This window comes from Ranitomeya imitator, chromosome 5, assembly GCF_032444005.1.
Source record: "Ranitomeya imitator isolate aRanImi1 chromosome 5, aRanImi1.pri, whole genome shotgun sequence".
Taxonomy (NCBI): domain Eukaryota; kingdom Metazoa; phylum Chordata; class Amphibia; order Anura; family Dendrobatidae; genus Ranitomeya; species Ranitomeya imitator.
Window position 1 is genome coordinate 377,871,163 of NC_091286.1, and position 576,716 is coordinate 378,447,878.

A 576,716-nucleotide genomic window follows, 5' to 3' on the forward strand; every position below is an offset into this window, starting at 1 on the left:
AGAGGACACCATGTGTCTGGGGTGGCAAGATGATGCATGTAGCACCGTATTAGTCGATGTGGCCTTACGAAAGATGTCAGTGTGTATACCCCCAGACTCATCCTTCCCGACCATTACATCAAGAAAACTAATACTGGACTTATCCCAGACACACGTGAGTCTGATATTCAGGTCATTGCTACTGAGACGCTCGATGAACCGACCCAGGTCGATGGCTTCACCCTGCCAGACAAAAAGGATGTCATCGATGTACCGCACCCAGAAGGGAATACGGTCCATCGATGACAGCCCGTCTGACAGGAAGAGGTCCCGCTCCCACAGCCCCAGGAATAGATTAGCATAGGCCGGCGCAAAGGCCGCACCCATGGCTGTCCCCTGGAGCTGTAGGTAGAAGGACTCCTTAAACACAAAGAAATTGTGTGAGAGGGTGAACTCCAACAGTCTCAGCAGGAGTCCCCTAAGTCCAATAGACATAGTAGATGTTTGTAAGAAGAACTTGACCGCAGCAATGCCATCCTTGTGTCTAATGCTGGTATACAGGGACTCAACATCTGCTGAGACTAGTAGAGATTCACCCTCAAAGTGGAGGCCATCGACCCGGCGGAGCAGCTCACCAGTATCCCTAAGATAGGACGGAAGGACCGTCACAAGGGGCTGGAGGTGGAAGTCAATCCATGAGTTGACATGTTCAAGATAGTTACCCCTCCCAGAAACTATAGGGCGGCCGGGTGGTGACTTCAGGTCCTTATGAACTTTCGGGAGGAGATAAAATGTGGCTATGGTGGGATCATCTATGAGAAGGGAGGACGCAAGTTCCTTTGTGATAATATCGTTATCCAAGGCCTCCTTAACAATAGCTACCAACTGACCCGAATAGGCACTCAACGGATTGTAAGTCAGTTTTTTGTAGCAGGTGGAATTATTGAGTTGCCTAAAAGCCTCCCTCTCATAGAGCCCCACCGGCCACAGAACCACATTCCCTCCCTTATCGGCGGGTTTTATTACCACATCAGGGAGTTTTTTAAGATGTTCCAAACGTACACGTTCACTCCTCGAAAGATTATCAGAGCGAGAAAATCTCGGAATCTGATTTAGGTCCTGAGTCACCACCCAGACGAAAAGGTCAATGGAAGGACACATAGCTAGGGGGGGAAACTTAGTGGATCGTGAACGAATAGAGGGAGGGATCTTACCCCCCTCATGGACATGTTCCACCGCCAGCTCCTCCAGTATCCTCAACGTAGCTTGTTCTTTTTCTGTAGGGAAAAGAGAATTACTCTCATTATTAAAATAATAGCGCCTCAGCAGCAATGACCTTGCAAAAAGATTTAAATCCTTAACAACAGTGAATCTATCAAACTCATCGTGGGTGAGAATGAAAGCCCTCTACCCAGAAGAGAAAGATCAGTAGGAGAAAGTGGATGATGGCTCAGATTGATTACCCGTTTGTTGGCATTTTCGGGCTCTATTGGATGTCTGAGATGTCTCCTGTATGGATGATAAGTATGATCCCTCAACCGACTAGATCCAGAGGCAGCTGAAGCATCAGATAGCCCACTCGCAGAGGATATGGAGATATCAGACGGAGCACGTGTCAAAGTAGCTTTTCTCCACAAATAGACCCTATTAGTCTGGTAGTCCATAAGATCCCTGTTGTGCTTAGACAACTGATTTTCTTGGATCTTTTTGGCCAGATTATCCAGAGATTTCTCTAATTCAATATCAAATTGTTGTAGCTTCTCCTTTGGGCATTCTGCCTTGATGGTGGTCTGCAATTCGTCAATCTTCCTATCTAATTCCTCAATGTTCCCCGTATTATTGTCAATCAAAAGTTGCATTAACGTAAAAGAGCACACATTACTCGCCTCTTCCCATTTACTAATAAAAGTTTCATCGCTAATAGGGAAGGTTGGGATCACACGAACCCGTAAGCCCCTCGGAATCATCTTATTAGCTACATATTTTTCTAAGAAAATACGATTCCACCACAATTTGGAGCGTTTAAGCAGGGAATCTTTCACCAAGGCCAATTTGTCATTAAATCTGTCGTCGCCGCACTGCTGTGCACCGGTCCCACAAACACCAAATGTCTGGTCAAGTTGGGTAAGCCAGGCTTTCTCCTTAGCCCGGTAGTCCATCCTATCAGACCGAATACCTGTGCATAACACAGAAAAATTAATGTACAAAAATATTCTAATAAGCATCATTGGTGGTGCAGATAAATGCTATAGTATAGATGATGGTAATTAGTACTAAACACACACCCACCATTCATGGACAATAAGGATAACTGCCAGAACTGTACTACAACCAAAAAAGAAATGCAGTCACTGAATCCACTATAAAAAGTATCTTTATTATAAACCAATTAAAATTACATAAAGAAAACCAAATAAATAGTGCAAATGGGACCAGCAGATGACAAAATACATGCCGCAGGCAACATACAAAAGCAGTCACCCAAGGTACGGTGAACCCAGCAGCGGTCCAGAACCACCCAGCCGGCGTAACAAAGCACACATAGCCTCATACAAACCACCCACTAATAATAACAGTACTGCCATAAAAGGCTACAACATAACATGAGTGGTACACAAAGGTATACAAAGAGAAGCATGTGGACATCAAAATCCATAGTGCATAGTACCTGCTGCGATGGATCCGGACCAGTGCGGGGAACACCGAGACACCGCGACGCGCGTTTCGGTAGATGTACCTTCCTCAGGGGGCGCATAGTGTCAAATGGGCAAGGACCGGTCATTTATAGTGGTCCGCAGAGACCAGCACGCCATGCAGCGCAACCCCCCTCCGCCTCCAATGCCCAGCCGGCAAAACCGGAAGTACGCGGGGCCCTACGTCAACCGGAAGTGCACGGCTATTGGCCCGGGCTGCAGGGAGAGAGCGGCGCATGCGCGCATACAAGAGGAGAATACGGCGGCCATGGAAGAAGTGGGCAACGAAAAGGGCAGGGACGTGAAGCAACCAGCACAGAAGTGGGTACATGGGCGCAAGTACAGCTAACAGAATGACACAAACAATAATAACGATCTCAGATACAAAACAAGTGCGTCGCCTATATTTATCCATATACATATTGCCATAGCCTAATGAAGAAAATGGAAAGACAACCTCCTTAGAGATACTAGTGACGTAAACGTAAGCAGTCCAAACTAATGGAGTACGTATAGCTCACCAGTCGTACTACCAACACTACAACTCAAGCCATATAGTATATTCCATTATACATATAAAACACCTGGTGGTGAAAGATGGCAGCATGGTCACGGCTGGCAGACACTGGGGCATATAAATACAATGTACATGAGGTATAGATGCAGCAACATATGGACATCCAGGAATAGTTGTGCCCGAGAGGTACTGGTTGTTGTAAAGCTTTTCATGTCCGCTTCTGGTATTGTGCTTCATTCTTCATACTGCCAGTGTAAGAGCAGCCACCAATATCCCAGACAGCAATATATGGAACTACGGACCCTAAATAACAAGATAAAAGAATTAAAATCATATAAAAAAACAAAGATGCGGAGCGGCAAGACAGAACACAGCAGCGCGACGACTACAGATAGGGGGCATAGCTAATATTCTCGTTCAGGCCCAATGGGCACACTGTATTTAGTAGCCAAATCCAGCGTGTCTCTAACTGGCCTAGGCGCTTGAATAGACTCCCCCCGCGGATATTGACATTCAGTATGTCAATACCGCGAACCCTGAAAAGCGAGCTATTACTCTGATGTTTAGCCAGGAAATGCCTAGGGATGGTCTTCAATAGAGATGTATCGTTTTGGGTGGCAGCCGCCTCAATCCCCAGAACATGTTCCCTAATTCTGACCTTCAGCTGCCTGGTGGTCATCCCGACATAAATTAGCCCACACGGGCAGGTGGCGTAATAAATTACATACCGAGATGTACATGTAATGCGTCTCTTAATAGTGTATTCTTTGGACCCATCGGAATTTAGGAATTTATCACATCTGTCCATGTTAGGGCACGCGACGCAACGGCCGCATGGTACAGAACCCCCCGGGGCCGGTATGTCATCTAAGAATGTTCTAGGACCCTGCCCATCATAGTGACTTTTAGTTAGAAGGTCTCTCAAATTCCTCGCTCTCCTGAAAGTAAGGAGAGGTCTCTTAGGTAGGAATTTACCAATGATGGGGTCAGTCTGCAAGATAGGCCAAGCTTTGGTCAATGCCGATCTTACTCTATCAGCCTGGGGGTTATAAGTCGTAATGAAACGAAGTTGATCACCACCATTGGTTCTATCCTCGCCCTGAGGTTTATAAAGTAGACGATTACGCGTAGAGTATTTTGCCCTATGATAGGCTTTTTTGATGTTCCGTCTACTATAACCCCGTTCACTGAATCGAGTGGTCAGTTCCATAGCACGTTTCTCAAAATCGGAGTCTGTAGAACAGATCCTCCGTAAACGCAGGAACTGGCCAACTGGTATAGAGGACACCATGTGTCTGGGGTGGCAAGATGATGCATGTAGCACCGTATTAGTCGATGTGGCCTTACGAAAGATGTCAGTGTGTATACCCCCAGACTCATCCTTCCCGACCATTACATCAAGAAAACTAATACTGGACTTATCCCAGACACACGTGAGTCTGATAGTCAGGTCATTGCTACTGAGACGCTCGATGAACCGACCCAGGTCGATGGCCTCACCCTGCCAGACATGTATGTATGTATGTAGTATGTATGTAGTATTTTTTTTTTACATTCAACACATTAGCCGGATGATGGGACTACTACTGTCCCATCATTAGCTAATGTGTCAATCACTGTCACTGTTGCAGGCATCGTCCGATGGAACTTGTAGTCCCATCGGACGATGCCTGCACAGAGCCCCGGCAGCCTGGACAGAGCCCCGGCAAGCCCGCACAGAGCCCCGGCAAGCCCGCGCAGAGCCCCGGCAGCCCGCACAGAGCCCCGGCAAGCCCACACAGAGCCCCGGCAAGCCCGCACAGAGCCCCGGCAGCCCACACAGAGCCCCGGCAAGCCCACACAGAGTTCCGGCAGGCATGCACAGAGCCCCGGCAGGACGCACAGAGCCCCCACGGTCACGCACAGACCCCGCCCGCGCACACGCAGTCTCCGCCCACACACCGCCCACACTCAATTATAGTGCATCATTGCACTATGGAAACTTCCGATTCCAGTATCCGATATCGCACAAATATCGGAACTTAGTATAGGAATTCCAATACAGCGAATATCGGCCGATACCCGATATTTTCAGTATCGGAATGCTCAATACTACTCTCTACTGAACAAATCCTACTTCCACCCTCTTAATGAGTATTCGGATTCCATGGAAACTTTTCAGAAGAACATCACGGACAACATACGTAAACTCAGTGATAAAAGATGTAATAAATTTAAATTTAACCTATCCTTTAATGAATAGAAGGCTATCAGATTCCTACAGGCAAACAAAGAACTAGTGATTCGTCCAGCTGATAAAGGAGGAGGAATTGTGATTTTAGACTATAAAGATTATCAAGACAAAGCACTACGTCTCCTTAATGATACTCGCACATATTGGCAAATAGATAATGATCCTACTGATATACTCACATGCTTTGCATGAGGGTATCTTAAACAAAAATGAATACGAGTTTATCAATATCACCTCCCCCAGGATAGCTGTTTTTTATTACTTACCAAAGATAAATAAATCTTTGACTAATCCACCTGGATGTTCCATTATCTTGGGAATAGGGTGCCTTACTACTAACATGTCACGTTATGTGGACCTCCACCTACAGAAATTACTCCCATCTCTACCAGCCTATTTAAAAGACAGTTCTCATGTCCTTACTCTCCTTCAGCAAATTCAATGGCAGGATCATTTAATTCTTGGCACCTTAGATATAACATCTTTATATGCGGTCATTGAGCATAATAAAGGCTGTGATTCAGCAACATATTTTCTAAATACATTTTCTTACTTTTCTAAAAAACAAATTGAATTTCTCAGGGACTGTATGCAATTTATTCTAACACATAATTATTTTAAATATGAGGCGCACTACTATACCCAGGAATGGGGTACTGCCATGGAGACCAGATTTGCACCCATCTACGCTAATCACTACGTGGGCAGATGGGAATAAGATGCCATTTACAGCGAAGGCACACTTAGGGGTACCTGTCCTCTGGCAAAGTTTTATTAATTACGTTATTTTTATCCTGTCTAGTGGGTTACAATCCCTGAATAAGTTTTTAAATGATATTAATAAAAATTATTACTTTTAAAATTTCACAGCAACGACCAGTACTGAAACTATTAATCTTTTAAATCTAAAATGTTTTTATTGAAAATTCAACTATACATACGTGTATGTTCAATAAACCCACTGATAGCAGCTTCATTCCCATGGACAGCTACCACCTTTCTAGTTGGCTGCCGGATATACCAAAAAGCCAATGTATGCATCTACATCGTAATTGCTCAAAAGCAGAAAATTGCCACACTGAAGCTGAGGTATTATCACAAAATTTTTTAGAAAAGGGATACGACAAACAACTACTAGCCGTATCTAAAAGTATAATAGAATATTGTTCCTCGTCAGAATCTTTTCCTTAATGTGAATAAGGGGAACAAAGATTTTACTGACTTCCTTCCAATTACAGCTCAGTATAACGCTAACTCTAAACTACTTACTCAAATAGTGAGGAAACATTAGCACCTACTGAAAGATGACAAAATTTTGGGGGCACATATCCCCACTTTCCCTCGATTTGTTTAAAAAAAGGCTTGCAATTGGGGATACACTATTGCCCCCACTGTGCAGATGAACTACCCTCTAAAACAATCTACGTTTGTACAAAATGCCTCCAAAGGCTTTTTTGCTGCCATAACTGCAAAATGTACAGACAAGTCCAAACCCATAAGAAACAAGGAATTAACAAGGATGGCACGGAATATAAAATTAAGAATTTTATCACGTGTTCTTCAGAGGGTGTCATTTACATTAGGATTAAGATCTATGTGAGGCGTACGAAACGCCTACTGAAAGTTAGAATTTGTGAGCACATTAGAAACATCAAACAGAAATTTCTTAATCATCCTTTATCAAAGCATTTTATAGAATGTCATAGAGGTGCAGCACAACTTATGGAAGTAATGGTACATTGGAGGAGGGTTAATTTTATCAAAACAATGTCCCGTGCTGAAAGCAAGTGGATCTTTACTTTGGACACTGTGATCCCTAGGGGTCTCAACTTGACCACCATGAGCCTTATTCACTGTTCACAGTGAAGGCTGCAGCTGGCATGTGGCTCCCACCCTGTGTCCTTGTTAGTGACTGCTTCAGTGTGGAGGCAAGGAGCTCAACACTTAAGCTCCTTGCCTCCATACTGAAGCGGTCACTAACAAGGTGAATAAGACTCATTGTGGTCTAACTACCTTTTACAATACTTTATGCGCATTCCATTACTTTTGAAAGATACAAAGGCTAAAGGTACCGTCACACATAACGATATCGGTAACGATATCGATATCGTTGCTTTTTGTGACGTAGCAACGATATCGTTAACGAAATTGTTCTGTGTGACAGCGACCAACGATCAGGCCCCTGCTGGGAGATCGCTGGGGAAAGTCCTGGACTTTATTTCGTCGCTGGATCTCCCGCTGACATTGCTGAATCGGCGTGTGTGACGTCGATTCAGCGATGTCTTCACTGGTAACCAGGGTAAACATCGGGTTACTAAGCGCAGGGCCGCGTTTAGTAACCCGATGTTTACCCTGGTTACCATTGTAAAAGTAAAAAAAATAAACACTACATACTTACATTCCGGTGTCTGGTCACATCCCTCGCCTTCAGCTTCCCGCACTGACTGTGAGCGCTCAGGACCTATATATGATATAACTACCAAAAGATTGTCTTCTTGACGAAGGCTCGTGCCTGAGCCGCAACATTGGAAACCATTTCTCTTTTGCACAAGATAAATTAAAAACCTTTAAAAGCAACAGTTATTTCTTCATGTTTTTGGATTGTGCTGGGGTTAGATCTTTTGTATTGTCTTACCACTTTACCACTGAGCACCTACCAGTGGTTGAGCCTGATCCTATCCTCTTTTAGTTTCCGTCCAGCAGCAGTCACGTGGCACCACGTGATCCACCGCGTCAGACAGGTCCTGCTCCTTCTAAATTTCAGCAGGGACGCAGCTACCCACCAGAGTAACCGGATCCCTGCAGACCACTGGAGTGCAGGAGCACTGGTCTAACACTACATCGTGGCACATCACTGTAACTCCTGAAGTTCTATCTTCACTGCACCAGCTAGGACGAAGTGATTGGATCCCATGCAGACCATCGGAGGTATTGTGAGATACAACACTCACACACTATTCCATGTGGTGGAATTACTCTGCACTATCTAGCATGCTACTATAAGGGGCAGGAGTCTTTCATTTATCATACCTACTTGGAGTAGCTGTCACCGGCTGGGGCAGCTCTCCCTTCGGCTATGTACATCGCACTAAGTGTATTAATGCAGCTATACATATAGCATGAACTTTGGATTAAGACTATTTATACCAGAACATATTGCTCATTCTTACATGTTCTTATCCATTGTGTACTTATTAACCCTTTCTTCCTGTTGTTTCCACTTGCAGCCTCTGGGATAACTTTCCTTGCTCAACCTACCATTTGTGACTGATATGCATAATTTTTAACCAATTTTTTTACAGCTTCATATGGGGTGTACTGCAATGTATTTTTCAATTTATCTTGTCAGCTCTACTTATTAAATATTTCTTCTGTTTTTAGCTTTTCTCCCATTCCGTGGTTTGCCTCAGCGCGAGTCTATTACTAATATTTAAAAATTAATTATACTCTGCAGCCATGTTTGTATGAGTAGTGTACCTAAAAAAAATTATATTCTGCAGTCATCTCTTTGCAAGTAATGTGCCTAAAAACTTCTTTCAAAAATGAGTGAAGCACACGGGACGTGCCATTTTTTTCCTGATTCATTCCAAAATGAAACACATTCCTGTGTCGCGCACAGGTGGCAGGACTTTCTGTGCCATTTCGTAGAGTCAAATACTCCTACATGAATGGTGCAGACAGAACATATTGAAGCGTGTTACATTGGATGCCTGAGAGTGCCTCCAGTTTCTTTGCATTATTTTCCACCTGGTCCACTGAAGAAAGTGCATGGTAGGCACTTGAGGACCATGGTCATCCGACTTCCACTTCAACCCCTTGCAAATCAGTCAAGGAGTCAGAGCCCCAAGTCATGCAATAGTTTCTTCTGCTTTTTAATGACTGGGCTAGCTGGGGTTCTGTAGCCCATCCACCTGTCAGCACAGCCTAACTGCCTACTGGGTAAATATAGTGGTGGCTGAGACAGAGGCAGAAGGCGTTCTAGCCCATGTCCTACCACCACAGAGGATTGCTAAATGTTTATTTGTCCAGGTTGCCTCCTCTTCCTACTCCGCTTCCTCCACCGCCTCCATATCTGGTCGCAGTAAGACCTGCACCACCATTTTCAGCACAGCCAGGGGGAAACGACAGCAGGCTGTTCTGAAGCTCATCTGTTTGGAGGACAAATGCCACATTGTGCAGGAGCTGTGGACAGGAATCAAACAGCAGACAGATGAGTGGTTGGTGCCGATGAAACTCAAGCTCGGCCTGGTGATGTGTGATAATGGTTAAAATCTCATAGCAGCTCAGGGCCTAGCCGAGTTTATGCATATTCCTTGTCTGGTGCATGTGCGGTATTTGGTGATGCAGAGCTACCTTAAAAATTACCCACATAAATCAGAGCTGCTGCTGAAAGTGCGGGCAGTGTGCATGTGCTTTCGACATTCTCACCCTGTTGCTGCTCCCTTGTCTGTTCTGCAGCGTCACTTCTGCGCTTCCACTCACTTCCTCATATGCAATGTACGCTTGTCTCGCATGAGTGGGCCTTCATGCAGCACAGGTGTGTTGGGCTGCACTGCTTTGAATACTCCATCAACATGGCCAGCATTGATCATAAATGTTAATAAACCACATGTGCCTGCTGGAAAAAACAATTCAGGAGATGCTGGATGAGGTTGTGGCACAGGCGGAAGAGGAACAGGGCCCATTCACACCATTATCAGGCCTATCATCCACACATGGCTTGGAAGCTGGCTCAACAGTGGCCACATACCCAATTGTCCAGCCAGGGGACAGTTTGGGAGGATGAGGAGGAGGAATAACTGTGTTCACAGCAGGGTGGCACTTAAAGCAGCTTACGGGTATCAACTGGAGCGTGGCTGGAGGATACAGAGGACACAGATGATGCACCTCTCACCAAAAAAGGCTTGTTGTGCCTCTTGACAGCTTAGCACACTAGAGCCAATACATGCTGCTGCTCTTGTGAAACAACCAACGAGTTGACCGTATTGTTAGCAGTGCTGATTACTGGCTCTCCACCCTGCTGGATCCACGCTACAAGGACAACATACCATCATTACTCCCATTATTGGAGCGGAATCACAAAATGTGTGAACACAAGTGCACACTGGTAGAGAAACTACTGACAGCTTTCCCACCTGGCAGCAGGGGCTCAGTGGAAGAACAAGGCAGAGGCGATGGAGGAAGTCGCCAACACAGTGGTGAGAAATGTATGTATTTTACACACTTACAGTATATATACCCATTCATTCCATAGCGCTTTACAGACATTATCAGCACTGTCCCCATTGGGTCTCACAATCTAGATTCCTTATCAGTATGTTTTTGGAGTGTGGGAGGTAACATGGAGGAAACCCACTCAAACACGGGGAGAACATACAAACTTCTTGCAGATGTTGTCCTTGGTGGGATTTTAAAACAATACCCTAGTGCCGCAAGGCCTCAGTTCTAATCACTGAGCCACTATGCAGGCACAATTAACTAATTTTATGACCATTTCCAGTTTCACTGTACCATCCGTGTGTGCACGGTAGTGGTGGGAGACTTCAGTATACGATACTGGAACTGCCATGGCTGCTGGCACCAGATTTGCCCTCCAATAGATGCTCATTAAAGCATTTCACTACTCATTCCAAGTTCAGGTCACCATTGACTTCTATTGGGTCAAGTTCAGATACTGAACCAAACTTAACTACAGTTCAACTGAACCCGGTGAGCCAGAACATCCACAGGTCTGCTCATCCCTACCCCTGACCCAAATATTCCATTTTTAAACAAGCATTTTTTTTCCCTTTGGCAATGTACAATATTGGAATTCATGAATATCAAATTATTTGTACCATCATAGTTAATACATACTTTATTTATGTCTGTCATAAGAAAATATCTAATCTAATATCAACAATTATCTTGATTCTCAGATTACAATATTATAACAATTTGTATTCCTCACAGTCTACATATTGGACTCATACACTTTGTATACACTGTAAAGGTGCTCAGCCATTTTGCCAAATTAAGATCAATCTTTACAACTAGAGTTGAGCGACCTTGACCTTTTTAGAGTCGAGCCGGGTTTCGCGAAACCCGACTATCTCAAAAGTCGGGTCGAGTGAAATCGGCCGATTATGACGTAAAGTCGGGATCGACCGAAACACGAAACCCAATGCAAGTCAATGGGGCAGCATAGTCGGCAGTGAGTGGGGGCCAGGAAAACACCTAGAGTGCCCATTTTAATGTCAAAACCATCCATTCTTCTTAATGAAGCTTGTCAAGCGTAATTTACCTTATAATAATTGGAAGGCATTTGAAATTGGTGGTCATTTGGCTAAAGTTGTGGTGGGTAGGGCTGGTTCAAGTAATTAGTGGGCCCAGGAAATCTGGACCACGTCACGGCAGTGGAGCAGGGAGAGGTAAGTATTTCAACTTTGCAAGTGCTGTGAACCTGAGCAAGCAGGGGGGGCCCACTCGTTGGCATTGGCACTGGCACAGGGCCCCTCAAAGTACAGCGGTGTGTTTGCACGGCGGGGGCGCCTCCCACCGGCAGCAACACTTTTGCGTACCATGAGAGGCCCTGTGCCAGTGACGTCGCCAACTAGTATTCCTCCCCCCACCTGATGAAGGAACCTGCACTTTCATCTGCACCTTCCTGTATGTCCCCGTGTAAGGTGGTATGGTATGCGGGAAGGGGGACCTGACTTTCAGCAGGGTCACAATCTTGCAGTGTAGCGTGCATGGGAAATGTTGCGTTATGGGTCAATGTACCAGCAGACTCATCTATCACTGGCTGGGCAATGGACAGGATGAGGAGGAAACACAGATATAGGCCCAAAGAATAAAGTGGGCTAAATGCAGTTCAAAATTGGTAACACAGGACTAATCAGGGGGCATTGCAGTGGAGTACAACTGGAATGAGAGGCTGACACAGAGAGTAGGCCCAAATCAGTAAGTAGTCGAAATGCAGTTCAAAATTGGCAACAGTAGTAAACAGGCGGCACAGCTTTGTTCAGTGGAGGAGAACAGCAAGGAGTGGCAGACACCGATAGTAGGCCCCAACCCAACTAGTAGGCCAAATGCAGTCTAACATTAACAACTACTTAACGAGCGCCTGAAAACGGAATTTCAGGACAGGAAACCAGGAGAACAGCAAGGAGCGGCAGACACCGATAGTAGGCCCCAAACCAACTAGTACGCCAAATGCAGTTGTTCCGTTTAACCACAATTTAATGAGAGCCTGAAGATAGAAGTTCAGGAAAGGCAACCTGGAGAACACCTTGGAGTGGAACACACCATCTCTCTACACCCCATACCCAATTTGTAGGTCTAATGCAGCGTAGTTTCCAACAACTACTAAACGAGAGCATGATGATCGAAGCATTGGCGAGGAAACCTGGGGAACACCTTGGAGTGGAACACACCATCTCTCTACAGTGGAACACACCATCTCTCTACACCCCATACCCAATTTGTAGGCCTAATGCAGCGTAGTTTCCAACAACTACTAAACGAGAGCCGGAAGATCGAAGCAATGGAGAGGAAACCTGGGGAACACCTTGGAGTGTAACACACCATCTCTCTACACCCCATACCCAATTTGTAGGCCTAATGCAGCGTAGTTTCCAACAACTACTAAACGAGAGCCAGAAGATCGAAGCAATGGAGAGGAAACCTGGGGAACACCTTGGAGTGTAACACACCATCTCTCTACACCCCATACCCAATTTGTAGGCCTAATGCAGCGTAGTTCCCAACAACTACTAAACGAGAGCCGGAAGATCGAAGCAATGGAGAGGAAACCTGGGGAACACCTTGGAGTGTAACACACCATCTCTCTACACCCCATACCCAATTTGTAGGCCTAATGCAGCGTAGTTTCCAACAACTACTAAACGAGAGCCGGAAGATCGAAGCAATGGAGAGGAAACCTGGGGAACACCTTGGAGTGTAACACACCATCTCTCTACACCCCATACCCAATTTGTAGGCCTAATGCAGCGTAGTTTCCAACAACTACTAAACGAGAGCATGATGATCGAAGCATTGGCGAGGAAACCTGGGGAACACCTTGGAGTGGAACACACCATCTCTCTACAGTGGAACACACCATCTCTCTACACCCCATACCCAATTTGTAGGCCTAATGCAGCGTAGTTTCCAACAACTACTAAACGAGAGCCGGAAGATCGAAGCTCAGGAAAGGCAACCTGGAGAACACCTTGGAGTGGAACACACCATCTCTCTACACCCCATACCCAATTTGTAGGCCCAATGCAGCGTAGTTTCCAACAACTACTAAACGAGAGCCGGAAGATCGAAGCAATGGAGAGGAAACCTGGGGAACACCTTGGAGTGTAACACACCATCTCTCTACACCCCATACCCAATTTGTAGGCCTAATGCAGCGTAGTTTCCAACAACTACTAAACGAGAGCCGGAAGATCGAAGCAATGGAGAGGAAACCTGGGGAACACCTTGGAGTGTAACACACCATCTCTCTACACCCCATACCCAATTTGTAGGCCTAATGCAGCGTAGTTTCCAACAACTACTAAACGAGAGCCGGAAGATCGAAGCTCAGGAAAGGCAACCTGGGGAACACCTTGGAGTGTAACAAACCCTCTCTCTACACCACGGAAGGGCTGATTCTTAGGAAGGAAGGCTGTCGGAAAGAAGCAGGGCGCGTCCGAGGGTGATTATATTCTTATTAGGTATATACTCACCCTCGGACGCGCCCTGCTTCTTTATTTGTAATGAATGTTTATTTGCAATGTGGTTTTGACTTACTCTATTTTTTTGGTAAATAATGATTTTATTATTTTCATTGTTTTGCATCTTCTTGGCAATAATATAAAGAAGACGCGACAGGACAACACTCGGTGGATGCCATATCTGTGTTTAAAATTGAAAAAACCTTTCAGTTAACTACTTGCAGGAGAAAGTTATTGTAGCTGGTGGCCATTTTTAGTACTGTACCAGATTTTTGTTGTATGTGTTTGTTTTTAATGTTAAAATGTCTGCATTTGATATCTCTCCAGTATTTTCTTTTTTATAAGCAAAATACTTATTTTTATATTTTCTGATGTTGGTTCCAGGGGTACACGGGCAGCAGTGGTGTGGTCAGTGGAGGCCTAGTGGAAGGAGTGACCGCAGACAGGCATCGAAGGCCTAAAATAATAACACATGGCTGTAGGCAATTTTAAATTGGTTCCAGGGGTACACGGGCAGCAGTGGTGTGGTCAGTGGAGGCCTAGTGGAAGGAGTCACCGCAGACAGGCATCGAAGGCCTAAAATAATAACACATGGCTGTAGGCAATTTTAAATTGGTTACAGGGGTACACGGGCAGCAGTGGTGTGGTCAGTGGAGGCCTAGTGGAAGGAGTGACCGCAGACAGGCATCGAAGGCCTAAAATAATAACACATGGCTGTAGGCAATTTTAAATTGGTTCCAGGGGTACACGGGCAGCAGTGGTGTGGTCAGTGGAGGCCTAGTGGAAGGAGTCACCGCAGACAGGCATCGAAGGCCTAAAATAATAACACATGGCTGTAGGCAATTTTAAATTGGTTACAGGGGTACACGGGCAGCAGTGGTGTGGTCAGTGGAGGCCTAGTGGAAGGAGTCACCGCAGACAGGCATCGAAGGCCTAAAATAATAACACATGGCTGTAGGCAATTTTAAATTGGTTCCAGGGGTACACGGGCAGCAGTGGTGTGGTCAGTGGAGGCCTAGTGGAAGGAGTGACCGCAGACAGGCATTGAAGGCCTAAAATAATAACACATGGCTGTAGGCAATTTTAATTTGGTTCCAGGGGTACACGGGCAGCAGTGGTGTGGTCAGTGGAGGCCTAGTGGAAGGAGTGACCGCAGACAGGCATCGAAGGCCTAAAATAATAACACATGGCTGTAGGCAATTTTAAATTGGTTACAGGGGTACACGGGCAGCAGTGGTGTGGTCAGTGGAGGCCTAGTGGAAGGAGTGACCACAGATAGGCATCGAAGGCCTAACATAACAAAAATGTCAATACAATGGTATTGTCAGTGGCAGGCATTGAAGGATGTCAGCGCATAGACTAAACATTGGTGGAGCTGTGAGATAATTTTGCAAGTGGTAGAGCACTGTTTGAGCTGGGGTGGGGGGAAACTGTCTTGTGGCCGGCGGTACAGGCCCAGGGCCCCTCATATTACAACGGTGTGTCTGACGTTGGGTGCGCACCACCACCGCCAGAGACACTTTATTGTACTAGGAGGGACCCAGTGGCAGTGCCGTCGACCAAAAGCGGGCTCACCCACCTCTTCAGACAAACTGCACTCTCACCGGTGCTGTCGCCAAGTGTCGATACCACAGCCCCGTGTGGGGAGTTTGGCCATTTAGTGAGGTGTAAACATGTCGTATGCTGGACAATCAGGTGCAGAAAATTACGAGATTGGAAAAGGCATTCAGAATAGTCCACAGGCAAGACCTTTTCATAGGAAAGCTAGGTGTCAGCCGGGCAAGGTGGGGCAAAAGATTTCGAAATCCAGTTGTGGTTCATTTTAATGAAGGTTAGATCATCTACATTTTGGGTAGCCAGACGAGTCCTTTTTTCTGTTAGTATTGAACCTGCAGCACTGAATACTCTTTCTGATAGGACACTAGCTGCCGGGCAAGCAAGCTCCTGCAATGCATATTCTGCCAATTCTGGCCAGGTGTCTAATTTTGATGCCCAGTAATCAAATGGGAATGACGGTTGAGGGAGAACATCGATAAGGGATGAAAAATAGTTTGTAACCATACTGGACAAATGTTGTCTCCTGTCACTTTGAATTGATGCTGCAGTACCTGTCCTGTCTGCGGTCATAGCAAAATCACTCCACAACCTGGTCAGAAAACCCCTCTGGCCAACGCCACTTCTGATTTCTGCCCCTCTTACTCCTCTGGTCTGCTGGCCCCTGCAGCTTGTGGGAGAACGATCACGGGCGCTGTGTGCAGGGAATGCCAGAAGCAAACGGTCAACAAGAGTTGATTGTTTGGTTGCTAATATTAGTTCCAAGTTCTCATGTGGCATTATATTTTGCAATTTGCCTTTATAGCGAGGATCAAGGAGGCAGGCCAACCAGTAATCGTCATCATTCATCATTTTAGTTATGCGTGTGTCCCTTTTGAGGATACGTAAGGCATAATCCGCCATGTGGGCCAAAGTTCCAGTTCTCAAATCTGCGGTTGTGCTTGCTTGAGGGGCAGTTTCAGGCAAATCCATGTCACTTGTGTCCCTCAAAAAACCAGAACCCGGCCTTGCCGCGCCACCAATTTCCAGTGGCCCCGGAAAAGCTTCCTCATTAAAAATATAATCATCCCCATCATCCTCCTCGTCCTCCTCCTCCTCTTCGCCCGCTACCTCGTCCTGTACACTGCCCTGGCCAGACAATGGCTGACTGTCATCAAGGCTTTCCTCTTCCTCAGCTGCATACGCCTGATCCTTTATGTGCGTCAAACTTTGCATCAGCAGACGCATTAGGGGGATGCTCATGCTTATTATGGCGTTGTCTGCACTAACCAGCCGTGTGCATTCCTCAAAACACTGAAGGACTTGGCACATGTCTTGAATCTTCGACCACTGCACACCTGACAACTCCATGTCTGCCATCCTACTACCTGCCCGTGTATGTGTATCCTCCCACAAAAACATAACAGCCCGCCTCTGTTCACACAGTCTCTGAAGCATGTGCAGTGTTGAGTTCCACCTTGTTGCAACGTCTATGATTAGGCGATGCTGGGGAAGGTTCAAAGAACGCTGATAGGTCTGCATACGGCTGGAGTGTACGGGCGAACGGCGGATATGTGAGCAAAGTCCACGCACTTTGAGGAGCAGGTCGGATAACCCCGGATAACTTTTCAGGAAGCACTGCACCACCAGGTTTAAGGTGTGAGCCAGGCAAGGAATGTGTTTTAGTTGGGAAAGGGAGATGGCAGCCATGAAATTCCTTCCGTTATCACTCACTACCTTGCCTGCCTCAAGATTTACAGTGCCCAGCCACGACTGCGTTTCTTTCTGCAAGAACTCGGACAGAACTTCCGCGGTGTGTCTGTTGTCGCCCAAACACTTCATAGCCAATACAGCCTGCTGACGTTTGCCAGTAGCTGCCCCATAATGGGAGACCTGGTGTGCAACAGTGGCAGCTGCGGATGGAGTGGTTGTGCGACTGCGGTCTGTGGACGAGCTCTCGCTTTTGCAGGAGGACGAAGAGGAGGAGGAGGGGGTGCGAACGGCTACAGCCAATTGTTTCCTAGACCGTGGGCTAGGCAGAACTGTCCCAAACATGCTGTCCCCTGTGGACCCTGCATCCTCCACATTTACCCAGTGTGCCGTGATGGACACGTAACGTCCCTGGCCATGCCTACTAGTCCATGCATCTGTTGTCAGGTGCACCTTTGTGCTCACAGATTGCCTGAGTGCATGGACGATGCGCTCTTTAACATGCTGGTGGAGGGCTGGGATGGCTTTTCTGGAAAAAAAGTGTCGACTGGGTAGCTCGTAGCGTGGTACAGCGTAGTCCATCAGGGCTTTGAAAGCTTCGCTTTCAACTAACCGGTAGGGCATCATCTCTAACGAGATTAGTCTAGCTATGTGTGCGTTCAAACCCTGTGTACGCGGATGCGAGGCTAAGTACTTCCTTTTTCTAACCATAGTCTCATGTAGGGTGAGCTGGACTGGAGAGCTGGAGATCGTGGAACTAGCGGGGGTGCCGGTGGACATGGCAGACTGAGAGACGGTGGGAGATGGTATTGTTGCCACCGGTGCCCTAGATGCAGTGTTTCCTACTACGAAACTGGTGATTCCCTGACCCTGACGGCTTTGGCCTGGCAAAGAAACCTGCACAGATACTGCAGGTGGTGCGGAAAATGGTGGCCCTACACTGCCGGAAGGGATGTTGCGTTGCTGACTAGCTTCATTGGCCGAGGGTGCTACAACCTTAAGGGACGTTTGGTAGTTAGTCCAGGCTTGCAAATGCATGGTGGTTAAATGTCTATGCATGCAACTTGTATTGAGACTTTTCAGATTCTGTCCTCTGCTTAAGGTAGTTGAACATTTTTGACAGATGACTTTGCGCTGATCAATTGGATGTTGTTTAAAAAAATGCCAGACTGCGCTCTTTCTAGCATCGGATACCTTTTCAGGCATTGCAGACTGAGCTTTAACCGGATGGCCACGCTGTCCTCCAACAGGTTTTGGCTTTGCCACGCGTTTTGGGCAAGATACGGGCCCGGCAGATGGAACCTGTTGCGATGTTGATGCCTGCTGCGGCCCCTCCGCCTCCGCTTCAGAACTGCTGCCGCCTGCACCCTGTTCCCCCAATGGCTGCCAATCGGGGTCAAGAACTGGGTCATCTATTACCTCTTCTTGTAGCTCGTGTGCAACTTCGTCTGTGTCACCATGTCGGTCGGTGGTATAACGTTCGTGATGGGGCAACATAGTCTCATCAGGGTCTGATTCTTGATCAGCACCCTGCGAGGGCAATGTTGTGGTCTGAGTCAAAGGACCAGCATAGTAGTCTGGCTGTGGCTGTGCATCAGTGCACTCCATGTCAGATTCAACTTGTAATGGGCATGGACTGTTAACTGCTTCACTTTCTAAGCCAGGGACGGTATGTGTAAAGAGCTCCATGGAGTAACCCGTTGTGTCGCCTGCTGCATTCTTCTCTGTTGTTGTTTTTGCTGAAGAGGACAAGGAAGCGACTTGTCCCTGACCGTGAACATCCACTAACGACGCGCTGCTTTGACATTTACCAGTTTCACGAGAGGAGGCAAAAGAGCTAGAGGCTGAGTCAGCAAGATAAGCCAAAACTTGCTCTTGCTGCTCCGGCTTTAAAAGCGGTTTTCCTACTCCCAGAAAAGGGAGCGTTCGAGGCCTTGTGTAGCCAGACGACGGACCTGGCTCCACAGCTCCAGACTTAGGTGCAATATTTTTTTTCCCACGACCAGCTGATGCTCCACCACTACCACTACCCTCATTACCAGCTGACAATGAACGCCCCCGGCCACGACCTCTTCCACCATACTTCCTCATTGTTTTAAAAACGTAAACAAACTAACGGTATTTGTTGCTGTCACACAAATTACACGGTGAGCTATAACTTCAGTATGATTTAGCTACCCCTTTACAGGTGAGTGAGACCACAACGAAAATCAGGCACAATGTTACACACTCTGTTGTTGGTGGCAACAAATGAGAGAGATGCCACACACGCAGGACTGTCACTGAAGCACAAATGTAAATATTAATCTCCCACTGATTTGATTTTTTTTTTTTTTTAAGGGAGACTTTAGGAAAAAAAAATAATAGAATAAAATGATTTTTTCAGGAAGAATTTAGAAACCAAATAAAATAAAATGATTTTTTCAGGGAGAATTTAGAAAACAAATAAAACAAAAAAAGGCTTTCTATGGCCCACTGAGTGAGAGATGGCACACACAGGAGTCAGGAGTGGCACACAAGCCCAGAGGCCAATATTTTCTCCCACTGATTGATGTAGTGATTTTTTCAGGTAGATTTTGGAACCCAAATCAAGCTAAAAAAATAATAGGCTTTCTATGGCCCACAATTGGAGAGAGAGAGAGAGAGATGGCACACCCAGGAGTCAAGACTGGCACACAAGCAGAAAGGGCAATATTAATCTCCCACTGATTTGTTTTTTTTTTGTTTTTTTCAGGGAGACTTTAGGAAAAAAAAATAGAATAAAATGATTTTTTCAGGAAGAATTTAGAAACCAAATAAAATAAAATGATTTTTTCAGGGAGAATTTAGAAAACAAATAAAACAAAAAAAGGCTTTCTATGGCCCACTGAGTGAGAGATGACGCACACAGGAGTCAGGAGTGGCACACAAGCCCAGAGGCCAATATTTATCTCCCACTGATTGATGTAGTGATTTTTTCAGGTAGATTTTGGAACCCAAATCAAGCTAAAAAAATAATAGGCTTTCTATGGCCCACAATTGGAGAGAGAGAGATGGCACACCCAGGAGTCAAGACTGGCACACAAGCAGAAAGGGCAATATTATTCTCCCACTGATTTTTTTTTTTTTTTCAGGGAGACTTTAGAAAAAAAAAATACAAAAAAAATGATTTTTTTCAGGAATAATTTAGAAACCAAATAAAATAAAATGATTTTTTCAGGGAGAATTTAGAAAACAAATAAAACAAAAAATAGGCTTTGTAGGGCCCACTGAGTGAGAGAGGACACACACAGGAGTCAGGAGTGGCACACAAGCCCAGAGGCCAATATTTATCTCCCATTGATTGATTTAGTGATTTTTTCAGGTAGATTTTGGAACCCAAATCAACCAAAAAAATAAATAGGCTTTCTATGGCCCACTATTTGTTTTTTTGTTTTTTTTGTTTTTTTCCAGGGAGACTTTAGAAAAAAGAAAAAAAAAATGATTTTTTCAGGAAGAATTTAGAAACCAAAGAAAATAAAATGATTTTTTCAGGGAGAATTTAGAAAACAAATAAAACAAAAAAAGGCTTTCTATGGCCCACTGAGTGAGAGATGACGCACACAGGAGTGGCACACAAGCCCAGAGGCCAATATTTATCTCCCACTTTTTTTTTTTTGTTCCAGGGAAAATTTATAAACCCAATAAAAAAAATAATAAATAGGCTTTCTATGGCCCACTATCTGAGAGACAGAGAGAGATGGCACGCTTAGGACTGGCACACAAGCCCAAAGGCCAATATTAATCTCCCTTTTTTTTAAGGGAGAATTTATAAAACCAAAAAAAAATAAATAAATAGGCTTTCTATGGCCCACTATTTGTGAGAGAGATGGCATGCTCAGGACTGGCACACAAGCCCAGAGGCCAATATTAATCTCCCACTTTTTTTTTTTTTTCCAGGGAAAATTTATAAACCCATTAAAAAAAAAAAATAAATAAATAGGCTTTCTATGGCCCACTATCTGAGAGAGAGAGATGGCACGCTTAGGAATGGCACACAAGCCCAAAGGCCAATATTAATCTCCCTTTTTTTTTAAGGGAGAATTTATAAAACCAAAAAAAAATAAATAAATAGGCTTTCTATGGCCCACTATTTGTGAGAGAGATGGCACGCTCAGGACTGGCACACAAGCCCAGAGGCCAATATTAATCTCCCACTTTTTTTTTTTTTTTCCAGGGAAAATTTATAAACCCATTAAAAAAATAAATAAATAAATAGGCTTTCTATGGCCCACTATCTGAGAGAGAGAGATGGCACGCTTAGGACTGGCACACAAGCCCAAAGGCCAATATTAATCTCCCACTGATTGATTTATTGATTTTTTCAGGTAGAATTTAGAACCCAAATAAAGCAAAAAAAAAAAAAAATGGGCTTTCTATGGCCCACTGAGTGAGTGATGATGCACACAGGAGTCAGGAGTGGCACACAAGCCCAGAGGCCAATATTTATCTCCCACTGATTGATGTAGTGATTTTTTCAGGTAGATTTTAGAACCAAAATCAAGCAAAAAAATAAATAGGCTTTCTATGGCCCACTGAGTGAGTGATGATGCACACAGGAGTCAAGAGTGGCACACAAGCCCTGAGGCCAATATTTTTCTCCCACTGATTGATGTAGTGATTTTTTCAGGTAGATTTTATAACCCAAATCAAGCAAAAAAATAAATAGGCTTTCTATGGCCCACTGAGTGAGAGATGACACAGACAGGGATGGCACTCTAGCAGAAATGTCAATCTTAATCTCCCACAAAAAAAAAAGAAAAAACAGGGAGTGTCCTTCAATTACTATCTCCCTGCAGTAATCTCAGCCAGGTATGGCAGGCAGCAATAAGGAGTGGACTGATGCACAAATTAAATAAAAAGTGTGGACAAACAAAAAAGATAGCTGTGCAGAAAGGAAGGAACAAGAGGATTTGTGCTTTGAAAAAAGCAGTTGGTTTGCACAGCGGCGTACACACAGCAATGCAGCTATCAGGGAGCCTTCTAGGGCAGCCCAATGAGCTACAGCGCTGAGGGAAAAAAAAAAAAATGTAGCTTCCACTGTCCCTGCACACCGAAGGTGGTGTTGGGCAGTGGAAATCGCTACAGCACAAGCGGTTTGGTGGTTAATGGACCCTGCCTAACGCTATCCCTGCTTCTGACAAAGCGGCAGCAACCTCTCCCTAAGCTCAGATCAGCAGCAGTAACATGGCGGTCGGCGGGAACGCCCCTTTATAGCCCCTGTGACGCCGCAGACAGCAAGCCAATCACTGCAATGCCCTTCTCTAAGATGGTGGGGACCAGGACCTATGTCATCACGCTGCCCACACTCTGCGTTTACCTTCATTGGCTGAGAAATGGCGCTTTTCGCGTAATTGAAACGCGACTTTGGCGCGAAAGTCGCGTACCGCATGGCCGACCCCGCACAGGGGTCGGATCGGGTTTCATGAAACCCGACTTTGCCAAAAGTCGGCGACTTTTGAAAATGAACGACCCGTTTCGCTCAACCCTATTTACAACAAATGTCAAGTTGCATTTATAATAAGCATCAATGTTGTACTAATAAATCACAAATTATCACATGTACTCTTCTTTGATATCTCACTTTCAAATCTGTAGATGGGATATATTATCTCAAGGGGGGTCTTATTTTCACATACAAATCATTAATCCAAATGTTTCATAATATATTCATGCAGAATATCTATTATGCATTAGGTAATTAAAGATAAAATACCTTATGATAAATATATGCATCTTGAGACTGATACACATATTTAACATTTATTTGATTCTTGAAGAGTCGTCAAAAAACAAATATCCAGTTTCCATGGAAACAGAAGGCCTTGGTCAGCTATAGAAGCTGTATTTTTATCTTCTTAGAACAGAAGGTCATGACACAAAGCAGGTGACCGCTATGGAGTGACTCAGTTGACTTGAGTTTAGCAGATAAAATATAGTTGAGAATTATACCAAATGCGTACACTTTGGGGTTAATAAGGTGAGGATTAAAACACTTGGAATCTCACTGGCTCTGATATTTATCCATGCTAATAGGTGTCTACAACCTCTGTAAACCAGGAGAGAACAAGCTCTACAGGAATAACAATGAGCTGCTTTGTATTGTAACAAAAGTCTACATCTCTCAATTCATCTCAGCCTCACACTGTTCATGGTGTTTGATGTCACTAAGCCGACACAGGCCAGACTTTAATCTTTATCCATGTTGCTTTAGCCACAGTTCTTAGAGTAACAAAAAAAAATAAAGAAATACATTAAAATAGAAGAGAAAAAAAACTCAATCCACAGTGTACACATTAGCCATTCTCTGCATACTATATGTATGTAGTATGTAGTAATTAACATTACTTTATCTTGTGCTATCAAGTAATTGATATAAGCAGTACATATCAGATTGGGAGGGAGAGTTTCCACCCTAGCAGGATGCACATTATTAATTTAGGACTATTAATATATTCTTAACACATGGATACATACAACTAAAGATAGACCTTTATGGTGATAATTCTAACTGGTATGTGTGGAGAAAACCAGGCACTGCTCATCACCTGCCCAATACAATCCCAACAGTGAAACATGGTGGTGGCAGCATCATGCTATGGGGGTGTTTTTCAGCTGCAGGAAAAGGACAGCTGCTTGCCATTGAAGGGAATATGAATGCATCCAATTACAGAGATATCCTGGATGAAAACCTCTTCCAGAGTACTCTGGACCTCAGACTTGGCTGAAGGTTCACCTTCCAGCAAGATAATGACCCTAAGCACACAGCTAAAATAGCAAAGGAGTGGCTTCAGATCAACTCTGTGACCATTCTTGACTGGTCCAGCCAGAGCCCTGACCTAAACCCAATTCAGCATCTCTGGAGAATCCTGGAAATGGCTCTTCACCAGTGTTCACTATAAAACCGGACAGAACTGGAGAGGATCTGCCAGGAAGAATGGCAGAGGATCCCCAAATCCAGGTGTGAAAAACTTGTTGCATCATTCCCAAGAAGACTCATGGTTGTACTAGCATCAAAAGGGTGCTTCTACTCAATACAGAGCAAAGGGTCTAAATAATTATGACCATGTGATATTATAGTTTTTCTTTTTTAATAAATTTGCAAACATTTCTACATTTCTGTTTGTTTTTCAGTCAAGATGGGGTGCAGAGTGTACATTAATGAGAAAAAATGAACATTTTTGAATTTACCAAATGGCTGCAATGAAACAAAGAACGAAAAAAATTAAAGGGGTCTGAATACTTTCCATATCCACTGTATACGGTATATATATATATACAGTTAGGGCCAGAAATATTTGGACAGTGACACAATTTTCGCGAGTTGGGCTCTGCATGCCACCACATTGGATTTGAAATGAAACCTCTACAACAGAATTCAAGTGCAGATTGTAACGTTTAATTTGAAGGGTTGAACAAAAATATCTGATAGAAAATGTAGGAATTGTACACATTTCTTTACAAACACTCCACATTTTAGGAGGTCAAAAGTAATTGGACAAATAAACATAACCCAAACAAAATATTTTTATTTTCAATATTTTGTTGCAAATCCTTTGGAGGCAATCACTGCCTTAAGTCTGGAACCCATGGACATCACCAAACGCTGGGTTTCCTCCTTCTTAATGCTTTGCCAGGCCTTTACAGCCGCAGCCTTCAGGTCTTGCTTGTTTGTGGGTCTTTCCGTCTTAAGTCTGGATTTGAGCAAGTGAAATGCATGCTCAATTGGGTTTAGATCTGGAGATTGACTTGATCATTGCAGAATGTTCCACTTTTTGGCACTCATGAACTCCTGGGTAGCTTTGGATGTATGCTTGGGGTCATTGTCCATCTGTACTATGAAGCGCCGTCCAATCAACTTTGCAGCATTTGGCTGAATCTGGGCTGAAAGTATATCCCGGTACACTTCAGAATTCATCCGGCTACTCTTGTCTGCTCTTATGTCATCAATAAACACAAGTGACCCAGTGCCATTGAAAGCCATGCATGCCCAAGCCATCACGTTGCCTCCACCATGTTTTACAGAGGATGTGGTGTGCCTTGGATCATGTGCCGTTCCCTTTCTTCTCCAAACTTTTTTCTTCCCATCATTCTGGTACAGGTTGATCTTTGTCTCATCTGTCCATAGAATACTTTTCCAGAACTGAGCTGGCTTCTTGAGGTGTTTTTCTGCAAATTTAACTCTGGCCTGTCTATTTTTGGTATTGATGAATGGTTTGCATCTAGATGTGAACTCTTTGTATTTACTGTCATGGAGTCTTCTCTTTACTGTTGACTTAGAGACAGATACACCTACTTCACTGAGAGTGTTCTGGACTTCAGTTGATGTTGTGAACGGGTTCTTCTTCACCAAATTAAGTATGCGGTGATCATCCACCACTGTTGTCATCCATGGACGCCCAGGCCATTTTGAGTTCCCAAGCTCACCAGTCAATTCCTTTTTTCTCAGAATGTACCCAACTGTTGATTTTGCTACTCCAAGCATGTCTGCTATCTCTCTGATGGATTTTTTCTTTTTTTTAAGCCTCAGGATGTTCTGCTTCACCTCAATTGAGAGTTCCTTTGACCGCATGTTGTCTGCTCAGAGCAACAGCTTCCAAATGCAAAACCACACACCTGGAATCCACCCCTGACCTTTTAACTACTTCATTGATTACAGGTTAACGAGGGAGACGCCTTCAGAGTTAATTGCAGCCCTTAGAGTCCATTGTCCAATTACTTTTGGTCCCTTGAAAAAGAGGACCCTATGCATTACAGAGCTATGATTCCTAAACCCTTTCTCCGATTTGGATGTGGAAACTATCATATTGCAGCTGGGAGTGTGCACTTTCAGCCCATATCTAATATATAATTGCCTAGAATACTACTTCCTGCAATTTGTGCCAACTTCCGTGGCTTTGTCCGGAGCTAATGTCCAGAGCTAATGTCCGGAGCTAATGTCCGGAGCTAATGTCCGGAGATTAATTGCCTAGAATACTACTTCCTGCAATTTGTGCCAACTTCCGTGGCTTTGTCCGGAGCTAATGTCCGGAGCTAATGTCCGGAGCTAATGTGCGGAGATAATGTCCGGAGCTAATGTCCGGAGCTAATTTCCGGAGCTAATGTCCGGAGCTAATGTCCGGAGATAAGTGACGTCAACAGTGTCCAGTGTCTGATTGGTTGCCGCCTGCTGCGAGCGACCAATCAGAAACGTGCCGTACTGTGACACACTCCGCCCGCCATTTTGGTGTGATTTTTGAATTTTTACCTCACAGCAAGTTTCTACTGCGTGGAGGCGGGCCCAGTGACGTTGCTCTTCAAGCTGCTGCCGAATTTCGTCAAAAAAATGATAATAACATTTACCAAAACTATATATATTTAGTTGTGAAGTGGTTCAGTGACATTTTCACACCAATTTTGAACTTTTGTTTGGTGTTTTCTCCATATACTGCCTATTATTCACTGACTGTTATACTGAGAGACTGCCGTTTATTAACCTCTTCTTTGCCACATTGGGTATATTGCTCTATTATTTGCCACATAAGGACATTGTCCATTATTGCCCAGCAATTTCTCTGCAATATAAACTGCCTATTTATTAATATCTGCATTCCTGCAAAGAACTATTGCCTATTATTAACTGGCTATTTTCCTACTACCTGACACTGCCTCTTATTAACCTGTTGTTTGCCACCACCACGCTTAAAGCTGTTTAGCTTAGCCAACATGAGCTCTAATAGTAAGGATACTAATGACACAGAGCCCAAAGCTGCTGATGGCGCACGTAAGATTAGGTCTGATAGAAAATATACTAATAATGCAGAGCAAAAAGACGCCGATGCCGCACGTAAGCGCAAACAGCGTGCTAACAAGAGTACAGAGGATAGATGCAAGCGCATGGACACTGTTAAGTATACTAATGACACAGAGTCCAAAGCTTATGATGGCGCACGTAAGATCAGGTCTGATATAAAGTATGGTAATGATGCAGAGCGAAAAGCCGCCGATGCCGGACGTAAGCGCAAACAGCGTGTTAACAAGAGTACAGAGGATAGATGCAAGCGCCTGGATACTGTTAAGTATACTAATGACACAGAGCCCAAAGCTGCTGATGGCGCACGTAAGATCAGGTCTGATATAAAGTATGGTAATGATGCAGAGCGAAAAGTCGTCGATGCCGCACGTAAGCGCAAAGAGCGTGTTAACAAGAGTACAGAGGATAGAGGCACGTTTCATACCAACCCATCAGATGTAAAATTACTGTGAAAATACCTGATGGGCACACAAGTATGCGCCAGTATGGGTACTAAGAGCCTTTCCACATAATAATGAAATATTTTAAAATGTCATAGAACATACCAATATACATAGTTATTGATACATATTATTTATTATTTACATTATTGTTCTTAAGCAAAGAACCGTTGTTGTGGCATTTGCCACAACATGCAAAGTTGTCGTCTGATGTCTTTCATCCCTCCCCTCATAAGCATGTTCATGGATCCTGTGTAACTGTACCTTAAATAACAAGAATTGTCAAGAGCTGGTGAGTGCAGCCATTTTTTGTACTTTCTTACTATTATTTATTAATTGTATTATTCTTACATTTGAATAAATAAAGTATATATGGATTCTAGACTCCCGATTCTTTAGAATCGGGCTGCCATCTAGTTATATATATAATTGTATTTCTGAACATGTTTTTGTAAACAGCTAAAATAACAAAACTTGTGTCACTGTCCAAATATTTCTGGCCCTAACTGTATATATATATATATATATATATATATATATATATATATATATATATATATACTGTATATATAGTATATCTCTCAATATATACACAATGAAAAGTGAATTGAGATTAGACATTTAGAAAAATGAAACACGCTACCGTGAGCTAATGTCTCTCTAAAAATAAAAACACAGATGAGTCGGCCACTGCAGCTTTCAGGTTGAACCATTTGGAACCAAAAGTGGCAATGTCGTTTCTAACAACAGATGAAGAGGATTAAAGTTAAGCTATTCATGTCTATAAATAAAGCCCAATTTTGATGTTGCTGCAGATTGTAAATAAAACCCAGTGCTGGTATAAATATAAAATGCAATAGAATGGAAAAATTTTTTCCAGCTCTACTGCAATCATTAATTAATTCATCCACTTAATAAAAAATGCACATATAATTAGAGAAAAAAATCTGCATGACTACGGTTAAAACAAATGTAACTGAGTTTTGTTTTAATAAAGAATTTATTATTAAATGGCATAGAAAGATTCCATGAAACATAACTTTTAATGATAATAATAATATCAATATGCCTAATTTGGATGTGTCCGTGTGTCTGTGCACAATGAGTCATCCACAGTTGGGCGTAACCATGGATACCTAAGGAGAGGAGCTCCCCCTGGTGGCGAGTTAAGGCATAAGCCTTTTTTGAATGTTAGCCTGTGAGACAACACTGTGAGGCAAGATTGCAAAATGGATGAAATTGAGCGTGCTGCTGCACGTAGAGACGTGAATCGCATACAGATGTGTAACCTGTATCTTAATGAAACTGAAGAACGAAATTGTCAAAGAACTGCTGATGCAGCCTGACAGAGGGAGGCCAGAGCAAGAGAAACGAATGAAGTAACTGAATCACATAGAGCATCTAATGCTGCACGACAATGAGCAACACGCAATGCACAAAGTGATACACATATTTCACACAAAAGAGAACAAGATAGAATTCGTGTCCAAAATGCAAGAGCCACTCGACGATGGTAAGTTACATTTGCCGCTAGAGGACTTCTCAATCACATTGATGAGACACGTATTGAAGAGCAATATGCTGGCGAACGGACATTTCGATGTAAGTTCTGCCAATCTAAAAATTTCAAAGATGAAATGGCGCAGGACAAAACATTCCCTTCCTGCTGCAAGAGAGGGTGCATCCAATTACATCCCATTCGCATGGGTGATCAATTAGTCAAGTTGATGAAAGAAGAGCATCAGCACTACAATAACTTTATGGCTAATATAAGGCAATACAATAGCTTGCTTGCTTTGGCATCAATGGGAGCACAAGTAGTGCTACCTCCTGGGCATGGTCCATACTGTTTTCGTATTCATGGACAAATTTACCACAGAACTGCCCCATTGCATCTCGTTGTGGGTAGTACTCCCAAGTTTGCCCAGATTTATATCTTGGACAATGAAGAAGCATTAACCCCTTTCTGACATCTGACGTACTATCCCGTCGAGGTGGGGTAGGCCCATATGCCTATCGATGGGATAGTACGTCATACGCGATCGGCCGTGCTCACAGGGGGAGTGCGGCCGATCACAGCCGGGTGTCAGCTGCCTATCACAGCTGACATCCGGCACTATGTGCCAGGAGCGGTCACGGACCCCCCCCGGCACATTAACCCCTGGCACACCACGATCAAACATGATCACGGTGTGCCAGCGGTGCAGGGAAGCATCGTGCAGGGAGGGGGCTCCCTGCGGGCTTCCCTGAGACCCCCGCAGCAATGCGATGTGATCGCGTTGCTGCGAGGGTCTCCTACCTCCCTCCATGCAGCAGGCCCGGATCCAAAATGGCCGCGGCATCCGGGTCCTGCAGGGAGGGAGGTGGCTTACAGTGGTAAGCCTGCAGTGCTCTAACTCAAATCGCTGATCTGACAGAGTGCTATGCAACCCGTCAGATCAACGATCTGGGATGTCCCCCCTGGGACAAAGTAAAAAAGAAAAAAAAAATTTCCAAATGTGTAAAAAAAAAAAAAATTCCTAAATAATGAAAAAAAATAAAAAATATTATTCCCATAAATACATTTCTTTCTCTAAATAAAAAAAACAATAAAAGTACACATATTTAGTATTGCCGCGTCCGTAACGACCCGACCTATAAAACTGGCCCACTAGTTAACCCCTTCAGTAAACACCATAAGAAAAAAAACGAGGCAAAAAAACAACGCTTTATTATCATACCGCCGAACAAAAAGTGGAATAACACGTGATCAAAAAGACAGATATAAATAACCATGGTACCGCTGAAAACGTCATCTTGTCCTGCAAAAAACGAGCTGACATACAGCATCATCAGCAAAAAAATAAAAGTTATAGTCCTGAGAATAAAGCAGTGCCAAAATAATTATTTTTTCTATAAAATAGTTGTTATAAAAGCACCAAAACATAAAAAAAATATAAATGAGGCATCGCTGTAATCGTACTGACCTGAATAATAAAACTACTTTATCAATTTTACCAAACGCGGAACGGTATAAACGCCTCCCTAAAAAGAAATTCATGAATAACTGGTTTTTGGTCATTCTGCCTCACAAAAATCGGAATAAAAAGCGATAAAAAAATGTCACGTGCCCGAAAATGTTACCAATAAAAACGTCAACTTGTCCCGCAAAAAACAAGACCTCACATGACTCTGTGGACCAAAATATGAAAAAATTATAGCTCTCAAAATGTGGTAATGCAAAAAATATTTTTTTTGCAATAAAAAGCGTCTTTCAGTGTGTGACGGCTGCCCATCATAAAAATCCACTAAAAACCCGCTATAAACGTAAATCAAACCCCCCTTCATCACCCCCTTAATTAGGGAAAAATTTAAAAAATGTATTTATTTCCATTTTCCCATAAGGGCTAGGGTTAGGGTTAGGGCTAGGGTTAGGGTTAGGGCTAGGGTTAGGGTTAGGACTAGGGTTAGGGTTATGGCTAGGGCTAGGGTTAGGGTTAGGGCTAGGGCTAAGGTTAGGGTTAGGGTTATGGCTAGGGTTAGGGTTGGGGCTAGGGTTGGGCTACAGTTAGGGTTGGGGCTAAAGTTAGGGTTAGGGTTGGGGCTAAAGTTACGGTTAGGGTTTAGATTACATTTACGGTTGGGTATAGGGTTGGGATTAAGGTTAGGGGTGTGTCAGGGTTATAGGTGTGGTTAGGGTTACTGTTGGGATTAGGGTTAGGGGTGTGTTTGGATTAGGGTTTCAGTTATAATTGGGGGGTTTCCACTGTTTAGGCACATCAGGGGCTCTTCAAACGCGACATAGCGTCCGATCTCAATTCCAGCCAATTCTGCGTTGAAAAAGTAAAACAGTGCTCCTTCCCTTCTGAGCTCTCCCGTGTGCCCACACAGGGGTTTACCCCAACATATGGGGTATCAGCGTACTCAGAACAAATAGGACAACAACTTTTGGGGTCCAATTTCTCCTGTTACCCTTGGGAAAATACAAAACTGGGGGCTTAAAAATAATTTTTGTGGGAAAAAAAAAGATTTTTTATTTTCACAGCTCTGCGTTATAAACTGTAATGAAACACTTAGGGGTTTAAAGCTCCCACAACACATCTAGATGAGTTCCTTAGGGGGTCTACTTTCCAAAATGGTGTCATTTGTGGGGGGTTTCTACTGTTTAGGTACATTAGGGGCTCTGCAAATGCAATGTGACGCCTGCAGACCATTCCATCTAAGTCTGCATTCCAAATGGCACTCCTTCCCTTCCGAGCCCTCCCATGCGTCCAAACCGTGGTTCCCCCCCAAATATGGGGTATCAGCACTCAGGACAAATTGGACCACAACTTTTGGGGTCCAATTTCTCCTGTTACCCTCGGGAAAATACAAAACTGGAGGCTAAAAAATAAGTTTTGTGGGAAAAAATTTTTGTTTTATTTTTACCGCTCTGCATTATAAACTTCTGTGAAGCCCTTGGTGGGTCAAAGCGCTCACCACACATCTAGATACGTTCCTTAGGGGTTCTACTTTCCAAAATGGTGTCACTTGTGGGGGGTTTCTACTGTTTAGGTACATTAGGGCTCTGCAAACTCAATGTGACACCTGCAGACCATTCCATCTAAGTCTGCATTCCAAATGGCGCTCCTTCCCTTCCGAGCCCTCCCATGCGCCAAAACAGTGGTTCACTCCCACATATGGGGTATCAGCGCACTCAGGACAAATTGGACAACAAATTTTGGGTCCGATTTCTCCTGTTACCCTCGGGAAAATACAAAACTGGGGGCTAAAAAATAATGTTTGGGGAAAGCTTTTTTTTTTTATTATTTTCATGGCTCTGCGTTATAAACTGTAGTGAAACACTTGGGGGTTCAAAGCTCCCACAACACATCTAGATGAGTTCCTTAGGGGATCTACTTTGCAAAATGGTGTCACTTGTGGGGGGTTTCTACTGTTTAGGTACATTAGGGGCTCTGCAAACGCAACGTGACGCCTGCAGACCATTCCATCTAAGTCTGCATTCCAAATGGCGTTCCTTCCCTTCCGAGCCCTATCATGCATCCAAACGGTGGTTCCCCCCCACATATGGGGTATCTGCGCACTCAGGACAAATTGGACAACTTTTGGGGTCCAATTTCTCCTGTTACCCTCGGCAAAATACAAAACTGTTGGCTAAAAATAATTTTTGTGGGAAAAAATTTGTGTTTTATTTTTACAGCTCTGCATTATAAACTTCTGTGAAGCCCTTGGTGGGTCAAAGCACTCATCACACATCTAGATAAGTTCCTTAGGGGGTCTACTTTCCAAAATGGTGTCACTTGTGGGGGGTTTCTACTGTTTAGGTACATTAGGGGCTCTGCAAATGCAATGTGACACCTGCAGACCATTCCATCTAAGTCTGCATTCCAAATGGCGCTCCTTCCCTTCCGAGCCCTCCCATGCGCCCAAACAGTGGTTCCCCCCACATGTGGGGTATTAGCGCACTCAGGACAAATTGGACAACAAATTTTGGGGTCCAATTTACCTGTTACCCTTGGGAAAATACAAAACTGGGGGCTAAAAAATAATTTTTGTGGGAAAAAAATTGTTTTATTTTTAGGGCTCTGCATTATAAACTTCTGTGAAGCCCTTGGTGGGTCAAAGTGCTCACCACACATCTAGATAAGTTCCTTAGGGGGTCTACTTTCCAAAATGCTGTCACTTGTGGGGGGTTTCAATGTTTAGGCACATCAGTGGCTGTCCAAACGCAACATGGCGTCCCATCTCAATTCCTGTCAATTTTGCATTGAAAAGTCAAACGGTGCTCCTTCCCTTCTGAGCTCTCCCATGCGCCCAAACAGTGGTTTACCCCCACATATGGGGTATCAGCGTACCCAGGACAAATTTTACAATAACTGTTGCAGTTAAATTTCTTATCTTACTCTTGGGAAAATAAAAAATTGGGGGCGAAAACATACTTTTTGTGAAAAAATATGATTTTCTATTTTTGCGGTTCTGCATTATAAACTTCTGTAAAGCACTTGGTGGGTCGAAGTGCTCACCACACCTCTACATAAGTTCCTTGGGGGGTCTACTTTCCAAAATGGTGTCACGTGTGGGGGGTTTCAATGTTTCGGCACATCAGTGGCTCTCCAAACGCAACATGGCATCCCATCTCAATTCCAGTCAATTTTGCATTGAAAAGTCAAATGGTGCTCCTTTGGTTCCGAGCTCTGTCATGCGCCCAAACAGTGGTTTATCTCCACATATGTGGTATTGGTGTACTCAGGATAAATTGTACAACAACGTTTGGGGTCCATTTTCTCCCCTTTTTCCTTGGTAAAATAAAATAAATTGGAGCTGAAGTAAATTTTTTGTGAACAAAAGTTAAATGTTCATTTTTATTTAAACATTCCAAAAATTCCTGTGAAGCACCAGAAGGGTTAATAAACTTCTTGAATATTGTTTTGACCACCTTGAGGGGTGCAGTTTTTAGAATAGTGTCACACTTGGGTATTTTCTATCATATAGACCCCTCAAAATGACTTCAAATGAGATGTGGTCCCTAAAAAAAATTGTGTTGTAAAAATGAGAAATTGCTGGTCAACTTTTAACCCCTATAACTCCATTTTTGTGTGACATATCTCTGTGAATTAATTGCATAAAAATTCAAAGTTGGAAAATTGCAAAATTTTCAAAATTTTCGCCAAATTTCCGTTTTTTTCACAAATAAACACAGGTAATATCAAAGAAATGTTACCACTATCATGAAGTACAATATGTCATGAGAAAACAATGTCAGAATCACTGGGATCCGTTGAAGCGTTCCAGAGTTATAACCTCATAAAGGGACAGTGGTCAGAATTGTAAAAATTGGCCCGGTCATTAACGTGCAAACCACCCTTGGGGGTAAAGGGGTTCAGTACAAGAAGTCAAGCAAATAAAAAGTGCCTACTAGCACTGCTATCATCTCTTGCAGAGAAAATGAAAGCAATTAACCCACTCGCAAGAGCCTTCACAATGATGAGGGAATTTGAAAGAGAGGAGGAGAAGATTGCTAAATTAGAAAATTGTGATCCACTCAAAATAACAATGTCAATTATGAATGACTACAATGATGACCAGAGGCGCTACAATGCACCAAGGTGCAATGAAGTAGCTATAATTTCTCAAAATGCAATGGGTGAACCCCCATTTAATAGGGACATCAGAGTTCACCTCAAAAGTGAAAACCAAACTGTTCAAATCAGCTTTCTTCACAGAAAGTGTGATGGAATGACATATTCACTTCTATTCCATATGGGGACAGTGGATAGACAGTGAATTTGACAACTCTAATTGCCCTAAGTGTGCAACATCAAGGAATTGGTGACATTCATCTACCATCCATACCAGTGGATCAAGATCAACAAGAATAAATCACCCTGTTGCAGTACTATGCATAAAGGCTTGACATTCGTGACAAGATCAATCTCCTTTTAAATGATGATGCAACAATTAATTGTTAACAGTTACGTCAATATTGAATCCCACAGGATCGTATATATAAAACAAATTCAAAAGGCATTACGCGTCAACAGTTATGCCGGCATTATGGATCACATCCATAATGCTGCGTTACACCAAGGGCTAAAAGCTGGGACACCAGAAATGTTACCGTCCTCTTTCATTGGAAACCAATCAATGTTGAGATATGTGCTTCAATAAAAAGTGTTAAATATCTTTTCAAATATGTATACAAAGGACATGACTGTGCCAATATCAAATTTGCTACATTAAACTGGAATGAACCAGCCATGTACCTAGATTCTCAGTATATAAGCACCCCTGAGGGCATGTGGAGAATCAGAAAAAATAAAATGCATGAAGCTTCACATACCATTACCATTAACGTTGATGTTCACCTTGAAAACATGCAGCAAGTGTTTTTCAAAGATGGTAATGTGCATAGAGTTATTTCGGACTCAAAAGCCTCTACTCTGCAGGCTTAATTTGAGCTAAACAGAGTTGATGCTTGAACCCGTCAGTATTTGTACAGTGAAATCCCTGAACACTATGTCTGGGATAGAAAAGCTGTACTAGAAGGATGGAAAAAATTCTGGGCTCAATTTGGAAAAACAATTGCCCGAATGTATACAGTCTCTTTAATAGATGGTTAGCTGTATTACCTAAGACTCCTTTTACTTCACGTAAGAGGAGCAAAGTCTTATGCTGACTTAAGGACTGTCAATGGAGTCATACATGACACGTATAAAAATGCGTGCATTGATCTTCATCTCTTGGAAGATGATTCCCAATGGGAAGATGGTATAATGGATGCAATCGCTTTCCAAATGCCCTACCAACTTCGTGAATTATTTGCTATAATTTGTGTATATGGGGAACCAGCTAAACCATTGGCATTATGGCAAAAATATAAAACCGAAATTATGGAGGATTACATCAGGCGGTATACTACAGAAATTGCTGAGCAACTGGCTCTTTGTGATATTAATGAAATGCTCTTAAGCAATAAAAAGTCCTGTGCTGACTACGGATTGCCAACTCCAGTAAATGTCCCAGATGAAACACTTGACCAACTGAATTATGCTGTAATAAAGCAGAAGGCTGAGCAATTGAAAGCTATGCTTAATGAAGCTCAGACATCAGCTTTCAATGCAATTATGCAAGCAGTCAATGCTGCATCACTGTCAGATGACTCTAGCTCACACTGTATTTTTCTGGACGGCCCAGGAGGTAGTGGGAAGACATTTTTGTACAACTGCTTGCAGAAGACACTGCAAGCAGAAAAGAAGTCTATTTGCTCAGTAGCCTCCACTGGATTGGCTACATTACTACAAAACGGTAGTACCTACCATTCCAAGTTTGGCCTTGGAATTACATCAAATGAGACCACAGTGTCAAAAATTAAGCCAACCTCACTTCAAGCAAAGGAGCTTAGGGAGTCATCTCTCATTATTTGGGACCAAGTAACAATGACTCCCTGTTTTAATATGAATGCTGTGGATAATTTGTTTCAAGACATATGCAGAAAAAAAGACCATTTGATGGAAAAGCTTTCATAAACGGTGGTGACTTTTGTCAAACCCTACCAATAGTGGAAGGTGGAAAAAGAACCCAAATTGTACAGTCCACCATTAAATACTCAAAATCCTGGAATCAGTTTTCACGGTTCCAGTTACAACAGAATATGAGAACGTCTCAGGTTGAAGTTGAGTACAACTCATGGTTACTGAAACTTGGCAATGGAGAGTTGTCAAATGTATATGGTCTACCAGAAGACACAATTGAAATCCCAAATTGTTTTATTGAAGAGGGTGATTTAATTACAGCTGTTTTTGGCAACTCAATTAAGATTACCCATGCAACGGTAGAACCAATTGCCAATAAAGCAATTCTTACGCCATTGAATGATGACATTCACGCCTTGAACGACAAAATTCTTAGTCAAGTTCAAGGTGAACACTCAACATATCGCTCCGTCGACACAATTGTGGAAGAGGAGGATGTGAATTTCACAGATTACCCTGTAGAGTTTCTTAACTCTTTGAATCCCACTGGGATGCCTCCTCATGAACTAAAGCTGAAACCAGGAGCTGTAATTATGCTCCTGCGTAATCTTAACAGAAAGCGTAGCCTTTGTAATGGCACAATGCTTTATGTGAAAAGTTTAGAAGCAAATGTTATTCATGTTGTTGCTTTAACACCTTCCCGACCTGTGACACAGCGTATGCGTCATGAAAGTCGGTGCCAATCCGACCTGTGACGCATATGCTGTGTCACAGAATGATCAAGTCCCTGCAGATCGGGTGAAAGGGTTAACTCCAATTTCACCTGGCCTGCAGGGACAGGGGGAGTGGTACTTTAGCCCAGGGGGCTACGATCGCTCTGATTGGCTGTTGAAAGTGACGTTTCACTTTTACTTTCAATCAGAGTGATAATAATATTTCACCAATGAAAATTGGTGAAATATTACAATCCAGCCATGGCCGATGCTGCAATAGCATCAGCCATGGCTGGAGATCGCGATCTGACCCCCCCCACCGCCACCGATCTGCTTCCCTCCATCCTCTGTCCTGTCATTTCCTGTCCTCCGCTCCCCTCCGTCCTCCTGTCCACTCCCCCTGCAGTCCGATCTCCCCCCCGCTGTCCGATCCCCCCATCATACTTACCGACCTCTCGTGTCCCTCCCGGTGTCCATCCGGCTGCTGCATGGGCGCCGCCATCTAGGAAAATGGCAGGCGCATGCGTAGTGCGCCCGCCGAATCTGCCGGCCGGCAGATTCGTTACAAGTACATTTTGATCCCTGTGATAGAACCTATCACAGCGATCAAAATAAAAAAATAATAAATACCCCCCCCCTTTATCACCCCCATAGGTAGGGTAAAAAATAAAATAATGAAAATATATATTTTTTTCCCCACTAGGGCTAGGGCTAGGGTTAGGGTTAGGGCTAGGGTTAGGGTTAGGGTTAGGGCTAGGGTTAGGGTTAGGGCTAGGGTTAGGGCTAGGGTTAGGGTTAGGGCTAGGGTTAGGGTTAGGGCTAGGGTAAGGGATAGAATTAGGGTGAGGGTTAGAATTAGGCTGGGTTCACATTGCGTTAGTGGCAGTTCGCTAACGGAATCCGTTATATAGCGCCACTAACGCAATGTAATGGATCCGTTAGCGCAGCCATTGACCGCAATGTATCTAACGCATCGCTAACGTATCCCATTTTTGGCATGCGTTAGCAATGTCCTGTTATTTTCTGACGGACCTCGAATGCTGCTTGCATCTGCGCTAGCGGGATCCCTAAACGGAATCCCTTTTTGTACATTGTGTTAGCGCATTCCGTTAGCATATGCGCTAAACTGATTGCACTAACGCAATGTGAAGCTAGCCTTAGGCTATGTGCACATGGTGCGGATTTGGCTGCGGATCCGCAGCGGATTCGCCGCTGCGGATTCGTAGCAGTTTTCCATCATGTTTACAGTACCACGTAAACCTATGGAAAACCAAATCCGCTGTGCCCATGGTGCGGAAAATACCACGCGGAAACGCTGTGCTGTATTTTCCGCAGCATGTCAATTCTTTGAGCGGATTCCGCAGCGTTTTACACCTGTTCCTCAATAGGAATCCGCAACTGAAATCCGCACAAAAAACACTGGAAATCCGCGGTAAATGCGCAGGTAAAAGGCAGTGCCTTTTACCTGCGGATTTTTCAAAAATGGTGCAGAAAAATCTCACACGAATCCGCAACGTGGGCACATAGCCTTAGGGTTAGGGTTGGAATTAGAGTTAGGGTTGGAATTAGAGCTAGGGTTGGAAATAGGGTTAAGATTAGACTGTGGTTAGGGTTATGGTTTGGGGTGTGTTGGGGTTAGGCTTGTGGTTAGGGTTATTGTTATGGTTAGGGGTGTGTTGGGGTTAGGGTTGTGGTTAGGGTTGGGATTAGGGTTAGGATTAGGGTTGGGATTAGGGTTACGATTAGGGTTAGGGTTGGGATTAGGGTTAGGGGTGTGATGGCGTTAGGGTTGTGATTAGGGTTATGGCTACAGTTGGGATTAGGGTTAGGGGTGTGTTGGGGTTAGTGTTGGAGTTAGAATTGAGGGGTTTCCACTGTTTAGGCACATCAGGGGTCTCCAAACACAACATGGCGCCACCATTGATTCCAGCCAATCTTGCATTCAAAAAGTCAAATAGTGCTCCCTCCATTCCAAGCCCTGACGTGCACCCAAACAGGGGTTTACCCCCAAATATGGGGTACCAGCATACTCAGGACAAACTGGGCAACAATTATTGGGGTCCAATTTCTTCTGTTACCCTTGTGAAAATAAAAAATTGCTTGCTAAAACATCATTTTTGAGGAAAGCAAAAGGATTTTTTTATTTTCACGGCTCTGCGTTGTAAACTTCTGTGAAGCACTTGGGGGTTCAAAGTGCTCACCACATAACTAGATAAGTTCCTTGGGGGGTTTAGTTTCCAAAATGGGGTCACTTGTGGGAGGTTTCTACTGTTTAGGCACATCAGGGGCTCTGCAAACGCAACGTGACGCCCGCAGACCATTTCATCAAAGTCTGCATTTTAAAAGTCACTACTTCCCTTTGGAGCCCCGACTTGTGCCCAAACAGTGGTTCCCCCCACATATGGAGTATCAGCATACTCAGGACAAATGGGGCAACAACTTTTGGGATCCAATCTCTCCTGTTACTCTTGTGAAAATAAAAAATTGCGGGCTAAAAAATAATTTTTGATGAAAGAAAAATGATTTTTTATTTTCAAGGCTCTGTGTTATAAACTTCTGTGAAGCACTTGAGGGTTTGAAGTGGTCACCGCACATCTAGATTAGTTCCATGGGAGGTCTAGTTTCCAAAATGGGGTCAAATGTGGAGGACCTCCAATGTTTAGGCACACAGGGGCTCTCCAAATGCGACATGGTGTCCGCTAACGATTGGAGCTAATTTTTCATTCAAAAAGTCAAATGGCGCTCCTTTCATTCTGAGCCCTGCCGTGTGCACAAACAGTAGTTTACCCTCACATGTAAGGTATCAGTGTACTCAGGAGAAATTGCCCAATACATTTTAGGATCCATTTTATCCTGTTGCCCATGTGGAAATGAACAAATAGAGGGTAAAATAAATTTTTTGTGAAAAAAAGTACTTTTTCATTTTTACAGATCAATTTGTGAAGCACATGGGGGTTCAAAGTGCTCACTATGCACCTAAATAAGTTCCTTGGAGGATCTAGTTTCCAAAATGGGGTCACATGTGGGGGAGCTCCAATGTTTAGGCACACAGGGGCTCTCCAAACACAACATGGTGTCCGCTAGGGTTGAGCGAAACGGGTCGGACAGATTCAGAAGTCGCCGACTATTGGCAAAGTCGGGTTTCATGAATAATAATAATAGATATATACTCACCCTCGGATGCGCCCTGGTTCTAACCCGCAGCCTTCCTTCCTAAGAATCAGCGCTTGAAGGACCTTTCGATGACGTCGCGGCTTGTGATTGGTCGCGTGACGCCCATGTGACCGCTCACGCGACCAATCACAAGCCGCGACGTCATCGAAAGGTCCTTCAGGCGCTCATTCTTAGAAAGGAAGGCTCCCGGTTACAACCAGGGCGTGTCCGAGGGTGAGTATAGCAATATTTTTTATTGTTATTCTTTATTTTACACATTAATATGGATCGCAGGGCCTGAAGGAGAGTTTCCTCTCCTTCAGACCCTGGGAACCATTAGAAACCCAATGCACTACATTGGGTTTCGTGTTTCGGCCGACCCCGACCCCGACTTTTCTATAGGATCGGCCGATTTCACTCAACCCGACTTTTGAAAAAGTCGGGTTTCGTGAAACCCGACCCGATCCTATAAAAACAAAAGTCGCTCAACCCTAGTGTCCGCTAACGATTGGAGCTAATATTTCATTCAAAAAGTCAAATGGCGCTCCTTCCCTTCCAAGCCCTGCCGTGTGCCCAAACAGTAGTTTACCCCCACATGTGAGGTATCAGTGTACTCAGGGGAAATTGCCCAATAAATTTTAGGATCCATTTTATCCTGTTGCCCATGTGAAAATGAACAAATTGAGGCCAAAAGAATTTTTTTGTGAAAAAAAAGTACTTTTTCATTTTTACGGATCAATATGTGAAGCACCTGGGGGTTAAAAGTGCTCACTATGCATCTAGATAAGTTCTTTGGAGGGTCTAGTTTCCAAAATGGGGTCACATGTGGGGGAACTCCAATGTTTAGGCACACAGGGGCTCTCCAAACACGACATGGTGTCCGCTAACGATTGGAGCTAATTTTTCATTCAAAAGTCAAATGGCGCTTCTTCCCTTCCAAGCCTTGCCATGTGCACAAACAGTGGTTTGTGACCACCTATGAGGTATCAGTGTACTCAGGAGAAATTGCCCAACACATTTTAGGATCCATTTTATCCTGTTGCCCATGTAAAAATGAAAAAATTGAGGCTAAAAGAAATTTATATGGCTTTCTCCAGGGGAAGGAAAAGCCATCAAATAGGGGCCAAAATATTTGAGACACAGAAGCAAGGTAAACTTATTCCTAACGTTGACAAATAGTTTACTGTCAACTATGTGTACAAAGAAGTCTTTTAGTAAGCTTTTTAATAATTGTAAAAGCCAAAAAATTTTGTACACAAAAGTCGGACTAACTCCTAGCCGCGGTCTACAGACCAAACATTGGGTATGTGCAGGGCCTTGGAGGCAGATCCCAAGTGCACTCAACCATGTGAAATAATGAATTGAATAATAGCGCTATTGGATAGCTCTACCCATTCATTTCCTTTAGGAATAGGGCTATGGGATAGCTCTACCCGTTCACTTTCTTCATGGATAGTGCTATTGGATAGCTCTACCCAAACAGTATTAACTGTTATGAATTCCGCTCTTGGGCTGCCTCCGGTGGTTGTAAGTGGCACTTTTGTGAGTTCTGCTCTTGGGCTCCCTCTTGTGGTTTCTAGTGGTATGGCTGCTCCTTGGAGTTAGCTGTCATCAGCTGCCTCCACTTATCGTCTCATCTGCTCGGCTATTTAGGCCTGGCTCTTTCTTCAGCCAGTGCCACTTGTAAATGGTTCCTGGTTGGATTCACATCTCTTTGGAGTTCCCTGTTATCCTGACCAGTTCAGCAAAGCTAAGTTTTTGCTTGCTCTTTTCTGTCCATAGATTGTGGACTTATCCATTCTGTGCTTTCTATGTTTGTTCAGCTTATCAGTGTGAATTAATTCTGTCTTGCTGGAAGCTCTGGGAGGCAGATTTGCCCTCCACACCTTTAGTCAGGTGTGGAGATTTTTTGTAAACTCTCCGTGGATTTTTTGTAGTGTTTTATACTGACCGCACAGTATTCCATCCTGTCCTATCTATTTAGCTAGACTGGCCTCCTGTGCTCATCCTGGTTTCATTCTGTGTATGTCTTTTCCCTCTCCACTCACAGTCATTATTTGTGGGGGGCTAATCTATCCTTTGGGGATTTTCTCTGAGGCAAGATAGCTTTCCTGCTTCTTTCTTTAGGGGTAGTTAGCTCTTAGGCTGTGACGAGATGCCTAGGGAGAGTTAGGAGCATTCCACGGCTACTTCTAGTGTTGTGTTGAGCTTAGGGACTGCGGTCAGTACAGTTACCACTTCCTTCAGAGCTCATTCCATGTTGCTCCTAGACCACCGTATCATAACAGTACAAGTGGCCAAAAATGAATTAAATGCATCTCAAAAGAAGGAAAAGAAAGTTCTGAACCATTTTTTTCTGTGCTCTGGTTTGTCTTTTTTTTCCTCTTGATATCTGGGTGGTTCAGGATATATGCTTTGGCATGGATGTTCAGGGTTTCTTTTCTCGTGTGGATCAACTTGCTGCAAGAGTACAGAGTATCCAGGATTATGTTGTCCAGACTCCGGCTTTAGAGCCTAGAATTCCTACTCCTGATTTGTTTTTTGGGGACAGATCCAAGTTTTTGAACTTTAAAAATAACTGCAAATTGTTTTTTGCTTTGAAACCCCGTTCTTCTGGTGATCCCATTCAGCAACTAAAAATCATCATATCCTTGCTGCGTGGTGACCCTCAAGACTGGGCTTTTTCTCTTGAAACAGGGGATCCGGCATTATTGAATGTAGATGCATTTTTTAAAGCGCTCGGATTATTGTATGACGAACCTAATTCTGTGGATCATGCAGAAAAAACCCTGTTGGCCTTGTGTCAAGGTCAGGCAGCGGCAGAGTTATGCTGCCAGAAATTTAGAAAATGGTCTGTGCTCACTAAATGGAATGAAGAGGCTCTGGCTGCTATTTTCAGAAAAGGTCTTTCTGAAACCCTTAAAGATGTTATGGTGGGCTTTCCTACGCCTGCCGGTTTGAGCGAATCTATGTCTCTAGCCATTCAGATTGATCGGCGTCTGCGCGAGCGCAAAGCTGTACACCATATGGCAGTATCCTCTGAGCAAAGTCCTGAACCTATGCAATGTGATAGGATTTTGACTAGAATAGAACGGCAGGAATTCAGACGTCAGAATAGGCTGTGTTTTTACTGTGGTGATTCGGCTCATGTTATCTCTGATTGCCCTAAGCGTACTAAGAGAGTCGCTAGGTCTGTTACCATTAGCACTATACAGCCTAAATTTCTCTTATCTGTGACCCTGATTTGCTCATTGTCGTCCTTTTCTGTCATGGCATTTGTGGATTCAGGCGCTGCCCTGAACTTAATGGACTTAGAATTCGCCAGGCGCTGTGGTTTTTCCTTGCAGCCTTTGCAGAGCCCTATTCCTTTGAGGGGTATTGATGCTACACCCTTGGCCAAGGATAAACCTCAGTACTGGACACAGATGACTATGTACATGGCTCCTGCAACATTTCTGGTGTTGCATAACCTGCATGATGTTGTTGTACTGGGATTTCCATGGTTACAGGAACATAATCCGGTGCTGGATTGGAAAACTATGTCGGTGACTAGTTGGGGTTGTCGAGGAGTACATAGTGACGTTCCTTTGATGTCAATTTCCTCTTCCCCCTCTTCTGAGGTCCCTGAGTTTTTGTCGGATTTCCAGGATGTATTTGATGAGCCCAAGTCCAGTTCCCTTCCTCCGCACAGGGACTGTGATTGTGCTATTAACTTGATTCCTGGTTGCAAGTTCCCTAAGGGCCGACTTTTCAATCTGTCTGTGCCAGAGCATGCCGCCATGCGGAGTTATGTTAAGGAGTCTTTGGAGAAAGGGCATATTCGTCCCTCTTCGTCACCATTGGGAGCGGGTTTCTTTTTTGTTGCTAAGAAGGCTGGCTCCTTGAGACCCTGTATTGATTATCGTCTTCTTAATAAGAACACGGTCAAATTCCAATACCCCTTGCCTTTGCTTACTGATTTGTTTGCTCAGATTAGGGGGGCTAGTTGGTTTACTAAGATTGACCTCCGAGGGGCATATAATCTTGCTCGTATTAAACAGGGTGACGAATGGAAAACTGCATTTAATACGCCTGAAGGCCATTTTGAATACCTTGTGATGCCATTTGGGCTCTCTAATGCTCCATCTGTGTTCCAGTCTTTCATGCATGATATTTTCTGCAATTACCCGTATATACTCGAGTATAAGCCGACCCGAGTATAAGCCGACCCCCCTAATTTTGCCACAAAAAACTGGGAAAACTTATTGACTCGAGTATAAGCCTAGGGTAGAAAATGCAGCATTTACCGGTGAATTTCAAAAATAAAAATAGATGCTCCATACCGTTCATTATTGCCCCATAGATGCTCCATATACAACTGTGCTATATAGAATGCTCTGCACCGTTGATTATGGCCCCATAGATGCTCCTTATAATGCTGTGCCATATATGCTCTGCACCTTTGATTATGGCCCCATAGATGCTCCTTATAATGCTGTGCCATATATGCTCTGCACCTTTGATTATGGCCCCATAGGTGCTCCTTATAATGCTGTGCCCCATATATGCTCTGCACCTTTATGGCCCCATAGGTGCTCCTTATAATGCTGTGCCCCATTTATGCTCTGCACCTTTATGGCCCCATAGGTGCTCCTTATAATGCTGTGCCCCATATATGCTCTGCACCTTTATGGCCCCATAGGTGCTCCTTATAATGCTGTGCCCCATATATGCTCTGCACCTTTATGGCCCCATAGGTGCTCCTTATAATGCTGTGCCCCATTTATGCTCTGCACCTTTATGGCCCCATAGGTGCTCCTTATAATGCTGTGCCCCATATATGCTCTGCACCTTTATGGCCCCATAGGTGCTCCTTATAATGCTGTGCCCCATATATGCTCTGCACCTTTATGGCCCCATAGGTGCTCCTTATAATGCTGTGCCCCATATATGCTCTGCACCTTTATGGCCCCATAGGTGCTCCTTATAATGCTGTGCCCCTTATATGCTCTGCACCTTTATGGCCCCATAGGTGCTCCTTAGAATGCTGCTGGTGCTGCCATAAAAAAAAAAAAATCACATACTCACCTCTCTTCTCAGGACGCCGGCGCTTTCAATAATTACCTGCTCCTCTGCGGCTCCGTCTCCAGCACTGACGCTCAGCAGAGGGCGCGCACTGACTACGTCACAGCGCCCTCTAACCTGAGCGTCATTGCTAGAGGACGCTGCAGACGGAGTCGGAGCGAGGAGCAGGTAATTATAGCGCTGCGCTCCCCTTACCTGCTGCGGCGCGGTCCCTGCAGTCCCTGGCTTCTCCGGCGCTGCAGCTTCTTCCTGTAATTGAGCGGTCACATGGCACCGATCATTTACAGCAATGAATATGCGGCTCCTCCCCTATGGGGGTGGAGCTGCCTATTCATTTCTGCAATGAGCGGTGCCATGTGACCGCTCAGTGCAGGAAGAATCTGCAGCGCCGGAGAAGCCAGGGACTGCAGGGACCGCGCTGGGAGCAGGTAAGTATGATTACACAGCCCCCGCTCCCCCTCCCCTGCTGACACCCTGGTATATGACTCGAGAATAAGCCGAGAGGGGGACTTTCAGCCCAAAAAAATGGGCTGAAAATCTCGGCTTATACTCGAGTATATACGGTATCTTGATATATTCATGGTCGTATATTTGGATGATATTTAGATTTTTTCCAATGATTGGGAGTCTCATGTGAAGCAGGTCAGGATGGTGTTCCAGATCCTTCGTGATAATGCTTTATTTGTGAATGGGTCTAAGTGCCTATTCGGAGTTCAGAAGGTCTCTTTTTTGGGTTTTATTTTTTCTCCCTCGTCTATAGAAATGGATCCTGTTAAGGTCCAAGCTATTAATGACTGGATCCTACCCACATCTGTGAAGGGTCTTCAAAAAATTTTGGGCTTTGCTAATTTCTATCGCCGTTTCATTGCCAACTTTTCCAGTGTGGTTAAACCCCTTACTGATTTGATGAAGAAAGGCGCTGATGTGATGAATTGGTCCTCTGAGGCTGTTGAGGCCTTTCAGGAGCTTAAACGCCGATTTACTTCTGCCCCTGTGTTGTGTCAGCCGGATGTTTCTCTTCCTTTTCAGGTTGAGGTCGACACTCCTGAGATTGGGGCAGGGGCCGTTTTGTCTCAGAGGGAGTCTGATGGCTCTTTGATGAAACCGTGTGCTTTTTTTTCCAGAAAGTTTTCGCCTGCGGAACGCAATTATGATGTCGGCAATCGGGAGTTGTTGGCTATGAAGTGGGCGTTTGAGGAGTGGCGACATTGGCTTGAGGGAGCTAAACACCGTGTTGTGGTCCTGACCGATCATAAGAATCTGATTTACCTCGAGTCGGCCAAGCCACTGAATCCTAGACAGGCTCGATGGTCCCTGTTTTTCTCCCGTTTTGATTTTGTGGTCTTGTATCTTCCAGGATCTAAGAATGCTAAGGCTGATGCCCTCTCTAGGAGTTTTTCGCCTGATTCTCCTGGAGTCCTTGAGCCAGTTGGCATTCTTAAGGAGGGGGTGATTCTTTCTGCTATCTCCCCTGATTTGCGGCGGGTGCTTCAGGAATTTCAGGCTGATAGGCCTGACCGCTGTCCAGTGGGGAAGCTGTTTGTTCCTGATGGATGGACAAGTAAGGTAATTTCTGAGGTTCATTGTTCAGTGTTGGCTGGTCATCCTGGGATTTTTGGTACCAGAGATTTGGTTGCTAGGTCCTTTTGGTGGCCTTCCTTGTCACGCGATGTGCGTGCTTTTGTGCAGTCCTGTGGGACTTGCGCCCGGGCCAAGCCTTGCTGTTCCCGTGCTAGTGGGTTGCTTTTGCCTTTGCCAGTCCCTGAGAGGCCCTGGACGCATATTTCCATGGATTTTATTTCGGATCTTCCTGTTTCCCAGAAGATGTCTGTTATCTGGGTAGTTTGTGACCGGTGCTCTAAAATGGTCCATCTGGTACCTTTGCCTAAGTTGCCTTCCTCCTCAGATCTGGTTCCATTATTTTTTCAGCATGTGGTTCATTTGCATGGCATTCCGGAGAATATTGTGTCTGACAGAGGTTCTCAATTTGTCTCTAGATTTTGGCGGGCCTTTTGTGCTAGGATGGGCATTGATTTGTCTTTTTCTTCGGCGTTTCATCCTCAGACTAATGGCCAAACTGAGCGAACTAATCAGACCTTGGAGACCTATTTGAGATGCTTTGTGTCTGCTTATCAGGATGATTGGGTGTCTTTCTTGCCGTTGGCCGAGTTTGCCCTTAATAATCGGGCTAGTTCGGCTACTTTGGTTTCACCTTTCTTTTGTAATTTTGGTTTTCATCCTCGTTTTTCTTCTGGGCAGGTTGAGCCTTCTGATTGTCCTGGTGTTGATTCTGTGGTGGACAGGCTGCAGCAGATTTGGACTCATGTGGTGGACAATTTGACGTTGTCTCAGGAAAGGGCTCAACGTTTTGCTAACCGCCGTCGGTGTGTTGGTCCCCGGCTTCGTGTGGGGGATTTGGTTTGGTTGTCTTCTCGTCATGTTCCTATGAAGGTTTCTTCTCCTAAGCCTCGGTTTATTGGTCCTTATAAAATTTCTGAAGTTATTAATCCGGTGTCTTTTTGTTTGGCTCTTCCAGCCTCTTTTGCCATTCATAATGTTTTCCATAGATCTTTGTTGCGGAGATATGTGGTGCCCGTTGTTCCCTCGGTTGACCCTCCTGCCCCGGTGTTGGTTGAGGGAGAGTTGGAATATGAGGTTGAGAAGATTTTGGATTCTCGTTTTTCGAGGTGGAGGCTTCAGTATCTTGTCAAGTGGAAGGGTTATGGCCAGGAGGATAATTCTTGGGTTGTTGCCTCCGATGTCCATGCCACCGATTTGGTTCGTGCTTTTCACTTGGCTCGTCCTGATCGGCCTGGGGGCTCTGGTGAGGGTTCGGTGACCCCTCCTCAAGGGGGGGGGTACTGTTGTGAATTCCGCTCTTGGGCTCCCTCCGGTGGTTGTAAGTGGCACTTTTGTGAGTTCTGCTCTTGGGCTCCCTCTTGTGGTTTCTAGTGGTATGGCTGCTCCTTGGAGTTAGCTGTCATCAGCTGCCTCCACTTATCGTCTCTTCTGCTCGGCTATTTAGGCCTGGCTCTTTCTTCAGCCAGTGCCACTTGTAAATGGTTCCTGGTTGGATTCACATCTCTTTGGAGTTCCCTGTTATCCTGACCAGTTCAGCAAAGCTAAGTTTTTGCTTGCTCTTTTCTGTCCATAGATTGTGGACTTATCCATTCTGTGCTTTCTATGTTTGTTCAGCTTATCAGTGTGAATTAATTCTGTCTTGCTGGAAGCTCTGGGAGGCAGATTTGCCCTCCACACCTTTAGTCAGGTGTGGAGATTTTTTGTAAACTCTCCGTGGATTTTTTGTAGTGTTTTATACTGACCGCACAGTATTCCATCCTGTCCTATCTATTTAGCTAGACTGGCCTCCTGTGCTCATCCTGGTTTCATTCTGTGTATGTCTTTTCCCTCTCCACTCACAGTCATTATTTGTGGGGGGCTAATCTATCCTTTGGGGATTTTCTCTGAGGCAAGATAGCTTTCCTGCTTCTTTCTTTAGGGGTAGTTAGCTCTTAGGCTGTGACGAGATGCCTAGGGAGAGTTAGGAGCATTCCACGGCTACTTCTAGTGTTGTGTTGAGCTTAGGGACTGCGGTCAGTACAGTTACCACTTCCTTCAGAGCTCATTCCATGTTGCTCCTAGACCACCGTATCATAACAGTACAAGTGGCCAAAAATGAATTAAATGCATCTCAAAAGAAGGAAAAGAAAGTTCTGAACCATTTTTTTCTGTGCTCTGGTTTGTCTTTTTTTTCCTCTTGATATCTGGGTGGTTCAGGATATATGCTTTGGCATGGATGTTCAGGGTTTCTTTTCTCGTGTGGATCAACTTGCTGCAAGAGTACAGAGTATCCAGGATTATGTTGTCCAGACTCCGGCTTTAGAGCCTAGAATTCCTACTCCTGATTTGTTTTTTGGGGACAGATCCAAGTTTTTGAACTTTAAAAATAACTGCAAATTGTTTTTTGCTTTGAAACCCCGTTCTTCTGGTGATCCCATTCAGCAACTAAAAATCATCATATCCTTGCTGCGTGGTGACCCTCAAGACTGGGCTTTTTCTCTTGAAACAGGGGATCCGGCATTATTGAATGTAGATGCATTTTTTAAAGCGCTCGGATTATTGTATGACGAACCTAATTCTGTGGATCATGCAGAAAAAACCCTGTTGGCCTTGTGTCAAGGTCAGGCAGCGGCAGAGTTATGCTGCCAGAAATTTAGAAAATGGTCTGTGCTCACTAAATGGAATGAAGAGGCTCTGGCTGCTATTTTCAGAAAAGGTCTTTCTGAAACCCTTAAAGATGTTATGGTGGGCTTTCCTACGCCTGCCGGTTTGAGCGAATCTATGTCTCTAGCCATTCAGATTGATCGGCGTCTGCGCGAGCGCAAAGCTGTACACCATATGGCAGTATCCTCTGAGCAAAGTCCTGAACCTATGCAATGTGATAGGATTTTGACTAGAATAGAACGGCAGGAATTCAGACGTCAGAATAGGCTGTGTTTTTACTGTGGTGATTCGGCTCATGTTATCTCTGATTGCCCTAAGCGTACTAAGAGAGTCGCTAGGTCTGTTACCATTAGCACTATACAGCCTAAATTTCTCTTATCTGTGACCCTGATTTGCTCATTGTCGTCCTTTTCTGTCATGGCATTTGTGGATTCAGGCGCTGCCCTGAACTTAATGGACTTAGAATTCGCCAGGCGCTGTGGTTTTTCCTTGCAGCCTTTGCAGAGCCCTATTCCTTTGAGGGGTATTGATGCTACACCCTTGGCCAAGGATAAACCTCAGTACTGGACACAGATGACTATGTACATGGCTCCTGCAACATTTCTGGTGTTGCATAACCTGCATGATGTTGTTGTACTGGGATTTCCATGGTTACAGGAACATAATCCGGTGCTGGATTGGAAAACTATGTCGGTGACTAGTTGGGGTTGTCGAGGAGTACATAGTGACGTTCCTTTGATGTCAATTTCCTCTTCCCCCTCTTCTGAGGTCCCTGAGTTTTTGTCGGATTTCCAGGATGTATTTGATGAGCCCAAGTCCAGTTCCCTTCCTCCGCACAGGGACTGTGATTGTGCTATTAACTTGATTCCTGGTTGCAAGTTCCCTAAGGGCCGACTTTTCAATCTGTCTGTGCCAGAGCATGCCGCCATGCGGAGTTATGTTAAGGAGTCTTTGGAGAAAGGGCATATTCGTCCCTCTTCGTCACCATTGGGAGCGGGTTTCTTTTTTGTTGCTAAGAAGGCTGGCTCCTTGAGACCCTGTATTGATTATCGTCTTCTTAATAAGAACACGGTCAAATTCCAATACCCCTTGCCTTTGCTTACTGATTTGTTTGCTCAGATTAGGGGGGCTAGTTGGTTTACTAAGATTGACCTCCGAGGGGCATATAATCTTGCTCGTATTAAACAGGGTGACGAATGGAAAACTGCATTTAATACGCCTGAAGGCCATTTTGAATACCTTGTGATGCCATTTGGGCTCTCTAATGCTCCATCTGTGTTCCAGTCTTTCATGCATGATATTTTCTGCAATTACCCGTATATACTCGAGTATAAGCCGACCCGAGTATAAGCCGACCCCCCTAATTTTGCCACAAAAAACTGGGAAAACTTATTGACTCGAGTATAAGCCTAGGGTAGAAAATGCAGCATTTACCGGTGAATTTCAAAAATAAAAATAGATGCTCCATACCGTTCATTATTGCCCCATAGATGCTCCATATACAACTGTGCTATATAGAATGCTCTGCACCGTTGATTATGGCCCCATAGATGCTCCTTATAATGCTGTGCCATATATGCTCTGCACCTTTGATTATGGCCCCATAGATGCTCCTTATAATGCTGTGCCATATATGCTCTGCACCTTTGATTATGGCCCCATAGGTGCTCCTTATAATGCTGTGCCCCATATATGCTCTGCACCTTTATGGCCCCATAGGTGCTCCTTATAATGCTGTGCCCCATTTATGCTCTGCACCTTTATGGCCCCATAGGTGCTCCTTATAATGCTGTGCCCCATATATGCTCTGCACCTTTATGGCCCCATAGGTGCTCCTTATAATGCTGTGCCCCATATATGCTCTGCACCTTTATGGCCCCATAGGTGCTCCTTATAATGCTGTGCCCCATTTATGCTCTGCACCTTTATGGCCCCATAGGTGCTCCTTATAATGCTGTGCCCCATATATGCTCTGCACCTTTATGGCCCCATAGGTGCTCCTTATAATGCTGTGCCCCATATATGCTCTGCACCTTTATGGCCCCATAGGTGCTCCTTATAATGCTGTGCCCCATATATGCTCTGCACCTTTATGGCCCCATAGGTGCTCCTTATAATGCTGTGCCCCTTATATGCTCTGCACCTTTATGGCCCCATAGGTGCTCCTTAGAATGCTGCTGGTGCTGCCATAAAAAAAAAAAAATCACATACTCACCTCTCTTCTCAGGACGCCGGCGCTTTCAATAATTACCTGCTCCTCTGCGGCTCCGTCTCCAGCACTGACGCTCAGCAGAGGGCGCGCACTGACTACGTCACAGCGCCCTCTAACCTGAGCGTCATTGCTAGAGGACGCTGCAGACGGAGTCGGAGCGAGGAGCAGGTAATTATAGCGCTGCGCTCCCCTTACCTGCTGCGGCGCGGTCCCTGCAGTCCCTGGCTTCTCCGGCGCTGCAGCTTCTTCCTGTAATTGAGCGGTCACATGGCACCGATCATTTACAGCAATGAATATGCGGCTCCTCCCCTATGGGGGTGGAGCTGCCTATTCATTTCTGTAATGAGCGGTGCCATGTGACCGCTCAGTGCAGGAAGAATCTGCAGCGCCGGAGAAGCCAGGGACTGCAGGGACCGCGCTGGGAGCAGGTAAGTATGATTACACAGCCCCCGCTCCCCCTCCCCTGCTGACACCCTGGTATATGACTCGAGAATAAGCCGAGAGGGGGACTTTCAGCCCAAAAAAATGGGCTGAAAATCTCGGCTTATACTCGAGTATATACGGTATCTTGATATATTCATGGTCGTATATTTGGATGATATTTAGATTTTTTCCAATGATTGGGAGTCTCATGTGAAGCAGGTCAGGATGGTGTTCCAGATCCTTCGTGATAATGCTTTATTTGTGAATGGGTCTAAGTGCCTATTCGGAGTTCAGAAGGTCTCTTTTTTGGGTTTTATTTTTTCTCCCTCGTCTATAGAAATGGATCCTGTTAAGGTCCAAGCTATTAATGACTGGATCCTACCCACATCTGTGAAGGGTCTTCAAAAAATTTTGGGCTTTGCTAATTTCTATCGCCGTTTCATTGCCAACTTTTCCAGTGTGGTTAAACCCCTTACTGATTTGATGAAGAAAGGCGCTGATGTGATGAATTGGTCCTCTGAGGCTGTTGAGGCCTTTCAGGAGCTTAAACGCCGATTTACTTCTGCCCCTGTGTTGTGTCAGCCGGATGTTTCTCTTCCTTTTCAGGTTGAGGTCGACACTCCTGAGATTGGGGCAGGGGCCGTTTTGTCTCAGAGGGAGTCTGATGGCTCTTTGATGAAACCGTGTGCTTTTTTTTCCAGAAAGTTTTCGCCTGCGGAACGCAATTATGATGTCGGCAATCGGGAGTTGTTGGCTATGAAGTGGGCGTTTGAGGAGTGGCGACATTGGCTTGAGGGAGCTAAACACCGTGTTGTGGTCCTGACCGATCATAAGAATCTGATTTACCTCGAGTCGGCCAAGCCACTGAATCCTAGACAGGCTCGATGGTCCCTGTTTTTCTCCCGTTTTGATTTTGTGGTCTTGTATCTTCCAGGATCTAAGAATGCTAAGGCTGATGCCCTCTCTAGGAGTTTTTCGCCTGATTCTCCTGGAGTCCTTGAGCCAGTTGGCATTCTTAAGGAGGGGGTGATTCTTTCTGCTATCTCCCCTGATTTGCGGCGGGTGCTTCAGGAATTTCAGGCTGATAGGCCTGACCGCTGTCCAGTGGGGAAGCTGTTTGTTCCTGATGGATGGACAAGTAAGGTAATTTCTGAGGTTCATTGTTCAGTGTTGGCTGGTCATCCTGGGATTTTTGGTACCAGAGATTTGGTTGCTAGGTCCTTTTGGTGGCTTTCCTTGTCACGCGATGTGCGTGCTTTTGTGCAGTCCTGTGGGACTTGCGCCCGGGCCAAGCCTTGCTGTTCCCGTGCTAGTGGGTTGCTTTTGCCTTTGCCAGTCCCTGAGAGGCCCTGGACGCATATTTCCATGGATTTTATTTCGGATCTTCCTGTTTCCCAGAAGATGTCTGTTATCTGGGTAGTTTGTGACCGGTGCTCTAAAATGGTCCATCTGGTACCTTTGCCTAAGTTGCCTTCCTCCTCAGATCTGGTTCCATTATTTTTTCAGCATGTGGTTCATTTGCATGGCATTCCGGAGAATATTGTGTCTGACAGAGGTTCTCAATTTGTCTCTAGATTTTGGCGGGCCTTTTGTGCTAGGATGGGCATTGATTTGTCTTTTTCTTCGGCGTTTCATCCTCAGACTAATGGCCAAACTGAGCGAACTAATCAGACCTTGGAGACCTATTTGAGATGCTTTGTGTCTGCTTATCAGGATGATTGGGTGTCTTTCTTGCCGTTGGCCGAGTTTGCCCTTAATAATCGGGCTAGTTCGGCTACTTTGGTTTCACCTTTCTTTTGTAATTTTGGTTTTCATCCTCGTTTTTCTTCTGGGCAGGTTGAGCCTTCTGATTGTCCTGGTGTTGATTCTGTGGTGGACAGGCTGCAGCAGATTTGGACTCATGTGGTGGACAATTTGACGTTGTCTCAGGAAAGGGCTCAACGTTTTGCTAACCGCCGTCGGTGTGTTGGTCCCCGGCTTCGTGTGGGGGATTTGGTTTGGTTGTCTTCTCGTCATGTTCCTATGAAGGTTTCTTCTCCTAAGCCTCGGTTTATTGGTCCTTATAAAATTTCTGAAGTTATTAATCCGGTGTCTTTTTGTTTGGCTCTTCCAGCCTCTTTTGCCATTCATAATGTTTTCCATAGATCTTTGTTGCGGAGATATGTGGTGCCCGTTGTTCCCTCGGTTGACCCTCCTGCCCCGGTGTTGGTTGAGGGAGAGTTGGAATATGAGGTTGAGAAGATTTTGGATTCTCGTTTTTCGAGGTGGAGGCTTCAGTATCTTGTCAAGTGGAAGGGTTATGGCCAGGAGGATAATTCTTGGGTTGTTGCCTCCGATGTCCATGCCACCGATTTGGTTCGTGCTTTTCACTTGGCTCGTCCTGATCGGCCTGGGGGCTCTGGTGAGGGTTCGGTGACCCCTCCTCAAGGGGGGGGGTACTGTTGTGAATTCCGCTCTTGGGCTCCCTCCGGTGGTTGTAAGTGGCACTTTTGTGAGTTCTGCTCTTGGGCTCCCTCTTGTGGTTTCTAGTGGTATGGCTGCTCCTTGGAGTTAGCTGTCATCAGCTGCCTCCACTTATCGTCTCTTCTGCTCGGCTATTTAGGCCTGGCTCTTTCTTCAGCCAGTGCCACTTGTAAATGGTTCCTGGTTGGATTCACATCTCTTTGGAGTTCCCTGTTATCCTGACCAGTTCAGCAAAGCTAAGTTTTTGCTTGCTCTTTTCTGTCCATAGATTGTGGACTTATCCATTCTGTGCTTTCTATGTTTGTTCAGCTTATCAGTGTGAATTAATTCTGTCTTGCTGGAAGTTCTGGGAGGCAGATTTGCCCTCCACACCTTTAGTCAGGTGTGGAGATTTTTTGTAAACTCTGCGTGGATTTTTTGTAGTGTTTTATACTGACCGCACAGTATTCCATCCTGTCCTATCTATTTAGCTAGACTGGCTTCCTGTGCTCATCCTGGTTTCATTCTGTGTATGTCTTTTCCCTCTCCACTCACAGTCATTATTTGTGGGGGCTAATCTATCCTTTGGGGATTTTCTCTGAGGCAAGATAGCTTTCCTGCTTCTTTCTTTAGGGGTAGTTAGCTCTTAGGCTGTGACTAGATGCCTAGGGAGAGTTAGGAGCATTCCACGGCTACTTCTAGTGTTGTGTTGAGCTTAGAGACTGCGGTCAGTACAGTTACCACTTCCTTCAGAGCTCATTCCATGTTGCTCCTAGACCACCGTATCATAACAATTAACTACAGACCTTTTTCATACACAAGGTAGGAGTGGCAGGTGAGGTACACCAGGTATTTATGTTTGCTATTAGTCAGCACATATGCCAGTCTGGTGTGTGGGTACACACCACTGCGTGGTTTGTAATCACCGTGCACGCCCGAAGGGCACACAATCACTTGTTAATACTAAAACTCCCAAATAAACCCTGGTCAGACATGGAAAGAACTTTGGCCCAAAATAGAGCCTATTCAATCCTCTACAGAAATTAGCAGTGTCAGGCTATGTGCACACATTGAAGATCTGCAGATGTTTTCCATGCTTTTTACAGTACCATGTAAATGTATGGAAAACAAAATCCGCAGTGCACATGCTGTGGAAAAAAACGCGTGGAAATGCAGCGAAGTTTTTTCCGCAGCATGTCAATTCTTTTTGTGGATTCCGCAGGGGTTTACACCTGCTCCTCAATAGGAATCTGCAGGTGTAAAACCGCAGGTGAAATCCACACATAAACTGCACAAAAAACGCAGTAAATCTGCAGGTAATCTGCAGTGTGGTTTACCTGTGGATTTTGCAAAAACAGTGTGGAAAAATCTGCACACCAATCGGCAATGTGTGCACATAGCCTCATAGTGCATAAAGAAGTGAATAAAAAGTGTCTACCTCACCCATCTTTGCTTTAAGGAATGTCATATCCAAAGGGTTTTCCTCAATACTCTTGTGCAGTTGGCTCAGTCTTTCTGCTCTGTCGTGCCCTTTGCAATATCCAAGTGTAGCTCTCATGATGTAAACCCCCCAAAATTTCCCAACACGTTTCTTTTCTCAATAATGAGATGTTATCAGGGGATTGTACTCATTAAGGGTAGAAGACAAACATGAAAAGGTCCATATTGCTAACTGTTGCATAGAATGAAAGGCACCTATGTGCCTAGTGATAAAAAGAAACATAAAACAGAAATCCCACAATGGTGGAGGTGCAGTGTGCTCACTAAATGCTAAAACTGACCTGCCATTATGATTCTCCAGGTCATTATGAGTTCATAGATACCAAATATGTGTAGGGTCTTTTTTATTTAAGTGGTGAAAAAAAATCCAAAGTTTGTTTAAAAAAAAAAAGCATCATTTTCTGAGACTTGTAGCATTTCTATTTTTCGTGATCTGGGGCTGGTTGAAGGCTTATTTTTGTGCATATCGAGCTGACATTTTTATTGATGCCATTTTGGTGTAGATACAATGTTTTTATCACCTGTTATTGCATTTTGATGCAATGTTGTGGCAAAGATCAGGCAATTCTAAATGCAGCAATACCAAAAATGTGTATTTTAAATTTATTTTTTAAATTTGTTTTATTTTGAATGGGGCAAATTGGGGGTGATTTAAACTTACTTTTTTTATTTTTTTTAAAAACAATTGTTTTTTTTACCTTACACTTGCTTCAATAGTCTTTGCTTGTGCCAACCCATCGGCGACCCTTGGTCATGTGACACGAGCACCGAAGTGCAGGATTAGTGACGCGCTTCCAGCTCGATCGTGTTAAATGCCGCTGTCAGAGATTGATTGCGGCATTTAGCAGGTTAATAGCCTCGGGTGAATCGCGATTCCTCCCGTGGCTGTTAGGGGCACATGTCAGCTGTTGAAATCAGCTGACATGTGCCAGAAAAGGTGTGGTCTCAGCGCCGGAGCCCACATCAAAGGAGGAGAACTGACATGCGCTGTACAGGTACAGCGCAAGTAGTGAAGGGGTCAAGGACCTGGGAATTTTACATTTTGAGATTTTTTTTCCCTGATCTTCATCCAAGAGTCATAACTTTTTTATTTTTCCACCGCAATAAATGCATGAAGAATTATTTTTCCCAGGACAAGCTGTAATTTTGAACGTCAGCATTCCTTTCAGCATACATTGTACTGAAAGATGGGAAAAAAATTTCAAGTGGAATGAAATGCTCATAAAAATAAAATATCACCATTTTATAAGGTTTCATTTTTATATCGTTCATTGTGTGAAAAAATGAAGCTGTATATCGAGACTATCAGCCTGTCACGGAGCTTCACAGGAGTACCAAGATGACCGCTTTGGGGGACTCCAGCAGGGCCCTGCTGTCATGGTAGCCCTAACTGAGCTAAGATGTGTGGCAAAGCGGGCGGAGGCATGCTAGTTTTCCTATGTGCTTGATTCATTAAACGACATGCATCTCTTAATGAATAGCATTCAAAAATGCCCTTCATCAAGACCAGCATGAATAATGCCAGTCCTGAACCGAGCCTGTAAAACAGTGCACAGAGGATGAAGTGCCTTTCAGACCAACCTTCATAGCTAAGCTTACTCCACCCACAGCTCATGCACAAAAGTTGCAATGTTTATTTTTTAATAAAATCACCTTAAAGGAGTAATCCCACCTCCTAGATCCTATCCCAATATGTAGTAGGTGTAATAATAATATTAGCAAATACCTCCAACATTTTTTTTTCTATTTTAGCTGTTTCCATTAGGGTTGAGCGAAACGGGTCGAACATTTTCAAAAGTCGCCGACTTTTGACAAAGTCGGGTTTCATGAAACCCGATCCGACCCCTGTGCGGGGTCGGCCATGCGGTACGCGACTTTCGCGCCAAAGTCGCGTTTCAATGACGCGAAAAGCGCCATTTCTCAGCCAATGAAGGTAAACGCAGAGTGTGGGCAGCGTGATGACATAGGTCCTGGTCCCCACCATCTTAGAGAAGGGCATTGCAGTGATTGGCTTGCTGTCCGCGGCGTCACAGGGGCTATAAAGAGGCGTTCCCGCCGACCGCCATGTTACTGCTGCTGATCTGAGCCTAGGGAGAGGTTGCTGCCGCTTCGTCAGAAGCAGGGATAGCGTTAGGCAGGGTCCATTAACCACCAAACCGCTTGTGCTGTAGCGATTTCCACTGCCCAACACCACCTTCGGTGTGCAGGGACAGTGGAAGCTACATTTTTTTTTTTCCCTCAGCGCTGTAGCTCATTGGGCTGCCCTAGAAGGCTCCCTGATAGCTGCATTGCTGTGTGTACGCCGCTGTGCAAACCAACTGCTTTTTTCAAAGCACAAATCCTCTTGTTCCTTCCTTTCTGCGCAGCTATCTTGTTTGTTTGTCCACACTTTTTATTTAATTTGTGCATCAGTCCACTCCTTATTGCTGCCTGCCATACCTGGCTGAGATTACTGCAGGGAGATAGTAACTGAAGGACAGTTCCTTTTTTTTTTTTTTTTTGTGGGAGATTAAGATTGGCATTTCTGCTAGAGTGCCATCCCTGTCTGTGTCATCTCTCACTCAGTGGGCCATAGAAAGCCTATTTATTTTTTTGCTTGATTTGGGTTCTAAAATCTACCTGAAAAAATCACTACATCAATCAGTGGGAGAAAAATATTGGCCTCAGGGCTTGTGTGCCACTCCTTACTCCTGTGTGTGCCATCTCTCAGTGGGCCATAGAAAGCCTATTTATTTTTTTGCTTGATTTGGGTTCCAAAATCTACCTGAAAAAATCAATAAATCAATCAGTGGGAGATTAATATTGGCCTTTGGGCTTGTGTGCCAGTCCTAAGCGTGCCATCTCTCTCTCTCAGATAGTGGGCCATAGAAAACCTATTTATTATTTTTTTTATTGGGTTTATAAATTTTCCCTGGAAAAAAAAAAAAAAAGTGGGAGATTAATATTGGGCTCTGGGCTTGTGTGCCAGTCCTGAGCGTGCCATCTCTCTCACAAATAGTGGGCCATAGAAAGCCTATTTATTTTTTTGGTTGATTTGGGTTCTAAATTCTACCTGAAAAAATCAATAAATCAATCAGTGGGAGATAAATATTGGCCTCTGGGCTTGTGTGCCACTCCTGACTCCTGTGTGCGTCCTCTCTCACTCAGTGGGCCCTAGAAAGCCTATTTTTTGTTTTATTTGTTTTCTAAATTCTCCCTGAAAAAATCATTTTATTTTATTTGGTTTCTAAATTATTCCTGAAAAAATCATTTTTTTTTTCTTTTTTCTAAAGTCTCCCTGGAAAAAAACAAAAAAAACAAATCAGTGGGAGATTAATATTGCCCTTTCTGCTTGTGTGCCAGTCTTGACTCCTGGGTGTGCCATCTCTCTCTCTCCAATTGTGGGCCATAGAAAGCCTATTAATTTTTTGCTTGATTTGGGTTCCAAAATCTACCTGAAAAAATCACTAAATCAATCAGTGGGAGATAAATATTGGCCTCTGGGCTTGTGTGCCACTCCTGACTCCTGTGTGTGTCCTCTCTCACTCAGTGGGCCCTACAAAGCCTATTTTTTGTTTTATTTGTTTTCTAAATTCTCCCTGAAAAAATCATTTTATTTTATTTGGTTTCTAAATTATTCCTGAAAAAAATCATTTTTTTTGTATTTTTTTTTCTAAAGTCTCCCTGAAAAAAAAAAAAAATCAGTGGGAGAATAATATTGCCCTTTCTGCTTGTGTGCCAGTCTTGACTCCTGTGTGTGCCATCTCTCTCTCTCCAATTGTGGGCCATAGAAAGCCTATTAATTTTTTTGCTTGATTTGGGTTCCAAAATCTACCTGAAAAAATCACTAAATCAATCAGTGGGAGATAAATATTGGCCTCTGGGCTTGTGTGCCACTCCTGACTCCTGTGTGCGTCCTCTCTCACTCAGTGGGCCCTACAAAGCCTATTTTTTTTTCATTTGTTTTCTAAATTCTCCCTGATACAATCATTTTATTTTATTTGGTTTCTAAATTCTTCCTGAAAAATTCATTTTTTTTTTTTTTTCTAAAGTCTCCCTGAAAAAAAAAAAAAATCAAATCAGTGGGAGATTAATATTGCCCTTTCTGCTTGTGTGCCAGTCTTGACTCCTGGGTGTGCCATCTCTCTCTCTCCAATTGTGGGCCATAGAAGGCCTATTTATTTTTTTGCTTGATTTGGGTTCCAAAATCTACCTGAAAAAATCAATGAATCAATCAGTGGGAGATTAATATTGGCCTTTGGGCTTGTGTGCCAGTCCTAAGCGTGCCATCTCTCTCTCTCAGATAGTGGGCCATAGAAAGCCTATTTATTATTTTTTTTATTGGGTTTATAAATTTTCCCTGGAAAAAAAAAAAAAAGTGGGAGATTAATATTGGCCTCTGGGCTTGTGTGCCAGTCCTGAGCGTGCCATCTCTCTCACAAATAGTGGGCCATAGAAAGCCTATTTATTTTTTTGGTTGATTTGGGTTCTAAATTCTACCTGAAAAAATCAATAAATCAATCAGTGGGAGATTAATATTGGCCTTTGGGCTTGTGTGCCAGTCCTAAGCGTGCCATCTCTCTATCTCAGATAGTGGGCCATAGAAAGCCTATTTATTATTTTTTTTATTGGGTTTATAAATTTTCCCTGGAAAAAAAAAAAAAAAGTGGGAGATTAATATTGGCCTCTGGGCTTGTGTGCCAGTCCTGAGCGTGCCATCTCTCTCACAAATAGTGGGCCATAGAAAGCCTATTTATTTTTTTGGTTGATTTGGGTTCTAAATTCTACCTGAAAAAATCAATAAATCAATCAGTGGGAGATAAATATTGGCCTCTGGGCTTGTGTGCCACTCCTGACTCCTGTGTGCGTCCTCTCTCACTCAGTGGGCCCTAGAAAGCCTATTTTTTGTTTTATTTGTTTTCTAAATTCTCCCTGAAAAAATCATTTTATTTTATTTGGTTTCTAAATAATTCCTGAAAAATTTTTTTTTTTTTTCTAAAGTCTCCCTGAAAAAAAAAAAAAAATCAAATCAGTGGGAGATTAATATTGCCCTTTCTGCTTGTGTGCCAGTCTTGACTCCTGGGTGTGCCATCTCTCTCTCTCCAATTGTGGGCCATAGAAAGCCTATTAATTTTTTTGCTTGATTTGGGTTCCAAAATCTACCTGAAAAAATCACTAAATCAATCAGTGGGAGATAAATATTAGCCTCTGGGCTTGTGTGCCACTCCTGACTCCTGTGTGCGTCCTCTCTCACTCACTGGGCCCTAGAAAGCCTATTTTTTGTTTTATTTGTTTTCTAAATTCTCCCTGAAAAAATCATTTTATTTTATTTGGTTTCTAAATTATCCCTGAAAAAAAATCATTTTTTTTGTATTTTTTTTTTCTAAAGTCTCCCTGAAAAAAAACAAAAAAAACAAATCAGTGGGAGATTAATATTGCCCTTTCTGCTTGTGTGCCAGTCTTGACTCCTGGGTGTGCCATCTCTCTCTCTCCAATTGTGGGCCATAGAAAGCCTATTAATTTTTTTGCTTGATTTGGGTTCCAAAATCTACCTGAAAAAATCACTTAATCAATCAGTGGGAGATAAGTATTGGCCTCTGGGCTTGTGTGCCACTCCTGACTCCTGTGTGCGTCCTCTCTCACTCAGTGGGCCCTAGAAAGCCTATTTTTTGTTTTATTTGTTTTCTAAATTCTCCCTGAAAAAATCATTTTATTTTATTTGGTTTCTAAATTATTCCTGAAAAAATCATTTTTTTTTTTTTTCTAAAGTCTCCCTGAAAAAAAAAAAAAAAATCAAATCAGTGGGAGATTAATATTGCCCTTTCTGCTTGTGTGCCAGTCTTGACTCCAGGGTGTGCCATCTCTCTCTCTCCAATTGTGGGCCATAGAAAGCCTATTAATTTTTTTGCTTGATTTGGGTTCCAAAATCTACCTGAAAAAATCACTAAATCAATCAGTGGGAGATAAATATTGGCCTCTGGGCTTGTGTGCCACTCCTGACTCCTGTGTGCGTCCTCTCTCACTCAGTGGGCCCTAGAAAGCCTGTTTTTTGTTTTATTTGTTTTCTAAATTCTCCCTGAAAAAATCATTTTATTTTATTTGGTTTCTAAATAATTCCTGAAAAAATTTTTTTTTTTTTCTAAAGTCTCCCTGAAAAAAAAAAAAAAATCAAATCAGTGGGAGATTAATATTGCCCTTTCTGCTTGTGTGCCAGTCTTGACTCTTGGGTGTGCCATCTCTCTCTCTCCAATTGTGGGCCATAGAAAGCCTATTAATTTTTTTGCTTGATTTGGGTTCCAAAATCTACCTGAAAAAATCACTAAATCAATCAGTGGGAGATAAATATTGGCCTCTGGGCTTGTGTGCCACTCCTGACTCCTGTGTGCGTCCTCTCTCACTCAGTGGGCCCTAGAAAGCCTATTTTTTGTTTTATTTGTTTTCTAAATTCTCCATGAAAAAATCATTTTATTTTATTTGGTTTTTAAATTATTCCTGAAAAAAAATCATTTTTTTTGTATTTTTTTTTTCTAAAGTCTCCCTGAAAAAAAAAAAAAAAACAAATCAGTGGGAGATTAATATTGCCCTTTCTGCTTGTGTGGCAGTCTTGACTCCTGGGTGTGCCATCTCTCTCTCTCCAATTGTGGGCCATAGAAAGCCTATTAATTTTTTTGCTTGATTTGGGTTCCAAAATCTACCTGAAAAAAATCACTAAATCAATCAGTGGGAGATAAATATTGGCCTCTGGGCTTGTGTGCCACTCCTGACTCCTGTGTGCGTCCTCTCTCACTCACTGGGCCCTAGAAAGGCTATTTTATGTTTTAATTGTTTTCTAAATTCTCCCTGAAAAAATCATTTCATTTTATTTGGTTTATAAATTCTTCCTTAAAAAATCATTTTTTTTTTTTTCTAAAGTCTCCTTTTTAAAAAAAAAAACACAAATCAGTGGGAGATTAATATTTACATTTGCGCTTCAGTGACAGTCCTGCGTGTGTGGCATCTCTCTCATTTGTTGCCACCAACAACAGAGTGTGTAACATTGTGCCTGATTTTCGTTGTGGTCTCACCCACCTGTAAAGGGGTAGCTAAATCATACTGAAGTTATAGCTCACCGTGTAAGTTGTGTGACAGCAACAAATACCGTTAGTTTGGTAACGTTTTTAAAACAATGAGGAAGTCTGGTGGAAGAGGTCGTGGCCGGGGGCGTTCATTGTCAGCTGGTAATGAGGGTAGTGGTAGTGGTGGAGCATCAGGTGGTCGTGGGAAAAAAAATATTGCACCTAAGTCTGGAGCTGTGGAGCCAGGTTCGTCGTCTGGCTACACAAGGCCTCGAACGCTCCCTTTTCTGGGAGTAGGAAAACCGCTTTTAAAGCCGGAGCAGCAAGAGCAAGTTTTGGCTTATCTTGCTGACTCAGCCTCTAGCTCTTTTGCCTCCTCTCGTGAAACTGGTAAAAGTAAAAGCAGCGCGTCGTTAGTGGATGTTCACGGTCAGGGACAAGTCGCTTCCTTGTCCTCTTCAGCAAAAACAACAACAGAGAAGAATGCAGCAGGCGACACAACGGGTTACTCCATGGAGCTCTTTACACATACCGTCCCTGGCTTAGAAAGTGAAGCAGTTAACAGTCCATGCCCATTACAAGTTGAATCTGACATGGAGTGCACTGATGCACAGCCACAGCCAGACTACTATGCTGGTCCTTTGACTCAGACCACAACATTGCCCTCGCAGGGTGCTGATCAAGAATCAGACCCTGATGAGACTATGTTGCCCCATCACGAACGCTATACCACCGACCGACAAGGTGACACAGACGAAGTTGCACACGAGCTACAAGAAGAGGTAATAGATGACCCAGTTCTTGACCCCGATTGGCAGCCATTGGGGGAACAGGGTGCAGGCGGCAGCAGTTCTGAAGCGGAGGAGGAGGGGCCGCAGCAGGCATCAACATCGCAACAGGTTCCATCTGCCGGGCCCGTATCTTGCCCAAAACGCATGGCAAAGTCAAAACCTGTTGGAGGACAGCGTGGCCATCCGGTTAAAGCTCAGTCTGCAATGCCTGAAAAGGTATCCGATGCTAGAAAGAGTGCAGTCTGGCATTTTTTTAAACAACATCCAATTGATCAGCGCAAAGTCATCTGTCAAAAATGTTCAACTACCTTAAGCAGAGGGCAGAATCTGAAAAGTCTCAATACAAGTTGCATGCATAGACATTTAACCACCATGCATTTGCAAGCTTGGACTAACTACCAAACGTCCCTTAAGGTTGTAGCACCCTCGGCCAATGAAGCTAGTCATCAACGCAACATCCCTTCCGGCAGTGTAGGGCCACCATTTTCTGCACCACTGCAGTATCTGTGCAGGTTTCTTTGCCAGGCCAAAGAAGTCAGGGTCAGGGAATCACCAGTTTCGTAGTAGGAAACACTGCATCTAGGGCACCGGCGGCAACAATACCATCTCCCACCGTCTCTCAGTCTGCCATGTCCACCGGCACCCCCGCTAGTTCCACGATCTCCAGCTCTCCAGTCCAGCTCACCCTACATGAGACTATGGTTAGAAAAAGGAAGTACTTAGCCTCGCATCCGCGTACACAGGGTTTGAACGCCCACATAGCTAGACTAATCTCGTTAGAGATGATGCCCTACCGGTTAGTTGAAAGTGAAGCTTTAAAAGCCCTGATGGACTACGCTGTACCACGCTACGAGCTACCCAGTCGACACTTTTTTTCCAGAAAAGCCATCCCAGCCCTCCACCAGCATGTTAAAGAGCGCATCGTCCATGCACTCAGGCAATCTGTGAGCACAAAGGTGCACCTGACAACAGATGCATGGACCAGTAGGCATGGCCAGGGACGTTACGTGTCCATCACGGCACACTGGGTAAATGTGGTGGATGCAGGGTCCACAGGGGACAGCAAGTTTGGGACAGTTCTGCCTAGCCCACGGTCTAGGAAACAGTTGGCTGTAGCCATTCGCACCCCCTCCTCCTCCTCCTCGTCCTCCTGCAGAAGCGAGACCTCGTCCACAGACCGCAGTCGCACAACCACTCCATCCGCGGCTGCCACTGTTGCACACCAGGTCTCCCATTATGGGGCAGCTACTGGCAAACGTCAGCAGGCTGTATTGGCTATGAAGTGTTTGGGCGACAACAGACACACCGCTGAAGTTCTGTCCGAGTTCTTGCAGAAAGAAACGCAGTCGTGGCTGGGCACTGTAGATCTTGAGGCAGGCAAGGTAGTGAGTGATAACGGAAGGAATTTCATGGCTGCCATCTCCATTTCCCAACTGAAACACATTCCTTGCCTGGCTCACACCTTAAACCTGGTGGTGCAGTGCTTCCTGAAAAGTTATCTGGGGTTATCCGATCTGCTCCTCAAAGTTCGTGGACTTTGCTCACATATCCGCCGTTCGCCCGTACACTCCAGCCGTATGCAGACCTATCAGCGTTCTTTGAACCTTCCCCAGCATCGCCTAATCATAGACGTTGCAACAAGGTGGAACTCAACACTGCACATGCTTCAGAGACTGTGTGAACAGAGGCGGGCTGTTATGTTTTTGTGGGAGGATACACATTCAATGGCAGGCAGTAGGATGGCAGACATGGAGTTGTCAGGTGTGCAGTGGTCGAAGATTCAAGACATGTGTCAAGTCCTTCAGTGTTTTGAGGAATGCACACGGCTGGTTAGTGCAGACAACGCCATAATAAGCATGAGCATCCCCCTAATGCGTCTGCTGATGCAAAGTTTGACGCACATAAAGGATCAGGCGTCTGCAGCTGAGGAAGAGGAAAGCCTTGATGACAGTCAGCCATTGTCTGGCCAGGGCAGTGTACAGGACGAGGTAGCGGGCGAAGAGGAGGAGGAGGACGAGGAGGATGATGGGGATGATTATATTTTTAATGAGGAAGCTTTTCCGGGGCCAGTGGAAATTGTTGGCGCGGCAAGGCCGGGTTCTGGTTTTTGGAGGGACACAAGTGACGTGGATTTGCCTGAAACTGCCCCTCAACCAAGCACAACCACAGATTTGAGAACTGGAACTTTGGCCCACATGGCGGATTATGCCTTACGTATCCTCAAAAGGGACACACGCATAACAAAAATGATGAACGATGACGATTACTGGTTGGCCTGCCTCCTTGATCCTCGCTATAAAGGCAAATTGCAAAATATAATGCCACATGAGAACTTGGAACTAATATTAGCAACCAAACAATCAACTCTTGTTGACCGTTTGCTTCTGGCATTCCCTGCACACAGCGCCCGTGATCGTTCTAACACGAGCTGCAGGGGCCAGCAGACCAGAGGTGTTAGAGGGGCAGAAATCAGAAGTGTCGTTGGCCAGAGGGGTTTTCTGACCAGGTTGTGGAGTGATTTTGCTATGACCGCAGACAGGACAGGTACTGCAGCATCAATTCAAAGTGACAGGAGACAACATTTGTCCAGTATGGTTACTAACTATTTTTCATCCCTTATCGACGTTCTCCCTCAACCGTCATTCCCATTTGATTACTGGGCATCAAAATTAGACACCTGGCCAGAATTGGCAGAATATGCATTGCAGGAGCTTGCTTGCCCGGCAGCTAGTGTCCTATCAGAAAGAGTACTCAGTGCTGCAGGTTCTATACTAACAGAAAAAAGGACTCGTCTGGCTACCCAAAATGTAGATGATCTAACCTTCATTAAAATGAACCACAACTGGATTTCGAAATCTTTTGCCCCACCTTGCCCGGCTGACACCTAGCTTTCCTATGTAAAGGTCTTGCCTGTGGACTATTCTGAACGACTTTTCCAATCTCGTAATTTGCAGCACCTGATTGTCCAGCATCCGACATGTTAACACCTCCCTAAATGGCCAAAGTCCCCACACGGGGCCGTGGTATCGCCATTTGGCGCCAGCACCCGTGAGAGTACTGTTTGTCTGAAGAGGTGGGTGTGCCCGCTTTTGGTCGACGGCACTGCCACTAGGTCCCTCATAGTACAATAAAGTGTCTGGCGGTGGTGGTGCGCACCCAACGTCAGACACACCGTTGTAATATAAGGGGCCCTGGGCCTGTACCGCCGGCCACAAGACAGTCCCCCCCAGGTCAAACAGTGCTCTACCACTTGCAAAATTTTCTCTCACAGCTCCACCAATGTTTAGTCTATGCGCTGACATCCTTCAATGCCTGGCACTGTCAATACCATTGTATTGACATTTTTCTTATGTTAGGCCTTCGAAGCCTGTCTGCGGTCACTCCTTCCACTAGGCCTCCACTGACCTGTCTACTGCTGCCCGGGTTCCCCTGGAACCAATTTTAAATTGCCTACAGCCAGCCCAATTTATTATGTTAGGGCTTCGAAGCCTGTCTGCGGTCCCTCCTTCCACTAGGACTCCACTGACCTGTCTACTGCTGCCCGGGTTCCCCTGGAACCAATTTTACATTGCCTACAGCCAGCCCAATTTATTATGTTAGGGCTTCGAAGCCTGTCTGCGGTCCCTCCTTCCACTAGGCCTCCACTGACCTGTCTACTGCCGCCCGTGTTCCCCTGGAACCAATTGTAAATTGCCTACAGCCAGGCCAATTTATTATGTTAGGGCTTCGAAGCCTGTCTGCGGTCCCTCCTTCCACTAGGCCTCCACTGACCTGTCTACTGCCGCCCGGGTTCCCCTGGAACCAATTGTAAATTGCCTACAGCCAGGCCAATTTATTATGTTAGGGCTTCGAAGCCTGTCTGCGGTCCCTCCTTCCACTAGGCCTCCACTGACCTGTCTACTGCTGCCCGGGTTCCCCTGGAACCAATTTTAAATTGCCTACAGCCAGCCCAATTTATTATGTTAGGGCTTCGAAGCCTGTCTGCGGTCACTCCTTCCACTAGGCCTCCACTGACCTGTCTACTGCTGCCCGGGTTCCCCTGGAACCAATTTTACATTGCCTACAGCCAGCCCAATTTATTATGTTAGGGCTTCGAAGCCTGTCTGCGGTCCCTCCTTCCACTAGGCCTCCACTGACCTGTCTACTGCCGCCCGTGTTCCCCTGGAACCAATTGTAAATTGCCTACAGCCAGGCCAATTTATTATGTTAGGGCTTCGAAGCCTGTCTGCGGTCCCTCCTTCCACTAGGCCTCCACTGACCTGTCTACTGCCGCCCGGGTTCCCCTGGAACCAATTGTAAATTGCCTACAGCCAGGCCAATTTATTATGTTAGGGCTTCGAAGCCTGTCTGCGGTCCCTCCTTCCACTAGGCCTCCACTGACCTGTCTACTGCTGCCCGGGTTCCCCTGGAACCAATTTTAAATTGCCTACAGCCAGCCCAATTTATTATGTTAGGGCTTCGAAGTCTGTCTGCGGTCCCTCCTTCCACTAGGCCTCCACTGACCTGTCTACTGCTGCCCGGGTTCCCCTGGAACCAATTTTAAATTGCCTACAGCCAGCCCAATTTATTATGTTAGGGCTTCGAAGCCTGTCTGCGGTCCCTCCTTCCACTAGGCCTCCACTGACCTGTCTACTGCCGCCCGTGTTCCCCTGGAACCAATTGTAAATTGCCTACAGCCAGGCCAATTTATTATGTTAGGGCTTCGAAGCCTGTCTGCGGTCCCTCCTTCCACTAGGCCTCCACTGACCTGTCTACTGCCGCCCGGGTTCCCCTGGAACCAATTGTAAATTGCCTACAGCCAGGCCAATTTATTATGTTAGGGCTTCGAAGCCTGTCTGCGGTCCCTCCTTCCACTAGGCCTCCACTGACCTGTCTACTGCTGCCCGGGTTCCCCTGGAACCAATTTTAAATTGCCTACAGCCAGCCCAATTTATTATGTTAGGGCTTCGAAGCCTGTCTGCGGTCCCTCCTTCCACTAGGCCTCCACTGACCTGTCTACTGCTGCCCGGGTTCCCCTGGAACCAATTTTAAATTGCCTACAGCCAGCCCAATTTATTATGTTAGGGCTTCGAAGCCTGTCTGCGGTCCCTCCTTCCACTAGGCCTCCACTGACCTGTCTACTGCCGCCCGTGTTCCCCTGGAACCAATTGTAAATTGCCTACAGCCAGGCCAATTTATTATGTTAGGGCTTCGAAGCCTGTCTGCGGTCCCTCCTTCCACTAGGCCTCCACTGACCTGTCTACTGCCGCCCGGGTTCCCCTGGAACCAATTGTAAATTGCCTACAGCCAGGCCAATTTATTATGTTAGGGCTTCGAAGCCTGTCTGCGGTCCCTCCTTCCACTAGGCCTCCACTGACCTGTCTACTGCTGCCCGGGTTCCCCTGGAACCAATTTTAAATTGCCTACAGCCAGCCCAATTTATTATGTTAGGGCTTCGAAGCCTGTCTGCGGTCCCTCCTTCCACTAGGCCTCCACTGACCTGTCTACTGCTGCCCGGGTTCCCCTGGAACCAATTTTAAATTGCCTACAGCCAGCCCAATTTATTATGTTAGGGCTTCGAAGCCTGTCTGCGGTCCCTCCTTCCACTAGGCCTCCACTGACCTGTCTACTGCCGCCCGTGTTCCCCTGGAACCAATTGTAAATTGCCTACAGCCAGGCCAATTTATTATGTTAGGGCTTCGAAGCCTGTCTGCGGTCCCTCCTTCCACTAGGCCTCCACTGACCTGTCTACTGCCGCCCGGGTTCCCCTGGAACCAATTGTAAATTGCCTACAGCCAGGCCAATTTATTATGTTAGGGCTTCGAAGCCTGTCTGCGGTCCCTCCTTCCACTAGGCCTCCACTGACCTGTCTACTGCTGCCCAGGTTCCCCTGGAACCAATTTTAAATTGCCTACAGCCAGCCCAATTTATTATGTTAGGGCTTCGAAGCCTGTCTGCGGTCCCTCCTTCCACTAGGCCTCCACTGACCTGTCTACTGCTGCCCGGGTTCCCCTGGAACCAATTTTAAATTGCCTACAGCCAGCCCAATTTATTATGTTAGGGCTTCGAAGCCTGTCTGCGGTCCCTCTTTCCACTAGGCCTCCACTGACCTGTCTACTGCCGCCCGTGTTCCCCTGGAACCAATTGTAAATTGCCTACAGCCAGGCCAATTTATTATGTTAGGGCTTCGAAGCCTGTCTGCGGTCCCTCCTTCCACTAGGCCTCCACTGACCTGTCTACTGCCACCCGGGTTCCCCTGGAACCAATTGTAAATTGCCTACAGCCAGGCCAATTTATTATGTTAGGGCTTCGAAGCCTGTCTGCGGTCCCTCCTTCCACTAGGCCTCCACTGACCTGTCTACTGCTGCCCGGGTTCCCCTGGAACCAATTGTAAATTGCCTACTGCCAGCCCAATTTATTATGTTAGGGCTTCGAAGCCTGTCTGCGGTCCCTCCTTCCACTAGGCCTCCACTGACCTGTCTACTGCCGCCCGGGTTCCCCTGGAACCAATTTTACATTGCCTACAGCCAGGCCAATTTATTATGTTAGGGCTTCGAAGCCTGTCTGCGGTCCCTCCTTCCACTAGGCCTCCACTGACCTGTCTACTGCTGCCCAGGTTCCCCTGGAACCAATTTTAAATTGCCTACAGCCAGCCCAATTTATTATGTTAGGGCTTCGAAGCCTGTCTGCGGTCCCTCCTTCCACTAGGCCTCCACTGACCTGTCTACTGCTGCCCGGGTTCCCCTGGAACCAATTTTAAATTGCCTACAGCCAGCCCAATTTATTATGTTAGGGCTTCGAAGCCTGTCTGCGGTCCCTCTTTCCACTATGCCTCCACTGACCTGTCTACTGCCGCCCGTGTTCCCCTGGAACCAATTGTAAATTGCCTACAGCCAGGCCAATTTATTATGTTAGGGCTTCGAAGCCTGTCTGCGGTCCCTCCTTCCACTAGGCCTCCACTGACCTGTCTACTGCCACCCGGGTTCCCCTGGAACCAATTGTAAATTGCCTACAGCCAGGCCAATTTATTATGTTAGGGCTTCGAAGCCTGTCTGCGGTCCTTCCTTCCACTAGGCCTCCACTGACCTGTCTACTGCTGCCCGGGTTCCCCTGGAACCAATTTTAAATTGCCTACAGCCAGCCCAATTTATTATGTTAGGGCTTCGAAGCCTGTCTGCGGTCCCTCCTTCCACTAGGCCTCCACTGACCTGTCTACTGCCGCCCGGGTTCCCCTGAAACCAATTGTAAATTGCCTACAGCCAGGCCAATTTATTATGTTAGGGCTTCGAAGCCTGTCTGCGGTCCCTCCTTCCACTAGGCCTCCACTGACCTGTCTACTGCTGCCCGTGTTCCCCTGGAACCAATTTTAAATTGCCTACAGCCAGCCCAATTTATTATGTTAGGGCTTCGAAGCCTGTCTGCGGTCCCTCCTTCCACTAAGCCTCCACTGACCTGTCTACTGCTGCCCGGGTTCCCCTGGAACCAATTTTAAATTGCCTACAGCCAGCCCAATTTATTATGTTAGGGCTTCGAAGCCTGTCTGCGGTCCCTCCTTCCACTAGGCCTCCACTGACCTGTCTACTGCCGCCCGGGTTCCCCTGGAACCAATTGTAAATTGCCTACAGCCAGGCCAATTTATTATGTTAGGGCTTCGAAGCCTGTCTGCGGTCCCTCCTTCCACTAGGCCTCCACTGACCTGTCTACTGCTGCCCGTGTTCCCCTGGAACCAATTTTAAATTGCCTACAGCCAGCCCAATTTATTATGTTAGGGCTTCGAAGCCTGTCTGCGGTCCCTCCTTCCACTAGGCCTCCACTGACCTGTCTACTGCTGCCCGGGTTCCCCTGGAACCAATTATAAATTGCCTACAGCCAGCCCAATTTATTATGTTAGGGCTTCGAAGTCTGTCTGCGGTCCCTCCTTCCACTAGGCCTCCACTGACCTGTCTACTGCTGCCCGGGTTCCCCTGGAACCAATTTTAAATTGCCTTCAGCCAGCCCAATTTATTATGTTAGGGCTTCGAAGCCTGTCTGCGGTCCCTCCTTCCACTAGGCCTCCACTGACCTGTCTACTGCTGCCCGGGTTCCCCTGGAACCAATTTTAAATTGCCTACAGCCAGCCCAATTTATTATGTTAGGGCTTCGAAGCCTGTCTGCGGTCCCTCCTTCCACTACGCCTCCACTGACCTGTCTGCTGCCGCCCGTGTTCCCCTGGAACCAATTGTAAATTGCCTACTGCCAGGCCAATTTATTATGTTAGGGCTTCGAAGCCTGTCTGCGGTCCCTCCTTCCACTAGGCCTCCACTGACCTGTCTACTGCTGCCCGTGTACCCCTTGAACCAACATCAGAAAATATAAAAATAAGTATTTTGCTTATAAAAAAGAAAATACTGGAGAGATATCAAATGCAGACATTTTAACATTAAAAACAAACACATACAACAAAAATCTGGTACAGTACTAAAAATGGCCACCAGCTACAATAACTTTCTCCTGCAAGTAGTTAACTGAAAGTTTTTTTCAATTTAAAACACAGATATGGCATCCACCGAGTGTTGTCCTGTCGCGTCTTCTTTATATTATTGCCAAGAAGATGCAAAACAATGAAAATAATAATATCATTATTTACCAAAAAAATAGAGTAAGTCAAAACCACATTGCAAATAAACATTCATTACAAATAAAGAAGCAGGGCGCGTCCGAGGGTGAGTATATACCTAATAATAATATAATCACCCTCGGACGCGCCCTGCTTCTTTCCGACAGCCTTCCTTCCTAAGAATCAGCCCTTCCGTGGTGTAGAGAGAGGGTGTGTTACACTCCAAGGTGTTCCCCAGGTTGCCTTTCCTGAGCTTCGATCTTCATGCTCTCGTTTAGTAGTTGTCGGAAAGTAGGCTGCATTAGGCCTACAAAATGGGTATGGGGTGGAGAGAGATGGTGTGTTACACTCCAAGGTGTTCCCCAGGTTGCCTTGCCATTGCTTCGGTCTTCCGACTCTCGTTTAGTAGTTGTAGAAAACTACACTGCATTAGGCCTACAAAATGGGTATGGGGTGGAGAGAGATGGTGTGTTCCACTCCAAGGTGTTCCCCAGGTTGCCTTGCCATTGCTTCGGTCTTCCGACTCTCGTTTAGTAGTTGTAGAAAACTACACTGCATTAGGCCTACAAAATGGGTATGGGGTGGAGAGAGATGGTGTGTTCCACTCCAAGGTGTTCTCCAGGTTGCCTTTCCTGAGCTTCGATCTTCATGCTCTCGTTTAGTAGTTGTCGGAAAGTAGGCTGCATTAGGCCTACAAAATGGGTATGGGGTGGAGAGAGATGGTGTGTTACACTCCAAGGTGTTCCCCAGGTTGCCTTGCCATTGCTTCGGTCTTCCGACTCTCGTTTAGTAGTTGTAGAAAACTACACTGCATTAGGCCTACAAAATGGGTATCGGGTGGAGAGAGATGGTGTGTTACACTCCAAGGTGTTCCCCAGGTTGCCTTGCCATTGCTTCGGTCTTCTGACTCTCGTTTAGTAGTTGTAGAAAACTACACAGCATTAGGCCTACAAAATGGGTATGGGGTGGAGAGAGATGGTGTGTTCCACTCCAAGGTGTTCTCCAGGTTGCCTTTCCTGAGCTTCGATCTTCATGCTCTCGTTTAGTAGTTGTCGGAAAGTAGGCTGCATTAGGCCTACAAAATGGGTATTGGGTGGAGCGAGATGGTGTGTTACACTCCAAGGTGTTCCCCAGGTTGCCTTGCCATTGCTTCGGTCTTCCGACTCTCGTTTAGTAGTTGTAGAAAACTACACAGCATTAGGCCTACAAAATGGGTATGGGGTGGAGAGAGATGGTGTGTTACACTCCAAGGTGTTCCCCAGGTTGCCTTGCCATTGCTTCGGTCTTCCGACTCTCGTTTAGTAGTTGTAGAAAACTACACTGCATTAGGCCTACAAAATGGGTATCGGGTGGAGAGAGATGGTGTGTTACACTCCAAGGTGTTCCCCAGGTTGCCTTGCCATTGCTTCGGTCTTCTGACTCTCGTTTAGTAGTTGTAGAAAACTACACAGCATTAGGCCTACAAAATGGGTATGGGGTGGAGAGAGATGGTGTGTTCCACTCCAAGGTGTTCTCCAGGTTGCCTTTCCTGAGCTTCTATCTTCAGGCTCTCGTTAAATTGTGGTTAAATGGAACAACTGCATTTGGCGTACTAGTTGGTTTGGGGCCTACTAACAGTGTCTGCCGCTCCTTGCTGTTCTCCTGGTTTCCTGTCCTGAAATTCCGTTGTCAGGCGCTCGTTAAGTAGTTGTTAATGTTAGACTGCATTTGGCCTACTAGTTGGGTTGGGGCCTACTATCGGTGTCTGCCACTCCTTGCTGTTCTCCTCCACTGAACAAAGCTGTGCCGCCTGTTTACTACGGTTGCCAATTTTGAACTGCATTTCGACTACTTACTGATTTGGGCCTACTCTCTGTGTCAGCCTCTCGTTCCAGTTGTCCTCCACTGCAATGCCCCCTGGTTATTCCTGTGTTACCAATTTTGAACTGCATTTAGCCCACTTTATTATTTGGGCCTATATCTGTGTTTCCTCCTCATCCTGCCCATTGCCCAGCCAGTGATAGATGAGTCTGCTGGTACATTGACCCATAACGCAACATTCCCCGTGCACGCTACACAACAACATTGTGACCCTGCTGAAAGTCAGGTTGCTCTTCCCGCATACCATACCACCTTACACGGGGACAAAGAGGAAGGTGCAGATGAAAGTGCAGGTTCCTTCATCAGGTGGGGGGAGGAATACTAGTTGGCGACGTCACTGGCACAGGGCCTCTCATAGTACGCAAAAGTGTTGCTGCCGGTGGGAGGCGCCCCCGCCGTGCAAACACACCGCTGTACTTTGAGGGGCCCTGTGCCAGTGCCAATGCCAACGAGTGGGCCCCCCCTGCTTGCTCAGGATCACAGCACTTGCAAAGTTGAAATACTTACCTCTCCCTGCTCCACTGCCGTGACGTGGTCCAGATTTCCTGGGCCCACTAATTACTTGAACCAGCCCTACCCACCACAACTTTAGCCACATGACCCCCAATTTCAAATGCCTTCCAATTATTATAAGGTAAATTACGCTTGACAAGCTTCATTAAGAAGAATGGATGGTTTTGACATTAAAATGGGCACTTTAGGTGTTTTCCTGGCCCCCACTCACTGCCGACTATGCTGCCCCATTGACTTGCATTGGGTTTCGTGTTTCGGTCGATCCCGACTTTACGTCATAATCGGCCGATTTCACTCGACCCGACTTTTGAGATAGTCGGGTTTCGCGAAACCCGGCTCGACTCTAAAAAGGTCAAGGTCGCTCAACTCTAGTTTCCATGTTTAGGGGTTCTTGTGAGAAATTTTATCCAATTCACCACTTTTTCTCTTTTTTTCTAGCTTTTACAATACACGCAAAGAACATAAACATGCGTAATTGAAATTATTTTCTCTTGAGAAATACTTCATTTTCTCTAATAATTTCAAGGGTGTCAGCACTGTGGAGATACAGGGATCTGGACAAACATTTCACCATTAATATATTTTCTTAGAGATCACAGATATTCAAAATCTTTTAAATGTCTACGCTTCCATTTGACCAAATGAACAATGATCAGCTATACTAGGCTATACCTACATTATCTGTGCAATTGAATTAAATCTCTTGTTATCTTCAAGAGTCCTTTTAAGCAGAGGAGAGGCTGACTGTAGTGTTTGTCAATATGATCAAATGGGATCATTCCTTTTATCTAAAAAATCCCCAACTTGAAAAATATGTTGAATTATTTACTTACTATTCATATCTGATATAATCTGCTCATTTCAGGAGCTTTCTTTTATTTACCGTGTATTGGATTAGCCTCACATAAAGACATTATACTAGAAATGCTATCTTTATGGATGTCCTTCCTAAGGTTGGAATTTCCTCAAGATAAAAGAAGTCAAATCGAGTGGTAAAATAAAATTATGACATTTAGTGCATAAACATGTGATATTAATACTACATCATTTTGACAATAAGCATTCTAGCAGATGGCCATATTATGGCTCAGCATAATGTCTGAGTAGTAAAATGATGTCATATGGCACCCATACATGCATATACAATCAATCGATAGTTCAACACCACGTAAAATCAAAAAGACGTGCTCCAACACCCAGCTTCAAGCGATTACATGCCTGATCAATACATCTTCCAACAAAATGCAGGGTATCATAGGTAATATTCTCAGGCTTTTGTAAAAACTGACGATTCACAAATCTTGCCAAGGTTGAAACTATGAGTGCTGCAATTGCGAAGTATTTTTATGATTTCTCAGTTTATTGCTGGTATTTTAAATATTGTTATTTAGTTGTATAGTATTTTTGATATAATGTTGCAATTTTCATGTTGTTTCTTTCATCTATAGCAACTGATGTCTATAAAGTGGCTCAGCTCATTCAAATTTGCAAATGTGAATTATTGCCTTTAAATAAACCTGGATCTCTTTAAAGAAAACCAGTATCATTCCAGAACTGCTTAAAATGCTTTTCTTCCAGTGAATTGTTAGAGTACGTTCCCACATTCAGGAATTGCTGCTGGTTTGACGCTGTGTATTTATGCAGCGTCAAACCAACAGCGGCCAGGTGTTACAGCATAGTGGATGGGAATTCTAGAAATCCTATGTCCACTATGTGACTCTGTACGCCTGCGGATCACCCATGGAAACTGACATGTGGCGCGTCTTTCCAGACTGCAGCACGTCAATTTCTCTTGTGGAGATGCTAGTCTCAGCAACAGAAATTGCATCAATAGAATGCATTGAACATGTAAATTTACATGGTTCAGTGAACAAAATGCAGATTTACCTGCGTTCAATAGAACACGTTTTGGACACAGCAAAAATACGCTTCATCCAAAGCTCTGCTACATCCAGAACGTGGGCACATCGCCTTACTCTGCGGTGCACTGATGAGGAGTTCAGTACCCAAAACAGCTGTCTATAACTGGGTGTCAGATTTTGCTAATTTAACAGTTTCTTTCTTCTGGAAATGAGCTAATTTACATAATATATGTACAGTATTTCATATTACATGCATCTCATTTAAGAAAAATCACTGTTTATCCTTGGAATAATTAGCAATAGCACCAAAAAATGCTTATATTCATGAACACACACTGTAGAAAGACACCAATTCAGTTCTACTTTCTTAGATTCAATGTAGCAATAATTTACAAATAATTTCCTAGTTTTATTACTGCTAGTTTCTTTAATGATTCTTATGCCTTCTGACCACAAATCACAACTGTTACTGGTGTGAGATTTGATTTGAAATTGTCTAAAGTGGTTTATTTCATAATGCCTCAACTATTACACAATGGTCACAATTCCTCAAAAAGAAATTATTTAAAAAATTGTTATTTATACTTTCACACAGGCTGTATTAGAAACTAACCCCTGGAGGGCAGATGCCTATGGCGTCAGGTGGCATGGGCCGCCGTCATCTTAAAGGAAAAATAGATTTTTTTTGTTTTTTAAACTCCCTTCCTCTTCACTTGGCCAAGTAACAAAACCAGCATTTCTTTGAGAGGATAGGGGGAAATCTGGGTGACAGCACACTGCAGGGACAGAAAAGCATTAAATAGTTCCCTGCCCAGACAGACAAAAATGCATCCTAGTGGTGGTACCGAACATGTGATGACATCATGCTCATGTGACTCATGAGAGAGATGCCACAGAGTTTTGAGGGTTGGAAGCTGCAAGAGAAGCTGTGGGAGATTTGGGAACTTGTGAGAAGTAAATAGGGAACAGAGTACATGGGGAGTGCAGGGTGTATGTGGTAGAGGGATGCAGGCTGTGTGGGGTATGGGGGTTGCAGGCTTACAGATGGGTATCTGGGCTAGAGGGGTGCAGACTGTTACAAATGGGTGCCAGGGTGTGAGATAGAGTGGGCAGAGGGCATGATTGAAGGGTGCAGGGTGCAAGAAAGAGGGTGTAAGAGAAAAAGGGGTGCATGAGATAAAGGGGCATGATGCATTGATATAGAGATATGCATGATATAGAGGGGCAGGGGGCATGAGATAGAGGGGGCAGACATGCATCAGATAGAGGAGGAAGGTGGCATGAGATAGAGGGGTGAATAAGATAGTAGGGGCAGGGTGCATGAGATAGAGGGGTACATGAGATAGAGGGGGCACAGTGCATGATAAAGGGGTGCATGAGATAGAGGAGGCAGGGTACATGAGATATAGGGGTGCATGAGATTGAAGGGGCAGGATGTATGAGATAGAGGGGCAGGGTGCATGAGACAGAGGTGTGCATGAGATAGAGAGGTATGAGGGGGACAGGGTGTGTGAGATAGAGGGATGTAGGGTGCATCAGATAGATGGGTGCAGGGTGCATGAGATAGAGGTGTACAGGGTGGGTGAGATGGATGGGTGCGAGGGGGTGCATTGTGTGTAAGATAATGGAAAGCAGGGTGGAGTAGATGGGTGCAGGGTGCTTCAGATAGTGGCATGCCAGGGGTACAGGGTGCGAGGGGGTATGAGTGTGAGAGATAGAAGGGTGCAGACTGTGAGAGGGGTGCGTGGGGGTACAGGCTGTGAGACAGAGGGGCGCAGGCTAAGTGGGATATGGAGGTTCAAGATGCGTGAGATAGAGGGGTGCATGGGGGTGCAGGGTGTGTGAGATAGAGGGATGCATGCCAGTGCATGGTGTGTGGCATAGTGGGGTGAATAGTGTGTGAGTTAGCGAGATAGAGGCTTGCAGATTGTGAGAGGGGTGCATGTTGGTGCAGGCTGTGAGATAGAGGGGTGCAGGCTATGTGGGATATGGGGGTGCATGGTGTGTGAGATAAAGGGGTGAATTGGGGGCAGAATGGGAAAGAAGGGTGTGTGGAGATACAGGCTGTTTTTGATAGAGCACCACAAAGTAGGTGAAGACGATAGAGAAGGTAAGTGCTTCATAGTAGAGCTGAAGATTCGAGGAAATTTTATTGTGGCATGTGGGAGGGGGAATAGTGGTGTTCACTAAGTTTGCAAAGTAAGGGCACAGTAGTGGAGGCATTATACAAAAGAAAGGACAGTGTGAGGACACAATATTTGGAGAGCACTATATGAGGGACAGTGTTAAGGCACATTACGGAGACTATATTGTTTAAAAAGGGCGCACAGTATGCAGAGAAGGTAGTGTGGAGAGGGCACTGATAATGTGCACAGGAAGGAGGCCAAAGTTCATATCGCAGATTCAATGTGTAAGCCGTGGTTGTTAAGTGGGGATGGTTTGACAGTTATTGTCCATAAGAAAAGACAGTGTGGTGGCCATAGTTCATGGGAGAGGGATGGTGTAGGGGTTACAGTATATAAGGAGGGTGCCACTTCTTGGGCAGGGGGAACAGTGGGGCAAATATTTATTTAGGAGAAGGACATAAGGCTTATTTAGTGCACAGCATGTGTGGACATTTTTTCATTTAGGGGTAATTGTAATGATATATAGTGACCTGGCTGCTAGGGAATGCCCACATGTACTTATGCTGGCTAACAGATGGAAATCATTCAGCTGTGGCAAGAAAAACTAAATCTCCGAGCACTTAAAAATACACGAGGACCCACGAGCATGCTCAAGAAATCTCGAGTAACGAGTATATTCGCTCATCACTAGTCACCACCACATCAGCTGACCTAACAGCACTGCGTATATACCAGATTGCCAATGGGGGCAAAACTGACATTAACCCCTGATGGCCCTGAAAAGAAAAAGCAACATTAAAAACAGAGTGAAACCAGAGCCACCATGAATCAAAAATGGATCGTTACAGTACCCCCCTTTCAATGAGGGGCCTATGAACCCTCAACACTGGACCTCACCGGAAATGACGTACGGTGAGGACGCCTCGAGCCACCAGAGTTCAACTCTGTAGTTCACTGATCCTCAGGCTTATAGCAAACGCAGCCCGATGGAGAGGCAATAACATAGGCTCCGGAGGCGCCACAAATCTCCAGAGCGCTGACCTGTGGAATACATTGTGTAAATGCATTACTCAGTTGCAAAGTCTCCGGACTGAAAATAGCTGACACCCAATACGGCCCGATCAACCTAGAACTCCACGTCCAAGAAGCACACCTCCACCTGATGTTTTTGGTGAACACCCAAATGTACTCATTCACACACAGGTCCAGACCTGAACATTTATTTCCACGCATGTGTTTGTCAATGGATGGTCAAATCTTTGAGGAACCGAAAACAGAGTCGTCCCCTGTGTCACCAAACTCATACCCTCACTACATACAGAGGGAACCACCACCCTCCCCTGACCCTTTTCCTAAGGGGACTCCGAGACTCAGGGTTTACTGGTGGTGACGATTGAGTCTTGCCCCTGCTCCCTGGCAGCACCTCCGCTGCCCCCACCAGAGAAGAAGTGGTAGGTTGGAGAAGGACAGCTGAGATCATAGCTCCTGAGAAGCAGTCTTTACATGACTTGTCCCAGCTGACTACTTCCCTGGACCGTCAATCAATGACTGGGTTGTGTTTCTTCAACCAAGGGAGGCCTAAAAGGATGGGAGTTGGCATACCCTCCAAGACGTAGCACAACAGGGACTCTTCATGATGAGTCACTAAATGCAGGCTTATATTATCTATGACTTGGGTCACCCTCACCTGGCTGAGTGGGACAGAGTCAGTTGCCTGAATGCTTAGGGGTCTCGCCAGCCTCCTAACCATCAGACCATGGGTATGGACAAAGCAAGAGTCCACTAAATTGACTCCAGATCCACTATCCACAAGCACCGATATAGTCTCAGTTACCTCGCCAACCACCACTTCTGCAGGAATGGTACACTGATGGAGGAAATATACACACCTGTTATGATCTGGTGGTTTAGGAGCAACATGGGACGAGCTCTGAAGGAAGTGGTACCTGTACTGACCGCAGTCCCTAAGCTCAACACAACACTAGAAGTAGCCGTGGGATGCTCCTAACACTCCCTAGGCACCTCGTCACAGCCTGAGAACTAACTACCCCTAAAGATAGAAACAGGAAAACTATCTTGCCTCAGAAAAAATCCCCAAAGGATAGATAGCTCCCCACAAGTAATGACTGTGAGTGGAGAGGGAAAAGACATACACAGAATGAAACCAGGATGAGCACAGGAGGCCAGTCTAGCTAGATAGATAGGACAGGATGGAATACTGTGCGGTCAGTATAAAACACTACAAAAAATCCACACAGAGTTTACAAGAATCTCCACACCTGACTAAAGGTGTGGAGGGTAAATCTGCTTCCCAGAGCTTCCAGCATCACAGAATTAATTCAAACTGACAAGCTGGACAAACATAGAAAGCACAGAACGGATAAGTCCACAACCTGTGGACAGAAAAGAGCAAGCAAGGACTTAGCTTTGCTGAACTGGTCAGGATAACAGGGAAATTCAAAGAGATGTGAATCCAACCAGGAACCATTGACAAGTGGCACAAGTTGAAGGAAAGAGCCAGGCTAAATAGCCGAGCAGATTTTTGGGCTGAAAGTGCCCCTCTCGGCTTATACTCGAGTCAAGGTGGGTGGCAGGGTCGGCGGGTGAGGGGGTGAGGGCGCTGAAGCATACTTACCTGCTTCCAGCGATCCTGGCGCTCCCCTGCCGTCCCACGGTCTTCGGTGCTGCAGCTCTTCCCCTGTTCAGCGGTCACTTGGGACCGCTCATTAGAGAAATGAATAAGCGGCTCCACCTCCCATAGGGGTGGAGCCGCCTATTCATTTCTCTAATCAGCGGTGCCGGTGACCGCTGAAGAGGAAGAAGCTGCGTCACCGAAGACAGCTGTACGGGAGAAGGAGCCGGACGCCGGGAGCAGGTAAGTATGTCATATTTACCTGTCCCCGTTCCACCCGCCGGGCGCCGCTCCATCTTCCCGGCGTCGCTCCATCTTCCCACCGTCGCCCCACTCTGACTGTTCAGGTCAGAGGGTCGATGACGCATATAGTGTGCGCGGCGCCCTCTGCCTGATCAGTCAGTGCGCAGAGACGCCGGGACCGGACGCTGGGAGCTGCAAGCAAGAGAGGTGAGTATGGCATTTTTTTTTATTGCAGCAGCAGCAGCGGCACAGATTTATGTGGAGCATCTATGGGGCAATATGAACGGTGCAGAGCACTATATGGGGCACAGCTATGGGGAAATATGAACGGTGCAGAGCACTATATGGCACAGCTATGGGGCAGTATGAACGGTGCAGAGCACTATATGGCACAGCTATGGGGCAGTATGAACGGTGCAGAGCACTATATGGCACAGCTATGGGGCAGTATGAACGGTGCAGAGCACTATATGGCACAGCTATGGGGCAGTATGAACGGTGCAGATCGCTATATGGCACAGCTATGGGGCAGTATGAACGGTGCAGAGCACTATATGGCACAGCTATGGGGCAGTATGAACGGTGCAGAGCACTATATGGCACAGCTATGGGGCAGTATGAACGGTGCAGAGCACTATATGGCACAGCTATGGGGCAGTATGAACGGTGCAGAGCACTATATGGCACAGCTATGGGGCAGTATGAACGGTGCAGAGCACTATATGGTACAGCTATGGGGCAGTATGAACGGTGCAGAGCACTATATGGCAGAGCTATGGGGCAGTATGAACGGTGCAGAGCACTATATGGCACAGCTATGGGGCAGTATGAACGGTGCAGAGCACTATATGGCACAGCTATGGGGCAGTATGAACAGTGCAGAGCACTATATGATACAGCTATGGGGCAGTATGAACAGTGCAGAGCATTATATGGCACAGCTATGGGGCAGTATGAACGTGCAGAGCACTATATGGCACAGCTATGGGGCAGTATGAACGGTGCAGAGCACTATATGGCACAGCTATGGGGCAGTATGAACGGGGCAGAGCACTATATTGTACAGCTATGGGGCAGTATGAACGGTGCAGAGCACTATATGGCACAGCTATGGGGCAATAATGAACGGTGCAGAGCACTATATGGCACAGCTATGGGGAAATAATGATCTATTTTTATTTTTAAAATTCACCGGTAGCTGCTGCATTTCCACCCTAGGCTTATACTCGAGTCAATAAGTTTTCCCAGTTTTTTGTGGCAAAATTAGGGGGGTCGGCTTATACTCTGGTCGGCTTATACTCGAGTATATACGGTAGATATTTTGGAAACAGAGACCACAAGTGCTAGCAACTACCTACATAAAGAAGTAGTGCCTGTCTCTTCCTTTTATCCGACCCACCACAGGGGGCATTGTCTAGAGACATTTTTTCATCTTGTTTCAGAAGAATTCAGGAATCTGAATAAAAATAGTCTTAGTTCTAATGAGGAACAGAAAGTTTTTGGTAAGAATAAAAGGATAAAAACAAAAAATATTAAAAAAAAACATTATGTTTACAAAGAGAATATCAGACAGCAAGAAAAAAATGCATTGAATTCCTTGAAAAACAACACAGAGATTGTGATAAGACAGGCAGATAAGGGGGGAGGGGTAGTGATTCAGAATAGGTCTGATTACTTGAAAGAAGCCTATAACATCCTATCTGATACTAAATATTATGAAATTCTAAAAAATGATCCTTCAGCCAATTTTAATAAGGAATATCATGGTTTTATAAACAAAGCCCATAAAGAGAATATAATAAACTAGATGGCAGCCCGATTCTAAAGAATCGGGAGTCTAGAATCCATATATACTTTATTTATTCAAATGTAAGAATAATACAATTAATAAATAATAGTAAGAAAGAACAAAAATAATAGGCAGTATATGGAGAAAACACCAAACAAAAGTTCAAAATTGGTGTGAAAATGTCACTGAACCACTTCACAACTAAATATATATAGTTTTGGTAAATGGTATTATCATTTTTTTGACGAAATTCGGCAGGAGCTTGAAGAGCAACGTCACTGGACCCGCCTCCACGCAGTAGAAACTTGCTGTGAGGTAAAAATTCAAACATCACACCAAAATGGCGGGCGGAGTGTGTCACAGTACGGCACGTTTCTGATTGGTCGCTCGCAGCAGGCGGCAACCAATCAGACACTGGACACTGTTGACGTCACTTATCTCCGGACATTAGCTCCGGACATTAGCTCCGGACATTAGCTCCGGACATTAGCTCCGGACAAAGCCACGGAAGTTGGCACAAATTGCAGGAAGTAGTATTCTAGGCAATTATATATTAGATAAAAAAGAAAATAAATTTTTGACCAACAATACACCAACAATAGCACATTTTTATCATCTTCCAAAGATGCATAACAATTCCACTAATCCCCCTGGTCGCCCGATTATATCTGGTATTGATTCCTTAACAAGTTCATTATCGCAATACATTGATTTATTTCTTCAAGAAATTGTAACTACCCTTCCTTCATATTTGAAAGACTCTGCACAACTGATTGAGGAATGTAGGAATATAGAATGGCAGGAGAATTACAGCTTTATCACACTGGATGTAAATTCATTGTACTCCAACATTGATCACACACTTGGCATCAGATCAGTAGATCATTATTTATCATCAGTATCAGGACTGCGGGAGGAACAAAAAACATTTTTGTTGGAAGGGTTGAAATTCATATTAACGCACAATATCTTTGAGTTCCAGGGTAAACTCTATTTACAGCGCCTTGGTACAGCGATGGGGACTCGGGTAGCGCCAAGTTTCGCAAATCTCTTCATGGGGCGTTTCGAGTCCTCATCGCTGTTGTATGCATCAGAATACAAAGAAAAAATATTACTATACCGTAGATATATAGATGATTTGATCATTTTCTGAGCCGGGACAGAGGAAGAATCCTGTAAATTAATAGATTATCTTAATAGCAATAACTGGGGCATCTCCTTTACGTCATGCATCAGAAGGGACAAAATCGTGTTCCTGGACTTGGAATTGGGGCATGAAGCGGGGAAAATTATAACAAAAACGCACTTCAAAAGCTGTGATACGAATGGCTACGTGGACTTTAGAAGTGCGCATTATAAAAAATGGAAAACTAATGTACCATTCAGCCAGTTCTTAAGGATACGAAAAAACTGTACAAACACCAAAGATTATGTGATCCAATCAGCGATACTGAAGAAAAGGTTCAGGGATAAGAAGTATCCAAAAAAATTAATCGAGGCAGCATACAGAAAGAATTTGGACAAAGTACAGGAGGATTGTCTCCCAAGTAGGAAGAGAAAAGATTGTAATGCAGAGGAAACTAGAGGGAAAGAACGGCCAGTAAGCAATGAGGAGAATAAGAGAAATCTTTGGAAGTTTAATTTTATAACAACTTATAATAAAGGGAATGTATTGATAAGGAGAATTTTAAAAAAATATTGGTATATTTTAAAGAAAGATGTGATTCTTGGGAAAATGCTTCCAAGGGAACCGGGAGTAACTTTTAGGAGAGGGGCGACAGTGAAAAATATTGTAGCTCAAAGTAAATTAAGAGAGGTTCCAAAAATAGAAAACATGATAGGAAACAATACCAATGTGAATGGAGGGAAGATGAACACAGGAGTATATAGATGCTCTTCAAACAAATGTAAATGTTGTAAGATCATTAACCATGGAGCTAGGAGTATTCAATCTAATACTACTGGGGAAACAATTAAGATTAAGCAGAGACTCACTTGTAGAACGGATTTTGTCATCTACGTAGTGACTTGCAAATGCGGGCTCCAACACGTGGGACGAACTTCCCAGGAATTGAGTGCCCGGATGAATAATCACCGCTATAATGCAAAGAACGGGCAGATTAAACATAGTCTGTCCCGTCATCTCCTGCTGAAGCACAATAAATGCTTCTGCATTACGGTCACACCGTTGGAGCATATACCAAAAGGGGCTAATAACAGGAACAAATTTTTAAACCGCAAGGAGTCATATTGGATATATAGTTTACAAAGCCTTTATCCAAATGGACTTAATGATGTAGTAGAGAATGTGTAAGGGTTTGTCATAAATAGCTCAGTCGTTTGTGCATGGCTCAATACAACAAAAAAAATTTTTCCCTTTTTTTTTTCCAAAGGACTTTTATTTTATTTTTTTATATATATATATATATATATATATATATATATATTTTTTTTTTTTTATTATGTATTTTATGGGATGAATTGATAGTAGTGGAATTGATGAGGTATTGGAGTGAATCATATTTATGATTGTGTATATACCTATATTTTCAATGTTGTGTTTGTTCGTAATAGTGTAATACCATGTATTTAAAAGCTCATTTTGGATAGAATAGAAGTACTATACTGCTCTTTTATATACCGTATATACTCGAGTATAAGCCGAGATTTTCAGCCCAAAATTTTGGGCTGAAAGTGCCCCTCTCGGCTTATACTCGAGTCAAGGTGGGTGGCAGGGTCGGCGGGTGAGGGCGCTGAGGCATACTTACCTAGTCCCAGCGATCCTCGCGCTGTCCCTGCCGTCCCACGGTCTTCTGTGCTGCAGCTTCTTCCCCTCTTCAGCAGTCACGTGGGACCGCTCATTACAGAAATGAATAAGCGGCTCCACCTCCCATAGGGGTGGAGCCGCCTATTCATTCCTCTAATCAGCGGTGCCGGTGACCGCTGATAGAGAAAGAAGATGCGGCACCGAAGACCAGGCAGAGGGACAGCGCGAGGATCGCCAGGACTAGGTAAGTATAGCATATTCACCTGTCCTCGTTCCAGCCGCCGAGCGTCGCTCCATCTTCCCGGCCAGCGCCTCCATCTTCCCGGCGTCTGCGCTCTGACTGTTCAGGCAGAGGGCGCGATGACGCATATAGTGTGCGCGGCGCCCTCTGCCTGATCAGTCAGAGCAGAGACGCCGGGAAGATGGAGGCGCCAGAACGAGACGCCGGGAGCTGCAATCAAGGGAGGTGAGTATGTGTTTTTATTTTTTTATTGCAGCAGCGGCGGCGGCAGAGATTTATGTGGAGCATCTATGGGGCACAGTGAACGGTGCAGAGCACCGTATATGGCACATCTATGGGGCACAGTGAACGGTGCAGGGCACCGTATATGGCACATCTATGGGGCACAGTGAACGGTGCAGAGCACCGTATATGGCACATCTATGGGGCACAGTGAACGGTGCAGAGCACCGTATATGGCACATCTATGGGGCACAGTGAACGGTGCAGGGCACCGTATATGGCACATCTATGGGGCACAGTGAATGGTGCAGAGCACCGTATATGGCACATCTATGGGGCACAGTGAACGGTGCAGAGCACCGTATATGGCACATCTATGGGGCACAGTGAACGGTGCAGGGCACCGTATATGGCACATCTATGGGGCACAGTGAACGGTGCAGAGCACCGTATATGGCACATCTATGGGGCACAGTGAACGGTGCAGAGCACCGTATATGGCACATCTATGGGGCACAATGAACGGTGCAGAGCACCGTATATGGCACATCTATGGGGCACAGTGAACGGTGCAGAGCACCGTATATGGCACATCTATGGGGCACAATGAACGGTGCAGAGCACCGTATATGGCACAGCTATGGGGAAATATGAACGGTGCAGAGCACCGTATATGGCACATCTATGGGGAAATATGAACGGTGCAGAGCACTGTATGGCACAGCTATGGGGAAATAATGATCTATTTTTATTTTTGAAATTCACCGGTAAATGCTGCATTTCCACCCTAGGCTTATACTCGAGTCAATAAGTTTTCCCAGTTTTTTGTGGCAAAATTAGGGGGGTCGGCTTATACTCAGGTCGGCTTATACTCGAGTATATACGGTATATAAGAAAACTGTGTCTCTTTAGAGGCTACCATGTAGCTAGTTATCAGGAAAGGAGAACCTGATCCCCGGTCCCGCCCTGCTAATCCCTTCTAGGAACCCTCATAAATAAGAGAACTTGAAGGTTGTAACATCATTTTATAGTGCTTATTGTATTGTTTGTTCTTTTTGTTTTTTTGTTTTTTTTGCTACCTGATGAAGGCTGCACTGTAAAAATATCAGCCGAAACGCGTTGTACTGTTTTTTAAAAATATTTTACAAATATATTTTATTTTTTTATTTTGAGAAAATAAATGAATTTTTATTAACATTTTTCACTTGAAGTGGATGCATTCAAAAAATCCGTAGGTGCTTAGCGCCACATTTACTTGGAGTTTTTTTCCCTTTGAAATCCCAAGCAATTAGGGAAATGGCACACTTTCTCAAACTGTTCTGCACTCTGCAGCCAGATGTCCCTTGTTGGCTGTGGAATGTACTCCGTGTGCAAGGTATCCCATATCACCAGGCACGTCACTTTCACAATTCCGGAAATGGTCGATATTCCAAGTTGAAACTGGTAGTATAGTGACGTTAGGGATTCTCCTGTAGCCAAGAAGCTGTGAAAAAGCAAAACAAAAGTTATAAAAGATTGTAAAGACAGCTGACATTTGTAAGCAATTTAAATAAATGTATTTATTTGTTTGTAACCAATTTAAAAATGCCACTTTTTTTTGTTTTGGATGTTGCAGTGCACATTCATCACCATTTTTACATCTCAGCATACATGGGCCCATATATGGAAAATATTTACATGGTCCAAAAAATGCAACCCTTTGTACAGCGCTGTATTTTGGGGACCATGTTCACTGCTGATGTTGTTTTCTATTCGTTAAAATATGCTGGCATGGCATTAAATAAGAGCAATTTGATAAAAAAAAAATTAATTTACTGCAGGGTCACCATCAGCCGCTCCGCCGGTGTAATGGAAGACCTCATGGGTGTGTCCTGCCTTTGGATGACATCCCCGACTTTTTCCAGCAACACATCAAAGTGGTCCTGCCTCATCCGAAGATAATCATAAAATTTATCCGGGTTCTGCCGTAACTCCATGTACAGGGTAGAATAGACGCCCCGGGTCATCCGCAGTGCGTTAATGGGATGAATCCATAGTCTGCAAGCTCGACGGTGAACCATCCTCTGACTTTCTGCTGCCGCTTCCTGCTCTCAAACCATGATATCCAGGTGATTGGTCTCAAAAATCACATCGGTAACCACATTCGCAATCCTCCCAAGCACTCCTTCCATCTCTGCCACTTTCTCTAAACCCTTTCAAAGATGGGCTGTAAAAACTGTCTGTATATACTTTACCATATTTTCCAGTAGCCAATCACATAAATGGAGACTCCCACTTTTAGGCGTGGAAAACGGATCCGTCATAAAAACGGATGAAACGGATGGAAAAAACAGATACAATGGATCCAGTTTTTCTACTGAAGCGTCTAGCAAATCGCCGACGGATCCATCGAAATAATGGAAGCATTGTATCCATTTTCCTGGCTTTGCGACGCATCCGTCGATGCGTCCCAATGACGCTTTTCGACGCCCGGAGAAAACCGCAGTGTGAAAGTAGCCTTACTGTAGTGGTATGCTCGGCAACCATGCATGGAGTCCCACTTTGTCACCATGCGGGGACACCGGCTTACTCACCGCATTGGCTCGCAGCACAATCCCCGGCATGCTCTGGTTCCTGTTTCCTTCCTTCTCTGTGCATGGGTGCACAGCATTAAATGACCCCCAGAAGAAGGCAATAGCCGAAACGTGCATAGGCTCAGGGACGTCACCCCCCAAAGGTAACTTTTGTACCATCTTGATTCTCCCTTGTAGCTCTTCACACTTTTTTCGTAGAATGCTTTTTCACTAGGAATATTTTGTATGTACTACCTTGTGAAGTGTGTTATCTCATCAATTTCTATGTACAACCTTTGTATAACATGTGGTGGTTAGTTGGTGCCAATTTTTTTGTTTCCCTCTTTTTAATAACCTTGTCCGTCGTTTTGTTGCTTTTTTGTTAATAAAATTTTGTACTTTTTAATATGATGATCGGTTCTTGTGTACTTTTTTCTGATTTTATTTTACTGTACTGAACCATGTCCATTTAGTTTGGCACTTTATCATTACTTTTGGTACATTGGATTTTGTTTCTTTTGATTTGATGCCTAAATTATTTACCCGACTTCCTTTAAATATGTATGTTTCCCTCTATACTATCCCCTGACACTTTTCTCACCCATATTACCTCCTCACACTTTATTCTCTATGCTGTGACCTCACATATTTCTGCACCCATACTGTCATCTCACACTATTCTCAGCATACTCTCCCCCAAAACGCCCCGTGCTGTTCCCTCACAAATTATGCTGCTGACATCGCCCTGACTCGGACTTGCTGGTGGTCAGGGCTTCAATTGTGCTTGCATCTGAAAGACATGAGTACAACTGAGTGCTGAGAACCAGCATTTTATATGTTCTCTTTGCCAGCTGTCAGTTTGACTACCGGCTCAGAGAACAGTCAAATCATACTCTGAGGTTGGCAAAATGCTGCTGCCTGGGAGATACTGCGGATCACCACATGGTACTTGGCTGGTACATGCTTCATACCCACTTTCCCTAGATAAGACCCTGGATGAGATTGTAATTGCTTCTGAAGCATAGTAGTTTGCAGAACAAGATAACATTAGAAATACTTTTTGATCAAAGCATTAAATGCATGGCGTTGAAACATGATTAAAGGAAACCTGTCACCCCCCAGGTGTTTGTAACTAAAAGAGCCAGCTTGTGCAGCACTAATGCTGCATTCTGACAAGGTGGCTCTTTTAGTTCAGGTCCCTGGCACTGCTGAAATAATCGTTTTTGAAATTTGTCCCTCATACCTTCGAAATCGCCAGGTAGGCACGTCTTCCCCCCCTAATTCAGATGCCTCCCAGCCGTCACTCATGGCGTTTGCACGCCAGGCGCCGCCTCCTCTTCCTTCATTAACGTTCCCGGCGCCTGCGCTGTTATTTTTTTTTTTTCGGGCATGCGCAGTTCCGCTGCCCTTCGAACTTACAGAGCAGGCGCCGGGAACACGAATAAAGGAGGATGAGGCGGGGCCCTGCATGCAGGGGCCATGAGTGACGGCTGGGAGGTGTCTGGATTATTGGGGAGAGACCTGCCTCCCTGGTGATTTCGAAGGTATGAGGGACAAATTTCAAAAACGATTATTTCAGCAGTGCCAGGGACCCGAACTAAAGGAGCCACTTTGTCAGAATGCAGCATCAGTGCTGCACAAGGTGGCTCTTTTAGTTACAAACGCCTGGGGGTGGTGACAGGCTCCTTTTAAGCTGAATAAAATAGTATTATCGTATATACTCATGTATAAGCCAAGTTTCTCAGCACTTTTTTTGTGTTGAAAATGCCCCCTCAGCTTATACACGAGTCACGGTACAGAAAGCTGGTGGGGGAGGGGAGATGACAGAGCAGCAGGTGCCAGGAGCTGGCACACACATCATACTCACCAACCTATGCCCCCTTGGTGCTAGCACTGCATCTCATTCCGGCCACCGGCATCTGCCTGCAGCTCTTCCTGTGCTCAGCGGTCAGGTGGTACTGCTCATTAAGGTGATGAATATGGACATGCCTCCACTCCCATAGGCGGAATAGGCGGAGTGCATATTCATCACCTTAATGAGCCGTACCATGTGACCGTTGAGCACAGGAAGAGCTGCGGGAAGGCACTGGTGGCCGGAACGAGACACAGTGCCAGCACTGAGGGAGCGCAGGTAGGTGAGTATGATTTTTTTTTTTTCAATAGGAAACATGCACCCAGGGATAGGGGATAAGGAGGCATTCATACCAGGACAGGGAAGGGGGAGCCGTGCATACAATGACAGGGACAGGGGAGGCATGCAGACAGGGACAGGTATGGAGAGGCATTAAAACCAAGTCAGGGAAGGGGGAGGCATGCATACAATGACAGGGACAGTGGAGGCATGCAGACAGCGGCAGGGATATGAGGCATTCATACCAGGACAGGGAAGGGGGAGGCATGTATGCAATGACAGGGACAAGGGAGGCATGAAGACAGGGATGGAGAGGCATTCAAACCAGGACAGGGAAGGAGGAGGCATGCATAAAATGGCAGGGACAGGGGAGGCATACAGACAGGGACAGGGATGGGGAGGCATTCATACCAGGACAGGGAAGGGGAGCCATGCATAGCAGGACAGGGATGGGGTGGACAATGCATACCCAGCTTATATTCGAGTCAATAAGCTTACCCAGTTTTCTGTGGCAAAAGTAGGTGCCTCGGCTTATACTCGGGTCGACTTATACTCGAGTATATACAGTACTTTGAAAATGTATTTTTTTCTAGACTGGGCCATATCTAGTATATTTCAATACCCCAACTTGCATACATATGCATGCAACTTTTGAACTCTTATAATTATAAACGCACTTTTATTTCAGTCAGTAAAAGGCATATAATGTATTCTAAAATATATCTAGTATTACTACCAGTGCAGTTAATCTTTCCATTAAATATGTTAAAAATACAAATTCACAAGGGAACTTCATTATATTAATGATATAGTAATACTCTAATGAATATGATTAATTATGCCCCCAAATCTTCCACCGTTACAGTTCCAAAAGCCTTTAATGACCTCTAATTGATGCCATCTCATGCCTTAATTGCTTCCTTCCTCAACAAGTAACTAAAATTCCCCTAAAGCTACATTTAAACTTGAATTGGCCAATAATTGATTGCCTTAACGTTACCTAATTAATTGAAATACTTAATTTAATTATTTAAATTGATTGGCAATTACCTATCCATTAAATGCCAAACCTGTACCCATATAAAAGATATATTTCTAAGTATCATTTAATAGTTTACGTTCTCAGCATCTCAAGTTACTTCCTACATTAAAGTAAAACTGATACTGCAATGGAACAAGCAGTTAGAAATGCCATAATGTTTTAGTAAAATCTAAAACTGATGATGACCATACTAAAGAAACATTAAAGTGCATGTGTACTACTGATGTACAAAAATATTTTAGTCCACCAGTGCTCATTGAGACTATGGTTTAAGTTGTACAATATACAGTGCTGTGCAAATTAATTGGGACAAAGCATTTTTTAAGTAAAATTGTAAGTTGGTTACCAGTCAGTGATTCAAACCAGTTTTAATATACAGTATAATAAATAAATCTTGGTCAACTAGCCAGTGGAAAAAGGTAATTTTCAGAATTAGTATGTAACAGTGCATTATAACATTTTATTTTTTGCTTTATCCCAATTAATTTGCACAGCACTGTAAGTGGCTGATGTCTTTGCCACACATTTAAAAAATAAGATATAACAAATTTGAAAAATCTTTGCTGTTCAAATAGCATAACCTCTTCATACAACAGACCAATGCCCTTCCCACATAACATGTCTTCCCACAGTTACTGAAGGATAGTTTACTCATCATCTCACCAAATCACAACTCACCGCTTGTTTTCTTGACCCAATACCATGTTATCTCCTCTCCAACCTTACCACCCTGCTTATCCCAGCCCTAACCCATCTCTCCAACCTATCATTGACTTCTGGTGACTTCCCATCTGCTTTATAAAAATGCAACAATCACTACAGCATGGTGGCGCAGTGAATAGCACAGCAGCCTTGCAGCGCTGGAGTCCTGGGTTCAAGCCCCACCAAGGACAACATCTGCAAGTTCTCCCCGTGTTTGCGTGGGTTTCCCTCGGGCACTCCGGTTTCCTCCCACATTCCAAAGACATACTGATAGGGAATTTAGATTGTGAGCCCCAATGGGGACAGCAACGATAATGTATGCAACCTGTAAAGCACTGCGGAATATGTTAGCGCTATATAAAGATTATTATTTTTTCGGCCTTACTAACTATGTTACTATGCCTGAGGAGGTGGTGATGGCGAACTCAGTCGAGGGGTTCAAGAGAGGCCTGGATGTCTTCCTGGAGCAGAACAATATTGTATCATACAATTATTAGGTTCTGTAGAAGGACGTAGATCTGGGGATTTATTATGATGGAATATAGGTTGAACTGGATGGACAAATGTCTTTTTTCGGCCTTACTAACTATGTTACTATGTTACTACAATCTTCAGTACACCATCCCATGAACTTGCCCTTAATCACTGCTCTCAATCGCCTCAAAATTTCTTAAACAGTATGTTAACATTTAATTTTTCCCCACCTCTCCTCCAATTTACCCTTCGACAACCTACAATCCAGCTTACATTTCTACCATTCCAATTAAACTGCTCTTATCAAAATTACTAACCATTTACTTACTGCCAAAGCAAACAGACAATTCTCTATACTCCTCCTTCTACAACTGTCCTCTGACTTTTGATACAGTCAACCACTCCCTCCTACTACACATCCTCTCTCCTCTCTGCATAAAAGACCTTCACCTCTTCTTGATCTCCTCATGCTTCACTAACTGCTCATTTAGCATCTTCCATGCTCATACTTTGTCATCCCACTTTCTCACTGTCAGTGTCCCTTAAGGATCTGTCAAGGACCTCAACTCTTCTCCATCTATAATTTTTGCCATGGCTTCCAGTACCGTCTACAGTATATACTGAGAGTGCTCAAATCTATTTCTCTGGCCAAGATTGTTGTGAATTCCGCTCTTGGGCTCCCTCCGGTGGTTGTAAGTGGCACTTTTGTGAGTTCTGCACTTGGGCTCCCTCCGGTGGTTTTGAGTGGTATGGCTGCTCCTTGGATTTAGCAGTCTGCAGCTGCTTCCACTGATTGTCTTTCTGCTCGGCTATTTATGCCTGGCTCTTTCTTCAGCCAGTGCCACTTGTCAATGGTTCCTGGTTGGATTCACATCTCTCTTGGATTTCCCTGATATCCTGACCAGTTCAGCAAAGTTAAGTCCTTTCTTTGCTCTTTTCTGTCCACATGTTGTGGACTTATTCGTTCTGTGCATTCTATGTTTTGTCCAGCTTGTCAGTATGGATTAATTCAGTTAAGCTGGAAGCTCTGGGAAGCAGATTTACCCTCCACACCTTTAGTCAGGTGTGGAGATTTTTGTAAACTCTGTGTGGATTTTTGTAGTTTTTAATACTGACCGCACAGTATTCCGTCCTGTCTTATCTATCTAGCTAGACTGGCCTCCTGTGCTACATCCTGGTTTCATTCTACGTATGTCTTTTCCCTCTCCACTCACAGTCATTACTTGTGGGGGGCTATCTATCCTTTGGGGATTTTCTCTGAGGCAAGATAGTTTTCCTGTTTCTATCTTTAGGGGTAGTTAGTTCTCAGGCTGTGACGAGGTGCCTAGTAAGTGACAGGAGCATCCCACGGCTACTTCTAGTGTTGTGTTGAGCTTAGGGACTGCGGTCAGTACAGGTACCACCTCCTTCAGAGCTCGTCCCATGTTGCTCCTAAACCACCAGTTCATAACAGTACAAGTGGCCAAAAATGAATTAAATGCATCTCAAAAGAAGGAAAAAAAAATTCTGAGCCATTTTTTTTTCTGTGCTCTGTTTTGTCTTTTTTTTTCCTCTTGATCTCTGGGTGGTTCAGGATTTATGCTCTGGCATGGATGCGATAGGATTTTGACTGGAACAGAACGGCAGGAATTCAGACGTCAGAATAGGCTGTGTTTTTACTGTGGTGATTCTGCTCATGTTATTTCCGATTGCCCTAAGCGTACTAGGAGGGTCGCTAGGTCTGTTACCATCAGTACTGTACAGCCTAAATTTCTCTTATCTGTGTCCCTGATTTGTCGTCCTTTTCTGTCATGGCATTTGTGGATTCAGGCGCTGCTCTGAACTTAATGGACTTAGAATTCGCCAGGCGCTGTGGTTTTTCCTTGCAGCCTTTGCAGAACCCTATTCCTTTAAGGGGCATTGATGTTACACCATTGGCCAAGGATAAACCTCAGTAATGGACGCAGATGACCATGTGCATGGCTCCAGCACATCAGGAAGATTGCCGTTTTCTGGTGTTGCATAACCTGCATGATGTTGTTGTACTGGGTTTTCCATGGTTACAGGAACATAATCCGGTGCTGGATTGGAAAACTATGTCTGTGACTAGTTGGGGTTGTCAAGGGGTACATAGTGACGTTCCTTTGATGTCAATTTCCTCTTCCCCCTCTTCTGAGGTCCCTGAGTTTTTGTTGGATTTCCAGGATGTATTTGATGAGCCCAAGTCCAGTTCCCTTCCTCCACATAGGGACTGTGATTGTGCTATTAACTTGATTCCAGGTTGTAAGTTCCCTAAGGGCCGACTTTTCAATCTGTCTGTGCCAGAGCATGCCGCCATGCGGAGTTATGTTAAGGAATCTTTGGAGAAGGGGCATATTCGGCCGTCTTCGTCACCATTGGGAGCGGGTTTCTTTTTTGTTGCTAAGAAGGATGGCTCCTTGAGACCCTGTATAGATTATTAAAAATAGAAAAGAAGAGCAGCATCCATACCAGGTGATAGAGATCCAAAAACCGATTTATTCTGCCATCAAAGGTTACAACGTTTCGGCCAAGGTGGCCCTTGTCAAGTACCAGGGCGCGTCAGAGGGTAAGTATAGCGATATTTTTTTATTTTAATTCTTTATTTTACATTAAATATGGATTCCGATACCGATTTCTGATATTGCAAACATATCGGAAATCGGGATCGGAATTCCGATACCACATTCAGAAGATCGCCGACTTCATGGCCGACCCCACACAGGGGTCGGGTCGGGTTTCATGAAACCCGACTTTGCCAAAAGTCGGCGACTTCTGAAAGTGGCCGACCCGTTTCGCTCAACCCTAGTCCCCGGCTTCGTGTGGGGGATTTGGTTTGGTTGTCTTCTCGTCATGATCCTATGAAGGTTTCTTCCCCTAAGTTTAAGCCTCGGTTTATTGGTCCTTATAAGATTTCTGAAATTATCAATCCGGTGTCTTTTCGTTTGGCTCTTCCAGCCTCTTTTGCCATTCATGATGTTTTCCATAGATCTTTGTTGCGGAGATATGTGGTGCCCGTTGTTCCCTCGGTTGATCCTCCTGCCCCGGTGATGATTGAGGGAGAGTTGGAATATGAGGTTGAGAAAATTTTGGATTCTCGTTTTTCGAGGCGGAGGCTTCAGTATCTTGTCAAGTGGAAGGGTTATGGCCAGGAGGATAATTCTTGGGTTGTTGCCTCCGATGTCCATGCCGCCGATTTGGTTCGTGCTTTTCACTTGGCTCGTCCTGATCGGCCTGAGGGCTCTGGTGAGTGTTCGGTGACCCCTCCTTAAGGGGGGGTACTGTTGTGAATTCCGCTCTTGGGCTCCCTCCGGTGGTTGTAAGTGGCACTTTTGTGAGTTCTGCACTTGGGCTCCCTCCGGTGGTTTTGAGTGGTATGGCTGCTCCTTGGATTTAGCAGTCTGCAGCTGCTTCAACTGATTGTCTTTCTGCTCGGCTATTTATGCCTGGCTCTTTCTTCAGCCAGTGCCACTTGTCAATGGTTCCTGGTTGGATTCACATCTCTCTTGGATTTCCCTGATATCCTGACCAGTTCAGCAAAGTTAAGTCCTTTCTTTGCTCTTTTCTGTCCACATGTTGTGGACTTATTCGTTCTGTGCATTCTATGTTTTGTCCAGCTTGTCAGTATGGATTAATTCAGTTAAGCTGGAAGCTCTGGGAAGCAGATTTACCCTCCACACCTTTAGTCAGGTGTGGAGATTTTTGTAAACTCTGTGTGGATTTTTGTAGTTTTTAATACTGACCGCACAGTATTCCGTCCTGTCTTATCTATCTAGCTAGACTGGCCTCCTGTGCTACATCCTGGTTTCATTCTACGTATGTCTTTTCCCTCTCCACTCACAGTCATTACTTGTGGGGGGCTATCTATCCTTTGGGGATTTTCTCTGAGGTAAGATAGTTTTCCTGTTTCTATCTTTAGGGGTAGTTAGTTCTCAGGCTGTGACGAGGTGCCTAGGAAGTGACAGGAGCATCCCACGGCTACTTCTAGTGTTGTGTTGAGCTTAGGGACTGCGGTCAGTACAGGTACCACCTCCTTCAGAGCTCGTCCCATGTTGCTCCTAAACCACCAGTTCATAACACAAGATGTCACCTATCTGCTGTCCAGAATCCTACAGTGTTTATCAGCCATATCCTCCATCTTCTGATCACACTTCCTAAAACTTAATGTGGACACAATCAAACTTATGATCTTTCCTCCATCTCACTTAATTCCCTTACAATATCTGTTACTATAAATTACCTTATGCTTTTCCCTGTTACGGAAGTCCACTGCCTTTGTATAACCCTTGACTTTGCTACGGCTTTCAAACCACATATCCAAGCCCTCACCATCTCCTGCTACCTTAAACTCAAAAATATTTCCAGAATTTGTCAGTTCCTCAACACTCAATCTACTAAAATACTACTGCATTGTCTCCTTATCTCACATCTCCACTACTGCCATATCCTCCTCTGTGGCCTCCCAACTAACACCTTTGCACCTCTCCAGACTGCCTTTAACAGTGCTGCATGATAAATCCACCTCTCCCCTCCTCCCACTCTTTGCTCTATAAACATTTTCAATGGCTCTCAACTTCCCAACGAATACAGTTTAAACTACTAATACCGAACTACAAGACCATACATAGTGTGTCTCCTCCATATATCTATAATATAACGCTGGGAGCGTCACTCTGTCCGAAGCCTTTATAGACTGCGCAAGCGCAAGCGCCGGGGCAGTATGGGCCTCACAGAGTGACGCTCCCAGGAGATCGCGGTATGCGTAAACACTGAACGCACACTGCGATCTCCACCGGAGAGTCAGGGACCGCCAGGAAGGTAAGTATATTCACCTGTCCCCCGTTCCAGCGCTGCGTGCGGCTCCGTCTCCCGGGTCCTCTGCTGTGACGTTCACAGTTGAGAGGGCGCAATGACGCGCTTAATGCGCGCCGGCGCCGCCCTCTGACTGAACAGTCACTGCCAGAGGAGCCGGAAGATGGCGGCGCGCAGCGGTGGAACGGGACAGACAGGTGAGTATAGCAAGTGCTGGGGGGCCTGAGCTAGCGGTGACTCCGGCACCTGACCCCCACAGCACGCCAGTGTCCCCGCCTGCTCAGGCCCCCCAGCACTCGGCGCCCAGCGATGATAGGTGAGTATGATATTTTTTTTTATATATATGGCAGCAGCATACGGGGCATATATTATGGAGCATCTTATGGGGCCATCAACCATAATGGAGCATCTTATGGGGGCATATAATACAATGGAGCATCTTATGGGGGGCATATAATACAATGGAGCATCTTATGGGGGGCATACAATACAGTGGAGCATCTTATGGGGCCATCAACCATAATGGAGCAGTGTACAGGGGCATATATTATGGAGCAGCTTATGGGGGCCATAAACCTTTATGGAGCAGTGTATGGGGGCATACAAACTGGAGCGTCTTATGGGGGCCATAAACCTTTATGGAGCAGGGTACGGGGGGCATACACACTGGAGCGTCTTATGGGGGCCATAAACCTTTATGGAGCAGTGTACGGGGGCATACACTAGCATCTTATGGGGGCCATAAACCTTTATGGAGCAGTGTACGGGGGGCATACACTATGGAGCATCTTATGGGGGCCATAAACCATGATGGAGCAGTGTACGGGGGCATATACTATGGAGCATCTTATGGGGGCCATAAACCATAATGGAGCAGCGTATGGGGCATATGGATGGGAGAAGCAAATTAAAGAATGGTGGCGCAGGATGGGAGCAGCACATGACAGAACGGGGGCGCAGGATGGGAGCAGCACATGGCAGAATAGGGCAGCACATGACAGAACGGGGGTGCAAGATGGAAGCAGCACATGACAGAATGGGCACAGGATGGGAGCAGCACATGACAGAACAGGGGCACAGGATGGGAGCAGCACATGACAGAACAGGGGCACAGGATGGGAGCAGCACATGACAGAACAGGGGCACAGGATGGGAGCAGCACATGACAAAACAGGGGCACAGGATGGGAGCAGCACATGACAGAACAGGGGCGCAGGATGGGAGCAGCACATGACAGAATGGGGGCACAGGATGGGAGCAGCACATGACAGGATGGGAGCAGCAAATGACAGAATGGAGGCGCAGGATGGGTGCAGAACATGTCAGAATGGAGGTGCAGGATGGGTGCAGCACATGTCAGAATGGGGGCGCAGGATGGGAGCAGCACATGTCACAATGGGGGCGCAGGATGGGAGCAGCACATGACAGAATGGGGGTGCAGGATGGGTGCAACACATGACAGAATGGGGGCGAAAGATGGGTGTAACACATGGTAGGATGGGGGTGCAGGATGGGTGCAGCACATGGCAGGATGGGGACGCAGGATGGAGCAGCTCAAGATAGGATGGGGACGCAGGATGGAGCAGCACATACCAGGATGGAGACCATATACCAATATAGATGCTCGGGCGTAGAACGGGTTCAATAGCTAGTCTTCATATAACCCTCCAACCAACTGTCTTGTTTCCCATTACTCTGTATACTCAAAGCCAACGAGAACAGGCTCGTCTTAACCTCTTTAGCAGTCTGTGAATTTTATTTTCTTCATTATCATTATATATTTGTATTTTGTAGATAAACTCTTTTCACATGTACATCACTATGGAATCAACATTAGTGCTCTAAAAACAAGTAATATTAATCTTTATTTTTATATAGCGCTCACATATTCCACAGCGCTTTACATTTAGCACACATTATCATCGCTGTCACCGATGGGGCATACAATCTAAATTCCCTATCAGTATATCTTTGTAATGTGGGAGGAAACCGGAGTACCCGGAGGAAACCCATGCAAACATGGGGAGAACATACAAACTCCTTGCAGATGTTGTCCTTGATGGGATTTGAACCCAGGACTCCAGCGCTGCAGTGGTATCCACTGAGCCACCGTGTTGCCCATAATAATAATCATGTGTTAGGTTATGCTTATCTTTTCAAATCCCTAACATAGTTGCAAGCTATGAACTCAGTGAGCATTCCTGCAAAGTAAGATCTCTTTCCCCATTCATTACTTTCAAGTACCACTCCGGCGTTTTTTCTATTTCATCACGCATTAGTTATCAGTAGTGTTGAGCGATACCGTCCGATACTTGAAAGTATCGGTATCGGATAGTATCGGCCGATACCTGAAAAATATCGGATATCGCCGATACCGATATCCGATACCAATACAAGTCAATGGGACATCAAGTATCGGAAGGTATTCTCATGGTTCCCAGGGTCTGAAGGAGAGGAAACTCTCCTTCAGGCCCTGGGATCCATAGGGATGTGTAAAATAAAGAATTAAAATAAAAAATATTGATATGCTCACCTCTCCGGCGGCCCCTGGACATCATGCTGCTAACCGGGAGGCTTCTTTGTTTAAAATGCGCGCCTTTAGGACCTGGGAATGACGTCCCGGGTTTTGATTGGTCGCGTGCCGCCCATGTGACCGGCACGCGACCAATCAGAAGCCGTGACGTCATTCGCAGGTCCTCAATTCCTAGAATTAGGAGTTTTTGTGAATGAGAATGACGTCGCGGCTTCTGATTGGTCGCGTGCCGGTCACATGGGCGGCACGCGACCAATCAGAAGCCGCGACGTCATTCTCATTCACAAAAACTCCTAATTCTAGGAATTGAGGACCTGCGAATGAAGTCACGGCTTCTGATTGGTCGCGTGCCGGTCACATGGGCGGCACGCGACCAATCAGAACCCGGGACGTCATTCCCAGGTCCTAAAGGCGCGCATTTTAAACAAAGAAGCCTCCCGGTTAGCAGCATGATGTCCAGGGGCCGCCGGAGAGGTGAGCATATCAATATTTTTTATTTTAATTCTTTATTTTACACATCCCTATTGATCCGATACCGATACCCGATATCACAAAAGTATCGGATCTCGGTATCGGAATTCCGATACCGCAAGTATCGGCCGATACCCGATACTTGCGGTATCGGAATGCTCAACACTAGTTATCAGTAATGTATGTTTTGTGTGTGCAGTAAAATACTTACTGGTCATCTTCTTCCATTTCAGTGCCATTTTGGTCCTTTTTTGGACCACGTGACTGCAGTTGTGACTTGCTACTTCACTCCAGTGTATGCTGTGTCAAAGTCACTTCTCAATGCAAATCTACAGTGGGGGAAAAAAGTATTTGATTCCTTGCTGATTTTGTAAGTTTGCCCACTGACAAAGACATGAACAGTCTATAATGTTAAGGGTAGGTTAATTTTAACACTGAGAGATAGAATATCAAAAATAAAATCCAGAAAATCACAGTGTACAAAATATATAAATTTATTTGCATTTTGCAGTGAGAAATATGTATTTGATTCCTTGTTGGCAAGCACAGCAGTCAGACTTTTTTGTAGTTGATGATGAGATTTGTGCACATGTCAGGTGGAATTTTGGTCCACTCTTCTCTGCAGATCATCTGTAAATCATTAAGATTTTGAGACTGTCTCTTGGAAACGCGGAGCTTCAACTCCCTCCATAAGTTTTCCATGGGATTAAGGTCTAGGGACTGGCTAGGCCACTCCTGAACTTAATATGCTTCTTTTTGAGCCACTCCTTTTGTTGCCTTGGCTGTATGTTTTGGGTTATTGTCTTGCTGGAAGACCCAGCCATGACCATTTTTAATGTCCTGGCGGAGGGAAGGAGGTTACCACTCAGGACTTTATGTTACATGGCTCCATCCATTCTCCCATTGAGGCGGTGAAGTAGTCCTGTGCCCATAGCAGAGAAACATCCCCAAAACATAATGTTTTCACCTCCATGCTTGACAGTGGGGACAGTATTCTTTGGGTCATAGGCAGCATTTCTCTTCCTCCAAACACGGCAAGTTGAGTTAATGCCAAGGACCTCAATTTTTGTCTCATCTCACCAGAGCACCTTCTCCCAATCACTCACAGAATCATCCAGATGTTCATTGGCAAACTTCAGACAGGCCTGCACATGTGACTTCTTGAGCAGAGGGACCTTGCTGGCACTGCAGGATTTTAAACCTTTACGGCATAATGTGTTACCAATGGTTTTCTTGGTGAATGTGGTCCCAGCTACCTTGAGATCATTAACAAGTTCCCCCATGTAGTTTTAAGCTGATCTCTCACCTTTCTCATGATCAAGGATACCCAACGAGGGGAGATTTTGCATGGTAACCTAGATCGATGTCGATTGACAGTCATTTTGTATTTCTTCCATTTTCTTACTATTGCACTAGCAGTTGTCTCATTCTCACCCAGCATTTTACTTATGGTTTTGTAGCCCATTCCAGCCTTGTGTAAGTCTATGATCTTGTCCCTGACATCCTTATAAAGCTGTTTGGTCTTGCCCATGTTGTAGAGGTTAGAGTCTGACTGATTAATTGAGTCTGTGGACAGGAGTCTTTTATAAAGGTGACTATATAAGACAGCTGTCTATAATGCAGGTAGCAAGCAGTGATGAGCAAATTTGTTCAGAAAACGATCACCAAATTAAATTCGGCATGAATATGGCACATTTGGATTCATAATTGGAAACACAAGTAAAATATCATAAAATCGGAAGAAATCGGTAACACTCAGTAAAATTTCGGGAAAATATTGTGTTGCCACAAAAGTATTTTCAGCATTGTTGCTACGATAATGGTGGTGTATCATGAGCGTTTGACACGTGTTTGATGAGGGAAGAGGGTTTGCAGAGCACAGAGGCACGGCGTTCTTGTGAACAGTAAAAAATTTTTGTATGTGTGGACATAGCGGCTAGCCAATCAGGGCACAGGAAACACCCAAAATGTCCTGACACAACAGCTTGTGTCATTGGCTGCTAAACATGTCACATGTCCCCCTCTTTATAAATAGTGGACATCTTGTTTTAGCGTGATTTTGACACTGTAACAGCGCAGAGGCTGCTCCTGATGCTGGCACTGTTAGCAGCAAGATTTTAGCTAGTTAGTTAGGCGGTTGTATATCAGTCAGAAAGTGCAGCTAGCTATTGTCCAGTGTGACTGTTAAATTTACCTTTCAGCACTTTTTTTTCACCATTGCTGAGGTCCACAGACAAAGACAGCAGGGCACATTTCCTACAAGTGTGTTATGCACTGCTTCTATTGTGCTCCATGAACGAGTATAGCATTCTAAATAATATTTTTTCACTAGCTAAAGAAGAAACAACCAGCTGTATCCCACCTTGTCATTTTGTGCTGTGGTGATATGAAACTGACCTAAGGCACATTAAAAAATATATAATTTTTCAGTTGCAAAAAGTTAGACAACCCTCCTGTAACAATTATAGTGGTACACTCAGGAATCTCTTGGTTTGAGGCAAATAAGGCAGCTGAACCAAAGTGCAGTGTAAAGCTTGTATTATTCAAATGAACACAGGTGCAAGGTGTGAGCAAGTTCAAACACAGCAAACAAGATGATATCAGGAGAAGTGCCTTAGCAGTTCTGCTGCAGGCAGAGTCAGTGTTTATATGCACAAACGTGGATGCAGCATGTGCACAACAGTTCAAGTAAATAGCAAACAAGGTCATTCTTAGGAGTAGTTAATTTGCCGCTCTGCTGTGGGCAAAGTCTTATGGGTGTAGCACCCTCTTTGCTGAAGCAGATAATAAGACACAGTTCATACTAGGTTTGGCAGTCACTAGAAAAGAGTCCAGAAGCAGTGCAGAGCTTTGAGACCAGAAACAGTCAAACTGGCTGCGGATACCAAACTAGATTGGCTGTAGCAGGCAGAGCTTATGTGTCCTAGCAGGCAGGAGAAAATTACAGATAGACACAGGCAAAAACAGCTTGCAGCACAGACACCACGGAGAGCTGGGAAGGTTTGCCGAGGAGGCGGAGCCGGAGTATCTGAAGAGGAAAGTCTCTTGTAACACAAGCCAGGAATTCCAGCAGAATACACAAGCAAGGAGTTGGATGTGAACCAGGGTTATAAAGACAGGGAAGGCGGATCACATGAGCAGAAGCAAGGCGGCAGACGCCATCTTGGAAAAGCGCAAAAAGTGGCACAAATAAAAACAGGGAATCCAGAGTCCTGACACCTCCTTTGTCATTTTGAGGAGTTGAAATTAAGCTGTAGAGGTCTGATCCAGATGCCACCAAAAACCCTTCTGTTCCTAATGTCATACAGTAGGGGACCTGACTTTTAAATATGGATCCCTTGCTTTAGTACAATTGAGTGCAGCCATTTATCTATTTGCTATGTAAGTTGTTTTTGGTTATTCACCAGTTCAGACTAGTTCTCTGTTCAGTCAGTTTACCATTACTGACTTTTAAATAGTTTGTAGCATGTAGTGTGTTGTAGAGGCCTGATCCAGAGGCCACCAAAATATTATTCTGTTCCTAGAGTCATACAGTAGGGAACATCCCACATACAAAAAGTTTGTAGCATCTAATGTGTTATAGAGGCCTGATACAGAGGCTACAAAAAAGTTCTTCTGTTCCTATTGTCATACAATAGGGGACCTGAATTTCAAATAGTTTGTAGCATCTAGTATGTTATAGAGGCCTGATCCATAGGCCACCAAAAAATTCTTCTATTCTAAGTGTTATACAGTAGTGGACCTGACTTTTAAATAGTTTGCAGCATCTAGTGTGTTATAGAGGCCTAATACAGAGGCCACATAAAAATTCTTCTGTTCCTAGCGTCTTACATTAGGGGACCTGACTTTCACATATTTTGCAGGATCTAGTGTGTTATAGAGGCCTTATCCAGGGGCCACCCAAAAATTCTTATGTTCCTAACGCCATGCAGTAGGGGACATCTGACTTTCAAATTGTTTGTAGCATATCTTCTTTGTCATACAGGCCTCATCCACACTCAAACAATTCTTTTCTTGGTGACTAACACTATACAGCATGCTATACTTCAACTTGGAATTTAGTGTCGCTGAAATTCAGCTGTTTGCAGAGTTGGTGCAGAGTTTAAAATCTAATTTTTGTTGTTAATACTCTGCTCCTACCACACTATCTGAGCAACATGACTGGGAAAAAATGGGGCTGCGGTGGAAGAGGAATTAGGCTTGGTGTTCAAGGTGTACTTGGGGTAGGTGGTAATGTTTGTGAAATCACTAGTGAACTAACGTTAACGTTGCCTTATAAAAAAACAACTGACAATTTCTGTTACTGGAAGGGCTACTCCACTACCTTTCTTTGGCAGATGCACAGCAGTATGCCTTGTCGATGATGCCCAGAAAGACTATGTGCTCGAGAGGATGGCAAGCGCAGGTTCAATTGGCTTCTCATTCTCTTCCTCACCTCAAAATCACACCCAGTACTGTCCACACAGGTGGCTCTCAAATTCCCTTTGCTTAACTCTGCAACTATACAACTGACTGTACAGAATCACAGATGGGTGAGTCTGAAGAGGGTGACTCCAAAGGCGAGAAATGTGATAACACAGAGGATGATGATGGTGAGGTAGATCCCAGTTGGAGTGAACATATAGGCACACAGTTGAGTAGGTCATCTGAGGAGGAAGACAAAGAGGTTGCGCTGCGCTGTAGGTCGCAGACAAGTAGTGATGCAGCCAAAATGAGCAATGCATCCTCAGCCACAACTGTCGCTGTGACCAGCAGCATCTGTGGGACTGCAGCTCACAGGGGTGGCAAGGGTTGCCTAGCCTGGGTCTTTTTTGACACTGCAAAGAATAAGCCAACTCACGTAATCTGCCAACTTTGCAAATAAAAACTGAGTCGAGGTAAAAAGTGCAATAATTTGACAACTACATGTATGAACTTTCACATGCACAATCAACATGCTTTACTGTGGGAATCCCACTGTGCAAAAATGCAGACCAGCGGAACTCAACCATCAGTGGCCCTATCAATGGCATCTGTCACTTCTTCCTCCTCCTCTATTACCGTGACAACTATTGAGATGCAGGTCTTCGACTGCAGAATTTTAGGTTCCTTACCTGCTCCAGTCACACTGACTGAGATCCTGCCATCAGCTGTAATGGAAGCAGACATGCCTGCTGTTTTTGACCGATCTCAGAGAACGAGCACACCACAAGTTTCTCAATCCACCATAACATCTCTGCCTACACCTTTCTCATGGTCCAGCAGTTTGTCGAGTTCACCGTACTCCGCCCTTTCTCAGCACTGCACCTAGCTCACGGTACCTCAGTTGTGGTCACCTAAAAGATTGTTTCCTCCTACAACTGACAAAGCTAAGAGGTTGAACTCCACTTTCTCCAATCTGTTGGCCACGGAAATGCTGCCTTTCCGCCTGGTAGATACAGACGGTTTCTGAAAGCTGATGACCGTCGCAGTCCCCCAGTACCAATTGCCCAATCGCCATTACTTCTCCCAAAAAGCTGTGCCTGCGCTACACCAGCATGTCGCAGACAACATTACCCATTCCTTGACTAAATCTATGTCTGCCAGGGGGAATTTCACCACAGACTCTTGGATGAGTAAGCATGGCCAAGGGCGTTACATCTCGCTGAAAAGACACTGCGTGACTCTAGTGGCTGTGGGGATAGGAATCCCCAAGACTTGCCGGACAAACCTCTACATTTAACACTTGCTCCACTGCTTCTGCCTCCCCTATCTCCTCTATCTGGGGCCTCCAACTGCACCTCAACCTCTGCCATAAGGAGACACGCGTTCCAACAGTGCAGAGCAAATCCCCACCACCTTCGGACTGCGCAGCAAGGGCTCACCAAAATCAGGCAGTATTAAAATTGATATGCCTTGGAGATTGCAGTCATACAGCTGAAGAGTTGTGCACAGGTCTCAAGGCTGAGTTTGATCAATGGTAGTCTCTGCTGAAACTGCATCCAGGGAAATCTGTGTCCGATAACAGTGCGAACCTGGCCGCGGCCCTACGTCAAGCCAAGTTCACACAAATGCCTTATGTTGCTCACATCTTCAACCTGGTGGTACAGTGTTTTCTCCGCCACTATCCTGGCCTGGATGAGCTGCTCCAAATAGCATGTAAGCTGTGTGCTCATTTCTGCCGTTCGCACCACTCAGGTCATTGACTTGCATCGATACAGTGGTCTTTATCCATGCCAGTTAACAGGTTGATATGCAATGTGCCAACACGGTGCACTTCCACTCTGCACATGTTACAGTGACTGTGGTAGCAGCAATGAGCCCTGACACAGTATGTCATATCATATAGCCTGGGCCAGTGCAGTACGGACATGGCGCATATCATGTTTACAGAGTGGGCACAGATTAAGAACTTCTGCACCCTTCTGCACAGCTTTGAAATGGCTACTAAGATGGTTAGCGCTGATGACATCATCATCAGCATCACTATTCCGGTCATCTGGTCATCTAAATGCTGGAGCAGATTTTGAATAGCCTGCGGAAGATGGTGGTCCCAGAAGAAGAGGAGGAAGCAGAGGAGGATGCAGAAGGGATAACATTGTCTAAAAGATCAAAACTGTCGTCACACAGGCGGGTGCCAAAGAGGGTGGATTACTGCGATCGAGGGGGACTGGTGATAACAGACAAACTGTTATCAAAGGTCTAAGATCCGAGGAACAAATGGAGGAGGAAGAAGTGATGGGCGAGCAACTGTCAGATGTAGAGGATAATCCTCCCCTCTCTGTTGTTCATGGTTGGCAGGAGGGGACCAAAGATATGAGCCTCTTTGTTACCCAGCCATCAACACAGAATGGGCTTGGACCTCATAGTAGAGCCTGACATCTGAGTGCTTTCTTGCTGCACTATCTGCAACATGATCGCCGTATTGTTATGATTAGGAATACGGCTGACTACTGGGTTGCCACTCTGTTAGATTCACGTTATAAAACCAAATTTTGCCAGGTGCTTCCCACCCTGGAAAGGGACCAGAGAATGCTAGAATATCGAAACATGATTTTTCACAACCTTAAGAGACCCTTTCCCCAAGACAGCATTGAAGCATACAGTTTGCATCGCAGCTCTAGACTTCCAACCTCCGGCATGTCAATATGTCAGCAGTGGAGTAACTGGAAGAAGCAATTTCTGTGAGTCCTTTGACACTTTTTTTTAGAGCAGCTCACGCACCAGCAACATCAGGGAGGGTTTGGACTCTTTCACATTTTGGTCTTCCAAAATGGATGAGTGGCCTGAGCTCGCCTCACACACCTGTGCCTGGCAGCCGGTGTTCTCTCAGAACGTGTCTTCAGTTCTGCAGGTGGTGTCCTGAAGGATAAGCTCAGGTAATAGCTGATAATGCTTTTATCAGCGTAAACATCCCGCTGCTCTGTCTATTAAAATGTTTGCTGCAGAATGCCAAGCAGGTTGCTATGGAGCAAGATTTTACAGTGACTGATGCAACAAAGCCCAGCCGCATGATAGCTCAGTGGCTAGCACTGCAGCATTGCAGCCCTGGAGTCCTGGGTTCAAATCCCACCAAGGCCAACATCTGCAAGGAGTTTGTATGTTTTCCCCATGTTTGCGTGGGTTTCCTCAGGGTTCTCCGGTTTCCTCCCACATTCCAAAGACATACTGATAGGGAATTTCGATTGTGAGCCCCATCGGGGACAGCGATGATAATGTGTGCAAACTGTAAAGCACTGCAAAATATGTTAGCGCTATATAAAAAAATAAAAGATTAAGAAGAAAAAGAATATTCTCAGGCCACATTGGGTGATCACAAGGAAAAGGAGGAGGAAGAAGAGGAGTGTTTGGTGTTGGTCTGCGCTACAGGGGGACTCCCAATGCCAGCATGCCTGTCCACCATGGATTGCCTGAAGAGGAGGAGAAGGCGATGCACCATGAGAAAGAGAGGCTGGTTAGTGTTAGTCCTGATGGGGACACTGAATTTTTGACTCTTTGTAATCTGCCACACATGGCACAGTTCATGTCCAGATGCCTTTCCCAAGACCCTCGAGTGAAAGACATTTTGTCCACCATGAAATACTGGCTGTTCACCTTTCATTACCCATGGTACAAGGAGAAATTTCCTTCTCTCTTGTCAAAGGTAGACATGCCATTTTCAGTGCATGTATGCCAGAGGGCCATTGTGGAAGAGGTACCGGCTCTTTTCACCCACAAAGACTACAGGAGAGGGACATGCACACCAGGTACAACTCACAGGGGAAGTGGATGTCCACCAACTGGGACATTTTTTCATGAAACTGTCACATCAGCAAGGGCTTTCTGTGGGTGTAACTATGACAAGGAGAAAGAAATTGTCCAAGATGGTGAAGGAGTGCTTAAGGGACCATACCAGCATCCTTCCTGATTCTTCGGTGCCCATTAACTATTGGTTGTCCAAGATGCACACTTGGCCCAACCTCTCCTTGTATGCCTTAGCGGTCCTGCCATGTAGAGATGAGCGACTTTTACTTTTTTAGGATCGAGTCGGGTTTCATGAAACCCGACTTTCTCAAAAGTCGGGTCAGGTGAAATCGGCCGATTATTGCGAAAAGTCGGGGGCCGACCGAAACACGAAACCCAATGCAAGTCAATGGAGAATCAAAGTCGGCAGTGAGTGGAGGACAGGAAAACACCTACAGTGCCCATTTTAATGCCAAAAACATCAATTCGTATTACTGAAGCTTGTCAATCTTAATCTACTTTATAATAATAGTTAGGCATTGAAAACAGGGGGTCATTTGGCTAAAGTTGTGGGGGGGTAGGGCTGGCTCAAGATTTTCGTGGGCCCAGAAAACGCGGAATAGGTCACGGCGGTGGAGCAGGGAGAGGTAAGTATTTCAACTTTGCAAGTGCTGTGATCCTGAGCAAGCAGGGTGGGCCCACTAGTTGGCACTGGCACAGGACCCCTCATAGTACGGCGGTGTGTTTGACGAAGAGCGGTGCCTCCCACTGCCAGAGACACTTTTGCGTACTATGAGGGGCCCTGTGCCAGTGCCAACGAGTATGCCCCCCACCTGATGAAGGAACCTGCACTTTCATCTGCACCTTCCTCTTTGTCCCCGTGTTAGATGGTATAGTATGCGGGAAGGGGAACCTGACTTTCAGCAGGGTCAGATTCTGGCTGTGTAGAGTGCAAGGGGAATGTAGTGGTCTGGGTCAATGTACCAGCAGACTCATCTAGCAGTGGCTGGGCAATGGGCAGGATGAGGAGGAAACACAGATATAGGCCCAAATAAGAAAGTAGGCTAAATCTAGTTCAAAATTGGTAACAGGACTAAACAGGCGGCATTGCTTTGTTCAGCAGAGGACAACTATAATGAGAGGCTGACACAGTTAGTAGGCCCCAAAAAGTAAGTAGGCTAAATGCAGTTCAAAATTGCTAACAGGACTAAACTGGCAGCATTGCTTTGTTCAGCGGAGGACAACTGTAATGAGGGGCAGACACAGTTAGTAGGCCCAAATAAGAAAGTAGGCCAAATGCAGTTCAAAATTGGTAAGAGGAGTACACAGGTGGCATAGCTTTGTTCAGCGGAGAAGGACAACTGTTATGAGAGGCTCACACAGTTACTTGGCCCAAGTAAGTAAGTAGGCTAAATGCAGTTCAAAATTGGTAAGAGGAGTACACAGGCGGCATAGCTTTGCTCAGCGGAGGAAGACAACTGTTATAAGAGGCTCACACAGTTACTAGGTCCAAGTAAGTAAGTAGGCTAAATGCAGTTCAAAATTGGTAAGAGGAGTACACAGGCGGCATTGCTTTTTACAGTGGAGGACAACTGTAATAAGTGGCTGACACAGTTAGCAGGCCAAAATAATAAAGTGGTCTAAATGTCAGCCCAAAAAATGTTCATAAATAAACTGGTGGCATAGCTAGGTACAGGGGTCGACTCCTCTGCTGAGTAGTAGACAGTGGTAGTTGGCGCAAAATATTAACCGGTCTAAATGGAGGCCAGGGCCCCTGTATATTTTTACTATCATCTATCATTTCAACAAATTTGTATTGGCAATGCCATTGAAGGATTTAACAGCACAGACTACACAGTGGTGGAGCAGGGAGAGGTAAGTTTTGCAAGTGGTAGAGCACTATTCAAGCTAGGGGGGAACACTCTCGTGGGCGGCGGTACTGGCACAGGGCCCCTCATATTACGACGGTGTGTCTGACGTTGGTTGTGCACCACCACCATCAGAGACACTTTATTGTACTATAAGGGATCCTGTGCCAGTGCCGTCACCCAAGAGTGGGCACACCCACCTGTCCAGGCAAACGGCACTCGCACGGGTTCTTGCGCCAAGTGGTGATCACGGCCCTGTGGGGGGAGTCAGCCCATTTAGGGAGGTATAAAAATAGCCTTTCAGCAGCTGCAAATGGAGGAATTGGAGCAGTCAGTAAGAAGATGCCAAAAGCAAGACATTTTTAAGGCAAGCTACGTGTCAGCAGGGGAAGGTGGGGCAAAATAATTTGAAATCCATGATTGGTTCATTTTAATGAAGGTTAGATCATCAACATTTCTGGTAGCCAGACGTGTCCTTTTTTCGGTCAATATTGAACCAGCAGCACTGAAGACTCTTTCTGATAGCACACTAGCAGCTGGGCAAGCGAGCTCCTGTAATGCATATTCTGATAATTCAGGCCCGGTGTCTATTTTAGATGCCCAGTAATCAAAGGGGAATGACCTGTGAGGTAGAACATCGATAAGGGAGGAAAAATAGTTGGTGACCATTCTGGACAAATGCTGTCTACTGTCACTTTGAATTGATGCAGCAGTGCCTACCGTGTCTGCGGTCATTGCGAAATCACTCTACAACCTGGTCATAAAACCCCTCTGTCCAATGCCACTACGGATTTGTGCACCTCTAACGCCTCTGCCATGTTGCCCCTTGCAGCTCGTGTGAGAACCATCAACGCCTCTGTGTGCTGGGAATGCCTGAACCAAATGGTCTACAAGAGATGCTTGTTTGGTAGCCAATATTTGCTCAAGGTTCTCATGTGGCATGAAATTTTGTAATTTTCCTTTGTATCGTGGATCCAGGAGGCAGGCCAACCAGTAATCGTCATCGGTCATCATTTTTATAATGCGGGGGTCCCTTTTTAGGATACGCAAGGCATACTCTGCCATGTGGGCCAATGTTCCAGGTGTCAATTCATTGCTTGTGCTGGGTTGAGGAGCACTTTCTTGCAAATCAACATCACTTGTGGCCCGCAAAAACCCAGTACCTCACCTTGCAACGTCACAAGTTTCTATTGCCCCCTGAGAAGCATCCTCCTCCCATAAATATTCATCTCCATCATCCTCCTCCTCCTCCTCTTCGTCCGCCACCTCGTCCAGGAGAGTTCCCTGAGCAGAGAATGCCTGACTGTCATCAAGGCTTCCCTCCTCCTTGGCTGCAGACGCATGCTCCTTGATGTGTGTCAAACATTGCATCAGCAGACGCATTAGTGGGATGCTCATGCATATGATGGCGTCATCTGCACTTACCAGCCGTGTGCATTCCTCAAAACACTGAAGGACTTGACAGAGGTCTTGGAGCTTCGACCACTGCACACCAGACAATGCCATATCTGCCATCCAACTGCCTGCCCGTGCAACTGCCCTGCTTCGAAAGCATCACCAAACCAGGGATTCAAGCTTCAGGAGGCTAATTTGCATATTCCAGGTGCCTTCTGGGAGAAGCGAAGTCTCCCTAAGCTAGAAGATCGTTGGGTACAGCCGGGACCAGCTGCTTCGAAAGCATCACCAAACCTCGCGCCTTACGGCGCGCGAATTTTTGCCTGTAGGACATTATTGCAAGAGAGCTTGGCTGAGTAGATTACACAAGAAGGAAAACACACAGCAAGTCAGCAGGATCTAGGAGCAACATGGCAGATGTGACAACCTACATGGTGAGCTGCAGCATGTGCTACATGTTCACAGATCGACCAGAAGAAGAATCCAATTTCACCTGTCAGAAGTGTAGACTAGTGGCCCTTTTAGAAGAAAAGGTGCGGGGTCTGGAAGAAAGAATAGCAACTTTGAAACTCATCAAAGAGAATGAAGACTTTCTAGACAGAACAGAAGCATCTCTACTGGTCACAGAAGGTGAAAAAAGTGTCAGAGAACCTCCAAAAGCAGATGAGTGGAAGCATGTGACCAAAAGAAGCAAGAAGACCATGGAGAAATCACCAACCACACAACTGAAGAACCGATATCAAATCTTTGTAGAGGATGAAGATGGCACACCTAAGAATGAAGCAATACCAGCAAGCAAAAAAGAAAAGGGCACACAGCAACAAGTGACAGCAAAAAGTACAGCCAAGAAGCAACGAAGAGTGGTGGTGGTGGGAGACTCACTACTGAGAGGCACCGAAGCAGCCATCTGCAGACCGGACATAACTGCAAGAGAAGTATGCTGCCTTCCAGGTGCGATGATCAAGGATGTGACCGATAGGATACCAAAGCTCTTCAGCTCCAAGGACGTCCACCCATTTCTTCTGATACATGTTGGCACCAATGACACGGCAAGAAAGGACCTACCGACAATCTGCAAGGACTTTGAAGAGTTGGGGAAGAAAGTAAAGGAACTGGATGCACAGGTAGTTTTTTCTTCTATCCTTCCAGTAGACGGTCATGGCACCAGGAGATGGAACAGGATCCTTGATGCAAACAACTGGCTAAGACGATGGTGCAGACAACAAGGATTTGGATTCCTGGACCACGGTGTGAATTACTGGTATGATGGACTCCTCGCCAGAGACGGACTACACCTCAACAAACCTGGGAAACACACATTCGCCAGAAGACTCGCTACACTCATCAGGAGGGCGTTAAACTAGAAGAAGAGGGGACGGGAAGAAAAACATTAGACTCGAACAAAGACGACCCAGGAAAACATACTCAGAAGGGAGGTAAGAACATTTCTAAAACAATCCACAGTGAGGAGATTGGAACAAAACAAAATCCTCTAAACTGCATGCTCGCAAACGCCAGAAGCCTGACAAACAAGATGGAAGAACTAGAAGCAGAAATATCTACAGGTAACTTTGACATAGTGGGAATAACCGAGACATGGTTAGATGAAAGCTATGACTGGGCAGTTAACTTACAGGGTTACAGTCTGTTTAGAAAGGATCGTAAAAATCGGAGAGGAGGAGGGGTTTGTCTCTATGTAAAGTCTTGTCTAAAGTCCACTTTAAGGGAGGATATTAGCGAAGCGAATGAGGATGTCGAGTCCATATGGGTTGAAATTCATGGAGGGAAAAATGGTAACAAAATTCTCATTGGGGTCTGTTACAAACCCCCAAATATAACAGAAAGCATGGAAAGTCTACTTCTAAAGCAGATAGATGAAGCTGCAACCCATAATGAGGTCCTGGTTATGGGGGACTTTAACTACCCGGATATTAACTGGGAAACAGAAACCTGTGAAACCCATAAAGGCAACAGGTTTCTGCTAATAACCAAGAAAAATTATCTTTCACAATTGGTGCAGAATCCAACCAGAGGAGCAGCACTTTTAGACCTAATACTATCTAATAGACCTGACAGAATAACAAATCTGCAGGTGGTTGGGCATCTAGGAAATAGCGACCACAATATTGTACAGTTTCACCTGTCTTTCACTAGGGGGACTTGTCAGGGAGTCACAAAAACATTGAACTTTAGGAAGGCAAAGTTTGAACAGCTTAGAGATGCCCTTAATCTGGTAGACTGGGACAATATCCTCAGAAATAAGAATACAGATAATAAATGGGAAATGTTTAAGAACATCCTAAATAGGCAGTGTAAGCGGTTTATACCTTGTGGGAATAAAAGGACTAGAAATAGGAAAAACCCAATGTGGCTAAACAAAGAAGTAAGACAGGCAATTAACAGTAAAAAGAAAGCATTTGCACTACTAAAGCAGGATGGCACCATTGAAGCTCTAAAAAACTATAGGGAGAAAAATACTTTATCTAAAAAACTAATTAAAGCTGCCAAAAAGGAAACAGAGAAGCACATTGCTAAGGAGAGTAAAACTAATCCCAAACTGTTCTTCAACTATATCAATAGTAAAAGAATAAAAACTGAAAATGTAGGCCCCTTAAAAAATAGTGAGGAAAGAATGGTTGTAGATGACAAGGAAAAAGCTAACATATTAAACACCTTCTTCTCCACGGTATTCACGGTGGAAAATGAAATGCTAGGTGAAATCCCAAGAAACAATGAAAACCCTATATTACGGGTCACCAATCTAACCCAAGAAGAGGTGCGAAACCGGCTAAATAAGATTAAAATAGATAAATCTCCGGGTCCGGATGGCATACACCCACGAGTACTAAGAGAACTAAGTAATGTAATAGATAAACCATTATTTCTTATTTTTAGTGACTCTATAGCGACAGGGTCTGTTCCGCAGGACTGGCGCATAGCAAATGTGGTGCCAATATTCAAAAAGGGCTCTAAAAGTGAACCTGGAAATTATAGGCCAGTAAGTCTAACCTCTATTGTTGGTAAAATATTTGAAGGGTTTCTGAGGGATGTTATTCTGGATTATCTCAATGAGAATAACTGTTTAACTCCATATCAGCATGGGTTTATGAGAAATCGCTCCTGTCAAACCAATCTAATCAGTTTTTATGAAGAGGTAAGCTATAGGCTGGACCACGGTGAGTCATTGGACGTGGTATATCTCGATTTTTCCAAAGCGTTTGATACCGTGCCACACAAGAGGTTGGTACACAAAATGAGAATGCTTGGTCTGGGGGAAAATGTGTGTAAATGGGTTAGTAACTGGCTTAGTGATAGAAAGCAGAGGGTGGTTATAAATGATATAGTCTCTAACTGGGTCGCTGTGACCAGTGGGGTACCGCAGGGGTCAGTATTGGGACCTGTTCTCTTCAACATATTCATTAATGATCTGGTAGAAGGTTTACACAGTAAAATATCGATATTTGCAGATGATACAAAACTATGTAAAGCAGTTAATACAAGAGAAGATAGTATTCTGCTACAGATGGATCTGGATAAGTTGGAAACTTGGGCTGAAAGGTGGCAGATGAGGTTTAACAATGATAAATGTAAGGTTATACACATGGGAAGAGGGAATCAATATCACCATTACACACTGAACGGGAAACCACTGGGTAAATCTGACAGGGAGAAGGACTTGGGGATCCTAGTTAATGATAAACTTACCTGGAGCAGCCAGTGCCAGGCAGCAGCTGCCAAGGCAAACAGGATCATGGGGTGCATTAAAAGAGGTCTGGATACACATGATGAGAGCATTATACTGCCTCTGTACAAATCCCTAGTTAGACCGCACATGGAGTACTGTGTCCAGTTTTGGGCACCGGTGCTCAGGAAGGATATAATGGAACTAGAGAGAGTACAAAGGAGGGCAACAAAATTAATAAAGGGGATGGGAGAACTACAATACCCAGATAGATTAGCGAAATTAGGATTATTTAGTCTAGAAAAAAGACGACTGAGGGGCGATCTAATAACCATGTATAAGTATATAAGGGGACAATACAAATATCTCGCTGAGGATCTGTTTATACCAAGGAAGGTGACGGGCACAAGGGGGCATTCTTTGCGTCTGGAGGAGAGAAGGTTTTTCCACCAACATAGAAGAGGATTCTTTACTGTTAGGGCAGTGAGAATCTGGAATTGCTTGCCTGAGGAGGTGGTGATGGCGAACTCAGTCGAGGGGTTCAAGAGAGGCCTGGATGTCTTCCTGGAGCAGAACAATATTGTATCATACAATTATTAGGTTCTGTAGAAGGACGTAGATCTGGGTATTTATTATGATGGAATATAGGCTGAACTGGATGGACAAATGTCTTTTTTCGGCCTTACTAACTATGTTACTATGTTACTATGTTACTATGTATGTGTATCCTCCCACAAATAAATGACAGCACGCCTCTGTTCACACAGCCTCTGAAGCATGTGCAGTGTGGAGTTCCACCTTGTTGCAACGTCGATTATTAGGCGGTGCTGGGAAAGATTCAGTGATCGCTGATGGTTCTGCATACGGCTGGAGTGTACGGGCGATCGGCGGATGTGTGAGCAAAGTCTTTGCACCTTCAGGAGCAGGGCTGGTAACTCCGGATAATTTTTCAGGAAGCACTGCACCACCAGGTTCAAGGTGTGAGCCAGGCAAGGAATGTGTTTCAGTTCTGAAAGGGCTATGGCAGCCATAAAATTCCTTCCGTTATCACTGACTACCTTGCCTGCCTCAAGATGTACACTGCCCAACCATGACTGAGTTTCTTGCTGCAAGTACTCGGCCAGTACTTCCGCGATTTGTCTGTTGTCGCCCCAACACTTCATTTGTAGCACAGCCTGGAGGAGGAGGAGGAGGAGGAGGAGGGGTGGCAAACGCCTACAGCAAACTGTTTCCTAGACCGTGGGCTATGCAGAACTGTCCCACAATGGCTTTCCCCTGTGGACCCTGCATCCACCACATTAACCCAGTGCGCCGTGATGGACACGTAACGTCCCTGGCCATTCCTACTGGTCCATGCATCTGTTGTGATGTGCACCTTTCTACTGACTGATCGCCTGAGTGCATGGTAATGCGGTCTTTGACATGCTGGTGGAGGGCTGGGATGGCTTTTCTCGCAAAGAAGTGTCGACTGGGTAGGTCATAGCGTGGTACTGCATAGGTCATCAGGGCTTTGAAAGCTTCACTTTCAACCAACCGGTAGGGCATCATCTCTAACGAGATTAGTATAGCAATGTGGGCGTTCAAACCCTGTGTATGCGGATGACAGGATGAGTACTTTCTTTTCCTAGAGTGTCTTGTAGGGTGAGCTGGACTGGAGAGCTGCATATTGTGGAACTAGCGGGGGTGGTGGTGGACATGGCAGATTGAGAGAGGGTTGGTGATGGTATTCTTGATGGTGAGAGAAAACACCGTGTGCACAGCTGTACTGTGGTGCTTAGACTAGGTTCCCAGACCTTCAATACAAATAGAAAGAAGTCTAGCACTCAACTTAAGCGGCGAAAGATTTGATTTATTTGTAGCACTTGAAACGTTTCAGTCCATAAGGACTTTCATCAGTCACGTGCCGTTAGAAGCCCGTAGGGCTGGGTTCAGAAAGAGCAGGGATGCACAGAATGTGGAAAAAGCGCTGCCACAGCTTGCGTTATAGAGAATGGAGGTAAAATAGAGCTGAGTTAGAGTGCTGTAATGGTGGGGTAATGGCCGCACATCAGGATGTAGCACCCACAAGCTGAAAGCGCTGGTGTTCGGGGTGAGGAGCACTGCCTCCAGACATGGTATCCACTGCTAGTCTCAAGACTAGTGTAGTGTATTACACTACACAATGTAAGTGGCAGAACGTGTCTGGAAGATGTACGACAAACTAACACAACTGTGACATAGATCCACTTTGTGCCAATTTAAATCTCCCTTTTCTGGGGGGGGGGGGAGACTGCAACAAAACTCAGGCCCAGTGTATTACACTACACAATGTAAGTGGCACAACGTGGCTGGAAGATGTATGACAAACTAACAGAACTGTGACATAGATCCACTTAGTGCCAATTTAAATCTCCCTTTTTTGGGGGGAGACTGCAACAAAACTCAGGCCCAGTGTATTACACTACACAATGTAAGTGGCAGAACGTGGCTGGAAGATGTACGACAACCTAACACAACTGTGACGTAGATCCACTTAGTGCCATTTTAAATCTCCCTTTTTGGGGGGGGGGGGAGAGATTGCAACAAAACTCAGGCCCAGTGTATTACACTACACAATGTAAGTGGCAGAATGTGGCTGGAAGATGTGCGACAAACTAACAGAACTGTGACGTAGATCCACTTAGTGCCAATTTAAATCTCCCTTTTATTTGGGGACACTGCAACAAAACTCAGGCCCAGTGAATTACACTACACAATGTAAGTGGCCCAACGTGGCTGGAAGATGTACGACAAACTAACACAACTGTGACGTAGATCCACTTAGTGCCAATTTAAATCTCCCTTTTTTGGGGGGGAGACTGCAACAAAACTCAGGCCCAGTGTATTACACTACACAATGTAAGTGGCACAACGTGGCTGGCAGATATATCAAAAAATACAAGGGCTGTAGTACAATTTCAAGTATGGCAGCAATAAAAAGGACTGCTGCACACAAAAGTGTAGACAAATAAACAAGAGAACTGTGCAGAAAGGAGCAACAGGATTTTTGCTTTTAAAAAAGCAGTTGGTTTGCACAGCGGCGTACAAACATCAATGCAGCTATCAGGGAGCCTTATAGGGCAGCCTAATAAGCTACTGAGCTGATGCACCAAAAAAAAAAAACTCCACTGTCCCTGCAAAGAAAAGGTGGAGTTGGAAAGTGGAAATCGCTACAGCACAAGCAGTTTCGGGGTTAATCTTCCCTCCCCAACTATATCCCTTCTTCTGATGAAGCTGTGGCAACCTCTCCCTATGCTAAGATCGGCATTCGGCGTGCACGCCCCTTTATAGCCCCTGTGACGCCGCAGAAAGCAAGCCAATCACTATTATGCCCTTCTCTAAGATGGTGGGGACCGGGCCTATGTCATCACGCTGCCCACAGTCTGCATCCTCCTTCATTGGATGGGAAATGGCACTGAAAGCGTCATTCGAAATGCGACTTTGGCCCGAAGATCGCCGACCTCATGGCCGATACCACACTAGGATCGGGTCGGGTTTCACGAAACCCAACTTTGCCGAAAGTCGGCGACTTTTGAATTTGTCCAATCCGTTTTGCTCAACCCTACTGCCATGCCCTGCCGCAAGTGTGTTGTCTGAGCTCGTTTTTAGTTCAGCTGGTGGAATCATAATGGATAGGCGCACACGCCTGTCAATGGGAAATATGGTGATGTGAGCTGCTCCATAGATTAACACTGGTTCGAGTGCTATGCAATGTTTTCTCACATAGCACTCATCCGTATTCTACGGAAGTGTGACCCCGGCCTAATACGGACCGACAGGTCTTCCACTAAACCAAATCCAGAAGATGGACACCCAATCAGGAGTGTTCACATTCCGAAAAATAACTGGCAGACACCACCAAAGTGGCATCAATTTCACCACAGTAGAAAAAGTATAATAGGGATCGACAGGTCTTCCACTACACCCAATACAGCAGATGGACACCCAACCAGGAATGTCTACATTTAAACAAATGAGTGCCTTACACTATAGAACTTGCATCAATTTCACCACAGTAGAAATAGTATAATCGGGACTGACAAGTCTTCCACTACACCCAATCCAGCAGATGGACACACAACCTGGCGTTTTCACATTTTAAAAAATGAGGGCCTGAAACCATTGAATTTGGTTTTCATGGACATAACATTTTCAGAACATGGAGCTAACAAAGTGAACACCCAGTAGTCAGCAGTATTTCTAAACATAACAATACGGGGATCATGCTGCAGCAAGAAGGCACTCATATGTTGGGCTCTACCATGAGGTCCAAGCCCATGCTGTGCTGCTGACTGGGTAACAATGAGGCTTGTTTCCTCCGTCCCCTCCCACCAACCACAAACATCAGGGAGGGGAGGTTTATCCTCTTCATTTGACAGTTGCTCGCCCATCACCTCTTCCTCTTCCATTTTCCTCAGATTTTGCACCTTCAATAACAGTTTGTGTGTTATCACCAGCCCCCCTCGATTGCAGTAATATACCATCCTTTGGCACGTGAGTTGGCTCATCCTTTGCAGTGTCAAAAAAGGCCCAGGCTAGGCAACCTGTTGTGAATTCCGCTCTTGGGCTCCCTCCGGTGGTTGAAAGTGGCACTTTTGTGAGTTATGCTCTTGGGCTCCCTCTTGTGGTTTCTAGTGGTATGGCTGCTTCTTGGAGTTAGCTGTCATCAGCTGCCTCCACTTATCGTCCGCTATTTAAGTCTGGCTCTTTCTTCAGCTTGTGCCACTTGTCAATGTTTCCTGGCTGCATTCACATCTCTGCTTGGATTCTCCTGGTTTCCTGACCAGTTCTGCAAAGGTAAGTTCTGGCTTTGCTCTTTTCAGTCCACATGTTGTGGACTTATTGTTCTGTGCATTCTATATTTGTCCAGCTTGTCAGTATGGATTTTTTCTGTTAGCTGGAAGCTCTGGGAAGCAGATTTACCCTCCACACCTTTAGTCAGGTGTGGAGATTTTGTAAACTCTGTGTGGATTGTTTTGTAGCTTTTATACTGACCGCACAGTATCCTTTCCTGTCCTATCTATCAAGCTAGACTGGCCTCCTATGCTAAAATCTGATTTCATTTCTGCGTATGTTATTTTCCCCTCCTCTCACCGTCAATATTTGTGGGGGGCTATCTTTCCTTTGGGGATTTTCTCTGAGGCAAGATAGGTTTCCTGTTTCCATCTTTAGGGGAAGTTAGATCTTCGGCTGTGCCGAGGGGTCTAGGGAGCGTCAGGTACCCCCACGGCTATTTTTAGTTGCGCTGCTAGGTTCAGGGTTTGCGGTCAGTACAGATACCACCTCCTTCAGAGCTTGTCTCATGTTGTTCCTAAACCACCAGATCATAACAGTACAAGTGGCCAAAAATGAATTAAATGTATCTCAAAAGAAGGAAAAGAAAGTTCTGAACCATCTTTTTTTCTGTGCTTTGGTTTGTCTTTTTTTTTTTCCTCTAGATATCTGGGTGGTTCAGGATATATGTTTTGGCATGGATGTTCAGGGTTTGTTTTCTCGTGTGGATCAACTTGCTGCAAGAGTACAGAGTATCCAGGACTATGTTGTCCAGACTCCGGCTTTAGAGCCCAGAATTCCTACTCCTGATTTGTTTTTTGGGGACAGATCCAAGTTTTTGAACTTTAAAAATAACTGCAAATTGTTTTTTGCTCTAAAACCCCGTTCTTCTGGTGATCCCATTCAGCAGGTGAAAATCATCATATCCTTGCTGCGTGGTGACCCTCAAGACTGGGCTTTTTCTCTTGAAACAGGGGATCCGGCATTATTGAATGTAGATGCATTTTTTCAAGCGCTCGGATTATTGTATGACGAACCTAATTCTGTGGATCATGCAGAAAAAACCCTGTTGGCCTTGTGTCAAGGTCAGGAAGCGGCAGAGTTATACTGCCAGAAATTTAGAAAATGGTCTGTGCTCACTAAATGGAATGAAGAGGCTCTGGCTGCTATTTTCTATTTTCTGGCTGCTATTTGAAACCCTTAAAGATGTTATGGTGGGCTTTCCTACGCCTGCCGGTTTGAGCGAATCTATGTCTCTAACCATTCAGATTGATCGGCGTCTGCGCGAGCGCAAAGCTGCGCACCATATGGCAGTATCCTCTGATCATAGTCTTGAACCTATGCAATGTGATAGGATTTTGACTAGAACAGAACGGCAGGAATTCAGACGTCAGAACAGGCTGTGTTTTTACTGTGGTGATTCGGCTCATGTTATCTTTGATTGCCCTAAGCGTACTAAGAGAGTCGCTAGGTCTGTTACCATTAGTACTATACAGCCTAAATTTCTCTTATCTGTGACCCTGATATGCTCATTGTTGTCCTTTTCTGTCATGGCATTTGTGGATTCAGGCGCTGCCCTGAACTTAATGGACTTAGAATTCGCCAGGCGCTGTGGTTTTTCCTTGCAGCCTTTGCAGAGCCCTATTCCTTTGAGGGGTATTGATGCTACACCCTTGGCCAAGGATAAACCTCAGTATTGGACACAGATGACTATGTACATGGCTCCTGCACATCAGGAAGATTGCCGTTTTCTGGTGTTGCATAACCTGCATGATGTTGTTGTGCTGGGATTTCCATGGTTACAGGAACATAATCCGGTGCTGGATTGGAAAAATATGTCGGTGACTAGTTGGGGTTGTCGAGGAGTACATAGTGACGTTCCTTTGATGTCAATTTCCTCTTCCCCCTCTTCTGAGGTCCCTGAGTTTTTGTCGGATTTCCAGGATGTATTTGATGAGCCCAAGTCCAGTTCCCTTCCTCCACATAGGGACTGTGATTGTGCTATTAACTTGATTCCTGGTTGTAAGTTCCCTAAGGGGCGACTTTTCAATCTGTCTGTGCCAGAGCATGCCGCCATGCGGAGCTATGTTAAGGAATCTTTGGAGAAAGGGCATATTCGGCCCTCTTCGTCACCATTGGGAGCGGGTTTCTTTTTTGTTGCTAAGAAGGATGGCTCCTTGAGACCCTGTATTGATTATCGTCTTCTTAATAAGATCACGGTCAAATTCCAATACCCCTTGCCTTTGCTTACTGATTTGTTTGCTCAGATTAAGGGGGCTAGTTGGTTTACTAAGATTGACCTCCGAGGGGCATATAATCTTGTTCGTATTAAACAGGGTGACGAATGGAAAACTGCATTTAATACGCCCGAAGGCCATTTTGAATACCTTGTGATGCCATTTGGGCTCTCTAATGCTCCATCTGTGTTCCAGTCTTTCATGCATGATATTTTCCGCAATTATCTTGATAAATTCATGGTCGTATATTTGGATGATATTTTGATTTTTTCCAATGATTGGGAGTCTCATGTGATGCAGGTCAGGATGGTGTTCCAGATCCTTTGTGATAATGCTTTATTTCTGAAGGGGTCTAAGTGCCTATTCGGAGTTCAGAAGGTCTCTTTTTTGAGTTTTATTTTTTCTCCCTCGTCTATAGAAATAGATCCTGTTAAGGTCCAAGCCATTCATGACTGGATCCAACCCACATCTGTGAAGGGACTTCAAAAATTTTTGGGCTTTGCTAATTTCTATCGCCGTTTCATTGCCAACTTTTCCAGTGTGGTTAAGCCCCTTACTGATTTGACGAAGAAAGGCGCTGATGTGACGAATTGGTCCTCTGAGGCTGTTGAGGCCTTTCAGGAGCTTAAATGCCGATTTACTTCTGCCCCTGTGTTGCGTCAACTGGATGTTTCTCTTCCTTTTCAGGTTGAGGTCGACGCTTCTGAGATTGGGGCAGGGGCCGTTTTGTCTCAGAGGGAGTCTGATGGTTCTTTGATGAAACCGTGTGCTTTTTTTTCCAGAAAGTTTTCGCCTGTGGAACGCAATTATGATGTCGGCAATCGGGAGTTGTTGGCTATGAAGTGGGCGTTTGAGGAGTGGCGACATTGGCTTGAGGGAGCTAAACACCGTGTTGTGGTCCTGACCGATCATAAGAATCTGATTTACCTCGAGTCGGCCAAGCGGCGGAATCCTAGACAGGCTCGATGGTCCCTGTTTTTCTCCCGTTTTGATTTTGTGGTCTCGTATCTTCCGGGATCTAAGAATGTTAAGGCTGATGCCCTCTCTAGGAGTTTTTTGCCTGATTCTCCTGGAGTCCTGGAGCCGGTTGGCATTCTTAAGGAGGGGGTGATTCTTTCTGCTATCTCCCCTGATTTGCGGCCGGTGCTTCAGGAATTTCAGGCTGATAGGCCTGACCGCTGTCCAGTGGGGAAGCTGTTTGTTCCTGATAGATGGACAAGTAAGGTAATTTCTGAGGTTCATTGTTCAGTGTTGGCTGGTCATCCTGGGATTTTTGGTACCAGAGATTTGGTTGCTAGGTCCTTTTGGTGGCCTTCCTTGTCTCGCGATGTGCGTGCTTTTGTGCAGTCCTGTGGGACTTGCGCCCGGGCCAAGCCTTGCTGTTCCCGCGCTAGTGGGTTGCTTTTGCCTTTGCCGGTCTCTGAGAGGCCCTGGACGCATATTTCCATGGATTTTATTTCGGATCTTCCTGTTTCCCAGAAGATGTCTGTTATCTGGGTTGTTTGTGACCGGTTCTCTAAAATGGTCCATCTGGTACCTTTGCCTAAGTTGCCTTCCTCCTCAGATCTGGTTCCATTGTTTTTTCAGCATGTGGTTCGTTTGCATGGCATTCCGGAGAATATTGTGTCTGACAGAGGTTTTCAGTTTGTCTCTAGATTTTTGCGGGCCTTTTGTGCTAGGATGGGCAGTGATTTATCTTTTTCTTCGGCGTTTCATCCTCAGACTAATGGCCAAACTGAGCAAACTAATCGGACCTTGGAGACCTATTTGAGATGCTTTGTGTCTGCTGATCAGGATGATTGGGTGTCTTTCTTGCCGTTGGCCGAGTTTGCCCTTAATAATCGGGCTAGTTCGGCTACTTTGGTTTCACCTTTCTTTTGTAATTTTGGTTTTCATCCTCATTTTTCTTCTGGGCAGGTTGAGCCTTCTGATTGTCCTGGTGTTAATTCTGTGGTGGACAGGCTGCAGCAGATTTGGACTCATGTGGTGGACAATTTGACGTTGTCTCAGGAAAGGGCTCAACGTTTTGCTAACCGCCGCCGGCGTGTTGGTCCCAGGGCTTCGTGTGGGGGATTTGGTTTGGTTGTCTTCTCGTCATGTTCCTATGAAGGTTTCTTCTCCTAAGTTTAAGCCTCGGTTTATTGGTCCTTATAAAATTTCTGAAATTATTAATCCGGTGTCTTTTTGTTTGGCTCTTCCTGCCTCTTTTGCCATTCATGATGTTTTCCATAGATCTTTGTTGCGGAGATATGTGGTGCCCGTTGTTCCCTCGGTTGACCCTCCTGCCCCAGTGTTGGTTGAGGGAGAGTTGGAATATGAGGTTGAGAAGATTTTGGATTCTCGTTTTTCAAGGCGGAGGCTTCAGTATCTTGTCAAGTGGAAGGGTTATGGCCAGGAGGATAATTCTTGGGTTGTTGCCTCCGATGTCCATGCTACCGATTTGGTTCGTGCTTTTCACTTGGCTCGTCCTGATCGGCCTGGGGGCTCTGGTGAGTGTTCGGTGATCCCTCCTCAAGGGGGGGTGTACTGTTGTGAATTCCGCTCTTGGGCTCCCTCCAGTGGTTGTAAGTGGCACTTTTGTGAGTTCTGCTCTTGGGCTCCCTCTTGTGGTTTCTAGTGGTATGGCTGCTCCTTGGAGTTAGCTGTCATCAGCTGCCTCCACTTATCGTCCGCTATTTAAGTCTGGCTCTTTCTTCAGCCTGTGCAACTTGTCAATGTTTCCTGGCTGGATTCACATCTCTGCTTGGATTGTCCTGGTTTCCTGACCAGTTCTGCAAAGATAAGTTCTGGCTTTGCTCTTTTCAGTCCACATGTTGTGGACTTATTGTTCTGTGCATTCTATATTTGTCCAGCTTGTCAGTATGGATTTTTTCTGTTAGCTGGAAGCTCTGGGAAGCAGATTTACCCTCCACACCTTTAGTCAGGTGTGGAGATTTTGTAATCTCTGTGTGGATTGTTTTGTAGTTTTTATATTGACCGCACAGTATCCTTTCCTGTCCTATCTATCAAGCTAGACTGGCCTCCTATGCTAAAATCTGATTTCATTTCTGCGTATGTTATTTTCCCCTCCTCTCACCGTCAATATTTGTGGGGGGCTATCTTTCCTTTGGGGATTTTCTCTGAGGCAAGATAGGTTTCCTGTTTCCATCTTTAGGGGAAGTTAGATCTTAGGCTGTGCCAAGGGGTCTAGGGAGCGTCAGGTACCCCCCACGGCTATTTTTAGTTGCGCTGCTAGGTTCTGGGTTTTGCGGTCAGTACAGATACCACCTCCTTCAGAGCTTGTCTCATGTTGTTCCTAAACCACCAGATCATAACAGCAACCCTTGCCACCCCTGAGAGCTGCTGACCCACGGACGCTTCTGGTCACGAACACATTTGTGGCTGAGAATGCATTGCTCATCTTGGCTGAATCACTACTTGTCTGAAGAGCAATGTAACCTCCTTATCTACCTCCTCATATGACCTAATCAGCTTTGTGCCTCTTTGTTTTCACATTCCTCACCCTTGGAGTCACCCTCCTCTTCTTCCAGCTGTGACAGCACAGTACAGTCTGCATGAGCCTCAGATATCTGAGTTTTATCAGGATCACCTCCCCCGGGGCTTAATGTCTGGTGACGAGGGTCAGGATGCTGCTTCGACCCTACTTCATCCTGCCCTGGATCCAAGCTAAAAAAATTTGATAATAGGTGCAGATTTCCTCCTCTTGACTCTGTGAAGCTTTTGAGTACACTTCTGATGCCCATGGTATAGAATATGTGAACAGCTCTTCAGACTCACCCATCCATGGTTCCCTACAGTCAGTTGGGTGATTGGAGAGTTGTGACGTGGTTGGTAAGCAAAGGTAATTTGGGTGCCACCTCTGTGGACTGTACTGGGTGTGATGTTGAGATGGAGGAAGAGGAGGAGAGGCCACTTGAAGCTGCGCTTGTCATCCACTCGAGCACATGGTCTTTGTGGGCCTCAGCAACAAGGAGCATTGCTGGGCATGTACCATAGAAAGGTAGTTGAGTAGCCCCTCCAGTAACAAAAGTTCTCAGTCTTCTTTGTACAGGACGTGCCATTGTTGGTTCACTAGTGCTTTCACAATTATTACCACCTATCCCATATGTACTTTGAACACCAACCCTAATCTCCCTATCACCACGACTTCGCTTTTTCCCAGTCATATTGCTCAGATAGAGTGGTAGAAGCTCTGTCTTAGCAACAAAGCAAAAAATTAGATTTTTAACTCTGCACCAGCTCTGAAAAGAGCTGAATTTCAGTGGCACTAAACGACAAGGTAAAATATAGCGAGCTGAATCGCATTAGTCACAAAGGAAAGAATTGTTTGAGTGTGGATGACGCCTCTATGAAAAAGAAAATTATGCTCCAAACAATTTTAAAATGAGATCTCCCCTACTATATGACATTAGTAACCAAAGAAATGTTTCTGGGCCTGTGCATGAGGCCCATATAACATACACTCGATGTTACAAACAATTTAAAAGTGAGATCTCCCCTACTATAGAACATTAGATTTGCTTTTGTTTGTGTGGATGATACCTGATTAAAATAGACTAGATGCTGCAAACAATTTCAAGTGTTAATCTCCCCTTCTGTATGATGTTAATAACTAAAGAAATTTTTGGGGCCTTTGGATTAGACCTGTATAACATAGACTAGATGCTACAAACAATTTCAAAGTTAGATTACTCCTACTGTTTGATGTTAGTAACAGGGGAAATGTGTTTTTGGTGTGGATGAGGCATGTATAAAACAGACAAGATGCTCCAAACAATTTCATAATTAGATCTCCCCTAATGTATGACTCTAGTATCCAAAGAAATTTTTCTGGGCCTGTGGATGAGACCTCTATAACATAGACTAGATGCTACAAACAATTTCAAAGTTAGATTACTCCTACTGTTTGATGTTAGTAACAGGGGAAATGTGTTTTTTGTGTGGATGAGGCATGTATAAAACAGACAAGATGCTCCAAACAATTTCATAATTAGATCTCCCCTAATGTATGACTCTAGTAACCAAAGAAATGTTTCTGGGCCTGTGCATGAGGCCCGTATAACATACACTCGATGTTACAAACAATTTAAAAGTGAGCTCTCCCCTACTATAGAACATTAGATTTGCTTTTGTTTGTGTGGATGATACCTGATTAAAATAGACTAGATGCTGCAAACAATTTCAAGTGTTAATCTCCCCTTCTGTATGATGTTAATAACTAAAGAAATTTTTGGGGCCTTTGGATTAGACCTGTATAACATAGACTAGATGCTACAAACAATTTCAAAGTTAGATTACTCCTACTGTTTGATGTTAGTAACAGGGGAAATGTGTTTTTGGTGTGGATGAGGCATGTATAAAACAGACAAGATGCTCCAAACAATTTCATAATTAGATCTCCCCTAATGTATAACTCTAGTATCCAAAGAAATTTTTCTGGGCCTGTGGATGAGACCTCTATAACATAGACTAGATGCTGCAAACAATTTCAAACCAACCAAAGAAAAAACTGTCAAAAGTCCAAATATATATAAATGTACAAAAAACTTTATTATTAATAATGACAGATAAAAACATAACAGAAGGAAGCAATACCCCAAGTCCACTCACTAACCTTATGGAAAAATCAGGACTAGTAAAGAGTAACTGCATGTAAAGGACAATGAAGTCCACAATTTAGCAGCAGCGCCCACACACAATACACAGTATACATACCGGTTAATGCAGGAGTATACCTAGTACGAACAGGCACCTCACCCCTGTCCATCCCATATGGTTAGTGAGTGGACTTGTTTATATTAGAGGCACCTACCCCCTGCCCTTTTCAGGTGCATGCTATGGGTAGCACGGGGATTGCTTCCTTCTGTTATGTTTTTATCTGTCATTATTAATAATAAAGTTTTTAGTACATTTATATATATTTAAACTTTTGACTGTTTTTCTTTGGTTGGTTTGGTGTTTATTGTCGCAGTCTGTCCATTATGGTCCAAGACTTGGTCCCATTTTATTTAAATATGAGTATACCCCATTTGGGTTGAATAATAATGTTGGTGACCTCTTTTCCTTCCACAGTATCACTTTGCTTAAAACAATTTCAAAGTATGACATTAGTAATCGAAAACATTTTTGGGAGCCTGAGGATGAGTCCTGTGTAAAATAGAATAGATGCCCCAAACAATTTAAAAGTGATATCTCCTCTACTGTATGACGTTAGTAACCAAAAAAATTTGGGGGGCCTATAAATGGGCCTGTATAACAGAATAGATGCTACAAACAATTTCAAAGTGAGATCTCCCCTATTGTATGACATCAGTAACCAAATACATTTTTGGGTGCCTGTGGATGAGGCCTGTGTAAAATAGACAATATGCTCCAAACAATTTCAAAGTGAGATCTCCCCTAATGTATGATATCATTAACCAAAGAATTTGGGGGGGGGGCTGTGTATGAGGCCTGTATAACATAAACCAGATGCTGCAAACAATTTCAAAGTGATATCTCTTTTACTGTATGACCTTAATAACCAAAGAAATGTTGGGGGGCCTGTGTATGAGGCCTGTATAACATAGACTAGCTGCTCCAAACAATTTCAAAGTGAAATCTCCCATACTGGAGAACTTTAGTAAGAGAAGATTTTTTTTTTTGTGTGGATGCTGACTGTAAAATATAGACTATATGGTATAGACAATTTCAAAATGAGATCTCTATTTTATGACGTCAGTAACCAAATACATTTTTGGGGGGGCCTGTGGATGAGGCCTACATAAAATAGACTATATGCTACAAACAATTTTAAATTTAGATATTCCCTACTGTATGACATTGGTAAAACAAGAATTTTTTTTTGTATGGATGAGGCAGGTAAAAACTAGACTAGATGCTCCAAACAATTTCAAAGTGAGATTTTCCCTACTGTATGATGTTAGTAACTGAGCAAACATTTTTGGGGTTGTGGGTGAGACCTGTATAACATAGCATAGATGCAACAAACAATTTCAAAGTGAGATCTCCCCTACTGTATGACGTTAGAAACAGAATAAAAAAATGTTTGGCCTGTGGATGAGGCATGTATAACAGACTAGGGGCTACAAACAATTTAAATGTGAGATCTCCCCTACTATAGAATGTTAGCAAGTTTTTTTTGGTGGATGAGGACTGTATAAAATAAACTATATGCTCCAAACAATTTCAGAGTGAGATCTCCCAAAGTGAGGTCTCCCTAACTGTATGACATTAGAAACTGAAGAAATGGGGGGGTAGGGTGGGAGGCTGTGGATGAGGCCTTTATAATATAGACTAGATTCTCCAAACAATTTCAAAGTGACATCTCCCACACTGTAGAACTTTAGTAACAGAAGAATTTGTTCTTGCTTGGATAAGCACTGTATAAAATAGACTATATGCTACAAACAATTGACTTTAGTAACTGAAGAATTGTTTGGGGGCCTGTGAATGAGGCCTGCATAACATAAACTAGATGCTGCAAACAATTTCAAAGTGAGATCTCCTCTACTTTATGACATCAGTAACCAGTAATTTTTGGTGGCCTGTGAATGAGGCCTGTATAACATAGACTAGATGCTCCAAACAATTTCAAAGTGAGATTTTCTCTACTGTATGATGTTAGAAACCGAAAACATTTTTTTGGGCCTGTGGATGAGGCCTGTATAACTTAGACTAGATGTTACAAATAATTTCAAAGAGAGATCTCCCCTACTATAGAACGTTAGTAACAGAAGATTTTTTTGTGTGTGTGGATTAGGCCTGTATAAAATAGATTAGAAGCTCCAAACAATTTCAAAGTGAGATCTCCCCTTCTGAATGATGTTAGTAACCAAAGAAATTTTTGGTGGCCTGTGGATGAGGCATGTGTAACATAGAGTACATGCTACAAGCAATTTCAAAGTGTGATATCCCCTACTGTAGAACGTTAGCAACAGAAGAAATGTTATTTTTGTTGGATGAGGACTGTATAAAATAAACTAGATCCTCCAAGCAATTTCAAAGTGAGATCTCCCCTAATGTATGACATTAGTAACTGAAGAATTTTTGGGGGCCTGCAGATGAGGCCTGTATAACATAGACTAGATGCTACAAACAATTTCAAAGTGAGATCTCCTCTACTGAATGTTAGTAACTGAACAAATTTGCTTTTAGTATGGATGAGGCCTGTATTACCTAGAAGATATGCTCCAAACTATTTTAAACTAAGATCTAGCCTGTTGTATCATTTTAGTAAAAACAATTTTTTTATGTGCAACAGCTCTGCACACACAACAATTTCACTGGCACAAAATTACAAAGTTGGATATGGCGGGCTGTATCATGTTTGGTAACAGAAATTTTTTTTGCTCTGTAATTCTGCAGACAGTTCAATTTCACCGTCACTAAATGACGAGGTGATATTTGGTGTTCTGAATCACGTTAGCAAGTGGCAAAAAAATGTTTTACTGTACAATAGCTCTACACACAGAACAATTTCACCCACACAAAATTACAACAAGAGATGTAGCGGGCTGTATCATGTTTAGCATGAGCTCTGCAGACAGCTTAATTTTACCGCCACAAAATTACAACATAGGATCTGGGGGGCTGTGTCACATTTAGCAACAGAATAGTTTTTGTTTTAATCTGCATGAGCTATGGAAACAGTGGAATTCTACAGCCAATAAATAGCAAGGTGAGATATGGCATGCTGAATCATGGTAGCAAATGCCAAAACATATATATTTTTTCATGGCCAACAGCTCAAATCACAGAGCAATGTCACCACACCACTAAATGACAAGGTGACATATGACTTGCTGTATCACATTTAGCAAATGAAAAAATAAGATTTAGAATGATCTATTTGTGCATGGAACACAATAGAAGCAGTGCACAGCACACTTGTATGAAATGTGCCCTGCTGTCTTTGTTTGTGTACATCAGTAATTGCACAAAAAAATCTGCTGGAAGGTCATTTATACAGCCACATATGACACTAGCTAGATAAACTATCTTACTAATAAACAACCACCTAGCTAACTACCTAAAAACTATCTGCTAACACTGCCAGCATCAGGAGCAGCCTCTCTGCGCTGTTACAATGTGAAAATGGAGCTAAAATAAGATGTCCACTCTTTATATGGAGAAGGATATGTGATTTCAGCAGCCAATGACACAAGCCATTGTGCCAGGATATTGTGGAAGTTTCCTGGACCCTGACTGGCTAGCCGCAATGTGCACACAAAAAGTTAGAAACAATTATTACAGTTTATAAGCACACTGCTCCTCTGAGCTCTCCTCACCCCCTCTCCTCATCAAACGTGTCCCATTTTCATCATACACCACCATTATCGTAGCCAAAGTCCTGAAAATACTTTATTGGCAACGCAAATATTTTCCCGCACTTTTTACTGAATGTTTTCGATTTTTTCCAATTAAATAAAATTTTGCTCATGTTTCCGATCATGAATCCAAATGTGCCATATTCATGCTGATTTCATGTTTGGCAATCATTTTTCGAACACATTCTCTCATCACGCGTGTTTTTACGTGGTATTTTCCTTTTGTAATTAAATTATTGAAAATTATCTTTTATTATCAGCTGATAGAAGTCACAGTGGTGATGGAAGAATGGTTCTAGTTTGCTTAATGGCAAAACTATGTTTATAGGATTATTATTATTAACCCTCTATATGCTGAGGTGCATTATGTGCATGGCCTAGAGCAAATCACAAAAAATGAATACCTGCTACCGTATATTGTGGAATTTTGTGACATTTTTTACATTGAGATACTGACCCATGAACTACTTTTTTGACTTGTTCCTTGGGTTTAAATTACTTTGAGACGTTTTGCAAAGTAATCGCAAGACAGATCCAACTTCATAATAAACGATGATTGAATGAAGTAATGAGGAGCATACAGGAAGCCCCAGGAAAGCAATTTCCAATTTTTCAGCCAGCAGGCATTTTACTTTACTTTAGCTTCTGTTAATTTTGCTGAAGGGGACTTGGAAGCAAAATAGCTTGTATGCACTGAGAGCCAGACTGGTGTTTAATCCTTTCATACTTATTTACTAATGAATGTCTCTTCTCCAGACCTACTTAATCTTCTCCCTTAGTTGTTAGAAATAGATTGAGAGGATACAAATTATCACTGTTCAGAAATAAATTATATGCTCGGTGAAAGTGAAGTATTCAGCAAAGGTTTTGGAAAAGCACACAGTTTTATTATGATAGTAATTCAGGTAAACTGTGGAAATAAATCTGAGGTCAGTTTTAGATTAGCATAATATTGGTGGCTTTCTTTGCCCAATTTATGGATGCAAATGCTGGCATGACCATGGATCTTATGACAAACGGATCTCATTAGAGTAGAGTAGATCTTTTGAAATTTAAACCCCAAATTTTCCCCAAAAATTACATTTGCTGGGAATAAAATCAATGCAAATCTCAATACAGCAAAGGCTCAAATGCCAAGAAAATAACACTTTGAGGTCTCCAAGCACTGACTTTAATCCATTTTATCTCTTTAGAACAAACATAGCCATGGTAATGTGCAAGTGACCTCAACCTACAGTATCTGGCTATGGGAAAATGGATGGTTACCGGTGTTAACCAGCAGCCTATTTAACCACAGAGAGCAGGTCCTGCATACAAAAGAAGCCATGCTTTTTTCAAATGGGGTGGTGACAAAAGTTTCAAGAGCTCTTTTCTTTGCTAAATGAAGAAACAATAGTGAGTAATTGACTGCAGAGGCTTTTTAACAAGGTTTCCAAAAATGATCACTTTGAAAACAGCTGACAGTGAGCGCCAGCCGGAAAGCACAGCGGTGACGTCCCCCGGCGCTTACACAGTGCAGAGAAGCACAGCGCCGGGGGACAGACACGGAATGTAAGTATGTAGTGTTTTTTTTTTTTTTACGTTTACGCTGGTAACCAGGGTAAACATCAGGTTACTAAGCGTGGCCCTGTGCTTAATAACCCTATGTTTACCCTGATTACCAGTGAAGACATCGCTGAATCGGCGTCACACACGCCGATTCAGCGATGTCTGCGGGAGATCCAGCGATGAAATAAAGTTCTGGACTTTCTGCGCCGACCAACGATGGCACAGCAGGATCCTGATCTCTGCTGCCTGTCAAACTCAATGATATCGCTAGCCAGGACGCTGCAACGTCACGGATCACTAGCGATATCGTTCAGTGTGACGGTACCTTTAGCAGTGGTAGTTACATTACAAAGAAAGAGCACTACTGGTAGCAACAGCACAGTATAGCACTATAAAATTGGCTGTGCAGTGCCACAAAGTCGTATAGTAGACAAATAGGTTGGGGTAAGCAGTGAGATGTGTGCTAGGTGTAAGGCCAGCAATGGGAGCCTTGGCATCAGCAGTATAGTAAAGCACTATAAAACAAAAAGGGCATTCAGGATATCTGTAGCTACTATATTTCAGTATAGATTACATGGTATCCAGAGAATGATGTGCACACTGTAAACAAAACAGGATGGTGTGGGTAGAACACTTAAAAATCCAATATCAAAAAGAAAATCAGCTGCACTCGATTAGTTGATGATTATGCAAAAATCAGTATTTCTTTATTCATGTGTAGAGACATCACCGGATGCATATGATAAGCGACATATAGTAGTTGCGGACAATAAGGTCAACGTTTCGACCAGGAGCGGTCTTTGTCAAAACCTCACTTGGTGGACATGGCTTCTGCACACTCCTTCTAAAACGGCCCAAACGGGACTTACACTTACATGTAGTTTTCTCCTATGTTTTCTCTTGCCACAAGTGAGGTTTTGACAAAGACCGCTCCTGGTCGAAACGTTAACCTTATTGTCCGCAACTACTATATGTCGCTTATCATATGCATCCGGTGATGTCTGTACGCATGAATAAAGAAATACTGATTTTTGCATAGTCATCAACTACTCGAGTGCGGCTGATTTTCTTTTTGATATAAGATTATATGGTGGACAAGAAGGAGACACCTAGCTGAACATGGGTAATGAAGTTACCTGTGTGAGGAAGTAGTTGGGTGTACGATAATAATAATTTTATTTCTAGAGCACCAATATATTCCACAGCACTTTACATTTTAGAGGGGACTTGTACATACAATAAAAGACATTACAGAATAACAATAATCACATAAATCAACAGCTACCTAGAGGAGTGAGGGCCCTGCTTGCAAGTATACAATCTATGGAGAAAGCTTACATGATGATGTGTGGTGTTATGACAGATGCTTATAGAGACATATAATTACTTAAAAAGATTTGGACTCTAAATTGGGTAGAGCTACATCGCATCACAGGTCATGTGACACTCATGTATGGACAGAGGAAAGGGCAAAGACATGATGCATCATGGGTCAGGAGAGCCCATGATGTGCAACAGTGGGAGAGTTTGTGGACCGGGGAAGCTATGTCCAGGTCCAGGTAGACAGTGGAGGGAGAAAAGGAGAAGAGTATTACCGATAGTATGTCGTATACGTAGAAAGAATTGAAGAATAATAGAGATAGGAGGAAGTAGAAGGGAATGGGGAAGATACGGGAAAAAAATAAAACAAAGGGAATGATATAGAGTATATATAAGGGAAGGATGCAAGTAAAGTATGAGAGGAGAGGAAATAGAAAGAGGAGAAGAGAAAAAGATGAACAAGTGAAATGAAAACCAAGGAGAGAGATATAGATACAGATGTTATCTTACGAAATGCTACCTGTAGGTTCCAACCAGGAATGTATGGAAAAGAGAAAATAATTGGTTTCATGGATGTGGTTTAGGATTTAGGAAAAAATAAAGATATATAGTTGTTACAAACAAGGTCAACAAATAAAAATGAAATTAAAGTGCTGTTATATTATATGACAACTAGAAAGTGATATGATGGATAGTCATAGTGCTATGATTATTACCTATGTTGTATTAATACAGTAATCCTATGTGTGGTACATATTGTTAGCTGCATGGTATGTATTGTGTCATAAGAATAATAGTATTGCATGAATAATAAAAATCAATAGACAAATAAATGAATCAGGTCATTGTATCATAAGACATTACAAATATGGGACACGGTTTTAGTGGAGGAAGATCTCATATTTGCGATTGAGGCCCAAAGGTTCCATAATTTGTTGAGCAAAAATCTGGAACACCTTTCTTTCCTTGAATCTTTGAATCTGGTTTCCTCCTTGTCGTGCCAATGGAACATGTTCAATGACTTGAATATGGAGTTGCGAAACTGCATGATGGGCCGTTAAAAAGTATTTTTAGGATGGTAGCATTGTTTTCACACAATATATGTTGGATTTATGAGGTCTCTGATGTGGTGAGTTGTTTTGTCAACATATGTCAATTCACATGAGCATTAGTAGATATGAATTAGATAACAAAAGAGGAGTAGCAAGAGAAGTATTCTTTGATCTGGAATGTTTTATGTCAGGGAACCAACATTAGGAATCACGCAGACCTCCCAATTGGTACCAATTGTTAAGGAACAAAACTCTGCTGCCATCAATTGTTAGGTTTACGAAAAAAAAGTCCCTGTAAAAATATATATATATAACCTTTATTAAATATCATTAAAGAACAAGTACATAAAAATACCCAAAAGTAGAATAGCCTATATGGTTAGGGCTCTAGAAAATAGTAGGGAGATATCCACCACTGATAGGACTAGGGTAATGTCTACCCAACCGACGCGTTTCCTCCAAGCACGGGTTCATCAGGAGAAATTCAGTAATCACATGGCAGTATAGAGTTGTCCACAAAAAGGCTGCAACTACACACAAAAAAATCTTCCTTAAATACCTGGTCAGGTGCAAATAATGTGCCAACTACTTCCTGTTTGGCGAGTGTCCACAGTTCACTGTTGTGAATTCTGTTGTCAAGCTCCCTCCTGTGCTCATGAATGGTACTTCGGCTGGTTCTGTCCATGGGCTTCCTCTGGTGGTTGTGAGTGGGGCTGCGGCTTCTGAGTTTCCTTCCACAGGTGACGAGGTTAATTCGTTAGCTGGCTGCTCTATTTAACTCCACTTAGATCATTGCTCCATGCCACCTGTCAATGTTCCAGTATTGGTCTGTTCGCTCCTGGATCGTTCTTGTGACCTGTCTTCTCCAGCAGAAGCTAAGTTCCTGCTTGTTTTTCTCTTGTTTGCTATTTTTCTGTCCAGCTTGCTATTTTGATTTTTGTCTTGCTTGCTGGAAGCTCTGGGACGCAGAGGGAGCGCCTCCGCACCGTGAGTCGGTGTGGAGGGTCTTTTGCGCCCTCTGCGTGGTTTTTTTGTAGTTTTTGTGCTGACCGCAAAGTCACCTTTCCTATCCTCTGTCTGTTCAGTAAGTCGGGCCTCTCTTTGCTAAATCTATTTCATCTCTGTGTTTGTGATTTTCATCTTAACTCACAGTCATTATATGTGGGGGGCTGCCTTTTCCTTTGGGGAATTTCTCTGAGGCAAGGTAGGCTTTATTTTTCTATCTTTAGGGCTAGCTAGTTCTTAGGCTGTGACGAGTAGCATAGGGAGCATTAGGAGCAATCCACGGCTATTTCTAGTGTGTGTGATAGGATTAGGGATTGCGGTCAGCAGAGTTCCCACGTCCCAGAGCTTGTCCTGTATTATTATTAACTAATAGGTCTTTCCGTGTGCTCTTTACTACCTGGTCCATTATTGTCCTAACCACCAGGTCATAACAGTACAGGTGGCCCAAAGTATTAATGCATCTCAATAGAGGGATAAGAGAAGTTCTGAGACCATTTTTTTTCTTTGCACTGTGTTTTGCCTTTCTTTTCCCCTAGACCTCTGGGTGGTTCAGGATACAGGTGTGGATATGGACATTCAAGGTCTGTCCTCTTGGATGGATAATCTCGCTGCAAGGGTACAAAACATTCAAGATTTTGTGGTTCAGAATCCGATGTCAGAGCCTAGGATTCCAATTCCCGATTTGTTTTTTGGGGATAGATCTAAGTTTCTGAATTTCAAAAATAATTGTAAATTGTTTCTTGCTTTAAAACCTCGCTCCTCAGGTGTCCCTGTTCAACAAGTGAAAATCATTATTCCTTTGTTACGTGGCGACCCTCAAGACTGGGCATTTTCCCTTGCGCCAGGAGATCCGGCATTGCGTGATGTTGATGTGTTTTTCTGGCGCTTGGATTGCTTTATGATGAACCAAATTCAGTGGATCAGGCAGAGAAAATCTTGCTGGCTCTGTGTCAGGGTCAGGATGAGGTAGAGATATATTGTCAGAAGTTTAGGAAGTGGTCTGTACTCACTCAGTGGAATGAATGTGCCCTGGCAGCAATTTTCAGAAAGGGTCTCTCTGAAGCCCTTAAGGATGTCATGGTGGGATTTCCCATGCCTGCTGGTTTGAATGAGTCTATGTCTTTGGCCATTCAGATCGATCGACGCTTGCGTGAGCGTAAAGCTGTGCACCATTTGGTGGTATTATCTGAGCATAGACCTGAGCCTATGCAATGTGATAGGACTTTGACCAAAGCTGAACGGCAAGAACACAGATGTCGGAAGGGGCTGTGTTTTTACTGTGGTGATTCCACTCATGCTATCTCCAATTGTCCTAAGCGCACTAAGTGGTTCGCTAGGTCTGCCACCATTGGTACGGTACAGCCAAAATTTCTTTTGTCCATTACTCTGATTTGCTCTTTGTCATCCTATTCTGTTATGGCATTTGTGGATTCAGGTGCTGCCCTGAATTTGATGGACTTGGAGTTTGCTAGGCGCTGTGGTTTTTTCTTGGAGCCCTTGCAGTATCCTATTCCATTGAGAGGAATTGATGCTACGCCTTTGGCCAAGAATAAGCCTCAGTACTGGACCCAATTGACCATGTGCATGGCTCCTGCACATCAGGATGATATTCGCTTTTTGGTGTTGCATAATCTGCATGATGTGGTCGTTTTGGGGTTGCCATGGCTACAGGTCCATAATCCAGTATTGGATTGGAAATCTATGTCTGTGTCCAGCTGGGGTTGTCAGGGGGTACATGGTGATGTTCCATTTTTGTCTATTTCGTCATCCACCCCTTCTGAAGTCCCGGAGTTTTTGTCGGATTACCGGGATGTATTTGATGAGCCCAAATCCAGTGCCCTACCTCCTCATAGGGATTGCGATTGTGCTATTAATTTGATTCCTGGTAGTAAGTTTCCTAAGGGCCGACTGTTCAATTTATCTGTGCCAGAACACGCTGCTATGCGGAGTTATATAAATGAATCCTTGGAGAAAGGTCATATTCGCCCGTCGTCATCACCGTTAGGAGCAGGGTTCATTTTTGTGGCCAAGAAGGATGGTTCTTTGAGACCTTGTATTGATTACCGCCTTCTTAATAAAATTACAGTCAGGTTTCAGTATCCTTTGCCGCTGCTGTCTGATTTGTTTGCTCATATTAAAGGGGCTAGTTGGTTCACCAAGATAGATCTTCGAGGGGCATATAATCTTGTGCGTATTAAACAGGGCGATGAATGGAAAACAGCATTTAATACGCCCGAGGGCCATTTTGAGTACCTGGTTATGCCATTCGGGCTTTCCAATGCTCCATCAGTATTTCAGTCCTTTATGCATGACATCTTCCGAGAGTACCTGGATAAATTCCTGATTGTATATTTGTATGATATTTTGGTCTTCTCGGATGATTGGGAGTCTCACGTGAAGCAGGTCAGAATGGTGTTCCAGGTGCTTTGTGCTAATTCTTTGTTTGTGAAGGGGTCAAAGTGTCTCTTTGGAGTTCAGAAGGTTTCATTTTTGGGTTTCATTTTTTCCCCTTCTACTATCGAGATGGACCTTGTTAAAGTCCAGGCCATTTATGATTGGACTCAGCCGACATCTGTGAAGAGTCTGCAAAAGTTCCTGGGCTTTGCTAATTTTTATCATCGCTTCATCATTAATTTTTCTAGTGTTGCTAAACCGTTGACTGATTTGACCAAGAAGGGTGCTGATGTGGTCAATTGGTCTTCTGCGGCTGTGGAAGCTTTCAGGAGTTGAAGCGTCATTTTTCTTCTGCCCCTGTGTTGTGCCAGCCAGATGTTTCGCTCCCGTTTCAGGTCGAGGTTGATGCTTCTGAGATTGGAGCAGGGGCTGTTTTGTCGCAAAGAAGTTCTGATGGCTCGGTGATGAAACCATGTGCCTTCTTTTCTAGAAAGTTTTCACCTGCTGAGCGCAATTATGATGTTGGCAATCGAGAGTTGTTGGCCATGAAGTGGGCATTCGAGGAGTGGCGTCATTGGCTTGAAGGAGCCAAGCATCGCCTGGTGGTCTTGACGGATCACAAGAATTTGACTTATCTCGAGTCTGCCAAACGGTTGAATCCTAGACAGGCTCGTTGGTCGCTATTTGTCTCCCGTTTTGATTTTGTGGTTTCGTACCTTCCGGGCTCTAAGAATGTGAAGGCTGATGCCCTGTCAAGGAGTTTTGTGCCCGACTCTCCGGGTGTTCCTGAGCCGGCGGGTATTCTCAGAGAAGGGGTAATTTTGTCTGCCATCTCCCCTGATTTGCAGCGGGTGCTGCAAAAATTTCAGGCTGATAGACCTGACCGTTGCCCAGCGGAGAAACTGTTTGTCCCTGATAAATGGACTAGTAGAGTTATCTCTGAGGTTCATTGTTCGGTGTTGGCTGGTCATCCTGGAATCTTTGGTACCAGAGATTTGGTGGCTAGATCCTTTTGGTGGCCGCCTTTGTCACGGGATGTGCGTTCTTTTGTGCAGTCCTGTGTTGTGAATTCTGTGGCAGAGCTCCTTCCTGTGGTCACAAGTGGTACTTCGGCTGATTCTCTCTGTGAGCTTCCGTTGGTGGAGGAAAGTGGTACTGCGGCTTCTGAGTTTCCTTCCTCAGGTGATGTGGCGAAGTCGTTAGGTGCTGCTCTATTTAACTCCACCTAGTGCTTTGATCCTGGCCTCCAGTCAATGTTCTACTATTGGACCTGTTTCCTCCTGGATCGTTCCTGTGACCTGCTGCTCTGCATAGCTAAGTTCCGCTTTTGCTATTTTGTTTGCTGTTGTTTTCTGTCCAGCTTGCTTATTTGATTTTTGTTGCCTGCTGGAAGCTCTGGGACGCAGAGGGTGTACCTCCGTGCCGTTAGTTCGGCACGGAGGGTCTTTTTGCCCCCTTTGCGTGGTTTTTTTGTAGGGTTTTGTGTTGACCGCTAAGTTACCTTTCCTATCCTCGCTCTGTTCAGAAAGTCGGGCCTCACTTTGCTAAATCTATTTCATCTCTACTTTTGTCTTTTTCATCTTAACTCACAGTCATTATATGTGGGGGCTGCCTTTTCCTTTGGGGTATTTCTCTGAGGCAAGGTAGGCTTATTTTCTATCTTCAGGCTAGCTAGTTTCTCAGGCTGTGCCGAGTTGCATAGGGAGCGTTAGGCGCAATCCACGGCTGCCTCTAGTGTGGTTGGAGAGGATTAGGGATTGCGGTCAGCAGAGTTCCCACGTCTCAGAGCTCGTTCTATGTTTTTGGGTTATTGTCAGGTCAATGTATGTGCTCTGACTTCTATGTCCATTGTGGTACTGAATTACCTTATCATAACAGTACTGGAGGCCGGAAGTACTAATGATTCTCAATAGAGGGAAAAAAGAAGTTCTGAGACCATTTTTTTTTCTCTGCACTGTGTTTTGCCTTTTTTTTCCCCTAGACATTTGGGTGGTTCAGGACACAGGTGTAGCGATGGACATTAAAGGTCTGTCTTCATGTGTGGATCAGCTCACGGCAAGAGTACAAAATATTCAAGACTTTGTGGTTCAGAATTCTATGTTAGAACCAAGAATTCCTATTCCTGATTTGTTTTTTGGAGATAGAACTAAATTTCTGAGTTTCAAAAATAATTGTAAACTATTTCTGGCTTTGAAACCTCGCTCCTCTGGTGACCCAGTTCAACAAGTTAGGATTATTATTTCATTTTTACGTGGCGACCCTCAGGACTGGGCATTTTCTCTTGCGTCAGGAGATCCTGCATTAAGTAATATCGATGCGTTTTTCCTGGCGCTCGGATTGCTGTACGATGAACCTAATTCAGTGGATCAGGCAGAGAAAAATTTGCTGGCTCTGTGTCAGGGTCAGGATGAGATAGAGGTATATTGTCAGAAATTTAGAAAGTGGTCCGTACTCACTCAATGGAATGAAGGTGCGCTCGCAGCTATTTTCAGAAAGGGTCTCTCTGAAGCCCTTAAGGATGTCATGGTGGGATTTCCTATGCCTGCAGGTCTGAATGAGTCTATGTCTTTGGCCATTCAGATCGGTCGACGCTTGCGTGAGCGTAAATCTGTGCACCATTTGGCGGTATTATCTGGGCATAAACCTGAGCCTATGCAGTGCGATAGGACTTTGACCAGAGTTGAACGGCAAGAACACAGATGTCTGAATGGGCTGTGTTTCTACTGTGGTGATTCCACTCATGCTATCTCTGATTGTCCTAAGCGCACTAAGCGGTTCGCTAGGTCTGCCACCATTGGTACGGTACAGTCAAAATTTCTTTTGTCCGTTACCTTGATCTGCTCTTTGTCATCTTATTCTGTCATGGCATTTGTGGATTCAGGCGCTGCCCTGAATTTGATGGACTTGGAGTATGCTAGGCGTTGTGGGTTTTTCTTGGAGCCCTTGCAGTGTCCTATTCCATTGAGAGGAATTGATGCTACGCCTTTGGCCAAGAATAAGCCTCAGTATTGGACCCAGCTGACCATGTGCATGGCTCCTGCACATCAGGAGGTTATTCGCTTTCTGGTGTTGCATAATCTGCATGATGTGGTCGTGTTGGGGTTGCCATGGCTACAAGTCCATAATCCAGTATTAGATTGGAAATCCATCTCTGTGTCCAGCTGGGGTTGTCAGGGGGTACATGGTGATGTCCCATTTCTGTCTATTTCGTCATCCACCCCTTCTGAGGTTCCAGAGTTCTTGTCTGATTACCAGGATGTATTTGATGAGCCCAAGTCCGATACCCTACCTCCGCATAGGGATTGTGATTGTGCTATCGATTTGATTCCTGGTAGTAAATTCCCAAAAGGTCGACTGTTTAATTTATCTGTGCCTGAGCACGCCGTTATGCGGAGTTAAGTGAAGGAGTCCTTGGAGAAGGGGCATATTCGCCCGTCATCGTCGCCATTAGGAGCAGGATTCTTTTTTGTGGCCAAGAAGGATGGTTCGCTGAGACCTTGTATAGATTACCGCCTTCTAAATAAGTTCACGGTTAAATTTCAGTACCCCTTTCCGTTGTTATCTGATTTGTTTGCTCGGATTAAGGGGGCTAGTTGGTTCACCAAGATAGATCTTCGTGGTGCGTATAATCTTGTGCGTATTAAACGAGGCGATGAATGGAAAACTGCATTTAATACGCCCGAGGGCCATTTTGAGTATCTAGTAATGCCATTCGGACTTGCCAATGCTCCATCAGTGTTTCAGTCCTTTATGCATGACATCTTCCGAGAGTACCTGGATAAATTCCTGATTGTGTACTTGGATGACATTTTGATCTTCTCGGATGATTGGGAGTCTCATGTGAAGCAGGTCAGAACAGTGTTTCAGGTCCTGCGTGTTAATTCTTTGTTTGTGAAGGGATCAAAGTGTCTCTTTGGTGTTCAGAAGGTTTCATTTTTGGGGTTCATCTTTTCCCCTTCTACTATCGAGATGGACCCTGTTAAGGTCCAAGCCATCCATGAGTGGACTCAGCCGACATCTCTGAAAAGTCTGCAAAAGTTCCTGGGCTTTGCTAATTTTTATCGTTGCTTTATCTGCAATTTTTCTAGTATTGCTAAACCATTGACCGATTTGACCAAGAAGGGTGCTGATGTGGTCAATTGGTCTTCTGCTGCTGTGGAAGCTTTTCAAGAGTTGAAGCGTCGTTTTTCTTCTGCCCCTGTGTTGTGTCAACCAGATGTTTCGCTTCCATTCCAGGTCGAGGTTGATGCTTCTGAGATTGGAGCAGGGGCTGTTTTGTCGCAGAGAAGTTCTGATTGCTCGGTGATGAAACCATGCGCCTTCTTTTCCAGGAAGTTTTCGCCTGCTGAGCGAAATTATGATGTTGGCAATCGAGAGTTGCTGGCCATGAAGTGCGCATTCGAGGAGTGGCGTCATTGGCTTGAAGGAGCTAAGCATCGCGTGGTGGTCTTGACTGATCATAAGAACTTGACTTATCTCGAGTCTGCCAAGCGGTTGGATCCTAGACAGGCTCGTTGTTCGCTGTTTTTTGCCCGTTTTGACTTTGTGATTTCGTACCTTCCGGGCTCTAAAAATGTGAAGGCGGATGCTCTGTCTAGGAGTTTTGTGCCCGACTCTCCGGGTTTATCTGAGCCGGCGGGTATTCTCAAAGAGGGAGTAATTGTGTCTGCCATCTCCCCTGATTTGCGGCGGGTGCTGCAAAAATTTCAGGCTAATAAACCTGATCGTTGCCCAGCGGAGAAACTGTTCGTCCCTGATAGGTGGACGAATAAAGCTATCTCTGAGGTTCATTGTTCGGTGTTGGCTGGTCATCCTGGAATTTTTGGTACCAGAGAGTTAGTGGCTAGATTCTTTTGGTGGCCATCTCTGTCGCGGGATGTGCGTTCTTTTGTGCAGTCCTGTGGGATTTGTGCTCGGGCTAAGCCCTGCTGTTCTCGTGCCAGTGGGTTGCTTTTGCCCTTGCCGGTCCCGAAGAGGCCTTGGACACATATCTCTATGGATTTTATTTCAGATCTTCCCGTCTCTCAAAGGATGTCAGTCATTTGGGTGGTCTGTGATCGCTTCTCTAAGATGGTCCATTTGGTACCCTTGTCTAAATTACCTTCTTCCTCTGATTTGGTGCCATTGTTCTTCCAGCATGTGGTTCGTTTACATGGCATTCCAGAGAATATCGTTTCTGACAGAGGTTCCCAGTTTGTTTCGAGGTTTTGGCGAGCCTTTTGTGCTAGGATGGGCATTGACTTGTCTTTTTCCTCGGCTTTCCATCCTCAGACTAATGGCCAGACCGAACGAACCAATCAGACCTTGGAAACATATCTGAGATGCTTTGTTTCTGCTGATCAGGATGACTGGGTGTCCTTTTTGCCTTTGGCTGAGTTCGCCCTTAATAATCGGGCCAGCTCAGCTACCTTGGTTTCGCCGTTTTTCTGCAACTCTGGGTTCCATCCTCGTTTCTCTTCAGGGCAGGTTGAGTCTTCGGACTGTCCTGGTGTGGATACTGTGGTGGACAGGTTGCAGCAGATTTGGACTCATGTAGTGGACAATTTGACCTTGTCCCAGGAGAAGGCTCAACGTTTCGCTAATCGCAGATGCTGTGTGGGTCCCCGACTTCGTGTTGGGGATTTGGTTTGGTTATCTTCTCGTCATATTCCTATGAAGGTTTCCTCTCCTAAATTTAAACCTCGTTTCATTGGTCCGTATAGGATTTCTGAGGTTCTTAATCCTGTGTCTTTTCGTCTGACCCTTCCAGATTCTTTTTCCATACATAACGTATTCCATAGGTCATTGTTGTGGAGATACGTGGCACCTATGGTTCCATCTGTTGATCCTCCTGCCCCGGCTTTGGTGGAGGGGGAGTTGGAGTATATTGTGGAGAAGATTTTGGATTCTCGTGTTTCAAGACGGAAACTCCAGTATCTGGTTAAGTGGAAGGGTTATGCTCAGGAAGATAATTCCTGGGTCTTTGCCTCTGATGTCCATGCTCCCGATCTTGTTCGTGCCTTTCATATGGCTCATCCTGGTCGTCCTGGGGGCTCTGGTGAGGGTTCGGTGACCCCTCCTCAAGGGGGGGGTACTGTTGTGAATTCTGTGGCAGAGCTCCCTCCTGTGGTCACAAGTGGTACTTCGGCTGATTCTCTCTGTGAGCTTCCGTTGGTGGAGGAAAGTGGTACTGCGGCTTCTGAGTTTCCTTCCTCAGGTGATGTGGTGAAGTCGTTAGGTGCTGCTCTATTTAACTCCACCTAGTGCTTTGATCCTGGACTCCAGTCAATGTTCTAGTATTAGACCTGTTTCCTCCTGGATCGATCCTGTGGCCTGCTGCTCTGCATAGCTAAGTTCCGCTTTTGCTATTTTGTTTGCTGTTGTTTTCTGTCCAGCTTGCTTATTTGTTTTTTGTTGCCTGCTGGAAGCTCTGGGACGCAGAGGGTGTACCTCCGTGCCGTTAGTTCGGTACGGAGGGTCTTTTTGCCCCCTTTGCGTGGTTTTTTTGTAGGGTTTTGTGTTGACCGCTAAGTTACCTTTCCTATCCTCGCTCTGTTCAGAAAGTCGGGCCTCACTTTGCTAAATCTATTTCATCTCTACGTTTGTCTTTTTCATCTTAATTCACAGTCATTATGTGTGGGGGCTGCCTTTTCCTTTGGGGTATTTCTCTGAGGCAAGGTAGGCTTATTTTCTATCTTCAGGCTAGCTAGTTTCTCAGGCTGTGCCGAGTTGCATAGGGAGCGTTAGGCGCAATCCATGGCTGCCTCTAGTGTGGTTGGAGAGGATTAGGGATTGCGGTCAGCAGAGTTCCCACGTCTCAGAACTCGTTCTATGTTTTTGGGTTATTGTCAGGTCAATGTATGTGCTCTGACTTCTATGTCCATTGTGGTACTGAATTACCTTATCATAACAGTCCTGTGGGACTTGTGCTCGGGCTAAGCCCTGCTGTTCTCGTGCCAGTGGGTTGCTTTTGCCCTTGCCGGTCCCGAAGAGGCCCTGGACGCATATTTCTATGGATTTTATTTCGGATCTCCCTGTCTCTCAAAAGATGTCGGTCATTTGGGTGGTTTGTGATCGCTTCTCTAAGATGGTCCATTTGGTACCCTTGTCTAAATTGCCTTCCTCCTCTGATTTGGTGCCATTGTTTTTCCAGCATGTGGTTCGTTTACATGGCATTCCGCAGAACATCGTTTCGGACAGAGGTTCCCAGCTTGTTTCGAGGTTTTGGCGATCCTTTTGTGCTAGGATGGGCATTGATTTGACTTTTTCCTCGGCTTTTCATCCTCAGACAAATGGCCAAACCGAACGAACTAATCAGACTTTGGAAACATATCTGAGATGCTTTGTTTCTGCTGATCAGGATGATTGGGTGTCCTTTTTGCCTTTGGCTGAGTTCGCCCTTAATAATCGGGCCAGCTCGGCTACTTTGGTTTCGCCGTTTTTCTGCAATTCTGGTTTCCATCCTCGTTTCTCTTCAGGGCAGGTTGAGTCTTCGGACTGTCCTGGTGTAGATACTGTGGTGGATAGGTTGCAGCAGATTTGGACTCATGTGGTGGACAATTTGACATTGTCCCAGGAGAAAGCTCAACGTTTCGCTAACCGCCGGCGCTGTGTGGGTCCCCGACTTCGTGTTGGGGATTTGGTTTTGTTGTTGTCTTGTTATGTTCCTATGAGGGTTTCCTCTCCTAAGTTTAAGCCTCGTTTCATTGGTCTATATAAGATTTCTGAGGTTCTCAATCCTATGTCATTTCGTTTGACCCTTCCAGCTTCTTTTGCCATCCATAATGTATTCCATAGGTCGTTGTTGCGGAGATACGTGGCGCCTGTGGTTCCATCCGTTGATCCTCCTGCCCCGGTGTTGGTTGAGGGGGAGTTGGAGTATGTGGTGGAGAAGATTTTGGATTCTCGTATTTCGAGACGGAAACTCCAGTACCTGGTCAAGTGGAAGGGTTATGGTCAGGAAGATAATTCCTGGGTCTTTGCCTCTGATGTTCATGCTGCCGATCTGGTTCGTGCCTTTCATTTGGCTCGTCCTGGTCGGCCTGGGAGCTCTGGTGAGGGTTCGGTGACCCCTCCTCAAGGGGGGGGGTACTGTTGTGAATTCTGTTGTCAAGCTCCCTCCTGTGGTCATGAATGGTACTTCGGCTGGTTCTGTCCATGGGCTTCCTCTGGTGGTTGTGAGTGGGGCTGCGGCTTCTAAGTTTCCTTCCACAGGTGATGAGGTTAATTCGTTAGCTGGCTGCTCTATTTAACTCCACTTAGATCATTGCTCCGTGCCACCTGTCAATGATCCAGTATTGGTCTGTTCACTCCTGGATCGTTCTTGTGACCTGTCTTCTCCAGCAGAAGCTAAGTTCCTGCTTGTTTTTCTCTTGTTTGCTATTTTTCTGTCCAGCTTGCTATTTTGATTTTTGTCTTGCTTGCTGGAAGCTCTGGGACGCAGAGGGAGCGCCTCCGCACCGTGAGTCGGTACGGAGGGTCTTTTGCGCCCTCTGCGTGGTTTTTTTGCAGTTTTTGTGCTGACCGCAAAGTCACCTTTCCTATCCTCTGTCTGTTCAGTAAGTCGGGCCTCTCTTTGCTAAATCTATTTCATCTCTGTGTTTGTGATTTTCATCTTAACTCACAGTCATTATATGTGGGGGGCTGCCTTTTCCTTTGGGGAATTTCTCTGAGGCAAGGTAGGCTTTATTTTTCTATCTTTAGGGCTAGCTAGTTCTTAGGCTGTGACGAGTTGCATAGGGAGCGTTAGGAGCAATCCACGGCTATTTCTAGTGTGTGTGATAGGATTAGGGATTGCGGTCAGCAGAGTTCCCACGTCCCAGAGCTTGTCCTGTATTATTATTAACTATCAGGTCTTTCCGTGTGCTCTTTACCACCTGGTCCATTATTGTCCTAACCACCAGGTCATAACAGTTCACCTACTGCTCCCAGCAGGCTCTGAGAGCGCCCTGCATTGAGGTGAATGGCGCTATTACTTTGAAGCCAAGTTGTGCTAATCCACAGTGCGCATGCTCCCCCTCCTGGGAGACGCTAGATGTATACGTCACATGATCGGATCAGCTTACTACACATTGAATACAGTGCATGTGCTGGTCTTGCTTCAACTAAAGTATGATGACCAGCCAATCCTTACCGCGCATGCGCCGCCAGCGGGGACACTGCGCGATTGAGCACGGTATTCCCCCATGCGCAATGCAGCCCAGCAATGTGTGGCGCACATATTTTTTATATGGATCGACCCCCCCCCCCGGGTACAGGACCGGGCTCATATGTTACTCCAGATAAAGTATAGATATTGCACTATGCCCCCACATAGGGCGCGATCTATTGCACTTAGAACCATTTTGTCTACATTTAAGCCTCAGTGTTGCAAAAGGAGCATGATTATGCATTCTAAAATTGCAATTTACCATATAGGAGCAGGAAACATATATAAATATAGCCATAGATTTTTGCCCCCATAATCCCAGGTATCCAAGACAGAAAGTAAACCCAAAGATAAACAAAAGATATTTAGAAAGATACACAATATAAAAACTGAATACAAGCTACCAGTTCTAGGGTTGAGCGACCTTTAGTTTTTTAGGGTCGAGCCGGGTTTCGCGAAACCCGACTATCTCAAAAGTCGAGTCAAGTGGAATCGGCCGATTATCGCGAAAAGTCGGGGATCGACCGAAACACGAAACCCAATGCAAGTCAATGGGGGAGCATAGTCGGCAGTGAGTGGAGGCCAGGAAAACATGTACAGTGTCCATTTTAATGGCAAAAACATACATTCTTGTTACTGAAGCTTGTCAATCTTAATTTACCTTATAATAATAGTAAGGCATTGGAAATTGGGGGTCATTTGGCTAAAGTTGTGGGGGGTAGGGCTGGTTCAAGTATTTAGTGGGCCCAGGAAATCTGGACCACGTCACGGCAGTGGAGCAGGGAGAGGTAAGTATTTCAACTTTGCAAGTGCTGTGATCCTGAGCAAGCAGGGGGGGCCCAATCGTTGGCATTGGCACTGGCACAGGGCCCCTCAAAGTACGGCAGTGTGTTTGCACAGTGGGGGCGCCTCCCACCGGCAGCGACACTTTTGCGTACTATGAGGGGCGCTGTGCCAGTGACGTCGCCAACAAGTATGCCCCCCCACCTGATGAAGTAACCTGCACTTTCATCTGCACCTTCCTCTTTGTCCCCGTGTAAGGTGGCATAGTATGCGGGAAGGGGAACCTCACTTTCAGCAGGGTCAGAATCTGGCTGTGTAGCGTGCAAGGGGAATGTTACGTTATGGGTCAATGTACCAGCAGACTCATCTATCACTGGCTGGGCAATGGGCAGGATGAGGAGGAAAAACAGATATAGGCCCAAAGAATAAAGTGGGCTAAATGCAGTTCAAAAATGGTAACAGGACTAACCAGGGGGCATTGCTTTGTTCAGTGGAGGACAACTGTAATGAGAGGCTGACACAGAGAGTAGGCCCAAATCAGTAAGTAGTCTAAATGCAGTTCAAAATTGGCAACAGTAGTAAACAGGCGGCACAGCTTTGTTCAGTGGAGGAGAACAGCAAGGAGCGGCAGACACCGATAGTAGGCCCCAACCCAACTAGTAGGCCAAATGCAGTCTAACATTAACAACTACTTAACGGGAGCCTGAAAATGGAATTTCAGGACAGGAAACCAGGAGAACAGCAAGGAATGGCAGACACTGTTAGTAGGCCCCAACCCTACTAGTAGGCCAAATGCAGTTGTTCCATTTAACAACTATTTAACAAGAGCCTGAAGATAGAAGCTCAGGAAAGGCAACCAGTAAGGCAACCTTGGAGCGGCAGACCCTGTTAGTAGGCCCCAACCAAACTAGTAGCCCCACTGCAGTTTTAAAATTCCAATAGGCTGAAAACCTGATAATTGCAGGTAATTTTTTTAAAGAGGACAGCTGTATTGAGTGGCACAGCCAGACACTGCAAGTAGGCCTTACATCACAAAGTTGGCTCGACGCAGGTTTAAAAAAGGTTACATGGGTACACGGTCTGCATTGGTGTGCTCAGTGGAGGACAATTGGAAGGAGGGACCGCAGAAAGACTTAGTAGGCCTAAAATAACAAAATAGGCTCTATGCAGCTTCGATTATGTGGCAACCTGGAGAACACCTTGGAGCGGGAGACACCGTCTCTACAAGCCAGACCCAACTTGTAGGCCTAATGCAGTGTTGTTTCAACAACTACTTAATGAGAGCTAGAAGATAGAAGCTATGGAGAGGCAACCTGGAGAACACCATGGAAAGGCAACCTGGAGAACACCTTGGAGCGGCAGACACCGTCTCTACAAGCCAGACCCAACTTGTAGGCCTAATGCAGTGTTGTTTCAACAACTACTTAATGAGAGCTAGAAGATAGAAGCTATGGAGAGGCAACCTGGAGAACACCATGGAAATGCAACCTGGAGAACACCTTGGAGCGGCAGACACCGTCTCTACAACCCAGACCCAACTTGTAGGCCTATTGCAGTGTTGTTTCAACAACTACTTAACAAGAGCATGAAGATTGAAGCTCGGGAGAGGCACCCTGGAGAACACCTTGGAACGGCAGACACCGTCTCTACAACCCAGACCCAACTTGTAGGCCTATTGCAGTGTTGTTTCAATAACTACTTAACAAGAGCATGAAGAATGAAGCTAGGGAGAGGCACCCTGGAGAACACCTTGGAGCGGCAGACACTGTTAGTAAGCCCCAACCAAACTAGTAGCCCCACTGCAGTTGTTAGATTAAAAAACTATTTAACACGAGCCTGAAGATTGAAGCTCAGGAAAGTAAACCAGGAGAACACCTTGGAGCGGCATACACTGTTAGTAGGCCCCAACCAAACTAGTAGCCCCACTGCAGTTGTCAGATTAAAAAACTATTTAACACGAGCATGAAGATTGAAGCTCAGGAAATGAAACCAGGAGAACACCTTGGAGCGGCAGACATCGTCTCTACAACCCAGACCCAACTTGTAGGCCTAATGCAGTGTTGTTTCAACAACTACTTAATGAGAGCTAGAAGATAGAAGCTATGGAGAGGCAACCTGGAGAACACCATGGAAAGGCAACCTGGAGAACACCTTGGAGCGGCAGACACCGTCTCTACAAGCCAGACCCAACTTGTAGGCCTAATGCAGTGTTGTTTCAACAACTACTTAACAAGAGCTAGAAGATAGAAGCTATGGAGAGGCAACCTGGAGAACACCTTGTAGCGGAAGACTCAGTTTGTAGACCACGACGAAACTTGTGGCCCCAATGCACTTTTATAATTCTGACAAGCTGAAAATCCGCCTTTTTTTTTTTTTTTTAGAGGAGGACAGCTGTATTAAGTGGCGCAGACAGACACTGCTAGTAGGCCTTACACCACAAAGTAGGCTCACTGCAGGATGACAAAAAGTTGCATGGGTACACGGTCGGCATTGGTGTGCTCAGCGGAGGACAATTGGAGGGAGGGACCGCAGACACTTAGTAGGCCTAAAATAAAAAAAATTAGGCTCAAAGCAGTTTCAATTATCTTGCAGAGGTACACAGGCAGCATTGGTGTGGTCAGCGGTGGACAATTGGAAGGAGAGATCGCAGACACTTAGTAGGCCTAAAATAAAAAAATTAGGCTCACAGCAGTTTCAATTATCTTGCAGAGGTACACAGGCAGCATTGGTGTGGTCAGCGGTGGACAATTGGAAGGAGGGACCGCAGACACTTAGTAGGCCTAAAATAAAATAAATTAGGCTCAAAGCAGTTTCAATTATCTTGCAGAGGTACACAGGCAGCATTGGTGTGGTCAGCGGTGGACAATTGGAAGGAGGGACCGCAGACACTTAGTAGGCCTAAAATAAAAAAAAAATAGGCTCAAAGCAGTTTCAATTATCTTGCAGAGGTACACAGGCAGCATTGGTGTGGTCAGCGGTGGACAATTGGAAGGAGGGACCGCAGACACTTAGTAGGCCTAAAATAAAAAAAATTAGGCTCAAAGCAGTTTCAATTATCTTGCAGAGGTACACAGGCAGCATTGGTGTGGTCAGCGGAGGAAGATTGGAAGGAGTGTCTGACACAGTTAGTACTCCCAAAAAATAAATAGATGTTAATGGTTCGCAAAACAACAAAACCCAAAGACAAAAGGGTGGCATACTTAGGTACAGGGGTGGGCTCCTCTGCTGAGTTTCAAACATAGTAATTTGGCGCTAAGTATTTACTGGTGTCAATATAGGACACTGACCCTGACTATTTTAACTAGCATCATACATGTCAACAAATTGGTATTGTCAGTGACAGGCATTGAAGGATGTCAGTGCATACACTAAACATTGGTGGAGCTGTGAGAGATAATTTTGCAAGTGGTAGAGCACTGTTTGAGCTGGGGGGGGAACTCTCTTGTGGCTGGCGGTACAGGCCCAGGGCCCCTCATGTTACAACGGTGTGTCTGATGTTGGGTGCGCACCACCACCGCCAGAGACACTTTATTGTACTATGAGGGACCCAGTTGCAGTGACGTCAACCAAAAGCGGGCACACCCACCTCTTCAGACAAACGGCACTCTCATGGGTGCTTGCGCCAAGTGGCGCGACCACGGCCCCGTGGGGGGAGTTAGCCCATTTAGGGAGGTGTAAACATGTTGTATGCTGGACAAACAGCTGCTGCAAATTAAGAGATTGGAACAGTCAGTAAGACGAGTCCACAAGCAAGACCTTTTTATAGGAAAGCTAGGTGTCAGCCAGGAAAGGTGGGGCAAAATAATTCGAAATCCATGAGTGGTTCATTTTAATGAAGGTTAGATCTGTTATGTCTGCTAATGAAAGGTGTAATGAAGGCAATCCAGAGACACAGTGTGCCTAGCGATCAGAGCGCACACAGTGATCTGACAAATACCCAAAAACAAAAGAACGAGCTCTGAGACGTGGAAACTCTGTAGACTGCACACCTGATCCTATCCTAAACACAACTAAAAGTGGCTGTGGATTGCGCCTAACCACTACCTATGCAACTCGGCACAGCCTAAGAAACTAGCTAGCCTGAAGATAGAAAAATAGGCCTGACTTGCCCCCAGAGAAATACCCCAAAGGAAAAGGCAGCCCCCCACATATAATGACTGTGAGTAAGATGAAAAGACAAAACGTAGGGATGAAATAGATTCAGCAAAGTGGGGCCCGATATTCTTAGACAGAGCGAGGACAGTAAAGCGAACTTTGCAGTCTACAAAAAACCCTAAAGCAAAACCCACGCAAAGGGGCAAAAAAGACCCACCGTGCCGGACTAACGGCACGGCGGTACACCCTTTGCGTCTCAGAGCTTCCAGCAAAACAAAAGACAAGCTGGACAGAAAAAAGGCAACAAAATAGCAAAAAAGCACTTAGCTATACAGAGCAGCAGGTCACAGGAACAATCAGGAGAAGCTCAGATCCAACACTGGAACATTGACTAGGAGCAAGGATAGCAGCATCAGGTGGAGTTAAGTAACGAAGCAGCTAATGAGCTCACCAGAACACCTGAGGAAGGAAGCTCAGAAGCTGCAGTACCACTTGTGACCACAGGAGTGAATTCAGCCACAGAATTCACAACAGTACCCCCCCCTTGAGGAGGGGTCACCGAACCCTCACCAGAGCCCCCAGGCCTACCAGGATGAGCCGCATGAAAGGCACAAACAAGATCGGGAGCATGAACATCAGAGGCAAAAACCCAGGAATTATCTTCCTGAGCATAACCCTTCCATTTAACCAGATACTGGAGTTTCCGTCTAGAAACACGAGAATCCAAAATCTTCTCCACAATATACTCCAATTCCCCCTCCACCAAAACCGGGGCAGGAGGCTCAACAGATGGAACCATAGGTGCCACGTATCTCCGCAACAATGACCTATGGAATACATTATGTATGGAAAAGGAGTCTGGGAGGGTCAGACGAAAAGACACAGGATTGAGAACCTCAGAAATCCTATACGGACCAATAAAACGAGGTTTAAATTTAGGAGAGGAAACCTTCATAGGAATATGACGAGAAGATAACCAAACCAGATCCCCAACACGAAGTCGGGGACCCACACGGCGTCTGCGATTAGCGAAAAGTTGAGCCTTCTCCTGGGACAAGGTCAAATTGTCCACTACCTGAGTCCAGATCTGCTGCAACCTGTCCACCACAGAATCCACACCAGGACAGTCCGAAGACTCAACCTGTCCTGAAGAGAAACGAGGATGGAACCCAGAATTGCAGAAAAATGGAGAAACCAAGGTAGCCGAGCTGGCCCGATTATTAAGGGCGAACTCAGCCAACGGCAAAAAGGACACCCAATCATCCTGGTCTGCAGAAACAAAACATCTCAGATATGTTTCCAAGGTCTGATTGGTTCGTTCGGTCTGGCCATTAGTCTGAGGATGGAAAGCCGAGGAAAAGGATAGGTCAATGCCCATCCTACCACAAAAGGCTCGCCAGAACCTTGAAACAAACTGGGAACCTCTGTCAGAAACAATATTCTCAGGAATGCCATGCAACCGAACCACATGCTGAAAGAACAAAGGTACCAAATCAGAGGAGGAAGGCAATTTAGCCAAGGGCACCAGATGGACCATTTTAGAAAAGCGATCACAGACCACCCAAATGACTGACATCTTTTGAGAAACGGGAAGGTCAGAAATGAAATCCATCGAAATATGTGTCCAAGGCCTCTTTGGGACCGGCAAGGGCAAAAGCAACCCACTGGCACGAGAACAGGAGGGCTTAGCCCTAGCACAAATCCCACAGGACTGCACAAAAGTACGTACATCCCGTGACAGAGATGGCCACCAGAAGGATCTAGCCACTAACTCTCTGGTACCAAAGATTCCAGGATGACCAGCCAACACCGAACAATGAAGTTCAGAGATAAGTTTATTAGTCCACCTATCAGGGACGAACAGTTTCTCCGCTGGACAACGATCAGGTTTATTCGCCTGAAATTTTTGCAGCACCCGCCGAAAATCAGGGGAGATGGCAGACACAATGACTCCTTCCTTGAGGATACCCGCTGGCTCAGATAAACCCGGAGAGTCGGGCACAAAACTCCTAGACAGAGCATCCGCCTTCACATTTTTAGAGCCCGGAAGGTACGAAATCACAAAGTCGAAGCGGGCAAAAAATAACGACCAACGGGCCTGTCTAGGATTCAAGCGCTTGGCAGACTCGAGATAAGTCAAGTTCTTATGATCAGTCAATACCACCACGCGATGCTTAGCTCCTTCAAGCCAATGACGCCACTCCTCGAATGCCCACTTCATGGCCAGCAACTCTCGGTTGCCCACATCATAATTACGCTCAGCGGGCGAAAACTTCCTGGAAAAGAAAGCACATGGTTTCATCACTGAGCAATCAGAACCTCTCTGTGACAAAACCGCCCCTGCTCCAATCTCAGAAGCATCAACCTCGACCTGGAACGGAAGAGAAACATCTGGCTGACACAACACAGGGGCAGAACAAAAACGACGCTTCAACTCCTGAAAAGCTTCCACAGCAGCAGAAGACCAATTGACCAAATCAGCACCCTTCTTGGTCAAATCGGTCAATGGTTTGGCAATGCTAGAAAAATTACAGATGAAGCGACGATAAAAATTAGCAAAGCCCAGGAACTTTTGCAGACTTTTCAGAGATGTCGGCTGAATCCAATCCTGGATGGCTTGGACCTTAACTGGATCCATCTCGATAGTAGAAGGGGAAAAGATGAATCCCAAAAATGAAACTTTCTGCACACCGAAGAGACACTTTGATCCCTTCACAAACAAAGAGTTAGCACGCAGGACCTGAAAAACCATTCTGACCTGCTTCACATGAGACTCCCAATCATCTGAGAAGATCAAAATGTCATCCAAGTAAACAATCAGGAATTTATCCAGGTACTCACGGAAGATGTCATGCATAAAGGATTGAAACACTGATGGAGCATTGGCAAGTCCGAACGGCATCACTAGATACTCAAAATGACCCTCGGGCATATTGAATGCAGTTTTCCATTCATCTCCTTGCCTGATTCTCACCAGATTATACGCACCACGAAGATCTATCTTAGTGAACCAACTAGCCCCCTTAATCCGAGCAAACAAGTCAGATAACAATGGCAAGGGATACTGAAATTTAACAGTGATCTTATTAAGAAGGCGGTAATCAATACACGGTCTCAGCGAACCATCCTTCTTAGCTACAAAGAAGAACCCTGCTCCCAGTGGTGATGACGATGGGCGAATATGTCCCTTCTCTAGGGATTCCTTCACATAACTGCGCATAGCGGCGTGTTCGGGCACGGATAAATTAAATAATCGACCTTTAGGGAATTTACTACCAGGAATCAAATTGATAGCACAATCACAATCCCTATGCGGAGGTAGGGCATCGGACTTGGGCTCTTCAAATACATCCTGATAATCAGACAAGAACTCTGGGACCTCAGAAGGGGTGGATGACGAAATCGACAAAAATGGAACATCACCATGTACCCCCTGACAACCCCAGCTGGATACCGACATGGAATTCCAATCCAATACTGGATTATGGGTTTGTAGCCATGGCAACCCCAACACGACCACATCATGCAGATTATGCAACACCAGAAAGCGAATAACTTCCTGATGTGCAGGAGCCATGCACATGGTCAGCTGGGCCCAGTACTGAGGTTTATTCTTGGCCAAAGGTGTAGCATCAATTCCTCTCAATGGAATAGGACACCGCAAAGGCTCCAAGAAAAACCCACAACGTTTAGCATAATCCAAATCCATCAGATTTAGTGCAGCGCCTGAATCCATAAACGCCATGACAGAAAACGACGACAAAGAGCATATCAAGGTAATGGACAGAAGGAATTTGGACTGTACAGTACCAATGACGGCAGACCTAGCGGACCGCTTAGTGCGCTTAGGACAATCAGAAATAGCATGAGTGGAATCACCACAGTAGAAACATAGCCCATTCAGACGTCTGTATTCCTGCCGTTCCACTCTGGTCATAGTCCTATCGCACTGCATAGGCTCAGGTTTAACCTCAGGCAATACCGCCAAATGGTGCACAGATTTACGCTCGCGCAAGCGTCTACCGATCTGAATGGCTAAAGACAAAGACTCATTCAAACCAGCAGGCATAGGAAATCCCACCATGACATCCTTAAGAGCCTCAGAGAGACCCTTTCTGAACAAAGCTGCCAGCGCAGATTCATTCCACTGAGTGAGTACTGACCATTTCCTAAATTTCTGACAATATACTTCTATATCATCCTGACCCTGGCACAAAGCCAGCAAATTTTTCTCAGCCTGATCCACTGAATTAGGCTCATCGTACAGTAATCCGAGTGCCAGGAAAAACGCATCGACACTACTCAATGCAGGGTCTCCTGGCGCAAGAGAAAATGCCCAGTCTTGAGGGTCGCCGCGCAAAAAAGAAATAATAATCAAAACCTGTTGAATAGGATTACCAGAAGAATGAGGTTTCAAGGCCAGAAATAGCTTACAATTATTTTTGAAACTTGGAAACTTAGTTCTATCTCCAAAAAACAAATCAGGAATAGGAATTCTTGGTTCTAACATAGATTTTTGATCAATAGTATCTTGAATCTTTTGTACATTTATAACGAGATTATCCATTGAAGAGCACAGACCCTGAAAATCCATGTCCACACCTGTGTCCAGAAACACCCAAATGTCTAGGGGAAAAAAAAAAAAAAAAGTGAACACAGAGCAGAGGAAAAAAAAAAAAAATGATGTCAGAACTTTTTCTTTCCCTCTATTGAGAATCATTTGTTTGGCTCCTAGTACTGTTATGTCTGCTAATGAAAGGTGTAATGAAGGCAATCCAGAGACACAGTGTGCCTAGCGATCAGAGCGCACACAGTGATCTGACAAATACCCAAAAACAAAAGAACGAGCTCTGAGACGTGGAAACTCTGTAGACTGCACACCTGATCCTATCCTAAACACAACTAAAAGTGGCTGTGGATTGCGCCTAACCACTACCTATGCAACTCGGCACAGCCTAAGAAACTAGCTAGCCTGAAGATAGAAAAATAGGCCTGACTTGCCCCCAGAGAAATACCCCAAAGGAAAAGGCAGCCCCCCACATATAATGACTGTGAGTAAGATGAAAAGACAAAACGTAGGGATGAAATAGATTCAGCAAAGTGGGGCCCGATATTCTTAGACAGAGCGAGGACAGTAAAGCGAACTTTGCAGTCTACAAAAAACCCTAAAGCAAAACCCACGCAAAGGGGCAAAAAAGACCCACCGTGCCGGACTAACGGCACGGCGGTACACCCTTTGCGTCTCAGAGCTTCCAGCAAAACAAAAGACAAGCTGGACAGAAAAAAGGCAACAAAATAGCAAAAAAGCACTTAGCTATACAGAGCAGCAGGTCACAGGAACAATCAGGAGAAGCTCAGATCCAACACTGGAACATTGACTAGGAGCAAGGATAGCAGCATCAGGTGGAGTTAAGTAACAAAGCAGCTAATGAGCTCACCAGAACACCTGAGGAAGGAAGCTCAGAAGCTGCAGTACCACTTGTGACCACAGGAGTGAATTCAGCCACAGAATTCACAACATAGATCATCAACATTTTGGGAAGCCAGACGAGTTCTTTTTTCGGTCAATATTGAACCAGCAGCACTGAATACTCATTCTGATAGTGTTAGGGCTAGCGGAACGCACCAAATAATAAGACAGATAGAGTATGGTGCGTTCGCAGCCCGGGGGCCAACCGTGCAGAGATGGAACCTGCTGCCAAGTAATGACGGACTATATGGCGGTACAAAGTGAATACACACATGGGCTAACCTCACCCTGTGTGAAGGAAGCGAACCCTGTTACGTCACAGGGCCGTGGTACTGCACCAAGAGCGCAAGCAACGAGTCTCAGAACTCAATCCCAAGACACAGGATTTGAGTACATAGACCTCATGCGCTCGACACTGCTACTGAGGTGTCAGAGTGACAGCAATAGAAGCACGAGAGTGCATGCAGTGCCGCACTGGCGAACGCCACTAACCACCCAGGCTTGGGTCAGGAAAGCTCTGTGAAAGCACAAGGCGCCGCACTGGCGGTCATAGCAATAAGATGCTGTATTGTGTGTTTACGTGCTGATGGCTAAGTCGGGCGCTAGATAGCAAACATACACCTTCCGCGAACAGTCATCCAATAGGGAGGGTTATTTAAAGAGCGACTTTCACTCACAACACACACACATTTACAAATGTACACTAGCGCATGGCCGTGCGGTCATGCGCAGCTTATATAGTTGCAGCACGTTCAGGACCTTCCAATAAAGGACCAATGGGAAGCTGCTACCAAAGTTTTGCCCTTTCAGGACCTTCCTGGAGGACCAATGGGATGTGCAGTACCTGAGCATGAGACCCTCGATCTCCAATGGGAGATCTTGCCCTGGGCATGCTCAGAAAGAGAAAAGCAGGACTTAGCCCCAAAAGCATCTGCTCGCCGCTGCCCAACACTGACTTCAATGGCAGAAGTAGGAAAAGCAGCAGTAACTCTTTGTACAGAGTGAGACTGAGCAAGACGCTGGGACCGACATCTCTGCTGAGCAGACTCCACTGCGGCTGGATAAAAATGGGAGACCGCAGCAGAGATGGCTCGAGATTCCCCTTGTGCAGAAGCGGGAACTCGACACCTAACAGATAGCACACTAGCTGCTGGGCAAGCAAGCTCCTGCAATGCATATTCTGCCAATTCAGGCCAGGTGTCTATTTTGGATGCCCAGTAATCAAATGGGAATGACGGTTGAGGGAGAACATCGATAATGGATGAAAAATAGTTAGTAACCATGCTGGACAAATGTTGTCTCCTGTCACTCTGAATTGAAGCTGCAGTACCTGTCCTGTCTGCGGTCATTGTGAAATCACTCCACAACCTGGTCAGAAAACCCCTCTGTCCAACGCCACTTCTGATTTGTGCAACTCTAACACCTCTGCCCTGTTTCCCCCTGCAGCTCGTGTGAGAACCATCACCGGCGCTGTGTGCTGGGAATGCCTGAATCAAACGGTCTACAAGAGTTGCTTGTTTGGTGGCTAATATTTGTTCGAGGTTCTCATGTGGCACGATATTTTGCAATTTGCCTTTATAGCGAGGATCAAGGAGGCAGGCCAACCAGTAATCGTCATCGCTCATCATTTTAATAATGCGTGGGTCCCTTTTGAGGGTACGTAAGGCATAATCCGCCATATGGGCCAAAGTTCCAATTGTCAAATCTGCGGTTGTGCTGGGTTGAGGGGCAGTTTCAGGCAAATCTACGTCACTTGTCTCGCTAAAAAAAACCTGAACCCGGCCTTGCAATGCCACCAGTTGCTATTGGCCCCGGAGAAGCTTCCTCATTCAAAAAATACTCATCCCCATCATCCCCCTCGTCCTCCTCTTCTTCGCCCGCTACCTCGTCCTGTAGACTGCCCTGACCAGACTATGGCTGACTGTCATCAAGGCTTCCCTATTCCTCAGCTGCAGACGCCTGCTCCTTTATGTGCGTCAAACTTTGCATCAGCAGACGCATTAGGGGGATGCTCATGCTTATTATGGCGTTGTCTGCACTAACCAGCCGTGTGCATTCCTCAAAACACTGAAGGACTTGACACAGGTCTTGTAGCTTCGACCACTGCACACCTGACAACGCCATGTCTGCCATCCATCTGCCTGCCCGTGTATGTGTATCCTCCCACAAATATATAACAGCACGCCTCTGTTCGCACAGTCTCTGAAGCATGTGCAGTGTGGAGTTCCACCTTGTTGCAACGTCGATGATTAGGCGATGCTGGGGAAGGTTCAAAGACCGCTGATGGTTCTGCATACGGCTGGAGTGCACGGGCGAACGGCGGATATGTGAGCAAAGTCTGCGCACTTGGCTGAGCAGGTCGGGTAACCCCGGATAACTTTTCAGGAAGCACTGCACCACCAGGTTTAAGGTGTGAGCCAGGCAAGGAATGTGTTTCAGTTGTGAAAGGGCTATGGCAGCCATAAAATTCCTTCCGTTATCACTCACTACCTTGCCTGCCTCAAGATGTACAGTGCCCAGCCATGACTGAGATTCTTTCTGCAAGAACTCAGACAGAACTTCCGCGGTGTGTCTGTTGTCGCCCAAACACTTCATTGCCAATACAGCCTGCTGACGCTTGCCACTAGGTGTCCCATAATGGCACACCTCGTGTGCAACAGTGGCAGCTGCGGATGGAGTGCTCGTGCGACTGCAGTCTGTGGACGAGCTCTCGCTTCTGCAGGAGGACGAGGAGGAGGAGGGGGGCGAACGCCTACACCCAACTGTTTCATAGACCGTGGGCTAGGCAGAACTGTCCCAATATTTCTGTCCCCGGTGGACCCTGCATCCACCACATTAACCCAGTGAGCCGTGATGGACACGTAACGTCCCTGGCCATGCCTACTGGTCCATGCATCTGTTGTCAGGTGCACCTTTGTACTCACAGATTGCCTGAGTGCATGGACAATGCTGTCTTTTACATGCTGGTGGAGGGCTGGCATGGCGTTTCTCGAAAAGAAGTGTTGACTGGGTAGCTCGTAGCGTGGTTCTGCGTAGTCCATCAGGGCTTTGAAAGCTTTGCTTTCAACTAACCGGTAGGGCATCATCTCTAATGAGATTAGTCTAGCAATATGGGCGTTGAAACCCTGTGTACGCGGATGCGAGGATGAGTACTTCCTTTTCCTAACGAGAGTCTCATGTAGGGTGAGCTGGACTGGAGAGCTGCAGATCGTGGAACTAGCGGGGGTGCCGGTGGACATGGCAGACTGAGAGAGGGTTGGAGATGGTATTCTTGCTGGTGCCCTACATGCAGTGTTTCCTACTACAAAACTGGTGATTCCCTGACTGCTTTGGCCTGGCGACGAAATATGCACATTTGCTGCAGGTGGTGCGGGAAATGGTGGGCTTACAGTGAGGGAAGGGATGTAGCGTTGCTGACTAGCTTCATTGGCCGAGGGTGCTACAACCTTAAGAGACGTTTGGTACTGAGTCCAGGCTTGCAAATGCATGGTGGTTAAATGTCTACGCATGCAACTTGTATTTAGACTTTTAAGATTCTGACCTCTGCTTAAGGTAGTTGAACATTTTTGACAGATGACTTTGCGCTGATCATTTGGATGTTGTTTAAAAAAATGCCAGACTGCACTCTTTCTACTATTGGATACCTTTTCAGGCATTGCAGACTGAGCTTCTTTAAACGTATGTCCACGCTGTCCTACAACTGGTTTTGCAACGCGTTTTTAGCCAGATACAGGCATGGCAGATGGAACCTGTTGCGATGTTGATGCCTTCTCCGGTTCCTCCTCCTCCGCTTCAGAGCTACTGCCGCCTGCACCCTGTTCCCCCAATGGCTGCCAATCGGGGTCAACAACTGGGTCATCTATGACCTCCTCTTCTATCTCGTGTGCAACTTCGTCTGTGTCACCGTGTAAGCTGGTGGTATAGCGTTCGTGACGGGGCACCATAGTCTCATCAGGGTCTGCTTGTGGATCAGTACACCGCGAGGGCAATGTTGTGGTCCGAGTCATAGGAACAGCATAGTAATCTGGCTGTGGCTGTGCATCTGTGCACTCCATGTCTGATTCAACTTGTAATGGGCATGGCCTGTTAACTGTTTCACTTTCTAACCCAGGAACGGTATGTGTAAAGAGCTCCATGGAGTAACCCGTTGTGTCGCCTGATGCATCCTTCTCTGTTGTTCTTGGTGAATAAGACAAGGAAGCGACTTGTCCCTGACTGTGAACATCCACTACCGACGCGCTGCTTTTACATTTACCAGTTTCAGAAGAGGAGGCGAAAGAGCTAGAGGCTGAGTCTTCAAGGAAAGCCAAAACTTGTTCTTGCTGCTCCGGCTTTAAAAGCGGTTTTCCTACTCCCAGAAAAGGGAGCGTTCGAGGCCTTGTGTAGCCAGACGACGAACCTGGCTCAACAACTCGAGACTTAGGCACTATATTGCTTTTCCCACGACCACCTGATGCTCCACCACCACTACCATCATTACCAGCTGGCAATGACCGCCCACGGCCACGACCTCTTCCACCAGACTTCCTCATTGTTTGAAAAACGTAAGCAAACTAACTGTATTTGTTACTGTAAAACCAGTTACAAGGTGAACTCAAACTTCTGTTGGATTTATATATCCCTTTATAGGTGGGTCAGACTGCAGGGGAAATCAGGCCCAATGTATAACAGTACACAGCTTCAGTGGCAGACAGATATGCCACTAACAGGACTGACGCAGATGCAGACACTAACAATTCAAATCTCCCCCTTTTTATTTTTTCTGGGAGAATATTGAAGAAATGTGGCCCACTCTCATACAGTATATGTTCTGTGGCACAAAATTTGAGGTGGCGCACACACAAGAGTGGCACTGAAGCGGAAATGCCAATCTTAATCTCCCACTATTTTTTTTTTTCAGGGAGAATTTAAAAGAAATCTGACCCAGTATTACACACTGGGTTTAATGTGGCACACAATTTAAGACAGGTGGCACACACTGGAGTGGCACAGAAGCAGAAATGCCAATCTTAATCTCCCACAATTTTTTTTTATCAGGGAGAATTTAAAAGAAATCTGACCCAGTATTAAACACTGGGTTTAATGTGGCACACAATTTGAGACAGGTGGCACACACTGGAGTGGCACAGAAGCAGAAATGCCAATTTTAATCTCCCACAATTTTTTTTTCATGGAGAATTTAAAAGAAATCTGACCTAGTATTACACACTGGGTTTAATGTGGCACACAATTTGAGACAGGTGGCACACACTGGAGTGGCACAGAAGCAGAAATGCCAATCTTAATCTCCCACAATTTTTTTTTTATTCAAGGAGAATTTAAAAGAAATCTGACCCAGGATTACACACTGGGTTTAATGTGGCACACAATTTGAGACAGGTGGCACACACTGGAGTGGCACAGAAGCAGAAATGCCAATCTTAATCTCCCACAATTTTTTTTTCAGGGAGAATTTAAAAGAAATCTGACCCAGTATTACACACTGGGTTTAATGTGGCACACAATTTGAGACAGGTGGCACACAATGGAGTGGCACAGAAGCAGAAATACCAATCTTAATCTCCCACAATTTTTTTTTCAGGGAGAATTTAAAAGAAATCTGACCCAGTATTACACACTAGGTTTAATGTGGCACACAATTTGAGACAGGTGGCACACACAGGAGTGGCACTGAAGCAGAAATGCCAATCTTAATCTCCCACAATTTTTTTTTTTCAGGGAGAATTTAAAAGAAATCTGACCCAGTATTACACACTGGGTTTAATGTGGCACACAATTTGAGACAGGTGGCACACACTGGAGTGGCACAGATGCAGAAATGCCAATCTTAATCTCCCACAATTTTTTTTTTCAGGGAGAATTTAAAAGAAATCTGACCCAGTATTACATACTGGGTTTAATGTGGCACACAATTTGAGACAGGTGGCACACTGGAATGGCACAGAAGCAGAAATGCCAATCTTAATCTCCCACAATTTTTTTTTCAGGGAGAATTTAAAAGAAATCTGACCCAGTATTACACACTAGATTTAATGTGGTACACAATTTGAGACAGGTGGCACACACAGGAGTGGCACTGAAGCGGAAATGCCAATCTTAATCTCCCACTATTTTTTTTTTCAGGGAGAATTTAAAAGAAATCTGACCTAGTATTACACACTGGGTTTAATGTGGCACACAATTTGAGACAGGTGGCACACACTGGAGTGGCACAGAAGCAGAAATGCCAATCTTAATCTCCCACAATTTTTTTTTTTCAGGGAGAATTCAAAAGAAATCTGACCCAGTATTACACACTAGATTTAATGTGGCACACAATTTGAGACAGGTGGCACACACAGGAGTGGCACTGAAGCGGAAATGCCAATCTTAATCTCCCACAATTTTTTTTTCAGGGAGAATTTAAAAGAAATCTGACCCTGTATTACACACTGGGTTTAATGTGGCACACAATTTGAGACAGGTGGCACACACTGGAGTGGCACAGAAGCAGAAATGCCAATATTAATCTCCCACAATTTTTTTTTCAGGGAGAATTTAAAAGAAATCTGACACAGTATTACACACTAGGTTTAATGTGGCACACAATTTGAGACAGGTGGCACACACAGGAGTGGCACAGAAGCAGAAATGCCAATCTTAATTTCCCACAATTTTTTTTTTCAGGGAGAATTTAAAAGAAATATGACCCAGTATTACAAACTGGGTTTAATGTGGCACATAATTGAAGACAGGTGGCACACACTGGAGTGGCACAGAAGCAGAAATGCCAATCTTAATCTCCCACAATTTTTTTTTCAGGAAGAATTTAAAAGAAATCTGACCCAGTATTACACACTAGGTTTAATGTGGCACACAATTTGAGACAGGTGGCACACACAGGAGTGGCACTGAAGCGGAAATGCCAATCTTAATCTCCCACTATTTTTTTTTCAGGGAGAATTTAAAAGAAATCTGACCCTGTATTACACACTGGGTTTAATGTGGCACACAATTTGAGACAGGTGGCACACACTGGAGTGGCACAGATGCAGAAATGCCAATCTTAATCTCCCACAATTTTTTTTTTCAGGGAGAATTTAAAAGAAATCTGACCCAGTATTACATACTGGGTTTAATGTGGCACACAATTTGAGACAGGTGGCACACTGGAATGGCACAGAAGCAGAAATGCCAATCTTAATCTCCCACAATTTTTTTTTCAGGGAGAATTTAAAAGAAATCTGACCCAGTATTACACACTAGATTTAATGTGGTACACAATTTGAGACAGGTGGCACACACAGGAGTGGCACTGAAGCGGAAATGCCAATCTTAATCTCCCACTATTTTTTTTTTCAGGGAGAATTTAAAAGAAATCTGACCTAGTATTACACACTGGGTTTAATGTGGCACACAATTTGAGACAGGTGGCACACACTGGAGTGGCACAGAAGCAGAAATGCCAATCTTAATCTCCCACAATTTTTTTTTTTCAGGGAGAATTCAAAAGAAATCTGACCCAGTATTACACACTAGATTTAATGTGGCACACAATTTGAGACAGGTGGCACACACAGGAGTGGCACTGAAGCGGAAATGCCAATCTTAATCTCCCACTATTTTTTTTTCAGGGAGAATTTAAAAGAAATCTGACCCAGTATTACACACTGGGTTTAATGTGGCACACAATTTGAGACAGGTGGCACACAATGGAGTGGCACAGAAGCAGAAATACCAATCTTAATCTCCCACAATTTTTTTTTCAGGGAGAATTTAAAAGAAATCTGACCCAGTATTACACACTAGGTTTAATGTGGCACACAATTTGAGACAGGTGGCACACACAGGAGTGGCACTGAAGCAGAAATGCCAATCTTAATCTCCCACAATTTTTTTTTTTCAGGGAGAATTTAAAAGAAATCTGACCCAGTACTACACACTGGGTTTAATGTGGCACACAATTTGAGACAGGTGGCACACACTGGAGTGGCACAGATGCAGAAATGCCAATCTTAATCTCCCACAATTTTTTTTTTCAGGGAGAATTTAAAAGAAATCTGACCCAGTATTACATACTGGGTTTAATGTGGCACACAATTTGAGACAGGTGGCACACTGGAATGGCACAGAAGCAGAAATGCCAATCTTAATCTCCCACAATTTTTTTTTCAGGGAGAATTTAAAAGAAATCTGACCCAGTATTACACACTAGATTTAATGTGGTACACAATTTGAGACAGGTGGCACACACAGGAGTGGCACTGAAGCGGAAATGCCAATCTTAATCTCCCACTATTTTTTTTTTCAGGGAGAATTTAAAAGAAATCTGACCTAGTATTACACACTGGGTTTAATGTGGCACACAATTTGAGACAGGTGGCACACACTGGAGTGGCACAGAAGCAGAAATGCCAATCTTAATCTCCCACAATTTTTTTTTTTCAGGGAGAATTCAAAAGAAATCTGACCCAGTATTACACACTAGATTTAATGTGGCACACAATTTGAGACAGGTGGCACACACAGGAGTGGCACTGAAGCGGAAATGCCAATCTTAATCTCCCACTATTTTTTTTTCAGGGAGAATTTAAAAGAAATCTGACCCTGTATTACACACTGGGTTTAATGTGGCACACAATTTGAGACAAGTGGCACACACAGGAGTGGCACTGAAGCGGAAATGCCAATCTTAATCTCCCACTATTTTTTTTTTTCAGGGAGAATTTAAAAGAAATCTGACCCAGTATTACACACTTGGTTTAATGTGGCACACAATTTGAGACAGGTGGCACACACTGGAGTGGCACAGAACCAGAAATGCCAATCTTAATCTCCCACTATTTTTTTTTTCAGGGAGAATTTAAATGAAATCTGACCCAGTATTACACACTAGGTTTAATGTGGTACACAATTTGAGACAGGTGGCACACACAGGAGTGGCACTGAAGCGGAAATGCCAATCTTATTCTCCCGCTATTTTTTTCTTCAGGGAGAATTTAAAAGAAATCTGACCCAGTATTATACACTGGGTTTAATGTGGCACACAATTTGAGACAGGTGGCACACACTGGAGTGGCACAGAACCTGAAATGCCAATCTTAATCTCCCACAATTTTTTTTTTTTCAGGGAGAATTTAAAAGAAATATGACCAGGTATTACACGCTAGGTTTAATGTGGCACACAATTTGAGACAGGTGGCACACACAGGAGTGGCACTGAAGCGGAAATGCCAATCTTAATCTCCCACTATTTTTTTTTTCAGGGAGAATTTAAAAGAAATCTGACCCTGTATTACACACTGGGTTTAATGTGGCACACAATTTGAGACAGGTGGCACACACTGGAGTGGCACAGAACCAGAAATGCCAATCTTAATCTCCCACTATTTTTTTTTTCATGGTGAATTGAAAAGAAATCTTACCCTTTATTACACACTGGGTTTAATGTGGCACACAATTTGAGACAGGTGGCACACACAGGAGTGGCACTGAAGCGGAAATGCCAATCTTAATCTCCCACTATTTTTTTTTTCAGGGAGAATTTAAAAGAAATCTGACCCAGTATTACACACTGGGTTTAATGTGGCACACAATTTGAGACAGGTGGCACACACTGGAGTGGCACTGATACAGATTTGCCAATTTTAATCTGCACCCTTTTTTTTTCTTCAGGGAGACTAGTGAATAAATCTGGCCCACTGTATTAGAGTCTATTTTCTGTGGCAGAAAGTGGCTTGATTTGATATAACGAAACAAAAAAAAAAGGGTCTGTGCTACAATTACTATCTCCCTGCAGTAATCTAAGCAATGTATGGCAGCCAGCAATAACAAGGAGTGGACTGCTGCACAAAAAAAGTCAACAGTGTGGACAAACAAACAAGAAAGCTGTGCAGAAAGGAAGGAACAACAGGACTTGTGCTTTGAAAAAAGCAGTTGGTTTGCACAGCGGTGTACAAACAGCAATGCAGCTATCAGGGAGCCTTCTAGGGCAGCCCAATGAGCTACAGCGCTGAGGAAAAATAAATGTAGCCTCCACTGTCCTGCAAACAAAAGGTGGTGTTGGACAGTGGAAATCGCTACAGCACAAGCGGTTTGGGGGTTAATGGACCCTGTCTAACACTATCCCTGCTTCTGATGAAGCGGCAGCAACCTCTCCCTAAGCTCAGATCCTAACGCTATCCCTGCTTCTGACAAAGTGGCAGCAACCTCTCCCTATGCTCAGATCAGCAGCTGTAAGATGGAGGTCGGCGGGAACGCCCTTTTATAGCCCCTGTGACGCCGCAGAAAGCAAGCCAATCACTGTAATGCCCTTCTCTAAGATGGTGGGGACTGAGACCTATGTCATCATGCTGCCCACACTCTGCGTCCACCTTCATTGGCTGAGAAATGGTGCTTTTCGCGTCATTGAAACGCGACTTTGGCGCAAAAGTCGCGCACCGCATGGCCGACCCCACACAGGGATCGGGTCGGGTTTCATGAAACCCGACTTTGCCAAAAGTCGGCGACTTCTGAAAATGACCGACCCGTTTCGCTCAACCCTAACCAGTTCTAATTCTGGCTAGTGATAATGGACTTCTGAATCATATAAAGCAACAATAGTTTTGTTGCTCATTTAAGCCATTCGGCACAAGAGTTTGTAGTTTGAATATCATTGACATTCTTTTTGAAGATGAAGCTTATTAAGGTTACCACCACATGGGTTCTGCCTCTTAGCCACAGGTGTTTTAACCCCTTCATGACCTTGGGATTTTTCGTTTTTCCATGTGTGTTCGTTTTTCACTCCCCTCTTTCCCAGAGCCATAATTTTTTTATTTTTCTGTCAATTTGGCCATGTGAGGGCTTACTTTTTGCGGGACGAGTTGTACTTTTGAACGACATAATTGGTTTTAGCATGTCGTGTACTAAAAAGTGCGGTGAAATTGCAAAAAATGTGCAATCCCATTGTTTGGCTTTTTTGCTAGGTTCACTAAATGCTAAAACTGACCTGACATTATGATTCTACAGGTCAGTACGAGTTCATGACATCTAACATAACCTAACAAGGTTATTTTTTACCTAAGTGGTGAAAAAAAATTCCAAACTTTGCTAAAAAAAAAAAAAAAATTGTGCCATTTTCCTATACTCGTAGCGTCTCCATTTTTCATGATCTGGGGTCGTTTGAGGGCTTATTTTTTTCGTGCCGAGATGATGTTTTTAATGATAGCATTTTGGTGCAGATACGTTCATTTGATGCCCGTTATTGCATTTTAATGCAATGTTGTGGCGACCAAAAAAACGTAATTCTGGCGTTTCGAATTTTTTTCTCGCTACGCTGTTTAACGATTAGGTTAATGCTTTTTTTTAATTGATAGATCAGGCGATTCTAAGCGCGGCGATACCAAATATGTGTAGATTTGATTTTTTTTTATTGATTTATTTTGATTGGGGTGAAAGGGGGTGATTTAAACTTTTATTTTTTTTACTTTTTTTTTTTACTTTTGCCATGCTTCAATAGCCTCCATGGGAGGCTAGAAGCAGGCACAGCACGATCGCCTCTGCTACATAGCAGCGATCTGCTGTTCGCTGCTATGTAGCAGAATTGCAGGTGTGCTGTGAGCGCCGACCACAGTGTGGTGCTCACAGCCACCGGCGATCAGTAACCATAGAGGTCTCAAGGACCTTTATGGTTACAATGGAGACGCATCGCCGACCCCCGATCATGTGACGGGGGTCGGCCATGACGTCATTTCCGGCCGCCCGGCCGGAAGCGGTAGTTAAATGCCGCTGTCTGCGTTAGTCTAGTTAATAGGCGCGGGCAGATCGCGATTCTGCTCGCGCCTATTACGGGCACATGTCAGCTGTTCAAAACAGCTGACATGTCCCGGCTTTGGTGCGGGCTCACCGCGGAGCCCTACATCAAAGCGGGGCTTCTGACCTCGGACGTACTATCCCATCCGAGGTCAGAAAGGGGTTAATCACAGCAGGTCCATTACCCCTCCACAGAGAGAGAGAAATTTAGTCTAAGAAGAGGTTTCACAGATACCCATTCAGATGAAGACGTTTATTCTCAGCGAGGAAAGTTTAGGACCTGGTATACGAGAGATGCCCTAATATGGCTACCAGGTACACATGAATTGGCCAATTTGTGCGCTAAACGCTCTCATTTTTTCATATTTTTAGTGCAGCAATGCAGTTCAATTTTCATGTTTTATGTTTGCATGTTTTAGCGCCGCAGTGTGCTGCCTTATTTATTTGACTGCACACCCACACAGACCCCTGGCAGACCACACAGACACCAGAGAGGCCCATACAGACCCTCGGCAGGCCGCACAGACCCCAGAAAGGCCCATACAGACCCCTGGCAGGCCACACAGATCCCCGGCAGGCCGCACAGACCCCAGAGAGGCCCGTACAGATCCCCCGACAAGCCGCACAGACCTCGGCAGGCCACACAGACCCCCCGAGAGGCCCAAACAGATGCTCGGCAGGCCGAACAGACCCCCGGCAGGCCGCACAGACCCCCGAGAGGCCCGTACAGACCCCCAGCAGGCCACACAGACCCCCGAGAGGCCCGTACAGACCCTCAGCAAGCCCGCACAGACCCCCGGCAGCCCTTACAGACCCCCGAGAGGCCCGTATAGACCCCTGGCGGGCCCACACAGACCTCTGGCAGGCCCGCACAGACTCCCCACGGTCCCACACAGTCACGCAGTTTCCGCCCACACTCTCCCCCCTCCGGAACAGGATGGCAAGGACAGAAAGGGCTTATTTTAATTCTGATATTTGTGTCCCATTGACTTCCATTGGTATCGGGTATCGGTATCAGTGATTGTCATGATATGTACTTTTGCCCTGTCCTGTATTTGAATAATATGCCATTTGATGTATGTAACTGTTCTCTGGTTTCTATTAGCTGTAATTTATGTATTTTCTTGTGCTGAGAGTTCACCTGTAACAATATGTCTCCTTCCCCCAATACTTGCAGCCCTAAGCTCTAATGTAATTAAGCTTTGTCAACATCACTAGTGGAGGAATAGCCATTCTTCCTCACAGCAGGTGGCTAGTCAAATGTACATACTACATAGATTAAGTGGAGCCCACCAGTCTAGAATCTTCTGGTGGACCCAACCATTGAATAGAAGGTGTGACCCCTACCCCCCTTCATGGGAGGATCCCAGGAGCTCAGACAATCCATTCTTATTTTGAGATCAGATGTGAGTTGATCCTTGAAGGAGAAGGAGTGGGGATTCTTAGCTGAGGCAAGACCCCATGTCCATCTGTGACTGCGGAAGCGAATGGGGCGAGACTTGAGCTGAGGACATATCTCGTCGCTCGTGGGATTGTTTTGGGATCCCTTGGACTCGTGTGGACTACTGCTTTGTTAGCTGGCACAAGGATTATCGGGAGGTGCCCCCGAACCTGTTCTGTTGGACTAATTGTGGACTCTGTAGATCTACCTGCATGTGTTGTTCCAGCGTTCTTGATAATAAATCTGTGGAATCATCCCTTGCCCTGTTGTCCCTTCTTGCTCTGCCGTACACCCCGTCACAAACTGGTTGGCAGCAGAGGGACCAGGGCAGAAGGAATGGAGGACAATGGCCCAACATCAGGAACCAACACCGCAGAGTACAAGAACTGGACTTTGGGGAGCCTACAATCAAAGGCCCGTGAAGTAGGAGTCCATTTTAAGGGACTCTCCAAGGAGCAGCTTATTGAGGCTTTGGAAGGAGTTCGCCTGCAAGATGACGCTGAGGAAGGTCCCTCACAGCAAATGGAGGAAAGACTGCAGCCGGAGGTAAATACCCCAAAAAGTCAGTGGGTTATGTGGTACGAGGAGGAGTTGGCATTGCTGGGAGAAGAGGCCACCATAGACGATAAGAGGGAGGCCATTCACAGAGCTCAGGAGAGGGAGGCCATTCACAGAGCCGAGGAGAGGGAGGCCATTCACAGAGCCGAGGACAAAGCTCAGGAGATGGCATTGCTGGAGAGGCAGATCGCTTTGGAAGCAGCTAGAAGCTCCAGACAGACTGTAATCCCAGCACCCACCATGAGGGAACTCCCCAGAGTGTCCCGCAAAGACTTCAAGCCCTTTAATGAGGCTGCACGCGACATTGAGGGCTTCTTCCAGGACTTTGAGCATCAGTGTCGATTAATGGAAGTCCCGGAAAGGGACCGAGTCCGACATCTGGTGGGGCTCTTAGAGGGTGGAGCTGCCGCAGCCTATAGAGCTATGGACCCTCAGGGGAACTGTGAGTATGCGGAGATTAAACGGACTATTCTAGAACATTATGCTGTTACCCCAGACACTTACAGTACTCAGTTCCGTACTTTAGCCTGTGATGAGGAAGTGTCTTTCAAGATGTCTGCCCACAGACTCAAACACATATGTCATCGCTGGCTGGAGGCAGAGGAGGCCTTAACCTGGGAGACTTCCTCCAGGTTATCCTAAAAGAACAGTTTTACTTCAAGTGCCCTGCTGAGATCCGGGAATGGGTGCGTGAGAAGAGACCAGCCACTGTGGAGGAAGCTGCAGCTTCAGCTGATGAGGCTCTCACCATCAAGCCTCAGTGGAGGGTTCTGTTGGAGGATGGACTAACGGCACGGCGGTACACCCTTTGCGTCTCAGAGCTTCCAGCAAAACAAAAGACAAGCTGGACAGAAAAAAGGCAACAAAATAGCAAAAAAGCACTTAGCTATACAGAGCAGCAGGTCACAGGAACAATCAGGAGAAGCTCAGATCCAACACTGGAACATTGACTAGGAGCAAGGATAGCAGCATCAGGTGGAGTTAAGTAACGAAGCAGCTAATGAGCTCACCAGAACACCTGAGGAAGGAAGCTCAGAAGCTGCAGTACCACTTGTGACCACAGGAGTGAATTCAGCCACAGAATTCACAACATAGATCATCAACATTTTGGGAAGCCAGACGAGTTCTTTTTTCGGTCAATATTGAACCAGCAGCACTGAATACTCATTCTGATAGTGTTAGGGCTAGCGGAACGCACCAAATAATAAGACAGATAGAGTATGGTGCGTTCGCAGCCCGGGGGCCAACCGTGCAGAGATGGAACCTGCTGCCAAGTAATGACGGACTATATGGCGGTACAAAGTGAATACACACATGGGCTAACCTCACCCTGTGTGAAGGAAGCGAACCCTGTTACGTCACAGGGCCGTGGTACTGCACCAAGAGCGCAAGCAACGAGTCTCAGAACTCAATCCCAAGACACAGGATTTGAGTACATAGACCTCATGCGCTCGACACTGCTACTGAGGTGTCAGAGTGACAGCAATAGAAGCACGAGAGTGCATGCAGTGCCGCACTGGCGAACGCCACTAACCACCCAGGCTTGGGTCAGGAAAGCTCTGTGAAAGCACAAGGCGCCGCACTGGCGGTCATAGCAATAAGATGCTGTATTGTGTGTTTACGTGCTGATGGCTAAGTCGGGCGCTAGATAGCAAACATACACCTTCCGCGAACAGTCATCCAATAGGGAGGGTTATTAAAAGAGCGACTTTCACTCACAACACACACACATTTACAAATGTACACTAGCGCATGGCCGTGCGGTCATGCGCAGCTTATATAGTTGCAGCACGTTCAGGACCTTCCAATAAAGGACCAATGGGAAGCTGCTACCAAAGTTTTGCCCTTTCAGGACCTTCCTGGAGGACCAATGGGATGTGCAGTACCTGAGCATGAGACCCTCGATCTCCAATGGGAGATCTTGCCCTGGGCATGCTCAGAAAGAGAAAAGCAGGACTTAGCCCCAAAAGCATCTGCTCGCCGCTGCCCAACACTGACTTCAATGGCAGAAGTAGGAAAAGCAGCAGTAACTCTTTGTACAGAGTGAGACTGAGCAAGACGCTGGGACCGACGTCTCTGCTGAGCAGACTCCACTGCGGCTGGATAAAAATGGGAGACCGCAGCAGAGATGGCTCGAGATTCCCCTTGTGCAGAAGCGGGAACTCGACACCTAACAGATAGCACACTAGCTGCTGGGCAAGCAAGCTCCTGCAATGCATATTCTGCCAATTCAGGCCAGGTGTCTATTTTGGATGCCCAGTAATCAAATGGGAAAGACGGTTGAGGGAGAACATCGATAATGGATGAAAAATAGTTAGTAACCATGCTGGACAAATGTTGTCTCCTGTCACTCTGAATTGAAGCTGCAGTACCTGTCCTGTCTGCGGTCATTGTGAAATCACTCCACAACCTGGTCAGAAAACCCCTCTGTCCAACGCCACTTCTGATTTGTGCAACTCTAACACCTCTGCCCTGTTTCCCCCTGCAGCTCGTGTGAGAACCATCACCGGCGCTGTGTGCTGGGAATGCCTGAATCAAACGGTCTACAAGAGTTGCTTGTTTGGTGGCTAATATTTGTTCGAGGTTCTCATGTGGCACGATATTTTGCAATTTGCCTTTATAGCGAGGATCAAGGAGGCAGGCCAACCAGTAATCGTCATCGCTCATCATTTTAATAATGCGTGGGTCCCTTTTGAGGGTACGTAAGGCATAATCCGCCATATGGGCCAAAGTTCCAATTGTCAAATCTGCGGTTGTGCTGGGTTGAGGGGCAGTTTCAGGCAAATCTACGTCACTTGTCTCGCTAAAAAAAACCTGAACCCGGCCTTGCAATGCCACCAGTTGCTATTGGCCCCGGAGAAGCTTCCTCATTCAAAAAATACTCATCCCTATCATCCCCCTCGTCCTCCTCTTCTTCGCCCGCTACCTCGTCCTGTAGACTGCCCTGACCAGACTATGGCTGACTGTCATCAAGGCTTCCCTATTCCTCAGCTGCAGACGCCTGCTCCTTTATGTGCGTCAAACTTTGCATCAGCAGACGCATTAGGGGGATGCTCATGCTTAATATGGCGTTGTCTGCACTAACCAGCCGTGTGCATTCCTCAAAACACTGAAGGACTTGACACAGGTCTTGTAGCTTCGACCACTGCACACCTGACAACGCCATGTCTGCCATCCATCTGCCTGCCCGTGTATGTGTATCCTCCCACAAATACATAACAGCACGCCTCTGTTCGCACAGTCTCTGAAGCATGTGCAGTGTGGAGTTCCACCTTGTTGCAACGTCGATGATTAGGCGATGCTGGGGAAGGTTCAAAGACCGCTGATGGTTCTGCATACGGCTGGAGTGCACGGGCGAACGGCGGATATGTGAGCAAAGTCTGCGCACTTGGCTGAGCAGGTCGGGTAACCCCGGATAACTTTTCAGGAAGCACTGCACCACCAGGTTTAAGGTGTGAGCCAGGCAAGGAATGTGTTTCAGTTGTGATTGTGGTGAATAAGACAAGGAAGCGACTTGTCCCTGACTGTGAACATCCACTACCGACGCGCTGCTTTTACATTTACCAGTTTCAGAAGAGGAGGCGAAAGAGCTAGAGGCTGAGTCTTCAAGGAAAGCCAAAACTTGTTCTTGCTGCTCCGGCTTTAAAAGCGGTTTTCCTACTCCCAGAAAAGGGAGCGTTCGAGGCCTTGTGTAGCCAGACGACGAACCTGGCTCAACAACTCGAGACTTAGGCACTATATTGCTTTTCCCACGACCACCTGATGCTCCACCACCACTACCATCATTACCAGCTGGCAATGACCACCCACGGCCACGACCTCTTCCACCAGACTTCCTCATTGTTTGAAAAACGTAAGCAAACTAACTGTATTTGTTACTGTAAAACCAGTTACAAGGTGAACTCAAACTTCTGTTGGATTTATATATCCCTTTATAGGTGGGTCAGACTGCAGGGGAAATCAGGCCCAATGTATAACAGTACACAGCTTCAGTGGCAGACAGATATGCCACTAACAGGACTGACGCAGATGCAGACACTAACAATTCAAATCTCCCCCTTTTTATTTTTTCTGGGAGAATATTGAAGAAATGTGGCCCACTCTCATACAGTATATGTTCTGTGGCACAAAATTTGAGGTGGCGCACACACAAGAGTGGCACTGAAGCGGAAATGCCAATCTTAATCTCCCACTATTTTTTTTTTTCAGGGAGAATTTAAAAGAAATCTGACCCAGTATTACACACTGGGTTTAATGTGGCACACAATTTAAGACAGGTGGCACACACTGGAGTGGCACAGAAGCAGAAATGCCAATCTTAATCTCCCACAATTTTTTTTTATCAGGGAGAATTTAAAAGAAATCTGACCCAGTATTACACACTGGGTTTAATGTGGCACACAATTTGAGACAGGTGGCACACACTGGAGTGGCACAGAAGCAGAAATGCCAATCTTAATCTCCCACAATTTTTTTTTCATGGAGAATTTAAAAGAAATCTGACCTAGTATTACACACTGGGTTTAATGTGGCACACAATTTTAGCGAAATTAGGATTATTTAGTCTAGAAAAAAGACGACTGAGGGGCGATCTAATAACCATGTATAAGTATATAAGGGGACAATACAAATATCTCGCTGAGGATCTGTTTATAGCAAGGAAGGTGACGGGCACAAGGGGGCATTCTTTGCGTCTGGAGGAGAGAAGGTTTTTCCACCAACATAGAAGAGGATTCTTTACTGTTAGGGCAGTGAGAATCTGGAATTGCTTGCCTGAGGAGGTGGTGATGGCGAACTCAGTCGAGGGGTTCAAGAGAGGCCTGGATGTCTTCCTGGAGCAGAACAATATTGTATCATACAATTATTAGGTTCTGTAGAAGGACGTAGATCTGGGTATTTATTATGATGGAATATAGGCTGAACTGGATGGACAAATGTCTTTTTTCGGCCTTACTAACTATGTTACTATGTTACTATGTATGTTACAATTTGAGACAGGTGGCACACACTGGAGTGGCACAGAAGCAGAAATGCCAATCTTAATCTCCCACAATTTTTTTTTCATGGAGAATTTAAAAGAAATCTGACCTAGTATTACACACTGGGTTTAATGTGGCACACAATTTGAGACAGGTGGCACACACTGGAGTGGCACAGAAGCAGAAATGCCAATCTTAATCTCCCACAATTTTTTTTTTATTCAGGGAGAATTTAAAAGAAATCTGACCCAGGATTACACACTGGGTTTAATGTGGCACACAATTTGAGACAGGTGGCACACACTGGAGTGGCACAGAAGCAGAAATGCCAATCTTAATCTCCCACAATTTTTTTTTCAGGGAGAATTTAAAAGAAATCTGACCCAGTATTACACACTGGGTTTAATGTGGCACACAATTTGAGACAGGTGGCACACACTGGAGTGGCACAGAAGCAGAAATACCAATCTTAATCTCCCACAATTTTTTTTTCAGGGAGAATTTAAAAGAAATCTGACCCAGTATTACACACTAGGTTTAATGTGGCACACAATTTGAGACAGGTGGCACACACAGGAGTGGCACTGAAGCAGAAATGCCAATCTTAATCTCCCACAATTTTTTTTTTTCAGGGAGAATTTAAAAGAAATCTGACCCAGTATTACACACTGGTTTTAATGTGGCACACAATTTGAGACAGGTGGCACACACTGGAGTGGCACAGATGCAGAAATGCCAATCTTAATCTCCCACAATTTTTTTTTTCAGGGAGAATTTAAAAGAAATCTGACCCAGTATTACATACTGGGTTTAATGTGGCACACAATTTGAGACAGGTGGCATACTGGAATGGCACAGAAGCAGAAATGCCAATCTTAATCTCCCACAATTTTTTTTTCAGGGAGAATTTAAAAGAAATCTGACCCAGTATTACACACTAGATTTAATGTGGTACACAATTTGAGACAGGTGGCACACACTGGAGTGGCACAGAAGCAGAAATGCCAATATTAATCTCCCACAATTTTTTTTTCAGGGAGAATTTAAAAGAAATCTGACACAGTATTACACACTAGGTTTAATGTGGCACACAATTTGAGACAGGTGGCACACACAGGAGTGGCACAGAAGCAGAAATGCCAATCTTAATTTCCCACAATTTTTTTTTTCAGGGAGAATTTAAAAGAAATATGACCCAGTATTACAAACTGGGTTTAATGTGGCACATAATTTGAGATAGGTGGCACACACTGGAGTGGCACAGAAGCAGAAATGCCAATCTTAATCTCCCACAATTTTTTTTTCAGGAAGAATTTAAAAGAAATCTGACCCAGTATTACACACTAGGTTTAATGTGGCACACAATTTGAGACAGGTGGCACACACAGGAGTGGCACTGAAGCGGAAATGCCAATCTTAATCTCCCACTATTTTTTTTTTTCAGGGAGAATTTAAAAGAAATCTGACCCAGTATTACACACTGGGTTTAATGTGGCACACAATTTAAGACAGGTGGCACACACTGGAGTGGCACAGAAGCAGAAATGCCAATCTTAATCTCCCACAATTTTTTTTTATCAGGGAGAATTTAAAAGAAATCTGACCCAGTATTACACACTGGGTTTAATGTGGCACACAATTTGAGACAGGTGGCACACACTGGAGTGGCACAGAAGCAGAAATGCCAATCTTAATCTCCCACAATTTTTTTTTCATGGAGAATTTAAAAGAAATCTGACCTAGTATTACACACTGGGTTTAATGTGGCACACAATTTGAGACAGGTGGCACACACTGGAGTGGCACAGAAGCAGAAATGCCAATCTTAATCTCCCACAATTTTTTTTTCATGGAGAATTTAAAAGAAATCTGACCTAGTATTACACACTGGGTTTAATGTGGCACACAATTTGAGACAGGTGGCACACACTGGAGTGGCACAGAAGCAGAAATGCCAATCTTAATCTCCCACAATTTTTTTTTTATTCAGGGAGAATTTAAAAGAAATCTGACCCAGGATTACACACTGGGTTTAATGTGGCACACAATTTGAGACAGGTGGCACACACTGGAGTGGCACAGAAGCAGAAATGCCAATCTTAATCTCCCACAATTTTTTTTTCAGGGAGAATTTAAAAGAAATCTGACCCAGTATTACACACTGGGTTTAATGTGGCACACAATTTGAGACAGGTGGCACACACTGGAGTGGCACAGAAGCAGAAATACCAATCTTAATCTCCCACAATTTTTTTTTCAGGGAGAATTTAAAAGAAATCTGACCCAGTATTACACACTAGGTTTAATGTGGCACACAATTTGAGACAGGTGGCACACACAGGAGTGGCACTGAAGCAGAAATGCCAATCTTAATCTCCCACAATTTTTTTTTTTCAGGGAGAATTTAAAAGAAATCTGACCCAGTATTACACACTGGTTTTAATGTGGCACACAATTTGAGACAGGTGGCACACACTGGAGTGGCACAGATGCAGAAATGCCAATCTTAATCTCCCACAATTTTTTTTTTCAGGGAGAATTTAAAAGAAATCTGACCCAGTATTACATACTGGGTTTAATGTGGCACACAATTTGAGACAGGTGGCATACTGGAATGGCACAGAAGCAGAAATGCCAATCTTAATCTCCCACAATTTTTTTTTCAGGGAGAATTTAAAAGAAATCTGACCCAGTATTACACACTAGATTTAATGTGGTACACAATTTGAGACAGGTGGCACACACTGGAGTGGCACAGAAGCAGAAATGCCAATATTAATCTCCCACAATTTTTTTTTCAGGGAGAATTTAAAAGAAATCTGACACAGTATTACACACTAGGTTTAATGTGGCACACAATTTGAGACAGGTGGCACACACAGGAGTGGCACAGAAGCAGAAATGCCAATCTTAATTTCCCACAATTTTTTTTTTCAGGGAGAATTTAAAAGAAATATGACCCAGTATTACAAACTGGGTTTAATGTGGCACATAATTTGAGATAGGTGGCACACACTGGAGTGGCACAGAAGCAGAAATGCCAATCTTAATCTCCCACAATTTTTTTTTCAGGAAGAATTTAAAAGAAATCTGACCCAGTATTACACACTAGGTTTAATGTGGCACACAATTTGAGACAGGTGGCACACACAGGAGTGGCACTGAAGCGGAAATGCCAATCTTAATCTCCCACTATTTTTTTTTTTCAGGGAGAATTTAAAAGAAATCTGACCCAGTATTACACACTGGGTTTAATGTGGCACACAATTTAAGACAGGTGGCACACACTGGAGTGGCACAGAAGCAGAAATGCCAATCTTAATCTCCCACAATTTTTTTTTATCAGGGAGAATTTAAAAGAAATCTGACCCAGTATTACACACTGGGTTTAATGTGGCACACAATTTGAGACAGGTGGCACACACTGGAGTGGCACAGAAGCAGAAATGCCAATCTTAATCTCCCACAATTTTTTTTTCATGGAGAATTTAAAAGAAATCTGACCTAGTATTACACACTGGGTTTAATGTGGCACACAATTTGAGACAGGTGGCACACACTGGAGTGGCACAGAAGCAGAAATGCCAATCTTAATCTCCCACAATTTTTTTTTCATGGAGAATTTAAAAGAAATCTGACCTAGTATTACACACTGGGTTTAATGTGGCACACAATTTGAGACAGGTGGCACACACTGGAGTGGCACAGAAGCAGAAATGCCAATCTTAATCTCCCACAATTTTTTTTTTATTCAGGGAGAATTTAAAAGAAATCTGACCCAGGATTACACACTGGGTTTAATGTGGCACACAATTTGAGACAGGTGGCACACACTGGAGTGGCACAGAAGCAGAAATGCCAATCTTAATCTCCCACAATTTTTTTTTCAGGGAGAATTTAAAAGAAATCTGACCCAGTATTACACACTGGGTTTAATGTGGCACACAATTTGAGACAGGTGGCACACACTGGAGTGGCACAGAAGCAGAAATACCAATCTTAATCTCCCACAATTTTTTTTTCAGGGAGAATTTAAAAGAAATCTGACCCAGTATTACACACTAGGTTTAATGTGGCACACAATTTGAGACAGGTGGCACACACAGGAGTGGCACTGAAGCAGAAATGCCAATCTTAATCTCCCACAATTTTTTTTTTTCAGGGAGAATTTAAAAGAAATCTGACCCAGTATTACACACTGGTTTTAATGTGGCACACAATTTGAGACAGGTGGCACACACTGGAGTGGCACAGATGCAGAAATGCCAATCTTAATCTCCCACAATTTTTTTTTTCAGGGAGAATTTAAAAGAAATCTGACCCAGTATTACATACTGGGTTTAATGTGGCACACAATTTGAGACAGGTGGCACACTGGAATGGCACAGAAGCAGAAATGCCAATCTTAATCTCCCACAATTTTTTTTTCAGGGAGAATTTAAAAGAAATCTGACCCAGTATTACACACTAGATTTAATGTGGTACACAATTTGAGACAGGTGGCACACACTGGAGTGGCACAGAAGCAGAAATGCCAATATTAATCTCCCACAATTTTTTTTTCAGGGAGAATTTAAAAGAAATCTGACACAGTATTACACACTAGGTTTAATGTGGCACACAATTTGAGACAGGTGGCACACACAGGAGTGGCACAGAAGCAGAAATGCCAATCTTAATTTCCCACAATTTTTTTTTTCAGGGAGAATTTAAAAGAAATATGACCCAGTATTACAAACTGGGTTTAATGTGGCACATAATTTGAGATAGGTGGCACACACTGGAGTGGCACAGAAGCAGAAATGCCAATCTTAATCTCCCACAATTTTTTTTTCAGGAAGAATTTAAAAGAAATCTGACCCAGTATTACACACTAGGTTTAATGTGGCACACAATTTGAGACAGGTGGCACACACAGGAGTGGCACTGAAGCGGAAATGCCAATCTTAATCTCCCACTATTTTTTTTTCAGGGAGAATTTAAAAGAAATCTGACCCTGTATTACACACTGGGTTTAATGTGGCACACAATTTGAGACAGGTGGCACACACTGGAGTGGCACAGAACCAGAAATGCCAATCTTAATCTCCCACTATTTTTTTTTCAGGGTGAATTGAAAAGAAATCTGACCCAGTATTACACACTGGGTTTAATGTGGCACACAATTTGAGACAAGTGGCACACACAGGAGTGGCACTGAAGCGGAAATGCCAATCTTAATCTCCCACTATTTTTTTTTTTCAGGGAGAATTTAAAAGAAATCTGACCCAGTATTACACACTTGGTTTAATGTGGCACACAATTTGAGACAGGTGGCACACACTGGAGTGGCACAGAACCAGAAATGCCAATCTTAATCTCCCACTATTTTTTTTTTCAGGGAGAATTTAAATGAAATCTGACCCAGTATTGCACACTAGGTTTAATGTGGTACACAATTGGAGACAGGTGGCACACACAGGAGTGGCACTGAAGCGGAAATGCCAATCTTATTCTCCCGCTATTTTTTTCTTCAGGGAGAATTTAAAAGAAATCTGACCCAGTATTACACACTGGGTTTAATGTGGCACACAATTTGAGACAGGTGGCACACACTGGAGTGGCACAGAACCTGAAATGCCAATCTTAATCTCCCACAATTTTTTTTTTTTCAGGGAGAATTTAAAAGAAATATGACCAGGTATTACACGCTAGGTTTAATGTGGCACACAATTTGAGACAGGTGGCACACACAGGAGTGGCACTGAAGCGGAAATGCCAATCTTAATCTCCCACTATTTTTTTTTTCAGGGAGAATTTAAAAGAAATCTGACCCTGTATTACACACTGGGTTTAATGTGGCACACAATTTGAGACAGGTGGCACACACTGGAGTGGCACAGAACCAGAAATGCCAATCTTAATCTCCCACTATTTTTTTTTTCATGGTGAATTGAAAAGAAATCTTACCCAGTATTACACACTGGGTTTAATGTGGCACACAATTTGAGACAGGTGGCACACACAGGAGTGGCACTGAAGCGGAAATGCCAATCTTAATCTCCCACTATTTTTTTTTCAGGGAGAATTTAAAAGAAATCTGACCCAGTATTACACACTGGGTTTAATGTGGCACACAATTTGAGACAGGTGGCACACACTGGAGTGGCACTGATACAGATTTGCCAATTTTAATCTGCACCCTTTTTTTTTCTTCAGGGAGACTAGTGAATAAATCTGGCCCACTGTATTAGAGTCTATTTTCTGTGGCAGAAAGTGGCTTGATTTGATATAACGAAACAAAAAAAAAAGGGTCTGTGCTACAATTACTATCTCCCTGCAGTAATCTAAGCAATGTATGGCAGCCAGCAATAACAAGGAGTGGACTGCTGCACAAAAAAAGTCAACAGTGTGGACAAACAAACAAGAAAGCTGTGCAGAAAGGAAGGAACAACAGGACTTGTGCTTTGAAAAAAGCAGTTGGTTTGCACAGCGGTGTACAAACAGCAATGCAGCTATCAGGGAGCCTTCTAGGGCAGCCCAATGAGCTACAGCGCTGAGGAAAAAAAAAATGTAGCCTCCACTGTCCCTGCAAACAAAAGGTGGTGTTGGACAGTGGAAATCGCTACAGCACAAGCGGTTTGGGGGTTAATGGACCCTGTCTAACACTATCCCTGCTTCTGATGAAGCGGCAGCAACCTCTCCCTAAGCTCAGATCCTAACGCTATCCCTGCTTCTGACAAAGTGGCAGCAACCTCTCCCTATGCTCAGATCAGCAGCTGTAAGATGGAGGTCGGCGGGAACGCCCTTTTATAGCCCCTGTGACGCCGCAGAAAGCAAGCCAATCACTGTAATGCCCTTCTCTAAGATGGTGGGGACTGAGACCTATGTCATCATGCTGCCCACACTCTGCGTCCACCTTCATTGGCTGAGAAATGGTGCTTTTCGCGTCATTGAAACGCGACTTTGGCGCAAAAGTCGCGCACCGCATGGCCGACCCCACACAGGGATCGGGTCGGGTTTCATGAAACCCGACTTTGCCAAAAGTCGGCGACTTCTGAAAATGACCGACCCGTTTCGCTCAACCCTAACCAGTTCTAATTCTGGCTAGTGATAATGGACTTCTGAATCATATAAAGCAACAATAGTTTTGTTGCTCATCTAAGCTATTCGGCACAAGAGTTTGTAGTTTGAATATCATTGACATTCTTTTTGAAGATGAAGCTTATTAAGGTTACCACCACATGGGTTCTGCCTCTTAGCCACAGGTGTTTTAACCCCTTCATGACCTTGGGATTTTTCGTTTTTCCATGTGTGTTCGTTTTTCACTCCCCTCTTTCCCAGAGCCATAATTTTTTTATTTTTCTGTCAATTTGGCCATGTGAGGGCTTACTTTTTGCGGGACGAGTTGTACTTTTGAACGACATAATTGGTTTTAGCATGTCGTGTACGAAAAAGTGCGGTGAAATTGCAAAAAATGTGCAATCCCATTGTTTGGCTTTTTTGCTAGGTTCACTAAATGCTAAAACTGACCTGACATTATGATTCTACAGGTCAGTACGAGTTCATGACATCTAACATAACCTAACAAGGTTATTTTTTACCTAAGTGGTGAAAAAAAATTCCAAACTTTGCTAAAAAAAAAAAAAAATTGTGCCATTTTCCTATACTCGTAGCGTCTCCATTTTTCATGATCTGGGGTCGTTTGAGGGCTTATTTTTTGCGTGCCGAGATGATGTTTTTAATGATAGCATTTTGGTGCAGATACGTTCATTTGATGCCCGTTATTGCATTTTAATGCAATGTTGTGGCGACCAAAAAAACGTAATTCTGGCGTTTCGAATTTTTTTCTCGCTACGCTGTTTAACGATTAGGTTAATGCTTTTTTTTAATTGATAGATCAGGCGATTCTAAGCGCGGCGATACCAAATATGTGTAGATTTGATTTTTTTTTATTGATTTATTTTGATTGGGGTGAAAGGGGGTGATTTAAACTTTTATTTTTTTTTTATTTTTTTCACATTTTTTTTTACTTTTTTTTTTTACTTTTGCCATGCTTCAATAGCCTCCATGGGAGGCTAGAAGCAGGCACAGCACGATCGCCTCTGCTACATAGCAGCGATCTGCTGTTCGCTGCTATGTAGCAGAATTGCAGGTGTGCACAGTGTGGTGCTCACAGCCACCGGCGATCAGTAACCATAGAGGTCTCAAGGACCTTTATGGTTACAATGGAGACGCATCGCCGACCCCCGATCATGTGACGGGGGTCAGCCATGACGTCATTTCCGGCCGCCCGGCCGGAAGCGGTGGTTAAATGCCGCTGTCTGCGTTAGTCTAGTTAATAGGCGCGGGCAGATCGCGATTCTGCTCGCGCCTATTACGGGCACATGTCAGCTGTTCAAAAATATGCCATTTGATGTATGTAACTGTTCTCTGGTTTCTATTAGCTGTAATTTATGTATTTTCTTGTGCTGGGAGTTCACCTGTAACAATATGTCTCCTTCCCCCAATACTTGCAGCCCTAAGCTCTAATGTAATTAAGCTTTGTCAACATCACTAGTGGAGGAATAGCCATTCTTCCTCACAGCAGGTGGCTAGTCAAATGTACATACTACATAGATTAAGCGGAGCCCACCAGTCTAGTATCTTCTGGTGGACCCAACCATTGAATAGAAGGTGTGACCCCTACCCCCCTTCATGGGCGGATCCCAGGAGCTCAGACAATCCATTCTTATTTTGAGATCAGATGTGAGTTGATCCTTGAAGGAGAAGGAGTGGGGATTCTTAGCTGAGGCAAGACCCCATGTCCATCTGTGACTGCGGAAGCGAATGGGGCGAGACTTGAGCTGAGGACATATCTCGTCGCTCGTGGGATTGTTTTGGGATCCCTTGGACTCGTGTGGACTACTGCTTTGTTAGCTGGCACAAGGATTATCGGGAGGTGCCCCCGAACCTGTTCTGTTGGACTAATTGTGGACTCTAGATCTACCTGCATGTGTTGTTCCAGCGTTCTTGATAATAAATCTGTGGAATCATCCCTTGGCCTGTTGTCCCTTCTTGCTCTGCCGTACACCCCGCCACAGTGATATTCGATATTTTTTGGATATCGGCCAATCTAATCCGATGCCGATATTTCCGAATATCGGAAGGTATCGCTTAACACTAGTGACAATATTAGCAAGTGAGGAAGAGTACTTGACGTACATGATGCACAAACATGACTGCATAGAACTGATGAGTTAGGAGACAGTGGGTGTTGCACATGTTCATGATAAATCTGTTCATAAATGCAGATTTTGAGATTTTTATAGATGGCTCCAGATACCACCAGGATGGGGGATTCTACACTGGATATGCAGCAGTATCCTCATATGAGTTAATCCGTGCTGAATCATTCCCTCCTCACATGTCCACTTACGGGGCAGGGTTGAAATCACTCACTGAGGCATGTAGAGCTGATGTAGATAAAGTCATTAACATTTACACAGATTTGAATTATGGATGGGGAATATCACATGATTATGGCCCTATCTGGAGAAGCATAGCCTTTATTACATCATCTGGTAAGCCCATTAAAAATGCTGGTAATACAATTAATGGAGAAATTGATGTTATCAGTCCAGGTTGGCATAATCAAGGTGAAAGAACACACAAAAGTTGGCTCCCTGGAGGTAGAGGGCAACAGAAGGACGGACAAGGCTGCTAAAGTAGCAGCAAGGTAACGTAAGGAACAGAGGATGGTGGTGAGTAGGGTTGAGCGACCTTTACTTTTATAGGATCGGGTTGGGTTTCACGAAACCCGACTTTTTCAAAAGTCGGGTCGTGTGAAATTGGCCGATCCTATAATAAAGTCGGGGTCGGCCGAAACTCGAAACCCAATGCAGTGCATTGGGTTTCCAATGGTTCCCAGGGTCTGAAGGAGCGGAAACTCTCCTTCAGGCCCTGGGATCCATATTTAAGTGTAAAATAAAGAATTAAAATAAAAAATATCGCTATGCTTACCCTCTGACGTGCCCTGGTAACATAGTAACATAGTAACATAGTTAGTAAGGCCGAAAAAAGACATTTGTCCATCCAGTTCAGCCTATATTCCATCATAATAAATCCCCATATCTACGTCCTTCTACAGAAGCTAATAATTGTATGATACAATATTGTTCTGCTCCAGGAAGACATCCAGGCCTCTCTTGAACCCCTCGACTGAGTTCGCCATCACCACCTCCTCAGGCAAGCAATTCCAGATTCTCACTGCCCTAACAGTAAAGAATCCTCTTCTATGTTGGTGGAAAAACCTTCTCTCCTCCAGACGCAAAGAATGCCCCCTTGTGCCCGTCACCTTCCTTGGTATAAACAGATCCTCAGCGAGATATTTGTATTGTCCCCTTATATACTTATACATGGTTATTAGATCGCCCCTCAGTCGTCTTTTTTCTAGACTAAATAATCCTAATTTCGCTAATCTATCTGGGAATTGTAGATCTCCCATCCCCTTTATTAATTTTGTTGCCCTCCTTTGTACTCTCTCTAGTTCCATTATATCCTTCCTGAGCACCGGTGCCCAAAACTGGACACAGTACTCCATGTGCGGTCTAACTAGGGATTTGTACAGAGGCAGTATAATGCTCTCATCATGTGCATCCAGACCTCTTTTAATGCACCCCATGATCCTGTTTGCCTTGGCAGCTGCTGCCTGGCACTGGCTGTTCCAGGTAAGTTTATCATTAACTAGGATCCCCAAGTCCTTCTCCCTGTCAGATTTACCCAGTGGTTTCCCGTTCAGAGTGTAATGGTGATATTGATTTCTTCTTCCCATGTGTATAACCTTACATTTATCATTGTTAAACCTCATCTGCTAACCGGGAACCTTCCTTCCTTCGAATCAGCGCTTCCAGGACCTTGCAGTGACGTCACGGTGACGTCGCGGCTTGTGATTGGTCGCGTGGCCGTCCATGTGACCGCTCGCACGACCAATCACAAGCCGCGACGTCACCGCGACGACACGAAAGGTCCTGCAAGCGCTGATTCTTAGGAAGGAAGGCTGCCGGAAAGAAGCAGGGCGCGTCCGAGGGTGAGTATATTCCTATTAGGTATATACTCACCCTCGGACGCGCCCTGCTTCTTTCCGGCAGCCTTCCTTCCTAAGAATCAGCACTTGCAGGACCTTGCGTGACATCGCGGTGACGTCGCGGCTTGTGTATGGTCGCGCGAGCGGTCACATGGGTGGCCGCGCGACCAATCACAAGCCGCGATGTCACCGCGACGTCACCGCAAGGTCCTGCAAGCGCTGATTCGAAGGAAGGAAGGTTCCCGGTTAGTACCAGGGCACGTCAGAGGGTAAGTATAGCGATATTTTTTATTTTAATTCTTTATTTTACATTAAATATGGATTCCGATACCGATTTCCGATATTGCAAACATATCGGAAATCGGGATCGGAATTCCGATACCACATTCAGAAGATCGCCGACTTCATGGCTGACCCCACACAGGGGTCGGGTCGGGTTTCATGAAACCCGACTTTGCCAAAAGTCGGCGACTTCTGAAAGTGGCCGACCCGTTTCGCTCAACCCTAGTGGTGAGTAGTCAGCAAATTCCATCAATGGTGAGCCTAGATGTCCTAAAATCCTTCCAGCAATAGGCTGCCCAAACAGAGAAGGAACACTGGGGGAGAATGGGATCTGAGGTGAACTCAAATGGAGTAGGGGAAAATAAGAATAAATTGTGTTTACTGAGGTCCCTATACCCAGTAATGGCACAAGAAACAAATGGCCCCAGTCACACCTTAAATATTCAATTGGGCACCATGGTATATGCCTTCTGGATTGCTCCTGGTTTCAATTACGCAGCCGTGAAACACGTGCAGTCCTGCTTCATCTGTACACAACACAATTCAGGTAAAACAGTAAAAGTTCATAAAAAAGTAACACCAATGCTTCTCTACCCATTTCAGAGATGGCAGATTGACTACATACAACTACCCAAGATAGGAGTGTATGAATACAGTATTTCCTAGCTGGTTGGCCTGAATCTTACCAAGTAAAATGGGCTAATGCTAAAATGACTGCACACAAACTAATGATAGAACTGATCTGCAGATATAGTGTTCCAGAAACCATAGAAAGTGACAGGTGTACACACTTCACTGGAGAAATAATGAAATAAATTATGCAGGCCCTGGGAATATAGCAAGCGTTTCATACAGTACATCGTCCACATAGTAAGTGGGAAAGTGGAAAGGTTAAATGGAACACGTAAACTAAAAATTCAAAAGGCCTTGGCAGACACAGGAAAGAATTGGGTAGAGTGCTTGTCTCTTGCACTCTTTTCAGTCACACTCCAAATATAAATACAGGCTTGTCTTCTTTTGAAGTTTAGTTTGGTAGTACCCCAAAAACGCATCTGTACTTGCTGCAGGTGCTACAAATGCAACACGGTACTATGACAGCCTATGTCCAGGTCTTGCAGAAAAGACTTAATGTGGTGCATAACCATGTGTTCTCGTCCATTCCAGATCCTAATGCAGCTGCAGACGTGCATCAGCTGAATCCAGGTGATTGGGTGATCATACGTAAACTTTTGAGAAGGAGCCTAGATCCATGGTTTGATGGCCTGTTCCAAGTCCAGCTGACCACATCCCCCTCAATGAAACTTGAGGGAAAGTCCACCTGGATACATGGCAGTCACTGCAAAAAGGTTACTTCACCAGCAAAATGACTGTTCTACTAATCACCTTGCAGTATCAGGATTAGTGCACCATAAAGAGAGAGTGGATAACTTTTAACTTTGGACTTGGACAAAAAACTTATTCAACATCATGCTTTTCATATAAAGTATATGGAAGGAGAAAAGCCAAAAGGACTGATGGATCTGTGTCCACAACCCAGTATCTGCAAGGACTATGCCATACTTAGCCTTACCTTTGCAGCTATAGAAGGCATTAACACCACACTGCATACACTATAAAATCTGGTCTCAATCTAAGTTTTGGTGAAAATATCTGCCCTGTGATGTATCTGCCTCTGACTATAGTTGGATGGGTCACTAATCCCTGATTACAGTTAAATATAAAACGACCTAAAGTACAATGGTGTTGACGGGAGTCTAATTCAGAAGTTGGATGTGTGGTCACCCAGAGGAGGATTGAAATCCCTCATTTCCAATGATGGATTATGGTTCAGTCTTCAACACATTGGAGGAAATACAGTGGGGCAAAAAAGTATTTAGTCAGTCAGCAATAGTGCAAGTTCCACCACCTAAAAAGATGAGAGGCGTCTGTAATTTACATCATAGGTAGACCTCAACTATGGGAGACAAACTGAGAAAAAAAAATCCAGAAAATCACATTGTCTGTTTTTTTATCATTTTATTTGCATATTATGGTGGAAAATAAGTATTTGGTCAGAAACAAAATTTCATCTCAATACTTTGTAATATATCCTTTGTTGGCAATGACAGAGGTCAAACCTTTTTCTGGAAGTCTTCACAAGGTTGCCACACACTGTTGTTGGTATGTTGGCCCATTCCTCCATGCAGATCTCCTCTAGAGCAGTGATGTTTTTGGCTTTTTGCTTGGCAACACGGACTTTCAACTCCCTCCAAAGGTTTTCTATAGGGTTGAGATCTGGAGACTGGCTAGGCCACTCCAGGACCTTGAAATGCTTCTTACGAAGCCACTCCTTCGTTGCCCTGGCGGTGTGCTTTGGATTATTGTCATGTTGAAAGACCCAGCCACGTTTCATCTTCAAAGCCCTTGCTGATGGAAGGAGGTTTGCACTCAAAATCTCACGATACATGGCCCCATTCATTCTTTCATGTACCCGGATCAGTCGTCCTGGCCCCTTTGCAGAGAAACAGCCCCAAAGCATGATGTTTCCACCACCATGCTTTACAGTAGGTATGGTGTTTGATGGTTGCAACTCAGTATTCTTTTTCCTCCAAACACGACAAGTTGTGTTTCTACCAAACAGTTCCAGTTTGGTTTCATCAGACCATTGGACATTCTCCCAAAACTCCTCTGGATCATCCAAATGCTCTCTAGCAAACTTCAGACGGGCCCGGACATGTACTGGCTTAAGCAGTGGGACATGTCTGGCACTGCAGGATCTGAGTCCATGGTGGCGTAGTGTGTTACTTATGGTAGGCCTTGTTACATTGGTCCAAGCTCTCTGCAGTTCATTCACTAGGTCCCCCCGCGTGGTTCTGGGATTTTTGCTCACCGTTCTTGTGATCATTCTGACCCCACGGGGTGGGATTTTGCGTGGAGCCCCAGATCGAGGGAGATTATCAGTGGTCTTGTATGTCTTCCATTTTCTAATTATTGCTCCCACTGTTGATTTCTTCACTCCAAGCTGGTTGGCTATTGCAGATTCAGTCTTCCCAGCCTGGTGCAGGGCTACAATTTTGTTTCTGGTGTCCTTTGACAGCTCTTTGGTCTTCACCATAGCGGAGTTTGGAGTCAGACTGTTTGAGGGTGTGCACAGGTGTCTTTTTATACTGATAACAAGTTTAAACAGGTGCCATTACTACAGGTAATGAGTGGAGGAAAGAGGAGACTCTTAAAGAAGAAGTTACAGGTCTGTGAGAGCCAGAAATCTTGATTGTTTGTTTCTGACCAAATACTTATTTTCCACCATAATATGCAAATAAAATGATAAAAAAACAGACAATGTGATTTTCTGGATTTTTTTTTCTCAGTTTGTCTCCCATAGTTGAGGTCTACCTATGATGTAAATTACAGACGCCTCTCATCTTTTTAAGTGGTGGAACTTGCACTATTGCTGACTGACTAAATACTTTTTTGCCCCACTGTACCTATGGTGAGGACAATAATTGCTTACGTATATATACTCATGATAGAACCCAGGTGAATGAGACAGTGTACCAAGATTGTGTTTAAGGCTGTAAAACATAATCTTTCGGTAAAATAGTAAGGAAAGAAAGGGGTAAATGTACATTTAGTAGAAACAGAAAGCAACTGAGTAATACTTGGTGCACCCATAAAGCTTTGTTGGGACTTTTAAATTTATACCAATGTATACAGACCCCTGGTCACATTTGTGTTCTCTCAGAAGGGGTATTTAAGGTGGGTGAGCCTAGACATAAGAGGGGTTTGCAATTTTGCCAAACTAACTCCAGCCACTTTCACTGTCCTTCATAGTAAAATAGACACAGCAGCAGTCCCATTTGACACCTTGTATAAAAGGGCAGCAGACAATAAGCCCCAGCCATATGGTAGACCTCAATTAGCAGAAATGGGGATAACAAATAAAACATTCAGTATTATATTAATATACCAATTAATAAAACAAATGTGGTTATCCCACATTTGTTTTATTAATTGGTATATTAATATAAGTGCAAGCTTATGAAGTGCAAGCTACCGACAACCTGGATGATTTAATTTTCTAGATTCTTACTGAGACTAATACAGTACAGAGACAATTAATCATAGTTACTAACCAACACACTATAATACTATATTACCTCACAGAAAAAGAAGGAGGAATGTGTCAAATAATTGGTCCCACCTGTTGCAAATATATTGACCCTGCCGGCAATCTCCATGTCATGGCCAGTATAAATAAAATAGGTGAACTTAGAGACAAATGGTTAAAGCATCACAGTGAAAACAGAGACTCCTGGTGGGGGGTACACATTAACCTTTTTTAAATCCAGCCAACTGGTTTAGTGGCCTAGAGGGTTGGATTTCTGGTGTTGCACAGATTTATCGGCAGATTTTATTGTTTTGTTTATTGCTCTATGTAGCCGTAAAAGCGCTGATATACTGTAGGTATTACCTAAGCTATTGAATAATGTACAGTACAGACCAAAAGTTTGGACACACCTTCTCATTTAAAGATTTTTCTGTATTCTGTATTTTCATTAGTATGAAAATTGTACATTCACACTGAAGGCATCAAAACTATGAATTAACACATGTGGAATTATATACTTAACAAAAAAGTGTGAAACAACTGAAATTATGTCTTATATTCTATGTTCTTCAAAGTAGCCTTCTTTTGCTTTGATGACTGCTTTGCACACTCTTGTCGTTCTCTTGATAAGCTTCAAGAGGTAGTCACCGGGAATAGTCTTCCAACAATCTTGAAGGAGTTCCCAGAGATGCTTAGCACTTGTTGGCCCTTTTGCCTTCACTCTGCAGTCCAGCTCACCCCAAACCATGTCGATTGGGTTCAGGTCTGGTGACTGTGGAGGTCAGGTCATCTGGCGTAGCACCCCATCACTCTCCTTCTTGGTCAAATAACCCTTACACAGCCTGGAGGTGTGTTTGGGGTCTTTGTCCTGTTGAAAAATAAATGATGGTCCAACTAAACGCAAACTGGATGGAATAGCATGCAGCTGCAAGATCCTGTGGTAGCCATGCTGGTTCAGTATGCCTTCAGTTTTGAATAAATCCCCAACAGTGTCACCAGCAAAGCACCCCCACACCATCACACCTCCTCCTCCATGCTTCACGGTGGGAACCAGGCATGTAGAGTCCATCCGTTCACCTTTTCTGCTTTGCAAAAAGACACGGTGGTTGGATCCAAAGATCTCAAATTTGGACTCATCAGACCAAAGCACAGATTTCCACTGGTCTAATGTCCATTCCTTGTGTTCTGTAGCCCAAACAAGTCTCTTCTGCTTGTTGCCTGTCCTTAGCAGTGGTTTCCTAGCAGCAATTTTACCATGAAGGCCTGCTGCACAAAGTCTCCTCTTAACAGTTGTTGTAGAGATGTGTCTGCTGCTAGAACTCTGTGTGGCATTGACCTGGTCCCTAATCTGAGCTGCTGTTAACCTGCGATTTCTGAGGCTGGTGACTCAGATAAACTTATCCTCAGAAGCAGAGGTGACTCTTGGTCTTCCTTTCCTGGGGCGGTCCTCATGTGAGCCAGTTTCTTTGTAGTGCTTGATGGTTTTTTCCACTGCACTTGGGGACACTTTCAAACTTTTCCCAATTTTTCAGACTGACTGACCTTTATTTCTTAAAGTAATGATGGCCACTCGTTTTTCTTTACTTGGCTGCTTTTTTCTTGCCATAATACAAATTCTAACAGTCTATTCAGTAGGACAATCAGCTGTGTGTCCACCAGACTTCTGCACAACACAACTGATGGTCCCAACCCCATTTTTAAGGCAAGAAATCCCACTTATTAAACCTGACAGGGCACACCTATGAACTGAAAACCATTCCCAGTGACTACCTCTTGAAGGTCATCAAGAGAATGCCAAGAGTGTGCAAAGCAGTCATCAAAGCAAAAGGTGGCTACTTTGAAGAACCTAGAATATAAGACATAATTTCAGTTGTTTCACATTTTTTTGTTAAGTATATAATTCCACGTGTGTTAATTCATAATAATAATAATAATAATTTTATTTATATAGCGCCAACATATTCCGCAGCGCTTTACAAATTATAGAGGGGACTTGTACAGACAATAGACATTACAGCATAACAGAAATACAGTTCAAAACAGATACCAGGAGGAGTGAGGGCCCTGCTCGCAAGCTTACAAACTATGGGGAAAAGGGGAGACACGAGAGGTGGATGGTAACAATTGCTTTAGTTATTCGGACCAGCTATAGTGTAAGGCTCAGGTGTTCATGTAAAGCTGCATGAACCAGTTACCTGCCTAAGTATGTAGCAGTACAGACACAGAGGGCTAATACTGATAAAGTGTATGAGAACATGATGCGAGGAACCTTTTTTTTTTTTTATTATAAATAGGCCACACAGGGATCGTTAGGTTAATGCATTGAGGCGGTAGGCCAGTCTGAACAAATGAGTTTTTAGGGCACGCTTAAAACTGTGGGGATTGGGGATTAATCGTATTAACCTAGGTAGTGCATTCCAAAGAATCGGCGCAGCACGTGTAAAGTCTTGGAGACGGGAGTGGGAGGTTCTGATTATTGAGGATGCTAACCTGAGGTCATTAGCGGAGCGGAGGGCACGGGTAGGGTGGTAGACTGATACCAGGGAGGAGATGTAGGGTGGTGCTGAGCCATGGAGTGCTTTGTGGATGAGGGTAGTAGTTTTGTACTGGATTCTGGAGTGGATGGGTAGCCAGTGTAATGACTGGCACAGGGTAGAGGCATCGGTGTAACGGTTGGTGAGGAATATGATCCTGGCTGCAGCATTCAGGACAGATTGGAGCGGGGAGAGTTTTGCAAGAGGGAGACCGATTAGTAGAGAGTTACAATAGTCCAGACGAGAATGAATAAGTGAAACAGTCAGAGTTTTTGCAGAGTCGAAATTAAGAAAAGGGCGAATTCTAGAAATGTTTTTGAGATGCAGGTAAGAAGAGCGAGCCAGTGATCGGATGTAGGGGGTGAATGAAAGGTCAGAATCAAGGATGACCCCAAGGCAGCGGGCATGTTGCTTTGGAGTAATGGTGGAACCGCACACGGAGATGGCAATGTCAGGCAAAGGTAGGTTAGTAGAGGGAGAGAACACGAGGAGTTCAGTTTTTGACAGGTTTAGTTTCAGATAGAGGGAGGACATGATGTTAGAGACAGCGGTAAGACAATCACTGGTGTTTTCTAAAAAGGTCGGTGTGATATCGGGAGCAGAAGTGTATAATTGGGTGTCGTCAGCATAGAGATGGTACTGGAAACCAAATCTACTGATTGTTTGTCCAATAGGGGCAGTATACAACGAGAAGAGTAGGGGGCCTAGGACTGATCCTTGAGGAACCCCAACAGTAAGGGGAAGGTGAGAGGAGGAGGAACCAGCAAAACATACAGTGAAGGATCGGTCAGAGAGATAGGAGGAGAACCAGGAGAGAACGGTGTCCTTGAGGCCGATGGAGCGGAGCATAGTGAGGAGGAGCTGATGATCCACAGTGTCGAATGCTGCAGAGAGATCCAAGAGAATTAGCATGGAGTAGTGACCATTAGATTTAGCTGTTAGTAGGTCATTAGAGACTTTAATGAGGGCAGTTTCAGTAGAGTGTAAAGAGCGGAAGCCAGATTGAAGAGGGTCGAGAAGAGAGTTATCTGAGAGATAGCGGGTAAGACGGGAGTGGACCAGGCGTTCGAGGAGTTTAGAGATGAAGGGAAGATTAGAGACAGGTCTATAATTAGCGGCACAGTTTTGATCGAGGGATGGTTTTTTAAGTAATGGATGTATGATGGCATGCTTAAATGAGGAGGGAAAAATACCGGAAGTGAGGGAAAGGTTGAATATTTTTGTTAGGTGAGAGGTGATAGCCGGGGAAAGGGACTGGAGGAGATGTGACGGAATGGGGTCACTGGTGCAAGTGGTCGGGCGAGAAGATGCAAGGAGCCTGCTTACTTCTTCTTCTGTAACTGCTTCAAAGTCAGAGAGTGAACTAGATGCAGTGGGGGAGGGAGGACAGTGCATGGTATGAAGAGATTGGGAGATGATTTCCTGTCGAATGTGGTCAATTTTTTCTTTGAAGTAATTGGCCAGATCGTCAGCACGGAGATCCGTGGTTGGGGCCTGCTCTCTTGGGTTGAGTAGGGACTGGAACGTGTCAAAGAGACGTTTAGGGTTATTGGACAGGGAGGTGATGAGGGTGTTGAAGTAGGTTTGTTTGGAGAGGTGAAGGGCAGAATTGTATGTCTTTAGCATGAACTTATAATGGATGAAATCTTCGGGTAGATTAGATTTTCTCCACAGACGTTCTGCGCACCTGGAGCACCGCTGCAGGAAACGTGTTTGCAGCGTGTGCCACGGTTGTTGCCGTCTGTGCCGAGTTGTTTTATGTATAGGAGGAGCAGCTTCATCCAGATCACTTTGCAGGGTTTCATTGTAATGCTTCAATGCAGAATCAGGACATGAGATGGAGGAAATAGGGGCCAATGAGGACTGCAAGTTCATCATAAGTTTCTGGGTGTTAATGGCCTGTATGTTTCTATAGGTGTGGAAAGTGGGGGTGACCTGAGCGGGATGGCAGTTCTTGATAGAGAATGAAAGAAGGTTGTGGTCAGAGAGCGGGAGAGGGGAGTTTGTGAAGTCATCCACTGAGCAAAGTCGGGAGAAGACCAAGTCAAGGGAGTTTCCATCTTCATGTGTTGGAGAGTTAGTATGCTGCGAGAGGCCAAAAGAGGAGGATAGAGATAAAAGGTGAGAAGCAGATGGGGAGAGGGGAGAGGCAATGGGGATGTTGAAATCACCCATGATAAGGGTGGGGGTGTCACAGGAGAGAAAGTGTGGAAGCCAGGTGGCAAAGTGATCCAGGAACTGATGAGAGGGGCCGGGAGGACGATACACCACCGCCACTCGCATGGAGAAGGGGACGTAGAGTCTGACCACATGGACCTCAAAGGAAGGGAAGACAAGTGAGGGTACTTGGGGGATAACTTGGAAAGTACATTTGGGTGAAAGGAGCAGACCAACGCCTCCACCTGCTCTGTTGTCTGATCTTGGGGTATTCATAGTTTTGGGTAATTCATAGTTTTGATGCCTTCAGTGTGAATGTACAATTTTCATAGTCATGAAAATACAGAAAAATCTTAAAATGAGAAGGTGTGTCCAAACTTTTGGTCTGTACTGTATGTGCAAAAAATAGAATCAAAAGGCTGAATCTTCCATAGTGAAGCATAGACCCCAGATAACCACTGCTGTCGGGGAAATGGGTGTCCACACTGTGGGTGGATGGGTGAAGCAGGTAGGAAGCCCCTTATGGGTACTAGACAAAAAGGCAAAAGTAAAAAGTTATACCATTTACAAAAGGGGGTAAATTGATATAGAAAGGTTCACGCTTTTCCTCTCTGTTCTAGATTTTGTTTTTGTATTACCCAGCCTTATAGTATCATAGTCAAGGATTTTATACCTCCTATCTCATATGCAATGTTTTAAATGTTCTACAAAAACATGTTATGTGTACATGGTATATAAAGTCATCATGACCAGGGTAACAGGGAAATAGGGGTGGACTACATGAGTTACACAGAGTTACATAGCTGTGTATGGTAAAAGAGACAGCATTTTTGTGTGAATAATCAGAAATTGACTTGCTCACCACAAGTGTGCATTCTTTTCGCCATGCGCTTGTTATTGAGGGTCTCATCTTTTAATTCATCCTCACTGTTGATTTGGCAAAAGCTGAAGTTGAAGGAAGATGGCTTCTACAAATGGATAATGATCCTAAAGACACATCAAAATCCACAATAAACTACATCAAAAGGTGCAAGCTGAAGGTTTTACAATGGCCCTCACAGTCCCTTGATCTGAACATCATTAGAAATCTGTGGCTAGACCTCAAAATAGCAGTGCATGCAAGATGACCCAGAAATCTCACAGAACTGGAAACATTTTCTAAGGACTAATGGATGAAAATCCTTCAAACACGAATTTAAAGACTCTTGTCTGGCTGCAAAAAGAGTTTACAAGCTGTGATAATTTAAAAGGGGGTGCTGTTAGGCACTAACCATGCAGGGTACCCAAACTTTTGTATCGACCCATTTTGTAAAAGGGTAAAAGATTTTTTTTTTCTTTGCCTAAAGTACAAAGGAAATGGGTCATCTTTAACTTTAGTCATTTTAGAGATCATTTTATCTTTAACTTGCTTAACTGTTCATAGTAATTTTGACCAGGGGTGCTAAAATGTTTACATGCCACTGTATATCATGAAACAATAAACATGTTCATTGAGAAGTAGCTTAAATTTGGCAAAATAGTGACACTACCTAGCACTGGACATCCCTAAAAAATTGATGAAAAAAACTAGAAGAAATTTGGTATGGGAGGCTGTGAACAGGAGTACAAGAACATTAATGGAGCTGCAGGAATTTCTGTCAAGTACTGGTTGTCTACTGCATATAACAATGTCTTCTATTGTTCACATGATTAGCATGTGAGGCAGGTTGGCAAGATGAAAGCATTTCCTAACAAAGAAAAATATTCTCAACACGGGTATGTTTTGCCACAATGTACATCCAGGCTGCCAAAAGCATGTTGGAAAACATGTTATGGTCTGATGAAACCAAAGTTGAACTTTTTGTTCATAATTTCAAAAGATCTGTTTAACACAAAACCAACTCTGCACATCACCAAAAGCACAACATACAGTGGGGCAAAAAAGTATTTAGTCAGTCAGCAATAGTGCAAGTTCCACCACTTAAAAAGATGAGAGGCGTCTGTAAATTACATCATAGGTAGACCTCAACTATGGGAGACAAACTGAGAAAAAAAAATCCAGAAAATCACATTGTCTGTTTTTTTAACATTTTTTTTGCATTTTATGGTGGAAAATAAGTATTTGGTCAGAAACAAACAATCAAGATTTCTGGCTCTCACAGACCTGTAACTTCTTCTTTAAGAGTCTCCTCTTTCCTCCACTCATTACCTGTAGTAATGGCACCTGTTTAAACTTGTTATCAGTATAAAAAGACACCTGTGCACACCCTCAAACAGTCTGACTCCAAACTCCACTATGGTGAAGACCAAAGAGCTGTCAAAGGACACCAGAAACAAAATTGTAGCCCTGCACCAGGCTGGGAAGACTGAATCTGCAATAGCCAACCAGCTTGGAGTGAAGAAATCAACAGTGGGAGCAATAATTAGAAAATGGAAGACATACAAGACCACTGATAATCTCCCTCGATCTGGGGCTCCACGCAAAATCCCACCCCGTGGGGTCAGAATGATCACAAGAACGGTGAGCAAAAATCCCAGAACCACGCAGGGGGACCTAGTGAATGAACTGCAGAGAGCTGGAACCAATGTAACAAGGCCTACCATAAGTAACACACTTCGCCACCATGGACTCAGATCCTGCAGTGCCAGACGTGTCCCACTGCTTAAGCCAGTACATGTCCGGGCCTGTCTGAAGTTTGCTAGAGAGCATTTGGATGATCCAGAGGAGTTTTGGGAGAATGTCCTATGGTCTGATGAAACCAAACTGGAAATGTTTGGTAGAAACACAACTTGTCGTGTTTGGAGGAAAAAGAATACTGAGTTGCATCCCTCAAACACCATACCTACTGTAAAGCATGGTGGTGGAAACATCATGCTTTGGGGCTGTTTCTCTGCAAAGGGGCCTGGACGACTGATCCGGGTACATGAAAGAATGAATGGGGCCATGTATCGTGAGATTTTGAGTGCAAACCTCCTTCCATCAGCAAGGGCATTGAAGATGAAATATGGCTGGGTCTTTCAACATGACAATGATCCAAAGCACACCGCGAGGGCAACGAAGGAGTGGCTTCGTAAGAAGCATTTCAAGGTCCTGGAGTGGCCTAGCCAGTCTCCAGATCTCAACCCTATAGAAAACCTTTGGAGGGAGTTGAAAGTCCGTGTTGCCAAGCGAAAAGAAAAAAAACATCATTGCTCTAGAGGAGATCTGCATGGAGGAATGGGCCAACATACCAACAACAGTGTGTGGCAACCTTGTGAAGACTTACAGAAAATGTTTGACCTCTGTCATTGCCAACAAAGGATATATTACAAAGTATTGAGATGAAATTTTGTTTCTGACCAAATACTTATTTTCCACCATAATATGCAAATAAAATGTTAAAAAAACAGACAATGTGATTTTCTGGATTTTTTTTTTCTCAGTTTGTCTCCCATAGTTGAGGTCTACCTATGATGTAAATTACAGACGCCTCTCATCTTTTTAAGTGGTGGAACTTGCACTATTGCTGATTGACTAAATACTTTTTTGCCCCACTGTACATACTATGAAGCATGGTGGTCTGGAGACAGCATTATGCTTTGGAACTGTTTTTTGGCATTTGTAACTGGGGCTTTAGTCAAGGTGGAGTGAATTATAAACAGTCTCAAATATTGGCCAATCTTGCATCAAAACCTTCAGGCTTCTGCTAAAAACCTGAAGTAGAAGGGGAATTGCACCTTTGAGCAAGGCAAAGACACTAATCATACCTCCACATCAACAAAAAAAATGGCTTTGTCAAAATATCAATGTTTTGGAATTACCCAGTCAGAGTCCAGAACTGATCAAATCTTTGGGTTGACCTGAATAGGACTTTACATAGGAAATATATTCACAATCTGACAGATTTGGAGTACCACTGCAAGATAAAGTGGGCAAAAGTTGCCAATTCTTTATGTACCATGCTGATAATCTACTACCTGAATGATGTCATAAATTCAAAGGGTACTTTGGTTGCCGAGACATTGCATTAAAATGCAATAACCGGCGATCAAAAGATTGTATCTGCACCAAAATGGTATCACTAAAACTGTCACTCGGCGCGCAAAAAAATAAGCCCTCACCCAACCCCAGATCATGAAAAATGGAGATGCTGTGGGTATTGGAACATGGCACAATTTATTTTTTTAACAAAGTTTGTAATTTTTTTCACCACTTAGATAAAAAAGAACCTAGACATGTTGGGTGTCTATGAACTTGTAATTACCTGGAGAATCATAATAGCAGGTCAGTTTTAGTGAACCTAGTAAAAAAGCCAAACAAAAAACAGTTGTGGAATTGCACTTTTTTGCAATTTCACCGCACTTGTAATTTTTTTACCATTTTCTAGTACACGATATGGTAAAACCAATGGCGTCGTTTAAAAGTACAACTCATCCCACAAAAAACAAGCCCTCAAATGGCCATATTGACGGAAAAGTAAAAAAGTTATGGCTCTGGTGAAAAGGGGAGCAAAAAGTGAAAATGCAAAAACGAAAAATACCTCTGGAGGTTAAGGGGGGTTAATGGAATTGTACAGATTATAGGTGGCCTTAAAGGTGAGAAAAGTTCTGAAACGATTCTTGGTATGATTTTTTTACTTGTCAAAAAGCTGGCATTTTAAGAGGCGTGTGTAGACTTTTCACATCCACTGTATGTATGAGTTCTTCAGATTTTACATAGTATTGTGTGATGCTTAAACCCTTGGTTATCTGCATCACAAACATAAGCAGTCAACAGAATGACAACAGCGTAAAACAATTTTGACCCAGATGTAAGCAAGCACACTTCCAAGCAAATAAAAGCGCCCATAATTGAGAATCATTTTTCCTAACTATGCTAAAATGACTCATTTCATCTGTGTACTTTCCGTTGACATTGAAATTGGCATTATTATTTCATAGGAATAGAATCTCAGATCACCATGCAAGACTGTGATAATAGTACTTTTTTTATAAACACATTGAAATTATGTAATCCCAGAATGCTTGTTGACAATTCCAAGCACATGAGCACCAAACAGTCTTATAAACACTGATCTGTAATCTTATTCTTTGTATTCCGTCAAATAGAAAAGCAATTGTGTACTATCTCTCGAATGCAAAATATTGAGCCTCTCACAATTGCTGTATTTTAAGAATAATGTAGAAAACTAATCAAATGTAAAAGCACAAAAATCTTCACAGTTTCAAAACAACTGCATAAAAAGCAAATGTATTAAAACTTTTTATTTTTACTATATATTACATGAAATGTCCCTTTCATATTAGAATTTTCTATGGTCCCACTGAATAAACAACAGTCTGTGTTGCCAATTTCATTTCTATGACCCCTTTGTAATCTTCAGTAAATGATATATTGAAGTGGGAACTCACTTGTCTTTTTAATAGCAAAGAATTGCTTTAATAAACTAAACTGTCTAACCCATTAGGATTAAAAGAAATAATCTCCTGCTTTCACAAGAACACTCTGGTTTAATAAAATACACAGCACAACAACATATTTAGCTCAAGATTATTTCCCATCTTAATGTATTAGCTGGTTAGATACACTTAATATTTTTGTTTTGTATCTGGGGGATTGGATTGTAGAAGTTTATTGTCTGTTATAATTAACTCTGGAACTTTCAGAAGAGCGGTAATGTGGAAAACTGCCATGGATTTACTGTTTTGTAGACATTTTTGAAAAATAAGTTGACAATTTCTCAGTGGTTTACAAAAGTTATTCTTTCTTGTAAAAGTATTAGGCAAGTTATGACACAACCTTTAGAAAAAAAGGGAAAGACATAATTATTTTTCACGTTTTTTATTTAATTATTTTTAACAAAATTAACTGCAAAAAAATATTTTCAATTGTGTTACCCTTTCCATAGATTTTTTTTTAATATATTGGACATATTTTTTTCTAATGGGGCGGTGCTGTAAACAGTGTTTTGGACTGGCTGTTTTTTTGTAAAACCACTTTGCCATACAAACTGTGCTGCACTAGGAACCATCGATTTAAATGGACCAGGTACTGACCACCACTATACAAAGTATGATAATCTGTAAATTGTCAAAACTGCAGTGCTTTAAGAGGAAGCCCGAGTAGCAACTCAAAATGACGCTAGCCTGCTCTCTGATGCTTCAGCTGTGTGGAAAATGGTGCCCGTCAAGGTTTGTTTTTTCGAAGATATTTCAATTTGCGTGAAACCTCAAATTACAGGAAATTCAACATAAAGCTCAAATTCATGTGCAATGTGCAAATATATATTCTTCATTGGATAGCAAAATAATTAAAAGAATAAAAATAGACATACAAAAGTCAAACATATAAAATACTAAACTTATATTATTGATAATAACAAAAATCTACCTTGTGAAGGTTTGTTTTTGCATGCTGAGCAACATATGGTCCAATATAAAGACAAAAATCCAGTGTATTTGATAAAATCTTGGCAGCTTTATTACATTTTCATTAAAATTAGGTCACAAACAGGACAGTGTTCTGGTGTTGATGCATTTCGATTTGAACAGTCACGATTAAGATGGTTTAAGTCGAAAAGTGTCAATACCACAACACTGTCCTGTTTGGGACCTGATTTTAATGAAAGTGTAATAAAGCTGCCAAGATTTTATCGGAGACTCCGGCTTTTTGTCTTTATGTTGGACCACAAAATTATATCAGTAAAAACTACTGCTTATCATGCAACAACAAACTTTCACACCGTTCCATGAATAGAAAAAAAAAAGTTGGTCTCAGAAATGGCGACCCAAGCAGCTTTTTTAACCCCTTCATGACCGTGGGATTTTTCAATTTTTCCGTGTTCGTTTTTCACTCCCCTCCTTCCCAGAGCCATAACTTTTTTATTTTTCCGTCAATTTGGCCATGTGAGGGCTTAGTTTTTGCGGGACGAGTTGTACTTTTGAACGACATCATTGGTTTTACCATGTCGTGTACTAGAAAACGGGAAAAAAATTCCAAGTGCGGTGAAATTGCAAAAAAAGTTCAATCCCACACTTGTTTTTTTGCTTGGCTTTTTTGCTAGGTTCACTACATGCTAAAATTGACCTGCCATTATGATTCTCCAGGTCATTATGAGTTCATAGACACCTAACATGACTAGGTTATTTTTTACCTAAGTGGTAAAAAAAAATTCCAAACTTTGCTAAAAAAAAAAAAAAATTGTGTCATTTTCCGATACTCGTAGCGTCTCCATTTTTCATGAACTGGGGTCGATTGAGGGCTTATTTTTTGCGTGGCGAGCTGTCGTTTTTAATGATTCCAATTTGGTGCAGATATGTGCTTTTGATAGCCCATTATTGCATTTTAATGCAATGTCGCGGCGACCAAAAAAACGTAATTCTGGCGTTTCGATTTTTTTCTCATTACGCCGTTTAGCGATCAGGTTAATGCTTTTTTTTATTGATAGATCAGGCAATTCTGAACGTGGCGATACCAAATATGTGTAGATTTGATTTTTTTTTTATTGATTTATTTTGATTGGGGCGAAAGGGGGGTGATTTAAACTTTTATATTTTTTTTATTTTTTTCACATTTTTTTTAACTTTTTTTTTTACTTTTGCCATGCTTCAATGGCCTCCATGGGAGGCTAGAAGCAGGCACAGCACGATCGCCTCTGCTACATAGCAGCGATCTGCTGATCGCTGCTATGTAGCAGAAATGGAGGTGTGCTGTGAGCGCCGACCACAGGGTGGCGCTCACAGCCACCGATGATCAGTAACCATAGAGGTCTCTAGGACCTCTATGGTTACCATCCTGACGCATCGCCGATCCCCGATCATGTGATGGGGGTCGGCGATGACGTCATTTCCGGTCGCCCGGCCGGATGCGGTAGTTAAATGCCGCTGTCTGCGTTTGACAGCAGCATTTAACTAGTTAATAGCGGCGGGTGAATCGTGATTTCACCCGCCGCTACTGCGGGCACATGTCAGCTGTTCAAAACAGCTGACATGTCCCGGCTTTGATGCGGGCTCACCGCGGAGCCCTGCATCAAAGCAGGGGAGCTGACATCGGACATACTATACCGTTCGATGTCAGTAAGGGGTTAAACATGGTTCCACCTTTTTTAAACATGGTTCCACATTTTTTTAACCACTAAAATGCAGTATAAAAACATACAAGTTTGGAATTGCCACAATCGTAATAAACATGAAGAATCTCATCGCACTTAAGTTTTACTGCAAAATGAACAATGTTAAAAAAACCTTCAAAAAACAATAGCAGAATTGCGTATTTTTCACCAGTGAAACTAAGTAATACCAGAGGCTGATTGATATATAAAGTAATCTGAATAACTTAATGATTTTAGATGCCCAGTATGAAGAGGTTATGTACGTAAACCCTGCATAAATAGAAAATATCAATCTATCCTATGTGATGAAGTATTTCAAATATGGATGTTTTTTTTCATTTCAGAGGAATAATATCCCCAGCTGTTTACCAACACATATAAAATAAATATACAAATATATAATTATTTTCTGAAGCAGCAGTTTGCATTTCAGGCTTCTCAACATCCAAATCTCTTGTGAAAGCTTTTAGAAAGTGCTTATCTTGTCATTCCAGGAAGTACTCAATGGGCATTTTTATTAAACTTTACATCTGGCTGTTAAGTCATTTTGTTTTAAAAAATCAATATGTGAACTTTCTGAAAAAAATCTGAAATATGTTTGTATAATTTTTTGGTTATAGAAACTTAAATAGTTTTGTTAACTAAATCCAATTAACCTCTTAACTCCCGCCGATACGCCTTTTAACAGCGGCAGTTAAGGGTACCTATTCCTCTTCACTGCTTTTATCGGCGCTGAAAAATAAGGTTACAGCACCCCCCAGCATCTGATAATCTCTGGGATCTCAGCTGCTGTCAATAGCTGATACCCCAGAGAACATGATTCTAGTCGGTTTTTACCATTCCTATTGTTGCGATCGCCGATATTCACCGAATGACGGCAACCGCAAAAAAAGTCAGATTTCCCATTTATTTCTCTCTCCTCTGATAGGATCTAGCATACTAGAGGAGAGAGAAATGGGGTACCCCGAGCCTCCCATAACTTCCGGTGTCCCTGGACCCTCCGGCTCTGTCCCCCGGCTCTCAGCATCTTCTTTCGGGAAAAAAATAGCAGTGCACACGCCGAGATCTACTGGCGTAGATGTGATGAAGTACTCCAAATATTGATGTTTTTCTCATTTCATAGGAATAATATCACCAGCTGCTTACCAACACATATAAAATAAATATACAAATATATAATTATTTTCTGAAGCAGCAGTTTGCATTTCAGGCTTCTCAACATCCAAATCTCTTGTGAAAGCTTTTAGAAAGTGCTTATCTTGTCATTTCAGGAAGTACTCAATGGGCATTTTTATTAAACTTTACATCTGGCTGTTAAGTCATTTTGTCTTAAAAAATCAATAAGTGAACTTTCTGAAAAAAATCTGAAATATGTTTGTATAATTTTTTTGGATATAGAAACTTAAGTAGTTTTGTTAACTAAATCCAATTAATCTCTTAACGACCGCCGATACGCCTTTTAACAGAGGCAGTTAAGGGTACCTATTCCTCTTCACTGCTTTTTAACGGCGCTGAAAAATAAGGGTATAGCACCCCCCAGCATCTGAAAATCTCCGGGGTCTCAGCTAACGTCAATAGCTGATACCCCAGAGAACATGATTCTAGTCGGTTTTTACCATTCCTGTTGTTGCGATCGCCGATATTCACCGAATGAGGGCAACCGCAAAAAAAGTCAGAGTTCCCATTTATTTCTCTCTCCTCTGATATGATCTAGCATACTAGAGGAGAGAGAAATGGGGTACCCCAAGCCTCCCGTAACCTCCGGTGTCCTTGGACCCTCCGGCTCTGTCCCCCCACCCACAGCATCTTCTTTCGGGAAGAAAATGGCAGTGCACATGCCAAGATCTACTGGCCAGCACTCGGTAACGATAGGAGATGTTTTCCATTGGTTCATTTTGAGCACTGTGACAGACCCTATCACAGTGATCAAAATAACAAAATAATAAATCAAAGCCCACTTTGTCACCCCCTTAGTTAGGTAAAAACAATAAAATAAAAAAAGTATAATTTCCATTTTTCCATTAGGGTTAGGGTTGGGGTTAGAGCTAGGATTAGGGTTGGGGCTAGGTTGGGGATAGAGCTAGGGTTAGAGCTGGGGCTAGGGTTAGGGTTGGGGGTAGGGTTAGAGTTGGGGTTAGAGCTAGGGTAAGGGTTGGGGCTAGGGTTAGAGTTATGGTGTGGGGGTTACGGTTGAGGTGTTGGAGTTAGGGTCATGTTAGGGTTAGGGCTGTGTTTGTGGTTAGGGTTGTGTTGAGAATAGGGTTGTGTTGGAGATACAGTTGTGTTGAGGTTAGGGTTGTGTTAGGGTTATGTTGGGGTGTTGGGGTTAGGGTGGTGTTGGAATTGGGGTTAGGGTTGTGGTAGGGTTAGGATTGCGATTAGGGTTAGGGTTGTGATTAGGGTTAGGGTTGGGTTTAGGGTCAGGGGTAGGGTTGTGTTGGGGTTGGAGTTAGAATTGGGGAGTTTCCACTGTTTAGGTACATCAGGGGAACTCCAAACATGACATGTCGCCCACCATTGATTCTAGACAATTTTGGGTTTAAAAAGTCAAATGGTGCTCCCTCCCTTTTGAGCCCAGCCATGCACCCAAAAAGTGGCTTTCCCCCACATACAGGGTATTGGTGTACACAGGAAAAATTGCACAACAAGCTCAAAGAATTGATCAATTGTTTGCTAAAAGTCTCAGTTTAAAGCACAGTTAGAAATTAATATGTGAACATGCACCTTATGCATTGCATGCTGACCATGGGCAGCGCTAGCTTCTTGGCTTTTGCCTCATTATAGTGAATGGATCCCTCGGGGGATTCATCTGAATCACAGATTTAGATGGAAATCCAAAAGTTAGTGCTCATAGTAGATCCCAGGATAAATGTGATCCCAAACATTAATTCTCCTAATAAAAGCTTCAACTCAATTCACAAAAAAAGTTCCCACTCAGGTCCCTCATTTTCAAGATGGAGCCCTTTTTTCGTTTTGCGTTTTTGTTTTTCGCTCTCCTCCTTCCCAGAGCCATAACTTTTTTTATCTTTTCATCAATATGAGCATGTGAGGGCTTGTTTTTTGTGGAACGAGTTGTACTTTTGAATGACACCATTGGTTTTACCATGTCTTGTACTAGAAAATGGGAAAAAAATTCCAAGTGTGGTGAAATTGCAAAAAAAGTGTAATCCCACACTTGTTTTTTGTTTGACTTTTTTTCTAGGTTCACTAAATGCTAAAACTGACCTGCCATTATTATTTTCCACATCATTACAAGTTCATAGACATCAAATATGTCTAGGTTCTTTTTTATCTAAGTGGTGAAAAAAAAATACAAACTTTGCTAAAAAAAAGATAATTGCGTTATTTTCCGATAGCCATAGCTTTTCCATTTTTCGGGATCTTGGGTGGGTTGAGGGCTTATTTTTTGCATGCCGAGCTGACGTTTTTAATGATACCATTTTGGTGCAGATATGTTCTTTTGATCGCCCATTATTGCATTTTAGTGCAATGTCACAGCAACCAAAAAAACGTAATCCTGATGTTTTGAATTTTTTTCTCGCTATGCTGTTTAGCGATCAGGTTAATTCCTTTTTTTATTGATAGAACGGGCGATTCTGAACGTAGTGATGCCAAATATGTGTATGTTTGATTTTTTTATTGCTTTATTTTGAATGGGGTGAAAGGGTGATTTAAACTTTTAAATTTTTTTTATATTTTTCATAATTTTTAAAACATTTTTTTTTACTTTTGCCATGCTTCAATAGCCTCCATGGGAGGCTAGAAGCTGGCACAACTCAATTGGCTCAGCTACATAGGATGCTCAGATCGCACCTATGTAGCTGAATTCCTGCACTGCTATGAGCGCCAACAACAGGGTGGCGCTCACAGCAATCCGGCATCAACAACCATAGAGGTCTTAAGGAGACATCTGGTTGTCATACCGACACATTGCTGACCCCCAATCACATGACGAGGGTAGCGATGCACGCGTTTCTGGCACAATGGCTGGAAGCGCTAGTTAAATGCCGCTGTCAGTGCTTGACAGCGGCATTTAACTAGTTATTAGCAGAGGGTGGATCGCGATTCCACCTGCCACTATTGCACGCCCATGTCAGCTGTACAAAACAGCTGACATGTCGCAGCTTTGATGTGGGCTCAGCGCCGGAGCCAACATCAAAGGTGGGGACACGAAATGCACTGTACTAGTATGGCGCATTTCGTGAAGGGGTTAATTGAAAAATTGGGTTTCCAATGTTACTGATAACGTACTGGTAACTACAATGTACTGAGCAACATACACTGCTGCTTGTTTCTGGAAAACAACCATAAAGTCAAAATCATCACTATACCTGTAGATACATTCCCCAAGGGGTTTAATGTCCAAAATGGGATCACTTGAGGGGAGATTCTGCTCTTTTAACACTTAGGGGCTCTGTATATGGAGTCTGCAAACTACTGTAGGAAAATTTGTGCTACTGCAGGCAACCAGAGCTCTCTTCCTCCCTAGTCTCGTCATATGGTTAAGCAGTATTGTACATCCACATATGGGGTATTTCTACATTCAGCAGAAATTGTGGGACAAATTTTGGTTCCATTTTTACCAATTTTCCCTTGTGAAAATGCAAAATCTGGGGCTAAAACAAATTTGGTTGTAAAAATGTAATTATTTTTTCTTCACAGCCCAATGTTATAAAATTCTGTGACCCACCTGGGGTGTCAATATGATCACTGCACCCCAAGCAGAATTAAATGAGAGGTGCAGTTTGCAAAATGGGGTCTCTTATATGGATTTCTGCTGTTCTACCACCTTAGGGGCTCTGCCAATGTGACATGGCACCCTCAAACCAGTCCAGCAAAATCTGAACTTTGTACTGTGCCTCAAAATTAGTTTTCGACCACATATGAGGTATCGATTGCGGAGAAATTGCACAACAAATTTGGGGGTTCATTTCCTCCTGCTATTTTTGTGAAAATGAAAACATTTGGGGCTAAACTTTTTTTTAGGAAAAATATCTTTTCTCGTTTCCACAGATCAACATTGTAAAATTCTGTGAAGCACCTGTGGGATCAAGGTACTCACTATACTTCTAGATAAACTCCTTGGGGGTGTCTAGTTTCCAAAATGGTATCAATTGTGAGGAGTTTCCCCACAACAGGGGCTCTATAGATTCAACATGGCGTCTGCTAATGATACCAGCAAATTTTGCATAAAAAAAAATCAAATGGTATTCCTTTCCTTCCAAGCCCTGCTGGCTCCCAAACAGTAGTTTTCTCCCACATATGCGGTATCAGTGTGCTCAGGAGAAATTGCACAACAAATCTTGGGGTCTATTTTCTCCTGTTACCCTTGCAAAAATGAAAAAATGTAAGCTGTAAAGTAAATTTTTTGTGGAAAAAAAAATTAAATGTTCATTTTTTTCTTCCACATTGCTTCAGTTCCTTTGAAGCACCTGAAGGGTTAATACATTTATTGAGTGTAATATTGAGAACCTTGAGTGGTGTAGTTTTTAGAATGGTGTCACTTAGAGGTATTTTGTCATATAGGCCCTTCAAAGTCACTTAAATATGATGCAATCCCTAAGGAAAAAAAATTGTTTTGTAAATTTTCTTGCAAAAATGAGAAGTCGCTGGTCAAATTTTTACTCTACTAACTTCCTAACAAAAAAACTTATGCTTCAAAAATTGTGCTGATGTAAAGTAGACATGCAGGAAATGTTATTTATTAACCATTTTGTGTCTGATTAAAAATTAAAAGTTTGAAACTGTCAAAATTTTCACGAAATTTCAGAATTTTTCACAAATAAACACAAGTTATATTGAACAAATTTTACCACCATCATGAAGTACAATGTCTCTTGAAAAAACATTCTCAATCAGTGGGATCTGCTGAAGCATTCCAAGGTTATTGGCACATAAATTGTCACTGGTCAGAATTTTAAAATTTGGCCTTGTCATGAAGTTGAAAACAGGCTCGGGGTGAAGGGGTTCAATAAATATATCAATCCCTTTTCCCCCTGTAAACATAAAGACATTTAAAAAGTAGAAAATAAAGGAAACTTTTCATTATCGAGCCTGTAATAACATGATCTTTCAAAATATAAAAATATTTAAAAGGAGCATCTTGCACAGAGCAGCTAAAGACTTCCACTGATGCCAAGTCAGAGTGGCAGTTTTTTTTCCTGTTGACAGGGCGGGACTACTGGTGTCATGCTGATTGACAGCTGCAACCCTGCTGCCAAATTGGGGGTAGCCAGATGTCAATCAACATGACGCTCCGTCAATAGAAAGAGAATCTGCTGCTCTATTGACAGGGAGCAGCAGCAGTCAATGACTGACACTGGGTATAACAGGCAGGTAGTTTTTTTTTAAGTCAAGGATATCTCCTTCAAAGGGAACCTGTCACCATGAAAATGCAGTCCAATCTGCAGGCACAATGTTATAGAGCAGGGGGAGCAAGTAGATTCATATACAGTTATTTGAGAAAATGTTCAGTCCAACCTGTGTTTTAGTCATTTAAATCTCTGATCCTTTTGGTATTTTTGGTGCAGTGGGCGGTCCTATCAGTGACTGACAGCTTACTGTATATTATAAGAGTGCATACCAACATAGCTGTCTGTCACTTGTAGGATGGCCCACTGGAATGAAAATCCCAGAAAGATAAGAGGTTTAAATGATTAAAACAAAGGTTATAGTTAATCTTTTCTCACAAAAACTTTATATTGAACTAGATGGTGGCCCGATTCTGACGCATCGGGTATTCTAGAATATGCATGTCCATGTAATATATTGCCCAGTGACGTAGTATATTGCCCAGCGATGTAGTATAATGCCCAGTCACGTAGTATATTGCCCAGCGACATAGTATATTGCCCAGTGACATGGTATATTGCCCAGCCACGTAGTATATTGCCCAGCCACGTAGTATATTGCCCAGCCACGTAGTCTAGTGATGTAGTATACAGCCCAGTGACGTAGTATACAGCACGGAGCCACGTAGTATATTGCACAGTGACGTAGTATACAGCACAGAGCCACGTAGTATATTGCCCAGCCACATAGTATATTGCCCAGTCACATAGTATATTGCCCAGAGATGTAGTATATTGCCCAGCCACGTAGTATATTGCCCAGTCACGTAGTATATTGCCCAGCCACGTAGTATATTGCCCAGCTACGTAGTATATTGCCCAGTCACGTATTTTACCCACGGCATAACGCGGTCCATTATCGCCGGCATTAACCCTGTGTTAGCGGTGACCGGAGGGGAGTATGGAGCGGGCGCCGGGGACAGTGACTGCGGAGAGCATGGAGCGGGCGCTGGGGACAGTGACTGCGGGGAGCATGGAGCGGAGCGCCGGGGACACTGCGGGGAGTATGGAGTGGAGCACTGGGGACACTGACTGCAGGGAGTATGGAGCGGAGTGCCGGGGACACTGCGGGGAGTATGGAGTGGAGCGCCGGGGACACTGACTGCGGGGAGCGGAGATAATGGAGCGGATCGCCGGGGACACTGCGGGGAGTAAGGAGCGGCCATTTTCTTCCGGACTGTGCCCGTCGCTGATTGGTCGCGGCAGCCACGACAGGCAGCTGCTGAGACCAATCAGCGAGTGAATAACCATGACAGACAGAAGGACAGACAGACGGAAGTGACCCTTAGACAATTATATAGTAGATGAATCTGCTACCCCTGCTTTATTACCTGATGCCTGAATTGGACTGCATTTTAATTGTAGAGTAAAAAGTCATAAAGCAAAAAAAAAAATCTAAACTCCAGAACATCATATTTAACCCAAAATCATACAAAGAAAAACTACAGCTTGCAACACAAAAACAAACCCTTATACGATTTCATTGATGGAAATTATGAAAACGCAAGACACATTAGGGTTTTTTTTGTTGCTTTTTTTATATAAATTTTGATTTTTTTTCTCAACATGACAATGTATGAGCAAGATCCCTCATATAATACAGTTCACCTTGACAGAATTCTTATTTTGCAAACCTTATGGGTGTTAAAGGGAAACTGTCAGCAGGATTGTGCTGAGTAACCTACAGACACTGTCAGGTTGGCGCCACTACACTGACTAAGGGTACCGTCACACAGTGGCATTTTGATCGCTACGACGGCACGATCCGTGACGCTCCAGCATCGTAACAATATCGCTCCAGCGTCGTAGACTGCTGTCACACTTTGCAATCTACGACGCTGGAGCGATAATTTCATGACGTATGTGCGATGTAGAAGCCGTTGGTTATATGCGCACATCGTATACAATATCGTGCACACCTTTGTTACACCATGCGATCATGCCGCCACAGCGGGACACTAGACGACGAAAGAAAGTTTTAAACGATCTGCTACGACGTACGATTCTCAGCAGGGTCCCTGATCGCAGGAGCGTGTCAGACACAGCGAGATCGCCGGAACGTCATGGATATATCGCTGGAACTTCACAAATCGTGCCGTCGTAGCGATCAAAATGCCACTGATGACGGTACCCTAAAATGATACCTTGGTTGATTAAATCTGTCTTGTGGTTGTTGTTGTGTAATCTTTATTTTCAGTTTTGAGTTAATGATATGCTCGTGCTCAGGGCGGCCTGTGGGGGAGTCTTCATGTGGTGCTCTGCTTAGGTATTCACAAGTATGGCTCCTGACAGGTCACTGATCCCTTAGTGACCTGCCCTCTATTTTACATAATGAATATTATATATATTTTAAAAAAGCACCTTCTGCTTGATGGAATACATAAATTAAAATAAATTAGTCTGAAAATGATGCTGACCGCTCCTGCGCAGTAGCATCTATTGGAGATCCGCTAGCTGCTACTCCGCAAGCAGCGCCATCTTAGCGGAGACAATTGTTTTTCTCTAGAAATATGGCGATGCCGGTGTCTGCCCAGTAGAAGAGCAGAAAAGAGATGTGTAACCACAATATTACAGGGTGCAGGCGTGGGATTGCTGGGCCACCACTACACATCACAGGGCACTGTAATGTTGATGGGATGAGCTGGTACGATAATGAAGATCAGAGGCAGATATTTTTTCCAGGCAGCGCACGCTCCAGAGCCTGGAATAACCCATTGCCATGATAGAATAAAAGAGTATTTCTCCAGAAGAATACTGCTGATATGATTGCATACAGGTATGACATTTTTTTACAATTGTATTATTATTATTATTTATTATTATAGCGCCATTTATTCCATGGTGCTTTACATGTGAGGAGGGGTATGCATAATAAAAACAAGTACAATAATCTTAAACAATACAAGTCACAACTGGTACAGGAGGAGAGAGGACCCTGCCCACGAGGGCTCACAATCTAGGGATGGGTGAGAATACAGTAGGCGAAGATAGAGCTGGTCGTGCAGCGGTTTGGTGGTTACTGCAGGTTGTAGGCTTTTCGGAAGAGGTAGGTTTTCAGGTTCTTTTTGAAAGTTTTGATGGTAGGCGAGAGTCTGATATGTTGTGGTAGAGGGTTCCAGAGTAGGGGTGATGCGCAAGAGAAATCTCTTATACGATTGTGGGAATAGGAGATAAGAGGAGAGTAGAGAAGGAGATCTTGTGAGGATTGGAGGTTGCGTGTAGGTAAGTACCAGGAGACGAGGTCACAGATGTATGGAGGAGACAGGTTGTGGATGGCTTTGCATGTCATGCTTAGGGTTTTGTACTGGAGTCTCTGGGCAATGGGGAGCCAGTGAAGGGATTGACAGAGGGGAGAGGCCGGGGAATAGCGGGGGGACAGGTGGATTAGTCGGGCAGCAGAATTTAGAATAGATTAAAGGGGGGCGAGAGTGTTTGAGGGGAGTCCACAGAGTAGGAGGTTGCAGTAGTCAAGGGGAGAGATGATGAGAGCATGGACTAGGGTTTTTGCAGATTCTTGGTTGAGGAATGTACGGATCCATGAAATAGTTTTGATTTGAAGTCGGCAGGAAGTGGAAAGGGCTTGGATATGTGGTTTGAAGGAGAGGTCAGTGTCAAGAATTACCCCGAGGCAGTGAACTTGTGGGACTGGGGAGAGTGGGGAGCCGTTTACTGTAATGGATAGTTTCATTGGGGTCTTGTGAGATGGGGGAAAGTTGATGAATTCTTTTTTGTCCATGTTAAGTTTCAGAAATCTAGCGGAGAAGAAGGATGAAATAGTGGACAGACATTGAGGGATTCTGGTTAGTAGGGAAGAGATATCTGGTCCAGAGAAGTAGATCTGTGTGTCATCAGCATAGAGGTGATACTGAAAGTCATGAAATTCTAAGAGCTGTCCCAGGCCAAAGGTGTAAATGGAGAAGAGCAGGGGCCCTAGGACTGAACCTTGCAGGACTCCAACAGATAGGGGGCGAGGTGAGGAGGTGGTGCGTGAGTGAGAGACGCTGAATGTCCGGTCTGTTAGGTATGATGAGATCCAGGATAGGGCCAAGTCTGTGATGCCAAGGGATGAGAGGGTCTGTAGTAATAGGGAATGGTCCACTCTGTCAAAGGCAAAGGACAGGTCCAGGGGAGGAGGACAGAGTAGTGTCGCTTGCTCTTGGCGGTTAACAGGTCATTGGTGACTTGTATCACCTGTATGCCCATATTAATAGGTTAAAAACATCCTGGGAGAGTAGGTGACAGATTCCCTTTAAAAACAGCAGCATAAATTATTTTTTTAATACATATGTATATGATGTCCGGTAACAGCCAGGAGACCACAGATACTCCATCGCTGCCAAAAAATTATCAGTGAAAAGTTAGAGGATTACGCAGATGTCCTACCGCTGCCACCAATTTGGCAGGAACAAGCACTCCGCTGCCTTCAATAGTCAGTATAATCATGCATTTGACTGATGATTTATGGATGAGGCCGTGGCTGCTTTCACTACTAGGCCAGTTATTGTGCATTTCCCAGTAAATGTATAGTATATACAGTGGGGCAAAAAAGTGTTTAGTCAGTCAGCAATAGTGCAAGTTCCACCACTTAAAAAGATGAGAGGCGTCTGTAATTTATATCATAGGTAGACCTCAACTATGGGAGACAAACTGAGAAAAAAAAATCCAGAAAATCACATTGTCTGTTTTTTTAACATTTTATTTGCATATAATGGTGGAAAATAAGTATTTGGTCAGAAACAAACAATCAAGATTTCTGGCTCTCACAGACCTATAACTTCTTCTTTAAGAGTCTCCTCTTTCCTCCACTCATTACCTGTAGTAATGGCACCTGTTTAAACTTGTTATCAGTATAAAAAGACACCTATGCACACCCTCAAACAGTCTGACTCCAAACCACTATGGTGAAGACCAAAGAGCTGTCAAAGGACACCAGAAACAAAATTGTAGCCCTGCACCAGGCTGGGAAGACTGAATCTGCAATAGCCAACCAGCTTGGAGTGAAGAAATCAACAGTGGGAGCAATAATTAGAAAATGGAAGACATACAAGACCACTGATAATCTCCCTCAATCTGGGGCTCCACGCAAAATCCCACCCCGTGGGGTCAGAATGATCACAAGAACGGTGAGCAAAAATCCCAGAACCACGCGGGGGGACCTAGTGAATGAACTGCAGAGAGCTGGGACCAATGTAACAAGGCCTACCATAAGTAACACACTACGCCACCATGGACTCAGATCCTGCAGTGCCAGACGTGTCCCACTGCTTAAGCCAGTACATGTCCGGGCCCGTCTGAAGTTTGCTAGAGAGCATTTGGATGATCCAGAGGAGTTTTGGGAGAATGTCCTATGGTCTGATGAAACCAAACTGGAACTGTTTGGTAGAAACACAACTTGTCGTGTTTGGAGGAAAAAGAATACTGAGTTGCATCCATCAAACACCATACCTACTGTAAAGCATGGTGGTGGAAACATCATGCTTTGGGGCTGTTTCTCTGCAAAGGGGCCAGGACGACTGATCCGGGTACATGAAAGAATGAATGGGGCCATGTATCGTGAGATTTTGAGTGCAAACCTCCTTCCATCAGCAAGGGCATTAAAGAGGAAACGTGGCTGGGTCTTTCAACATGAAAATGATCCTAAGCACACCGCCAGGGCAATGAAGGAGTGGCTTCGTAAGAAGCATTTCAAGGTCCTGGAGTGGCCTAGCCAGTCTCCAGATCTCAACCCTATAGAAAACCTTTGGAGGGAGTTGAAAGTCCGTGTTGCCAAGCGAAAAGCCAAAAACATCACTGCTCTAGAGGAGATCTGCATGGAGGAATGGGCCAACATACCAACAACAGTGTGTGGCAACCTTGTGAAGACTTACAGAAAACGTTTGACCTCTGTCATTGCCAACAAAGGATATATTACAAAGTATTGAGATGAAATTTTGTTTCTGACCAAATACTTATTTTCCACCATAATATGCAAATAAAATGTTAAAAAAACAGACAATGTGATTTTCTGGATTTTTTTTTCTCAGTTTGTCTCCCATAGTTGAGGTCTACCTATGATGTAAATTACAGACGCCTCTCATCTTTTTAAGTGGTGGAACTTGCACTATTGCTGACTGACTAAATACTTTTTTGCCCCACTGTACACATCCGATCTCAACGCATGGTATATATATTGTAGCATAGCTGGGAAGGACATGGTTAAATCCCAGTTCTGCAAGGTTTTTGTTAGATACACCAGTAGGGTTTTGCTAAAGAACCAGGAAGTATCTTCATGGAGTGGCAGTCTTTTGAGTGAGTGTCAGTCTGCTGGATGAAGCAGAGTCGAGTGGGTTGCTGGTAACTGTTCAGCCAAAATATGAACTATAGGTGAGAGAGAGACATACCGGAGTCAAATTAGCGTATAATACGGACAAGTGCTACATGAGAAAACATCGCATAGCACTCGGACCATTGTTAATCTATGAGGAAGCTCAGATCACCGTTTTTCTCTCGGGCGTATACTACATGCGAGTGAAATCGCAGCATGCTGCGATTTTATGCGTATACCTGCCAAGTCTCACCAATGCAAGTCTATGCCATACGGAAGTCAAACGGATGTCATATGGATGTCATGCGAATACAAACAGTAGATGCAAGAAAATTGCATCATCGTATTGCAAACACATTACACACGGATGACCATATAGAGAACATTTCTGCGACTCTCGGCCGGGAAAATAGGACCAATTTTTCATACGTTTAGTGTGACTCCGGCCTAAATTATATATACACACACTTTGGTATGGTCACCACAATAACCACAGAAAAAAACTAGCTACAACCAATTGTTTATACAGGCCTATTGGACACTCATTTCTGGTAACCTATGGCCTCATGAGGCTTCAGGGATGTAATTTATAGAGCAAAAGAACCAAAACTATTAAATTTGATATATTTAATCTGACAAGTAGGCAGTGTTTATAAAGATATACAAAAGATATTATAAAGGGGACAAACCAATACAGTATATACAATAACAGAAAAATAAAAAAGGATAAACAAAAGACATTTATTAAACTTGAAGACACAGAAATGGTGCAGATCTCAGAGGATTTGAGTGCGCCGATTGGAAAACAATGAGCTATATCAGCCAGCACTGAACAATGTTTTAGCAGTTACAAGCCACACCTACCTTCCTCCCCTTGGTGACCTCAGCTCGAGGCTAGTAAATGGGAAGTGGCTCTGGTACCCAAAATTATGGGATCCCCAATCTTAAGGCTATCTGCCCCCTGGAGCTGCCAGGCGGGAGATATTAATGCCATATTTCCTATCATGATTTTATCTTTCTTTAGATCGGTGACATGAAATATCCAACTTTGCCCAACTGGCCAATATTAATTCGGAGCAGATACGCAGACTGCACTTTGATGTAAGTAAATGTGTTACATTCGCCACAACAACGAAAATATGTATCCCTTAACTATGGAACCTACACCTGTCACAAGAAAAATATTCAGAGTAGTATCTGATGCCAGAGCATGTGATATCAATGCCCTTTGTTGCTTTTGAAGACAGGATTATCCACACAAGGGAGAAAAGTCTCACCTCCAAGTCTCTTGAAAAAACTTTGCTTCAGCTCTCCAACTGATAATCCATTATAATTATCTGGTTACAGCAAGAGTTCATAGAGCAAAAATGGGTCAGAGCTCTTTTTTCCATCCACATTGAGTGTCAGCTCTTTTTTCCATTTCAATTTATAATGAAGCCATGCTTGTATCCTCAATATGAAGGTGGACCGTCACCTCTCAAGAGATGGTCTAAGGGGATTGGTCCCATTTTGCCATTACATTCATGACAATGACTTTAATGAATAAATTATGTATAGAAAATAGTTCCCCCTCACGTAGAGTTGTAAAAATCACAAGTGTTTTTTTTCCCTTTTCTTAAGGCAAATCTGTATGCAGTTCTTTCTCAGGTCAGTGTCAAACAACTATAAAAATCTCCCGTGTGATATTTTGCATAGAAAAATTATTTTAACAGCTTGTTATTAGTGATGAATGAGTGTGCTTGTTACTGGATTTTTCAGAGCATGCTCGGGTGGTCTCCAAGTATTTTGAGCGTGCTCGTAGATTATGTTTACGTCCCCGCAGCTGCATGATTTGCGGCTACTAGACAGCCTGAATACATGTGGGGATTTCCTAACAAACAGGCAATCCCTACATGTGTTCAGGTTGTCTACCAGCCACAAATCATGCAGCTGCGGAGACAAAAACATAATCTACGAGCACACCCAAGATACTTGGAGAACACCCGAGCATGCTCGGAAATCTTGAGTAACGAGCACACTCGCTCATCACTAATTGTTATATGACTTTTTAAAAAGTTCTAAAAAGCAGAATTTAAAGCACATTTTCAGATATTTCATAGAGCTGGGTTCTTAGGACAATTTTTTAGCAAAATTTCTATTGCAAAAAATCAATTCAATTCAACTGAAAGAGGTTGTGCTGCTTTGATGGGCTCTATTCAGGTGAATGAGACTGTCACTGAAGCTTCAATAACAAATCTGCGGTGTATGAAAATACTGTTACGTTTTTCCATTTGAACTACCAGTTCTACAGTTTAAAAATATACCAGCTTATATGTAGATCACTATAAACACATTTGAAGTAATCATCATTGAACTCTTCTTTCCAAAAGGTTTTATCTTGCTATGCTTCTAAAGCTTTGAACACCCTTATGAAGTTCAAAAATGTCTTTGCTATATTTTCCAGAACAAGCCACTTGTTCACCTACAATTGCAGCCACTTTCAGGAAAAACTTTTTTTTTTTTTTTTTTGCTATATTTTAAATTGCATGCTTTAGCAATTTCTTTGACTTTGTGAAAATTGGTATCAATTATTCAACCCGCTATTACTTCCAGCAATGGGAAACGTGCATTCATTGTTTTATTTTTGTATGAAGTGTATTTTAAGTGAGCTGGAAGTAAAGAATATATTACAAGACATTTCAATGACTTGTTAAAATGCATGAGAAGACAGTAAGTCGGGCTGAAGTAGGATATTCGGTGACAAGAATCTATTCAGCGACATTTTTTTTTTTCTTTAGCTCACTTGGATTGTATTATCTGGTCAATTTAGCAGAAAGTGTTTTAGAGAAATAGGAAAATATGAGTCATTATAAGACTGAAACTTTAATGCACCACAAAATGGTGATAAATGTAACACATACATAAGAAAGTAAAAGACTTCCAGGCCTATCTGCACTTCTAAGGCTTAAGTTTATTATTGCCATCACTTCTTCATAGTATTACTCTTCTTAATACAAAAGTATATTTGCTGTCCTTCTGCAGATGCTGACTGCTGGAATGTGAAATGTTTCTGGACAATTGGTGCATAATGGCTCTGGAGTTTCCAATATTTTGCTATTTCTATTATAGTGTCAGCACATTGAGATGTTTTTCTGTTTTTAAAGTTCTTATACGAAAACCCGAAAAGAAAAAAATAAAGGGTAAAAAGAGGCAATTTTGCCATATTAAAATGGCATTGTTGCTATCAGACTACAATTTCTAGTGAGATTAAGAAATAAATCTCTTACCACGTATAATTAAAGCGCTACTCAACAGCCTATGGAGCTTAGGGGACACATGGCTCTGTATGGCGTCAGCGTACAAGACTATATTATAGAGATATTCTCCCTTACAAGTAATGAGTCAAGGGGAGAATACATCCCAAATACAGCATCAGATGAAGCATGGATCTTTCCTGTTTTAATAAGCTCCATATGAAACCAACAGAATAAAACAGAAAAACAAAAATAATTTATAAGAAAAAATCATAAGCAGATAAACTTTCATTGTGGACACTATTGCTATATGTAAATAATGACTGAAGCCATAAAACATGTATATGAGCCCTTGAAGTTTCTCTGCTTTCTGGCTGCTGGGTAGCTATTTATTTTGTTTTCTTCCTTTAATCATTTTAAACAATTTTTGTTATATGTTATTACTTTTTTTAGCTGCACTAGGAAAATTGAACAAATGCAAGCCTAATTGCTCATATAATACAACTGTATTGCAAGGTTTTTTGCATGTATTCAACACTAAAGGGCACACCCTTAGGCTTCCTGCCTGTAATGGGTGTACAAAAATGGGTGTACAAAAATGGGCCCCCAGCTGTCATGTCAACCAATTAACATCTCATTGGGGCAATGGAGTTATAAAGGAAGAGGAAGTGCTATTGATCATGGTATTTAAGGGGTTTAATACAAATGGCATCAGCTACTAATATCTCTGGCTCATTTCTGGCACCATTTCCGTGCTCATCATGGCTGGTGGGTGGGGGGATGGGGTAGAAGTACTTCCCAACCACTCCACATATATGCAAAAAATATCATGAAGGGGTTAAAGTAAATCTATCATCAGGATTTTGCTAAGTAAACTACAGGCATTGTCTGGTTGGTGCTGTTACAATGATTAAAATAATATCTTGGTTGAAGAAATCCATCTTGAGGTTGTAGTTTACTCTAATCTTTGTTTGCGGTTTTCAGTTAATGAGATTCTCATGCTCTGGGGCGGGCCTGTGGGAGGGCCTTTTTTTGATGCTCTGGCCTCATAGTCATCCTTCTGGGCTTAAATGACAGGTCATTGAGCCAACAAAATGGTGGCAGTACATGTGCAATAGCATCTATTAGCAAGCGATTCTCTCAATCTGCGCAAGCACTGCCCACCAGTTGGAGTTTTTTTTTAAAGACCACAATATTAACTGTATAAGTGCAGTATTTAAAATTGGAGGCAGGTTACTGAAGGTTCAGTGACCTGTCATTTAAATCCAGAAGGATGACGATGAGGCCAGAGAACCAAAAAAGACCTGCCCACAGGACCGCCCAGAGCACAAGCATCTCATTAACTCAAAACTGCAAGAAAAGATTAAAAAACAACCACAAGACGGATTTCTTTAACCCAGGTATATTTTAATTAGTGTAACACCGCCAACCTAACAATGCTTGCAGTTTACAAAATACTGATGACAGGTTTGCTTTAAGTCTGAAGTTATAATTTATACATATTATACATATATGGATATCCAAGATAGTTTAACCCCTTCCCGACCTTTGACGCCACGTAGGCGTCATGAAAGTCGGTGCCAATCCGACCCATGACGCCTATGCGGCGTCATGGAAAGATCGCGTCCCTGCAGACCGGGTGAAAGGGTTAACTCCCATTTCACCCGATCTGCAGGGACAGGGGGAGTGGTAGTTTAGCCCAGGGGGGGTGGCTTCACCCCCTCGTGGCTACGATCGCTCTGATTGGCTGTTGAAAGTGAAACTGCCAATCAGAGCGATTTGTAATATTTCACCCATTATAACGGGTGAAATATTACAATCCAGCCATGGCCGATGCTGAAATATCATCGGCCATGGCTGGAAATACTAGTGTGCCCCCACCCCACCCCTCCGATCGCCCCCCCACCCCCCCGATCTGGCCGGTACACTGCTCCGGCTCCCCTCCGTCCAGTGCTCCGCTCCCCCCCGTGCTCGTGTCCGCTCCCCCCGTGCTCCAATCACCCCCCCGTGCTCCAATCACCCCCCCTGCACTCCGATCCACCCCCCCGTGCTCCGTTCCACCCCCCCGTGCTCCATTCCAGCCCCCCCGTGCTCCGTTCCACACCCCCCGCGCTCCGTTCCACCCCTCCCGCGCTCCGATTCCCCCCCCCGTGCTCCGATCCCCCCCCGTGGTCCCCCCCCACCCTATCATACTTACCGATCCAGCCGTGGTCCCGTCCGTCTTCTCCCGGGCGCCGCCATCTTCCAAAATGGCGGGCGCATGCGCAGTGCGCCCGCCGAATCTGCCGGCCGGCAGATTCGTTCCAAAGTGCATTTTGATCACTGAGATATAATCTATCTCAGTGATCAAAATAAAAAAAATAATAAATGACCCTCCCCCCCTTTGTCACCCCCATAGGTAGGGACAATAAAAAAATAAAGAAATTTTTTTTTTTCCACTAATGTTAGAATAGGGTTAGGGTTAGGGTTAGGGGTAGGGGTAGGGTTAGGGGTAGGGTTAGGGGTAGGGTTAGGGGTAGGGCTAGGGTTAGGGTTAGGGTTAGGGGTAGGGCTAGGGGTAGGGTTAGGGTTAGGGGTAGGGTTAGGGCTAGGGTTAGGGCTAGGGTTAGGGTTAGGGTTAGGAATGTGCACACGTATTCTGGTCCTCTGCGGATTTTTCCGCTGCGGATTTGATAAATCCGCAGTGCTAAACCGCTGCGGATTTATGGCGGATTTACCGCGTTTTTTTTTGCGCATTTCACTGCGGTTTTACAATTGCGATTTTCTATTGGAGCAGTTGTAAAACCGCTGCGGAATCCGCACAAAGAAGTGACATGCTGCGGAATGTAAACCGCTGCGTTTCCGTGCAGTTTTTCGGCAGCATGTGTACAGCGATTTTTGTTTCCCATAGGTTTACATTGAACTGTACACTCATGGGAAACTGCTGCGGATCCGCAGCGTTTTCCGCAGCGTGTGCACATACCTTTAGAATTAGGCTATGTGCACACGGTGCTGATTTGGCTGCGGATTCGCAGCAGTGTTCCATCAGGTTTACAGTACCATGTAAACATATGAAAAACCAAATCCGCTGTGCCCATGGTGCGGAAAATACCGCGCGGGAACGCTGCGTTGTATTTTCCGCAGCATGTCAATTCTTTGTGCGGATTCCGCAGCGTTTTACACCTGTTCCTCAATAGGAATCCGCAGGTGAAATCCGCACAAAAAACACTGGAAATCCGCGGAAAATCCGCAGGTAAAACACAGTGCCTTTTACCCGCGGATTTTTCAAAAATGGTGCGGAAATATCTCACACGAATCCGCAACGTGGGCACATAGCCTTAGGGTTAGGGTTGGAATTAGGGTTGTGGTTAGGGTTAGGGGTGTGTTGGGGTTAGTGTTGTGGTTAGGGGTGTGTTGGGGTTAGGGTTGTGATTAGGATTATGGCTACAGTTGGGATTAGGGTTAGGGGTGTGTTGGGGTTAGTGTTGGAGTTAGAATTGAGGGGTTACCACTGTTTAGGCACATCAGGGGTCTCCAAACGCAACATGGTGCCACCATTGATTCCAGCCAATCTCGTATTCAAAAAGTCAAATGGTGCTCCCTCACTTCCGAGCCCTGACGTGTGCCCAAACAGTGGTTTACCCCCACATATGGGGTACCAGCATACTCAGGACAAACTGCGCAACAATTACTGGGGTCCAATTTCTCCTGTTACCCTTGTGAATCTAAAAAAATGCTTGCTAAAACATAATTTTTGAGGAAAGAAAAATGATTTTTTATTTTCACGGCTCTGCGTTGTAAACGTCTGTGAAGCACTTGGGGGTTCAAAGTGCTCACCACATATCTAGATAAGTTCCTTGGGGGGTCTAGTTTCTAAAATGGGGTCACTTGTGGGGGGTTTCTACTGTTTAGGCACACCAGGGGCTCTGCAAACGCAACGTGACACCCGCAGACCATTCCATCAAAGTCTGCATTTCAAAAGTCACTACTTCCCTTCTGAGCCCCGACGTGTGCCCAAACAGTGGTTTACCCCCACATATGGGGTATCAGCGTACTCAGGAGAAACTGGACAACAACTTTTGGGGTCCAATTTCTCCTGTAACCCTTGGGAAAATAAAAAATTCTGGGCTAAATAATTATTTTTGAGGAAAGAAAACGTATTTATTATTTTCACGGCTCTGCATTATAAACTTCTATGAAGCACTTGGGGGTTCAAAGTGCTCACCACACATCTAGATAAGTTCCTTTCAGGGTCTAGTTTCCAAAATGGGGTCACTTGTGGGGGGTTTCTACTGTTTAGGCACATCAGGGGCTCTGCAAACGCAACGTGACGCCCGCAGAGCATTCCATCAAAGTCTGCATTTCAAAACGTCACTACTTCAATTCCAAGCCCCGGCATGTGCCCAAACAGTAGTTTACCCCCACATATGGGGTATCACCGTACTCAGGAGAAACTGGACAACAAATATTGGGGTCAAATTTCTCCTGTTACCCTTGGGAAAATAAAAAATTGCAGGCTAAAAGATCATTTTTGAGAAAATAATTTTTTTTTTTATTTTCATGGCTCTGCGTTATAAACTTCTGTGAAGCACTTGGGGGTTCAAAGTCCTCACCACACATCTAGATTAGTTCCTTTGGGGGTCTAGTTTCTAAAATGGTGTCATTTCTGGGGGATCTCCAATGTTTAGGCACACAGGGGCTCTCCAAACGTGACATGGTGTCCGCTAATGATTGGAGCTAATTTTCCATTTAAAAAGCCAAATGGCGTGCCATCCCTTCCGAGCCCTGCCGTGCGCCCAAACAGTGGTTTACCCCCACATATGGGGTACCAGCATACTCAGGACAAACTGCGCAACAATTACTGGGGTCCAATTTCTCCTGTTACCCTTGTGAATCTAAAAAAATGCTTGCTAAAACATAATTTTTGAGGAAAGAAAAATGATTTTTTATTTTCACGGCTCTGCGTTGTAAACGTCTGTGAAGCACTTGGGGGTTCAAAGTGCTCACCACATATCTAGATAAGTTCCTTGGGGGGTCTAGTTTCTAAAATGGGGTCACTTGTGGGGGGTTTCTACTGTTTAGGCACACCAGGGGCTCTGCAAACGCAACGTGACACCCGCAGACCATTCCATCAAAGTCTGCATTTCAAAAGTCACTACTTCCCTTCTGAGCCCCGACGTGTGCCCAAACAGTGGTTTACCCCCACATATGGGGTATCAGCGTACTCAGGAGAAACTGGACAACAACTTTTGGGGTCCAATTTCTCCTGTAACCCTTGGGAAAATAAAAAATTCTGGGCTAAATAATTATTTTTGAGGAAAGAAAACGTATTTATTATTTTCACGGCTCTGCATTATAAACTTCTATGAAGCACTTGGGGGTTCAAAGTGCTCACCACACATCTAGATAAGTTCCTTTGGGGGTCTAGTTTCCAAAATGGGGTCACTTGTGGGGGGTTTCTACTGTTAAGCCACATCAGGGGCTCTGCAAACGCAACGTGACGCCCACAGAGCATTCCATCAAAGTCTGCATTTCAAAACGTCACTACTTCACTTCCGAGCCCCGGCATGTGCCCAAACAGTGATTTACCCCCACATATGGGGTATCAGCGTACTCAGGAGAAACTGGACAACAACTTTTGGGGTCAAATTTCTCCTGTTACCCTTGGGAAAATAAAAAATTGCAGGCTAAAAGATCATTTTTGAGAAAATAATTTTTTTTTTATTTTCATGGCTCTGCGTTATAAACTTCTGTGAAGCACTTGGGGGTTCAAAGTCCTCACCACACATCTAGATTAGTTCCTTTGGGGGTCTAGTTTCTAAAATGGTGTCATTTCTGGGGGATCTCCAATGTTTAGGCACACAGGGGCTCTCCAAACGTGACATGGTGTCCGCTAATGATTGGAGCTAATTTTCCATTTAAAAAGCCAAATGGCGTGCCATCCCTTCCGAGCCCTGCCGTGCGCCCAAACAGTGGTTTACCCCCACATATGGGGTATCAGCGTACTCAGGACAAACTGGACAACAATATTTGGGGTCCAATTTCTCCTATTATCCTTGGCAAAATAGGAAATTCCAGGCTAAAAAATCATTTTTGAGGAAAGAAAAATTATTTTTTATTTTCATGGCTCTGCGTTATAAACTTCTGTGAAGCACCTGGGGGTTTAAAGTGCTCAATATGCATCTAGATAAGTTCCTTGGGGGGTCTAGTTTCCAAAATGGGGTCACTTGTGCGGGAGCTCCAATGTTTAGGCACACAGGGGCTCTCCAAACGCGACATGGTGTCCGCTAACAATTGGAGCTAATTTTCCATTCAAAAAGTCAAATGGCGCGCCTTCTCTTCCGAGCCCTGCCGAGTGCCCAAACAGTGGTTTACCCCCACATATGAGGTATCGGCGTACTCGGGAGAAATTGCCCAACAAATTTTATGATCCATTTTATCCTACTGCCCATGTGAAAATGAAAAAATTGAGGCGAAAAGAATTTTTTTGTGAAAAAAAATTACTTTTTCATTTTTACAGATCAATTTGTGAAGCACCTGAGGGTTTAAAGTGCTCACTAGGCATCTAAATTAGTTCCTTGGGGGGTCTAGTTTCCAAAATGGGGTCACTTGTGGGGGAGCGCCAATGTTTAGGCACACAGGAGCTATCCAAACGCGACATGGTGTCCGCTAACGATGGAAATAATTTTTCATTCAAAAAGTCAAATGGCGCTCCTTCCCTTCCGAGCCTTACCATGTGCCCAAACAGTGGTTTACCTCCACATGTGAGGTATTGGTGTACTCAGGAGAAATTGCCCAACACATTTTAGGATCCATTTTATCCTGTTGCCCATGTGAAAATGAAAAAATTGAGGCTAAAAGAATTTTTTTGTGAAAAAAAAGTACTTTTTCATTTTTACGGATCAATTTGTGAAGCACCTGGGGGTTCAAAGTGCTCACTATGCATCTAGATAAGTTCCTTGGGGCGTCTAGTTTCCAAAATGGGGTCACTTGTGGGGGAGCTCCAATTTTTAGGCACACGGGGGCTCTCCAAACGTGACATGGTGTCCGCTAAAGAGTGGAGCCAATTTTTGATTCAAAAAGTCAAATGGCGCTCCTTCCCTTCCAAGCCCTGCCGTGCGCCAAAACAGTGGTTTACCCCCACATATGAGGTATCAGCGTACTCAGGACAAATTGGACAACAACTTTCGTGGTTCAGTTTCTCCTTTTACCATTGGGAAAATAAAAAAATTGTTGCTAAAAGATAATTTTTGTGACTAAAAAGTTAAATGTTCATTTTTTCCTTCCATGTTGCTTCTGCTGCTGTGAAGCACCTGAAGGGTTAATAAACTTCTTGAATGTGGTTTTGAGTACCTTGAGGGGTGCAGTTTTTAGAATGGTGTCACTTTTGGGTATTTTCAGCCATATAGACCCCTCAAACTGACTTCAAATGTGAGGTGGTCCCTAAAAAAAATGGTTTTGTAAATTTCGTTGTAAAAATGACAAATCGCTGGTCGAATTTTAACCCTTATAACTTCCTAACAAAAAAAAATTTTGTTTCCAAAATTGTGCTGATGTAAAGTAAACATGTGGGAAATGTTATTTATTAACTATTTTGTGTCACATATCTCTCTGGTTTAACAGAATAAAAATTCAAAATGTGAAAATTGCGAAATTTTCAAAATTTTCGCCAAATTTCCGTGTTTATCACAAATAAATGCAGAATTTATTGACCTAAATTTACCACTAACATGAAGCCCAATATGTCACGAAAAAACAATCTCAGAACCGCTAGGATCCGTTGAAGCGTTCCTGAGTTATTACCTCATAAAGGGACACTGGTCAGAATTGCAAAAAACGGCAAGGTCTTTAAGGTCAAAATAGGCTGGGTCTTGAAGGGGTTAAACATTAATTCTAGTTGCGATAGCTACATCACTGTACAAAACAGCAGGGTACTGCGCAATTTCATCTGGCAATTAATTTTTTATATAATGCCATCCTGTAGTTAAATGTCCTATATAGCAAGAATATCCATAATTTATATTATGTAGCTGTTGGAAAAGTAAATGTATTTGACTTATACTGCATGAATTTAAGAGCAAGGTAAAACTTTTCATTATAAATTTGTACATTTAAGGTAAATGAAATATATAACCGAGAATTCTGAATGCCAGAGACAATATTTTAGATTATTTAATTTATGAAAATGTATTAAGCGTCAGAAGTTTAAAGCAAATCAAATTTAACAGCTTTAGGCAAAATGGCCTACTACTGCAAAATGCTTACTACAAGCTCAAATTTGTTAATAAAATGAGTAAAGTGCAATATATGACATCATCATTAGCAAACTAATACAGCAATTAGTATGCAGATGTAACAGAGTATATTGATTGAGAAACCTTAAAGAGGTTGTCCACTACTTTTATATTGATGACTTATCCATAGGATAAGTCATCAATGTCTGATCGGCTGGGGTTCAACACCTGACACCCACGTCGATCAGCTGTTATCAGTGTCGGTGGCTGCCAGCAGGAAGTACTAACTTACAGAGCTGCTCCGTCTATAAGTAGTGGCCAGGGCTTGGTACTGCACATAAACTTCCTATTCAAATCAATAGGAGGCGAATGTGCAGCATTCTGCAAATCTGGCAAAATTCAAATTCACTGAATCGCATGATTTTACTAGGATATTTGATTTGCTGCAAATGTATTCTTCATCAGTGGAATGTCCGATATTATGCCCTAGTTTCTAGATAGACATACCATTGGTGCATCCTGTGAAGCCAGATAGGAATCTAAGAGGTAAGGATACCTATTTCCACCTCCAAAGCACACAATACTGTTCTTGCAGAAAGACCCTCTTTTATCTGGGTCTACCATTGCTACAGAACATAATAAACTTAAGCTCCAGGAAAAAAAGAAACAAATATTCTTTTCACTACTTACCTTCACTGCTGAAACTCTCCCCTACTGTCTTCTGTGCATCTTCTTACTGCGGCCGCGTGCTGAAACCCTGGTCATCTTCAGGCTAGGCCATGGGTGCACCGCCCATAGCGGCAGACTTTGCAGCTGCTTGGGGGCCCATAAGCCAGGTGGGTCCGATTGCAGAGTTCTTCTAAATGCAATGCAAACTGCTAACAGGGCCAGTATTTGGAGGGAACAGCAAGGAGGAGCTTCATTATGACAGGCAGCCTGAGAGAGTGCTGCCAGTGCGAGCCACAAGTGGGTCTCCTTGGCTCATTTTATCCATTTTTTATTCAGATATTAAAAGTCCTTCTAGCTAAGGTCAGGTTAAGCGAAGGACATCAGCAATAAGCATAAGAGTAAATCATAACCAGCAAAATTAATTCTGTGATACAGTGGCATACCGCCAATAGTGTCTGACCACATGGCCTTCAACCAAAGGATGCAGGCACAGATGAGTGCAATAGTGGAACAGAGAGCCATTGACTGTAAGGGCCCTTTTACTGTGTGAGAGGGCCATCATACTGTGTGAGGGTATCATACGTTCAGTGAGGGACTTTTTTGTTGGCATTGTACTCTTTAGGGAAAAGAAAGGAGTATCGTAGTGGATGAGAATACTAAGGTGATACAATAGGGCTCAATCACTGTGCAAAAGTTTCAATTCAAGTTGTTCTTCCGTCTTTAAGGCTACATTCCCACTAGGAGCCTTTGATGAGTTTTTGATGTTGCAAATTGTTTGCACCTATTACGTAAATTAGATTACTTGTTGTTAGGGCTAGCGGAATGCACCGAGTAAATAGAGATGTTTATTGATATTGGTGCGTTCGCAGCCCGGGGTCCACCGTGCAGGAGTACCTGCTGCTAGCAAACGGCGGAGCTATATGGCAGTATAGACTAACTCAGTTAATTCACTGAGTAGCCGTGAAAGGAAAGCACTGTGCCCTGTTAGACTCCACAGAGGCACAGGCTAACTGCCCAAACAGAGGGCAGTCAGTGGTCACACAAACACACAAAACTCCTCACCGGAGGAGCCAGCATTCTAGGGGCTTATTTCAGCCGGGTCCCTGAATACACTCAGACTCAATCTCCTCGCCGAAGGAGCCAGCATTCTAGGGGCTTATTTCAGCCGGGTCCCTGAACACACATACATGTGACCACACTGGCGCAAAGCACATAACATAAGACAATACTAGCGCATGGCCGTGCGGTCATGCGCAGTTTATATAGTTGCAGCACAGGAAGCTGCTACTGAAGTTTTTACCCTTTCAGGACCTTCCAGAAGGACCAATGGAAAGTGCTGCAGTACCTGAGCATGTTTTGCCCTTTCAGGACCTTCCAGAAGGACCAATGGAATGTACTGCAGCACCTGAGCATGTGACCGAACATGTGGCCCTCGACCTCCAATGGGAGACCCTGCCTTGGGCATGCTCAGTGTGAGTAAACAAGGACTTAGTCCCAGAGAGGCTCGCTCGCCGCAGATCAGTGCAGGGTACCATAGGAAAGCCAGAAAAGGCAGTAGTGACCCTATGCACCGAATCAGCCCCAGCAAGACGCTTGGAGCGACGTCTCCGCTGAGCAGAGCCCACTGCGGCCGATACCGAATGGGAGACCGCAGCAGACACGGATCGAGATTCCCCCTGTGCAGCAGAGGAAACTCGACTCCTAACATTACCCCCCCCTCCTAGGGCCCCCCCCTCCTTGAGCCTCACTACGCTCAAAAGCTGCGATAAGCAGCGGAGCCCGAATGTGCTCCACAGGCTCCCAGGTTCTATCCTCTGGGCCGTGACCCTTCCAGTCCACCAGATAAAATTTCTTGCCACGTACCACCTTGCACCCCACAATAGCATTCACCTCAAACTCATCCGTGGATGAACCCGATGTCCCAGCAGATGACTCGGAAAACCGGGACAAATGAACGGGCTTTAAGAGGGAAACGTGGAAAGTATCGGTGATACCAAGTCGTGGAGGAATAGCCAAACGGTAGACCACAGGGTTGACCTGTTCCAGAACCTTAAACGGGCCAATGTAGCGAGGAGCAAACTTAGTGGACTCAACTCGCAGCCTGATGTTACGGGCGGAGAGCCACACTAAGTCGCCAGGAGCAAAGACCGGAGCGGGGCGCCGGTGTGTATCAGCCGAAACCCTCATTCTCTCCTTGGAGGCCCGGATGGCATCCTTTGTGCGGTCCCAGATGTCACGTGCCTCCACCGCCCAGTCTGCCACCCTAGAATCGGTGGATGACACGGGCATGGGCACAGGGACACGCGGATGCTGGCCGTAATTAAGGAGAAAAGGAGTTTGACCAGTGGAATCGGCTATGGCGTTGTTCAGGGCAAATTCCGCCCAAGGTAGCAAAGATGCCCAGTCATCCTGCTTAGCAGAGACGAAATGTCGCAAATATGTCACCAGAGTCTGGTTGGTTCTCTCCACCAACCCATTCGTCTCGGGATGGTATGCAGAGGAGAGGTTTAACTCTATGCTGAGTAAACGGCAGAGCTCTCTCCAAAACCGAGATGCGAACTGGGGAACCCGATCGCTGACAATCTTATCAGGCATACCATGCAATCGGAAAACGTGTTTAATGAACAACACTGCCAAGGCCCGTGCTGAGGGTAACCGAGGAAGCGGCACCAAATGCACCATCTTGGAGAAATGGTCGGTGACAACCCAAATAATGGAGCAGCCACACGACTTGGGTAGACCCACCACAAAGTCCATCCTGACCATCTCCCAGGGCCTGTCTGCCACCGGTAGAGGGTAAAGCAACCCAGCAGGCCGTTGCCGAGGAGACCGATTCTGGGCGCAAGAAACGCACGCCTGAATATAGTCCTTGACATCTTGGGCCATATGCGGCCACCAGTATGTTCTCGCCAGAAGCTCAGATGTCCTCTTGGTCCCAAAATGCCCACCCACTCTGGAGGAGTGAGCCCAAGAGAGAACCTCCGGTCGCAAGTTAGCTGGTACGAAAGTCTTGCCCGGGGGCACAGACTCTAGCGAAACCGGAGCTACAGTTCTCAGGGTCTCAGAAGGGACAATAAGCCGAGGCTCCTCCTCCTCCGATGACACCACGGAGCGGGAGAGAGCGTCAGCACGAACGTTCTTCTCCCCGGAGAGGAAATGGAGAGTAAAATGGAACCGGGAGAAGAACAGGGACCATCTAGCCTGGCGAGAATTCAGCCGCTGGGCCGTTTGCAGATACACCAAGTTCTTGTGGTCAGTGAAGACTTGGAAGGGAAAGCGAGCTCCCTCCAAGAGATGTCTCCACTCCGAAAAAGCCAACTTCATGGCCAGCAACTCCCTGTCCCCGATGGAATAATTCCTCTCCGCTGGTGTGAAGGTCTTGGAGAAGAAGAAGCAAGGATGCTTCCGACCTTGAGCATCCTTTTGGAAAAGGACTGCTCCAGCACCAACGGATGAGGCATCCACCTCCAAGATAAATGGCTTATCAACATCGGGGCGATGTAGGATGGGAGCGCTAGCGAAGTGTGACTTGATCGAGAGAAAGGCTTTGGAGACCTCCTCTGACCACAACTTGGGATTTGCTCCCTTCTTGGTGAGGGCAACCAAGGGAGCTACCAAAGTTGAGAAGTGTGGAATGAACTGGCGATAGTAATTAATGAACCCCATAAAGCGCTGCACCGCTTTAAGAGAATGGGGTTCCTGCCAGTCCATTACAGCCTGTAGCTTGGCAGGATCCATAGCCAAACCCTGGGCAGAGATGATATAACCAAGGAAAGGCAAGGACTCCTGCTCAAACACTCTTCTCCAACTTGGCGTAGAGGGAGTTTGCCCGTAAGAGGTCGAAGACTTTGCAAACATCTCTCCGATGGGAGTCAATATCTGGAGAGAAGATGAGAATATCATCCAGATAGACTACGACCGAGGTGGTGAGCATATCCCGGAAGATGTCGTTCACAAAGTCTTGGAAAACGGCTGGGGCATTACAGAGCCCGAAGGGCATCACCAGATATTCATAGTGCCCATCCCTGGTGTTAAAAGCCGTCTTCCATTCATCCCCCTCACGGATGCGAATCAGGTTGTAAGCACCCCGCAGATCTAACTTTGTAAATACCCTCGCTCCCCGTGGCCTATCAAACAGCTCAGATATCAGGGGTAGTGGGTACTTGTTCTTTTCGGTGATGGCGTTAAGACCCCTGTAGTCTATGCATGGACGTAAGTCTCCAGTCTTCTTCTGTATGAAGAAGAACCCTGCCCCTGCCGGTGACACTGACTTCCTAATGAATCCTCTTGCCAGATTCTCTTGGATGTACTGGGACATTGCCTCCGTCTCCGGGAGAGATAACGGATAGACTCGACCCCGGGGAGGCTCAGCACCAGGCAAGAGGTCAATAGGACAGTCATAGGGGCGGTGAGGCGGAAGGGTCTCCGCAGCTCTTTTGGAGAACACGTCTGCATAGGGCCAATAGTGCTTGGGGAGAGAGGAAAGCTCTGCGGGTACCTGTGTAGTAGCAACCTGCACATTCTAGGGGCTTATTTCAGCCGGGTCCCTGAATACACTCAGACTCAATCTCCTCGCCGGAGGAGCCAGCATTCTAGGGGCTTATTTCAGCCGGGTCCCTGAACACACATACATGTGACCACACTGGCGCAAAGCACATAACATAAGACAATACTAGCGCATGGCCATGCGGTCATGCGCAGTTTATATAGTTGCAGCACAGGAAGCTGCTACTGAAGTTTTTGCCCTTTCAGGACCTTCCAGAAGGACCAATGGAAAGTGCTGCAGTACCTGAGCATGTTTTGCCCTTTCAGGACCTTCCAGAAGGACCAATGGAATGTACTGCAGCACCTGAGCATGTGACCGAACATGTGGCCCTCGACCTCCAATGGGAGACCCTGCCCTGGGCATGCTCAGTGTGAGTAAACAAGGACTTAGTCCCAGAGAGGCTCGCTCGCCGCAGATCAGTGCAGGGTACCATAGGAAAGCCAGAAAAGGCAGTAGTGACCCTATGCACCGAATCAGCCCCAGCAAGACGCTTGGAGCGACGTCTCCGCTGAGCAGAGCCCACTGCGGCCGATACCGAATGGGAGACCGCAGCAGACACGGATCGAGATTCCCCCTGTGCAGCAGAGGAAACTCGACTCCTAACATTACCCCCCCTCCTAGGGCCCCCCCCTCCTTGAGCCTCACTACGCTCAAAAGCTGCGATAAGCAGCGGAGCCCGAATGTGCTCCACAGGCTCCCAGGTTCTATTCTCTGGGCCGTGACCCTTCCAGTCCACCAGATAAAATTTCTTGCCACGTACCACCTTGCACCCCACTATAGCATTCACCTCAAACTCATCCGTGGATGAACCCGATGTCCCAGCAGATGACTCGGAAAACCGGGACAAATGAACGGGCTTTAAGAGGGAAACGTGGAAAGTATCGGTGATACCAAGTCGTGGAGGAATAGCCAAACGGTAGACCACAGGGTTGACCTGTTCCAGAACCTTAAACGGGCCAATGTAGCGAGGAGCAAACTTAGTGGACTCAACTCGCAGCCTGATGTTACGGGCGGAGAGCCACACTAAGTCGCCAGGAGCAAAGACCGGAGCGGGGCGCCGGTGTGTATCAGCCGAAACCCTCATTCTCTCCTTGGAGGCCCGGATGGCATCCTTTGTGCGGTCCCAGATGTCACGTGCCTCCACCGCCCAGTCTGCCACCCTAGAATCGGTGGATGACACGAGCATGGGCACAGGGACACGCGGATGCTGGCCGTAATTAAGGAGAAAAGGAGTTTGACCAGTGGAATCGGCTATGGCGTTGTTCAGGGCAAATTCCGCCCAAGGTAGCAAAGATGCCCAGTCATCCTGCCTAGCAGAGACGAAATGTCGCAAATATGTCACCAGAGTCTGGTTGGTTCTCTCCACCAACCCATTCGTCTCGGGATGGTATGCAGAGGACAGGTTTAACTCTATGCTGAGTAAACGGCAGAGCTCTCTCCAAAACCGAGATGCGAACTGGGGAACCCGATCGCTGACAATCTTATCAGGCATACCATGCAATCGGAAAACGTGTTTAATGAACAACACTGCCAAGGCCCGTGCTGAGGGTAACCGAGGAAGCGGCACCAAATGCACCATCTTGGAGAAATGGTCGGTGACAACCCAAATAATGGAGCAGCCACACGACTTGGGTAGACCCACCACAAAGTCCATCCTGACCATCTCCCAGGGCCTGTCTGCCACCGGTAGAGGGTAAAGCAACCCAGCAGGCCGTTGCCGAGGAGACCGATTCTGGGCGCAAGAAACGCACGCCTGAATATAGTCCTTGACATCTCGGGCCATATGCGGCCACCAGTATGTTCTCGCCAGAAGCTCAGATGTCCTCTTGGTCCCAAAATGCCCACCCACTCTGGAGGAGTGAGCCCAAGAGAGAACCTCCGGTCGCAAGTTAGCTGGTACGAAAGTCTTGCCCGGGGGCACAGACTCTAGCGAAACCGGAGCTACAGTTCTCAGGCTCTCAGAAGGGACAATAAGCCGAGGCTCCTCCTCCTCCGATGACACCACGGAGCGGGAGAGAGCGTCAGCACGAACGTTCTTCTCCCCGGAGAGGAAATGGAGAGTAAAATGGAACCGGGAGATGAACAGGGACCATCTAGCCTGGCGAGAATTCAGCCGCTGGGCCGTTTGCAGATACACCAAGTTCTTGTGGTCAGTGAAGACTTGGAAGGGAAAGCGAGCTCCCTCCAAGAGATGTCTCCACTCCGAAAATGCCAACTTCATGGCCAGCAACTCCCTGTCCCCGATGGAATAATTCCTCTCCGCTGGTGTGAAGGTCTTGGAGAAGAAGAAGCAAGGATGCTTCCGACCTTGAGCATCCTTTTGGAAAAGGACTGCTCCAGCACCAACGGATGAGGCATCCACCTCCAAGATAAATGGCTTATCAACATCGGGGCGATGTAGGATGGGAGCGCTAGCGAAGTGTGACTTGATCGAGAGAAAGGCTTTGGAGACCTCCTCTGACCACAACTTGGGATTTGCTCCCTTCTTGGTGAGGGCAACCAAGGGAGCTACCAAAGTTGAGAAGTGTGGAATGAACTGGCGATAGTAATTAATGAACCCCATAAAGCGCTGCACCGCTTTAAGAGAATGGGGTTCCTGCCAGTCCATTACAGCCTGTAGCTTGGCAGGATCCATAGCCAAACCCTGGGCAGAGATGATATAACCAAGGAAAGGCAAGGACTCCTGCTCAAACACTCTTCTCCAACTTGGCGTAGAGGGAGTTTGCCCGTAAGAGGTCGAAGACTTTGCGAACATCTCTCCGATGGGAGTCAATATCTGGAGAGAAGATGAGAATATCATCCAGATAGACTACGACCGAGGTGGTGAGCATATCCCGGAAGATGTCGTTCACAAAGTCTTGGAAAACGGCTGGGGCATTACAGAGCCCGAAGGGCATCACCAGATATTCATAGTGCCCATCCCTGGTGTTAAAAGCCGTCTTCCATTCATCCCCCTCACGGATGCGAATCAGGTTGTAAGCACCCCGCAGATCTAACTTTGTAAATACCCTCGCTCCCCGTGGCCTATCAAACAGCTCAGATATCAGGGGTAGTGGGTACTTGTTCTTAACGGTGATGGCGTTAAGACCCCTGTAGTCTATGCATGGACGTAAGTCTCCAGTCTTCTTCTGTATGAAGAAGAACCCTGCCCCTGCCGGTGACACTGACTTCCTAATGAATCCTCTTGCCAGATTCTCTTGGATGTACTGGGACATTGCCTCCGTCTCCGGGAGAGATAACGGATAGACTCGACCCCGGGGAGGCTCAGCACCAGGCAAGAGGTCAATAGGACAGTCATAGGGGCGGTGAGGCGGAAGGGTCTCCGCAGCTCTTTTGGAGAACACGTCTGCATAGGGCCAATAGTGCTTGGGGAGAGAGGAAAGCTCTGCGGGTACCTGTGTAGTAGCAACCTGCACATTCTAGGGGCTTATTTCAGCCGGGTCCCTGAATACACTCAGACTCAATCTCCTCGCCGGAGGAGCCAGCATTCTAGGGGCTTATTTCAGCCGGGTCCCTGAACACACATACATGTGACCACACTGGCGCAAAGCACATAACATAAGACAATACTAGCGCATGGCCGTGCGGTCATGCGCAGTTTATATAGTTGCAGCACAGGAAGCTGCTACTGAAGTTTTTGCCCTTTCAGGACCTTCCAGAAGGACCAATGGAAAGTGCTGCAGTACCTGAGCATGTTTTGCCCTTTCAGGACCTTCCAGAAGGACCAATGGAATGTACTGCAGCACCTGAGCATGTGACCGAACATGTGGCCCTCGACCTCCAATGGGAGACCCTGCCCTGGGCATGCTCAGTGTGAGTAAACAAGGACTTAGTCCCAGAGAGGCTCGCTCGCCGCATATCAGTGCAGGGTACCATAGGAAAGCCAGAAAAGGCAGTAGTGACCCTATGCACCGAATCAGCCCCAGCAAGACGCTGGGAGCGACGTCTCCGCTGAGCAAAGCCCACTGCGGCCGATACCGAATGGGAGACCGCAGCAGACACGGATCGAGATTCCCCCTGTGCAGCAGAGGAAACTCGACTCCTAACACTTGTGATCTGATAGCCGCTACTACGAAGGTATTGGCACCTCCATCTTGCAAGAGAAAAAAAAATGCCTTGTCCAAGATGGTGCAGCTGACACCTGCGCAGTGGCATCTATCAGATTGCCAATAGATGCTACTGTGCTGGCGCGGCTGGCACCATCTTAGTGGATACAATTTTGTTTTTTTCTATATAAAGACGCCTGCGCACTAACAGCTATCGGCGATCTGATAGCCGCTGGCGCCATCTCGGAGGAGGCATTTTTTTCTCTAGCAAGATGGTGCCTCCGGTGCTTGCACAGTAACAGCTATCGGATCGGCAATAGCTGCTACTGCACAGGCGCGGCCAGCTCCATTTTCAGACTGATTTTTTTTTAAATTTTGTATACAATAAAAAACAATAACTAAATACACATTATTGATGTGATCATGCTGCAATGCAGGCCCCACCACTGCCGCCGGCCTGCAGTAGGTGATTTATTTTTTTCATATATATATAATATTCATTATGTAAACTAGGTGGCAGGTCACTGAGCGGTCCGTGACCTATCAGCAGTCTTCATTATGAATACCTAATCAGAGCACCACATGAAGGCCCCCCACACAGGCCTCCCCGGAGCATGGGCATATCATTAACTCAAAGCTGAAAATAAAGATTAAACAACAACAGCAAGATGCAATTAATCAACCCAGGAATAATTTTAATCAGTATAATGGTGCTAACCTGTAACTCTCTCTAGGTTACTGTGCACAGTCCTGCTGACAGGTTCCCTTTAATCATTGCTTTTACAAACGCCTTCTTTAGGCTCAACTTGATATGCAAGTGTGGTTAAAATATTCTTATGTAGGTCAACAAGTGCTGGATGCAGGATATTTTTACTCCTTGGCTGAACTGAATGTCGGAGAGGCCAGTCTCCTTTACTGTAGTGATATTCTCTTGCATGACTATCCCACTTTTGTACTTTGTGTATTCACCCTGGAGACAATGTAAGAGGGTAACCACTTTTAAGTCACTACAGAGGGGCCACAAATGTTGGTCATAGTTAAGACACCTAAATAGCTGTTTCATGTTGTCTTAGGTTTCTTTCATGTGGACTGCATAACCAACTGGAATTGAAGGTACAAAAACCTACAAGAAATAAAATGAGTAAAAACCCTGCTGTAACTAAATAAGTAAAAAGCAAAAGTGCATTCAAATAACACAGGGCTCTTAATACTACTGTTTTTCATAAAAAACAGCATAAAAGCCATCCCCCGTCAACAATGTGACCCTTGTCAGGGCTGTCCTATACTGTCTAATATTAAAAACCATTACCATGGGTCAGAGTTGACCTCAGTGTGTGAATAAGGGCAGACAAAGTGATCGGGTCCCGACCTGTGGATGCCAGTCTGGTGAAGCCTTAAAATGTAATTTCCAGCTCAGGAGAGAGAGGTCACACCTGACTTGCACAGAATGCAAAAATACAAAGAAAATACACAAAAATTGAGCTTGGTTTAAGTTTGTATACATGCAGCACATAAACGCATGTTCACATTGGCCACAGAGCACACAAAACCTACAAGAGGTAAAATGAGCAAAAATCCTGGTGTTACTAAGTAGAAAGCAAAAGTGTATACAAATAACACAGGGCTCATAGAAATACTGTTTTTGATCAAAAATAGCATAAAAGCCATCCCACTGTCGACAAGGTGACCCTTATCGGGACGGTCCTACGCTGTCTAATATTAAAAACCTTACCATGTGTCAGAGTTGACCTCAGTGTGTGAATAAGGGCAGACAAAAGGACTGGGTCCTAACCTGTGGACACCAGTCTGGGGAAGCCTATAAATGTCATTTCCAGCTCAGGAGAGGGAGGCCACACCCCGACTTGTACAAAATGAAATGAATGAATAAAACAAAATGATAGAATGTTGAAAGATTAACAGAATAAATTGATGATACAATAGACTAGCTGCTAACAAAGCAATAATGATGATTAAGTAATAAAGGCGCAATTTTTCTATAAGCCTGTATGAAAGGTGTCATAAGTAATTACAACCTCCTCTGGATCTTGAAAATGAAAGCAAATGTAAGCATCATAATCTTTTTCAGCACCACAAAATTAGAAAAGTTTAACTGGTTTTGTCTCTGAACCAATTTGGTAATACACCAGTGTTATATGAGTGCACGATTACACAGAATCCAATGTGGAAAATATCAAGTATATCCACTCATATCTGCACGTGAACAATATGTGAGTAATAAAAATTGGAACAAAGTTATAAGATTAGAATAGTATAAATAAATAAATTAATGATACCTGACAAACGCATTCAGGGCAATATAGGGTGCATATACAATGGGTACGGAAAGTATTCAGACCCCTTCAAATTTTTCACTCTTTGTTTCGTTGCAGCCATTTGGTAAATTCAAAAAAAGTTCATTTTTTTCTCTTTAATGTACACTCTGCGTCCTATCTTGATTGAAAAAAAACAGAAATGTAGTAATTTTTGGAAATTTATTAAAAAATGTATGCATACTTGGCTTCAGGAAAATGGCCGCAGCGATCTCTTCTGCGCACGTGCGGCATCCCGCAGCCATTTTCCTGAAGCCCCGTGCAGCAGAGCACTCCATCTGCGCACGCGCGGCCCCAGGAAGATGGCCGCCCCCACCGAAGACAGTAATAGCGCAGATCGCGTGCTGTTTCTTCACGTGCGCGCAAGTGGATTCGGCACTGGGACATGCGCACACCACTACGCCACCAACGTTAAGCTGGGGAAGAAACAGCGCTGTGACCACGCCCACCCGACCTGACCAGCCTGATTTGACCACGCCCACCCGACCTGACCAGCCTGATTGACAGGCGAAAACGGCGACTTTGGTAATGTATTTCGCAGCATAGGTGGGGAATCAGGGTACACTACATACACTATTGTAACGCACAGCGCAGGCCCTATTTAACAGTATTTTTATCTCAATCTGAAAAATATACCTAATAGGAATATACTCACCCTCGGACGCGCCCTGCTTCTTTCCGGCAGCCTTCCTTCCTAAGAATCAGCGCTTGAAGGACCTTCGGTGACGTCGCAGCTTGTGATTGGTCGCGTGAGAGGTCACATGGGCGGTCGTGCGACCAATCACAAGCCGCGACGTCATCTAAGGTCATTCATGCGCTGATTCTAAGGAAGGAAGGCTGCCGGTGAGAACCAGGGCGCGTCAGAGGGTGAGTATAGCAATATTTTTTATTTTAATTCTTTATTTTACACTTAAATATGGATCCCAGGGCCTGAAGGAGAGTTTCCGCTCCTTCAGACCCTGGGAACCATTGGAAACCCAATGCACTGCATTGGGTTTCGTGTTTCGGCCGACCCCGACCCCGACTTTTTTATAGGATCAGCCGATTTCACTCGACCCGACTTTTGAAAAAGTCGGGTTTCATGAAACCCGACCCGATCCTATAAAAGTAAAAGTCGCTCAACCCTAGTGGACAGCCATTTTCAGGTCTTTTCAGAGATGCTCAATTGGGTTAAGGTCAGGGCTTTGGCTGCGCCAGTCAAGAATGGTCACAGAGTTGTTTTGAAGCCACTCCTTTGCTATTTTAGCTGTGTGATTAGGGTCATTATCTTGTTGGAAGATGAACCTTCGGCCAAGTCTGAGGTCCAAAGCATTCTGGAAGAGGTTCTCATCCAGGATATCTCTGTACTTGGCCACATTCATGTTTCCTTCAATGACAACAATGTCGTCCTGTCCCTGCAGCTGAAAAACATCTCCATAGCGTGATGCTGCCACCACCATGTTTCACTGTTGGGAATGTATTGGGCAGGTCATGAGCAGTGCCTGGTTTTCTCCACACATACCACTTACAATTATCACCAAAAAGGTCTATCTTCATCTCATCAAACCAGAGAATCTTATTTCTCATAGCCAGGGAGTCCTTCATGTGTTTTTAGCAAACTCTATGCTGGCTCTCTTATGTCGTGCACTGAGGAGAGGCTTCTGTTGGGCCACTCTGCCATAAAGGCCTGACTGGTGGAGGCCTGCAGTGATAGTTGACTTTGTGGAACTTTCTCCCATCTCCCTACTGAATCCCTGGAGCTCAGCCGCAGTGGTTCTGGGGTCCTCCTTTACCCCTCTCTCGCTATGGCTCTTTTCCCACGATTGCTCAATTTGCCTGGTCTAGGAAGACTTCTGGTGGTCCCAAACTTCTTCCATTTAAGGGCTATGGAGGCCACTGTGCTCTTAGGAACCTTTGAGTACTGCAGAAATTCTGTTGCAACCTTGGCCAGATCTGTGCCTTGAAAAAATTCTGTCTCTGAGCTCGTTAGCCAGTTTCTTTGACCTCATGATTCTCATTTGGTCTGACATGCAGTGTGATCTGTGAGGTCTTATATTGACAGGTGTGTGCCTTTCCAAATCAAGTCCTATCAGTTTAATTACATACAGCTGGACTCTAATGAAGGAGCAGAACTATCTCAAGGAGGATCACAAGGAAATGGACAGCATGTGACTTAAATATAAGTGTCTGACCAAAGAGTCTGAATACTTATGATCATGTGATATTTCAGTTTTTCTTTTTTATTAAATTTACAAACATTTCTAAATTTTTATTTTTTTCAGTCAAGATGGGATGTAGAGTGTACATTAATGTGAAAATATGAACTTTTTTGAATTTACCAAATGGCTGCAATGAAACAAAGAGTGAAAAATTTAAAGGGGTCTGAATACTTTCTGTACCCACTGCAATTGTGTTTATACTATACATTTGTGCGCATATGGGTGTATTTGAATACATACTCATATATAGTAAATAGTATATATGTAAATTCACACAAATTGTCAAATGTTTAAAAATGAAAAAATAAATACAAATGAAAAAAATGAATAATAAAAAATAAAACGGCACCTAGGAAATTGATGCCACCAGGCATCCGGTGAGCGCCCCTTCAATCAGATGATGGAATACATAAAGTAAGCGTATATGAGGAACAAGTTTTGTAGTGATATCAAGGAATTCTTCCGCAGATTGCAACTCAAAGAATTATTTCATAATCATGCAGATATCACATTACAAGACAATGTGACCGACACAGCAAAAAAGAAACAGAGGACAAACTGGACCCCCTAACCTGGGCACAACCAAACGCTGGATCACTACATTGACTGTTTCCGTAAAAAAGTTAAATTTGACATTTTGGACAGACACCATAAAGTGCCACAACATATCACTATGGAGGAAAGAAAAGCCATACAATCCTTAAGAGACAATAACAATGTCATCATCAAACCAGCTGACAAAGGAGGAGCTGTAGTCATCATGAACACGACAGATTACATCCGGGAAGCAAAGAGACAACTCTTGGATATAAAATACTACACTCCCCTTCAGGGAGATCCGACCTTCTACATGTTGCCTAAAATACATAAAGAAGGTAATCCTGGGAGTCCTATCATCTATGGTATTGGGACTTTAACTGAGAATATCTCAGGTTGGGTGGAGAACATTCTGAAACCCTTGGTGAGGCGCACACCCAGCTATATCCAGGACACCACGGATATTCTTTGCAAATTGTCAGCGCTGGGCCCACTTCCAGAGAACACGCTACTAGCCGCCATGGATGTAGAGTCTCTCTATTCCAATATTCCCCATGAGGATGGAATTGCAGCATGTAAATATTTCTTTCAAAAGAACAATCTAGCCACAGAACCAACACTGCAATTTATCAGGTTTGTGCTCCATCACAATTAGTTTTCTTTTGGGAACAATTTATACCAACAGTGTATGGGCAGCGCCATGGGAATCAAAATGTCCCCACAATATGCTCATTTATTTATGCCGAAACTAGAGGAAGAATTTTTGTCATCTTGTTCTGTTAAGCCTTTTGCATACTTCCGCTACATTGATGATCTGCTAATAATATGGACAGGCTCAAAAGATGATCTACTCACCTTCCACGATAACTTCAACAAGTTCCACCCAACCATCAAGCTCACCCTCAATGTTTCAAAGACCCAAATACATTTTCTGGACATGACCATACACATCAAGGACAATGCCATACAGACATCCATTTACTACAAGCCCACCGGACGTCCGGCTTATCTTAGATGGATCAGCTTTCATCCAAGACACACAAAAATCCATCATCTACAGTCAAACTCTGAGATACATTCGGATCTGTTCAGACAGCAAAGACAGGAAACTACAGTTGCGATCACTGAGGAATACATTCCTACAACAAGGATACCAACCACTGGTAATAGATGAGCAGATCCACAGGGCTACAAGGATCCCAAGAAACAGCCTCCTGGATTACAAACTGAGAGAGAATAACAACAGGGTACCTCTTGTGGTCACATACAACCCCCACATGAGCATACTAAAGAAAATTGGTGCTGATCTCCAGCCCATATTCCATAGAGATCACAAATTGAAAGACATATTCCCAGAACTACCACTTCTCTCCTATAAACAGCCCCCTAACTTAAGGAATCTGCTTGTCAGAAGTGTCCTCTCATCACCATCAGTGACTAGCACATTCCCCTGTAACAATAAAAAATGCAAAATGTGTACCCACATATTACCAACAGATATAGTTCATGTACCAAAAACAAATTAGGACTATAAGGTCACGGGTTCCTTTTCTTGTTCATCCTCCAACGTGGTGTACATGATACAATGTATGAGGTGCCCTGAAATGAAGTGGACACACCTGTGGGAAAACATTTCTCTGGACCTGGACACAGTATGACAGACTTAAAAGTCTTAATACTAAAAGGTAATTTTAAGGACCACAGGGAAAGAAAAATTGGGAATACAAACTAATGAAGATGTTTAATTTGTTGACACTAGGACTCAATTTAACACCTGGATTTATGAGTCACTACATGGATACAATTCATCCCTCCACCAGACAGACTCCAGATAACTAAGAACATTATTCCCACTGACTGCCTCTCCATTTGTAAGAAAATGCCCAATTTGATTACCTTGGCTTATCTATGGACTCATCACACTTCCCACCCCCTAACAAATGTCCTCCTGTAGTATTCTTTAAATGTTGTGCTTGTTTCTTAATAATCTATTTGTAATATTGCCTGAAGAAGGAGCCACTGTGCTCTGAAAGCTTGCAAACATATTATTTTCTGGTTAGCCAATAAAGGTATCACTCCTACAATACTTCTGTCATCATTGGGCAGAAAAATATTCAAATGGAGAAGAAAAAACCTGAATAAAATAAACAGATTGGAAACAGAAGGATCTGGTACTTAGATTTTAACATGTACAATCCTTTTGTTCTCAGGGAAGATTAGATATGTCGGACTCTGGCTTCTCCCAATACATCACTCATGTACAACACACTGAGCCGAGTATCCATGGGTTGTATGACTGGTCAATCACTTCTGGAATCTCTGTGACTAGTATTCACAGAATATTGTTCCACCCTAGTTCATTACATTAGAATAGGTCGATGACCAAAAAATGTATTCTGAGTGAACGTTTTTATCTAAAAATATTTAGAATTGAGAGTCCTCAGTGGTTGATACCTTTTAATGTCTAACTGAAAAGATGGTAACAAATTGCAAGCTTTCGAGACTACTCAGGTGCCTTCATCAGGCATAGAAAGACCATTCTGAATAAGGGCTACCATCCAGACCAAGATGAATTCAATACCAAATTACAAGAGCAACTAGCATATCAAGGAATCACCTGCTACATTACAAATCTAAAGAGGAAATTAATCGGGAGCTTCTAGTAGTCACCTACAATCCAAATCTGGAGGTGCTAAGAGGAGCTCCATGGAAATTACAACCTTTACTACAAAAAGATGCCGGCTTACAATCTATTTTTCCAGACCCCCACTACTGTGTTTTAGGCAGCCAGCAAATCTAAGAAGTATCATTATCAGGAGCTCACTGTCCTCTCAAACAGCTGCAGGAACTCTTCATTGCAACCAGAAAAAATGTAAAACCTGTCCATTTATAATGACCACGGATAAGATAAAGATCCCCAATTCACATCAGGACTACAAGATCCCAGGTACTTTCACCTGCATCACATCTAATGTGGTGTACCTAATTATTTGTACTAAATGTCCAACTGGGGGTCTGTATGTAGGGGAGACAGGGCAAAAGCTTAGAACAAGAATGAACTATCATCGCCACACAATAAGAGAAAAAAGAATGGATCTACATGAGGAAATACATTTTTGTCTCCCTGATCAGAGCATTAAGGATGTGAAATTACTTGTATTAAAAGGTAACTTCAAATCTCAGAGAGACAGAAGAGTCTGGAAATATAAGCTGATGATGACCTTTGACACACTCAGTGCGGGAATGAATGTGTCACATGGATTTATGTCTTTTTACATCAATTAAGGAATTTGCTCCTCAGACCGTGTGGGGGCAGCGTAACATAGAACCAGACCACAATCAGAGGACAATAAAACATTCCCACTCCTTATCTATGAACTATTCCAATATTTTTGCACATAACTGTTTATCACTCACATAATGGTAGTTCTGCTTCACATCACCTGTCTTATCTATGGCATTATTTCTGTGCTGTGTTGTGCATAAATATGTGATTCTTCAGAATTTCTATTAGTCTATGCCTGATGAAGGGACCTGAGAAGTCTCGAAAGCTTGCAATTTCTTACCATCTTTTCAGTTATGCATTAAAAGGTATCAACCACTGAGGACTCTCAATTCTAAATATTTTTCTATTCACTGGCTAACAAGGTACCAAGACGCAGCTGGTAGTATGCGGTGCCTGGGCAGAGCTTCATGGAGGAAGCAGGGAGGAAGTGCGCTGCCATCCGAAGTGCACAGGAACGCAAGTCTGAAACCAGCCTTTCATCTGCATGTTTACTGCCTATAATGATTGCCTTTCAATAATATTGCGCATTGATCAGTGCCATTTTCTTTTGGGTAAATGTTTGTTCCTCCTCACTTTTATTTTTGTCATTTTTTTATCAGTGCTCCTATGAACTTTTGCTTGGCTAATTATTGGCCCATGTAAAAATTCCTTAAAAATATAATTCTCGAATAAAAAAAAATAAAAGACATTTTTTCATTTTTTACCCTATTTCTTGAAATATAGAATAATGTACAACTTCTTTATTGTAGAGTTCTTCTAAATAAATTATTTATCCTGCGTTTTGTTGATTCAAGCAATCACTAACACAACACGATATAGCAGAAGTTTTACAACCAGAACAATGAGATAAAGCAAATCTAGTTAATTAAATCTTTTATTTTGCCGGAGGTCACTCCATACCCTTTTTTTCCCAAAAACTTTTGACAACAAAATAAATGTAGAAATAAAACATAGTCGTGGAGACCGCAATTGTGCTAATAAATCTGTTGAAAACTGCCCAAGTTATTCTGAAGCTAATTATAACCAAGGCAAGCAAATGAAGTGAAAAGAGAATTAATGGAGACCAGCTCCCTCCCATAAACTAATGAGGCATGTATCATACCAATAGCTATTCTAGATGAAAAATTAACCCACACTGCAAAGAAAAAAGTGTTTTCGTTTGTTAACAGATAACCTTTAAGACAGAAGCCCGCAGAGAAAGAAAATGAACATTGTTGCATTAACACATTCAAGCTGTTTAATGCCTTGTGTAGGACAGCGGGCTGCCTGCTTTTCTGTGGAGAAATGACTTCCTAGAATTTAATATTACCTTTCTTTATCCTTGTTAGTTTACCATTATTTCAATCTAAAAATCGGTGACCTAAAGATGCCAGAAAAATCCTTACTGCATTTTGAAAGTTATTTCTCGATTTGACATCCGTTCGCTCCACATTTGCTGTTCCAGTACTCCATGTCTAAATTGTAACATTAAATCATTCAGTTCACTTTGCAGAAACTCTTGTTATTCTTCTAGCAAGACAAACATGTGTTATTTCCAGTGATTTTATTGTCTACTGTACCAGATGGACTTTGCTCCACTAAGGTGCTTCTCTTAATTACAGTGCCTGGCATGATGGAAAAGTCTTCTGAATGATTAAAAGGAAAGTATTGCCTCCAATTTTTTGCTAATTAAAGCAGATAATGATGCATGATGTTTTTTTCCAATCTATTTTTATTTTCTGATTGTAGATTTTTTAATTTTAATCTTTACAATACTATTCCAAATACACTGGTCCCTCTATAAGTGGTGCACCCGTTTATTCAGGAAATTATTTAGTATCAATGATTCATGTGGTCGGGTCCAAGCAAGAATATAATCCACCACATTACATAAGACACAAATATTGTTGGAGTTCTCCCTTGTCACCAGCAAAAACAAACATGCTTAACCCCTTAAGCCCCAAGGGTGGTTTGCACGTTAATGACCGGGCCAATTTTTACAATTCTGACCACTGTCCCTTTATGAGGTTATAACTCTGGAACGCTTCAACGGATCTTGGCGATTCTGAGACTGTTTTCTTGTGACATATTGTACTTCATGATAGTGGTAAAATTTCTTCGATATAACATGCTTTTATTTGTGAAAAAAATGGAAATTTGGCGAAAATTTTGAAAGTTTAGCAATTTTGCAACTTTGAATTTTTATGCCCTTAAATCAAAGAGATATGTCACACAAAATAATTAATAAGTAACATTTCCCACATGTCTACTTTACATCAGCACAATTTTGGAGCCAAAATTTTATTTTTGTTAGGGAGTTATAAGTGTTAAAATTTGACCAGCAATTTCTCATTTTTACAACACCAATATTTTTTAGGGACCACATCACATTTGAAGTCATTTTGAGGGGTCTATATGATAGAAAATAACCAAGTGTGACACCTTTCTAAAAACTGCACCCCTCACGGTGCTCAAAACCACATTCAAGAAGTTTATTAACCCTTCAGGTGTTTTACAGGAATTTTTGGAATGTTTAAAAAAAGAATTAACATTTAACTTTTTCACAAAAAAATTATTTCAGCTCCAATTTGTTTTACTTCACCAAGGGTAACAGGAGAAAATGGACCCCAAAAGTTGATGTACAACTGCTATACTCCCACATATTCTGGTACCCGATATGTGGGGGTAAACCACTGTTTGGGCGCATGGCAGAGCTCGGAAGGGAAGGAGTGCCATTTGACTTTTCAATGCAAAATTGACTGGAATTGAGATGGGACGCCATGTTGCGTTTGGAGAGCCCCTGATGTGCCTAAACATTGAAACCCCCCCACAAGTGACACCATTTTGTAAATTAGACCCCCTAAAGAACTTATCTAGATGTGTGGTGAGCACTTTAACCCACCAAGTGCTTCACAGAAGTTTATAATGCAGAGCCGTAAAAATTAAAAAATCATATTTTTTCACAAATATGATTTTTCGCCCCTAATTTTCCCAAAGGTAAGAGAAGAAATAGGACCCCAAAAGTTGTTGTGCCATTTGTTCTGAGTATGCCAATACCCCACATGTGGGGGTAAACCACTGTTTGGGCGCATGGCAGAGCTCGGAAGGGAAGGAGCGCCACTTGACTTTTCAATGCAAAATTGACTGGAATTGAGATGGGACGCGATGTTACGTTTGGAGAGCCCCTGATGTGCCTAAACATTGAAACCTACGACAAGTGACACCATTTTGGAAAGTAGACCCCCTAAGGAACTTATCTAGATGTGTTTTGACAGCTTTGAACCCCCAAGTTTATATACAGTTTATAATGCAGAACCGTGAAAATAAGAATTCTTTTTTTCTTCACAAAAATTATTTTTTAGCCCCCAGTTTTGTATTTTCCCAAGAATAACAGGAGAAATTCAACCCCAAAATTGTTATTCAATTTGTCCTGAGTGTGCTGATACCCCATATGTGGGGGGAACCGCTCCACGTTTGAAGACACAAAAGAGCACAGTGAGCACAGTGAGTTCAAAAATACTCTGTTGTAAAAAAAATCACAGTAATAAGCAAGTGCTAGTCAAAAGATGAAAAAAACAGGGTATTTAGTTGATACGTTTTTTTGCAAAAAAATGTATACTAAGCTGCTCCACCAATCGTCAAGGTATACCCATATAGAGCAGTCCTAACTAATGAATATAATCAGTATCTGATGTATTTAAAAACCTGATCATCTGTATAGTACCTGTATAAGCAGGGTTCAGAGAAGGAATATCCATGTGGACATCCTGGATGGAACAGCTTTGATGCAAATGACTCATAAGGAGTGGTGGACTCCCCAGTCTTGTAGAAACAAGAGAACAATTATAGAACCAGAAACACATGGGCTACTTGCACATTGAACAAGTCTGTAGGATCCTGTTCACACACCACCAAGAAACTTGAAGACACAAATGAGCACAGTGAGGTCGGGTTGTTACGGACGCGGCAATACTAAATATGTGTACTTTTATTTTTTTTTTATTTAGATAAAGAAATGTATTTATGGGAACAATATATGTATATATTTTACTTATTTAGGAATTTATTTTTTTACACATCTAAAAAAAAATTTTTTTTTACTTTTTTACTTTGTTCCAAGGGGGACATCACTGTATAGTGACAGATCGCTGATCTAACATTTTGCAGAGCACTGTGTCAAATCAGCGATCTGACGTTCCCTGCTCCTGGCTTACCAGTGCCGGCTCTGAGAAGGCGCTTGGTAAGCCACCTCCCTGCAGGACCCGGAAGTAGCCCCGAGGCCATTTTGGATCCGGGGCCTGCAGGGAGGAGACGCTCGGTACAAGGTGAGCACATCACCTTGTACCGATCGTCTCAGGGAAGTCCGCAGGGAGCCCCCTCCCTGCGCGATGCTTCTCTATGCCCCCAGAACACTGCAATCATGTTTGATCGCAGTGTGCCGGGGGTTAATGTGCCGGGAGCGGTCCATGACCGCTCCTGGCACATAGTGCCGGATGTCAGCTGCGATAGTCAGCTGACACCCAGCCGCGATTGGTCGCGCTCCCCCTGTGAGCGTGGCCGATCGCATATGACGTACTATCCCGTCCCTGGCAATTAAGTCCCAGGTCACCTTGACGGGATAGTACATCAAATGGGATTAAGGGGATAATAAGCTGGTTAACAGTGTTAATAACCTGCACGTATCCGAACACTGCAAGGAGAAAATTAACTTTATTCTCCCTAGCAGCATTTGGTTTCAGTTATGGGGATGGCACTGTAACTGCACCCCCATCCTTTCTGACAGTCGGCCCCAACCAGAGTCAGTGTCATTGACAGGTTGGGGTTACAATGGCCGGTCTGTATTCTCAGAGCGGTGAATGAACCAGCACCAGCCCCATGACTGAAACCGAATGCTGCCAAGCAGCGTTCAGCTATGTGCAGGCGCCGGGCAGCTTAGTAACGCTATTAACCTGCAGATTAACCCCATATCTGCAGCTTAATAGCATTTTTGCTGGTGACAGGTTCCCTTTAACGTGAATCAGTATGCCTAGTTTCCCAGAGTACAGTACTAGTGCTTGTATGGTCATGGATGCCTAGTCACACGGCTGCCACTAGGTATTTCAGGGTCCCATACAGGCAACATTTTTGGGCCCATTTGAGACTGTGCCCAGGCTCCATCCCAGCTCTTCTCTCCACCCCTTGAACCTTCCACAGTCCTACCGCCCACTCTTGGAAAAACTGAACTTCTGCACCTTGTCCTCACCAATCACACATTAACAGTTCCCATCGAATACCAGATCACACACATAGCCAACAGCTTTTGTTCTGGACAAAAGATTTTTTAAGCTGCCACCACGACAAGGTAGACTTTTGGCTGGGCCCTACTCTACTGTAACTTATTAAATATTCCTTAAAATATCCAATACTCTTTATAGGTATATTTTTATGCATTTTTCTTTGAGGGAATGTGTCACATACATTTTTTATAAATGACCATTAGTACCATATGCAAGGGACAAATACCGTTGCACCGTGATCAGACCATATATTACCACCCCATTGTGACAGAATAATAACACATACAAGGAACAAATACTGCCATACCATGACCAGACTACATATTACCACCACATAGCGACTGAATAATACCACATACAAGGAACAAATACCACCACACCATGACCAAACCAATTATTACCACCACATAGTGACTGAATAATGTCACATATGAGGAACAAATACAGCCACAATGTGACCACCGCGCAGTGACCAAATACTACAATACTGATCATTAATTTAAAAAACCACAATACTAAGTGACATTATATGCAGGAGCTCTGTATTTACAGTCAGTGTACAGTTAATACAATTACATTATACAGAGGAGCTCTGTATTAACAATCAGTGGAGACGTAATACAGTGATCATCAGTGACATTATACCCAGGAGCTCTGTATATAGTGTCAGTGTACAGGTAAGACAGTGATCACTGTTGACATTATACTCAGGAGTTCTGTATACAGTGTACAGGTAATACAGTGATCACCAGTGACATTATACACTGGAGCTCTGTTTATAGTTTCAGTGTACAGGTAATACAGGGATCACTGGTGACATTATACACAAGAGCTCTATACATAGTATACAGTGTATAGTGTCTGTGTACAGGTAACATACTGAATCACCAGTGACGTCTCTAGCTGAAGTCCTTCATCTTTGCTTTTCTTTTTCATGCAGCGCCGCCCACCATCACTTCTTCCTGCCAGGACTCATTTCTACAAAAAAAACCACATAGTTACCTAGAGCATCGCTTCCAGAGCACATTCTCCACTTTTTCCCTTTCTGTCTACACTCCACATCTGAATAAAGACGTGCACCCACTGTTAATATATAATTAGTTATTATGCAATCCACTATTCCAAATATAAATTTTAATCCACCACTGTGCCCCCAACAACTATACATAGCCCCTTTCCCCGCCTAATAAATATATAAATTTATTAGCCCCTGTACTCTTTCCCCCAATTCATTACTAGTCACTGCATCCTCAACGCCCCCACACTATGTACCTCCCATTTCCCTCAATTCATTATAGTTACATGCCCCTTCCGCCCCGTCAACTTACCGAAAGTACAGAGGGTGGAGGGAGCGGGACCTGCACAGCCGTGAAGGTTAGATGGCTGTTGAGCTCCGAGGAAGCTCCCAGGCCCCAGCGCCGACGTGTGCGTCACACAGCAATTTTGTGAAAGATGGAGCTCGGTGAGCAGAAGCACAAGAGTGGGGCCTTGGACCTGCAGGCCCCCCTCTGTACTGCTGCTCTCCGGGCCCCATAGAGCAGTAAGAGCAGTAATGCCCTGATGGCGGCCCTGCCTAGTCTTGTAGAATTGGAATAGAAATAGATTTACTGTAGCTACAGTTCCACTTACTAAGAAGCTTTTCTTCTGGCTACCAATGTATCTTAGTTCAGGGAGAAATGTTCCATAATGTCAGTTCAATTTGGTTGAATAATCCAGAGATGTTCTACGCAGATAGAGAGCCATGCTGACAAACTAGAAGCATAAACAAGGACTAGGCGTATTATGCCACAATTTGCTGAAAGGTGGCCTTTATGTGGCCAGAGTCCCAAACTGCTCCTATATCTTTCAGAAATCTTTGGTTTGCTTCGTCAGGGAGTATCTAGGTATCCTGATTCTGTTTAACAGGTGCTTAATTACTTACTTTTATTTTCTGCATACGATTATGAGGATGACCATTTTGCCTGAACTACTTTCCTGCAGCCACAAGGCCTGTATGAATCTGTAGACGTCTCTAGCGATGACAAAGGTGAGGCAAAGATCGCTGTGTACAGCTGCTACATCTCACCATAATGAAAGTGAAAGGGGTCATCCACAAGGTACCATGACATGCAAGTCACAAAACTTGGAATCTATTGGGAAGCTTGCCACTTGCTCGTCACAGTTGTGATACATTGCAGGTCTCAGTGCAACTCCATTCACTTGCAACATGCCATTATCGCCTATATCATCCAAGTATAGGAGACTTATTTAGTAATAAGTAAAATATCAACTATTAAAAATGTATAATCCGAAAGCAAAACCAGATTTGGAAAAAAAAAATGTTTACTGTGTATTGCGGCAATAGTAACAGCTTCAGTGTTTTGTTGCTGTACCATAGAGATGTGATAACCAAGACTATTTTGCTCCTAAAACAATTTTTATGTAGAAAATGTTACTGCATGTAAAAAAAAAACATTTCTCTGTCTTTATAAGATGTTAAGCCATAAACAAGATACAACCTGTACATAGTTTCTCGTGAAATAACCACAACAATAAAGATATGTCTACACAAAGCGGAATATTTCCAGTACAGAGATCAATAACTGGCATTCTGTCTTAAACAGCATTTGAATTTGATTTTTAGGTATCTGATGGAAGTCACCCTTTGACACCCTTACGCTTCCTAGGCTAGAGGTCCAGTCCAACAACTGAAACAAGAACATTAAAAATTCCCACTTGTGCTATTGATATTCAAAAATACTTCAGTTATGTCCACAAATTGCTGACTTGATACAGACTTCCGTCATGTGCATGGATTTTTAAAAACCTCTGTTAAAGAGAATCTGAAAAACAGTTTTTTGCTACCCCATCTGAGAGCAGGGGAAGGGACCCTGATTCCAGTGATGTATCATTTGCTTTGCTGGCTGCTGTACTTTTAATTAAAACCTGTTTTATCTGCTGCAGGTCTAGCAGTTCTCTGAATGCAGAGCTCTGTACAACCTGCCCTGTTCCTAATTGGAACCTTTATGTGTACATTGTACATAGGCAGAAAGCTGCTAGTCAGTGGTGGGGGTGGGGTTATACAGAGATCATGAATATGGAGGACTACATGGCAGCAGGTTTACAAGTCCTCTAGTGATAATCTCCAGCTGTTGAAATGGTAATTTTATCAAAAGTACAGCAAGCAGCCCAGTAAGTGACGCATCACTGGTATCAAGGTTTCGGGCATTACACTATGCTGCTCTAACATTAGGTAGCAAAAGCGTGATGTGAGATTCACTTTAACAGACAAAGCTAAGGATACATAGAGCAATAACAGGTATCAAACATTTGTGTAATTTGTTGCAGTGCCATTATTTTTGCACTGTGATTTGGCTGTAGAAAAAAACACAGCTAGATCACAGACATGGTGCATGTGAGATGAAGTCACACATGAGTTACTGCAATGTGAAATCCAACTTGCACATGTCATGTTCATGTGAGGTTGCAAAGAAACACCATTATCAATTATTATACGACTTGTTGCTCTGCAACATCACAATGTGAATGTCGCTTGATACCTTTTGCTTTATGAACTTAGACTAAGGCCATGTTCACAAGTATTTTACATCAGTATTTGTAAGCCAAAACCAGGAGAGGGTGATAAATGCAGAAGTTGTGACGTGTTTCTACGTTTCCTCTGATTGTTCCACTCCTAGCTTTGACTTGCATACTGATGTAAAATACTGACCAAATACTGAACATGTGAACGTGGCTCAATGGAGAGAATTTTTCAGTTGCTGAAATTTCCACAAGAAATCATGATTGAACATATTCTAGTAATGCCCTAATTTTATTGGAACACTTGTGATGCCAGCTGGTTTCACTCCCTAGACATTCCATTTCTTAGACTCCTGTCGCCTTGATCCACTCCCGCCTGGACTACTGTAATGCTCTATTAATTGGCCTCCCCCTCACTTGACTTTCCCCTCTCCAGTCCATCCTTAATGCAGCAGCCAGGGTTGTCCATCTAGCTAATTGGTATTCAGACATGTCCGCTCTTCGCCAGCAGGGGCGTCGCTATCATGAGGCCACTTGAGTTGTTTGCTTCAGGCGGCGCCACCTGCTGATAAAAAGGGGGGCGGCATCTGCGGGGAGCGTTCTTTCAGAGGCCGGCTTGTGCCTGCATTTGGCCGCTCTCGTCTCCCTGACATCCTGTTATCTCCTGCTTCTTACTGGGGGAATATGCGCTTTGATTACTGGTGTGCAGTGGCTGGCTTTTACACTCCGGGTTCAGAAACTCAGAGACGGGAGGTGTCGTACAGGAGAAGAACACTGGCCAATGACATCTCTCACATCACTGACAGAAGAGCTGATTGGCCAGTGCTCCTGTCCTCCTGCATGGCGTGTCTTTGAAGGGAAGAATTGAGAGCCAGGAAATAAGAAAAGAGAGTAGCCACCTGTGCTGGAAGGTACGGGAGAAGCAGCTCCAATCCACAAGATAACAGATCATGTGTGGCTTGTCTCTCTATCATTGTGTCTTTCTGTGTGGTGTGTGAGTAGTATCTGTGTGTGGGTTGTGCCTATGTGTGTGTCTGTGTATGGTCTGTCTGCGGGTTGCATGTTTGTGTGTGGGTTGCGTGTCTGCTTTTGTGTGGGTTGCATGTCTGTCTGCTTGTGTGCGGGTTGCATGTTTGTGTGTGTGTCTGCTTGTGTGTGTCTGTGTGGGTTGTGTCTATGGGTGTGTCTGTATGGTTTCTCTGCGGGTTACGTGTCTGTGTGTGGGTTGCGTATCTGTCTGTGTGTGTCTGCTTGTGTGTATGTCTGTGTGTGGGTTGTGTCTTTCTGTGTGGGTTGTGTCTATGTGTGTGTCTGTGTATGGTCTGTCTGCGGGTTGCGTGTCTGTGTGTGTGGGATGCGTATCTGTGTGTGGGTTGCGTGTCTGCTTGTGTGTGTCTGTGGGTTGTGTGTGTCTGCTTGTGTGTATGTCTGTGAGTTGCGTGTCTCTGTGCGGGTTCTGTCTTTCTGTGTGGGTTGTGTCTGTGTATGGTCTGTGGGTTGCGTGTCTGTGTCTGCTTGTGTGTGTCTGTGTTTGTCTGCATGTATCTGTTTGGGTTGCGTGTCTGTGTGGGTTGCGTGTCTGTGTGTCTGCTTGTGTGTGTCTGTTGAAGACACAAAAGAGCATAGTAAAACCAAAAACACTCAGTTTCAAAAAATCACAGTAATCCGCAAGTGCAAGTAAAAAGATGTAAAAAACCAAGGTATTTGGTTGATACGTTTATTGCAAAAAATGTATACTAAGCTGCTCCACCAAACGTCAAGGTATACCCATATCAGAGCAGTCATAACTGATGTATGCAATCCCTATCTGATGTATTTAAAAACCTGATGATTTGTATATTACCTATGTGAACAGGGTTCAGAGAGGAAAAGTCCATGTGGACATGCTGAGTGGAACAGCTTTTGTGCAGATAACCCAAGAGGACTGGTGGGTAACTCCCTAGTTTTGTAGACACAAGAGAACAATTATGGAAACAGGAACACATGGGCTACTTGCACAGTGAACAAGTCTGTAGGAACATGCTCACACACGACCAAGAAACTTGAAGACACAAAAAAGCATAGTAAAACCAAAAACATTCAGTTTCAAAAAATCACAGTAATCCGCAAGTGCTAGTAAAAAGATGTAAAAAAAAAAACCCGTAAAAAACAACAGGGTATTTGGTTGATACGTTTTTTGCGTTTTTTGCAATAAATGAATACTAAGCTGCTCCACCAAACGTCAAGGTATACCCATATCAGAGCAGTCCTAACTGATGTATGCAATCCCTATCTGATGTATTTAAAAACCTGATGATTTGTATATTACCTGTGTGAACAGGGTTCAGAGAGGAAAAGTCCATGTGGACATGCTGAGTGGAACAGCTTCTGTGCAGATAACCCAAGAGGACTGGTGGGTAACTCCCTAGTCTTGTAGACACAAGAGAACAATTATGGAAACAGGAACACATGGGCTACTTGCACAGTGAACAAGTCTGTAGGAACATGCTCACACACCTCCAAGAAACTTGAAGACAAAAAAGAGCATAGTAAAACCAAAAACACTCAGTTTCAAAAAATCACAGTAATCCGCATGTGCTAGTAAAAAGATGTAAAAAAAACGTAAAAAAAACAGGGTATTTGGTTGATGCGTTTTTTGCAAAAAATGTATACTAAGCTGCTCCCCCAAACGTCAAGGTATACCCATATCAGAGCAGTCCCAACTGATGTATGCAATCACTATCTGATGTATTTAAAAACCTGATAATTTGTATATTACCTGTGTGAACAGGGTTCAGAGAGGAAAAGTCCATGTGGACATGCTGAGTGGAACAGCTTTTGTGCAGATAACCCAAGAGGAGTGGTGGGTAACTCCCTAGTTTTGTAGACACAAGAGAACAATTATGGAAACAGGAACACATGGGCTACTTGCACAGTGAACAAGTCTGTAGGAACATGCTCACACACCACCAAGAAACTTGAAGACACAAAAAAGCATAGTAAAACCAAAAACATTCAGTTTAAAAAAATCACAGTAATCCGCAAGTGCTAGTAAAAAGATGTAAAAAAACCCCGTAAAAAACCCAGGGTATTTGGTTGATACGTTTTTTGCAAAAAATGTATGCTAAGCTGCTCCACCAAACGTCAAGGTATACCCATATCAGAGCAGTCCTAACTGATGTATGCAATCCCTGTCTGATGTATTTAAAAACCTGATAATTTGTATATTACCTGTGTGAACAGGGTCCAGAGAGGAAAAGTCCATGTGGACATGCTGAGTGGAACAGCTTTTGTGCAGATAACCCAAGAGGACTGGTGGGTAACTCCCTAGTCTTGTAGACACAAGAGAACAATTATGGAAACAGGAACACATGGGCTACTTGCACAATGAACAAGTCTGTAGGAACATGCTCACACACCAGCAAGAAACTTGAAAACACAAAAGAGCATAGTAAAACCAAAAACACTCAGTTTCAAAAAATCACAGTAATCCGCAAGTGCTAGTAAAAAGATGTAAAAAAAACGTAAAAAAATAGGGTATTTGGTTGATACGTTTTTTGCAAAAAATGTATACTAAGCTGCTCCACCAAACTTCAAGGTATACCCATATGTTGTGAATTCCGCTCTTGGGCTCCCTCCGGTGGTTGTAAGTGGCACTTTTGTGAGTTCTGCTCTTGGGCTCCCTCCGGTAGTTTTAAGTGGTATGGCTGCTCCTTGGATTTAGCAGCCTGCAGCTGCTTCCACTGATTGTCTTTCTGCTCGGCTATTTATGCCTGGCTCTTCCCTTCAGCCAGTGCCACTTGTCAATGGTTCCTGGTTGGATTCACATCTCTCTTGGATTTCCCTGATATCCTGTCCAGTTCAGCAAATATAAGTCCTTGCTTTGCTCTTTTCTGTCCACATGTTGTGGACTTATTCGTTCTGTGCATTCTATGTTTGGTCCAGCTTGTCAGTATGGATTAATTCAGTTAAGCTGGAAGCTCTGGGAAGCAGATTTACCCTCCACACCTTTAGTCAGGTGTGGAGATTTTTGTAAACTCTGTGTGGATTTTTGTAGTTTTTAATACTGACCGCACAGTATTCTATCCTGTCCAATCTAGCTAGACTGGCCTCCTGTGCTTCATCCTGGTTTCATTCTGTGTATGTCTTTTCCCTCTCCACTCACAGTCATTACTTGTGGGGGGCTATCTATCCATTGCGGATTTTCTCTGAGGCAAGATAGTTTTCCTGTTTCTATCTTTAGGGGTAGTTAGTTCTCAGGCTGTGACGAGGTGCCTAGGGAGTGACAGGAGCATCCCATGGCTACCTCTAGTGTTGTGTTGAGCTTCGGGACTGTGGTAAGTACAGGTACCACCTCCTTCAGAGCTCGTCCCATGTTGCTCCTAAACCACCAGATCATAACAGTACAAGTGGCCAAAAATGAATTAAATGCATCTCAAAAGAAGGAAAAAATTCTGAGCCATTTTTTTTCTGTGCTCTCTTTGGTCTTTTTTTCCTCTTGATCTCTGGGTGGTTCAGGATTTATGCTCTGGCATGGATGTGCAGGGTTTGTTTTCTCGTGTGGATCAACTTGCTGCAAGAGTACAGAGTATCCAAGATTATGTTGTCCAGACTCCGGCTTTGGAGCCTAAAATTCCTACTCCTGATTTTGTTTTTTTGGGGCAGATCCAAGTTTTTGAACTTTAAAAATAACTGTAAATTGTTTTTTGCTTTGAAACCCCGTTCTTCTGGTGATCCCATTCAGCAAGTTAAAATCATCATATCCTTGCTGCGTGGTGGCCCTCAGGACTGGGCATTCTCCCTTGAATCAGGGGATGCGGCATTGCTGAATGTAGATGCATTTTTTCAAGCACTCGGATTATTGTATGACGAACCTAATTCTGTGGATCATGCAGAAAAAACCCTGTTGGCCCTGTGTCAAGGTCAGGAAGCGGCAGAATTATACTACCAGAAATTTAGGAAACGGTCTGTGCTCACTGCTCACTAAATGGAATGAGGATTGTTATGACCTGGTGGTTAGGAGCACCCGGAATGACCTGATAGTTAAACCTCATACAGGACGAGCTCTGGGATGTGGAAGCTCTGCTGACCGCAAGCCCTAATCCTATCACGCACACTAGAAATAGCCGTGGAGCGCTCCTGACCAAACATAGGCGCCTAGTCACAGCCTAAGAACTATCTAGCCCTAGAGATAGAAAATAAAGCCTACCTTGCCTCAGAGAAATTCCCCAAAGGTAGAGGAAGCCCCCCACATATATTGACTGTGAGTAAAGATGAAAGTCACAAACGCAGAAATGAAACAGGTTTCAGCAAAGGGAGGCCAGACTTACTAAATAGACAGAGGATAGGAAAGGTAACTTTGCGATCATCACAAAATCCTACAAAAGACCACGCAGAGTGTGCAAAAAGGACCTCCGCACCGACTCACGGTGCGGAGGGGCCACTCTGCATCCCAGAGCTTCCAGCTAGCAAGACAAAATCATGATAACCAGCTGGACAAGAAAACAGTGAACAAGCAATGACTATCAGGAACTTAGCTTCTGCAGGAGAGGGCAGGTCACCAGAGAGATCCAGGAGCGAACTGAGCCAATGCAAAAACATTGACAGCTGGCATGGAGTAACGATCTGAGAAGAGTTAAATAGAGCAGACAACCAAAGGATAAATTACGTCACCTGTGTAAGGAACCTCAGAAGCAGCAGCTTCACTCATAGCCACCAGAGGGAGCCCATAGACAGAACTCGCCGAAGTACCATTCACGACCACAGGAGGGAGTTCGACAACAGAATTCACAACAGAGGATGCTCTGGCTGCTATTTTCAGAAAAGGTCTTTCTGAAGCCCTTAAAGATGTTATGGTGGGCTTCCCTAAGCCTGCTGGTTTGAGCGAATCTATGTCTCTAGCCATTCAGATTGATCGGCGTCTGCACGAGCGCAAAGCTGTGCACATATGGCAGTGTCCTCTGAGCAGAGTCCTGAGCCTATGCAATGTTTTAGGATTTTGACTAGAACACAACGGCAGGAATTCAGACGTCAGAATAGGCTGTGTTTTTACTGTGGTGATTCTGCTCATGTTATTTCTGATTGCCCTAAGCGCACTAGGAGGGTCGCTAGGTCTGTTACCATCAGTACTGTACAGCCTAAATTTCTTTTATCTGTGACCCTGATTTGCTCATTGTCGTCCTTTTCTGTCATGGCATTTGTGGATTCAGGCGCTGCTCTGAACTTAATGGACTTAGAATTCGCCAGGCGCTGTGGTTTTTCTTTGCAGCCTTTGCAGAGCCCTATTCCTTTGAGGGGCATTGATGCTACACCATTGGCCAAGGATAAACCTCAGTACTGGACGCAGATGACCATGTACATGGCTCCAGCACATCAGGAAGATTGCCGTTTTCTGGTGTTGCATAACCTGCATGATGTTGTTGTACTGGGTTTTCCATGGTTACAGGAACATAATCCGGTACTGGATTGGAAAACTATGTCTGTGACTAGTTGGGGTTGTCAAGGGGTACATAGTGACGTTCCTTTGATGTCAATTTCCTCTTCCCCCTCTTCTGAGGTCCCTGAGTTTTTGTCGGATTTCCAGGATGTATTTGATGAGCCCAAGTCCAGTTCCCTTCCTCCTCATAGGGACTGTGATTGTGCTATTAACTTGATTCCAGGTTGTAAGTTCCCTAAGGGCCGACTTTTCAATCTGTCTGTGCCAGAGCATGCCGCCATATGGAGTTATGTTAAGGAATCTTTGGAGAAGGGGCATATTCGTCCGTCTTCGTCACCATTGGGAGCGGGTTTCTTTTTTGTTGCTAAGAAGGATGGCTCCTTGAGACCCTGTATAGATTATCGTCATCTTAATAAGAGCACGGTCAAATTCCAATACCCCTTGCCTTTGCTTTCTGATTTGTTTGCTCAGATTAAGGAGGCTAGTTGGTTCACTAAGATTGACCTCCGAAGGGCATATAATCTTGTTCGTATTAAACAGGGTGACGAATGGAAAACTGCATTTAATACGCCCGAAGGCCATTTTGAATACCTCGTGATGCCATTCGGGCTCTCTAATGCTCCATCTGTGTTCCAATCTTTCATGCATGATATTTTCCGCAATTATCTTGATAGATTCATGGTTGTATATTTGGATGATATTTTGATTTTTTCCGATGATTGGGAGTCTCATGTGAAGCTGGTCAGGATGGTATTCCAGATCCTTCGTGATAATGCTTTATTTGTGAAGGAGTCTACGTGCCTATTCGGAGTTCAGAAGGTCTCTTTTTTGGGTTTTATTTTTTCTCCCTCGTCTATGGAAATGGATCCTGTTAAAGTCCAAGCTATTCATGACTGGATTCAACCCACATCTGTGAAGAGCCTTCAAAAATTTTTGGGCTTTGCTAATTTCTATCGTCGTTTCATTGCCAACTTTTCCTGTGTGGTTAAGCCTCTTACTGATTTGACGAAGAAAGGCGCTGATGTGACGAATTGGTTCTCTGTGGCTGTTGAGGCCTTTCGGGAACTTAAACGCCGATTTACTTCTGCCCCTGTGTTGCATCAGCCGGATGTTTCTCTTCCTTTTCAGGTTGAGGTTGACGCTTCTGAGATTGGGGCAGGGGCCGTTTTGTCTCAGAGGAATTCTGATGGTTCTTTGATGAAACCGTGTGCTTTTTTTTCCAGAAAGTTTTCGCCTGCGGAACGCAATTATGATGTCGGCAATCGGGAGTTGTTGGCTATGAAGTGGGCATTTGAGGAGTGGCGACATTGGCTTGAGGGAGCTAAGCACCGTGTTGTGGTCTTGACTGATCATAAGAATCTGATTTACCTCGAGTCGGCCAAGCGGCTGAATCCTAGACAGGCTCGATGGTCCCTGTTTTTCTCCCATTTTGATTTTGTGGTCTCGTATCTTCCGGGATCTAAGAATGTTAAGGCTGATGCCCTCTCTAGGAGTTTTTTGCCTGATTCTCCTGGAGTCCTTGAGCCGGTTGGCATTCTTAAGGAAGGGGTGATTCTTTCTGCCATCTCCCCTGATTTGCGGCAGGTGCTTCGGGAATTTCAGGCTGATAAGCCTGACCGCTGTCCTGTGGGGAAGCTGTTTGTTCCTGCTAGATGGACGAGTAAGGTAATTTCTGAGGTTCATTGTTCAGTGTTGGCTGGTCATCCTGGGATTTTTGGTACCAGAGATTTGGTTGCTAGGTTCTTTTGGTGGCCTTCCTTGTCGCGCGATGTGCGTGCTTTTGTGCAGTCCTGTGGGACTTGCGCCCGGGCCAAGCCTTGCTGTTCCCGCGCGAGTGGGTTGCTTTTGCCTTTGCCGGTCCCTGAGAGGCCCTGGACGCATATTTCCATGGATTTTATTTCGGATCTTCCTGTTTCCCAGAAGATGTCTGTTATCTGGGTTGTTTGTGACCGGTTCTCTAAAATGGTCCATCTGGTACCTTTGCCTAAGTTGCCTTCCTCCTCTGATTTGGTTCCATTGTTTTTTCAGCATGTGGTTCGTTTGCATGGCATTCCGGAGAATATTGTGTCTGACAGAGGTTCTCAGTTTGTCTCTAGGTTTTGGCGGACCTTTTGTGCTAGGATGGGCATTGATTTGTCTTTTTCTTCGGCGTTTCATCCTCAGACTAATGGCCAAACTGAGTGAACTAATCAGACCTTGGAAACCTATTTGAGATGCTTTGTGTCTGCTGATCAGGATGATTGGGTGGCTTTCTTGCCGTTGGCTGAGTTTGCCCTTAATAATAGGGCTAGTTCGGCTACTTTGGTTTCACCTTTCTTTTGTAATTTTGGTTTTCATCCTCCTTTTTTTTCAGGGCAGGTTGAGCCTTCTGATTTGGACTCATGTGGTGGACAATTTGACGTTGTCTCAGGAAAAGGCTCAACGTTTTGCTAACCGCCGTCGGTGTGTTGGTCCCCGGCTTCGTGTGGGGGATTTGGTTTGGTTGTCTTCTCGTCATGTTCCTATGAAGGTTTCTTCCCCTAAGTTTAAGCCTCGGTTTATTGGTCCTTATAAGATTTCTGAAATTATCAATCCGGTGTCTTTTCGTTTGGCTCTTCCAGCCTCTTTTGCCATTCATAATGTTTTCCATAGATCTTTGTTGCGGAGATATGTGGTGCCCGTTGTTCCCTCGGTTGATCCTCCTGCCCCGGTGTTGGTTGAGGGAGAGTTGGAATATGAGGTTGAGAAAATTTTGGATTCTCGTTTTTCGAGGCAGAGGCTTCAGTATCTTGTCAAGTGGAAGGGTTATGGCCAGGAGGATAATTCTTGGGTTGTTGCCTCTGATGTCCATGCCGCCGATTTGGTTCGTGCTTTTCACTTGGCTCGTCCTGATCGGCCTGGGGGCTCTGGTGAGGGTTCAGTGACCCCTCCTCAAGGTAGGGGTACTGTTGTGAATTCTGCTCTTGGGCTCCCTCCGGTGGTTGTAAGTGGCACTTTTGTGAGTTCTGCTCTTGGGCTCCCTCCGGTGGTTTTAAGTGGTATGGCTGCTCCTTGGATTTAGCAGCCTGCAGCTGCTTCCACTGATTGTCTTTCTGCTCGGCTATTTATGCCTGGCTCTTCCCTTCAGCCAGTGCCACTTATCAATGGTTCCTGGTTGGATTCACATCTCTCTTGGATTTCCCTGATATCCTGTCCAGTTCAGCAAAGATAAGTCCTTGCTTTGCTCTTTTCTGTCCACATGTTGTGGACTTATTCGCTCTGTGCATTCTATGTTTGGTCCAGCTTGTCAGTATGGATTAATTCAGTTAAGCTGGAAGCTCTGGGAAGCAGATTTACCCTCCACACCTTTAGTCAGGTGTGGAGATTTTTGTAAACTCTGTGTGGATTTTTGTAGTTTTTAATACTGACCGCACAGTATTCTATCCTGTCCAATCTATCTAGCTAGACTGGCCTCCTGTGCTTCATCCTGGTTTCATTCTGTGTATGTCTTTTCCCTCTCCACTCACAGTCATTACTTGTGGGGGGCTATCTATCCTTTGGGGATTTTCTCTGAGGCAAGATAGTTTTCCTGTTTCCATCTTTAGGGGTAGTTAGTTCTCAGGCTGTGACGAGGTGCCTAGGGAGTGACTGGAGCATCCCACGGCTACTTCTAGTGTTGTGTTCAGCATAGGGACTGCGGTCAGTACAGGTACCACCTCCTTCAGAGCTCTTCCCATGTTGCTCCTAAACCACCAGATCATAACACCCATATCAGAGCAGTCATAACTGATGTATGCAATCCCTATCTGATGTATTTAAAAACCTGATAATTTGTATATTACCTGTGTGAACAGGGTTCAGAGAGGAAAAGTCCATGTGGACATGCTGAGTGGAACAGCTTTTGTGCAGATAACCCAAGAGGAGTGGTGGGTAACTTTCTAGTCTTGTAGACACAAGAGAACAATTATGGAAACAGGAACACATGGGCTATTTGCACAGTGAACAAGTCTGTAGGAACATGCTCACACACCAGCAAGAAACTTGAAGACACAAAAGAGCATAGTAAAACCAAAAACATTCAGTTTCAAAAAATCACAGTAATCCGCAAGTGCTAGTAAAAAGATGTAAAAAAACAGGGTATTTGTTCGATACGTTTTTTGCAAAAAATGTATAGTAAGCTGCTCCACCAAACGTCAAGGTATACCCATATCAGAGCAGTCCTAACTGATGTATGCAATCCCTATCTGATGTATTTAAAAACCTGATAATTTGTATATTACCTGTGTGAACAGGGTTCAGAGAGGAAAAGTCCATGTGGACATGCTGAGTGGAACAGCTTTTGTGCAGATAACCCAAGAGGAGTGGTGGGTAACTCCCTAGTCTTGTAGACACAAGAGAACAATTATGGAAACAGGAACACATGGGCTACTTGCACAGTGAACAAGTCTGTAGGAACATGCTCACACACCAGCAAGAAACTGGAAGACACAAAAGAGCATAGTAAAACCAAAAACACTCAGTTTCAAAAAATCACAGTAATCCGCAAGTGCTAGTAAAAAGATGTAAAAAAAACATAAAAAAACCAGGGTATTTGGTTGATACGTTTTTTGCAAAAAATGAATACTAAGCTGCTCCACCAAACGTCAAGATATACCCATATCAGAGCAGTCCTAACTGATGTATGCAATCCCTATCTGATGTATTTAAAAACCTGATAATTTGTATATTACCTGTGTGAACAGGGTTCAGAGAGGAAAAGTCCATGTGGACATGCTGAGTGGAACAGCTTTTGTGCAGATAACCCAACAGGAGTGGTGGGTAACTCCCTAGTCTTGTAGACACAAGAGAACAATTATGGAAACAGGAACACATGGGATACTTGCACAGTGAACAAGTCTGTAGGAACATGCTCACACACCAGCAAGAAACTTAAAGACACAAAAAAGCATAGTAAAACCAAAAACACTCAGTTTCAAAAAATCACAGTAATCCGCAAGTGCTAGTAAAAAGATGTAAAAAAACAGGGTATTTGGTCGATACGTTTTTTGCAAAAAATGTATACTAAGCTGCTTCACCAAACGTCAAGGTATACCCATATCAGAGCAGTCCTAATGATATATGCAATCCCTATCTGATGTATTTAAAAACCTGATAATTTGTATATTACCTGTGTGAACAGGGTTCAGAGAGGAAAAGTCCATGTGGACATGCTGAGTGGAGCAGCTTTTGTGCAGATAACCCAAGAGGAGTGGTGGGTAACCCCCTAGTCTTGTAGACACAAGAGAACAATTATGGAAACAGGAACACATGGGCTACTTGCACAGTGAACAAGTCTGTAGGAACATGCTCACACACCACCAAGAAACTTGAAGACACAAAAAAGCATAGTAAAACCAAAAACATTCAGTTTTAAAAAATCACAGTAATCCGCAAGTGCTAGTAAAAAGATTTTAAAAAATCGTAAAAAAAACCCAGGGTATTTGGTTGATACGTTTTTTGCAAAAAATGCATACTAAGCTGCTCCACCACACGTCAAGGTATACCCATATCAGAGCAGTCCTAACTGATGTATGCAATCCCTATCTGATGTATTTAAAAACCTGATAATTTGTATATTACCTGTGTGAACAGGGTTCAGAGAGGAAAAGTCCATGTGGACATGCTGAGTGGAACAGCTTTTGTGCAGATAACCCAAGAGGAGTGGTGGGTAACTCCCTAGTCTTGTAGACACAAGAGAACAATTATGGAAACAGGAACACATGGGCTACTTGCACAGTGAACAAGTTTGTAGGAACATGCTCACACACCAGCAAGAAACTTGAAGACACAAAAGAGCATAGTAAAACCAAAAACACTCAGTTTAAAAAAAACACAGTAATCCGCAAGTGCTAGTAAAAAGATGTAAAAAAAAACGTAAAAAAAACAGGGTATTTGGTTGATACGTTTTTTTCAAAAAATGTATACTAAGCTGCTCCACCAAACGTCAAGGTATACCCATATCAGAGCACTCCTAACTGATGTATGCAATCCCTATCTGATGTATTTAAAAACCTGATAATTTGTATATTACCTGTGTGAACAGGGTTCAGAGAGGAAAAGTCCATGTGGACATGCTGAGTGGAACAGCTTTTGTGTAGATAACCCAAGAGGAGTGGTGGGTAACTCCCTAGTCTTGTAGACACAAGAGAACAATTATGGAAACAGGAACACATGGGCTACTTGCACAGTGAACAAGTCTGTAGGAACATGCTCACACACCAGCAAGAAACTTGAAGACACAAAAGAGCATAGTAAAACCAAAAACACTCAGTTTCAAAAAATCACAGTAATCCACAAGTGCTAGTAAAAAGATGTAAAAAAAAGCATAAAAAAACCAGGGTATTTGGTTGATACGTTTTTTGCAAAAAATGAATACTAAGCTGCTCCACCAAACGTCAAGATATACCCATATCAGAGCAGTCCTAACTGATGTATGCAATCCCTATCTGATGTATTTAAAAACCTGATAATTTGTATATTACCTGTGTGAACAGGGTTCAGAGAGGAAAAGTCCATGTGGACATGCTGAGTGGAACAGCTTTTGTGCAGATAACCCAACAGGAGTGGTGGGTAACTCCGTAGTCTTGTAGACACAAGAGAACAATTATGGAAACAGGAACACATGGGATACTTGCACAGTGAACAAGTCTGTAGGAACATGCTCACACACCAGCAAGAAACTTAAAGACACAAAAAAGCATAGTAAAACCAAAAACACTCAGTTTCAAAAAATCACAGTAATCCGCAAGTGCTAGTAAAAAGATGTAAAAAAACAGGGTATTTGGTCGATACGTTTTTTGCAAAAAATGTATACTAAGCTGCTTCACCAAACGTCAAGGTATATCCATATCAGAGCAGTCCTAACTGATGTATGCAATCCCTATCTGATGTATTTAAAAACCTGATAATTTGTATATTACCTGTGTGAACAGGGTTCAGAGAGGAAAAGTCCATGTGGACATGCTGAGTGGAACAGCTTTTGTGCAGATAACCCAAGAGGAGTGGTGGGTAACTCCCTAGTCTTGTAGACACAAGAGAACAATTATGGAAACAGGAACACATGGGCTATTTGCACAGTGAACAAGTCTGTAGGAACATGCTCACACACCAGCAAGAAACTTGAAGACACAAAAGAGCATAGTAAAACCAAAAACATTCAGTTTCAAAAAATCACAGTAATCCGCAAGTGCTAGTAAAAAGATGTAAAAAAACAATGTATTTGTTCGATACGTTTTTTGCAAAAAATGTATAGTAAGCTGCTCCACCAAACGTCAAGGTATACCCATATCAGAGCAGTCCTAACTGATGTATGCAATCCCTATCTGATGTATTTAAAAACCTGATAATTTGTATATTACCTGTGTGAACAGGGTTCAGAGAGGAAAAGTCCATGTGGACATGCTGAGTGGAACAGCTTTTGTGCAGATAACCCAAGAGGAGTGGTGGGTAACTCCCTAGTCTTGTAGACACAAGAGAACAATTATGGAAACAGGAACACATGGGCTACTTGCACAGTGAACAAGTCTGTAGGAACATGCTCACACACCAGCAAGAAACTGGAAGACACAAAAGAGCAGAGTAAAACCAAAAACACTCAGTTTCAAAAAAACACAGTAATCCGCAAGTGCTAGTAAAAAGATGTAAAAAAAACGTAAGAAAAACAGGGTATTTGGTTGATACGCTTTTTTCAAAAAATGTATACTAAGCTGCTCCACCAAACGTCAAGGTATACCCATATCAGAGCACTCCTAACTGATGTATGCAATCCCTATCTGATGTATTTAAAAACCTGATAATTTGTATATTACCTGTGTGAACAGGGTTCAGAGAGGAAAAGTCCATGTGGACATGCTGAGTGGAACAGCTTTTGTGTAGATAACCCAAGAGGAGTGGTGGGTAACTCCCTAGTCTTGTAGACACAAGAGAACAATTATGGAAACAGGAACACATGGGCTACTTGCACAGTGAACAAGTCTGTAGGAACATGCTCACACACCAGCAAGAAACTTGAAGACACAAAAGAGCATAGTAAAACCAAAAACACTCAGTTTCAAAAAATCACAGTAATCCGCAAGTGCTAGTAAAAAGATGTAAAAAAAACATAAAAAAACCAGGGTATTTGGTTGATACGTTTTTTGCAAAAAATGAATACTAAGCTGCTCCACCAAACGTCAAGATATACCCATATCAGAGCAGTCCTAACTGATGTATGCAATCCCTATCTGATGTATTTAAAAACCTGATAATTTGTATATTACCTGTGTGAACAGGGTTCAGAGAGGAAAAGTCCATGTGGACATGCTGAGTGGAACAGCTTTTGTGCAGATAACCCAACAGGAGTGGTGGGTAACTCCCTAGTCTTGTAGACACAAGAGAACAATTATGGAAACAGGAACACATGGGATACTTGCACAGTGAACAAGTCTGTAGGAACATGCTCACACACCAGCAAGAAACTTAAAGACACAAAAAAGCATAGTAAAACCAAAAACACTCAGTTTCAAAAAATCACAGTAATCCGCAAGTGCTAGTAAAAAGATGTAAAAAAACAGGGTATTTGGTCGATACGTTTTTTGCAAAAAATGTATACTAAGCTGCTTCACCAAACGTCAAGGTATACCCATATCAGAGCAGTCCTAACTGATATATGCAATCCCTATCTGATGTATTTAAAAACCTGATAATTTGTATATTACCTGTGTGAACAGGGTTCAGAGAGGAAAAGTCCATGTGGACATGCTGAGTGGAGCAGCTTTTGTGCAGATAACCCAAGAGGAGTGGTGGGTAACCCCCTAGTCTTGTAGACACAAGAGAACAATTATGGAAACAGGAACACATGGGCTACTTGCACAGTGAACAAGTCTGTAGGAACATGCTCACACACCACCAAGAAACTTGAAGACACAAAAAAGCATAGTAAAACCAAAAACATTCAGTTTTAAAAAATCACAGTAATCCGCAAGTGCTAGTAAAAAGATTTTAAAAAATCGTAAAAAAAACTCAGGGTATTTGGTTGATACGTTTTTTGCAAAAAATGTATACTAAGCTGCTCCACCAGACGTCAAGGTATACCCATATCAGAGCAGTCCTAACTGATGTATGCAATCCCTATCTGATGTATTTAAAAACCTGATAATTTGTATATTACCTGTGTGAACAGGGTTCAGAGAGGAAAAGTCCATGTGGACATGCTGAGTGGAACAGCTTTTGTGCAGATAACCCAAGAGGAGTGGTGGGTAACTCCCTAGTCTTGTAGACACAAGAGAACAATTATGGAAACAGGAACACATGGGCTACTTGCACAGTGAACAAGTTTGTAGGAACATGCTCACACACCAGCAAGAAACTTGAAGACACAAAAAAGCATAGTAAAACCAAAAACACTCAGTTTAAAAAAAACACAGTAATCCGCAAGTGCTAGTAAAAAGATGTAAAAAAAAACGTAAAAAAAACAGGGTATTTGGTTGATACGTTTTTTTCAAAAAATGTATACTAAGCTGCTCCACCAAACGTCAAGGTATACCCATATCAGAGCACTCCTAACTGATGTATGCAATCCCTATCTGATGTATTTAAAAACCTGATAATTTGTATATTACCTGTGTGAACAGGGTTCAGAGAGGAAAAGTCCATGTGGACATGCTGAGTGGAACAGCTTTTGTGTAGATAACCCAAGAGGAGTGGTGGGTAACTCCCTAGTCTTGTAGACACAAGAGAACAATTATGGAAACAGGAACACATGGGCTACTTGCACAGTGAACAAGTCTGTAGGAACATGCTCACACACCAGCAAGAAACTTGAAGACACAAAAGAGCATAGTAAAACCAAAAACACTCAGTTTCAAAAAATCACAGTAATCCACAAGTGCTAGTAAAAAGATGTAAAAAAAAGCATAAAAAAACCAGGGTATTTGGTTGATACGTTTTTTTGCAAAAAATGAATACTAAGCTGCTCCACCAAACGTCAAGATATACCCATATCAGAGCAGTCCTAACTGATGTATGCAATCCCTATCTGATGTATTTAAAAACCTGATAATTTGTATATTACCTGTGTGAACAGGGTTCAGAGAGGAAAAGTCCATGTGGACATGCTGAGTGGAACAGCTTTTGTGCAGATAACCCAACAGGAGTGGTGGGTAACTCCCTAGTCTTGTAGACACAAGAGAACAATTATGGAAACAGGAACACATGGGATACTTGCACAGTGAACAAGTCTGTAGGAACATGCTCACACACCAGCAAGAAACTTAAAGACACAAAAAAGCATAGTAAAACCAAAAACACTCAGTTTCAAAAAATCACAGTAATCCGCAAGTGCTAGTAAAAAGATGTAAAAAAACAGGGTATTTGGTCGATACGTTTTTTGCAAAAAATGTATACTAAGCTGCTTCACCAAACGTCAAGGTATACCCATATCAGAGCAGTCCTAACTGATATATGCAATCCCTATCTGATGTATTTAAAAACCTGATAATTTGTATATTACCTGTGTGAACAGGGTTCAGAGAGGAAAAGTCCATGTGGACATGCTGAGTGGAACAGCTTTTGTGCAGATAACCCAAGAGGAGTGGTGGGTAACTCCCTAGTCTTGTAGACACAAGAGAACAATTATGGAAACAGGAACACATGGGCTACTTGCACAGTGAACAGGTCTGTAGGAACATGCTCACACACCACCAAGAAACTTGAAGACACAAAAAAGCATAGTAAAACCAAAAACATTCAGTTTTAAAAAATCACAGTAATCCGCAAGTGCTAGTAAAAAGATTTTAAAAAATCGTAAAAAAAAAAACAGGGTATTTGGTTGATACGTTTTTTGCAAAAAATGTATACTAAGCTGCTCCACCAGACGTCAAGGTATACCCATATCAGAGCAGTCCTAACTGATGTATGCAATCCCTATCTGATGTATTTAAAAACCTGATAATTTGTATATTACCTGTGTGAACAGGGTTCAGAGAGGAAAAGTCCATGTGGACATGCTGAGTGGAACACATGGGCTACTTGCACAGTGAACAAGTCTGTAGGAACATGCTCACACACCAGCAAGAAACTTGAAGACACAAAAGAGCATAGTAAAACCAAAAACACTCAGTTTCAAAAAATCACAGTAATCTGCAAGTGCTAGTAAAAAGATGTATAAAAACAGGGTATTTTGTTGATACGTTTTTTGCAAAAAAATGTATACTAAGCTGCTCCACCAAACGTCAAGGTATACCCATATCATACCACAGTCTGTCTGTGTGTGTGTGTGTCTGCTTGTGTGTATGTCTGTGTGTGGGTTGTGTCTTTCTGTCTGGGTTGTGTCTATGTGTGTGTCTGTGTATGGTCTGTCTGCGGGTTGCGTGTCTGTGTGTGTGGGATGCGTATCTGTGTGTGGGTTGCGTGTCTGTGTGTGTGGGTTGCGTGTCTGTGTGTGGGTTGCATGACTACTTGTGTGTGAGTTGAGTGTCTGTGTGTCTGCTTGTGTGTGTCTGTGGGTTGTGTGTGTCTGCTTGTGTGTATGTCTGTGGGTTGCGTGTCTGTGTGCGGGTTCTGTCCTTCTGTGTGAGTTGTGTCTGTGCATGGTCTGTGGGTTGCGTGTCTGTGTCTGCTTGTGTGTGTCTGTGTTTGTCTGCATGTGTCTGTTTGGGTTGCGTGTCTGTGTGGGTTGCGTGCCTGTGTGTCTGCTTTTGTGTGTCTTTGTACGTCTGTGTATGTGTATGTGTGTGGGTTGCGTGTCTGCGTCTGTCTGTGTGGGTTGCATGTCTGTGTGGGTTGCGTGTCTGTGTGTCTGCTCATGTGTGTCTGTGTACGTCTGTGTATGTGTCTGTGTGTGGGTTGCGTGTCTGCGTGTGTCTGTGTGGGTTGTGTCTCTGTGTGTCTGTGTGTGGGTTGTGTGTCTGCTTGTGTGGGTTGCGTGTCTGTGTGGGTTGTTCGTGTGTATGTTGTGTCTTTCTTTGTGGTGTGTGGGTTGCATGTCTGTGTGTGGGTTCTGTCTATGTGTGTCTGCGTGTGTGTGGGTTGTGTATGTGTGTGTAGTTTGTCTCTCTGTGGTGTGTGGGTTGTTTCTGTTTGTGGATTGTGTCTGTGGTGTGTTTGCCTGTGTGTGTGGATTGTGTCTCTCTATGATGTGTGGGTTGTGTCTGTCTGTGGTGTATCTGTTGTGTGTCAGTGTGGGTTGTGTGTCTGTGTTGACTTTGTGTTGTGTCTGCGTGTGTGCGTTGTATCTCTGTGTGGGGGGGGGCTGTGTATGTTTGTGTGTTTAGATATCTTGTGAGAATACTGAGGTGTGTATGTATATACACTTGTCCTGCATGCATGTTCTGTGTATATGATGTGTACGTGCTGTGCATCTGTTATATAGCATGTGTGTACTAAGGACATGTATGATGTGTGTGTCTGTGACTGTATAATGTGTATGTAATTAGCATGTGTTGTCCAGTACATGTGTGCTGTATATAATGTAATTTAACCCCTTCACCACCTTTGACGTTCATATAGGTTGTATCCTTTCCTTTGATATAATCTTGCACACTGGCAATATAATATATGGAGGACTATGGGGGATGCATTATAATATATTGATGACTATGGGGTGCATTATACTATATGGAGGCATATGTGGGTGCATTATACTATATGGAGGACTATGGGGAGTTTATTATACTATATGGAAGACTATGGGGAGGCATTATACTATATGGAAGACGATGGATGGTGCATTATAATATACTAGATGGTGGCCCGATTCTAACGCATCAGGTTCTAGAATATGTATTTATATATGTATCTAGCAGCCACATAGTATATAGCACAGGCCACGTAGTATATAGGAGCCATGTAGTATATAGCAGACAAATACTTCGTGGCCTGTGCTAAATACTATGTGGCTGCTATATACATACATATTGTAAAATACCCGATGCGTTAATACAGGCCATGCAATATATAACAGTGGCCATGCCGTATATAACACAGCTACGTACTATATGACACAGCCCACACAGTATTTAGCAGCCACGCAGTATATAACACAGGCGACGTAGTATATAACACAGGCCACATAATATATAGCTCAGCCCACGCAGTATATAGCAGCCACGTAGTATATAACACTGCCCACGCAGTATATAGCAGCCACATAGTATATAACACTGCCAACGCAGTATATAACAGTGGCCACGTAATATACAGAGCAGCCCACGCAGTATATAGCACAGCCCACGGAGTATATCACACAGCCCACATAGTATATAACACTGCCTATGTAGTGTATAGCAGCCACGTGGTATCTAACACAGCCCACATAGTATACAGCAGTGTGGGCACCATATCCCTGTTAAAAAAATAATTAAAATACAAATAGTTATATTCTCACCCCTGGGATCCATCAAAGCTCCGGCGATACGCGCTCGGCTGCCGCCATCTTCCATTCCCAGGATGCATTGCGAAATTACCCAGATGACTTAGTGGTCTCGCGAGACCGCTAAGTCATCTGGGTAATTTCGCAATGCATCGCTGGGAACGGAAGATGGCGGCAGGTGCGAGCGGCTCAGCGGACTACGGAGGGTGAGTATAGCAGGTTTATGTTTTTTTATTATTTTTAACATTAGATTTTTTTTACTATTGATGCCGCATAGGCAGCATCAATAGTAAAAAGTTGGGGACACACAGGGTTAATAGCAGCAGTTACGGAGTGCGGTACCCACGGCATAACGCGGTCCGTTAATGCCGGCATTAACCCTGTGTGAGCGGTGATTGGAGGAGAGTATGCGGACACCAGGCACTGACTGCAGGGAGTAAGGAGCGGCCATTTTCTTCCGGACTGTGCCCGTCGCTGATTGGTCATGGCTGTTTTGCCGCGACCAATCAGCTACTTGGATTTCCTTGACAGAGGCCGCGACCAATGAATATCCGTGACAGACAGAAAGAAAGACAGAAAGACGGAAGTGAGCCTTAGACAATTATATAGTAGATGGAGGACTATATGAAGCCAATTATACTATATGGAAGTAATTATAATATTTGGAGGGCTCTGTGGGGGGGCATGATAATACTTGACGGGCTATGAGGAAGCCTTTATACTTTATGGAGGGCTGTTTTGGGGGCCATTATACTGTATGTAGTTCCTTTATACATTATGGAGGGCTGTATGGGGCTCACAGCTGGGGATCATACTGTGGTGGGATAGTTGAGGGGGTACAGTAAGGTTATCATACTGTGCGTGTGGAGGAATCATTGTGGGGGATCATAGTGTTTGCGGGGCACCTTTGTTGGCATCATACTTTATGGGTCAATGAAAGAGGAATCTGGGGGCATCAATAGGAGGAAAATTACTTTGCAATGTTGTGAGATATGTACCTATGTGATCCAGACAAATTCTTTTTCGGGGGGGATGGGGGAGCAATAAGAGCTTGTGGTTTGGGGCCCCATGATCTCTTTGTACGCCCTGGTGCTGGATACATTGTCCTTTTCACAAACATCTTTGCTGGAGGACTGATGGCCCATAACTTACACACCATGTCCAATGCTGCCCCTCGGTACATACAGGCATTCAGCTATATTTTTCTTGAGCGTCGGTTGTGCTCGCTACCCTTCCCACTCTCACATCCCTTACTCAACCCAATAGGAAGGCCCCTGCTATTAGCTCCGGACAGCCCCATGTGCGGCGCTTGTGATTGGCTAAGGCTAGGTTCCCATTGCGTTAATGGGACCGCGCTAACGGACAGCGCTGCACGGCGAAATTAATGGCGTGCAATGCGTCCGTTAGCGCGCCCATTAACAGCAATGGGGACACGCATCACTAGCGCGTGCCACTTTCGGCACGCGTTAGCGATGTGCCAGTGTTTTTTTGGCGCGCCGTGGACGCTGCTTGCAGCGTCCGAGGCGTGCCCGCGGTCCGTTCCCCGCTCTCGCAGATCGGAGATCTGCGAGAGCGGGGACGTTTAACACGACCCCTTTATATCACATTGCATTAACGCAATCCACTAGCGCTAGGCGCTAAACGGATTGCACTAACGCAATCTGAACCTAGCCTAAGCGTTTCGGGAGAAGGAGGCGTGATCTGTTTGGACATCTTTTTTCTATTTCTCTAAATTAAAATGTCCACTATTGTCCTCATTTTTACAGTATAGATAGAAATCTGTATGAACCAGATTTAATCCTACCAATTTAAACAAATTTACTATGGGGGGCGCCGTTCTGCACTTCGCCTCAGGCAGCACAGAGGCTAGGTTCACCCCTGTTCGCCAGTCATTACACTGGCTGCCCATTCATTATAGGATCCAATTTAAAGTACTTGTTCTCACCCACAAAGCTCTCCACAGTGTGGCACCCCCTTCCATCTCCTTCCTCATTTCGGCCTATCGGCCTAACTGACCACTGCGCTCTGCAAATGACTTTCATCTAACCTCTACACTAATCCGTACCTCCCACTCCTGACTCCAAAATTTCTCCTGTGCTGCACCAATCCTCTGGAATGCTCTACTCCAAGATATTAGGACCATCCACAATTTGTATAGTTTTAGGCACTCCCTCAAAACACATTTGTTCAGAGTGGCCTATCACGTTCCCTAACCAAAGTAATTTTATGTGTAAGTGTGTGTAGCCCATTCACTATCTCCAGCTATCCCCCACGCCTGAAAATGGCTGTACCTTCACTGTAAATACATCATTTTAAATACACACCTGTACTTTGTATCTCCCCCACCTCATTGTGGATTGTAAGCTCTCACGAGGGTTGTCTTTAGTGATGAGCGAGTATACTCGGTACTCGAGAGTTTCCGAGCACGCTAGGGTGTCCTCTGAGTATTTGTAAGTACTCGGAGATTTAGTTTTCTCAGAGATTTGCATCTGTTAGCCAACATAAGTACATGTGTGGATTCTCTAGCAACCATGTAAAACCATGACACATGAGCTGCGCGCACAGTGAACAAGCCCGTAGAGACATGTTCACACCACCAAGAGACTTGAAAACACAAAAAAGCACAGTAAAACCAAAAACACTCTGTTGCAAAAAAAAAACAATCACAATGGACAGCAAGTGCTAGTAAAAAGATGGAATAAACAGGGTATTTGGTTGATAAGTTTTTTGCAAAAAATGTATATTAAGCCGCTCTACCACACGTAGAGGTATACCCATATCAGAGCAGTCCTAACTAATGTATGTAATCCCTAGCTGATGTATTTAAAACCTGGTTGTATGTACAATACATGTATGAGCAGGATTCAGAAAAGAAATGTCCATGTGGACACGCTGGACAGAACGGCTCCTGTGCGCACAGCTCAAAAAAAGAGGTGTGGAGGCCTCCCCAGTCTTGTGGACCCAAGAAAGCAATTATGTAAAACCATAACACATGAGCTGCATGCACAGTGAACAAGCCTGTAGAGACATGTTCACACCACCAAGAGACTTGAAAACACAAAAAAGCACAGTAAAACCAAAAACACTCTGTTGCAAAAAAAAATCACAATGGACAGCAAGTGCTAGTAAAAAGATGGAATAAACAGGGTATTTGGTTGATAAGTTTTTTGCAAAAAATGTATATTAAGCCGCTCTACCAAACGTCAAGGTATACCCATATCAGAGCAGTCCTAACTAATGTATGTAATCCCTTCACCTTCACGATGTGAATTTTAGGTCAGAACTTCCGCCGTGGAATAACTTGAAGATGCCTGAAGTGCTAAGGAGAGGTGCCGAGGACCTTGTGGGGCGGTAAGCAGCCGAGGTGGATGGAGAGGTGAGTGGTGAGGTGAGGTGATTATAGTTTTTATTTTTTTTTAACCTAACTAAGGCCTCTTCCACACATCCATGTCTCCGGTTCGTGTGGTGACAGTTTTCAAATGAATGGGTCTGTGCACATGTCCATGTGTTTCCACAGTCCATGTGAATCCACGAACCATGTGTCCATGTGCCCCACACGTAGACATCTCCGTTTTTTACCGACAGCATGGACAGCAAAACGTTCCACACACGTGCACACGGAGAACACACATTGATGTCCTCCATGTGACATGCATCGTCACCAGGGAAGAAGCGCTACAGTAAGCGCTGGTCCCTAGCGGCAGGTGCTGAATACGGCTCTCCTCATTCTCCCTTGCTTATATCAGGCCAGAAATCAGCCAGGTAGCATGGAAAGTTAAACCGAGAAATGGATGTGTGGATTCGTGAATCAAAATAAAAGAGCAGACCAAATTTAAATTATATATTTAATTGCCTTAAGGGCACGCTGGACAATACAATATATATACGATGGTTACACATACAATACCGTTCAAAAGTTTAGGGTAACCCAGACAATTTGGTGTTTTACATGAAAACTCATACTTTTATTAATCAAGTGAGTTGCCAAATGAATTTAAAATCTAGTCCAGATATTGACAAGGTTAAAAAAAAAGATTTTTATTTCAAATAATAATTTTCTCCTTCAAACTTTGCTTTCGTCAAAGAATACTCCCTTTGCAGCAATTACAGAAATGCAGACCTTTGGCATTCTAGCAGTTCATTTGCTGAGGTAATCTGGAGAAATTTCACCCCATGCTTCCAGAAGCCCCTCCCATAAGATGGTTTGGCTTGATGGGCACTTTTTGCATACCATACGGTCAAGCTGCTCCCACAACAGCTCAATGGGGTTGAGATCTGGTGTCTGCGCTGGCCACTCCATTACAGATAGAATATCAGCTGCCTGCTTCTTCCCTAAATAGTTCTTGCATAATTTGGAGGTGTGCTTTGGGTCATTGTCCTGTTGTAGGATGAAATTGGCTCCAATCAAGCGCTGTCCACAGGGTATGGCATGGCGTTGGAAAATGGAGTGATAGCCTTCCTTATTCAATATCCCTTTTACCTTGTACAAATATCCCACTTTACTAGCACCAAAGCAACCCCAGACCATCACATTACCTCCACCATGGTTGTCAGATGTCATCAGACACTCTTCCAGCATCTTTTCATTTGTTCTGCGTCTCACAAATGTTCTTCTGTGTGATCCAAACACCTCTAACTTGGATTCATCTGTCCATAACACTTTTTTCCAATCTTCCTCTGTCCAATGTCTGTGTTCTTTTGCCCGTATTAATCTTTTCCTATTATTAGCCAGTCTCAGATATGGCTTCTTCTTTGCCACTCTGCCCTGAAGGCCAGCATCCCGGAGTCACCTCTTCACTGTAGACGTTGACACTGGTGTTTTGCGTGTACTATTTAATGAAGCTGCCAGTTGAGAACCTGTGATGCGTCGATTTCTTAAACTTCAGACTTTAATGCACTTCTCTTGTTGCTCAGTTTTGCAGCAGGGCCTCCAACTTCTCTTTCTACTCTGGTTAGAGCCTGTTTGTGCTCTCCTCTAAAGAGAGTAGTACACACCGTTGTAGGAAATCTTCAGTTTCTTGGCAAGGAATAGCCTTCATTTCTAAGAACAAGAATAGACTGTGGAGTTTCACATTAAAGTTCTTTTTCTCTGGCCATTTTGAGAGTTTAGTGGAACCAACAAATGTAATGCTCCAGATTCTCAAGCAGCTCAAAGGAAGGTCAGGTTTATAGGTTCTCTAATCAGCCAAACTGTTTTCAGCTGTGCTAACATACTTGCACAAGGGTTTTCAAGGGTATTGTAACCATCCATTAGCCTTCTTAGACAGTTTGCAAACACAAAGTACCATAAGAACACTGGAGTGATGGTTGTTGGAAATGGGCCTCTATACACCTATGACGATATTGCATTACACACCAGACGTTTGCAGCTAGAATAGTCATTTACCACATTAACAATGTATAGAGTGTATTTGTGAATCATTTAATGTTAGCTTCATTGGAAAAAACTGTGCTTTTCTTTCAAAAATAAGAAAATTTCTATGTGACCCTAAACTTTTGAACGGTAGTGTATACAATGGTCAGATATTCAAATACAGATAATGGTTGAACAAAAGTTATAAGCAGAATATATGCCAATTACCAGGAGATGTTAGATCATGAGTGCTCTGGGCCACAAGAGGGCATGGGCTGCCAACTGGCGCCTAGGTCCTTCACTGCATGTTGCTCCACGCGGCCCCCACTGTCAAAGCGGACCCCACTGTCAAAGCGGACCCCATGCATAACAAAGCCTTTCACTAGGCTTTATCCCCTTTGGGTCACTCCCCTCCTGCTGAACCAACACCTTCTGAAATCCCTTAATGGACGTGGCAAGGATAGATGAGACTACCACGTCTTTCTTCTGTCAGTTCTCTAGAACTTGTCTCCTGGCTTCTGTTTGACCCGCAGTCAAACCAGCAGTCACTTGCTGGTTACAGATTAACTAACCTGGCCTTCTGATATCCCAGTTGGGGAGGAACCCTGAAATGCAGCCTTACCTGGGAGCCCTACCTCCCCTGGAACAGCCCTGCCCTCAATTGCATTCTCCCCCTCCGCAGCTGTCTGCCCCCTGCCTGTTCCCTCTATGACAACCTCACAGGAAAATCTGCTCCAGCCTGTCTGTTGGCCACACTCCACTGCATTATCACAGCTGGCTTGACTGATCTCCTCTCCACAAGGGGAGAGGGACACAGTACATCACCCACCCACACATCTCCTTCAGTAGGCAGGTTATTCACATTGACATAAACATGGGTGGAAATTACATTGTTGTCTGGATGATCAGGCCTTAGGGGTTCAGCGGCCACATACTAGGACACCAGCCATCCCATGTCTGTCCCAAGCAAAACACTTGTGGGAAAATTTATGGATACCACCACCTCCCGCACTCTCCTCCCAGCGCCTCAGTTGAAATACACCTTGGCAATTGGCAGCGCAGGTTCAACGCCTCCAATTCCAGAGACAGCTATGGTTTCCCAGGTACCAAATCCTGGGGTGGCCTATGGCGAGGGGCTGAAGGTTGTCAAGGGACCCCCACCACCCCTTCCCACACACAAAACAGTGCATGATTTCTGGGATGGGATGGCACTTATGGCACTGGGGACACATGGCTTGAAGTGTCCCAGCTGTCTGCAGCGATGACATTTGGTGTTCCCCCACCGACATTGGGCTTGGGTAACGCCCACATGTGATCAGCCCAGTTTTTTTCAGGAACCCGCTGCATACTCCAGAGCTTTTTCTGGTAAGCCTCTGGCAACAAGTTGTACTGCCAGACCAGAGCCTGATTAATGTCCTCATAGCTCAGAGTGTCCTCACTGAGCAGGTACCCAAATATTTCCAGGACCTTACCCCTGGAACGATGGGTTAAGAACCAGGCCCACTGATTCTGAGCCAGATGATACTGATGGCAAGATTTTTCAAATGTCAGCAAGAAAGTGTCCAAGTCCCCTCCTTTGTCCTGCAGGAGAAAGTCCTCCACATACAGCTTCAAGACCCGGAACTCAGGGGACTCACAACTGGCTGGTGTCTACTGATGGAGCTTGAGTTGGAGCTGAATCATTTGTTGATGGTTCTCGTGCTCCTACTGACGTTCTGCTGCTGCCACTGCTATGAAGTTCTCGTAGGAGTCCTTGTCTCCTGCCTCGAGTCTGGCCAGAGCAGATTGCAGGAGTATATCTGAACCTGCCTGGCTGGGGGGATGGGCTGGTGCTGAGTGGCCCACTGCGGAACTGACCGCTGGCACTGACTCCTTGTGGAGCGTGGGCTGGACTCATCATCTGCTTGAGATACATCCTATCCCACCTCCTCCCCAATGTCCATAGCATTGCCCATCTCCCTGGCTCTGCCCCTGGTGCCACTGGCCATGCTTGCAATCTTTGGTCACTGACACAGAGCTGCAACCTGATGCACTCACTCACCTTACAGTATTTGCACTCTAGAACCAAAAAACACATGGGCTACTTGCACAGTGAACAAGTCTGTAGAAACCTGTTCACACCACCAAAGAACTTGAAGACACAAAAGCGCACAGTGAGGTCAAAAATACTCTGTTGTAAAAAAGTCACAGTAAATAAGCAAGTGCTAGTCAGAAAATGAAAAAAATACAGGGTATTTCGTTAATACGTTTTTTTGCAAAAAAATGTATGTTAAGCTTCTCCACCAATCGCCAAGGTATACCCATAATAGAGCAGTCCTATCTAATGTTTATAATCCCTATCTGATGTATTTAAAAACCTGATCATCTGTATAGTACCTGTATAAGCAGGGTTCAGAGAGAAAATATATCCATGTGGACATGCAGGATGGAACAGCTATAATGCAAATGACCCACAGAGGAGTGGTGAACTCCCCAGTCTTGTAGAAACAAGAGAACAATTATAGAACCCAAAAACACATGGGCTACTTGCACAGTGAACAAGTCTGTAGAAACTGACTATCTAGTACTGAGCTTATCTTAAGACCTCAGCAGCAAACGCTACTGCTGGTAGCCTTTAGTGTCTGGGAGTCAAGTCCCACACTCACACACACTAATATCTTGATCCCACCTTGCTGTCACAAAAACCCTCACCTCGCTACCCTGCCTGTTGTCACTTTTACATCATCGAAATCATGTGGTATAGTCTCCTCACTTGCACAAACACGATATTCCGGATCCCCTGGGGACACATATGCTCAGCTTGGTACAGTTTTGCACACACACACACTGTGAATATAGGTCCAGGGAGGCACAGTGAAAGAGAGGATGTAGCCCACATAGTCATTGATATGGCACCACACTTGCTCACAACCCTGACAGGTTGAGAGGCCCCTTTCACTAGCACCACTGAAACAGAGCGCTGCCAGCCAGATAGGACTGCCACCAGTTCCTCATTAGATATAAGGCCGATCCGTTAATGAGATTATATCAGACCAGAAACCAGCCCCGGTAAATTTCAACTCAGAAATGGACATGTGGAGTCATGGATTAAAATAAAAAAGCAGCCCGAGGTAGGGTTGAGCGACTTTTAGTTTTTTAGGGTCGAGTCGGGTTTCGCGAAACCCGACTATCTCAAAAGTTGAGTCGAGTGAAATCGGCCGATTATCGCGAAAAGTCGGGGATCGACCGAAACACGAAACCCAATGCTAGTCAATGGGGAGGCATAGTCAGCAGTGAGTGGAGGCCAGGAAAACACCTACAGTGCCCATTTTAATGGCAAAAACATCCATTCTTGGTACTGAACCTTGTCAATCTTAATTTACCTTATAATAATAGTTAGGCATTGGATATTGGGGGTCATTTGGCTAAAGTTGTGGGGGGTATGGCTGGGTCAAGTATTTAGTGGGCCCAGGAAACGTGGACCACGTTACGGCAGTGGAGCAGGGAGAGGTAAGTATTTCAACTTAGCAAGTGCTTTGATCCTGAGCAAGCAGGGGGGCCTACTCGTTCGCATTGGCACTGGCACAGGGCCCCTCAAAGTATGGCGGTGTGTTTGCACGGCGGGGGCGCCTCCCACCGGCAGCGACACTTTTGCGTACTATTAGGGGCCCTGTGCCAGTGACGTCACCAATGAGTATTCCCCCCCCACCTGATGAAGAAACCTGCACTTTCATCTGCACCTTCCTCTTTGTCCCCGTGTAAGGTGGTATAGTATGCAGGAAGGGGAACCTCACTTTCAGCAGGGTCAGATTCTGGCTGGGTAGCGTGCAAGGGGAATGTAGTGGTCTGCGTCAATGTACTAGCAGACTCATCTAGCACTGGCTGGGCAATGGGCAGGATGAAGAGGAAACACAGATATAGGCCCAAATAATAAAGTGGGCTAAATGCAGTTCAAAATTGGTAACAGGACTAACCAGGCGGCATTGCTTTGTTCAGTGGAGGACAAATGTAATGAGAGGCTGACACAGTGAGTAGGCCCAAATCAGTAAGTAGGCTAAATGCAGTTCAAAATTGGTAACAGTAGTAAACAGGCGGCACTGCTTTTCTCAGTGTAGGAGAACATCAAGGAGCGGCAGACACCATTAGTAGGCCCCAACCAAACTAGTAGGCCAAATGCAGTGTAATATTAACAATTACTTAACGAGAGCCTGAAAATGGAAGTTCAGGACAGGAAACCAGGAGAACAGCAAGGAGCGGCAGACACCGTTAGTAGGCCCCAACCAAACTAGTAGCCCCACTGCATTTGTTCCATTTAACAACTATTTAACAAGAGCCTGAAGATTGAAGCTCAGGAAAGGCAACCAGGAGAACACCTTGGAGCAGCAGACACTGTTAGTAGGCCCCAACCAAACTTGGAGCCCCACTGCATTTGTTCCATTTAACAACTATTTAACAAGAGCCTGAAGATAGAAGGTCAGGAAAGGCAACCTGGAGAACACCTTGGAGCGGCAGACACTGTTAGTATGCCCCAACCAAACTAGTAGCCCCACTGCAGTTTTAAAATTCCGATAGGCTGAAAACCTGACAATTGCAGGTCATTTTTTTAAGAGGACAGCGGTATTGAGTGGCACAGACAGACACTGCTAGTAAGCCTTACACCACAAAGTTGGCTCGATGCAGGTTTAAAAAAGGTTACATGGGTACACAGGCAGCATTGGTGTGGTCAGTGGAGGACTATTGGAAGGAGGGACTGCAGATGGACTTAGTAGGCCTAAAATAAAAAAAGTAGGCTCTATGCACTTTTAATTAGGTTCCAGGGGTACACAGGCAGCATTGGTGTGGTCAGTGGAGGACTATTGGAAGGAGGGACCGCAGACAGACTTAGTAGGCCTAACATAAAAAAAGTAGGCTCAATGCAGTTTCAATTATCTTGCAGGGGTACACAGGCAGCATTGGTGTGGTCAGTGGAGGACTATTGGAAGGAGGGACCGCAGACAGACTTAGTAGGCCTAAAATAAAAAAAAGGTGGCTCTATGCACTTTTAAATAGGTTCCAGGGGTACACAGGCAGCATTGGTGTGGTCAGAGGAGGACTATTGGAAGGAGGGTCCGCAGACAGACTTAGTAGGCCTAAAATAAAAAAAGGTGGCTCTATGCACTTTTAAATAGGTTCCAGGGGTACACAGGCAGCATTGGTGTGGTGAGTGGAGGACTATTGGAAGGAAGGACCGCAGACAGACTTAGTAGGCCTAAAATAAAAAGGTGGCTCTATGCACTTTTAAATAGGTTTCAGGGGTACACAGGCAGCATCGGTATGGTCAGCGAAGGACTATTGGAAGGAGGGACCTCAGACAGACTTAGTAGGCCTAAAATAAAAAAGTGGACTCTATGCACTTTTAATTATCTTGCAGGGGTACACAGGCAGCATTGGTGTGGTCAGTGGAGGACTATTGGAAGGAGAGACCACAGACTTAGTAGGCCTAAAATAAAAAAGTAAGCTCTATGCACTTTTAATTAGGTTCCAGTGGTACACAGGAAGCATTGGTGTGGTCAGCGGAGGACTATTGGAAGGAGGGACCGCAGACAGACTTAGTAGGCCTAAAATAAAAAAGTAGGCTCTATGCAATTTTAAATAGGTTCCAGGGGTACACAGGCAGCATTGGTGTGGTCAGCGGAGGACTATTGGAAGCAGGGACCGCAGACAGACTTAGTAGGCCTAAAATAAAAAAAAGTAGGCTCTATGCACTTTTAAATAGGTTCCAGGGGTACACAGGCAGCATTGGTGTGGTCAGTGGAGGACTATTGGAAGGAGGGACCGCAGACAGACTGAGTAGGCCTAAAATAAAAAAAGTAGGCTCTATGCACTTTCAAATAGGTTCCAGGGGGACAATTGGAAGGAGTGTCTGACACAGTTAGTACTCCAAAAGAATACATAGATGTTAATGTCTCGCAAAAAACAAAACAAAAAAAAAGGGTGGCATACTTAGGTACAGGGGTGGGCTCCTCTGCTGACTTTCAGACATTGTTATTTGGCGCAAAGTATTTACTGGTGTAAATGTAGGACAGGGCCACTGAATATTTTAAGTAGCATCATACATGTTAACAAATTGGTATTGTCAATGCCAGGCATTGAAGGATTTCACCGCATAGACTAAACAGCGGTGAAGCAGTGACAGATAATTTTGCAAGTGGTAGAGCACAGTTTGAGCTGGGGGGTGGGGGGCACTCTCTCGTGCCCGGCTGTACTGGCCCAAGGCCCCTCATGTTACAACGGTGTGTCTGACGTTGGGTGCGCACCACCACCGCCAGAGACACTTCATTGTACTATGAGGGACCCAGTGCCAGTGCCGTCGACCAAAAGTGAGCACACCCACCTCTTCAGACAAACGGCACTCTCACGGGTGCTTTCGCCAAGTGGCGCGACCACGGCCCCGTTGGGGGAGTCAGCCCATTTAGGGAGGTGTAAACATGTCGTATGCTGGACATACAGCAGCTGCAAATGGAGAAATTGGAACACTCAAGACCAGTCCAAAAGCAAGACCTTTTTAAAGGAAAGCTAGGTGTCAGCCGGGAAAGGTGGGGCAAAATAATTAGAAATCCATGAGTGGTTCATTTTAATGAAAGTTAGATCATCAACATTTTGGGTAGCCAGACGAGTCCTTTTTTCGGTCAGTTTTGAACCAGCAGCACTGAATACTCTTTCTGATAGCACACTAGCTGCTGGGCAAGCGAGATCCTGCAATGCATATTCAGACAATTCAGGCCAGGTGTCTATTTTGGATGTCCAGTAATCAAATGGGAATGACGGGTGAGGGAGAACATTGATAGGGGAGGAAAAATAGTTAGTAACCATACTGGACAAATATTGTCTCCTGTCACTTTGAATTGATGCTGCAGTACCTGTCCTGTCTGCGGTCATTGCGAAATCACTCCACAACCTGGTCAGAAAATCCGTCTGTCCAACGGCACTTCTGATTTGTGCACCTCTAACACCTCTGCCCTGTTGCCCCCTGCAGCTCGTGTGAGAACCATCACCGGCGCTGTGTGCTGGGAATGCCTGAATCAAACGGTCAACAAGAGTTGCTTGTTTGGTTGCCAATATTTGTTCAAGGTTCTCATGTGGCATGATGTTTTGCAGTTTCCCCTTATAGCGTGGATCCAGGAGGCAGGTCAACCAGTAATCGTCATCGGTCATCATTTTTATGATGCGTGGGTCCCTTTTTAGGATACGCGAGGCATAATCCGCCATGTGGGCCAATGTTCCAGTTGTCAATTCACTGCTTGTGCTGGGTTGAGCAGCACTTTCGGGCAAATCAACGTCACTTGCCTCCCTCAAAAACCCTGAACCTGACCTTGCAATGCCACCAGTTTCTATTGCCCCCTGAGAAGCTTCCTCATCCAAAAAATACTCATCTCCATCATCCTTCTCGTCCTCCTCCTCTTTGCCCGCCACCTCATCCAGTAGACTTCCCTGACCAGACAATGGCAGACTGTCATCATGGCTTCCCTCGTCCTCGGCTGCAGATGCCTGCTCCTTTATGTGCGTCAAACTTTGCATCAGCAGACGCATTAGGGGGATGCTCATGCTTATTATGGCGTTGTCTGCACTAACCAGCCGTGTGCATTCCACAAAACACTGAAGGACTTGACAGAGGTCTTGTAGCTTCGACCACTGCACACCTGACAACTCCATGTCTGCCATCCAACTGCCTGCCCGTGTATGTGTATCCTCCCACAAATACATAACAGCACGCCTCTGTTCGCACAGTCTCTGAATTATGGGCAGTGTGGAGTTCCACCTTGTTGCAACGTCGATGATTAGGCGATGCTGGGGAAGGTTCAAAGATCGCTGATGGTTCTGCATACGGCTGGAGTATACGGGCGAATGGCGGATGTGCGAGCAAAGTCTGCGCACCTTCAGGAGCCGGTTGGGTAACCCCGGATAACTTTTCAGGAAGCACTGCACCACCAGGTTTAAGGTGTGAGCCAGGCAAGGAATGTGTTTCAGTTGTGAAAGGGCTATGGCAGGCATAAAATTCCTTCCGTTATCACTCACTACCTTGCCTGCCTCAAGATGTAAACTGCCCAGCCATGACTGAGTTTCTTGCTGCAAGAACTCGGACAGAAATTCCACGGTGTGTCTGTTGTCGCCCAAACACTTCATTGCCAATACAGCCTGCTGACGCTTGCCACTAGCTGTTCCATAATGGGACACCTCGTGTGCAACAGTGGCAGCTGCGGATGGAGTGGTCGTGCGACTGTGGTCTGTGGACGAGCTCTCACTTCTGCTGGAGGATGAGGAGGAGGAGGGGGGGCGAACGCCTACAGCCAACTGTTTCCTAGACCGTGGGCTAGGCAGAACTGTCCCAATATTGCTGTCCCCTGTGGACCCTGCATCCACCACATTAACCCAGTGTGCCGTGATGGACACGTAATGCCCCTGGCCATGCCTACTGGTCTATGCATCTGTTGTCAGGTGCACCTTTCTACTCACAGATTGCCTGAGTGCATGGACAATGCGGTCTTTTACATGCTGGTGGAGGGCTGGGATGGCTTTTCTCGAAAAGAAGTGTTGACTGGGTAGCTCGTAGCATGGTACAGCGTAGTCCATCAGGGCTTTGAAAGCTTCACTTTCAACTATCCGGTAGGGCATCATCTCTAACGAGATTAGTCTAGCAATGTGGGCATTCAAACCCTGTGTAAGCGGATGAGAGGAAGAGTACTTCCTTTTCCTAACGAGAGTCTCTTGTAGGGTGAGCTGGACTGGAGAGCTGCATATGGTGGAACTAGCGGGGGTGCCGGTGGACATGGCAGACTGAGAGAGGGTTGGTGATGATGGTATTCTTGCAGTTGGCCTACATACAGTGTTACCTACCAAGAACCTGGTGATTCCCTGACTGCTTTGGCCTTGCGACGAAACCTCCACATTTGCTGCAGGTGGTGTGGTAAATGGTGGGCTTACAGTGAGGGAAGGGATGTAGCGTTGCTGACTAGCTTCATTGTGAGAGGGTGCAACAACGTTAAGGGACGTTTGGTAGTTAGTCCAGGCTTGCAAGTGCATGGTGGTTAAATGTCTACGCATGCAACTTGTATTTAGATTTTTAACATTCTGACCTCTGCTGAAGGTCCTTGAGCATTTCTTACAGATGACTTTGCGCTGATCATTTGGATCTTGGTTAAAAAAATGCCAGACTGCACTCTTCCTACTATCGGATACCTTTTCAGGCATTGCACACTGAGCTACTTTAACCGGATGGCCACGCTGTCCTACAACTGGTTTTGGTTTTGCCACACATTTTTGGCCAGATACGGGCCTGCCAGATGGAACCTGTTGCGATGTTGATGCCTGCTGCGGCTCCTCCTCCGCTTCAGAGCTACTTCCGGCTGCCCCCTGTTCCCCCCAATGCCTGCCAATCGGGTCAACAACTGGGTCATCTATGACCTCCTCTTCTATGTCCTGTGCACCTTCCTCTGTGTCACTGTGTAAGACGGTGCCATAGCGTGCGTGACGGGGCTCCATAGTCTCATCTGGGTCAGATTCTGGATCAGTACAATGCGAGGGCAATGTTGTGATCTGAGTCAAAGGAACAGCATAATAATCTTGCTGTGGCTGTGCATATGTGCACTCCATGTCCGATTCAACTTGTAATGGGCATGGCCTGTTAACAATTTCCCTTTCTAACCCAGGAACGGTTTGTGTAAAGAGCTCCATGGAGTAACCCGTTGTGTCACCTGACGCATCCTTCTGTGTTGTTCTGGGTGAAGAACGCAAGGAAGTGACTTGTCCATGACCGGGAATATCCACTGACGATGCGCTGCTTTTACATTTTGCACTTTCCGAAGAGGAGGCAAAAGAGCTGGAGGCAGAGTCAGCAAGGAAAGCCAAAACTTGTTCCTGCTGCTCCGGCTTTAAAAGCGGTTTTCCTACTCCCAGAAAAGGGAGCGTTTGAGGCCTTGTGTAGCCAGACGATTACGGTGGCTGAACAACTCGAGACTTAGGTGCTACATTGCTTTTCCCATGACCACCTGATGCTCCACCACCACTACCATCATTACCAGCTGGCAATGACCGCCCACGGCCACAACCTCTTCCACCAGACTTCCTCATTCTTAGAAATATGTAACCAAACTAACAAACGGTGTTTGGTACTGCAAAACCAGTTACAAGGTGGACGCAAAATTGTTGTGAATTTAAATCTCCTTTTATAGGTGTGTGAGACTGCAGGGAAAATCAGGCCCACTGTATTACAGTACACAGTTTCAGTGGCAGACACTGACTGACAGATATGCCACTAACAGGACTGACACAGATGCACACACTGGAAATAAAATTCTCCCCTTCTTTTTTTTATATGGAAGACTAGTGAATAAATCTGGCCCACTGTTTTACAGTATTGTTTCTGTGGCAGAAAATGACAGACAGATACCACAGACTGGACTGGCACAGATGCACAGATTTGCCAATATTAATCTCCCCTTTTTGTTTTTATATGGAAGACTAGTGAATAAATGGGGCCCACTGTTTTACAGTATTGTTTCTGTGGCAGAAAAAGACAGACAGATACCACAGACTGGACTGGCACAGATGCACAGATTTGCCAATATTAATCTCCCCTTTTTGTTTTTATATGGAAGACCAGTGAATAAATGGGGCCCACTGTTTTACAGTATTGTTTCTGTGGCAGAAAAAGACAGACAGATACCACAGACTGGACTGGCACAGATGCACAGATTTGCCAATATTAATCTCCCCTTTTTGTTTGTATATGGAAGACTTGTGAATAAATCTGGCCCTCTGTTTTACAGTATTGTTTCTGTGGCAGAAAATGGCTGACAGACAGATAACACAGACTGGACTGGCACAGGTGCACTGATTTGCTAATATTAATCTCCCCTTCTTTTTTATGGGAGACTAGTGAATAAATCTGGCCCACTGTTTTACAGTATTGTTTCTGTGGCAGAAAATGACAGACAGATACCACAGACTAGACTGGTACAGATGCACAGACTTGCCAATATTAATCTCCCCTTTTAGTTTTTATATAGAAGACTAGTGAATAAATCTGGCCCACTGTTTTACAGTATTGTTTCTGTGGCAGAAAATGACTGACAGATAACACACACTGGACTGGCACAGATGCACAGATTTGCCAATATTAATCTCCCCTTCTTTTTTTTTTTTGAAGGGAGACTAGTGAATAAATCTGGCCCACTGTTTTACAGTATTGATTCTGTGGCAGAAAATGACAGACTGATACCACAGACTGGACTGGCACAGATGCACAGATTTGCCAACATTAATCTCCCCTTTTTGTTTTTATATGGAAGACTAGTGAATAAATCTGGCCCACTGTTTTACAGTATAGTTTCTGGGGCAGAAAATGACTGACAGATACCACAGACTGGACTGGCACAGATGCACAGATTTGCCAATATTAATCTCCCCTTCTTTTTTTATGGGAGACTAGTGAATAAATCTGGCCCACTGTTTTACAGTATTGTTTCTGTGGCAGAAAATGACAGACAGATACCACAGACTGGACTGGCACAGATGCACAGATTTGCCAATATTAATCTCCCCTTTTTGTTTTTATATGGAAGACTAGTGAATAAATCTGGCCCACTGTTTTACAGTATTGTTTCTGTGGCAGAGAATGACTGACAGACAGATACCACAGACTGAACTGGCACAGATGCACAGATTTGCCAATATTAATCTCCCCTTTTTGTTTTTATATGGAAGACTAGTGAATAAATCTGGCCCACTGTTTTACAGTATTGTTTCTGTGGCAGAGAATGACTGACAGACAGATAACACAGACTGGACTGGCACAGATGCACAGATTTGCTAATATCAATCTCCCCTTCTTTTTTTATGGGAGACTAGTGAATAAATCTGGCCCACTGTTTTACAGTATTGTTTCTGTGGCAGAAAATGACAGACAGATACCACAGACTGGACTGGCACAGATGCACAGATTTGCCAATATCAATCTCCCCTTTATGTTTTTATATGGAAGACTAGTGAATAAATCTGGCCCACTGTTTTACAGTATTGTTTCTGTGGCAGAGAATGACTGACAGACAGATAACACAGACTGGACTGGCACAGATGCACTGATTTGCTAATATTAATCTCCCCTTCTTTTTTATGGGAGACTAGTGAATAAATCTGGCCCACTGTTTTACAGTATTGTTTCTGTGGCAGAAAAAGACAGACAGATACCACAGACTGGACTGGCACAGATGCACAGATTTGCCAATATTAATCTCCCCTTTTTGTTTGTATATGGAAGACTTGTGAATAAATCTGGCCCTCTGTTTTACAGTATTGTTTCTGTGGCAGAAAATGGCTGACAGACAGATAACACAGACTGGACTGGCACAGGTGCACTGATTTGCTAATATTAATCTCCCCTTCTTTTTTATGGGAGACTAGTGAATAAATCTGGCCCACTGTTTTACAGTATTGTTTCTGTGGCAGAAAATGACAGACAGATACCACAGACTAGACTGGTACAGATGCACAGACTTGCCAATATTAATCTCCCCTTTTTGTTTTTATATAGAAGACTAGTGAATAAATCTGGCCCACTGTTTTACAGTATTGTTTCTGTGGCAGAAAATGACTGACAGATAACACACACTGGACTGGCACAGATGCACAGATTTGCCAATATTAATCTCCCCTTCTTTTTTTTTTTTGAAGGGAGACTAGTGAATAAATCTGGCCCACTGTTTTACAGTATTGTTTCTGTGGCAGAAAAAGACAGACAGATACCACAGACTGGACTGGCACAGATGCACAGATTTGCCAATATTAATCTCCCCTTTTTGTTTGTATATGGAAGACTTGTGAATAAATCTGGCCCTCTGTTTTACAGTATTGTTTCTGTGGCAGAAAATGGCTGACAGACAGATAACACAGACTGGACTGGCACAGGTGCACTGATTTGCTAATATTAATCTCCCCTTCTTTTTTATGGGAGACTAGTGAATAAATCTGGCCCACTGTTTTACAGTATTGTTTCTGTGGCAGAAAATGACAGACAGATACCACAGACTAGACTGGTACAGATGCACAGACTTGCCAATATTAATCTCCCCTTTTAGTTTTTATATAGAAGACTAGTGAATAAATCTGGCCCACTGTTTTACAGTATTGTTTCTGTGGCAGAAAATGACTGACAGATAACACACACTGGACTGGCACAGATGCACAGATTTGCCAATATTAATCTCCCCTTCTTTTTTTTTTTTGAAGGGAGACTAGTGAATAAATCTGGCCCACTGTTTTACAGTATTGATTCTGTGGCAGAAAATGACAGACTGATACCACAGACTGGACTGGCACAGATGCACAGATTTGCCAACATTAATCTCCCCTTTTTGTTTTTATATGGAAGACTAGTGAATAAATCTGGCCCACTGTTTTACAGTATAGTTTCTGGGGCAGAAAATGACTGACAGATACCACAGACTGGACTGGCACAGATGCACAGATTTGCCAATATTAATCTCCCCTTCTTTTTTTATGGGAGACTAGTGAATAAATCTGGCCCACTGTTTTACAGTATTGTTTCTGTGGCAGAAAATGACAGACAGATACCACAGACTGGACTGGCACAGATGCACAGATTTGCCAATATTAATCTCCCCTTTTTGTTTTTATATGGAAGACTAGTGAATAAATCTGGCCCACTGTTTTACAGTATTGTTTCTGTGGCAGAGAATGACTGACAGACAGATACCACAGACTGAACTGGCACAGATGCACAGATTTGCCAATATTAATCTCCCCTTTTTGTTTTTATATGGAAGACTAGTGAATAAATCTGGCCCACTGTTTTACAGTATTGTTTCTGTGGCAGAGAATGACTGACAGACAGATAACACAGACTGGACTGGCACAGATGCACAGATTTGCTAATATCAATCTCCCCTTCTTTTTTTATGGGAGACTAGTGAATAAATCTGGCCCACTGTTTTACAGTATTGTTTCTGTGGCAGAAAATGACAGACAGATACCACAGACTGGACTGGCACAGATGCACAGATTTGCCAATATCAATCTCCCCTTTATGTTTTTATATGGAAGACTAGTGAATAAATCTGGCCCACTGTTTTACAGTATTGTTTCTGTGGCAGAGAATGACTGACAGACAGATAACACAGACTGGACTGGCACAGATGCACTGATTTGCTAATATTAATCTCCCCTTCTTTTTTATGGGAGACTAGTGAATAAATCTGGCCCACTGTTTTACAGTATTGTTTCTGTGGCAGAAAAAGACAGACAGATACCACAGACTGGACTGGCACAGATGCACAGATTTGCCAATATTAATCTCCCCTTTTTGTTTGTATATGGAAGACTTGTGAATAAATCTGGCCCTCTGTTTTACAGTATTGTTTCTGTGGCAGAAAATGGCTGACAGACAGATAACACAGACTGGACTGGCACAGGTGCACTGATTTGCTAATATTAATCTCCCCTTCTTTTTTATGGGAGACTAGTGAATAAATCTGGCCCACTGTTTTACAGTATTGTTTCTGTGGCAGAAAATGACAGACAGATACCACAGACTAGACTGGTACAGATGCACAGACTTGCCAATATTAATCTCCCCTTTTTGTTTTTATATAGAAGACTAGTGAATAAATCTGGCCCACTGTTTTACAGTATTGTTTCTGTGGCAGAAAATGACTGACAGATAACACACACTGGACTGGCACAGATGCACAGATTTGCCAATATTAATCTCCCCTTCTTTTTTTTTTTTGAAGGGAGACTAGTGAATAAATCTGGCCCACTGTTTTACAGTATTGATTCTGTGGCAGAAAATGACAGACTGATACCACAGACTGGACTGGCACAGATGCACAGATTTGCCAACATTAATCTCCCCTTTTTGTTTTTATATGGAAGACTAGTGAATAAATCTGGCCCACTGTTTTACAGTATAGTTTCTGGGGCAGAAAATGACTGACAGATACCACAGACTGGACTGGCACAGATGCACAGATTTGCCAATATTAATCTCCCCTTCTTTTTTTATGGGAGACTAGTGAATAAATCTGGCCCACTGTTTTACAGTATTGTTTCTGTGGCAGAAAATGACAGACAGATACCACAGACTGGACTGGCACAGATGCACAGATTTGCCAATATTAATCTCCCCTTTTTGTTTTTATATGGAAGACTAGTGAATAAATCTGGCCCACTGTTTTACAGTATTGTTTCTGTGGCAGAGAATGACTGACAGACAGATACCACAGACTGAACTGGCACAGATGCACAGATTTGCCAATATTAATCTCCCCTTTTTGTTTTTATATGGAAGACTAGTGAATAAATCTGGCCCACTGTTTTACAGTATTGTTTCTGTGGCAGAGAATGACTGACAGACAGATAACACAGACCGGACTGGCACAGATGCACAGATTTGCTAATATCAATCTCCCCTTCTTTTTTATGGGAGACTAGTGAATAAATCTGGCCCACTGTTTTACAGTATTGTTTCTGTGGCAGAAAATGACAGACAGATACCACAGACTGGACTGGCACAGATGCACAGATTTGCCAATATCAATCTCCCCTTTATGTTTTTATATGGAAGACTAGTGAATAAATCTGGCCCACTGTTTTACAGTATTGTTTCTGTGGCAGAGAATGACTGACACACAGATAACACAGACTGGACTGGCACAGATGCACTGATTTGCTAATATTAATCTCCCCTTCTTTTTTATGGGAGACTAGTGAATAAATCTGGCCCACTGTTTTACAGTATTGTTTCTGTGGCAGAAAATGACAGACATATACCACAGATTGGACTGGCACAGATGCACAGATTTGCCAATATTAATCTCCACTTTTTGTTTTTATATGGAAGACTAGTGAATGAATCTGGCCCACTGTTTTACAGTATAGTTTCTGGGGCAGAAAATGACTGACAGATACCACAGACTGGACTGGCACAGATTTGCCAATATTAATCTCCCCTTTTTGTTTTTATATGGAAGACTAGTGAATAAATCTGGCCCACTGTTTTACAGTATTGTTTCTGTGGCAGAAAATGACTGACAGACAGATACCACAGACTGGACTGGCACAGATGCACTGATTGGCAATATAAATCTCCCTTTTTAGGTGTGGGACAGTGCAGAAAAATACAGGCCCACTGTTTCAAACTACACAGTTTCAGGGGCAGAAAGTGGCTTAAAGATATATATTTAAAAAAAAAGGGACTGTACTACAATTACTATCTCCCTACAGTAATCTCAGAAAAGTATGGCAGGCAGCAATAAAAAGGACTGCTGCACACAAAAGTGTGGACAAACAAACAAGATAGCTGTGCAGAAAGGAAGGCACAACAGGATTTGTGCTTTGAAAAAAGCAGTTGGTTTGCACAGCGGCGTACAAACAGCAATTCAGCTATCAGGGAGCCTTATAAGGCAGCCTAATAAGCTACAGAGCTGATGCACAGAAATCTAGCCTCCACTGTCCCTGCAAGAAAAAGGTTGTGTTGGACAGTGGAACTCGCTACAGCACAAGCGGTTTGGGGGTTTATATTCCCTGCCTAACGCTATCCTTGCTTCTGACGAAGCGGCAGCAACCTCTCCCTATGCTCAGATCAGCAGCAGTAAGATGGCGGTCAGCGTGCACGCCCCTTTATAGCCCCTGTGACGCCGCAGAAAGCAAGCCAATCACTGCCATGCCCTTCTCTAAGATGGTGGGGACCAAGAACTATGTCATCACGCTGCCCACACTCTGCGTCCTCCTTCATTGGCTGAGAAATGGCGCTGAACGCGTCATATGAAATGCGACTTTGGCGTGAAGGTCGCTTACCGCATGGCCGATCCCACGCTGGTATCGGATCGGGTTTCATGAAACCCGACTTTGGCAAAAGTCGGCGACTTATGAAAATGACCGATCCGTTTCGCTCAACCCTAGCCCTGTTATATTTAATTGCCATAAGGGCATACTAGACCTTACACTATATATATGATAACTACACATATACAATAGTCTGATATGCAAATACAGATAGTGGTAGAAGAAAAGATATAAGCAGAATATATGTCAATTACAAGGTGATGTTAGATCATGGGTGCGCTGGGTCACAAGGGTGCATGAACTGCTAACTGGCTCCTAGGTCATTTACCGCTGTTACCGCTCACACAGGGTTAATGCCAGCAGTAACGGATCGCGTTATGCCGCGGGTAACTCACTCCGTTACCGCCGCTATTAACCCTGTGTGTCCCCAACTTGCCTATGCAGCATCAATAGTAAAAGGATCTAATGTTAAACATAATAAAAAAAATAAAATATCATTATATACTCACCTTCCGCCACCTTTCCCGCTCCTCGCGACGCTCCATGCAAGCGTCAGGTTCCGGTGGCAAGGATGGTATGCCACAAGGACCTGCCATGACATTACAGTCATGTGACCGCGACCTCATCACAGGTCCTGCGCACCTGCATGAGAAGGACCTGCCATGACATCACGGTCATGTGACCGCGACATCATCACGGGTCCTGCGCTACGAACCCTGGGATCAGAAGCTTCCGAGTGCACCGCACACAGGCGACATGACTACAAGGGATCCCTCGAAAGGTGAGTATATATTTATTTTTTATTTTTTAACTTGTGACTTATGTGGCTGGGCAATATACTACATGGCTCTGTGCTGTATACTACATCGCTGTGCATAATACTATGTGGCTCTGTGCTGTATACTACGTCACTGGGCAATATACTACATAACTGGGCAATATACTACGTGGCTGGGCAATATACTATGTGGCTCTGTGCTGTATACTACGTCACTGGGCAATATACTATGTAACTGGGCAATATACTACGTGGCTGGGCAATATACTACGTCTCTGGGCAATATACTACATGGCTGGGCAATATACTACGTCATTGGGCAATATACTACGTGACGGCAATATACTACGTGGCTGGGCAATATACTACGTGGCTGGGCAATATACTACGTAACTGGGCAATATACTACGTGGCTGGGCAATATACTACGTGACTGGGCAATATACTACGTGGCTGGGCAATATACTACGTGGCTGGGCAATATACTACGTAACTGTGCAATATACTACATGACTGGGCAATATACTACATGACTGGGCAATATACTACGTGACTGGGCAATATACTATGTGGTTGGGCAATATACTACGTCACTGGGCAATATACTACGTGACTGGGCAATATACTACGTCACCCTGCAATATACTACGTGACTGGGCAATATACTATGTGGCTGGGCAATATACTACGTGGCTGGGCAATATACTATGCGCCTGGGCAATATACTACGTGGTTGGGCAATATACTACGTGGCTGGGCAATATACTACGTGGACATGCATATTCTAGAATACCGGATGCGTTAGAATCGTGCCAACATCTAGTGCTATATAAAGGTCTATGGGGAGTGCATTATACAATATGGAAGGCTATGTGAGGAACATTATAATATTTGGAGGGCTACATGTGAGCCTTCATATTGTATGTAAGCAATTACACAGTGTGAAGGCTTGTGTGGGGTCCATCATGCTATCTGGGGGTAATTATACAGTGTGGAGAGGTGTGGGACTATTATACTGTATACAACCCAATTTTACTGCATGGAGGGCTTTGTAGGTGTGACAGTTGGGGGATCACACTATGTTGAAGGAACCATGCTTATCCGGGGTAGTTGAGTGGTGGGGTACAGTAGGGTCATCATAATGTGTTTGTGGAGGGTGCTGTGGAGGATGAGGTTATCTTACAGTGTTTGTGAGGCATTTTTGTTGACATCATATTTTGAGTGCAATGAAAGGGGGAATCTAGGGCTCCAGTAGGTGGGAAAATTAGAGGGCTCACAGTATCACACAATAGGTGCAGTAATAGGGACACATACTGCAGCTCAGCATTGAGGTATCATCAGGATAAGGAGTTTGTACAGGTAAGGGATAGATGGGGATAATGCTGGAAAAGTCAAATATGTCTTTGTTGCAGTCTCTGAATGCCTCAGAGGTTAATATGAGAACATTAGGGATCCAACAGCACCAAGAAACCTAACACACAGACAGGTCAAGGATAAAGTTGTGAAGAAGAATAAAGCAGGGCTGGGCTATAAAACAAAAAGTCCTAGTTCTAAATATCTCACATTGCATTCTTCAATTCATCTTCCAAAAATGGAAGGAGTGTGGCCCAACTGCAAACCTACCAAGACATGGCCATCCACCTGAACTGAGATCCCAAGAAAATAGAGCACTAATAAGAAGCAGCCAAAAGGTCCATTGTCACGCTGAAGTTGCGGCAGAGATAAGATAAAAATATCGGTTTTCAGGACCAAAAGAGATGTACCACAATTCTGGCCTTTATGGAAGAGTGGCAAGAAGAAAGTCATTTTTGAAAGCAAGCCATAAAAAGTACCATTTGCAGTTTGGAAAACCAAGTAGGGGACACAGCTAGCATGTGTGTGGAAGAAGGTCGTCTGGTCAGACAAGACCAAAGTAGAACTTTTTTTGGTCAAATGCAAAATGCTAGGTGTAGCCGAAAACTAACACTGCACATCACCCTAAAATCACCATCCCCACCATCAAACATGGTGGTGGCACCATCATGCTGTTGGATGCTTTTCTCGAACATGGACAAAAAAAACTGGTCAGAGTTGATGGAAATATGGATCAAGCTAAATACATGGCAATCCTAAAGAAAAACCTGTAAGAGGCTGCAAAAGACTTGAGACTGAGGCGTAGGTTCAAGTTCCAGCAGGACAATGATCCTAAACATGCCACCAGAGCTACAATGGAATACTTTAGATCAAAGTTTATTAACGAACATATTGAATGAGCCAGTCAAAATCCAGACCTAAATACTATTGAGAATCTGTGGCAAGACTTTAAAACTGCTGTTCACAGATGCTCTCCATCCAATCTCAATGGGCTAGAGCTAGTTTGCAAATATGAATGAGCAAAAATTTCAGCCTCTAAAAAAATTTGAAACGCCAGAATTGCGTTAAAATGCTATAATGGACGATCAAAAGATTGTTTCTGCGCCAAAATGGTATCACTAAAAACGACAGCTCGGCACACAAAAAATAAGCCCTCACCCAACCCAAGATTACAAAACATGAAGACGCTACAGGTATCGGAATATGGCGCAATTTTTTATTTATTTATTTTTTAACCAAATTTGGATTTTTTTTCACCACTTAAATAAAAAATAACCTAGATATGTTTGATGTGTATGAACTCGTAATGAACTGGAGAATCATAATGCCAGGCTATTTTTAGCATTTAGTGAACATAGTGAGAAAAAACTAAAAAAACAACTGTGGGATTGCACTTTTTTGCAATTTCACCTCACTTGGAATTTTTTCCCCTTTTTCAAGTACACGACATGGTAAAACCAATGGAGTCATTCAAAAGTACAACTCGTTCTGCAAAAAAACAAGAACTCATATGGCCACTTTGACAAAAAAAAGCTATGGCTTTGGGAAGAAGGGGAGCAAAAAATGAAAATACAAAACCAAAAATACCTCTGGTCATTAAGGGGTTAATGGTTGGTAAGGGATCAAATACTTATTTCTCACTACAAAATGCAAATAAATTTATATAATTTATACAATATGATTTTCTGGATTTTAGTTTTGGTATTCTATCTTTCGATGTTAAAATTATCCTACCCTTAAAATTATAGGCTGTTCATGTCAGAGGGCAAACTTAAAATATATATGTATATGGATGGAGAATGAAAAATCCATCCCGTTAGACCATGATCCTCAAAGATCAGTCATCGGGTCAGGAGAATATCTTGCGGCCTCAAGAAGCACTGCATATTAAAATCTATGTCTGTTCAAATATACTGTATTGAATGTATTACATTTGGGAGAACAGTGCTCAAAATAAACTATTCTTTTAGTTTTTTGACAAAGATTGATTATCTCTAGTTCTTGTGATATGCATAGGGTCAAGTAATCATTATAGCATTCCAATCTAGTATTAATCATGATCTGCCATAAAATCTTGAATATATTGAGGAGGCAGAAAGAAGAGTAATTTTTTTAAAGCAAATGTACATATTCTGCAGGTAGGTGTTAAATTTCCGATGGGGGTCCAACTGATGGCACCTGCATTGACCGGCAGATCAGGGTTAGCTAGGCAGTTGTATTTCTGTCAGAGAGTGTAGCTAGCTAGTGTCCAGTGTGGCTGTTAAATTTACCTTCCAGCATTTTTTTGCCATTAATAAGGTCAACAGACAAAACCAGCAGGGCTGTTTCTATTGTGCTTCATGCACGAGGGTAGCATTCTAAATATTATTTTTTCACTAGCTAAATGTGAAACAGCCTGCTGCATCCCACCTTGTCATTTAGTGCTGTGGTTACATGAAACTGTCTGCAGACCTAAGGTACATTAGAAAAAAATTATAACTTTTCAGTTGCTAAAAAGTTAGGCAACCTGGCGTATCACACTTTGTCATTTTGTTGGGCTGAAATTAAGCTGTAGAGGCCTGATCCAGAGGCCACAAAAAATCTTCTGTTCCTAATGTCATAGATATGCAAATTGCCTCTTTTGAGAAAAAGAGGACTTAAACTCTATAGGGCCACCTGTTGGAGGTAGCCAAATCACCTAGTCAAATGAGTTCTCATGCTTCACACTGACGAGGGCCAACAGCCCGAAACACCGTGTTCTCACCTAGCCAAATCAGTTTTCATGCTTGACACTGACGAGGGCCAACAGCCTGAAACACCCTATCTCACCTTGCCAAATCAGTTCTCATGCTTCACACTGACGAGGGCCAACAGCCCAAAACACCGTGTCTTTTGTGAATTGAGATACTAATTTGGCTTTTATCCTAAGTCACATTGCACGACTCGTTGATTGTGACTCGTAGGATCGCTACTTGCAACAGGTGGCGCTATAGAGTTTAAGTCCTCTTTTTCTCAAAAGAGGCAATTTGCATATTTAATGTTCTAGAGGAGCAATGCACGGCGAATAAGCCTCCTTACCTTGACAAGCCGGTTGGTATGTCACTCTCAGTAAGGAGAAACATTACCCCTTAGACCCTAGAGTCATAGAGTAGGAGACCTGAATTTCAAATAGTTTGTAGCATCTAGTGTTTTATAGAGGCCTGATCCAGCGGCCACAAAAAATTATTCTGTTCCTAGTGTCATACAGTAGGACACCTGACTTTCAAATAGTTTGCAGCATCTAGTGTGTTATAAAGGCCTGTTCCAGAGGCCAGCAAAAAATTATTGTGTTCCTAACATCATACAGTAGGGGACATCTAACTTTCAAATTGTATGTACCATATCTTCTTTGTCATTCAGGCCTCATCCACACTCAAACAATTCTTTCTTCTGTGATTAACATGATACAGTATGCCATATTTCATCTTGGAATCTACTGTTGCTGAAATTCAGCTGTTTGCAGAGGAGGTGCAAAGTTTAAAATCAATTTTTTTTGTTGCAAATACTGTGCTCCAATCACAGTATCTGAGCAACATGCCTGGAAAAAGCGAGGCCATGGTAGAAGGGGAATTAGGTTTGGTGTTCAAGGTGTACGTGGGGTAGGTGGTAATATTTGTGAAAGCACTAGTGAACCAATTTCATGTCCTATGCAAAGACAACTGACAACTTCTGTTACTGGACGGGCTACTCCACTACCTCTCTTTGGCAGGCGCACAGCAGTATGCCTTGTCGATGAGGCCCAGAAAAAGCATGTGCTCGAGTGGGTGGCAAGTGCTGCTTCAAGTGGTCTCTCCTCCTCTTCCTCCACCTCAACATCACACCCTTTACAGTCCACAGAGGTGGCATCCAAATTCCCCTTGCTTCCCCCTGCATCCCAACTCTTCAACCATACAACTGACTGTACAGAACAACAGATGGGTAATACTGAAGAGCTGTTCACACATTCTATGCAATGGTCAACAGAAGTGTACTCAAAAGCTACATAGAGTCAAGAGGAGGAAATCTGAACAGATGCTCAAAATTTTTTTATCTTGGATCTGGGGCAGGACAAAGTAGGGTCTGAACAGCATCCTGACCCTCGTCATCAGATGTTAACCACTGGGGGGTTTTGATGATCCTCAGATATCTGAGACTTACGCAGACTATAATGTGCTGTCAGGGCAGGGCGAGGAATGTGATAACACAGAGGAAGATGATGATGAGGTGTTAGATCTCAGTTGGCATGAACATAGATGCACAGAGCTGAGTAAGTCATCTGAGGAGGAAGACAAGAAAGTTACGTTGCTCCATACGTCTCAGACACGTAGTTATGCAGCCACAATGAGTAATGCATCCTCAGCCACAACTGTGGCTCTGACCAGCAGCATCCGAGGGTCTGCAGCTCAAAGGGGTGGCAAGGTTTGCCTAGCCTGTGCCTTTTTTGACACTGCAAAGGATGAGCCAACTCACATAATCTGCCAACTTTGCAAAGCAAAACTGAGTCGAGGTAAAAAGTGCAATAATTTGACTTCTACATGTATGAACCTTCACATGCACAATCAACATGCGTTACTTTGGGAATCCCACTGCGCAAAAATGCAGACCAGAGGACCTCAACAACCATCAGCTGCCCCATCAATCGCATCTGTTGCTTATTTCTCCTCCTCTGTTACCATGCCAACTTTTGAGATGCAGGTCTTTGACTGCAGAACCTCGGCTTCTTCACCCGATTGAGTCATGCTGAATGAGAGGCCTCCTTCAGCTTTAACTGCTGTTCTTGACTGATCTAAGAGAATGAGCATACTGCAAGTTTCTCAATCCACCGTAACATCTCCACCTGCACCTCTCTCATGGTGCAGCAGTGTGTCCGGTTCACAGTACTCCTTCCTCTCTCAGCACTGCAGCCAGCCCACGGTTTTGCAGTTACGATCACGTAAAAGATTGTTTTCCCCTACGCATGACAAAGCTAAGAGTTTGAACTCCACCATCTCCAATCTGTTGGCCATGGAAATGCTGCCTTTCTGCCTTGTAGACACAGTTTCCGAAAGCTGATGACCCTCGCAGTCCCCAATACCAATTGCCCAGTTGCCATTACATTTCTAAGAAAGCTGTGCCTGCGCTTCACCAGCATGTTGCAGATAACATCACCCGTTCCTTGACGAAATCTCTGTCTGCCAAGGTGCATTTCACCACAGACACTTGGACGAGTAAGCATGGCCAAGGGCGTAACATCTCACTGACTGGGCACTGGGTGACTCTGGTGGCTGTCGGGATAGGAGCTTCTCCACAAGTCTTGGAATCCCCAAGGCTTGTGGGACAAACCTCTACATTTGACACTTCCTCCACTGCTTCTGTCTTCTCCTCTATCTCCTCTAGGGCCTCCACCTGCGCCCTTAACCTCTGCCTTAATGAGACATGGGTTACAACAGTGCAGAGTGAATCCCCACCACATGTGTACTGCATAGCCAGGGCTCACCGCAATCAGGCAGTATTAAAATTAATATGCCTTAGAGATCACAGTCATACAGCTGAAGAGTTGTGGACAGCTCTCCAGACTGAGTTTGAACAATGGCTGTCTCCTCTGATCCTGCATCCAGAGAAGGCCGTGTCGGATACCGGTGTGAACCTAGTGGCGGAACTATGGTGAGACAAGCTCACACACGTGCCATGCATGGCTCACGTCCTCAACCTGGTGGTACAGCGTTTTCTCCACCACTATCCTGGCCTGGGTGAGCTGCTCCAGAAAGTACATAAGCTGTGTGCTCATTTCCATCATTTGCACCTCTCAGGTCATTGACTTGCATTAATACAGAGGTCTTTGTCCATGCCAGTTAACAGGTTGATATGCGATGTGTCAACCCTCTGCACATATTGCAGCTACTGTGGAAGCAACAATGAGCCCTGATGCAGTATGTCATGTCGTTTAGTCTGGGCCAATGCAGTACGAACATTGCGCATATCATGTTTACAGAGAGGCACAGATTAATGACCTCTGCACCCTTCTGTACAGCTTCGAAATAGCTACTAAGATAGTTAGTACTGACGATGAAGTCATCAGCATCACTATTCCAGTCATCTATATGCTGGAGCAGACCTTGAATAGCCTTCAAGAGGAGATGGTGTTCCCAGAAAAAGAGGAGGTAACAGAGGAGGATGCAGAAGGGATAGCATTGTCTCTAAGTTCCAGACTGTCATCACACAGGCAGATGTCAAGGGAGGGTAGACTACTCTGATCGAGGGGGGCTGGTGATAACAGACACACTGTTATCGAAGGTTCAAGATCCTTGGAACAGATGAAGGAGGAAGAGGTGATGGGCGAGCAACTGTCAGATGAAGAGGATAATCCTCCCCTCTCTGTTGTTCGTGGTTGGCAGGAGGGGACCGAGGAAATGAGCCTCATTGTTACCCAGCCACCAACACATCACGGGCTTGGACCTCATGGTAGAGCCCGACATATGAGTGCCTTCTTGCTGCACTATCTGCAACATGATCCCCGTATAGTTATGATTAGGAATACTGCTGACTACTGGGTTGCCGCTCTGTTAAATCCACATTATAAAACCAAATTTTGCCAGATGCTTCCCACCCTGGAAAGGGACCAGAGAATTCTGGAGTAGTGAAACAAGCTTTTACACAACCTTAAGAGAGCTTTTCCCTAGGACAGTAGTGAAGCACACAGTTCGCATCACAGCTCTAGACTTCCAATCTCTGGCACGTCAATTTGTCATCTCCAAAACATTAGCAGCAGTGATGGTGGAAGAGGAAGAAGCAATTTCTGTGAGTCCTTTGACACTTTATTTAGACCAGCTCATGCACCAGCACAACAGAGTCCAAGTCTTACCACCTGGTGAACTAATGGAGAGGATGGTGCAGGAGTATCTAGAACTGAATATCAATACCAACAATGGAAAGGAACATGCATCCTGGGACAGAGGTGCTGTCAGCTGATTTTTCTTTGCCTGAATATTAATACCATTAGGGAGGGTTTGGACCCTTTTACATTTTGGACTTTCAAAATGGATGAGTGGCCTGAACTCACCTCACATGTAATGGAGGTTTTATCGTGCCCAGCAGCCAGAGTTCTCTCAGAACGTGACTTCCCCTGACGAAGCTGTCCTGGTAACAGCGATACGCGTTGGGTCTCACCTTCTGTCGCATCCTGCTTCTACCTCTGGCCTCCACGTATGTATGTATTTTCCTACATAGGACACCTGCTACCTTTCAGCAGCATCACCCATCTGCCCTACAGGCTGAACCTTGCAACTCTATATGAGACCTGCACATATAACCCATGTGGTGGGTTTCACTATATCCCTTTACCACATTTAAAATGCCGTTATAATATTTAGGGCTATTCCTTACTCCTGATGCTCTGGTGTTTTGTGTGCTCTGCTTGGCCAGGCATTTTAGGTGTTGTGCAGTCTATAGTTATCATATGTGTTTTTCTGGTTTCCATGCACTATCTCCAATTGAAAATTCATGTATTGTTATTGATTTGCATAGGAGCAGGATCCATGAGGGTGTTTGTCGCATTGTTTTTAATTGTTTTTACCATTGTTGTCAATAAAGTTTTACCATTTTATATCATCATGGGTGGTGTGCATACTACATAGTGGTTTCTTTTCTCTCCCTTTCCATTTGTTATTACTTTTGGCCACTTAGTTTGCACACCATCTTGATCTTAGATATATTGAGTTATTGCTGTGCACCAGTTACACTATTGTCAATTGGTCCCAATTATACTATTTTTATTCTCATGACAGTTATTCCACTTCAGTGGTGTCAGGCCCTCCTTTTCTTTAAAAAAAGCAGTAGGCCTCCGAGACCATCAGGCCTCCACTTCCTTAGACTCAGCATGAAAGCAGGTAGAGGTGTTGCATGTAGTATCAGGGCTCCCAGCAATGGAGGCCTACCTTACTGTGACCTTATGCCTGGCTGATTGCTGCAGTGCCATTCTACAGTTTGTACTGTGGGTGAATTGAGGCCACTTTCCTGGTGTCTGTCCCTCATTTGATGTGTTTAGGCAGCATTTGGGGCTGTTATAAGGTATTGGACATGTGTTTGTTTTTGCCTCCCATTGAGATGAATGGAGTTCAGCTATGTTAGGCGAATATTCGACAAATTAATTGGCAAATATTGCAAATTCGGCGATCATAAGCCGAACCGGACATTGAAATAATCACTCACCTCTACTCTTAAGCGCTGCTGTCTCAGATGCACAGAAAACAAGGATACTTGATGTATCTGCGCTGCTGACCAAAAAGTAAGCATATAATTTTGAAGTCAACACAGATGATCCAATTGTGTTTTTGACAACAACTCAATGGCTCACTTTATACCATTGTAGTGTTCAGAAAGAGAAACTGAATAGCCAAATGGGGCTGCACCAAATAAATTGCCACTGATGGAGGAGGACACATGTTAAGCTACGCTTTGGGCTATCGATGAACAGCTGCCATTCATTTCAGTTAAAGATTCAAATTCCCAATTCTTCAATTAAACCATGTATGTTATGGCAATACAAAAAGCCACGTCACTTCTAAAATATTGCAGAAATGAACTTTCTCTGGATCAAAAGTGACTTCCTTTTTAAGCAAGATATTCTCAAGCAGTCTTGATGCTAGGAGTTCTGAAGCCTTTTTGATAGACCCAAATCTTGTGCCAAATTGTTCAGCTCATACAGATGAAATCCAGACCTCATCATTGCTGTCACTTTGTTCTTCGCCATAATGCTGTTCTTGAAAAGAGGGTATTTCACGAAAAACTGGAACTGTGATTTTAGCTGAATGTGGCACTATACGTATAGCTGATGGTATACTTGGATACTCTATTTTATTCTTATTTATCTTGTTAAAGTAATAATATTGTTAAAGTAATAATATTTCATGATTAGGATGTCCTTGTGTGGATTGACCGCTAATGGCTGCTATTATTCACGTTGCTAAATTGTGCTGTAATTCTACTCTTTATCACTGGAGGCTGTGATTGTGTTTCTACAATCGCCCTTTTCCAATATGTTCGACATTGAACTTGTCAAAGCCATCTTGTTTCCTGTTTCGGCCTGCTTAAAGCCATGTAACTAACATTTACTCACTGCTTGTAGAAAAGAAAGAAACAGTGCATATTTTAGTCTAAATCAGCAGAAAAATCGAAATCAACAAAAATAATGCTCAAAATTATTCCCCAGTGCTTTAGGTGATGCTGATTAAATGCAGTTTTGACCACCTCAACCCCTAGCAAAATTAACTGTATACCGGTAAATGGTGTGATGGGAGCAGAACCCAAGGTAAATATTTCATTGATTTGCTCCAGTAGTTGCTTTTTAAAAGTTTTATAATATTTTCTATTACTCATGTCTATGAGTTTAGTGTAATTATTCTCTCCTTGCCTAAAGAAGAACTAGTATTTTAATCAAACTTTGCTCTAAAATGAATATGGAAAAAAACATCTTATTTCTACACGTGCTAAAAATCTAAATGGTATAATGGAAGTTTTGTGAAGCATAACTCTCTTCTTATAGCACAGTCATGGCTATATAAAGTTTGTATTTATACTTTTACATTCTCTAAAATGTAAATATGTTATTTCAATAGGACAATGGAAACGTTCAAAGGGCCATAATAATTCAAGAATTTTACCTTTATCTCGGAGGATATGTTAATGTTTACTGATAAGTAATACAAGTCAAGTCTGAAAACACAAACTTTGCATCTTTATTTACATTGGACAATAAAAAGCTGCCTAGCAAGCTGAAATCGAATTGAAAAAGTGAATACATGCTTTTCAGCCATCAGTTTTCCCAGAGCATACAGAAGCTCTGCAGTAGAGCAGCTAAATTCTAAATAATGTTCTTTGTGAGTTCGGGCTTAGGCATTTAAAGCAGTGAAAGAACTTGAATGCCTTAGTTAGATTTCACACGCTGGAATGTATGACGATTCCTACAGGATATTTTAATATAAATAGTCTACATAATTGCTCTAAAGCAAGATAGCAAGTTAGGAAACGAGAAATGGGGAATGCAAATACAATATATTAGTAGAGTGTGTATTCACTTCTATTGGACAACAGCTTGCGTTAGTATTACCTTCCATACTAAACACAATATCGATAGATAATAGGTATTTAAAACTTTTAGGCTACAATCCATATGAAGATAATCTACAAATATAAAAAAATAATTAAAAAGTTGGGAAGGAAAGTTATTTTTAAACTAGTTGCAGATGATCTGTATTAATCTTTATGTACGGAGTGAGGTTCATGTCTTTAATATATTTATATATTTTTACTACACTTTAAAATCCTGCAAAATGTCCATTTTGTGGCACAGCAATTACAGGAACCTTTAACCCCTTAAAGCTAATCTTTAACTTCTTGACCAGGTAAAGTTTAATATATATATATATATCTTTACCAATAAAGTAATGTTTGAGCCCCAGATTTTTCATTTTCACAAGGGTTAACAGCTGAAAATGGCTCCAAAATGTGTTAAACAATTAATCCCAAATGGTCAGTTCCCCATATGTGATCAGAAACTACTGTTTGGGTGCACAGCTGGGCTAGGAAGGAAGTAACGCTATTTAACTTTTAGAGTGCAGATTTTCCAAGATATCCATTGGCTAACAAGGTAACAAGATATATACGGGAGTTTGTGGGTGTCATTTTCAGAGTTACTGAGGTGCCAGAAAGACAAAATGCCCCTATTTTGGAAAGTATATGCCTAAGAGAAGTCATCTATGGGAGCCATGACTATTATTACTCTGTAGAGGAATGAGGTGTCTGACACCCTCCTAGAAGACTTGTATGTGTTGTTGTAAAATCTAATATTGTTGTGAACTGTTTTATGCTAAACTAGATGGCAGCCCGATTCTAAAGAATCGGGAGTCTAGAATCCATATATACTTGAAATTCGGCAGGAGCTTGAAGAGCAACGTCACTGGGCCCGCCTCCACGCAGTAGAAACTTGCTGTGAGGTAAAAATTCAAAAATCACACCAAAATGGCGGGCGGAGTGTGTCACAGTACGGCACGTTTCTGATTGGTCGCTCGCAGCAGGCGGCAACCAATCAGACACTGGACACTGTTGACGTCACTTATCTCCGGACATTAGCTCCGGACATTAGCTCCGGACATTAGCTCCGGACATTATCTCCGCACATTAGCTCCGGACATTAGCTCCGGACATTAGCTCCGGACAAAGCCACGGAAGTTGGCACAAATTGCAGGAAGTAGTATTCTAGGCAATTAATCTCTGGACATTAGCTCCAGACATTAGCTCCGGACATTAGCTCCGGACAAAGCCACGGAATTTGGCACAAATTGCAGGAAGTAGTATTCCAGGCAATTATATATTAGATCATTATGAAACGTCTTTGTTTTCCTTTGCTGTAGTAGATTAGATGGCTGGTAAAGGTATAGTTATCAGTTAGCCACCATCCCTACAAATGGGAGGAGCGCTTGGGAGAAAAAGAGAGTTAACTCCTGGTTTGAGTGAGTGAGTGAGTGAGTGAGTGAGTAAGTGAGTGAGTGAAACAGTGAGTGAGTTACCAGATAGTATTGAAGTGATGGAGTGTGACAGACTAGGCTGCATACTGAGGACAGTGTGAAGGGAAGAAGCAGAACAGAAATAGCAAGATTACCTAACTGAATCCAATGGCAGACTAATGTGGCCAGAGCATCATGGACCCTGTGTAGTGAAGTGGATTAGAGACAAAATAATAGTTCAGCTGCAGTTGCATATGACAAGGAGCCCAAAGAAGGTATAGCTCTGGTTAGTGGATAACCCTGAGGTGACACAGGTGGCTGAAGAAAAGGCAACTTGAAGGCCAGACTTGGGAATCATAGTGAATAAATTCCGGACTTGTGAGACTGTTGCAATAGTATCACTGGAGAGGACTGTGGTCAGTGAAGGACTGACAAAAAAAGGAGTATTCAGGTCAGGTATGACAAATTGAAATACAATTTACAAGCATTTGAAGATGTGAACACTAAGTGCTGTGCCCGAAATCTCTTGTACATAGGTTTCATCAGCAAATACTGTTTTATTTTTATAAAACAGACTACATTTATCCCTGTGACTGTAATACACTGGGTGTTCCTGAACCAATTGGAGGCATGCTGCTTGAATGCAAAATTTCTGAATGCAATAACACGAACACACTCAGTGAAACCCATTTCACTGATGCTTTGGGTTTTAGTACTGCACCTTGACCCATGCAACCCATATAAATCCACAGGTATTTTCCAAAAATAAGCTCACAATTGGTGTTGCAAAGTAAAAATTCCAAATACTGTATTCCATTTTGTTGTCCATATATTGTGTTCAGCTTTTGCTTTTGGAGACAGGCACCTTATAAATTGTTAATTTAGCTCTCCCCACTATAGCAATAATATACATAAGGATGTTGTCTGCAATTTAGGACCACTCTGGGGTTCAGAAGGGAGAGAAGGGCATTTGGATTTGGGTGCACAATTTTCACTGGATTTTTTTTTTTTTTTTTTTTTGGGGGGGGGGCATTTTACAAGTCAATAGTCTTTGTGCTACCAGAAACTTAGAAACCCCCATTAATTCCATTTACAAATGCTAGACATGAGTGGAGCTTGTTTTTGTGGGCAGAGTTGATGCTTTTGTTGGTATCGTTTTTGGCAACATAACATTTTGGATTGCTTTTAAGGTTAGGTTGGCTCTTATCTTGGTCTCTACAATGAGCACTTCAGAGTTTCTATCTAAATATTTGAAATAAGTGATTCAGAAAGAACCCCTGATAAAATAATTTACTATAATTAGGCCGATAGACTAAGAGTACCGTCACACAGTGCCATTTCGATCGTACGGTACGATTCGTGACGTTCCAGCGATATCGTTACGATATCGCTGTGTCTGACACGCAGCAGCGATCAGGGATCCTGCTGAGAATCGTACGTCGTAGCAGATCGTTTGGAACTTTGTTTCGTCGCTGGATCTCCCGCTGTCATCGCTAGATCGGTGTGTGTGACACCGATCTAGCGATGCGATCCAGCGATGCGTTCGCTTGTAACCAGGGGAAACATCGGGTTACTAAGCGCAGGGCCGCGCTTAGTAACCCGATGTTTACCCTGGTTACCAGCGTAAATGTAAAAAAAAACAAACAGCACATACTTACATTCCGGTGTCCGTCAGGTCCCTTGCCGTCTGCTTCCCGCACTCACTGACTGCCTGCCGTAAAGTGAAAGCAGAGCACAGCGGGGACCTGACGGACACCGGAATGTAAGTATGTGCTGTTTGTTTTTTTTTACATTTACGCTGGTAACCAGGGTAAACATCGGGTTACTAAGCGCGGTCCCGATGTTTACCCTGGTTACCCGGGGACCTCGGCATCGTTGGTCGCTGGAGAGCTGTCTGTGTGACAGCTCCCCAGCGACCACACTACGATTTACCTACGATCACGGCCAGGTCGTATCGCTGGTCGTGATCGTAGGTAAATCGTATAGTGTGACGGTACCCTTACTTTGGACTCCCTATGGCCTCTGTTCTGGAAGTATCTCATCTTTTTAGAGGTGTACTTTATAGATGGGAGCCCACTGTTAAAGAGGACAAGTGAAATCTAAAGTGACTCTATCTGCCCTGCTATAGTGAATGTTCCATCAGGGTTTTGTTTGAATCATATTTTTCAAAAATTTAAAAGGAAAACCAATGTAAGTTGTTCTCATAGAGTGCAGGATAAATGTGAACTTCGCCTTACTGCAATTGCTTTTTGATATGCTATCACATGGTATGGACGATATCCATCATTTCTACATTTGAATTGTTACCAAGCGGAGTTCCTTGGTTTTGGACTTTGTATTCTTCTGAAGAAGTCGTGTGGGCCACATTTTCCATGGAACACCTTATTCTTTAGGGCAGTATAATTACAATGACACCAGATTTGTATAGGTTTTTATATACTGTGTGTATAAATATATATATATATATATATATATATATATATATATATACACACTTTTGCCCCATTTTTTTAGAAAAAAAAATGTTTTTTTGAATCTTTATATTCTAAATGATGTATTTTTTATTTTTCTTCTGACATGTGATGGCTTGATTTTGCAGCATGAGATGGCGTTTTCAGTTATACCATTTATCTTTACATATGATTTTATATCTTAAGACACAAAAGAGAACAGTAAAACCAAAAACACTCAGTTTGAAAAAATGTTGCAGTAATCCGCAAGTGCTAGTAAAAGATGTAAAAAACAGGGTATTTGGTTGATACGTTTTTTGCAAAAAATGTATACTAAGCTGCTCTACCAATCTTCACGGTATACCCTTATCAGAGCAGTCCTAACTAATGTATGCAATCCCTATCTGATGTATTTAAAAACCTGATCATCTGTATATAACCTGTGTGAACAGGGTTCAGAGAGGAAAAATCCATGTGTGCATACAGGGTAGAACAGCTTTTGTGCAGATAGCCCAAGAGGAGTGGTGGAACTCCCCAGTCTTGTAGACACAAGAGAACAATTATGGAAACAGGAACACATGGGCTACTTGCACAGTGAACAAGTCTGTATGATCATGTTCACACACCACCAAGAAACCCGAAGACACAAAAGAGAACAGTAAAACCAAAAACACTCAGTTTGAAAAAATGTTGCAGTAATCCGCAAGTGCTAGTAAAAGATGTAAAAAACAGGGTATTTGGTTGATACGTTTTTTGAAAAAAATGTATACTAAGCTGCTCTACCAATCTTCACGGTATACCCTTATCAGAGCAGTCCTAACTAATGTATGCAATCCCTATCTGATGTATTTAAAAACCTGATCATCTGTATATAACCTGTGTGAACAGGGTTCAGAGAGGAAAAATCCATGTGTGCATACAGGGTAGAACAGCTTTTGTGCAGATAGCCCAAGAGGAGTGGTGGAACTCCCCAGTCTTGTAGACACAAGAGAACAATTATGGAAACAGGAACACATGGGCTACTTGCACAGTGAACAAGTCTGTATGATCATGTTCACACACCACCAAGAAACCCGAAGACACAAAAGAGAACAGTAAAACCAAAAACACTCAGTTTGATCTGGTCGTGATTGTAGGTAAATCGTATAGTGTGACGGTACCCTTACTTTGGACTCCCTATGGCCTCTGTTCTGGAAGTATCTCATCTTTTTAGAGGTGTACTTTATAGATGGGAGCCCACTGTTAAAGAGGACAAGTGAAATCTAAAGTGACTCTATCTGCCCTGCTATAGTGAATGTTCCATCAGGGTTTTGTTTGAATCATATTTTTCAAAAATTTAAAAGGAAAACCAATGTAAGTTGTTCTCATAGAGTGCAGGATAAATGTGAACTTCGCCTTACTGCAATTGCTTTTTGATATGCTATCACATGGTATGGACGATATCCATCATTTCTACATTTGAATTGTTACCAAGCGGAGTTCCTTGGTTTTGGACTTTGTATTCTTCTGAAGAAGTCATGTGGGCCACATTTTCCATGGAACACCTTATTCTTTAGGGCAGTATAATTACAATGACACCAGATTTGTATAGGTTTTTATATACTGTGTGTATAAATATATATATATATATATATATATATATATATATACACACTTTTGCCCTATTTTTTTAGAAAAAAAAATGTTTTTTTGAATCTTTATATTCTAAATGATGTATTTTTTATTTTTCTTCTGACATGTGATGGCTTGATTTTGCAGCATGAGATGGCGTTTTCAGTTATACCATTTATCTTTACATATGATTTTTGTTTTATTCCACTTTTTGTGGCAGTATCATGAAAAATCAACACTTTTGCCCTGCTTTAATTTTTTTTTATTTCTGCGCTGTACAGTGTGAACATATACGGTAATTAGTCCTATAAGATACCATCCACACTAATCCCTATCAATTGTGCAAATGCCTGTTTGATAAATTGAATTGTTAGTCACGCATAGTAAATTGCAATAAAAAGGATATATTCCAAACAACAAACACATATAGTTAAACATCATACACCTTGCAATGAAAATTCGTTATCCACTAGTCATAGTTGATAAAGTGAATACCACTGTTGGCGGGCACAGTTCGTTATTTACTAAGACCAGGGGCATAACTACCGGGGTCGCAGAGGTCAGAGCTGCGACGGGGCCTGGAGTGATTAAGGGCCCACTCCGGGTGTAGCCGGCAGAGGAGCGCAATCAGGCCGCCTAATGCGGTGGTCCGCAGTGTCTTCCCTGGCGGCTGCATTCTGCCTCTACTGTGAGTCGACTGTTCTCTGTGCCGGCTGTCAAGCTGACAGCCAGCACAGAGAAGTGCAGCACGCTGACTCCCAGGGTCTAGAATGGAGTGGTTTCTTTGAGGTGATGATGTCATCGGAAGGTGCAGGGCCTCCTTCAGTCAGTGAGGCTCCTATAGCAGGAAGCTGCCTGGAGGTTGCTGGAGAAGAGGTGCAGGAAATGAGGGTCTGCATCATGGAGCCGTGTGAGGAGAGGACCGAGGGGCTGCACTATGGAGCTGTGTGAGATGAGGACTGAGTGGCTGCACCATGGAGCTGTGAGAGGACTGAGGGTATGCACACCAAGGGGCTGCACCATAGAGCTGTGAGAGGACTGAGGGGTTGCATGCCGAGGGGCTGCACCATAGAGCTGTGAGAGAACTGAGGGGATGCACATCGAGAGGCTGCACCAAAGAGCTGTGAGAGGACTGATGGGATGCACACCGAGGGGCTGCACCATGGAGCTGTGAGAGGACTGAAGGGATGCACACCGAGGGGCTGCACCATGGAGCTGTGAGAGTATTGAGGGGATGCACACCGAGGGGCTGCACCATGGAGCTGTGAGAGGACTGAGGGGATGCACATTGAGGGGCTGCATCATGGAGATGTGAGAGGACTGAGGGGATTCACACCGAGGGGCTGCACCATGGAGCTGTGAGAGGACTGAGGGGATGCACACCAAGGGGCTGCACCATGGAGCTGTGAGAGGACTGAGGGGATGCATCATGGAGCCGTGTGAGGAGAGAACCAAAAGGCTGCACTATGGAGCCTTGTGAGGAGAGGACTGAGGGGCTGCACCGTGGACCCTTTTACAAAAGGGAATGAGGATGCAGGACTCGATGTGAATGCTCTGAGGATGTATTTTGGAAACTGGTACCTTTGTAGTTATGCCACTGACTAAGACTAATGGTTAATGTAGTTGTCCATATAATAATTTTTGTTGATTTTAGTTAAACCCTTTATAGGGACTAGGGTTGAGCGAAACGGGTCGTTCATTTTCAAAAGTCGCCGACTTTTGGCAAAGTCGGGTTTCATGAAACCCGATCCGATCCCTGTGTGGGGTCGGCCATGCGGTACGCGACTTTCGCGCCAAAGTCGCGTTTCAATGATGCGAAAAGCGCCATTTCTCAGCCAATGAAGGTGAACGCAGAGTGTGGGCAGCGTGATGACATAGGTCCTGGTCCCCACCATCTTAGAGAAGGGCATTGCAGTGATTGGCTTGCTGTCTGCGGCGTCACAGGGGCTATAAAGGGGCGTTCCCGCCATGTTACTGCTGCTGATCTGAGCTTAGGGAGAGGTTGCTGCCGCTTCGTCAGAAGCAGGGATAGCGTTAGGCAGGGTCCATTAACCCCCAAACCGCTTGTGCTGTAGCGATTTCCACTGTCCAACACCACCTTCGGTGTGCAGGGATAGTGGAAGCTACATTTTTTTTTTTTCTCAGCGCTGTAGCTCATTGGGCTGCCCTAGAAGGCTCCCTGATAGCTGCATTGCTGTGTGTACGCCGCTGTGCAAACCAACTGCTTTTTTCAAAGCACAAATCCTCTTGTTCCTTCCTTTCTGCACAGCTATCTTTTTTGTTTGTCCACACTTTTTATTTAATTTGTGCATCAGTCCACTCCTTATTGCTGCCTGCTATACCTGGCTGAGATTACTGCAGGGAGATAGTAATTGTAGGACAGTCCCTGTTTTTTTTTTGTGGGAGATTAAGATTGGCATTTCTGCTAGAGTGCCATCCCTGTGTGTGCCATCTCTCACTCAGTGGGCCATAGAAAGCCTATTTATTTTTTTGCTTGATTTGGGTTCTAAATTCTCCCTGAAAAAATCAATACATCAATCAGTGGGAGAAAAATATTGGCCTCTGGGCTTGTGTGCCACTCCTGACTCCTGTGTGTGCCATCTCTCACTCAGTGGGCCATAGAAAGCCTATTTATTTTTTTGCTTGATTTGGGTTCTAAATTCTACCTGAAAAAAATCACTAAATCAATCAGTGGGAGATAAATATTGGCCTCTGGGCTTGTGTGCCACTCCTGACTCCTGTGTGTGCCATCTCTCACTCAGTGGGCCATAGAAAGCCTATTTATTTTTTTGCTTGATTTGGTTTCTAAATTCTACCTGAAAAAATCAATAAATCAATCAGTGGGAGATAAATATTGGCCTCTGGGCTTTTGTGCCACTCCTGACTCCTGTGTGTGCCATCTCTCACTCAGTGGGCCATAGAAAGCCTATTTATTTTTTTATTTAGTTTCTAAATTCTCCCTGAAAAAAATCATTTTATTTTATTTGGTTTCTAAATTCTTCCTGAAAAAATCATTTTATTTTATTTTGTTTCTAAAGTCTCCCTGAAAAAAAAAAAAAATCAGTGGGAGATTAATATTGCCCTTTCTGCTTGTGTGCCAGTCTTGACTCCTGGGTGTGCCATCTCTCTCTCTCTCTCTCAAATAGTGGGCCATAGAAAGCCTATTTATTTTTTTGCTTGATTTGGGTTCTAAATTCTACCTGAAAAAAATCAATAAATCAATCAGTGGGAGAATAATATTGGCCTCTGGGCTTGTGTGCCACTCCTGACTCCTTTGTGTGCCATCTCTCACTCAGTGGGCCATAGAAAGCCTATTTATTTTTTTTATTTGGTTTCTAAATTCTCCCTGAAAAAATCATTTTATTTTATTTGGTTTCTAAATTCTTCCTGAAAAAATCATTTTATTTTATTTTGTTTCTAAAGTCTCCCTGAAAAAAAATAAATGGGAGATTAATATTGACATTTGTGCTTGAGTGACAGTCCTGCGTGTGTGGCATCTCTGTGATTTGGTGCCACAGAAAACAGAGTGTGTAACATTGTGACTGATTTTCCTTTCGGTCTCACCAACCTGTAAAAGGGATATCAAAATCATACTGAAGTTATAGCTCACCGTGTAAGTTGTTTGACAGCAACAAATAAAGTTACTTTGGTTAAGTTTTTAAAACAATGAGGAAGTCTGGTGCAAGAGGTCGTGGCCGTGGGCGTTCATTGTCAGCTGGTAATGATGGTAGTGGTAGTGGAGCATGAGGTGGTCGTGGGAAAAAAAATATTCCACCTAAGTCTGGAGCTGTGGAGCCAGGTTCGTCGTCTGGCTACACAAGGCCTCGAACGCTCTCTTTTCTGGGAGTAGGAAAACCGCTTTTAAAGCCGGAGCAGCAACAGCAAGTTTTGGCTTACCTTGCAGACTCAGCCTCTAGCTCTTTTGCCTCCTCTTCTGAAACTGGTAAATGTAAAAGCACCGCGTCGTTTGTGGATGTTTACGGTCAGGGACAAGTCGCTTCCTTGTCCTCTTCAGCAAAAACAACAACAAGAGAGAAGGATGCAGCAGGCGACACAACGGGTTACTCCATGGAGCTCTTTACACATACCGTCCCTGGCTTAGAAAGTGAAACACTTAACAGGCCATGCCCATTACAAGTAGATTCTGACATGGAGTGCACTGATGCACAGCCACAGCCAGACTACTATGCTGGTCCTTTGACTCAGACCACAACATTGCCCTCTCAGGGTACTGATCCACAATCAGACCCTGATGAGACTATGTTGCCCCGTCACGAACGCTATACCACCGACCGACACGGTGACACAGACGAAGTTGCACACGAGCTAGAAGAGGAGGTAATAGATGACCCAGTTGTTGACCCCGATTGGCAGCCATTGGGGGAACAGGGTGCAGGCGGCAGTAGTTCTGAAGCGGAGGTGGAGGAGGGGCCGCAGCAGGCATCAACATCGCAACAGGTTCCATCTGCCGGGCCCATATCTGGCCCAAAACGCGTGGCAAAGCCAAAACCTGTTGGAGGACAGCGTGGCCATCCGGTTAAAGCTCAGACTGCAATCCCTGAAAAGGGATCCGATGCTAGGAAGAGTGCAGTCTGGCATTTTTTTAAACAACATCCAATTGATCAGCGCAAAGTCATCTGTCAAAAATGTTCAACTAGCTTAAGCAGAGGTCAGAATCTGAAAAGTCTCAATACAAGTTGCATGCATAGACATTTAACCATCATGCATTTTCAAGCCTGGACTAACTACCAAACGTCCCTTAAGGTTGTAGCACCCTCGGCCAATGAAGCTAGTCAGCAACGCAACATCCCTTCCGTCACTGTAAGGCCACCATTTTCCGCACCACCGGCAGTATCTGTGCAGGTTTCTTTGCCAGCCAAAAGCAGTCAGGGTCAGGGAATCACCAGTTTTGTAGGAGGAAATATTGCATCAAGGGCACCGGCGGAAACAATACTGTCTCCAACCGTCTCTCAGTCTGCCATGTCCACCGGCACACCCGCTAGTTCCACGATCTCCAGCTCTCCAGTGAAGCTCACCCTACATGAGACTCTGGTTAGAAAAAGGAAGTACTTATCCTCGCATCCGCGTACACAGGGTTTTAACGCCCACATAGCTAGACTAATCTCGTTAGAGATGATGCCCTACCGGTTAGTTGAAAGCGAAGCTTTCAAAGCCCTGATGGAGTACGCTGAACCACGCTACGAGCTACCCAGTCGACACTTTTTTTCCAGAAAAGCCATCCCAGCCCTGCACCAGCATGTTAAACAGCGCATCGTCCATGCACTCAGGCAATCTGTGAGTACAAAGGTGCACCTGACTACAGATGCATGGACCAGTAGGCATGGCCAGGGACGTTACGTGTCCATCATGGCACACTGGGTGAATGTGGTGGGTGCAGGGTCCACAGGGGACATCAATTTCGGGACAGTTGTGCCTAGCCCACGGTCTAGGAAACAGTTGGCTGTAGGCGTTCGCACCCCCTCCTCCTCCTCCTTGTCCTCCTGCAGAAGCGAGAGCTCTTCCACAGACCGCAGTCGGCCAACCACTCCATCGGCAGCTGACACTGTTGCACACCAGTTGTCCCATTATGGGCCAGCTACTGGCAAGCGTCAGCAGGCTGTATTGGCTATGAAGTGTTTGGGCGACAACAGACACACCGCGTAAGTTCTGTCCGAGTTCTTGCAGCAAGAAACGCAGTCGTGGCTGGGCACAGTAGATCTTGAGGCAGGCAAGGTAGTGAGTGATAATGGAAGGAATTTCATGGCTGCCATCTCCCTTTCCCAACTGAAACACATTCCTTGCCTGGCTCACACCTTAAACCTGGTGGTGCAGTGCTTATTGAAAACTTATCCTGAGTTCTCCGACCTGCTCCTCAAAGTGCGTGGACTTTGCTCACATATCCGCCGTTCGCCTGTACACTCCAGCCGTATTCAGACCTATCAGCGGTCTTTGAACCTTCCCCAGCACCGCCTAATCATAGACGTTGCAACAAGGTGGAACTCAACACTGCACATGCTTCAGAGACTGTGCCAACAGAGGCGGGCTGTTATGTTTTTGTGGGAGGATACACATACACGGGCAGGCAGTAGGATGGCAGACATGGAGTTGTCAGGTGTGCAGTGGTCGAAGATACAAGACGTGTCAAGTCCTTCAGTGTTTTGAGGAATGCACACGGCTGGTTAGTGCAGACAACGCCATAATAAGCATGAGCATCCCCCTAATGTGTCTGCTGATGCAAATTTTGACGCACATAAAGGATCAGGCGTCTGCACCAGAGGAAGAGGAAAGCCTTGATGACAGTCAGCCATTGTCTGGTCAGGGCAGTGTACAGGACGAGGTAGCGGGCGAAGAGGAGGTGGAGGACGAGGAGGATGATGGGGATGAGTATATTTTTAATGAGGAAGCTTTCCCGGGGGCACTGGAAATTGGTTGCGTGGCAAGGCCGGGTTCTGGTTTTTTGAGTGACACAAGTGACGTAGATTTGCCTGAAACTGCCCCTCAACCAATCACAACCGCAGATTTGACAACTGGAACTTTGGCCCACATGGCGGATTATGCCTTACGTATCCTCAAAAGGGACACACGCATTACTAAAATGATGAACGATGACGATTACTGGTTGGCCTGCCTCCTTGATCCTCGCTATAAAGGCAAATTGCAAAATATTATGCCACATGAGAACTTGGAACTAATATTAGCAACCAAACAATCAACTCTTGTTGACCGTTTGCTTCAGGCACTCCCAGCACACAGCGCCCGTGATCGTTCTCACACGAGCTCCAGGGGGCAGCAGACCAGGAGTGTTAGGGGTGCACACATCAGAAGTGGCGTTGGACAGAGGGGTTTTCTGACCAGGTTGTGGAGTGATTTTGCTATGACCGCAGACAGGACAGGTACTGCTGCATCAATTGAAAGTGACAAGAGACAACATTTGTCCGGTATGGTTACAAACTATTTTTCATCCCTTATCGATGTTCTCCCTCAACCGTCATTCCCATTTGATTACTGGGCATCAAAATTAGACACCTGGCCAGAATTGGCAGAATATGCATTGCAGGAGCTTGCTTGCCCGGCAGCTAGTGTCCTATCAGAAAGAGTATTCAGTGCTGCAGGTTCAATATTAACCAAAAAAAGGACTCGTCTGGCTACCCAAAATGTTGATGATCTAACATTCATTAAAATGAACCACAACTGGATATCGAATTCTTAGCCCCACCTTGCCCGGCCTACACCTAGCTTTCCTATGAAAAACTCTTGCATGTGGACTACTGTGAATTACTTTTCTAATGTCTAATTTGCTGCAGCTGATTGTCCAGCATACGACATGTTTACACCTCCCTAAATGGCCAAACTCCCCACACGGGGCCGTGGTATCGCGACTTGGCGCAAGCACCCGTGAGAGTGCTGTTTGTCTGAAGAGGTGGGTGTGCCCGCTTTTGGTCGACAGCACTGCCACTGGGTCCCTCATAGTACAATAAAGTGTCTCTGGCGGTGGTGGTGCGCACCCAACATCAGACACACTGTTGTAACATGAGGGGCCCTGGGCCTGTACCGCCGGCCACAAGAGAGTTCACCCACCCCCAGGTCAAACATTGCTCTACCACTTCCACAGTTATCTCTCACACTTCCATCAATGTTTAGTCTATGCGCTGACATCCTTCCATTCCTGCAACTGACAATACCATTGTGTTGACATGTATGATGGTACTTAACATAGTCAGGGGCAGTGTCCTCTATTTACCACAGTAAATACTTTGCGCTAAAAAAGTAGGTCTGAAACTACGCAGAGGATCCCACCCCTGTACCTAATGATTGCACCCTTTAGTGTTTTCGTTTTGTTTTAATGCGAGACATTCACATTTATTTTGGACTACTAACTGGCAGACACTCATTACAATCGGCCTCCGCTGACCAGACCACTGCTGCCCGTGTACCCCTGGAACCAATTTTAAATTGCCTACAGCCAGCCCAATTTATTATGTTAGGCCTTCGAAGCCTGTCTGCGGTCCCTCCTTCCACTAGGCCTCCACTGACCTGTCTACTGCTGCCCGTGTACCCCTGGAACCAATTTTAATTTGCCTACAGCCAGCCCAATTTATTATGTTAGGCCTTCGAAGCCTGTCTGCGGTCCCTCCTTCCACTAGGCCTCCACTGACCTGTCTACTGCTGCCCGTGTACTCCTGGAACCAATTATAAAGTGCCAACAGCCTGTCCAATTTTATTATGTTAGGCCTTCGAAGCCTGTCTGCGGTCCCTCCTTCCACTAGGCCTCCACTGACCTGTCTACTGCTGCCCGTATACTCCTGGAACCAATTATAAAGTGCCTACAGCCTGTCCAATTTTATTATGTTAGGCCTTCGAAGCCTGTCTGCAGTCCCTCCTTCCACTAGGCCTCCACTGACCTGTGTACTGCTGCCCGTGTACCCCTGGAACCAATTTTAATTTGCCTACAGCCAGCCCAATTTATTATGTTAGGCCTTCGAAGCCTGTCTGCGGTCCCTCCTTCCACTAGGCCTCCACTGACCTGTCTACTGCTGCCCGTGTACTCCTGGAACCAATTATAAAGTGCCTACAGCCTGTCCAATTTTATTATGTTAGGCCTTCGAAGCCTGTCTGCGGTCCCTCCTTCCACTAGGCCTCCACTGACCTGTCTACTGCTGCCCGTGTACTCCTGGAACCAATTATAAAGTGCCTACAGCCTGTCCAATTTTATTATGTTAGGCCTTCGAAGCCTGTCTGCGGTCCCTCCTTCCACTAGGCCTCCACTGACCTGTGTACTGCTGCCCGTGCACCCCTGGAACCAATTTTAATTTGCCTACAGCCAGCCCAATTTATTATGTTAGGCCTTCGAAGCCTGTCTGCGGTCCCTCCTTCCACTAGGCCTCCACTGACCTGCCTACTGCTGCCCGTGTACTCCTGGAACCAATTATAAAGTGCCTACAGCCTGTCCAATTTTATTATGTTAGGCCTTCGAAGCCTGTCTGCGGTCCCTCCTTCCACTAGGCCTCCACTGACCTGTGTACTGCTGCCCGTGTACCCCTGGAACCAATTTTAATTTGCCTACAGCCAGCCCAATTTATTATGTTAGGCCTTCGAAGCCTGTCTGCGGTCCCTCCTTCCACTAGGCCTCCACTGACCTGTCTACTGCTGCCCGTGTACTCCTGGAACCAATTATAAAGTGCCTACAGCCTGTCCAATTTTATTATGTTAGGCCTTCAAAGCCTGTCTGCGGTCCCTCCTTCCACTAGGCCTCCACTGACCTGTCTACTGCTGCCCGTGTACTCCTGGAACCAATTATAAAGTGCCTACAGCCTGTCCAATTTTATTATGTTAGGTCTTCGAAGCCTGTCTGCGGTCCCTCCTTCCACTAGGCCTCCACTGACCTGCCTACTGCTGCCCGTGTACTCCTGGAACCAATTATAAAGTGCCTACAGCCTGTCCAATTTTATTATGTTAGGCCTTCGAAGCCTGTCTGCGGTCCCTCCTTCCACTAGGCCTCCACTGACCTGTGTACTGCTGCCCGTGTACCCCTGGAACCAATTTTAATTTGCCTACAGCCAGCCCAATTTATTATGTTAGGCCTTCGAAGCCTGTCTGCGGTCCCTCCTTCCACTAGGCCTCCACTGACCTGTCTACTGCTGCCCGTGTACTCCTGGAACCAATTATAAAGTGCCTACAGCCTGTCCAATTTTATTATGTTAGGCCTTCAAAGCCTGTCTGCGGTCCCTCCTTCCACTAGGCCTCCACTGACCTGTCTACTGCTGCCCGTGTACTCCTGGAACCAATTATAAAGTGCCTACAGCCTGTCCAATTTTATTTTGTTAGGCCTTCGAAGCCTGTCTGCGGTCCCTCCTTCCACTAGGCCTCCACTGACCTGTGTACTGCTGCCCGTGTACCCCTGGAACCAATGTTAAAGTGCCTACAGCCCAATATTTTTTTATGTTAGGCCTTCGAAGCCTGTCTGCGGCCCGTTTTTTCTACTACTCCTACACTGACCAGACCACTGCTGCCTGTGTACCCCTGGAACCTATTTAAAAGTGTCTACAGCCCAATATTTTTTTATGTTAGGCCTTCGAAGCCTGTCTGCGGCCCGTTCTTTCTACTACTACTACACTGACCAGACCACTGCTGCCTGTGTACCCCTGGAACCTATTTAAAAGTGCCTACAGCCCAATATTTTTTTATGTTAGGCCTTCGAAGCCTGTCTGCGGCCCGTTCTTTCAACTACTACTACACTGACCAGTCTACTGCTGCCCGTGTACCCCTGGAACCAATGTTAAAGTGCCTACAGCCCAATATTTTTTTATGTTAGGTCTTCGAAGCCTGTCTGCGGCCCGTTCTTTCTACTACTCCTCCACTGACCAGACCACTGCTGCCCGTGTACCCCTGGTACCTATTTTTAATTGCATAGAGCATCCTTTTTTTAATAGTAGGCGTACAAAGTCTGTCTGCGGTCCACTATTGAAATTGTCCTCCACTGCCCAGAGCAATTCTGCCTGTGTACCCCTGTAACCTTTTTTAAGCTGCAGTGAGCCACATTTTTGGTTTAAGGCCTACTACCTGTGTCTGTCTGCGCCACTCAATACAGCTGTGTTCCTTTGAAAAAACCTGAGCGTCAATAGTCTTGTTTTCAGCCTCTATGAATTTTAAAACTGCATTGGGGCTACAACTTTGGTAGGGCCTACTAACGGTGTCTGCCGCCCCAAGGTGTGCCCCAGGTTTCACCCACATTGCTTCGATCAGACTACTCTCGTTTAGTAGTTGTTGGAAACTACACTGCATTAGGCCTACAAATTGGGTATGGGGTGTAGAGAGACGGTGTGTTCCACTCCAAGGTGTTCCCCAGGTTTCCTCTCCATTGCTTCAATCTTAATGCTCTCGTTTAGTAGTTGTTGGAAACTACACTGCATTAGGCCTACAAATTGGGTATGGGGTGTAGAGAGACGGTGTGTTCCACTCCAAGGTGTTCCCCAGGTTTCCTCTCCATTGCTTCAATCTTAATGCTCTCGTTTAGTAGTTGTTGGAAACTATACTGCATTAGGCCTACAAATTGGGTATGGGGTGTAGAGAGACGGTGTGTTCCACTCCAAGGTGTTCCCCAGGTTTCCTCTCCATTGCTTCAATCTTAATGCTCTCGTTTAGTAGTTGTTGGAAACTACACTGCATTAGGCCTACAAATTGGGTATGGGGTGTAGAGACGGTGTGTTCCACTCCAAGGTGTTCCCCAGGTTTCCTCTCCATTGCTTCAATCTTAATGCTCTCGTTTTGTAGTTGTTGGAAACTACACTGCATTAGGCCTACAAATTGGGTATGGGGTGTAGAGAGACGGTGTGTTCCACTCCAAGGTGTTCCCCAGGTTTCCTCTCCATTGCTTCAATCTTAATGCTCTCGTTTAGTAGTTGTTGGAAACTACACTGCATTAGGCCTACAAATTGGGTATGGGGTGTAGAGAGACGGTGTGTTCCACTCCAAGGTGTTCCCCAGGTTTCCTCTCCATTGCTTCAATCTTAATGCTCTCGTTTTGTAGTTGTTGGAAACTACACTGCATTAGGCCTACAAATTGGGTATGGGGTGTAGAGAGACGGTGTGTTCCACTCCAAGGTGTTCCCCAGGTTTCCTCTCCATTGCTTCAATCTTAATGCTCTCGTTTAGTAGTTGTTGGAAACTATACTGCATTAGGCCTACAAATTGGGTATGGGGTGTAGAGAGACGGTGTGTTCCACTCCAAGGTGTTCCCCAGGTTTCCTCTCCATTGCTTCAATCTTAATGCTCTCGTTTAGTAGTTGTTGGAAACTACACTGCATTAGGCCTACAAATTGGGTATGGGGTGTAGAGAGACGGTGTGTTCCACTCCAAGGTGTTCCCCAGGTTTCCTCTCCATTGCTTCAATCTTAATGCTCTCGTTTAGTAGTTGTTGGAAACTACACTGCATTAGGCCTACAAATTAGGTATGGGGTGTAGAGAGACGGTGTGTTACACTCCAAGGTGTTCCCCAGGTTTCGTCCACATTGCTTCGATCTTCCTACTCTCGTTTAGTAGTTGGTGAAAACTACACTGCATAAGGCCTACAAATTGGGTATGGGGTGTAGAGACGGTGTGTTCCACTCCAAGGTGTTCCCCAGGTTTCCTCTCAATTGCTTCAATCCTAATGCTCTCGTTTTGTAGTTGTTGGAAACTACACTGCATTAGGCCTACAAATTGGGTATGGGGTGTAGAGAGACGGTGTGTTCCACTCCAAGGTGTTCCCCAGGTTTCCTCTCCATTGCTTCAATCTTAATGCTCTCGTTTAGTAGTTGTTGGAAACTACACTGCATTAGGCCTACAAATTGGGTATGGGGTGTAGAGAGACGGTGTGTTCCATTCCAAGGTGTTCCCCAGGTTTCCTCTCCATTGCTTCAATCTTAATGCTCTCGTTTAGTAGTTGTTGGAAACTACACTGCATTAGGCCTACAAATTGGGTATGGGGTGTAGAGAGACGGTGTGTTCCACTCCAAGGTGTTCCCCAGGTTTCCTCTCCATTGCTTCAATCTTAATGCTCTCGTTTAGTAGTTGTTGGAAACTATACTGCATTAGGCCTACAAATTGGGTATGGGGTGTAGAGAGACGGTGTTTTCCACTCCAAGGTGTTCCCCAGGTTTCCTCTCCATTGCTTCAATCTTAATGCTCTCGTTTAGTAGTTGTTGGAAACTACACTGCATTAGGCCTACAAATTAGGTATGCGGTGTAGAGACGGTGTGCTCCACTCCAAGGTGTTCCCCAGGTTTCCTCTCCATTGCTTCAATCTTAATGCTCTCGTTTAGTAGTTGTTGGAAACTACACTGCATTAGGCCTACAAATTGGGTATGGGGTGTAGAGAGACGGTGTGTTCCACTCCAAGGTGTTCCCCAGGTTTCCTCTCCATTGCTTCAATCTTAATGCACTCGTTTAGTAGTTGTTGGAAACTACACTGCATTAGGCCTACAAATTGGGTATGGGGTGTAGAGAGACGGTGTGTTACACTCCAAGGTGTTCCCCAGGTTTCGTCCACATTGCTTTGATCTTCCTACTCTCGTTTAGTAGTTGGTAAAAACTACACTGCATTAGGCCTACAAATTGGGTATGGGGTGTAGAGAGACGGTGTGTTACACTCCAAGGTGTTCCCCAGGTTTCCTCTCCATTGCTTCAATCTTAATGCTCTCGTTTAGTAGTTGTTGGAAACTATACTGCATTAGGCCTACAAATTGGGTATGGGGTGTAGAGAGACGGTGTGTTCCACTCCAAGGTGTTCCCCAGGTTTCCTCTCCATTGCTTTAATCTTAATGCTCTTGTTTAGTAGTTGTTGGAAACTACACTGCATTAGGCCTACAAATTGAGTATGGGGTGTAGAGACGGTGTGTTCCACTCCAAGGTGTTCCCCAGGTTTCCTCTCCATTGTTTCAATCTTAATTCTCTCGTTTTGTAGTTGTTGGAAACTACACTGCATTAGGCCTACAAATTGGGTATGGGGTGTAGAGAGACGGTGTGTTACACTCCAAGGTGTTCCCCAGGTTTCTTCCACATTGCTTCGATCTTCCTACTCTCGTTTAGAAGTTGGTGAAAACTACACTGCATAAGGCCTACAAATTGGGTATGGGGTGTAGAGACGGTGTGTTCCACTCCAAGGTGTTCCCCAGGTTTCCTCTCCATTGCTTCAATCTTAATGCTCTTGTTTTGTAGTTGTTGGAAACTACACTGCATTAGGCCTACAAATTGGGTATGGGGTGTAGAGAGACGGTGTGTTCCACTCCAAGGTGTTCCCCAGGTTTCCTCTCCATTGCTTCAATCTTAATGCTCTCGTTTAGTAGTTGTTGGAAACTACACTGCATTAGGCCTACAAATTGGGTATGGGGTGTAGAGAGACGGTGTGTTCCACTCCAAGGTGTTCCCCAGGTTTACTCTCCATTGCTTCAATCTTAATGCTCTCGTTTAGTAGTTGTTGGAAACTACACTGCATTAGGCCTACAAATTGGGTATGGGGTGGAGAGAGACGGTGTGTTCCACTCCAAGGTGTTCCCCAGGTTTCCTCTCCATTGCTTCAATCTTAATGCTCTCGTTTAGTAGTTGTTGGAAACTATACTGCATTAGGCCTACAAATTGGGTATGGGGTGTAGAGAGACAGTGTGTTCCACTCCAAGGTGTTCCCCAGGTTTCCTCTCCATTGCTTCAATCTTAATGCTCTCGTTTAGTAGTTGTTGGAAACTACACTGCATTAGGCCTACAAATTGGGTATGGGGTGTAGAGAGACGGTGTGTTCCACTCCAAGGTGTTCCCCAGGTTTCCTCTCCATTGCTTCAATCTTAATGCTCTCGTTTAGTAGTTGTTGGAAACTATACTGCATTAGGCCTACAAATTGGGTATGGGGTGTAGAGAGACGGTGTGTTCCACTCCAAGGTGTTCCCCAGGTTTCCTCTCCATTGCTTCAATCTTAATGCTCTCTAGTAGTTGTTGGAAACTACACTGCATTAGGCCTACAAATTGGGTATGGGGTGTAGAGAGACGGTGTGTTCCACTCCAAGGTGTTCCCCAGGTTTCCTCTCCATTGCTTCAATCTTAATGCTCTCGTTTTGTAGTTGTTGGAAACTACACTGCATTAGGCCTACAAATTGTGTATGGGGTGTAGAGAGACGGTGTGTTCCACTCCAAGGTGTTTCCCAGGTTTCCTCTCCATTGCTTCAATCTTAATGCTCTCGTTTAGTAGTTGTTGGAAACTACACTGCATTAGGCCTACAAATTGGGTATGGGGTGTAGAGAGACGGTGTGTTCCACTCCATGGTGTTCCCCAGGTTTCCTCTCCATTGCTTCAATCTTAATGCTCTTGTTTTGTAGTTGTTGGAAACTACACTGCATTAGGCCTACAAATTGGGTATGGGGTGTAGAGAGACGGTGTGTTCCACTCCAAGGTGTTCCCCAGGTTTCCTCTCCATTGCTTCAATCTTAATGCTCTCGTTTAGTAGTTGTTGGAAACTACACTGCATTAGGCCTACAAATTGGGTATGGGGTGTAGAGAGACGGTGTGTTCCACTCCAAGGTGTTCCCCAGGTTTACTCTCCATTGCTTCAATCTTAATGCTCTCGTTTAGTAGTTGTTGGAAACTACACTGCATTAGGCCTACAAATTGGGTATGGGGTGTAGAGAGACGGTGTGTTCCACTCCAAGGTGTTCCCCAGGTTTCCTCTCCATTGCTTCAATCTTAATGCTCTCGTTTAGTAGTTGTTGGAAACTATACTGCATTAGGCCTACAAATTGGGTATGGGGTGTAGAGAGACGGTGTGTTCCACTCCAAGGTGTTCCCCAGGTTTCCTCTCCATTGCTTCAATCTTAATGCTCTCTGGTAGTTGTTGGAAACTACACTGCATTAGGCCTACAAATTGGGTATGGGGTGTAGAGAGACGGTGTGTTCCACTCCAAGGTGTTCCCCAGGTTTCCTCTCCATTGCTTCAATCTTAATGCTCTCGTTTAGTAGTTGTTGGAAACTATACTGCATTAGGCCTACAAATTGGGTATGGGGTGTAGAGAGACGGTGTGTTCCACTCCAAGGTGTTCCCCAGGTTTCCTCTCCATTGCTTCAATCTTAATGCTCTCTAGTAGTTGTTGGAAACTACACTGCATTAGGCCTACAAATTAGGTATGCGGTGTAGAGACGGTGTGTTCCACTCCAAGGTGTTCCCAGGTTTCCTCTCCATTGCTTCAATCTTAATGCTCTCGTTTAGTAGTTGTTGGAAACTATACTGCATTAGGCCTGCAAATTGGGTATGGGGTGTAGAGAGACGGTGTGTTCCACTCCAAGGTGTTCCCCAGGTTTCCTCTCCATTGCTTCAATCTTAATGCTCTCGTTTAGTAGTTGTTGGAAACTACACTGCATTAGGCCTACAAATTGGGTATGGGGTGTAGAGAGACGGTGTGTTCCACTCCAAGGTGTTCCCCAGGTTTCCTCTCCATTGCTTCAATCTTAATGCTCTCGTTTAGTAGTTGTTGGAAACTACACTGCATTAGGCCTACAAATTAGGTATGGGGTGTAGAGAGACGGTGTGTTACACTCCAAGGTGTTCCCCAGGTTTCGTCCACATTGCTTCGATCTTCCTACTCTCGTTTAGTAGTTGGTGAAAACTACACTGCATAAGGCCTACAAATTGGGTATGGGGTGTAGAGACGGTGTGTTCCACTCCAAGGTGTTCCCCAGGTTTCCTCTCAATTGCTTCAATCTTAATGCTCTCGTTTTGTAGTTGTTGGAAACTACACTGCATTAGGCCTACAAATTGGGTATGGGGTGTAGAGAGACGGTGTGTTCCACTCCAAGGTGTTCCCCAGGTTTCCTCTCCATTGCTTCAATCTTAATGCTCTCGTTTAATAGTTGTTGGAAACTACACTGCATTAGGCCTACAAATTGGGTATGGGGTGTAGAGAGACGGTGTGTTCCACTCCAAGGTGTTCCCCAGGTTTCCTCTCCATTGCTTCAATCTTAATGCTCTCGTTTAGTAGTTGTTGGAAACTACACTGCATTAGGCCTACAAATTGGGTATGGGGTGTAGAGAGACGGTGTGTTCCACTCCAAGGTGTTCCCCAGGTTTCCTCTCCATTGCTTCAATCTTAATGCTCTCGTTTAGTAGTTGTTGGAAACTATACTGCATTAGGCCTACAAATTGGGTATGGGGTGTAGAGATACGGTGTGTTCCACTCCAAGGTGTTCCCCAGGTTTCCTCTCCATTGCTTCAATCTTAATGCTCTCTAGTAGTTGTTGGAAGCTACACTGCATTAGGCCTACAAATTAGGTATGCGGTGTAGAGACGGTGTGTTCCACTCCAAGGTGTTCCCCAGGTTTCCTCTCCATTGCTTCAATCTTAATGCTCTCGTTTAGTAGTTGTTGGAAACTACACTGCATTAGGCCTACAAATTGGGTATGGGGTGTAGAGAGACGGTGTGTTCCACTCCAAGGTGTTCCCCAGGTTTCCTCTCCATTGCTTCAATCTTAATGCTCTCGTTTTGTAGTTGTTGGAAACTACACTGCATTAGGCCTACAAATTGGGTATGGGGTGTAGAGAGACGGTGTGTTCCACTCCAAGGTGTTCCCCAGGTTTCCTCTCCATTGCTTCAATCTTAATGCTCTCGTTTAGTAGTTGTTGGAAACTATACTGCATTAGGCCTACAAATTGGGTATGGGGTGTAGAGAGACGGTGTGTTCCACTCCAAGGTGTTCCCCAGGTTTCCTCTCCATTGCTTCAATCTTAATGCTCTCGTTTAGTAGTTGTTGGAAACTACACTGCATTAGGCCTACAAATTGGGTATGGGGTGTAGAGAGACGGTGTGTTCCACTCCAAGGTGTTCCCCAGGTTTCCTCTCCATTGCTTCAATCTTAATGCTCTCGTTTAGTAGTTGTTGGAAACTACACTGCATTAGGCCTACAAATTAGGTATGGGGTGTAGAGAGACGGTGTGTTACACTCCAAGGTGTTCCCCAGGTTTCGTCCACATTGCTTCGATCTTCCTACTCTCGTTTAGTAGTTGGTGAAAACTACACTGCATAAGGCCTACAAATTGGGTATGGGGTGTAGAGACGGTGTGTTCCACTCCAAGGTGTTCCCCAGGTTTCCTCTCAATTGCTTCAATCTTAATGCTCTCGTTTTGTAGTTGTTGGAAACTACACTGCATTAGGCCTACAAATTGGGTATGGGGTGTAGAGAGACGGTGTGTTCCACTCCAAGGTGTTCCCCAGGTTTCCTCTCCATTGCTTCAATCTTAATGCTCTCGTTTAGTAGTTGTTGGAAACTACACTGCATTAGGCCTACAAATTGGGTATGGGGTGTAGAGAGACGGTGTGTTCCACTCCAAGGTGTTCCCCAGGTTTCCTCTCCATTGCTTCAATCTTAATGCTCTCGTTTAGTAGTTGTTGGAAACTACACTGCATTAGGCCTACAAATTGGGTATGGGGTGTAGAGAGACGGTGTGTTCCACTCCAAGGTGTTCCCCAGGTTTCCTCTCCATTGCTTCAATCTTAATGCTCTCGTTTAGTAGTTGTTGGAAACTATACTGCATTAGGCCTACAAATTGGGTATGGGGTGTAGAGAGACGGTGTGTTCCACTCCAAGGTGTTCCCCAGGTTTCCTCTCCATTGCTTCAATCTTAATGCTCTCGTTTAGTAGTTGTTGGAAACTACACTGCATTAGGCCTACAAATTAGGTATGCGGTGTAGAGACGGTGTGCTCCACTCCAAGGTGTTCCCCAGGTTTCCTCTCCATTGCTTCAATCTTAATGCTCTCGTTTAGTAGTTGTTGGAAACTACACTGCATTAGGCCTACAAATTGGTTATGGGGTGTAGAGAGACGGTGTGTTCCACTCCAAGGTGTTCCCCAGGTTTCCTCTCCATTGCTTCAATCTTAATGCTCTCGTTTAGTAGTTGTTGGAAACTACACTGCATTAGGCCTACAAATTAGGTATGGGGTGTAGAGAGACGGTGTGTTACACTCCAAGGTGTTCCCCAGGTTTCGTCCACATTGCTTCGATCTTCCTACTCTCGTTTAGTAGTTGGTGAAAACTACACTGCATAAGGCCTACAAATTGGGTATGGGGTGTAGAGACGGTGTGTTCCACTCCAAGGTGTTCCCCAGGTTTCCTCTCAATTGCTTCAATCTTAATGCTCTCGTTTTGTAGTTGTTGGAAACTACACTGCATTAGGCCTACAAATTGGGTATGGGGTGTAGAGAGACGGTGTGTTCCACTCCAAGGTGTTCCCCAGGTTTCCTCTCCATTGCTTCAATCTTTATGCTCTCGTTTAATAGTTGTTGGAAACTACACTGCATTAGGCCTACAAATTGGGTATGGGGTGTAGAGAGACGGTGTGTTCCACTCCAAGGTGTTCCCCAGGTTTCCTCTCCATTGCTTCAATCTTAATGCTCTCGTTTAGTAGTTGTTGGAAACTACACTGCATTAGGCCTACAAATTGGGTATGGGGTGTAGAGAGACGGTGTGTTCCACTCCAAGGTGTTCCCCAGGTTTCCTCTCCATTGCTTCAATCTTAATGCTCTCGTTTAGTAGTTGTTGGAAACTACACTGCATTAGGCCTACAAATTGGGTATGGGGTGTAGAGAGACGGTGTGTTCCACTCCAAGGTGTTCCCCAGGTTTCCTCTCCATTGCTTCAATCTTAATGCTCTCGTTTAGTAGTTGTTGGAAACTATACTGCATTAGGCCTACAAATTGGGTATGGGGTGTAGAGATACGGTGTGTTCCACTCCAAGGTGTTCCCCAGGTTTCCTCTCCATTGCTTCAATCTTAATGCTCTCGTTTAGTAGTTGTTGGAAACTACACTGCATTAGGCCTACAAATTGGGTATGGGGTGTAGAGAGACGGTGTGTTCCACTCCAAGGTGTTCCCCAGGTTTCCTCTCCATTGCTTCAATCTTAATGCTCTCGTTTAGTAGTTGTTGGAAACTATACTGCATTAGGCCTACAAATTGGGTATGGGGTGTAGAGATACGGTGTGTTCCACTCCAAGGTGTTCCCCAGGTTTCCTCTCCATTGCTTCAATCTTAATGCTCTCTAGTAGTTGTTGGAAGCTACACTGCATTAGGCCTACAAATTAGGTATGCGGTGTAGAGACGGTGTGTTCCACTCCAAGGTGTTCCCCAGGTTTCCTCTCCATTGCTTCAATCTTAATGCTCTCTTTTAGTAGTTGTTGGAAACTACACTGCATTAGGCCTACAAATTGGGTATGGGGTGTAGAGAGACGGTGTGTTCCACTCCAAGGTGTTCCCCAGGTTTCCTCTCCATTGCTTCAATCTTAATGCTCTCGTTTTGTAGTTGTTGGAAACTACACTGCATTAGGCCTACAAATTGGGTATGGGGTGTAGAGAGACGGTGTGTTCCACTCCAAGGTGTTCCCCAGGTTTCCTCTCCATTGCTTCAATCTTAATGCTCTCGTTTAGTAGTTGTTGGAAACTATACTGCATTAGGCCTACAAATTGGGTATGGGGTGTAGAGAGACGGTGTGTTCCACTCCAAGGTGTTCCCCAGGTTTCCTCTCCATTGCTTCAATCTTAATGCTCTCGTTTAGTAGTTGTTGGAAACTACACTGCATTAGGCCTACAAATTGGGTATGGGGTGTAGAGAGACGGTGTGTTCCACTCCAAGGTGTTCCCCAGGTTTCCTCTCCATTGCTTCAATCTTAATGCTCTCGTTTAGTAGTTGTTGGAAACTACACTGCATTAGGCCTACAAATTGGGTATGGGGTGTAGAGAGACAGTGTGTTCCACTCCAAGGTGTTCCCCAGGTTTCCTCTCCATTGCTTCAATCTTAATGCTCTCGTTTAGTAGTTGTTGGAAACTACACTGCATTAGGCCTACAAATTGGGTATGGGGTGTAGAGAGACGGTGTGTTCCACTCCAAGGTGTTCCCCAGGTTTCCTCTCCATTGCTTCAATCTTAATGCTCTCGTTTAGTAGTTGTTGGAAACTATACTGCATTAGGCCTACAAATTGGGTATGGGGTGTAGAGATACGGTGTGTTCCACTCCAAGGTGTTCCCCAGGTTTCCTCTCCATTGCTTCAATCTTAATGCTCTCTAGTAGTTGTTGGAAGCTACACTGCATTAGGCCTACAAATTAGGTATGCGGTGTAGAGACGGTGTGTTCCACTCCAAGGTGTTCCCCAGGTTTCCTCTCCATTGCTTCAATCTTAATGCTCTCGTTTAGTAGTTGTTGGAAACTACACTGCATTAGGCCTACAAATTGGGTATGGGGTGTAGAGAGACGGTGTGTTCCACTCCAAGGTGTTCCCCAGGTTTCCTCTCCATTGCTTCAATCTTAATGCTCTCGTTTTGTAGTTGTTGGAAACTACACTGCATTAGGCCTACAAATTGGGTATGGGGTGTAGAGAGACGGTGTGTTCCACTCCAAGGTGTTCCCCAGGTTTCCTCTCCATTGCTTCAATCTTAATGCTCTCGTTTAGTAGTTGTTGGAAACTATACTGCATTAGGCCTACAAATTGGGTATGGGGTGTAGAGAGACGGTGTGTTCCACTCCAAGGTGTTCCCCAGGTTTCCTCTCCATTGCTTCAATCTTAATGCTCTCGTTTAGTAGTTGTTGGAAACTACACTGCATTAGGCCTACAAATTGGGTATGGGGTGTAGAGAGACGGTGTGTTCCACTCCAAGGTGTTCCCCAGGTTTACTCTCCATTGCTTCAATCTTAATGCTCTCGTTTAGTAGTTGTTGGAAACTACACTGCATTAGGCCTACAAATTAGGTATGGGGTGTAGAGAGACGGTGTGTTACACTCCAAGGTGTTCCCCAGGTTTCGTCCACATTGCTTCGATCTTCCTACTCTCGTTTAGTAGTTGGTGAAAACTACACTGCATAAGGCCTACAAATTGGGTATGGGGTGTAGAGACGGTGTGTTCCACTCCAAGGTGTTCCCCAGGTTTCCTCTCAATTGCTTCAATCTTAATGCTCTTGTTTTGTAGTTGTTGGAAACTACACTGCATTAGGCCTACAAATTGGGTATGGGGTGTAGAGAGACGGTGTGTTCCACTCCAAGGTGTTCCCCAGGTTTCCTCTCCATTGCTTCAATCTTAATGCTCTCGTTTAGTAGTTGTTGGAAACTACACTGCATTAGGCCTACAAATTGGGTATGGGGTGTAGAGAGACGGTGTGTTCCACTCCAAGGTGTTCCCCAGGTTTCCTCTCCATTGCTTCAATCTTAATGCTCTCGTTTAGTAGTTGTTGGAAACTACACTGCATTAGGCCTACAAATTGGGTATGGGGTGTAGAGAGACGGTGTGTTCCACTCCAAGGTGTTCCCCAGGTTTCCTCTCCATTGCTTCAATCTTAATGCTCTCGTTTAGTAGTTGTTGGAAACTATACTGCATTAGGCCTACAAATTGGGTATGGGGTGTAGAGAGACGGTGTGTTCCACTCCAAGGTGTTCCCCAGGTTTCCTCTCCATTGCTTCAATCTTAATGCTCTCGTTTAGTAGTTGTTGGAAACTACACTGCATTAGGCCTACAAATTAGGTATGCGGTGTAGAGACGGTGTGCTCCACTCCAAGGTGTTCCCCAGGTTTCCTCTCCATTGCTTCAATCTTAATGCTCTCGTTTAGTAGTTGTTGGAAACTACACTGCATTAGGCCTACAAATTGGGTATGGGGTGTAGAGAGACGGTGTGTTCCACTCCAAGGTGTTCCCCAGGTTTCCTCTCCATTGCTTCAATCTTAATGCACTCGTTTAGTAGTTGTTGGAAACTACACTGCATTAGGCCTACAAATTGGGTATGGGGTGTAGAGAGACGGTGTGTTACACTCCAAGGTGTTCCCCAGGTTTCGTCCACATTGCTTTGATCTTCCTACTCTCGTTTAGTAGTTGGTAAAAACTACACTGCATTAGGCCTACAAATTGGGTATGGGGTGTAGAGAGACGGTGTGTTACACTCCAAGGTGTTCCCCAGGTTTCCTCTCCATTGCTTCAATCTTAATGCTCTCGTTTAGTAGTTGTTGGAAACTATACTGCATTAGGCCTACAAATTGGGTATGGGGTGTAGAGAGACGGTGTGTTCCACTCCAAGGTGTTCCCCAGGTTTCCTCTCCATTGCTTCAATCTTAATGCTCTTGTTTAGTAGTTGTTGGAAACTACACTGCATTAGGCCTACAAATTGAGTATGGGGTGTAGAGACGGTGTGTTCCACTCCAAGGTGTTCCCCAGGTTTCCTCTCCATTGCTTCAATCTTAATTCTCTCGTTTTGTAGTTGTTGGAAACTACACTGCATTAGGCCTACAAATTGGGTATGGGGTGTAGAGAGACGGTGTGTTACACTCCAAGGTGTTCCCCAGGTTTCTTCCACATTGCTTCGATCTTCCTACTCTCGTTTAGAAGTTGGTGAAAACTACACTGCATAAGGCCTACAAATTGGGTATGGGGTGTAGAGACGGTGTGTTCCACTCCAAGGAGTTCCCCAGGTTTCCTCTCCATTGCTTCAATCTTAATGCTCTCGTTTTGTAGTTGTTGGAAACTACACTGCATTAGGCCTACAAATTGGGTATGGGGTGTAGAGAGACGGTGTGTTCCACTCCAAGGTGTTTCCCAGGTTTCCTCTCCATTGCTTCAATCATAATGCTCTCGTTTAGTAGTTGTTGGAAACTACACTGCATTAGGCCTACAAATTGGGTATGGGGTGTAGAGAGACGGTGTGTTCCACTCCATGGTGTTCCCCAGGTTTCCTCTCCATTGCTTCAATCTTAATGCTCTCGTTTTGTAGTTGTTGGAAACTACACTGCATTAGGCCTACAAATTGGGTATGGGGTGTAGAGAGACGGTGTGTTCCACTCCAAGGTGTTCCCCAGGTTTCCTCTCCATTGCTTCAATCTTAATGCTCTCGTTTAGTAGTTGTTGGAAACTACACTGCATTAGGCCTACAAATTGGGTATGGGGTGTAGAGAGACGGTGTGTTCCACTCCAAGGTGTTCCCCAGGTTTACTCTCCATTGCTTCAATCTTAATGCTCTCGTTTAGTAGTTGTTGGAAACTACACTGCATTAGGCCTACAAATTGGGTATGGGGTGTAGAGAGACGGTGTGTTCCACTCCAAGGTGTTCCCCAGGTTTCCTCTCCATTGCTTCAATCTTAATGCTCTCGTTTAGTAGTTGTTGGAAACTACACTGCATTAGGCCTACAAATTGGGTATGGGGTGTAGAGAGACAGTGTGTTCCACTCCAAGGTGTTCCCCAGGTTTCCTCTCCATTGCTTCAATCTTAATGCTCTCGTTTAGTAGTTGTTGGAAACTACACTGCATTAGGCCTACAAATTGGGTATGGGGTGTAGAGAGACGGTGTGTTCCACTCCAAGGTGTTCCCCAGGTTTCCTCTCCATTGCTTCAATCTTAATGCTCTCGTTTAGTAGTTGTTGGAAACTATACTGCATTAGGCCTACAAATTGGGTATGGGGTGTATAGAGACGGTGTGTTCCACTCCAAGGTGTTCCCCAGGTTTCCTCTCCATTGCTTCAATCTTAATGCTCTCTAGTATTTGTTGGAAACTACACTGCATTAGGCCTACAAATTGGGTATGGGGTGTAGAGAGACGGTGTGTTCCACTCCAAGGTGTTCCCCAGGTTTCCTCTCCATTGCTTCAATCTTAATGCTCTCGTTTTGTAGTTGTTGGAAACTACACTGCATTAGGCCTACAAATTGTGTATGGGGTGTAGAGAGACGGTGTGTTCCACTCCAAGGTGTTTCCCAGGTTTCCTCTCCATTGCTTCAATCTTAATGCTCTCGTTTAGTAGTTGTTGGAAACTACACTGCATTAGGCCTACAAATTGGGTATGGGGTGTAGAGAGACGGTGTGTTCCACTCCATGGTGTTCCCCAGGTTTCCTCTCCATTGCTTCAATCTTAATGCTCTTGTTTTGTAGTTGTTGGAAACTACACTGCATTAGGCCTACAAATTGGGTATGGGGTGTAGAGAGACGGTGTGTTCCACTCCAAGGTGTTCCCCAGGTTTCCTCTCCATTGCTTCAATCTTAATGCTCTCGTTTAGTAGTTGTTGGAAACTACACTGCATTAGGCCTACAAATTGGGTATGGGGTGTAGAGAGACGGTGTGTTCCACTCCAAGGTGTTCCCCAGGTTTACTCTCCATTGCTTCAATCTTAATGCTCTCGTTTAGTAGTTGTTGGAAACTACACTGCATTAGGCCTACAAATTGGGTATGGGGTGTAGAGAGACGGTGTGTTCCACTCCAAGGTGTTCCCCAGGTTTCCTCTCCATTGCTTCAATCTTAATGCTCTCGTTTAGTAGTTGTTGGAAACTATACTGCATTAGGCCTACAAATTGGGTATGGGGTGTAGAGAGACAGTGTGTTCCACTCCAAGGTGTTCCCCAGGTTTCCTCTCCATTGCTTCAATCTTAATGCTCTCGTTTAGTAGTTGTTGGAAACTACACTGCATTAGGCCTACAAATTGGGTATGGGGTGTAGAGAGACGGTGTGTTCCACTCCAAGGTGTTCCCCAGGTTTCCTCTCCATTGCTTCAATCTTAATGCTCTCGTTTAGTAGTTGTTGGAAACTATACGGCATTAGGCCTACAAATTGGGTATGGGGTGTAGAGAGACGGTGTGTTCCACTCCAAGGTGTTCCCCAGGTTTCCTCTCCATTGCTTCAATCTTAATGCTCTCTAGTAGTTGTTGGAAACTACACTGCATTAGGCCTACAAATTGGGTATGGGGTGTAGAGAGACGGTGTGTTCCACTCCAAGGTGTTCCCCAGGTTTCCTCTCCATTGCTTCAATCTTAATGCTCTCGTTTAGTAGTTGTTGGAAACTATACTGCATTAGGCCTACAAATTGGGTATGGGGTGTAGAGAGACGGTGTGTTCCACTCCAAGGTGTTCCCCAGGTTTCCTCTCCATTGCTTCAATCTTAATGCTCTCTAGTAGTTGTTGGAAACTACACTGCATTAGGCCTACAAATTAGGTATGCGGTGTAGAGACGGTGTGTTCCACTCCAAGGTGTTCCCAGGTTTCCTCTCCATTGCTTCAATCTTAATGCTCTCGTTTAGTAGTTGTTGGAAACTATACTGCATTAGGCCTACAAATTGGGTATGAGGTGTAGAGAGACGGTGTGTTCCACTCCAAGGTGTTCCCCAGGTTTCCTCTCCATTGCTTCAATCTTAATGCTCTCGTTTAGTAGTTGTTGGAAACTACACTGCATTAGGCCTACAAATTGGGTATGGGGTGTAGAGAGACGGTGTGTTCCACTCCAAGGTGTTCCCCAGGTTTCCTCTCCATTGCTTCAATCTTAATGCTCTCGTTTAGTAGTTGTTGGAAACTACACTGCATTAGGCCTACAAATTAGGTATGGGGTGTAGAGAGACGGTGTGTTACACTCCAAGGTGTTCCCCAGGTTTCGTCCACATTGCTTCGATCTTCCTACTCTCGTTTAGTAGTTGGTGAAAACTACACTGCATAAGGCCTACAAATTGGGTATGGGGTGTAGAGACGGTGTGTTCCACTCCAAGGTGTTCCCCAGGTTTCCTCTCAATTGCTTCAATCTTAATGCTCTCGTTTTGTAGTTGTTGGAAACTACACTGCATTAGGCCTACAAATTGGGTATGGGGTGTAGAGAGACGGTGTGTTCCACTCCAAGGTGTTCCCCAGGTTTCCTCTCCATTGCTTCAATCTTAATGCTCTTCTTTAGTAGTTGTTGGAAACTACACTGCATTAGGCCTACAAATTGGGTATGGGGTGTAGAGAGACGGTGTGTTCCACTCCAAGGTGTTCCCCAGGTTTCCTCTCCATTGCTTCAATCTTAATGCTCTCGTTTAGTAGTTGTTGGAAACTATACTGCATTAGGCCTACAAATTGGGTATGGGGTGTAGAGAGACGGTGTGTTCCACTCCAAGGTGTTCCCCAGGTTTCCTCTCCATTGCTTCAATCTTAATGCTCTCTAGTAGTTGTTGGAAGCTACACTGCATTAGGCCTACAAATTAGGTATGCGGTGTAGAGACGGTGTCTTCCACTCCAAGGTGTTCCCCAGGTTTCCTCTCCATTGCTTCAATCTTAATGCTCTCGTTTAGTAGTTGTTGGAAACTACACTGCATTAGGCCTACAAATTGGGTATGGGGTGTAGAGAGACGGTGTGTTCCACTCCAAGGTGTTCCCCAGGTTTCCTCTCCATTGCTTCAATCTTAATGCTCTCGTTTAGTAGTTGTTGGAAACTACACTGCATTAGGCCTACAAATTGGGTATGGGGTGTAGAGAGACGGTGTGTTACACTCCAAGGTGTTCCCCAGGTTTCGTCCTCATTGCTTCGATCTTCCTACTCTTGTTTAGTAGTTGGTGAAAACTACACTGCATAAGGCCTACAAATTGGGTATGGGGTGTAGAGACGGTGTGTTCCACTCCAAGGTGTTCCCCAGGTTTCCTCTCCATTGCTTCAATCTTAATGCTATCGTTTTGTAGTTGTTGGAAACTACACTGCATTAGGCCTACAAATTGGGTATGGGGTGTAGAGAGACGGTGTGTTCCACTCCAAGGTGTTCCCCAGGTTTCCTCTCCATTGCTTCAATCTTAATGCTCTCGTTTAGTAGTTGTTGGAAACTACACTGCATTAGGCCTACAAATTGGGTATGGGGTGTAGAGAGACGGTGTGTTCCACTCCAAGGTGTTCCCCAGGTTTCCTCTCCATTGCTTCAATCTTAATGCTCTCGTTTAGTAGTTGTTGGAAACTACACTGCATTAGGCCTACAAATTGGGTATGGGGTGTAGAGAGACGGTGTGTTCCACTCCAAGGTGTACCCCACGTTTCCTCTCCATTGCTTCAATCTTAATGCTCTCGTTTAGTAGTTGTTGGAAACTACACTGCATTAGGCCTACAAATTAGGTATGCGGTGTAGAGAGACGGTGTGTTCCACTCCAAGGTGTTCACCAGGTTTCCTCTCCATTGCTTCAATCTTAATGCTCTCGTTTAGTAGTTGTTGGAATCTACACTGCATTAGGCCTACAAATTGGATATGGGGTGTAGAGTCGGTGTATTCCACTCCAAGGTGTTCCCCAGGTTTCCTCTCCATTGCTTCAATCTTAATGCTCTCGTTTAGTAGTTGTTGGAAACTATACTGCATTAGGCCTACAAATTGGGTATGGGGTGTAGAGAGACGGTGTGTTCCACTCCAAGGTGTTCACCAGGTTTCCTCTCCATTGCTTCAATCTTAATGCTCTCATTTAGTAGTTGTTGGAAACTACACTGCATTAGGCCTACAAATTGGGTATGGGGTGTAGAGACGGTGTGTTCCACTCCAAGGTGTTCCCCAGGTTTCCTCTCCATTGCTTCAATTTTAATTCTCTCGTTTAGTAGTTGTTGGAAACTACACTGCATTAGGCCTACAAATTGTGTATGGGGTGTAGAGAGACGGTGTGTTCCACTCCAAGGTGTTCCCCAGGTTTCCTCTCCATTGCTTCAATCTTAATGCTCTCGTTTAGTAGTTGTTGGAAACTACACTGCATTAGGCCTACAAATTGGGTATGGGGTGTGGAGACGGTGTCTTCCACTCCAAGGTGTTCTCCAGGTTGCCTTTCCTGAGCTTCTATCTTCAGGCTCTTGTTAAATAGTGGTTAAATGGAACAACTGCATTTGGCGTACTAGTTGGTTTGGGGCCTACTAACAGTGCCTGCCGCTCCTTGCTGTTCTCCTGGTTTCCTGTCCTGAAATTCCATTTTCAGGCTCTCGTTAAGTAGTTGATAATGTTAGACTGCATTTGGCCTACTAGTTGGGTTGGGGCCTGCTATCGGTGTCTGCCACTCCTTGCTGTTCTCCTCCACTGAACAAAGCTGTGCCGCCTGTTTACTACGGTTGCCAATTTTGAACTGCATTTCGACTACTTACTGATTTGGGCCTACTCTCTTTTTCAGCCTCTCATTCCAGTTGTCCTCCACTGCAATGCCCCCTGGTTAGTCCTGTGTTACCAATTTTGAACTGCATTTAGCCAATTTTATTCTTTGGGCCTATATCTGTGTTTCCTCCTCATCCTGCCCATTGCCCAGCCAGTGATAGATGAGTCTGCTGGTACATTGACCCATAACGCAACATTCCCCGTGCACGCTACACAACAAGATTGTGACCCTGCTGAAAGTCAGGTTCCTCTTCCCGCATACCATACCACCTTACACGGGGACAAAGAGGAAGGTGCAGATGAAAGTGCAGGTTCCTTCATCAGGTGGGGGGAGGAATACTAGTCGGCGACGTCACTGGCACAGGGCCTCTCATAGTACGCAAAAGTGTTGCTGCCGGTGGGAGGCGCCCCCGCCGTGCAAACACACCGCTGTAATTTGAGGGGCCCTGTGCCAGTGCCAATGCCAACGAGTGGGCCCCCCCTACTTGCTCAGGATCACAGCACTTGCAAAGTTGAAATACTTACCTCTCCCTGCTCCACTGCCGTGACGTGGTCCAGATTTCCTGGGCCCGCTAATTACTTGAACCAGCCCTACCCCCCACAACTTTAGCCAAATGACCCCCAATTTCAAATGCCTTCCAATTATTATAAGGTAAATTACGATTGACAAGCTTCTGTAACAAGAATGGATGTTTTTGCCATTAAAATGGGCAGTGTAGGTGTTTTCCTGGCCTCCACTCACTGCCGACTATGCTCCCCCATTGACTTGCATTGGGTTTCGTGTTTCGGTCGATACCCGACTTTTCGCGATAATCGGCCAATTCCACTCGACTCGACTTCTAAGATAGTCGGGTTTCGCGAAACACGGCTCGACTCTAAAAAGGTCAAGGTCGCTCAACCCTAATAGGGACAATTCTTTAATAATGATTAGCCACAGCTGACAGACACAGATCAATAGTCATCCACAGTTTTGATCTTCGTGTTGTCTTAAGGTACCGTCACACTTAGCGACGCTGCAGCGATATCGACAACGATCCAGATCGCTGCAGCGTCGCTGTTTGGTCGCTGGAGAGCTGTCACACAGACCGCTCTCCAGCGACCAACGATGCCGGTAACCAGGGTAAACATCGGGTAACTAAGCGCAGGGCCGCGCTTAGTAATCCGATGTTTACCCTGGTTACCATCCTAAAAGTAAAAAAAACAAACAGTACATACTTACCTACAGCCGTCTGTCCTCCAGCGCTGTGCTTCTCTGCTCTGGCTGTGAGCGTCGGGCAGCCGGAAAGCAGAGCGGTGACGTCACCGCTCTGCTTTCCGGCTGACCGACGCTCACAGCCAGTACAGGAGGAGTGCAGAGCACAGCGCTGGAGGACAGACGGCTGTAGGTAAGTATGTACTGTTTGTTTTTTTTACTTTTAGGATGGTAACCAGGGTAAACATCGGGTTACTAAGCGCGGCCCTGCGCTTAGTTACCCGATGTTTACCCTGGTTACCAGTGAAGACATCGCTGAATCGGTGTCACACAAGCCGATTCAGCGATGTCTGCGGGGAGTTTAGCGACGAAATAAAGTCCTGGACTTTCTTCCCCGACCAGCGACAGCACAGCAGGGGCCTGATCGCTGCTGCCTGTCACACTGGACGATATCGCTAGCGAGGACGCTGCAACGTCACGGATCGCTAGCGATATCGTCTAGTGTGACGGTACCTTTAGCCACAGGACAACAAAATAAAGTAGCATTTAATCTTGTGTCAGTTCTATGCAGCAAGGATTATAAAAGTCATGTGTCAGTGGCTTTATATTGATGCTTGCAAATAATGTAGCACGGTGTTAAACTTGTAACAAAAATAGGTATCCTTGTTCCTTGTGGTTAATACCTTACATCAAAATTTCCACTGGTACAGGGAAGATACTCGCACAAGTTGGTGTAAAGAAATCTAAAAAGTTCGCTGTAGCACACTAAAAGCAGGGAGTCCTGGCCGGTGACTCACCAGATGTGGTTTCTGCCATGTGTATGAGCAGTCAGTGTGTGAACATAGTAACATAGTAACATAGTTAGTAAGGCCGAAAAAAGACATTTGTCCATCCAGTTCAGCCTATATTCCATCATAATAAATCCCCAGATCTACGTCCTTCTACAGAACCTAATAATTGTATGATACAATATTGTTCTGCTCCAGGAAGACATCCAGGCCTCTCTTGAACCCCTCGACTGAGTTCGCCATCACCACCTCCTCAGGCAAGCAATTCCAGATTCTCACTGCCCTAACAGTAAAGAATCCTCTTCTATGTTGGTGGAAAAACCTTCTCTCCTCCAGACGCAAAGAATGCCCCTTTGTGCCCGTCACCTTCCTTGGTATAAACAGATCCTCAGCGAGATATTTGTATTGTCCCCTTATATACTTATACATGGTTATTAGATCGCCCCTCAGGCGTCTTTTTTCTAGACTAAATAATCCTAATTTCGCTAATCTATCTGGGTATTGTAGTTCTCCCATCCCCTTTATTAATTTTGTTGCCCTCCTTTGTACTCTCTCTAGTTCCATTATATCCTTCCTGAGCACCGGTGCCCAAAACTGGACACAGTACTCCATGTGCGGTCTAACTAGGGATTTGTACAGAGGCAGTATAATGCTCTCTTCATGTGTATCCAGACCTCTTTTAATGCACCCCATGATCCTGTTTGCCTTGGCAGCTGCTGCCTGGCACTGGCTGCTCCAGGTAAGTTTATCATTAACTAGGATCCCCAAGTCCTTCTCCGTGTCAGATTTACCCAGTGGTTTCCCGTTCAGTGTGTAATGGTGATATTGATTCCTTCTTCCCATGTGTATAACCTTACATTTATCATTGTTAAACCTCATCTGCCACCTTTCAGCCCAAGTTTCCAACTTATCCAGATCCATCTGTAGCAGAATACTATCTTCTCTTGTATTAACTGCTTTACATAGTTTTGTATCATCTGCAAATATCGATATTTTACTGTGTAAACCTTCTACCAGATCATTAATGAATATGTTGAAGAGAACAGGTCCCAATACTGACCCCTGCGGTACCCCACTGGTCACAGCGACCCAGTTAAAGACTATACCATTTATAACCACCCTCTGCTTTCTATCACTAAGCCAGTTACTAACCCATTTACACACATTTTCCCCCAGACCAAGCATTCTCATTTTGTGTACCAACCTCTTGTGCGGCACGGTATCAAACGCTTTGGAAAAATCGAGATATACCACGTCCAATGACTCACCGTGGTCCAGCCTAAAGCTTACCTCTTCATAAAAACTGATTAGATTGGTTTGACAGGAGCGATTTCTCATAAACCCATGCTGATATGGAGTTAAACAGTTATTCTCATTGAGATAATCCAGAATAACATCCCTCAGAAACCCTTCAAATATTTTACCAACAATAGAGGTTAGACTTACTGGCCTATAATTTCCAGGTTCACTTTTAGAGCCCTTTTTGAATATTGGCACCACATTTGCTATGCGCCAGTCCTGCGGAACAGACCCCGTCGCTATAGAGTCCCTAAAAATAAGAAATAATGGTTTATCTATTACATTACTTAGTTCTCTTAGTACTCGTGGGTGTATTCCATCCGGACCCGGAGATTTATCTATTTTAATCTTATTTAGCCGGTTTCGCACCTCTTCTTGGGTTAGATTGGTGACCCTTAATAAAGGGTTTTCATTGTTTCTTGGGATTTCATCTAGCATTTCATTTTCCACCGTGAATACCGTGGAGAAGAAGGTGTTTAATATGTTAGCTTTTTCCTCGTCATCTACAACCATTCTTTCCTCACTATTTTTAAGGGGCCTACATTTTCAGTTTTTATTCTTTTACTATTGATATAGTTGAAGAACAGTTTGGGATTAGTTTTACTCTCCTTAGCAATGTGCTTCTCTGTTTCCTTTTTGGCAGCTTTAATTAGTTTTTTAGATAAAGTATTTTTCTCCCTATAGTTTTTAGAGCTTCAATGGTGCCATCCTGCTTTAGTAGTGCAAATGCTTTCTTTTTACTGTTAATTGCCTGTCTTACTTCTTTGTTTAGCCACATTGGGTTTTTCCTATTTCTAGTCCTTTTATTCCCACAAGGTATAAACCGCTTACACTGCCTATTTAGGATGTTCTTAAACATTTCCCATTTATTATCTGTATTCTCATTTCTGAGGATATTGTCCCAGTCTACCAGATTAAGGGCATCTCTAAGCTGTTCAAACTTTGCCTTCCTAAAGTTCAATGTTTTTGTGACTCCCTGACAAGTCCCCCTAGTGAAAGACAGGTGAAACTGCACAATATTGTGGTCGCTATTTCCTAAATGCCCAACCACCTGCAGATTTGTTATTCTGTCAGGTCTATTAGATAGTATTAGGTCTAAAAGTGCTGCTCCTCTGGTTGGATTCTGCACCAATTGTGAAAGATAATTTTTCTTGGTTATTAGCAGAAACCTGTTGCCTTTATGGGTTTCACAGGTTTCTGTTTCCCAGTTAATATCCGGGTAGTTAAAGTCCCCCATAACCAGGACCTCATTATGGGTTGCAGCTTCATCTATCTGCTTTAGAAGTAGACTTTCCATGGTTTCTGTTATATTTGGGGGTTTGTAACAGACCCCAATGAGAATTTTGTTACCATTTTTCCCTCCATGAATTTCGACCCATATGGACTCGACATCCTCATTCCCTTCGCTAATATCCTCCCTTAAAGTGGACTTTAGACAAGACTTTACATAGAGACAAACCCCTCCTCCTCTCCGATTTTAACGATCCTTTCTAAACAGACTGTAACCCTGTAAGTTAACTGCCCAGTCATAGCTTTCATCTAACCATGTCTCGGTTATTCCCACTATGTCAAAGTTACCTGTAGATATTTCTGCTTCCAGTTCTTCCATCTTGTTTGTCAGGCTTCTGGCGTTTGCGAGCATGCAGTTTAGAGGATTTTGTTTTGTTCCAATCTCCTCGCTGTGGATTGTTTTAGAAATGTTCTTACCTCCCTTCCGAGTATGTTTTCCTGGGTCTTCTTTGTTCGAGTCTAATGTTTTTCTTCCCGTCCCCTCTTCTTCTAGTTTATCGCCCTCCTGATGAGTGTAGCGAGTCTTCTGGCGAATGTGTGTTTCCCAGGTTTGTTGAGGTGTAGTCCGTCTCTGGCGAAAAGTCCATCATACAAGTAATTCACACCGTGGTCCAGGAATCCGAATCCTTGTTGTCTGCACCATCGTCTTAGCCAGTTGTTCGCATCAAGGATCCTGTTCCATCTCCTGGTGCCATGCCCGTCTACTGGAAGGATAGAAGAAAAAACTACCTGTGCATCCAGTTCCTTTACTTTCTTCCCCAACTCTTCAAAGTCCTTGCAGATTGTCGGTAGGTCCTTCCTTGCCGTGTCATTGGTGCCAACATGTATCAAAAGAAATGGGTGGACGTCCTTGGAGCTGAAGAGCTTTGGTATCCTATCAGTCACATCCTTGATCATCGCACCTGGAAGGCAGCATACTTCTCTTGCAGTTATGTCCGGTCTGCAGATGGCTGCTTCTGTGCCTCTCAGCAGTGAGTCTCCCACCACCACCACTCTTCGTTGCTTCTTGGCTGTACTTTTTGCTGTCACTTGTTGCTGTGTGCCCTTTTCTTTTTTGCTTGCTGGTATTGCTTCATCCTTAGGTGTGCCATCTTCATCCTCTACAAAGATTTGATATCGGTTCTTCAGTTGTGTGGTTGGTGATTTCTCCATGGTCTTCTTGCTTCTTTTGGTCACATGCTTCCACTCATCTGCTTTTTGAGGTTCTCTGACACTTTTTCACCTTCTGTGACCAGTAGAGATGCTTCTGTTCTGTCTAGGAAGTCTTCATTCTCTTTGATGAGTTTCAAAGTTGCTATTCTTTCTTCCAGACTCCGCCCCTTTTCTTCTAAAAGGGCCACTAGTCTACACTTCTGACAGGTGAAATTCGATTCTTCTTCTGGTCGATCTGTGAACATGTAGCACATGCTGCAGCTCACCATGTAGGTTGTCACATCTGCCATGTTGCTCCTAGATCCTGCTGACTTGCTGTGTGTTTTCCTTCTTGTGTAATCTACTCAGCCAAGCTTTCTTGCAATAATGTCCTACAGGCAAAAATTTGCGCGCCGTAAGGCGCGCGGTTTGGTGATGCTTTCCAAGCAGCTGGTCCCGGCTGTACCCAACGATCTTCTAGCTGAGGGAGACTCTTCGCTTTTCCCAGAAGGCCCCTGGAATATGCAAATTATCCTCCTGAAGCTTGAATCCCTGGTTTGGTGATGCTTTCCAAGCAGCTGGTCCCGGCTGTACCCAACGATCTTCTAGCTGAGGGAGACTCTTCGCTTTTCCCAGAAGGCCCCTGGAATATGCAAATTATCCTCCTGAAGCTTGAATCCCTGGTTTGGTGATGCTTTCCAAGCAGCTGGTCCCGGCTGTACCCAACGATCTTCTAGCTGAGGGAGACTCTTCGCTTTTCCCAGAAGGCCCCTGGAATATGCAAATTATCCTCCTGAAGCTTGAATCCCTGGTTTGGTGATGCTTTCCAAGCAGCTGGTCCCGGCTGTACCCAACGATCTTCTAGCTGAGGGAGACTCTTCGCTTTTCCCAGAAGGCCCCTGGAATATGCAAATTATCCTCCTGAAGCTTGAATCCCTGGTTTGGTGATGCTTTCCAAGCAGCTGGTCCCGGCTGTACCCAACGATCTTCTAGCTGAGGGAGACTCTTCGCTTTTCCCAGAAGGCCCCTGGAATATGCAAATTATCCTCCTGAAGCTTGAATCCCTGGTTTTGTGAAGTCACTTGTTGCTCATGTATGGAGTCGCAAAAGGTCATACTTTCCCTTACGCATTAAGGAGATACTGCTGTCTCCTTAATCCAGCCCTCTGCTATAGGTTGTTGACCCCTGCTTTAATGTGAACAGAGCTCTACATGTTCCAGGAGATAAAGGTGGTTGCACAGCATCAGTTATAGTAAGTAGAATATTTCTATTCATAACATGAACATAACAACATTTTTTGTTATGCTACAATTCTGAGATCATCACATTTTGAAGAGTCATTGCAAAAATTGAACATAAGGATAAAATGTAAATATATTTTATAACAACTTTGTATAAGCAGGATATAACATTGCAAGCAGTAGCATACCACTAATAGTGTCAGATTGTGTGGGCTCAATGGCGCCTTTGAGTCAGGAGACCCTTTGCCAATGCTACTTACAAACTGAATGTAGATAAGGTTGAAAGTAATGATGAAACCGGGGCCATTATCTGTTATATTATTCATGCCTTGTGTCTGAGTCTCAGAGCAGTGGGTACAATGATGTCACCACATTCAGACAACATGAAACAGAGACCGAAGCAGTGAGAAAATGAGTAGAGGTGAGTAGTTTTCCTTATTTTCACTATCTTGCTGTCATTTTGGAAGTAAGATTATACTGTGGTGTTGTGGGGCCATCACAAAATATGGGGAGCTTTGGGGCCATCAACTGTATGTGGGGTAACTGTTGGCATGATCATAGCAGCTGTGGTGCTGTGGTGACAATCATACTGTGTTGAGGGCTGTTTGGGACCACTATAATGTGTGTAGAGGTGTGTGGAGCCATTTTATTGTGTGGATGGCTTTGAGGGTCTCATACTTTTAGGGTTCTCATAATGTGTGGAGGACTGCGGGGGCCATCATACTGTGTTTTGGCACTATGGGTGTTAGGGCTAGCGGAACACACCAAATAATAAGATAGGTAGAATAAGGTGCATTCGCAGCCTGGGGTCCACCGTGCAGAGATGGAACCTGCTGCCAAGTAATGATGGACTATATGGCGGTACAATGTGAATACACACAGGTTAACTTCACCCTGTGTGAAGGAAGCGAACCCTGTTAAGTCAAAGGGCCATGGTACTGCACACAAGAGCACAAGCAAGGAGTCTCCGAGCTCAGTCCTAAGACTTGGGATCTGAGTCTGTGTAGACTACTTGCGGTTGACACTGCAACTGGGGTGTCAGCGTAACCAAAATAATAACAAAGGAATGCACAAGAGTGCGTGCGGTGCCGCACTGGTGGACGCCACTAACCACGCAGGCTTGGGTCAGGAAAGCGCTGTGAAAGCACACGGCGCCGCACTGACGGACACAGCAACTAGACGCTGCATTAGTGTGTAACATGCTGTTGGATAAGTCAGGCACTAGATAGCAATCATACACCTTCCGCGAACAGTCATCCAATAGGGAGGGTTATTTAAAGACCGACTTTCACTCACAACACACACACGTTTACAAATGTACACTAGCGCATGGCCGTGCGGCCATGCGAGCCTTAAATAGCTGCAGCACGTATAGGACCTTTCAAAGAAGGACCAATGGAATTGCTGCAGTACCTGAGCATGTGACCCTAGATCTCCACTGAGAGATCTTGCCCTGGGCATGCTCAGTGTGTGCAAAGTAGGACTTAGTCTCAGAAGGGTCTGCTCACCGCTGCCCAGCACTGGCTTCAATAGCAGAAGCTGGAAAAACAGCAGCAACCCTATGCACAGAGTGAGACTGAGCAAGACGCTGGGACCGACGTCTCCGCTGAGCAGACTCCACTGTGGCTGGAAAAGAATGGGAGACCGCAGCAGAGATGGTTCGAGATTCCCCCTGTGTAGAGGCGGGAACTCGACACCTAACAATGGGGGTCATCATACTGTGTTGTGGGACTGAGGGGTTTCATAATGTGTGTGAGGTAACTGTGGACCTCACTGTGTTGGGAGCACGGTGGGGGCATCATGCTGTGTGTGTGAACGGTGCTGTAGAGGAATTCACTAGGGGGAATCATACTGTGCTTGGGGGCATTTTTGCTGATATTTTTCTTTCTGGGGCAATGAAAGGGATAGCGCAGTATGTAAGAACACTAAGGGGCTTCAATAAAGGCAAAATAACTTTGTAAGTGCTGTAATGTATGTAATGCAAATATATACAGTTGTGCTCAAAAGTTACATACCCTGGCAGAATTTTTGCTTTCTTTGCCGTTTTTCAGAGACTATGAATGATAACATCAAAACTTTTTCTCATGTTTAGTGGTTGGGTGAAGCCATTTAAACAAACTACTGTATTTTCTCTTTATAAATCATAATGACAACTCAAAACATCCAAATGACCCTGATCAAAAGTTCACATACCCATTTTCATAATACCGTGTATTGCCCCCTCTAACATCAATGACAGCTTGAAGTCTTTTGTGGTAGTTGTGGATGAGGTTCTTTATTTTCTCAAATGGTAAAGCTGCCTGTTATGATCTGGTGGCCTAGGAGCAGCATGAGACGTACTCTGGAGAAGGTGGTACCTGTACTGACTGCAGACCCTGAACTTAGCACCACAACTAGAAGTAGCCGTGGGATGTACCTAACACTCCCTAGACACCTCGACACAGCCTAAGAAATAACTTCCCCTAAAGATAGAAACGGGAAAACTATCTTGCCTCAGAGAAAATCCCCAAAGGATAGACAGCCCCCCACAAATATTGACTGTGAGAGGAGAGGGAAATGACATATGCAGACTGAAATCAGGATTTAGCAAAGGAGGCCATTCTAGCTAAAAAGAAAGAATAGGACAGAGTACTATGCGGTCAGTATTAAAACACTAGAAAATATCCACCACAGAAAATACAAATCACCACATCTGACTAAAGACATGGACGGTATATCTGCATCTCCAGAGACACAGCTTGGCTGCAAAAAATCCTTCGCAGACAAAGCTGGACAAGACAAAACATGAAAATGCACTGAACAATAAGGTCCACAGCATGTGGACAGCAAAAACAAAGCCAGAACTTATCTTTGTTGAAATGAACAGCAAAACAGGAGAGACCAGGTATGGATGTGAATCCTCCAAAAACAATGGACAACTGGCACTGACTAAAGGATCAAGCAAGAATAAATAGTCCAGTCCAAATTGCAATAAGTGGACACACCTGATAAATGCTGCGATCCAAAGACAGCAGCACTACCACTCATAACCACCGGAGGGAGCCCAAGAGCAGAATTCACAACAGTACCTCCCCCTTGAGGAGGGGTCACCGAACCCTCACCAGAGCCCCCAGGCCGATCAGGACGAGCCAAATGAAAGGCACGAACCAAATCGTCAGCATGAACATCGGAGGCAACAACCCAAGAATTATCCTCCTGGCCATAACCCTACCATTTGACCAGATACTGAAGATTCCGCCTCGAAAAACGAGAATCCAAAATCTTCTCAACCACATACTCCAACTCCCCATCAATCAACACCAGGGCCGGAGGACCAACAGAGGGAACAACGGGCACCACATACTTCCGCAACAAAGATATATGGAAAACATTATGGATGGAAAAAGAGGCTGGAAGGGCCAAACGGAAAGACACTGGATTGATAATCTCAGAAATCCTATAAGGACCAATAAACCGAGGCTTGAACTTAGGGGAAGAAACCTTCATAGGAACATGACGGGAAGACAACCAGGCCAAATCCCCAACCCAAAGCCGGGAACCAACACACCGACGACGGTTAGCAAAACGCTGAGCCTCCTCCTGAGACAACACCAAATTGTCCACCACATGAGCCCAAATTTGCTGCAGCCTATCAACCACAGAATCCACACCAGGACAATCAGAAGGCTCAACCTGCCCTGAAGAAAAATGAGGATGAAAACCAAAATTACAAAAAAAAGGCGAAACCAAGGTAGCAGAACTAGCCCGATTATTAAGGGCAAACTCGGCCAATGGCAAGAAAGCCACCCAATCATCCTGATCAGCAGACACAAAGCATCTCAAATAAGTTTCCAAAGTCTGATTAGTTCACTCGATTTGGCCATTTGTCTGAGGATGAAATGCGGAAGAAAAAGACAAATCAATGCCCAGCCTAGCACAAAAGGCCCGCCAAAACCTAGAAACAAACTGGGAACCTCTATCGGACACAATATTCTCCGGAATGCCATGCAAACGAACCACATGCTAAAAAATCAACGGAACCAAATCAGAAGAGGAAGGCAATTTAGGCAAAGGTACCAAATGAACCATCTTAGAAAACCGGTCACAAACCACCCAGATAACCGACATCCTCTGGGAAACCGGAAGATCTGAAATAAAATCCATAGAAATATGCGTCCAAGGTCTCTCAGGGACCGGCAAAGGCAGAAGCAACCCACTAGCGCGGGAACAGCAAGGCTTAGCCCGCGCACAAATCCCACAGGACTGCACAAAAGAACGCACATCCCGAGACAAAGAAGGCCACCAAAAGGACCTACCAACCAAATCTCTGGTACCAAAAATCCCAGGATGGCCAGCCAACACAGAACAATGAACCTCAGAAATCACTTTACTAGTCCATCTATCAGGAACAAACAGTTTCCCCACTGGACAGCGGTCAGGTTTATTAGCCTGAAATTCCTGAAGAACCCGTCGTAAATCAGGGGAGATGGCAGAAAGAATCACCCCTTCCTTCAGAATGCCGACCGGCTCAAGAACCCCAGGGGAATCAGGAAAAAAACTCCTAGAGAGGGCATCAGCCTTAACATTCTTAGAACCCGGAAGATACGAGACCACAAAATCAAAGCGGGAGAAAAACAGGGACCATCGAGCCTGTCTAGGATTCAGTCGTTTGGCAGACTCGAGGTAAATCAGATTCTTATGATCGGTCAGGACCACAATACGGTGCTTGGCCCCCTCAAGCCAATGTCGCCACTCCTCAAATGCCCACTTCATAGCCAACAACTCCCAATTGCCGACATCATAATTGCGTTCCGCAGGCGAAAACTTCCGAGAAAAGAAGACACACGGTTTCATCAAGGAACCATCAGAATTCCTCTGAGACAAAACAGCCCCTGCCCCAATCTCAGACGCGTCAATCTCAACCTGAAATGGAAGAGAAACATCCGGCTGACGCAACACAGGGGCAGAAGTAAATCGGCGTTTAAGCTCCTGAAAGGCAGAAACAGCCGCGGAGGACCAATTCGTCACATCAGCGCCTTTCTTCGTCAAATCGGTCAGAGGTTTGACCACACTGGAGAAATTGGCAATGAAACGACGATAAAAATTAGCAAAGCCCAAGAATTTCTGAAGGCTCTTCACAGATGTGGGCTGAATCCAATCATGAATGGCCTGAACCTTAACCGGATCTATTTCTATAGATGAGGGAGAAAAAATGAAGCCGAAAAAAGAAACCTTCTGCACTCCAAAGATGCACTTCGACCCCTTCACAAATAAAGCATTATTACGGAGGATCTGAAATACCATCCTGACCTGTTTCACATGAGACTCCCAATCATCGGAAAAAATCAAAATATCATCCAAATATACAACCATGAATTTATCAAGATAACTCCGAAAGATATCATGCATGAAGGACTGGAACACAGATGGGGCATTAGAGAGTCCGAATGGCATCACAAGGTATTCAAAATGGCCTTTGGGCGTATTAAATGCAGTTTTCCATTCGTCACCCTGCTTAATACGAATAAGATTATATGCCCCTCGAAGGTCAATCTTAGTAAACCAACTAACCCCCTTAATCCTAGCAAACAAGTCAGTAAGCAAAGGCAAAGGGTATTGAAATTTGACCGTGATCTTATTCAAGAGGCGATAATCAATACATGGTCTCAAGGAGCCATCCTTCTTGGCAACAAAAAAAACCTGCTCCCAATGGTGAAGAAGATGGCCGAATATGCCCCTTCTCCAAAGACTCCTTAATATAGCTCCGCATGGCGGCATGTTCTGGCACAGACAGGTTGAAAAGTCGGCCCTTAGGGAACTTACAACCTGGAATCAAGTCAATAGCACAATCACAGTCCCTATGCGGTGGAAGGGAACTGGATTTGGGCTCATTGAATACATCCTGGAAATCTGACAAAAACTCAGGAATTTCAGAAGAGGGGGAAGAGGAAATTGACATCAAAGGAACATGACCATGAACCCCCTGACAACCCCAACTAGTCACAGACATAGATTTCCAATCTAACACCGGATTATGTACCTGTAACCATGGAAAACCCAGCACAATATCATCATGCAAATTATGCAACACCAGAAACCGACAATCTTCCTGATGGGCTGGCACCATGCGCATAGTCAGCTGTGTCCAAAACTGAGGTTTATTTATAGCGAACGGTGTAGCATCAATCCCCCTTAAAGGAAAAGGGTTCTGCAAAGGCTGCAAGGGGAAACCACAGCGTCTGGCAAATTCTAAGTCCATTAAGTTCAGAGCGGCGCCTGAATCCACAAATGCCATGACAGAAAATGACGATAATGAGCAGATCAAGGTCACAGATAACAGAAATTTAGGTTGTACAGTACTGATGGTAACAGAACTAGCGATTCTCTTTGTACGCTTAGGGCAATCAGAAATAACATGAGCAGAATCGCCGTAGTAAAAACACAACCTATTATGACGCCTGAATCTTTGTCGTTCAGCTCTAGACAAAATCCTATCACACTGCATAGGCTCAGGGCTTCGCTCGGAGGACAACGCCACAGTGTGCACAACTCTGCGCTCGCGCAAGCGCCGATCAATCTGAATGGCCAGAGACATAGAATCACTCAGACCAGCAGGCGTGGGGAACCCCACCATGACATCTTTAACGGATTAAGAAAGACCCTTTCTGAAAATTGCCGCCAAGGCATCCTCATTCCATTTAGTCAACACAGACCATTTTCTAAATTTCTGGCAATACGATTCTGCCGCTTCTTGACCCTGACACAGGGCCAACAAGGTCTTCTCTGCATGATCCACTGAATTAGGTTCATCATACAATAACCCTAGTGCCTGAAAAAAGGTGTCTACATTAAGCAAAGCAGGATTCCCAGATTCCAGGGAAAATGCCCAATCCTGAGGATCACCACGCAACAGGGAAATAACAATTTTAACCTGCTGAATGGGATCACCAGATGAATGGGGTTTCAGAGCAAAAAACAGTTTACAGTTATTTTTAAAGCTCAAAAATTTGGACCTGTCCCCAAAAAACAAATCAGGAGTTGGAATTCTAGGCTCTAAAACCGGAGTCTGAACGATATAACCGGAAATACCCTGTACTCTAGCAGCAAGTTGGTCCACACGAGAAACCAATTCCTGAACCTCCATGCCAGCGCCAAACTCCTGAGCCACCCAGAGGAAAAGAGGGAAGGAAAGACAAAACAGACTACAGAAAAAAAAAATGGCCCAGCACTTTTCTTCCCTTCTTCTGAGATGCGTTTAACTCATTGTTGGCCAGTTGTACTGTTATGATCTGGTGGCCTAGGAGCAGCATGAGACGCACTCTGGAGAAGGTGGTACCTGTACTGACCGCAGACCCTGAACTTAGCACCATGACTAGAAGTAGCCGTGGGATGTACCTAACACTCCCTAGACACCTCGACACAGCCTAAGAACTAACTTCCCCTAAAGATAGAAACTGGAAAACTATCTTGCCTCAGAGAAAATCCCCAAAGGATAGACAGCCCCCCACAAATATTGACTTTGAGAGGAGAGGGAAATGACATATGCAGACTGAAATCAGGATTTAGCAAAGGAGGCCTTTCTAGCTAAAAAGAAAGAATAGGACAGAGTACTATGCGGTCAGTATTAAAACACTAGAAAATATCCACCACAGAAAATACAAATCACCACATCTGACTAAAGACATGGAGGGTATATCTGCATCTCCAGAGACACAGCTTGGCTGCAAAAAATCCTTCACAGACAAAGCTGGACAAGACAAAACATGAAAATGCACTGAACAATAAGGTCCACAGCATGTGGACAGCAAAAACAAAGCCAGAACTTATCTTTGTTGAAATGAACAGCAAAACAGGAGAGATTGTGATTGGTCGCATGAGCGGTCACATGGGCGGTCGCGCGACCAATCACAAGCCGCGACGTCATCTAAGGTCCTTCACGTGCTGATTCTAAGGTAGGAAGGCTGCCGGTTAGTAAAAGGGCGCGTCAGAGGGTAAGTATAGCAATATTTTTTATTTTAATTCTTTATTTTACACTTAAATATGGATTCCGATACTGATTTCCGATATTGCAAACATATCGGAACTCGGTATCAGAATTCCGATACCAGATTCAGAAGATCGCCGACCTCATGGCCGACCCCACACAGGGGTCGGGTTTCATGAAACCCGACTTTGCCAAAAGTCGGCGACTTCTGAAAATGGCCGACCCGTTTCGCTCAACCCTAGCAAGGATTAATGAATCCTGCACACCTAAATATCCCAGTCAGAACTGCAATCAGCAGATACACCTGGCCAGGACTGCGAGTCAGAGACAACTGCATTCCCACCTACAACCACTGGAGGGAACCCAAGAGCAGAATTCACAACAGTCCTCAGAGTGGCTCAGTGACCTTGAGGTCAGGAGACTGTGATAGCCACTCCAGAACCTTCACTTTATTCTGCTGTAGCCAATGACATGTCGACTTGGCCTTGTGTTTTGGATCGTTGTCATGTTAGAACATTCAAGTATGTCCCATGCACAGCTTCTGGGCTGATGAGTGCAAATTTGCCTCCAGTATTTGCTGATAACATGCTGTATTGATCTTTCCTTCAACTTTGACCAAGTTTCTTGTGCCTTTGTAGCTCACACATCCCCAAAACATCCTTGCATTATGTAGGAATGGTGTTCCTTTCATCATAGAACTTGTTGACCTCTCTCCAAATGTAAATGTAAGGAGTGCCTCCTTATTGTGCATCTTGAAACATCCACACCACTAGTTTTCAGAGAGTCCAGTAATTCAGCTGATGTTATTTGTGGGGTTTTCTTCGTATCCCAAACAATTTTCCTGGCAGTTGTGGATGACATCTTTATTGGTCTACCTGACCGTGGTTTTGTTTTTACAGAGCCACTGATTTTCCATTTGTTAATCACAGTTTGAACGCTGCTGACTGACATTATAATCTCCTTGGATATATTTTTGCATCCGTTTCCTGCTTCATAGAGTTCAACTACCTTTCCCCGTAAATCCACTGACAATTCTTTTGCTTTCCCCATCAGTCACAATCCAGAAATGTCAGTGGCTTGATGAAAGATGCAAGAGTCTGTCTGGATCCCAGAAACTCACTCAGCTTGTATGCACACACACTGAATACAAGCAAACAGGTCACAGTTGAGGATATTACCTTTAGTATCTATTCAAACCCATTTGTGCCAACTTCTGTGCAAGGTATCAGGCCAAAATCACCAGTGTATGTGAACTTTTGGTCAGAGTCATTTGCATGTTTTGGGTTGTCATCATGATTTAAAAAGAAAAAACACAGTAGTTTGACAATAAATGGCTTCATCCAACTACTAACCATGAGTGGAGAAAAAGTTTTAGTGCTAGCATTCATATTCTCTGAAAAAAGGCCAAGAAAGCAAACATTCTGCTGGTTTATGTAAACTTTTGAGCACAACTGTATAATTTTGGGCGGAGGGCGTCCAATCAATTAGGACTTTTTCTATAGGGCCCCATGAATTCTATGTACAGAACTGATTTCAAGTCATGACCTTCAAAAGGCTTAAACCAAAATCAACACAAATGTACCTAGGTTTTGACAAAAAATGTACATTCTTTGGAAGCATCGTTTGTGGGACCCTGCATGGTGCCCCTTTTATGAGTATATTTGTTGTGTACATTTGAATTGGATACCTATATTACTAATACATACTTTATGTATGTTATGATCATTGTCATCTATGATCTGGTTTTGTCGTGTTATTTTGAACATGAAAGATGTTTTTTCACATTCTTCTAATCTGTAGGACTAAATGATTATTCAATAATTAAAATATAGAACTAGGACAATCGTTTATAATTTGTCATAAACAAATAGCAATCACCTTATGAAATATCTGACATAAAAATGGAGAATCTCATTAACCTAATCAATATGTAACAGAGGCAAACAAATCTATATCAGGCAATATTGAACTATTACAGTATTTGTCTCTTATTGTCCTTTAATCCTGTTTTCCACTCACCAAGTCTATAATTAATCATATTATGTGCAGTTAGGTCTCTTTCACATGACAGTGACTCCGGTACGTGTACTGACAGTTTTCTCACGTACCGGAGACAGTGACACACGTAGACCCATTCAAATAAATGGGTCTATGCACATGTCTCCATGTTTTCACGGACCGTGTGTCCGTGTGCAAAACACGGAGACATGTCCGCTTTTCTCTGGCAGCACGTACCGCAATACGTCCCGCACACGTGCACATGGAGAACAGTGTGCACTCTCCTCTGTGTGCACGTGCCGCCCGCAGGAGAGACAGTGCTACAGTAAGTGCTGTCCCCACTGTGTGTGGTGCCGAAGGCGGCATTCATCTCTTGTCCCCTGCAGGAGAGAAGAGATGAAAAATCAAGTTTTTTTTGTGTTAAAAATAAAGTTTGGAGATCCCCTCCCACCTTCCATCCCCTGTGCACCCGCCCGCTTGCTGCGAAATACTCACCCAGCTGCTGCGATGTCTCCTCTCAGCATCGGCAGCAGGTCCTGTGTAAGCGGTCACATGGTACCGCTTATTACAGTGCGCATATTCATCACTGTAATGATGAATGTAATACCATGTAATACCATGTAATACCGTGTGACCGCTCACACAGGACAGGCTGCCTGTGCTGAGAGCATACATCGCAGGAGCTGGGTGAGTATTTTTTGGCAAGCGGGCCGGCGCACGGGGGATGGGAGGCGGGAGGTGACCCCAAACTTTATTTTTAACAAAAAAAAAAACCTTGATTTTTCATTCCTTCTCTCCAGGGAACGCTGCTGGAGAGAAGGAATGAATGCCGGCTTCAGCACCAAAAACAGGGGAGAGCACTTAACTGTAGCACTGGCTACTGCACGGTCCGTGTGGTCCTCAGTCGGCACACAGGCGGCACACAGCTGCCGCACATGTGCCACACTGATGTGCTATGTGAGCACACGGACACACGGACATGGATATCCCTGGTACCGATTTCTCCGGTACCGGAATAATCTGGACGTGTGAAACTGGCCTAAAACGGTATTCGTAGCAATACTCAGAGGCATAACTGAAAACTATGGATTAGAATTCCTGCTATTTTAGTGTTTTCATAACATCATTAAGGTTACATTTTCCTGTTTGGAAAAGGAATAAACAATTGATTTCATTTAACGTACTATATCTGATAAAGTTGGATAAGTACAAATATTTAAATGTAATTATTGTTACAAGGAAGATAATATACTTTACTGAAAGAATGAAAGACAGATTACTTTTTATCTGCGAAAGCAGAAATGTAACCCCTTCATGATTGAGCAATTTTTCATTTTCGAGCTTTTATTTTTTCCTATGACTTTTCCAAGAGACAAGAACTTTTTTCCATTGCCATACTTGTGTGAGGGTTTGTTTTTTGCAAGATGAGTTTTAGTTCTGAATAACATTATTCATTTTGCTTTTTAATCCCTTTCTGACATCGGGCGTAAATGTACACTGATGTCGTACTCCCTCCCTTTGATTTAGGCTCCGGCGATGAGCCCACATCTTTCCCAGCACATGTCAGCTGTTTTGAAAAGCTGACATGTGCCCGGAACAGCAGCAGGTGGAATTGCGATCCTCCCGCTGCTGCTAAACCATTAAATGCCACTGTCAAACTCTGATAGTGGAGTTTATCATGCTCTTCTGGCAATCAAGCCGGAAATCTGCCCATCGGTGATCGTGGTTCACCGATGGGTTGGTATAACAACCAGAGGTTTCCTGCAGACCTCCATGGTTGTCAATGCCAGATTGCTATGAGTGCCCCCCGGTGGTTGGTGCTCATAGCAAGTCATCAATTCTGCTACATACAGGTGATCTGATCAACACCTGTATGTTGCAGAGCCTATCGGACAAGTGCAGCTTCTAGTTTCCCATGGAAACTATTGAAGAATGCAAAAAGTCAAAAAAAGTTTTTAAAAAATAAAAAAATATAAAAGATCAAATCACCCCCCTTTTGCCCCATTCAAAATAAAACAATAAAAAAGGAAACATACACGTTTGGTATCACCGCATTTAGAATCGTCCAGTCTATCAATATTAAAAAAGAAATAACCCGATCGCTAAACAGCATAAAAAATTCAAAACGCCAAAATTACTTTCTTTGGTCGCTGCAACATTGCATTAAAATGCAATAATGGACAATCAAAAGAGCATATCTGCACCAATATGGTATCATTAAAAATGTCAGCTTGGCATGCAAAAAATAAGCCCTCATTCAACCTGAGACCATTAAAAATGGAGATGCTATGGGTATTGGAAAATGGTGCAATTTTTATTTTTTGAATAAACTTTGGATTTTTTTTTCAACATTTAAATAAAAAAGAACCTAGACATGTTTGATGTCTATAAACTCGTAATGACTTGGAGAATCATAATGCCATGGAAATTTTAACATTCAGTGAAAATGGTGAAAAAAAATTGCACTTTTTTGCAATTTCACCACACTTGGAATTTTTTCCTAATTTCAAGTGCATGACATAGTAAAACCAATAGCATCTTTCAAAAGTACAACTCGTACTGCAAAAAAGGAGCCCTCACATGGCCATTTTGACAAAAAATAAAGAAGTTATGGCTCTGGGAAAAAGGGGAGCAAAAAATGAAAATGCAAAACCAAAAATACCTCAGATCATTAAGGGGTTAAGATACTGAAAAACAGGAACAAAACTTACAAGTGGAGTGAAATAGTAAAAAAAAAATAAAGAATGGATTTTCAGATTTTTGTACTTTTTTTGCATACATCTTTGTCAATATTGCAATATCTTTAGGCTATGTAACTATTTTCACAGTTTTTTTCTACTGTAATATGAAAATAAAAGCATAATATTAGCTATATGAAAATATTATCAGCCGTAAGACTGCCGAAGTAGCATCACCAACATCACCTAGAGAAGACACAAAAAATATGCAATTTTGATGTGTTTAAGTGGACTGTTTCATTGTAGTTTTAGTAACATGTTTTCTACTTTCTTGTGTTCAGTGTAACTTTTTTATTATTATATTCTGCCTGACACGTCTATTTTCTCAACTCTGGTGTCTCCTTCTCTTCAAACATCAGAGCTCGAATCTAAGAATCCAATACGTTGTTATTCTAGGGTTCTGCAGTCTATGACATGCTTTTATATATTCCTAATCCATTGAGAACCATCTCACAAAGCTGAATTCCTTCACAGCATGATTTGCCAAATATATATTAATCTCCTTTTTCATATTAATATGGGGGCTGTTTTTCATTCAGTTCTTTGATCTTAAAAGTTGCAGCAGAGGGAGACATTGGCTCCCAGCCCCTATAAACCATGCAATTGAATTATTGTTTTCATATGGGTTAAGAAAGGGGAATAACAAGAGAATTTCAGTGCCTGCACTTGAATTTATCTGAAATTTATGTGTGGGTTTCCTATTACAAATATCATATTTTATTGTATACCTGTGTTCTGTCTTGTAAATTTTCTTACTTTCTATCATTAATTTTTTTCTTTTTCAAACTAATTCCATTTTCAGTTGATTTTATTCCTCCTCCATAAACAGTCCTTTTTCATTTGTAGCATCTTCCTCCAATAAGTCAGAGGTTGCTTTTGTGCCACAGCAGGTACCAATCCTCGATAGCAAGTACTGCATCCCTTACATTTATTCTGCTGATTAACACTTTTGCACTCAACTAAAGATCACATGGTTCATATTTACAGACAGTAAAATTAATAGTGTACCATTCGATAAAGAATATTTACTAATTGCCATTTGACTGGCACATCCTGGCTATACCTCTACAATGTCCTACAATATTTGGTCACAAGTAGAAGTGAGAGAGCTGCCATAAGTACTGACTAGTTTTTAGCTATTCCTTAAACAGCATGACCTATCACTATTTATGCCCCATTTTATATATTAACTAGTGTTGAGCATTCCGATACCGCAAGTATCGGGTATCGGCCGATACTTGCGGTATCGGAATTCCGATACCGAGATCCGATACTTTTGTGGTATCGGGTATCGGATCAATAGGGATGTGTAAAATAAAGAATTAAAATAAAAAATATTGATATGCTCACCTCTCCGGCAGCCCCTGGACATCACGCTGGTAACCGGCCGGCTTCTTTGTTTAAAATGAGCGCCTTCAGGACCTGCGAATGATGTCGCGGCTTCTGATTGGTCGCGTGCCGCCCATGTGACCGGCACGCGACCAATCAGAAGCCGCGACGTCATTCTCATTCACAAAACTCCTAATTCTAGGAATTAAGGACCTGCGAATGACGTCGCGGCTTCTGATTGGTCGCGTGCCGGTCACATGGGCGGCACGCGACCAATCAGAAGCCGCGACGTCATTCGCAGGTCCTGAAGGCGCTCATTTTAAACAAAGAAGCCGGCCGGTTACCAGCGTGATGTCCAGGGGCCGCCGGAGAGGTGAGCATATCAATATTTTTTATTTTAATTCTTTATTTTACACATCCCTATGGATCCCAGGGCCTGAAGGAGAGTTTCCTCTCCTTCAGACCCTGGGAACCATGAGAATACCTTCCGATACTTGATGTCCCATTGACTTGTATTGGTATCGGATATCGGTATCGGCGATATCCGATATTTTTTGGGTATCGGCCGATACTATCCGATACCGATACTTTCAAGTATCGGACGGTATCGCTCAACACTAATATTAACCCCTTTCTGCCATTAGACGTACTATTCCGTCCATGTGAGATGTGCCCTACTTCCCAAGGATGGAATAGAATGTCCAGAGCGATAAGCGGACCGCCCCCGGCACATTAACCCCCGGCACACTGCAATCAAACATGATCGCAGTGTTCCGGTGGTATAGGGAAGCATAGGAAAGAGCCCCCTCCCTGCGCGCTTCCCTGAGACCTTCGGAGCAACGCGATGTGATCGCGGTGCTGCAAGGGTCTCTTACCTCCTCCTCCCTGCAGGCCCAGATCCAAAATGGCCACAGGGCTTCATCCGGGTCTTGCAGGGAGGTGGCTTACCAGTGCCTGCTCAGAGCAGGTGCTGGGAAGCCCCCCTGCTGTGCATGTCAGATCACTGATATGACACAGTGCACAGCAAAGTGTCAGATCAGCAATCTGTCACTTTACTGTGATGTCCCCCCCTGGTGCAAAGTAAAAAAAAAAAAAAATACATGTGTGAAAAAAAAAATCCTAAATAAATAATAAAAAAAAATATTGTTCCAATAAATAAATTCCCTTATCTAAATAAAAAAAATAATAAAAGTACACATATTTAGTATCGCCGCATCCGAAACGACCCGACCTATAAAACTGTCCAACTAGTTAACCCCTTCAGTGAACACCGTAAAAAAACAAGGCAAAAAACAACGCTTTAATATCATACTGCCGAACAAAAAGTGGAATAACACACGATCAAAAAGACGGATATAAATAACCATGGTACCGCTCAAAATGTCATCTTGTCCCACAAAAAACGAGCCACCAAACAGCATTATCAGCGAAAAAATAAAAAAGTTATAGTCCTCAGAATAAAGCGATGCAAAACGAATTATTTTTTCTATAAAATAGTTTATATCGTACAGGGTGAAGCGCGGTAATTTGCTGATTTGGGAATGAAATAAAAAAATTATGATCATTAGAAAAATTTATTTTATATTTTAATTATACTGAACAGTAATGGAATTTTTAAATTACATGTTTTAAATAGTGTATCTGGCAAATGTCGACCTTCGCTATCCACACACTGCTGCATACGTATTCTGAAGTTTTCATGAACTCTAACAAGCATGTCCACTGGTATTCTGCCAATTTCAGCTTCAATATTGTTCCTTAGGTCTTCCAAGGTGTTGGGACGGTTGATATACACTTTAGACTTCAGGTAACCCCAAAGGAAAAAATCGCATGGGGCTAAATCTGGTGAGCGTGCTGGCCAGTTCACATCTCCCCTCAAAGAGATAAGCCGTCCGGGAAACATTTGCCTCAAACAATTCATGGTAACCCTCGCTGTGTGTGCAGTGGCACCATCCTGTTGGAACCATGTATCCTCTAGTTCCATTGCCTCAAGAGCCGGCTGAAAATAATCCTGTATCATAGACAAGTACCGTTCGGAGTTCACAGTTATGGCACGACCATTATCCTGAAAAAAGTAAGGACCAATGATGCCTACTCGTGATATGGCGCACCACACAGTGACGCGGTCCGAATGCAGAGGTCTCTCGTGAACTTCTCTGGGGTTTGTTTCACTCCAGTAACGCATATTTTGTTTGTTTACACACCCACTGAGGTGAAAATGTGCCTCATCAGAAAAAAACACAATTGCGTCACGGGGTATCGTTGCTAACATGTCTTCACAAGAGGTCCGCCGTGTCAAATAGTCCCATGCTGACAAATGTTGGACCACGCACATTTTATACGGGTGAAAATTCAGTTCATCATGAAGAATCTGGTGGAGAGAACGTCTTGAAATGCCAAGAGCAAATGATTGCTTCCGAGCAGAGCGTTTCGGAGATTGCAGTACTGCTGCTCTAACTCTCTCGATGTTTTGTGGTGTTGTAATCCTTCTCTCAGGTCCCCTTCGTACACATGACACATTCCCTGCTGTTCTGAATGCATTCACCCAATTTACAATTGATTGCCGTCCAGGAACACGTCCGCGTGGAGGAACAGCGAATTGTAAACGAAAAGCACGCTGCACTGCAATGATCGAGTGGGCATTTGAAAAATACGCTTCAACACAAAATGACCTCTCCTCACGTGTCCACTGCATGATGGCAACTGAAAGGCAGAGGAATACAAATCTCCCATCAGCCACTGTAAGCCACACCCACTCTCCCCTCTCTTCGACCGACAGTGCCGCCACAGCATGCAGTGCAAAAAAGCAAATTACCGCGCTCCACCCTGTATAAAAGCGCCAAAACATAAAAAAATGATATAAATGAGGTATCGCTGTAATCATACTGACCCAAGGAATAAAACTCCTTTATCCATTTTACCAATCGCGGAACGGTATAAACGCCCCCCTAAAAGAAATTCATGAATAGCCGGTTTTTGATCATTCTGCCTCACAAAAATCGGAATAAAAAGCGATCAAAAAATGTCACATGCCCGAAAATGTTACCAATAAAAACGTCAACTCGTCCTGCAAAAAACAAGACCTCACATGACTCTGTGGACCAAAATATGGAGAAAGTATAGCTCTCAAAATGTGGTAACGCAAAAAGTATTTTTTGCAATAAAAAGCATCTTTTAGTGTGTGACGGCTGCCAATCATAAAAATCCGCTATAAAACCCACTATAAATAGTAAATCAAACCTCCCTTCATCACCCCCTTAGTTAGGGAAAAATTATAAAAATGTATTTATTTCCATTTTCCCATTAGGGTTAGGGCTAGAGTTAGGGTTAGGGTTAGGGCTAGGGTTAGGGCTAGGGTTAGGGTTAGGGCTAGCATTAGGGTTAGGGTTAGGGCTAGGGTTAGGGTTAAGGCTAGGGTTAGGGTTAGGGCTAGAATAAGGGCTAGGGCTAGGGTTAGGGTTGGGGCTAGGGTTAGGGCTACAGTTAGAGTTGGGGCTACAGTTAGGGTTAGGTTTGGGGCTAAAGTTAGGGTTAGGGTTGGGGCTAAAGTAAGGGTAAGGGTTTGGATTACATTTACGGTTGGGAATAGGGTTGGGATTAGGGTTAGGGGTGTGTCAGGGTTAGGGGTGTGGTTAGGGTTACGGTTGAGAATAGGGTTAGGGGTGTGTTTGGATTAGGGTTTCAGTTAGAATTGGGGAGTTTCCACCGTTTTGGCACATCAGGGGCTCTCCAAACGCGGCATGGCGTCCTATCTCAATTCCAGCCAATTCTGCGTTGAAAAAGTAAAACAGTGCTCCTTCCCTTCTGAGCTCTCCCGTGCACCCAAACAGGGGTATCAGTGTACTCAGGACACATTGGACAACAACTTTTGGGGTCCAATTTCTCTTGTTACCCTTGAAAAAATACAAATCTGGGGGCTAAAACATACTTTTTTTGGAAAAAAAAGGATTTTTTATTTTTACGGCTCTGCGTTATAAACTGTAGTGAAACACCTGGGGGTTCAAAGTTCTCACGACACATCTAGATAAGTTCTTTGGGGGTCTAGTTTCCGATATGGGGTCACTTGTGGGGGGTTTATACTGTTTAGGTACATTAGGGGCTTTGCAAACGCAATGTGATGCCTGCAAACCATTCCACCTAAGTCTGCATTCCAAATGGCGCTCCTTCCCTTCCGAGCTCTCCCTTGCGCCCAAACGGTGGTTCCTCCCACATATGGGGTATCAGCATACTCAGGACAAATTGGACAACAACTTTTGGGGTCCAATTTCTCCTGTTACCCTTGGAAAAATACAAAATGGGGGCTAAAAAATAATTTTTGTGGGCAACATTTTTTTTTTTAAATTTTCACGGCTCTGCGTTATAAACTGTAGTGAAACACTTGGGGGTTCAAAGCTCTCACAGCACAACTAGATGAGTTCCTTAAGAGGTCTACTTTCCAAAATGGTGTCACTTGTGGGGGTTTCAATATTTAGGCACATCAGGGGCTCTCCAAAGGCAGCATGGCACCCCTTCTGAATTCCAGTCAATTTTGCATTGAAAAGTCAAAGGGCGCTCCTTCCCTTCCGAGCTCTGCCATGTACCCAAACAGTGGTTTACCCCCATATATGGGGTATCAGCGTACTCAGGGCAAATTGTACAACAACTTTTGGGGTTCAATTTCTTCTCTTACCCTTGGGAAAATAAAAAATTGGGCGGAAAATGATCATTTGTGTGAAAAAATATGATTTTTTATTTTTATGGCTCTACATTATAAACTTCTGTGAATCACTTAATGGGTCAAAGTGCTCACCACACATCTAGATAAGTTCCTTACGGGGTCTACTTTTCAAAATGGTGTCACTTGTGGGGGGTTTCAATGTTTAGGCACATCAGTGGCTCTCCAATTGCAAAATGGCATCCCATCTCAATTTCTGTAAATTTTGCATTGAAAAGTCAAACGGTGCTCCTTCCCTTCCGAGCTCTCCCTTGCGCCAAAACAGTGGTTTACCCCCACATATGCGGTATCAGCGTATTCATGACAAATTGTACAACAACTTTTGGGGTCCAATTTCTTCTCTTACCCTTGGGAAAATAAAAAATTGGGTGCGAAAAGATCATTTTTGTGAAAAAATATGATTTTTTATTTTTACGGCTCTGCATTATAAACTTCTGTGAATCACTTAATCGGTCAAAGTGCTCACCACACATCTAGATAAGTTCCTTAGGGGGTCTACTTTCCAAAATGGTGTCACTTGTGGGGGGTTTCAATGTTTTGGCATATCAGGGGCTCTCCAAACGCAATTCCTGTCAATTTTGCATTGAAAAGTCAAAGGGCGCTCCTTCCCTTCTGAGCTCGGCCATGTGCCCAAACAGTGGTTTACCCCCTCATATTGGGTATTGGCGTACACAGGACAAACTGTAGAACAACTTTTGGGGTCCATTTTCTCCTGTTACCCTTGGTAAAACAAAACAAATTGGAGCTGAAGTAAATTTTTTGTGAAAAAAAGTTAAATGTTCATTTTTATTTAAACATTCCAAAAATTCCTGTGAAACACCTGAAGGGTTAATAAACTTCTTGAATGCGGTTTTGAGCACCTTGAGGGGTGCAGTTTTTAGAATAGTTTCACATTTGGTTATTTTCTATCATAGAGACCTCTAAAAATTTCTTCAAATGACATGTGGTCCCCCAAAAAAATGGTGGTGTAAAAATGAGAAATTGCTGGTCACATTTAACCCTTATAACTCCCTGACAAAAAACAATTTTGGTTCAAAAATTGTGCTGATGTAAAGTAGACATGTGGGAAATGTTACTTATAAAGTATTTTGTATGACATATCTCTGTGATTTAATTGCATAAAAATTCAAAGTTGGAAAATTGCGAAATTTTCAAAATTTTTGCCAAATTTCCATTTTTTTCACAAATAAACGCAGGTACTATCCAATAAATTTTACCACTATCATGAAGAAAAAATATGTCATGAGAAAACATTGTCAGAATCACCGGGATCCGTTGAAGCGTTCCAGAGTTATAACCTCATAAAGGGACAGTGGTCAGAATTGTAAAACTTGGCCTAGTCATTAACGTGCAAACCACCCTTGGGGGTAAAGGGGTTAAAAAGGCTTGGTCATCCTTGAAAACCCTTTTAAACCCTTTTAAATAAACAAAACTTATCATGTCCCCCTCATTGCTCATTTTTGTTTTTTGTCGTTTCATTTTTCATCCCATTCATCCAAGAGTCATAGCTGTTTTATTTTTTACCAAAAATACAGCCATATTTGGACTTGCTTTTTTTGCAGAAAAACTTGTCGTATGTAATATCACAATTCATGTTATCATGCAATGAACAGGAAATCAGAGAAAAAACTTACAAATGTGTTAAAATAGTGATAAAAATACAAATCCAGATTTGTTTTATGGGTTTTGCTTTTACATTCTTCATTATGCAGTAAAAGTTACCAGACAATATTATTCAGGAGGTAAGTACAAATATAGCAATACCATTCTTGCATATTTTTTTAATATTTTATTAAGTGGTGAAAAAAACTTTTTCGACACCATTGATTCTTTTATTTTTGTGTCAATGAAGCTAAATGAGGATTTGTTTTTGCATGATCACCTGACATTTTTGGGTGCAAATGATGTTTTGAAAGCTTTATATTGCATTTTTTGGGAAAGTGCAGAGACTGAAAAACAGCAATTCTAGTGTTTTGTTGTTTTTATGGATGCAGCAATGCCGAATATGCTTATTTTTATATTCTTTTATTTCCTTATTTTTAAACTTGGAAAAGTGAATGATTGAATTCTAATAATTCCTATTAATTTAAAAACTGCCGAGTGATGGTAGCTTGACTCATACGCCCCATTCCCAGCCTCAATGTCAGAGAGCTACCCAATAGGGAAATAAGGAACTGAGGGCAAAATCTGGTCCCTTCCAACCCAGTATGACCTGGCACAATATCAATGAAGGAGACAAGGGATCTGAAAAGTGTGATTTAGAGTCTACAGTTGTGGAGGAGACACATTGAATTATGTCACCCTCCACAGTGCAGGAACTAAGCGAACAGCTCCTGAAGACTAAGGCTATGTGCACACGTCCAGTATTTTTTGTGTTTTTTCCATGTTTTTTCCCTATAAAAATGCTTACATATGCATCCCATTATTTTCAATGTATTCCACATATATTGTGCAAATGTTGCGATTTTTCCGCAAAAAAAACGCATCGCGGAAAAAACGCAGCATGTTCATTTATTTTGCGGAATTGCTTATTTTTCGCATCCATAGACTTGTATTGGAATGCTTGAAATCCGCAAACATAAAAATATTTGCGTGTTTCAAGTGTATTTGCTGCAGTTTAAAATGCAGCAAACAGGAAATAACATCATGCCCTTCCCATAATGTCCATCCCATCATGCCATGCGCATCCCATAATCCAGGAAGACAAGACTCCCAGATCATTCCCGTCTTCCTGGATGATGGCTGCCAACATGGAGTGGTATGACCGGATGGACCTGGATGTGCCGCTGATGATCAGTGTGGTAAGTGTGTGCCTGTCTGTGTGTCTGTGTGTGGTGTGTCTGTGTGTGGTGTGTGTGTTGTATTTGGGGCATATGTGTGTTGTCTGACATAGGCAGATGAGACTACTACTCCCATCGGCCTATGTCTGTTCCCTACAAGTCATGGCAGCAGGCTCAACTCGGTGGGAACAGTATTTCCCATCGAACTGTCCCTGCTGTAAAATCACTTTTTATGTCCGTAACCGAATTTAGCGGCGCCCCCCATTCCCTTACTTTTCTAAATAAATGTCCTAATATTTCCCCCTCACATTGTCCCCTAATAAAAATTTTCATTGGTGGCCAGTGGTTACTAATGTCTCTTGGCCCATGTCCCTAAAATTTCCCCATTAATTATTTATTAAATATTAAATTAGTCCCCCCAAAAAACATTTTCATTGGTGGCCAGTGGTTATAAATTAATTTAGCCCCATGTCATGTCCCTAATTATAATAAAATTAGTCCTCAAAAATTAATTTTCATTGGTGGCCAGTGGTTACCTGTAGAAATAAATTATATATACCTGTCCCCGCTGATCGCCACCTAAAATAAATAGAAAACAAAGAAACCCATACTCACCTACACACCAAATTCCACGAAGCCCTCGTCCAAAAAAAGGAAAATAACAAACCTTAATAGATACCTACCCTCCGCAGCATTCAATTTAAATGAGTGTCCCATGATGATGTAGAGTTTAGAGCAGCCACATAACATAAACCGGCGTTGACAATACAATGATCAGGCCGTAAAGTGACACCGTTCATTGTATAACGAGTAGTGTGGAGCGAAACCTTCCGATATCCAGAAGTATCGGTATCAGATTGGATCGGCCGATATCCAAAAAATATCGGATATCGCCAATAACGATACCTGATACCAATGCAAGTCAATGAGACACAAATATTGGAATGTAAATAAGCCCTTTCTGTCCTTCTACATCTTGTTCCTAAGGGGAAAAGAGTGTGGGCGGTGCGTGGGCGGACACTGTGCATGTCTGTGTGTGTGTGGGCGGGGTCTGTGCGGGCCTGCCGGGGATCTGAACGGGCCTCTCGGGGGTTTGTGCGTGCCTGCCGGGGGTCTGGGCATGCCTGCCGGGCTCTGTGCGGCGTGCCGGGGCTATGTGTGGCGTGCGGGGCTCTGTGCGGCGTGCCGGGGCTCTGTGTCTGTGTGCAGGCATCGTCCAATGGGACTACAAGTCCCGTCAAGTGATGCCTACTACAGTGACAGTGATTGACACATTAGCCAATGATGGGACAGTAGTAGTCCCATCACCCGGCTAATGTGTTGAATGAAAAAAAAAAACATACAAGCTACATACAGTACATGCTACATACATGCTACATACATGCTACATAGATACATACTACATACATACTTACTGCATACTACATACTGTACATACATACATACTACATACATGCTGCATACAGTACATTCATACATTACCTACAATACATACATACAGTACATTAAACACAGAGTTCATACTCACCATTACTTTTCACTTTGTTCCCCGAAGCCAGTGTCATCTGTAAAAAAATATGAAAATAACAAACAACCAATATACTGCCTGTCCGCAGAAATCCACGAGTGTTCCATGACGATCTCCCGCAGAGAACGGCAGCATCAGCTGATGCGACCGCTTTCTAGGGGCTCCAGGAATACAATGACGAAAGGAAGGTATCCTTCCGCACTGTATTCCTCCGCCGCTGTAAAAAAAATAGTCCCTAGTCTCACTTTTGGCGTTGCTGTATGAGAAATTTTCCCACGCAGCAATTGCCATAAAGTGAGACTTTCTCCTAAGGTAACCTCTCAGTGATGCACTGCAGGAGCCATTGTCTCCTGTCAGTGTGTCACTGAGGGTCCTATAGAGCAGTGACATCACCCGATGTCACTGTTCTATAAGGGAGATCGTCGTAGGACACTTGTTATTAATTGGACTACGGCGATCAGGTAGTATACGGTTCATTATTAGTTTTTTGCAGGCGCTGAAGTATGTTAAGTATGGTTAAATGAAGAATATTAAAATACTTTTTTCCTAATGTGTGTGTGTTTTATTAACCCTTTATTACTATTGGATTAATAATGGACAGGCGTCTTATTGACGCCTCTCCGTTATTAACCCGGCTTAATGTCACCTTACAATAGCAAGGTGACATTAACCCCTTATTACTCCATATCCCACCGCTACACGGGAGTGGAAAGAGAGGGGCTAAGTGCCGGAATTGGCGCATCTTACAGATGCGCCATTTCTGGGGCGGCTGCAGACTGGTATTTGTAGCCAGGGGGGGGGGCAATATCCATGGCCCCTCTCTAGGCTATGAATATGAGCCCGCAGCTGTCTGCATAGCCTTTCTGGCTATAAAATATAGGGGGACCAACGTCATTTTTTTGGAGGTCCCCCTATTTTAATAGCCAGTAAAGGCTACTCAGACAGCTGCGGGCTGATATTCACAGCAGGCTACAGATATTGGCCCCCCGCCGTCAGCTTTCCCCCTCTGGTGCAGAAAATTGCCCACGCTGTTTTTTTCCGTTTTTTTTTTTAAATTCAATGCTCATTAAGGCCTTTTTCACACTTGCATCAGTACGTGTTCGTCGCTATGCGTTGGGCCGACATACAGACGCACGTTGTGAAATTTGTGCACGGCGTCGGCAGCAGATGTAGTTTTTCAATGCATCTGCTGCCCATTCTGAAGTTCGGGGAGGAGGGGGCGGAGTTTCAGCCACGCATGCGCGGTAGAAAATGGCGGACGCGACGAACAAAAAACCTTCACTTGAATGTTTTTTCGTGCCGAATATCCGGCAAAACACGAAGGATCCATTGCACGACGGATGCGACGTGTGACCATCCATCGCGATCCGTCGCTAATATGAGTCTATGGGTAAAAAACACATCCTGCGAGCACATTTGCAGGATCCGTTTTTTTCCCCAAAACGACGGATTGCAACGGATTGCTAAAAACATAAGTGTGAAAGAAGCCTTAGAAACATCGGCCTTTCTATTATATATCTATGGATATATCTATCCATAGATATATTTATAGATAGATATATCTATAGATACATAGATGTATCCATCCATACAGTTAGGGCCAGAAATATTTGGACAGTGACACAATTTTCGCGAGTTGGGCTCTGCATGCCACCACATTGGATTTGAAATGAAACCTCTACAACAGAATTCAAGTGCAGATTGTAACGTTTAATTTGAAGGGTTGAACAAAAATATCTGATAGAAAATGTAGGAATTGTACACATTTCTTTACAAACACTCCACATTTTAGGAGGTCAAAAGTAATTGGACAAATAAACATAACCCAAACAAAATATTTTTATTTTCAATATTTTGTTGCAAATCCTTTGGAGGCAATCACTGCCTTAAGTCTGGAACCCATGGACATCACCAAACACTGGGTTTCCTCCTTCTTAATGCTTTGCCAGGCCTTTACAGCCGCAGCCTTCAGGTCTTGCTTGTTTGTTGGTCTTTCCGTCTTAACTCTGGCTTTGAGCAAGTGAAATGCATGCTCAATTGGGTTTAGATCTGGAGATTGACTTGGCCATTGCAGAATGTTCCACTTTTTGGCACTCATGAACTCCTGGGTAGCTTTGGCTGTATGCTTGGGGTCATTGTCCATCTGTACTATGAAGCGCCGTCCAATCAACTTTGCAGCATTTGGCTGAATCTGGGCTGAAAGTATATCCCGGTACACTTCAGAATTCATCCGGCTACTCTTGTCTGCTCTTATGTCATCAATAAACACAAGTGACCCAGTGCCATTGAAAGCCATGCATGCCCATGCCATCACGTTGCCTCCACCATGTTTTACAGAGGATGTGGTGTGCCTTGGATCATGTGCCGTTCCCTTTCTTCTCCAAACTTTTTTCTTCCCATCATTCTGGTACAGGTTGATCTTTGTCTCATCTGTCCATAGAATACTTTTCCAGAACTGAGCTGGCTTCTTGAGGTGTTTTTCTGCAAATTTAACTCTGGCCTGTCTATTTTTGGTATTGATGAATGGTTTGCATCTAGATGTGAACCCTTTGTATTTACTGTCATGGAGTTTTCTCTTTACTGTTGACTTAGAGACAGATACACCTACTTCACTGAGAGTGTTCTGGACTTCAGTTGATGTTGTGAACGGGTTCTTCTTCACCAAATTAAGTATGCGGCGATCATCCACCACTGTTGTCATCCGTGGACGCCCAGGCCTTTTTGAGTTCCCAAGCTCACCAGTCAATTCCTTTTTTCTCAGAATGTACCCAACTGTTGATTTTGCTACTCCAAGCATGTCTGCTATCTCTCTGATGGATTTTTTCTTTTTTTTCAGCCTCAGGATGTTCTGCTTCACCTCAATTGAGAGTTCCTTTGACCGCATGTTGTCTGCTCACAGCAACAGCTTCCAAATGCAAAACCACACACCTGGAATCCACCCCTGACCTTTTAACTACTTCATTGATTACAGGTTAACGAGGGAGACGCCTTCAGAGTTAATTGCAGCCCTTAGAGTCCATTGTCCAATTACTTTTGGTCCCTTGAAAAAGAGGACGCTATGCATTACAGAGCTATGATTCCTAAACCCTTTCTCCGATTTGGATGTGGAAACTATCATATTGCAGCTGGGAGTGTGCACTTTCAGCCCATATTACATATATAATTTTATTTCTGAACATGTTTTTGTAAACAGCTAAAATAACAAAACTTGTGTCACTGTCCAAATATTTCTGGCCCTAACTGTATATCTGGCTTCTTTTACACCAGGTTTTTGCCATCAGGCACAATCCAGCGAGTTTTGAAAAAACGGATACGGCAGAAAAAAACGGATCCGGAAGAAAAAAATGGATCCGGCGGAAAAAACAGATCCGGAAGAAAAAACAGATCCGGCAGAAAAAACGGATCCGGCAGAAAAAAACTGATCCAGAAGGAAAAAACTGTTCCGGCGGAAAAATACGGATCCGGTGGAAAAAAACAAATCCGGAAGAAAAAACGGATCTGGCGGAAAAAAACGGATCCTGTGGAAAAAATGGATCGGTGGAAAAAGCGGGACGGCTGAACAAAAAGGATCTGGTGGAAAAAAATGGATCAGGAGGAACAAAATGGATCCCTCAGAAAAAACAGATCCGTTTTTTTCAAAACTTGCCGGGTTCTGCTTGATGGCAAAAACCTGATGTGTGAAAGCAGCCAGATATGTGGATAGATACATCTATGTATCTATAGATACAGTATATCTATCTATAAATATATCTAGAGATACTGTAGATATATCCATAGATACATAATGGAATGGCCGATGTTTCTAAGGCTACTTTCACACTTGCGTTTTTAGCCGTCCGTCGCAATCCGTCGTTTTGGGAAAAAAACGGATCCTGCAAATGTGCTCGCAGGATGTGTTTTTTACCCATAGACTCTTATTAGCGACGGATCGGTCCGTCGTGCAATGGATCCGTCATGTTTTGGCGAACCATCAGCACAAAAAAAGTCCAAGTGAAGGTTTTTTGTCCGTCGCGTCCGCCATTTTCTACCGCGCATGCGCTGCCAAAACTCTGCCCCCTCCTCCCCGGACTTCAGAATGGGCAGCGGATGCGTTGAAAAACTGCATCTCCTGCCCACATCGTGCACAAATTTCACAACGTCCGTCTGTACGTCAGCCCAACACATAGTGACGGACACGTACCGATGCAAGTGTGAAAGAGGCCTTAATGAGCGTTGAATTAAAAAAAAATGGAAAAAGACGGCGTGGGCTCCCGCTCAATTTTCTGCGCCAGAGGGGGAAAGCTGATAGCGGGGGGCCAATATCTGTAGCCTGCTAGGAATATCAGCCCGCAGCTGTCTGTGTAGCCTTTACTGGCTATTAAAATAGAGGGACCCCCCCAAAATAATGACGTGGCTCCCTCTATATTTTATAGCCAGAAAGGCTACGCAGAAAGCTGCGTTCCCCCCCCCGGCTACAAATACCAGTCTGCAGCCACCCCAGAAATGGCGCATCTGTAATATGTGCCAATTCTGGCACTTAGCCCCTCTCTTGTATTCATTAGCCTTCTGACTGAGCACTCTGCCTCTTAGCCACAGACAGGTGTTTTAATCGCAGCAGGTCCATTACTCCTCCACAGAGAGAGAGAAATTTAGTCTAAGAAGAGGTTTCACAGGTACCCATTCAGATGAAGACGTTTGTTCTCAGCAGGGAAAGCGTAGGACCTGGTATACGAGAGATGCCGTAAAGTGGCTACCAGATACACGTAAATTGGCCAATTTATGCGCTAAACGCTCTCATTTTTTTATATTTCTAGTGCAGTAATGCAGTCTAACTTTCATATCTTATGCTTGCATGTTTTGGCCATACAGTGTGCTGCCTTGTTTGTTTGACTGTGTATGAGTTGGTGACTCTAGGTTCAGCAACTGTTCACACTTGATCTATGTTTGGATGTGATGGTCAGTTTTTTGAAATTTGTATTTACTAGCCTTCTGACCGAGCACTCTGCCTCTTAGCGACAGACAGGTGTTTTAATCGCAGCAGGTCCATTACCCCTCCACAGAGAGAAAAATGTAGTCTAAGAAGAGGTTTCACAGTTACCCATTCAGATGAAGACGTTTGTTCTCAGCAGGGAAAGCGTAGGACCTGGTATACGAGAGATGCCGTAAAGTGGCTACCAGGTACACGTAAATTGGCCAATTTAAGCGCTAAACGCTCTCATTTTTTTATATTTATAGTGCAGTAATGCAGTCTAACTTTCATATTTTATGCTTGCATGTTTTGGCGCTACAGTGTGCTGCCTTGTTTGTTTGACTGTGTACGAGTTGGTGACTCTAGGTTCAGCACCTGTTCACACTTGATCTATGTTTGGATGTGACGGTCAGTTTTTTGAAATGGGTATCAATATACTGTCACTTGTTCCACCTTATTCAATAGCCACACTTGTGTTATTATGTGCTGCTGGCAAGGTATTTAGACCACGATTCAGCTATCAAGACTATATGCTCTAGTATAGAAAACAATTAGATATTTATATTCGTAAACTTATTGGTTTTGTAGGTAATGGTGTCTTGATATGATGTGTCAGTCCCCTTCAGATAAATGATGCATAGCGGACCCAGCGGTGCAGGACTGTGTTTCTAAGTGATGGTGCAGGAGCGTCCTCCCCTCAAAATGGTCCTTCTCGCTGGTCACACAGAGCTGTTAGGAACCGCCGGCTTCTGGCATGCCCCGGCCGGAAGCAACGCCAAAGCCATGGCGGAGTGCAAAGGGGTTGTGGTAAAAGGTGTGATGTCACACAGCTAATGGACGAGCGCGGGACAATACAATCCAATGTGTTTCGAAGGATACGATCCTTCTTTGTCAGGGCTGTAGTACATAATTATAACCCCAAGGTAGTTAACCATTCATATGATCCATTACATAGGCCATTCAGGCAGGCAATGAAAGGGACAGGTGGGCAGTGCTATATAAGGACAGACTTTACAGGGAACTACAGCCTTGCATTGCCACACTCAGGAGGAGTTTCACAACAAACTGTGAGATCCATTTTTTTGCATGAACCCGTGGGGCAGCACGGTGGCGCAGTGGTTAGCACAGCAGCCTTGCAGCGCAGGGGTCCTGGGTTCTAATCCCACCCAGGACAACATCTGCAAAGAGTTTGTATGTTCTCTCCGTGTTTGCGTGGGTTTCCTCCCACATTCCAAAGACATACTGATAGGGATTCTAGATTGTGAGCCCCATCGGGGACAGTGATGATAATGTGTGCAAAATTGTAAAGCGCTGCGGAATATGTTAGCGCTATATAAAAATAAAGATTATTATTATTATTACTATATAAAAATAAAGATTATTATTATTATTATAAAACTTAAAAACTTGGGGCTAAAGCAACATTTTAGTGGTAAAAATTACAATCTTTTTTCTTCACTGCCCAATGGTATAAAATTCTTTAAGGCAAATGCAGTGTCAGCATTCTCACTGCACACCTACATTAATTCAATGGGAGGTATAGTTTGTAAAATGAGGTCTGTTATGGAGGGATTCTGCTCTTCTGGCATCTCAGGGGCTCTGCCAAAAACATAGCACCCTGAAACCATTCCAGCAAATTCTGAACTCCAACATTGCGCTTTTTCCCTTCTGAAATTTGCACTGTGCCTTTCTCCTTTTCAGAATTAAACATTTGGAGCCAAATCAACGGTTTCTTGGAAAAATTGTAATATTCCATTTAGTCGGCCCAATGTTATACAATTCTATGAACCGCCTGAGGGTTAAAAGTGCTTACTACACACCTAGATGAATTTCTCAAGAAGGGTAGTATCCAAAATGGGCTCACTTGTGGGGATTTCTGCAGTTTTGGCATGTCAGAGGTTCTTCAAATGTGACATGGTATCCACTATCTTTTCCAGCCAAAATTGCTCTCCAGAATTCAATTAACGCTCCTTCCCTTCTGAGACCTTCCATGTGCGCAAATAGTAGTTTTCCACCACATATATGGTATCGGTGTACTAAGAAGAAATTTCACAACAAATTTTGGAGTCCGTTTTCTCATGTTACCCTTGCAAAAATGAACAAATTGGGTCTAAATCAATATTTATATCAGAAACAATTTGCTCACCATACTTCTCAATAAGTTCCTGGAGGGGTGTAGTTTCCATAATTAGGTCACTTGTGGGGGTTTCCACTGTTTAGGCACATGAGGGCCTCTGCAAATGCAACATGGAATCTGCTGTCTATTCCAGCCAATTTTGCACTCCAAAAGTCAAATGGTGCTCCTTCCCTTCCGAGCGCTCAAACAGTAGTTTTCCACCACATATGGCGTATTGGTGTACTTAGAAGAAATTGCACTACAAACTGTAGGATTCATTTTCTCCTGTTTCCTTTGGGGAAATGAAAAATATTGGGCTCATGCAACAATTTTGTGGGAAAAAAAATATTTTTTCATTTTCACAACTCAACCTTATGAAATTCTGTGAAGCACCTGTGGGTTCAAGCTCCTCACCTCACCTCTAGATAAGATCCTTGTGGGTTGTAGTTTTGAATATGGAGCCACTTGTTGGGGGTTTCCACTGTTTAGGCGCATCAAATTCAAATGGTGCTTTTTCCTTCTGAGCCCTGTTATGCTCACAAACATTATTTTTCTATATAGGGTATCAGTGTACTCAGTGGAAATGGCATGACAAATTGTACAGTCGATTTTCTCCTGTTACCCTTGTGAAAATGAAAACTTTGGGGAAAAAGCAACATTTCTGTGGGAAAAATGTATTTTTTTCATTTTTATGGCGCAACATTATAAAATTCTGTTACCCACAACATGTAAAAAAAAAAAACTATCTCAAAATCATTGGTAGATGTTGAAGCGTTCCAAAGTTATTACCTCATGAAGTGACGCTGGTCGGAATTGTAAAATTTAGCCTGGTCAGCAAGATAAAAACAAGCTTGGGAGTGAAGGGGTTAAACGCTTGTTCCACTTTTTTATTTTAATGATGTATAGGTTATCAATATCAGATCTGTGGGTGGGTGAAAACTAAGGGCCTTCATTACTCAACCTCTCTTGTTACCAGTTGCGGATGGAAATTTTATTTGCGGAGCTGAAAAATAGAGCTCTGCAACTGTTGGTCTTGTGCTGCAGTTTTAGCCTTATTTGAATGAATTAAAGTATATCTGCAGTACCAAGCAGCCATCACTACAAAGTTGGCTGAGCTGTACTCTTCAGCTCATACTGATGATCTATGCTTATGATAGGTCTTCAATTTAAAGTAATGGAGCAACCCTTTAAAGGGACTAATATATCAATGTGCTCATGAACGTTTAGACCAATACATTATTAGTACATCACTGATCCTCACATTCTGTGTTTTTACTTTGTATCTGACTTCCTTCCTCTCACTTTCTCTGCTTCTCATTATTACACTGTAGCTCTTTCTATATTCATTATCCCTTATCTTTCCTGTTTTGTTTATTCTTATTATTATCTTCATTAACCCGAAGACAAATTGTCTGTAAGCGATCACATCCATCAGCTGGTTTTATATTGCTTTTATTTCTTGGTTGATAAATTATCCATGTCATTTTGTTTACAAAAGTCTACACGGAGGACAAAGCAAGAACAAAGTGAGCAAATACCCAGAAAAAGCAATGTATTGTGAAAACTTCCCACAACTATAATGTACTGTAACTGTATTTCAGACATGAATGCATGAAATAATGCTAAAAACTGCTCCAGAAACTTCATGTGTGATTCCAGCCATAGAAAACATGTTCTGCACCAAGACATGCTCTAATGCTAAAGATGAAGCATCAATTCATGATCCATTCAATATATACACAAAGGGGGTGAGTGGCATAAAACACCATAAGGGTAAATAAGTGTTACCTCTTATAAACGTCTTACATTTAAACTTAAAAATAATCAGTGTGGCAATTGCTTCATAAATTTCCTTTCTGGAAAAGGAAAACAATGTATTTGTACCATGCTAGCCAGCAGATAGAAAAATGTTCAAAATTGAGAGTTCTTAGTGGTTGATATCTTGTAGTTAGCCATTAACGAGATAACAACCACTGAGGACTTTCTGGAAAAGAAATCAACTTTCAATGTACTGACTTCCAAATGTCTATTCTAGACTAGTGTTTATGAAGACTAGGGTTGAGCGAAACGGGTCGGGTCCTTCCTAAGAATCAGCGCTTGCAGGACCTTGCGTGACGTCGCGGTGACGTCGCGGCTTGTGATTGGTCGCGCGAGCGGTCACATGGGCGGTCGCGTGACCAATCACAAGCCGCGACGTCACCGCGATGTCACCGCAAGGTCCTGGAAGCGCTGATTCGAAGGAAGGAAGGTTCCCGGTTAGTAGGGTTGAGCGAAACGGGTCGGCCACTTTCAGAAGTCGCCGACTTTTGGCAAAGTCGGGTTTCATGAAACCCGACCCGACCCCTGTGTGGGGTCGGCCATGAAGTCGGCGATCTTCTGATTGTGGTATCGGAATTCCGATCCCGATTTCCGATATGTTTGCAATATCGGAAATCGGTATCGGAATCCATATTTAATGTAAAATAAAGAATTAAAATAAAAAATATCGCTATACTTACCCTCTGACGCGCCCTGGTACTAACCGGGAACCTTCCTTTCTTCGAATCAGCACTTGCAGGACCTTGCGGTGACGTCGCGGTGACGTCGCGGCTTGTGATTGGTCGCGCGGCCGCCCATGTGACCGCTCGCGCGACCAATCACAAGCTGCGACGTCACCGCGACGTCACGCAAGGTCCTGCAAGCGCTGATTCTTAGGAAGGAAGGCTGCCGGAAAGAAGCAGGGCGCGTCCGAGGGTGAGTATATATCTAATAGGAATATACTCACCCTCGGACGTGCCCTGCTTCTTTCCGGCAGCCTTCCTTCCTAAGAATCAGCGCTTGCAGGACCTTGCGTGACGTCGCGGTGATGTCACGGCTTGTGATTGGTCGCGCGAGCGGTCACATGGGCGGCCGCGCGACCAATCACAAGCCGCGACGTCACCGCGACGTCACCGCAAGGTCCTGGAAGCGCTGATTCGAAGGAAGGAAGGTTCCCGGTTAGTACCAGGGCGCGTCAGAGGGTAAGTATAGCGATATTTTTTATTTTAATTCTTTATTTTACACTTAAATATGGATCCCAGGGCCTGAAGGAGAGTTTCCGCTCCTTCAGACCCTGGGAACCATTGGAAACCCAATGCACTGCATTGGGTTTCGAGTTTCGGCCGACCCCGACCCCGACTTTTTTATAGGATCGGCCGATTTCACTCGACCCGACTTTTGAAAAAGTCGGGTTTCGTGAAACCCGACCCGATCCTATAAAAGTAAAGGTCGCTCAACCCTAATGAAGACAAGAGTGTGGTCTCTAGTCCTAACTATTGGAAGTATCAATAAATCAAATCTATATCTCCATTTGCATACATATGTTTCTATGTTCTTGCCCCTCATCAGTGCAGAGTATGAGATTTGTATTTACACGTAGCAACCTGTTTCATGAGGCAAAGCTGCAGCATAAAACATGGAAGATGCCTGCCAACCTAAGCTTCTGATGAGACAGAAATTGTCCTTGGCTCTCATTAAATGATGTAGCTAAGCCATAATTACAGCTCTTCCCTAGTAGAATGAAAAACCAGCCACTGCTAACAGTGACAAGAATAAAGACATTTACACATCTAGGGCACACCATAACATTTCCTTTGATACAGGTTGTACAAATGTGTTCTGGATAATAAGACCATTTTATGAAAATATGATTTTATTCTAAATCTCTATGACAAAGGATAAAAATCATCTAAAAATTCAGAATGTTACAAAAGCTGCTGTATCTTCTAAAGCTTTTTACCGCATCTGAAATGCTTGTTGCTACAAAGAGAACAAAATAACTATTATAGAAAAACTAACAATAATGCAAGAACATTAAAAAGCTATTTGAAATATATATTTTTAAAACTTCAATACTTCAGCTGAACAAAGACATTTTTTAGAACATTTCCATTAAGTGAGCCTTTAGTACATATGAAATCAATTTTAGCTTTTAGTTAGTAGCCGCTGAAGTTATTTCCAATTTTATTACTATTAATTATTGGATATGTAAAGGAATATAACTTTTGCCTTGTGGTTTCTAAAGCTGCCTTTTGAATTAGTTCAGCCTCTGTTTGCCATATGAAATATATGACCTTGAAAAATATATAAGAGACACCATCATTTTCAAGATGAATAAAAGGGCTGTTTTCAACAAAAAAAATATGTTCGACAAAAAAATGCTTTACCAGCATCTACAGCTTGTATATTTATGGGTTTTATGAATTTTCTCTTTTTAGCCTTCAAACACAGGGATATCTGTCATCATCAAAGCTTTAGTATTTCAATGCTATGTGACAAGTGCAAATTAATTTGGTAAAGTTCTTTTTCCTGTACCTTCCCAGGGAATTGTAACTTTTAAAGTTGTGCATTAATTCCAAGCAAAGATTTCATTGCAGAATCATTCAGGGATACCAGATATATTGTTTTACAAATGGACTGACGAACAAAATTGCACCATAGTGGTTTTTGCAAAACAGATTCATCACCTGCAATCATTTTACCACTATTGTGGATCTGTTGCTGCATTGTCTTTCTCATTTGTAAAATGTTGCTGCCATTAATTTATTTTCCAAAGACATCAAAAGCATTGATTGTTTCAAACTTTTTATTTAAAGCTAAAATCTATACATATCACACCCCCACCACATGTATGTAGAAATGTTAGTTTTTTGCGGTTGCCATTAGTGTGTTTATCTGGAAGCATAACTTAAAGGGATTGTCCAAACATAGGTAATTAATGACCTATATACAGAATATGCCGTAAATAGCAGATCAGTGGGGGCCGACACATGGCACAGGCACACCGGTCAGCAGTGGCAGAATATAAACACTTTGAACAGAGCTGTGGAGAGAAGCCCAAGTCAAAGTGTAGCTGCCACTGCCACCCATTGCTGGCTGCTTTGGTAGAGCTATTGTTCAAAAGAACAACATCTGTGTTTACATCTGACTGCCACCAGAGTGCAAAACAGCTGATAGATGGGGGCACCAGGTGTTGGATCCCTAATGATCTGCTATTGATGACCTACTGCAGGTGAAATAAGTATTGAACACATCTCCAATTTTCTAAGTAAATATATTTCTAAAGGTGCTAATGACATGAAATTCTCACCTGATGTTGGTAACACCCCATCCAATCCACACAGGCAAATACATCAAACTATAGATAAGTTATTTGTAATATTGATAAAGACTAATTGGAAGTAGGTTGAATTTAACTCCCTTCTGACATATCAGTATGTCCTACTGTACAAGGATATCTCATGTCTGATGCTTGTGTGTGGAGCAGACTCCGAAGCTGAGCATGCTCTATTAAATGGGAATAAACACCATGTGCACTGCTACAGTCCGGTGCAGAGACTAGGTACCCAAACCATATAGTAAAATGTGAAAAAGTCTCGCACTCAACTTAAGTATTTTTAATTGTAGATTTATTAGCACTAGAGGTAGCACTGGAAACGTTTCAGCCCAAACCGGGCTTTCATCAGTCACTACAACGTCAAAGAAAAGAAAATACAATGTGGTATACAGACAAAAAAACATGAATAAAACAAAAGTATATACAAAATTGTCACAAACACGTAATTGGAGTCAAATTTGTAGATTTTCCATCTTAGTGGTGATATCGCAGTAAAATCGTGCATAATAGCCTCGCTCAGTGCGTTATCTGAATAACAGTTAGACGTAAAAAATAGAACACATACCGTGCTGTGCCAACTAGTGTGTGGCAATATTCCTTAAACTTAGGATTAGTGTTGAGCGATACCGTCCGATACTTGAAAGTATCGGTATCGGATAGTATCGGCCGATAACCGAAAAGTATCGGATATCGCCGATACCGATATCCGATACCAATACAAGTCAATGGGACACCAAGTATCGGAAGGTATCCTGATGGTTCCCAGGGTCTGAAGGAGAGGAAACTCTCCTTCAGGCCCTGGGATCCATATTAATGTGTAAAATAAAGAATTAAAATAAAAAATATTGATATATTCACCTCTCCCGCGGCCCCTGGACATCACCGCGGGTAACCGGCAGGCTTCTTTGTTTAAAATGAGCGCTTTTAGGACCTGAGGAATGACGTCGCGGCTTCTGATTGGTCGCGTGCCGCCCATGTGACCGCCACGCGACCAATCAGAAGCCGCGACGTCATTCCTCAGGTCCTAAATTCTTAGAATGAGGAGTTTAGTGCCTGAGAATGACGTCGCGGCTTCTGATTGGTCGCGTGGCGGTCACATGGGCGGCACGCGACCAATCAGAAGCCGCGACGTCATTCTCAGGCACTAAACTCCTCATTCTAGGAATTTAGGACCTGAAAAATGACGTCGCGGCTTCTGATTGGTCGCGTGGCGGTCACATGGGCGGCACGCGACCAATCAGAAGCCGCGACGTCATTCTTTAGGTCCTAAACGCGCTCATTTTAAACAAAGAAGCCTGCCGGTTACCCGCGGTGATGTCCAGGGGCCGCCGGAGAGGTGAATATATCAATATTTTTTATTTTAATTCTTTATTTTACACCTCACTATGGATCCGATACCGATACCCGATACCACAAAAGTATCGGATCTCGGTATCGGAATTCCGATACCGCAAGTATCGGCCGATACCCGATACTTGCGGTATCGGAATGCTCAACACTACTTATGATGCAACTACAAGCGCGGTGCCTAATGTGGCATAAGAAGAAAAGACCATATATGACCATTTGTATAGATCAGGTGGTGGTGCTAATATGAAACAGGTGGTACTTACAGGTAGTAACCGCTTTAGGAGGACATGGAATAGTAGATGAGAGGAGAATGCAAGGACTATGGAATGATATTAACAGACATGGGAGGGAGAGGGAGAGGGAAGGTTAGTTTAAATGTCATATGCTGGTGAAATACCATGGCAGTAGAGCCCCCTTTTATATATATATATATATATATATATATATATATATATATACCTTAGAGTAGCGTATACTGGGCTTGAGGTAATAGCCTCTGATGGCCCGATTTGAGACAGGGGCTGCAGAGAGTAAGGAGTAAGCATGTGTCAGCGCATAGAGAAATGTCAGCGCATATAGCCAGAATACCCTCCTGTCCGGTACATGGGTGTATGGTACACTACCTGAAGAGAAGCCGCTGGGGTGCGTGAGTCACCCTCTCAGACGCAGAGTCCACCGCTCGTCTGAGGAGTATGTCAAAGTGGCGTGCTTAAATCCCTATTCAAGGCAGGAGCCAACTGTTTTGTACAGCAAGCACCTTTGTCTTACAGTATCGATCAATCAGGGCTAGCTCTTTCACTACTGTTTAACCACTTAACTAGTTCTGCCAATTTCCGAGAGTGGCATTTAAGTAATGTGGTGGGTGGCACTATACAGCGACCCCCTTCTGCAAATTTAAGGTGTCTATAGAATTTCTAATGTGGCCAAATGGATTCCCTTGTTGCTGCTATCTTTGTACTCCCATGAAGGCAAGCCCATGGTATGTATGGACAAGCGATCAGATAAGTGCAGGTTCAAGTCCTCTAGAAGAACTAAATAAAATAATTCATTTGTTTAAAAAACAAATAAACAAAAACATTTGTATCTCCCCTCATTTCCCAATCCAAAAATGGAGAAATAAAAAAATATATATTTTGTATCATCATGTCCATAAAAGTCCAATCAATAAAAATAAAAGGTATTTTAACCTGTACAATAAATAGCATTAAGTAAAAAAAAAGGAAATGTTTTTCAATCTCTGCATCTGCATCCAAGAATGCAAAAAAAGTTATAAAAAATTATATACTGTATAGTACTATACAAAAGTCTTGGACAGGTATGGAAAAAGTTTTGCTAAGTAAGACTGTTTCCAAAATAGAAGTGTTAAGAGATTATTTTTATCAACTAGATGGTATCCCGATTCTAACGCATCAGGTATTCTAGAATATGTATGTAGTTTATTTATAAAGATTTTAGAATACATTGAGAAAGCTTTGGCCCACAGCGCCCACTGCCCCTCTTAGCTGCTCAACCCTGCTCCTCCAAAACCAGCTTCTCCACCATGACAGAAGATCAGCTCTCCACCCTCCTGTCAAGATCACACCTCACCACCTGCACGCTCGACCCGCTCCCATCCCACCTCATCCCTAACCTTTCCATGGTCTTCATCCCAACCCTAACGCACCTCTTCAACCTTTCACTTACAACAGGTGTCTTCCCCTCATCCTTCAAGCATGCCAAGATCACACCCATCCTCAAAAAGCCCTCCCTCGACCCATCCTCTGTGTCTAGCTATCGCCCGATATCTCTTCTCCTTTATGCCTCCAAATTGCTGGAGCAACACGTCCATCTTGAACTGTCCTCCCACCTCTCCTCCTGCTCCCTCTTTGATTGGTTACAATCAGGCTTCCGTCCCCATCACTCAACTGAAACTGCCCTAACTAAAGTCACCAATGACCTACTAACTGCCAGGAGCAAGCGACACTACTCTGTCCTCCTTCTCCTGGACCTGTCTTCTGCCTTTGACACTGTGGACCACTCCTTTTTGCTACAAATTCTCTCATCTCTTGGCATCACAGACTTGGCCCTTTCCTGGATCTCGTCATATCTGACAGACCGAACATTCAGTGTCTCCCTCCCCCACACCACCTCCTCACTTCGCCCCTTGTCAGTCGGTGTTCCTCAAGGCTCTTTTCTAGGACCCCTACTCTTCTCCATCTACACTTTCGGCTTGGGACAGCTCATAGAATCCCACGGTATGCAGTACCATCTCTACGCTGATGACACGTAGATCTACCTATCCGGACCTGACCTCACCTCCTTACTTACCAAAATCCCGCACTGTCTGTCTGCTATTTCAGCCTTCTTTTCTGCACGCTTTCTACAACTGAACATGGACAAAACAGAATTCATCATCTTTCCCCCATCTCACTCGACCCTTCCACCAGACCTATCCATCAATGTCAATGGCTGCTCACTTTCCCCAGTCCCACACGCCCGGTGCCTCGGGGTGATCCTCGACTCTGTCCTCTCTTTCAAGCCACATATCCAAGCCCTTGCCTCCTCCTGCCGTCTCAAACTCAAAAATATTTCCCGGATCCGTGCTTTCCTTGACCGCGACACCACAAAAACTCTAGTGCATGCCCTTATCATCTCCCGCCTCGACTACTGCAACCTCCTACTCTCTGGACTCCCCTCTAGCACTCTGGCACCGCTCCAATCCATCCTACACTCTGCTGCCCGACTAATATACCTGTCTCCCCGCTATTCCCCAGCCTCTCCCCTATGTCAAGCCCTTCACTGGCTTCCTATCGCCCAGAGACTCCAGTTCAAAACCCTCACAATGACATACAAAGCCATTTACAACCTTTCTCCTCCATACATCTGTAACATGGTCTCCCGGTACCTACCTACACGCAACCTCCGATCCTCTCAAGACCTCCTTCTCTTCTCCCCTCTCATCTCTTCTTCCCACAACCGCATCCAAGACTTCTCCCGTGCTTGCCCCATACTCTGGAACTCTCTACCCCAACACATCAGACTCTCGCCTACCATAGAAACCTTCAAAAAGAACCTGAAGACCCACCTCTTCCGACAAGCCTACAGCCTGCAGTGATCCTGAAGTTACTGAACTGCCGCGCAACCTGCCCTACCCTCTCCTAGTGTTTCATCACCCATCCCCTGCAGACTGTGAGCCCTCGCGGGCAGGGTCCTCCCTCCTTATGTACCCGTGTGCCTGTTATCTGCTCATGTTTAATGTATTTGTCTATATTTGCCTCGTATTCACATGTAAAGCGCCATGGAATAAATGGCGCTATAAAATTGTATAATAATAATAATAATACACAGGATTCGGCCAGCTGCGACCAATTAGTGAAGCGTGGTTCAAATCCCGCGCCAATTCGCGGCCGGACTGCGCCTGCCGCTGATTGTTCACGGCTGGCCACATAGTATATAGCACAGCCACATAGTATATAATAGCCCACCTAGTATATTGCACAGCCACATAGTAAATAGCACAGCCACGTAGTATATCGCTCAGCCCACAGAGTACATAGCACAGCCCACATAGTATATAGCACAGCCACGCAGTATATAACAGTCCACGAAGTATATATCACAGCCACGTAGTATATAGCACAGCCCACGGAGTATATAGCACAGCCCACGGAGTATATAGCACAGCCCACGGAGTGTATAACAGCCCACATAGCATATAACACAGCCATGTAGTATATAACAGCCCACGCACGCAGTATATAACACAGGCCACTTAGTGAATAACACAGCCCACATAGTGTATAGCACAGCCCACGTAGAGTATAACACAGCCCACATAGTGTATAACACAGCCCATGTAGCGTATAGCACAGCCACTTAGCATATTGCACAGCCCACGTAGTATATTGCCAAGCCCATGTAGTATATTGCACAGCCCACATAGTATATTGCACAGCCACATAGTATATTGCACAGCCCATGTAGTATATTGCACAGCCCATGAAGTATATTGCACAGCCCACGTAGTATATTGCCCAGCCCACGTAGTATATTGCACAGCCACGTAGTATATTGCACAGCCACGTAGTATATTGCCCAGCCCACATAGTATATTGCACAGCCAAGTAGTATATTGCACAGCCCACGCACTATATTGCACAGCCTATTGCGCAGCCCACGTAGTATATTGTATAGCCCACATAGTATATTGCACAGCCCATGTAGTATATTGCACAGCCCATGTAGTATATTGCACAGCCCACGTAGTATATTGCACAGCCCACGTAGTATATTGCACGGCCCATGTAGTATATTGCACAGCCCACGCAATATATAGCAATGTGGGCATCATATCCCTGTTAAAAAAAGAATTTAAATAAAATATCGTTATATACTCACCTTCCGTTGGCCCCCGGATCATGGCGAAGCGGTTACCGACGCTCCTCGTGAGCTCCGGTCTCAAGAGTGCATTGCAGTCTCGCGAGACTGCTACGTCATCATCTCGCGAGATCGCAATGCATGGAGCGTTCACCGGCGCGTCGCAAGGAGCCTGTTGTGGATCCGAGGGGCCGACGGACGGTGAGTATATAACGATTTTTTTTTAAATTATTTTTAACATTAGATCTTTTTACTATTGATGCTGCATATGCAGCATCAATAGTAAAAAGTTGGTCACACAGGATTAATAGCAGCATTAACGGAGTGCGTAACATCGCGGCATAACGCCATCCGTTAGTGCTGCCATTAACCCTGTGTGACCGCTAACTGGAGGGGAATATGGAGCGGGCACTGACTGCGGGGAGGAAGGGGCGGCCATTTTGCCGCTGGACTGTGCCCGTCGCTGATTGGTCGTGGCTGTTTTGCCGCGACCAATCAGCGACTTGGATTTCCATGACAGACAGAGGCCGCCACCAATGAATATCCGCGACAGACAGAAGGACAGACGGAAGTGACCCTTAGACAATTATATGGTAGATTACCAAAATGCAAAAGAAAAATCTAAATCAAATATATATTTGGTGTGACCATCCTTTGCCTTCAAAACAGCATCAAAGCACTAGTTCTTCTAGGTACACTTGCACATGGTTTTTAAGGATTTAGGCTTGTGCAAAACCTTCATGGAATCGCACAAAGACTTGATGATGTTTAGATTAAAGCTCTGTGGAGCCGTATCATAACTTCCAGGACTTCTATCTCTTCTTTACACTGAAGATAGTTCTTAATGACATTCACTTTATGCTTGGGGATGGTGTCCTGCTGAAGAATCAGTTTGGAGCCAAACAAATGCTTTAAAGACAGTATTGCATGATTGATGAGCATCAGCCTGTATTTCTCAGCATTAAAGACATCAAGAAATGAGCAATGTTGAGGACCTTAGTGGTAGGTCAACAAAATTTTGTGCAGCAGATGAAAGACACATCATGTATATTTCCCTTTGAAATTGGAAAATGTTCAGAAGTGCCATCACCTCAGAACTACTAGCAACCAGTTGGACCTAGCTACATTCATCAACTGTTCAAAGAAGTCTGTCCCAAAGTGGTCTTCATGGGAGAATTGTGGGCAGAAAACATGTCTTTGACATGGAAACAAGACCAATAGACTAGGGTGCAGAAAAATAGCAGAAACTGCTCTGGACTGATGAGTCAACTTTTCAAATATTTTGTTGTAAATACTTTTATGCCCCAAAGCATTCTTACTTTTGCATACTATTTCCACTCCCTGGAATTTCACCCCACGTGGATTTTTTTCCTGCTTTTTAGTACATTGTATAGTAAAATGATTTGAGTCATTCTAAAGAACAACTTGTCCTGAAAAAAACAACAACATTATTATGGCTATGTGAATTCAAAATTGAGGAAAAAATGTTAGCGCTACAAAAAAGTTAGGAAAAAGCAATAGCGCAAAAAGAAAAATATGAGCTGTCAGGAAGGTGTTAATAGTGGTGAAATCACATGTGTTGACTAGCAACTTTTCCTGCTTCACTCTATATTCTAATGAGAGAAGTGGATGAGAAGCTTGTCAGCACATGACCACAGCCAGATCGCACACTATCATGATTCGACAATCTCTATGCAGTCGCATAGAGTGACAGCAGAAATATAGCTGAGGACTGGAAAGCCCCTTTAAACATAACTTTAGTCCACTCAACCACAGGGGTTTTTTTTGGAATAAGACATATCCAACCAGAAAATTATGTTATAACTAGAAAAGGTCATTATGTGAATATGACCCAATTTTTATAACAGTTTTTAAGAGTCCAAATGATGAGAATTAATGGTCCAGTTTGCAACAGATAAGTAAAGCATAAAAACATACGCTAGATAAATCACAGACTATGCACATAAGAATAATTCATAAATTCCCCATAGTAAAAAAGCCTTACTTAAACTATAGAAAACACTGCAAACAAGTTTATTCTCTTTTCATGGTCCATGGTGGGTATTTTGCTGACTTTCATTTAGTGCATTTCTTATGTATTTAGCAAGTAAAGTGTCACAAACTTTGAGCCAAACACTTAAGTATATGCCTCTGAGGAGGACAAGAATAAATATAGGGTGACAGAAGTGTCACATGTAATTTTTAACCAAGGCAAAAAAAAGAATAAATAAAATGTCAGAATTTCCAACAACCTGTCATGTGGGGCTCTAATAGTGAACCTGCAGCAAAATTTGCTTCCAGTTCCTTTTGCTTAGCTCCGTTAAAATCCTATGTTAATAGAACGTGCTCGGTTGCCAGTCCTATATGTCGGTGCAATGAAGCGTGATTGGAGAAAATCACGGTTTTTGACATTTGATGTGGAAACAAAGATACAGCCATATATAAGTTACCTGCTCTACTAAATGGTAAAATGGTCTCATTGATTATTAACCAAAACTATTTATAATTAATAGGAAAATCTATATGATACTTTGTAAATTCCAGGTAGATCTAGGATGTATGTGTCATATGATATTCAATTCAATATATCCATTTCATGTTCCTTTAATATTTAATCCATTTTTTATATTTTTGAACCACTTTACTTAAAGAGGTTGTGCACTACTTTAACATTAATGACCTATCCTCAACCCCTTAAGCCCCAAGGGTGGTTTGCATGTTAATGACCGTGCCAATTTCTACAATTCTAACCACTGTCCCTTTATGAGGTTATAACTCTGGAACGCTTCAACGGATCCTGATGATTCTGACATTGTTTTCTCGTGACATATTGTACTTCATGATAGTGGTAAAATTTATTTGATATTACCTGTGTTTATTTGTGAAAAAAAATGAAAATTTTGAAAATTTCGCAATTTTCCAACTTTTAATTTTTATGCCCTTATATCACAGAGATACAGTATGTCACACAAAATACTTAATAAGTAACATTTCCCACATCAGCACAATTTTGGAACCAAAATTTTTTTGTTGTTAGAGAGTTATAAGGGTTAAAAGTTGACCAGCAATTTCTCATTTTTTCAGCACCATTTGTTTAGGGACCACATCATATTTGAAGTCATTTTTAGGGGTCTATATGATGGAAAATAACCAAGTGTGACACCATACAAAAACTGCACCCCTCAAGGTGCTCAAAACTGCATTCAAGAAGTTTATTAACCCTTCAAGTGTTTCACAGGAATTTTTGGAATGTTTTAAAAAAATGAACATTTAACTTTTTTTCACAAAAAATTTACTTCAGCTCCAATTTGTTTTATTTTACCAAGGGTAACAGAAGAAAATGGACCTCAAAAGTTGTTGTCCAATTTGTTCTGAGTACGCTGATACCACATATGGGGGGGTGAACCACCGTTTGGGCGCATGACAGAACTCGGAAGGGAAGGAGGGCCATTTTGAATGCAGACTTAGATGGAATGGTCTGCAGGCATCACATTGCATTTGCAGAGCCCCTAATGTACCTAAACAGTAGAAACCCCCCACACGTGACAGCATATTGGAAACTATACCCCCCAAGGAACTTATCTAGATGTGTTGTGAGAACTTTGAACCCCCAAGTGTTTCACTACAGTTTATAACGCAGAGCCATGAAAATAAAAAATCATTTTTTTGCCAGAAAAATGTTTTTTATCCCACCAAATTTTTATTGCCCTAAGGGTAACAAGAGAAATTGGACCACAAAAGTTGTTGTCCAATTTGTCCTGAGTTCGCTGATACCCCATATGTTGGGGTAAACCCCTGTTTGGGCACAGGGGAGAGCTCAGAAGGGAAGGAGCACTGTTTTACTTTTTCATCACAGAATTGGCTGGAATTGAGATCAGACGCCATGTCGCGTTTGGAGAGCCCTGATGTGCCTAAACAGTGAAAACCCCAATTCTAACTGAAAGCCTAACCCAAAAACACCCCTAATCCCAACCACACCCCTAACCCCAACCATACCCCTAACCCCGACACACCCCTTACCCTAATCCCAACCCTAACCACACTCCTAACTCCAAAACACCCCTAACCCTAATACCAACCATAACTCTAACCACACCCCTAACCCTGACACACCCTTAACCCTAATCCCAACTGTAAATGTAATCCAAACCCTAACTTTAGCCCCAACCCTAACCCTAACTTTAGCCCCAACCCTAACTGTAGCCCTAACCCTAGCCATAACCCTAGCCCCAACCCTAACCCTAGCCCTAACCCTAGCCCTAACCCTAACCCTAGCTCTAACCCTAGCCCTAACCCTAGACTTAACCCTAGCTCTTGCCCTAACCTTGACCCTAGCCCTAACCCTAGCCCTTGCCCTAATCCTAACCCTAATGGGAGAATGGAAATAAATAAATTTTTTTAATTTTATTATTTTTCCCTAACTAAGGGGGTGATGAAGAGGAATTTGATTTACTATTTATAGCGGGTATTTTTGCGTTTTTTTATGATTGGCAGCTGTCACACACTAAAAGACGCTGTTTATTGCAAAAAATAGTTGTGTCTCCACATTTTGAGAGCTATAATTTTTCCATATTTTGGCCCACAGAGTCATGTGAGGTCTTGTTTTTTGCAGGACGAGTTGACATTTTTATTGGTATCATTTTCGGGCACGTGACATTTTTTGATCGCTTTTTATTCCAATTTTTGTGAGGCAGAATGACCAAAAACCAGCTATTCATGAATTTCTTTTAGGGGGCCATTTATACCGTTCCATGTTTGGTTAACCCCTTCCCGACCCATGACGCCACGTAGGCGTCATGAAAGTCGGTGCCATTCCGACCCATGACGCCTATGTGGCGTCATGGAAAGATCGCGTCCCTGCAGCCCAGGTGAAAGGGTTAACTCCCATTTCACCCGATCTGCAGGGACAGGGGGAGTGGTAGTTTAGCCCAGGGGGGGTGGCTTCACCCCCTCGTGGCTACGATCGCTCTGATTGGCTGTTGAAAGTGAAACTGCCAATCAGAGCGATTTGTAATATTTCACCTATTATAACGGGTGAAATATTACAATCCAGCCATGGCCGATGCTGAAATATCATCGGCCATGGCTGGAAATACTAATGTGCCCCCACCCCACCCCACCGATCGCCCCCCCAGCCCCCCGATCTGGCCGGTACACTGCTCCGGCTCCCCTCCGTCCAGTGCTCCGCTCCCCCCGTGCTCTTGTCCGCTCCCCCGTGCTCCAATCACCCCCCCGTGCTCCGATCACCCCCCCTGCACTCCGATCCACCCCCCCCGGTGCTCCGTTCCACCCCCCCGTGCTCCGTTCCAGCCCCCCCGTGCTCCGTTCCACGCCCCCCGTTCTCCGTTCCACCCCTCCCGCGCTCCGATTCCCCCCCCCCGTGCTCCGATCCCCCCCCGTGGTCCCCCCCACCCCGTCATACTTACCGATCCAGCCGGGGTCCCGTCCGTCTTCTCCCTGGGCGCCGCCATCTTCCAAAATGGCGGGCGCATGCGCAGTGCGCCCGCTGAATCTGCCGGCCGGCAGATTCGTTCCAAAGTGCATTTTGATCACTGAGATAGATTATATCTCAGTGATCAAAATAAAAAAAATAATAAATGACCCCCCCCTTTGTCACCCCCATAGGTAGGGACAATAAAAAAATAAAGAATTTTTTTTTTTTCCACTAATGTTAGAATAGGGTTAGGGTTAGGGCTAGGGTTAGGGCTAGGGTTAGGGTTAGGGTTAGGGTTAGGGTTAGGGGTAGGGTTAGGGTTAGGGGTAGGGTTAGGGCTAGGGTTAGGGTTAGGGCTAGGGGTAGGGTTAGGGTTAGGGCTAGGGTTAGGGCTAGGGGTAGGGTTAGGGTTAGGGGTAGGGTTAGGGGTAGGGTTAGGGGTAGGGGTAGGGCTAGGGTTAGGGCTAGGGTTAGGGTTTCGGTATGTGCACACGAATTCTGTTCCTCTGCGGATTTTTCCGCTGCGGATTTGATAAATCCGCAGTGCTAAACCGCTGCGGATTTATGGCGGATTTACCGCGTTTTTTTCTGCGCATTTCACTGCGGTTTTACAACTGCGATTTTCTATTGGAGCAGTTGTAAAACCGCTGCGGAATCCGCACAAAGAAGTGACATGCTGCGGAATGTAAACCGCTGCGTTTCCGTGCAGTTTTTCCGCAGCATGTGTACAGCGATTTTTGTTTCCCGTAGGTTTACATTGAACTGTAAACTCATGGGAAACTGCTGCGGATCCGCAGCGTTTTCCGCAGCGTGTGCACATACCTTTAGAATTAGGCTATGTGCACACTGTGCGGATTTGGCTGCGGATTGGCCGCTGCGGATTCGCAGCAGTGTTCCATCAGGTTTACAGTACCATGTAAACATATGAAAAACCAAATCCGCTGTGCCCATGGTGCGGAAAATACCGCGCGGAAACGCTGCGTTGTATTTTCCGCAGCATGTCGATTCTTTGTGCGGATTCCGCAGCGTTTTACACCTGTTCCTCAATAGGAATCCGCAGGTGAAATCCGCACAAAAAACACTGGAAATCCGCGGAAAATCCGCAGGTAAAACGCAGTGCCTTTTACCCGTGGATTTTTCAAAAATGGTGCGGAAATATCTCACACGAATCCGCAACGTGGGCACATAGCCTTAGGGTTAGGGTTGGAATTAGGGTTGTGGTTAGGGGTGTGTTGTGGTTAGGGTTAGGGGTGTGTTGGGGTTAGGGTTGTGGTTAGGGGTGTGTTGCGGTTAGGGTTGTGATTAGGGTTATGGCTACAGTTGGGATTAGAGTTAGGGGTGTGTTGGGGTTAGTGTTGGAGGTAGAATTGAGGGGTTACCACTGTTTAGGCACATCAGGGGTCTCCAAACGCAACATGGCGCCACCATTGATTCCAGCCAATCTCGTATTTAAAAAGTCAAATGGTGCTCCCTCACTTCCGAGCCCCGACGTGTGCCCAAACAGTGGTTTACCCCCACATATGGGGTACCAGCATACTCAGGACAAACTGCGCAACAATTACTGGGGTCCAATTTCTCCTGTTACCCTTGTGAATCTAAAAAAATGCTTGCTAAAACATAATTTTTGAGGAAAGAAAAATGATTTTTTATTTTCACGGCTCTGCGTTGTAAACGTCTGTGAAGCACTTGGGGGTTCAAAGTGCTCACCACATATCTAGATAAGTTCCTTGGGGGGTCTAGTTTCTAAAATGGGGTCACTTGTGGGGGTTTCTACTGTTCAGGCACACCAGGGGCTCTGCAAACGCAACGTGATACCCGCAGACCATTCCATCAAAGTCTGCATTTCAAAAGTCACTACTTCCCTTCTGAGCCCCGACGTGTGCCCAAACAGTGGTTTACCCCCACTCATGGGGTATGAGCGTACTCAGGAGAAACTGGACAACAACTTTTGGGGTCCAATTTCTCCTGTAACCCTTAGGAAAATAAAAAATTCTGGGCTAAATAATTATTTTTGAGGAAAGAAAACGTATTTATTATTTTCACGGCTCTGCATTATAAACTTCTATGAAGCACTTGGGGGTTCAAAGTGCTCACCACACATCTAGATAAGTTCCTTTCGGGGTCTAGTTTCCAAAATGGGGTCACTTGTGGGGGTTTCTACTGTTTAGGCACATCAGGGGCTCTGCAAACGCAACGTGACGCCCGCAGAGCATTCCATCAAAGTCTGCATTTCAAAACGTCACTACTTCAATTCCAAGCCCCGGCATGTGCCCAAACAGTAGTTTACCCCCACATATGGGGTATCACCGTACTCAGGAGAAACTGGACAACAAATATTGGGGTCAAATTTCTCCTGTTACCCTTGGGAAAATAAAAAATTCTGGGCTAAATAATTATTTTTGAGGAAAGAAAACGTATTTATTATTTTCACGGCTCTGCATTATAAACTTCTATGAAGCGCTTGGGGGTTCAAAGTGCTCACCACACATCTAGATAAGTTCCTTTCAGGGTCTAGTTTCCAAAATGGGGTCACTTGTGGGGGGTTTCTACTGTTAAGCCACATCAGGGGCTCTGCAAACGCAACGTGACGCCCACAGAGCATTCCATCAAAGTCTGCATTTCAAAACGTCACTACTTCACTTCCGAGCCTCGGCATGTGCCCAAACAGTGGTTTACCCCCACATATGGGGTATGAGCGTACTCAGGAGAAACTGGACAACAACTTTTGGGGTCCAATTTCTTCTGTAACCCTTGGGAAAATAAAAAATTCTGGGCTAAATAATTATTTTTGAGGAAAGAAAACGTATTTATTATTTTCACGGCTCTGCATTATAAACTTCTATGAAGCACTTGGGGGTTCAAAGTGCTCACCACACATCTAGATAAGTTCCTTTGGGGGTCTAGTTTCCAAAATGGGGTCACTTGTGGGGGGTTTCTACTGTTAAGCCACATCAGGGGCTCTGCAAACGCAACGTGACGCCCACAGAGCATTCCATCAAAGTCTGCATTTCAAAACGTCACTACTTCACTTCCGAGCCCCGGCATGTGCCCAAACAGTGATTTACCCCCACATATGGGGTATCAGCGTACTCAGGAGAAACTGGACAACAACTTTTGGGGTCAAATTTCTCCTGTTACCCTTGGGAAAATAAAAAATTGCAGGCTAAAAGATCATTTTTGAGAAAATAATTTTTTATTTTTATTTTCATGGCTCTGCGTTATAAACTTCTGTGAAGCACTTGGGGGTTCAAAGTCCTCACCACACATCTAGATTAGTTCCTTTGGGGGTCTAGTTTCCAAAATGGTGTCATTTCTGGGGGATCTCCAATGTTTAAGCACACAGGGGCTCTCCAAACGTGACATGGTGTCCGCTAATGATTGGAGCTAATTTTCCATTTAAAAAGCCAAATGGCGTGCCATCCCTTCCGAGCCCTGCCGTGCGCCCAAACAGTGGTTTACCCCCACATATGGGGTATCAGCGTACTCAGGACAAACTGGACAACAATATTTGGGGTCCAATTTCTCCCATTATCCTTGGCAAAATAGGAAATTCCAGGCTAAAAAATCATTTTTGAGGAAAGAAAAATTATTTTTTATTTTCATGGCTCTGCGTTATAAACTTCTGTGAAGCACCTGGGGGTTTAAAGTGCTCAATATGCATCTAGATAAGTTCCTTGGGGGGTCTAGTTTCCAAAATGGGGTCACTTGTGGGGGAGCTCCAATGTTTAGGCACACAGGGGCTCTCCAAACGCGACATGGTGTCCGCTAACAATTGGAGCTAATTTTCCATTAAAAAAGTCAAATGGCGCGCCTTCCCTTCCGAGCCCTGCCGTGTGCCCAAACAGTGGTTTACCCCCACATATGAGGTATCGGCGTACTCGGGAGAAATTGCCCAACAAATTTTATGATCCATTTTATCCTACTGCCCATGTGAAAATGAAAAAATTGAGGCGAAAAGAATTTTTTTGTGAAAAAAAAGTACTTTTTCATTTTTACAGATCAATTTGTGAAGCACCTGAGGGTTTAAAGTGCTCACTAGGCATCTAAATAAGTTCCTTGGGGGGTCTAGTTTCCAAAATGGGGTCACTTGTGGGGGAGCGCCAATGTTTAGGCACACAGGAGCTATCCAAACGCGACATGGTGTCCGCTAACGATGGAAATAATTTTTCATTCAAAAAGTCAAATGGCGCGCCTTCCCTTCCGAGCCTTACCATGTGCCCAAACAGTGGTTTACCCCCACATGTGAGGTATTGGTGTACTCAGGAGAAATTGCCCAACACATTTTAGGATCCATTTTATCCTGTTGCCCATGTGAAAATGAAAAAATTGAGGCTAAAAGAATTTTTTTGTGAAAAAAAAGTACTTTTTCATTTTTACGGATCAATTTGTGAAGCACCTGGGGGTTCAAAGTGCTCACTATGCATCTAGATAAGTTCATTGGGGCGTCTAGTTTCCAAAATGGGGTCACTTGTGGGGGAGCTCCAATTTTTAGGCACACGGGGGCTCTCCAAACGTGACATGGTGTCCGCTAAAGAGTGGAGCCAATTTTTGATTCAAAAAGTCAAATGGCGCTCCTTCCCTTCCAAGCCCTGCCGTGCGCCCAAACAGTGGTTTACCCCCACATATGAGGTATCAGCGTACTCAGGACAAATTGTACAACAACTTTCGTGGTTCAGTTTCTCCTTTTACCATTGGGAAAATAAAAAAATTGTTGCTAAAAGATAATTTTTGTGACTAAAAAGTTAAATGTTCATTTTTTCCTTCCATGTTGCTTCTGCTGCTGTGAAGCACCTGAAGGGTTAATAAACTTCTTGAATGTGGTTTTGAGTACCTTGAGCGGTGCAGTTTTTAGAATGGTGTCACTTTTGGGTATTTTCAGCCATATAGACCCCTCAAACTGACTTCAAATGTGAGGTGGTCCCTAAGAAAAATGGTTTTGTAAATTTCGTTGTAAAAATGACAAATCGCTGGTCAAATTTTAACCCTTATAACTTCCTAACAAAAAAAAATTTTGTTTCCAAAATTGTGCTGATGTAAAGTAAACATGTGGGAAATGTTATTTATTAACTATTTTGTGTCACATATCTCTCTGGTTTAACAGAATAAAAATTCAAAATGTGAAAATTGCGAAATTTTCAAAATTTTCGCCAAATTTCCATTTTTATCACAAATAAACGCAGAATTTATTGACCTAAATTTACCACTAACATGAAGCCCAATATGTCACGAAAAAACAATCTCAGAACCGCTAGGATCCGTTGAAGCGTTCCTGAGTTATTACCTCATAAAGGGACACTGGTCAGAATTGCAAAAAACGGCAAGGTCTTTAAGGTCAAAATAGGCTGGGTCATGAAGGGGTTAAATTGATAAAGCAGTTTTATTCTTCGGGTCAGAACCATTACAGCGATATCTCATTTATATCATTTTTTATGTTTTGGCGCTTTTATACGATAAAAACTATTTTATAGAAAAAATAATTATTTTTGCATTGCTTTATTCTGAGGACTGTAACTTTTTTATTTTTTTCACTGATGATGCTGTATGGCGGCTCATTTTTTTGCGAGGCAAGGTGACATTTTCAGCGGTACCATGGTTATTTATATACGTCTTTTTGATCGCGTGTTATTCCACTTTTTGTTTGGCGTTATGATAATAAAGCGTTGTTTTTTGCCTTGTTTTTTTTTTTACGGCGTTTGCTGAAGGGGATAACTAGTGGGACAGTTTTATAGGTGGAGTCCTTAAGGACTCGGCGATACTAAATATGTGTACTTTTCTTTTTTTATTATTTAGATAAAGAAATGTATTTATGGGAACAATATATATATTTTTTTATTTAGGATTTTTTTTTTTTTACACATCTAAATATTTTTCTTTTTACTTTATAACGTTGTCTCAGGGGGGACATCACACTGTAGGGTCAGATCGTTGATCTGACACTTTGCACAGCACTGTGTCAGATCAGCGATCTGACAAGCAGGGCTGCAGGCTTACCAGCGCCTTCTCTGAGCAGGTGCTTGTAAGCCACCTCCCTGCAAGACCCGGAAGTAGACCCGTGGCCATTTTGGATCCGGGGCCTGCAGGGAGGAGATCCTCGGTACAAGGTGAGCACATCGCCTTGTACCGAGGGTCTCAGGGAAGCCCGCAGGGAGCCCCCTCCCCGCGCGATGCTTCCCTATGCCCCCGGAATGCTGCGATCATGTTTGATTGCAGTGTTTCAGGGGTTAATGTGCCAGGAGCGGTCCTTGACCGCTCCTGGCACATAGTGCTTGATGTCAGCTATGATAGTCAGCTGACACCCAGTCGTTATCGGCCGCGCTCCACCCGTGAGCATGGCCGATTGCATATGACGTACTATCCCATCACTGGGAATTAAGTCCCAGGTCACATCGACGGGATAGTACATCATATGGGATTAAGGGGTTAATGTAGGTCATCAGTATCTGATCAGTGGGTGTGCAACACCCGGCACCCCATCAGTCAGCTTTTCTTAGTGTCAGCCGAAACTGCTCAGTAACAAAGCTGCTCAGCACAGTACTTTCGACCGAATTGTGATAACTTACTCTGCTATCTTCAGAAGATAGCGACTTAATGATTAAGACCAAGGATGGCTCGAAACATCTGTTATAATTTTTTGTCACCTTTCTCTACCACCTTTTGACCTGCTCCCATTCTTTTTTCATGGACTGAAATAAAAATTTTCACTATAAACCCAAGAGTGTGCGGTGAATTCTGATCATCTAGTCAAGGGCTTTACAGCCCGTTCTACCAGCACCTCACTCGTTGACAGTGTGCATGCTAAATATTACTCCACCCCCATAGCTGAGCAGTTCCCGCAGCTGCCAACACTGGAACAGCTGATCTGCGGGGTTGCTGAGTGTCGCACCCCCACCAATCAGACATTGATGACCTATACTAAGGATTGGCCATCAATGTTAAAGTAATGCACAACCTCTTTAAAGCAGATGTTTACTAAACGATATCTCTTATTTTTTTTCTTTTCATGCAGTTATGGGACACTAGCAATATTAACTTTCCACAAGATTTAAAAATGGGGGAAAGTAACCTTTTCCAGATATCCCGTAAATATTTTTGGCATATGTCTGGTGCAGCTGCCGCGATTGCATGGGCCGGGTTACTCAGTAGCCAGGCTGGTAGTCTATCAGGGATGTCACAGTGGCGATTGACCAAGACCGTGGCCCTGACCGGACTAATGAAAGTGGAGTATTTACAGGGGATAATAGTCTATGGTTGTATTGTGACGTCAGCTGAGTTGTCTGGCCAGGGATGGCCAGCGTTGCAAGCGGGGTCCGCAGGAGATAGATGGTAATGCAGCAAGATGGATCACTCCCCTCAGCTGGAGCATGCCCCTGGGGCAATGATGGGGGTTGTAGTGAGCAGTGCAGCAGAAAGAAGCAAGGAGGCGAAAGAATTCAATCTTTACCTTTACTGATAATGGATGGCAAGTTGAATCCAGGGGTACTGGTCACTAGGTTCAGGCTCTGGCCAGTCTGGAATCAGCTGGAGTCCTGTCCACTAAGTGGGTAGAATAAGTGCTAAGTGGGTAGAATAAGTCTTCCTTTCTGTGCCTGTATGTTTGGAGATTCAGCAGCTTTTGACCTGATCTGTACTCCCTTCTTGTCTACTCTGCATCATCTCAAGCCAGCATACACTGTGAACTCGGTCGGAGTTCTGAACTCTCTGTATTGTCTTGCTTCTAGTGCCACAGGGGTGGCCTGAGGACCTGCAGTCCCCTGGTCTCCAGATTTTGCTCTCAGGGTTTAAAATCTCTGGTAGCCAATTGCTCTGGTGCCCTGTAGAGTTGAGCGACCTTGACCTTTTTAGAGTCGAGCCGGGTTTTGCGAAACCCGACTATGTCCAAAGTCGGGTCGAGTGAAATCGGCCGATTATGACGTAAAGTCGGGATCGACCGAAACACGAAACCCAATGCAAGTCAATGGGGCAGCATAGTCGGCAGTGAGTGGGGGCCAGGAAAACACCTAGAGTGCCCATTTTAATGTCAAAACCATCCATTCTTCTTAATGAAGCTTGTCAAGCGTAATTTACCTTATAATAATTGGAAGGCATTTGAAATTGGGGGTCATTTGGCTAAAGTTGTGGGGGGTAGGGCTGGTTCAAGTAATTAGTGGGCCCAGGAAATCTGGACCACGTCACGGCAGTGGAGCAGGGAGAGGTAAGTATTTCAACTTTGCAAGTGCTGTGAACCTGAGCAAGCAGGGGGGGCCCACTCGTTGGCATTGGCACTGGCACAGGGCCCCTCAAAGTACAGCGGTGTGTTTGCACGGCGGGGGCGCCTCCCACCGGCAGCAACACTTTTGCGTACTATGAGAGGCCCTGTGCCAGTGACGTCGCCAACTAGTATTCCTCCCCCCACCTGATGAAGGAACCTGCACTTTCATCTGCACCTTCCTCTTTGTCCCCGTGTAAGGTGGTATGGTATGCGGGAAGAGCAACCTGACTTTCAGCAGGGTCACAATGTTGTTGTGTAGCGTGCACGGGGAATGTTGCGTTATGGGTCAATGTACCAGCAGACTCATCTATCACTGGCTGGGCAATGGGCACGATGAAGTGGAAACACAGATATAGGCCCAAAGAAGAAAGTGGGCTAAATGCAGTTCAAAATTGGTAACACAGGAATAACCAGGGGGCATTGCAGTGGAGGACAACTGGAATGAGAGGCTGACACAGAGAGTAGGGCCAAATCAGTAAGTAGTCGAAATGCAGTTCAAAATTGGCAACCGTAGTAAACAGGCGGCACAGCTTTGTTCAGTGGAGGAGAACAGCAAGGAGTGGCAGACACCGATAGTAGGCCCCAAACCAACTAGTACGCCAAATGCAGTTGTTCCATTTAACCACAATTTAATGAGAGCCTGAAGATAGAAGCTCAGGAAAGGCAACCTGGGGAACACCTTGGAGTGTAACACACCATCTCTCTCCACCCCATACCCATTTTGTATGGCCTAATGCAGTGTACTTTTCTACAACTACTAAACGAGAGTCGGAAGACCGAAGCAATGGCAAGGAAACCTGGGGAACACCTTAGAGTGTAACACACCCTCTCTCTACACCCCATACCCAATTTGAAGGTCTAATGCAGTGTAGTTTCCAAGAACTACTAAACGAGAGCCGGAAGATCGAAGCTCAGGAAAGGCAACCTGGGGAACACCTTGGAGTGTAACACACCCTCTCGCTACACCCCATACCCAATTTGAAGGCCTAATGCAGCGTAGTTTCCAACAACTACTAAACGAGAGCCGGAAGATCGAAGCTCAGGAAAGGCAACCTGGGGAACACCTTGGAGTGTAACAAACCCTCTCTCTACACCCCATACCCAATTTGTAGGCCTAATGCAGCGTAGTTTCCGACAACTACTAAACGAGAGCCGGAATATCGAAGCTCAGGAAAGGCAACCTGGGGAACACCTTGGAGTGTAACACACCCTCTCTCTACACCCCATACCCAATTTGTAGGCCTAATGCAGCGTAGTTTCCGATAACTACTAAACGAGAGCCGGAATATCGAAGCTCAGGAAAGGCAACCTGGGGAACACCTTGGAGTGTAACACACCCTCTCTCTACACCCCATACCCAATTTGAAGGCCTAATGCAGTGTAGTTTCCAAGAACTACTAAACGAGAGCCGGAAGATCGAAGCTCAGGAAAGGCAACCTGGGGAACACCTTGGAGTGGAACACACCATCTCTCTACACCCCATACCCAATTTGAAGGCCTAATGCAGTGTAGTTTCCAAGAACTACTAAACGAGAGCCGGAAGATCGAAGCTCAGGAAAGGCAACCTGGGGAACACCTTGGAGTGTAACACAACGTCTCTCTACACGACGGAAGGGCTGATTCTTAGGAAGGAAGGCTGTTGGAAATAAGCATTGCGCGTCCGAGGGTGATTAGATTCTTATTAGGTATATACTCACCCTCGGACGCGCCCTGCTTCTTTATTTGGAATGAATGTTTATTTGCAATGTGGTGTTGACTTTCTCTATTATTTTGGTAATTAATGATTTTATTATTTTCATTATTTTGCATCTTCTCGGCAATAATATAAAGAAGACGCGACAGGACAACACTCGGTGGATGCCATATGTGTGTTTTCAATTTAAAAAAACTTTCAGTTAACTACTTGCAGGAGAAAGTAATTGTAGCTGGTGGCCATTTTTAGTACTGTACCAGATTTTAGTTGTGTGTTTGTTTTTAATGTTAAAATGTCTGCATTTGATATCTCACCAGTATTTTCTTTTTTATAAGCAAAATACTTATTTTTATATTTTCTGATGTTGGTTCCAGGGGTACACGGCCAGCAGTGCCCTGGTCAGTGTAGTAGTAGTTGAAAGAATGGACCGCAGACAGGCATCGAAGGCCTAAAATAAAAACACATGGCTGTAGGCAATTTTAAATTGGTTCCAGGGGTACACGGACAGCAGTGGTGTGGTCAGTGGAGGCCTAGTGGAAGGAGTGACCGCAGACAGGCATCGAAGGCCTAAAATAATAACACATGGCTGTAGGCAATTTTAAATTGGTTCCAGGGGTACACGGGCAGCAGTGACCTGGTCAGTGTAGTAGTAGTTGAAAGAATGGACCGCAGACAGGCATCGAAGGCCTAAAATAAAAAAATTGGGCTGGCTGTAGGCAATTTTAAATTGGTTCCAGGGGTACACGGGCAGCAGTGGTGTGGTCAGTGGAGGCCTAGTGGAAGGAGTGACCGCAGACAGGCATCGAAGGCCTAAAATAATAACACATGGCTGTAGGCAATTTTAAATTGGTTCCAGGGGTACACGGACAGCAGTGGTGTGGTCAGTGGAGGCCTAGTGGAAGGAGTGACCGCAGACAGGCATCGAAGGCCTAAAATAAAAACACATGGCTGTAGGCAATTTTAAATTGGTTCCAGGGGTACACGGACAGCAGTGGTGTGGTCAGTGGAGGCCTAGTGGAAGGAGTGACCGCAGACAGGCATCGAAGGCCTAAAATAATAACACATGGCTGTAGGCAATTTTAAATTGGTTCCAGGGGTACACGGGCAGCAGTGACCTGGTCAGTGTAGTAGTAGTTGAAAGAATGGACCGCAGACAGGCATCGAAGGCCTAAAATAAAAAAATTGGGCTGGCTGTAGGCAATTTTAAATTGGTTCCAGGGGTACACGGACAGCAGTGGTGTGGTCAGTGGAGGCCTAGTGGAAGGAGTGACCGCAGACAGGCATCGAAGGCCTAAAATAATAACACATGGCTGTAGGCAATTTTAAATTGGTTCCAGGGGTACACGGACAGCAGTGGTGTGGTCAGTGGAGGCCTAGTGGAAGGAGTGACCGCAGACAGGCTTCCAAGGCCTAACATAACAAACTTGGGCTGGCTGTAGGCACTTTTAAATTGGTTCCAGGGGTACACGGGCAGCAGTGGTCTGGTCAGTGGAAGTCTAGTGGAAGGAGTGACCGCAGACAGGCTTCCAAGGCCTAACATAACAAAATTGGGCTGGCTGTAGGCACTTTAAATTGGTTCCAGGGGTACATGGGCAGCAGTGTATGGTCAGTGGAAGTCTAGTGGAAGGAGTGACGGCAGACAGTCTTCGAAGGCCTAACATAACAAAATTGGGCTGACTGTAGGCACTTTTAAATTGGTTCCAGGGTAACACGGCCAGCAGTGGCCTGGTCAGTGTAGTAGTTGTAGAAAGAAGGGACCGCAGACAGGCTTCGAAGGCCTAACATAACAAAAATGTCAAAACAATGGTATTGTCAGTGCCAGGCATTGAAGGATGTCAGCGCCTAGACTACACATTGGTGAAGCTGTGAGAGATAATTTTGCTAGTGGTAGAGCACTGTTTGAGCTGGGGGGGGGAACTGTCTTGTGGCCGGCGTTACAGGCACAGGGCCCCTCATATTACAACGGTGTGTCTGACGTTGGGTGCGCACCACCACCGCCAGAGACACTTTATTGTACTATGAGGGACCCAGTGGCAGTGCCGTCGACCAAAAGCGGCCACACCCACCTCTTCAGACAAACAGCACTCTCAAGGGTCCAAGCGCAAAGTGGCGATAGCACGGCCCCGTGTGGGGAGTTTGGCCATTTCGTGAGGTGGAAACATGTCGTATGCTGGACAATCAGGTGAAGAAAATTACGAGATTGGAAAAGTCATTCAGAATAGTCCACAGGCAAGACCTTTTCATAGGAAAGCTAGGTGTCAGCCGGGCAGGGTGGGGCAAAAGATTTTGAAATCCAGTTGTGGTTCATTTTAATGAAGGTTAGATCATCTACATTTTGGGTAGCCAGACGAGTCCTTTTTTCTGTTAGTATTGAACCTGCAGCACTGAATACTCTTTCTGATAGGACACTAGCTGCCGGGCAAGCAAGCTCCTGCAATGCATATTCTGCCAATTCTGGCCAGGTGTCTAATTTGGATGCCCAGTAATCAAATGGGAATGACGGTTGAGGGAGAACGTCGATAAGGGATGAAAAATAGTTTGTAACCATACTGGACAAATGTTGTCTCCTGTCACTTTGAATTGATGCTGCAGTACCTGTCCTGTCTGCGGTCATAGAAAAATCACTCCACAACCTGGTCAGAAAACCCCTCTGGCCAACGCCACTTCTGATTTCTGCCCCTCTAACACCTCTGGTCTGCTGGCCCCTGGAGCTCGTGTGAGAACGATCACGGGCGCTGTGTGCAGGGAATGCCAGAAGCAAACGGTCAACAAGAGTTGATTGTTTTGTTGCTAATATTAGTTCCAAGTTCTCATGTGGCATAATATTTTGCAATTTGCCTTTATAGCGAGGATCAAGGAGGCAGGCCAACCAGTAATCGTCATCGTTCATCATTTTTGTAATGCGTGTGTCCCTTTTGAGGATACGCAAGGCATAATCCGCCATGTGGGCCAAAGTTCCCGTTGTCAAATCTGCGGTTGTGCTTGGTTGAGGGGCAGTTGCAGGCAAATCTACGTCACTTGTGTCCCTCAAAAAACCAGAACCCGGCCTTGCCACGCCACCAATTTCCCGTGCCCCCGGGAAAGCTTCCTCATTAAAAATATACTCATCCCCATCATCCTCCTCATCCTCCACCTCCTCTTCGCCCGGTACCTCGTCATGTACACTGCCCTGACCAGACAATCGCTGACTGTCATCAAGGCTTTCCTCTTCCTCTGGTGCAGACGCCTGATCCTTTATGTGCGTCAAACTTTGCATCAGCAGACGCATTAGGGGGATGCTCATGCTTATTATGGCGTTGTCTGCACTAACCAGCCGTGTGCATTCCTCAAAACACTGAAGGACTTGACACATGTCTTGAATCTTCGACCACTGCACACCTGACAACTCCATGTCTGCCATCCTACTGCCTGCCCGTGTATGTGTATCCTCCCACAAAAACATAACAGCCCGCCTCTGTTCGCACAGTCTCTGAAGCATGTGCAGTGTTGAGTTCCACCTTGTTGCAACGTCTATGATTAGGCGATGCTGGGGAAGGTTCAAAGAACGCTGATAGGTCTGCATACGGCTGGAGTGTACAGGCGAACGGCGGATATGTGCGCAAAGTCCACGCACTTTGAGGAGCAGGTCGGATAACCCCGGATAACTTTTCAGGAAGCACTGCACCACCAGGTTTAAGGTGTGAGCCAGGCAAGGAATGTGTTTCAGTTGGGAAAGGGAGATGGCAGCCATGAAATTCCTTCCGTTATCACTCACTACCTTGCCTGCCTCAAGATCTACAGTGCCCAGCCACGACTGCGTTTCTTGCTGCAAGAACTCGGACAGAACTTCCGCGGTGTGTCTATTGTCGCCCAAACACTTCATAGCCAATACAGCCTGCTGACGTATGCCAGTAGCTGCCCCATAATGGGAGACCTGGTGTGCAACAGTGGCAGGTGCGGATGGAGTGTTTGTGCGACTGCGGTCTGTGGACGAGCTCTTGCTTCTGCAGGAGGACGAGGAGGAGGAGGAGGAGGGGGTGCGAACGGCTACAGACAACTGTTTACTAGACCGTGGGCTAGGCAGAACTGTCCCAAACTTGCTGTCCCCTGTGGACCCTGAATCCACCACATTTACCCAGTGTGCCGTGATGGACACGTAACGTCCCTGGCCATGCCTACTGGTCCATGCATCTGTTGTCAGGTGCACCTTTGTGCTCACAGATTGCCTGAGTGCATGGACGATGCGCTCTTTAACATGCTGGTGGAGGGCTGGGATGGCTTTTCTGGAAAAAAAGTGTCGACTGGGTAGCTCGTAGCGTGGTACAGCGTAGTCCATCAGGTCTTTGAAAGCTTCGCTTTCAACTAACCGGTAGGGCATCATCTCTAACGAGATTAGTCTAGCTATGTGGGCGTTCAAACCCTGTGTACGCGGATGCGAGGCTAAGTATTTCCTTTTTCTAACCATAGTCTCATGTAGGGTGAGCTGGACTGGAGAGCTGGAGATCGTGGAACTAGCGGGGGTGCCGGTGGACATGGCAGACTGAGAGACGGTGGGAGATGGTATTGTTGCCGCCGGTGCCCTAGATGCAGTGTTTCCTACTACGAAACTGGTGATTCCCTGACCCTGACTGCTTTGGCCTGGCAAAGATACCTGCACAGATACAGCAGGTGGTGCGCTAAATGGTGGTCCTACACTGCCGGAAGGGATGTTGCGTTGATGACTAGCTTCATTGGCCGAGGGTGCAACAACCTTAAGGGACGTTTGGTAGTTAGTCCAAGCTTTCAAATGCATGGTGGTTAAATGTCTATGCATGCAACTAGTATTGAGACTTTTCAGATTCTGACCTCTGCTTAAGGAAGTAGAACATTTTTGACAGATGACTTTGCGCTGATCAATTGGATGTTGTTTAAAAAAATGCCAGACTGCACTCTTTCTAGCATCGGATACCTTTTCAGGCATTGCAGACTGAGCTTTAACCGGATGGCCACGCTGTCCTCCACCAGGTTTTGGCTTTGCCACGCGTTTTGGGCAAGATACGGGCCCGGCAGATGGAACCTGTGGCGATGTTGATGCCTGCTGCGGCCCCTCCTCCTCCTCTGCTTCAGAACTGCTGCCGCCTGCACCCTGTTCCCCCAATGGCTGCCAATCGGGGTCAAGAACTGGGTCATCTAATAACTCTTCTTGTACCTCCTGCGCAACTTCGTCTGTGTCACCGTGTCGTTCGGTGGTATAGCGTTCGTGATGGGGCAACATAGTCTCATCAGGGTCTGATTCTTGATCAGCACCCTGCGAGGGCAATGTTGTGGTCTGAGTCAAAGGACCAGCATAGTAGTCTGGCTGTGGCTGTGCGTCAGTGCACTCCATGTCAGATTCAATTTGTAATGGGCATGGACTGTTAACTGCTTCACTTTCTAAGCCAGGGACGGTATGTGTAAAGAGCTCCATGGAGTAACCCGTTGTGTCGCCTGCTGCATTCTTCTCTGTTGTTGTTTTTGCTGAAGAGGACAAGGAAGTGACTTGTCCCTGACCGTGAACATCCACTAACGACGCGCTGCTTTTACTTTTACCAGTTTCACGAGATGAGGCAAAAGAGCTAGAGGCTGAGTCAGCAAGATAAGCCAAAACTTGCTCTTGCTGCTCCGGCTTTAAAAGCGGTTTTCCTAATCCCAGAAAAGGGAGCGTTCGAGGCCTTGTGTAGCCGGACGACGAACCTGGCTCCACAGCTCCAGACTTAGGTGCAATATTTTTTCCCCCACGACCACCTGATGCTCCACCACTACCACTACCCTCATTACCAGCTGACAATGAACGCCCCCGGCCACGACCTCTTCCACTAGACTTCCTCATTGTTTTAAAAACGTAACCAAACTAACGTTATTTGTTGCAGTCACACAACTTACACGGTGAGCTATAACTTCAGTATGATTTAGCTACCCCTTTACAGGTTGGTGAGACCACAGCGAAAATCAGGCCCAATGTTACACACTCTTTTTTTGGTGGCTGCAAATTAGAGAGATGCCCCACACGCAGGACTGTCACTGAAGCACAAATGTTAATATTAATGTCACACTATTATTTTTTTTTTATTTTTATTTTTTTCAGGAACACTTTAGAAACCCCCCCCCAAAAAAAAAAAAGATTTTTGCAGGGAGAATTTAGAAAACAAATGTAACAAACTATATGCTTTCTATGGGCCACTGAGTGAGAGATGACGCACACAGGAATCAGGAGTGGCACACAAGCCCAGAGGCCAATATTTTTCTACCAATGATTGATGGAGTTATTTTCTCTGGTAGATTTTGGAACCCAAATCAAGGAAAAAAAATGTAGGCTTTCTATGGACCACAATTGGAGAGAGAGAGAGAGAGAGAGAGAGATGGCACACCCAGGAGTCAAGACTGGCACACAAGCAGAAAGGCCAATATTAATCTCCCACTGTTTTTTTTTTTTTTTTTTTTTTTTTTTTTTTCAGGGAAACTTTAGAAAAAAAAATAATAAAAAAAATATGATTTTATCAGGAAGAATTTAGAAACCAAATAAAATAAAATGATTTTTTCAGGGAGAATTTATAAAACAAATAAAAACAAAAATAGGCGTTCTATGGCCCACTGACTGAGAGATGACGCACACAGGAGTCAGGAGTGGCACACAAACCCAGAGGCCAATATTTTTCTACCAATGATTGATGTAGTTATTTTCTCTGGTAGATTTTAGAACCCAAATCAAGGAAAAAAAATATAGGCTTTCTATGGACCACAATTGGAGAGAGAGAGAGAGAGAGAGAGAGAGAGAGAGAGAGAGATGGCACACCCAGGAGTCAAGACTGGCACACAAGCAGAAAGGCCAATATTAATCTCCCACTGTTTTTTTTGGTTGTTTTTTTTTTTTTTTTTTCAGGGAGACTTTAGAAAAAAAAATAATAAAAAAAATATGATTTTATCAGGAAGAATTTAGAAACCAAATAAAATAAAATGATTTTTTCTGGGAGAATTTATAAAACAAATAAAACCAAAAATAGGCGTTCTATGGCCCACTGACTGAGAGATGACGCACCCAGGAGTCAAGACTGGCACACAAGCAGAAAGGCCAATATTAATCTCCCACTGTTTTTTTTTTTTTTTTTCAGGGAGACTTTAGAAAAAAAAATAATAAAAAAAATGTGATTTTATCAGGAAGAATTTAGAAACCAAATAAAATAAAATGATTTTTTCAGGGAGAATTTAGAAAACAAATAAAACCAAAAATAGGCGTTCTATGGCCCACTGACTGAGAGAGAGAGAGAGAGAGAGATGGAACGCTTAGTACTGGCACACAAGCCCAAAGGGCAATATTAATCTCCCTTTTTTTTTCCAGGGAGAATTTCTAAAACCCAAAAAAAAAAAAAAATAGGCTTTCTATGGCCCACTATTTGTGAGAGAGATGGGACGCTCAGGACTGGCACAGATGGCACGCTCAGGACTGGCACAGAAGCCCAGAGGCCAATATTAATCTCCCTTTTTTTCTGGGAGAATTTATAAAACCAAAAAAAAATTTAAATAGGCTTTCTATGGCCCACTATTTGTGAGAGAGATGGCACGCTCAGGACTGGCACAGATGGCACGCTCACAACTGGCACACAAGCCCAGAGGCCAATATTAATCTCCCTTTTTTCAGGGAAAATTTATAAAACAAAAAAAAAAAATAAATAGGCTTTCTATGGCCCACTATTTGTGAGAGAGATGGCACGCTCAGGGCTGGCACAGATGGCACGCTCAGGACTGGCACACAAGCCCAGAGGCCAATATTAATCTCCCTTTTTTTCAGGGAGAATTTATAAAACCCCCAAAAAAAATAAAATAGGCTTTCTATGGCCCACTATTTGTGAGAGAGATGGGACGCTCAGGACTGGCACAGATGGCACGCTCAGGACTGGCACAGAAGCCCAGAGGCCAATATTAATCTCCCTTTTTTTCTGGGAGAATTTATAAAACCAAAAAAAAATTTAAATAGGCTTTCTATGGCCCACTATTTGTGAGAGAGATGGCACGCTCAGGACTGGCACAGATGGCACGCTCACAACTGGCACACAAGCCCAGAGGCCAATATTAATCTCCCTTTTTTCAGGGAAAATTTATAAAACAAAAAAAAAAATAAATAGGCTTTCTATGGCCCACTATTTGTGAGAGAGATGGCACGCTCAGGGCTGGCACAGATGGCACGCTCAGGACTGGCACACAAGCCCAGAGGCCAATATTAATCTCCCTTTTTTTCAGGGAGAATTTATAAAACCCCCAAAAAAAATAAAATAGGCTTTCTATGGCCCACTATTTGTGAGAGAGATGGGACGCTCAGGACTGGCACAGATGGCACGCTCAGGACTGGCACAGAAGCCCAGAGGCCAATATTAATCTCCCTTTTTTTCTGGGAGAATTTATAAAACCAAAAAAAAATTTAAATAGGCTTTCTATGGCCCACTATTTGTGAGAGAGATGGCACGCTCAGGACTGGCACAGATGGCACGCTCACAACTGGCACACAAGCCCAGAGGCCAATATTAATCTCCCTTTTTTCAGGGAAAATTTATAAAACAAAAAAAAAAAATAAATAGGCTTTCTATGGCCCACTATTTGTGAGAGAGATGGCACGCTCAGGGCTGGCACAGATGGCACGCTCAGGACTGGCACACAAGCCCAGAGGCCAATATTAATCTCCCTTTTTTCAGGGAAAATTTATAAAACAAAAAAAAAAATTAAATAGGCTTTCTATGGCCCACTATTTGTGAGAGAGATGGCACGCTCAGGGCTGGCACAGATGGCACGCTCAGGACTGGCACACAAGCCCAGAGGCCAATATTAATCTCCCTTTTTTTCAGGGAGAATTTATAAAACCAAAAAAAAAAATAAATAGGCTTTCTATGGCCCACTATTTGTGAGAGAGATGGCACGCTCAGGGCTGGCACAGATGGCACGCTCAGGACTGGCACACAAGCCCAGAGGCCAATATTAATCTCCCTTTTTTTCAGGGAGAATTTATAAAACCCCAAAAAAAATAAAATAGGCTTTCTATGGCCCACTATTTGTGAGAGAGATGGCACACTCAGGACTGGCACACAAGCCCAAAGGCCAATATTAATCTCCCACTGTATTTTTATCAGGGAGAATTTATACACCCCACAAAAAAAAATACAGAAAAATGAAAAGGCTTTCTATGGCCCACTATGTGAGAGAGATGGCACACACAGGGATGGCACTCTAGCAGAAATGCCAAATTGCCAATCTTAATCTCCCACCAAAAAAAAAACAAAAAAAAAAACAGGGAATGTCCTACAATTACTATCTCCCTGCCTGCAGTAATCTCAGCCAGGTATGGCAGGCAGCTACTATCTCCCTGCCTGCAGTAATCTCAGCCAGGTATGGCAGGCAGCAATAAGGAGTGGACTGATGCACAAATGAAATAAAAAGTGTGGACAAACAAAAAAGATAGCTGTGCAGAAAGGAAGGAACAAGAGGATTTGTGCTTTGAAAAAAGCAGTTGGTTTGCACAGCGGCGTACACACAGCAATGCAGCTATCAGGGAGCCTTCTAGGGCAGCCCAATGAGCTACAGCGCTGAGGGGAAAAAAAAAAAAAAAAAAACTTCCACTGTCCCTGCACACCGAGGGTGGTGTTGGACAGTGCAAATCGCTGCAGCACAAGCGGTTTTGTGGTTAATGGACCCTGCCTAACGCTATCCCTGCTTCTGACAAAGCGGCAGCAACCTCTCCCTAAGCTCAGATCAGCAGCAGTAAGATGGCGGTCGGCGGGAACGCCTCTTTATAGCCCCTGTGACGTCGCAGACAGCAAGCCAATCACTGCAATGCCCTTCTCTAAGATGGTGGGGACCAGGACCTATGTCATCACGCTGCCCACACTCTGCGTTTACCTTCATTGGCTGAGAAATGGCGCTTTTCGCGTCATTGAAACGCGACTTTGGCGCGAAAGTCGCGTACCGCATGGCCGACCCCGCACAGGGGTCGGATCGGGTTTCATGAAACCCCGACTTAGCCAAAAGTCGGCGACTTTTGAAAATGTTCGACCCGTTTCGCTCAACCCTAGTGCCCTGTTCTCTTTGTAATTCTAGGGTGAGCTTTCCATAGCTCCAACCCCTGGAAACTCCATGTGCTCCTTCTTCACTTCCCCACACTATACTCTGCTCTCACTCCTCCACCCCAGCCAGAAAAGGCAGTCACCCTACAAAGTAGGGGATTGTGCTCCCGCTTCTGGTCAGAGATGGGCTTGTGGAGCGCCCACCAGGGCCGCGGGCATACCATTTAGAAATACAGTCCAAAATATTCGCACGGGACCCAGCTAACTGGATTGGTCCATCCTGCTCGTGATGCTAAAAATGAAGTGGCCGCCAGGGTTGTGGGGATACTCATAACCAGGCCGATGGCTCTTAAAGGGATGTGTCATGGCAGCAGAGACCCGGTCCGTGGCGCTGGGCATCCAATAAAAGAGTCAATGAATTGAAAGGGGAAACAAAGTTTATAGGGATATTGTTCATGACGCCACCCATGGTACTTGGTCAATATGGCCGACGCTGCAGTTCAGATCCACTGGGACATTTCGGGATGCAGCTAAGATGTTTCAGCTCTTCACAGACAGAGCTAGTCCCCAGGGCAGATATAGGTGTTGATTGTGATGATGGTGGTAGTTGTTGTGCAGGGTAAGTGATGTAGGAATAATTCAGAAAACACAGCTGGGTGCAGTTTTCAATGCTTTATTCACAGTTCTGCAGATTACTGTCTCCAGCCATGTGCTAAGCCCTCTGGGTCGGTGGTCCAGCCAACCCCAGATGATTTGGGGAACACTTCTCCAGGACTCCTCTCTTATTATTTTTTATTATTATTATTTATTTATATAGCACCATTAATTCCATGGTGCTGTACATGAGAAAGGGGTTACATACAGAGTTATAGATATCTTTTACAGTAAACAAGTTTACAATGACAGACTGGTACACAGGAGAGAGGACCCTGTCCTTGCGGACTTACATTCTATGGGATATTCCTTTCCTGGCTATCTCACTGCACTGGCTCCCACCTCTCCTGCCCTGTGCCTTCACACACAGTGTCCTAAACCAGCAGCCCCGGATCTTGTCATGCTCTCTAGTCCCTTGGGTCCTATGTGGCTGCCTTTTCAGCCAATTTGTGTGTATATGTTTGTGGCATGTACAGATACAACATCCTCTGGCTGGCTAGCTGAGCCTTGTAGTTTTCCACTAGTCTTAGGGGCAGGTTCCCCACTGTGACCTGGTCCCTCCACCTGGTGATGGTCAGCGTGGATGTGGGCCACATGAGTGGATTGCTCACTACTCGTGCCCCTAGGACCCCTTCTCTCCCTCTCACGTTCTGTGACGTCTCTCTCTCTGTCTTCTGGTGCTGGGACGAGCTCCTCACTGCTCAAGCCTCCGCCTCCATCTGACTAACTCTCTAACTCACTCATCTCTTACATATATGCTTCACCCACACCCTCTACCTAGTAACCCTCTCTAGATTGGGATGAGGCCATCCTCTGATAGGGTATGCCCAGATCCCCTAACTGGAGTGGTGAAGTGTTGAATGCTGGTGTAAGAGCCCTGTGTATTGCCCTCTCCTTACCTGAGAGTGGGATACCACACCTCTGGATGAGGTGCAGTACCTCTGTGGCAACTGAACCTTCAGGGGCAAAGTTAAACACAGCACATCCTTGGGCTGGAACAGAGTAAAACAGATGTTACAGAAAATATGCAAATCATTTTTGCTGAGATCTCAACAGGTACAAACAATTTAATAACTTTTTCTTCCCTTTATGGGAGGCGCTTTTTCTTGAACGTTGCATAACCAACATAATGCAAGCTCAGAATATAATATTACTTTCTATAAAACATTAATATTTGTCTATTAAGTTCAGCAAAACACTTCCTATCAAGTACTATAAAATAGAACATTATTTCCTATAAGAATTAAATTCACATTACAATATTACACTTTCAATCATATTCAGCAGCAATCAAGTCACTTTTCATCAAATGTAGCAGTGAACAAGTTCAACAGATTTTCAGTGAGATCCCATACCGGGTGTCCTTCTCACTATTCTTAGTTCAACATGGGGGAACCCGTCTCAAACCCCCAATGCAACATAGACCTTGGGCTTGACTATAAGGCTTAGCTGGTCATCTTGTTGGACCACTTTTTCGTCTAGGCCAGATGTTTTTTGTTCTTTGGTCTTTTATTATAGGGATAGAGTGTTCTACTCACACTCTTAAAGGGGTGATGTAAAACCAGCAAGGAGCACATTAAGATGTGCTAACTATGTATAATGGAGTTCCGGTCATTCACTGTCCATGATCATATCGTCTTTCAAACTTTTAAATGGTAACTTTAGACAGTAACTTTAACTTTTAACTGCAGTCATAGAAATGAACTTCTTCCAGGGCAGGTCATCAGGCCTGCAACCTCCTGACCGGGAAAGTTCAGGATCAAATAGCGCAATGGGCGCACCATACAGTGCAGTGTAAAGTTGACTCTACCATGGTGTCTGAGTGGCTTGAGTGCACTGGGTGACTGGCTTGGCTGCGCTTTCAGTGGCTGGGGTTTCTGTCTGATCTGCAGTGGCTAGTTTCTTCTGCATGGGTTCACACTTTCTAACGTTCAGAGCATACCACCTCCTTTCACCTATGTGGCAGGTAAAAGTGACCCGATCTCCCGGGTGCAAGTCTTTAAATGGATGGCCTTCCAATAAATGTGATCCAACGTCACGACGGGTGAAAAAGAGGTCGTTGATCATGCCGGGCTCTTTAATAAAGCCCCATCCTCTTTTGAGGTCAAAGTTGACTACAATCCTTTGCCGCAGTGGACCTTGGTCAATGCGCTTGCTCTTATGGGCTTGGGCCTTAGCCTGCAGGTTCCACTTCTCCCACTCCTCCTGCCGTGCCCATGCCCTCCTCTCTGCATCATATTTTGCTGCCCGCCACCTGCAATATTCTTCCCATGTGATGGTCGGGGTCTCCCCCTGGAGCTCGATCACATCAGCCCCCTGGGGTCCCCCTTGAAATACCACCGGCTCAGTACACACCTCCTGAGGACCCACACCTTGTTGTCAGTGGTGCCACCATCCTGTCCAGGATTCCGGGCATCTGGTCCTAGGACGCATTTCCAGATGCCCAGTCAAGAATAGGGGCTGTCAGGGTTGGAAGTGGGCCTACTAAAGTCCCGTCGGTCACCCGAGCAGGGTCTGTCACCGGGGCAGGGGCAGTCTCCGGGGCAGGATCGGTCACAGTACCTACTGTTGGTATCTCATGGGTGCCGGTCTCCTCCTCCGCTGGAGTTGAAGACGTTGGTCGCAAAATCGGGCGCTGCTCCTCCAGCTTGATCTTCCTCCGCAGGGCTGGTTTCCACCTGCTCACCACTGTCAGCTGAGTCTACAGGAACTGGTGGGTCAGCTCCTCCACCTCCATGTCCAGGAACTTCTGGTCCGCGACAGGTAGTTAATGTCCCAGGTCTTCTTCCTATTGGCTGGGTGTGTCCTCCACCACCACCCCACATGCCGGCACTGGTTCACCTCCTTCCGCCATCGCGTCACCCGGGTGTGCTGCTGTTCTGGTCTCAGCGCAGTTTCCCACATTTTCTCTTACCACACCCGTCTCCGTGGGTGTTTCCTCTTCCTTTGTCTGCCATTTCTGGCCAAGAGGTGTATCCCTATGGCCGACAGTCCTGTTCTTTTTGCATTGTAATCTTTACACTCAGCGGGTACAGCTTTTGTACCGTTTAGAAATACAGTCCAAAATATTCGCACGGGACCCAGCTAACCGGGTTGGTCCATCCTGTTCGTGATGACAAAATTGAGTGCCCGCCAGGGTCGTGGGAATACTCAGAACCTGGCTTACGGTTCTTAAAGGGATGTGTCATGGCAGCAGAGATCAGGTCCATGGCCCTGGGCGTACAATAAAAGAGTCAATGAATTGAAAGGGGAAATAAAGCTTATAGGGATATCATTTGTGACGCCACCCGTGGTACTCGGTCAATATTTCCAACGCTGCAGTTCAGATCCACTGGGGCAGTTGGTGATGCAGATAAGATGTTTCAGGTCTCCACGGGCAGAGCTAGTCCCCAAGCAGATATTGGTGTTGATTTTGATGATGGTGGTTGTGGTAGTTGTAGTACAGGGCAAGTGATGCAGGAATAATTCAGAGGACACAGCAGTTTTCAATGCTTTACTTACAGTTCTGCAGATTACTGTCTTCAGCCGTATGCTGTGTCGGTGATCCAGCCAATCCCCAGATGATTTGGGGTACAATTCTCCAGGACTCCTCTCTTATGTTCCTTTCCTGGATGTCTCACTGCACACTCTCTCCCACCTCTCCTCCACTGTGCCTTCCCATATAGTGTCCTAAGCCTGCAGCCCTGGATCTTGTCAGGCGATGTCTCTTTAGTCCCCTGAGTTCGATGTGGCTGCCTTTTCAGCCAATATGTGTGTATGTGGTTATGGCTCCTGCTGGCTAGCTGAGCCTTGTAGTTCTCCACTAGACTTAAGGGTCGGTTCCCCACTGTAACCTGGTCCCTCCACCTGGCAATGGTCAGTGTAGATGTTGGCCCCACGGGTGCATTGCTCACTACCCGTGCCCCCAGTGCCCCTTCTCTCCCTCTCACTTTCTGCGACCTCTCTTTCTGTCTTCTGGTGCTGGGATGAGCTCCTCACTGCTCAAGTCCCCAGCTCTGACTAAATCTCCAACTCACTCCTCCCCTAACTACATGCTCCACCCACACCTTCTACCTAGTAACCCTCTCCGACTGGGATGAGGCCATCCTCCCATAGGGTACGTGCAGATGCCTTAACTGGAGTGGTGAGGTGCTGGATGCTGGTGTTAGAGTCCTAGGTAGTGCCCCCTCCTTACTGAGAGTGGGATATCACACCTCTGGATGAGGTGCAGTATCTCTGTGGCGACTGAACCCTCAGGGGCGCCACACTTGTGTGTGGATGCATGGTTTACTTAGTGTAGGGAGCTCCATTTACTTCCAGACATGATACCATCACTGGTTAGGGAGGCGATACCATTGTGGCAGCCGGACAGTAGAGGTTCCACACAGCTTGTATGGAGCATGCACAGGAGTTGATCCGACTCTACATTCTGTGGATTCCAGCTATGTTAGATAGCCAGCTTCTGCCTCTAACAGCAGCAATCGGATCTAACAGATTGACACTGTCAATCTCTGACAGCCAAATTTAAATGGTGCAATCATAATGGGGTGTCGATGCTTTTGATATAGGGGAAGTTGAAGGGGGAAAAGCTTGTGAATGTATGAGTGGTTAAAATATAACTTTGCTTGGACCTGAACAATGATAATGCAAACTCATGTTTACCACACAATGTACACTGTAAAAATAATTCCGAAAACAATGTCAGAAGAGTGTTTCATTTCTCAATTTCACCACACATAACAGTATAACCCCTAATAAAAATAATCTTTATAGATATTTATTAAAAACTACAAAATAATAACCATACCCCAAAAAATATTAAAAAATAAGAGATGGGCATATGAATTTATGATACCCGTCCAATTAGCCACAATCAAATATCCATTTTTACCATATAGGGCAACAGAGGCAGGAGGTGATGGGGGGGTAGCAGAAATCAAGCTTTCCCTCAAATGAAACCCTAAATGAAAACTCTACCTGAACGCGGAGGTTGGCACCCTAAATCAAACGCCCCAGGAGACCTTAAAAAGGCCCTATACCACCATATTCACCCCTCTAAATAGAAGCTCCCCCAACAAGAGAGGACAGAATTTATATCCATATGGGAATAACAAATCAATAATTCACACATAAAACCGCACCATAGCTGCCCATACAAAATACACCTATAGCTACTACATACAATAGATGACAAAAAAGTGCAATAGTGCTAACGACCAAAGTAGAAAGCCTATAAATGGGTGAGGGGTTTTAGTTAATCTTAGTCCCACAACTCTACCCAAAAGTCAAAAAGTTGATAAAGTGAATAAGGAGCAAGGAACCCAACATGCGCTATCACTATCACCATGACCTTGACGCATTTCTCCATTGCAAGATGACATTATTCAAGGTGGCAGGTTCCCTTTAAGCCTTTGATCAGCTAGTTGTTGGAGTTGTCAGGCATTCCTTTAATATGACTGTCCACCAGAAAGTGCTGAAAGAGGGGTAAGTATATGGCTTCTCATTGACTGGAAAGCAATTAATTTGGCTGGCAATGTAAGGTTATGTTCTGCATTTTTCTGTCCTGTTAAAGGACAGAAAACAGAATTAATACAGGGGAGGGATTCATCAAATGGTGGTCACAAACAGTGCCAATAACAACAGCAGGGTTTATCATGTTTTTGTCATGGTGTCCATCAATTTACTTAAAAAGTCACAGTGTGCGGCACTATTTCTTTTGATAAAATGATGGAAACTGTGGCGTAAACACTGAAACTATTGGCAGCAGTCAGGAGCACCAATGGCTGGGAATGCACGTATTTTACATTGCTTTTTTTTTATTAAATCAGATCATTTTTTTTCTAAACACCACATACACATTTTCCAGTTTGAGAGAAAAGTACAAAGTTCACAAATCAAAAAAAAGTAAAGGTACATTTGCCATTAGAGAGTACATTCATTAATCAAATGTGCATAGTTCTAATTTTGGCATAAAATATGTCATTTTTAGCCTTTGTTTCTTCTCTTTGACTGTGTACCCATGGAAGGAAAGACATTTTTTTTTCATGTAAATTTTGTAAAATCTACTTCACTGTTTTTGGACAACGAATTGTTAGAAATTGTGTCAACATATGATCTACATTTAAATTACCGTATTTTCCAGCGTATGAGATGACTTTTTAACCCCTAAAAATTGTCCCAAAAGTTGGGGGTCGTCTTATACGCCGGGTACGGCGTGTGCAGGGAGCGATCCTGGATGTTCCCAGGGTCTGAAGGAGAGGAGACCATCCTTCAGGCCCTGGGATCCATATTCATGTAAAAAATAAAGAATAAAAATAAAAAATATTGATATACTCACCCCTCCGACGGAGGGTCACCTGACCGCTCACGTGACCGCGATGTCATCGAAGGTCCTTCACTCACTGTATTCTTAGGAACGGAGGCAGACGATAGCAGCGCTGAGAGCCAGAGTCCGTCGGAGGGGTGAGTATATCCTTATTTTTTATTTTTATTCTTTATTTTTTACATGACTATGGATCCCAAGGCCTGAAGGAGAGTCTCCTCTTCTCCAGACCCTGGGAACCACACGCCATATAAGATGACTGGGCATATAAGATGACCCCCGTCTTATACGGCGGGTATATCCCAAATTCCATATTTTATATGGAAAAATTGGGGGTCGTCTTATACGCCCAGTCATCTTATACACGAGAAAATATGGTACCTTTTTTTTTCTAAATTTCACTCATAACTTTATTTAATTCTACTGAACTAAATATAATTTGACAAATGTTTCCTCCAACATGTTCTGCTGTTTGTTCCTATGTTCAAATGTCTATCACAATGTTCCAGACTAGGGTTGAGCGAAACGGATCGTTCATTTTCAAAAGTCGCCGACTTTTGGCAAAGTCGGGTTTCATGAAACCCGACCCGACCCCTGTGCGGTGTCGGCCATGCGGTACGCGACTTTCGCGCCAAAGTCGCGTTTCAATGACGTGAAAAGCGCCATTTCTCAGCCAATGAAGGTGGACGCAGAGTGTGGGCAGCGTGATGACATAGGTCCTGGTCCCCACCATCTTAGAGAAGGGCATTGCAGTGATTGGCTTGCTGGCTGCGGCGTCACAGGGGCTATAAAGGGGCGTTCCCGCCGACCGCCATCTTACTGCTGCTGATCTGAGCATAGGGAGAGGTTGCTGCCGCTTCCTCAGAAGCAGGGATAGTGTTAGGCAGGGTCCATTAACCACCAAACCGCTTGTGCTGTAGCGATTTCCACTGTCCAACACCACCTTTGTTTGCAGGGACAGTGGAAGCAACATTTTTTTTCCTCAGCGCTGTAGCTCATTGGGCTGCCCTAGAAGGCTCCCTGATAGCTGCATTGCTGTGTGTACGCCGCTGTGCAAACCAACTGCTTTTTTCAAAGCACAAATCCTGTTGTTCCTTCCTTTCTGCACAGCTATCTTGTTTGTTTGTCCACACTTTTTATTTAATTTGTGCAGCAGTCCACTCCTTATTGCTGCCTGCCATACCTGGCTGAGATTACTGCAGGGAGATAGTAATTGTAGGACAGTCCCTGTGTTTTTTTTTTTTTTTTAATTCACCCTAAAAAAAAAAGCTGTGGGAGATTAAGATTGGCATTTCTGCTTGAGTGCCATCCCTGTGTGTGCCATCTCACATAGTGGGCCATAGAAAGCCTAATTTTTTTTTCTGTTTTTTTTTGTGGGGTTTCTAACTTCTCCCTGAAAAAAAAAAAACAGTGGGAGATTAATATTGGCCTTTGGGCTTGTGTGCCAGTCCTGAGCGTGCCATCTCTCTCTCAAATAGTGGGCCATAGAAAGCCTATTTATTTTTTTTTATTGGTTTTATAAATTCTCCCTGAAAAAAAAAAAAACAGTGGGAGATTAATATTGCCCTTTGGGCTTGTGTGCCAGTCCTGAGCATGCCATCTCTCTGTCAAATAGTGGGCCATAGAAAGCCTATTTATTATTTTTTCATTGGTTTTATAAATTCTCCCTGAAATAAAAAAAACAGTGGGAGATTAATATTGCCCTTTGGGCTTGTGTGCCAGTCCTGAGCGTGCCATCTCTCTGTCAAATAATGGGCCATAGAAAGCCTATTTATTATTTTTTCATTGGTTTTATAAATTCTCCCTGAAAAAAAAAACAGTGGGAGATTAATATTGCCCTTTGGGCTTGTGTGCCAGTCCTGAGCGTGCCATCTCTCTCTCAAATAGTGGCCCATAGAAAGCCTATTTATTATTTTTTCATTGGTTTTATAAATTCTCCCTGAAAAAAAAACAGTGGGAGATTAATATTGCCCTTTGGGCTTGTGTGCCAGTCCTGAGCGTGCCATCTCTCTGTCAAGTACTGGGTCATAGAAAGCCTATTTTTTCTTTTATTGGTGTTATAAATTCTCCCTGAAAAAAAAAAATAGTGGGAGATTAATATTGCCCTTTGGGCTTGTGTGCCAGTCCTGAGCGTGCCATCTCTCTCTCAAATATTGGCCCATAGAAAGCCTATTTATTATTTTTTCATTGGTTTTATAAAGTCTCCCTGAAAAAACAAAAAAACAGTGGGAGATTAATATTGCCCTTTGGGCTTGTGTGCCAGTCCTGAGCGTGCCATCTCTCTGTCAAGTACTGGGTCATAGAAAGCCTATTTTTTTTTTTATTGGTTTTATAAATTCTCCCTGAAAAAAAAAAAACAGTGGGAGATTAATATTGCCCTTTGGGCTTGTGTGCCAGTCCTGAGCGTGCCATCTCTCTCTCAAATATTGGCCCATAGAAAGCCTATTTATTATTTTTTCATTGGTTTTATAAATTCTCCCTGAAAAAAAAAAACAGTGGGAGATTAATATTGCCCTTTGGGCTTGTGTGCCAGTCCTGAGCGTGCCATCTCTCTCTCAAATAGTGGCCCATAGAAAGCCTATTTATTATTTTTTCATTGGTTTTATAAATTCTCCCTGAAAAAAAAAAACAGTGGGAGATTAACATTGCCCTTTGGGCTTGTGTGCCAGTCCTGAGCGTGCCATCTCTCTGTCAAATAGAGGGCCATAGAAAGCCTATTTTTTTTTTATTGGTTTTATAAATTCTCCCTGAAAAAAAAAAAACCAGTGGGAGATTAATATTGCCCTTTGGGCTTGTGTGCCAGTCCTGAGCGTGCCATCTCTCTCTCATATAGTGGGCCATAGAAAGCCTATTTATTTTTTTTATTGGTTTTATAAATTCTCCCTGAAAAAAAAAAACTGTGGGAGATTAATATTGGCCTTTGGGCTTGTGTGCCAGTCCTGAGCGTGCCATCTCTCTCTCTCAGATAGTGGGCCATAGAAAGCCTATTTGTTTTTATTTTTTATTTGGTTTCTAAATTCTCTCTGAAAAAATCACTTTTTTTTTATTTGTTTTCTAAATTCTTCCTTAAAAAATCATTTTTTGGGGGGGGTTTCTAAATTCTCCCTGAAAAAATAAAAAAAAACAGTGGGAGATTAATATTGGCCTTTCTGCTTGTGTGCCAGTCCTGACTCCTGGGTGTGCCATCTCTCTCTCTCAGATAGTTGGCCATAGAAAGCCTATTTGTTTTTTGTTTTTATTTGGTTTCTAAATTCTCTCTGAAAAAAATCACTTTTTTTAATTTGTTTTCTAAATTCTTCCTTAAACAATCTTTTTTTTTGGGGGGTTTCTAAATTCTCCCTGAAAAAATAAAAAAAAACTGTGGGAGATTAATATTGGCCTTTCTGCTTGTGTGCCAGTCCTGACTCCTGGGTGTGCCATCTCTCTCTCTCAGAAAGTGGGCCATAGAAAGCCTATTTTTTTTTTATTTGGTTTCTAAATTCTCTCTGAAAAAATCACTTTTTTTTATTTGTTTTCTAAATTCTTCCAGAAAAAAATCATTTTTTGGGGGGTTTCTAAATTCTCCCTGAAAAAATAAAAACAAACAGTGGGAGATTAATATTGACATTTGTGCTTGAGTGACAGTCCTGCGTGTGTGGCATCTTTCTCATTTGGTGCAACCCAAAAGCAGAGTGTGTAACATTGTGCCTGCTTTTCCTTGCGGTCTCACCCACCTGTAAAGGGGTATCTAAATCATACTGAAGTTATAGCTCACCGTGTAAGTTGTTTGACAGCAACAAATACCGTTAGTTTGGTTACGTTTTTAAAACAATGAGGAAGTCTGGTGGAAGAGGTCGTGGCCGGGGGCGTTCATTGTCAGCTGGTAATGAGGGTAGTGGTAGTGGTGGAGCATCAGGTGGTCGTGGGAAAAAAAATATTGCACCTAAGTCTGGAGCTGTGGAGCCAGGTTCGTCGTCTGGCTACACAAGGCCTCGAACGCTCCCTTTTCTGGGAGCAGGAAAACCGCTTTTAAAGCCGGAGCAGCAAGAGCAAGTTTTGGCTTACCTTGCTGACTCAGCCTCTAGCTCTTTTGCCTCCTCTTTTCAAACTGGTAAAAGTAAAAGCAGCGCGTCGTTAGTGGATGTTCACGGTCAGGGACAAGTCGCTTCCTTGTCCTCTTCAGCAAAAACAACAACAGAGAAGGATGCAGCAGGCGACACAACGGGTTACTCCATGGAGCTCTTTACACATACCGTCCCTGGCTTAGAAAGTGAAGCAGTTAACAGGCCATGCCCATTACAAGTTGAATCTGACATGGAGTGCACTGATGCACAGCCACAGCCAGACTACTATGCTGGTCCTTTGACTCAGACCACAACATTGCCCTCGCAGGGTACTGATCCAGAATCAGACCCTGATGAGACTATGTTGCCCTGTCACGAACGCTCTACCACCAACTTACACGGTGACACAGACGGAGTTGCGCACGAGCTAGAAGAGGAGGTTATAGATGACCCAGTTGTTGACCCCGATTGGCAGCCATTGGGGGAACAGGGTGCAGGCGGCAGTAGTTCTGAAGCGGAGGAGGAGGGGCCGCAACATCACAACAGGTTCCATCTGCCGGGCCCATATCTGGCCCAAAACGCGTGGCAAAGTCAAAACCTGTTGGAGGACAGCGTGGCCATCCGGTTAAAGCTCAGTCTGCAATGCCTGAAAAGGTATCCGATGCTAGAAAGAGTGCAGTCTGGCATTTTTTTAAACAACATCCAATTGATCAGTGCAAAGTCATCTGTCAAAAATGTTCAACTACCTTAAGCAGAGGTCAGAATCTGAAAAGTCTCAATACAAGTTGCATGCATAGACATTTAACCACCATGCATTTGCAAGCCTGGACTAACTACCAAACGTCCCTTAAGGTTGTAGCACCCTCGGCCAATGAAGCTAGTCAGCAACGCAACATTCCTTCCGGCAGTGTAGGGCCACCATTTTCCGCACCACCTGCAGTATCTGTGCAGGTTTCTTTGCCAGGCCAAAGCAGTCAGGGTCAGGGAATCACCAGTTTCGTAGTAGGAAACACTGCATCTAGGGCACCGGCGACAACAATACCATCTCCCACCGTCTCTCAGTCTGCCATGTCCACCGGCACCCCCGCTAGTTCCACGATCTCCAGCTCTCCAGTCCAGCTCACCCTACATGAGACTATGGTTAAAAAAAGGAAGTACTTAGCCTCACATCCGCGTACACAGGGTTTGAACGCCCACATAGCTAGACTAATCTCGTTAGAGATGATGCCCTACCGGTTAGTTGAAAGCGAAGCTTTCAAAGCCCTGATGGACTACGCTGTACCACGCTAGGAGCTACCCAGTCAACACTTCTTTTCCAGAAAAGCCATCCCAGCCCTCCACCAGCATGTTAAAGAGCGCATCGTCCATGCACTCAGGCAATCTGTGAGCACAAAGGTGCACCTGACAACAGATGCATGGACCAGTAGGCATGGCCAGGGACGTTACGTGTCCATCACGGCACACTGGGTGAATGTTGTGGATGCAGGGTCCACAGGGGACAGCAATTTTGGGACAGTTCTGCTTAGCCCACGGTCTAGGAAACAGTTGGCTGTAGCCGTTCGCACCCCCTCCTCCTCCTCCTCGTCCTCCTGCAGAAGCGAGAGCTCGTCCACAGACCGCAGTCGCACAACCACTCCATCTGCAGCTGCCACTGTTGCACACCAGGTCTCCCATTATGGGGCAGCTACTGGCAAGCGTCAGCAGGCTGTATTGGCTATGAAGTGTTTGGGCGACAACAGACACACCGCGGAAGTTCTGTCCGAGTTCTTGCAGAAAGAAACGCAGTCGTGGCTGGGCACTGTAGATCTTGAGGCAGGCAAGGTAGTGAGTGATAACGGAAGGAATTTCATGGCTGCCATCTCCCTTTCCCAACTGAAACACATTCCTTGCCTGGCTCACACCTTAAACCTGTTGGTGCAGTGCTTCCTGAAAAGTTATCCGGGGTTATCCGACCTGCTCCTCAAAGTGCGCGGACTTTGCTCGCATATCCGCCGGTCGCCCGTACACTCCAGCCGTATGCAGACCTATCAGCGGTCTTTGAACCTTCCCCAGCATCGCCTAATCATAGACGTTGCAACAAGGTGGAACTCAACACTGCACATGCTTCAGAGACTGTGCGAACAGAGGCGGGCTGTTATGTTTTTGTGGGAGGATACACATACACGGGCAGGCAGTAGGATGGCAGACATGGAGTTGTCAGGTGTGCAGTGGTCGAAGATACAAGACATGTGTCAAGTCCTTCAGTGTTTTGAGGAATGCACACGGCTGGTTAGTGCAGACAACACCATAATAAGCATGAGCATCCCCCTAATGCGTCTGCTGATGCAAAGTTTGACGCACATAAAGGATCAGGCGTCTGCAGCAGAGGAAGAGGAATGCCTTGATGACAGTCAGCCATTGTCTGGCCAGGGCAGTGTACAGGACGAGGAAGCGGGTGAAGAGGAGGAGGAGGACGAGGAGGATGATGGGGATGATTATATTTTTAATGAGGAAGCTTTTCCGGGGCCACTGGAAATTGGTGGCGTGGCAAGGCCGGGTTCTGGTTTTTTGAGGGACACAAGTGACGTAGATTTGCCTGAAACTGCCCCTCAACCAAGCACAACCGCAGATTTGACAACTGGAACTTTGGCCCACATGGCGGATTATGCCTTACGTATCCTCAAAAGGGACACACGCATTGCTAAAATGATGAACGATGACGATTACTGGTTGGCCTGCCTCCTTGATCCTCGCTATAAAGGCAAATTGCAAAATATAATGCCACATGAGAACTTGGAACTAATATTAGCAACCAAACAATCAACTCTTGTTGACCGTTTGCTTCAGGCATTCCCAGCACACAGCGCCCATGATGGTTGTCACACGAGCTGCAGGGGCCAGCAGACGAGAGGTGTTAGAGGGGCAGAAATCAGAAGTGGCGTTGGACAGAGGGGTTTTCTGACCAGGTTGTGGAGTGATTTTGCTATGACCGCAGACAGGACAGGTACTGCAGCATCAATTCAAAGTGACAGGAGACAACATTTGTCCAGTATGGTTACTAACTATTTTTCATCCCTTATCGACGTTCTCCCTCAACCGTCATTCCCATTTGATTACTGGGCATCCAAATTAGACACCTGGCCAGAATTGGCAGAATATGCATTGCAGGAGCTTGCTTGCCCGGCAGCTAGTGTCCTATCAGAAAGAGTATTCAATGCTACAGGTTCAATATTAACCGAAAAAAGGACTCGTCTGGCTACCCAAAATGTAGATGATCTAATCTTCATTAAAATGAACCACAACTGGATTTCGAAATCTTTTGCCCCACCTTGCCCGGCCGACACCTAGCTTTCCTATGAAAAGGTCTTGCCTGTGGACTATTCTGAATGACTTTTCCAATCTCGTAATTTGCAGCTCCTGATTGTCCGGCATGCGACATGTTTACACCTCCCTAAATGGCCAAACTCCCCACACGGGGCCGTGGTATCGCCACTTGGCGCCAGCACCCGTGAGAGTGCTGTTTGTCTGAAGAGGAGGGTGTGCACGCTTTTGGTCGACGGCACTGCCACTGGGTCCCTCATAGTACAATAAAGTGTCTCTGGCGGTGGTGGTGCGCACCCAACGTCAGACACACTGTTGTAACATGAGGGGCCCTGGGCCTGTACCGCCGGCCACAAGAGAGTTCCCCCACCCCCAGCTCAAACATTGCTAAACCACTTGCACAATTATCTCTCACAGTTCCACCAATGTTTAGTCTATGCGCTGACATCCTTAAATTCCAGCCACTGACAATACTATTGTATTGACATGTATGATGGTACTTAACATAGTCCGGGGCAGTGTCCTATATTTACCCAAGTAAATATTTTGCGCCAAATTACTAGGTCTGAAACTCCGCAGAGGTGCCCACCCCAGTACCGAATGATTGCACCCTTTGGTGTTTTCATTTTGTTGTCATGCGAGAGATTAACATGTATTTATTGTTTGGGACTACTAACTGGCAGACACTCATTACAATCGGCCTCCGCTGACAACACCTATGCTGCCCGTGTACCCCTGGAACCAATTATAAAGTGCCTACAGCCCAATTTTTTTTATGTTAGGCCTTCGAAGCCTGTCTGCGGTCCCTTCTTTCTACTACTCCTCCACTGACCAGACCACTGCTGCCCGTGTACCCCTGGAACCTATTTAAAAGTGCCTACAGCCCAATTTTTTTATGTTAGGCCTTCGAAGCCTGTCTGCGGTCCCTTCTTTCTACTACTCCTCCACTGACCAGACCACTGCTGCCCGTGTACCCCTGGAACCTATTTTAAAGTGCGTACAGCCCAATTTTTTTATGTTAGGCCTTCGAAGCCTGTCTGCGGTCCCTTCTTTCTACTACTCCTCCACTGACCAGACCACTGCTGCCCGTGTACCCCTGGAACCTATTTAAAAGTGCCTACAGCCCAATTTTTTTATGTTAGGCCTTCGAAGCCTGTCTGCGGTCCCTTCTTTATACTACTCCTCCACTGACCAGACCACTGCTGCCCGTGTACCCCTGGAACCTATTTTAAAGTGCCTACAGCCCAATTTTTTTTATGTTAGGCCTTCGAAGCCTGTCTGCGGTCCCTCCTTCCACTAGGCCTCCACTGACCTGTCTACTGCTGCCCGTGTACCCCTGGAACCAATTATAAAGTGCCTACAGCCCAATTTTATTATGTTAGGCCTTCAAAGCCTGTCTGCATTCCCTTCTTTCTACTGCTCCTCCACTGACCAGACCAATGCTGCCCGTGTACCCCTGGAACCAATTATAAAGTGTCAACAGCCCAATTTTTTTTATGTTAGGCCTTCGAAGCCTGTCTGCGGTCCCTTCTTTCTACTACTCCTCTGTTATGTTAACCAATTCAGTAACACAATGGACATAGCGGTCAGAACACATACAGTGATCTGACAAACACCCAAAATTAAAGAACGAGCTCTGAGACGTGGGAACTCTGCAGACCGCAATCCCTGATCCTATCAAACCACACTAAAGGCAGCCGTGGAGCGCTCTGACCTAGGCGCCTCGTCACAGCCTGAGAAACTAGCTATTCCTGAAGATAGAAAAATAAGCCTACCTTGCCTCAGAGAAATTCCCCAAAGGAAAAGGCAGCCCCCCACATATAATGACTGTGAGTAAGATGAAAACACAAACATAGAGATGAAACAGATTTAGCAAAGTGAGGCCCGACTAGCTGAATAGAACGAGGATAGGGAAGATAACTTTGCGGTCAGCACAAAAACCTATAAATAACCACACAGAGGGGACAAAAAGACCCTCCGCACCGACTAACGGTACGGAGGTCGTCCCTCTGCGTCTCAGAGCTTCCAGCAGGCGAGAAAAAACCAATAAAGCAAGCTGGACTGAAAAATAGCAACAAAATAACAAAAGCAAAACTTAGCTTTGCAGAGCAGCAGGCCACAGGAATGATCCAGGGAAAATACCAGTCCAACACTGGAACATTGACAGGAAGCATGGATCAAAGCATCAGGTGGAGTTAAGTAGAGAAGAAGCTAACGAGCTCACCAGATCACCTGAGGGAGAAAACTCAGAAACTGCAGTACCACTTTCCTCCACAAACGGAAGATCCCAGAGAGAATCAGCCGAAGTACCACTTGTGACCACAGGAGTGAACTCAGCCACAGAATTCACAACACTCCTCCACTGACCAGACCACTGCTGCCCGTGTACCCCTGGAACCTATTTAAAAGTGCCTACAGCCCAATTTTATTATGTTAGGCCTTCGAAGCCTGTCTGCGGTCCCTTCTTTCTACTACTCCTCCACTGACCAGATCAATGCTGCCCGTGTACCCCTGGAACCTATTTTAAAGTGCCTACAGCCCAATTTTTTTTATGTTAGGCCTTCGAAGCCTGTCTGCGGTCCCTCCTTCCACTAGGCCTCCACTGACCTGTCTACTGCTGCCCGTGTACCCCTGGAACCAATTATAAAGTGCCTACAGCCCAATTTTATTATGTTAGGCCTTCAAAGCCTGTCTGCATTCCCTTCTTTCTACTGCTCCTCCACTGACCAGACCAATGCTGCCCGTGTACCCCTGGAACCAATTATAAAGTGTCAACAGCCCAATTTTTTTTTATGTTAGGCCTTCGAAGCCTGTCTGCGGTCCCTTCTTTCTACTACTCCTCTGTTATGTTAACCAATTCAGTAACACAATGGACATAGCGGTCAGAACACATACAGTGATCTGACAAACACCCAAAATTAAAGAACGAGCTCTGAGACGTGGGAACTCTGCAGACCGCAATCCCTGATCCTATCAAACCACACTAAAGGCAGCCGTGGAGCGCTCTGACCTAGGCGCCTCGTCACAGCCTGAGAAACTAGCTATTCCTAAAGATAGAAAAATAAGCCTACCTTGCCTCAGAGAAATTCCCCAAAGGAAAAGGCAGCCCCCCACATATAATGACTGTGAGTAAGATGAAAACACAAACATAGAGATGAAACAGATTTAGCAAAGTGAGGCCCGACTAGCTGAATAGAACGAGGATAGGGAAGATAACTTTGCGGTCAGCACAAAAACCTATAAATAACCACACAGAGGGGACAAAAAGACCCTCCGCACCGACTAACGGTACGGAGGTCGTCCCTCTGCGTCTCAGAGCTTCCAGCAGGCGAGAAAAAACCAATAAAGCAAGCTGGACTGAAAAATAGCAACAAAATAACAAAAGCAAAACTTAGCTTTGCAGAGCAGCAGGCCACAGGAATGATCCAGGGAAAATACCAGTCCAACACTGGAACATTGACAGGAAGCATGGATCAAAGCATCAGGTGGAGTTAAGTAGAGAAGAAGCTAACGAGCTCACCAGATCACCTGAGGGAGAAAACTCAGAAACTGCAGTACCACTTTCCTCCACAAACGGAAGATCCCAGAGAGAATCAGCCGAAGTACCACTTGTGACCACAGGAGTGAACTCAGCCACAGAATTCACAACACTCCTCCACTGACCAGACCACTGCTGCCCGTGTACCCCTGGAACCTATTTAAAAGTGCCTACAGCCCAATTTTATTATGTTAGGCCTTCGAAGCCTGTCTGCGGTCCCTTCTTTCTACTACTCCTCCACTGACCAGATCAATGCTGCCCGTGTACCCCTGGAACCAATTATAAAGTGCCTACAGCCCAATTTTTTTTATGTTAGGCCTTCGAAGCCTGTCTGCGGTCCCTCCTTCCACTAGGCCTCCACTGACCTGTCTACTGCTGCCCGTGTACCCCTGGAACCAATTATAAAGTGCCTACAGCCCAATTTTATTATGTTAGGCCTTCGAAGCCTGTCTGCGGTCCCTTCTTTCTACTACTCCTCCACTGACCAGACCAATGCTGCCCGTGTACCCCTGGAACCAATTATAAAGTGCCTACAGCCCAATTTTTTTTATGTTAGGCCTTCGAAGACTGTCTGCGGTCCCTTCTTTCTACTACTCCTCCACTGACCAGACCACTGCTGCCCGTGTACCCCTGGAACCTATTTAAAAGTGCCTACAGCCCAATTTTATTATGTTAGGCCTTCGAAGCCTGTCTGCGGTCCCTCCTTCCACTAGGCCTTCACTGACCTGTCTACTGCTGCCCGTGTACCCCTGGAACCAATTATAAAGTGCCTACAGCCCAATTTTATTATGTTAGGCCTTCGAAGCCTGTCTGCGGTCCCTTCTTTCTACTAGTCATCCACTGACCAGACCACTGCTGCCCGTGTACCCCTGGAACCTATTTTAAAGTGCCTACAGCCCAATTTTATAATGTTAGGCCTACTACGCCTGTCTGCGGTCCCTCCTTCCACTAGTCCTCCAGTGACCAGTCCACTGCCGCCCGTGTACCCCTGGAACCTATTTCAAAGTGCATACAGCCTACTTTTTTTCTTTAATTTATAATTATAAAGCCCAGATGGACTACGCTGTACCACGGTAAGAGCTACCCAGTCGTCACTTCTTTTGCAAGAAAAGCCATCCCAGGCCTCCACCATCATGTAAAAATCCACATTGTCCATGCTCTCAGGCTATCTAATAGTAGAAAGGTGCACCTGACAACAGATGCATGGACCAGTAGGCATGTCCACGAAAGGTTACATGTCCATTACGGCGCACTGGGTTAATGTTGTGGATGCATGGTCCACAGGGGACAGCCTACTAAGTCTTTCTGCAGTCCCAAATAGAAATTGTCCTCCGCTTACCACACCAATGCTGCCTGTGTACCCCTGGAACATTTTATAAACTCCATTGACCAAAATTTTGGGTTTAAAGCCTACTACCAGTGTCTGCCGCTCCAAGGTGTTCTCCGGGTTGCCTTTTCTGAGCTTTGATCTTCAGGCTCTCGTTTAGTAGTTTTTTTTAAATCTAACTGCAGTGGGGCTAGTACTTGGGTTGGGGCCTACTACCAGTGTCTGCCGCTCCAAGGTGTTCTCCGGGTTGCCTTTTCTGAGCTTTGATCTTCAGGCTCTCGTTTAGTAGTTTTTTTAAATCTAACTGCAGTGGGGCTAGTACTTGGGTTGGGGCCTACTACCAGTGTCTGCCGCTCCAAGGTGTTCTCCGGGTTGCCTTTTCTGAGCTTTGATCTTCAGGCTCTCGTTTAGTAGTTTTTTTTAAATCTAACTGCAGTGGGGCTAGTACTTGGGTTGGGGCCTACTACCAGTGTCTGCCGCTCCAAGGTGTTCTCCAGGTTGCCTCTCCATTGCTTCAATCTTCTGGCTCTCGTTTAGTAGTTGTTGAAAACAACACTGCATGCGGCCTACAAGTTGGGTCAGGGGTGTAGAGACGGTGTGTTCCACTCCAAGGTGTTCCCCAGGTTGCCTCTCCATTGCTTCAATCTTGAGGCTCTTCTTAAGTAGTTGTTGAAAACAACACTGCATTCGGCCTACAAGTTGGGTCTGGGTTGTAGAGACGGTGTCTTCCGCTCCAAGGTGTTCTCCAGGTTGCCTTTCCTGAGCTTCTATCTTCAGGCTCTTGTTAAATAGTTGTTAAATGGAACAACTGCATTTGGCCTACTAGTTGGGTTGGGGCCTACTATTGGTGTCTGCCGCTCCTTGCTGTTCTCCTCCACTGAACAAAGCTGTGCCGCCTGTTTACTACTGTTGCCAATTTGAACTGCATTTAGACTAATTACTGATTTGGGCCTACTCTCTGTCTCATTACAGTTGTCCTCCACTGAACAAAGCAATGCCCCCTGGTTAGTCCTCTTACCAATTTTGAACTGCATTTAAACCACTTTATTCTTTGGGCCTATATCTGTGTTTCCTCCTCATCCTGCCCATTGCCAAGCCAGTGATAGATGAGTCTGCTGGTACATTGACCCATAACGCAACATTCCCCGTGCACGCTACACAGCAAGATTGTGACCCTGCTGAAAGTCAGGTTCCTCTTCCCGCATACCATACCACCTTACACGGGGACAAAGAGGAAGGTGCAGATGAAAGTGCAGGTTCCTTCATCAGGTGGGGGGAGGAATACTCGTTGGCGACGTCACTGGCACAGGGCCCCTCATAGTACGCAAAAGTGTCACTGCCGGTGGGAGGCGCCCCCGCCATGCAAACACACCGCCGTACTTTGAGGGGCCCTGTGCCAGTGCCAATGCCAACGAGTGGGCCCCCCCTGCTTGCTCAGGATCACAGCACTTGCAAAGTTTAAATACTTACCTTACCTTAACTATTATTATAAGGGAAATTAAAGGGAACCTGTCACCTGAATTTGGCGGGACCAGTTTTGGGTCATATGGGCGGAGTTTTCGGGTGATTGATTCACCCTTTCCTTACCCGCTGGCAGCATGCTGGCTGCAATATTGGATTGAAGTTCATTCTCTGTCCTCCATAGTACACGCCTGCGCAAGGCAAGGCAATCTGCGCAAGCGTGTACTACGGAGGACAGAGAATGAACTTCAATCCAATATTGCGGCCAGCATGCAGCCAGAGGGTAAGGAAAGGGTGAATCAATCACCCGAAAACTCCGCCCATATGACCCAAAACTGGTCCCGCCAAATTCAGGTGACAGGTTCCCTTTAAGATTGACAAGCTTCATTAAGAAGAATGCATGGTTTTGGCATTAAAATGGGCACTCTAGGTGTTTTCCTGGCCCCCACTCACTGCCGACTATGCTGCCCCATTGACTTGCATTGGGTTTCGTGTTTCGGTCGATCCCGACTTTACGTCATAATCGGCCGATTTCACTCGACCCGACTATTGAGATAGTCGGGTTTTGCGAAACCCGACTCGACTCTAAAAAAGTCAAGGTCGCTCAACCCTATTCCAGACAATTTGCTTTAAAAGAACCTCTCAGCACGATTTTGTAATTTAAAGTAAAACATGGCTGTACTGGCACTGTTATACAAATCAGCTTTGTTGTTCTTCTTTAATCACCATTTGAAGTTTTTTTGCTAATTATATTTCAGTCTACAGGGCGCTCCTTCCCACCTGAGCTCTGCCATGTGCCCAAACAGTAGGTTACCCCCACATATGGGGTATGAGCATACTCAGGACAAATTGCACAACAACGTTTGGGGTCCAATTTCTCCTGTTACCCTTGGGAAAATAAAAAATTGGGGGCGAAAAGATCATTTTTGTGAAAACAATATGATTTTTTATTTTTAGGGCTCTACATTATAAAACTTCTGTGAAGCACTTGGGGGTTCAAAGTGCTCACGACACATCTAGATAAGTTCCTTAGGGGGTCTACTTTCCAAAATTGTGTCATTTGTGGGGGGTTTCCACTGTTTAGGCACATCACGGGCTCCCCAAACACGCCATGGTGTCCGATCTCAATTCCAGCCAATTTTGCATTGAAAAGTCAAATGGCGCTACTTCCCTTCCGAGCTCTGCCAGGCGCCCAAACAGTGGTTTACCTGCATATATGGAGTATCAGTGTCTTCAGGAAAAATTGTACAACAACGTTTGGGGTCCAATTTCTCCTGTTACCGTTAGTAAAATAAAACAAATTTGATCTGAAGTAATTATTTTGTGAAAAAAGTTAAATGTTAATTTTTCAAAATTCCTATAAAGCACCTGAAGGGTTAATTAACTTCTTGAATGTGGTTTTAAGTACCTTGAGGGGTGCAGTTTTTAGAATGATGTCACTTTTGGGCATTTTCTGTCATATGGGCCCCTCAAAGTCACTTCAAGTGTGAGGTGGACCCTAAAAAAAAATGGTTTTGCAAATTTTGTTGTAAAAATGAGAAATCGCTGGTCAGCTTTTAACTCATTCCTAACAAAAAAAAATTATATTTCCAAAATTGTGCTGATATAAAGTAGATATGTGGGAAATGTTATTTATTAACTATTTTGTGTGACATATCTCTCTGATTTAAGGGCATAAAAACTTAAAGTTTGAAAATTGCAACATTTTCTAAATTTTCGCCAAATTTTTTCACAAATAAATGTAAGTCATATCAAAGAAATTTTAAAAATAACATAAAGTACAATATGTAATGAGAAAACAGTCTCAGAATCACTGGGATCCATTGAAGCATTTCAGAGTTATAACCTCAGAAAGTGACAGTGGTCAGAATTTTAAAAAAATGGTGCTGTCAGGAAGTTGAGAACAGGCTTTGGGGTTAACAGATAAACTTTCAAGAAAGGAAACAAAGCAGAAGTTTCATATAAGAGTAAAGTACATTTGTAGAATGTAGGTCAATGAAGGTTTATTTAAAGTGCAAAGAGTATTTCTGCACAGAAACACAGATGTTTGATAAAACCCATGTTAATAACAAGACAGCAGGGAAAAGGATCTGAACGGATTTTATTAGAATGGTGTTTACATTTCAAAATAGAATTTATTATTCATGTGCAAAAGGTGTTCAATGACAACATACAATTCTTGAACATTTCTTTTATCTCCTTTCTTAAAGGAGGCTTTCCATGAAAGGCCCTAGAGGACTGTAACTTTACACACAGTTGTATTATAAGTGATTAGTAATGCAGTATTCAGTTCTAAAATAATTCCTCTTGAAATATTAAACCAGATGGATTCATACAAAAAGATGTCATGTTTCGCAAGATGACAACAAATATCATGGGTGACTCATTAATGGGGCACTGAGGTCGAAACCACGACACATACAGTTTAGCCTACTCTACTTGACATCTTTGTAGATGAAAAAAGGAGGATTATATCTTGGCACAAAGGGAAGAGGGAACATTCCCTAAGGAAATCAAAGGGAATGTTCCTCCTTTTTCGTGTGCTATGCTCCAACTATTCTTTTTCTTACATAAAAAAAGACATAGGAGCAGTATCTCATGTATGTGATATGTAAGAGACATAAACTGAAAAACACATTATGTAATGTGCAAACAGTGCATTGAAATTATAATTCAAGAAGGGGTTTTCCATGAAACACATATTTTATGGGTAATGCTTCTTATGGCATGATTTTTTATAGAATAAACTTACTTTGAAATAATCTTGTCATGTCTCAGGATGGGATTTTCTTCCCCGTCCTGGGCTTGTTGGGGTTAACTCTGCTTGGCCTCCTTTTGGTTTGGGGAGGGCAATTTTAACCCGCTCTGGTGCCTGGTTCTCTGTCAGTGATACATCCGTTCTTGGCTGAGAAGCTGACCTAGGAGACCCTAGTGTATACCGCTTGTTCCTCTGTGTGTTTGTCCTGTGTATGATTCAGCTTGTCCCTCAGTTTGTTACTGCATTTTGATTCTGTACTGTTTAAGATTCTCTGGTTCTGACCTTTAGCTAAGTTCTCTGATTTCCCTCCTGTCTGTGCCCCTAGTTACTGTGTCTCGTCTCTGGTTTCTGACTACGGCTTGTATTGTACCATTCTTCTGCTTAATACCTAGGACACTGCGATACCCTCTAGTTGCTTACTCGGCTTGTCTGAGCTCACTCCCGGCGCCGCTGGCTCCCGCTTTTCATTGTCTCACCCGTACGGGAGTTGTTTTCCCCTCCAGCCACTCCCTGGAGGTCACGTGTCTCAGGTCCTGCTCTCGTGCAGCTCTCTTCTGGAGGTCACGTGTCTCAGGTCCTACTCTCATATGGCTTGCACCCTGCTGCGGCTGCACCTTTCCAACGTGAGATTGCTGCCTCCATACTCCCTCCTGGTGTTCATTACAAATTTATAAGTACTCATTTCATCCTATACTTTTTTTCTATTTTCTGAAATGAGGTCATTCAATTCTCAGAATTCAGGTTATAAAACTGTTTAAAATGTCACAACATTGTTGAGCAACTTGTAGTTGCACAAAAAATATGCAACTACAAGTGTCTTTAGGTCTTTGCCGACCAGGTATGCCAATATTTGTGAGTTTAGGCAGTTATGGAAGCCCAGGTTGCGTTGATAGCAGCCTTCAGCTCATCTGCATTGTTGGGTCTTGTGTCTCTCAATTTCCTCTTGACAATACCCCATAGATTCTCTATGGGGTTAAGGCCAGACGAGTTTGCTGGCCAACCAAGCAAAGTGATACTGTTGTTTTTAAACTAGGTATTGGTACTTTTGGCAGTGTGGACAGGTGCCAAGTCCTGCTGGAGAATTAAATTTCCATCTCCAAAAAGATTGTTGACAGAGAGAAGCATGAAATGCTCTAAAATTTCCTGGTAGACAGCTGCGCTGACTTTGGTCTTGATTGGTCACTGATTGTGGAAACGTCACACTAGACCTCAAGCAATTGGATTGGGTTCCTCTCCACTCTTCCTCCAGTCTCTAGGACCTTGATTTCCAAATGAAATGCAAATTTTACTTTCATCTGAAAACAACACCTAGGACCACTGAGCAACAGTCCAGTTCTTTTTCTCCTTGGCCCAGGTAAGACCCTTCTGGAGTTGTCTATTGGTCATGGGTGGCTTGACACAAGGAATGCAACACTTGTAGCCCATGTCCTGGATACGTCTGTATGTGGTGGCTCTTGAAGCAATGACTCCCGCAGCAGTCCACTCCTTGTGAATCTCCCCCAAATTTTTGAATGGCCTTTTCTTAACAATCCTTTCAAGGCTTTGGTAATCTCAGTTGCTTGTGCACCTTTTTCTACCACACTTTTTCCTTCCACTAAACTTTTCATGAATATGTTTGCATACAGCACTCTGTGAACAGCCAGCTTCTTTAGCAATGACCTTTTGAGGCTAACTCTCCTTGTGGAGTGTGTCAATAACCGCCTTCCGGACATCAGTCAAAGCAGCAGTCTTCCGCATGATTGTGGAGCCTACTGAAACAAACTAAGGGATCCTTTTAAACGCTTAGGAAGCCTTTGCAGGTGTTTTTTGTTAATTATTCTAATTTACTGAGATAATGACTTTTGGGTTTTAATTGGCTGTAAGCCATAATCATCATCATCATTAACAGAAAAAATAACTGAAATAGAACACTCTGTTTGTAATGACTCTATATAATATATGAGTTTCACTTTTTGTATTGAAAAACTGAAATAAATTAACTTTTCTGATGCTATTCTAATTTTGTGAGAAGCACTTATGTATGGTTATTAGCCAGGACTTATCTGGCTGGGTCCATCGAAACTAGTCCTGTACATACTGTAATTACACCCTCATATATGATTGATGTCCACCCTACTACATCACTGTGCTTCCCAGGATATATGGCGATAAAGAAATGGGAAAGTATAGTGACAGTGATTTCATCCTAATCCCAAGGACAAATAATCTAATTAGAAGGAAAGTTGATATCTATTTCCTCCAAAATCTCAGATGCTGTGATCCTTCTTCAGTTTAAAAGGCTCAGGGGACTAAAAAAGTTATTTTTAAAGCAAATCTGGCAACATGTTTATGCTAACTCATCTGAGAATAGCATGATGTCGGCAGAGTGAAGCTGAATCCAACGATGTATCACTTAGATTACTTGGTGCAGCCCTTCTGACACAATCAGCGCTTTTAGATTAACCATGAAGCAGAGCTGAGAAAGATAAACCCATCTGCACCCAGGGGTGAACCTAGCCACACTGCTGCCTGAGGTGAACTTCAAAATGGCGCCCCCCCAAACACATTTACAGTACAGTCCCCCTATAGGGCTCCCATCTCATATACAGTCCCCCCATACATTACATGAGTGATAACTATTGTACATTCTACAGTAGGTCATAAATCAGACAGTATAGTCCTCCATACAGTATTCTGGGCACCACAGTGCTCCATACAGAATAATGAGCCCCATATATTGCTCCATACAGAATAATGAACCCAATATATTGCTCCATACAGAATAACATGCCCCATATATTGCTCCATACAGTATAATGAGCCCCATATATTGCTCCATACAGTATAATGAGCCCCACATGATGCTCCATACTATATAATGGCCACACAATGCTACATACTGTATAATGGCCACACATGATGCTCCATACTGTATAATGGCCACACATGATGCTCCATACTGTATAAAGGCCACACAGTGCTCCATACTGTATAATGGCCACACATGATGCTCCATACTGTATAATGGACACACAGTGCTCCATACTGTATAATGGCCACACATGGTGCTCCATACTGCATGATGGCCACACATTGCTCCATACTGTATAATTTCCACACATGATGCTCCATACTGTATTATGGTCACACATGATGCTCCATACTGTATAATGGCCACACAGTGCTCTATACTGTATAATGGCCACACATGATGCTCCATACTGTATAATGGCCACACAGTGCTCCATACTGTGTAATGGCCACACATGATGCTCCATACTGTATAATGGCCACACATAATGCTCCATACTGTATAATGGCCATACAGTGCTCCATACTGTATAATGGGCACACATAATTCTCCATACTGTATAATGGACACACATAATGCTCCATACTGTATAATGGCCACACATGATGCTCCATACTGTAAAATGGCCACACAGTGCTCCATACTGTATAATGGGCACTCATAATGCTCCATACTGTGTAATGGTCACACATGATGCACCATACTGTATAATGGCCTCACATGATGCCCCATACTGTATAATGGGCCCACATGATGCTCCATACTGTATAATGGCCACACATAGTTACTCCTACACACGCGGCTGCGCTCCGTACACCTTGCACACACGGCTCCACTCCATACTCACACGGCTCCGCTCCATACACCTCTCACACACCCGGCTTTACTCCATACACCTCATACACACCTGGCTCCGCTCCATACACCTCATACACATGCAGTTCACTCTGTACACCTCATACACACCCGGCTCCGCTCCGTACACCTCATACACACCCTGCTCCGCTCCAAACACCTCATACACACCCGGCTCCGCTCCGTACACCTCATACACACCCGGCTCCGCTCCACACACCTCATACACATGCGGCTCTGCTCCGCACACCTCATACACACGCAGCTCCGCTCCGTACACCTCGTAGACATTCAGCTCTGCTCCATACACCTCCTACACACATGGCTCTGCTCCGTACACCTCGTACACATTCAGCTCTGCTCCATACACCTCATACACACACGGCTCCACTCCATACACGTCATACACACACTTACCATTGCAACCAGCACAGCAGAGTCCTGCAATCCACGGAGGTCCCAATCATGTGACTCCTCCCCTCCTGTGACCTCATCACAGGTCCTGTTTGCACAGAGCAGCCAATATGTGGTGTGCTGCTCTGCGGTTGCAGGGATGACCGGCTGATCTTGCACACTGTGGGTTGTGAGCAGGGGCGCGCACACCACACTAGTGACAGCAAATGTCAGGGATTATGGAGAGTCAGCACCAGGTGTTCTGACCGCTGCTCTGCCGCCCCCTGCCTTTCAGTGACGACTGCCGCCTGAAGCAAAAGTCTCAACTTGCCCCATGATAACGGCGCCCCTGTCTGCACCAGGCTCTCTGTGTACAAAGTCCATAGACAGTGAGGTGCTAATCTCTTAGTTATAAATCCTTCACAGTTAGCAAACAACAGCATGCACTTAGACAGTTAGATATAGAGTTCTCTCAGTGGAAGAAACAAAATAGGAATCTTGTGGGTGTGATACCTTTTAATGGCTAACAAAATATAGTGAATGTTGTTACAAAGTAAGGGTACCGTCACACTAAAACGACGCTGCAGCGATACGACAACGATGTCGATCGCTGCAGCGTCGCTGTTTGGTCGCTGGAGAGCTCACACAGACAGCTCTCCAGCGACCAACGATCCCGAAGTCCCCGGTAACCAGGGTAAACATCGGGTTACTAAGCGCAGGGCCACGCTTAGTAACCCGATGTTTACCCTGGTTACCAGCGTAAACGTAAAAAAAAAAAACACTACATACTTACATTCCTGTTGCGTCCCTCGGCGCTGTGCTTCTCTGCACTGACAGTGAGCGCCAGACAGCCGGAAAGCACAGCGGTGACGTCACCGCTGTACTTTACGGCTGGCCGGCGCTCACCAGTCAGTGCGGGAAGCTGAAGGCGAGGGACATGACCAGACACCGGGAATGTAAGTATGTCGCGCCCTGCTTCTTTCCGGCAGCCTTCCTTCCTAAGAATCAGCGCTTGAAGGACCTTCGGTGACGTCGTGGCTTGTGATTGGTCGTGCGAGCGGTCACATGGGCGGTCGCGCGACCAATCACAAGCCGCGACGTCATCTAAGGCCCTTCACGCGCTGATTCTAAGGAAGGAAGGCTGCCGGTTAGTACCAGGGCGCGTCAGAGGGTGAGTATAGCAATATTTTTTATTTTAATTCTTTATTTTACACTTAAATATGGATCCCAGGGCCTGAAGGAGAGTTTCCTCTCCTTCAGACCCTGGGAACCATTGGAAACCCAATGCACTGCATTGGGTTTCGTGTTTCGGACGACCCCGACCCCGACTTTTCTATAGGATCGGCCGATTTCACTCGACTCGACTTTTGAAAAAGTCGGGTTTCGTGAAACCCGACCCGATCCTATAAAAGTAACAGTCGCTCAACCCTAGTAACCTTGATTTAAAAATGACATTTTAAGCTGAGTTAGGTGTTCATCCCTGTCCTTAGGACTGGAACAGATACGGTTATATCTGATGGCCTGGCTGTAGACAATGGACTTTTTAATGTGTTTAGGATGGAAACTGTCCCATCTGAGGTATGTGGGACGGTCAATTTGTTTCCGATACATTGATGTTTTGAATGAGCCATTTAAGACTTTTATGGTGGTGTCTAGAAAATGTATTTATGTTTTTGAGTGCAATGTCAAGTTTATGGTAGGATGAAATTTGTTGAATTTGTCATTGAAATTTAGACGTTCTTGTTCGGACTCCAGTCCAGATTATTAAGATGTCATCGACGTAAGACCAGTGAAACATTCCTGAATTCTGAATTCTGTATTTCAGCCTCTATCTCCAGTAGTTGTGTTATCCCACAAAATGTCTATAGTCATGGGATACCAGATGTGTAGTGCAGTCCATGGAAATACTGTTATTTCTGTGTAAACTGTATGTTGTAACTTTATGAGACCTGCTGGCAGGCAGCACTAAAAAATCTTTCCCACAGAGGCTTGTACATGCGACCGAGCTGTGTTTGACATGCGGTAGCTTCTGGAAAAAATTCCCCTGGGCAGTCAGCCAATGACTGCAGCTGTAAAGTCCCATGAGAGTGGGAGGAGCTAACTGCTGCGCGGTAGTAAGAACTGAGTTGTTTGTAAATGGTCAGCCATTATGTGAGAGGAATGAAAAGAGGACGGCAGATTGCAAGAGAAGGAGTTTTCTCTCCCTGACTGCTGGGTCTAGAATGAACCAATAAAAGAAGTGGAGCTGACAACCTTTAAATTAGGAAGATTCCTATTGAACCTCTAGGAGGAAAAGCTGTCTTAGATCCGAAGCATAGCTCAGCCCTAAGGGAGGACTACACTGATTTGATTAAGCAAGTTGCCACAGAGATCTGTTGTCCATAAGTATGAGTCAATCTTCAACTGTGGGTGTAAACCTGAACACCAATTACCTACTGTTTATATATAACTACTTGGCCAATTATTAGTAGTAAAGAGACTGTTATTTTCAAGTTAACAATGCTTACTCATGATTGGGAATTACTTGCACAAACCATCATCACCACCACCAGCCTCTACTTAACCCCTCTGTGACCTTAGACGTACTATCCCGTCGAGGTGCCCTGGGCTTATTTGACCCTGGACGGGATAGTACGTCATAGCGATCGGCAGCGCTCATGGGGGGAGCGCCGCCGATCGCGGCCGGGTGTCAGCTGCTTATCGCAGCTGACATCCGGCACTATGTGCCAGGAGCGGTCACGGACCGCCCCCGGCACATTAACCCCTGGCACACCGCGATCAAACATGATCGCGATGTGCTGGCCGTGCAGGGAAGCACCGCGCAGGGAGGGGGCTCCCTGCGGGCTTCCCTGAGCCCCCCGCAGCAACGCAATGTGATCGCGTTGCTGCGGGGGTCTTACCTCCCTCCCTCCCTGCTCTAGCCCCGGATCCAAGATGGCCGCGGATCCGGGTCCTGCAGGGAGGGAGGTGGCTTCACAGAGCATGCTCAGAGCAGGCACTGTGAAGCCTGCAGCGCTGCTAGTCAGATCAGTGATCTGACAGAGTGCTGTGCAAACTGTCAGATCACTGATCTGTGATGTCCCCCCCTGGGACAAATTAAAAAGGTTTAAAAAATTTTTTTCCAAATGTGAAAAAAAAAAAAAAATTCCAAAATAATGAAAAAAAAAATAAATATTATTCCCATAAATACATTTCTTCATCTAAATAAAAAAAAAACAATAAAAGTGCACATATTTAGTATCGCCGCGTCCGTAACGACCCGACCTATAAAACTGTCCCACTAGTTAACCCCTTCAGTAAACACCGTAAGAAAAAAAAAAAAAAACGAGGCAAAAAACAACGCTTTATTATCATACCGCCAAACAAAAAGTGGAATAACACGCGATCAAAAAGACAGATATAAATAACCATGGTACCGCTGAAAACGTCATCTGGTCCCACAAAAAACGAGCTGCGACATAGCATCATCAGCAAAAAAATAAAAAAGTTATAGTCCTGAGAATAAAGCGATGCCAAAATAATTATTTTTTCTGTAAAATAGTTTTTATCGTATAAAAGCGCCAAAACATAAAAAAATGATATAAATGAGGTGTCGCTGTAATCGTACTGACCCGAAGAATAAAACTGCTTTATCAATTTTACCAAACGCGGAACGGTATAAACGCCTCCCCCAAAAGAAATTCATGAATAGCTGGTTTTTGGTCATTCTTCCTCACAAAAATCGGAATAAAAAGCGATCAAAAAATATCACATGCCCGAAAATGTTTTCAATAAAAACGTCAACTCGTCCCGCAAAAAACAAGACCTCACATGACTCTGTGGACCAAAATATGGAAAAATTATAGCTCTCAAAATGTGGTATTGCAAAAAAATTTTTTGCAATAAAAAGCATCTTTCAGTGTGTGACGGCTGCCAATCATAAAAATCCGCTAAAAAACTCACTATAAAAGTAAATCAAACCCCCCTTCATCACCCCCTTAGTTAGGGAAAAATAAAAAAAATGTATTTATTTCCATTTTCCCATTAGGGCTTGGGTTAGGGCTAGGGTTAGGGCTAGGGTTAGGATTAGGGCTAGGGTTAGGGTTAGGGCTAGAGTTAGGGCTAGGGTTAGGGCTAGGGTTAGGGCTAGGGTTAGGGTTAGGGTTAGGGCTAGGGTTAGGGCTAGGGTTAGGGCTAGGGTTAGGGCTAGGGTTAGGGTTAGGGTTAGGGCTAGGGCTAGGGCTAGGGTTAGGGTTAGGGCTAGGGCTAGGATTAGGGCTAGGATTAGGGCTAGGAATAGGGCTAGGGCTAGGGTTAGGGTTAGGGCTAGGGCTAGGGTTAGGGCTAGGGCTAGGGCTAGGGTTAGGGCTAGGGTTAGGGTTGGGGCTACAGTTAGGGTTCGGGTTGGGGCTAAAGTTAGGGTTAGGGTTTAGATTATATTTACGGTTGGAAATAGGGTTGGGATTAGGGTTAGGGGTGTGTCAGGGTTAGAGGTGTGGTTAGGGTTACCGTTGGAATTAGGGTTAGGGGTGTGTTTAGATTAGGGTTTCAGTTATAATTGGGGGGTTTCCACTGTTTCGGCACATCAGGGGCTCTCCAAACACGACATGGCGTCCGATCTCAATTCCAGCCAATTCTGCGTTGAAAAAGTAAAACAGTGCTCCTTCCCTTCCGAGCTCTCCCGTGTGCCCAAACAGGGGTTTACCCCAACATATGGGGTATCAGCGTACTCAGGACAAATAGGACAACAACTTTTGTGGTCCAATTTCTCCTGTTACCCTTGGGAAAATACAAAACTGGGGGCTAAAAAATAATTTTTGTGGGAAAACAAAAAGATTTTTTATTTTCACGGCTCTGCGTTATAAACTGTAGTGAAACACTTGGGGGTTCAAAGTTCTCACAACAAATCTAGATAAGTTCATTGAGGGGTCTAGTTTCCAATATGGGGTCACTTGTGGGGGGTTTCTACTGTTTAGGTACATTAGGGGCTCTGCAAACGCAATGTGACGCCTGCAGACCAATCCATCTAAGTCTGCATTCCAAATGATGCTCCTTCCCTTCCGAGCCCTCCCATGCGCCCAGATGGTGGTTCCCCCCACATATCGGGTATCAGCATACTCAGGACAAATTGGACAACAACATTTAGGGTCCAATTTCTCCTGCTAACCTTGGAAAAATACAAAACTGGGGGCTAAAATATAATTTTTGTGGAAAAAAAATATTTTTTATTTGCACGGCTCTGCGTTATAAACTGTAGTGAAATACTTGGGGGTTCAAAGCTCTCACAACACATCAAGATGAGTTCCTTAGGGGGTCTACTTTCCAAAATGGTGTCACTTGTGGGGGGTTTCTACTGTTTAGGTACATTAGGGGCTCTGCAAACGCAATGTGACGCCTGCAGACCATTCCATCTAAGTCTGCATTCCAAATGGCGCTCCTTCCCTTCCGAGCCCTCCTATGCGCCCAAACGGTGGTTCCCCCCCCCCCACATATGGGGTATCAGCGTACTCAGGACAAATTGGACAACACTTTTGTCCCATCTCAATTCCTGTCAATTTTGCATTGAAAAGTCAAACGGCGCTCCTTCCCTTCCGAGCTCTCCCATGCGCCCAAACAGTGGTTTACTGCCACATATGGGGTATCAGCATACTCAGGACAAATTGGACAACAACTTTTGAGGTCCAATTTCTTCTCTTACCCTTGGAAAAATAAAAAATTGGGGGCAAAAATATAATTTTTGTGAAAAAATATGATTTTTTATTTTTACGGTTCTGCATTATAAACTTCTGTGAAGCACTTGGTGGGTCAAATTGCTCACCACACCTCTAGATAAGTTCCTTAGGGGGTCTACTTTCTAAAATGGTGTCACTTGTGGGGGGTTTCAATGTTTAGGCACACCAGTGGCTCTCCAAACGCAACATGGCATCCCATCTCAATTTCTGTCAATTTTGCATTGAAAAGTCAAACGGCGCTCCTTCCCTTCCGAGCTCTCCCATGCACCCAAACAGTGGTTTACTGCCACATATGGGGTATCAGCGTACTCAGGACAAATTGGACAACAACTTGTGAGGTCCAATTTCTTCTCTTACCCTTGGAAAAATAAAAAATTGGGGGCAAAAATATAATTTTTGTGAAAAAATATGATTTTTTATTTTTACGGTTCTGCATTATAAACTTCTGTGAAGCACTTGGTGGGTCAAAGTGCTCACCACACCTCTAGATAAGTTCCTTAGGGGGTCTACTTTCCAAAATGGTGTCACTTGTGGGGGGTTTCAATGTTTAGGCACATCAGTGGCTCTCCAAACGCAACATGGCGTCCCATCTCAATTCCTGTCAATTTTGCATTGAAAAGTCAAACGGCGCTCCTTCCCTTCCGAGCTCTGCCATGCGCCCAAACAGTGGTTTACTGCCACATATGGGGTATCAGCGTACTCAGGACAAATTACACAACAACTTTTGGGGTCCATTTTCTCCTGTTACCCTTGGTAAAATAAAACAAATTGGAGCTGAAGTAAATTTTTTGTGTAAAAAAGTTAAATGTTCATTTTTATTTAAACATTCCAAAAATTCCTATTAAACACCTGAAGGGTTAATAAACTTCTTGAATGTGGTTTTGAGCACCTTGAGGGGTGCAGTTTTTAGAATGGTGTCACACTTGGGTATTTTCTATCATATAGACCCCTCAAAATGACTTCAAATGAGATGTGGTCCCTAAAAAAAAAATGGTGTAGTAAAAATGAGAAATTGCTGGTCAATTTTAACCCTTAAAACTCCCTAACAAAAAAAAAATTTGGTTCTAAAATTATGCTGATGTAAAGGAGACATGTGGGAAATGTTACTTATTAAGTATTTTGTGTGACATATCTCTGTGATTTAATTGCATAAAAATTCAAAGTTTGAATATTGCGAAATTTTCAAAATTTTCGCCAAATTTCCATTTTTTTCACAAATAAACGCAGGTACTATCAAAGAAATTTTACCACTATCATGAAGTACAATATGTCACGAGAAAACAATGTCAGAATCACCAGGATCCATTGAAGCGTTCCAGAGTTATAACCTCATAAAGGGACAGTGGTCAGAATTGTAAAAATTGGCCTGGTCATTGACGTGCAAACCACCCTTGGGGGTAAAGGGGTTAAAGAAGCAGCTACTGTGCAACTCATTCTCCACGTTACCCACTCTGATGTGCACAGATTTGGAAATCACCATCAGCCCTATGTCCAGGAGCCCATCTCAAACGGTCTGATACGCATCTGCCGCAGCATCAAATTATCTCCCACTATTATATACATTTTCCTTTAACATATTGTGAAACTTTGTGTGTAATTGGGGAGGGAAGGAGGCTCATTATGACAGTAAGCTTAAGCGTCCACCGTGAAGCGAATTATAAACCGCAAGGGCCACAACCCTACGCCGTTCACCACATGAGGTTACCACACTGTCTTGAGATAACATAGCAAAAACCTGTTTACAGATTCCCTTTAAATATTTTTTCCAAACCAAAATAATCTTTTAGTCATTTGTTAATTACCTTATTCAACAAAGTGTCTTAAATTCAAGCAAAAGATAAAATTGTACCGAAGTTAGGGCTCTTCTATCCCAAAAGTGTTGGGGCATTGCATGGGCAGGGTTGTAAACATCTGACCATGGGTAAATACCATTAATCAAGGTAGAAAACAGCACAACTTAAATGAAAATGTCACATTGATCCATATTAAAGGGAATCTGGTTTTTGAAATGTAATATGAGAGCAGCAACGTAGTGACAGAGATATGTCATTTACCGGGCTACTTGTTGAAGTTTCAATAACATCAGTGTTTTATTACCAGGAAATTATCATATGCAGACTCAAATGTGTTATTTATTGTCTCTTAGCAATTTTAAGTAATGAAAAATGCAATTTCTTGCAATTTGACAATTCACAAAACACAAAAAAAATGAACTGCTATACAGTGCTACAAATTATTGATTTTTTTATTTAAATATGTAAACATACGCACTGCCTTTTACAATTCAATTTAAATAGCAACGTTAGCTAGATAATATGCAAAATTATATTTATTAAAAAAATGTACTGGTCCGTAACGCAATTAGTATGGTCGTCTGCTAACCTCTCAGACTGTTATTGCGGTAACTGCAACAGGCCCTTATGGGAGTTGATTCTATTTCCCACAATGCACTGCACGTCTGATTTGACACAAGTCTGGGCGATGACTCAACTTCTGCCCTGGCACCAGGTGTATTTTATATTTTATAACTGCATCACAATGGGTCACATGTCCCAGTGCATCTGGTCTCTCTTCTCCCTGCGGGCAGCCGAGTTTCTCAGTTTAGCTCTGGCATTGTTCTCTTTTATATTTGGCCAGTACTGTAGATAGCAACATTCATACGTACAAGACCTTCGGTGTATTCATTTTGCGTGAGTCGCTACACAAGTCTTATTGTGCATTCCTGATGTGTGAGTCACTCACTCCCTTACATCTCAGTAATGAGATGACAGTTTGGTAATTAAAGTGACTACATTAGGTGACTTATGCTGCCCTACTTAAGAGCAGAATACGGTAAAAGGAGAGAAGATGAACTTTCCTGATGAATGTTGGAAAATTGTCTCGTTTCGTCAATTGGATTAAAAACATAGTTTTCATAAAATTCACCAATATGTCTCTCTTTTCTGATCTTTAGATTTAATTAATCTGTCAGTAGGATCACGCTTCTTAAGCTGTCTATAGGGTTCTGAATAAAATGTTGCCTTGATATCTACGATCCAATGTCTTCTTCCAGAGATATCCACGTCTTTGTTATATGAAATGAATTGCTAAAATCTATGGGCAGGACTCCTCCTCTAGAGCTTACTTTAAATAAAAGGGGTGAGACCTGTAACTGAAACAGAAAAGTAAAACTAAACTTTGCAGCTCTCACAGCTCTGCTGTATTACAATCCTGTGTGCCTGGGAGATTGGAGCTGAAAAGAACCTGTAGATGTGTCAGTTATAACCACACACAGCTCTGCAGTGAGATCAGGAGAGCAGAGAGCAGCCATTACACATCACACTGGTAACACTGAGAACCATTACACATCACACTGGTAACACTGAGAACTATTACACATCACACTGGTAACACTGAGAACCATTACACATCACACTGGTAACACTGAGAACCATTACACATCACACTGGTAACACTGAGAACCATTACACATCACACTGGTAACACTGAGAACCATTACACATCACACTGGTAACACTGAGAACCATTACACATCACACTGGTAACACTGAGAACCATTACACATCACACTGGTAACACTGAGAACCATTACTCATCACACTGGTAACTTCCCCCTGACAGATTCCCTTTACTATCACACTGTCGTTATTGTATGAATATAGAACTATTGTATTTTCATAAAAGCAAGCTGACAAACATGCCATTTATAAGAGTCATAATTGGAGAATACTTTATATGATAAATAGCTTCCAATGTCACTACATTCTTTTTCATTTTATTTAAAAAATAGGATGTATGCTGAGAAGAAAGATAGTGATACAGCCCCACCGCTACATCATGCTTTTCTCCCTAGAGGCTCGGACTATTTTTGAACCCAGGTGTCCTCAGAAAGATACAGTTCATCAGCGTACATATAACGTATTCACTTGTATGGAAGAGAAAGCATGTGTTATAGCTGGAAGGATGTTGCTATGAGAAGGTAAAACTATGGCTTGACATTTAACCGTAATTGAAAACGTCTGTCTTGCGTGCTATCTCTATAATGCAGGTAAGATGTTTTATGTCTCCCAGCGCTGCCACTGCTCCCCTAGTCATCCCTCTTGTTGAGATTGCTAAACACTTGCTCCAGAGTTGAGAAATTATCCTGTAACAACATTAAAAAGAAAAAAAAAAGATTACTAGAATGCTACAGAGATACTTCAGTTTTATCAATGGCTTACAGTATGCATGTTCCAATGATGCCTTTGAGGGATTTCTCCAGCGCTGTATCATTTGTAATGGCTCTTCTGACTACAGATTACATACACTTATGTAGACGTGTCACTGTAAACTGCTGTACAAGGCACGCTGTAGTTTCAAAATAAGACCATCATCCTATCACGGCATTGTCAATGCTTTCATTCCTCGAACTTGTCTCTAAATAAAATAATTTTCAATATAATTCTGAAACCCCCCAAAAAATAATTATAATAATAATTTGTTTGATCAGATAGGTAACATAGCTATTAAGGTTGAAGGAAGACTTTAAGTCCATCCAGTTCAACCCATAGCCTAACCTAACATGCCCTAACATGTTGATACAGAGAAAGGCAAAAAAAAAAACATGTGGCAAATAGTAAGCTCCACTTTTGGGAAAAAAAAATTCCTTCCCGACTCCACATACAGCAATCAGACTAGTTCCCTGGATCAACGCCCTATCAAGGAATCTAGTATATATACCCTCCAACATTATACTTTTCCAGGAAGGTATCCAGTCCCCTCTTAAATTTAAGTAACGAATCACTCATTACAACATCATACGGCAGAGAGTTCCATAGTCTCACTGCTCTTACAGTAAAGAACCCGCCCCTGTTATTATGATTAAACCTTCTTTCCTTCAGACGTAGAGGATGCCCCCTTGTCCCTGTCTCAGGTCTATGATTAAAAAGATCATCAGAAAGGTCTTTGTACTGTCCCCTCATATATTTATACATTAAAATAAGATCACCCCTTAGTCTTCATTTTTCCAAACTAAATAGCCCCAAGTGTAATAACCTATCTTGGTATTGCAGACCCCCCAGTCCTCTAATAACCTTGGTTGCTCTTCTCTGCACCCGCTCTAGTTCAGCTATGTCTTTCTTATACACCGGAGACCAGAACTGTGCACAGTATTCTAAGTGTGGTCGAACTAGTGACTTGTATGGAGGTAAAATGATGTTCTCCTCATGTGCATCTATGCCTCTTTTAATGCATCCCATTATTTTATTTGCCTTTGTAGCAGCTACCTGACACTGGCCACTAAATGTGAGTTTGCCATCCACCCATACACCCAGGTCTTTTTCATTGACGGTTTGGCCAAGAGTTTTAGAATTAAGCACATAGTTATACATCTTATTACTTCTACCCAAGTGCATGACCTTACATTTATCCCCATTAAAGCTCATTTGCCATTTATCAGCCCAAGCTTCTAGTTTACAAAAATCATCCTGTAATATAAAATTGTCCTCCTCTGTATTGATTACCCTGCAGAGTTTAGTGTCATCTGCAAATATTGAAATTCTGCTCTGAATGCCCCCTACAAGGTCATTAATAAATATGTTAAAAAGAAGAGGGCCCAATACTGACCCCTGCGGTACCCCACTGCTAACCGCGACCCAGTCCGAGTGTGCTCCATTAATAACCACTCTTTGTTTCCTATCCCTGAGCCAGCTCTTAGACATTTACGCATATTTTCCCCTATCCCCATTATTCTCATTTTATGTATCAAGGTGTAGGAGGCAAATGTCAATTAATACAATTATTTTCAGGATGGAAATAATGACCTTTCACATCAAATGACCTCACTAACATTAGTATTGGAATACACTGTGTGGTCTCTCAGTACCCTTTCTACTGGTGCTTGAGTGAAACAGTTGTCCTGTGGCTTTAAATCTATTTTAGGGTGCAGGAAATGCTTTGGACACTGTGAGTTATAAGATGTATAATGCATTGTATGTGCATACACTGAGGACTCGAAAATGTGTATTGTACTTTGCTGCCATCTACTGGTCAATGTGTGTGTATGAAAGTTAGGTGTTCAATCTCCTCACAACAAAATGCCATAGAAGTAGCTGGGAGGAGCCTCCCAGCTCAGTGATGACACACTTCCTGTCTACTGGCACAAACCAGTTCTGTTCTGTCTATTCAAGGCAGAGGAAGGAAGCAGCACTGCTCCCGAGATCTATTCCAGTCCATGCTGAGGGGATATCATTCTCCACTCAGTCTCCTCCACAAAGGAGTGAAGCCTCATACAGTTAGGCACGACAAGGCTGAGCAAGTGCTCTCCTGCAAACTGGTTTTCCTATTCACTTCCAGAGGGAACATGTTCAGCGTGACGTCAACACTAGTGTTGAGCCACCTCCCTAGTGTTTGGGTTCGATTCGGTTCGTCGAACGTTCGATGAACACCATCGAACCCCATTGAAACCAATGGCAGGCAAACACAAACACATACAAACACATAGAAAACACCTTAAGAGGTGTTCAAAAGCTGACAAACTGCTCAGAAGACACAACAAACACATGAAAAAGTCACAACTAGTGTTGAGCATTCCGATACCGCAAGTATCGGGTATCGGCCGATACTTGCGGTATCGGAATTCCGATACTGAATTCCGATACTTCCCGCGTATCGGATACCGGAACTGGAAGTTCCCAGAATTCAAACTGCACGCAGCAGCCAATGAGGAATGAATGGAAGTGTGGGCACATCCTGTTTAGCATGGTGGGCATGTAAGTACTGACAAGGCTGTGATTGGCTGCTGAAATGATGTCACTCTGCACTATAAAAAACGCTGCCGCCATTTTGCGCTCACTCTGCTGTGATTTCAGTTAGGGACAGGACGCTGTGTTCTAACTGAGGGCCAGTTGAGATAGCTAATTGCTTTATTTTGCTTTCCTAAGGCTAATTTAGCAAAACGCTGTGTGTTGTTCACTGTTCACCTTGCTCTTGCCTTGCAGCGCTGTTTTAACAGCGTTCTGCAAGGTCTATGTGTGTGTGTGTAGCTCACTCTGTAGTCTGTGTGCAGCCATATACCCGGTTGTATTCAGCTCAGGGGGGTTCACACTGCCTCACACAGTTCTATCCATTGTCCTTTTTTGCTCATAGTGCAGCCTGCTGCACATTTTTTCTAAAATTTCCTATTAGTGTTTTTCCACCTGTCTCCAGCTAAATTGTGGAAAAACACTACATAGGATAACCTAGAGGGGGGTTTTTGGGCCTTGCAGCGCCGTTCACGGCTGTCTGCACGGTCTCCGTGTGAGCGCAGCTCGCCCTGTAGTCTGTGTGCAGCTACAGCCGGTTGGATTCAGCTCAGGGTTCGTCACTGCCTCATACCGTTGAATAACTTGTCCTTTTTTTCAAATAGTGCAGCCTGTTGAAATTGTTTTTTAAAAATTCCTATTAGTGTCTTTCCACCCGTCTCCAGCTAAATAGTGGAAAAACACTACATAGGATAACCTAGAGGAGGGTTTTTGGGCCTTGCAGCGCCGTTTACGGCTGTCTGCACGGTCTCCGTGTGAGCGCAGCTCGCCTGTAGTCTGTGTGCAGCCACAGCCCGTTGTATTCAGCTCAGGGTTCGTCACTGCCTCATACCGTTGAATAACTTGTCCTTTTTTTCAAATAGTGCAGCCTGTTGAAAATTTTTTTTAAAAATTCCTATTAGTGTCTTTCCACCCGTCTCCAGCTAAATAGTGGAAAAACACTACATAGGATAACCTAGAGGAGGGTTTTTGGGCCTTGCAGCGCAGTTTACGGCTGTCTGCACGGTCTCCATGTGAGCGCAGCTCGCCCTGTAGTCTGTGTGCAGCCACAGCCGGTTGGATTCAGCTCAGGGTTCGTCACTGCCTCATACCGTTGAATAACTTGTCCTTTTTTTCAAATAGTGCAGCCTGTTGAAAAAATTTTTTAAAAATTCCTATTAGTGTCTTTCCACCCGTCTCCAGCTAAATAGTGGAAAAACACTACATAGGATAACCTAGAGGAGGATTTTTGGGCCTTGCAGCGCCGTTTACGGCTGTCTGCACGGTCCCCGTGTGAGTTAAAGTCGCTCTGTAGCCCGATCTGCAGAAAAAAAAAGTAAAGTTCACCAAACACCACTTAACACTTGTGTAGGCCACATTTTATAAATAATAAAGTCTAGTCTACACTTTACAACATTAGTGTTTCTTACACCTGTTAGGAGGAGCATTTCAGGAATAAGCACACTAAGGCCTTAGTACTTTTCTGCTTATCTTTATCTGTCAACCAAGATGAAGAGGGCAGGGAGTAAGGCACGTGGGCGTGGGCGCGGAGCAGGGAGAGGAGCAGGGAGAGGACGTGGTGATTCTGTGCCTGCTGCGGGCACCGGTGACTCGTCATCACTCAGTTTCAGCAGGGAACAGTCCTTCATGCGCAGCTTTGTCGGAGAGCGCCGTGCACCGCTGCTGCGTGAAGATCAAATTGAAGCCGTTGTCGGATGGATGGCAGCTAACGCATCGACTTCAATTAGTGCCACATCCTCTCAGGCACAGACCACTGGAGAGCAGCCGTCTGTCTCTTCACCACCTGCCAAATTGGCCAGGCAGTCAGAGAGCCCAGGACAGGAGCCGTCTCTACTTCTGTTCTCTGAATCTCTTGGCTTGGAAACAGGGGGCCAGCCAAGCAGTATTGGAGAAATAGAAGAAGAGGCAGTGTGCAGTGATGCCCAACAGCTTTGTCTCTCTGACTCTGAAGAGGCGGGTGGGTCTGTGCCTGCGGTGACCACAGCGCAGTACGCATCTGATGATGAAACTCAGGTGCCGCTTTCTGGTGCGTACTGTGCTGCCGAGACTACCCAGGAGGAGCAGTTGGTGGCAGAGGGTAGTGGAGATGATGAGGTCCTTGACCCATCGTGGCGTGAGGAACAGGAAGGTGGTGGGAGCAGCTCAGAGGAAGAGATTCCCCTAACGGGCCAAAGAGGGAGAGGGAGGGGGAAGACTGCGGAGCCTGTAGCCTTCACTTTGGCACCCGTTAGGAGCCTGTCTCTTTCAAAAGCCAAAAAGGGCGCTCCCAAGACTTGCAGTGCCTGGTCCTTTTTTGACACAGTTGCAGATGACATTTGTTTTGTCAAATGCAAGCTGTGTCATCAGAAAGTCAAAAGAGGTAAAAGTGTCAGCAACCTCAATACCACAAATATGTGGAAACATGTGCGGACCAGGCACGCGGTGGAGTTCCAAAAACACACTGAAGACCTAGGCCAACCAACAGCGGCAGCTACCACCTCTTCAGCTCGTGTTGCCTCTTCTTCCAGCTCACGCACAGCTGGTTTGGCGTCCTCCCCAGATCGCCATGGAAGAACCTCTGGCACTGTTGTCCAGAGACCTAGTGTAATTCCACCCACAGCACCACATTCCCAGTCATCCTCACACTCCCAGTCTACTCTACAGCCATCGGTAGTACAGGCATGGGAGAATAGGCGGGCATTCTCGGCCAACCAGCCCCCGAGCACAGGCTCTGCATGCAGGCATTGCCAAACTTCTGTCACTGGAAATGCTCTCATTCAGGCTGGTGGAGACTGACAGCTTCCATGACTTGATGGCATTGGCAGTCCCACAGTACAAGGTGTGCCCAGCCGCTTTTACTTCAGCAGGCAAGCTGTCCCTGCCCTGCACAAGCATGTGGAGGGACAAATAAAACACGCGCTACTGAACGCCGTCAGTAGCAAGGTCCACCTCACCACCGATGCGTGGACCAGTCAACATGGACAGGGGCGATACATTTCCCTCACTGCCCATTGGGTTAATGTTGTTGAGCCCGGTACAGATCGTGCGAGTGGCGCAGGACGTGTCCTGCCCACTCCAAGGATTGCAGGAATCCAGTCTGTACGCATTGACTCCTCCTCATACACAAGTTCCTCAGAATCATCGCTGCAAGAGCCGTCACAGTCCACCTCCACATGGACCCGTGAACGTTTACCTATGACCGACATTAGCACAGCCGTGGCCACACGTCAACAGGCCGTCTTGAAACTAGTTTCATTGGGGAATCGAAGCCACACAGCGCAGGAGCTCTGGAATGCCATCAAGCAGGAGAGCGATGTGTGGTTTGTGCCAGCGAATCTCCAGCCAGGCATGGTAGTGTGTGACAATGGCCGAAATCTGGTGGCAGCTTTGGCCCTTGGCAACCTCACTCACATCCCATGTCTGGCACATGTGCTCAATTTGGTTGTGCAGAGTTTTCTGAGGGACTATCCGGATCTTGATGCACTGCTGCACAAGGTCCGCCTAGAGTGTGCTCACTTGCGGCGTTCCAGCTTGGCAAGATCCCGCATTGCTGCTCTGCAGCGCCGATTCCGCCTTCCAGAACACCGCATCATATGTGACCTACCTACCAGGTGGAATTCCACGTTACATATGTTGGAGCGGTTGTGTGAGCAGCAGCAAGCAGTAATGGAGTACCAGCTGCATCAGGCGCTAAAAAGTCGCAGTCAGCGCCGATCAGACTTCACAACCACAGAGTGGGCCACTATGAAGGACGTCTGCCAGGTTTTGCGTCCTTTCGATTATTCCACGCGGATGGCAAGTGCAGATGATGCACTAGTCAGCATGACTGTCCCCCTTATCTGCCTGCTTCAGCAAACTTTGCAAGCGTTAAGGGATGATGTTGTGGAAGAGGTGGAGGATGAGGAGTCACCTTTTCCATCAGCTTCTGGAGAGTCAGCGCCACGTGGTTCCTCACAAAGGGGTACGCAGGGGCCACTTTGTGAGGAGTATGAGGAGGAGTCAATGGAGGAGGAAGAGCTCCGTCCAGAGGAGGGAGTGAGACAATTGTCCAGTGGTCAGTGTGTACAGCGAGGGTGGGGTGATGACGAGCGGGCAGAGATCATGTCTCAAGCAGGGGACAGCGTTTCTGGGCCAGTTGGCAGTCTGCAGCACATGGTGGATTTCATGCTGCAGTGCCTGAGAAACGACCACCGCATCGACCACATTCTCAACATGCCTGATTATTGGGTGTTCACCCTCCTCGATCCTCGCTACCGGGACAACGTCCAAAACCTCATCCCAGCGTTGACCCGGGAGCTTAAAATGCGGGAGTACCACGACACACTGGTGAATTCCATCATCTTCTCCAGTCCAACTGAGAGGAGTGCTGCTAGTGCTTTACAAAGCAGCTCAGTGCGTCGAGGCAGTGGGGGAGGCTCTGCACAAAGAGGGAGCAGAAGCAGTGCCTCTGCCCAAGGCAAGCCCAGTATGGCACAACTGTGGCAAACTTTTGTGTGCCCGCCCCAAATGTCTACACCATCACTGGTGGCTCCAGTCAGCAGGAGGCAACGGTTCCGTCAGATGGTGACAGACTACATGGCTTGCCCTCTTACTGTACTCCCAGACGGCTCTTCCCCATTCAAGTTTTGGGTCTCTAAGCTGGATACATGGCTAGAGCTAAGCCAGTATGCATTGGAGGTGCTGGCTTGCCCTGCGGCTAGTGTCTTATCGGAACGTGTCTTTAGTGCCGCAGGTGGTGTACTAACAGACCGTCGCATGCGACTATCCTCCGATAACGTTGACCGGCTTACTTTCCTGAAAATGAACCAGGCCTGGATCTCGCAGGAATTTGCCACTCCTCTGCCTGATTAAGTAATTGGGTGTCATCCAGGTCTCCTGATGTGTTCATCTTTCTACCACCTGAACTGCTATTCCTGGGCTCCAACACCGCCAGTTGCGGCTCAGAAGTGCAGGCTGCACAGTCAAAACATACGACCCGGTGTTATTGGGTTTCAGTAACGTCAGCTGATCCCCAGCTGTGTAGCCGGCAATGTGTCCTGCGACCGCCACGCTGGCACAACAACCTAAATGTAAGGGAACCTGTCCCCCCCCCGGCGTTTGTTACTGAAAGAGCCATCTTGTGCAGCAGTAATGTTGCACAAGGAAAAGGTAGCTCTTTTAGTTTAGATCCTTGCACACGCAGAACTTAACACTTATAAAATGTTTTCACTGATACCGTTATACCGTCCCGGAGCTGAAACTTTCCTTCATAATGTGACGCAGCACAGCCGTCATTCCTACCCCCTTGGTGCCATGCGCTGCCTCCTCAGCATTGTTTTAAGCTGTCACGGAGCCTGCGCTGTTCTGTTATCCCTTGGCCATGGCCAATTTGCGCTGCCTGTCTTCTGACATAATTTGGTGTCAGGCTGGTTGCGCCTGTGCGCCCGCGCTGCCCGAGAACCCGCCTCGCAGTGTCTTCTGATTGAATCACACTGCGAGCCTGGGATCCATGGGCAAGCGCAGTGCATATCTTCACCTCGGGCTCTCGCTCCTCTCCCTCCGCCTTCTTTAGACTGTGCGCCGTCAGCTGATCCCTAATAGCATGCCACGGCCGTGACGCCGCACAGTCTGAAGAAGAGGGAAGGAGGGGAGTGAGAGGCGAGGATATGCACTGTGCATGCCCGTGGATCCAAGGCCCGCAGTGGGATTACATTAGACGACACTGCGAGGTGAGATCTGGAGCAGCGTGGACGCACAGGCACTGACAGCCTGACACCAAATTATGTCAGAAGACAGGCAGCGCAAATTGGGCATGGCCAAGGGATAACAGACCAGCGCAGGCTCCGTGACAGCTTAAAACAACGCTGAGGAGGCAGCGCACGGCACCAAGGGGATAGGAATGACAGCTGTGCTGCGTCCCATTACGAAGGAAATTCCCACCTCCGGGACGGTTTTACGGTATAAGGGGACACATTTTTAGTGTTTACTTCTGTGTTTGCAAGGAGCATAATTAAAAGAGCAACCTTTTCCTTTAATCCTTAGTGCTGCACAAGATGGCTTTTTCAGCTACAAACGTCTTGGGGGGGGGTTAAAGGTTCCCTTTCAACTTGCTCCAATCAGGCTTCGGCCTACACTCTGTTCCTCTGCTCCTCCTGCTGTCCCTGGGCTCTAACACCGCCAGTTGGTGCCTGGAAGTGCTGTCTGCACAGTGAACAGTCACTCCTCTGTTATTGGGGTTCAGTAACGTCAGCTGATCCCCAGCTGTGTGTGCGGCAATACCTCCAATTTGCTCCTCCTGCTGTCCCTGGGCTCTAACACCGCCAGTTGGTGCCTGGAAGTGCTGTCTGCACAGTCAACAGTCGCTCCTCTGTTATTGGGGTTCAGTAACATCAGTTGATCCCCAGCTGTGTATCCGGCAACGTGTCATGCGACCGCCACGCTGGCACAACAAAAATGTAAGGGAACCTGTCCCCCCCCCCCCCCTAGGCGTTTGTTACTGAAAGAGCCACCTTGTGCAGCACTAATACTGCACAAGGAAAAGGTCGCTCTTTAAATTATGCTCCTTGGAAACGCTGAACTGCACACTCATGTAATGTGTCCCCTCACACCGTCCAACCGTCCCGGAGGTGGGACTTTCCTTTGTAATGTGACGCAGCACAGCCGTCATTCCTACCCCCTTGGCTCCGTGCGCTGCCTCCTTAGCGTTGTTTGATTCCGTCATGGACCCTGCGCTGTTATGTTATCCCTTGGCCATGCACAGTTTGCGCTGCCCGTCCTCTGACATCATTTGTTGTCGTCCTGGCTGCGCCTGTGCGTCCACGCTGCCCGAAATCCCACCTCGCAGTGTCGTCTAATGTGATCCCACAGTGGGCCTGGTATCCATGGCCATGCGCAGTGCATATACTAGCCTCTCACTCCCCTTCTTCACGCTTCTTCAGAATAGCCGGCGTCAAATGATCCCTAATAGCATGCCACGACCGTGACGCCGCACAGTCTGAAGAAGCAGGAAGGAGGTGAGTGAGAGGCGATGATATGCACTGCGCATGCCCATGGATCCCTGGCCCGCAGTGGGATTACATTAGATGACACTGTGAGGTTGGATCTCGGGCAGCTTTGAGGCACAGGCACTGCTAGCCTGACACCTAAATGATGTCAGAAGACGGGCACCGCTAACTGTGCATGGCCAAGGGATAACATTACAGCGCGGGCTCCGTGACAGAACCAAACAACGTTGAGGAGGTGGCGCACGGCACCAAGGGGGTTGGAATGACGGCTGTGCTGTGTCACATTACAAAGGAAAGTCCCACTTCCGGGATGGTTTAACGGTGTGAGGGGACACATTATATGAGTGTGTACTTCAGCGTTTGCAAGGAGCATAATTTTAGGAGCCACCATTTTCCATGTGCAGTATTACTGCTGTACAAGATGGCTCTTTCAGCAACAAATTCCTGGGGGGGGGGTTAAAGGTTCCCTTTCAACTTGCTCCACTGCAGGCTTCGGCCTACACTCTGCTCCTCTTTGATTCCCTGGGTTTCAACACTGTCAGTTGCCACCTGGAAGTGTTGTCTACACAGAAAAAACACTAGCTGATGTGTCAGTGGGGTTCGGCACCGCCAGCTGTTCCCCTGCTGTGTAGTCGGCAACATGTCCAGCACAAGCCACGCTGGCACAACAGACCAAAAGCTGCCACCAGTGCAGGCTTCGGCCTACACACTGCTCCTCTCCTCCTCCTGCTGACCCTGGGCTCTAACACCGCCAGTTGGGGCCCGGACGTGCTAGCTGCACAGAGAAAAACACCAGTCAATGTGTCAGTGGGGTTCAGCACCGCCAGCTGTTCCCCAGCTGTGTAGCTGACAACGTGTCCTGCAAACGCCATGCAGGCACCGGAACTGAAATTAAAGGGAACCTGACCCCACCCCCCCAGGTGTTTCTATGTATAACAGCCACCTTGTACAGCAGTACTGCTGCATTTGTGCAAGGTGGCTGACTTTTTCTCCTTGCCCACGTTGAATTTAACATGTACAAAATGTGTCTCATTACAGACCATTACAATGTCCCTGAGGTGTGACTTTCCTTTTTAATGACACGCAGCACCCCCTTGGTAGCGCTGCCCGTCTTCTGACATCATTGGTTGGCTGCCTGTGCCTGTGCGTCCGCCCTGCCCGACACAACCCCCACGTTGTCTCATGTATTTTGACTGCGAGGGTGTGATTGATGGGCATGTGCAGTGCATATGTTCGCCTGTCTTAACTCATCTCCTTCCGCCTTCTTCAGACTGTGCGGCCTCATGGCCGTGGCAGGCGAGAAGGGATCAGCTGAGGCCGCCCAGTCTGAAGCAGGTGTAAGGACATGTGTGAGCGGCAAACATATGTCCTGCGCAAGGCCAAAAATCCCAGCTCTGCAGTGTGACTTTATTAAAAGACACTGCGGGTCTGGGAATCATGGCCATTGGTAACCGCACCGGCCAACATGAAATGAGGTGAGAAGACAGGCAGCGCTAACTGCCCATGGCCAAGGGATCACAATAGCGCAGACTCCTGTACAGCAAATAACAACGCTCAGGAGGCTGCGCCCAGCACTAAGGCGTTATTTATGTGCACCTGTGCTGCGTCTCCTTAAAAAGACAAGTCACGCCTCAAATACAGTTCTACTGTACAATGGGCAAAATTGTGTACGTCTTTCATTCTGCGTGTGCAATGCGCAAAATTCAAAGAGCAACCTTTCACTTGTGGAGCATTAATGCTGCACAAGGTGTGGCTCTTCTACTTTGTAACACCTGAGGGAGGGTTAAAGGTTACCTTTGAAATTGCATCAAATACAGAGAAAAATCGCGCTAGTAACACCCAAGAAACTTCTTTGAGCCGAAAGATCTAATTCAGGGGGAAGGCACAGAGGCCAATGTGAATAGGTGTAATGCCTACAGCATAGTACGTGCTCAAATACTCAGATATATAACAGCACCAGATATGCGCTTATACCTTCTCTATATGAGGCTAGAGTGAGCCACTACTATTACTAAATAACGTGAACTATATGAGCTAGAGGTAAATACCTATATGAGTCCAGATAAATCGCCCGTAGTTCTGTCCGTAGGTCTTCAGTGATGCTGTGTGGTACAGATGGAGTCTTGGAATCTGTGACGATAAATGTTCCGGAGAGCTGCCCCGGCCGGTGGCAGCTGCTCCGAGTACCGAACTTCCAAGCGGGGACGGAGATGCACCGTCTCAGGGCGGCAACGCCGTGTGTGCGTTCAAAGTGCACGGCGCGTCTAGGACCTGTGGTGACGTGGTGAATCAGATGACCGTCCCACGTGACTAGGGAATTCAGTACGGATCGCAGTCAGGACCAGAAAAAACCGACGCGTTTCGAAAGCAACTGCTTTCTTCCTCAGGGCTGGTCCTTCCCTTGTTTCCAGGTCCTCTATATACCTTCCGCGGTCCACTTATGCTAATGAAAACCGAACAGTTCCACTCCACAGTTCAATCCTCTAGGGGTCAGTGTGTCTAACAAAAAAATCCATTTACTTTCAATTCTGGACATAGCCTTGATATAATTCCCCCCTCTCCACTGTGGGTGTACAATTTCCATACCAAAAGCTTCCATTGTTTGAACAATTCCTCCATGTACCTCAATAAAATGTTTGGAGAGTGGATGACCAGTAAATTTTTTCTTTATGTTACGTATATGTTCGTTTTATCTAATTTTCAGCGGTCTTTTAGTGCGCCCAACATACATTTTCTTGCAGGGACATTTAATAATATAAATGACTCCAGTAGTAGAGCAAGTTATGAAGTCATTTATCTTATAATTGTAATCCCCTTTTTCTATACTCCTGGTGTTGTGAGTGCTAATTTGCTTGCACATGTTGCACCTGCAACATGGAAAAAAACCTCTTAGTGTGTTGTGGAAAAAGGAGATATTAGCATGAGGAGATTTGTTCTGAATTGTAGGGGCAACCATATTGCTCAGGTTCACCGCCTTCTTGTATATAAATCTAGGACCAGTAGGTATTTTATCTCCAATAATTTTATCATCCTTTAGGAGATGCCAATGTTTATTAACTATTTTGCGTAACAAATGCGAGTTCGTGTTGTACTGCGTAATTATGGGAATGGCTTCATTATTTACCCTCTGTGCTCTAGTAGAATCAATCAAATCCTGGCGTGATTTAATCAGGGCATTATTTTTAGCTGTATTCAAAATATCCTGTTTATAGCCCTTCTGCACGAATTTGTTTGTCAGTGCTTCAGCCTCAATATTGAAGTCTTCAATTCTTGAGCAATTCCGATGTATACACATGAATTGGCTTTTAGGTATATTAAGTAGCCATATAGGGAGATGGCAACTGTCCAGGGGGATAAAACTATTAGTGTCAGTTGGTTTGTAAAAAGTCCGAGTTTGTATTGCACCATTCTCAATAAAAATTTGTAAATCTAAAAAATTTTTTATGACCTTGGTACTAATGTTCGCGGTAAATTTTAAAAAGATTAGATCTTTCGGCTCAAAGAAGTTTCTTGGGTGTTACCAGCGCGATTTTTCTCTGTATTTGATGTCTTTTCTTTACAATTTTGTGGTGATTGTTTAAATCTGCTGCAGGTACCTCTATACCCAATACCACCAGCGCCGCTTCATATATTTCTATATATAGTTTTTTACGATACCTTTGAAATTGGTTCAATTAGGCATCGGCCTACACTCTGCTCCTCTCCTCCTCCTGCTGACCCTGGGCTCAAACACCTCCAGTTTCTGCCCGGATGTGCTAGCTGCACAGAGAAAAACACCAGCCAATGTGTTAGTGGGGTTCAGCACCGCCAGCTGTTCCCCTGCTGTGTAGCCGGCATCGTGTCCAGCACAAGCCACGCTGGCACAACAGACCAAAAGCTGCCACCAGTGCAGGCTTCGGCCTACACTCTGCTCCTCTCCTCCTCCTGCTGACCCTGGGCTCAAACACCGCCAGTTTCTGCCCGGACGTGCTAGCTGCACAGAGAAAAACACCAGCCAATGTGTTAGTGGGGTTCAGCACCGCCAGCTGTTCCCCTGCTGTGTAGCAGGCAACGTGACCTGCAAACGCCACGCAGGCACCTGAACTGAAATTAAAGGGACCCTGACCCCACCCCCAGGTGTTTCTATGTATAACAGCCACCTTGTACAGCAGTACTGCTGCATTTGTACAAGGTGGCTGACTTTTTCTCCTTGCCCACGTGGAACTCAACACGTACAAAATGTGTCTCATTATTACTCATTAGAGACCATTTCACTGCCCCTGAGGTGTGATTCTACTTTTAAATGACACGCAGCACCCCCCTTGGTAACGCTGGCCATCTTCTGACATCATTGGTTGGCTGGCTGTGCCTGTGCGTCCGCCCTGCCCGACACAACGCCCCTCGTTATCTGATATATTTGGACTGCGAGGGTGTGATTGATGGGCATGAGCAGTGCATATCTTCGCCTGTCTTCACTCCCCTCCTTCCACCTTCTTCAGACTGTGCGGCCTCATGGCCTGCGGCATGCGATAAGGGATCAGCTGAGGCCGCCCAGTCTGAAGCAGGTGTAAGGACATGAGTGAGCGGCAAACATATTTACTGCGCAAGGCCATGAATCCCAGCCCTGTAGTGTGACTTTATGAAAAGACACTATGGGTCTGGGATTCATGGCCATCGCTAACCGCACCGGCCAACATGAAATGAGGTCATAAGACAGGCAGCGGTCACAGCACATGGCCAAGGGATAACAAGAGCGCAGACTCCTGTACAGCAAATATCAACGCTCAGGAGGCTGCGCCCAGCACCAAGGCTTTATTTTGGTGCACCTGTGCTGCGTCTCCTTTAAAAGAAAAGTCACGCATCCAATACAGTCTTACTGTATAATGGGCAAAATTGTGTACGTCTTTCATTCTGCGTGTGCAATGACCAAAATTCATAGAGCAACCTCTGACTTGTGCTGCATTAGTGCTGCACAAGGTGTGGCTCTTGTACTTTGCAACACCTGAGGGGGAGTTAAAGGTTACCTTTGAAATTGGTTATAATAGGCTTCGGCCTACACTCTGCTCCTCCTGCTGACCCTGGGCTCTAACACCGCCAGTTTCTGCCCGGACGTGCTAGCTGCACAGAGAAGAACACCAGCCAATGTGTTAGTGGGGTTAAGCACCGCCAGCTGTTCCTCTGCTGTGTAGCCGGCATCGTGTCCAGCACAAGCCACGCTGGCACAACAGACCAAAAGCTGCCACCTGTGCAGGCTTCGGCCTACACTCTGCTCCTCTCCTCCTCCTGCCCGACACAACCCCCCACGTTGTCTCATGTATTTTGACTGCGAGGGTGTGATTGATGGGCATGTGCAGTGCATATGTTCGCCTGTCTTAACTCATCTCCTTCCGCCTTCTTCAGACTGTGCGGCCTCATGGCCGTGGCATGCGAGAAGGGATCAGCTGAGGCCGCCCAGTCTGAAGCAGGTGTAAGAACATTTGTGAGCGACGAACATATTTACTGCACAAGGCCATGAATCCCAGCCCCACAGTGTGAATTATTGAAAACACACTGGGGGTCTGGGATTCATGGCCATCGATAACCGCACCGGCCAACATGAAACGAGGTCATAAGACAGGCAGCGCTCAAAGCGCATGGCCAAGGGATAACAAGAGCACAGACTCCTGTACAGCAAATAACAACGCTCAGGAGGCTGCGCCCAGCACCAAGGCGTTATTTTTGGACACCTGTGCCGCGTCTCCTTAAAAAGACAAGTCACGCCTACAATACAGTTCTACTGTACAATGGGCAAAATTGTGTACGTCTTTCATTCTGCGTGTGCAATGAGCAAAATTTAAAGAGCAACCTCTCACTTGTGGAGCATTACTGCTGCACAAGGTGTGGCTCTTCTACATTGTAACACTTGAGGGTGGGTTAAAGGTTACCTTTGAAATTGGTTCAATTAGGCTTCGGCCTACACTCTGCTCCTCTCCTCCTCCTGCTGACCCTGGGCTCAAACACCGCCAGTTTCTGCCCGGACGTGCTAGCTGCACAGAGAAAAACACCAGCCAATGTGTTAGTGGGGTTCAGCACCGCCAGCTGTTCCCCTGCTGTGTAGTCGGCAACGTGTCCAGCACCAGCCACGCTGGCACAACAGACCAAAAGCTGCCACCAGTGCAGGCTTCGGCCTACACTCTGCTCCTCTCCTCCTCCTGCTGACCCTGGGCTCAAACACCGCCAGTTTCTGCCCGGACGTGCTAGCTGCACAGAGAAAAACACCAGCCAATGCATTAGTGGGGTTCAGCACCGCCAGCTGTTCCCCTGCTTAAAAAGACAAGTCACGCCTCCAATACAGTCTTACTGTATAATGGGCAAAATTGTGTACTTCTTTCATTCTGCGTGTGCAATGATCAAAATTCATAGAGCAACCTCTCACTTGTGCTGCATTAGTGCTGCACAAGGTGTGGCTCTTGTACTTTGCAACACCTGAGGGTGGGTTAAAGGTTACCTTTGAAATTGGTTCAATTAGGCTTTGGCCTACACTCTGCTCCTCTCCTTCTCCTGCTGACCCTGGGCTCTAACACCGCCAGTTTTTGCCCGGACGTGCTAGCTGCACAGAGAAAAACACCAGCCAATGTGTTAGTGGGGTTAAGCACCGCCAGCTGTTCCCCCACTGTGTAGCCGGCATCGTGTCCTGCAAACGCAACGCAGACACAAAGCTGCCTCCAGTGCAGGCTTCGGCCTACACTATGCTTCCCCTGCTTACCCTTTGCTCCAACACCGCTAGTTGGGGCTCTAGGAAGACAATCTTGAATAGGCAAAGCATCCGGGTTCCAGCACCGCCAGCTGGTTCCCGGCAGTGTTTTTGTCAAGTGTACTCCATCGTGCCCAGCCTGGTTCCAGCACCGTCAGCTGTTTCCGGGTAGTGTCAAGCTCACTGAGACGCCTATGCTTGCCCCGTCATGTTGCGGTCGAGTTAGCCAACTCCAGGGTGCCTCCAGTTTAGGAGCTTCCTATGTGGGCTGCGTGAATTGGTAGTCAAGGCTGGTTCTGTAGTGCCAGTAGGCTAAGCTCCCCCTGTAGGACTGTTGGGGTTCGGTAACTGCGGCTGCCTCGCGGCCTAGCTGTTCTCTCCTCTCCTGTGGACCTTCGGGTCCACCACCTGGTTCCAGCACCGTCAGCTGGTTCCGGGCAGAGCCTTTGGCTTAGGTGCCTCCTCCTGGGTATCCGAGTTCCGCCAATGCCAGGCGGTCCTTGGTAGTGCTTTTAAGCGCGGGCACCTACAGCTTAGTAACCGGGTACCAGCACCGTCAGCTGGTCCTCGGTGCCATTGGCTCTTGCACACTGGGGCAACGCATCCGGGTTCCAGCACCGCCAGCTGGTTCCCGGCAGTGTTTTTGTCACGGGTACTCCCTCGTGCCCAGCCTGGTTCCAGCACCGTCAGCTGTTTCCGGGTAGTGTCAAGCTCACTGAGACGCCTATGCTTGCCCCGTCGTGTTGCGGTCGAGTTAGCCAACTCCAGGGTGCCTCCAGTTTAGGAGCTTCCTTTGTGGGCTGCGTGAATTGGTAGTCAAGGCTGGTTCTGTAGTGCCAGTAGGCCAAGCTCCCCCTGTAGGACTGTTGGGGTTCGGTAACTGCGGCTGCCTCACGGCCTAGCTGTTCTCTCCTCTCCTGTGGACCTTCGGGTCCACCACCTGGTTCCAGCACCGTCAGCTGGTTCCGGGCAGAGCCTTTGGCTTAGGTGCCTCCTCCTGGGTATCCGAGTTCCGCCAACGCCAGGCGGTCCTTGGTAGTGCTTTTAAGCGCGGGCACCTACAGCTTAGTAACCGGGTTCCAGCACCGTCAGCTGGTCCTCGGTGCCATTGGCTCTTGCACACTGGGGCAACGCATCCGGGTTCCAGCACCGCCAGCTGGTTCCCGGCAGTGTTTTTGTCACGGGTACTCCCTCGTGCCCAGCCTGGTTCCAGCACCGTCAGCTGTTTCCGGGTACTGTCAAACTCACTGAGACACCTATGCGTTGCCCTGTCGTGTTGCGGTCGAGTTAGCCAACTCCAGGGTGCCTCCAGTTTAGGAGCTTCCTATGTGGGCTGCGTGAATTGGCAGTCAAGGCTGGTACTGTAGTGCCAGTAGGCCAAGCTCCCCCTGTAGGACTGTTGGGGTTCGGTAACTGCGGCTGCCTCGCGGCCTAGCTGTTCTCTCCTCTCCTGTGGACCTTCTGCTCCCCATCCTGGTTCCAGCACCGTCAGCTGGTTCTGGGCAGAGCCTTTGGCTTAGGTGCCTCCTTCTGGGTATCCAAGTTCCACCAACGTCAGGTGGTCCTTGGTAGTGCTTTCAGGCACGGGTACCTCCTGCTTAGTAACCGGGTTCCAGTAATGTCAGCTGGTCCTCGGTAGTTCCATTGGCTCTTGGACCTTCGGCTACCCATCCGGGTTCCAGTACCGTCAGCTGGTTCTCGGCAGTGTCTTTTGCTCTTGTACCTTCTGCTCCCCATCCTGGTTCCAGTACCGTCAGCTGGTTCCGGGCAGAGCCTTTGGCTTAGGTGCCTCCTTCTGGGTATCCGAGTTCCGCCAACGTCAGGCGGTCCTTGGTAGTGCTTTTTAGCACGGGTACCTCCTGCTTAGTAACCGGGTTCCAGTAACGTCAGCTGGTCCTCGGTAGTTCCATAGGCTCTTGAACCTTCGGGTAGCCATCCGAGTTCCAGTTCCATCAGCTGGTTCTTGGCATTTTCTCAGCCTTCTTGTACCTTCTGCTACATTTCCAAGTTGAAGACCCTAAAGTCGACGACCCGGAAGACCACCCCTAAGATGACGACGACACCAGAGACGACAACCAGTGAGATGACGACGACCCTGGAGATGACGACCCTGAAGACCACCCGATGACGACGACGACGGCGGAGACGACGACGGCGGAGACGACGACCCTGGAGACGACGACATGGAAGACCGAGAAGCAGAAGAACAAGAGGCTGCAGAACAAAGAGCAGAAGAACATTAAGTATAACACTTAATATCAGAGCAAAAGATATTATCTAAATTATATGCAGAAGAAGACTAAGCAGTGTATGGGAGTGAGTCCGTTCCTCCTCGTGGTGCCCCTGGATAAAGCCTGATGCTGCAGGCCAAACTGAACGCGGACAAATGTAACTTTTGTGACAGGCAGAACGGAAGGTGTAATCTTCAAACTTTTATAGATAACAACTACGGGAATGCCTGTCACAAATGAGAATATGATGAAGAAGTAGAATAGGAAGAATAATAACAGTTGAATAAAATGAATATGTAGAATAGGAAGAATAATAATAGTTGAATAAAATGAATATGAAGAATGTAATTAAAAAAAAAGGTAGAAGATGAAGAAGAAGATGAATAAGGTGAAGAAGAGGTTGATGTCAAAGATGCTGATGATGATGAAGATGAAAGTGTGGGAAAAGTAAAAAAAAAAGAAGGGGAAGGGCGTGGAATAGTGAAACATCAATATCTGACAAAATAAAAAAAAAATTTACATAGTCAATATCTTTGTCACTCCGAACGTCTTAAAAAAAAAAATCATGCTATTCTATTTGATTGGGCTAATCCTCTATGACTTTAATGTCTCCGCCACCTCCCCAAATACATCCTGCATTATTCTTAGTTGTTTTCCTTCATGTAGAATGAACCTACAAGGAAAGAAAGGGTTTATTTTAATTCTGATATTTTGGTCCCATTGACTTGCATTGGGATCGGGTATCGGTATCGGCGATATCCGATATTATTTGAATATCGGCCGATCCAATCCGATACCGATACTTTCCGATATCAGAAGGTATCGCTCAACACTAGTCACAACTACATATAGTCATAAGAAAAGAGGTGGAGGAGTAAATGGAGGAGGAGACACAGATATAGGCATGTCATGCCCTTCTAAAATCAAGAAAGGCTGGAGTAAAAATCTAAAATCACTCTACCAACACCCAGACGTTTTGACAAAAAAAATCAAAAAAGAAATATCTTTAGGTAGAATGGCATCGGGTCCATTCAGAACACTTTCCTTAGAAGACGTAGTGGTACCCCTGTTGGGAGTTGTGCCAAAAAATGAACCCAATACATTCAGACTAATCCACCATTTGTCATATCCAAGGGGCAGGTCAGTAAATGACAACATCGACGCAGAACCAAGTACAGTACTATGTACTGTACCTCATTTGATGAGGCAATTAGGCGGGTCAAGAAGTTGGTAAGGGGCACCCTAATGGCCAAAACAGACATTGAGGGGGCTTTCCGGTTACTACCTGTGTATTCAAATAGTGTCCTCCCATTGGGCTGCTTCTGTGAAGGAGCATACTACATAGATCGCTGTTTGCACATGGGGTGCTCCATATCCTGCTCACTATTTGAGGCGTTTAGTTGCTTCCTCGAATGTGTCGTCATGGACATTAGTAAGGCGGCACATATTATCCATTACCTCGAGGACTTCATATGCCTGGGCCCAAAAGATTTACCACAGTGTGAAAACACGTGGTAGTCCACCTGTGAGAAGGAGCGAGCTGGAGGGAGAGTGGACACCCCAGAGCCGAGGGGTTAGATTGAGAAAGGAAGAAGGCGGTGTAGCTTGCTTCATTGGTGGGGTACGCTGCTGAGTAGCAGAAATAGCTACTAGGCCCAAAAGGATTTCCTGGGCTAGATGCCGTTAAAAAATAGTACTTAGGTAAACAGGCAGTGTAGCTTGCTTCATGGGTGGGTACTCTGCTGAGTAGCACAAAATGCTATTAGGTACAGAACGAATTCCTGGGCTAGATGCAGTTAAAAATAAGTAATTAGATCAACAGGCGGTGTTGGTTGCTTCATGGGTGGGGTGCGCTGCTGAGTAGCACCAAATTCTACTAGGCCCAAAAGGAATTTTTCTGGGCAAGATGCCGTTCCCAAATAGTACTTAGTTAAACAGGCGGTGTAGCTTGCTTCATGGGTGTGGAACGCTGCTGAGTAGCACTAAATTCTACTAGGCCCTGTAGCGTGGCTAAAGGTTGTATAGTCAACGGGAGATATGTGTCACATAGGTGGCTTGTCGCTGTGACATAACCCTGCCTATCTGTGTGTGTTTCAGGACCTGTGGTGATGTCCTAACCACATGTCTAATCATGTGATGGGTTCCTGGGTGTGGTTAGACCTATGAAAGAAAGGCTAATGTTTAACACAGGAGATATATGTGTGGAGGTGTTAGCCTCCAGAGTGTGTTAAGGCTTCAGGACTGAGCCTGAAGGACTGGACACTTGTTTTTCCTTTTCCTGAGCTAAAGGCTATTTGTTTTCTGTTTTGCAATGTGGTTTATGTAGCATTAAACCCTGTGAACTTTTAATGGAACGTGCCTCCTGAGTGTCAGCCGTCGCACCTGAGCGAGTGAAAACCCTACAATTGGTGGTAGACGTGTGGGCAGCGTTCCCAGCAGAGACGTAATCTATTATTGAATGTCCTGGGTCAAGTCTGTTGCAAGCCAGCAAGCATTGCGAGGGAAAATGGAGGACCTGCTGAAATACTTGGTCCAGTTGCAGTCACAGCAGGAGCAACGGCAGCAGATACAGCAAGAGACCAACAGGCTGTTGATGCAGCAGATACAACAGAGCCAGCAGGAGCAATGGAAGCAGATGCAGCTTCTGGCAACAGCCATCCAGGGCAAGACGAGCGCCCCAACCCCAGGTCTGGCTGATGACACCTACGTCCGGAAGACGGTAAGACTCGCAATGCAGAAAATGACCCCGGGGGATGATGTTGAGGTCTTCCTGATGGTGTTTGAGAGGGTCGCTGAGAGGGAAAAACTTCCGCCAGAGCAGTGGGCAGAGGTACTTGCGCCATACCTGATGGGAGAACCCCAGAAGGCATACTATGACTTGACCTTGCAGGATGCCAAGGAGTATCACAAATTGAAAGCTGAGATTCTCGCACGTTTGGGGGGCGGTGTCACACTGACTGTTAGGGCACAGCGAATTCACTGCTGGGCCTATCACCGGGACAAACCACCTCGCTCCCAAATGTTTGACCTGTTGCACCTGGTCCAGAAATGGCTGCAGCCAGAGTCCTCTACGCCTGCACAGATGGTAGAACGAGTGATGATGGATCGATTTGTGCATTCCCTCCCGAGGCCCATACAGACTTGGGTTGCCCAGGGTGATCCCCAGAATGCCGACGAACTGATCGGACTGGTCAAGAGATACCAAGGGATGGAAGGCTCCTTTGGGAGGCACCCCATGCCGTACTGGGGGTCCCAGAAAGGTGCTGAGTCCCAAAAAGGGGTGGGGCATCCAAGGTCACAAAGGGCGGGGGAGGTGGTGCCCAAGGTCCCTACGGGTGATATTTGCTGGAGGTGCCACGGGCCAGGACATATAGCTGCCCGTTGTTCCCAGACCACTGAGCAGATGGACTGCAGCATGGGACGCCATAGTTCATACTATGCTTATCCAGCCTGCAGTGTGAATTCTCTGCCCAACGAGGGGCCTCAAGCGTGTCCCATAAAGGTGAACAGTCGAGCAGTAATGGCGCTGTTAGACTCGGGGAGCTTAATGACCCTGGTGAGGGCCACTTTTCCTCTCCACCTGCTCCCGGGAAAGAAGGTCGGCGTGCGGTGCATACATGGTGATGCTAAGGACTACCCTATGGCCAGGGTGGATATTGAAATGGCGTGTGGCACTGAGTCCCATGAAGTCGGCGTCGTTCGGGACTTGTTGCACCCTATAATTATTGGCCAGGATTTCTGTTTGTTTTGGGATTTGTGGGGAAAGGGTTCTGAGGTCCCTAGCAAGAGTGGGAACCAATGAACCCTAAAAAGGTGTCGCCACACCCAGAGACAGACAGGTTTCCTTTTTGTGTTCTGGTTGGGGATGAGGAGGAAGTGTCCCCTGCATCTGACATTCTGGAGTTAGAGGTAATCGGTGAAAATTTTGGGACTTCCCAACATAGGGACCCCACTCTGAGGGAAGCCTTTAATAATGTCACAATATACAAAAAAAGGTTGCACTCTATTGTGCCAAAGCATGTCTAATATGGAATACATGAAATATGAATAGCAAAATGGCTTTTGAACATTAGGAAAATATTTGAGAGACGCTTTGCACAGAATTTGATCAAATAGTGTGAGCCCATCAACCATCGTCAAGGTGGTCTCATTAAAACTGATGGGTCCCTGACCTCCCTGTCCAAATGTGAACACTTACCGAAGGCCAATGTCTGTATGCCTGGGTGAATGTGGACACCTCTGTCAGCAAGGCCTACGTATAGGTTGGCCGGAACCAAGTGTGAATAGATGTAATTAAAAACCACATGGTGATGGGAGGAGTGCACAGTCAGGAAGCTTACATAGAAATGACAGAAAAAACGACTGGCACATCCAAACTAGTCTGAATAGGTGCATACCAGGAGCAGCTACCTCCGTACACAATATACAAAAAAAGTTGCACTCTATCGTGCCAAAGTATGGAATACATGAAATATGAATAGCAAAATGGCTGTATGCCTGGGTAAGCTTACTGACTGAGCACTCCTCCCATCACCATGTGGTTTTTAATTACATCTATTCCCACTTGGTTCCGGCCAACCCATAGGTAGGCCTTGCTGACAGAGGTGTCCACATTCACCCAGGCATACAGACATTGGCCTTCGGTAAGTGTTCACATTTGGACAGGGAGGTCAGGGACCCATCAGTTTTAATGAGACCACCTTGACGATGGTTGATGGGCTCACACTATTTGATCAAATTCTGTGCAAAGCGTCTCTCAAATATTTTCCTAATGTTCAAAAGCCATTTTGCTATTCATATTTCATGTATTCCATATTAGACATGCTTTGGCACGATAGAGTGCAACCTTTTTTTGTATATTGTGTATGGAGGTAGCTGCTCCTGGTATGCACCTATTCACACTAGTTTGGATGTGCCAGTCGTTTTTCTGTCATTTCTATGTAAGATTACTGACTGAGCACTTCTCCCATCATCATGTGGTTTTTAATTACATCTATTCACACTTGGTTCCGGCCAACTCATATGTAGGCCTTGCTGTCAGAGGTGTCCACATTCACCCAGGCATACAGACATTGGCCTTCGGTAAGTGTTCACATTTGGACAGGGAGGTCAGGGACCCATCAGTTTTAATGAGACCACCTTGACGATGGTTGATGGGCTCACACTATTTGATCAAATTCTGTGCAAAGCGTCTCTCAAATATTTTCCTAATGTTCAAAAGCCATTTTGCTATTCATATTTCATGTATTCCATATTAGACATACTTTGGCACGATAGAGTGCAACCTTTTTTTGTATATTGTGTATGGAGGTAGCTGCTCCTGGTATGCACCTGTTCACACTAGTTTGGATGTGCCAGTCATTTTTCTGTCATTTAATAATGTCACAGTTATTAATGGGGTTGTACACGAGCTGTGGGCAGACACAAGATTTCCCTATTTTCTGATGAGTGGGGAATTGTTGTACCGGGTCACGAAAATAAGGGAGGAGTTGGTAGAGCAGTTGGTAGTGACAGATCCATATAGACGGAAGGTGTTGGATTTGGCCATTCACACATCTTGGGTGGATACCTAGGGGTGGAAAAAATGCAGGAACGGGTTGTGCAGAGGTTCTATTGGCCTGGGTGTCCCCGGGAAATAGTGAACTATTGCAGGTCCTGCCCTACATGTCAGCTAACTGCCCCCACTCCTCATTTCCAGAGCCCCATTGTGCCATTGCCCATTATTGAGGTGCCATTCGAGAGAATTGCCATGGACTTGGTCTGTCCCTTAGTTAAATCAGCCCGGGCCATCAGTATATATTAGTCATCCTGGACTATGCCACACGCTATCCTGAGGCAATTCCCCTGAGAAATTCTTCCTCGAAGAGTATAGCCCGCGAGTTGGTCCATGTGTTTTCCCGGACAGGTCTGCCGAAGGAGATCCTGACTGACCAGGGGACACCTTTCATGAGCAAGGGGATGAGGGAGTTATGCAAAGTCCTGAAAATCTCCCAGTTGAGGACCTCAGTGTACCATCCCCAGTCAGATGGCCTTGTTGAGAGATTTAACAAGACACTGAAGAGCATGCTGAGAAAAGCTATAGAGAAAGACAGTAGAGACAGGGACTGTCTCTTACCATATCTGATGTTTTCCATTTGTGAAGTTCCACAGGCCTACACAGGGTTCTCACCGTTTGAGCTTCTACATGGCCGACATCCGCGAAGACTCCTGGATATAGCTAAGGAAACCTGTGAAGCCGAAGTCACGCCCCACAGAAGCATCATTGAGCATGTGGCCTTGATGCAGCAGAGGATTGCAAAGGTGATGCCTATCGTGAAAGAACACCTCCTCCAGGCATAAGAAGCTCAGGCCAGGGTCTACAACCGGTCTGCAAGAGTTAGGCAGTTCAATCCGGGAGACTGAGTTCTTGTGTTAGTTCCGACAGAGGAGAGCAAGTTCTTGGCCAAATGGCAAGGGCCAAATGAGGTCGTCAAGAAGCTTGGTGAGGTAAACTATAAAATTCACCAACCAGGAAGACGGAAACCAATTCTAATCTACCATGTCAACCTCATCAAGCCATGGCAAGATAGAGAGCCGGCAGTAACTCCATCTTTGCTAAGCAACCCAGAAGGTGAGGTTGGAGGGGTTACTATTGTGGAGATGCTATCGAAGGCCCAGAAACAGCAGTGCCGGGAGTTACTCCAGAAGAATAGGGACCTGTTTTCAGAGTTGCCAGGATACACGAAGCTCATAGAGCAAGAGGTCCTGACAGAGCCACATGTGCGGGTAAACGTGAAGCCCTACCAAATTCCTGGAGCCCGTCGAGAAGTAATCTCCAAGGAGGTGGAGCGTATGTTGAAGCTTGGAGTCATTGAGGAATCCAAGAGCGGTTGGTCGAGCCCAATTGTCCTGGTCCCAAAACCTGATGGGGAGTGGAGATTTTGCAATGACTATCGGAAGTTGAATGAGGTCTCCAAGTTCGACACATATAGACTTGGGCCCGCCAGGTATATAACCACCTTGGATTTGACGAAGGGGTATTGGCAGATTCCCATGGCACAGGAAGCCAAGGAGAAGACAGCGATTTCTACACCAGATGGATGCTTCCAGTATGTCCGGATGCCGTTTGGCCTACAGGGAGCTCCGGCAACCTTCCAGAGGGCTATGGATAGAATCTTTGCACCCAATAAGCCATACGCTGCTGCGTACCTGGATGATATTGTCATATTTAGCCTAGACTGGGAGAGTCATCTGGAAAAAGTCCAAGCGGTGTTTGATGCTCTAAGGGAGGCAAGGTTTGCAATAAACCCGAAGAAGTGTGCCTTGGGTAAGGAAGAAGCTAAGTACCTAAGATATGTAGTGGGCCGTGGAGAAATAAAACCCCAAATCAGTAAAGTGGAGGCAATTCAAACATGGCAAAAGCTACTCTCCAAAAAGCAAGTTAAAGCCTTTCTGGGGATCGTGGGATATTACAGGAGGTACATCCCAAACTTTGCCACGGTGGCTATGCCTCTGACTGATCTGCTAAAGGGGACAACATCAGTAATGGTTAAATGGTCTGAAGATTCAGAGTCAGCCTTCCAAGAAATGAAAGAGGCTCTGTGTAAGCAACCCGTTCTGATGGCCCCAAATTTTAAGAAAGAGTTTATTCTTCAAACAGATGCCTCAGATGTTGGGGTAGGAGCAGTCCTTTCCCAAGAGCTACATGGGGAGGAGCATCCTGTTCTCAATCTGAGTAGGAAACTGTCCTCGTCTGAAAAGAATTACTCAGTCTTAGAGAAGGAGTGTTTGGCCATAAAGTGGGCGGTGGACACATTACGGTACTATCTGCTGGGTCGTAAATTTAGACTGATATCCAACCATGCCCCACTTAGATGGATGAGGGAAATGAAGGGTAGAAATGCTAGGGTCACCCATTGGTTCTTAGCCCTGCAGGACTTCAATTTCCATGTGAAACATAGGGCCGCGAAGCTGCACGGTAATGCTGATGCCCTATCGAGAATCCCTTGTCTAGGCGTAGAAAGTGCCAAAACCCACGGCTTTAGGCAGAGGGGGGAGGTATGTAGCGTGGCTAAAGGTTGTATAGTCGACAGGAGATATGTGTCACATAGGTGGCTTGTCGCTGTGACATTACCCTGCCTATCCGTGTGTGTTTCAGGACCTGTGGTGATGTCATGTAACAAAAAAGAAAAGCATTACTGCAAAAATACGCACTCCATCAAAGAATACAAACAAAATAAATAAGATAAATAGACTGATTTTATTAACAGATCAAAAAAACACACTACAAAACGATAAAAACACAATTAAAAACAAGTAGACAACATCACAACAACACAGGTGATAAAGACCATACCTAGATGTAATAAGGCGACTAAACACAGACCAATTGGCTCATGGGGTATATGCGCTAGTAATGCCTAGAAAAAATCAAAAAATCGTGCCATATAGGTCCCTAAAGAACCATTTAAAAAATTGTGAAAATAAGGCACAAAGATTTAACCTATAACAATAAAAATAGGCAAGATATGAGCCAAAGAAAGGGCTGAGAAGCCACCAATATACAATAATATCACTAGATTTTTAAAGCATAAATAGGAGGAAACCCCCCATAATAATACAACCTGGTGGTACGATGTCCTCACGCGTATCGCCTGGCAGACCAGGCTTCGTCAGGGAAGGCCTTCTTTGATTTTTCTAGGCATTACTAGCGCATATACCCCATGAGCCAATTGGTCTGTGTTTAGTCGCCTTATTACATCTAGGTATGGTCTTTATCACCTGTGTTGTTGTGATGTTGTCTACTTGTTTTTAATTGTGTTTTTATCGTTTTGTAGTGTGTTTTTTTGATCTGTTAATAAAATCAGTCTATTTATCTTATTTATTTTGTTTGTATTCTTTGATGGAGTGCGTATTTTTGCAGTAATGCTTTTCTTTTTTGTTACATAGTTCATGTTTATTGCTGCTTCCGCACCCTCATAGTTTTGTATCTATTGGCATTTGTTATTAGCAGTGCGCTCGACTCTTTTGCTTACTAAATAGTACTTAGGTAAACAGGTGGTGTAGCTTGATTCATGGGTGGGGTACGCTGCTGAGTAGCACTAAATTCTACTAGGCCCAAAAGGATTTCCTGGGCTAGATGCCGTTACAAAATAGTACTTAGAAAAACAGGTGGTGTAGCTTGCTTCATGGGTGGGGTACGCAGCTGAGTAGCACTAAATTCTACTAGGCCCAAAAGGCTTTCCTGGGCTAGATGCCGTTACAAAATAGTAGTTAGGTAAACAGGCAGTGTAGCTTGCTTCATGGGTGGGGTACGCTGCTGAGTAGCACTAAATTCTACTAGACCCAAAAGGATATCCTGGGCTAGATACCGTTACTAAATAGTACTGAGGTAAACAGGTGGTGTAGCTTGCTTCATGTGTGGGGTACGCTGCTGAGTAGCACTGAATTCTACTAGGCCCAAAAGGATTTCCTGGGCTGGATGCCGTTACAAAATAGTAGTTAGGTAAACAGGCGGTGTAGCTTGCTTCATGGGTGGGGTACGCTGCTGAGTAGCACTAAATTCTACTAGGCCCAAAAGGATTTCCTGGGCTAGATGCCGTTACAAAATATTAGTTAGGCAAACAGGCGGTGTAGCTTGATTCATGGGTGAAGTATGCTGCTGAGTAGCACCAAATTCTACTAGGCCCAAAAGGATTTCCTGAGCTAGATGCTGTTAAAAAATAGTAGTTCGGTAAACAGGCGGTGTAGCTTGCTTCATGGGTGGGGTACGCTGCTGAGTAGCACTAAATTCTACTAGGCCCAAAAGGATTTCCTGGGCAAGATGCTGTTACAAAATAGTAGTTAGGTAAACAGGCGGTGTAGCTTGCTTCATGGGTGGGGTACGCTGCTGAGTAGCACCAAATTCTTCTAGGCCCAAAAGGATTTCCTGGGCTAGATGCCGTTACAAAATAGTAGATAGGTAAACAGGCGGTGTAGCTTGCTTCATGGGTGGGGTACGCTGCTGAGTAGCATTAAATTCTACTAGGCCCAAAAGGATTTCCTGGGCCAGATGCCGTTAAAAATAGTACTTAGGTAAACAGGTGGTGGGTGGCTGGGCTACTCTGCTGACTAGCAGACACTGAAGCTTTGGAGCAGACCTCTGAATCCCAGGCCATAGTATGATTAAACAACTCTGCAGACGACCCCACCCACCTGGAATTGACTATGGCAACGTCATGTAAAACTCAGCAAGGGGGCTAAATAAAGAGTCTCCATTTTTTCCAAAAATTCGGCCACAGACACCACTTAAGTGGCATCAATTTCGCCAGAGTTTTTTTAAAACGGTTGGTGAGGTGATTTTCAAAAATCATCAAGCTCTTAGTCTCCCCAAGATGACACATTGGTAGAAAAGTCCTTGTGGATCCAGGATTTGTTCATCTTGAACGTTAGTCTGTCTACATTGCCACTGGACAGCCGCGTGCGCATATCTGTCAGCACACCACCAGCAGTGCTGAACACACGTTCAGAGAGAACGCTGGCTGCGGGGCATGATAAGATCTCCAAGGCGTGAGTGGCGAGCTCAGGCCATTTTTCAAGATTGGAAGCCCAAAATGAGCAAGGGTCCAGTTCCACAGTCATGGCATCGATGTTAACTTGGAGATACTCTTGTACCATCCTCTCTAGGTGTTAGCTGTGCGTCAGACTTCTTGTCTCCTATGGCCTTACAAAGGATGGTCTAAAAAAATCTTGAAACAATTGGAAAAAATTGCTGTTACCACCAGATATGATGTTACTGTTACGGTTTGAGTGATGACTCAATAGTCCCACGGTTGGCAAGTTAGAACTCAGAGATTCACTACGTGCACCACTGGTGTTTTGTGGAAAAGCAGATGTTAGATTCTGTAACAGTCTCTGCTGATACTCCTGCATGCGTGAATCCCTTTCTGTGGCAGGAATTATTTAGCCAAATTTGCTTTTGTACCGGGGATCTAAGAGTGTGCAACCCAGTAGTCGGCATTACTTCGGATTCTGACAATCCGAGGGTCATCTTGCAGGTAGTGCAGCAAGAAGGCACTCAAGTGTCTTGCGCATCCAGGAGGACCAAGTCCGTGTTGTCTTAGTGGTGGCGAGGTGAGAATCATGCTTCCTTCGTCTGCCCTCTCCCCCCAACCTTGCACAACAGAAATTTGATCAAGCTCTCCCTGATGAGTCTTCCATGCCCAGCGCCAGTTCATCCTCCACTTCTTCCTCGCATCCTGCACCTTCCTCAACAGTTTGGCTGCTACCATGCGCCCTCGGTAATCCCTCTTCCCCAGCCTACATTGCCAGCCGCCTTGGTGCTGCCAACCTTCTTGACCTTGGAGATATTATCCCTTCTGCATACGACTCCTCCTGTTCCTCCTCCTCCTCTTGTTCCACCACCTGACTCCGAACACTGTGTAAGGTGTGCTCAAGCATGTAAATCACAGGAGTGGTCATGCTGATAATGGCATCGTCAGCACTAAACATCTTCGTTGCTATTTCAAAACTGTGCAGAAGGGAGCATAGGTTCCTGATCTGAGACCACTCCTGCAGCGTGATTTGCCCCACCTCTTGATCTCGTTGGCCCAGGCTAAACATCATAACTAGTGTTGAGCGATACCTTCCGATATCCAAGAGTATCGGTATCGGATTGGATCGTCCAATATTAAAAAAATATCGGATATCGCCGATACCGATACCCGATACCAATGCAAGTCAATGGGACCAAAATATCGGAATTAAAGGGAACCTGTCACCTGAATTTGGCGGGACTGGTTTTGGGTCATATGGGCGGAGTTTTCGGGTGTTTGATTCACCCTTTCCTTACCCGCTGGCTGCATGCTGGCTGCAATATTGGATTGAAGTTCATTCTCTGTCCTCCGTAGTACACGCCTGCGCAAGGCAATCTTGCCTTGCGCAGGCGTGTACTACGGAGGACAGAGAATGAACTTCAATCCAATATTTCGGCCAGCATGCAGCCAGCGGGTAAGGAAAGGGTGACTCAAACACACGAAAAGTCCGCCCATATGACCCAAAACCAGTCCCGCCAAATTCAGGTGACAGGTTCCCTTTAAAAGAAACCCTTTCTTTCCTTGTAGGTTAATTCTACATGAAGGAAAACAACTAAGAATAATGTAGGATTTATTGGGGAAGGTGGAGGAGACATTAAAGGCATAGAGGTTTAGCCCAATCAAATGGAATAGCAGGAATTAATTGTTTTTTTAGACATTCGAAGTTACAAAGCTTTTGACTATGTTACGATGTTTTATATTTAGTCAGATATTTATGTTTCACTACTTCCATGCTGTTCACCTTCTTTTTAACTTCTCCCACACTTTCTTCTTCATCATCCTCAGCAGCATCATCTTTTCCATCAACTTCTCCTTCACCTTATTCATCTTCTTCTTCTTCACCTTCTTCGTATTATTTTTTTTTTTTTACATTCTTCATATTCTTTTTATTCAACTATTATTCTTCATAATCAACTTCATCTTCTTCTTCTTCATCATATTCTTATTTGTGACAGCCAGGCCTTCCTGCAGTTGTTATCAATAAAAGTTTGAAGATTACACCTTCTGTTCTGCCTGTCACAAAGGATTTACAACAGGATTTGTCCGCGTTCAGTTTGGCCTGCAGCAGCAGGTTTCTTCCAGGGGCACCACGAGGAGGAACGGACTCACCCCCATACACTGCTTAGTCTTCTTCTGCTTATAATTTAGATAATATATTTTGCTCTGATTTTTAGTCTTATGCTTAATGTCCTTCTGCTTTTTGTTCTGCAGCTTCTTGTTCTTCTGCTTCTCGGTCTTCAGGGTCTTGATCTTTAGGGTCTTGAACTTGGAAATGTAGCAGAAAGTACAAGAGCAAAAGACACTGCCGAGAACCAGCAGACAGTACTGGAACCCGGATGGCTAGCCGTAGGTACACGAGCCAATGAAACAACCGAGGACCAGCTGACGTTACTGGAACCCGGTTACTAAGCAGGAGGCACCTAAGCCAAAGGCTCTGCCCGGAACCAGCTGATGGTACTGGAACCAGGATGGGGAGCAGAAGGTACAAGAGCAAAAGACACTGCCGAGAACCAGCTGATGGTACTGGAACCTGGATGGCTAGCCGAAGGTACAAGAACCAATGGAACTACCGAGGACCAGCTGATGTTACTGGAACCGGGTTACTAAGCAGGAGGTGCCTGTGCCAGAAAGCACTACCAAGGACCACCTGACATTGGTGGAACTCGGATACCCAGAAGGAGGCACCTAAGCCAAAGGCTCTGCCCGGAACCAGCTGATGGAACTGGAACCAGGATGGGGAGCAGAAGGAATAAGAGCAAAAGACACTGCCGAGAACCAGCTGACGGTACTGGAACCCTGATGGCTAGCCGAAGGTACAAGAGCCAATGGAACTACTGAGGACCAGCTGATGTTACTGGAACCCAGTTACTAAGCAGGAGGTACCCATGCCAGAAAGCACTACCAAGGACCACCTGACGTTGGTGGAACTTTGATACCCAGAAGGAGGCACCTAAGCCAAAGGCTCTGCCCGGAACCAGCTGACGGTACTGGAACCAGGATGGGGAGCAGAAAATACAAGAGCAAAAGACCCTGCCAAGAACCAGCTGACGATACTGGAACTTGGATGGCTAGCCGAAGGTACAAGAGCCAATGGAACTACCGAGGACCAGCTGACGGTACTGGAACCCGGTTGCTAAGCAGGAGGTACCCATGCCAGAAAGCACTACCAAAGACCACCTGACATTGGTGAAACTTGGATACCCAGATGGAGGCATCTAAGCCAAAGGCTCTGCCCAGAACCAGCTGACGGTACACGAACCAGGATGGGGAGCTGAAGGTACAAGAGCAAAAGACCATGCCGAGAACCAGCAGACGGTACTGGAACCCGGATGGCTAGCCGAAGGTACAAGAGCCAATGGAACTACCGAGGACCAGCTGACGGTACTGGAACACGGTTACTAAGCAGGAGGTACCCTGCCAGAAAGTACTACCAAGGACCACCTTACGTTGGTGGAACTCGGATACCCAGAAGGAGGCACCTAAGCCAAAGGCTCTACCCGGAACCAGCTGACGGTACTGGAACCAGGATGGGCAGGAGGGACTACCCGTGACAAAGACATTTCTGAGCAGCAACTGGCAGTGTTGGAGCTCAGGGAATCCAGGAGAAGCAGAGTATAGGCTGAGGCCTAATTGGAGCCAGTTGAAAGGGAACCTTTAACCCCCAAAGGTGTTTGCAACTAAAAGTGCCTCCTTGTGCGGCACTAATGCTGCACAAGGAAAAGGTGCCTCTTTTCATTATTCTCCTTGTAGAAGCTGAAGTTAACACTTATAAAATGTGTCCCCTCATACCCTGAAACCGTCCCAGAGGCGGGACTTTCCTTCTTAATGAGATGCAGCACTGCTGTCATTCACACCCCCTTGGTGTCGTGCGCCGCCTCCTCAGCATTGTTTGAATCTGTCCCGGAGCCTGCGCTGTTATGTTATCCCTTGGCCATGCGCAGTTAGCGCTGCCCGTCTTCAGACATCATTTGTTGTCAGGCTGGCTGAACCTGTGTGACTGCCCTGCAAGAGATCCCGCCCCACCGTGTCTTCTGATTTATTCACACTGCGGGTCTGGGATTCATGGGCATCCGCAGTGCCTATCTTCACCTCTCACTCATCTCCTTCCGCCTTCTTCAGACTGTGCCGCGCCAGCTGATCCCAAATTGCATGCCACGGCCGTGACACGGCACAGTCAGAAGAAGGCAGAAGGAGATGAGTGAGAGGCGAATAAATGCACTGTGCATGCTCATGAATCCCAGGCCCGCAGTGTGAATAAATCTGAAGACACTGTGGGCCTGGGATTCATGGTCATCTGCAGTGGATATCTTCGCTTCTCACTCATCTCCTTCCGCCTTCTTCAGACTGTGCCGCGCTAGCTGATCCCAAATTGCATGCCACGGCTGTGATACGGCACAGTCAGAAGAAGGCAGAAGGAGATGAGTGAGAGGCGAAGATATGCACTGCTCATGCCCATGAATCACAGCCCCGCAGTGTCAATAAATCTGAAGACACTGCGGGGTGTGATCTCGGGTAGGGTGGCCGCACTGGCGCAGCCAGCCTGACAACAAATGATGTCTGAAGACGGGCAGTGCTAACTGCACAGGGCCAAGGGACAACATAACAGCGCAGGCTCCGGGACAGATTCAAACAATGCTGAGGAGGCGGTGCACTTAGCCAAGGGGGTGTGAATGACAGCTTTGCTGCCTCTCATTAAGAAGGAAAGTCCCACCTCCGGGACGGTTTCAGGGTATGAGGGGGCACATTTTATAAGTGTTAACTTCAGCGTGTGCAAGGAGCATAATGAAAAGAGGCACCTTTTCCTTGTGCAGCATTAGTGCCACACAAGGTGGCTCTTTTAGTTACAAACGCCTTGGGGGGACAGGTTCCCTTTAATATCTGCTGTTGTGTCAGCATGGCGGTCGCAGGACACATTGCCGGCTACACAGCAGGGGAAAAGCTGACGTTACTGAACCCCACTGACACATGAGCGAGTGTTTTTCTCTGTGCAGCCAGCACTTCCGAGCACCAACTGGCGGTATTGGAGCCCAGCTAATCCAGGAGGAGCAGAGTGTAGGCCGAGGCCTGCACTGGAGGCAGTTTAATATCTGTTGTGTCAGCGTGGCGGTCGCAGGACACATTGCCGGCTACACAGCAGGGGAACAGCTGGCGTTACTGAACCCCACTAAGACAGGAGCGAGTGTTTTTCTCTATGCAGACAGCACTTCCAGGCAACAAGTGGCTGTGTTGAAGCCCAAGGAAAACAGGAGGAGCAGACTTTATTTTTTGCCGCACACACAGCAGGGGAGCAGCTTGCGTTACTGAACCCCAATAACACAGCAGCAAGTGTTGACTGTGCAGACAGCACTTCCGGGCAACAACTGGCGGTGTTGAAGCCCAGGGAAAGCAGGAGGAGCAGACTTTAGCTTTTGCCACACACCTGGCGGTGTTGAAGCCCAGGGAAAGCAGGAGGAGCAGACTTTAGTTTTTGCCACACTCACAGCAGGGGAGCAGCTGGCATTACTGAACCCCAAAAACACGGCAGCAAGTGTTGACTGTGCAGACAGCACTTCCGGGCAACAACTGGTGGTGTTGAAGCCCAGGGAAAGCAGGAGGAGCAGACGTTAGTGTTTGCTGCACACTCAGCAGGGGAGCAGCTGACATAACTGAACCCCACTAACACAGGAGCGAGTGTTTTTCTCTGTGCAGACAGCACTTCCGGGCAACAACTGGCAGTGTTGAAGCCCAGGGAAAGCAGGAGGAGCAGACTTTAGTTTTTGCCGCACACACAGCAGAGGAACAGCTGGCATTACTGAACCCCAATAACAGAGGAACAATTGTTGACTGTGCAGACAGCACTTCTGGGCAACAACTGGCGGTTTTGAAGCCCAGTGAAAGCAAGAGGAGCAGACTTTAGTTTTTGCCGCACACATAGCCGGGGAGCAGCTGGCGTTACTGAACCCCACTAACACAGGAGCGAATGTTTTTCTCTGTGCAGATAGCACTTCCGGGCACCAACTGGTGGTGTTGAAGCCCAGGGAGAGCAGGAGGAGCAGACTTTAGCTTTTGCCGCACACACAGCAGGGGAACAGCTGGCGTTACTGAACCCCAATAACAGAGGAGCAACTATTGACTGTGCAGACAGCACTTCCGGGCAACAACTGGTGGTGTTGAAGCCCAGGGAAATCAGGAGAAGCAGAGTGTAGGCCGAGGCTTAATTGTAGCAAGTTGAAAGGGAACCTTTAACCCCCCCCCCAGGCGTTTGTAACTAAAATAGCCACCTTGTGTAACAGTAATGCTGCAAAAGGAAAAGGTGGCTCTTTTAATTATGCTCCTTGTAAACGCAGAAGTAGACTCTTCTAAAATGTGTCCCCTGATACCGTGAAACCGTGAATCCCGATGGTGGGACTTTCCTTCGTAATGGGACGCAGCACAGCCGTCATTCCTACCCCCTTGGCGCCGTGCGCCGCCTCTTTAGCATTGTTTGAATCTGTCCCATAGCCTGCGCTGTTATGTTCAACTTTGGCCATGCGCAGTTAGTGCTGTCCGTGTTCTGACAACATTTGGTGTCAGGCTGACTGCGCCTGTGCAGCCGCACTGCCCGAGGTCTCGCCTCACAGTGTCTTCTGATTTATTCACACTGCGGGCCTGGGATTCATGGGCATGGGCAGTGCATATCTTTGCCTCTCACTCACCTCCTTCCGGCTTCTTCAAACTGTGCGGCATCACGGCCGTGGCATGCTATTAGGGATCAGCTGACGGCGCATAGTCTGAAGAAGGCGGAGGGACATGAGTGAGAGCCTGAGGTGAAGATATGCACTGCGCATGCCCATGAATCCCAGGCCCACAGTGTGATTAAATCAGAAGACACAGTGAGGCGGGATCTCGGGCAGCGCGGCCGCACAGGCACTGTCTGCCTGACACCAAATGTTGTCAGAAGACGGACAGCGCTAACTGCGCATGGCCAAGGTTGAACATAACAGTGCAGGCTACGGGACAGATTCAAACAATGCTGAGGAGGCGGCACCTGGCGCCAAGGGGGTAGGAATGACGGCTGCATTGCGTCTCATTAGGAAGGAAAGTTCCACCTCTGGGCCACTTTCACGGTGTGAGGGGACACATTTTATAAGTGTTAAGTTCAGCGTGTGCAAGGAGCATAACTAAAAGAGCCACCTTTTCATTGTGCAGCATTACTGCTGCACAAGGTGGCTCTTTGAGTAACAAATGCCTGGGGAGGACAGGTTGCCTTAAATTTCAGATGTAGTGTCAGCGTGGAGGTAGCAGAACACATTGCCGGATACACAGCTGGGGATCAGCTGACGTTACTGAAACCCAATAACACTGGGTCATGTGTTTTGACTGTGCAGACGGCACTTCTGAGCAGCAACTGGCGGTGTTGGAGCCCAGGGATTACAGTTCAGGTGGTAGAAACATGAACGCAACAGGAGACCTGGATACTGTAGCCAACCAATATTTTAATCTGGAAGAGGAGTTGCAAATTCCTGCGAGATCCAGGTCTTGTTCATTTTCAGAAAAGTAAGCGGGTCAACATTATCGGAGGATAGTCACATGCGACGGTCTGTTAGTACACCACCTGCGGTACTAAAGACGCGTTCCGATAATACACTAGCAGCAGGGCAAGCCAGCACCTCCAATGCATACTGGCTAAGCTCTGGCCATGTATCCAGCTTAGAGACCCAAAACTTGAACGGGGAAGAGCCGTCTGGGAGTCCACTGAGAGGGCAAGCCATGTAGTCTGTCACCATCTGACGGAAACATTGCCTCCTGCTGACTGGAGCCGTCTGTGATGGTGTAGACATTTGTGGCGGGCACACAAAAGTTTGCCACAGTTGGGCCATACTGGTCTTGCATTGTGCTGAGGCACTGCTTCTGCTCCCTGTTTGCGCTAACCTAACTCCACTGCCTCAGCACACTGAGCTACTTTGTAAAGCACTAGCAGCACTGCTCTCAGTTGGACAGGAGATGATGGAATGCACCAGTGTGGCTTGGTACTCCCACATTTTACGCTCCCGATTCAATGGTGTTATGAGGGTTTGTAAGTTATCATGGTAGCATGGATCTAGGAGGGTGTACACCCAATAATCAGCCGTGTTGACAATGTGGGCGATGCGGCGGTCGTTTCTCAGGCACTGCAGCATGAAATCAACCATGTGCTGCAGACTGCCAACTGGCCAAGAAAGGCTGTCCCCTGCTTGAGGCGTGATCTCTGCCTGCTCTGCATCACCCAACCCTCGCTCTACACACTGACTACTTGAGAATTGTGTAACTCCCTCCTCTGGACCGATGTTTTCCAACACCATTGACTCCTCCTCATCCTCCTCACAAAGTGTCCCCTGCCTAGGCCTTTGTGTGGAACCACGTTGCGTTGACTGTCCAGAAGCAGATAGAATTGGTGACACCTCATCCTCCACCTCTTCCACAACATCATCCCTTAGCGCTTGCAGTGTTCTTTCAAGCAGGCAGATAAGGGGGACAGTCATGCTGACTAGTGCATCATCTGCACTCGCCATCCGCGTGGAATCATCGAAGGCACGCAAAACCTGGCAGACGTCTTTCATAGTGGCCCACTCAGTAGTTGTGAAGTCTGAACGGTGTGCAGTGCGACTTCTTTTAGCCTGATGCAGCTGGTACTCCATTACTGCTTGCTGCTGCTCATACAACCGCTCCAACATATGTAACGTGGAATTCCACCTGGTGGGTAGGTCACATATGATGCGATGTTCCGGAAGGCGGAATCGGCGCTGCAGAGCTGCAATGCGCGATCTTGCCATGCTGGAAGGCCGCAAGTGAGCACAGTCTAGGCAGACCTTGTGCAGCAGTGCATCAAGATCCGGATAGTCCCTCAAAAAACTCTGCACGACCAAGTTGAGCACATGTGCCAGACATGGGATGTGAGTGAGGTTGCCTAGGGCCAGAGCTGCCACCAGATTTCAGCCATTGTCACGCACTACCATGCCTGGCTGTAGATTCGCTGGCACAAACCACACATCGCTCTCCTGCTTGATGGCATTCCAGAGCTCCTGCGCTGTGTGGCTTCGATTCCCCAAAGAAATTAATTTCAGCACGGCCTGTTAATGTTTGGCCATGGCTGTGCTCATATCGGTGGTAACAGGTAAGCATTCATGGGTCAAGGTGGAGGTAGAACGCGACAGCTCCTGCAGCGATGATTCTGAGGAACTGGAGTATGAGGAGGAGGCAATGTGTACAGACTGGATTCCTGCAATCCTTCGAGTTGGCAGAACATGGCCTGCGCCACTCACACGATCTGTACCCGGCTCCACAACATTAACCCAATGGGCAGTGAGGGAAAGGTATCGCCCCTGTCCATGGTGGTGAGGTGGACCTTGCTACTGACGGCGTTCAGTAGCGCATGTTTTATGTGTCCCTCCACATGCTTTTGCAGGGCAGGGACGGCTTGCCTGCTGAAATAAAAGCAGCTGGGCACATTGTATTGTGGGACTGCCAATGCCATCAAGTTACGGAAGGTGTCAGTCTCCACCAGCCTGAATGACAGCATTTCAAGGGACAGTAGTTTTGCAATGCCAGCATTCAGAGCCTGTGCTCGGGGGTGGTTTTCCGAGAATGGCCACCTTTTTTCCCATACCTGTGCTACCGATGGCTGTAGACTGGGCTGGGAGTGTGAGGATGACTGGGAATGTGGTGCTGTGGGTGGAATTACACTGGGTCTCTGGACAACAGTGCCAAAGGTTCTTCCATGACAATCCTGTGAGGAAGCTGAACCAGCTGTGTGTGAGCTGGAGGAAGAGGCAACAACACGAGCTGAAGAGGTAGTAGGTGCTGCTGTAGGTTGTCCTAGGTCTTCAGTGTGTTTTTGTAACTCCACCACGTGCTTGGTCCGCACATGTTTCCACATATTTGTGGTATTGAGGTTGCTGACACTTTTCCCTCTTTTGACTTTCTGATGACACACCTTGCATTTGACTAAGCAAATGTCATCTGCAACTGTGTCAAAAAAGGACCAGGCACTGCAAGTCTTGGGAGCACCAGTTTTGGCTTTTGGAAGAGCCATGCTCCGAAAGGGTGCCGAAGTGGAGGCTACAGGCACCGCAGTCTTCCCCCTCCCTCTCCCTCTTTGGGCCATTCGGGGAATCTCTACCTCAGAGCTGCTCCCACCACCTTCCTGTACCTCACACCATGATGGGTCAAGGACCTCATCATCTACACTACCCTCTTCCACCAATTGCTTCTCCTGGGTAGTCTCGGCAGCACAGTATGCACCAGAAAGTGGCACCTGAGTCTCATCATCAGATGTGTACTGAGGTACTGAGGTGTGCTGACCAGAGGCACTGGCCCACCCGCCTCTTCAGAATCAGAGAGACAAAGCTGTTGGGCATCACTTCATACTGCCTCTTCTTCCATTTCTCCAATGCTGCTTTGCTGGCCCCCTCTTTCCAAGCCAAGAGATTCAGAGAACAGAAGTAGAGATCGCTCCTGTCCTGGGCTCTCTGACTGCCTGGGCAATTTTGCAGGTGGTGAAGAGACAGATGGGTGCTCTCCAGTGCTCTGTGCCTGAGAGGATGTGGCACTAATTGAAGTATTAGCTGCCATCCATCCGACAACGGCTTCAATTTGTTCTTCCCGCAGCAGCGGGATATGCTGATCGCCTACAAAGCTGTGCATGAAGGACTGTTCCCTGCTGAAACTGGGTGATGATGAGTCACCGGTGCCCGCAGCAGGCACAGAATCCCCACGTTCTCTCCCTGCTCCACACCACTCCCACGTGCCTTACTCCCTGCCTTCTTCATCTTGGTAGACTGATAAAGATAGGCAGAAAAGTACTAAGTAGGGTTGAGCAAAACGGATCGGACAATTTCAAAAATCGTCGACTTTTGGCAAGGTCGGGTGTCGTGAAACCCGACCCGATCCCACTGTGGAATCGGCCATGAGTTCGGCGATCTGCACGCCAAAGTCGTGTTTCGTATGATGCTTTAAGCGCCATTTCTCAGCCAAAGAAGGAGCACGCAGAGTGTGGGCAGCGTGATGACATAGGTCTCGGTCCCCACCATCTTAGAGAAGGGCATGGCAGTGATTGTCTTGCTTTCTGCGGCGTCACAGGGGCTATAAAGGGGCGTGCACGTCGACCGCCATCTTACTTCTGCCGATCTTAGCATAGGGAGAGGTTGCTACAGCTTCATCAGAAGAAGGGATATAATTAGGGAGGGAAGATTAACCCCGAAACTGCTTGTGCTGTAGCAATTTCCACTGTCCAACACCAACTTTTCATTGCAAAGACAGTGGATTTTTTTTTTGTGCATCAGCTCTGTAGCTTATTAGGCTGCCCGTTAAGGCTCCCTGATAGCTGCATTGCTGTTTGTACGCCGCTGTGCAAACCAACTGCTTTTTTAAAAGCAAAAATCCTGTTGCTCCTTTCTGCACAGTTCTCTTGTTTCTTTCTCCACACTCTTTTGTGTGCAGCAGTTCTTTTTATTGCTGCCATACTTGTCCTTTGATCATTGTAGGGAGATTGAAATAGTACTACAGCCCTTTTATTTTTTGATATATCTGCCAGCCACATTCTGCCACTGACATTGTGTAGTGTAATACACTGGGCCTGTTTTTCGCTGCATTCTCACCCCCAAAAAAGGGAGTTTTAAATTGCCAAAAAGTTTCTATATATCAGTTCTGTTTGTTGCATATCTGCCAGCCACGTAGTGCCACTTACATTGTGTAGTGTAATACACAGGGCCTGTTTTTTGCTGCATTCTCCCCACCAAAAAAGGGAGTTTTAAATTGCCAAAAAATTTCTATATATCAGTTCTGTTTGTCGCATATCTGCCAGCCACGTTGTGCCACTTACATTGTGTAGTGTAATACACAGGGCCTGTTTTTTGCTGCATTCTCCCCACCAAAAAAAGGAGTTTTAAATTGCCAAAAAGTTTCTATACGTCAGTTCTGTTTGTCATATATCTGGCAGCCACGTTCTGCCACTGACATTGCGTAGTGTAATACACTGGGCCTGTTTTTTGCTGCATTCTCACCCCCAAAAAAGGGAGTTTTAAATTGCCAAAAAGTTTCTATATATCTGTTCTGTTTGTCGCATATCTGCCAGCCACGTTGTGCCACTTACATTGTGTAGCGTAATACACAGGGCCTGTTTTTTGCTGCATTCTCCCCACCAAAAAAGGTAGTTTTAAATTGCCAAAAAATTTCTATATATCAGTTCTGTTTGTTGCATATCTGCCAGCCACGTTGTGACACTTACATTGTGTAGTGTAATACACAGGGCCTGTTTTTTGCTGCATTCTCCCCACCAAAAAAGGCAGTTTTAAATTGCCAAAAAGTTTCTATACGTCAGTTCTGTTTGTCGTATATCTGCCAGCCACGTTGTGCCACTTAAATTGTGTAGTGTAATACACTGGGCCTGTTTTTTACTGCATTCTTCCCCCCAAAAAAAGGAGTTTTAAATTGCCAAAAAGTTTCTATACGTCAGTTCTGTTTGTCATATATCTGGCAGCCACGTTCTGCCACTGACATTGCGTAGTGTAATACACTGGGCCTGTTTTTTGCTGCATTCTCACCCCCAAAAAAGGGAGTTTTAAATTGCCAAAAAGTTTCTATACATCAGTTCTGTTTGTCGCATATCTGCCAGCCACGTTGTGCCACTTACATTGTGTAGTGTAATACACAGGGCCTGTTTTTTGCTGCATTCTCCCCACCAAAAAAGGGAGTTTTAAATTGCCAAAAAGTTTCTATATATCAGTTCTGTTTGTCGCATATCTGCCAGCCACGTTGTGCCACTTACATTGTGTAGTGTAATACACAGGGCCTGTTTTTTGCTGCATTCTCCCCACCAAGAAAGGGAGTTTTAAATTGCCAAAAAGTTTCTATACGTCAGTTCTGTTTGTCGTATATCTGCCAGCCACGTTGTGCCACTTAAATTGTGTAGTGTAATACACTGGGCCTGTTTTTTGCTGCATTCTTCCCCCCAAAAAAAGGAGTTTTAAATTGCCAAAAAGTTTCTATACGTCAGTTCTGTTTGTCATATATCTGGCAGCCACGTTCTGCCACTGACATTGCGTAGTGTAATACACTGGGCCTGTTTTTTGCTGCATTCTCACCCCCAAAAAAGGGAGTTTTAAATTGCCAAAAAGTTTCTATACATCAGTTCTGTTTGTCGCATATCTGCCAGCCACGTTGTGCCACTTACATTGTGTAGTGTAATACACAGGGCCTGTTTTTTGCTGCATTCTCCCCACTAAAAAAGGGAGTTTTAAATTGCCAAAAAGTTTCTATATATCAGTTCTGTTTGTCGCATATCTGCCAGCCACGTTGTGCCACTTACATTGTGTAGTGTAATACACAGGGCCTGTTTTTTGCTGCATTCTCCCCACCAAGAAAGGGAGTTTTAAATTGCCAAAAAGTTTCTATACGTCAGTTCTGTTTGTCGTATATCTGCCAGCCAAGTTGTGCCACTTAAATTGTGTAGTGTAATACACTGGGCCTGTTTTTTGCTGAATTCTTCCCCCCCAAAAAAGGAGTTTTAAATTGCCAAAAAGTTTCTATACGTCAGTTCTGTTTGTCATATATCTGGCAGCCACGTTCTGCCACTGACATTGCGTAGTGTAATACCCAGGGCCTGTTTTTTGCTGCATTCTCACCCCCAAAAAAGAGAGTTTTAAATTGCCAAAAAGTTTCTATATATCAGTTCTGTTTGTCGCATATCTGCCAGCCACGTTGTGCCACTTACATTGTGTAGTGTAATACACAGGGCCTGTTTTTTGCTGCATTCTCCCCACCAAAAAAGGGAGTTTTAAATTGCCAAAAAAATTCTATATATCAGTTCTGTTTGTCGCATATCTGCCAGCCACGTTGTGCCACTTACATTGTGTAGTGTAATACACAGGGCCTGTTTTTTGCTGCATTCTCCCCACCAAAAAAGGGAGTTTTAAATTGCCAAAAAGTTTCTATACGTCAGTTCTGTTTGTAGTATATCTGCCAGCCACGTTGTGCCACTTAAATTGTGTAGTGTAAGACACTGGGCCTGTTTTTTGCTGCATTCTTCCCCCCCCCCAAAAAAGGAGTTTTAAATTGCCAAAAAGTTTCTATACGTCAGTTCTGTTTGTCATATATCTGGCAGCCACGTTCTGCCACTGACATTGCGTAGTGTAATACACTGGGCCTGTTTTTTGCTGCATTCTCCCCCCCCCCACAAAAAAGGGAGGGTTACATTGCCAACAAGTTTCTATACATCAGTTCTCTTGGTCGTATATCTGGCAGCCACGTTCTGCCACTGACATTGTGTAGTGTAATACACTGGGCCTGTTTTTAGCTACATTCTCCCCCCCGTCAAAAAAGGGAGATTTAAATTGCCAACAAGTTTCTATACGTCAGTTCTGTTGGTCGTATATCTGCCAGCCACGTTCTGCCACTGACATTGTGTAGTTTTATACACTGGGCCTATTTTTTGCTGCATTCTCCCCCCCAGAAAAGGAAGAGTTACATTGCCAACAAGTTTCTATACGTTAGTTCTGTTGGTCGTATATCTGGCAGCCACGTTGTGCGACTGACATTGTGTAGTTTTATACACTGGGCCTATTTTTTGCTGCATTCTCCCCCAAAAAACAGAGAGTTACATTGCCCACAAGTTTCTATACATCAGTTCTGTTGCTCGTATATCTGGCAGCCACGTTCTGCCACTGACATTGTGTAGTGTAATACACTGGGCCTGTTTTTAGCTGCATTCTTCCCCCCCAAAAAAGGGAGAGTGAAATTGCCAACAAGTTTCTATACGTCAGTTCTGTTGGTCGTATATCTGGCAGCCACGTTCTGCCACTGACATTGTGTAGTGTAATACACTGGGCCTGTTTTTTGCTGCATTCTCCCCCCCCAAAAAAAGGAGAGTTACATTGCCACCAAGTTTCTATACGTCAGTTATATTGGTCGTATATCTGGCAGCCACGTTCTGCCACTGACATTGTGTAGTGTAGTACACTGGGCCTTTTTTTGCAGCATTCTCCCCCCCAAAAAAGGGAGATTTAAATTGCCAACAAGTTTCTATACGTCAGTTCTGTTGGTCGTATATCTGGCAGCCACATTCTGCCACTTACATTGTGTAGTGTAATACACTGGGCCTGTTTTTTGCTACATTCTCCCCTCCAAAAAAGGGAGATTTAAATTGCCCACAAGTTTCTACACGTCAGTTCTGTTTGTCTTATATCTGCCAGCCACGTTCTGCCACTGACATTGTGTAGTGTAATACACTGGGCCTGAGTTTTGCTGCATTCTCCCCCCAGAAAAGGGAGAGTTACATTGCCAACAAGTTTCTATACGTCAGTTCTGTTGGTCGTATATCTGGCAGCCACGTTGTGCCACTGACATTGTGTACTGTTATACACTGGGCCTATTTTTTGCTGCATTCTCCCCCAAAAAACGGAGAGTTACATTGCCAACAAGTTTCTATACGTCAGTTCTGTTGCTCGTATATCTGGCAGCCACGTTCTGCCACTGACATTGCGCAGTGTAATACACTGGGCCTGTTTTTAGCTGCATTCTCCCCCCCCAAAAAAAGGGAGAGTTAAATTGCCAACAAGTTTCTATATGTCGGTTCTGTTGGTCGTATATCTGGCAGCCACGTTCTGCCACTGACATTGTGTAGTGTTATACACTGGGCCTATTTTGCTGCATTCTCCCCCCAAAAATGGAGAGTTACATTGCCAACAAGTTTCTATACGTCAGTTCTGTTGCTCGTATATCTGGCAGCCACGTTCTGCCACTGACATTGCGTAGTGTAATACACTAGCTGCATTCTCCCCCCCCAAAAAAGGGAGAGTTACATTGCCAATAAGTTTCTATATGTCAGTTCTGTTAGTCGTATATCTGGCAGCCATGTTCTGCCACTGACAATGTGTAGTGTAATACACTGGGCCTATATTTTGCTGCATTCTCTCCCAAAAAAGGAGAGTTAAATTGCCAACAAGTTTCTATATGTCAGTTCTGTTGCTCGTATATCTGGCAGCCACGTTCTGCCACTGACATTGTGTAGTGTAATACACTGGGCCTGTTTTTAGCTGCATTCTCCCCCCCAAAAAAGGGAGAGTTAAATTGCCAACAAGTTTCTATACGTCAGTTCTGTTGGTCGTATATCTGGCAGCCACGTTCTGCCACTGACATTGTGTAGTGTAATACACTGGGCCTCTTTTTTGCAGCATTCTCCCCCAAAAAAAGCGAGAGTTAAATTGCCAACAAGTTTCTATACGTCAGTTCTGTTGGTCGTATATCTGGCAGCCACGTTCTGCCACTGACATTGCGCAGTGTAATACACTGGGCCTGATTTTAGCTGCATTCTCCCCCCCAAAAAAGGGAGAGTTAAATTGCCAACAAGTTTCTATATGTCAGTTCTGTTGGTCATATATCTGGCAGCCACGTTCTGCCACTGACATTGTGTAGTGTTATACACTGGGCCTATTTTTTGCTGCATTCTCCCCCAAAAAACAGAGAGTTACATTGCCAACAAGTTTCTATACGTCAGTTCTGTTGCTCGTATATCTGGCAGCCACGTTCTGCCACTGACATTGCATAGTGTAATACACTAGCTGCATTCCCCCCCCAAAAAAGGGAGAGTTAAATTGCCAACAAGTTTCTATATATCAGTTCTGTTGGTCGTATATCTGGCAGCCACGTTCTGCCACTGACATTGTGTAGTGTAATACACTGGGCCTGTTTTTAGCTGCATTCTCCCCCCCCCCCCCAAAAAAAAAGGGAGAGTTACATTGCCAACAAGTTTCTATACGTCAGTTCTGTTGGTCGTATATCTTGCAGCCACGTTCTGCCACTGACATTGTGTAGTGTAATACACTGGGCCTGTTTTTTGCTGCATTCTCCCCCCCCAAAAAAAGGAGAGTTACATTGCCACCAAGTTTCTATACGTCAGTTATGTTGGTCGTATATCTGGCAGCCACGTTCTGCCACTTACATTGTGTAGTGTAATACACTGGGCCTGTTTTTTGCAGCATTCTCCCCCCAAAAAAGGGAGATTTAAATTGCCAACAAGTTTCTATACGTCAGTTCTGTTGGTCGTATTTCTGGCAGCCACATTCTGCCACTTACATTGTATAGTGTAATACACTGGGCCTGTTTTTTGCTGCATTCTCCCCCCCAGAAAAGGGAGAGTTACATTGCCAACAAGTTTCTATACGTCAGTTCTGTTGGTCGTATATCTGGCAGCCACGTTGTGCCACTGACATTGTGTAGTGTTATACACTGGGCCTATTTTTTGCTGCATTCTCCCCCAAAAAACGGAGAGTTACATTGCCAACAAGTTTCTATATGTCAGTTCTGTTAGTCGTATATATCTGGCAGTCACGTTCTGCCACTGACATTGTGTACACTGTGTACACATTGTGTACATTGTGTACACATTGTGTACATTGTGTAGTGTAATACACTGGGCCTATATTTTGCTGCATTCTCTCCCAAAAAAGGAGAGTTAAATTGCCAACAAGTTTCTATATGTCAGTTCTGTTGGTCGTATATCTGGCAGCCACGTTCTGCCACTGACATTTTGTAGTGTAATACACTGGGCCTGTTTTTTGCTGCATTCTCTCCCCCCAAAAAGGGGAGAGTTACATTGCCAACAAATTTCTATATGTCAGTTCTGTTGGTCGTATATCTGGCAGCCACGTTCTGCCACTGACATTGTGTAATGTAATTCACTGGGCCTCTTTTTTGCTGCATTCTCCCCCCCAAAAAAGGGAGAGTTACATTGCCAACAAGTTTATATACGTCAGTTCTGTTGGTCGTATATCTGGCAGCCATGTTCTGTCACTGACATTGTGTAGTGTAATACACTGGGCCTGTTTTTTTGCTGCAGTCTTCCCGCAAAAAAAAGGGAGATATAACTTCTCCAAAAGTTAATATCCACCTTCTACCTTGTTTAACAGTACCATATAATGGTTGTTATTTTGGTAACATTTCCCCAAAAATGAGGAAGTCTGGTGGAAGAGGCCGTGGGCGGTCGTTGCCAGCTGGTACTGATGGTGGTGGTGGTAGTGGAGCATCTGGTGGTACTGGGAAAAGCAAGATAGCACCAAAGGCTGGAGGTGTTGAGCCAGCGTCATCGTCTGGCTACACAAGGCCTCGAAGGCTCCCTTATCTTGGAGTTGGAAAACAGCTTTTAAAGACGGAGCAGCAGGAACAAGTTTTGGCTTTCTTTGCTGACTCAGACTCTAGCTCTTTTGCCTCCTCTTCAGAAGGTTCGAAATCAAAAAGCAGCAAGTCATCAGTGGCTTCTCCTGGTCCGGAAAAAGTAGCTTCCTTGTGTCCTTCACCCAAAATAAAAGTGAAGGATGCGGCAGGCAACACAACACTTTACTCCATTGAGCTCTTTACACATACCGTGCCTGGGTTAGAGAGGGAAATTGTTGAAAGCCCATTACAAGATGAATCGGAAATGGAGTGCACAGATGCACAGCCACAGCTACATTATTATGCTGTTCCATTGACTCAGATCACTACATTGCCCTCGCAGTGTAATGAGCCCGAATCTGACCCTGATGAGACTATGGTGCCCAGTCCTGAACGCTATAGCACCTTACACGGTGACGCAGAGGACGGTGCACATGACATTGAAGAGGAGGTGATAGATGACCCAGTTTTTGACCCAGATTGTCAGCCTTTGGGGGAAGAGGGTGCCGCTGCCAGTAGCTCAGAAGCAGAGGAGGATGATCTGCAGCAGCCATCTACATCGCAAAAGCTGTCATCTGGCAGGCCCGTATCAGGCCAAAAACTTGTGTCAAAAACCACAACAGGTGTAGGACACCGTAGCCATCCGGTGACAGTAGCACAGCGTGCAAAGTCTGAAAAGGTATTCCATAGTAGGACGAGTGCAGTGTGGCAATTTTTTAACCAAGATCCGAATGATCAGTCCAAAGTTATATGTAAGAAATGCTCCAAGACCTGTAGCAGAGGGAAGAATGTTCAAAATTTAAATACAAAGTGCATGCGTAGACATTTAACCAGCAGGCACTTGGAAGCATGGACTAACTACCAAACATCCCGTACTGTTGGTGCACCTGCTCATATTGAAGCTAGTCTGCAACACAACATTGCTTCCCTCACTGGAAGCCCACCGGTTATGAAACCACCAGTAGCAAATGTGGAGGTATTGTCGCAAGGTCAAAGCAGTCAGGGAATCACAAGGTTCTTGGTTGGAAACACTGTAGGTAGGCCCATATCAAGAATACCATCACCAAGCCTCTCTCAATCTGCCATGTCCACCACCACCCCCGCTAGTTCCACCATATGCAGCTCTCCAGTCCAGCTCAGCCTACAAGAGACTCTCTATAGGAAAAGAAAGTACTCTTCCTCTCATCTGCATACACAGGGTTTCAACAGCTACATTGCTCGACTAATCTCGTTAGAGATGATGCCCTACCGGTTGGTTGAAAGCGAAGATTTCAAAGCCCTGATGGCCTACGCAGTACCACGCTATGACTTACCCAGTCGACACTTCTTTGCGAGAAAAGCCATCCCAGCACTCCACCAACATGTCAAAGAACGCATTATCCATGCACTGAGGCAATCGGTCAGTAGAAAGGCGCTCCTCACAACAGATGCATGGACCAGTAGGCATGGCCAGGGATGTTACGTGTCCATCATGGCACACTGGGTTAATGTGGTGGATGCAGGGTCCACAGGGGACAGCCATAATGGGACAGTTCTGCCTAGCCCATGGTCTAGGAAACAGTTGGCAGTAGGCGTTTGCCTCCCTCCTCATCCTGCTCCTCCAGAAGCGAAAGCTCATTCACAGAGCGCAGTTGCATGACCACTCCATCCGCTGCTGCCAGTGTTGCACCCGAGTTGTCCCATTATCGATAAGCTTGTGGTAAGCATCAGCAGGCTGTGCTGCAAATGAAGTGTTTGGGCGACAACAGACACACCGCGGAAGTACTGGCCGAGTACTTGCAGCAAGAAACTCAGTCATGGCTGGGCAGTGTACATCTTGAGGCAGGCAAGGTAGTCAGTGATAACGGAAGGAATTTTATGGCTGCCATAGCCCTTTCAGAACTGAAACACATACCTTGCCTGGCTCACACCTTGAACCTGGTGGTGCAGTGCTTCCTCAAAAATTACCCTGATTTACCGGCCCTGCTGCTTAAGGTGCGCAGATTTTGCTCGCACATCCGCCGGCCGCCCGTACACTCCAGCCATATGCTTAACCATCAGCGATCGCTGAATCTTCCCCAGCACTGCCTAACAATTGACGTTGCAACAAGGTGGAACTCCACATTGCACATGCTTCAGAGGCTGTGCGAACAGAGGCGTGCTGTCATGTATTTGTGGGAGGATACACATACACGGGCAGGCAGTTGGATGGCAGACATGGAGTTGTCTGGTGTGCAGTGGTCGAAGCTCCAAGACCTCTGTCAAGTCCTTCAGTGCACATGGCTGGTCAGTGAAGACGAAGCCATCATAAGCATGAGCATCCCACTAATGCGTATGCTGATGCAAAGTTTGACGCACATCAAGGAGGGAAGCCTTGATGACAGGTGTTGTGAATTCTGTTATCGAACTCCCTCCTGTGGTCATGAATGGTACTTCGGTGAGTTCTGTCCATGGACTCCCTCTGGTGGCTGTGAGTGGAGCTGCTGCTTCTGAGGTTCCTTCCACAGGTGACCTAGTTTATTCTTTGGCTGGCTGCTCTATTTAACTCCACTTAGATCGTTACTCCATGCCAGCTGTCAATGTTCTTGTACTGGTTCAGTTCGCTCTTGGATCTTTCTGGTGACCTGTCTACTCCAGCAGAAGCTAAGTCCCTGCTAGTTAATTATTTGTAATTTGTTTCCTTGTCCAGCTAGCTATCATGATTTTGCCTTGCTAGCTGGAAGCTCTGGGATGCAGAGTGGCACCTCCGCACCGTGAGTCGGTGTGGAGGTCTTTTTGCACACTCTGCGTGGTTTTTTTGTTGTAGTTTTTTGTGCTGACCGCAAAGATACCTTTTCTATCCTCTGTCTGTTTAGTAAGTCTGGCCTCCCTTTGCTGAAACCTGTTTCATTTCTGTGTTTGTGACTTTCATCTTAACTCACAGTCAATAATATGTGGGGGGCTGTGTCACGATTCCCCTGACCGCTGTCACCAATGGGTCAGGATTCACACCGTGACCATCACCCCTACGTCACGGATTGAGGTGACTTTAGGCCAACAGACGGCTATCACATGTGCAGGGGGGCTTATCTTAGTTATCCCTCCACTCCATGATGTGATGAAAAAACCACACACAAGGCTATTGACCTCTTAGTTTACAGCAGGGGCTTATTCTAGGTATCCCACTGCTTTCAATATACCACAAACTGCAGGGATTTATGTATATCCCACTTACAGTTCCACTTAACACTTGCAGCTCTCTGGCGCCCCTTACTCTCAGGTCAGATTAGGTACTGCACCCTGGGTAATTAGTCACCAGAAAGGCTGCCTGCTATGTACTGGCTATTGGGCACGCTGCAGCGACGCGATAACTACTCCCACTCAGGCAGGAACAATAATTAGCAATGCCGCAGTCGCTTCAGCATAACCCCCAAAAGTCAGCATACTCTCGCTGCCACCAGCTTCGATTAAACGGGTCCGAAGCTAACCCAACACAACAGTAACAGTAGTGTATTTCTCTTCAGAAGACTTAGGGTACGGTTTAGAACAGGAGAACGAACTAATATATAATCTTATATCCCATACAAAAAATTAGGCAGTGCTTTATCAAAAATATTTTATCAAGATGTTACACATGAGACAATTGCAAATATGTACAAGGGTAATTATGAAATAAACAGGGTTTAAATGAGAAAAGTAACACTCACATGTTCAACGCATTGCAGGCAACCAGGCTAGTGGAGTTTTTCCCATACGTCCCAGCTCATTTGGACGTGAGCAGGGCTCTTCCAGGAGAACACAAGAAATCAAGCAGAAGGACTGAGCTGGGGATGTGTGCAGACAGTTATAACTTCAAGGCTGTGACATCACAGAAAGGCTGGCTTATCCAGACCCTCCTCTCTCAACATTCTGCCTAAACTTCAAACTATTTTCTCTGATTTCTATAACTTCACTACAAAACATGTCAGAGTCCTAACATACTCCTCCTTCCTCTCGGATTAACGTGAGCATTCTAATGAGATCAAATATGTCCTATCTGGGATACATATTTACAGAGAAAACCCTACTTCTTTACCAGATGGAGTTAGAAGCCCGAGTTTCAAGGGATGTGTAGATACACCGAGTGAGAATAAGAATATATATTTTCGTATTTCTAGCTTAAATCGTTTGCCTAATATCTAACAAAAACTAAACAAAGAATCTTTCATGAATTTTTGGAGCCACTTTTCCAGTTCTAACCAGTGCAGGTGGGAGGGGTGAGGGACTTTCGTCCGAGCCTGGAATTTACGACCCCAGGGCAATAAAACCCCCTTCTAGCATACAGTCTGTAGCCCAGAGAGAAACAAGGAGAGTCAGCTAGGGAAGGGGGGGTTTAGCCCACCTCATGAGCTGAAGAGCAACTAAACTTATATGATATTTCATACCATATTGTGACACCTCCCCCTTTTGGTGTGCGCTAGGGAGGCAGTACCCCACGGTATGCCTTCATGGGCACCTCAGTAGGTTCACCCTGGCGGGAGAGTCCATCTGCATTCCCATGCTCTTTGCCCGTTTTGTGTTCAATGGTGAAGTCAAACTGCTGAAGGGCAAGGCTCCAGCGTAGCAACCTGCCGTTGGTTCCACACATGGCGTTTAGCCAGCGCAGAGGGTCATGGTCAGTCACCACAGTGAAGGGGCGACCGTACAAGTAGTGCTGCAAGCGCTGCAGGGCCCAGACTATGGCCAGGCACTCCTTCTCGATTGTGGAGTAGGCCACTTCCCTCGGAAAAGTTTCCGGCTCAGGTATAACACGGGGTGCTCTTGGTCCTCCGAGTCAACCTGGCTGAGCACAGCACCAAGGCCAAACTCGCTGGCGTCGGTCTGCACCAAGTACGGTCGACTGCTGTCGACTGCTTTCAACACAGGGGCGTTGCACAGTGCGGTTTTCAACACCTGGAAGGCCCCCTCACAGCCATCTGTCCAGTTGACGATGTGGGGTAGCTTCTTCCTGGTGAGGTCCGTCAAAGGTTTTGCCAGGCTACTATAGTGCTGTACGAAGCGCCTATAGTACCCTGCAGTGCCCAAGAAGGACATCACCTGTTTCTTGGTCACGGGAGTGGGCCAGTTCACGATCACTCCCACTTTGTCAGGCTCTGGCTTCAGGGTGTTCCCGCCTACCCGGTGCCCCAGGTAGTGAACCTCCCTCATGCCCATCTGACACTTTCCCGGCTTGATAGTCAGTCCCGCTTGGTGAATTCGCCTGAGCACCTCCCCAAGATGCTGCAGGTGTTCCTCCCAGGAGGAACTGAAGATGGCAATGTCATCCAAGTACGCCACGGCGTACTTCTCCAGTCCCTGAAGCAGGAGGTTGACCATCCGCTGGAAAGTGGCAGGGGCATTCTTCATGCCGAAGGGCATGACCGTGGACTCGTACAGTCCAAAGGGTGTGATAAAGGCGGACTTTTCCTGCGCCTCGGGGCTCAGGGGAATCTGCCAGTATCCTCGACTCAGATCCATGATTGTTAGGTAATCTGCGCCAGCTAACTTCTCAAGCAGCTCCTCGATGCGCGGCATTGGGTGCTCATCCGAGGCTGTGATGGCGTTGAGCCCCCTGTAGTCCACGCAGAACCAGGTGGTCCGGTCCTTCTTTGGCACGAGAACTACAGGTGATGCCCACGCGCTCTTTGACCGTCGAATCACCCCCAGCTGTAACATCTCATCGATCTCTTGGCGCATAATCTGCTGCACCTGGTCAGAGATTCGATAGGGTGTTCGCCGTAGTGGGGCGTGATTCCCGGTGTCCACCTTGTGGACGGCTAACTCAGTCCTCCCAGGTCGGTTGGAGAACACGACCCGGAAGGGTTCCAGTGTGGTTTGCAACTGCAACCGCTGGGGTTCAGTTAACGAGGCGCTTACCTCCACGTCCTCGATGGACCCATTGGCCTTGGCTTGGGCCAGCATGTCCAGGAGGGTGTCTTCCTCACCGTCTTCGGGCAAGCTGCAGACCGGTAGGACAAAAGGTTCATGTTCGTGATGAGCCTTCATCATGTTGACGTGAAAGGCCGTACGTGACCGGGTTGAGCTGTTGGTGGACGACGTACGGGCCCTCCCAGGCTGCCTGAAGCTTATCCGTTGGTACGGGGACCAGCACCCACACCTTTTGACCCACGTGGTAGGTCCGCTCCCGGGCGTTCTGGTCGTACCAGTGCTTCTGATCAGCCTGAGCCTGCGTCATGTTGTCATGCACCAACTGCGTCAAGGTCTGCATCTTGTCACGGAAGCGCATGACATACTCCACTATGGACACTTCAGAAGGGTTCGGCTCCTCTTCCCAGGATTCTCTTACCAACCCAAGGGGTCCCCGGACTCGCCTGCCGTACAGGAGCTCGAAGGGGGAGAACCCCGTCGAGGCCTGCGGAACCTCTCGGTAAGCGAACAGCAGGTGTGGGAGGTACCACTCCCAGTCGCGCCCTTGAGTCTCAACCAGCATGCGTAGCAGCTGTTTGAGGGTACCATTGAAGCGTTCACACAAGCCATTGGTCTGTGGGTGGTACGCACTCGATACCAGGTGCTTCACCTGCATTCTCTTACAGAGAGCCTCCATTAGGCGAGACATAAATTGGGTCCCTTGATCAGTAAGCATTTCCCTGGGAAAAGATAGCCAACAGGGCATCCGCCACCTTATCTGCCCTAGTTGACGACAGAGCTACTGCCTCTGGGTACCGGGTAGCATAGTCTACCACAGTAAGGATGTATTGCTTTCCAGAGCTGCTGGGGACGGCCAGCGGGCCCACAATGTCCATCGCGATCCTCTGGAAAGGCTCCTCTATCACTGGCAAAGGGATCAGGGGAGCCTTAATAGCAGGCCCCGCCTTCCCCACTCTTTGACAGGTGACACAGGAGCGGCAGTAGTTTGACACATCTGTCCCCATCTTAGGCCAATAGAAGTGTTGAGACAGCCGGGCCTTAGTTTTGCTGATCCCCAAGTGTCCAGCTAGCGGGATCTCATGGGCAATCCGCAACAACTCACCCCGGAATTGCTGCGAGACGACCAGCTGTCTTTCCCTCAAGCACTCCTTTTGTGATTCTCCGGGTACTGTCTCCCGGTATAACCTTCCTCGTTCCCAGAACACCTTCTCCTTATCAGCCTCGGAGAAGTGCATCCCGGCAAGTTGTCTCAAACTCTCTAGGCTCGCATCTGTGTGCAGAGCGGCCTGAAACTCCTGGCTAGGGGAAGCCAGAAGCGATGTCAGGGTCCCTTCCCCACGGGAACCCTCTTGGACCTGCTCTGGGTCCACCTCTGGTTCAGTCACAGTGATGACTAAAGAGGGTCTGGAAGGCAGACAGTTATCTACGTTCCGGGCACTCTGACTGCGGGTGACAGCAGCTACGTAGGCTGTCTCCCCGGGGAATTCTAAAGACCCATCAGCCGGCGCTGCTATGGGCTCTACCTCCCCATCCACCCCCAACACTCAAGGGGCAGTGCTACTTATGGGCCAGTTACCTTCCTCGGTGGCACTGGTCACTTTCATGGCGTCACCTTCCTCATGGTTGCCATGCATCTCCCCATTTCCTGTAGCACCGACACTTGCCCCTGTTAGGGGTTCCTCAGCCGTCTCACTCCGCAGAGCGACGTGGCTGGGCATGCCTGTACCTATGGACACATTAACCTTCACAGAAAAATCATTATCAGGTTCAGCTGGCACAGGTACAACATTTTCACCATCAATCCTAGGAAAAAAATGGTTATTAGATGCATCATTACAAGATAAAGCATGGTCAGGTAACACATGCGATTTCCCATCATCATCATCATCAGGGTTAACTTTACCCTCATTAGTAGATTGGGGAGGGGTGTCAGGGACGTAGTATGCAACCATCCTCCCCAAATCAGTCCCCAACAAAACATCAGTGGGCAAATTATCAGACAGCCCCACTTCCTTCACCCCGCTCCCGGCACCCCAATCAATAAAAACCCGGGCCATCGGTAAGGGACAGCTGATGCCCCCAATCCCAGTGACAGTTAGGGTTTTCCCCGGAATGATTTCTTCAGGGGCCGCCAGTTCGGGTCGGATGAGGGTTCGTTCAGCCCCGGTGTCTTTGAGGCCTGTAGCAACATGGCCTCCCACAGTGACGGGCTGTACGTTGTCACACACCCTCCCAACCACACCACCCACCAAAAGAACAGCTGTATTAGGCCCTGGGGCCTTGGCTTGGGTGTTCTTCTGCTTGGTTGGGCAGGAGGGACTGAGATGACCAGTCTGATGGCAGGTGTAACACGTGCGAGGTTCGGTGGTAGGTCTGGTGCTGTTGGCCACGGGGACAGGACCTCTGGTGTGCTGGCTGGCAGGGGTACTGGCGTTGGTTGCAGGCTTACCCCCTCTCCAGCTGGTGGTGACTGGCTTCCGCACTTCCAATCTACGGTTGGCCTCATAGGCATTGGCAATCTGTGCTGCTTTCATCACGTCTTTGGGTTCTCTGTCCATCACGAACTGTCGCACCTCAGCTGGGCAAAGATGAAAGAACTGGTCTTTGATCATCAGGTCTCGCAGCTGTGCAAAGGTGGTCACTGACAGTCCTTGGGTCCACTGGTCAGAGTGGGTACCCAGTCCATGCACCACATCACTGTAACTGTCGTGTGGGCCACGTTGGAGGGTCCGGAACTTTCTACGGTACACCTCGGGTGTAAGCTGGTACTTGGCTATCAGAGCCTGCTTGATGGCCTCATAGTCACCATCTTGTTCTTGAGGGAGGGCAGCAAACGCCTCCAGAGCTTTACCTCTCAGCCCTGGTGTCAGGTATCATGCCCATTCATCTGTAGGCAGCCGGTACTGTCTGCAGGCTTTCTCAAAGGCCCGCAGAAAAGTGTCCAAGTCTCCGTCCTTCTCCATAACAGGGAAGTGATCGGGCCGGGGCTTAGGTATCTGAGCGCTGCTGGGCTCACGTCTCTGGGCGGTGGAGGGCATCCCCCCCTGTCGGAGCATCTCCAGTTCATGTGCTCGCTGGGCTTGGCGCCCGGCTCTCTCAGCCTCCTGCTCGGCTCGGGCCTCTCTCTCGGCTCGCTCCTGGTAGTGCTGGATCAGCTGCAGACGTCTCTCTAGGTCATCTGCGGAGCATTGTTGCAGAGCCAGCTGCAGGAGGAGGTCTGCACCCCCCTGGTTGCCAGTAGGGCCCATATTCAGTGGTTGGACCTCTGCTGCAGCCCCATGTTCGCTTGTGCTGGCTTCTGCGGCCTCTGGGCTCTGTGGCCTGGCTTGGTCTGCTTCAAATTGCACCAGTTCAGCGACCATTTGAGCCTTGGTCTTGCCCTGGGGGTTCAGGCCATGGCACGTGCATATCCCAGCAAGAAAGTCCTTCTTCTGCTGGTTGTACCAGGCTTCCTCTTTCGCAGCCATGGTTGCCAAATAAAAGATAGGATAGAAAAACGAAGAGAAAGGGAAGGGATAATTACCAGTACGCAATTGTCTCACAAATAAAAAGCACTGAGTTCGTTCTCCAAACTTATTTGCGCAGAGTCCTCGCAAGAACTTTCTGCAAGTTTTTAGTGAGAGGAATGATTACTCACCCCAAATCACTAATGCTCTAAGATATCCCACCGCCTTGCCACCAATTGTCACGATTCCCCTGACCGCTGTCACCAATGGGTCAGGATTCACACCGTGACCGTCACCTCTACGTCACGGATTGAGGTGACTTTAGGCCAACAGACGGCTATCACATGTGCAGGGGGGCTTATCTTAGTTATCCCTCCACTCCACGATGTGATGAAAAAACCACACACAAGGCTATTGACCTCTTAGTTTACAGCAGGGGCTTATTCTAGGTATCCCACTGCTTTCAATATACCACAAACTGCAGGGATTTATGTATATCCCGCTTACAGTTCCACTTAACACTTGCAGCTCTCTGGCGCCCCTTACTCTCAGGTCAGATTAGGTACTGCACCCTGGGTAATTAGTCGCCAGAAAGGCTGCCTGCTATGTACTGGCTATTGGGCACGCTGCAGCGACGCGATAACTACTCCCATTCAGGCAGGAACAATAATTAGCAATGCCGCAGTCGCTTCAGCATAACCCCCAAAAGTCAGCACACTCTCGCTGCCACCAGCTTCAATTAAACGGGTCCGAAGCTAACCCAACACAACAGTAACAGTAGCGTATTTCTCTTCAGAAGACTTAGGGTACGGTTTAGAACAAGAGAACGAACTAATATATAATCTTATATCCCATACAAAAAATTAGGCAGTGCTTTATCAAAAATATTTTATCAAGTTGTTACACATGAGACAATTGCAAATATGTACAAGGGTAATTATGAAATAAACAGGGTTTAAATGAGAAAAGTAACACTCACATATTCAACGCATTGCAGGCAACCAGGCTAGTGGAGTTTTTCCCATACGTCCCAGCTCATTTGGACGTGAGCAGGGCTCTTCCAGGAGAAGACAAGAAATCAAGCAGAAGGACTGAGCTGGGGATGTGTGCAGACAGTTATAACTTCAAGGCTGTGACATCACAGAAAGGCTGGCTTATCCAGACCCTCCTCTCTCTACATTCTACCTAAACTTCAAACTATTTTCTCTGATTTCTATAACTTCACTACAAAACATGTCAGAGTCCTAACATACTCCTCATTCCTCTCGGATTAACGTGAGCATTCTAATGAGATCAAATATGTCCTATCTGGGATACATATTTACAGAGAAAACCCTACTTCTTTACCAGATGGAGTTAGAAGCCCGAGTTTCAAGGGATGTGTAGATACACCGAGTGAGAATAAGAATATATATTTTCGTATTTCTAGCTTAAATCGTTTGCCTAATATCTAACAAAAACTAAACAAAGAATCTTTCATGAATTTTTGGAGCCACTTTTCCAGTTCTAACCAGTGCAGGTGGGAGGGGTGAGGGACTTTCGTCCGAGCCTGGAATTTACGACCCCAGGGCAATAAAACCCCCTTCTAGCATACAGTCTGTAGCCCAGAGAGAAACAAGGAGAGTCAGCTAGGGAAGGGGGGGTTTAGCCCACCTCATGAGCTGAAGAGCAACTAAACTTATATGATATTTCATACCATATCGTGACAGGCTGCCTTTTCCTTTGGGGAATTTCTCTGAGGCAAGGTAGGCTTTATTTTCTATCTCTAGGGCTAGTTAGCTCTTAGGCTGTGAAGCGGCGTCTAGGCCGAGTTAGGTACGCTCCACGGCTATTTCTAGTTGTGTGATAGGATTAGGGGTTGTGGTCAGCAGAGCTCCCACTTCCCAGAGCTTGTCCTGTGTGAGTTTAACCATCAGGTCGTTCCGGGTGCTCCTAACCACCAGGTCCATAACAGACAGGCAGCCATTGTCTGCTCAGGGAAGTCTCCGGGATGAGGTGGCAGATGAAGAGGAGGAGGAGGGTGATGGGGATGAATATTTATGGGAGTAGGATGCTTCTCAGGGGGCAATAGAAACTGGTGGCATTGCAAGGTCAGGTATAGGGTTTTGTGTGCCACAAGTAATGTAGATTTTCAAGAAAGTGCTCCTCAACCCAGCACAAGCTTTGGCCCACATGGCAGAGTATGCCTTGTGTATCCTAAAACGGGACCCCCACATTATCAAAATGATGACCAATGACGATTACTGGTTGGCCTGCCTCCTGGATCCATGATACAAAGGCAAATTACAAAATATCATGCCACATGAGAACCTTGAGCAAATATTGGCTACCAAACAAGCAACTCTAGTAGACCGTTTGGTTCAGGCATTCCCAGCACACAGCGGCGGTGATGGTTCTCACACGAGCTGTAGGGGGCAACATGGCAGAGGTGTTAGAGGTGCACAAAGCCGAAGTGGCGTTGGACAGAGGGGATTTATGACCAGGTTGTGGAGTGATTTCGTATTGACCGCAGACACGACAGGTCTGCTGCATCAATTCAAAGTGACAGGAGACAGCATTTGTCCAGTATGGTTACCAACTATTTTTCCGCCATTATCGATGTTCTTCCTCACAGGTCATTCCCCTTTGATTACTGGGCATCTAAACTAGACACCTGGCCCGAATTGGCAGAATATGCATTACAGGAGCTCGCTTGCCAAGCTGCTAGTGTGCTATCAGAAAGAATCTTCAGTGCTGCTGGTTCAATACTGACCGAAAAAAGGACACATCTGGCTCCCCAAAATGTTGATGATCTAACCTTCATTAAAATGAACCAATCATGGATTTCAAATTATTTTGCCCCACCTTCCCCTTCTGACACGTAGCTTGCCAGAAAAATTTCTTGTTTTTGGCCTCCTCTTACTGACTGCTCCAATTCTGCCATTTGCAGGTGCCGAATGTCCACCATAGGCTATTTGTATACCTCCCTAAATGGGCTGACTCCCCCCACAGGGCTGTGGTCACAACTTGGCGCAAGCACCCGTGCGAGTGCAGTTTGACTGGACAGGTGGGTGTGCCCACTCTGGGGCGACGCCACTTGGACAGGGTCCCTCATAGCACAATGAAGTGTCTCTCTGATGTTGGTGGTGCACAACCAACATCAGACACACCGTCGTAATATGAGGGGCCCTGCGCCAGTACCTCCGCCCATGAAAGAGTGTTCCCCCCAGCTCGAACTGTGCTCTACCACTTGCAAAACTTACCTCTCCCTGCCCCACCATTGTGTAGTCTGTGCTGTAAAATCCTTAAATGGCACTGCCATTACAAATTTGTTGCAATGATAGATGATAGTAAAAATATACAGGGGCACTGGCCTCCATTTAGACCCCTTAATATTTTGTGCCAACTACCACTGTCTGCAACTCTGCTGAGGAGCCCACTCCTGTACCTCGCTATGCCACCAGTTTATTTATGAACAATTCCTTGGCAGACATTTAGCCCACTTTAGTATTTTGGCCTACTAACTGTGTCATCGACTTATAACAGTTGTCCTCCACTGAACAAAGCTATGCCACCTGTGTACTCCTGTTACCAATTGTGAACTGCATGTAGCCTACTTAATTATTTGTGCCTAGTAACTGTGTCAACCTCTCATAACAGTTGTCCTCCCACGCTGAAACAAGCTAGGCTGCCTGGTTATTCCTGCTTGCAGTTTGCAACTGCATTTAGCCACCTTTTTTATTTTAGGCCTCTGTCTGTCTGTCTGTCTGTCTGCGTCACACATTACAACTGTCCCCCGCTGAAACAAGCTAGGCCGCCTGGTTATTCCTGCTAGCAGTTTGGAACTGCATTTAGCCACCTTTTTTATTTTAGGCCTCCGTCTGTCTGTCTGTCTACGTCACACATTACAACTGTCCCTTGCTGAAAAAAGCTAGGCCGCCTCGTTATTCCTGCTAGCAGTTTGGAACTGCATTTAGCCACCTTTTTTTATTTTAGGCCTCTGTCTGTCTGTCTGTCTACGTCACACATTACAACTGTCCCCTGCTGAAAAAAGCTAGGCCGCCTGGTTATTCCTGCTAGCAGTTTGGAACTGCATTTAGCCACCTTTTTTATTTTAGGCCTCTGTCTGTCTGTCTGCGTCACACATTACAAATGTCCCCGCCAAAAAAAGCTAGTCCACCTGGTTATTCCTGCTAGCAGTTTGGAACTGCATTTAGCCACCTTTTTTTATTTTAGGCCTCTGTCTCTCTGTCCGTCTGTCTGCGTCATACATTACAACTGTCCCCCGCCGAAAAAAGCTAGGCCGCCTGGTTATTCCTGCTAGCAGTTTGGAACTGCATTTAGCCACCTTTTTTTTATTTTAGGCCTCTGTCTGTCTGCATCACACATTACAACTGTCCCCCGCTGAAAAAAGCTAGGCCGCCTCGTTATTCCTGCTAGCAGTTTGGAACTGCATTTAGCCACCTTTTTTTATTTTAGGCCTCTGTCTGTCTGTCTGTCTACGTCACACATTACAACTGTCCCCCGCTGAAAAAAGCTAGGCCGCCTGGTCATTCCTGCTAGCAGTTTGGAACTGCATTTAGCCACCTTTTTTATTTTAGGCCTCTGTCTGTCTGTCTGTCTGCGTCACACATTACAACTATCCCCCGCTGAAACAAGCTAGGCCACCTGATTATTCCTGCTAGCAGTTTGGAACTGCATTTAGCCACCTTTTTTATTTTAGGCCTCTGTCTGTCTGTCTGTCTGTCTGCGTCACACATTACAACTGTCCCCCGCCGAAAAAAGATAGGCCGCCTGGTTATTCCTGCTAGCAGTTTGGAACTGCATTTAGCCACCTTTTTTTATTTTAGGCCTCTGTCTGTCTGTCTGTCTACGTCACACATTACAACTGTCCCCCGCTGAAAAAAGCTAGGCCGCCTGGTTATTCCTGCTAGCAGTTTGGAACTGCATTTAGCCACCTTTTTTATTTTAGGCCTCTGTCTGTCTGTCTGTCTACGTCACACATTACAACTGTCCCCCGCTGAAAAAAGCTAGGCCGCCTGGTTATTCCTGCTAGCAGTTTGGAACTGCATTTAGCCACCTTTTTTATTTTAGGCCTCTGTCTGTCTGTCTGTCTGCGTCACACATTACAACTATCCCCCGCTGAAACAAGCTAGGCCACCTGATTATTCCTGCTAGCAGTTTGGAACTGCATTTAGCCACCTTTTTTATTTTAGGCCTCTGTCTGTCTGTCTGTCTGTCTGCGTCACACATTACAACTGTCCCCCGCCGAAAAAAGATAGGCCGCCTGGTTATTCCTGCTAGCAGTTTGGAACTGCATTTAGCCACCTTTTTTTATTTTAGGCCTCTGTCTGTCTGTCTGTCTACGTCACACATTACAACTGTCCCCTGCTGAAAAAAGCTAGGCCGCCTGGTTATTCCTGCTAGCAGTTTGGAACTGCATTTAGCCACCTTTTTTATTTTAGGCCTCTGTCTGTCTGTCTGCGTCACACATTACAAATGTCCCCGCCAAAAAAAGCTAGTCTACCTGGTTATTCCTGCTAGCAGTTTGGAACTGCATTTAGCCACCTTTTTTTATTTTAGGCCTCTGTCTCTCTGTCCGTCTGTCTGCGTCATACATTACAACTGTCCCCCGCCGAAAAAAGCTAGGCCGCCTGGTTATTCCTGCTAGCAGTTTGGAACTGCATTTAGCCACCTTTTTTTATTTTAGGCCTCTGTCTGTCTGTCTGTCTATGTCACACATTACAACTGTCCCCCGCTGAAAAAAGCTAGGCCGCCTGGTTATTCCTGCTAGCAGTTTGGAACTGCATTTAGCCACCTTTTTTATTTTAGGCCTCTGTCTGTCTGTCTGTCTGCGTCACACATTACAACTATCCCCCGCTGAAACAAGCTAGGCCGCCTGATTATTCCTGCTAGCAGTTTGGAACTGCATTTAGCCACCTTTTTTATTTTAGGCCTCTGTCTGTCTGTCTGTCTGTCTGTCTGCGTCACACATTACAACTGTCCCCCGCCGAAAAAAGATAGGCCGCCTGGTTATTCCTGCTAGCAGTTTGGAACTGCATTTAGCCACCTTTTTTTATTTTAGGCCTCTGTCTGTCTGTCTGTCTGCGCCACACTAGTGTTGAGCATTCCGATACTGCAAATATCGGGTATCGGCCGATATTCGCTGTATCGGAATTCTGATACCAAGTTCCGATATTTTTGTGAAATCGGAATCGAAAGTTCCCATAGTGCAATTATGCACTATAATGGAGTGTGGGTGGTGTGTGGGCGGTGCATGGGCGGGGACTGGGTGTGGGTGTGTGTGGGCAGTGTCTGTGCGTGAACGTGGGGCTCTCTACATGTGTGCCAGGGCTTTATGCAGTGTGCGGGGTCTCTGTGCGGCATGCGGGGTCTCTGTGCGGCAGGCGGGGTGTCTCTGCGGTGGGCAAGGTGCCTCTGCGGCGGGCGGGGTGTCTCTGCGGCGGGGTCTCTGTGTGGTGGGCGTGGTCTCAGTGTGGTGGGCGGGGTCTCTGTGGGGCATGCGGGGTGTCTCTGTGGGGTGTGCGGGGTGTCTCTGCGGGGAGTGCGGGGTGTCTCTGTGGGGCGTGCGGGGTGACTCTGTTCGGGGTCTCTGTGGCGTGCGGGGTGTCTCAGTGCGGGCATCGTCCGATGGGACAACAAGTCCCATCGGACGATGCCTACTACACTGACAGTGATTGACACATTAGCCAATGATGGGACATGATCCGGCTAATGTGTTGAATGAAAAAAAAAAATACTCCACACATACTCCATACATATTCCATACAGTACATTCATACATTACATACATGACATACAGTACATGAAACATAGAGTTCATGCTCCCCATTACTTGTCATTTTGATCCCCGAAGCCAGAGACACCCCGAACACCCCGCAGAGATCCCGCCAGCTGAACAGAGACATCCCGCACGCTAATGTGTCAATCACTGTCAGCGTAGTAGGCATCGTCCGATGGGACTTGTAGCCCCATTGGACGATGCCCGCACTGAGACACCCCGCACAGAGACATGCCGCACGCCGCAGAGACCCCACACGCCCCTCAGAGACACCCCGCACGCCCCGCAGAGACCCCGCCTGCCGCACAGAAACCACGCCCACCGCACAGAGACCCCATTCACCGCAGAGACACCCCGCACGCCCCGCAGAGACACCCCGCACGCCCCGCAGAGACACCCCGCACGCCCCACAGAGACACCCCACACGCCCCGCAGAGATCCCACCCACCGCACAGAGAGGAAGCCCGCCGCACAGAGACCCCACCCACCGCAGAGACACCCCGCCCGCTGCAGAGACACCTCGCCCACCGCAGAGACACTCCGCACACCGCAGAGACACCCCGCACGCCACACAGAGACACCCCGCATGCCGCATAGACCCCAGAGAGCCCCCGTAGGCAGGTACACATCCCTGGCAGGCCCGCACAGACCCCGCCCGCACAAACACTTACAGTGTCCGCCCACGCACCACCCACACTCTTCCCCCCTCTGAAACAGGATGTTTAAGGACAGAAAGGGCTTATTTACGTTCCGATATTTGTGTCCCATTGACTTGCATGGGTATCGGTATCGGCAATATCCGATATTTTTTGGATATCGGCTGATCCAATCCGATACCAAAACTTCTAAGTATCGGAAGGTATCGCTCAACACTAGTGGACTTTTGAAACAATTACTCCAGCAGCAGTCCACTCCTTGTGAAACTCCTCCAAATTTTGGAATGGCCTTTTCTTAACATCATGGGGGCATGAATTGGAGGGGAAAGGGAGCCTCATGCCTCTCCCTGCCTTTTAAATGAAATGATTGATACCGATAGGAGCATTTAGGGGGTTAAACTGCTGGTACTGGTGTGGGCACTGCTCCTGGCAGTGAGAGACGGGTGTCAGCTGTCATATTCACTGGACATCTGGTGGCGATCGCACAAAGTTGGTTATTGTGTTGTCTATGGTATCCTCGTAGCTGGAAGAGGAGATTCGTAAAGCCCAGTCGTTGGCTTCTTCTACTTCTACAGGGTCCAAATTGTTTGTGCCTGTGTACCTAAGATTGCGGGTGTTACAGGAATGTCATGTTTCCATTTTAAGTGGTCATCCTGGGGTTACTGCCACAAGGAAAGCCATTGCTAGACTTTTTTGGTTGCCATCCATGCCTAAGGATATGTATGTGCTTGTGAAGTCTGCACACATGCCAAAGTCAGTCGTAGCCGGCCGGCTGGGGATTTGGCTCCATTGCCTATTCAAGAAAGACCATGGACTCATTTGTCCACGAATTTCATTACTGATTTGCCTCTGTCTGATGGGAAGACTGCTATTTGGGTGGTAGTTGATTGATTCAGCAAAGAAGCTCATTTTGTTCCTTTGTCAGGATTACCTAATGCGGAGACACTCTCCAGGTTGTTCATCTCTCATAATGTAGGATTACATGGGATCCCTTTGAACATTGTGTCTGATAGGGGAGTACAATTTGTGTCTAAATTCTGGAGAGCATTTTGCAATAAACTAGGGATTGACTTGTTATTTTCATCTGCTTATCACCCTGAAACCAATGGTCAGACTGATAGGTCAAATCAATCTTTGGAACAGATTTTTAGGTGCTTTGTGGCAGGACAACAGGAGGACTGGTCTTCGTTTTGACCTCTCGCTGAGTTTGCTTTCAACAGTCGAGTAAACCAGTCTACCAGAGCCTCGCCATTCTTCTGTAATTATTAATTATTTCATCTCCATTTTGTCGAATTTTCTAGGATTAGTTCTGAATGCCCTAGGGTGGAGGTCGCCGTGCAGAGACTTGGCGATGTTTGGAAGGAGGTTCAAAAGAATACTATGATGAAAAAAACGAAAGGCCAATAGAAGATGGTCAGTGGGTCCTGCTTGTAAGATTGGGGATAAGGTTTGGTTGTTGTCTAGGAACATTAAACTTAAAGTGCTGTCGGCGAAGTTGGGTCCAAAGTTTACTTTTTTATATGAGATCCTAGAGGTGGTGAATCCTGTGGCATTTAGGTGAAAGCTTACTCCATCTCTTCGCATCCCTAACATATTCCTTAAATCCCTATTAAAGGAGTATATCCCTTCTGCATTGTCTGCCTCATCACCGCCTCCTCCGATTTCTGTAGGCGGTGGTCTGGAATATGAGGTTCAGAGGGTTGTGCATTCTCAGAAGGTCCGTAATACCCTCCTGTACCTCATCCACTGGAGGGGATATGGACCAGAGGAGAGATCCTGGGTCCCTGCTCCAGATGTGAAGGCCAATCGGTTAGTCAGGGCCTTCCATCTAACATTTCCCGGGAATCCTGGGGGTCTAGTGGACCCTCTAGAAGAGGGGGTACTGTCATGGTTCCACCCCTCAGGGTGTCTGGGATGCAGTTACCAACAGCTCAGCTATCCAATAGGGGTATGCTGAAGCTGTCAGTACTGTGATTGACAGCTTGGCCATCCAATCTGGTACAGGGCATGCTGAGCTGTCAGTGTGTTGATTAACAGCTCGACTATCCAATCGGAGACTGTGAGGCGTCAGCTGTCTCCTGTGTTCATTATTCCACTTAATGGCCATGCTTCTTAACTGAGCTGAGTTTTCCAGAACACTGCCAGATGTACATTTACATTTACTGCCAGACGTACATTTATCTTGTGAGATTTGTGCTGTGCTCTCTGTGCCTTGAGTTCTATATGTTTGATCTGTTGCCTGACCTTGGACTTTGTTCCAACTACCTGCCTGTTTAATCCCTTCAGCTCTGATCCGTTATCCTCCTGGTACTCTGATGCCAGAACGTTACCTGACTACACTTTTGTCTCTCCCTTCTGTGTATGATGTACTCTCCTAGCTTCTGGCCTTGGACTCCTTGACCACTCTGAAGTGACTAGCGTCAGTGTCACACATTGTTTTTTAACCATGCTTCCACAGAATTAAAAAAAAAATAAAACTCAAGAAATAGGCCTGGACAGAAATGATGATACCCTTAACTTAATATTTTGTTGCACAACCTTTTGAGACAATCACTGCAATCAAACGATTCCTGTGTCAATGAGACTTCTGCACCTCTCGACAGGTATTTTTGCCCACTCCTCAAGAGCAAACTGCTCCAGTTGTCTCATGTTTGAAGGTTCCCTTTTCCAGATGGCATGATTCAGCTCTTTCCAAAGATGCTCAATAGGATTTAGGTCAGAGCTCATAGAAAGCCACTTCAGAATAGTCCAATGTTTCCGCTTAGCCATTCTCGGGTGTTTTTAGCTGTGTGCTTTGGATCATTATCCTGTTGCAAGACCCATGACCTGTGACTGAGACCAAGCTTTCTGACACTGGGCAGTACATTTCTCTCTAGAATCCCTTGATAGTCTTAAGATCTCATTGTACCCTGCACAGATTCTAGACACACTCTGCCAAATGCAGCAAAGCAGCCCCAGAGCATAACAGAGCCTCCTCCATGTTTCACAGTAGGGACAGTGTTCTTTTCTTGATATGCTTCATTTTTGCATCTGTGAGCATAGAGCTGATGTGCCTTGCTAAAAAGTTCATTTTTTTGTCTAATCTGTCCATAGGACATTCTCCCAGAAGCTTTGTGGCTTGTCAACATGTAGTATGGCAAATTCCAGTCTGGCTTTTTTGATTTTTTTTCAACAATGGTGTCCTCCTTGGTCGTCTCCCATGAAGTCCCCTTTGGCACAAACAACGACGGATGGTGCGATCTAACACTGATGTTCGTTGAGCTTGAAATTCACCTATAATCTGTTTAGACGTTTTTCTGGGCTCATTTATCACCATTCGTATTATCCGTCTCTTTGATTTGTCATTAATTTTCCTCCTGCGGCCACATCCAGGGAGGTTGGCTACAGTCCCATGGATCTTAAATTTCTGAAGAATATATTCAACTGTAGTCATAGGAACATCAAGCTGCTTGTATAGTCTTGATGACCATAGTCTTATAACTTTTACCTTTAAAATGTTTGTCTATAATTTTCTTTTTAATCTCCTGAGACAACTCTTTCCTTCGCTTCCTCTGGTACATGTTGAGTGTGATACACACCATGTCACCAAACAGCACAGTGAGTATCTGTAACCCTATAAAAGGCCCACTCACTGATTTCAAGATTGTAGACACTTGTGATGCTAGTTTGCGGACACACCTAGATTTAACATGTCCCTTTTGTCTCATTTTATTCAGAAGTACCATCATTTCTGTCCAGGCCTATTTCATGACTTTTTTTATATTCTGTGGAAGCATGGTTGAAAAGCAATGTTTGACTTTCATTTGTTCATTTTCATAGATCTTTTATTTTTAATTACTTTTGTCAGATTCAAGTTAAATCTGTGACCATTGTGAGTTTTTTTGTCATTAAACTAGGGGTACCAACAATTTTGACCGCGTATGTAGATATTTAACACTATGGTCCTAACTCGTTTAAGTATTTTGCTAGAATTCTGGCATAAAGCACTTTGACAAGTTGCAGATTTTTTTCTACAACTTTGTGTTGTGCAACAATTTTGCAACTTTTAGCATTTTCACTTCAGTTTAAACCAGATCTGCCAAACTTCGTGGAGCATGGATGGGACGGGGTGTGGGAAGCCACCCCATCAAATTTTTCAAATGCTAAGCCACTTTAGTGGTGTAGCTTATGCCAGAAATGTGCTCCAGTAGCATTTCTAGCAGAGTTCACAAAGGCGCATGCCAGTGATAAGATGTGCCAAATTCATTAAGTGATGTGCATCTCTAATTGAACTCGGTGCATCTGACTTCTGCACGTCAATTGTTAAGGCTGGTGTACCAAATGGTTTAATTTGGACCTTATATGTCCTCTTGATGTACAGGTGCATTTCACAAAATTAGAATATCATCCAAAAGCTAATTTATTTCAGTTCCCCAATACAAAAAGTGAAACTCATATATTAGATAGAGTCATTACAAATAGAGTGATGTATTTCAAGCTTATTTGTGTTAATGTTGATGATTATGGCTTACAACCAATGAAAACCCAAAAGTCATTATCTCAGTAAATTAGAATACTTGAAAAAATGATCTTAACATCCTAAATGTTAGCCTACTGAAATGTATGTTCAGTAAATGCACTCAATACTTGGTTGGGGCTCCTTTTGCATCAGTTACTACATCAATGCGGCATGGCATGGAGGCAGTCAGTCTGTGGCACAGCTGAGGTGTTATGGAAGCCCAGGTTGCATTGATAGCAGCCTTCAGCTCATCTGCATTGTTGGGTCTGGTATTTCTCATCTTCCTCTTGACAATACCCCATATATTCTCTATGGGGTTAAGGTCAGACGAGTTTGCTGGCCAATCAAGCACAATCAGTGATGATTTAACCCCTTAATGACAGTCAATGCGTCTTTTAACTAACCTGAGATATAAGAGAATAGCATTCCCTATAGCGGACAACTTGCTGCATCAGCCACGATCAGTGGTTGCACCATCCAAATCTGTTTAACCCCTTAGATGCTGCTTTCAGTAGTGACTACATCATTATAAAAGGGTAACAGACTGTGGGGGCTTCCTCCTAATCCCAATTGGTGCCCTCAGATCATGATTTTGTGGTCCTGATGTTTGCGATTGGCAATTCATGACCAAATAGCGGCCTTAGAGTCTGACGGCTGTTGTAACCTGTTCAGAAGTTAGAGGCATTTAGGTGGTAAAAATGCACATTGTCATTTCTGTCATGTCACTTTGCATTAATTCCTGAAAAGCAACTGAAGAGTTAATAAACTACCTGACAGCAGTTTTCAATATCTCAGGGGGTGCTGTTTTTAAAATGGTATCAGTTTTGGGGGGTTCAAAATATATAGGACCCCTAAAGGCACTGCAAACCTGGCTAAGCCCCTAAAAAATATATATTTTGTAAATTTCCTTGAAAAAATGAAAAATTACTGCTACATTTTTAAACCTCCTAAAATGCTAACAAAATAAAAGAACATTTTACAAATGGTGCTGATGTAAAGCCGACATGAGGGAAATGTTATTTATTAATGTTTTGCTGTGGCATGACTATCTGGATTAAAGGGGTAATCATTCAAAGTTTGAAAATTGCAAATTTTTTAAAATTTTTCTCAAATTTCTGATATTTTTAATAAATAAACACAAAACATATCAACCTAAGTTGAAAAAACAATATCAAAATCACTGGGATTTGTTGAAGCTTTCCAGAGTTATTACCACATAAAGTGACACTGGGCAGATTTAAAAAATTTGGCTCCGTCACTAAGAGCTACAGTTATATGAAAAAGTTTGGGCACCCCTATTAATCTTAAGCTTAATGTTTTATAAAATGTTTTATAAAAATTGTGTTTTTTTTGCAACAGCTATTTCAGTTTCATATATCTAATAACTGTTGGACACAGTAATGTTTCTGGCTTGAAATGAGGTTTATTGTGCTAACAGAAAATGTGCAATCTGCATTCAAACAAATTTTGACAGGTGCATAAGTATGGGCACCCCACCAGAAAAGTGACATTAATATTTAGTAGATCCTCCTTTTGCAAAAATAACAGCCTCTAGTGGCTTCCTGTAGCTTTTAATGAGTTCCTGGATCCTGGATGAAGGTATTTTTGACCATTCCTCTTTACAAAACAATTCCAGTTCAGTTAAGTTTGATGGTCGCCGAGCATGGACAGACCTCTTCAAATGATCCCACAGATGTTCAATGATATTCAGGTCTGGGGACTGGGTTGGCCATTCCAGAAGAGTGTAATTGTTCCTCTGCATGAATGCCTGAGTAGATTTGGAGCGATGTTTTGGATCATTGTCTTGCTGAAAGATCCATCCCTTGCGTAACTTCAACTTTGTCACTGATTCATGAACATTATTGTCAAGAATCTGCTGATACTGAGAGGAATCGATGCGTCCCTCAACTTTAACAAGATTTCCGGTGCCGGCATTGGCCACACAGCCCCAAATCATGATGGAAACTTCATCTAATTTTACTGTGGGTAGCAAGTGTTTTTCTTGGAATGCTGTGTTTTTTGGCCGCCATGAATAACGCCTTTTTGTATGACCAAACAACTCAATCTTGGTTTGATCAGTCCACAGGACCTTCTTCCGAAAAGAAATTGGCTTCTCCAAATGTGCTTTTGCATACCTCAGCCGACTCTGTTTGTGGCGTGCTTGCAGAAATGGCTTCTTTCGCATCACTCTTCCATACAGCTTCTCCTTGTACAAAGTGCGTTGTATAGTTGACCAATGCACAGTGACACCATCTGCAGCAAGTTGAAGCTGCAGCTCTCTGGAGGTGGTCTGAGGATTGTCCTTGACTGATCTCACCATTCTTCTTCTCTGCCTTTCTGATGTTTTTCTTGGCCTGCCACTTCTGGCCTTAACAAGAACTGTACCTGTGTTCTTCCATTCCCTTACTATGTTCCTCACAGTGGAAATTGACAGGTTAAATCTTTGAGACAGCTTTTTGTATCCTTCCCCTGAACAACTATGTTGAGTAATCTTTGTTTTCAGATCATTAGACAGTTGTTTTGAGGAGCCCATGATGCCACTCTTCAGAGGAGATTCAAACAGGAGAACAACTTGCAAGTGGCCACTTTAAGTAGCTTTTCTCATGATTGCATACACCTGGCTATGAAGTTCAAAGCTCAATGAGGTTAGAAAACAAAAAAAAGTGCTTTAGTAAGTCAGTAAAAAGTAGGTAGGAGTATTTAAAACAAGAAAATTATAAGGGTGCCCATACTTATGCACCTGTCAAATTTTGTTTGAATGCAGATTGTACATTTTCTGTTAGTACAATAAACCTCATTTCAAGGCAGAAACATTACTGTGTCCAACAGTTATTAGATATATGAAACTGAAATAGCTGTTGCAAAAAAAAAACAATTTTTATAAAACATTAAGCTTAAGATTAATAGGGGTGCCCAAACTTTTTCATATAACTGTATGTCATCTGCTGGTATAGTTACACTGTGTTTTATCAAGACCAAACACCCATCAACCAGGACATTTTAGAGCACTTCAAGCTTCCATCTGTTGACAAGCTTTTTGGAGATGTAAATTTTAATCTCCAGCAAGACTTGGCACCTGTCCACACTGCCAAAAGTACCACTACCTGGTTTAAAGACAACAATATCTCTGTGCTTGATTTGCCAGCAAACTCGTCTGACCTTAACCCCATAGAGAATCTATGGGGTATTGTCAAGAGAAAGATGAGAGACACCAGACCCAACAATGCAGACAAGCTGAAGGCTGCTATCAAAGCAAACTTGGCTTCCATAACACCTCAGCAGTGCCACAGGCTGATTGCCTCCATGCCATACAGCATTGATAGAGTAATTGATACAAAAGGAGCCCTGACCTAGTATTGAGTGTATTTTCTGAACATACATTTCAGAAGGCCAACAGTTCGAATGTTAAAATCATTTTTTCAAGCTGGTGTTATAAAGTATTCTAATTTACTGAGATAATGACTTTTGGGTTTTCATTTACTGTAAGCCGTATTCATCAACATTGACACAAATAAACACTTGAAATACATCACTCTGTTTGTAATGACTGTATCTAATATATGAGTTTAAGTTTTTGTATTGAAGAACTGAAATAAATTAACTTTTTGATGATATTCTAACTTTGGGAGATGCACCTGTATGTGTGCCTTTTCTTTTTGTGAATAATTTTTAACCTTGTTTAATCTTTACATGTTTCAATAAAGTATGTTTTTATATTGTACTAGATGGCAGCCCGATTCTAAAGAATCGGGAGTCTAGAATCCATATATACTTGAAATTCGGCAGGAGCTTGAAGAGCAACGTCACTGGGCCCGCCTCCACGCAGTAGAAACTTGCTGTGAGGTAAAAAATCAAAAATCACACCAAAATGGCGGGCGGAGTGTGTCACAGTACGGCACGTTTCTGATTGGTCGCTCGCAGCAGGCGGCAACCAATCAGACACTGGACACTGTTGACGTCACTTATCTCCGGACATTAGCTCCGGACAAAGCCACGGAAGTTGGCACAAATTGCAGGAAGTAGTATTCTAGGCAATTATATATTAGATAATCTTTGTTCTGTTTTGCATGCAGTTTTTTCTCTGCTGTTTTTTTCTATAGTTACTGTATGTAATTTGAGCAGAGCCTCATTTATTCTGGATTTTTAAGCATCCCGACACACTTACATGTCACAGACTAAATGATAATTCATATGGTTTATACTTTTCATGATTTTTTAGTGGAGTCTCATTTCATTACCCAGTGCTTTTACCTTTACTATTGAAAACATACTTTAAGATGTCAGTGGAAAGACTGCAGAAGGGCTTCTTCAAAGTACTCTGAAACTGATCTATTATGACTAATGACATCACAACAGGGTGACACTCAATATTATAGCCAAATTTCTGTACTGCAAGGATTTAGACATTTTCAGAGTGAAGTGCTTAATTTTCCCTCGTAAGAAAGTGATACTCAGGGGTAATGCATCAATTAACTTTGTAGCACTGATCAAGTTTAATTATTCTCCTTTTTAAGTGTTGGTATAATGAAGATATTGAGTTCTATGTATGAGCATAAAGAAGATTAATTATATTATTATACTATAGAAAATTTGCATATGTATCTACAGTTGCTTCAATGAATATGTGAATTATGTTCTCTTTCTAAGTGGACATGTAAATGAGCGGTAACTGGGTCCTGAGGAACCCACACAATGTTATCGGCTGCAGACAGGTGCAGGAGAATCATATTTCCTTTATTAGAGGGAATAAAATTGAATTTCAGAATACATTCCATTTTTATCCAATTAATCTGAGTTATTCCCATTATATTATATCAAGTGAGATTGGAAAACTTTTATTTGGAATTATCAAGCATTTTTAAAGCAAAGTTTCCCTTTGTGTTAGCAGAGCACAGTGTATTATGAGCAGAGGCAAGGCTAAATGTATTGCAGAGGTATGAATTTCACCATTGCCTTGGTGCCTGCTGGAGCCTAGTGGCCTCTCTACCACACAGGAAGGCACCTATATTCCAATTGGCATTTGTCTTTCGGGAGGCTTATTTTGCATTCCACACCAACAGTACAGGAAAGGCAGAGAAGTTTTGGATGGAAGGTAGCTCTAAGTTTTTATGTTAGATATTTTTTTACATTTTAGTGTTCATTTTATTAAATGTTTATATCATTATCTGTTTTTCTTAAAAAATCCTGAAATTATTGATCACTCAAATCACTAAACCTATTAATGACTGACTACAAAACAGTCAGTTAGTCTGAGGAAGAAATCAAATCGACTTTGAAACGTGTTGTTCCTTGTTGTATTTCGACACTTTCTCATCCTTGTCTTTATCGTGACAGTGCCCACCACAACTTTTTTAGTTTTTTCTCACTTTTTTGCCTCACAATTGTATTAGTAGACTGACACTTAAAACGAGAGCTATAGATTTATACATACAGTGGCGTGAAAAAGTGTATGCCACCTTCCTGATTTCCTATTCTTTTGCATGTTTGTCTTACTTAAATGTTTCAGATCACCAAACAAATTTAAATATTAGATAAAAGATAACACAAGTGAACACAAAATGCAGTTTTTAAATTAAGGTCTTTATTATTAATGGAAAAAGAAGTCCAAAACTACAGGGCCCTGTGTGAAAAAGTTATTCCACCCCCACTTGAAATATAAATGAACTGTGTTTTATCACATCTTTGGGAAACTGAATTAAAATTCCTTAATCACACCCATGCCTGATTACTGCTACACCTGTTCTCAATCAAGAAATAGGACCTGCCTGACAGAATCCTAAAAAAAAAAGCATGCCCTTAGAGAATTAAGCAACCTCAAAGAGGTAATCATTAAGCCATCTGATAAGGGTGGCAATGTGGTGTGGTCAGTGGCAACTTATGAAAGTGAAATGACGAGACAGCTTAAAAATACCTTATGCTATAAAAAGCTAACCTTCAACCTATTGTCTAAATATGGGAGTGAACTTCGGGACCTTGTTCAGGAGGCAGTAGATGATGGAGTATTGATGTCTTAGGCCTCTTTCACACTTCAGTCTTTTGGCGTCAGTTTGAATCCGCCATTTTCTTCAAATAGCGGATCCGCCATTTTTTTTTTGGCTGATCCGCTATTTTCCCATAGACTTGCATTAGCGATGGATTGTGGCGGATGGTCGTCCGTTCCATCCGCCATGTGACGGATCCGTCGAGATTTGGCGGACGTCATCTAGACATAGACGGACATTGTAACGTTTTCTGTCTCTGCCGAAATGGCGGTTCGCAACGGATCCGTCGCATCCGCCATTCCATAGAATGGCCGCCTATAGGCGACGGATCCGTCGCGACCGTCATTTCGGCGGATCAGTCGCCCCAATCCGCTTTTTCAATTGCGCATGCTCCAAAAAGTAGATACTTTTCCAAGACAACCCCCAAGTAACGGATCCATCAAAAAAACGGATCCGTTAGAACCGTTTTCTTAACAATTGTGACGGATCCGTCGATCCGTCACTATGTCGGAGCAGACTGACGCCAAACAACTGAAGTGTGAAAGAAGCCTAAACAGATGGAAGGGCTGTGGATTGAGGACCCAACAATAGCGAGTATCTACTTACTTCCTAAGATATATAAGGATCCAAAAACACTCCCAGGTAGGCCCATTGTTTCAGTGATTAATATTATCTCTGATCCCATCTCTAAACTAGTTGACTTCTATTTGAAACCATTGGTAGAAACATTGCCCTCTTTCTTCAAGGACATAACTGATACCTTGAGGAAAATTGATGGCATCCAATTGGAGGAAAATATGGTTCTCGTCACTTGTGACGTCGAATCGTTATATACTTCGATTCGTCATAAGGATGGCCTGGAGGCAGTTACATTCTATCTTGGTAACAGTGGGCTTGATGAGAGTCTATGTGTGTTCCTTGATAAAACACTAAAATTTGCTTTGACACACAATTTTTTTTATGTACCATGAATCGTTCTACCTTCAGGTACAGAGTACTGCAATGGGGGCATCTTGTGCACCCCCGTATGCAAATTTATTCTTAGGACTTTGGGAACAGGAAATTTTCCAAACCAAGTCACACCAATTGAGTAATGGGGCTGTCTCCTGGTGGAGGTATATCGATGATGTCCTTATGATATGGCAAGGGACTAGGAGGGAATTGGATGAATTTTTTAGTGTCTTGAATGGCAACTCTAAAAACATCAAATAGACGTATAAATGTGACCCCAAGAAGATTGAATTTCTAGACATTAGCATAATGGTGGATGAAGAAAGATTTTTACAAACAGACCTGTTTTGAAAGAGGACGTCTGTTAATTCATTACTATATGCCTCTTCTCAACATCCCCAACATCTTATTAGGAACATCCCAATGGGGCAATTCCTTCGTGCCAGAAGGATCTGTTCAAATAATACTCTTTTTGAAAAACAGGCATTGGACCTTTATAAGCGCTTCAAGGATCGAGGTTATGAGAGAAAAACAATCTGTCGATCTTATCAGCGCGCCTACAGGAGCCACAAAACTGAATTACCACAAAAACAGAAAGTTAAAGAACATACAGACCAGGTACGGTGCATTTTGGATTTTAGTTCTAGGAGTAGTGAAGTTAGAGATGCAATTAATAAATACTGGCACATTCTACAACTTGACGATGCCATCTCTAAATTTATCACTAAGACTCCTGCAATCACATTCAGAAGATCTCAAAGTCTTAGAGATCAATTAGTCCACAGCTATCACAAAGGAGAAAATTCGAGATTCATTTTTGGATCAAAAGGCCAAAAATGGGGCTGTACCAGATGTGGGAGATGTGTAGCTTGCAAAAATATTTGTGCTACTGAGTTTTCTAATTCTAGAAATAACAAGAGATATAAGATTACATATACCATCATCATGCATGACTAAGGCAGTTGTGTACCACACCACCTGTCCTTGTGGACTTATCTACGTAGGCATGACATCACAGGAACTGCGTAGGAGGGTCCGCTAACATGTCTTAGACATTGAAGGTGCATCCACTGAAGAAGATCTTTATAAATTAAAACCGATACCACAACATTTTAAGATCATGCATGATTGTGATCCGAATGGACTTATGGTTAAAGGGATTGATAGGGTCTTCATTGGACCTAGGGGCGGTAACTGTAAAAGGTTGCTGGCACAGAAAGAGGCCAAGTGGATATATAAACTAGACACTATTTCACCACAAGGCCTCAATGATCATAATAGTTTTGTTTCCTTTTTACCAGTATGATATGGCATTTGATCTATATCGTAAATTTGTGTCTCAGCTGTTTCAATGCTGTCTTCTGTTTGTTTCTAATCTGGCTTTTAGTAAAAAATGTTTAATTTTTTTAATTCTCTGATAGGGTTATCCATATATGGCATGGTCAGTCCTTTCCCATTCTTTGGTTGTTTTCCACTGTCAATTCATCGTATATGGTTGAATACATGGTTTTGTATCAAGAAACGTCATTGTTTCTCGTCTACCTATGGGAATTGTTATGTATTTTGTAAAGAGGTTTTTATCTTGTGTCTACTAGTTTTTTTTATATATATAGTCATATATATTATGTCTTATATTTATTTTGCACTTGTTGCATGTATTCTTAATTACTCATTTGCACATGTCACTTTGTATTCTTGTTTATTTTCGCCTAGTAGCCATTATTGAATATACACACAGCGTCGGACTGGAGCACCTTGGGCCCACCAGAGGAAATCATTCTTGGGGCCCACTATGTAGCTACATAGAAATAGATACAAGACCACCAATTGTGCGGTAAAAAGCGCTAATATCAGGGTATAATATAAGGTAGTTCACGTCTTAATAATGTAGCAAGGGTTGGGGTAGCCCCCTCACAGAATATAATGTAGCCCCCTCATAAAATATAATGCGGTCCCCTCTCATAGAATATAATGCAGCACCCCACAAAATATAATGCAACCCCTTCAGGTATGACACAGTCCCCACCATAGAATATAATGTAGCACCCCCATAGGGTATAATGCAGCCCCCTCATATAGTATAATGCAACCCACCACAGAATATAATGTAGTCCCCTGAGAGAATGCAGTTCCACCACAGAATATAATGCAGCCCCCCACAGAGTATACTGTAGCCCCCTCATATAGTATGATGTAGCCCCCCATAATATAATGTAGTCTCGAGAGAATAATGCAGCCCCACAACAGAATATAATGCAGCCCCCATAGAGTATACTGTAACCCCTCATATAGTATGATGTAGCCCCCCATAATATAATGTAGTACCCTGAGTATAATGCAGTCCCCCCACAAAATATAATGTAGCCCCCAAGGGCCGTATTTAGAGTTTCTGCTGCCCTAGGCACTTTTAGGGCACTGCCTCCCCCTTTGGTGAGTATGACACTATCGGCATAGACTTTGGCAAGAATCGCTGGTGTGAAAGTCGCCTTTTGCAGTAGATCAGGCAGTTTTTCTGCATCTGCCGCGTAACGGATCACTTACAGCAACACTGCATTCGGCCTCATTCATTCCCCATGGGATTTGCGGCACTTGCCGTGATCTGGCAAATGCGGTACCATACCTCCCAACTTTTGAAGAAGGGAAGGAGGTATAAAGTTTGCGGCGCGCGTAGTGCGCCACGGCAAATTTTAGGCCACGCCTCTGACCACACCCATTTCACAACTAGTTACACCCATATCCACGTCCCAACCACAGCCATTTAGCACTGCTGATCACACTGTTTTATATACAATAATTATAAACAAAAAAAAATATGGCCACACATAATAGCCACACATGATGCTCAATACTGTATAATGGCCACACACATGATGCTCCATACTGTATGATGGCCACACATGATGCTCAATACTGTATAATGGCCACACATGATGCTCCATAATGTATAATGGCCACACAGTGCTCCATACTGTTTAACGGCCACCAACAGTTCTCCATATTGTATAATGATCCCACATGATGCTCAATACTGTATAATGGGCACAAATGATGCTCCATACTGTATAACGGCCACACATGATGCTCCATACAGTATAATGATCCCACATGATGCTCAATACTGTATAATGGCCACAAATGATGCTCCATACTGTATAACGGCCACACATGATGCTCCATACTGTATAACGGCCACACATGATGCTCCATACTGTATAATGTCCACTGGCCACACATGATGCTCCATACTGTATAACGGCCACACATGATGCTCAATACTGTATAATGGCCCCACATGATGCTCCATACTGTATAATGGCCACACATGATGCTCAATACTGTATAATGGCCACACATGATGCTCAATACTGTATAATGGCCACACATGATGCTCAATACTGTATAATGGCCACACACAGTTCTCCATACTGTATAATGATCCCACATGATGCTCAATACTGTATAATGACCCCCCCTCCTGTATGCATGGCTCATATTCCCCCTCCTGTATGCATGGCTCATATTCCCCTCCCCCGAATGCATGGCTCATATTCCCCCGCGAATGCATGGCTCATATTCCCCCCCCCTGAATGCATGGCTCATATTCCCCCCTTTATGCTTGGCTCATATCCCCCTCTGAATGCATGGCTCGTATTTCCCCCCCTGAATGCATGGATCTTACCCCCCCCCTGTATGCATGGTTTATCTCTCCACCCCCCGCTCCCATCTTGCATGGCGCGCCGGCTTATGTCCTCCTTCAGACCCCCCATGTGTGTGACAGCACCCCCTCGTTCCCCACAGACCCCCCCATGTGTGTGACAGCACCCCCTCCTTCCCCACAGACCTCCCATGTGTGTGACAGCACCCCCTCCTTCCCCACAGACCCCCACGTGACAGCACCCCCTCCCTCCCCACAGACCCCCACGTGACAGCACCCCCTCCTTCCCCACAAACCCCCACATGACAGCACCCCCTCCTTCCCCACAGACCCCCACGTGACAGCACTCCCTCCCTCCTCACAGACCCCCACGTGACAGCACCCCCTCCTTCCCCACAAACCCCCACATGACAGCACCCCCTCCTTCCCCACAGACCCCCATGTGACAGCACCTCCTCCTTCCCCACAGACCCCCACGTGACAGCACCCCCTCCTTCCCCACAGACCCCCACGTGACAGCACCCCCTCCTTCCCCACAGACCCCCACATTACAGTACCCCCTCCTTCCCCAAAGACCCCCACGTGACAGCATCCCCTCCTTCCCCAAAGACCCCCACGTGACAGCACCCCCTCCTTCCCCAAAGACCCCGATGTGACAGCACCCCCTCCTTCCCCACAGACCCCCATGTGACAGCACCCCCTCCCCCCACATTCAAAAGTCACCCTGCTCTCTGTACAGCCCCCATGTAGGAACGTCCGCTTATCTGTGCCCCCACAACCCTCAGATCAGCCCCATGGAGTACTCCTGTGTACAGAGCCCCCACCATTGCGCCGCTCCTCAGCCTCTCTCCACAGCACAGGAGGTCTCCTGCTATCAGCGCTGCACTGGAGGACGCCCCGCTCCCGTCCCGTAACTCACCTGACCTGATCCGTCCCTCAGACTCACCTGTCCTGTCCCACACACTGCGCGGCCGTGCCGACATCCCTCTGGCTCTGTCCCGACTTCCGGCGCAGCACCTTCTTCCTGCTTGAGCGGTCATCTGACACCACTAATTAAGGTCATGAATATGCGCATATTCATGACCTTAATGAGAGGTACCACGTGACCGCTCATTCAGGAGGAGCTGAGCTGCAGACGCCAAGACCAGCCATCGCTGGAGCACGGTGAGTATCGTCTTCAAGGAGGGAGGGAAGAGGGAAGCGGGGGGGCCCTGGAGCAGTGGGGGCCCACACAGCAGGTGTCAGTGCCTGGGCCCACCGGAGAATCCTCCGGTTCTCCGGTGGGCCAGTCCGAGCCTGTATACACATAATTGTATATATGTATTGCTTCATTAAGAGTATATGTGGTCTTATTTATGTCTTTACATCAAGTTTTATACACATATGTAATTTTATCTTGTGCTTTACTTTATGCGGTCCATGCACAATATTATGTTTATTTATACGCATATTGCACTTTATATTTATATTTTTTGTTTAGTAGCTATATCTATGTTTACACAATTATATATACGTAATCTGCATTTCTTAGAATATATGTGGTTTCTTATTTTACATGTACTTTTCCTCCTTGTATATAGGATATTTATGCTTTTGGAAATTACCCATGGACATCGTACTGATGATCTTTTGACTTCTTTAGCGTTTTTAGTTTGTGTTATTATTTTTTGGCACTTCATATGTGTGCCACCATTTGTTCTATACAACTCAGGTGTTAATCCGGTTTTCCCCAATTACTTTGGTGAATTTAGGAAGCAATTGACTTAGTGGATATATTTGGTTGCTGTTACATACATACTGTTTGCTCACTATATGATGGGCTCCGCTTCGGTTAGCCATTGTCCTGGTGACGCGACGCGTGCATGAAGGATGTGACGTTACGGCTGGACAACGGGACTTATGTCTCTGAATCCAACCGCTGTCATGACAACAAACACCATCTCTGTGCACTGGGCATATGCGCATGCGTCAGCTCTAACATCCAGGAAGAACTTCTTTTACCATCGCGTGAATAGTGACCTCTGACTGATAGCGTTCTGATGTCAAAACTTTACTGAATGAATTTAGTTCATCAGAGGTGAATGGGAGGGTAACAATCAGTTCTGTCTCTATTATTGGCTGCGAGTTATATAAAACACTATCTGGCCAGTACCCAATCACCCCTGGACAAAGTATTTCAATGCGAAACACATGTCGGGTGTGGTGGGTCCCCAGGTTCGCTCATTGGTAACTATGCCTTAATTATATTATGCAATTTTCAACACTTACATATATGTGGGAACTTTAAGTTAAATACTGTTTATTGTGGTTCGCCTTCTTGGTGCTGATATGGATACCACTGTATGCATGATATATCTGTATTTACCAATGTATCTTTACTTCATCACTAGATTTTGATTTTTCTTTTACGTTTGGTTTCCCTGATCTACACTTTGTTTGGCGAATTATCCTATATACATTCTTTGTAATATTTACATAATTGATGTGCTATATTGCATTATATAGAGGTACCTTGTTTGTGTTCATATTTTGGGGAGGCTCCTGTTGGTGTCCCACCATTTCTCCTGCATTTGTGGTATTTGCCCTGTTTCTAATGGTTATTTATGCTTTAATAAAGATATATATATATATATATATATATATATATATATATATATATATATATATTTTAAATAACAAGGCCTCATGTGAAGGTTTTTGTCTTTTGGGGTATTATAGAATCCTAAAAAGCTAGACATCATGCCACTATCCAAAGAAATTCTGGAACAAATAAGAAACAAATTAATTGAGATCTATCAGTCTGAAAAAGGCTATAAAGCAATTTCTAAAGCTTTGGGACTCCAGCAAACCACAGTGAGAGTCCTTATCCACAAAAGGCAAAAACATGGAACAGTGGTGAACCTTCCCAGGAGTGGCCGGCCAACCAAAATTACCCCACTAGAGCAGCAACGACTCATCCAAGAGGTCACAAAAGACATCACAACAACATTCTAAGAACTGCAGGCCTCATTTGTCTCAGTTAGGCTGGCGTCATGCTAAACGTATGGAAAATCAGTCTGAGTCTTCTGCCAAGAGTCGCACAAGTGTTCTCCGTATGGTCATCCATGTGTGATGCGTTTGCAATGTGATGATGCGATTTTCTCGCATCTATGTATCCGTATAAAATCTGTATGACATGCGTATGGCTTTACATTTCTCACTGATTTTCCCTGTTGAATTTAATGGGCTGAAATGAGGAAAATTTGTGCGTATTTCTTGCAAATCAAACGAATGGTCCATGTGGTGTCCGAGTTTTTCTTGCACCCATAGGCTTGCATTGGCGAGTCTTGGATGATATACGTGTAAAATCGCAGCATGCACGCCTGAGAAAAAATACGGTGATGTGAGCTGCCTGAGTACTATGCACTCGTCCATATTCTACGCTAGTGTGACCTTGACCTTAAGGTCAGTTTTCATAACTCCACCATGAGAAAGAGGTTGGGCAAAAATGTCTTGCGTGGCAGAGTTCCAAGATGAAAACCGCAAGAAGATCCCCAAGAGTTTTGGAAGAATACTCTGTGGACTGATGAGACAAAAGTGGAACTTTTTGGAAGGTGTATGTTCCATTACATCTAGCATAGAATAACACAGGATATCAGAAAAGGAACATCATACCAACAGTAAAATATGGTGATGGTAGTTTGATGGTCTGGGGCTGTTTTGCTGCTTCAGGACCTGGAAAACCTGCTGTAGTAAATGGAACCATGAATTCTGCTGTCTGTTTGTAAAACGTTTGCCAATCTCAAATTCGGCACCAACAAAGCGCATTTGTATTCGTGCTCAGTTACCTGAACATTTTTCCTCAAAGTTGGCAACATTCAGTCAAAAATCAGTAAATGATCACATTTCCACTAATCCTTTTGTTTTGATTTTGTCTAGGATAGTGCTGCTGTATGATGAGCGCTAGGAAAATGTTTTATGAGGGAAGGGGGGTGTCTAGGTCAGAGGAGTGTTGGAGTGTAATTTTTTTTTCCTTAACAACTTAATGTGTTTACATTTCAGCAGCTAATCAGGATGCAGAAACCACCCACCGAGTCCTGACACAAAGGCTTCTGTGATTGGTTGCTGAAGTCACATGTCCCTCTCCACAAAAAAAAGGGGACATCTTGTTTTGCTAGCTCCATTTTCTCAGTGTAACAATGCAGAAAGGCTTCTCCTACTGCTGCAAGTGAACTTGTCATTTAGGTAGATACAATCCTGTCCTGTGTGAAATCAATCTTCCAGCATCTAACTAAATTGTGCTAAAATTGTGTAACACTCAGGATGCCCCATTTTCTAATCCAAATTGTTTAGGCTAAAACTGTGTTCTATGTTGCGGTGAGGAATCAGGAGGCCCTATTTGCTAATCCATATCGTTTGGCTAAAACTGTGTTGCCGTTAGGAGATCCCATTTGGTAATCCAAATCATTTGGGCTAAAACTGTGTTGCAGTGAGGAATCAAGAGGCCACATTTACTAATCAAAATCATTAGGCTTAATATTGGGATTCAGCCAGGAGGCCCTGTTTGCTTATCCAAATTATTTGAGCTAAAACTGTCTTGCAGTGAGGAATCAGGAGGATGCATTTGCTAATCTAAATCATTGAGTCTAAGAGTGTTGTTCAGGTACACTAAGAAAATAAATAGTGATTGTTCATTTAGTGACAAGTCTGGGCTTAAGATTGTGAAACAGCAGGTTAAAAGAGGTGAAGGGTACATGAAACATGAGTGTGAAAAAGCGAGGTTGTGGTGGAAGTGGGAATAGGCTTAGTGATCGACCTGTACGTGAGTTAGATGTTAATGTTAATGAAAGCTCAACCGAACAAACACCATCTCATCCTATCCAAAAACAACTGATGACATCTGTTATGAGATGGGCTACTCAACTGCCTTTCTTTGGCTGCCATGCAGCAGTACATCTTGTAGATGAGGTTCAGAAAAAGCATGTGCTCCAGTGGATGACAAGCGCTGCATCAAGTTGCCTCTCCTCCTCTTCTTCCACCTTAAAATCACGTATAGCATAATCCTCCTCCTCTTCCTGCTCTGATAACACAGTATAGACCACGTGCACCTCTCGTATCTGAGTCTCATCAGTATCGCCTCCACCCCTGGGGGTTAATGTTTGATGATGAGGGTCTGGATTCTGCTCGGACCCTACTCCGTCTGACCCTGGGTCCAATAGGAAAAAAATGTAGGCATCAGTGCAGATGCTTTCATCCTCTGGATTCTGTGAATATTTGGAGCAGACCTCTGATGCCCATGGAATAGAATGTGTTAACAGTTCTGCAGACTGACCCATCTGTCGTTCCCCAAAGTCAGTTGGGTGGATGGAAATTTGTGACTTGGGGTGAAATAAGGGTGATTGGGGTGCTACCTCTGAGGGTGACTCTCAGGGTGAGGAGTGGGAAAACAGAGAGGATGAAGATGAGGTTGTAGATCCCACTTGGTGTGAACCTACAGGCATGCAGCTGAGTAGTTCAGCTGAGGAGGTGGAGGAAGACAAGGAGGTTACATTGTGGCTTGCCGCACAAACACGGAGTGATGCAACATGACAAGCACTGGATCTTCAGCCACAACTGTGCCTGTGGCCAGCACTGATCATGAGACCACAGTTCACAGTGGCAGCAAGGGTTGCCTAGCCTGGGCCTTTTTTGAGACCACAAGGGACGATCCAACTCACGTTATCTGCCAACTCTGCAAAAAACAACTTGGTAGAGACAAAAACTAAAATAATTTGACTACTACATGCATTAACTGGCCATGTACGATTGACGTGTCTTAATCTGGGAATCACACTGCACAAAAATGCAGACTAGCAAGCCTCACAACCACCTGATATCCATCAAATGATTCTGCTGCATCTTCCTCCTCCATCACTGTGGCTAATGTTCTCTCACAGGTCTCCGGCTGCAGAACATCCACTTGTTTACTATCTACAGTTGGGGGGAGTGAGAGCCCCTCAGCTGTTACAGAATTGGACATGTCTGCTGTTTTTGTTTCACCAAGCACACTACATCTTTCTCAATCCACCATAACATCTCCATCTGCACATCCTGTTCACCCTACTCCACCCTCCCTCAGCACAGCAGCTCTCCCTCGGTCCTGCAGTTGGTGTCACATAAAATAATGTTTCCTCCTACATGTGCCAAAGCTAAGAGCTTGAGCTCCACCATCTCCAACCTGCTGGTCAAGCAAATGCTGCCTTTCCGCCTGGTGAATACAGACTGTTTCTGAAAGCTGATCACAGTCCCCCAGTACCAGTTGCCCACTTGCCATTACTTCTCTAAGAAAGCTGTGCTTGCGTTATACCAGCATGTCACAGACAACATCACCCGTTCCCTGAAAAAATCTATGTCTGCCAGGGTGCATTTCACCACTGACACCTGGACAAGCAAACATGGGCAGGGGCATTACATCTTGCTGATTGGGCACTGGATGACTCTGGTGGCTGTGCGAGCAGGTGGGCAAGGGTCTACTCCACAAGTCTTGGAATCCCTAAGGCTTGTGGGACAAAGTTCTGTATCTATCACTTTCTCCACTGCTTCTGACTCCTCCACCTCCTCTAGGGTCTCCACCTGCACCCTCAACCTCTCAATGAGACACATGTTCCAATGGTGCAGGAAGAATCACCCCCATCTCTGTATTGCGCAGCCATGGTTTGCTGCAGTCAGGCAGTGTTTAAATGAATGTGCCTTGGAGATCACAGTCACACAGCTTAAGACATGTGGACAGAGCACCATTTTGGGTTTCTTGACCATCGAGTGAATCACCTGATGGACGCCTTGCTAGAGATAGGTTGCATCTTACAAAAACAGGAAAACACATATTTGGTAGATACCTTGCTACATTCAACAGGAGAGCTTTAAACTAGAGCAATATGGAATGAGAAATATATGGCCAGGAAGAAATATGCAGCTAATGAATTATTTTGAGAATCCTGCTATTAGAAGTGGAAGAACAAAATCAACAAACTCTGAATGAAAATAGATGAGAAAGAGAAATTGACTACAAATTAAATTGTGTCTATACAAATGCACAGAGAATGGGAAACAAACAAGGAGAAAGACAGGAAGAGATATGAAACCTTAAACTCCCTCCTGAAACCTAAAGTACAGGTCCCCATCACCAACCTCAGTGGTTAGGATCCGGCCACTTATTTCCTAGAAAAAATCAACCACATCCATCAGGATATCTCAGCCCAATCTCCTCAGTGCCTGGATCCCCTTCCCTGCCGCACCTCAAGATGTTTCCAAGCTCTTTGCTTCTGCTCGGCCTACAACCTGCAACAGTAACGCCATTCCTTCACATCTCCTGCAGTCTCTCTCACCAGTGGTCAGTCACCACTCACCTGACTTTTTGAAATTTTTAACCTCTCTCTTTCTTCAGGTATCTTTCCCTCCTCACTTAAACATGCCATCATAACCCCCTTATTTAAAAAATTATCCCTGGACCAGAACTGCACTGCTAACTACAGACCTATCTCTAACCATTCCTTCATCTCTAAACTCCTGGAATGCTTGGTCCACTCCCGTCTAATCCACTATCTCTCCGATAACTCTCTTCTCGACCCCTTATAATTTCCACTCTTTACATTCCACTGAAACTGCCCTCACTAAAGTCTCTCATGATCTAATAACAGCTAAATCCAAAGATCATTGCTCCCTGCTGATTCTCCTGGATCTCTCTGCCGCATTTGACACTGTGGATCACCAGCTCCTCCTCACTATGTTCCACTCTATAGGCCTCTCCTGGTTCTCCTCCTACCTCTCTGACTGCTCCTTCACTTTATCTTTTGCCGCCTCCTCTTTCTCTCCTCTGTTATGACCTGGTGGTCAGGACAATAATGGACCTGGTGGTTAAGAGCACACGGAATGACCTGATAGTTACTGATAATAAAGGACGAGCTCTGGGACGTGGGAACTCTACTGACCGCAATCCCTAATCCTATCAAACACACTAGAAATAGCCGTGGATTGCGCCTAACGCTCCCTATGCAACTCGGCACAGCCTAAGGAACTAGCTAGCCCTGAAGATAGAAAAATAAAGCCTACCTTGCCTCAGAGAAATTCCCCAAAGGAAAAGGCAGCCCCTCACATATAATGACTGTGAGTAAAGATGAAAATACAAACACAGAGATGAAATAGATTTAGCAAAGTGAGGCCCGACTTACTGAACAGACCGAGGATAGGAAAGGTTACTTTGCGGTCAGCACAAAAACCTACAAAAAGACCACGCAGAGGGCGCAAAAAGACCCTCCGCACCGACTCACGGTGCGGAGGCACTCCCTCTGCGTCTCAGAGCTTCCAGCAAGCAAGACAACAATAAAAATAGCAAGCTGGACAGAAAAATAGCAAACCAAAGAAATACAAGCTGGAACTTAGCTTCTGCTGGGAAGACAGGTCACAAGAACGATCCAGGAGTGAACTAGACCAATACTGGAACATTGACAGGTGGCATGGAGCAAAGATCTAAGTGGAGTTAAATAGAGCAGCCAGCTAACGAATTAACCTCGTCACCTGTGGAAGGAAACTCAGAAACACCCACCAGAGGAAGTCCATGGACAGAACCAGCCGAAATACCATTCATGACCACAGGAGGGAGCCCGACAACAGAATTCACAACACTCCTCGTCCCCTGTTATGATCTGGTGATTAGGGAGCGACATGCGTCTAGCTCTGAGCAGGTGGCAACTATACTGACTGCAGTCCCTAAGCTCAACACAACACTAGAAGTAGCCATGGAATGCTCCTAACTCGGCCTAGGCATCTCGTGACAGCCTAAGAGCTAACTACCCCTAAAGATAGAAGCAGGAAAACTATCTTGCCTCAGAGAAATTCCCCAAAGGATAGATTAGCCCCCCCACAAATAATGACTGTGAGAGGAAAAGGAAATGACATACGTAGTATGAAACAAGATTTAGCACAGGAGGCCACTTCTAGCTAAATAGAAATAGTACAGAACAGAACGCTGTGCGGTCAGTAAAAAGAACTAGAAAAAGTCCACCGCAGAGAAATGCAAAAATCTCCACACCTGACTAAAGGTGTGGAGGGCAAACTCTTCTGCCCAGAGCTTCCAGCTTAACTGAATAGATCCATACTGAAAAGCTGGACAAATGAACAAAAACAAAGAAAGTGCTGAACAACAAAGTCCACAACAAGAGAACCGCAAAAGGACAAGCAAGGACTTAGCTTTGATGAACTGGTCAGAGTGTCAGGAAAGTCCTAAGAGCAATGACTCCAGGCAGGAACAATTGACAACTGGCATTGAATGAGGGATAAGGCCAGACTAATATAGCTGAGCCAGAAAGACAATCAGTGAAAACAGCTGCTGAAGCTAAATCCAAGAAGCAGCCATACCACTCAAAACCACAGGAGGGAGCCAAAGAGCAGAACTCACAAAAATGCTGCTTACAACCACCGGAGGGAGCCCAAGAGCGGAATTCACAACAGTATTCCCCCCCATAAGGAGGGGTCACCGAACCCTCACCAGAGCCCCCAGGCCGATCAGGATGAGCCAAATGAAAAGCACGAACCAAATCGGCGGCATGAACATCGGAGGCAACAACCCAAGAATTATCCTCCTGGCCATAACCCTTCCACTTGACAAGATACTGAAGCTTCTGCCTCGAAAAACGAGAATCCAAAATTTTCTCAACCACATATTCCAACTCCCCCTCAACCAACAGCGGGGCAGGAGGATCAACAGATGGAACAACGGGCACCACATATCTCCGCAACAAAGATCTATGGAAAACATTGTGGATGGCAAAAGAGGCTGGAAGGGCCAAACGAAAAGACACAGGATTGATAATCTCAGAAATCTTATAAGGACCAATAAACCGAGGCTTGAACTTAGGGGAAGAAACCTTCATAGGAACATGACGAGAGGACAACCAAACCAAATCCCCCACACGAAGCCGAGGACCAACACACCGACGGCGGTTAGCAAAACGCTGAGCCTTTTCCTGGGACAACCTCAAATTATCTACCACATGAGCCCAAATCCGCTGTAACCTGTCCATCACAGAATCAACGCCAGGACTATCAGAAGGCTCAACCTGCCCTGAAGAAAAACGAGGATGGAAACCAAAATTACAAAAGAAAGGCGAAACCAAAGTAGCCGAACTGGCCCGATTATTAAGGGCAAACTCGGCCAACGGCAAGAAAGTCACCCAATCATACTGATCAGCAGACACAAAGCATCTCAAATAGGTTTCCAAGGTCTGATTAGTTCGCTCAGTTTGGCCATTGGTCTGAGGATGGAACGCCGAAGAAAAAGACAAATCAATACCCATCCTAGCACAAAAGGCCCGCCAAAATCTGGAAACAAACTGGGAACCTTTGTCAGACACAATATTCTCCGGAATGCCATGCAAACGAACCACATGCTGAAAAAACAATGGAACCAAATCAGAGGAGGAAGGCAATTTAGGCAAAGGTACCAAATGGACCATTTTAGAGAACCGGTCACAAACCACCCAGATAACAGACATCCTCTGGGACACAGGAAGATCCGAAATAAAATCCATGGAAATATGCGTCCAAAGCCTCTCCGGGACGGGCAAAGGCAAAAGCAACCCACTAGCGCGGGAACAGCAAGGCTTGGCTCGGGCGCAAGTCCCACACGACTGCACAAAAGCACGGACATCACGCGACAAGGAAGGCCACCAAAAGGACCTAGCAACCAAATCTCTGGTACCAAAAATCCCAGGATGACCAGCCAACACTGAACAATGGACCTCAGAAATCACCTTACTCGTCCATCTATCAGGAACAAACAGCTTCCCCACAGGACAGCGGTCAGGCCTATCAGCCTGAAATTCCTGAAGCACCTGCCGCAAATCAGGGGAGATGGCAGAAAGAATCACCCCTTCCTTAAGAATGCCAACCGGCTCAAGGACTCCAGGAGAATCCGGCAAAAAACTCCTAGAGAGGGCATCCGCCTTAACATTCTTAGATCCTGGAAGATATGAGACCACAAAATCAAAACAGGAGAAAAACAGGGACCACCGAGCCTGTCTAGGGTTCAGCCGCTTGGCCGACTCAAGGTAAATCAAATTCTTATGATCGGTCAAGACCACAATGCGGTGCTTGGCTCCCTCAAGCCAATGTCGCCACTCCTCAAATGCCCACTTCATAGCCAACAACTCCCGATTGCCGACATCATAATTGCGTTCCGCAGGCGAAAACTTTTGGGAAAAGAAGGCACATGGCTTCATCAAGGAACCATCAGAATTCCTCTGTGACAAAACGGCCCCTGCCCCAATCTCAGAAGCGTCAACCTCAACCTGAAAAGGAAGAGAAACATCCGGTTGACACAACACAGGGGCAGAAGTAAATCGGCGTTTAAGCTCCTGAAAGGCCTCAACAGCCTCAGAGGACCAATTAGTCACATCAGCGCCTTTCTTCGTCAAATCGGTCAGGGGTTTAACCACACTAGAGAAGTTGGCAAAGAAACGGCGATACAAATTAGCAAAGCCCAAAAATTTCTGAAGGCTCTTCACAGATGTGGGTTGAATCCAGTCATGAATGGCTTGGACCTTAACAGGATCCATTTCTATAGATGAAGGAGAAAAAATAAACCCCAAAAAAGAGACCTTCTGAACTCCAAATAGGCACTTAGACCCCTTCACAAATAGAGCATTATCACGAAGGATCTGGAATACCATCCTGTCCTGCTTCACATGAGACTCCCAATCATTGGAAAAAATCAAAATATCATCCAAATACACAATCAGGAATTTGTCAAGATAATTGCGGAAAATTTCATGCATGAAAGACTGGAACACAGATGGAGCATTAGAGAGCCCAAATGGCATCACAAGGTATTCAAAATGGCCTTCGGGCGTATTAAATGCAGTCTTCCATTCGTCACCCTGTTTAATACGAACAAGATTATATGCCCCTCGAAGGTCAATCTTGGTAAACCAACTAGCCCCCTTAATCCTAGCAAACAAATCAGAGAGCAAAGGTAAAGGATATTGGAATTTGACCGTGATCTTATGAAGAAGGCGATAATCAATACAGGGTCTTAAGGAGCCATCCTTCTTGGCAACAAAAAAGAATCCCGCTCCCAATGGTGACGAAGACGGCCGAATATGCCCCTTCTCTAAAGACTCCTTAACATAGCTCCGCATGGCGGCATGCTCTGGCACAGACAGGTTGAAAAGTCATCCCTTAGGGAACTTACAGCCAGGAATCAAGTCAATAGCACAATCACAGTCCCTGTGTGGTGGAAGGGAACTGGACTTGGGCTCATCGAATACATCCTGGAAATCAAACAAAAATTCAGGAACATCAGAAGAGGGGGAAGAGGAAATTGACATCAAAGGAACGTCGCTATGTACCCCTTGACAACCCCAACTAGTCACAGACATTGATTTCCAATCCAGCACTGGATTGTGTACTTGTAAGCGTGGAAAACCCAGTACAACAACATCGTGTAAATTATGCAACACCAGAAAACGGCAATCTTCCTGATGTGCAGGAGCCGTGTAAATAGTCATCTGCGTCCAGTACTGAGGTTTATTCTTGGCCAATGGTGTAGCATCAATACCCCTCAAGGGTATGGGACTCTGCAAAGGCTGCAAAGAAAAACCACAGCGCCTAGCGAATTCTAAGTCCATTAAGTTCAGAGCAGCGCTTGAATCCACAAATGCCATGACAGAAAAAGATGACAATGAGCAAATCAGGGTCACAGACAGGAGAAACTTAGGCTGCCCAGTACTAATGGTAACAGATCTAGCGACCCTCTTAATACGCTTAGGGCAATCAGAAATAGTATGAACAGAATCACCACAGTAAAAACACAGCCCATTCTGACGTCTGTATCCCCTCTGTTCCGCTCTAGTCAAAATCCTATCACATTGCATGGGCTCAGGACTTTGCTTAGAGGACACTGCCATATGGTGCACCACTTTGCGTTCGCGCAGGCGCCGATCAATCTGAATGGCCAGAGACATAGATTCGCTCAAACCAACAGGCGTGGGAAACCCCACCATAACATCTTTAAGGGCTTCAGAAAGACCCTTTCTGAAAATTGCTTCCAGAGCATCCTCATTCCATTTAGTGAGCACAGACCATTTTCTAAATTTCTGGCAGTATAATTCTGCCGCTTCCTGACCCTGACACAGGGCCAACAGTGTTTTCTCAGCATGCTCTACAGAGTTAGGTTCGTCATACAATAATCCAAGCGATTGAAAAAATGCATCTACATTAAGCAATGCCGGATTCCCTGACTCAAGTGAGAATGCCCAGTCCTGAGGGTCGCCACGCAGTAGAGAAATAACTATCTTTACTTGCTGAACGGGGTCACCAGAGGAACGGGGTTTCAGAGCAAAAAACAATTTGCAGTTATTTTTAAAGTTCAAAAACTTAGCTCTATCCCCGTAAAACAAATCAGGAGTAGGAATTCTAGGCTCTAAAGCCGGAGTCTGAACCACATAATCTTGAATACTCTGTACTCTTGCAGCAAGCTGATCCACACGAGAAAACAAACCCTGAACATCCATGCCTGCATCCAAATCCCACATCACCCAGAGATCAAGAGGAAGGAAAAAGACAAAACAAACTAAAGAAAAAAAAATGGCTCAGAACTCTTTTTCTCTTCCTTCTTTTGAGAGGCATTCAGCTCATTTTTGGCCAGTTGTACTGTTATGATCTGGTGATTAGGGAGCGACATGCGTCTAGTTCTGAGCAGGTGGCAAGTATACTGACCGCAGTCCCTAAGCTCAACACAACACTAGAAGTAGCCATGGAATGCTCCTAACTCAGCCTAGGCAACTCGTCACAGCCTAAGAGCTAACTACCCCTAAAGATAGAAGCAGGAAAACTATCTTGCCTCAGAGAAAATCCCCAAAGGATAGATTAGCCCCCCGCAAATAATGACTGTGAGAGGAGAAGGAAATGACATACGTAGTATGAAACAAGATTTAGCACAGGAGGCCACTTCTAGCTAAATAGAAATAGTACAGAACAGAACGCTGTGCGGTCAGTAAAAAGAACTAGAAAAAGTCCACCGCAGAGAAATGCAAAAATCTCCACACCTGACTAAAGGTGTGGAGGGCAAACTCTGCTGCCCAGAGCTTCCAGCTTAACTGAATAGATCCATACTGAAAAGCTGGACAAATGAACAAAAACAAAGAAAGTGCTGAACAACAAAGTCGACAACAAGAGAACCGCAAAAGGACAAGCAAGGACTTAGCTTTGATGAACTGGTCAGAGTGTCAGGAAAGTCCTAAGAGCAATGACTCCAGGCAGGAACAATTAACAACTGGAATTGAATGAGGGATAAGGCCAGACTAATATAGCCGAGTCAGAAAGACGATCAGTGAAAACAGCTGCTGAAGCTAAATCCAAGAAGCAGCCATACCACTCAAAACCACAGGAGGGAGCCAAAGAGCAGAACTCACAAAAATGCTACTTACAACCACCGGAGGGAGCCCAAGAGCGGAATTCACAACAGTCCCCTTACTATTGGGGTTCTGCAGAATTCAGTCCTAGCCCCCTCCCCTTCTCTCTATACACTGCCCCTATTGGAAAAACAATCAGCAGATTTGGGTTCAAGCATCATCTCAAGTATCACTTCTTCCCCTGACATCACCCCAACCCTAATTTAAAATACCCAGGATTGTTTGTCTGCTGTCTCTAGCATCATGTCCTCCCTCTATCTGAAACTAAATCTCTCCAAAACTGAACTTCTTGTGTTTCTCCCCTCTACTAACCTCACTCTACCTAACATCGAAATTACCTTGAAGGGTTCAACCATAACTCCCAAGCAGCATGCCCGCTATATCCGATCACTCAATTGCTCTTGTCACCTGCATCTTAAAAACATCACCAGAATCTGACCTTTTCTCACATTTGAAACTGCTAAGACTCTCACTGTCTCTCTTATTCATTTTCATTTGGACTGCTGCAACTCTCTTCGAATTGGTCTTACCAAACTTTCTTCTCCCCAATCCATCTTCAATGTGGCAGCCAGGGTCATATTTCTGTCCAGCCGCTTCACCGATGCCTCGATCTTGTGCCAGTCATTACACCGGCTACCCATTCGCTAGAGGGTCCAGTATTGTTGTGAATTCTGTTGTCGAACTCCCTCCTGTGGTCGTGAATGGCTATGAGTGAAGCTGCTGCTTCTGAGGTTCCTTACACAGGTGACGTGGTTTATCCTTTGGTTGGCTTCTCTATTTAACTCCACTCAGATCGTTACTCGATGCCAGCTGTCAATGTTTTAGCATTGGTTCAGTTCGCTCCTGGATCTGCCTGGTGACCTGTCTTCTCCTGCAGAAGCTAAGTTCCTTATTGTTATTTTTGCTCATTGTTTCTTTGTCCAGCTGGTTATCCTGATTTTGTCTTGCTAGCTGGAAGCTCTGGGATGCAGTGTGGCACCCCGCACCGTGAGTCGGTGCGGAGGACCCTTTTGCACACTCTGCGTGGTCTTTTGTAGGTTTTTGTGCTGACCGCAAAGATTCCTTTCCTATCCTCTGTCTATTTAGTAAGTCGGGCCTCCCTTTGCTGAACCTATTTCATTTCTGCGTTTGTGATTTTCATCTTTACTCACAGTCATTATATGTGGGGGGCTGCCTATTCCTTTGGGGAATTTCTCTGAGGCAAGGCAGGCTTTATTTTCTATCTCTAGGGCTAGTGTTGTGAATTCTGTGGCTATATTCACTCCTGTGGTCACAAGTGGTACTGCAGCTTCTGAGCTTCCTCCCTCAGGTGTTCTGGTGAGCTCGTTAACTGCTTCATTACTTAACTCCGCCTGATGCTGCTATCCTTGCTCCTTGTCAATGTTTCAGTGTTGGATCTGAGCTTCTCCTGATTGTTCCTGTGACCTGCTGCTCTGTATAGCTAAGTGCTTTTTGCTTTTTTGTTGCTTTTTTTCTGTCCAGCTTGTCTTTTGTTTTGCTGGAAGCTCTGAGACGCAAAGGGTGTACCGCCGTGCCATTAGTTCGGCACGGTGGGTTTTTTTTGCCCCCTTTGCCTGGTTTTGCTTTAGGGTTTTTTGTAGACTGCAAAGTTCGCTTTACTGTCCTCGCTCTGTCCTAGAATATCGGGCCCCACTTTGCTGAATCAATTTCATCCCTACGTTTTGTCTTTTCATCTTACTCACAGTCATTATATGTGGGGGGCTGCCTTTTCCTTTGGGGAATTTCTCTGGGGCAAGTCAGGCCTATTTTTCTATCTTCAGGTTAGCTAGTTTCTTAGGCTGTGCCGAGTTGCCTAGGTAGTTGTTAGGCGCAATCCACAGCCGCTTTTAGTTGTGTTTAGGATAGGATCAGGTGTGCAGTCTACAGAGTTTCCACGTCTCAGAGCTCGTTCTTGTATTTTTGGGTATTTGTCAGATCACTGTGTGCGTTCTGATCGCTAAGCACACTGTGTTTCTGGATTGCCTTCATAACACCTGTCATTAGCAAACATAACAGTACAAGGAGCCTAACTAATGATTCTCAATAGAGGGAAAGAAAAAGTTCTGACATCATTTTTTTTTTTTTCTGCTCTGTGTTCACTTTTTTTTTTTCCCCTAGACATTTGGGTGATTCTGGACACAGGTGTGGACATGGATATTCAGGGTCTGTGCTCTTCAATGGATAATCTCGTTATAAATGTACAAAAAATTCAAGATACTATTGATCAGAAATCTATGTTAGAACCAAGAATTCCTATTCCTGATTTGTTTTTTGGAGATAGAACTAAGTTTCTAAGTTTCAAAAATAATTGTAAGCTATTTCTGGCCTTGAAACCTCATTCTTCTGGTAATCCTATTCAACAGGTTTTGATTATTATTTCTTTTTTGCGCGGCGACCCTCAAGACTGGTCATTTTCTCTTGCGCCAGGAGACCCTGCATTGAGTAGTGTCGATGCGTTTTTCCTGGCGCTCGGATTGCTGTACGATGAGCCTAATTCAGTGGATCAGGCTGAGAAAAATTTGCTGGCTTTGTGCCAGGGTCAGGATGATATAGAAGTATATTGCCAGAAATTTAGGAAATGGTCAGTACTCACTCAGTGGAATGAATCTGCGCTGGCAGCTTTGTTCAGAAAGGGTCTCTCTGAGGCTCTTAAGGATGTCATGGTGGGATTTCCTATGCCTGCTGGTTTGAATGAGTCTTTGTCTTTGGCCATTCAGATCGGTCGACGCTTGCGCGAGCGTAAATCTGTGCACCATTTGGCGGTACTGCCTGAGGTTAAACCTGAGCCTATGCAGTGCGATAGGACTATGACTAGAGTTGAACGGCAGGAATACAGACATCTGAATGGTCTGTGTTTCTACTGTGGTGATTCCACTCATGCTATTTCTGATTGTCCTAAGCGCACTAAGCGGTCCGCTAGGTCTGCCGTCATTGGTACTGTACAGTCCAAATTCCTTCTGTCCATTACCTTGATATGCTCTTTGTCGTCGTTTTCTGTCATGGCGTTTGTGGATTCGGGCGCTGCCCTGAATCTGATGGATTTGGATTATGCTAAACGTTGTGGGTTTTTCTTGGAGCCTTTGCGGTGTCCTATTCCATTGAGAGGAATTGATGCTACACCTTTGGCCAAGAATAAACCTCAATACTGGGCCCAGCTGACCATGTGCATGGCTCCTGCACATCAGGAAGTTATTCGCTTTCTGGTGTTGCATAATCTGCATGATGTGGTCGTGTTGGGGTTGCAATGGCTACAAACCCATAATCCAGTATTGGATTGGAATTCCATGTCGGTATCCAGCTGGGGTTGTCAGGGGGTACATGGTGATGTTCCATTTTTGTCGATTTCGTCATCCACCCCTTCTGAGGTCCCAGAGTTCTTGTCTGATTATCAGGATGTATTTGAAGAGCCCAAGTCCGATGCTCTACCTCCGCATAGGGATTGTGATTGTGCTATCAATTTGATTCCTGGTAGTAAATTCCCTAAAGGTCGATTATTTAATTTATCCGTGCCCGAACACGCCGCTATGCGCAGTTATGTCAAGGAATCCCTGGAGAAGGGACATATTCGCCCATCGTCATCACCACTGGGAGCAGGGTTCTTCTTTGTAGCCAAGAAGGATGGTTCGCTGAGACCGTGTATTGATTACCGCCTTCTTAATAAGATCACTGTTAAATTTCAGTATCCCTTGCCATTGTTATCTGACTTGTTTGCTCGGATTAAGGGGGCTAGTTGGTTCACTAAGATAGATCTTCGTGGTGCGTATAATCTGGTGAGAATCAGGCAAGGAGATGAATGGAAAACTGCATTCAATACGCCCGAGGGTCATTTTGAGTATCTAGTGATGCCGTTCGGACTTGCCAATGCTCCATCTGTGTTTCAGTCTTTTATGCATGACATCTTCCGTGAGTATCTGGATAAATTCCTGATTGTTTACTTGGATGACATTTTGATCTTCTCAGATGATTGGGAGTCTCATGTGAAGCAGGTCAGAATGGTTTTTCAGGTCCTGCGTGCTAACTCTTTGTTTGTGAAGGGATCAAAGTGTCTCTTCGGTGTGCAGAAAGTTTCTTTTTGGGGTTCATCTTTACCCCTTCTACTATCGAGATGGATCCAGTTAAGGTCCAAGCCATCCAGGATTGGATTCAGCCGACATCTCTGAAAAGTCTGCAAAAGTTCCTGGGCTTTGCTAATTTTTATCGTCGCTTCATCTGTAATTTTTCTAGCATTGCCAAACCATTGACCGATTTGACCAAGAAGGGTGCTGATTTGGTTAATTGGTCTTCTGCTGCTGTGGAAGCTTTTCAGGAGTTGAAGCGTCGTTTTTGTTCTGCCCCTGTGTTGTGTCAGCCAGATGTTTCTCTTCCGTTCCAGGTCGAGGTTGATGCTTCTGAGATTGGAGCAGGGGCGGTTTTGTCACAGAGAGGTTCTGATTGCTCAGTGATGAAACCATGTGCTTTCTTTTCCAGGAAGTTTTCGCCCGCTGAGCGTAATTATGATGTGGGCAATCGAGAGTTGCTGGCCATGAAGTGGGCATTCGAGGAGTGGCGTCATTGGCTTGAAGGAGCTAAGCATCGCGTGGTGGTATTGACTGATCATAAGAACTTGACTTATCTCGAGTCTGCCAAGCGCTTGAATCCTAGACAGGCCGGTTGGTCGTTATTTTTTGCCCGCTTCGACTTTGTGATTTCGTACCTTCCGGGCTCTAAAAATGTGAAGGCGGATGCTCTGTCTAGGAGTTTTGTGCCCGACTCTCCGGGTTTATCTGAGCCAGCGGGTATCCTCAAGGAAGGAGTCATTGTGTCTGCCATCTCCCCTGATTTGCGGCGGGTGCTGCAAAAATTTCAGGCGAATAAACCTGATCGTTGTCCAGCAGAGAAACTGTTCGTCCCTGATAGGTGGACTAATAAACTTATCTCTGAACTTCATTGTTCGGTGTTGGCTGGTCATCCTGGAATCTTTGGTACCAGAGAGTTAGTGGCTAGATCCTTCTGGTGGCCATCTCTGTCACGGGATGTACGTACTTTTGTGCAGTCCTGTGGGATTTGTGCTAGGGCTAAGCCCTGCTGTTCTCGTGCCAGTGGGTTGCTTTTGCCCTTGCCGGTCCCAAAGAGGCCTTGGACACATATTTCGATGGATTTCATTTCTGACCTTCCCGTTTCTCAAAAGATGTCAGTCATTTGGGTGGTCTGTGATCGCTTTTCTAAAATGGTCCATCTGGTGCCCTTGGCTAAATTGCCTTCCTCCTCTGATTTGATACCTTTGTTCTTTCAGCATGTGGTTCGGTTGCATGGCATTCCTGAGAATATTGATTCTGACAGAGGTTCCCAGTTTGTTTCAAGGTTTTGGCGAGCCTTTTGTGGTAGGATGGGCATTGACCTATCCTTTTCCTCGGCTTTCCATCCTCAGACTAATGGCCAGACCGAACGAACCAATCAGACCTTGGAAACATATCTGAGATGTTTTGTTTCTGCAGACCAGGATGATTGGGTGTCCTTTTTGCCGTTGGCTGAGTTCGCCCTTAATAACCGGGCCAGCTCGGCTACCTTGGTTTCTCCATTTTTTTGCAATTCTGGGTTCCATCCTCGTTTCTCTTCAGGACAGGTTGAGTCTTCGGACTGTCCTGGTGTGGATTCTGTGGTGGATAGGTTGCAGCAGATCTGGACTCAGGTAGTGGACAATTTGATCTTGTCCCAGGAGAAAGCTCAACTTTTCGCTAATCGCAGACGCCGTGTGGGTCCCCGACTTCGTGTTGGGGATCTGGTTTGGTTATCTTCTCGTCATATTCCTATGAAGGTTTCCTCTCCTAAATTTAAACCTCGTTTTATTGGTCCGTATAGGATTTCTGAGGTTCTCAATCCTGTGTCTTTTCGTTTGACCCTCCCAGACTCCTTTTCCATACATAATGTATTCCATAGGTCGTTGTTGCGGAGATACGTGGCACCTATGGTTCCATCTGTTGAGCCTCCTGCCCCGGTTTTGGTGGAGGGGGAATTGGAGTATATTGTGGAGAAGATTTTGGATTCTCGTGTTTCTAGACGGAAACTCCAGTATCTGGTTAAATGGAAGGGTTATGCTCAGGAAGATAATTCCTGGGTTTTTGCCTCTGATGTTCATGCTTCCGATCTTGTTCGTGCCTTTCATGCGGCTCATCCTGGTCGGCCTGTGGGCTCTGGTGAGGGTTCGGTGACCCCTCCTCAAGGGGGGGGTACTGTTGTGAATTCTGTGGCTGAATTCACTCCTGTGGTCACAAGTGGTACTGCAGCTTCTGAGCTTCCTCCCTCAGGTGTTCTGGTGAGCTCGTTAACTGCTTCATTACTTAACTCCGCCTGATGCTGCTATCCTTCCTCCTTGTCAATGTTTCAGTGTTGGATCTGAGCTTCTCCTGATTGTTCCTGTGACCTGCTGCTCTGTATAGCTAAGTGCTTTTTGCTTTTTTGTTGCTTTTTTTCTGTCCAGCTTGTCTTTTGTTTTGCTGGAAGCTCTGAGACGCAAAGGGTGTACCGCCGTGCCGTTAGTTCGGCATGGTGGGTTTTTTTTGCCCCCTTTGCGTGGTTTTGCTTTAGGGTTTTTTGTAGACTGCAAAGTTCGCTTTACTGTCCTCGCTCTGTCCTAGAATATCGGGCCCCACTTTGCTGAATCAATTTCATCCCTACGTTTTGTCTTTTCATCTTACTCACAGTCATTATATGTGGGGGGCTGCCTTTTCCTTTGGGGAATTTCTCTGGGGCAAGTCAGGCCTATTTTTCTATCTTCAGGCTAGCTAGTTTCTTAGGCTGTGCCGAGTTGCCTAGGTAGTTGTTAGGCGCAATCCACAGCCGCTTTTAGTTGTGTTTAGGATAGGATCAGGTGTGCAGTCTACAGAGTTTCCACGTCTCAGAGCTCGTTCTTGTATTTTTGGGTATTTGTCAGATCACTGTGTGCGTTCTGATCGCTAAGCACACTGTGTTTCTGGATTGCCTTCATAACACCTGTCATTAGCAAACATAACAGCTAGCTAGCTCTGAGGCTGTGACGAGGCGCCTAGGGAGCGTCAGGAGCGCTCCACGGCTATTTTTAGTGTGTGCGATAGGATTAGGGCTTGCGGTCAGCAGAGTTCCCACATCCCAGAGCTCGTCCTGTATGAGTTTAACTATCAGGTCGGGTGCTCCTAACCACCAGGTCATAACAGTACAGCTGGCCCAAAGTATTAATGCATCTCAATAGAGGGATAAGAGGACTTCTGAGACCATTTTTTTTCTTTGCACTGTGTTTTGTCTTTCTTTTCCCCTAGACCTTTGGGTGGTTCAGGACACAGGTGTAGAGATGGACATTCAGGGTCTATCCTCTTGTGTGGATCATCTCACTGCAAGGGTACAAAACATTCAAGATTTCGTGGTTCAGAATCCTATGTTAGAACCTAGAATTCCTATTCCTGATTTATTTTCTGGGGATAGATCTAGATTTTTGAATTTCAAAAATAATTGTAAACTGTTTCTAGCTTTGAAACCCCGCTCCTCTGGTGACCCCGTTCAACAAGTAAAAATCATAATTTCTTTGTTGCGTGGTGACCCTCAAGACTGGGCATTTTCCTTTGCGCCAGGAGATCCTGCATTGCGAGATGTAGATGCGTTTTTTCTGGCGCTTGGATTGCTTTATGATGAACCAAATTCAGTGGATCAGGCAGAGCAAATCTTGCTGGCTTTGTGTCAGGGTCAGGATGAAGCGGAGGTGTACTGTCAGAAGTTTAGAAAGTGGTCTGTGCTTACTCAGTGGAATGAATGTGCCCTGGCGGCAATTTTCAGAAAGGGTCTTTCTGAAGCCCTTAAGGATGTCATGGTGGGATTTCCCACGCCTGCTGGTCTGAATGAGTCTATGTCCTTGGCCATTCAGATCGATCGGCGCATGCGTGAGCACAAAGCTGTGCACCATCTGGCGGTATTCTCTGAGCATAGGCCTGAGCCTATGCAATGTGATAGGACTTTGACTAGAGCTGAACGGCAAGAACACAGACGTCGGAATGGGCTGTGTTTTTACTGTGGTGAATCCACTCATGCTATCTCCGATTGTCCTAGGCGCACTAAGCGGTTCGCTAGGTCTGCCACCATTGGTACGGTACAGTCTAAATTTCTTTTGTCCGTTACTCTGATTTGCTCTCTGTCGTCCTATTCTGTAATGGCATTTGTGGATTCAGGCGCTGCCCTGAATTTGATGGACTTGGAGTTTGCCAGGCGCTGTGGTTTTTTCTTGGAGCCCTTGCAGTATCCTATTCCATTGAGAGGAATTGATGCTACGCCTTTGGTCAAGAATAAGCCTCAGTACTGGACTCAATTGACCATGTGCATGGCTCCTGCACATCAGGAGGATATTCGCTTTTAGGTGTTGCATAATCTGCATGATGTGGTCGTTTTGGGGTTGCCATGGCTACAGGTCCATAATCCAGTGTTAGATTGGAAATCTATGTATGTGTCCAGCTGGGGTTGTCAGGGGGTACATGGTGATGTTCCATTGCTCTCAATTTCGCCTTCCACTCCTTCTGAAGTCCCTGAGTTTTTATCAGATTACCGGGATGTACTTGAAGAGCCCAAATCTGGTGCCCTACCTCCTCATAGGGATTGCGATTGTGCTATTAATTTGATTCCTGGTAGTAAGTTTCCTAAGGGCCGTCTGTTTAATTTATCTGTGCCAGAGCACGCCGCTATGCGGAGTTATATAAAGGAATCCTTGGAGAAGGGTCATATTCGCCCGTCGTCGTCACCATTGGGAGCAGGGTTCTTTTTTGTGGCCAAGAAGGATGGTTCTTTGAGACCTTGTATTGATTACCGCCTTCTTAATAAGATCACAGTCAAATTTCAGTATCCTTTGCCGCTGCTGTCTGATTTATTTGCTCGGATTAAGGGGGCTAGTTGGTTCACCAAGATAGATCTTCAAGGAGCGTATAATCTTGTGCGAATTAAACAGGGTGATGAATGGAAAACAGCATTTAATACGCCCGAGGGCCATTTTGAGTACCTGGTTATGCCATTCGGGCTTTCTAATGCTCCATCTGTGTTTCAGTCCTTTATGCATGACATCTTCCGAGAGTACCTGGATAGATTTATGATTGTATATTTGGATGACATTTTGGTCTTTTCGGATGATTGGGAGTCTCATGTGAAGCAGGTCAGAATGGTGTTCCAGGTCCTTCGTGCGAATTCCTTGTTTGTGAAGGGGTCAAAGTGTCTCTTTGGAGTTCAGAAGGTTTCATTTTTTCCCCTTCTACTATCGAGATGGACCCTGTTAAAGTTCAGGCCATTTACGATTGGACTCAGCCGACATCTGTGAAGAGCTTGCAGAAGTTCCTGGGCTTTGCTAATTTTTATCGTCGCTTCATCGCTAACTCTTCCAGTATTGCTAAACCGTTGACTGATTTGACCAAGAAAGGTGCTGATGTGGTCAATTGGTCCTCTGCGGCTGTAGTGGCTCTTCAGGAGTTGAAGCGTTGTTTTGCTTCTGCCCCTGTGTTGTGCCAGCCAGATGTTTCGCTCCCTTTTCAGGTGGAGGTGGATGCTTCTGAAATTTGAGCAGGGGTTGTTTTGTCGCAAAGAAGTTCTGATGGCTCGGTGATGAAACCCTGTGCCTTCTTTTCTAGAAAATTCTCGCCTGCTGAGAGCAATTATGATGTGGGCAATCGGGAGTTGTTGGCCATGAAGTGGGCATTTGAGGAGTGGCGACATTGGCTTGAAGGAGCTAAACATCGCGTGGTGGTCTTGACAGATCACAAGAATTTGACTTATCTCGAGTCTGCCAAACGGTTGAATCCTAGACAGGCTCGATGGTCGCTCTTTTTCTCCCGTTTTGATTTTGTGGTTTCATACCTTCCGGGATCTAAGAATGTGAAGGCTGATGCCCTGTCAAGGAGTTATGTGCCTGACTCTCCGGGTGTTCCAGAACCGGCGGGTATTCTTAAAGAAGAGGTAATTTTGTCTGCCATTTCCCCTGATTTGTGGCGTGTGCTGCATAAGTTTCAGGCTGATAGACCTGACCGTTGTCCTACGGAGAAACTGTTTGTCCCTGATAGATGGACTGGTAGAGTTATCTCGGAGATTCATTGTTCAGTATTGGCTGGTCATCCTAGAATCTTTGGTACCAGAGATTTGGTGGCTAGATCTTTTTGGTGCCCTTCTTTGTCACGGGATGTGCGTTCTTTTGTGCAGTCCTGTGGGATTTGTGCTCGGGCTAAGCCCTGCTGTTCTCGTGCCAGTGGGTTGCTTTTGCCCTTGCCGATTCCGAAGAGGCCCTGGACGCATATTTCCATGGATTTTATTTCTGATCTCCCTGTTTCTCAAAAGATGTCGGTCATTTGGGTGGTTTGTAATCGCTTCTCTAAGATGGTCCATTTGGTACCCTTATTTAAACTGCCTTCCTCCTCTGATTTGGTGCCATTGTTTTTCCAGCATGTGGTTCGTTTGCATGGCATTCCGGAGAACATCGTCTCGGACAGAGGTTCCCAGTTTGTTTCGAGGTTTTGGCAGTCCTTTTGCGCTAAGATGGGCATTGATTTGTCTTTTTCTTCGGCTTTCCATCCTCAGACTAATGGCCAAACCGAACGAACTAATCAGACTTTGGAGACATATCTGAGATGCTTTGTTTCTGCTGATCAGGATGATTGGGTGTCCTTCTTGCCTTTGCCTGAGTTCGCCCTTAATAATCGGGCCAGCTCGGCTACTTTAGTTTTTCCTTTTTTCTGCAATTCTGGTTTCCATCCTCGTTTCTCTTCAGGGCAGGTTGAGCCTTCGGACTGTCCTGGTGTGGATGAGGTGGTGGACAGGTTGCAACAGATTTGGACTCATGTGGTGGACAATTTGACATTGTCCCAGGAGAAGGCTCAACGTTTCGCTAACCGCCGGCGTTGTGTTGGTCCCCGACTTCGTGTTGGGGATTTGGTTTGGTTGTCATCTCGTCACGTTCCTATGAAGGTTTCCTCTCCTAAGTTTAAGCCTCGTTTCATTGGACCATATAAGATTTCTGAGGTTCTTAATCCTGTGTCATTTCGTTTGGACCTTCCAGCTTCTTTTGCCATCCATAATGTGTTCCATAGGTCGTTGTTGCGGAGATACGTGGTGCCAATGGTTCCCTCCGTTGATCCTCCTGCCCCGGTGTTGGTCGAGGGGGAGTTGGAGTATGTGGTGGAGAAGATTTTGGATTCTCGTGTTTCGAGACGGAAACTCCAGTACCTGGTCAAGTGGAAGGGTTATGGTTAAGAAGATAATTCCTGGGTTTTTGCCTCTGATGTTCATGCTGCCGATCTTGTTCGTGCCTTTCATTTGGCTCATCCTGATCGGCCTGGGGGCTTTGGTGAGGGTTCGGTGACCCCTCCTCAAGGGGGGGGTATGTTGTGAATTCTGTGGCAGAGCTCCCTCCTGTGGTCACAAGTGGTACTTCGGCTGATTCTCTCTGTGAGCTTCCGTTGGTGGAGGAGAGTGGTACTGCGGCTTCTGAGTTTCCTTCCTCAGGTGATGTGGTGAAGTCGTTAGGTGCTGCTCTATTTAACTCGACCTAGTGCTTTGATCCTGGCCTCCAGTCAATGTTCTAGTATTGGACCTGTTTCCTCCTGGATCGTTCCTGTGGCCTGCTGCTCTGCATAGCTAAGTTCCGCTTTTGCTATTTGTTTTCTGTTTTTTTCTGTCCAGCTTGCTTAATTGTTTTTTCTTGCTTGCTGGAAGCTCTGGGACGCAGAGGGTGTACCTCCGTGCCGTTAGTTCGGTACGGAGGGTCTTTTTGCCCCCTTTGCGTGGTTGTTTGTAGGGTTTTGTGTTGACCGCAAAGTTACCTTTCCTATCCTCGCTCTGTTCAGAAAGTCGGGCCTCACTTTGCTAAATCTATTTCATCTCTACGTTTGTCTTTTCATCTTAACTCACAGTCATTATATGTGGGGGCTGCCTTTTCCTTTGGGGTATTTCTCTGAGGCAAGGTAGGCTTATTTTCTATCTTCAGGCTAGCTAGTTTCTCAGGCTGTGCCGAGTTGCATAGGGAGCGTTAGGCGCAATCCACGGCTGCCTCTAGTGTGGTTGGAGAGGATTAGGGATTGCGGTCAGCAGAGTTCCCACGTCTCAGAGCTCGTTCTATATTTTTGGGTTATTGTCAGGTCACTGTATGTGCTCTGACTTCTATGTCCATTGTGGTACTGAATTACCAGATCATAACAGTACTGGAGGCCCAAAGTACTAATGATTCTCAATAGAGGGAAAAAAGAAGTTCTGAGACCATTTTTTTTTTCTCTGCACTGTGTTTTGCCTTTTTTTTCCCCTAGACATTTGGGTGGTTCAGGACACAGGTGTAGCGATGGACATTAAAGGTCTGTCTTCATGTGTGGATCAGCTCACGGCAAGAGTACAAAATATTCAAGACTTTGTGGTTCAGAATTCTATGTTAGAACTGAGAATTCCTATTCCTGATTTGTTTTTTGGAGATAGAACTAAATTTCTGAGTTTCAAAAATAATTGTAAACTATTTCTGGCTTTGAAACCTCGCTCCTCTAGGGACCCAGTTCAACAAGTTAGGATCATTATTTCTTTTTTACGTGGCGACCCTCAGGACTGGGCATTTTCTCTTGCGTCAGGAGATCCTGCATTAAGTAATATCGATGCGTTTTTCCTGGCGCTCGGATTGCTGTACGATGAACCTAATTCAATGGATCAGGCAGAGAAAAATTTGCTGGCTCTGTGTCAGGGTCAGGATGAGATAGAGGTATATTGTCAGAAATTTAGAAAGTGGTCCGTACTCACTCAATGGAATGAAGGTGTGCTCGCAGCTATTTTCAGAAAGGGTCTCTCTGAAGCCCTTAAAGATGTCATGGTGGGATTTCCTATGCCTGCTAGTCTGAATGAGTCTATGTCTTTGGCCATTCAGATCGGTCGACGCTTGCGTGAGCGTAAATCTGTGCACCATTTGGCGGTATTATCTGAGCATAAACCTGAGCCTATGCAGTGCGATAGGACTTTGACCAGAGTTGAACGGCAAGAACACAGACGTCTGAATGGGCTGTGTTTCTATTGTGGTGATTCCACTCATGCTATCTCTGATTGTCCTAAGCGCACTAAGCGGTTCGCTAGGTCTGCCACCATTGGTACGGTACAGTCAAAATTTATTTTGTCCGTTACCTTGATCTGCTCTTTGTCATCTTATTCTGTCATGGCATTTGTGGATTCAGGCGCTGCCCTGAATCTGATGGACTTGGAGTATGCTAGGCGTTGTGGGTTTTTCTTGGAGCCCTTGCAGTGTCCTATTCCATTGAGAGGAATTGATGCTACGCCTTTGGCCAAGAATAAGCCTCAGTATTGTACCCAGCTGACCATGTGCATGGCTCCTGCACATCAGGAGGTTATTCGCTTTCTGGTGTTGCATAATCTGCATGATGTGGTCGTGTTGGGGTTGCCATGGCTACAAGTCCATAATCCACTATTAGATTGGAAATCCATGTCTGTGTCCAGCTGGGGTTGTCAGTGGGTACATGGTGATGTCCCATTTCTGTCTATTTCATCATCCACCCCTTCTGAGGTTCCAGAGTTCTTGTCTGATTACCGGGATGTATTTGATGAGCCCAAGTCCGATACCCTACCTCCGCATAGGAATTGTGATTGTGCTATCGATTTGATTCCTGGTAGTAAATTCCCAAAGGGTCGACTGTTTAATTTATCTGTGCCTGAGCACGCTGCTATGCGGAGTTACGTGAAGGAGTCCTTGGAGAAGGGGCATATTCGCCCGTCATCGTCGCCATTAGGAGCAGGGTTCTTTTTTGTGGCCAAGAAGGATGGTTTGCTGAGACCTTGTATAGATTACCGCCTTCTAAATAAGATCACGGTTAAATTTCAGTACCCCTTGCCGTTGTTATCTGATTTGTTTGCTCGGATTAAGGGGGCTAGTTGGTTCACCAAGATAGATCTTCGTGGTGCGTATAATCTTGTGCGTATTAAGCGAGGCGATGAATGGAAAACTGCATTTAATACGCCCGAGGGCCATTTTGAGTATCTAGTAATGCCATTCGGACTTGCCAATGCTCCATCAGTGTTTCAGTCCTTTATGCATGACATCTTCCGAGAGTACCTGGATAAATTCCTGATTGTGTACTTGGATGACATTTTGATCTTCTCGGATGATTGGGAGTCTCATGTGAAACAGGTCAGAACGGTGTTTCAGGTCCTGCGTGCTAATTCTTTGTTTGTGAAGGGATCAAAGTGTCTCTTTGGTGTTCAGAAGGTTTCATTTTTGGGGTTCATCTTTTCCCCTTCTACTATCGAGATGGACCCTGTTAAGGTCCAAGCCATCCATGATTGGACTCAGCCGACATCTCTGAAAAGTCTGCAAAAGTTCCTGGGCTTTGCTAATTTTTATCGTCGCTTCATCTGCAATTTTTCTAGTATTGCTAAACCATTGACCAATTTGACCAAGAAGGGTGCTGATGTGGTCAATTGGTCTTCTGCTGCTGTGGAAGCTTTTCAAGAGTTGAAGCGTCGTTTTTCTTCTGCCCCTGTGTTGTGTCAACCAGATGTTTCGCTTCCATTCCAGGTCGAGGTTGATGCTTCTGAGATTGGAGCAGGGGTTGTTTTGTCGCAGAGAAGTTCTGATTGCTCAGTGATGAAACCATGTGCCTTCTTTTCCAGGAAGTTTTCGCCTGCCGAGCGAAATTATGATGTTGGCAATCGAGAGTTGCTGGCCATGAAGTGGGCATTCGAGGAGTGGCATCATTGGCTTGAAGGAGCTAAGCATCGCGTGGTGGTCTTGACTGATCATAAGAACTTGACTTATCTCGAGTCTGCCAAGCGGTTGAATCCGAGACAGGCTCGTTGGTCGCTGTTTTTTGCCCATTTTGACTTTGTGATTTCGTACCTTCCGGGCTCTAAAAATGTGAAGGCGGATGCTCTGTCTAGGAGTTTTGTGCTCGACTCTCCGGGTTTATCTGAGCCGGCGGGTATTCTCAAAGAGGGAGTAATTGTGTCTGCCATCTCCCCTGATTTGCGGCGGGTGCTGCAAAAATTTCAGGCTAATAAACCTGATCGTTGCCCAGCGGAGAAACTGTTTGTCCCTGATAGGTGGACGAATAAAGTTATCTCTGAGGTTCATTGTTCGGTGTTGGCTGGTCATCCTGGAATCTTTGGTACCAGAGAGTTAGTGGCTAGATCCTTTTGGTGGCCATCTCTGTCGCGGGATGTGCGTTCTTTTGTGCAGTCCTGTGGGATTTGTGCTCGGGCTAAGCCCTGCTGTTCTCGTGCCAGTGGGTTGCTTTTGCCCTTGCCAGTCCCGAAGAGGCCTTGGACACATATCTCTATGGATTTTATTTCAGATCTTCCCGTCTCTCAAAAAATGTCAGTCATTTGGGTGGTTTGTGATCGCTTCTCTAAGATGGTCCATTTGGTACCCTTGTCTAAATTACCTTCCTCCTCTGATTTGGTGCCATTGTTCTTCCAGCATGTGGTTCGTTTACATGGCATTCCAGAGAATATCGTTTCTGACAGAGGTTCACAGTTTGTTTCGAGGTTTTGGCGAGCCTTTTGTGCTAGGATGGGCATTGACTTGTCTTTTTCCTCGGCTTTCCATCCTCAGACTAATGGCCAGACCGAACGAACCAATCAGACCTTGGAAACATATCTGAGATGCTTTGTTTCTGCTGATCAGGATGACTGGGTGTCCTTTTTGCCTTTGGCTGAGTTCGCCCTTAATAATTGGGCCAGCTCGGCTACCTTGGTTTCGCCGTTTTTCTGCAACTCTGGGTTCCATCCTCGTTTCTCTTCAGGGCAGGTTGAGTCTTCGGACTGTCCTGGTGTGGATACTGTGGTGGACAGGTTGCAGCAGATTTGGACTCATGTAGTGGACAATTTAACCTTGTCCCAGGAGAAGGCTCAATGTTTCGCTAATCGCAGACGCTGTGTGGGTCCCCGACTTCGTGTTGGGGATTTGGTTTGGTTATCTTCTCGTCATATTCCTATGAAGGTCTTCTCTCCTAAGTTTAAACCTCGTTTCATTGGTCCGTATAGGATTTCTGAGGTTCTTAATCCTGTGTCTTTTCGTCTGACCCTTCCAGATTCTTTTTCCATTCATATCGTATTCCATAGGTCATTGTTGCGGAGATACGTGGCACCTATGGTTCCATCTGTTGATCCTCGTGCCCCGGTTTTGGTGGAGGGGGAGTTGGAGTATATTGTGGAGAAGATTTTGGATTCTCGTATTTCAAGACGGAAACTCCAGTATCTGGTTAAGTGGAAGGGTTATGCTCAGGAAGATAATTCCTGGGTCTTTGCCTCTGATGTCTATGCTCCCGATCTTGTTCGTGCCTTTCATATGGCTCATCCTGGTCGTCCTGGGGGCTCTGGTGAGGGTTCGGTGACCCCTCCTCAAGGGGGGGTACTGTTGTGAATTCTGTGGCAGAGCTCCCTCCTGTGGTCACAAGTGGTACTTCGGCTGATTCTCTCTGTGAGCTTCCGTTGGTGGAGGAGAGTGGTACTGCGGCTTCTGAGTTTCCTTCCTCAGGTGATGTGGTGAAGTCGTTAGGTGCTGCTCTATTTAACTCCACTTAGTGCTTTGATCCTGGCCTCCAGTCAATGTTCTAGTATTGGACCTGTTTCCTCCTGGATCGTTCCTGTGGCCTGCTGCTCTGCATAGCTAAGTTCCGCTTTTGCTATTTGTTTTCTGTTTTTTTCTGTCCAGCTTGCTTAATTGTTTTTTCTTGCTTGCTGGAAGCTCTGGGACGCAGAGGGTGTACCTCCGTGCCGTTAGTTCGGTACGGAGGGTCTTTTTGCCCCCTTTGCGTGGTTGTTTGTAGGGTGTTGTGTTGACCGCAAAGTTACCTTTCCTATCCTCGATCTGTTCAGAAAGTCGGGCCTCACTTTGCTAAATCTATTTCATCTCTACGTTTTTCTTTTCATCTTAACTCACAGTCATTATATGTGGGGGCTGCCTTTTCCTTTGGGGTATTTCTCTGAGGCAAGGTAGGCTTATTTTCTATCTTCAGGCTAGCTAGTTTCTCAGGCTGTGCCGAGTTGCATAGGGAGCGTTAGGCGCAATCCACGGCTGCCTCTAGTGTGGTTGGAGAGGATTAGGGATTGCGGTCAGCAGAGTTCCCACGTCTCAGAGCTCGTTCTATATTTTTGGGTTATTGTCAGGTCACTGTATGTGCTCTGACTTCTATGTCCATTGTGGTACTGAATTACCAGATCATAACAGGGGTACTGTTGTGAATTCTGTTGTCGAACTCCCTCCTGTGTTCGTGAATGGTACTTCGGCGAGTTCTGTCTATGGGCTCCCTCTGGTGGCTATGAGTGAAGCTGCTGCTTCTGAGGTTCCTTACACAGGTGACGTGGTTTATTCTTTGGTTGGCTTCTCTATTTAACTCCACTCAGATCGTTACTCCATGCCAGCTGTCAATGTTTTAGCATTGGTTCAGTTCGCTCCTGGATCTGCCTGGTGACCTGTCTTCTCCTGCAGAAGCTAAGTTCCTTATTGTTATTTTTGCTCATTGTTTCTTTGTCCAGCTGGTTATCCTGATTTTGTCTTGCTAGCTGGAAGCTCTGGGATGCAGTGTGGCACCCCGCACCGTGAGTCGGTGCGGAGGACCCTTTTGCACACTCTGCGTGGTCTTTTGTAGGTTTTTGTGCTGACCGCAAAGATTCCTTTCCTATCCTCTGTCTATTTAGTAAGTCGGGCCTCCCTTTGCTGAACCTATTTCATTTCTGCGTTTGTGATTTTCATCTTTACTCACAGTCATTATATGTGGGGGGCTGCCTATTCCTTTGGGGAATTTCTCTGAGGCAAGGTAGGCTTTATTTTCTATCTCTAGGGCTAGCTAGCTCTGAGGCTGTGACGAGGCGCCTAGGGAGCGTCAGGAGCGCTCCACGGCTATTTTTAGTGTGTGCGATAGGATTAGGGCTTGCGGTCAGCAGAGTTCCCACATCCCAGAGCTCGTCCTGTATGAGTTTAACTATCAGGTCGGGTGCTCCTAACCACCAGGTCATAACACAGTATAAACTCATCTCTCTCACCCACAAAGCTCTCCAAAGTTCTGCACCACATAATATCTCCTCTCTTATCTCTGTCTATCGCCCTACACGTGCCCTCCGTTCTACAAATGACCTAAGACTAAGATTCCCCATAGTCCAAACCTCGCACCTCGATCTCCAAGACTTCTCTCGTGCTGTGCCAGCTCTCTGAAATGTACTTCCCCAGACGATCAGACTGATACCTAGCCCCGACCTATTCAAGCGTGCTTTGAAAACCCATCTCTTCAAACAAGCCTACCACATCAACTACTCAGTAAACTAATTTTGCCCTGTTCCCTCCTTCCAAATATTATTCTGAATCTGCACCCTACTATTCATCTGTCTCCACACCCTCCATGCACCCGATAACTGCACTTGATACTTGACTATTGCACTTAAACACATGGGCTGATGACCGGATCATGCAGCTTTATATGAAAATCCCTATTTATTATAATTGCCAGACCTGAAATAGCAAGCACTATTCACCTATTGTTCCCCCCATTTCCTTGTAGATTGTAAGCTTGCAAGCAGGGACCTCACTCCTAATGTCACTGTTTAAATTGTCTTAATTTGTACTGAATTTATTGTCTGTACATGTCCCCGCTTAACTGTAAAGAGCTGCGGAATATGTTGGCACTATATAAATGAAAAATATTATGATGATGTCATAGGCATCACTGCAACATGGTGGGATGATACACATGCTTGGAATACAAACATTGCAACTTATTTTTTAGAAACAGGATTAACAAGAAGGGAGGAGGTGTTGCATTGTGTGTTAGGAAACCGTATATCTCCACAGAGATTCAAGCTTCAGAGACTGGTAGCTCTGTAGAAACTACAGGAGAGAAGAACAGAAAGGACACTATTGTATGTGTTTACTATAGGCCACCTGGACAGACTGAAGATACTTTACATCAGATGTTTCTGTTGTCAAAAAAGTACAACATAGTCATCATGGGCGATTTTAGCTATCTAGATATTTGTTGGGAATCTCTCTCAAGTGAAAGTATAGAGTCCAGAAAATTCTTATAGTCTATTGCTGACAATGTTATCTTTCAAATGGTAGAAGAGAGAATAAGAGGATCTGCAATTTTGGACCTAATTCTTACCAACAGGGAGGAAATGGTTGAGGAAGTAAATGTGGCTGGGAATTTAGGAAGCTGCGATCGTGCTATTTTTGAATTTTGGATTGCAAGAGGAGGAAGAGCAGTGAGGACTCAGACTTCAAGGCTGTATTTCAGAAAGGCAGATTTTAATAGACCCAGAGAGAAAATAGGCAATGTTCTAAAGGACAGAAAAGTCCAAGAAGAATGGGAGATTTTGCTAAATGAAAAACTCAACACACAATCACTAACAATCCCAAAAAGAAGGAAGAATTGGAAGCATTTAAAGAGGCCAGGGTGGATGAACACAGAACTTAATCACTTGTTAAAAAGGAAAAAAGAAATGTATATAAAATGGAAAGCGGGTTGCATATCTAAAGAAGAATATAATGCAGTTTGCAGGGAATGCAGGGCAAGAGTTAGACGAGCTAAAGCCAATAATGAAGTGAGGCCTGAAAGAGAGACCAAAAGCAGTAAAATAGGATTTTGGGGGTATGTCAAAAGAAAAGTCAAAGATGCTATAGCATTTTTACATGATGAAAATGGTGAAGTGGTCAAAAATGATTTTGAGAAGGCCAGACTTTTCAATTCCTACTTTGCATCTGTGTTCTCTAAGAAAGCAATTGCAACATCAACTGATCATAACAGTGCCATCAAAGGAATAAAAGAATCCACACTATCCATAAACAGAGAGATTGTGAGGGAACACTTAGCTAGTTTAAATTAATTTAAATCTTCTTGTCCAGATGAATTACATCTTAGGTTAAAGAAAGGGTTAGCAGAGAAAATTGCAGAACCACTAGTCAGAATCTTTGAAAAATCCTGGAAAACAGAAATTCCAGAAGATTGGAGAAGGGCAAATGTTGTCCCTATCGTCAAGCAAAGAAAGAAGACGGAGCCAAGAAATTACAGGCCAGTGAGCATTGCTTCTATACCCTGAAATATCTTTGAATAAATTATTAAAAAGCATGTACAGTACAGAGCAAACGTTTGGACACACCTTCTTATTTAAAGATTTTTCTGTATTTCCATGACTATGAAAATTGTAAATTCACACTGAAGGCATCAAAACTATGACTTAACACATGTGGAATTATATACTTAACAAAAAAGTGTGAAACAACTGAAATATGTCTTATATTCTAGGTTCTTCAAAGTAGCTACCTTTTGCTTTGATGACTGCTTTGCACACTTTTGGCATTCTCGTGATGAGCTTCAAGAGGTAGTCACCAGGAATGGTCTTCCAACAATCTTGAAGGAGTTCCCAGAGATGCCTAGCACTTGTTGGCCCTTTTGCCTTCACTCTGCGGTCCAGCTCACCCTAAACTATCTCGATTGGGTTCAGGTCTGGTGACTGTGGAGGCCAGGTCATCTGGCATGGCACCCCATCACTCTCCTTCTTGGTCAAATAGCCCTTACACAGCCTGGAGGTGTGTTTGAGGTCATTGTCCTATTGAAAAATAAATGATGGTCCAAATAAAACCGCAAACCGGATGGAATAGCATGCCGGTGCAAGATGCTGTGGTAGCCATGCTGGTTCAGTATGCCTTCAATTTTGAATAAATCCCCAACAGTGTCACCAGCAAAGCACCCCCACCATCACACCTCCTCCTCCATGCTTCACGGTGGGAACCAGGCATGTAGAGTCCATCCGTTCACCTTTCCTGCATCGCACAAAGACACAGTGGTTGGAACCAAAGATCTAAAATTTGGACTCATCAGACCAAAGCACAGATTTCCACTGGTCTAATGTCCATTCCTTGTGTTCTTTAGCCCAAACAAGTCTATTCTGCTTGTTGCCTGTTGTGGTGCTCAGTTTATTCTGATAGACTTTCAGTCATACATGGACATTTATGTAGTGCTAATATGCCTGGCTCTATCATTTAGTGTATTTGTTATACTTTGCTGCCATCTACTGGCCGTTTGCTGTATCACACTGTAATAGTTTGTTAAGGAACTTCCCACAACACCTTTCTGTCTTTAGCTCCTCCTATCTTTTTCCTTCTCTTCCTGTTTTGTACTCCGTGCCATCTTGGAATGCACGTGCTGCAGAGCTGGAGAAGGATTCTCTTCTTACCTCTAACCTGAAGCTTCTATTATCTCTGTCTGTGTTAAATATTAATTATTCTTATTTTTATTCTGTACCGAGCACATGGTTTCTTGCTGACACTATCAAAAGCTATTTCTGTGTATGTAGCTCAGAGTATAAGTTAACTCCATATACAGAAGACACGTGATCTGTAGAAACCATATAAATAACATCTCTAAGGAGGGTGGGGGGCTTTTTGTCACGTGGGACGTCACCTCCCTTCCTTCACCATCATTCTCCATGGACATGAGACAAGACACGAGGAACAACAGCTGTTAGCTACTCCATGCCATGATGACTTCAGACTTTCACACAGACAGATGACTTCTACCATTCTACCTTTTAAAGATGAGTAACAGGAGAAGCGCTGATATCTACACATGGACACTCTGTTTGTAATTGTTTCATCTACCTTTTATGTTTTTGCTGCGATGGTGGATAACTCAATAAACCACTATACTTTCGTCAGAATATCATGACATTTTTCTTTTAAGAATAACGCACCTGGTTAAGTCTTGATTAGATATTTTTGCGCAATAACGATTTTTAACATTTGGCCTAGCCAGCCAGTTTTGATTTTTTGTGCTATTTTTGCGTGAATTTCCTTCTTCTTGCACACGGGGGAAGACAGAAGAGTTCCGCTAGATTGTGCAAGTATTCAGGAATTCCACTTCAAGTCACAAAGAACTCATACAAGAACCTACGAATTACGAAGACTTTAACAGGTGTCAGACGGATTGACAGCAAGCACTGGTAGTGCTGAAGATAGATGTGCTAAAAATAGCCGTGCTGAAGTCCGGAGCCCAGCGTTGTAAAAGCAAAGGGATTACAAGCTGAGATTTCAAGGTAAGACAAATGGATTTGATAAATTCATATTCTAAATCAAGTCAGATAGAATTTGTAAGTTTGTACGGATCTAGCTTAGAAATATTTTGGTCTAATTTATTTGCAGAATGCAGAACTGCGAATTTGAATTTAGATTCTAAGCTAATGTTTAGGAAAAAAGAAAAAGAGCAACTTAAAAATATTTTACATATGGTTTATGTATTTAACGAGTTTGTCATAGAGAAGTCCAAAAAAGACAGTGTAGAAAGAATTTCTAAGGAAACGAATGATGTTCCCAAGATTGACTGTAATGAGAAGAGTGAGGAAGATGTGACACACGTATCTGTGATGACGATGACCACCCAAAGTGACATTGACTTTGTGACACAAGATGAAAAACAAGATGGAGGAAGTGAAGGAGACATGACAATTGACAAAGATGATCTACGAGGGACAGATGTACCATTGCCCTTAAAAATAGACGACTCAGAGGCCCAACTCCAACTTAAATCTAGGAAAATCCTGCTAAAATTATGCAAAATCATTCCTGCATATGATGACAAAATCCATGTGTGCAGAAATTCAGAGATATTTGAGAGTTTTGCTGATAAGTTTGATTTGACTAATGTGCAGAGAAATAATTTGTTTAAAATTTGGCTTCCGGTAATCTTCTCCAGAAGACTCTCACTAAAAATGCAGACTGATGAGTTCCACGACAAGATGACTGATGTAGAAAGATTAAGAATTTTGATTTTCTGTGGATTGAAAGAAAGTTATCCAGATCTTGATATTCTTCTAAAATTGAAGATTGGCCGGGAAGAATGTACTTTTACATTCATGTCCATTTTTGAAAGGATTTATAAATTGGTCTGTACGAATTTGAATCAACAATCCATGATAAATTGTTTTGTAAACAAGTTTAAATTCTTAAATCCTGTATCTCGTGCAATTGCTACACAGAAAAATTCTTTATACAAATGCGCCCAATCCCTTGATTTTTCTAGAAAACACGAGAATCTTGAAAGGAAAACACATTTTACTAAGTTTTTGAAACCAGTCAGAATTCAATCTTATCAAAAGCCAAAATCAAAATCTTCAAATCTGATCCAAAATCAAATCTATGAAGTACGAAGAAAATTACATATTTGCTACAAACCCTATGAAAAGATTCAGGAGTCTATTAAAGAAATTTCTCTGAAAGATTTAAAATCTGAAGGGTCAGATCTATCTGTAAAGATGGCGGAGACTGACAGACGGAAGCAGGTGAGTATCCCAGGGGGAGCTCAGCTGAACACTCCATTATCACAGCAGCTCTTCAAAGAGTCCATAGGGTTAAAAATGACCTTACTAAATAAAGCATTTAGCTACATTTTGGGATAGGAATTGGCTAAAAATGTAATTATATTATATGATGTTATACAATGTATTATTTATTAATATGTAATTATTTTATTCAATATAATTCTGCAGTTACATATATTAATATAGTATACAGTAAATACTGTAGCATATTTGTATAAGTAGAGATTATATTAACTGTATTTTTATATGTATAGTGAAATAATTAAAATTTACTCCAGTAAAAAAATATTTAGAATTACATTAAATACATTTATTAAATATATACATATGTATAAGATATCTAAATTATTTTGTTTTGAAATAAATATGAAATTAACCTTTATCTTTCATTTTCCCTTAGAATTTTACTTTCAAAGCGAGGATTGAACAAAAAATACCTGTTTCATGAATTTATGTCTTATTCACACAGGAAGCTATATTAACTGCATGATTTTTATATATATATTTAACACTAACAAAATAAATATTATATCTAACAACCTAAAAATGTGTGTACTACATGTAAATTTTCTTTCTGTAATAATCTAAAACGTGTTTTTTTTTTCCTCCCACTGCATGGTGCATGGTGTGACATATGTGAGTTAAGAAATATCATATAGTCTTGTTTTTTTAGTTTTAGGAATTTTCCTCGGCTTTACATGCAAATGGATTCCTGTACCGAAATAGCGTTGGAACATTCAACTCGGGTTTCTTGTAAATGGAGGAGTCCTTTCTATAGGTTAAAACATAGTGTTAGATAATATTTGGGGAATATTCAAAGGAATATTAGAATACTAAATTTAATAGATTACAATGCGCATTGATTGATAATTAGCATACAATATTTTGGGTTAATATACATGTTTTTTATTCTTTGTATGTGAAATGTATTGTGAACGTCTATGTGAGTCACATGTGACAGGTGAGAGAACATATGAGCAGCTGCTGAGTGAATTTGACATGAGATGTGATGTAAGAGTGACCAGAGCGTGGTATGTGGAATGTGGAATGTGTATGCACAGTTTGACTGTGGCCTCATGATTTATGGTATGTTTGAAAAAAAAAACAAAAAAAACAACAACTTTGTGTTTAATAAATAATAAGATTCAGTTAAATTATTAGAATATTAAGATATATTTAAATATTATTATTCAACATATATTTCTTTAGTGATTATTAGTGAATAAGTACAATAACATTTTCCAAATTATAATTTTTTTCATATTCAGTGTTTTTTTATGGTTACATAGATGAGTACACATCTTCAAACAAATATATGACACAAGTTGTATGACAGTTATAAAAATAATGATTTTTCACTTGGGTTTTTACAAATTAATTTTTTCATAAAATAATATTTTTTTAAATTAAGGGGGAAATGTGTTTTTGATCCTGATCACATCATCACATTTCATCAATACCTCTTTTTCTCACATTTTAATAAAGAAAAAATATTAATAAGGTATTATTGGGTACAATAACATTAAATATTATAAAAGTCATTTTTTCCTCTTATGAAGGGTATTATATGCAAAGTTGCATAATTTCAATATTTTGGTGATCCAAGGCTATGACAACATCTACATGTGGAAAATATTAAGGGAATGTGTTACTGAGACATAACCTCAGCATTTGTCATCAACATATAAAGGCCTTTTTCTTATTTTTATTTTTTATTCTCATTTTTATTTTTCTATTTTTCATTTTTATTTTTTTATCTCAAGAAAAAATCTATATTTCATAAAGTAATGTCTAATACAAGCATATTGCTTTATCAAATATAGTGATCATATGGTTTCATTATATAAGAAATGTTTCAATTCTGAGTTAAATACAACAATTCTTTCACTCATTCATTCATTCATATATATATTCTTATTTTGGTTCATGGCTATACATACTTACATATTATTGGTTTACTGAACATAAATTAATAAAGTTTTAATAATAAATATCAGCACTTGTTACATAAAAGACACACTGACAGCTATGGGTTCAAAAAGAAATTACACCTATGGCATAAAAATGTCCAATCACATGAAGAATATGGTTAATAATATATCATATATTATTATTATTATTATTTTATTTTTCCAAATATAAACTCCATTTTAATATCATTTAATAATTATATGGATAATATTGATTGCTATGGTACGCTGTGATATTATAAGTTAGGGAAATTACCAGATTTGGTATAGAATAGGGAATGAAGACTTCAATCAAGATACCGGAGATACGTTAATAAAGACATTTCATTTTTCTAAATTCAATTGATTCTTAAAAGTTGCAAGAAGAAAAGCCGTTATCCAGAAGTTGCACAAGGTAACAATGCTATGATTTCTGAGTAATAGACTGTGTCAAATACAATACATGTCACCACTGACAACAACTACAGCATCCAGCACTGACAAATATGAGTACAGTATCAAAGATGAACTGTGTTATTACGTTCCAGTGGTTTCATATCACCTATAAGACTTCCATGAAAGCTGGTGAACACTCAGGTAATTGTCAGGACGCTACAACCCTGACATGTGTCCTGTGCACTAAGGACTGGTTATGGTGCTATGTTTAGCAAGGAAGAGTCAATGTAACCCTTGCTGTGCTGACCAAAGACGTCACACCTGTCCCAAGACCAGTGCGGACGATATGAGGATTCCAGATGATTTCCAAGGCGAGCCAATGTAAGTCCAGGTCTCTAAAGGTGACACTGCACAGATATTAAAGCTACATTTCATCTATGGACTTTGTTTTCTTATCAACATTTGAATTTATGGACTTTGATTGACACATGACACACAGTCTCTACATATCTACATGCTATCATCTATTTCAAAAGACATATTAAAGATTGTTTAAAAGAACCAAGAAGACATCAATATGAAGACCAGATGACATCAGACCTGAGATGCTTCAAGTAGATATAGGGAAGTATAATTATATATTTTATATGAATATTAGTCACGGCCTACCATAACATGAATTTACATATCATTGAGAACATATAACAATATTATTATTGATATTATTTATTACATCATTTTGCCAAAGAAGAAAGAAGATTTTATTAATATTTTAATTTGAGGGTTCCAATCAATGTCTGTCACCCTCAAAAGGGGGAATTGTTAAATATTAATTATTCTTATTTTTATTCTGTACCGAGCACATGGTTTCTTGCTGACACTATCAAAAGCTATTTCTGTGTATGTAGCTCAGAGTATAAGTTAACTCCATATACAGAAGACACGTGATCTGTAGAAACCATATAAATAACATCTCTAAGGAGGGTGGGGGGCTTTTTGTCACGTGGGACGGTCACCTCCCTTCCTTCACCATCATTCTCCATGGACATGATTAGAAGACCTTTTAGAAGAAAAGGTGCGGGGTCTGGAAGAAAGAATAGCAACTTTGAAACTCATCAAAGAGAATGAAGACTTTCTAGACAGAACAGAAGCATCTCTACTGGTCACAGAAGGTGCAAAAAGTGTCAGAGAACCTCCAAAAGCAGATGAGTGGAAGCATGTGACCAAAAGAAGCAAGAAGACCATGGAGAAATCACCAACCACACAACTGAAGAACCGATATCAAATCTTTGTAGAGGATGAAGATGGCACACCTAAGAATGAAGCAATACCAGCAAGCAAAAAAGAAAAGGGCACACAGCAACAAGTGACAGCAAAAAGTACAGCCAAGAAGCAACGAAGAGTGGTGGTGGTGGGAGACTCACTACTGAGAGGCACAGAAGCAGCCATCTGCAGACCGGACATAACTGCAAGAGAAGTATGCTGCCTTCCAGGTGCGATGATCAAGGATGTGACCGATAGGATACCAAAGCTCTTCAGCTCCAAGGACGTCCACCCATTTCTTCTGATACATGTTGGCACCAATGACACGGCAAGGAAGGACCTACCGACAATCTGCAAGGACTTTGAAGAGTTGGGGAAGAAAGTA